The 488,354-nt window shown below is 45.2% G+C and overlaps 35 protein-coding genes, 3 long non-coding RNA genes and 1 pseudogene across 61 annotated transcripts in view; 16 read left to right on the top strand and 23 right to left on the bottom strand.

The window, feature by feature from the left end:
• Positions 1-3,873: 3,873 nt before the first annotated feature.
• On the bottom strand, positions 3,874-37,281 carry LOC148405318 (uncharacterized). Of its 2 annotated transcripts, XR_015864225.1 has the most exons (7): positions 37,236-37,281; positions 36,161-36,362; positions 35,496-35,613; positions 32,639-32,694; positions 30,628-30,693; positions 7,121-7,236; positions 3,874-4,350 (listed from the first exon to the last, which is right to left on the bottom strand). It is a non-coding gene; the product is annotated as an uncharacterized LOC148405318 (long non-coding RNA). The 2 variants fall into 2 exon arrangements; XR_015864224.1 differs by lacking the exons at positions 36,161-36,362; positions 37,236-37,281 and having other exon boundaries at positions 35,496-35,648.
• Positions 37,282-43,579: 6,298 nt separating this feature from the next.
• rassf8b (Ras association domain family member 8b) lies at positions 43,580-53,797 on the bottom strand. The gene is made up of 11 exons (XM_088406483.1): positions 53,514-53,797; positions 53,274-53,330; positions 51,578-51,724; positions 48,399-48,566; positions 47,346-47,705; positions 46,619-46,821; positions 46,319-46,522; positions 46,150-46,224; positions 45,540-45,662; positions 45,333-45,462; positions 43,580-44,986 (listed from the first exon to the last, which is right to left on the bottom strand). The coding sequence occupies exons 4-11, from the start codon at positions 48,508-48,510 to the stop codon at positions 44,883-44,885; spliced, it is 1,311 nt and encodes a 436-aa protein (XP_088262609.1). The 5' UTR covers positions 48,511-48,566; positions 51,578-51,724; positions 53,274-53,330; positions 53,514-53,797; the 3' UTR covers positions 43,580-44,882.
• Positions 53,798-55,774: 1,977 nt separating this feature from the next.
• On the bottom strand, positions 55,775-61,371 carry pkp2 (plakophilin 2). Of its 2 annotated transcripts, none has more exons than XM_088406481.1 (13): positions 61,038-61,371; positions 60,352-60,422; positions 59,452-59,918; positions 59,250-59,385; positions 58,689-58,896; positions 58,443-58,620; positions 58,242-58,359; positions 58,011-58,172; positions 57,705-57,881; positions 57,107-57,260; positions 56,835-57,027; positions 56,511-56,598; positions 55,775-56,431 (listed from the first exon to the last, which is right to left on the bottom strand). In XM_088406481.1, exons 1-13 carry the CDS (start codon positions 61,231-61,233, stop codon positions 56,369-56,371), a joined length of 2,211 nt encoding a protein of 736 aa, XP_088262607.1. In that variant the 5' UTR covers positions 61,234-61,371; the 3' UTR covers positions 55,775-56,368. The 2 variants fall into 2 exon arrangements, with proteins under 2 accessions (XP_088262607.1, XP_088262608.1); XM_088406482.1 differs by having other exon boundaries at positions 59,250-59,382; positions 61,038-61,370.
• Positions 61,372-62,538: 1,167 nt separating this feature from the next.
• Positions 62,539-75,020, bottom strand: nudt4b (nudix (nucleoside diphosphate linked moiety X)-type motif 4b). Of its 2 annotated transcripts, XM_088406261.1 has the most exons (7): positions 74,870-75,020; positions 74,640-74,713; positions 70,872-70,979; positions 66,424-66,534; positions 65,883-65,927; positions 65,590-65,677; positions 62,539-65,103 (listed from the first exon to the last, which is right to left on the bottom strand). In XM_088406261.1, the coding sequence occupies exons 2-7, from the start codon at positions 74,649-74,651 to the stop codon at positions 64,874-64,876; spliced, it is 594 nt and encodes a 197-aa protein (XP_088262387.1). In that variant the 5' UTR covers positions 74,652-74,713; positions 74,870-75,020; the 3' UTR covers positions 62,539-64,873. The 2 variants fall into 2 exon arrangements, with proteins under 2 accessions (XP_088262387.1, XP_088262388.1); XM_088406262.1 differs by lacking the exons at positions 70,872-70,979; positions 74,640-74,713; positions 74,870-75,020 and adding an exon at positions 67,552-69,822.
• Positions 75,021-75,098: 78 nt separating this feature from the next.
• ube2nb (ubiquitin-conjugating enzyme E2Nb) lies at positions 75,099-77,267 on the bottom strand. Its single transcript, XM_088406263.1, has 4 exons — positions 77,133-77,267; positions 76,052-76,298; positions 75,841-75,981; positions 75,099-75,557 (listed from the first exon to the last, which is right to left on the bottom strand). Exons 1-4 carry the CDS (start codon positions 77,160-77,162, stop codon positions 75,490-75,492), a joined length of 486 nt encoding a protein of 161 aa, XP_088262389.1. The 5' UTR covers positions 77,163-77,267; the 3' UTR covers positions 75,099-75,489.
• Positions 77,268-77,803: 536 nt separating this feature from the next.
• mrpl42 (mitochondrial ribosomal protein L42) lies at positions 77,804-78,817 on the bottom strand. Its single transcript, XM_088406695.1, has 5 exons — positions 78,678-78,817; positions 78,400-78,460; positions 78,244-78,328; positions 77,998-78,161; positions 77,804-77,912 (listed from the first exon to the last, which is right to left on the bottom strand). Exons 1-5 carry the CDS (start codon positions 78,754-78,756, stop codon positions 77,867-77,869), a joined length of 435 nt encoding a protein of 144 aa, XP_088262821.1. The 5' UTR covers positions 78,757-78,817; the 3' UTR covers positions 77,804-77,866.
• Positions 78,818-79,349: 532 nt separating this feature from the next.
• Positions 79,350-83,051, bottom strand: pwp1 (PWP1 homolog, endonuclein). Its single transcript, XM_088406608.1, has 15 exons — positions 82,881-83,051; positions 82,672-82,730; positions 82,420-82,571; positions 82,244-82,329; positions 82,089-82,185; positions 81,776-81,886; positions 81,565-81,695; positions 81,420-81,490; positions 80,700-80,796; positions 80,567-80,628; positions 80,398-80,506; positions 80,246-80,336; positions 80,047-80,168; positions 79,865-79,970; positions 79,350-79,797 (listed from the first exon to the last, which is right to left on the bottom strand). The coding sequence occupies exons 1-15, from the start codon at positions 82,944-82,946 to the stop codon at positions 79,703-79,705; spliced, it is 1,455 nt and encodes a 484-aa protein (XP_088262734.1). The 5' UTR covers positions 82,947-83,051; the 3' UTR covers positions 79,350-79,702.
• A 353-nt stretch (positions 83,052-83,404) lies between these two features.
• On the bottom strand, positions 83,405-90,792 carry ano6 (anoctamin 6). The gene is made up of 20 exons (XM_088406758.1): positions 90,498-90,792; positions 89,407-89,477; positions 89,124-89,252; positions 88,958-89,023; positions 88,406-88,696; positions 88,219-88,332; positions 88,032-88,147; positions 87,559-87,693; positions 87,390-87,495; positions 87,261-87,321; positions 87,027-87,172; positions 86,876-86,953; positions 86,413-86,641; positions 86,001-86,170; positions 85,837-85,934; positions 85,622-85,752; positions 85,221-85,426; positions 84,934-85,130; positions 84,339-84,444; positions 83,405-84,271 (listed from the first exon to the last, which is right to left on the bottom strand). The coding sequence occupies exons 1-20, from the start codon at positions 90,586-90,588 to the stop codon at positions 84,062-84,064; spliced, it is 2,751 nt and encodes a 916-aa protein (XP_088262884.1). The 5' UTR covers positions 90,589-90,792; the 3' UTR covers positions 83,405-84,061.
• Positions 90,793-93,162: 2,370 nt separating this feature from the next.
• On the bottom strand, positions 93,163-98,826 carry ints13 (integrator complex subunit 13). 3 transcript variants are annotated; one of them, XM_088407107.1, is made up of 18 exons: positions 98,474-98,826; positions 98,151-98,397; positions 98,000-98,074; positions 97,698-97,900; positions 97,546-97,626; positions 97,194-97,284; positions 97,000-97,128; positions 96,717-96,740; positions 95,393-95,477; positions 95,226-95,318; positions 95,058-95,147; positions 94,717-94,895; positions 94,418-94,582; positions 94,171-94,325; positions 93,885-94,106; positions 93,693-93,823; positions 93,456-93,588; positions 93,163-93,372 (listed from the first exon to the last, which is right to left on the bottom strand). In XM_088407107.1, the coding sequence occupies exons 2-18, from the start codon at positions 98,373-98,375 to the stop codon at positions 93,336-93,338; spliced, it is 2,118 nt and encodes a 705-aa protein (XP_088263233.1). In that variant the 5' UTR covers positions 98,376-98,397; positions 98,474-98,826; the 3' UTR covers positions 93,163-93,335. The 3 variants fall into 3 exon arrangements, with proteins under 3 accessions (XP_088263233.1, XP_088263234.1, XP_088263236.1); XM_088407108.1 differs by lacking the exon at positions 96,717-96,740; XM_088407110.1 differs by lacking the exon at positions 96,717-96,740 and having other exon boundaries at positions 95,393-95,473; positions 96,996-97,128.
• Positions 98,827-99,818: 992 nt separating this feature from the next.
• LOC148405327 (uncharacterized) lies at positions 99,819-105,631 on the bottom strand. The gene is made up of 7 exons (XM_088405787.1): positions 105,447-105,631; positions 104,617-104,825; positions 104,216-104,311; positions 104,055-104,144; positions 103,761-103,871; positions 103,514-103,637; positions 99,819-102,979 (listed from the first exon to the last, which is right to left on the bottom strand). Exons 1-7 carry the CDS (start codon positions 105,469-105,471, stop codon positions 101,388-101,390), a joined length of 2,247 nt encoding a protein of 748 aa, XP_088261913.1. The 5' UTR covers positions 105,472-105,631; the 3' UTR covers positions 99,819-101,387.
• Positions 105,632-105,754: 123 nt separating this feature from the next.
• LOC148405328 (uncharacterized) lies at positions 105,755-114,996 on the bottom strand. Its single transcript, XM_088406168.1, has 9 exons — positions 114,879-114,996; positions 114,001-114,059; positions 111,336-111,474; positions 111,040-111,147; positions 110,469-110,525; positions 110,235-110,393; positions 109,750-109,909; positions 109,513-109,613; positions 105,755-108,511 (listed from the first exon to the last, which is right to left on the bottom strand). The coding sequence occupies exons 3-9, from the start codon at positions 111,345-111,347 to the stop codon at positions 108,362-108,364; spliced, it is 747 nt and encodes a 248-aa protein (XP_088262294.1). The 5' UTR covers positions 111,348-111,474; positions 114,001-114,059; positions 114,879-114,996; the 3' UTR covers positions 105,755-108,361.
• Positions 111,598-116,343, top strand: lmod2b (leiomodin 2 (cardiac) b). Of its 2 annotated transcripts, XM_088406165.1 has the most exons (7): positions 111,598-111,753; positions 112,408-113,077; positions 113,350-113,760; positions 114,216-114,476; positions 114,556-114,771; positions 114,857-115,279; positions 115,685-116,343. In XM_088406165.1, the coding sequence occupies exons 2-7, from the start codon at positions 112,607-112,609 to the stop codon at positions 115,709-115,711; spliced, it is 1,809 nt and encodes a 602-aa protein (XP_088262291.1). In that variant the 5' UTR covers positions 111,598-111,753; positions 112,408-112,606; the 3' UTR covers positions 115,712-116,343. The 2 variants fall into 2 exon arrangements, with proteins under 2 accessions (XP_088262291.1, XP_088262292.1); XM_088406166.1 differs by lacking the exon at positions 111,598-111,753 and having other exon boundaries at positions 112,307-113,077.
• A 1,334-nt stretch (positions 116,344-117,677) lies between these two features.
• Positions 117,678-129,048, bottom strand: LOC148405330 (actin nucleation-promoting factor WASL-like). 3 transcript variants are annotated; one of them, XM_088406169.1, is made up of 11 exons: positions 128,464-129,047; positions 123,451-123,585; positions 123,304-123,390; positions 122,919-123,015; positions 121,868-121,891; positions 120,529-120,712; positions 120,384-120,426; positions 119,807-119,960; positions 119,077-119,591; positions 118,891-118,999; positions 117,678-118,809 (listed from the first exon to the last, which is right to left on the bottom strand). In XM_088406169.1, exons 1-11 carry the CDS (start codon positions 128,566-128,568, stop codon positions 118,748-118,750), a joined length of 1,515 nt encoding a protein of 504 aa, XP_088262295.1. In that variant the 5' UTR covers positions 128,569-129,047; the 3' UTR covers positions 117,678-118,747. The 3 variants fall into 3 exon arrangements, with proteins under 3 accessions (XP_088262295.1, XP_088262296.1, XP_088262297.1); XM_088406170.1 differs by lacking the exon at positions 121,868-121,891 and having other exon boundaries at positions 128,464-129,048; XM_088406171.1 differs by lacking the exons at positions 121,868-121,891; positions 122,919-123,015; positions 123,304-123,390; positions 123,451-123,585; positions 128,464-129,047 and adding an exon at positions 120,915-121,849.
• Positions 129,049-129,745: 697 nt separating this feature from the next.
• On the bottom strand, positions 129,746-133,320 carry tmem229a (transmembrane protein 229A). The gene has a single exon (XM_088405789.1). The coding sequence runs from the start codon at positions 133,048-133,050 to the stop codon at positions 132,067-132,069; it is 984 nt and encodes a 327-aa protein (XP_088261915.1). The 5' UTR covers positions 133,051-133,320; the 3' UTR covers positions 129,746-132,066.
• Positions 133,321-133,770: 450 nt separating this feature from the next.
• On the bottom strand, positions 133,771-136,365 carry LOC148405332 (homeodomain-interacting protein kinase 1-like). Its single transcript, XM_088405965.1, has 7 exons — positions 135,696-136,365; positions 135,437-135,618; positions 135,232-135,355; positions 135,031-135,162; positions 134,889-134,951; positions 134,618-134,799; positions 133,771-134,159 (listed from the first exon to the last, which is right to left on the bottom strand). The coding sequence occupies exons 1-7, from the start codon at positions 136,206-136,208 to the stop codon at positions 134,072-134,074; spliced, it is 1,284 nt and encodes a 427-aa protein (XP_088262091.1). The 5' UTR covers positions 136,209-136,365; the 3' UTR covers positions 133,771-134,071.
• Positions 136,366-136,960: 595 nt separating this feature from the next.
• On the bottom strand, positions 136,961-138,657 carry phax (phosphorylated adaptor for RNA export). Its single transcript, XM_088405966.1, has 2 exons — positions 138,367-138,657; positions 136,961-138,257 (listed from the first exon to the last, which is right to left on the bottom strand). Exon 2 carries the CDS (start codon positions 138,253-138,255, stop codon positions 137,047-137,049), a length of 1,209 nt encoding a protein of 402 aa, XP_088262092.1. The 5' UTR covers positions 138,256-138,257; positions 138,367-138,657; the 3' UTR covers positions 136,961-137,046.
• Positions 138,658-138,771: 114 nt separating this feature from the next.
• Positions 138,772-145,674, top strand: pmpcb (peptidase, mitochondrial processing subunit beta). Its single transcript, XM_088405964.1, has 14 exons — positions 138,772-138,874; positions 139,069-139,206; positions 139,376-139,462; positions 139,537-139,666; positions 139,761-139,959; positions 140,025-140,104; positions 140,180-140,292; positions 140,784-140,927; positions 141,001-141,161; positions 141,237-141,322; positions 141,398-141,486; positions 141,709-141,784; positions 141,961-142,065; positions 145,148-145,674. The coding sequence occupies exons 1-13, from the start codon at positions 138,791-138,793 to the stop codon at positions 142,023-142,025; spliced, it is 1,452 nt and encodes a 483-aa protein (XP_088262090.1). The 5' UTR covers positions 138,772-138,790; the 3' UTR covers positions 142,026-142,065; positions 145,148-145,674.
• Positions 142,061-146,495, bottom strand: dnajc2 (DnaJ (Hsp40) homolog, subfamily C, member 2). The gene is made up of 15 exons (XM_088405962.1): positions 146,123-146,495; positions 145,141-145,331; positions 144,968-145,043; positions 144,807-144,905; positions 144,513-144,735; positions 144,383-144,448; positions 144,213-144,304; positions 144,009-144,130; positions 143,715-143,953; positions 143,288-143,357; positions 143,027-143,211; positions 142,861-142,961; positions 142,626-142,736; positions 142,319-142,479; positions 142,061-142,242 (listed from the first exon to the last, which is right to left on the bottom strand). The coding sequence occupies exons 1-15, from the start codon at positions 146,175-146,177 to the stop codon at positions 142,174-142,176; spliced, it is 1,860 nt and encodes a 619-aa protein (XP_088262088.1). The 5' UTR covers positions 146,178-146,495; the 3' UTR covers positions 142,061-142,173.
• Positions 146,422-149,601, top strand: depdc4 (DEP domain containing 4). Its single transcript, XM_088405967.1, is given in 10 exon segments — positions 146,422-146,579; positions 146,988-147,384; positions 147,484-147,617; positions 147,683-147,872; positions 147,937-148,094; positions 148,097-148,153; positions 148,382-148,524; positions 148,612-148,737; positions 148,800-148,878; positions 148,954-149,601. Coding segments are annotated over 10 exon segments (1,560 nt in total). The 5' UTR covers positions 146,422-146,500; the 3' UTR covers positions 149,151-149,601.
• On the bottom strand, positions 146,956-153,087 carry LOC148405337 (uncharacterized). 3 transcript variants are annotated; one of them, XR_015864120.1, is made up of 9 exons: positions 153,021-153,087; positions 152,757-152,910; positions 152,292-152,468; positions 151,057-151,193; positions 150,695-150,880; positions 148,399-148,532; positions 147,924-148,149; positions 147,140-147,813; positions 146,956-147,079 (listed from the first exon to the last, which is right to left on the bottom strand). It is a non-coding gene; the product is annotated as an uncharacterized LOC148405337 (long non-coding RNA). The 3 variants fall into 3 exon arrangements; XR_015864121.1 differs by having other exon boundaries at positions 147,140-148,532; positions 150,700-150,880; XR_015864119.1 differs by having other exon boundaries at positions 147,140-148,532.
• Positions 149,805-157,193, top strand: scyl2 (SCY1 like pseudokinase 2). Of its 2 annotated transcripts, XM_088405960.1 has the most exons (19): positions 149,805-149,961; positions 150,715-150,911; positions 150,978-151,135; positions 151,468-151,612; positions 151,687-151,836; positions 151,999-152,220; positions 152,287-152,403; positions 152,497-152,622; positions 152,722-152,898; positions 152,985-152,996; positions 153,071-153,193; positions 153,578-153,691; positions 153,761-153,893; positions 153,950-154,068; positions 154,372-154,472; positions 154,551-154,614; positions 154,681-154,758; positions 154,822-154,944; positions 155,638-157,193. In XM_088405960.1, the coding sequence occupies exons 2-19, from the start codon at positions 150,735-150,737 to the stop codon at positions 156,175-156,177; spliced, it is 2,679 nt and encodes an 892-aa protein (XP_088262086.1). In that variant the 5' UTR covers positions 149,805-149,961; positions 150,715-150,734; the 3' UTR covers positions 156,178-157,193. The 2 variants fall into 2 exon arrangements, with proteins under 2 accessions (XP_088262086.1, XP_088262087.1); XM_088405961.1 differs by lacking the exon at positions 152,985-152,996.
• A 281-nt stretch (positions 157,194-157,474) lies between these two features.
• tcp11l2 (t-complex 11, testis-specific-like 2) lies at positions 157,475-162,974 on the top strand. The gene is made up of 10 exons (XM_088407113.1): positions 157,475-157,608; positions 159,036-159,199; positions 159,276-159,408; positions 160,216-160,336; positions 160,412-160,635; positions 160,698-160,834; positions 160,900-161,072; positions 161,499-161,680; positions 161,749-161,921; positions 162,072-162,974. Exons 2-10 carry the CDS (start codon positions 159,043-159,045, stop codon positions 162,329-162,331), a joined length of 1,560 nt encoding a protein of 519 aa, XP_088263239.1. The 5' UTR covers positions 157,475-157,608; positions 159,036-159,042; the 3' UTR covers positions 162,332-162,974.
• A 483-nt stretch (positions 162,975-163,457) lies between these two features.
• apaf1 (apoptotic peptidase activating factor 1) lies at positions 163,458-171,970 on the top strand. The gene is made up of 27 exons (XM_088406867.1): positions 163,458-163,604; positions 164,069-164,230; positions 164,298-164,472; positions 164,543-164,740; positions 164,801-164,990; positions 165,068-165,180; positions 165,244-165,375; positions 165,454-165,692; positions 165,996-166,163; positions 166,230-166,361; positions 166,423-166,536; positions 166,605-166,789; positions 166,859-166,985; positions 167,059-167,184; positions 167,251-167,391; positions 167,613-167,738; positions 167,812-167,958; positions 168,026-168,154; positions 168,721-168,846; positions 168,938-169,063; positions 169,126-169,251; positions 169,320-169,445; positions 169,502-169,627; positions 170,204-170,329; positions 170,411-170,536; positions 171,044-171,190; positions 171,255-171,970. Exons 2-27 carry the CDS (start codon positions 164,087-164,089, stop codon positions 171,399-171,401), a joined length of 3,762 nt encoding a protein of 1,253 aa, XP_088262993.1. The 5' UTR covers positions 163,458-163,604; positions 164,069-164,086; the 3' UTR covers positions 171,402-171,970.
• A 5,442-nt stretch (positions 171,971-177,412) lies between these two features.
• Positions 177,413-202,103, bottom strand: kcnc2 (potassium voltage-gated channel, Shaw-related subfamily, member 2). Of its 5 annotated transcripts, XM_088406745.1 has the most exons (5): positions 201,349-202,103; positions 182,966-183,899; positions 182,612-182,782; positions 180,751-180,844; positions 178,252-179,923 (listed from the first exon to the last, which is right to left on the bottom strand). In XM_088406745.1, exons 1-4 carry the CDS (start codon positions 201,913-201,915, stop codon positions 180,783-180,785), a joined length of 1,734 nt encoding a protein of 577 aa, XP_088262871.1. In that variant the 5' UTR covers positions 201,916-202,103; the 3' UTR covers positions 178,252-179,923; positions 180,751-180,782. The 5 variants fall into 5 exon arrangements, with proteins under 5 accessions (XP_088262874.1, XP_088262871.1, XP_088262870.1 ...); XM_088406748.1 differs by lacking the exons at positions 178,252-179,923; positions 180,751-180,844 and adding an exon at positions 177,413-177,508; XM_088406744.1 differs by lacking the exon at positions 180,751-180,844.
• A 2,681-nt stretch (positions 202,104-204,784) lies between these two features.
• On the bottom strand, positions 204,785-208,250 carry LOC148405342 (uncharacterized). Its single transcript, XM_088406393.1, has 6 exons — positions 207,895-208,250; positions 207,427-207,647; positions 207,115-207,184; positions 206,928-207,018; positions 206,680-206,783; positions 204,785-206,333 (listed from the first exon to the last, which is right to left on the bottom strand). The coding sequence occupies exons 1-6, from the start codon at positions 208,028-208,030 to the stop codon at positions 206,020-206,022; spliced, it is 936 nt and encodes a 311-aa protein (XP_088262519.1). The 5' UTR covers positions 208,031-208,250; the 3' UTR covers positions 204,785-206,019.
• Positions 208,251-208,542: 292 nt separating this feature from the next.
• On the bottom strand, positions 208,543-212,446 carry LOC148405343 (tetraspanin-8-like). The gene is made up of 9 exons (XM_088406394.1): positions 212,168-212,446; positions 211,289-211,354; positions 210,730-210,843; positions 210,570-210,644; positions 210,405-210,503; positions 210,219-210,305; positions 209,624-209,683; positions 209,440-209,523; positions 208,543-209,320 (listed from the first exon to the last, which is right to left on the bottom strand). Exons 1-9 carry the CDS (start codon positions 212,396-212,398, stop codon positions 209,216-209,218), a joined length of 921 nt encoding a protein of 306 aa, XP_088262520.1. The 5' UTR covers positions 212,399-212,446; the 3' UTR covers positions 208,543-209,215.
• LOC148405344 (ras-related protein Rab-19-like) lies at positions 211,395-215,938 on the top strand. Its single transcript, XM_088406395.1, has 4 exons — positions 211,395-213,584; positions 214,476-214,659; positions 214,802-214,905; positions 215,031-215,938. The coding sequence occupies exons 1-4, from the start codon at positions 213,390-213,392 to the stop codon at positions 215,208-215,210; spliced, it is 663 nt and encodes a 220-aa protein (XP_088262521.1). The 5' UTR covers positions 211,395-213,389; the 3' UTR covers positions 215,211-215,938.
• Positions 215,926-225,324, bottom strand: lrrc17 (leucine rich repeat containing 17). The gene is made up of 5 exons (XM_088406391.1): positions 225,197-225,324; positions 221,228-221,545; positions 220,254-220,725; positions 217,183-217,338; positions 215,926-216,700 (listed from the first exon to the last, which is right to left on the bottom strand). The coding sequence occupies exons 2-5, from the start codon at positions 221,489-221,491 to the stop codon at positions 216,285-216,287; spliced, it is 1,308 nt and encodes a 435-aa protein (XP_088262517.1). The 5' UTR covers positions 221,492-221,545; positions 225,197-225,324; the 3' UTR covers positions 215,926-216,284.
• A 7,975-nt stretch (positions 225,325-233,299) lies between these two features.
• On the top strand, positions 233,300-262,720 carry ccdc146 (coiled-coil domain containing 146). 5 transcript variants are annotated; one of them, XM_088406380.1, is made up of 23 exons: positions 233,300-233,441; positions 234,524-234,645; positions 244,704-244,786; positions 245,613-245,828; positions 247,065-247,122; positions 247,471-247,562; positions 247,679-247,772; positions 247,866-247,939; positions 248,377-248,604; positions 249,206-249,295; positions 249,493-249,589; positions 250,157-250,249; positions 250,462-250,629; positions 251,176-251,264; positions 251,510-251,674; positions 251,758-251,833; positions 252,218-252,366; positions 252,448-252,676; positions 257,588-257,698; positions 257,772-257,909; positions 257,981-258,106; positions 258,360-258,482; positions 259,682-262,720. In XM_088406380.1, the coding sequence occupies exons 1-23, from the start codon at positions 233,381-233,383 to the stop codon at positions 259,883-259,885; spliced, it is 2,886 nt and encodes a 961-aa protein (XP_088262506.1). In that variant the 5' UTR covers positions 233,300-233,380; the 3' UTR covers positions 259,886-262,720. The 5 variants fall into 5 exon arrangements, with proteins under 5 accessions (XP_088262506.1, XP_088262507.1, XP_088262511.1 ...); XM_088406381.1 differs by having other exon boundaries at positions 247,480-247,562; XM_088406382.1 differs by lacking the exon at positions 233,300-233,441 and adding an exon at positions 233,965-234,098.
• Positions 234,706-241,726, bottom strand: fgl2a (fibrinogen-like 2a). The gene is made up of 5 exons (XM_088406941.1): positions 241,033-241,726; positions 240,502-240,706; positions 236,861-237,080; positions 236,482-236,652; positions 234,706-236,414 (listed from the first exon to the last, which is right to left on the bottom strand). Exons 1-5 carry the CDS (start codon positions 241,582-241,584, stop codon positions 236,099-236,101), a joined length of 1,464 nt encoding a protein of 487 aa, XP_088263067.1. The 5' UTR covers positions 241,585-241,726; the 3' UTR covers positions 234,706-236,098.
• gsap (gamma-secretase activating protein) lies at positions 260,264-277,026 on the bottom strand. Of its 2 annotated transcripts, XM_088406387.1 has the most exons (33): positions 276,702-276,749; positions 276,310-276,380; positions 276,085-276,143; positions 275,384-275,440; positions 275,151-275,220; positions 275,020-275,067; positions 274,870-274,958; positions 274,737-274,806; positions 274,614-274,663; positions 274,297-274,404; positions 274,161-274,217; positions 273,556-273,602; positions 273,316-273,395; positions 272,878-272,955; positions 272,487-272,567; positions 272,240-272,332; positions 271,185-271,353; positions 271,001-271,091; positions 270,832-270,901; positions 270,683-270,762; positions 270,540-270,620; positions 270,351-270,473; positions 270,221-270,273; positions 269,517-269,548; positions 267,968-268,029; positions 267,397-267,492; positions 265,125-265,195; positions 264,923-265,017; positions 264,674-264,793; positions 264,208-264,269; positions 263,162-263,260; positions 262,880-262,976; positions 260,264-262,801 (listed from the first exon to the last, which is right to left on the bottom strand). In XM_088406387.1, exons 3-33 carry the CDS (start codon positions 276,103-276,105, stop codon positions 262,701-262,703), a joined length of 2,451 nt encoding a protein of 816 aa, XP_088262513.1. In that variant the 5' UTR covers positions 276,106-276,143; positions 276,310-276,380; positions 276,702-276,749; the 3' UTR covers positions 260,264-262,700. The 2 variants fall into 2 exon arrangements, with proteins under 2 accessions (XP_088262513.1, XP_088262512.1); XM_088406386.1 differs by lacking the exon at positions 276,085-276,143 and having other exon boundaries at positions 276,702-277,026.
• Positions 269,958-287,114, top strand: nampt1 (nicotinamide phosphoribosyltransferase 1). 3 transcript variants are annotated; one of them, XM_088406389.1, is made up of 14 exons: positions 269,958-271,383; positions 271,446-271,619; positions 272,493-272,653; positions 275,176-275,244; positions 280,189-280,345; positions 281,382-281,485; positions 281,558-281,686; positions 282,556-282,714; positions 282,786-282,922; positions 283,769-283,994; positions 284,282-284,401; positions 284,462-284,602; positions 284,712-284,846; positions 284,919-287,114. In XM_088406389.1, exons 3-14 carry the CDS (start codon positions 272,600-272,602, stop codon positions 285,018-285,020), a joined length of 1,533 nt encoding a protein of 510 aa, XP_088262515.1. In that variant the 5' UTR covers positions 269,958-271,383; positions 271,446-271,619; positions 272,493-272,599; the 3' UTR covers positions 285,021-287,114. The 3 variants fall into 3 exon arrangements, with proteins under 3 accessions (XP_088262515.1, XP_088262514.1, XP_088262516.1); XM_088406388.1 differs by having other exon boundaries at positions 269,958-271,329; XM_088406390.1 differs by lacking the exons at positions 269,958-271,383; positions 271,446-271,619; positions 272,493-272,653; positions 275,176-275,244 and adding an exon at positions 277,748-278,010.
• Positions 287,115-287,933: 819 nt separating this feature from the next.
• sypl1 (synaptophysin-like 1) lies at positions 287,934-291,864 on the top strand. The gene is made up of 5 exons (XM_088406502.1): positions 287,934-288,356; positions 290,029-290,147; positions 290,246-290,450; positions 290,526-290,717; positions 290,986-291,864. The coding sequence occupies exons 1-5, from the start codon at positions 288,285-288,287 to the stop codon at positions 291,115-291,117; spliced, it is 720 nt and encodes a 239-aa protein (XP_088262628.1). The 5' UTR covers positions 287,934-288,284; the 3' UTR covers positions 291,118-291,864.
• Positions 291,865-293,001: 1,137 nt separating this feature from the next.
• On the top strand, positions 293,002-303,537 carry atxn7l1 (ataxin 7 like 1). Its single transcript, XM_088407052.1, has 12 exons — positions 293,002-293,148; positions 293,562-293,609; positions 294,790-294,960; positions 296,325-296,490; positions 297,346-297,626; positions 297,765-297,847; positions 298,318-298,520; positions 298,601-298,823; positions 298,951-299,072; positions 299,372-299,770; positions 299,845-300,031; positions 300,433-303,537. Exons 1-12 carry the CDS (start codon positions 293,052-293,054, stop codon positions 300,448-300,450), a joined length of 1,998 nt encoding a protein of 665 aa, XP_088263178.1. The 5' UTR covers positions 293,002-293,051; the 3' UTR covers positions 300,451-303,537.
• A 1,482-nt stretch (positions 303,538-305,019) lies between these two features.
• Positions 305,020-316,923, top strand: znf800b (zinc finger protein 800b). Its single transcript, XM_088406950.1, has 11 exons — positions 305,020-305,317; positions 308,678-308,768; positions 309,496-309,754; positions 309,838-309,933; positions 310,027-310,170; positions 310,643-310,814; positions 311,549-311,723; positions 311,792-311,954; positions 312,051-312,403; positions 312,737-313,720; positions 314,689-316,923. Exons 2-11 carry the CDS (start codon positions 308,697-308,699, stop codon positions 314,788-314,790), a joined length of 2,520 nt encoding a protein of 839 aa, XP_088263076.1. The 5' UTR covers positions 305,020-305,317; positions 308,678-308,696; the 3' UTR covers positions 314,791-316,923.
• A 4,205-nt stretch (positions 316,924-321,128) lies between these two features.
• On the top strand, positions 321,129-423,937 carry grm8a (glutamate receptor, metabotropic 8a). Its single transcript, XM_088406264.1, has 14 exons — positions 321,129-321,481; positions 326,210-326,955; positions 370,184-370,400; positions 403,315-403,450; positions 403,550-403,704; positions 404,505-404,642; positions 412,821-413,024; positions 417,014-417,153; positions 418,077-418,223; positions 419,152-419,573; positions 419,673-420,039; positions 422,600-422,740; positions 422,812-422,917; positions 423,344-423,937. Exons 2-14 carry the CDS (start codon positions 326,419-326,421, stop codon positions 423,391-423,393), a joined length of 2,760 nt encoding a protein of 919 aa, XP_088262390.1. The 5' UTR covers positions 321,129-321,481; positions 326,210-326,418; the 3' UTR covers positions 423,394-423,937.
• Positions 423,938-475,661: 51,724 nt separating this feature from the next.
• LOC148405354 (regulator of nonsense transcripts 2-like) lies at positions 475,662-479,261 on the top strand. The gene is made up of 3 exons (XM_088406265.1): positions 475,662-476,265; positions 477,941-478,102; positions 478,818-479,261. The coding sequence occupies exons 1-2, from the start codon at positions 475,695-475,697 to the stop codon at positions 478,003-478,005; spliced, it is 636 nt and encodes a 211-aa protein (XP_088262391.1). The 5' UTR covers positions 475,662-475,694; the 3' UTR covers positions 478,006-478,102; positions 478,818-479,261.
• A 2,079-nt stretch (positions 479,262-481,340) lies between these two features.
• Positions 481,341-486,399, top strand: LOC148405355 (fibroblast growth factor 23-like; annotated as a pseudogene). The gene is made up of 6 exons (XR_015864268.1): positions 481,341-481,945; positions 482,028-482,131; positions 482,898-483,374; positions 485,863-485,887; positions 485,985-486,090; positions 486,173-486,399. The product of XR_015864268.1 is annotated as a fibroblast growth factor 23-like (transcript).
• A 1,521-nt stretch (positions 486,400-487,920) lies between these two features.
• LOC148405356 (uncharacterized) overlaps positions 487,921-488,354 on the top strand; it is a 2,863-nt gene continuing 2,429 nt past the window's right edge. The window contains exon 1 of the long non-coding RNA XR_015864269.1: positions 487,921-488,253. This is a non-coding gene — a long non-coding RNA (uncharacterized LOC148405356). The remainder of the gene's footprint in view (positions 488,254-488,354) is intronic.

Genomic DNA, 488,354 nt, shown 5'->3' on the forward strand with positions numbered 1-488,354 from the left:
ACGTGCGTAGAAATCCATTCATTGTCTAAGCCATTTCCCACCACTAAAGTTCCCTCTCACCAACTCTTTGCAGGCCTGTACACTAATGAGCGGATTTCCCAAGGTGCTGGGCTTCCTTTAACAAGGCTGGCAAAGAGCTAACACATCATTTGCCGGAGTAGCAAGTAAATCCAGCGGGGACATGAGTGACATTGTGCCATAGTGAAGAAGACAGTGTAATAACACTAATGGCTTAGCGGAGTTCATTTACAGCACTAAAACAAAGGTCAGTCACACTGAGCGGCCATCTCAAGACAGTCTGCTGTTTACCGGAGAGCCCGGCCCGGAGCGGAGGATGGCGGCCGGCCGGCTGGCTGGTCGCTATGTGGGGGAGCACGCGCCGGCTCCGACTTGGCACAGGACGGCGCACAGGTGGGATGCTCAGCCGGCCAACGTCCCTTAACTTGCTCAAGAGTGTGTGCGCGGTAATTACTTTTTCACTTTGTGTACTGGTGTGTGTGATTACAGCCGGGTGGCGGGTGGAGGAGCTTGTCAGAAGTTATCTGGCCATCTCATCTCATCATAGCCGCTCTGGCGGATTCCCTCGATGGCTCAACAGCCAGCCGCCGCGCCGCTGTCAATCGGCCCGTCAACAGCGGCGCAAATCGATGCCAATCTCCTTTGCTTGCTATTTTTAGCTCAGCCCGCAGGGCCTTTGATAAGGATGCTCTGGCTACCTTCCTCGACCCCCCCCCCCCCCCCCCCCCCACCCCCTTCCTTTTTTTTTCCCTTTCCCTCAAATGAGCAGGAGCCCTTGCAACCTCTTTCTCCCGGCCTGTTGATGAGAGCCGATAAGAGACGAGATGGAGCTAAAAGCCCGCTGCTCCGAGGGGGCTTTTGCGGTGAAGATTGATGAGCGGACCACTATTACACGCGCTATCAAGCCGACACGTTGTTGTATTGTTAAGTCTGAGATGTGATTGCAATTTCAACTTTTCACTTTCATCCCAGCCAAGAACAATTCTGAAACGTAGTCAAGTCTCATCACGTCGTCGGAGCTACACAGCGCAACGTTGAGCGCAAAATTGGCCTTTAATTACAATTATGTGGAGGTATTTGTCACAGTAGTTCATTAGCAAAGAAATGGCATCACGTCACAAGTCACTAAAGCTACACAGACAGATGGGATTTTTGCAGAGCTGCGATCGGAAACCCGATGTTCTCAAACGAACGCACTTTCAACGGATACGTGAGATTTGACCAGGTTTCTGCAGATGTGAGCAAACCTTTTTTCAGTCACGTACCCCCTGTGAGATATCTTTTCAGCCGAGGACCCCTTAACCCGCGCAAAGGACGTTTCGGTTGAAAAAAAGAAAAAGAAGTCAAACATGCCACTGAGTGCCAGATTTATCAAACCTTAGACCCCTTCAAACTTCACTTGTATTGGTCCACAAAAAAATAATCAACCTAAATTGTCCTCTTTTGGATCATAGAAGAAACCTGCTGTCAAAAAGACGTAATTTTGCCATCAGTCTAACTTGGAATCGGCAAGAGCGGCCTGCCGGGAGGACAGAGTGTTGCGCAAAGGCGAGGTCACGCGTCTGACCTCGTTGACCCGCGGCGGTGGGCAACAGCTGCGCATTGCGCGTCACCGTCCCCTTCAGGGGGGGAAGTGCTCTGATTTAAGCCGGAGGCAGGAAGGATGACGCTAGATGTAAGATGTGGACTTTTGTGTTTTTAAAGCAGCTCCTCGGTCAGACTCGCTTGAAGCCATTTTTATCAACCGGCGTAATCGCGATTGATTGCTAAGCAGAATGCCGTCAACGGTTTTCCTGTTTCCGTCCTTCCTTGCCTCATCTCCGTTATATTCCACTTGCTTTTCCCACGAACCGTCCTCGCCAGGTTTGCTAATACTTTGATTGTATAACGACGACAAAAACGAAACCCCACTCATCTTCCTGACTGTTTTGACTCCAATATCGCATCGCATTTAATTTACTGCCCGTCATTCTTGGCCGCATGTTGTTTGGCAAGAGCGGAGTCAAACATTTTCCCTCTAATTGGATGTTTTTGTGGATGCCGGATTAATCAGCCGCGGGGTATTTAATGTTGTTTGGGCAGCTGAGAGGTAATACAGCCAAGCCATTAACATATCATTAAAGAGTCCTAAGCACCGTAATTGCAGGCAGAACGCTGACGCTTCAGTCTCATTAAGTGGACACGGCGTGGCGTGGCGTGGCGTGGCGTGGCGTGGCGGTGGCAGCTTTTCTTAAGTGAGCTGTGGAACAAATGTGCGCAACTCAGCACACGGCTGTCACACCGGGACGTCTGCGGGTCGCGCTCGCCGGCAGGACGCTTGCGCCAGAGGCCCAGAGTCATTACGAAGAGGAAAGACCACTCGCTCACGGCTAGCGACTTCAAGGTTTGACGTCATCTCCGGCTCGGTTGGCACGCTCGGAGAGGTATAGACTCTATGCTGATGTAATGGGCAGACGTTTGAGTGTTTATGCAAAATACCTTGCAAAATTCGGTCGTCGTTCACTGCCAGCACATTCGATCACGTCGTTGACCAGATCCACAAAATATTACAGCAAAAGCCATCTTGTTCACTCAAGGGATATTTTGTTCTTCCGGAGATAGTCATTTAAGGTTTCTCGGCATACTGTTGCATTTTTACATTATTTTTTTTTCCAAATATTTTTTATTTTGGGCGTGGGCTGTGCTTTTTCTCCCCCGTGACAGTAACAGTAGATCTGTCAAATCAAGAGCAAACTAGGTCACGTATACCAGTGTTTGGAATGCAAGAAAAGACTATTTTTGGAACATGCATTAGTATTTTTTTTTAAATTGGAATTATAACATTTTCAAAAAGTCTTTTTTCTTGTTTTTCCAAAATAGTATTAATGTCATTAGAAAGAGGTGCCACATTGAAATTTGTCTTGTAATGTCTGAGACCTATTTACAGTAGCTTGGCAATTATTTCCTCTTGCTTGTGAATAACAAAACAATCATAATTTTCATACAATTTTGTTTTCTTTATATTTGGATGCTTAATGAGCAAGATTGCATATGGCCCTTTTGTTTTGTGTCTTGCAACTGATGAGCAAAGGCAAATACACATTAGGAAATATATATATATATATATATATATATATATATATATATATATATATATATATATATATATATATATATATATATATGAAATAAGAGTGACCGGCTCATTATTCAGAGATCTCTGCATGCATTTGCGTTTAACAGCAGCTTCTCCAGGCTGGCGTTGAGTCATGGGCAACATCCACGAGCCGCATCCGTGTCAATATTTGACAGACTTTAATTACAGATTCTGTGCAGTAGCCCAAAATTCGGGGATTATCCAATTATCGCTTGCGTGCCGACAAACGCGAGGGTCTCTTTGCCTTTCGGTAATTGGAATGAGGAGCCAACACTCAAAGGAGACGCCTATCACTGAGAATTATTGAACAGAGGAGTTTAAAAAAAAGTGCGAGAGCGTCTGTGTGGTCTGCTAGTGGATTTCCTCTGATTTCATCAGAAGAAGAAAAAAAAAAAAAGGACAGCGAGGGCGATTCCCCTGCAAACGCTGTCCAGCTGGTGTGCGTAGGCGAGTAAACAAGCCTCTCAAGGCTGACGGCTCAACTTTGGAGGCTATCATGTGTGCTGATTAAAGACTTCTTTATTGTTTAATGAGGCGGTAGTTGAGGTATCAACGTGCCTTAGCACTGACAGGTGGACTGCAATGCAGCCCTTAGTAGCTGGAAAGAAACGTCCTGCTTGCACATCTTAGAATAAAAGCTGCATGTGACATTTGTAAGGGAAAACAGAGCCAAAAGGCCCAAATTTGAGTGACGAATGAAACAGGAGATATGCAGCAGGTTGGATAGGCATTGTTCATGTTTTATTGAAGAGCGCTGACATTACAAACGGGAACAAATGAAGCAGAGAACACAAAAGAGCATTATTTATTACAGGCGAATCAAAGTGGAGCCTGCGGGGGGTTTGATACTGTACACAAACACATCGTCGTCGCATGAAAAGTCCACTGACGCAGTTTTTTTTTCTCGAAGCGAAGGTCACTCACGTGACCCCGCACGACACGATCGAAAATGCGTGCTTGTCAGATTCTTTTTGACATTTTCAAGGTGGCCTCAGATCAGAAGCGGTGAAGGCAATCCTTCTTCTCACACTGTGAAATGATACTCGCCTTCGCTCCCGAGAAGCTAACGCCCTCACCTTGAGACTCCCGCAAGAACCCCTGCTGGTCCAGGATCCAAAACGACGCCTTTCGGCTCTGCTACGGAATTCTCTCAGACCCGTATGCGAAAAGAAAAACTGCCACGTAGGAGCGGGAACCTGAAAGATAAATTAAACCGATAATGCAAGCGAAAGAAACTTCCCATCCCGCCCACGGAATATTAGATCACAACAACTGGCAAGCGCTGAATAAATCATTAAACCCCAGCAGAGCATAGCTATTGCAATGTCTTCTTGAATATTAATCTAACTTTGCGTCGGTGCAGAAGTAATGTCACACAATTGGAAGCATGTGTCAAACGGGTGTACGCTACACCGAGTCATAATTCAGCCTTTTGGCTGATGACAACAGCGCGTTTAGGCTTCATTGGGATTGCCCTCGGGAGGCGGGCGCCGCCAACAGACAGTTGACATTTAGCCCCGATCCCATCGCGCCAAAGTGGACCCAACAGGAACGAGGGTCATTTGAATGCTACGCTTAATTGGTTGGAAGTCAATTCAGCTCAAGGGGAGCTTTAAGGGAATAAATGCCACAGTTGGACAAGTTGGGGAAAACTCGTCCAAGCCTGGAGGAAACTGGACTTTTTAAGCAAAGACAATGCATCTCATTATCCTTTTTAAACTCCGTTATTGGATGGGTGACTTGTTGATGAGCATAGAAAAAAACTAATTATGAGCTCCCTCCACGCGTCTCATCACTGGTTTGCTTTTATCATAAAAAAAACTTTCCACATGGTTTTTGGAGAATTAAGGGACACAAATCGTCAAACGTTTGGAAACACCTCCGCGTTTGCATATAGTACAGCATTCGTCCACATCATAGAGGTGCCCGAGAAAACACCAAGCTGGGCAAAAGTTTTATCTGAGCAAAATGTGCTCACTTTGAAGAATCGAAATCATAAAAACAGTATGTTTTTTTTTTTAACCAAATGATTCCAACAATATTTCTTCATAAGCGTCAATGACTTTACTCATCTGCAATTCCGTAAATGTTCAATGTTTAAAAAAAAAAATATTAAAATCAGTTTCCAAAATTTTGACTGAAAAAAAATGAAGCGACACAAAATATTTGGTGCATTCCCCCCTTTTTGTCTTAATTGCGATGAGTCTGGGGGGGAACAAAACAAAACAAAGAAGCAAAAATGAAGAAAAAAAACCCCTGTGACATTCACTGCATGTCGACGGCGGAGCTGAGCGGTCACCGCGTGTTTAGTGGCTTCTGCTCCTACATGAACCCATCGACCATCACGTAGGAATAAAAAGCCATAAGACACAACAGCAATCTCACAGGAGGGAAGCACAGGGAAAAAAGACAAAGGGAGGAGGAATCAGTAGGCGTTTGAAAGAAAGGGGGCGTAATATACACAGGCAAAAGTTATTCGCAAAAGTCTACAGTACTAAGAGCCCTTTTTTACCTATGAAATTCCCGGGGGGGGGCAAGGGATTGTTATCTGTGAAAACGGGGGGGAGGGAAAAGGGGGGAGGCTGAAAAGGAGAGGAAAAAAAAGCTGAAAAACAGAGAGGGCGGACCCAGGAGACAACGATGGCACGTTAGTGCACAAAAGTGGATTTTTTTGCTCCCGCTCATGCGCGGCTAACCCACAGGTGACACTTGTAGCATCAAAGGCCCTGTTTGATGATGTGCGTGAGCAGATGAATATGTATTTGATTACCAGACGCTTGTGTGCAAATTGCATTCGCTATGCTTGAAACAAAGCGTGGCCATGAACCCGAGCAAGCGCCCGTCTGCTGTTTGCAAAAGCGCGCATTCCCTCCTCGTGATAAATATCTAGCCCTTCGAACCGGGCGCGCTCCAACTAATATCCACTTCACAGCGGCCGAAATGTGCCGTCGCCCGCGACAGATAACCGGACACGCTCTGCGCGCAAAGGGGTTGGAGCGCCAGCCCGAGCCAGGCGCGCGCCAATAAATATGCATGACTGCCACGCTGTAGGTTTCCTGCTTTCTATGCTAATGATCTTATACAAGTTTAATAATGCCACTGTGCTGCAAAGGGGATGGGGGGGGGGCACGTGGGAGAAGCCTCCTGAAACGTGATTGGCCAAGGAACGCTTCTTCCTTCTAAACGGAGGGCAGGGGACAGGTGGGCTGGAAAGCTTTGTACAGAAGATATTAACTATTAGGTAAACCTGCAAATTTTGCTTCATACTGAACACAAAATTTGCATAATGAGCTCTCTAGAGTAAGGAAAGATGAGCAGGATAGAAATAAAAGGGGGCCAATTTGAAATGTTATTAAATCACCGCTACTGGAGGGCACTAAGCATGTCCTAACCGGATGTATGAAAAAAAAAAGATAATTAAATTATGGACAAAATATTTTGGCATCCATTTTCATTGCATGTACTACATCAAAAATCCACTAACATAACCCATCTACAAAGCACGCAACAAAATAACGACACACTGTGATTTTTTTCTCTTTCTCCAATACGAAGGGGTGTTTCTCCGGCTTTCCTGAGTGGAGTTTGCATGTTCTCCCCGAGCCGGCGTGGGTTCCCTCTGGCTTCCTCCCACACTCTATGCACATGCATGGCACGCTAAATCATCCTTAAATGGGATTGGGTGCGTGAATGTTTTTGGCTGGCAAGCAGTTGAGGGTGTCCCCCACCTACATCCCGCTTGAATAGGCGCCAGCAAGGCTTCGGCCCTTACGAGGACAGGCGGATGAAAATGGATGCGTGGACAAAGGGGTGTCTTGCACTAAAGATATCAAGGACAACACAAAACTGATGCACAGACCAACATTGAGAGAAGGAACTCCTTCATGTGCGTGTTCAGAGATGGCACTCATCTGATTTACACTTACAATTGGAGATCCATACATACATGCCTGCACACGAGATTACCTGCAGATGAGATTACTGTACATAACCTTCCTAACGATTGAAATGTCGTCTCTTCCTTCATCAAACTGAAGGGAGAGGTTCACGTTCAGGCAGTGAAAATCCCATCCTGGTGGATCCTGTGACAAGAAACAAAGTACACCTCGTTGGAGCGTTGGAGACAAGCTGTGAAAATGAGACAACGCAACGCCTTCTTGGCAAAAAACTCAAACTGCGACTTGAGAGATAAAGCCACAGCGAACGGTTTCAAACCGCCATTACCCGCCGACCAATTATATCCCTTGTTGAGCAGCGACTACTTCTTGATGACTTGCGCAGTTTGCGGCGCCTAATGAAAGGTTGCCAGCGCGCCCGCCGCAGTCTCCGCCGAGTCGAAAACCGTCGGCCGCGTGTTAAAACGACATTGAGACGGTGACAACTTGAAGAATGCTTTGCCCTCCCCGGGCGCAAGTTCAGCTTTGACTTTATCGTTTCTAAAAACGCGGCGAGCTAACGCCTCACACAATGAGCTGTGACATCCCCATTGAACAATGATGGATCGCCCGGCCGGACCGAGCGGCTCTTTGAGAGGCAGATGGCTCAAAAGTCAAGACGTAAAAGCCCGATCGCGTGATGAATGGTCTATTTAGTCGTCAGATGAGAACGGACCTGCATAGAGACGCCTCAAAGAGGGAGATGCATCCGATGAATAGAATTGTGGATTTGCACCTAAGAGTGGACAAAAAAAAAGGAGCCACATTTCCTTCACTAAAAGCACCTCCGGAGTACAGTACTAGTCAAAGGTTGAGAAAACGTTCAAAGACTTCCCGAACTGTAGCTTAATGCATACGCCATTGATATTATGAAGACATATTGACAGAATCGTTTGGTAATTAGGTGGCGTCAAGTTTTGGAACATTCTTGTGCTCATCTTTTTTTCTCAGGCAGCTTTATGATGCCAACGATGATGCCGGAATGAGATTCAGCTCCAAGCTGGGCATTAGCGAGCGTTAACAACAGCTGGAACGATGTCACCTCTTCACGTCGGGTCTGACGGTTGAGAAAACTTGGACCGGCACCGCATCGGCGGTACGGGAAGCCAAACGGTATCTCTTTGTCGGACCGAGTTGACGAGGCGACCCGATTTGAACGCGCGCTATCCATAATTGATGGCCAATACATGTCGGCGCCTTAGATCTGATAGCAAGCAGGCTATGATGAATCTCCAGGTCGGCTTATGCGCAACGGTGGTCGGGGGGCGAACAGACGGAGAGAGGGATGGGGTCGCCCGTGATAGTTCCCACCCCGCGGCGAACAAAATAGCCCTCATATATCCCTGTAATCTGCATTAGCAGTGAGCCCCAGTCAGCAGACGGCACAGAGGGGGATGAGTAATGGGGCGGCCGCTGATTTGGCAGGCCTATATTACACCTCAAAAGCGATACGAGGATACGAAATGTTGTAAATGAGCGTCTCGCCACCCCCCGAACGTACAGTTTCAACCTGCGTTACGCCAATCGAGATTTCTCCTAAAGCGCGAGCCTCTCCTTTCTCCGCAATGCTTTTCACAGTTCCTGTTTTGACTGGCGCTTCCCATTTCCGCTCAGCAGGACGCGCAATGATCAATAGCGCTGGCTTTTGCATGTGGACTGCAAGCAGCCCACAGTGTAGGATGCCTCTGTTCATTTGTCACAGTGGGAAGTTCGGTCTTAAATATCAAAGCCAAAATACAACGATTACTCCACCGACACAAAGGGAATTTTAGACTTTGCCGTTTAGAAGACACTGAAGTTAAGCTTTGAAGCAAATCTGTTTGGATGAGATTTTCATAAAAGCAAAAAGATTTTGTTGTTTTTTAACTCGCTTAATTGCATCTCAAATGGCTAGCTCTCAGCCTGTGCGCCCATATAGATGGAGCAAAACACAAGCTGGCATTCAATTCTTGTAATGGCTCGTAACAGGATATGCTTACACGCTATCTGAAATTAAATCGTAGATATTGAGCCCCTCGGGGCCAATCAAGTGGCTGGGCGTATTCCCGCGAGCCGCCCGTTTGCGCGTCGCTTTGCACGTGCGAAATTGGCTTCGTTTCCTCATTATTCAAGGTTTCCCGCCTTCACGCATTAGCCATTGTTTCTATTTACAGATTAGCAACGCTGGTATTTTTAGGTTTACTCCACTTGGGCGGGAAAGGCAATTAATTAATCAGCCCGACTTTTTACCCCCCCATCAAGATACAGGCGACTCATTTAATCAGCGCCTGAAAACGGCGCCATTAAAGGAGCATTAGGGCATATTGCGAAACACGAGCAATCGCACTGAAAGCGGGGCTTTCGAAAAGGCTGAAGGTGCGCCAAGCCGCCGCTTTTCTGCGAGTGGCAAAACCTTCACATAAGCGGCGCCTTAGCCGGTGGCGCAGTTCGTCGTCAACCGACGCACGTCCATTTCAACCCAAACGCTCCATTGCGAGTCTGACATTTCAAGGACTTTCATTAGACTTGCAGCCGCTGCATGAGAGAATTCGCTCTTTGCGGGAGTTGTTCAGCTTGGTTTGTGGAATGCAGTGCGCCTGCGAGTCCCACCGTCATTAAAGCGGCGCAGGATTTCCATCGAGTACGCGCATGGCTGACACTCCTTGCAGTGAGCCTTCCACTAGACAAGTTTCTGCTGCTGCTGCTTTTCCACTACGGGTGTTTTAGCGGAGCGCTTCGCCCGGTTTCTCGCGATGCAATCACCAAAAACTGCTGGCAAAAGCACCTGGCAAGCCTGGAAAGAAATAATCACTGAACAGCCAATCGGCTACCTGAGAAACTATTCCAAGCGGAATCCGCCAGAACGCATTTGATTTCGATCGCAACTTTGTCTACACTACATGTTCCAGAAGCAACTTTTATTGCGCTGATGGATTGATTCACCTCCCACATACAGGCAAACCTTCCCCCTGGCACTTCAGGATGTCAGCGTGTCAACAAGTCAAAAGTGAATCAAACTCTTTTGCATGCAGATTAAAACTTTCAAGCCCGCAGGGGGACTGGCTGGCTTACCAGAGAGTCTCTGAAACTCGGGAAGAGAATATATGGCTTCTTTTGGGTCACGGCGAGACAATTGTTCATAGCCGACTACAAACCCCCAAAATATAAGGGATTGAAACCCAAACTGGCAATTTTCGAAGACTCAGATCCGCATCCCGATTCGATTCAATATGTCAGTGGACAAAACTTGCATGAAGTTTGACGGCTCGGAAGAGGGCACTGTAAAAGGGCGGCTAACATGTCCACCTCGCAGTTCCGCGGTAGCCGGGTCGCTTTTGGCCTTCCTGTGTGGAGTTTGCGTGCTTTCGTTTTTTGGACGCTCCAAATTGCTCTAAAGCGTGTTTGTGAAAGTGAGCCGTTATTGGTCTTCGTGCGCCCTGTGACTGGCTGGCGAATAACACAATACGAAACAACTCATCAACTTCCGTTACGGTCGTATTGACAATATGCTTGGATGTTTCTGAATCCACGAGAAATACCACCACGTGAAACTATAAATCAATTTAAAAAACCTCACAAATCACTGTCAGCGCATTCCTGGTCGCCCCCCCCTTTGCTGCCGCTGTCATTAATGCTGGAAGGTTTTCTCTTTTAATATCTCTTGCACATCGACTCCTCCATTTTCATGAAGGCAATAAAATGCTCATCAGCAAAGGTCTGGAATGATTGTTTTTAAATATGACGACTTTTTAATGAGGACCAAAGGAGACTGCGCCTTTTTATCAATGCGTGTCAGCGAAGAACTAATGGTGCTAAAAGCGACAGGTTGCCCTTGCTCTTGGATGATAAGCCCGCACTTTATTTTGTTTGTTTAAACCGCGACACTCTATATTTGCTTGTCAAGCATTGCAAAAATGCAATTTGAGCTCTACCGCCATCCGTCAGTCAACCGTAGTTGTATTTGACCTTTTATTGAAGGGTTGCGCATCTGCCTGGTTTCTCTCATCCGTACGTGCTTTGTCATTGATTGGACGTTAATCTGAGGACTTTATGGTTTAGCTGCGAGAGGAAACCTGTCAGAGGCGAGCACAAAAAGCGAGCGTGCTGCCAAAAAGGTCACGCTACTGGGATCGGAGAGGTTCTGATAAAAATTACAGATAAAGCACGGCGAGTTTGGCCAGAGATTGTGAGCCCCCCCCCCCCACCCCAAAAAAGGTACCTCCCGCTTTATCAGGATTATGAAGGTGCTTTTCCTCTTTAGTGGAAATTGCATGCCCTTTGAGATGATGACCTCCCATCTATTATACAGCAGCCGTGAGGTAAATTATTGCCTGGAAAGGTGAATGTAAGAATTTGACTGGCGCTATACGATCAGGACCTAATGGCGTGAAGCAAAGGAGATATGTTGTGATAGCGCCGGCGATGCTCTGCTCATTACATCTGCATTATATAATGTGATGTGATATGCCTATTACCCATTATACACACTACATTGCTTCATATTTTTTAATGAGGCGTCGGCTTTATGATCTCTCTTCAGCGAATGCTCCGACTTTTTCCGCCCAAGGTCAAGACAAAGGAGGTTAGAGCGCGAGAGGCCCCCTGCCCACCAGACGCTAAACAAAACCACTTATCTGCCTCCTTCCTTTTACCATACAAGGTCATCCCACGCCGGCTACGCCTGCACAATTAGCATGCAGCCCGTGGCGTGGCCTGTCTGGCGGGCCACACGCGAGCGCGGCGCTCACCTAATGGCATGTCAGTCAGGAGGGAGCCACCAAAGTTTGAAAAAAAAACAAAAAAACAATCTCTGTCTGTCCAGAAAAGACTCAGGGAGGGCAGAAAGGTTTTTTTTGACACATACCATTTGATTGACGCTTTCTTTCAATACCTCAGGTTGTTCGTTACCAACGCTTTGTCGGGCGCCACGCCGTCCGACACCAACATACGAAGCGCCTCATATTCGATGAAGAGCGACTCAAAGCTATTTATATCGGAATTACAACACTGAGCGTGTCACGGTTTGTTGCGCTAAGGACTGGAATATCGCTTGGAAATTACAATATACAATGTTAATTATTCACAGCGGTAGGTTTCTCGCGCTCTTTGTCGGTGAACGAACAAAAATGATTCCCGTACTAGATTACTTTTGTCCCGAAACCTAATCACAACACTGAAGTCTTACGCATGAAAGCGGCACTTGCAACATGGCAGAACACATTCCCAGGGTAGGCAATCCAGGAAGTAATTACAATTCTCCACAGACATAATTGGGAAAACAAATTAGCATTAGGTAAATGTAATTTCCACTTGACAGCATTGGAAATTTCACCTCTGAGCCGCAGTGGTTTGAGAGGCGGTGCGCAGGGATGCACAAAGTCATATGTATGATCACTGCTAACAAATCAAATCAGGAACGGCCAATGTTATGAGATGAAGTCAAAATGTTTAGTACCGGCCCAAAAGTTTGAGAAAAAAAAAACATATTTCAGTGTTTTTCACATTTTTGGACCACTTCTGAATTGTAGATGAACGCCTCTTGTCATCGAAACGATAAAATACGGATGGACGGTCGACAGAAAAATGATAATGGAAACAGAATCATTTACATTCTTTTAAGTAGGCACCTTTTGCCAGTCGGCCTTCCCAGTATGTTGTGGATGAAATAAAGCGTTGACCTCGAATCTACGCTCCGCCTTATCTTTAACTTTGTGGCCTAATTGTGCGCCGTGCTCCAAAATGATCACGGATGACATAAAACATCCCTGCGGCGTAAAGGCGTGAAGCAGGCGACACGCTTCACAAAGCCGCCCCGCCTGCTAATGGCCGCCTCTTTGTAACGGCATCCGTATAGCGCCGCTTGACGAGCTGCCGAGGGGGTGTTGTGTTATTGCGGAGCCAATCACCCACTAAGTATTTGCTGGCTTCCATTTCCTTGCCGCTAATGCGTGAGCCTCCCCAACGCCGCGGCTAAATCGACTCGTAACGCCTGACTTGACACCACGCGGCGCCGCGCGGAGAATCCCAAACATGCATTGTCGGCGGGCAGCGCGACATCCCCGTGGCCTCCCTTCCGTTTACGGCCGCGGATGCGCTCGGCCGGCTCGTGATGCTTTTACCGCAACCCTAAATCACCAAAAGCGATGGCTGCCGACGATTAGGATGATGACGCCGACATGACCTTTGCAAGGGTGTTGTTGGAAGGCGATTGCTCAATTTAATGTGTCGTTGGCCCGGAAGGTAGGAAGCCCTCCGCGTCGGTCCGATGTTGTAGTCAAGACCGCACCGACCGAGACGAAACTTTATCCCGACTGGAGAGTACTGGGGCTGAGCAAGGCTTCGGAAGTTGAGACCGAGGCTGGACCAAAACTCTATACCCCATCCATCCCCAAAAAAGAAGGAAACAAAAATCGACAGCGGTAAGAAATAAACCTCAAATCTAAGAGAAGGCAGCATCGTACCCGCAGAAGGCAGCATTGTACCTGCATTGTGCGTATGTTTCAGACACTGAAACAAGACAGCAAAAAGGCCTCTGAATCTGCGATGAGACCGTGACTCTTGAAAAGTCTGAGACCAAGATCAAGACGGAAAACCGCAACGTGTCAGTTTACTTCTCCGGAGGACGGACGAGTCGGAGAATAAATAAATATTTTCACGCGATTGGGATTTTCCGAGCAGCTCTACATCAAGTCCTGCCGAGTAAGGAAAGGCCTGTTTGCCAGCAGGTAGAAACGGCACGGCCAGACGTTCATCTCACCGGTCCGCGAAACAAAGCTGCAGCAGCAAATAATGGAGAATAGAGCCCTCGAGTGGTCAATGGGAACCAACGCCGCGCGTATGGCAAGAAAGCCCGGGCGCACTTTGCCACCGTTATCGGCCGGCGCAGATGTGCCTCGGCCTCCTCCGCGGCGTCGCCGCTAGCCGCATCCATCAAAAAAGTGCATCTTGGGACACGGAGAGAACGGCGCGAGCGCCAAGCCTACCATCTGCCGTCATTTAGAAATAAATGACAGGCCCCAACCTCGCGGGAGCCCGTCTCGTTCCTCTGCCAACGTCGTTACCGTGACGGGCACCGCCCGTCATCCAGCCTTTCCCTGAAATCCATGTGCGAGAGCACTGTGTGCTGGGGTGTGACTCCGAAAGAGGCTTGGAGTGGATTTGGTCGGTGAAGCACAGCCGTTTACTCAGAGGAGCCGGCAGGTGGAACAGCGCGGTGAAAGCAGCTGTCTCCCAGCTGATTACAGGAGCCAACATGGAGAGTTGGAGGACTTCGGGGCTGCCAGCGGATTTGGCCGGATAGCAGCTCGCCGTCCACTTGGATTGGACGAGGTTCCAAGTCCGGCAAGAGATGGGAGTCACGACCCGTCTGCAGTACTAATAATGAATATTTCACATCCAGGCAAGCAATATTTACAAAGTCCACCGGAGGAAGAAACGGGACTGCAATTTAGCAGTTCTCCCGAGGTGCATATTAGGGAAAATGAAATTAATAATACAACTGCCGCGCGCCAGGCGACCGACACATAAAATTGGCCTGGTACCTGTCTTTTGTCTTTGCGAACTGTAGGAAGAGGCTAAAGTATTTCACAAGTGTTTGTGGGTGACAGCTCATATTAGTTTGCCCCCATAAGAGAGATGGGAGGTGGACTTTATTAATTTCACGGCTCTGGAAATGAGCCGCGGTGATAAGGCTATCGCTCTCTTATCCGTGGATGGCGAAGGCATAATTAATCCAATAGCCGGCGATGATGAGGAAGTGGCGCGAATAAAGACTCTCAGATACGAGGGTGGAATTTTCAGGGTAGCTTTACCAGAGGGACTATTAGATTGGCGCTTAATTGCCACCTTTCCTATTTATAGGACGGGACGTTCTCCCGAGAGGGAGCCCACCCACGCGTCCCGCTTCGAGCTATCCCTTTTTGTGGCCGAGGTCAGCTCCTTGAATGTTTTGGTTAGATGGGCAGAGGTTAGGTCGCGGGGCCAGGCGGCAGCCGAGATTGAAAGCGGGAAGCCCGCCGCCTTTCGGATGCCGAGCGGATTGAGGTCAAGTGTAGGTGGACGGCCACGTAATAGCACAAGTAAGCGTGAGCTCGAAATCTCCGAGCCGCACCTTCGGTCAACTTTCCTCCGACTTTCAAATTGTTCGGCGCCAACAACAATCATTTCTATCGATCCGTCGCCGTCTGGCTGCGCCAATTGCTAAATTAGGGTGACAAAGACAAAAAGCTCATGGCCTGGACACGTTCTTTCTTATTGGGAATGCTATTCGAGATGCCAGACATAAAATACAAAAAAAAAGTGCCGTACAGGCTGCTGGGTCAATGTTACTGGTTAATCTGCTCAAGGGAAAAAAAATGTTGGGCAAAACAGAAGGCTTTATAATTGATGCACCCAAGTTTGGGTTTTGAACAATTGATTCTGACTAAAAACTTCAAGCTTTAAATGCAGTCGTCAAGTAGTGTATTCCTTAATCCTTAATTGTGCTTGTGCTCTGTCTCAAAAATGTGGTATACTTGCATCCCCAGTATTAATCTATATGAGCACAAGTCAAGTAATTGGTCTCCTAGGTGCCAGAAATGAGCAGACAATTTGATGGGACCGACACTATAGTAGCCTATGTGACAGCACAAGCTCGTACAACTCAGGATTTTGGCGCGTGGAGCATGGAGTGTAAGTGTACACAATACGTGACAGAGGCTCCTATTATGACAACACCTACACCGGACTTTTTGCCTCTATCGGGAGCACTTAGCTTTTGCTACGGCGACTCCGAATTGCCTGTCCGCCAACACGCAGCGGCACGCGTCAAAATTAATAAAGGCCTTTGCGCCGGACGGATACCAGCGGATTCTGCCGTCCGCGTGACACCTCCCCGTGTAAAGCTCCAGCGAGGGGCGGCAAATAAGCAAAAGCCTGCTTGTAAAATTGTAATCCCCGCCACTGGGATAGACGCAAGGGAGAAGAGAGCGTTATCACCCTGCTTGACACACTCCTGTGTTTTCTCCCTGGATCCTTGGGGCTTTATCGCACCGGCATTTCATTCCATTATCCCCAGCGCGCCGGGACTGTCCTCGGAGCGGGGGAATGAGATGGCTTGTCGGGGTCGCGGAACAAAGAGGGAGCGTGTCGAGCGGAGGATTAGACCGGGTGGAGGCCAGGGAAAAAGGGACGGCGGATGAGCAGGCGCGCGAGGGATGGAGGAGCCGGACTGGGAGAGAACCGAGAAGCTTGGGGATTTCCCTTCACTACCTTTTGTTTCTTACTCGGGACTTTGCTCTCTGCTAATTGGTAGATGTGCTTGTCGGGAGTGGTGACTCACAAGAGGGATGCTGTCCTAATTCGGTGGAAAATTAAATGCTGCGCTGTATGTTTGCTTGTGGGGGAAGTTTAATTGTTTTGGACTTTCTGCGTTCCCAAAGTAAAAAAAAGAAAAAATGTTCACGTTGATTTAAACTAAGGTACATTTGTCTGATTTGATCGGTGGAGGTGATTTATTATTTTCTTTTTTTCATGAATTAATTTGGAACGGAATTGCTTTGACTAGCAAACTTAGCAAAACATTCTACAAAGAAATAAGCCCGCCCGGCACTTCCATGAGGTTGTTGTTAACACGCAGCGCGAAATGCCGTACTATCCGACGCCTTAACTTTGGGGAACAGATATTCAAACACAAACGGTGCTTCAACACGTGGAAAAACACTACGACGATGCCCACGTTGCTGTTAAGACAGTTGAAAACAGAAATACGCCGAAAAATGCATCCGGTTCGATTTGGTTCAAAGGCGGAGCAAATTTTGTGGTTGGCATCTGCTTGCAAGACACGCACATGCACGCACAGATGCTGCACCCTGAAAGCTATAAGGCGCAGACAAGCGCGCACGGCAACGCCTAGATCCCACACTTCATTAGGCGTCCGGCCAACCCTGACCGGAGTAAATCGATGGCGGATAATACCTGGCGCCCCTCACGCCGCCGTCTCACCTGGCATCAACATCCATCCCTCCGTCCCACGCATCACAACATTATTCTTGCTTACTTCTGCCTCCCTTTCTCTAATCTTTTTCTTTCCGTCCGACGCCACAAACTTGCGTCAGCCCCCCGCCTCCCCATTTGTCTAAATTCTCACGCTAACAGCGGCTCCGAGCCCTCCTCCATCCAACCTGTCTGCTTTCATCACCGGTATGGATCATTCCTCTTATCGAGCTCCCGCGCCTCGAACGCGGCGTTGTTGTATATAAGCCGCCCGTTGTGATCAGTGACAGCTGGGCTGCGCCGCGATGACAGTAACAGGGATAATAAGCTCATTTTGAATGCGCTTCTGTGTCACTTTTCTCTGTCGGGGCTGCTTCCTATAATTTAGGCCCGCTCCATCTCTGGGGAGGGACGCATTATTACTCTGCCGGGGATTGGCCGGGGTGTTTAAGAATTCCATTTCATTAAGCGCGTCGGTTTGCACTTAAACAAGTTGCCGCCGCTATTTCGCTTTGGAATGGCGAACGCCGCCCTCATTTGAAAAACTCCGCTAGAGGAGGTGGGGTTTGAACTCACTCGCCGCAAATGAGGACTGTAGATGTAAAAGGTCCGTTTTTGCTTGGATGGCTTAAAAGAAGTTAACCGATTCATGGCCATTCACAGCTAGATATAAATACTTTCAAAATGCATTTTAATTCGGCTGGCAGAGAAGGAGTTAAAGTCACCACGGTGAAACTTGTTGCCATTCTTCAAACCAGCTTTGGAAATAATTTACGATGCCTAATGGCCCGCTGCAGGCTTGTTGCATGCAATTAAAGTTGCAATTCATTACATCTTGAGAAAAAAAAAAAAAAACCCAAATAGGCCTGACATACCCACTTTAGTCACTTTTATTGGGCTGAAAAATATTTGAAATCAACAGTCCATATCGCCGCTGAACAAAATGGTCGCAAGAGAGCAAATTCACGCCTCTTTGGATATTCGAGTTATGTTCATTATTATCGGCAAGGACTACACTTTGAAGTAAGTTTAGGAAAAACGCAAACTTTAGCTGTTTTTATACAAAGGCATTTTTTGGCAAAGCAGCATTGTGTACAAACACAAAATATAAAAGTTCTGTTTGTTGTGTGTAATGCGCAGCAGGCGAGGCGTCGGCTTCGCTCGGTAGAAACCGGTCGTAAAAAATACTGAATTATTAATAGTTACGCTCTAAACAACAACCCCATCTGTGATTTGCAAGATTTTCTGGTGACTAAACAATGATAGTGGTTTCAGAGTTGGAAAATAAAGAGAAGAAAATGGGAGTGAGTGCGTGCATGAAATATTCACGGAAGCGACCATGAAAAGGGAGCTTCGAGCTACTGGGGGAAGACGGCTCAAAGATAAAAGAGGCCAAGCACACCCCTGCAATATTTCTCCTATTCACGACAAAAAAAAAGAGTCCCGTGACTTCTGTCGGAATCTGTGTTCGCGGATGAAGCAACAGAAGTAAAAGAAACTGACGCGCTAAAACAAATAGAACGATATATTTAGAGTCGCACATTATTGATCAACGACTAATCCATTACCAAATTCATTTTTTTTAAGCAACTTTCTGTATCAGCAGACTTTTTGTATCTGTAGGTGAATAACACATTTGCCTTGACCTTGAAAATATTGACGTTTTGCCCCCTTTCTGATATTTCATCAGCCGAATCAGTACCCGAATCATCCTTTATTTATCGTTGTCAGTTTAAAAACAACGGCATTTGAAATAACGGATGGAAATTCCAATCTTTCATCTAATCTGATTTTAAAAAGTCTACATTTCATTCGCTTATTGGAATAATCGCTAGCCGAAGGCCTAAAATCCTTCATTGCAATGTTTCCCCGCCCAAATTAGAACATACTACGGTTTACCTATTTGTCACGCTTCCACTTTCAGCATCTAGGAATGTCTATTTTGAGTTGCGCTATCACAACAAGAACAGATTGAGGAGGCCCAAAGTCTATTAACTTCTTTCTAGTTATCACTGGCAGACATCGTTTTTGAAAGGGGCAAGAAAAAGTTGTATACGTGGCGAAAGCAATTCCCCGTCAGCGCTCGGTGCGATGAGCGGCGCATTACCTCGTTTACCTCATGGAGGTCGGGGCCACGCTGGGGCTCCTATAGCCAGAGGCGATGGCAAATCAGCTTTCGCGCTGACGCCGCGTGAGCTGTCTGCAGTGGGAAGCGGCGGGGGAATCTGATAAACTACGGCAACATTTCTGCGTATGAATGACAAGCAGGTAAACTAACTGGCACTTCATGAAAAGGCGTTTCCGCTAACGCGCATATAAACGAGAGTCTGTAGAGTGAATGTGACATGCTCGCCATCGTGCCACTGGAGGTGACAGCGAGGCGGACTCGAATCTCCCCCGACCCCGCGTTACACCGACGCCGCACGGCTCAGGTGGCAGAGGGGCCATCTTGTTATTGGAAGATTGCTTGTTCGATCGGCGGGCTCCTCAAGAGACACTCTCTTCAACGTGATGCTGAACACTTAAATTGCTGTGGATGGGGATGACTCCATGCAATATCAATGGGCCCATGGAAAAAGTAAAGGGCCAACAGCGGCTGGCAAATTACATTTTTGATATTGGGTGCACATTTTGCAACAATAGCTTGACATCCAGCTCAATATAAAAGCAAGCGGCATTCATGGGCCGACAAATGACATCTACTGTACGTGACTCTATTATATCGTCAAGGAAGAAAACGAACTAAGACATGTATTCTTTATCCTCTGTGACAAACCACTAAATTGACCTTAGGAAACAAGGCAGACACTGGTATTTGTATTCACCCATCCCGACTCAAGACTTTGAAATAAGGCACCTCACGAAATTGACCAAAAAGCTTTGAAGCACCCTCACATTCTGTGTTTCCTCTTGCAAAAAATGGACAATTGAATGTTGCACCATAAGGAGGCTATGCGGCTCATTCGCTAACACGGGGGATATGAAGTCGAAGCATCAAGCGGAGGCTGAGGCACGGCAAACACTGCGGCACCAGCTGCTCTGCAGCACCGCCATTAAGCTTGGAGGAGGTGACACACGTTGGAGGGGGGATCGCATCAAATGTTGTGTTGCCGGACCGCCTTCACATCTGCGCAGCCCCCGAAAAAAAAAAAAAAAAAAGTTGGCAAACATCTGTCCTCTGCCGGTTTCCTTTATTTGTATTGACCACAGCGCCGCCTCATTTATTTGCTTGCGTTTCTTCACTCTGTGTGATATGGAAAAATTGTGGACGTCAACTCTAAGAGACGCCGCGGGGGAAGCGGGGAGGGGGCGGGGGGGCTGGTTCCCTTACAACTTTTCTTTGGGGGCTTCTTATAAACCAACCATCTATCTCCATTAGGGTCCCCGAAATTGCTATTTGTCGCTTTGCGGGGAAAAAATAATCAATATGTCTTGTGGGGGCAGCGAGCGCATTAGAGGAAGCAAATTGATGTCTCTCGCCCCAGCGCTCCTCACTTTGCACACCGCGCCCCGACTAATGGGAAGCCTCGCCGGCTGCCAGACAGGGACCCGGCGAGTGCGAATGCATGCGATCGCGCGTGCACGTGCGCACGGCGAGCGGCGAGGCAATAGGTCATTTGTTTGTCGGCGCGTGTTTGCGCGGACGCGGCCTTATCTGTCCCAGCCATCCGGCTCGTGCTCTTTGGGCTGTCAGAGGCAGATAGCCCTGTCACCGGCCCAGCGTCCCCTTTTCCCCGAGGGCCTCCGAGCCTTCCTGCGGCGAGTGACACTTCCAGAAAATCCCCACCTGATAAGTGCGTCGCGGGCGGACGTGACCTGCCCAATGGTCCGTCTCCTCGCCCGGGCTTTTATTTCATTACGCCTCTCCGTCGGCCTCCATCTCAGACAGGAGACGGCAAACACCATTTTCTCCACTTTAGTCAAGACGCCTCTTTTATTAAATCGCCTTCGAACCGTCGAATCTTTTTCATCGCCTGTTTGCGATATCAACTTAAATGCGACGGGCGCCAACATATGACGGAATTTAAAGGGGATTGCGATCCTCGTGACACAGGCGTGACAAGTCGGGAAAAGGCGAAAAAATGCAAAGCGGCGGCGGAATAATATCGGCGCCGCTGCATCGTAACATGAGGAATGAATATTTAAACAGCGTGACAGCCGCAGAATACGTTCATCTTTCTGTCATCCTCTCACAAACACTCGCAAAATCAATCTCCGTCAGGGACACGGAGCGCTCGGACGCCATCTCGAGACACTGGGATGGGGCGGGGCGGGGCGGGGGGGGGCGGGGGTGGGCCGGCCGGGTCAAAACGGGATTCTTGATTATCAGTTTGTTGGCGGCAGAGGGCATTAGGGGCACGTCCATCTTCATTTAGCCGGGCGGCGACTGGAAATCTGTCGCACACGCTTGGTTACTTTCGGCACAAAAATCACCTGAGAGGATTTTCCAATACGCTCGTTTGTTATTCATCCGGGCACATAAACATGGAATGCATTCGCGGGTATTAATAGACCCCGCCCCCCCCCTCCCGTCTCAGACGTCGTTCAAATTTTTTTCCCCCCGTTTTCCTGGCACGCTCTCAAAGCTAACAGGGATGGCAGCAGGAAGACGCCACAAATACGCAGTTTACCTGCAGACCGCGTGAACGAGTGAGCGAGATAAGGCTTTTTTGTCACGGCGGACGCTTTAAGCCGCCGTCATAGCACGAAGAGCGAAAGGTGTTAATAATACGATTAGGCTGCGTTGAAGTGTCCCACTAAGCCACGGCGGCGTGACATTGAGCCGGAATGTACAATGCAAAGGGCCCGAGTCTAAGCCGCTTAATGGGATTCAAACATCATTAATTTGCTTTTTTAGACTTGTGTTTTTCCAACTGCAACGTGTCAAATGTCGGAAAGATAGAAGCCCCGCAGCCGCTTATCTGCTCGCCGCAGCCCTGTGACAGCGTGGCGGCCGGTCCAAGGTGAACCCCCTGCGCTCGGCTGTCCCTGCGCAGAACAGGTGGCCGATAAAGAAGGGACGTATAGCCGTAACTCCGCGTCTTCTTCAAAAACTACGCCGGCCCTCCTTCTCCCCATTAGAGGCCCAAGCATTAAGCGCTGATTTTTGATCAACCATTGTCGAGGCATTGTCAGAATTTATGGATATCATAGATGTCATAGATCACAAGTCAAAAATTCTTTTTAACTGGGCTGACCCAAAATTAGTTGGCTCGTTTTGAAACCCGATATTTTGAATTCAGCTAAATAGTTGTGAATTCAGTTGCACTGAGGGCACATAGGCGAGAAAATGACGACAAAACAGATGTCGCTTTCCGTTTGCTACAGGCGGTTCAATTTCATTACTTAGACGTTATTTTTATTTGCAGCGCTACGCTCATTTTCGTGGATCGCGGTGTTGTTTATTTGAAGACAGTGAGGCTGAAATGTTGACCTTCCCTGGACTTTTGTTCAACATTTTAGCAGGATTGCTCATTTCTGCAAAAACGTTTGTGTGGAAAGGCGTCCAATTGGCTAACGAACATCTCCAAGCGTGTCCTTACCCGCAAAACCAAGGCATTGTAGCAAGCCGTTTGGCTTTTGCGACCTTGAGATAAGGCTTCGCTCCAGCTATTTCTGTGACTTTTGAATGTCAAGGCTGTACCCGCAGGGACTGCAGAACCTGTTTACTGTAAAAAGAGCAAAACATCTCAAAAGTGTGTCTCTCAAGGCAACAATAACCGCGCCAAAATCATTCTACTACCGGCGGCGTGTGACAAACACAACAATTGTGCGGCGCTGCAGGTTAATTCAGTTCTTTGATGGATGTGGAAAGTGGGGTGGGGGGGTGGGGGGGGGGGGGCGTGGCAATTAGAAAAGCCCAGTGCGAGAGCGCCGGCTGCTGCATGCACCGCTGGGCATAAATGAGTCTAGCAGCCAGGGCAACACAGGCAGGGGCTTTAACGCAACACGGCAGACACGCCTAAGACTCCCATTGTGCCGCTCGCTAATCCATTTCCGCCCTAACAAGCTGCTGCCTACGAACACAGCCATCCAACCGCACGCTTGTCCACCGTCTGCTGGGCTTGGTTAAGATCCAGCGTGTTGACTTTCGGCAGCCATTTTAAGCCTCCTCTGGCAACATTCGCCCTCTTCCGTGTCGGAACAAAACGGGGACGGTTTTAGGACGCTGTGCTCCAATTTAACGAGGGAGTGCCGTCTTCTGCATTAATCCGACCGCTTTTGCCCAATATCTTATCTTCTGTTTCATATCGCTCTTGCTCACCGAGAAATCAGGCACAATTTGGTAGGAACTGACCAAGATGGATTTTTTGAGACCCGTATCCATTTTTGGTAGGAAAAAAGACCCATCAGAAGACGATACAGTAAGGACATTATTGCTTGTCGTTTTTGTTACCAGTAGTCCAATGGCATATGTTTGATTTATGTTGCCCTATGATTCCATTTTAAAGGTTGCGCGTTAAATAGTGAAATCCGGTTTTGAATGACCTAAAGAGCAAATTTCACAATTCTGTGCGTCGTAACGACACCCGTCTTGCGTACAAGTGCTTACAAGAGGAGAACTAAAGATAAAAATCTGTTAAAACAACGGGGCGTTTGGTCGATTATTTTTGTCCGATGTTTGGAGGGACACAAACAGGCAGATTTAATCAGCAGCCCTGCAATTTGGAGTCTTCCTTCCAGATGGAAGAAGTCATTGACTTTGGGCGACAAGGACGATTATCACCTTCGGTTGCTTTCATTATCTACGCCCGCTAAGACAAAGTGCGCCTCGTGGTTTGCCCCGCGACGGCGCCTCTCCTCCCACCTGCCTTCAAAGTGACAAACTCGCCAGCGGACCGTGGAGGCAAGCGACACCCACAAGGAGACAATGTGTGAGATGAGATAAAATGCGAGCGGCGATAAAAGGTGACTTGGGAACTCTTGAGGAGAGCGTGACCGGCTTCGGGTGTTTGTTCCCGAACGATCAACTTTTCGGGAAGGCCGTATTTTGGGTGGCGGAACCTCGATAGCGCTTGTCGTTTAAGTCGCTGTCCTGCCCATCATCCCCGTCTGTTCCTCAGCCGTGCCTCGTTATCGCCCATTACCTCAAATCGTCAACCCGGTGTCACATTCCGTCTCGTCGTCGTACCCGTCAAATTCCCGGGAAGTAAGCCTCGACTACCTGACCTTATCGATTAGACTGGCGTTTAAAAGTTATGTTGTTACCATTTAAAAGTTGACCTAAGCAGGCCTGTTTACAAAAGTGTCCTGAGCACACCCGGAGCAGTAATCCGGATATCCCGGCTGTTTCCTGGCGGACCGAGCCAACACGTACGTTGCTTCTAACCTGGACATGAATTCTTTTTTGAAATGCGCAATGCATAAAAGGTTATTGACAGTTCCAAACGGAACTATTGCCAGCGAGACATTTCTCGCCCATGTCTTTTGTGTTTCCCGTTTTGAAGCTTGAATATGACTTCTTGCAACGGGCAATATCCTCGCCCCCGGTGGCAATTTTTCTCGGGACCCTCCGAAAATGAAAAATGAATCGCGGTTTCCAAAAAGCTGGAGAATTCATGAAAATCCTCACAGGCTAAAGACATATCAGCGCATGAATATGATTTCCACAGTACGTTGCTGCCGCCTGTGTGGCTCCGAGCCCTTCGGCGTCACATTGTTGAACGTGGCGGCCCAAAGGCAGACACAGTGAATATGAGCAGAACAAACGCCAGACAATAAGAAGGCTGCACATCAATAACCGCTAGGCTGTAGCTTAGCGGGGGGGCTTATTGGTTTAATTCCCAAAATAAGCAGAGACGGGAGGCTGCGAAAGAGCAAACAACGGAGGGGATTCCGGGCGTTTATGTGTGTAAGCGTGCGCTCACAATCCAATCTTCCATATTTTTCAACACGTACAGAAGGCCTAGTGCAAATATTAACACGGCATCTTTTGGGAGGCAATCTGGCCGTCGGCATATTGTTGTTTTTTTGCAGGAGCAAACACAACCGAACAGACTGCGAGCACGGGCTGTTGTTTTGATAATCGGCGGTCAGTTCAATGGCTACGCTCCTCTGCTGCAGCACGTCTGGCTTCTTGCGCCGCGCCGGGAACAATAGCACGGTTTGTGCTTCCTTTCTATTAAATGCCATTTTATTTCGAGCGCTAGTGCCGTGGAGGGCGGCATGGCGGGGTAATCGCATTTTTCTTGCGTGGCAGCTAATCGTGTTTTGTGCGCTTTTTATTGTTTTTGTTTTGTTTTTTTCCTCTGGACTGTCTTTAATTACACTTTATATTATTTCCCTTGCCTTAGGTCAAAACGTTTCGTCAAACAGAGTAGTTTTATTTCTATGCAGAAACAATTGGAAGATATATCGGCTGTGGCTGCGCAACGATTAATTGACAACTAATCCATTAACAAATCATTCGACGATTTTTGGTTATCATGTCGGGGTCTAACATCGTCTGAATGCTCAGACCTTTCTGATTTTCCTCTAATTTATTCTCAGAATTCTTTAGTCCTCGATGAAAGTAGTTATACCATTAATCAACGACAACAACCAACATTTTTGTCGATGATTTAAAGACCAAACCAGCAACCAAAACATAAAAAGGATATTCCGCAAATGTGAAGAAATGTTCATTTTTTTTCCAACGAAGACATGAACATTAAAAATCGCATTAATCGATGAAGACAAAATAATCTACAAGTGACTCAATTCCAATAAACGTTAGTTGCGAACAATATGAATGCCATGTCTCTCTAGTTACCGGCGTTGATCCGAAACCCTTGAAAAGCTGCTCCATTTTTCATTGAAGCTATAATTGCGAGAGCCCTCCCATGAATACAAACGACGGTCACAACAACGCTAACAGGCCCTTAAAATGCAGACGCACGCCCATACATACACTGACATCTTGGTAAAGTTGTCATGTATTTTTACCCTGTTGAACAGATGACTTTGCCTCAGTGATAATGTGAAGCCTCTATCTTAGGTGGGAGCCGTGACGTCTATTAGATCTATAAATCATGTTAGCCGGCGGCTGGGGGGGGGGAGTGAGAGCTCAGGGTCGTAAATCTCATTACCTGAGACGGCTGGCGAGCCCCCCGCCGCTGCCTCACCCCGTCCTCAATCTCTCCCATTATCAGCTGACCTTGACCGCCAACGCAGACACTTACACTCAATCAAGGCCGCACAGGTTGTGTGTGCGTCTGCGTGTAGCCGTCATATTTATGTTGTGACATTAAGGGGCCCATTCCCTCCCACCCCTGCTTTAGCTTTAACGATGCCGTGGGATACTTCCAAACAAAAATAGTCGACTTCTGCAGCCGTCCAACCAAAAAAAGAAAAAACATGCCACGGTGTTGCAAAAAGGTTCAAACGTACTCGTAATTACACTCAAACACGTTTGCGAGTCAAAAATGTTTCCTCCGGATTGGCGGCTCATCGCATGTTAACAAAGGCACGTTTCATTCAGAAGAGGAAGGTGAAGAACGTCCTAATTACGGAACGTCTGCTTATTGTACGCGCCAGCTATTACATTTACAATCGGAGCAAAAATAAACGTAGGATTTAAGGCAGCAATCAAGTGTCGTCATTTTCTTTCCTTTCAAAGCCCATCAACACACCACTTAGCGTCACTAAAAATACACCACCCAGCTTTGGAGCGCCGCTTGCATCAAGCTCCTATCTGGTGGCGGTTATTGAAATCACTTGCGGAATGAGTAGCACAACACGTTGACAGATAACGCCGCCGCGAAGCATTCGAGAAGCCAAATTCAATTCTGAATCAAGGTGAGAAAAATGAAACGCTCAACCAAACTATAGCCAGATAGTACTGACAGTATTCTGGAAGTATTCAAGTCATTACGCTGTCATTCGTTAGAACGTGAGCTAATCCTTGCCACAGTCCAGCTTTTGACAACCCAAAAGGTTTAAAATATTTAGGAAACGCTAATGATTGCAGTTACACCTTCTCCCCAAATAAGATTTCGAAATGTTTAACTGGGGGAAACTGATCAGTATGCTAAAACTTACCTTTGCGGCTGTGGGTTTCTTCTGGAATGACTGCTATTGATTTTTAACAAAGCAGGCCTACTTAAATGCAACTAAATTAGATATTTATTTTCACTGTGGGAAAAAAAACAAAAAGAAGGCTTTAAATCTTGAGCGGATTTGATGCCGCGAGGTTCCAGCGGAATCAAGAAGAGGCGGGGTAATAAGACACTTCTCGGGCTGTTAAAGTGTCCGACGGTGCTAATAGATTTACTCAAGCCGTTTACAACACTTTGACGAGACCCATGGGGGTTGACCATTACGTCGATTTGTGGCAAAAAAAAAATTGGTCGACTGCGGCCATGTTTCTATAAGTACGGCTAGTCTTTCCCAAGTTCCCGGCGATAGTTCCAAAACCGTACGCGCTTCTTCCCACCGGACAAAAAAGAGGACGACGAGACGGGATGGCGAGGGAACGCGTCCGATGGAGGTACGGCAATATTTCTGCCTGACCGGCGAAATAAACTTGGCAAAACTTCGGCAAACAACAAATCTTACGTGGGTCACAATGGGCGAAGAGCCTTTTTGTTTTTGCAATAAAGCTCCGGGCGATGCCCCCGGTTCTTCGTCCGACTCGCCGGTGCCTACGAGCGCCAGTCAAACAGACATAATGAATGTTTGACATCCAAACAGTCGTCGGTGGCCTGCGGTCTCAATATCTCTTCAATTCGACTGGCTCCGTCATCCATTTGTGCCCCCCCCCACCCCAGTCCTTTTGCATTTTCCATTTTCTTTGTCTACTCCAGCTGGGTCACTATTGCATTTAAAAGCACGAAGAAGATATTTTTGTGTGCCACTAGAAAATCATTGCATATAATTTCATCCGTGGCCTGCGGAATATGATGGCACGTGCTTCTGTGCACAGCTATAGTCTATAAAAATTGAAATGATTTGACTGGAATGGAATGGGATTTATCAAATTAAAATAGTACCAGAGCAGACTGGGTGATAATTTCAGCCTTCCTCTTTACATAGTTTCTTCCCTTTCCTTCCCCTGCTGCCTCTTAATGGATTTTCATGCCTGGGGCACATTCAGGGATGAGCGGGAATCTTCAGCATTATGCTATAGCCGTCTGCCTCCATAATAACTTATGTGACAACACTCAGTTATCACGCGTAGCCCAAACTGTCACCGTTCCCCCGCCGAGCCTTTGGGGCAACAAGTCCGCCCCGAATACCGCGCCTTCGGTGGAGAGACGGTGATAAGTGCGCCGCCCGGCGCTGGACGGTGACAGCTTCGCCCGCGTTTGATGGCTGGACGACCACGGTCGCTGGAAAATCCAGATGTACGGCAACAAAGGCCGAAAACGCCAGTGGAACAAACAGTGGAACTTTTTTTCTAACCGTCCTCGATGAAAGCAGACTAATCAAAATGAGATATTTACGAGCATCTGCTTTTACTTTGAAAAACCATCATTCATATTTTAGCGCATTTAGTAAAAATGTTAAATCTACACTGTCAATTGAGAAAGTGACCTGTTTCTTTTTTATTCTTTTGATAAGTGAAAAGAACATTCAGAAATTGCGCTTTGTACTGAATTGCACTTGAGCCCACTTATTGACATATCGTTATCAGAACATCAGACGCTCTCTGCGTGAGGGGTTAAGCGCCACTTGTCGCACGCCCTCTCCCATAAAGTAAGACATTTGCCGGGATTCCGGAAAGAATTTCTTTTGAGTCTTGGTGGAAGCAAAACCCGGGAGAGGGCGGGCGAGGGGACACGTAATCATGGGTAACTTCCTCCTTTTTCTTCCTCTGACTATTCCTGATTGCAACCATCGTTCGGTTCCGTCGCGGCAGGCGCAGGAACACCTGAGGGGAGGCCAAGTGACTCCTTTGTTTTTCCCGCGTCTCCTCATTAGCGTTTCGGGCCCCGCGACCTCGCCGGCAAACCAACCCAAAACACAACAAGCCATTGGAAGGAAAAGATCCAGCTAGCATCCCTGATGCCCGGATCTTTCGACTTCAAAAACACAATTATGCTAATGCCGGGAATCATTTGCCATTCCGTCTCTGATTTAACGCGGCCTTTTAGTGGAGGAAAGCTAATTAGAGGCTTTAATTAACATGTGCGACGCAAAGCGAAGAGAAGCGCGAAGGAGCCTGTCGATCACGCCGGAGCGCGGCGCGAGCGAGGAAACCAAAGTCTGAAAGCTATGCAAATGAGACGCGGCTACGACGTAAATATCACCGCGACCCGTAGACGGAGCCCAGTCATCTCATTAACACCGACGGGAAGGTGTCGACGGCGCGACCCCGGCTCAGCTTGGGAGCGATCATTAAGCGCCCGTCAAAACGCAGGATTCCGCGCCGCAAGCCGGAATGCGCAGTTTGCTCCAAATTCCGCGTCCTGGATGGCCGGCGTCGCAAAAGGAAATCAAGCGCGAGAAATATCCTCTCTTAAACAGACAAAACCTCTTCCGCTCACACTTCCTATGCGCCCGTGGCGGCGAAGAAAATCTTATACGGTAGATGGATTCATTCAATAGGGAACCGAGAGGCCCGTCCGCCATGTTTCTTTCATTTCCACGGCAACGTGAGGACACACCATTCGCCTGTTGACCGGTATAACTCAAAGCGGCGCTACGGGGAAAATCGTTTGAGGCTCAATGAGTAGAAAAATTGGAAACGGCGGATGAAAATGGGCAAAGTGTTCAAAACGTACGTTTGAAGGCGGCCAGCAAACAAATATTGCATTTTGATTGAGGAGGAGCGATTTAGGCTTTCCCAAAGATTGCTTCGCAGGCAGCCTCTCCTCAATTTAAACGATATCTCCGTTCCCTCCCTTTATTCGCCTGCCTTAAGTGCTTTGCCTTTCTTGGGGTGGATTTCATTAAGGAAGGAAAAGTGCCGAGGATTACATTTTCACTTGTGCCGCTTCAACTTAGATTAGCTTAAGGAATATTACACGCCGATGTGATTTTTTTTTTTCTTTCATTTCATTATAAAAGACTTTTATGGATATGAGCTCTGTATTGTGCTTTTTTTTCTCAATTATTTACTTTTCAATATAAGCGCGAGTTATTTCTGTCCACAGCCCTTGGCATAAATTTGTTGACAAGTTCTCCGTTTTTGCATTTAGCCTCCAGCTTTCCCACTCGGGAGCATCGGGAGGGGGGGGGGTCACCTCAGCGGCAAAGTGAAAAGCCGAGACTCTCGGATGTTTGACTCGGTACGGCTTTAAAATTCATAGGAAATCTGTCCCCCCCCCCAAGTCCTGGGTGTGGGTTGCGGGTTTTTTTTCTCACTGCGTGACCTTTCGGAAAACTGTGCGCATACAGCCTAAATAAATAATAAATGCATGTTTTCCCACCCGTACCGGTATTGAGCGGAAGCCCGGGATTTACGACGTAATGAATACAGATGCGGAAGACTCTTGCAATAAAACCTAATAAATTCCATAAAGCATCGTTTATCTTGTCGTGACTGGGACGTCAAATGCTGCTCACACTCTATAATAGCTCATCGAAAATACCATCAATCATTTTGCATCCTTTAGGGGATTTTTGTTTTTTTTCTAAGGTACCGTAAAGGGCAGTGAGGCCCACCTGTGTGCTCGGGAGTCTTCTCACAGGTTTCCGCATCCTCCTCGCGCTTCATTGCAAAATCTGGACCTAACGGAGAGAATTGCAATGTTATCGACGCACCTTTTTATGGGATGTCGCACAGTTGGACAAACGTATTTGGACACATTTTGAGGTAAACTTCAGGATGGTGGCTAAACTGATACATGCATACCTGTGTGCAAAAGGTTCTCCGGCGCTAGACCTACTGCATATATTAAATTGTAATTCTGACAACATTTTCAGCTGGTTCTTAGCAAGTTCTTACCTACTAACCCGTGCAATGCATTTTTGGATGGGACAAAAAAACAAAAGAAGAAGACTTCAAAACAGGGCTGTGCTATTGTGTAGCAGAAAACAGGTTGCATAACATCAACTGTTTTTGCATCATCAATAACAAAGTACATCCGTATAAAATTTCATCCAGAAGTGAAGGCATCCAATGATTTGCAATGTTTTACAACTGGGCAACAGTAGCTTCATGTTCCAATCCATTTGCTCTTTGTTTGAAAATAAATGAAAAAAAAAAAAAAAAATAAACCTGTAGTATTCCTGTCAGGGTATGAAAAAGTGTGAATTACATTTGCCGATACCCGAAGAAACCCAGTTTGAATTTGAGGTACCCTCTGAAGTGCTTTCACATGACCCCATTTGAGAGCCGCCGCGTCATAATATTGAACAATAAATGGTACTTAGCTGGTTCGGATCCAAAACGATGGCCGGTACCACGGCGGCAATAGGGCTTCCCGCAAATGTGAAAAATGAGCTCTCGTTAAATAAAATCCAATTTCCGAAAGAGGAAAAAAAAAAAAAAGAAGGGCGCTCTTTTTATACAGGGCCATCTTCATTTTCATATCTGTCTGCAAGGGCAATAAGCTCAAGAGAATTCTCATTACGTCCGTACACAGTATTTTATATAAAACGCTCATCTGGAAATCAATATAGTGAGCAGAGGCTGGGATAAGGGGGGAAAAAAAAAACAAAAAAGGTCGTGTTGCTGAGGCTGGCATCAGAAGGGCCTTTATAGTGAACTTGATTAAAAGAAAATTGCTTTCAAGTGCTCTCAGCAGGCCGGGAGGTTGAGTGGGTGAGTTCTTTCATGCAGCGCCGATCGAGTTTCGCAAACCGCGCTCGGGAAACAAGATGAAAAAAGGCGTGAAAGCGCCCGAGGACAATGAGCGCGTGGCAGCGACGGCGACAGGGTGGCGCAACATTAGCGCCGCTGCCCTCGTCCATACAATTTGCTTTGCACCTCTCCGGAATGCGAGAAACGGAAAAAATCTCACTGTAAAGTTAATGTTCCCAGATTTTTTTTTTTAACTTTCTTGAAGGAGAGAGCGTGTGTCTGACGCCCTCCACAGTATATTGGCTATTCCTCATAATGACTGTCATCCACCAGAGGAAGTGCAGGAAAATAAATTGCGGGAAGGCGTGCGCGAGGCATATTTGTGAGTCAGAGCATGTCACCAATTCACCTGACAGGAATATCAGATTCAAGGGACCCCTTAATTTTCTAGCTGTCAAGAATGTGGGATTTATTCCCCCTTGAAATCATAGTGACAGCGGCGTATCAAGTATTTCCCCGTTTTCCCTGAAACGTTCATGCGATCGGCTTTTAAAAGGACTGCGCGCCAGTGAATAATTCAACTCTGTTTTAAAAGTCTGATAGCTTTTTTTTTTTTTTTTTTTTTACTATGGGCTGCCCTTTAGTATTTCAATATGATTGTAAATCCATTACAGCGCTAGTTTTAACTTTTACAACTGCTTTTAAAAAATTATAGAGAATTGCATTTGATTTAAATATCATCTGCCCGCCGCCATAGCCGCCAGCTACAGAGGAAAGATAATGGAGTGTGACTAACAGGTGCTTCTGGACCATTAATCTGCATAAAAACGCAGATTTATTAACACTTTTCTGCGCTTATGACCTAACAAATAGTGCCTGCGAAAGCCTGAAAACGCCGATACCGCTCTGCTAGGCATTATCAGTACTTACCAGAGTCATACAATCACTAACACGCATGCTGGCGCCGATGAAGAAACTGGCACCCGCTGTTGGAAAGAAATGAGAAGAAGCTGAGTTATTTTTTGCATATTAGGTTTCAAATATATATATATTTTTAATCTAAACGAGCTAGCTGTTTCTAACAATGCTTCGCTAGCAAGTAGTTCGCGTTCAGCGTTGCGGCTAAGCGGGAATCAAAAGGCTAGAAGCCTCCTGCTTTGTTTTTTTTCGAAACATGCAAGCGGTTTCGCAACGTAAGGTGAATCTAAGCTAGCGAGCGGCTAACATTTAGTAGGACTCAAAAGCCTACCAGGGTCCCGGCACTTGATTTATTTCAGTGGGCAAAGATCTTATTTTGATCTGACGCGACGTGCGCTGGGGCCGACAGCTGTACTGACTTGACATTAAGACAGAACATGTAGCCCGGAGACGGACACGGCGCCTAGGACATGGTGGGACACTCCAGTAACCGCGCTCAGACGGGTGAAACGCCCGCCCTGACAAACTCATCCCACACGATCGATAGCTGCCGGGACGACGCGCCTTCTCGTCACGGGCCGGTGAACACGGTCTGCGAATGGAAGATAGGCCCCAAAGGGGAGGTATGTATGTAGGGTGGGGGGGGGTTGATTTACGAGCCGGAGTCAAAAACGGAGGCGCGGTCGCCCACGTACGGTGGACCGTCTTCCTGAATCATCAGTCTTCCCCGCCCTGACCGCCCCGCTAGCCGTCCTCCTTACACCTTTTTGTTTGCCTGGCTGCTGACAGCGGGTGTAGGCCCAGATGAGATAGTCAACGTTACTTTGAGATGGATAGTGACAAGCCCGCCGTTGACCTCGCGTTCAACCGCAAGGAAAGGAAAAATCGATGAAGCAGATGCGCCGATATTCGAAAACTGTCAAAAAGCGCTAGAAAATGTCCAATGTTAACGACTGGTATATTCCTGGAAGTTCAACCGTTTTCATCCATCCGGGCGCAAATAGCTCTTTGACGTCTATAACCGTCAATGGAAGCCAACGGATTATCGGTCGGATGGAAGAGATCTTTGCGAGTATGTTCAGCAAGCAACAAACACTGCTGGCTTGCCTCAGCGATGACCAAGCTCTGAATCTCTTGTTGCCACTCAAACTGATAGATGCAGCTGGCGAAACCCAAGTCAAATGTATGTATAAGGCCCCGAAGGAAGTGATCAGTGAGGCGCCAGAGCATCCAGTACAGTACAGCCTTTGAAGTTTTTCCAAAGTACTTTATATACCCGCCCCACACCCATAGCGCGCAAAGACTCCCTCGCGCCCATCCCTCTCCCGGGGCATATCAATATTCATAGGTCTGCCGGGCGCGTTTGTGCAACGACTGTCTCGTTAGCCTTTGATTCCCTGGCGCGGGGGGCCTGTCGGCGCCGACCACGCGGCGGCGTTTCAAGTGCGCCCGACAGCTGCTGGCATTGATCGCCGCGCGCTTTATTTGCGCTACCCGGTCCACTCGGGCGCAGATGCTGCCCACGGGCCACCGGCAATACATCGCATCCAGTGCGGGCCCCGCAACAGTTAGCGCGGCGAACGGTTGCCGGGATTGATTCCCGCCTGGCGCGCGAACGCGTTCGGCCCCGCATGTCAATCATTGCACTCATTTGCGGGATAACGCGTCAAATTAGCTACATTAGTCATGCAGGCGTCTCTCGCGCAGCAGCGTTCTCATCTTTCACCGCCTTGTCATCCGTGGCGGAGGTTCCCAACCTTTTTTGCTGCGACGTTCCCCCTGGTGATTTTTTTTTCCCTCCGGCAAGTATCCTCGAACTGAGGTGTTCTTTTTAAGAAATTAAACAACATAATACAGAGTACTGCGCCATCGGTGTCTGAATAAATTTGAAACGACAACTGCAGAAGATAACGTCATCCTTCTTATTTGCCAGAAAGCGGTGTCAATGAGTACAACGTGTAGCCGTGTTAAACTGCAAATGAAGGCATATGGTATTTTGCAAAGGAGTCAATATAAGCGACTTTGGCGTGAAGTTGCTTCATGTTCCAAATCATTTGCTCTTGATTTAAAAAGAAAATTGTACAGTTGCTCTTCGGGCATTCATCTGGATTGGCCTGCAGAAACCCTGTTGTCTCACACTCGCATTTGACAAGCGTTAAGAATCAACAGCAACTAAAGATTTACATGATGTATGGCGTCGCAGAAAGATTACCATCAAACAAGCTCTTATTTGAAACCTAGCGAGCACCATAATTAGTTCTCAGGACACTTCACTTTTGTCAGGCCATGGAAAGAAAAGGTCGTCTGGCGCTAAGACTGCGCTAGTCCACTCAATAACCGCACCGCGTTACACGGAATAGTACGGGCTGCAGAAAGAGCACAGTAAAGAAATAAAGAGCGAGAGAGTGAACGCCTCCCCGCAAAAAAGCTTCGGCGGATCGATACGGGCTGACTTTTATGTCACTAATGAAGAGAGGGAGACCACGCGAACGCTTTGTGGCTTACACAAAGATCACGTTTCAACCTATGCCATTGACAGCTGTGGACATCGATGATTCATTTCATTTGGCGTGCATGTCAAACATCTACTTTGCCGAGGCTAAGGGTCGTGAAAAAACATGCCACAGGTTCAATGGATTCTAACGGTGGAGTTATGTTAGCAGACGCAAATCCGAAATACACGGTCGTTATTCGACTCCAGAATTCTCAAGTTTAAAGGCACAAGCAACAATGCAAAGTTTTGCAATGGGAATCTATAACGCTTAGAAAACACTCTCAGTGTCCTGACATTTTGAGGCTTCGGACCTATGAAAAGCCTAGCTACGTTAATGCTACGCAATATTATGACACGGATTGAGGAAGGTCATACCTCAGAGCGGACGCCTTTGCCGCAACTGGAGGCGGCGGGGACGGGAACTCGTCAGCGTGGAGATGGAGACTGAGCGAGAGATGCCGCTCCTTCGCCCTTGCGTCCTCTTTGCCTCTGCCTTGGCGCCAAGCTCACTATCAAACCTCCCTCCTCCACCGCTCATGCTCCCCCCACCCTTTTTTTCTCCTCCCCTCGCTCCCCCACACACTCCCTCCAACACCACCACCCTCCTCCTCAAACTGTTTGACATGAAAACTAGTTTCAGAAGCTTTGTTGCATTGTGTTGTATCGAAACAAAATCCCACCACGAAACACCGATGCAAATTTGCGCTATTGGAATATTGTAATTAACAGTACAGTACGCTAAGTTATTGGAAAGCTAATGGAAAACTGATACTTATAGTGGCCAGGGCGCCAGGAAATAATCATTGACTCTAATTGAGAGCGGGGTCGTGGGTAAAGATATTGGCGATAATTTGGCAGCAGAACTGCATATAAAGAGCAAAGAAGGTTAAAATCTGAGTGTAATGGGCTGTGAAATGGTGCTTGGATTAAAAAAAAAAGAAGTGAGGCACTTAAGGTTTAGCAAAGTGCTTTGGGTAAAAATAAACCTCACAGCTGTGCCTCTCTTCCAATTTGAGTGGTGAATAAAATTCAGTTGTTACCTCCCAAATTTTCAGTCCAGATGACCGCCGGTGGATTCCACAGCCCATCTCTTCTTTTCTGCGCTCCCTCTCTCCCATGGAGAGCCCTCCGCTGCCTCTGCCCCTGTTTCCATAGTGACACTTTCCCTGACTCTGGCTCCACATAATCAAGTGAGCCGGGGTGGGGGTTGCTTGCGAGCGCGGGGGAACCGGGAGTGGGGAGCTGAAGGAATGGCAAAGATGGGGAAGGGGGGGTAAACAGCAGCAAATAATGAACACAGAGAATGTCAATGATGGTTTTGTCTGTGAAAAACGGCAGTTTGCTTTTGCCGCTACATCTACCTCATGTTGGGTTCAGATCAGGTGCTTGACAAAGAGCGGCATATGGCTGACATAATTATCATGCTCGTCAAACAACAGGGCGGCCACTTGTGCGCCGTGTCAATGCTCCCAGCAGCGAGGATGTAAATCATAGGATGTGATCAATCTGAATATTAATGCGGACGCTGCTCAGCATGCGCGCTCGGCGCCAGGTGGAGATGCTGGAAAACTCCTCCAGTGGCGGAATAAAATCATGCACAACATGCAGGCAGAATATGATTCCGCTGCACCATTCCAAGGGACAAAATGTGGTTAAGTCACTCATGGTGCCCTGGAGAAGGGCTCCTCATCATTCATGATGATTTTTTTTTTTTTTCGCAGCTCCCGGATGGATTGCATTGAAAATGTGCTTTGACATTCACAGTTTTAAGACAATAAAACCCAATGAATTGCTATGAGCTGCTTACCCTTATCACCAGGGCCGTTGTATAAATTGCTCACTACATTATGACCATTCATATGTTGGCCTAAAAGCTAAAGTGACACAGACGTGCTTAAGTTCAATTTGGAGGAGCATCACAAATTTGAGTGCAAGTAATAGCCCCATCGGACTCAGCCACACTAATTTGCAATTTTGCACAATTTAGAACGATCACAATTTAGGCTTTTCTCCCCCTCAAAGTTCAATGAAAAGTAGATGGTTAAAACCACGATCCGCCCAATTATTGCGATAAACACAAAAAACAAATCAATTGGAAGGAAAATAATCGCAAACCTGCAAAAATTTGTCAATTTCTTGAACGGGACAATCGTGCTTCGTGTGGACGCCAAACAATTGAAATGACGCGATAATGACGCATAATGATGACGCCCACCTTCCGTCGACGACATCGTGATGACGTCGTTGACATTTGCTAACATGCTAGCCGCCCTGCTAGCTACATTAGCTTAACTCATTTTGAGGAAATGACACCAAACATACACGTGTCAAAAGTTTTAATCAACTTACCTTGTTAACAATTGTTTTGCTCGTTCCGAATGTTTACTCGAGTTTGCTGCTTTTCACAAAAAATGTGTAAAACCCTTTTACAACACAAAAAATGCCTTTTTTTTTCAAATAAGTTTACATCAAGTGGGATTCCATGATTGAGAATATTTATCACATAGTTACACAAACACTGTGAAATGCTTGCACCGTATTGTACATCAATACCTTTAAAAAATGGGGGGGTACTTTAGAAAACTGGACTTCAAAAAAATCTTATTGGCTCCTTGACTCCCAATAATCGCTACGGTGACAGCCCTGGGGAAAAAACCCAACAAAAAACAGTTGATCTCTTAACACGAGACAAAATCGCATTTGCATATATTTTTAAAAGCAGCTGCTAGCACGTCGTCGCTAACACTGACCGTCCAGAATAGGTGACGGCCCTCCTCTGTTAAAGGCCCCATTATTTACCACTACTGGAGACCATTCATCTGCTTTAGCCATCGCCGTTCTCTTTTTAAATGCGTCTCCGGGAGGAAAGGGAACGACTGTGTCGGCGCAGATCATTATTTCGCCAAATGAATCACCGTTGGAAGGGATTATCGTCAGGCACCGGCTTTTCCGCCGTGATTAACGACGCCGCGCGTGAACTTTTTCACCGTCGATCGATAGTAACGCGCGCGTGGATGCGGCCCCGCCGGCGAGGTCGGCGTGGGCCCGCAGGTGCCGATTGAGAGCGGCCATTCAAGTGGAATTTGTGTAGTGCGGATGCCGGGCCTTGTATTGAATATGTGTGCACGGGGATGCCCAGTTTCCAAACTTGACCGGACAGCAGTTCCTTCACGGGCAGGCGAGAACATTTTGCACACCGTCGGCGCATTATTCAAACGCTCATAACAAGTAGGCGAGCAAAACTAGCCACATTTTCAACAAAAGCAGGAATTTGGTCATTAAAATGATGCATCATTCACAAAAAAAGTGGGCTGAATAATTCCTACAGCCACACCTTTTTCATCCAGATGCCCAGAAAAACTGGCTTAGAAAAGGGACCTCCTCGGAGGAAATATTAATGGGAAAATTATTCTTCTCCATTAAACATAATTAGCCCTTTTCTCTACCTTTGGGCACTCACAAAAACAACTTTTGGATTTGCATAGTGTTGACACACGGAAACAACCCCCCCCTCAAAAAAAAAAACAGAAATTGCTGCTTGAAGATTTGATTTACAAATGATTGTTTCTCAATTCAATTAAAATAAAAAAATCTGGAGAGCCATCCTGTTCATCGGTGTCCTCGTTTTTGATGTCTGTCTTTGAAGCTGCATCCTTATGTGCTCAGTAGGGGACGCACGCGCTGGCCTTTTCAATCACGTCTCAAGTGTTAACTTTGTTGTCTTGTGGAGGCAAAACGGACACAACAGCGAACACAACTGAGTGGCTGATTCTCAGGAGGATATGGAGCCTTATGTTGGGAGTGGGGGGGGACCAAATCCTGGGAATTTCTCCCCATCAACAAATATACACTTTGTGTGTCTTACATGACAGCAGACTTTTTTTTATTCAAAAGTGTTGAATGAAAGGAGAACATTTGCTTTGACTTCCATATTCCGTCCTGGTTTTGTCATTCCACCGGCCAAACCAGAAAGCGAACGGCAATTTGGGGACGTAAATGAAAGCATTCGATCTGATCCTCGACTAATCGGCAGATGAATGTTTTCTAAAAACAAAGGTTGGCTGCGGCGTTGGTATGGCGCCAGGATTAAAACGCAAGGATGCGCACGCGACATGAGCAATCCGGGCAGGTTTTGTTTGGATGGGTCCGAGCTAAACATCCATTTAGGCGTAGGATGTTGTCACTTAAGTCCGCCTGCAGGGAAATTGCCCAAACCGGTCTTCCCGCGACAGGCGCCGCAACACGGCTGTCATCCGCCGGAGTAATAGGCCGGCTACCCGGCCCGGCACAAACCTGCCTCTCAGATTTATGTCCGTCCGAGTCCAAATCCCAATCTGGGCCCGTTAGCCATCCCCGGCTTTAGTTTAGCCGGCGGAGTGACTGACAGCCGGCTGATTGGGGAGCCGCCGATTGCGGTGCCCTCCAGTCAGACGCCGGAGGGATTGGACCAATTACCGCTCAAGGGCACGGAGACGAAGCGCGCCGCCGCCGCGCGTGCCCTCCGCCCCCTTGGCTCCACGGGAGGCGAGAGATTACGGGAACTCCGCCGGCACGGGCCGCTTACGTTCACGCGTAATTGGCTGGAAAAAGTCGTCAGCGGAGAAAAGGGAAGGGGCCGACAAAGGAAGAGGCGGGGAGGGAATTGCACCGTCGGCGCTTTTTGCCCGCTTTTCATTATCGGGCCATAAATACAAACAGGCCGCATTAATTAAGCGTATCCAGCTAAACACTCGGCATTATCATAATTGTGCGGCTGATTGTCTATTTCAAGAACGACATGCGTTGCTCGCTTTACAAATCCCTATCACCAGAAGATGCCTTTGAGGCGTTCCCGTTTCAGTAGTAATACTGAGATGCTTTATTGAACCTCCTGTTGGTTGCACTATGCATATCAATGCATAGCAGTCAAGCTCTCACACTTCAAGAAATAACAGCAATGACGCCATGATTTCTGTGCGTCAAGATTAATCGAAACATGCTAACAGCGGAAAAAAATGCTAACATTAGCCGCCTAGCATCCATTTTCCATTTGTGGGCGGCGTGGCATATCTAAAGTCGCCATGCTTTGACAAGCTGATATTTTAGCCTCCTAGTGTTTTTGTATGCGTTTCCTTCGATATCACACATCAAAATAATATCAAAATACTCCAGTTAAAATTTCCCCCGGGTTAAAGAAATATTGACCCTTGAACCCTGGTGTGATTTTTTTTTTTTTTTGTCCAATCGTTTGATCTCTACATCAAAAGCATTTCACATCAATGGGAAAGCATGGAATGTAAGCTTTAGGCACCTGAAATTTCACCCAGATGGCACGACCGGGAGTGTGCCATTCCTTAGCTAAAACACTGAGAGTAAGATGGAATAATAATAACCAAAATGCAGATTTTGGTTCAATAAAGGTATACAGTATCACTGTCAATCCAAAGGTGATGTCCATCTTTGTGTATTTCAAGAAATAAAAATCCTGAATTTGTGTCACTTCGAAGGTTATCACTGGCAATCCAAACCTCTAGTCTAAGGGTGTCACGTGACTGGTTTTGTATCTGCCTATTTCCTTTGCATATGTGCATTTGCGCATGTGTGAGCCTTCTTTCATCTCTCGACTTCAGATGCTGCCGTCACCTTCTTCCATTATCTGGCAGAATGAAGTGTGACACACAAGGCAGATTGTGTTGAGAACAAAAGGACAAGGATCCCCCCCCCCCCCCCCCCCCCCCCCCCACACACACACACACACACACGCAGGGGCTGGGATGATGTGACAACAGTAAGCGATAAAGGAATCGCACTTGTTCCTTCACCGCTTCTGAAAATGAACAATTTGAGGACACAAAGGATGTTCTGTGATATAAATGTGTTTTTTTTTTTTTAAGGTGCAAGCACATCTGACGTGCTGCCTTGGAGGACTTCAAATGGGTCCAGCGGAGCTGCCTGCTGCTCGCTGGCCAACAGCAGCAGCAGCGGCGGCAGACTGTGGCTGAGCTCAGAGATGTCCGCAGCCTATAAAGAGATGCCAGGAAAACCCCTCTGAGTTTTCTTCCTTTTTTTTTTGGAAGAAATCTAAATCCAGTCTGTGTGCAGCGCAGGGACTTTCATTTGAGTGAAATCAAAGCTACAACCATTCCTTGGCAAAGTACAAGTGCTCGGGATAAAACTGCGGTTATCCCAGATCAGCTGTCGACAGTAGCCATCTTTCCAAATACAGTATAACAACATCCCCTGTTGTTTAAGCAGTGTGTACTGAAAAGCTTTCTCTATTATTGTTAAATTCGCTTTTAAAGGGGACGTAAACCGAAACGTCAACTTTTTGGAGCCAGTGTTGATTTCTCATCCTTTTTCCGACATTTCTAAGCATTCCTCGCTCATCATTTCAAATGATAAATGGAGGCCCGCGGGCTTAAACCAGGAGGGAGGCACAAATTAGCGAAACATAAAGCAGATTAATATCGTGGCCAAAGATGGATGACGAGAAATCACGAGAAATAGGCAGCATGTCTTACAAAGAGCGCTCCCGGTTTACCTTGAGCGCGAATGTGACAGCGGGCGTTCCGCCGTTCCTTTACGTCATCCCACCGGCGCAATTGAGATGCCCTCGAGGGGGGAAAAAAAAAGTGAGAAATGTAGGCGCGGCGCGCTCCAAATATGGACTGCATGGCTGTCACTCGCGGCCCGGCGGCCGAGGGGACGGCGAACAACAACACTGTAATAACGTTGACATTTAAAATAGGCTCGGGGTATCAGCTCCAATTTCTCCCCACGCACCCTTAATTCCCTTTTAATTGCTTTGCCGTGCCGGTCGCCCAATAAGGCTGTCTCTCTTCATTTATGAGAGTGAATGGAGCTTGTGGATGTGTGTTGGGCGCTGCCAAATTGCGGTGCCAATGCAAAGATAATTGGTAGCCCTTCCAAAGCAAATCAAACACTTTATAAAAGAGCTTTGATGAAACACTTTTGGAGGGGCAACTCCATTTGATGGCAGTAATTAAAGAATTAAAACACCGAGTGGGGCGAGATGCATCATTCACGTTTTCTAGACCGAGGGGAACAAAAATTGGTTACTTTATGGTCAAAAGAAAAATAAAAGATTATTCAAGCAAAGTGTTCCATCTCTGCACACCACAACCTTCACTCAAGCTTTTGAATTGAGAATCTGTTGATTGCGTTACCCGGATAAAGCAAAAAGTCGAGAATTATTGTTTCTTCTGCGTTTCAGTGCCGTCAATCGAACAGCCAATCGACACTGCATCACATGAAGACAAACTACCTTTTATCTGTGGCCAAAAAGCAAAGCGCAAAGAGTCTCTGTCGCGGCACAGTTCGAATGGACTTGCGCTTGAGTCTTGTGCAGGGGCTTGGCCAGCTCTTTCTCTCGCTCCCTCATCGAGACAAAGTTTTCAGCGTCAATCCTGCGTGCGGGTGAGTGACAGCACGCCCAACTTGGCAGCTCCCGACTTACTTTTATCCGGTGGGGGGGGTGGGGGAGTCTCTGGTTAATCAAAGCCCATCATTTCCATAATTCATGGATGCCCATCTGTTTTGCCACTTCCTCGCCTGCCCGGTGCGGAATAAACACATTCAGGAGAGGGGGCCAAGGGGCGATTTAACGACAGTGGCAGCCAGGCCACGCAGGCGCGCGCGCACGCGCACACGCACGGTAATGCAATTCATCCAATGAAGCAAGATTTGCCTCATAAGCCAGAAATGACATTCATTAGTATGTACCGGTCATTTATCATAAAAAAAAAAAAAAACATCAACGCTCACGTATGTCCGTCTTGCCGCATTGCTTGGACTGATATGGAAGAACTTGTTTTTGTCACAAACACCAAGTTTTCGGGGTGAAAAGGTCACAGATGCAATCTGAGGCCCTTTGACCCGCTCCATAAAAGAATGAAATCAAGTGACAATGGCTGGTGCCAAATTGCGCCCGCTTTTTTTTTTTGCCTTCTTGCACCTGCATTAACCCTTGCGGACACACTTTGCACACTATACACATAGCATTTTTTCCCGTATTTTGTGAATGCTTTTAAAGGCACAATAATACAAATTATTTACGATTTTTTTCCCTCCTATTACTCAAATTGTTCAGTGGCATCGGTTCTATCCATACATAGGTAGGTTCAATAAATTAATGACACAAGTCAATAAAGAATTTTTTGTGTGCCGCCATAGTTTGACCGCCGCTCAACGGAATGTGGCAAACATTGCAGAAAAATCAATGTCATAAATCCTATTAAAATACATCTCAAAAAATGGTTTTATATGGTCCAAAATATGGACAATGATTATTTATACCAATTGTTGCATTTTGAAATTTTACATGTTTTAATCATGTACATGAATTTCCATAATTTGTAACATAATGCCACAAGGGTTAAAAACGCAAATTTTTACCCTTTGTCCACTACCCCTCTAGTCTAGACACTTTGGAAAACTTTCCTGGTTATTCTAGACAACAATTCATGGAATATTTACACATTTTATTGAAAATCAACATTGATGGCACAACAGAAACATTTTCTCTGCAGCTTTTGTTTTTTTTTTTTGCATGACGGGGTTTTTTTTCAAAGCAGACTTTCAAAGTGACGTAGTTGACGTTAATTCTATTTCGCTCACAATAAGGCATGCCACAATTCTCCTAAGTTAAAAGTGTCCCAGTCAGTCACTACCATGACAACAATCCTCCTGAGACACAGCGTCTTGTGTCCACTCTTGTGTTTATATTGTCTCAGCAAGACAGAATGATTGGAAGGCCCGGATGTCCTCTACTCCGCAACATTAGGACGCAGTAGGGGTGCTACAAAGACGTCCACAACGGTGGACACAAACAAATAGACTGGCTCTTAGGACATACAATCCTGGATTTTACCTCAAGTGAATGCAAGGTCTATCAAAAATACATTCATCTACCATTTCATGTTTTGTCACACTCGCTTTGGTTCATTGTCAACATCTTTATGTTAGATAAAAATACGAGTCCCTGCTTGAGTCTTTTACAATAGAGACTCACTAAGATGCAATTTAATGCGCAAGTGAGCGTTCTCAACGAAGTCTGCATAATCGTGGCTTTGCTGCCACCCAGCGGCCAATCAGGGATTTTTAAACCTGCAGGCTAAAAATGCCTCAAGTCTTCCATAGCTTGTTTCTCAGCTCGAGGATGAATTGTGAAGACGGGAAAAAAGAAAACAAAAATAAAAAACACCAACCTTTGCAAAAAGCACATCTTTGATGCGCAACGGATGCCGACCCTTTATTTTTTTCATGAAGTCAAACGAAAATCAAAGCTCCCCTGAATTGGTGCGAAACCGTGCGGCTCTAGCTACCTTGAGTTCACTTGATGTGCGCTTTCCACACATCACGGTAAGGCAATCAAATACATGACTATGCTTGTGCATGCTCGTGCGTAGTTGACAACCTGATAAGATTCTTCGCTACTGATGGTTTGGAGCATTCCAACAGTAAAAAAAAAAAAAAAAAAAGCATTCCTATAGTCAACAAAAATACATCTGCTGGCCTTAATTTGTGTCTTTTTTATATGTACAATATATATATATATATATATATATATATATATATATATATATATATATATATATATATATATATATATATATATATACACACACACACAGTAGTGTGAAAAGTTCCAAATGACATCACTTGAAGTCGTACAGGTAGCCCGAAAAAGATGGAGCAGAGTCCCAGTGGAGTGACATCATCCTAACCTACCGTGTCACAACAGTGTCTCTGCGTTAGCGCTTTTCAAACGTAGATGCCTTCAGGGTTGGTTCTGGCGGCGGCGGGGCTCTGCAAGGAGGAGCGCAGCTCGTTGGGGAAGGCCCGTCTCAAAGAGCCGCGGTCCTCCCCTGCAAAAGCAGCAGCATACAACACATGGTTTTCAGCGTGGGCCTCATCGACTTTGCAAGAACAAGGTGACCCGCTTCAGTTAACATTCGATTCAAATGGACCTTGTGATACTGCCTCACGACCACAGGGGGGCACTGCGCCAAAACAAATGCCGCAATCTCCAGTTGAGCTTTACTGGCAATATGCTGCATGACAACCAGGTTTGAAGACATTTCTCCAATCGTTTGCATGTTTCATAACCTTTGAGCGGTTGCACCGGTGTCGGTCTTTAGTTGCGCGCATTCGGCTGTGGTTTGTCGCTAGCCTAAAAGTGTAATGGCGTCAGTTGTACTGTATGTTACGTGCCATTGACGCCGTCCTCTGCGGGTTGCTGAGCCGGCAGCACGGTCACCTTAGTGCCCGTTTGCTGGATGAACTGCTGCAGGTTGACCTGGCGGAGCTCTTTGGTCAGCTGCTCCAGTTCCTGCTCCTTCTCCTGGTAAACAAAAAAGAAAATCAACAAAGCCCAAGATGCCTTTTAGGGGAGTTGACGCAAGTTTATTTAGCGCAAACCTGGAGCCTCTTGGCCGACTGGCCCAGTGAGCGTTCCAAAGCCCGGCAGCTGCTCTCCAGGTGAGCTGTGCGCTGGCTCTGCGCGTCCAGCTCGCTTGTCACCTTCTCCAGTTGGGCCTCCACCTAAAGGCCCAAATAGAAAAACAACACAGCTAAGTTCATCCGCACAAATTTGCACATTTTGCCATTCACTTTCAGACATCGGTCACTGGGAAGAAGTCACACTTCCTCCCATTTCTCTCTCTGAAGTCATCATGACGACATTTCTAGCAGTCATGACCACCTGTCGTTGCGGAAACGGTTAATGCTTCCAGATCATTTTTTCATCGGATATAGAAAAAGGTGTGGTGAGAAAGTCAAGAAAAAATAGAAATAAAGGACAGAAGAAAAAGGACAGCATGGATGGATTCATGTCGGCATCTATCAGCATGATTCGCAACACCAAGTTGGGCTGGTAAAAAACAACAACAAAAAAAAGTTTTGTGTTTCTAGGTTTCAGTGAATGGGCATAATAGAAGCGATACTGTTGGTCACACATTATTTTCCCGCTTGCGTCGATGGGAAGAAGCATCTCTAAAAACGATTCCAATGCTAAATGAAGCCATGTTACCTCGTCCTCGTCGATCATGTGACCAAGATGTTCGTCCTGCACCGGACGCTCTTGTTCCAGGCCGCTCTCCATGCTCTAAAAAACACCCCCACACACAAACCGCATACGTTGCCGGTTGTTGTTTTTCCCGCCGCCAGTATTTGGCGCCGCAGGCGTTGGACAAAGCGACCTGAATGCGCTCCAGGTACTGGGAAAGCTGGGCCTCGCAGTCGCGCAGGCGGGCCCGCAGCTGGGCCAGCTGCTGGCGGAGTTGGCGTTCGCTCTCCTGCTCCGCGTGCAACTCCTTCTGCCAGAACTCCTCCTGGTCCATCTCGGCTTCGTTCTTCCTCAGCTGCTGCTCCAGGAGCAGCAGCTCCTCTTCCAGGCTTCCTTCCTGTCGGGTGCCATGCAAAATTCAATCCATTTAACCCCCACAAACAAAGAAAAAACCCTAATGGAGGCACGCCGCCTTTTGTCGGGCCGCCCTTACCTCGCCGGCCTCCTCCCACTCCTGCAGCTGGGCCTGGCAGGCCTGCAGGCGACTTTCCAGGACCCGCAGTTTGTCTTTCTGCAGGCGCACCAGTCGGCCCAGCTCCCGGCTAGGACTCGCTGGCGCCGGGGAACCCGCGTCGTCGTTGTCGTCGCTGACCCGCCTTAGGTTCAAATTCACACCGCGCTGCTGGGTGTGTTTGGCTGAGTGGCACAAGGGAGCGGGGTCAAATGTCGACAATGCAACTGGTCGATGAGCCACCTCACTAGCAACGAATATGACAAATACGACATCCGAAAATTCAACTTCACATCTTCACTTCTTTAGGTGTGCCATCTTGGCCATTACGTGCAGCCACGGGTAGTGGCACCGATGATGCGATGTTACAAACTAATGCAGGGCCGCAGTAGGGAGAAAAAAAATACGAGTAAGAAAATAGTCATTTCGTTCCCTAAATGTTGGCTGAATTGCCGCAGTTTGTTTTTGTACGCTAACTTTAGCTCAGGAGTAGGAGCCCCATGTGACAACAAGTATGCCACTCCCACTGGTGATTCACAAATGCTTTCGGATGTCACTCAACTGTCATATTTTGTTGTAGGAGACGGTGGAAAAACTGCAAGTGAAGTACTAGACTAGCACTAGTGGAAATTTACAATGTCAATAGCAGAGCTAGTGGCACCAAACAGTATGAGGTCATCGTCTTTGTGTTTTGCGGCGTGCTCACTACCTTGCGTGTCTCTGCTTTTTCCAAATATGTCGCGCAGGCCTCTGGTTCCCGCGCCGAAGGTCAAAGACTTGCGTTTGGGCTCCCTGCGCTTGAGCGAGCGATTAGCCGCCGCCGCCGCCGCCGGGTGCAGCTTGGCCATGGGGGGCAGGCTCTGGCGGTAGAAGGCGCGCTGGCACCCGCGGGCCGGTCCTTCCGAGGGCAGGCGCTCTCCGACAGACGGGCCGGTCCGCCGGAGGATGAGCTGCACGTCGCCGGCGTACTGACCCCACTTATTGAGAGACAGGACGGGATTCTCGTGGGGGGCCAGGTGGCGCTCCGTGTCTCTCCATTTCTCCATCAAAGTGTACCTGCCTGTGCGACCTGGGACATCAAGAGCAGCGAGTGTTAGTAGTGCTACCATCAGTTAGGGCCTGGCTAATCATTTCCATCCATCCATTTTCTAGAGCCGCTTATCCGACCACAGCTGGTTGCCAGCCAATTGCAGGGCGCACAGAGACAAATTCGCGCAACCAATCACACCTAAGGACAATTTAGCACGTCCAATACAGGCTGTAATAAGTGCACGGTTGAGAACTCTTCAACTCTGATGTTCCCACTACTTGAAGGTGCGTGGAAGAAGGTGGGCTGGATTTCAAAGCCATTCTTCTCGCCCTCCCCCACTGCCGGTGCGGCACAGAAACACACTTGTACAGTAAACACGAAAGAAAGGCTTTTATAGCGGGGAAATTCCACCTCAACAAAAGGCGGTTACTGGGAATGGCGCTCTGTGCGCAGAAGGAGCGTGGGTGCGGGCAAAAAGGGCACATTCATCAGCGCGGACGTGCCGTGGACAAAAAAGGCCCAGGCTGCACAAAAGGGTTGCGAGAGCCAGAACTCCAGCGCCACTGTCAGCGTTCGGGACAACCGGGAAAACACTATCTTGTGTGGGGGAAGCGCTCGAGGGACGTTGTATGACTTAGATGATGAAAATGTTTCCTAAAACTGTATTTTTAGGGGGGGGACGTCATTTGAGTGTAATTGTGCCTCGCCTAGCAAACGAGTGTGGCAACTTACCGATGGCTTGCGCCAGCGCGATGACCACTTCCTGGCATGTGGTGAACTCGGTCACGCCACACACAATGCGCTGCACGCCGTCCACCCACACTTTTAGCTCCATGGCCTTCATGCAGACGCCCTTATTCCGCCACACCACAAGGAGGTGCTAAAGGCTTACTGACCATCCTAAAACGAACACATAAAAAAGACGTTTTTGGCAACGGGTTCTCCTCCCACACATTTCGAACAAACGCAATTAGAGGCGTTACTATTAAAGGATTCATTGGCGAGCAAATTATCAAATGAATATGTGATAATTGGTGAATGGTTGTCCTCAGAAATTCAGCTTCCAATTTCAAGAATCTTTATAAGTTGAATCAAAACAAAACATATGATTTTACCCATGAGAAACAAGGCTAATTTCTACTAACCAAAGAAGTGAATGGATCATCGCCCATGACATTATGAAATCATGGCATGTTTTGGAATAATAGCAGCACGTTTTTGCAACATCCAATTCATGGACGTGACTAACTGATTTGCAAAACCCCCAACAGGATTTCAATGTAAAAGACCTCGCTCCCGTTTGCCTGCGGTGCGATTTCCATGCGGCAAAGCTGAGAGCGGCCGCACGCAGCCGGAAAGCCGTTTCAAAGTGCTGACGCCGGCACCTCGCCGGACTCATTATCTAGCTGGCAAAGGCTGCACGCAGCGGCGGCCCGGCCCGGCCCGGCCCGGCCCGCAGCGCTTAACGCTTGGGCGTGCAAAGCTCCCGGCGTGGCTCTCTCCATTGCGACGGCCCGCGCTCACGTTTGGCAGCTGGCTGGGAACAATTAGCGCTCAATGTCATCATGCGATGCGTTTGCTCTTTATTCGGCGGACAAAATAGATGGAGCATTTTTTTATCATTATAAAATATGCAGATACATGCCTACACTGTATTCTCTGTGACTTTGCATGGCGCATTAGCATCTTTGCTAATGGCGACAATTCTTTTTGTCCCGCCAGTTTTCGTAAGTTTGATTTCAACTCATTCACTGCTGTTACAGGTTGTAGACATTTACTGAGTTCAAGTCAAGGTCATTCGCACATTTTTGGTCTTCAGAAGCACACATGGAAATGGTGACCTTTAGCAATTATCGATCCCCCAAACAGCGGCTCTCACTTTCAAAAAGCAAAGCCTGAAAATCAAAAATCAAAAGTCTTTTGAATGGGATGATTGTTGTAGGGAGGTCAATGACATCTCAGCACCGCGTCGATGACTTAAGTAAACAAATGAGACAATTGTTATTTTTAAAGTAGACCGCGAAGGACTGTACAGCGGGAGCAATTTGATTCCTGTTGAGAAACAGCTGCTGATCTTTTTTTTCCCCTCTTTGTGATGAAAAGGCACTTTTCCAGCTACTAAATGGAAAAGACAGCACTAACTTAAGACTCCCTAATCACATTTGCTGCGCGACATCACGAGCACTCCAGCGTGCTCCCTTGCGGAAAGGACCTTCGATTTTCTCCACTCGTGAATAGCTACGCTCTCGCCCTGAAAGCCGCTTTGATGCCAGCCAATGGCAGGCCAAGGATAAATAAATCACACGAGAGGGACGCGCCAGTGAGTAAACAGCAGCGGCTTGCGAGTGCGTATGTTCCTATTTCGGCGCAAGTTGCTCGTCAGTCTGTGCGGCCGCAAGCCATACGTCTCGGGACCTCGGAAGCTTCCGCCGCTCCTCGAATAAAAAAGCCGATAGAAGGATTGGGAATGTGGATGTTGTGCGCAAACCGCAACTTTTAGGTGTGTCTGCAAAATAATACAATTCCCATTTGCAACCATCATGAAGAAAATGTGCGTAGACTTGCACTCTTGGCCTATTTTAAAGCAGTACAAATCAACTCCACACAGTGTCTACTTCATCAACTGACATTTCCACAGGCTTTTTTTCCCCCTTCTATAATAATGTCAGCCATACTAAAATGTGACATTTATGGCTGCCGGGTCAGCACGAGCAAGTCAGTGTTTGGACACAATAGAGCGAGCGCAAAGTGCAAGGTCGACAAAAAATACGCAAGCTAACAAATAGACACACAATGCACAACTTGGACACGTGTGCTGCCTGCGCGGCCGGCGGAGTTAAACTTAGCTGGAAATTCAGTCTCTTCCGGCGTCATTCTCGGGATGCCACAGGAAGGCGGAGCGAGGGAGCGAACGGTGTGGTCACACCGCAAAGGCTTACACAAGGGAGCAGGAAGAACTTTTAAATCATGGCTTTGAATATTTACCTGACATTGAAAATGGTGGCATTATACACGACCAAGCGAATATCAAATATGCAATTAGAATTGGACTTGAGGCTGAAAATTGCATGATGCAACTTACGACTGGATTGTGATTAGCTTGAACGGCTTAATGCTAACATACAAGGGGGATCACCATCCACGGGCTAATGAAAAGCACAAGGTTGACAAAAGTTTACTTTAAAGGCTGCTAGTTTTGTGCTAACATGAAACGGGAAGGACCAGAGACAAGCGAATGAAAAGCATAAAGTGGAGGCTAAGCAATGGCTACATGAACACAAACAGTGGCGCAGCACACATAGACAACAGCACAATATTCACAGGCATATGTTAGTTATCTTCTGACTAAAATAGACAATATTACAGTAGCTGAGACAAAATTTCTGCACATTGCTGTTTTTATGCTACCACCATTAGGCCTCGTAGACAGACGAACATGATTGTAGCAAAAAAAAAAAAAAAAAACGTAATCCCGCATCCCACTTTTTTTTTTAAGGACAGCTAGACTTGAAATAAACGGTGCCCTGACAAGAGACCACCGCAGTGCGTGTCCACATGGCTAACTAACGGCGTGACTGAATGCAAACAATCCGTCGCCTTGGTGACGCTACCCCCAACCTTTTGTTCGGAACCTCGCTCGCGCGGCACAGTTGACCGCATTGATTTGAGGGGGATTTGACCAAAAACAAAACAAGACGTAACTGGTGCTTTCATGTCACTTGCCTGCTCCTCGATGTGGACCGGCTCAAATCGTGGACAGTCCATTAAAATGGTTTTTAGTTATCTAGAACTCTCCTAAAGTTGGTTCAAAACATTCGCCTACCAAATGAATCTATCGTCATCAACAAAATCATACAGCATGAGGCAAGGTATCTCAAGTCAGACGTTTAGGGGCAACAAAATACACGTACCTGGATGGGTGAATTCTGTGGAGTGCCAGCCAAGTCTGTGGTCCAACTGCAAGCACTAGAAGCAAACTTGTACTTGGTGGAATTCTTTGTGCTCTTTCATGGCTATGATGTTACCAGGACACTGTGTCCCTCGCATGGGTCTTTGGACTGTTAGGCACATACAAAAAGGATCCAATCAGATTGCTCTGGTGTACTGTCACTTAAGTGAGATCACACAACACTGACAGAAAGCTCCTAGGGACAACAACAGCGGGAATGTCCATGTCAGCAGTTGCCTTCATATTAAAAAAAAAAAAAAAAAGTCAATTAAATTAGACTGACCTGCACCCCCCCGGACAAGATATCAATTAGTTTGATGGAGGCACTCAGGCCAGCAGTGAAGTAATACGCTTGTGACCTTGTCATTTGAAGTTGGCACACAAGCCGTCACAAGGACTAGAGTTTCAAGCTCATTTTAACAACATCCGATGAGGATTTTTACATTCATCTCATTTGACTAGCTCCATTAGCATGCACAGTCAGCGGAAACATCTTTGGGTCCATGTTGAGGGCTCCGACACTAAAAATAGCTCTTCAGGTGCACATCTGTGGTTAGCTTGTAGACAATTAACCAAAACAATAAATCGATATTCAGCCCCAGTAACATTTATATCAATGAAAACTTAGTATTACTGTCTTTGTATCAGTCCGCATATTCGTGCAGTAAAAAGTGCCCCGATACTATGAGACTGATACTACTTTGCCAGCCTGAAAACTACACTGGCAAATGTGTGGAGCTCATTTAAGGTAAAAAAAAAACAGATGACAGCACTTTGTTACCCGACTGCACTGATGGTGTGATATAAGATCACTTTGTGACACACTTCTAGTTTTAGAACTGGTGAGATTTTCAAGATTCAGCACTTCATTTTGCTAATTGTGACACGGTGCCCCTATTGGTCAAAGTCTTGCATTACAGTCTACACAGTGAAAGGTAAAACTTGGCCAACTTTACAAAGTTTAATTTTTGAATGAATTTTGTTTTTAAACAGCATTGGATTAAAACAGAGCGAATGACATTAAGTATCGGTACTCTTTATGGGCCAGTAGTCAAATTGTGGTACTTGTAAAGGTTCTCAAATGTTGAAGACTGTATTTTGACGGCGCTGACAATCAACGACAGCACGTGGCCTTATGAGTTCAAAGTAATCAGCTTGGTGGAGACAATAAGCCTGTAAGATTTGCAGCTTAACTCAGTGGGGATGTGTGGGGGTACGCAAAAAGACACACTCCAACGAGATTAGTTAGTCAACCGCACTACAATTATATATATATATATATATATATATATATATATATATATATACCTGTAAGAATGTAACATAAATTTACAGGCAGAGACCTGATTGACTAAGCATTCTTCCCCAGATTTGCTCCTGCTATCTGATAAAAACTGATAAAAATTTAAACTAAGTGTTTGGATACACGTCCTCAACCAAGGACAGATGACATTTGATTTTAAAAGAGAAAAAAAACAAACGCACGAATTGGACTTGTGGAGTCTATGGAGCTGCACAAGCCATAGCCTATGTGTCATGCAAAGTGAAAAGTATTCATAGGAATACCATGAGCATGGAAGGCGTAATAAAAGCAAGTATTATTAGCTAAACAGTCACCATGGGTTAGCTTGGGCCCACCAAAACAAAACATACAGTACCTTCTCACAATGTCCCGTTATGCTCACGCGTGTCCCCCCTCCATGCAGTTGAGTCTCCTATGGATTGGAGGAAAAAAAAATTAAAACGTGCACTGCTCAGGAAAGGCGGCAGGCTACTTTGCGGGATAGCAGGATAAAGGAGGAGGGGGGGGGGGGGGGGGGGTGTCTGCTGCAGACCGATGCGTGTCACGCCGCCGCCGCCGCATGTGCATGTAAACACGGCTTGCTCGCTCCACTCACCGGACATCCGACACAGAGCGTTCGGCAGCCGCAGCTCTCTCGCTCTCTCGCTCTGCTCGCTCTGCTGGTGTGCGCAGGTCGGGGCGGGGAGTGGCGAGGGGGGCTTTTAAATTACGTGGGAACAGAACTGGGGCACCGCAAGGCACGATGAAGCCATTAAAGCTACAGCGACCGTCGCACTAGCCGGGACCTTTCCAACCGAATGCAGCGTAGCTTTCCGTTTTGATTGCATGCAGAGCAGTCCAGGGTGAAAATCTAATTTTGCTCATTGGAAGTGGCAAATGACCATACATGGTCATTTTCTCCTTTTCACAAGTCCACACTATTCGTCTGGTCGCTGCGCAGTGTGCGATTGTGATGCATTACAAAGCAATTTCAAAGTATTGAAAATAGCTGCTATGTAGCTTAACTAATAATTCTCTAGTTAGGTTCAACACAATTCAACACATTTGTTTGGTTCAAAATGGATAGCTCAGGACTTGAAAACCTTTGAAAAATAGCTTGAGAAAACGATGAAGCCGACAGCAGCCCATTTTCCTGGTAAATTAATCATATTTCGAAGATGTTAGTGTGCTGCAGTGTATTCCAAGCGGTATTTACGTTTTGTTTTTAATCTTTAATAAATGTTTCATACTACAATTTTTTTGTAAACTTGAACGCACAACGTTTGACGTGACCATTTGAAGTTAGATTTTTTTTCCCCACCATTTCAGTGCAGATGTTAATGTTCAAAGTGTACAGTAGCTTATAACACATATTTTGGGAACAAAACAGCTCTATTGTTTATCATGTTGGCTTACAACTCTACCGTTTTAAATATTGGTCATGATGGTGACATTTAGAAGTTTTGCCTCTTCTCTCAGGGATCCCATCAGAACTATGCAAAACTTGCTCAACTTTTATTATGCGGCATAAAAAAAAAGACAACTCCCCTCACAGAGAAAAAAATTCTGCCTTGCATTGCAGCTTTAAGTCACACTTCCATCGCCGCAGCGCTGCATGAATATTGAAGACTTAACAGTCTTATCGTCTCCAAAATAACTTGCCTCTGCGCCTGTAATTGATGGCTCAGGGATCACTCTCATTTGAAAACTTTCCACGGACGTGAAAGATTTGTTAATAAGGACGACAAGCCGAAAACAACATACGTTCGTTTCAACGATGTACAGACGACTAGAAAGAAAAACGTTTCTCATTTTCAAGACAAGAATTTTCATGACATGTTGTCCCCTCAAGGATTAGCAAATGAAACTCCCTTGAAGCCAATCTAGTCACGAGCCCCTTAAGAGCTCTCAGACCAAAGCGTTATAAAAGTGAAAAAGCCCTCACTCTGTTGTCTTGGACCAGTTGACCTCACCAAACTGACAAGCGCGTGACCCGAGAAGCCCTCGCTCCTGCGTCGCCGCCCGTTATGCGTTTGGGCCAAGTTGCGAGAAGGGCGCCGGATCCAATAGATGATGCTGTGCTGGAAAGAAATACTTGTTAGTTTGAATAAAAACACAGATAACGGAACGTTGACAAACACTTACCTTTTTGAGAACTACATCGCATCGCCGTTGTTTCCACGTGGTGTAGAAAGGTAGACAGACGGTAACAAACAAACAGTGATGCGCGATTATGGCCAGTATAATAATCACCATTATTTTGGTCAATATTGAAATCACCATTATTCATCATCTTTTGTCTAACATAGTGTTTGATTTGAAAGTTAATATCGTGGAGGATCATCTTCATTATTCCTGGCAGCCAATATCATGGTTGAAAATCGAAGACGGAGCGCGGTCTCTTTTATTTTTCATACTTCTATTTTTCACAAAGTCCGTCTAAATTCAACATCTGTCGGAGCCGGCCTTGCATAGTCCGCTTAGCTAAGTAGAAGGTTGGCCCCCAAAGTGGCCTCTGTCAGGGTCGGTTTCGGCACGAGCGGGGTGGTTCTTCATTCCCGAAATTCTTGAGGGATCGAGAGGGTTCAAAAGACACCATTCCCTGGGAAATTCTAATTCCTTCGCCAATTTTCCTCACGCTTCTGTTTTTCTCCCCAGCGTCTAGACTCCATTAGCAGAGGATGAGCCTCTCTCTCGCAGCAGCCGTGCGAGCCCAACCAAAGACAAAGAGGGCTATTGTTGGTTCAAAAGGATTTTGGACCATGCACAGATTTTCCATCGCCTCGCAATGGAAATCGCACGCACTGCACGGAAACAACTCTGAAGCGCACACACAAAAAGCGAATTAAGAGATGATTAAAAGTTGACTGGAGCCAGTTCCGCAAATAGAAAGGCTGAAAGTTTAATCAGGGTGCTACAGCACTTCAAGCATATGAGAATTTATGTATTACCAGTTTAAGGATGCTTGGGGACGAATTAAAGGACGCACATTTTTAACTTCATTAAAAACGGTGCAGTACTGCTCTCTAGAGGTTTCATAACTAATAGCATGGCCTTGAATTGGGGAAGAAAGATTGTATACATCTTTAAAAGGTGAAAAATACAAATGAATTTTATGTAAATATGGATGACATAACGAGAATGTTTTGATGCAATTGTAAAAAAAGCACAAAAGAGACGAGCTTTTGTTTAGCTGCAAGATCAACTGTCTGTGACACTTTGAATGCGGTTACTTTTTGGTGTTGTGTAATTTAAAAAAAAGTGCTAGTCATATTTGATATAGTCTGACGACATAAGGAAGGGTAGAAAAACTATAAAAACGACTAAAAAGTGAAAAACTTAACGTAAAAATGTTAAAAATGACATAAAAATGTCCAAGTCAACTACTGGAAAAAATGTGAAAAAAACGTCGCTGAAGGTGGGATGACAACGAGGTTTACAAAAATGCGGTTGTGTTCTTGGCTTTAAATTCTAAATGGAGTTTACAGCCTTAGTGGTCCTCGCATTGATAAAATCACATTTCTTGAAGCCGCACTGTTGAGCACAAAGAGATCCATTGTAAGCAATTGTAGTTTTGCAAAACCAGAAGGAGAAGGCCTCCGCCACCGCTTACCTTCTTGTAGGTCCCATGGAGCTCACTGTGCTTCCACAAGGAGTGGAGTAGGATACACGCTGTTACCCCCGCCCTACTTGGGCCATAGCTTTAAAAAATAAATGCATAAATAAGCAATTTTCCCATGCATACATTGATCAAAATAAAAGGTGCAGCACACCAAAACATCGCAGTGAACTACTTGTTTCAATTCCCTAAGGCAGCGCTTTTTAAATAGTGTGTGTGTGTGTGTGTAGTTTGCTTGTAATGCAAATTGGCAGATTAAAAACAAAGAAATGTCAAAGGCTATACTAAAAAAATAATAATACATGATCTGTGACTAACCCATTGTCTTTCTTGCTGATATTGCAGATCTTGGGGAGGGCGCCCTGGCTCAACATGTCTCGAACGTTGTGCACACCGCTCTGGCTCAGATTGATGAGGATGTGACATAGAGATGCCGTCACATCCGAAGGCAGGTCAATCCCGGTGTCGTTATTGGGTAAGAGCTCCACCACCTCTGGCAACACCTGCTTAACTGCAGATTGATCTTTAGACCGCAAAATAAAAACAAAAACCAACCTGTGACTGGTGTGATGACGAGAGCGACAACTAACCGATATCGGGGTGGAGCTCGGAGAAGCGAGACAGGTTTTTGATGAGCGACACGGCCGTCCTTTTCACATCGCGCTCTCCTTCCTGCAACGTTTTCCTCACGTGCTGGAGGCCGTTCTCCCGGTGCACGACGGTGTAGGCAATAGATTCAGTCATCTGGAAGAAAACACACAAGGTTCGGTGCTGTCAAGAGACTTGCTAAAGCACAGTACTTTGGATTGATGTACTAGGCTAAACTTGAGCTACTCCAGTGCAAAGTAAACTCCTTAAAGGGACAATGTGTAAGAGTTAGACCGTTATTCATTACGGGTTTAAAATCAGATTCTGTGAATTAAAAATTAAAAAAAAAAAAAAAACACTTAAAGAAGACTGTAATAAACTGATGACAGTTAATCTGCTAATCATATATAATACATATATAATAGTGAAAACTTTGGGTTGGACTTTTTTTTATCTCTCTCTCTCACGAATACGTAAATGAAAAGTACTTTTCAACGGCAGTCACAAGTGCTGGAAGTGGTGTCGCATCTCCACAAGAGGGAGCCAACACTTTGACTTTTCAATTTGCAGCAGGATGACTACCGGTACTTAAGCTCTCACCGCTCCGTTCCCAGCTGTGATGTTCTGCAGCGCTCCGACAGCCGCCTCCTGCGTGAGGTGGCGAACGCTGCGAGCGATGAGCGACAGGTACATTCGGATGGTGATGGAGCTCCACAGCCACTCCATGCCGCGGGGGTTGGCTTTCTCCTCCAGCAGCATGCGATGATGCTGCTCTTGCTGGGCATACAAGACGGGGGATTTTCCAGATCCGGTTCTTTCTTTATTTCTTTTAAACCTGTACTCGGGCACGAGTGTGAGGACTTTCACAAGCTTTGACGGCGTTCCTGTAGCACCCGAGACGTTTACCTCTTTGGTGTCGGCGCTACGCTGAGCGAAACATCCGACCGCTTTGGGCTTGGGCGCCACGTGTTCTTGCGATTGAAGGAGATTGACGGCATACTTGTCAGGCAGCTCAGACTCCATCTGATAGGACAGGTTGTGCAGGATGCACACGCAGTTTTCTGTGGACTTTGGGGGATGATGATAGTTTAAGATGAGAGGTGAGAGTCAGGAGAAGGAGGAGGATTTTGACACAACCTTGTCGTCAGCCTTGTAGTCCGACACGGTCCGTCGGATGTAGTAGACCAGAGAGTCTACGAGGTTCTCACACTCCCTCATGGCTTTTCTGCCATCTGGACCAGAAGAGCTCAGATTTCTACGCAGAGTCGTGGTTATTTATTTTTTAAGGGAAAACAGCAGATGGCGTTCTCACGCGCGATATGAGACACCTGCAGTTACCTGAGACAGCCGGTGGCGTTGTGGAAAACCTCGTCGTCGGCGAGCAGCTCGTCTTTGGGGTTCTCCCCTTCAGAAAGGCCCGAACTCGGAACCAGGACCGACTGCGTGAGAACCGACAAGGCTTCTCTGGAGAGGTTTTCCTTCAAGAGGTCGTGAGAGGACAGATTCCACAGGAGCCCTGAGAGGTTAAATGACGTCAAACGAGGAACTCTGACAACAATGGCGCAATTGAAGACGCAAACGGACCAGCGAGCTGTCTTCTGGTCTCCGTGTCGCGGCTGTTCTTCAGGGTGCTCAAAATGGTGGGCAGGCCGGCGTGGTCCTTCACCTCCATCTTATTGTCGCTGCTCTGGTACACCACGTTGCGTAAGGCGCCGGCAGCGGCTCGCTGCACCTCCTCGTCCTCATTTTGGAGCAGCTGCAGCAGTTTTTTGATACCGCGCATGAAATAAACCTGGAAAAAAAAATCATCTATTTGAAACAGTTTTGTTCAAAGCAATCCGTTTTTGTCCAGAATGACCAAATGGTTTGTGAGTTCTTTTAGTGCAAAACAACCCAGAAACCTGGGACAAACTGACTCATTTTGAGGAGTGGCCCATTTTTGACCAAAATTGAATCTTTTTTTTTTTTTTTTTACCCAACTATGTTTAGATTTAATTGACCCAAGTAGGGGTTCTGTACCTTTTGGACTCTATTTTTTTTTTCATCTCAACTGCATGGCATTTGAGATGTCACCAATGCGGCCACTTTATATATCGGGGTACCCGTAGCAGAGGATTACTGTATTGGAACGCAAGGGGCCCAAACCATCTTCCTGGCATCTGCGCTTTTGAAGCACTGCGATTGGATGTGTGCGGCGGCACTGATCAGTGTGTCCTCGTCCCGCCGAGTCAGCAGATTTACGGCCCTCTCCAGCGTCATCTCTGGGCTCTTTTCGGACCTTCTGGCCAAGACACGAAATCAGATTCTCCATCTATGCGTCGATGTACATCAAAATAATAGTACTTACAGAGTTGAGACATTGTTGGCTTGCATTTGCTGAAGCTCCGCCCCCGCTCGTCCCCCCACATCGTTCTCCATGCTGTTGCCCGAGGGAGGGTACGTGTTCAGTCTGAGAAGCTTTTGACCAGCCTTGACCATCCCCTCGTTCTGCTGGAAAGCCGTCCGGTTCCGGCCGGACGACGCGGCCGACCAAAAGCGGAAGCTTCCGTCCGCGGGCGTGGAAGCGTGGGTGGACACCCAGCGCGGTGCCTCGGAGAGGGCATAGCGCCGATGCCAGCTCGGGGAGCGGCCGAGCAGGAAGCAGTTCCTGTGGGACGGACTGCGGACGGGCAGGGTGGATGTGCTGAAATGGCGGCTGGAGAAATTAAAGTGGGACTGGATCTTTTCAGGTGTCGCCGGGGGGGAAACTTCCACTCGTTTAGATGGCCTCCGCACATGCTCTGTACTTGACAGAACGCAACCAAGGCCATTTACCTGTCGAATAAAGTATATCTATGTCATTTTTTCTTAAAGTTAATACTCACCCTTTTTTTTTAAACATAGGTAATGTGAACCTCTGAAAATTTCAACCAGCAAAAATTTGCAAATAATTGACGCAAATTAAAATGGTAAAAGTGTTGGAAAAAAATCCACCAATACGTGAATTCACATGTGGCAAAGCCTACTAATACAAAACTTGAATAAATAAAAATCCAAAAAATAAAAATATACACATTTTAATATGACATTGAAGTATAAAATATGTTTTTTAAACTAATACATCAATCTAAGTGTTGATAATTAGAAAACAAATATTATTCCGAGTACAGACAATTCATTTTTGCTTTTGAGCAAATAAATCTTAAATTACCAGCATTTCCTCATTTATTAGTCACGCTTGACTAAACTGTTAAAAGCACAAACATACCATGACGTGAGGCCTCAGTCCGTCAGCGGCATCAAAACTTTTGGCGCCGCTTCTCTGTAAGTGGACACCTCCTGAAACAAGTCGAGGAAGTTCAACAGAGAGGGTTTAGTTTCACACTACCGTAATCACGTTTAAGCATCGAAATTTCCCAGGTACTGTAGCTGTGCCTACAAGTAAATAAACCCTCATTTGCATGCCAGGGTTAGGGTTAGACGCAATAAGTCCACCAGTCCAAAGTCTCCTATTGCAATCAATGAAAGTTAAACATTTGGTGGCTGGGAAGACAATGAGAGGTCTCCATGTCGCTTTTGGGAAGACGGACGAGCCTGCAGGAACCTGTTGGACCAGCAAAATACTATGTGGCGTGCATTCCGCTTCCAAATCAGCCTTGCATTTGAAGTCAATGAAAAACCCACGATGGAAAGTACAGCTCGCCTCTCCGAAGCGCATCCCTCTTTAAAATGAAATGTTTACTTTGATCAGAAAGGCGTACTACCCAGAGGGCGTGGCTCTTGAAAGTAAATCTGTGCACAGCGTCCTGTGATGTTTGCAATGCGTTTCTGGTTCCTTTTAATAATCTAACCCTTATTTGGGATAAGTGGAGGTGGCGTTCAACTGAAAGTAAAAGTAGTCTGTCTTATCTAACATCATATGATGCTAAATGATCATAGGAAGTGGGAGATTACCGTTGGACACGCTGCTCCTGGACTTCCGCGCAAGGGTGAGACGAACCTGCTGCTGGACCCGCAGGCTGCGGTCGCCGGACGGAAGCCGAGCCGAGGACCGAGCGCTTGGCTCGGCTGGCAAGGCCAAGGTGGTGTCGGTGTCCAGCCGGCGGTGGGCGAGCGTCGGTAGGGCCGACTTGAAGAACAACTCGTCCATTGTTTTCACCTTTTCGCTGCCTTGTTTACATTATTTACACGTCCGTTCTCGGAGGACACTTTTTGTCCGCTTGAAAATCCATCCGGTAAATTCTGACGTCACGCCGGGCGGAGTTACATTTACCTGTGGTGTCAAGTGACGCCTTCGTGGTTTACCTTGAGATTTTACCAAAACGCCCCCAGTCCCAACAGGAAACTAGTAGACTCCTCCTATTCCCACATTTTTTTCATTAGTTTGTTTTAGAAAGCATTCTATATTGAACAATGGCGGAAATGGCAAAATTGGGGCAGATTGCATGGATCTATTTTTTGTCTCCGCCAGATTTACTTTGCAGAGGTTACTGTGGTATCGCGAGATGTTGGTCGCAGGTACTGTATGTAATATTTGTATCCATAGGTTTTTTAAAATGTCAAATAATAGTGAAAACTTACGGAAGACTTTGCTGTTACATATATTTGTTGACCCTCTCATGCAACTAAATAAACAAATCAGCTGTTATACAGTATTTCAACAAATATTTAAACAAGAGTTACAAGTTTCGGTATGGCTACAAATAAAATATGACTTTACAAAGCTATTTTGGATTGCATACACAAAACTGAGATCCAGTGGTGGTTGCTGGCATGTGCAGAACGTGAGGCCACATAGGACGGTGTTGCTGGGGGCCCTGGAAGTACCCTTAACATTTCAGTGTTTATTTACTTCATTCTAAATGAATTTCTTCATTTTTGACCCAACCGTTGTATTGCATCTGATGTCTGATTGGATACGGGGTGGCCTTCGCCTTTTGTAAGGCTCTCGTGTACGTTGCCTGGATACAACCTTTTTTTTTTTTTTTTTATTACAGGCTCCATTACTTGTTAAGGGCCCTTGAATGTTGCCCCTTCAGTGTCATTGCCTTTTTACACATAGACTAAGTGTCACATTTATCTGCCAGTAAAAGGCACATAAGAGGCGCCAGGGTGTAGAAATTGTTCGAAATATAAACCCCATGGCAGTATGACAGCTCAACCTTCGATGATAAAGAAACAGGACAAACACCACAAGCAGTTACAAAAAGAGTTTACCCCCATTTAATCTTTTTTTTCGCTCTCAGACACAATATTTCCAGTTTAAAGTCAGTCAATTTACACATCATTCGCGCGTAAGAAACAATAACATGTCTCCTTGTTACTTTGATTTAACATTCAAAGTTGCCCAATGTGACACAAAATAATCAGGCTTGCACCGAATTACATTCACTTGAAATACAAAACATTTTTGGATGACTAAAGGTTCCAGAAATACCTAGAAAGTTGTTAAGGGATTTCATTTAAATGTTTTTTTTTTTTTTTAACATGTCACAAGTTCAAAAGTCTCACCACTTTTTCACATGAAATCATTGAATTTTTTTTTTTTTTTTTTTACATGTGTATGTCTAACATGAAATGATGAAATTTGGCACGAGTCACATCCATGACAACACTTTCGCACAAACACTTTAAATGTATTTTTCTCCGATTTGACATTTGGATTCAAGGCTATTACCTTAATGTATTTTTTTTATGACATCCATATCATCCCCAGAACTGTACATCATTTGTACATAATGAAAAAGATACAAAACAGTACAGTTTCATTCAAAAAAACAACTCCAATAGATTTCCCAAGGCTTCGACTAATTCGAGTCATTCAGGCGTCGGCAGAAGCAACTTCACAACTTCTGTCTGCTAGTTATTGTTTTTTTGGCAAAAAAGTGTAATCAGGTGCCTGCACATCAAGCACATCATCAAGGCCACCTGGGCAACACCATACAACTAAAAATAAGAGCAGCTATCATGAGTTTAAATGTTCAAAGACAGGCCAGCTAGAAAGGTGCATGCGAGCTTCAAATGGTTTGAATGGTGGGAACCAAGCGGCGGCTTTTTCCGTGACGTCACGGGCCCACGATTCGGCGAACGTGGAACCGCGTCCGCGTGTCGACTCATCCGCTCGTTTGCTTGGACTGAGGTAGCGATTCGCGTGTGACCTTTGAACTGACCACCAATGGCCCGAAAAGGATCAAACACATCCGGCGTGAGCCAGATTTTCAACTTGTTCTTGTGACCACAAAGGAGTATGAGGCCACAGTGAAATGGCATGAAAAATATTGTATTATGAAAAAAAAGAAAAGAAAAAGAAAGCCTAGGACACAGTGGAGACGCTGCAGTGGTTTGTTTTTAAAGCAGCATATTTCCTTTAGTTGTTTGAATTTTAGAGCAAAACATACATCCAACATAAGAGCTGTAGAAATTTAGTAAGACAAAAAGGGAGGATAAGTTTGATGTTCAAAAAGGAGATTTTAAATCGCATATTTATTCATTTTTTCATGTTTCAAAACCTTTGTCAGTTGCATTTTGCAAAATGTGCACAATAAAGTTGTTAGATTTCTCTGTGACATTACCGAACATTTTTACTCGGGATGGGCAAGTACTGATAACAAGAATTGGCATGGGGCCCACTTTCAAGGCAGCGGTACTTACAATGGCAACAATTTTACAATTGCAAACTAAATAACGTAGAAGAGTAGTGGGGTGGGGGGGCTACTTTTACTGGTAACTATCTGTAAAAAGTGGCATCAAACATGTCCACTGTTGATGTGATCATTTTTTTGGGATGTGCGCTAATTTTATTCTTTTGTGTTAGATGTATGTTGTTTGAAAATGAAAAACACACAAAAAACGTATTGTTTACTCCAACACCCCTTTTACGAAGAATTTTCTTTTTTTCAAGTGAAATAATTTATGTTCAGCACGAACGAAATAGCAGAGTTTGAATGTCAACTTTAAATAAAGACGTGATATGTTCTTCTCATTTTGGTATGAACTAGGACAACTTTATTTACTTTGCTCAATTTTTTGAAATACCCATGACAACTTTATTGTCATATCCTTTGAGAGCCGGCCTTTTCATATGTGTCCGGCGCAGCGGACGTGTTTTTGCCCTATAGCTTTTGATTCATAGGGGCTTACCCACTGCGTCCTAGCGTGCTCAGTCGAGGACATTCCAATCATGTCTCAGGTAAACGTTGCTGTCTTGCGGAGACAAAAACGGACACAAATGAATAGGCTGCGTCTCAGGAGAGTATGACTTTCAAATGACAATATGCAGAATGAACTTATTACTCCGAAGTGTAACATTTATGATTAAACACCAACTCGCATTGACTTTTGAATAGTTGCTCCTGAAAGAAAATAAGGGCAAAACCTCCAGCATGGACTTAATACTCTCAAGTGTGACATTTGGGATTCAACACCAACTCGCACCGACTTTTGAATAGTTGCTCTTGAAAGAACAACAACAACAAAACCTGCAAACAAAAAAGGGCGCCTGCTATGTGGATGATAAAAGCCATTCTTGTGTCTGCAAACATTCCTGACGCGGTCACGCTTTGAGAAGAGAAACATTCATCCGAATGAGTGTAAGGCATGCCAGCAGAGTCCTCGGCGTCCCGGTGCGCGTTTGCCTCACGAGCGTTGCCACCTTAGCGCTCAGTCAGGCGAGTCTTTCGAAAGTTGCGGCAATGGCTTTGGTCCGTCCAGCAGTTAAGACTATTTACACACCTGTTATGTCCCAGTGCCACGCGGAGCCGGACAACAATGTCGTTGGGGGACAGGGGGCCCTATCTACGGGAGGAGGCCAGCACGCCGCCCGTGGAGGGCGCCGTCGCCGTGGCGCTATAGTGAGGGTAGTTGTCGTTTGCCGGCGTGCCCTCCAGGATGGAGTTGCCGTTTGTGGGCGAGCAGCTGAGCTGGAGCTGCTGGAGCCGCCGCAGGTACTCGGCGTGCACGGGCTTGTGGTTCTGCAGCACTTTGATGGCCTCGTCCACCGTGAACCACTCGCGCTTGCGGCCTGCGGGGGGAAAACGGGGGTGAGACGGAGGACAAATTTGGACCGCTCCGCATCCTGGTGCCGACTTGCCACATTGCTGACACCGCTTGAGAAGAGCGCTGTGGATTTATGTTGACCTGGGGCTCTGCGTGGGCTATATATTGCACCGTGTAAACAAACTCCTCGGCGAGCTAACGTACTTATGGTAAACTGAAAGGGACTCAATTCGGCTGTCAATGTAGAAAAACAAACCGTGAGCGAAGAACGCAAGTCTGCCATCGGGATTTTGGGGATCATCACCGAACAGCTGATGAACCATTTGCTAGATCATAAAAACAACCCATCTATTGTGTTTTTTTTCTAAATTGTACAGCCGACACCCGCTATTTTTGTGCATAACGGACAGCCTTTGGGATGCGCATATATATATATATATATATATATATATACACACACACACACACACACACAAACAAAAAAAAGCCAATGAACATTCAATACATGTACCTATGTTGACAGAATCCTCCCAGGCCTCCAACGTCTCAGTGACCGTCAGAACGTACACGTATGTCCGATTCTTCCGATCTTGGTTTTGCTTTTTGGAATGAGAGGGAGAGCAAAAACTATAATGAAACACGGACGGGAGAAAATAAAAAATAAACAAAAAACATCCTCCAAAAAAAAAAAAAAAACCCCACTTTTATTTAAAGTCAAATACAGCAAAACCCCCCCCCAAAAATTCTCCAGAAAAACAGAAATTGTTGCTGTTACTGGGCACTTCCTGGTTGATGATTTCTTACCTCAAAGACGCCTAGCAGACGTCCTAGCTTGCCCTTGACACCAGCCTGAGGAAAAATAAATGGATTTGTTTGTTTGTTTTGAGTCCATTCATGTTTCTCCAATGCTTTACAACTCTTTCCCGGGCCAAGTCCCGTTCTTAATCAAATAAATTCCATACGAGACCCCTCTCACATCGCCGGACATGCATTTATACACTCTCATGTGCACTTAGGAGAAATCAAGACGTGCAGTCCCCCGCACCGGGCACTTTGCCCAGCGGGCTCGCGATCGCTCGGGAATCCTGCGAGGATCCAAGTTTAGACCGCCGCCGTGCCTGAGAAGACAAGGGATTCGGCCAGCGACGCCTCGGGCGCAAATAAACTCAACCTCTGACCTCGGCGTGCTCAAAGACCACAGACTCGCACATGCATTCACACAAATGCAATATAGAAGCTTTCGGGCAATGCCTTTTTCCTCTTGCCAAGGAAAGGAATTAAGTCGAAAAGAGTTTCCAGTTTTAATTTAAAAGACCCAATTATGCCCCCCCTCCCTCCCAATCACCTCCTCAAAAACTTCTCGGACCGCCGCTCCACAAGGCTCCTCCTCGGGCTCCATTCCCCCTCCGGGGACGATCCACTGATCAGGGTGCCGACTGCTGCTGACCAACAGCACCTGCGCAAGGAGCAAACAAGTAAAGCACGTTATTGCTCAAAATATGCTACGTTTCAACAATACATTTGGTCATCAGTTTATCAATTTCCATTTGAAGTGACCTCATTTTAAAAAAAATCAGCCACAGCCCAGCATGGCCTGCTTGGTTTCAACAGGGGGCGGGGGGGGACTTGAATTACACTACAGCTGCAGTGTGGGCCGATGCACGCTGATCACTTTACGGGAGCCTCAGTGACACAACACCGCTGCCGTAAACACTAGCACACTTTGACGCAGGTACTATTTACCAAAAAAAAAAAAAAAAAACGTGCACGTGTGCCGACAAGCATTTTAGCGCATTTTATTGCAGCAATAGGAAATGAGAATAACTCTCTTTGTAAAAGAGGCAGTTTCGTATTCAGTTGCATCTATTTTGCTGAGGGCCAGCCAATTCGTTTGTGTCCACTATAGCGGACATCGGTTTTTGGTCACCATCATGAAAACAAATGAATAGACTGGGTCTCAAGAGGAGATACACTGGCCAGTGAGTGTATATACATCGCACCATATGGGTCACAAGGAGCCAAAAATAGCTCAAGGACGCACACTTGCAGGCTTGTTACAAACTGCTGACTTCAGCTTTTGCTGTGCGGTGTGGTGACAAATCTACTGTAAAATAGTACCCCCAAATATTCCTATTAAAAAATGCTTGAGCAACATATGGAGATGGACCCGTATGAGATCACAGGTAATTGGAGGAGTTGGGGCCCCTCAATGGGGCGGTGAGCGAGAGGCCTCAAGAGGGTGCTTCTTTTGACACGTGCGCCCATCTTCAGGAAAGTACCTGTACCCTACCCCCTTCTACTGTAGCCCCAATGCTGGTATTTGTGTACTAGTGCGCCGGACCTCAAAATATGTACGTTTCATTTTACCTAAGGATTGGCGAGTATTGATATGAATATGACAATACGATATTAAAATGCAGACATACTAAAAGGTTCAATGTAAACTAAACTGTAATTTAACAGTGATTCTTACCTGTGCCACTAGAGGGAGCCCAGGTGGCATACTGTCCATTGGCAAGTAATGGTTAGCATGGAAGTTATATTTCTTTGCTGTAAGAATTACTTGGGGGGGGCTTTCTGAGAAGAAGAAAAAAAAAAAAACTCTCCCAGGAATCAAAAAGTTCAAGAAGCCTTCATAGTGTGTATCCAAATGGTGCAAATGTCACAAAAGTAGCACCTACTGGTGTTTAGAATCTACAACAGGTGCAGTGTACAGTATTGGAAAGGTGCACAGGGGAACAATGTGACCCACATGGTGCGACCAAAAGGCCCTATTTGCTTTGTGGTCACCTGTTGAAAGTGCCAGGAAATCGTTTTGGTTTTTTTTTCCCCTCCCATGTTTTAGGTGTGTCCTGTGAGGACTTAGCGGCAAAAAGAAGTGCCGTGCGTGTGTACAAAACAAAAAGCTGACGCGGCCGGGAAAAAACACAAATGTCTGCTACGGTTTCCAGCAGCATGGAGACTACTTTGACTGAAGGAATGTAGCGAGCTTAATCTACATACTACAAAGTGTGTTTAATGAAGCCTGGTCATGTGGAGACGCTAGCTGTTGCTGGACATTGCTGAGATGCTCAACTGGAGCCAATTTAACACGGTGGCATCTAAAATAACGATGGAGTAATCATACGTAAGATTCATTGTTTGATAACATTAACGACCGGTTGACAGTTAGGTTGAATGATTTGCAAAAATAATCACGAGGGGTGCCAGATTTATTTCAAATCTATTCATTACAGTCAAAGTCAAAGTGTTATTTTTTTCAGGAAGACGTGAAAAGGAGGAGCGTGTAAGAATTGTCGGTCCGTTGAATGGTCAAGTTAACTTCGAGAAATGTCATGACGGCACCTTAGATAAATATGCATTCTTCGTATGAAGGAGCTTGCTTAGCACAGAAGCAGCTCAAGTTGAGCCATATCAATGCGAAGCACCCACTGCTAACCCTAGCAACAAAGATGGCAACGCAAAATAAAAAGAACACAATTCTTCCTGATGGTAGAAAGTAAAGGTAGCAGGTGAAATTAAAAGGATTAGAATTTACAAATTCCGATTTACCTCCTTTTTTAATTAATCTCTTGAAAGCACCCACTTTTGCCACAATACTGCACTTGTGATCGGAAGAGAGTTTTTTCCCGGCTTGCGCTAAAATACAGGCTACTACATTGCCATGTTGAGTTGAATTCAATCTCGATTGCTGTTAAAATGCTGGCGGCAAAAACAAAATAACTCACACCGTCATGATAGATGGGTCATAGGACAAGTAACAGCTGGGCAGAAACCCAGGTTAAAATTGGAAAGAGGGTCAGCAAGGAGGCGGAGGAAACACACGCAGAAACCGAAATCCCAGAAGCCTTGAAAGGGTTTCCTTGACTGTTGCGCACCTGACACCAGCTACCCGAGCGGCGATCGCTTGGAGGGCGAGGCAGCGCTGTCTCCATCCTACCCCCGCTTACACTAAATCTCCGCAATTGGGGGACTGACAAATGCCACGAGAAACTTAGTAAATGCCACTTCTAGGCGCAAACAAGATTGCGCCTTTTGCTTGTGCTCAGCATACCACCTGCACTCTTCCTTGCAGCACTTTGGTTTTGCGTCATCCGATGACAATATTCAGCAGTCAACAATTCAGAGTGGGGGAAGTAAACATATACATGTGATGTGCAGTACACGTTCCATTAAATCACGGGGGTTATACAATAAGAGGACTACAGCAAAACTTCTGAGCAAGATATTCTGGATGCCATAAACACTTAGTCCAACCCGATGAGAACCGCCTGTATCTGCCAACTCCAAAAGCGGGACCCCCAAATATCACACATCGGATGGACCGCCCATGAAATCCCTTGCACTTTCACCTGGAATCCACAACTAACAAGGCGATCTGAAGAGTAGACGAATCACGGGGTTTGACTCTCACGTTGCAGGAGTCAATGTGGCTCTTCTTTCACAACTCGCCACAACTGAGTCCAAGCGCGGGCATTGATGGGGCAAAGTCCAACATCTAAGGCAGCCCCGGGCCTGAAAATGAGCTCTTTGTTGACAACTTGGATTCCAGTCGGCGTTGGCGTCAAGGACATTTTGTCTTTTAATATTGAAGCGACGTGAAAAAAAAACCAAAACCACCAAGACAAACAAAATGCTTATGGATGTAAATGGGCAAAGCAGTAATTGTAATTTGAGTGTGGCTTCATTTGCCAGCTTACAAATGTAACGGATCATTGACCACTGCATTCCAAAGTCGGGAGGGACCGCAAATTTGTAATTTAGAAGTGTGTCATTATTGATCATATGGAATAATATACAGGTTTGACAAGAGGTGAGCATGTCACTGTCTTGAATCCCACAACATTGCAATTTCTGCACTGTGGTAAATTGGCGACTCATTAGTTTTGATGGGCTGCCACTTTGTCTATTATTGTGAAATACAGTATTGCTGTTAGACAGGTAAAAATGTCTGAGTGACTGATTGGCGTCACCATTCAGAGGTAACTATAGGTCAGAGACTAGACTACCATCGCAAGAGGGAAGTTTTGAGGTCAACTCTCGCATGTCAGCTCCTGTACGTTATTTACATGCTACGGCCCCTTTAAATCCTCATACGTTACAACGTTATGCGCCAAATTGACGGGTCGAGATGCAGCAAAAGACATGCTCTACCACAACTTAATACACCCTAAGACGGTTTCATTACAAAGTCTAGATGACACTTACAATGAGTTTTCGATTAAAAGCGAGAAAATACGAATAGACACGAGTACGTGGAAAACCCGGTGGACGCGCAATAAAGCGCCTCGCCCCCTCTGCCTCTGCTACGACAAGCGCGCTCGAAGCTTCACGGAAGCACAACTGTCACTATTCAAAATAAAAGTTTTAAATCCCAGCATGCAGCCACTGCAATAAAGTACAACCGGAACAAATGTTCAATTTTGAAAGTCCAAAAAGGTAGTAAAGTGCCGCCAACGAGAGACCACAATGACGACGCTCGTTTTTTTTTTTTTTTCCTGGACTCCTCAAACTAGCCCAAACTGGATGAGCCAAGGCGCATCAGTTGAAAACCAAGCCAAAAAACACATGGAAATGAATTAAATGGCATTCTACATTAAAAGACGCTGTGGCGTATATAGTGAGAATCACACTCAACGTAAGAAATTGTCAAACAATTGACGTTTTACGAAGTCACGAGCCAAGGTTGTGTGATGAATGGCACGTTTCGGGAACCAGAAGGCCCCAAAAGTAGAGCCGCGCGTCGCTTACGTTCGTAGCCGCGGGCAGCGAACTGCCAACGGCTTCCCTTACCTCCTCCTCGCGCTCGTTCTTGAAGCACAGGCATGCCGCTCGCTTCTTGAAACCGTCACCGTCGTATGTCCTGGTCTGATTAGGTTTCAGCTTCATCCTGACTGGACTCTTCAGCCGAGGTGGAACCGGCGACAATTAGAAAATAAATAGCGAGAAAAAGGTTAGCAACACAGTCGCCGCATCACCACCGTCTAAATCCGTAGAGTCGTGAGCATAAAAGGGGACTATTTGCGAAGCTCCAAGGGAATTTTGATAGTGTTCCTCAGTTGAATATATGTCAAATAGCTAGATTGGATCTCCGGCTGCTGCTTTAAGTTGTGTGGTAAGCAGTGAATGGAGACCCCCGCCCCCGGCAGGGATTTTATGGAGACGGCCCTCCTCGCTGGCTCCATATGCGCATGGCCGCTGTCTTCAGGATTCAGTCGAGTGGAGTTTGATATATGCAAGCCACGCCTCGACCGAGATAGGGCTCGATCATTGGATGAGCTTTTGGGAATGGGCGGTGCTTAGCGTCGAATCAGCGCAACCTGATTGGCCCACTGGCAAAAGCCCCAAAACATTTAAATTGAAAGCAACTTCGGCAATCCCCTATCAAATTATGGCAACGTGCGAGTCAATAAACACATTTCGATGCAGTTCCACGTAATTACTACTCAAAATATACAAAAAGTTAGATGCTCTCAAGCGTCGGAGTTTTCGGATTGGATGTTCATTGCGCTCTATTATCTTTGGGCAATTCCATGACATCATTGCAGCTTTGATCGTGTGGAAAAACTACATCCATCCAACCATCCATTTTCAATATTCGCTTATCCAGTATTTCACAATTAAATGTTCAGTAGGTGTTGGGGGAGGGGAAGGTGACGGCGTCAGGAAAGACATTGAAATCATAGACAAGCTATCCCCCCAAAATAATAACACCAATAATAATTAAGTTAGACAGCAGCTTTCACTGAACTTTCGTTATGACTAGGCCTCGGTTGTGTGCAAATGCCAAGAAAATGACACGAGTAAAACATGTATTTGTCAGTCAAATGTGACATTTTTAGCACTCTCTTAATTACTTTTCCAGATTGGAAGATTCAAAATGTTGCACTAGACTGCTTTAAATGTCATCTGGTGATATATGGCTATTTTTGTTTTCAAACACTCTCATGCGGTTCGCATTGCAGGAATTTCCAACCACTTTACTCTGTGAGATCGTCAGGTGTGCCGCGTGAGATTATTCACTTTCACTGACAGGAATTGCTCCAAAAAGTATTTACTACAAACAATCATTAGTCGCCTATCTATGCCAGCTTCATTTGGTGATTGTGAGAACAAATTTACTTGCGATTAAATTGAGGTAAGAGTGTGGAAAGTATATGAAATATGTACAAATAAATATTGGAATGAATGAAAATCTTGAGTGGTGGCAAGAAACTGAAAGAAACTCCAAACTAAGTTGAGACAAGTGCATTTCAAATTGCTAGGTGGGATAAAAGCTGCTACTAAGTACAGCTTGGTTGGACTTAACATTTAGCTTAGAAAAACAAACAAAAAAACAGCTGATATTCTTATACTGACATCCATACAGAGTCCTCGTGACTCGTATAATCAATGAGTTAATTACTGGAGTTCATGAGTCACGACAAAAACAAAAGGCTGACGGTTGCTTTTACGCTATTTGGTTTGCCTTAAAGTGATGCTGATGAGCTCAGCGACTCGTATGTGTCGCAAGCAAACAGGCACCACTCCTAAACACGGCTGACTAAACACGTTAAAAGTTAAATATGTCACGACACTCCCACGTTGCGCTCGGTGTCACTCACAAGCTATGCGATAGCAGATGATTGAACAATGCGGCGGCCGCACTTATTAACTTGAGGCGCATCAGGGCCGATAAGAAAGGCGCTAGACCGTCCTCCTCTGTATGAAGCATCCGCATGTATCAAGGGTCATGTGGACCTCCGTTAACCTTTCACCTGTAGACTGAGGAGGATCCAAATCATAAAAGTTGAGTTAACAGAAGAGCGGGACACAAAGCGTCAATCAAAAGCGGGTCAGGGTGCGCGACGCTCGACGAGTTTGTTAAGATCGTGGAGTGGAGGTTTGCAGGCCGGCCAGAGAAAAGGCCTCGGCTCTTCGGAAAGTGAACGTGTCAGGATTGCATGCACACCCCTCGTCATCTCTGATCCCATCAATTGTGGCTTTCTAATCCTTTTCAACCCGCCCCCGCCAAGTATGTCTTGTTGACATTTTTCATCTTGGATCAAATGTGTTCTTGCTTGTTCTAACAAGGTACTGTATTTGTTTCATCATCAAAACAACTGTGACTTTCTATGCACTATACAAGAACGGTTTTTTTTTCTCCTGTCATTCAAATCTAGCATTTGTAAACAATTGAGCGATGACTTATACAAACTGTAGGAATTTGTAGGTACGAAGCACAACAATGAGGAATCCTTTTGAACGTGACAGGGATTCCAGACGCATTTTCGAGCCCCCTTCCTCCTCCTCCTTGCCTCCATCCAACGCAGCGCCTGTATCCTGTTTTTTCTTCTCCCCCTTCTTCTTACATAACAACTCATTCATAAATCAGCACCACACCTCAGGGAGGGATGAGGCTGAGACAAAAGTCTTCACAGGGAGCTTTTTGCTGCAGCGTGTGAATACTGATGAGGGTCAAGTCATGTCACGGAGAAACGCGCTGAAAAATAGTGCAAACGTCCACTGCTACATTCCGCATCTCAACGTGACCGCGTTTATTGGTAACAGGGAAGCCGCGGCGGAAATAGATCTGAGGCAGCCCAGGTGATCCTAATGTCGCGGCAGGTTGCGCGCCCGCCCGAACCCGCTCAGTTCACGGAGGAGACGGACGAGCCCATTAATCGTCCCCGGCTTTCCCCGCGTAATCCCAGTGATAATGGTGACCAAATGAGATCACAATGGGACAGTGATCTGCAGATCATTTTAGATAAAGGCCTACTCCATGGCATTTTCATGTCACGATTTCTCATCATTATTTGCCGTGACATTTTGCGTCAAGTGAATCCAATTTTTTTAAACAAATTAGTTGAAGAAAAACAAAAATCTAGGATTAGTGGCATTTTCCAACAACATTTTAACATATATTTACTTGAGTAAAATCTTGGAAATGAAGTAAAAATACATTAAAAAAAATATTTTAAAGATAAGTGATGCCTCATTTGATCCTTTAATACAATTATTTTCCTGTGAAATGCAACTCTCAACACCAAAGATGCACAATCATTGTTTGATCTTGCTTTTGCCTTACTCCCAATGGGTCAACGAGCAATCTTTTAGAGGAACAATGTAAATGTTCCGAAATTTCACCCTCAAGCCCCAAATCCCCAATTTTTTGCGGGTAACTTACATTTGAGCATCTCTCGAGCACCATAAGTTAGCATTAGGTTTTTAATAAAGGCACCGTTACAGGCCTAGAACAGGAGCTTGTCATCACCACTTATCTTAAAGCATTTTCCTCTTAAACGGGGCAGCTAGACGTGACCCTGGCAAACTAAGCAAAGAACGCTTGCCCATAACTCGCTGTCGTCATGGGGGTTAATACTATATCGCAAGCGAGGCTCTCCGAGGAATAAAACCCTCGACTGACGAGCTGCACTGAAGGGTTAATAATTACGCTGACATTTTGACATCGTTTCCTGCAAATTCAAATAGCTCGACGTTACCATGGCAACTGGCTCATAAACTTCCACGAAAGCATTATTACAGGTGAGTGTTCATTGGCCGGTGTACAGAACTTACCATAAATGTCATGTGGCAGATACCAGCTCAGATCTGATTTGACGGTGGCATTTTTGGCGTCATCTAGTGGGTCTCTGTAAAACAGCAGCGGGAGACAGTTTTAGTGTAATGTCACAATAATGAGGAATTATTTTACATTTTCGTTTTGTCATAATGCTTTTGTTAATATTGTGTGTGTGTTTTCAATCAAGAAACTGAGCACATAAATTTGCAATAATTCCGTAATTTACCTAAAATTCTCAGGGGCCGTCCTGCTGTGCTCAAGCTGTAAAAAAAATGCTGTTGCTCCACCTAGCGGGATACACCGTGTTCTACAATGCACATAGATATAAAGGCTTTTTTTTTTAAATCCCCGCTTTGAAAAATGTCATCTTCCACTTGGACGGAATCATTATTGTGCAAGAAGGCCATCAAACCAACTCAGGTGAATCACCACAACACATATGAGTTGACAAATGATGCATGTATTAAAAGTAGGACAGCTTTAATGCAAGATGATTTCGTACCAGTGTGCGCCTGGCTTTTCCTAGATACTGTTAAATGAACACACATTATTCGTCTTAAGACTGTAGTGAGGAGGGTGTCATTCTCTGTCCATGCATTTAAATAGCAACACAGGGGAAGGCTTGGAGTGGAAAAGGACGGAGGGAGGGAGGGAGGGAGGGAGGGAGGGAGGGAGGGAGAGACATTAAAAGCATCTTTACAAAGGAGAAAACAAAAAACAAAAAAGAAAGTCACCCCCACAGGTCTGCAACAGTAGATTTCTTTCAAATAGATGTGGACTTATACTCTTATTTTGTCCGTCAAATTCATACGCTGACAGTAAAGGAGTACATGTCGTAGATGACATTCAGACGCCGGTGCTGCTACTGTGACGGTCGTTGTTGCAGTTTGCATACAGCTTGGTCCATGCGCGGGCTGGAACGAAAAAGGGTCAAAGTAACCTGAAAGGGAACAGGTTTTCCCTCCCTTTGTTTGCCCCCCGGACCAAATAGGACTCAACGATTTTGAAAAATAATCTGTGATGTTGTCATTCACTAGGCAATCCTTTTTTTGCGAGACTCGTCCAATGTCTTTTTAATTTATTCTTTATCAAACACAAGAAATAACTGAATCAGTATGGTAATAAATTCAGTTCCTGTCCTCTCATATCACATTGTACTGCACTGTGAAATTAATTTGAAAAACGGCGAATCCCGACCTGTCTCAATAGCGGTGCTCTCGCTTTTCTTCCACTGCTCGGCAACGTCGTTTGCCAGGGGGTCGTCTGGATTGGGAGCGCTTAGTAATGCCTGGATGGATAACAACACTGTACGAATTTGCAGGGCTGGAGACCACTTCTCTGCGGGAGACCACAGCAAAAAATATCACGTTAAGAAAACAACCGTCACGAGTAATGCATTCAAGCTTACCTTTCAAAATGTCTAAACATATTCTCCCCAGCCTGTCGACGTTCGGGTGGTAGATCTTGGTCATGAATCGCACTTTAGGGGCCGCCATGGGGTACTCCTCCGGGAGAAATAGTTCAAGTTTGAATGTGCCCCCTTCGAAAGGAGAGTCTTTGGGTCCCCCAATGTATACGTGGAAATAGCGAGCGTTGCCTTCGTCGGGCGTCGCCATGATGCCGGGGACGGGCTCCTCCATGAGCCGCTGCGTCTCCTGAGGATGGGTCGGAACACAGTTTGGGAATCACCACATGGCAAGTCATTATGCTGATGCTCAGAGTTAGGCATTTCTTTTTGGTGACAGTTTAAAAAGGACGGAAAGCATTGGTGTCATGTAATACCATATGGAGGCAATGAGTTTAAACACTCGATATCTGCAAATCGTGACTTTTAGGCTTTCATGTCCATCATGTAGTTTTTCTCTGGAAAAAAAAATAAGCTTCACATTTTAGAGAAAAACATTAACACATAAAGCTGAGGTTTGCAACGTGATACAAAGCGATGTTAAATGGACGCTATCACACAGTAACAAGGAAGTGCTTCCTAAATGTCGTTTGCCAGTTAGCTTTGTTATACTGATCGCCGTCAAATCCTGCCAAACTCGATTTTAAAAACCAGTGGAGCTGCGGGCCAGAACTATTTTGGATAGGCCTTAATGTTCGATGCAGAATAAACCTGTACTTCGGTGTGTGAATTGTAGTAGTTTTAATTTGAAGCCACTCAGTTGCTAGCCAGACGAATCCCATTCATAGCTCTACTCGAAGCGTGTCATTATGTTTGTGTGTTCACACCACATGACCATGACTTTAAATCCCAACGATAAAATTAAAAAAATAGAAATATATGTAATTTCGCGTAGTCACGTGGAAGCAAGGGAGCACAAGTGTCAAAGCAAACACCTAAAAGAAACTAGCAGCTAGCCGCAAAGCTAACAGTGCTAACGTCAGGCTGCGCGTTCCAGGCATTGGCGTTCAAAATAACACCGCGGAGACTTCACCCGAGTCCGTTTAACAAAAAAAATGTACAACGGCCTATTGCTGGCGCATACCTTTTGAATCCTACGAGGCAAACCGGTCATTTTGTACTCGTTTTGTTTTATTTTTAATATTTTTAGCCGAGCAGTCGCCTTCTCTTCAGGTTGGAAGGACTAGGCTAGCTACCGGGGCGGGGACCACCACGCCCGCTTCCGGTTTTGTCTGACGTCACAGGAAAAAATGCGGCTGGTCAGGAAGGTTTGCTTTTTGTTTAGACTTTTTTTCGGTGAATGCAACTCATCTGTAATTTGCCCCCAGGAGTAAAATGAAAATATAAGAAATGTTTGAATCAGTTATGTTAATCCTACGTACTGGTACAACCTCCTGTGTATGTCCCGTACTTTATTCTATTTTAAGTTTTTATTTTATTCTTTTACCTATTTCTCAAAACAATTATACATTATATAAACAAAATATATGTATGTATTGAAAACAGTAAGTAACTAGTAAGTCTAGTGTTCGGTAATCTATAAAAATGTCGATTCTGAAAGAAATAAAAATGGGGGAAATATTTTATTATTCAGTATTATATATTTTAATTTTTTTAAACAAATCATTTGTTGAGCAAAACATAATAATTATATTGAAACTTCACAAAAAAGTGAAATATAAAACGAAATAATGTATATTCAAACTGAAAAAAAGAAAGAAAGACAAAGAACATAAATGCACACCCAAAGTAAACTCACGTGCACATTCCTGACAAGTTTATTGAAAAATCATAGTCATAAGCTGTACATATACACAACTATCTGTCCTTGGGAGTATTCCTTTTTATGCGTCTCATGTGGTACCTGTAAAAAGTAGGAGAAAATCCATTGTGAGCACATTTTTAAAGACTTCATGTTTCAGAGAATGAACATTTGTATGTTGACTTACTGTCCGACTGGATACCAGCGGTGCTTGGTGGTGAAAAACATTTTGCTCAGCTCCTCGATGGTGGGACCCGGTTTGTCTTTCAGCACCTCCTTGCTGAGGTGGGCCTTCAGCACCTGCTCGTGGGTCTCGGGTGGGTTGCACAGCGGGTCGGGCCTTTCAATAGGCTGCGAAAAAGACAAAGTACATCAGATTATAAAGGTTGGTTATAATTTCTGTACTGTTACTGCACTACAGGTATATCCCTACTTGAGTGAGTTCATAGGGAATGTCCACGCTTGGATGGTAGCAAACAACGGTCCTCCCGTCTGACGTCAAACCGATCTGCACGTCACTGAGACGCAAGAGAATCAATCAATCGCAGCATCTTAAAGGAGAAAATATATATAAAAAAAGGAGACAAACCTGCAATCGTCAATGGAAGGACCACGAATATTAGACGCATATCGAACTGGAACCAAGGGAACTGCCAAACAAATCGTTCGATTATTGCGTTTTTGTTTTTTTTTTAACCTGGTGGATCGCTACTGTTAATTTGAATATTTGCCGCTGGATCAAGTGTTTATACAAACGTCAAGGTTAGCTGCCGTTAGCGTCACTCCCGATCGTTGAAGGCCAACAGCAAAAATACAAGCATATAAATATTTCAGGCATGTAATATCAAAACAAGAAAAAGTGGTTACCTTGCGGATGCAGGAATCTAATACACGAGGTAACCCTTGTTATTAGATTGTTTATTTTGCTCAGGTGACCCGACGCCATGCTGCAATTTCCTTAAGTACGTTACTATTTGCTTCCGTGTCAGATACCTTCGTCTTGCTAAGCCTTGACTTCAGTTCCGCATTACATTAGTTCCATAAGCGATGGCTTTTAAAAGTTATTGTTGTACAGCGAGACATTAGCAAATTATATCATTAATAAATACGTTAAATATAAATGGAACATTTCATTGCAATAGAAAAGAGTATGCCAGCCTCTGGAAAAAAAAAAAAAGCTTCGTGAGCCCACCCGGAAGAACAAATAGTGCTGTACAACGGCAAATAAAATCAAATGTTAATTTAAATAATTGTCATTACTTTCTTATTTTAAAGCTTGATTATGTCATCTCTTATTTAAAAACAATTTTATTAAACTTGTGTAACAATAGATCGACTTGCAATGTGTGTGTATATATAAACATAAAGGGAAGTACTTGTACATCTTATTTACTATCTTGCGTGCCAAAAAGATAAAATGTAATCCATATTATTATCCATTGCATATAACTCTAATACAAAAAAAATCTAAAGTAACAAACGTTATTATCTACATTTGATAACAAATGGACTATAATTTGAATAAACACAAACACATCATCAAAATAGATAATGAAAATGTTTTCATTTTGTGAAGCAATGAAATAACAATCTGATGACGATGTACAGGATTATGACTGCTTTGTTGTCATTGGTTGTCATTGTTTCCCACATGATGGCTCTTATAGTGCAACAAGTGAAGCTATAAAAACAAACAAAACACACTGTTATAATATTCAAAACACTGTATTTATACCCTGGGCATATATCATTGTGTTATCACAGTAAATATGTAAGCCATAATTGTTTGGCAGTTTGCATTTTCTTGCAGCCTTCGCCAACCAACTGGCAAACCCAACGGCACAAACGCACATATTCAAAATGGGTCGAAAGAGCAGACAGTCATTGGTCCACTAGGACGTGTCCATGACTGCTGCGGGCGTGGCGCCGGATGCTTCAGATCCCGCGTTGACCACCAAGCGCTCCCGGCTGCCGAACGTCGCAGCCACTGCAAGTAATGTCCGAAAACAATTTGAGAGGATTATGACAGGAAGGAGAGAGACTTTTGTTCATACCCGCTGCAACGTCGCTGATATCCCAAACTCGTAAGCCGTCTCTCTGTCCCCCGAAAGCGTAAGTGAAGGGCCGGTCGGGACAACATACGGCACAGAACAGCACACCCTGTGCGCACAAGCGTTGCGTGTCAGATGTCCACTTCTTTTCAATTTGGATTTTAATCAATCAACAAAGGTCCTACCATTTTCATGTCCCTCGAATGCACCAGATTGGGTTTGTCACCCAACACGTCCCAGATCTTGACGTGCTTGTCAGCTGATGATGTCACCAAGCAGCCTTTAATCTGGCTGCTGAGAGACAAACCTAAAAATGCACAATTGTCAACGGGGAAAGTAACAAAGTACCTCGTGACGACGCTCAAGTGGATTTCCCATGAATACCTGACACCTCTTCGTCGTGTGCTCTCAGCGTGAAAAGGGGTTTATCCGCACGAGCGTCCAGACAGTATACAAATCCGTCCTCTGTGCTGGCCTTGAACACAACCAAATATGACTACAGGCTCTTCCTAATGTTTAGGCCGGAAAAAACCTACCAGGAAGTTACACGGTGAAAAGTGGTTCCACACCAGGCGCTCCACTTGACCGCTGAATCGCCAGGTGCGGTAGTTATCCGGGCTGCGGCAGTCGTACAGGAGGACCGTTCTGCAAAGAGAGAGCCGGTTGCCGACATGGACTCTTCCGCTAATCCAACGCGCTACGTACTTGTCGTATGATCCCGATAGGAGAGTTTGGGCCTCAAATGGATGGAAAGTCAAGGTCTGCACCTAGAATATGAAAACAGGGAGTTAGGTCTGCCACGGGGAATCAAAAACAAAGCTCTTGAAAGGTGCCATACTTTATCAGTGTGTCTGCTCAGCGTGGTGACGGCTTTTTCTTGAAACAGATCCCACAAGATGACCGTGTCATCTGCTGAGCCGCTGGCCAAGACATTACTGAGTATACAAACAGGACACAAAATATTCAAAAAAATAATAGCATTTGCAGGTGGCTGAGAGAAAACAATGAATAGGTAGGTGCATTTTATTTACATGACAGTCAGAAGATGACTTACAAAGTAGTGGAAGCTAATCTCAAAAAGTTAAATACAACTGCAATGTACTGCATGATAAAAAGTGGAAGACATTGTGAAATCAGATGAAAAATAATTATAGAAAACAAAATACCACAATAATGATAGGTGATATATTTTTCAGTCATATTTCATGCAAATGTGTCATCCTCAATTTTCTACATTCCACTGAACTGGCTTCAAATAAGGGCTCCACTCAATTACAAAAGAAAATAGTTGAAAACCGCTGTAGCATGTCATTTGAAAAGATGATTCTTTACCCTACAACAAGAGGAAGCCTTCCACAATGATAATTTCTTTGAATTTACACACAAATAAAATCCATGACAAAATCATGAACTGTCCATAAAGAGGCACAGAAATTGCGGGCCAAATAAGTGCATTTGAGAAATACTGTACAAGTAAACAATTGCGAACATGATACTCATTTTTTAGAGGCAATACTTCAATAATAAATGTCATATATTTATAAATACACTCACTGACCTGACTAGATTGTTCCAGGACAAATCCAACACAGCGTCCGTATGCCCCTCAACTGGGACAGCTGACGCACCCTAAAATCCATCCAAATTAGAATGCCACTAAAATAAAACACTGTGCTGATATTCGTAAAAACATTCACAACTACCCTCTTGCTCTTTTTCTTCATCTTGCCCGCCTTTATGCTGCCCAGTGTGAAGACGGGCTCCAGGCAGTCCACCACATCCAGGTCCCATATTTCAATTTGCGGCGTCATGTTGCCCACGGCGACGTAGTTGGCTGGATACAAAGATGAAAAAAAATGACACATCTCTTTTGACTCCATGAGAGCAAATATGACACTTGAGGTTTCATCTCACCATGAGTTTCTTCAGAGTTTGGATTAAAGTTCAGCCACTGGAGGCTTAGCGGGTACGCCGGCAGCAGGATGTCATGGTGCACGTAAAGAGAGTCCTCCTCTGCATTGTACACTGGGAAAAAAAGTGATTAGTGTTTCGCCGATTAACCCACCGATGTATCAACTTAAAAACAAGTACATAGCACATCACACGTCAAACAGAGAGAAAAATGAGAGAAAAAACAATCTCAAATTAGGTTATTTTTAAATAGTTCAGACCCAATCAACAGTTCGTGATGAATCGTTTCAACCTCATTCATTTATTCTGGTTTTACCATAGACTTCCAGGTTGCAGCAGTCCTTGTCCACCTTTCCAGACAGGATGAGGTTGTCGGTGGGCTTGATCAGGAAGTCTTCTCGCTCGTATTGATCCTAAAAACGACAAATTGTTACATCCTGAATGGTTCCGTTCACCGAGCGTTCAACTCACTGTATCTTTGAGCGTGATGTAAGGGTCTTCATCATTCGTGGAGTACACGGTGAGACCTGCCAGGCTATCCCAGACGCTTGCTGTCGCTATATTGCAGACAAACAAGCGCTGGATAATAGACTCAAAAACAAAAACCCAGTGAAATCAGGATTGTACAAAATGCTGTCAACCCTTACCTACATCCTCTTCATCATATTTATCCAAACCGTATTCCGCAAGTTCATCTTCTTCTTTTTGCTCTTCGGGAACATCCTCAGTATCATTGTCTGCTGCAGTTCTGCCGTCCTTCTCTTCTTCTTCATCTTCTTCTTCATCTGCTGCTTTTTCTCTGATTGAAGGGATACATATTCAGACATATATATGAAACTGTAAAATATGTAAAAATGTAAGCACGTCCACCATTCTTAAAAGACAGCAGTTAAACGCACCCCAACTCCTCTTTTGCCTCATTGATGATACGTTGTAGCTCCTCCTGGCTCAACTTAACCTGTTCATATGTTCATAAACTTAGTAATTGACAGCTAAACCTTTCAGGATTATTTTAGCGTAACACATGAAAACGATCATGATATGTTGTTGATATTAGCATATGTGAGGCTAATGCTAGCGGATTAATCGTTTCGACTGTTTTTCTTACTTTGTCCGGCGTTTCCTTGGCAAAACCTCGCTTCACCCAATCGATACAAGTAATATGAGAACTCATGATGAGTGGGACACACTATGAAAGCACGATCTAGAGATATTACAAATTGTTGATGTACTCGCACTCTGTGCTCAATCTGCCAACACAGCCATGTGGTTTGTGCGCATGCTGATGACGTCATGGGCAAAAAAAGGAAACCCTGCCTGTTTATAAATACAGAAAACTGCTTTAAAAAAGTTGTACTTTTACAATGTATTTTCAGTTGGGTAAAATCCGAATTTAAGCTGTCACAGTGTGGGATCGGTTCAATTTAAATAAACAATGAACACTTCTAATGTGAAATGTAGAAAACTGCTTAAAAATCAATTTCATGTGTTTTCTGTTGGGTAAAATCCAAATTCAAGCTATCACAGTATGTAATTAAATTTAAAACAATAGTCAAAAGAACAATGAACACTTGTGTTGTGAAACTAGTTTGTTTTGCCCCTCCCCCTCCCCCCATTGAAAAAGTGACTCAATACTTTTTAAAACAATTTAATAGGCCTGTATAAAAGATGACAGAAAAGAACATAACAGATGCCAGAAGCCCTTTATAGTGGTTACAGTACCATCATAAAGTGTGGCAATAATACAGCAGAGGTATTGCAGATAACTTTTTTACACAAATTTCAACATGGGGTCAAAATAATGTGCAGTGCAGTGGTCACATAATCGGAGCCTTGGTCAAAAAAAAAAAATAGAGGCGGAATAAATTTAGTTTTTGACTGACATTTTTCATTTTGTCAACAACTTAAAGTTTGGCAAAGTGACTGATAGACTTTCTGTAAACTTATGTTGACTGATTTCACATACAGACAATTCTGCTATTAAAAGGATCAAAGTCTCATCTCAGTTACATTTCTCAGATTCTTTCTGGTGAATTCACTGGATGTATGGTGAGCTGATTGGAAAATAAAAAAGTGTAATCTATATGGCTTTCAATAATACTGAAATGTCAATATTCAAGAAGGGTAAAGCTTATCATGCCATCTGTCTGTAACATCAACTTTGCAGAAACATTTTCTCCCCAGCACATGAGCAGTTTCTCCTCATTGTCCAACTGGCTTGCTTAAATGGTCTTTTAAAACGGTCAGTTTTGTTTGCGTTCAGTCATTGGCAAGCACTTGTTTTTCTTTTCAAAAACCCAAATGCAGCGCGAGTTCCTTGGCTGATTTGTCGTCTGAGCGGTCGCTCACCGGCTTGAGGCGCTTGGTGACCAACTTGAGGTTGGTCTCGTGCAGAATAACCTGCGTCAGATACTTCTCCCGCTTCATTTGCTCTTTGACGGCGTACGGCACGTCCGGAATGACGTAAGACAGGATGAACTTGGTCAGGTAGACGATGTGCTGTCAAGAGACATTTGTTAGGAGCTAGAAGCTTTTATTGTTTTTTTTTTCTGTTTGTGTTTCTTACCTCGACAACTATAATGAAGGCCATTTTGGCAGCGATCACATGCCAGTAGTAAATGCTGTACTCGTACTCTTTTGGGTGCCCGGGAGGGTGGCGAAAATCTCGATACCTGGGAAAAAAAAGTTGTTATTATGCTTGAAAAGACAGCTCAAAACACAGCAACTTTCTATTCTTTATTTTATCAAAATAGCTTGCACAACGCAGGACATTTTATTTTGAAACACTGGCTGCACACAGAGATTTTATCCAGCTCCTTTCCCGTTTAATATTTTTCAAATTCATAACCCATAAGAAAAGAAAAGGCATATAAACTGGTAATGGTGGGAAAACTCCATGAGTTATCAATTCCATGATGTGCTACGGAAATGAGATTTGAACAGGGTCTTTTTTGTGTGTATCATCATGCTGTGACACTTTTCAAAGGAAGAGCAGATGAACTGGAACATCTTACAAACTTGGGTTATGGTGTCTTCTTTTCAAAACACTGTATGCTTTTAATTTGTAACAAGAGACAAATGGAGCTCTGAAGTTTAAACGGAGGGCACAGAACTTTTCTTTTTTTTTGTGCCCCTCCAAAATTGTGATGTGCGCTTCGTACCTGCAGGTGGTAATGTTGTAGGGTGCGCTCAGTGGCCGGCTGTTGTTGGAGAAATGGCTGACGTTGAAGATGGACAGGGAGCTTTGGATGTAGCCCCGCATGGTCTGAGTGTCGTGCTCCCCATACGGGTAGACGGAGAAAGACCAGTAGTAGACCAGGCGCGGGATCATGTCGGAGGTGAAGGCGATGATCATAGCCTGCGCTCCGCACACGGGGGGGGGGGGGGGATCCCCACCGGTGACGCCGTAGCAATGGGGAATGTCAACGCGACGGAGGCGGGGACTCACGTTAGTGGCCACGGCCAAAATGGCCACGCCTTGAAGGATGGGCTGCCAGGCGCCGATGTCCTGGGCCTTCTCCGGGACGATGCGGCGGAACTGCGTGGTGATTTTCCAGGCGTCCACGCGGATTTCAAACAGGTTGTTGACCAGCGCCAGGACGGGAGCCAGGGGAAAGGAGGCCACAAAGAGGGTGACAAAGCCAAACTGGATCACTGCGTGTGGGAAAAGAAATCAAATTGTGGAAATCTCATATTGAAATCGTTAACACGTTTAACTCTTGTGGCATTATGTTACAAATGATGGAAATTCATTTGAATTTTTTATGATATAATAGAATCAATGGAAAAAAAACTACACTTTTGAGTAGGCATGCCGTGTATTTGTCTGAACATTTGGCTTCTTCTCACCCATTTCCAGGTACTCGTAGAAGAGTCCCAATTTGGACATGGGCTGAAGTTGGTAGTCCTGCTCCCAGCGAGGAATCACCTTGGGCGACGGTGCACGTGTGCAGTAGCGGAAAATGACATTTTTCACCCACCTGCCAGACGCACGGGCCGGGTCAGAGCTCAGCTGAGCTCTTCCTGCCTAACTGATGCTTATTGCGTTATCATGGCTTCCTTACGGTAAGAGGACCTCTTGGATGTTGTTCCAGATAGCTTTACCGCCCATGATGATGGACAGCTGAGTGGTCAGTTCAATCAGACAGCCGCCGGGATCGCACTGAATTTGAAAAAACAAAATGGAATCAAAAGAGAGGTGACACGAGAAGAGGAGGGCGAGTCTTACCTCCTCGTTGCGATATTTTCCCAAGAGGTACACGGGTCGCCCGGGATAGCCGACAGCTTTGCCTTTGGCGAAGGCGATGTAGAAACAAGACGAGTAGTAGTTGACAAATTGGAAGAGGAACATCTTGAGCGTCAGGCTGTTTTCATAATCCGTCTTAGTCCTTGGCAGCTCTGGTTATTCAGAGAACGAATCATCTTTGTTCAACAAAACATGAAAACGAAAAGTCGCACTCTAATATTGTATCTTAAAACAAAACAAAAAGCATGTAACAACACCAAATTGAATGGAAAGAATGAAACGTCTTGTGTATGTGATTTGGCCACCGGGGGGCAGTAAAACACAAACGTGCAGACGCACGTGAAGTGGTTCCTCCCAGAGGATAAAGAACATACTCCAAAGTCTGTTTGATTACCAAAATCGGTGATCCAGATGGCCACCCGCTCGTATAACATGTTGAGAATCATGATGACCACGAAGCTGATGAGCGAGGCCGTGACCGACGTGGCCATCTGCGGCGTCACGTACTCCTTGAGTGGCTCCAGCTCTTTCAGATCCTGCGCTCGCAGCCTGGCCGAGAAGGCGAAAAAAGCGGCCAGCCGGTACACGGTGATGGCCACGATGGAGGCCAGGATCAGCAGGATCTGAAGGCGCGAGACCACATGACGAGAAGAAAAGCTCCGTTGAAAGACGCGAAAATTGTCAAGTGTATTGTTGGTACGTAGGACTTTTTTCAGCAGGTTGAAAAATGAATAATCGGTTTTGAATTTCACATTGAAATGATGTGAATTGCGAATGATTCTGTTTTCAATATTCAATACATCGAATTTTCAGCATAATGAAACGAATGAGTTGAAAGACAGGGATTTCAAACATACCCAGAATAAAACGGTGCCAATTCCTATTGACACTCGAACGCATCGTCCACAGGCTGTGTACGGCACCTTTTCCTTCACCTGTATGTCAAACGCACGCACACGCATGTGAGTGGTGGAAGCTTTTGTCAAATCAGGAAAGAGCGCAACCGACCCCCGTGACTGGGTTTTTCCTCTCGTATATACACTTGGCCTCGTATTCGGGCCGAGCAGGCTCCTCCTGCTCCAGGAACTCCACCGTGTCCCACTGGTATTCCAGCTCGGCTTGGTAGCGCTTCCAAAATTCCAGGAAGAGCGTCACTGCCAGATAAATGCATCTTTTTTTTTTTTCCTTACAGGAGTATCTGAGTCATGGTTAAAAAAAAAAAAAAAAAAAAAAAAGACTTACCCCAGATCGCCATGAAAACGGCAAACACCAGCGTGCCAAAATTGTCAAATATGCAGAGTTTCTGCAAAACATAAACGTCAACTTCAAGCCCAGCGGCTTTGCTAAAAGGAGGCGTTGGCGCCTGCTGACCTTTGACGCTTCACAGGTGCTATTTAGACGCCAGTATTTGCACTCGCGGTCGCACTGCGGGCACATGATGATTTTGCCGCCGATCTCCGGGTCGCACACCTCCATGCTGCAAAGGCGCGGCCAGAGCGTCCGCAAGGAGTGGAGATAATCCGGCGTCAAGGAGGCCTACCTCCACGTGCTGCTTTCTTGCGTTTTGTATCCGTAGATGAAACAAGAGAGGCCCACCACTGCGGCAAGGGCCAGCATGATGGTGTAGAAGCCCAGCCAGGCAAAGTAAATGCCAATCTTCTCGCCGTAGTATTTCCTGTCAAACAAGTAAGGAAGAAAAATAGAGAGTTTAGGAAGATGAGATGGATTCTGTTTTGCAATCATTTTTACATTGTTGCCAAACTGTCAGTGCGTCCGAAACACGGTAGCAGAAAAAATACACCAGAATTTGACCCCAAAACTAAGGGTGTGCGCTATACCACGCGCGTCTCATATTTGCGGAATAACGGTAGTTGTCGGAGGAGCCGGAAAGAAGCAACTGCGGGCCAACCGTCATTCATTTCCCCACAAGATTTCATCACGTGCACCGCGGGTAGTTCGAAATACCGTGATCCTTTAACAACTAACGAAAGCAAAACCTCATGGCCGCGTCACCTTATAAGGTCCAGCGGCTGCATCTTGTAGAAGCTTTTGGGGTGAGCCCATTCCCTGTAAAGGCGGAACCTCTCGTTGGGGCAGCCTTCTTCTTGCGACTCCACGTTAAACCTGCACTGGATGCACACGCAAGACGGGATGAGTCGGCCGGGGGCGGGGGTCCCGTGGAACCGCGCTGGACGCTTACGTCGTGGAGGGGATAGGCCGCCTTGTAAACGCCGCTGTCCAGCAGCTTGCGAAGGCCAAACTTCTTGACGCTGCCTCGGATCTCGTAAGGGGCCCGGCTCAAGATGTAGTAAGCCTGGAAGGCAGCGAGAGGGCCCCTGAGGCCGGACGGCCGCGAGGGCCCCCGGCGGGCGCCGGCGATGGCTCACCATCCTGCCCCGCATGGACGGAGCGAAGAAAAGCTCCCGGTCCTGGACGTAGAAGCAATCCAGGCGCTCTTTCTCGAAGGGGGCGGTGAAGAACTGGGCCTCCTCGCCGATCAGGCTGCGGTCCGGGTAGAAGGGCTGGGCCAGCGCGCGGAGCCAGCGGCGCCAGGGCGGCCGCTGCGACGACAGGTCGTTGGGCCGGATGGGCAGCTTGATGTGCAGCACCTCGGCGTACGTGCACAGCGTGTCCCACGGCATGTGCACTTTCACGAAGGTCAGCTTGCCGTCCGACACCTGTCGCGGGTAAGACACCGTACGGCGCGGGCTGCGCGTTTACGTCCCAAGTAATAATGGCCCTTATTTTGCTCGAATTGAAATCCCGATTACTCGCCGCAAATGTATTATTTTAGCCAGAAATTTCAAGTCACCGTTAGCAATTCGCCGGCCACGCTGAATGATGTGGCGGGCAAGATCTCTTGACACCAACATAGACTACAAGATGCCCCCCCCCCCCCTCCCCCATTCATGCGACGGTCACAAATAAGTCAGACTTACAGATGGCGTGGCCTCCAGCTCCATTCCCATTTTCATCAGGCTGGCCTCAAAGTATTGCCGCCGCCTCTGCACGAGAGCAACAAGCGCCACAAACAACTTTGAATTCGGGACGCCCTCGGCCCCGTCAATTCCGGCCCAGGACTTCATGTATTCGCGCAGCAGGTACCTTCCGCCGCGCAAAGGTGTGCCTCTTCTCAAACTCCTTCTTGTCCTCATCTTCGTAGACCAGGACGAAGTCGATGCGGCGGACGCCGTCGTTGAAGAAGAGCGAATCGGGCTTGTCGTTGAACTCGGCCTGCGGGCAAAAACCGCGTTGGTCAACTACCTTTTTGACACAATCGTTATGTAATGGATCTGAAAAAAGGTGAATCATAAACTGTCTTCAAAAAAAAACAACTAAACTATATGAATCAATGATCAAACTTGATATTCTGCAGAAAATGACTCACCAGTGGCACTTTAACTACCGCCGAGCCTTCCTGGATTCCATGATACGTAGGCAGAAACTCCTCGGGGTAAACTGGAGAAGGAAAGCAAGGACAGGAAATCAAGGCTATTTTTCACATGTGAAAAACAGCTGCAATTTGGCTCGGTCGCATTATCTATAGAGACTCGCAGCATCACCGGCTCACAATAATCACATGGCGAGGATGCTTTTCTGCTCTTCCTTTTTGGGGCTGGGGTTGCATGTCGAGACATGCGGTCAGGCCCGTTTGATGCCCTGCCCATTGTGAGCAGCACTGCTTCCTGTCTGCGTTTCAGCAGGGAGGGTCACACTTTTCCATGTGCGCTTTCACTTCAATATCCCAGCAAAGCAACAAGCCGGGGTTTTGTCGCTGTGTTTTGGCTCTTAATGCGAACAAAGTGTGAATAATTGATGAGTCATGAATGCAAAGTGCACTAACTGTTGTCAGTTAGATTTGGGGGGATCAATAATATCCTCCTTGTGAGAGCAAAACAAGCACTGCAAGATTTTTTTGGGGTTTTTTTTGCATGTTTTATTGCCACTTCTCCACTCCTCTAAATTCTTATAAATAAATATTTTCCCCCAGATAAATATTCAACTTTTGGGATACCTGTCATGAAGGACAGGTAAGGAAGGACATGAAGGACATTAATCTCGCCACAAAGCCTGAAAGCTGCACAAGCCAACCCCCATGTTATCTCTTTTAAGGACTGGTTGGACTTCATTCTGTCCCACTCGTGGGCTGCAACGCACTCCCACTCCAAGAGTGGAGGCAACAACAAATCAGATATTGCTAGGCAGAACCACAACATCCAAGAAAATGTCAGAGGGCCCCATGTGACATCCCTCAAGGGCACCAAAGGGTTCTGCTTTTACATCCAGGCATGGAGACACGCCCCCAATGGGCTAAAACACAACGTTGCGTTGCCACCAAGTCAACAAGCACGCAGTTGAACTTGAAAGCAGTGGAAATGGCAGCAATGCACACTGATTTCTTCAAGTTATGACTCACGGAGAAAATGCGAAATCTGGGGGATCGAATTCGAAAAAGCACATAAAAAGTGTTTGTCTCACCAACATCTTCTTCTATCATTTCCAAGCGGGCATTTCCGTCCAGTTCCTCGGCATCAGAGACGGACTCCATCTCCAGGATATCGTTCTCCATTTTCGACTCTCAAAGCGAAAGTTTTCGCTGATGTACCCCCGCCCCCCTCGACCCCGTCCCCCAAGTATCTCCGCAGCTTTTTCGGATACCAACCGGCATTAACAGCGCTGTTCTGCAAGCATTGTTTTCCGGCTAATTCCGCAACAAAGCGCAAGTTCTGGGTCCAATTTGGGCTCAGCTTAAACTTGAGAGAAGCGGTACCACAAGGGTGGGGTCGAAGGAGGCGCTAAGTGCCATTTGTCACCGGAAATCCTAACTTGGGCAAATATGATTGCGTCATAGCCAGTTGGCAAATCAAGACAACCTTAGAGTTTTATGCGATCAAAAATGTAAAAGGCGTGCTCTTTTCTTTACACGATATGGATTTACATGATTTGCTTTTGCCACACAACTTTGAACAACACCAAGCCTGCTACTCATGTTTCAGTACTGCTCTTTCGCTGTGTAAACAAATATTACGTACGTTCACCGTGGAGCAGGGTTGTTTATGTTTCCGTTTGATTCAAACGACAGACGGCTTAGTGGAAGCTGGATAACGACCCCGATCATTTGAGTCAAGCAAGTGTGGTATTTGTATTAGTCAAGGGCGTAGACCAATACACTTGGTGAAAGAAGAGTGGTGATGTCAACGACGAGGAAACATTTTTAAGGCAAACTCGGTCGATTGCACTTGTAGATAAGTTCGGCTATATTTGCGAATTTGTTTGTTGTGATAAGCTTTAAAAGTTTTTCTTGAAAAATACTCATGAAAATTTTGTGGCGTCTAAACAGCCATGCAATTGGTTTCCTTGTAATGGTCTGCCCTCTTGCGGATATAATGGAACACTGCAGGCGACTTTATTGTTGAACCTTTTTTTTTTAATTTCATACTAAGTGTTTGGTTAATATGTAAACAAGCCATCGTTATACCAGCTGGAAGCGATTCTCTTGGCTTTCCAAACTGGAGTTTGCTTGTCATTTTGATTAATTAGAAGCTCCTCTATACAAATATTTCTATGAAAATTTTCGGGTACGTTTTGACAACATTTCTGTTGTTTCAACGTAACAATATGCCACCCTGCGGACAGGGCATTGCAGGCTACCCCAAATGAGTTTTTTTTTTTTTTAAATAAGGAGCACTATTTTACTATTAATCGGTTTACTTACTACTCGTAGTTTCTTAAGGCAAGTTTTTTTTTTTTTTTTTACACACAAATTCATTGTGTTTTCATGTGGACCTGTAGAAACACTGCTGGGGACACCAATAATAAAGTGGTTGTTTTTAGCAGCGTGAACTGCAAATTGTGAACAAGGCTATAAATCACGATTACATTTTAACATTGTTGTTCTGGATTAAATTGACCGAAAGCATATAAGAATGTGTGCTTCACCTTTAACGCACACTGAAATAGTCACCTGCAGTGCTCCGTTAAATCCACAGGAGGGCAGACCATTACATTGACGCCAATTGGATGGCTGCTAGAGCGCAAAATAATTTTCGTTTAAATATTTTTCTTGAGGAGCTTCTGAGTCAGTGGAATCGTAAAGAACACATACAGTTGCCAAACACTTTCAAAGAGTTTTATCGGTAAAAAAAAAAAAAAAACGCTAAAATAAAGCATAGCATTTTTCCCAGAATGCCACGGGGTATTTACTTCCGTATTCGCAAGTCCCGTGGCATTGTGGGAAATTATAGAACGGACCAAAAAAATCACAAACTATTACGAAGAATTATAGAAAAGATATTTACTTTTCGAAAATATTAATACAATGTAAGCGAAATTAGAAGTGGATAAAAAAATAATTTTAAATATGCGCATGCGCACCAATGGAAAAAAATGCTAGGTTTAGCATGTAGCCAACAGGAAGCGTTACAAGTGCTGTATTTGGAATTGCAAGCACATTTGAACGCATTTAATGGATTTTCGTCAGTTAAACCCCAAATAACCCCATGGAAATGTTATTTTGGTCGTGGTTGCATTCAAACACCCTCCTCTTTAAAAATAGGTTTATAATAGAGTTGAAAGCAAATGAAAGACAGTTAAAGCGTACCAGAATTTTCATGTAAAAAAAAAAAAAAAAGAATCTTCTGAATCACAAAAATATAAGGCAAACATAGAAAACTTGGAAGGACACTTTCAACTGGTAAAATGAAGTCACAATTCACGTAGCATTAGCGTAACTACATACGCAATTCTAATTAGATCAATATAGTAACGGAGTCATCCTGCAGTGTTCCATTTTGTCCGCAAGAGGGCAGACCGTTACATTGAAATCAATTGAAAGGCTTTTTAGACGCTCCAGAATTTTTATGAACATATTTGCCTAGAAAAGCTTCTAATTTCGCCGAACGGCAGGCTAACTGAAGCTTAGAAGGCCAGGAATACCACTTCCAACTGGTACAATTTGGTCGCGGTCTAGATTAAAGCACTTCTAAATACATATAACAAGTTTAGGGTGTCCCCCGCCTACTTCCCTTGAAGAAAAGTGGGACAGGGACCAGCACAGTGGCGACAGATGGATGATTGAAGCATCATCATGGATGATGATTGTATTATGTAGGGTGCGAACAAGGAAGAGAGCATCAAGGAAATCCAGCGTTCTCTAGTGCCTGCTTTTATTTCATTGTACAACGGATGAATGGTATATTTACAAACATGGTTAAAAAATTAAAAAGTCGAGATTTCATTGGCACGTGGTGCATTTTCAGACATGACTGAAAGCCAAGCTTCAAACATACAGAAGCACCCACGCTTGGTGGAAAAGCATCATCTGGTTGCCTTGCCATTTTCCTGAACATCCACGCTGTAAACACACAAATGAGTCAGTTGTTATTTTAACGCCTGAGCGCATGAGAGTCTATTTTTTTTGTTGTGGTCCCTACTCACCCATTTTCATCTTTGAGGTGCTGGTATAGCTCAAACTTGCTGTTGACTGAGCGTGCTCTGCCCAGAAACTCTCGGCGCTTTTTGGACTTGGCGGTGATCCGATTGGTCCACAGAGAGAGGAGCGAGACGGGACCTGTGATGCGACATTTAGTAACTCCGGAGGCTTTGACTGCGCTAATATATGCGGTGTATGCGAAATGCGGCGAAGGAGGTCTGCAAAGAGGAGGCGAGCCCGACCTTTCGCGGCCTCCGCCGAGTCAAGTTGATCGGCGGCCAGGCGGGGTTTCTTGATCAGTGGCTCCGGGGAGTCCGGCGAATCCTTGATGACTTCCGAGTTCCGATCGTCTTTGTCGGGCGCGATCTTTGTCCTGCGGAAACAAAGCGGAGTCAAGCCAGGAAGCGTCCGGTCGAGACGCCGGGAGAACCGACCTGTCCGAGTCCTTCCAGCTTTTGTCCTCCGTGTCCTTGATTCCGTTTTTGTCTTCCCTGTCCTCCCTCTTGCGGCCCCTCTTTTTCCTCTCCTCTTCCTCGGGAGGTTTGCTGCGGCACGCCACAATGCAGTCCAGGACCCTCCGGTGCCTGTCGCTGGCGGCGGCGTGGCTTTTCACCAAGGTCTCCAGCTCGTTCCACATGATTCGATACTGCTCGTCCCTGCGGGGTACGGACTCGGTTAGCGTCGACCCGCGAGCGAGCGTGGAGCGGCGAGGGAAGCCACCTCTTGGGACCCTTTCCCCTGGAGCCCACGGTGGAGATGGGAAGCGGGTCGTTCTTCCTCTCCATGTCCACTAGGTTGTAGACGGTCTTCTGGCAGGTGAGAAGGTCCTCCTCCGTCAGCGCCTCCTTCACAATCAGGTTGGCCAGGGGAACCACCTGAACAGATGCAGGAGGAAAAGGGACAAGGAAGCTGAAGGAGCGCGGCCGCTGCGGCGAGCGCCAAGCGGCGGGGGGGGCGGCTTGCTGACGGCCTGCATGTTGAAAATGGTGGTCTGCGAGATGATCATGGGCCAGTAGCGCGTGTGGCGTTCCAGCTGAGCTTTGGCCCGTTCCGCCGGCGCCGCCGCCCCCGGATGAAGGGAGGCCTCGCCGACGGGACTCAGGCGGTTCTCCTTCATGAACTCGCCGAAATCCTGAAAGAGATGAAAAAGCTCATGAAGGAGTTTGGGGAGTTTCTGACGGAAATATTTTTTGGGGTGCGGATTGAGTTGAATCGTAGCGAAGTAAGGAATGAGAAAAACCCGACGGGATTCGCGAGCGGGCGTACGGTGATGCGATAGTCGGTGACGCGCCCGCCGCAACCCTCGCTGATGGAGGGCGGGTCCTCCAGCGTGGAGCGGTTGCTGTTGAGCACGTGCAAGAAGATCTCGCCCCCGTGGCTGCTCAGCATGTGGCTGATGATCTTGGATCCCGACTTCCTGGGTTGCTCCAGCAGAACCGATCGACCTGGAACGCCAACGCACATTGTTGCGTTCAAACGCTAAAACCGCTCAAGTCTTTCAGTGCCGTGGACGAGAATTCTCATCTTTGAAAATAGTAGAACATTAATAAATGGTTAAATGCCGAAAGTGCTGGTAAGTTGTCAAGTAAGGTGAAAAAATCACTTACCGTTGAGGAGAAAGTTGGTCAAGCACGATGAAGGACGGCTGTTGACGTCAGTGGGGGAGATGCGATAAGCTCCCGTGCAGTAATGCAGTTCTAAACAACGGGACAGGGGTCAGCTTGGTCAGGAGCCGTTTTGACGAGAAGCCCGGGCCCGGCTTGCGGGGGACGCACCGACGGAGATGGTTCGCGGCGTGCACCACTTCAGCGTGACCGTTTCTTTGAGGCCGTTCTCCCGTGTGCTGGTGCCGGCCATGTGCAAGTCTCCTGCGCAAAAACAAAGCGAACGTGGCTCAGGATTTGGCCTCTCGTATAGTTTCCATGCGTTTTGAGTCACCCACCGCTTTTAAAGAACTCCAAGTGGGCGTCCTTGTGATGCAGCAGCTCCACGTCGTAATTGGCCGACGTGTTGGCGTGCTGCTCTTCCTGTCCGACCGCACAACAAACACAAACACATACAGCAGCTTAGTCTCAAGTTGACAAAAGGGGCACAAGTTCTCACACACTGCTGATTTCATGTTTTGGTCATGACAGATGTTTTTTTTTTTTTTTAATGGTGGTAAAAGCTAAGAACTAAAGGTGTGTTTTAACACTCTAGAAAATGATGACACCAGGAGAACACAGCGGGTGGCAGACATTCACAGAAGAGGTAGGATTGGTCGCAATCATTTTGTGCTCATCATTTCAGCTAATATTAGATTTAATGCACGTTAAAGTTTTAGTTTTACAGATTAGCTAACATTAAAGCAAACGCTGATTGGGGCAAACTGTTCAAGGTACAGTAAGGCTGCACGATTAATTGCATTTTAATCACGATCACGATATTGGACGCCACGGATAACTAAGCTGATCCGCATACGCACCATGTTTCCCATGACATGCATGACCTTAATTATTTATTTACCATTATGAAATATTGTAGCGTTTCTCACCTGATTTCTAATACTTATAATGCATAGCTCTGAAACCCATTTTGAAAAACTGGCAAAAAAAAGCAATATATTCAGTTCGAAATGACCGAAAATGTCATTTTGACTACAAATTGATTAAAATTTGCTTAAAAATAAATAATGTGTTTGGTTCTAAGTAGGTTTAATTTTTTTCATTGGTTTGCACTCAGCAAATAAGTTTGCTGTGTTGCCCTGTGTGCCAAGTTTTTGCCATGTGTTGGGCGAATTTGTTTTAATTATTTTTGACTTTATTATTATTATTATTATTTGTAAGGTTAAAGCCTTGAAGCCTTGTTTGTATACTGATTGTTTGACCAACCATGGTGAATAATCGCGATTTCAATATTGACCAAAATAATTCTGATTATTATTTTGGACATAATCGTGCAGCCCTAACATACAGCAATATAAAAAAAAATTTTTAAAAAAGAGCTTGGGCTCGACCAAAATGGATATGTTCAGGCCATGCCAGGTGCTTTTTAAATACATTAAAAAAAGTGCTCCAATGGCTTTCCAATTCATATAAATGCATTAAAAAACTAACAAAACAATTGAGACCATAATTGCCTTTCTTGAAACACCTCATACATCATACAAATGAAGGCTTGCAACGATGCACACACAAAGAGACACAACACATGAAACGGATTCTGCCCCTTCTTCCTCACGAACGTAAATGCGTGTGTGTGTGTGTGCGTGAGAATCGAGTACTAACCTGTTCGCAAACATTTAATGTGGGCTAGCAAAACAGAAAATACAGCATGAAACCAGCAGCAGGGTTCAGTCGCATCAACATGCAGGTGAGATGCACCAAAAGGAATTTTTGGGGGGTAAAAGAAAAAACAAAAAAGGAGCGTGAAGCAAAGCGATTCGTCGGAGGTGAGGAGGCAGACGTGAGTGGAGCGACGCATGCACATTAGCAAAACACTTGAACAAAGCAAAGACAAGATGATATGTGAATATGGATGCTGGGGAGGGGGGGGTCAACAGTCACTTGCCTTCATGGGGATGTTTGTGATGGTGGTGGAGGCCAAGTCGAAGTGCTGTTGCACGAGAACGTTCAGCTTAGCGGCCAAGTGCCTCCCAGCGCGGACGCTGTGAACCTCGCTACTCAGTACGGGCGACACCTGAGCAGTTTCAAAAGAAAGGCCGCAATAGAAATATGGAGAAGGAAGCTTTCCAAGCGCCCTACCTCTTTTTTGGGCCGGTCCGACACCAGCGTGTCATCACCCTGGGGGTAAATATGAATGAGGACCAGTTCGCACTGTTGGATGCCCATCAGCCTGAAAGAGCCAGTAAGGTACAGGAAGCTGATCGTAGTCATTCTAAAGCATTGAAATGATTTATCTTTGTCGGATTTTCACATGACAAAAATGTCTTCTGAACAGGGGGGTGTAGACACGTTTATACAGGAGCGTGAGGACAACGTTTTCATGCACTGTGAACCTTGCTACATCACTTGAGCTTTGATTACAAAGTGTATCGGTGTGGGCAATGCAGTCGGTTCAAGAAACAACTAACAAAAAGGAAACAAACAAACCCACCTGTCCGACCCTGCCGCCAGCTTGTTTTGCTCCATGATGGTCTCCTGTATGCAGTCTTCCAGCATGCGCACATGAGTGTCGCTGTAAAATACAGACGTTCACTTTATCGGACCGAGAAAAACACCGCTAAACTTTCCGCCGCTTTGATTGACCTTTTAGCGTTGGTTAAACAGATGATTCGACCCCGGTTGGCGACCCGCTCCGCCATGTCCATCAGAGCGATGCGCTTCTCGTGCTGCAGTTCGGTGATCTTGCACAGCGACTCCACCGCCGCCACCAGCCCGTGCAGAATGCTGCAGCATTCGGGGTCCTCGCGTGGGTTGGGGGGCCCCACTGCGGCCAGTGATGACATGAGCTGTTGGCCAAGAAAATAGAAGCAGGTTCGCGATTCCAAACTGAAATGAGCCTTGGCTCAAAAACAAACTAAAATAAGGTCATCGATGAGGTAACCCACCTCATGGGTGCTCTGGCAATCACGTTTCCAGCTGTTCAAGAGGTGGAATTCCGAGTCACTCACAATGTAGTTAATCTGTAAAGAAATATGGATTTTACTGGAAAGCATCTGGCGTCTCTTTTGGAGAACGCGAACAGAGGGACTCACTAACCAATTTGTCCAGAGGGTAAATATCATAGAGGATGCGGCAGTATTCCATGGAGCACTCCACAGCGCATGTCCACAGGGATTTGGACACAGGGGCCAAAGGGATGACGCCCTGGCCTCGACTCTTGGTCAGCACGTCACACTCCACCTGCTGACGACTGGACTCGGCCATGTAGGGGCAGTGGTCCACAACAAATACAGTCTTGTGGGCCACTGAGAACATCTTCATCTTGGAAGCCTTAAGTGCTCAACTGCAGGGACAGTGGAGAAGTAAATACAACGAAACACTGCTCAAAAGAGACATTGATGATAGTTTTCTTTACTCACGCGTGGGGAATCTTCTCAAAAGCACCCGTCAGAAAGTGGTCGCTTGAAACATGGTTACACGTTCCATAGAAAGGCAGACCTTACATTTATGTGTCTGGAAACCAAACATAAAAATCTCAACCAGGCTACATGCTAAAGTGGCGATCGCACGAATCGTCAGCGTGCTGGTCGATCGGAGAATTTACGGTATTATTTTCCTGTATTCGTTTTATTGCGAGCTACGACTAAATATCTATCATTAAAGTCACGGGTTCGTTGCATCACACTCCTTCTTGAACATTTTCAACGTGTGCCGCATCACAAATCCGGGTTGTTTAGCTACGATTGTTATTAGCGGAAATATGGCCGGCGAGAGTCCGTCACTAAAACCTTACCGCAAACAAGAACAAGGCCTTAAAGGTTCCTACCACAAAATAGAATGAACCAACTACTGTAAAAAAAATCTTTCAAAATAAAATGATAAAACAACAACAACAATAATTATTATTATAGTAATAATAATAATGATCATGGTGAAAATGTAAGCACATCATCCGTCGCTTACAGGATAAAAATATAATGTATTTTTTTCAAGTTTTGGTCTTTATTTGCATATGTTAGTGATTTTGCGAGTAATTAAAAAAATATGAGTTGAGCTTGTGCGTTTTTTGTAATCTTTACATTTTTTAAGCTCAAAATGTGCCCATACCATCTATTCGAACTGGCCACAGCAGCGGCATTGTTTTCTTAGATGTCAAATGTCAATGTGTCTCCTTGGCAACAGACGGTCCAGTCTGATGATTAAGTTACATACTAATGTATGTACTGTGTGGCCTCCCTCATGCTGCTGGTTGGCCATAATGGCCTGGAGAGGTCTCCTGGGGAAGGAAAGGAAGTGACTCATTTCTTGTCGACTGTCCACTTGCTTAAAAACAAAAAAAAACAAACGGCCTAGCCTGGCCCACAGAGTACCAAACATCAAACTAAGCAGTAATCCAAACTGTACGTGCCAAAGTCATCAGATTCTTATAAAAGGTGTACAACTTGAACAATTCTTCCGCTTAAACATGTTCCTTAAAGTCTCACTTGACGATCAATATTGTTTCTGTAAAGGTGGGTCTTATTAGTGAGTCACGGATGAAAGGAAGCATCAATTAAACATAAATGAGAGACGGGCTTATCCTGAAAGCCCAAAGGAGTGACGACAGTGGGGAAAAATGATGGACTTGCTATTAAAAAGTCATTAGAACAAAACGTTGTAAGTGTCAAGAGGGTGACTGCCTCAGGTGCAGCACGAAAGATTAATGGCCGGTGCCTTCCGTGTATATGAAGATGAATGAGGATGTGAATTGATGACTAATGCAACTCTTTGCTATCACTTTTATTGGCAAACTTGAAGCGTACAGATGTGACAACTTCACACTTGCATTAAAAAAAAAAGAAAACTAGTCAGGTTACTCATGTAATCACAAAACAAAAGAAGAGCTGTGCCATATGCAAATGTTCAGAAAACAACAAATGTTCAGAAAACAACAAATGTCACGGTCAACAGTTGCATGCACTGCAAAAAATCCTAACGTTTGAACTCACATTTTGTTTTGCAAATGAAAATGATTAACAGCGTTTCTGTTTGGAAAATGTTTTACAAGGAAAAAAAAACGTAGAGAAGCTGGCTGACATTTCTTCATAAGAGTCTTTTTTCTATCTTAAGTGCTTTACAAAATACAGTGGTGCCGCGTGATACGAGATGGAATTAATTCTGATGCGCACTCATGTTTTGTCCTACTGAAATGTATGGAAATGTCATTTGTTCTACACCACCCCCAAAAAAAGACTCAAAGGAAATTTCAATGGAGGAGAAACAACACTCCACTAGAAACTATGTATACACAAAACGTAATGAAACTGACACTCTGTCAACTGGGCCAATTTTGTGCCTTGAGCTGCCTCAGCTTTTCTCAGCTCATCAATACGGCACTAATATCGAATATGATAAAGAACATTTGTACTACGTTTGTCCGTCTACATGTGTGGCTACAATATTTTGTGTTCAAACCTGCGCTGCAAAACAGATGCTATTTATCATTAGCAACTCAGCACTAAGAAAGGAGACAGAAGGGCAATACTATGTGAACGTCTGAGAACTCGTGTAATTCTCCATCGCGGAATCTTGAGGCACCACTAACATGAGCTTTTCTAGGCAGAGAATATGACTGAGCGCTCCGTCGTCTGTTGACATGTGTCGCAGCAATGCTTTCTCTTCAACCCGTAGCCAAAATGGTCGGAGCGTCACAAAATAGAAATTATTTAGCTTTAGCAACTTAGTATTCGAAAGGTGAAGCCGCGATTGTCTTGGATACACATGTAGTTCTCGATGACTTGTGATACCGGGCACCACTAAGGTTAGCTTTTCTACGCGGAGGACAAAGAAGAGATGACAGAGTGTGTTTTTTGTCTTTCTAAACTGACGTTTCGTGCTCGGTCCGTCGCTGAATGCGTCTAAGTAATGCATTTAACATGGGCGCTGTTTAGCGTCAGCATTAAGCACGCGGATGGAAGGCTTACGCTGTGTGGTCGTCTTCAATACACGTGTGATTTTCTGCGGCCTGTATTGCAAGGCACCACTAACGGCAGAAGATGAGAAATTGGCCGGCCTGTTCATTTGCGTCCACCGGTGTGTCCGTTTCGTCCCAGCGAGACAGCAAAGGTAACGGCAAGGGGAAAGGCCGGGACGCCCCCCGCCAATCGCGGTGAGCCAAAAGCCGGAAGGCAAAGACATACGTCCGCCGCGGCGCAGGCAAACGACTAGGCCGGCTCAGCGCAATCGGAGACGGGGCAACGCAGATGGCGTCGAGCGTTGGCGCGCGGCCGTCGGGCGAGACCGAGCCGCGCGGAGGGCGCTTTCACGTGGGCGCGTCCCGGTCGGCGCGCCCCTCTAAAATTCACGGGCGCCTTCCTCCTCGTCCTCGTCTTCGTCCTCCTGGTCAAACTTCCTCTTGAGGGGGTTCTTCTTCTGCTTGGCCCTGCCCCTGCGCTTGGCGGCAAAGTCCGGGTCGGCCTGGCGCAGGTGCATCTGCTCGTGGTTTTTGAGCAGGCCCGGCACGGCGAAGCCCTTGCCGCAGGTGCGGCAGGTCCAGGGCTTCTTGCAGGAGTGCGTGCGCTTGTGGACGTTGAGGTGCGAGGCCAGCTTGTAGGTCTTGCCGCAGACGTCGCAGCTGAAGGGGCGCTCGTCGGTGTGCAGGCGGATGTGCACCTTGAGGTTGCCCACCTGCGTGAAGCTCTTCTCGCAGAGGGAGCAGCGGTAGGGGCGCTCGCGGGTGTGGATGCGCAGGTGCACCCGCAGGCAGTACTTGCTGGAGAACTTCTTCTGGCAGACGGGGCAGGGGATCTTGGCTTTGGGCACGTGGTCCTGCTGGTGGCGCTTGAGGTCGGACAGGTAGACGAAGGTCTTGCCGCACTGGGAGCAGAGGTACTGGCGGTCGCCGATGTGGTAGCCCATGTGGCGCTTGAGCAGGCTGGGCACCAGGAAGCGCTTGCCGCAGCGCTCGCACATGTGCGGGCGCTCGCGGGTGTGCCAGCGCTCGTGGTTGGCCAGCTTGAAGGCGGTGGGGAAGCTCTTGGGGCAGTGCTTGCAGGGCAGGCTCATCTGGCTGGTGTGGCACTCCATGTGCCGTTTGAAGTAGGTGGACTGCGTGAAACCCTTGCTGCAGATGTGGCAGTAGAAGGGCTTCTGCCCGCTGTGGGCCAGCATGTGCTTGCTGAGGCTGGGCAGCTTGGCGAAGCATTTGCCGCACTGGCCGCAGGCGTAGGGCCGCGTGGCGCTGTGCGTCTTCAGGTGGTTGTTGAGGAAGGCCTGCGTGCGGAAGCTCTTGCCGCAAGAGGTGCAGGTGAAGGGTTTCTCGCCCGTGTGGATGCGCTCGTGCTCCGTCAGCTTGGACTGGTAGGGGAAGCTCTTGGCGCACGTGGCGCAGGTGAAGCGGTCCGCCGGCGCCCGCGTTTGCTTTTTACGGCGGATGCTGGGCTGCGAGTAGTCGTCACCGCCGGCCAAACTGTCCGGCGGGATCGGCGGCAGAGCCGGCAGGGAGATGCTGTTGGTGGCCATCTGCGACACCCACTGACGCAAGGTCACGCGCTGCCGTTGGACCTTCGGCCCGTCTTTCGCCGCCGACTGATCGGGCCACTGCGTTTTCGCCGGCGCGACTTTGATGGGGACCGATTTCAGGAGCGGCCGCGACGCTTCCCGCTCGACCGGCGGCGGAGCCTCCGCGGCGGTTTTACTTTGCGGATTCGCTTCGGGGACGTCCTTTTCGGGGACGGGATCCGCCGGCGAGGCGGCGAGCGGGACATCGCCGTCGCCCGAGTCGTCCGACGCCTCGCCCAACGCGTCGCTCGAGTGGTCTCGGTCGGCCGCGGGCTGCGGCGGAACCGGCGGCGGCGGCGGAGGGGGAGGTGGAGGAGGCTCGACGGGTTTGGGTCGGAAGGCGAGGGACGAGAGCACGCAGTCACCCACCGAAGACGAGATGGTCGCTGGACACGCGAAGGAAGGTTTGGTTAAGCCCCTCAATGAAATCGCACGGAAGATGATACAATATCCTCAAAAAATCAAAACGCGCGGCGTTGATGCGCACCCTCAAAATTGCTCATAATTGCTTCTACCCTTGTGAGAGCCAGCCTATTCATTTGTGTCCGCTGCCGGCTCCATTTAGTCCGAGCTCCCCCACTGAGCGGACCATGACACAGTAGGGGAGCTTCTAAATGATGCAGACCAAAAACCGATGACTAGCTGCCTCTCGAGAGGATATTAATGGCGTGGCCTGACTCACTGAGTGTCGCAGAAAACCGCAAACGTATCGTTAGCCAGTCGATCAAATGCCTGCGCATACCAGAGTAGGAATGTCCCAACGACTTGTTTGTGATGGCCAATAAATGAAGCAGATGCGCTGTGCCATTCGCTAAGTCAATTCCGTTCAGGACTTTCCTAACTAAAGCCGCCGAGCAGGGCTTTACCCCGGTGCCGCCGCCATTTTGGGTGAAATCAGATGAGAACAAGCTTGTTCCTACCTTTACCAGAGAGCAGTCCTTTGGACTGCTGATACAGGAGAAGGGACTTGAGCTCAGCGCCTTCGGGGATGGCGCCCGCACATGCCTCCAGCATAGCGGGCTCCGATGAAATCATGGAACTGAGCTGAGTTGGAAAACGGTGACTCGCATGAGGTTACGAGGCCTTCAAGGAACGCATTTCTCACGGACAGATCCCGGGTTCCCATGTGGTGTTTTGCACGTTTGAAGCATTCGGTGGGGCGCCTACCTGGGAGAGATTGGGAACAGGAAGTAGTTGCTCCAACTTGCACACCAGGCCGGCGATCAGAGTCTGCAGCGCCGTGTCAAACTTTGTGCCGTACTGAACCGGGAACACTTCCTGTGACGGAAAACCCAACGCGTGAGCTTCCTCCAAAATCTGGGACGGCTGAGCGACGTGGCACCGTCACCATGGAGACAGCTTTTGTTATTATTATTATACATGCCGTGTGAATCCGGCGTATCCGTGGCAACGGCCACCCCAGCCCAACCACGTTTTGTTCCAGGAAGGCGCTTAGTGTACCTTAAAGAAGAGCCTCCTCTCTGTGGGGCTTTTCAGCAGATTCTGGACCAGCACCATGAAGTTGGTTTGACATTTCTCCACTTCCACATCCTTTTGTAGAAAGAAACGACTGGACGTTTAACGCCGCTCACATCCCGGAGAGGGAGGGTTTGTATTCTTACCCCGCCGATAGGTGAAGCCATCTTCAATTTATTTATTAGCGTTTGAATGGCGTGGGAGTCTGGTTGGCCCTCCGTTTGGAGCAAATCCAAAATGATCTTGCAGAAGAAACAAACATTAATCGAATAACTCGTACTAAATAGCATGTCCATCGTGGTTATTCTTGGGAATCCACTGATCATTTTGAGACTTTCAAACTTCCTCAGACGTGCAGGAGTCAAAGGAACGCATTTGCAAATGTTTCTACCTTGTGGAAAACCACAATCACCATTTGCTAATTTTCTGACATTTTACAGGCCATGTAAACTTGATTAAACGAGGGGATAATCAGTGCACTATTCAAAAAAAACAATATAGTTTCAAATCTGTGTTTTTGAGACTCATAGCGAAGATGCCCGCTTACCCTCGCGCGCAAGCCCAAGACAAGCTGGGCCGTCTGTTTTAAACTCATGATGGTCGGAACGGTCTGCGTCACCATGGTGACAAACTCCTCCACCTTCTTGTACTGTCTGACGTTTCTCTGGCGGACCACCTGCCACATGAACGAGTACGTCAGCTGCAGCGGGGAGACCATCAGTCGAAGGGAGCCCAGGGGGAGAGCCCCTCTGGCACCTGCGCAGGAAAAAGAACAAACAGTTGGTTTATTTGCCATGGAATTGGTCCTCATTCGGGTCAGGGGGGCAGACTGGTCACCAAGGTCACACATTCACAGTGGGGCAACTCGAAATGGCCGCAATTTCCCTTTTATCGAGTCAAAGTCAAGTTTATTGTCAATTGCACAATGTAATTTTGTTATTGAGCATGTTATCGGGACGCAGTTTGTGCAATGTGCACTCAAAACCGGAAGTACAAACAGTATTGATGCAAATCATTTGCAAATGAGGCCAGGCGAAATTAAATGCATTTCGTTTTTGAATTTGTAAATAATTGTTCGAATTATTTTTTATAGTGCATCCGACGTTGCAGGACACGCACACACGCGCGCACACACTCAGTGGGCGATATGAACATCCGGGCGACTACGTTTAATTTTAAATCAAGCGCGTGTAGATGAGACTCGTGACGGATTTGACTTGGCCATGCTTCCAAAATTAAGAGTTTGTGCAGCATTTAAGATCACCAGTGATCGACACTATCTATCTGAGGCGCAAACGACGAATTGAATGCTTTCAATTGTATTCATCAATTCTTGGCGGCAGCTGTTAGCTCGTCAGCGTTAGCTTAGCATCTTACCCACACCCCCGGACCGCCTTTCCATTTTGTGGCTGCTGGTCAACGTTGCAATCTCACGGGGGGAGTATTAACGAGGTATATAAAAAATGAAGGCGACGTCTGCGTAAAATTATATGCTAAAAGTAAAAGAATTGTCTTTTTCTCGAACGTCAAGCCAGGAAGAATAATGGCGACCGTGGCTAGGAGCTTTCCAAAACAAAAGCCTAGACGTTTCCGGCGGAAGTGACTGTATCAAATAAAAGTAGAGCAAATTTGAAAAGAAGTGATGCGTTTAATCACTGGAGATTTAATGACGGTACAGCATCAAACTGTTTCCCTCCAAGTCTTTTATTAGCAAAAACAGTCTCTTAATTACCATAAAAAAGAATGCATTTAATACCTTTTCGGTGGTGTTATTTTTCCCTTGTAAAATGTATAAGATAAAATCGGGTCTCAAAAGGATCAAAACGTCTTACACAAAATACACAACTCACACTTAAAAACATCACAACCACGAAAGCATTTTATATATGCCAATAAAGTTACTGTTTGTCTAAACTGGAATCAGAATTGCCCAATAACTGTATCCCACTAATGCAACATTCTAGTGTTAAACCATCCACAACAAAGAATTAAGGTTGACCTTCACAGATTCACTTCCAAAATTCGCACGTACAAAGCGTATTTGGCACTCCATCAAACTGAGCTGTTTGTAATATGTTGCTTTTTTGGCTAGGGTTAGGCCTAAAAGTGTATAAAGATGCTCACCTCAATTAGGTTGAATACATGTGCTCACAGTTCAGTTGCTGAATGACTCATATTAATGAATAATACATTTTCCTTGGCGCGTTCAGTGAAGGTGGTACTTCTTTTGATTGCTTGTTCCAAAAAGCACACACGTTGGAATGTATACTAGTCAACAACAAAATATTGGGCTTGGGGCTGAAACTTCAAACATTAAACAGTGTGCAAATTAAGATCACTTTTCAAGGTCACCCTTTTTTTTTGGGGGGGGGGGGGGTAGTTGCGCTATGGTTGCACTTTTCATATTTTAATGAAGCGGTTCCTTGGAAAGCAATCATTAGGATACTGGAAAAGTGTTATTAATCAGCATGGGCAGTCGCGTGCGGTCGGCGGAGATTCCTGGCGCGTTGATTCATCGCGCTCGGCCGAGATCAGTAGCGGCGGCGAGCGGCATTTCCTCCAGCCTACGGCCACGTCTTTTGTGGGCCCAGAACAAGTGTCCCTCTTATGCTCCCGACTGAGCTCATCTCCCCGTCCGTCCGTATCTCCTCCGCGCTCCTGTCTTCTCCCTGCGTGAGCGTGTGACGCATCCTCTCTGCACACAGTCACGTTCTCATGACCCGAAACGGGTTTGACTCAGTGAATGAGGCGTTAGAAAGTCCAGCGCTCTCGGCCGAAGATGAAGACGAGAGGGCCGCACAATGGAGGGATTGACGGGCGGTCCGGCCGCGACTATCTTTGCCATCTGCTCCGAGCTTTGATACACAAAGCGGGACCCTTGTTGAACCGCAGACGCGGCGTTGTTTGCGACCGGCGGCTTGGCCATCTGGGACCCGTCATCGCAATGTCAACAACAAGTGCGCCGCTGGCTCCGACGCCTAGCTTTCCACCTTTTCAAAGGCATTCACGAGTACGGCGTGCGTTACCACGACCGATCGATTATAACATTAGATGCGATGTAGGTGGAAAAGTAACGGACACCAGTATCATATGTATCGATGGCACGGTTTGGATATCGAGGAAGACCCAAACTATACGTTTCTAGAGGTTGAATATATTGCATTGAACGTTGAAAACTTTCCAAAGCAGGATTTGCTCGAATAAACCCAGTTGGGCAACTTTTTCGTCGTTCGACAGAGCCCCGCCCCCTTTCCGTCATTGTCGGTCCGTCAGTTTTTTCAAGAGCTCACCTCCACAAATAAAGATAAGATTTGGAGCTTTAAACGCCTACGCGGAGTCTTCCCGTTGACTAGTCAACAAATCGGTTCGATCTATAGTCTCGAGTCGTTCTGCTTGCAGTTGATCTCGAGTCAAGTCAAGTAACCTTATTATCTCAATATCTGGTCTTCCAAAGAATAGAAGAAGAATATTCACAACATGATATTAGTGGCAAATTTATCTCGCCCTCATCATGTTGCTGGTTGAGTCTGAAGTCTTTTACTCAAGTAACAAGTCACCGAAACAGTGACTGGGGTCACCTCGCCGTTTCTTCTTCTTGACCCTTTCAGCAGAAACAGTGGCTCGAATCTCCTCGTCATTCGTCAAGTCTTGAGTCTTTCACCAAAAACGGTGACTCGAGTCTTTCCGTTTTAGTCACGTCCCAAGTCATGTGACTCAGGTCAACCTGGCTCACATCATGTCTTTGGTCTTTCATTTGTGGCGTCAAGTCATCAAAAGTGTCTCCAGTCAACTCGGTCACCTCGTCATGTCTCAAGTCGAGTCGTAAGTCCTTCAAATCCACTCCAGTCCCTGAATCTGAACGTCGGTTCCTCCAAAGCAGGATCCAGCCCAGAAATCTTCCGCTTTCTGTGGCAGGAGCACAACAAGCCTACCCCACAGATTTGTTTTTTTTGGCCTACCGATTTGGGATTTAACTCATATGACGCTTGGACTTCAGTTTTTGATCGCTCTTAGTGACGAGGATTGTAATCCCTGTGGCTTTACGTGTCCACGTTGTTGCATTAACGTCTCTCAGATAGTAGAAATGGAAAACCATGTATTAATGGAGTGGCGCTGCCCAGTTCCCGAAGTCCATATATGTACAATATGCGGCTGGATTCAGTTGTGCGTCTCGATGGACGCACGTCGGTCTTGGCGGCAGACGGCGTCGCCTTAACCGACACGCCGCATCTGGGCGGAGACAGCTGCCCCAGCACCTCCCGTACGGATCCTTGGCCCATGGTTTTTAATATTCATCTGTTTTCATGCCCGGCGGCCGCGTCCTCTTCCTCGGCGGCGGCATTTTGAAGCGGGACGGAGACGGACACGCTCGAAATGCTATCACGGGATGCCATTTGGATCTCTTCAGCGGGGCGCGCCGGTAAGTTTCTGTTAGATGCCACCTAAAGGAAATAAACATTGGTTTAATCACTGGGCGAACATCTTTAGCTGAGCTCATTGGGAAGCCTCAAAGTCCGGCTAAATATTTGATGAGCACATGTTAACTGGAATCTCCCCTCAGGAAGACAAAACTACATCATCGTTAAGAGCAGCTTCATTGGAGTGGCCCTTGGAGATTTCACGTAATGGCATACTCGCACATATATACTGTATATATATATATATATATATATATATATTTTCACTAGCCTGGCCTTAATATCACCCAACTTGGGCTGACTGAAAGGGTCATAACCGTCAAATATATATTTACTTTCAAGCCCTCAAAATGTTGTGTGGCATCAGCTCTATCCATACATAAGCAGGCATTTAGAAGGGACAGCAGCGTGGCATATTGAAAGTCGTCATGTTTTGACAATCGATGCAATGTTTTAGCCTCCTAGTGTTTTTTGTATGTGTTTCCTTTGATATCACGCATCAAAAACATCAGCGTATAGACAGACAGACAGACAGACAGACAGACAGACAGACAGACAGACAGACAGACAGACAGACAGACAGACAGACAGATAGATAGATAGATAGATAGATAGATAGATAGATAGATAGATAGATAGATAGATAGATAGATAGATAGATAAATAGATAGATAGATAGATAGATAGATAGATAGATAGATAGATAGATAGATAGATAGATAGATAGATAGATAGATAGATAGATAGATAGATAGATAGATAGATAGATAGATAGATAGATAGATAGATAGATAGATAGATAGTCCATTTAAAAACAGTGGTCACATTATTCTACTAACTAGTCCTGTTTAAGTTTGGACACTTTGAAACAACTGTTTGCAAGGAGACTAATACTGTTTGCATAATGTTAATATGTTCCAGCACACGCAGAAAAGAAGCTACAATAAAAACAAGTGCCTGAAATGGCGTAGGTCTTGCTGTGAGGCGTTCACGTGAGTACGGTCAATATGAAAGAAGCGACTCACCCGCCACACGACGAGAACGATGCAAGCCGTTAAGGGCAGGAAGACCAGCAGCAACAGCGTTCTCTTCCACCATTTGCAATCCCTCCCATCCGCTTGACCCCCTGCCGCGAAGACATGACACGAGATCATTCGTGATACATTCAAACGGCTCGAAAAACGGCGGTGCTCATTGCATCGTAAAAAAAAACCGCAATACTACCGGCTAGCTAGTAGCATGCGCGGCAAAGGCGCATTTACCCGCTCCATTTGCTGTATTGAGACACGGCGGCGGCTTGCAGGAGAAGTTGGATGCTTCATGAGCGGCCACGTGGAGGATGTCCTCCATGTAGTTAAAATACAGCTCATTTTTGAAGTTCCCCTCCCGGTAGTGACACTGGAAGACTTGCATCGCAGCCTCCTGCGTGACAACACAAGAAGTTAGAATTAGATGAGAATCTAATCTTCTGTCGTAATAAAAAAATAATAATGTTTCCACCTTATTCCGTTCTTTAGTAATCACTGTTTGAAAATAGGTACTGTATTTTTTTGGACTATAACCCGCAACTTTTTTCTCATGATTTGAGCCCTGCGGCTCCGCTGCAGGGTTTTTTTTTTCCTGCTAGTTACTAGGAGGCAAACCACTAGTACACCAAATGTGTGTATCTGTTCAGGATAGAAGAAATCAATGACTGCTCAAAAAGAGTTTTACAAATATCGTATTCAACTTCTCGGCAACGGCTTACCAGTTCCTGGTGATCAAAGGTGAAGCGCAAGCTCTTGAGCATGGCGATAAAGACCAGGATGTTTTCCCTGTTGGAGGAGATGGCGCCAAACATATTGGCCAGGTTGCGAAGACTTTGCTCCAACGGGTAGATGTTTAATGCCACCCAACACGCGCCGGCCTGAGAAAGTGACGCAAAAAGATTTTTTCGACACCGACACGGACATTTTACCAGCATTGGTTATCGTATACGTACCACTTCTTTGGGAATGTAATGAACAGGGATCTCATAATCGGAAGGGATGTTGTGCTTCTAGAGGGGAGAGGTGACAATTCAGAGCGGAGGCGTAACAATTACATCGATTATAGAAATGATGATTTTTGATGAGGGATGGGCGAGTACTGATACCAAGTGTTGGATACCTGGCTTCTTTTCAAAGTATTGCCAATTACAAATGCCAAATTTGCCGGTAGGTTCGTAAAAGTGCTACGTTAGAAGAAAAAAGTCTTACTTTACGACTATTGTGCTAATCTTTTGGACACATTCTTCCATACTTATTATAGCCAAGGGGTGGCACACTCCTGCGAAATTGTCCACATATTTGAAATTGCAGCTTGTCAACAGTAAACGCGAATCGAATCCCAATGAAAATTCGCTCTTGCTTGGGAGAAAACGATCAGCGTTTTCGGGGCTGATTTCGAACGTGTTACAGACCAAACAAGTAACTCGAAAGAAGAAAGAGGATGTTATTTTAACGGTTGGCTGCGGGGCAAAACAGAAAGCGCTCACATGTGTAGGTGTGAAAATATAGGTGAAAAAGGCTCACCAGTAGCGACAGCTTGCTCACGTCATCAGTTATCGGGGCCCCAAATTGTCCACAGCACACATTCAAACTCGTAAAGAGACTCAGGAGGACACAAGGTGCCTTGAAGATCTGCAAAGGAGTCTGAGTTGATCATTTGTGAACGACAGCGACAAAGTAGCGCCGAGCGCCGGAGCTCAATATTGTCTGTCACCCGTCAACACGAGAGGAAACGAAAGTCAGCAAGAGCCTCAAATCGCGCAGCGACATGAACACAGTAAGGTTCTTGGTATGACAGCAACCGGAGCGAGCGGGCTTACTTTCTCCCTCATATGGAGCAGAAATGCAAGGCTGCCCCGATCCTGATCCAGATCCCCATCCGCAGCATGGAAGCGTGTCTTTGGAATCCAAAGCCGGAGAGGAGCGCGATCCCGCCCGCCGGCGTGAGCGCGTCGGTGCCTGCGCGGTCCAAGCGGCGAAAGTTGAGGATGGGCCGGCCGTCTGTCTGCCTGCCTCCGCGGCCCGGCGGAAGCTTTTTGAAAGGCTGGAGAGGCCGCCTACAGGCTGAGTCACCGTGTCACACGCTGACCGCGTCTGAGACTCGCTTCTCCCCGCCGCCGGATTCCCGGCCCGACGCGCTCTCGGGGTTATCCCCCGAGAGCTCCTTTTCAATGGAAATCAATGCGGCTTGGAGGAACGCCTGCCTTTGATATTCAACCGGGCTCGCCTACTTATCATGTAACGTACACACATTGATGTCATATTCATAAAGGCGCGCTGGTGAGAAACAGGAAAAATCCTACTCGCAGTACGTCTTTGAATTGCACTTGAAGCAACAGCGGGCCAAAACTAAAGCAGGCAAATAATCATCAAGGTTCTATCAGAGACAATGACGAAAATGCCCGAACAAAAGCAATGTTATTTGAATCAAACCTGATTAGCAAGATATATATATATATATATATATATATATATATATATACACACACATGTATATATATGTGTGTGTGTATACAGTGTGCATTTTTCAAGAGTTAATATCTTGAATTTCTGACTTCTTAATGTGTTTAAAATATAGAATCTTTTAGAAAGAATAATATGAGGGATATGAGTAGCTTATGTCAAGTTATTGGTCCTTCAAGTGTCAAAACTAGAAGAGAAGCAAACGCTGTATTGGAATATGTAGAAGTTGATTTGAAATTATTTCACTTATTTTTTTGGCTGGGGGGGGGGGGGGGGGTGTTGAGTATCAAATGTATTAGTGACTGGTCAATTGTCTCCAAAAAAAACCCCCAAAAAACTGCAGCGAAGAGCCCTGTTAATAATTGACACATAATTAATTCTATCGGCAAATCACATTTTCCCTTCACTGCTATAATATGCTGTTGCCAGGCAGGATCGGACTGGCGCAGCCGAGCATAAGAAGTGTCTCCAGATCTCATGGAAATATGCCCTCCGGTGGCCGCAATAAGGACGAGCGAGAGGTTTGATGACGGACATGCGGAGACAACCTTTGTGATGCCGTCGTCTGTTCTTGGCCATGAACAAAGGCGCTCAGGCATGGGCAATAGGCCGCGGCCTCTGAGCTCACATGCTTTTCGTGGCCAGAGCTCCCAAAAAAAGACGGCGCGTCACAGAGGCCGCCGCTTCAGCCAGGCACGCCCCGATTCCTCTCTTAAGGCCCGAGCGGCAGCTGCGGGAGATTAGACGAACCGGAGACGACGGCGGCGATCCGACGAGGGCCGGAGGACCTTCGCTTTTCGAACGGCAGAGTCTCGGCTCGGCTATGAGCTTTTTCGGATACCGCCGGGAGCTGAGCAAGTATGAAGACGTGGACGAGGACGAGCTCCTGGCGTCGCTCAGTCCCGAAGAGCTGGCCGAGCTGGAGAAGGAGCTGGTGGACATCGATCCCGACGCCAACGTGCCCATCGGCCTACGGCAGAAGGACCAGACCGACAAGACCCCCACGGGAACCTTCAGTAGGGAGGCGCTCATGAAATATTGGGAAGCGGAGACTCAGAAAATCCTGGAAAACGAAATCGCCGGAGCCAGCCCTAGAACGGTCAGTGGCTAGAACCATGACAATTTGGCCTTTTCACTTGAACCTGAACTAAGCATAAAAAACATCGCTACTGCTAAGAGATTCTTGTACACTTGCATTAGCTGGACAAAAAAACATGTTTGTTTTCTTTCCCCACAACCTCTTGAACTTTGGCCTGTTTTGCTACCACTTCACCGGAATTCCGTTCAGTCGTTTACATGTTCCTTTTGGGTTATTTGTGTGCCCCGTGACCGACAACATGACGTAACGTGATCCGACACGTGTCGACGTAGGAAGGGGGAGACGGCGGCACGACGGACGGAAACAGCCAATCGGAGGACGAAAAGGACGACGAAAGCGAGAAAGAGCAGAAGAAGCAAAAGGATGAGGATGAAGAGGAGGACGAAGAAGAGGAAAGCGAGGAGGAGGACGAGGTCGTGACGGAAGAAGACGACGGCGACGGCGACGGAGACGGAGAAGAAAGCGCTAAATTTGAGCCCGCGCCGCCGCCGCCGCTGATAAGCGCTCCGCAGCAGCTGAAGCCGCAGAGGGCGGAGCCTATTCGATTGACTCCTCCCCCTCCACCCGTCGACCCCAACGCCAGCGGGAACCCCACTATTGTGGACAACGCCCTGCAGCGAGCGCTGAGCGACGACCCCGAGCTCACCGAAGTCAACTTGAATAACATTGACGACATCTCGCAGGTACGTAACGACGGATTTCCGCATCATATTCGGCACCGGTCAAAACTTTGCCTATGATATCGAATAGTCTGGAACACATCAACAGGCTGTTAACTCTTGAAAATGCACAACTGTGAAAAGCAAAGTCCTAAAGCATCCTTCACATCATAAAGATGACAGCAACGCTGTTCTGTGGCCAAACGATGCGTTTTCATTCATATATTTTTTGGATTACTTTTGAAGAACTAAAATGAGTCTTACCATCTGAAGAACGGCGAGCGGCATGGCTTCGTCTCGGTGCGGATCGGGGAGGCAGGACACTGTAAAAACGTAAAAAGAAAAAAAGTAGTTTTAGTTTGCGATAGCGATGAAGATTTTCAGACAACTTGAGAATTTTCATCATGTAAAACATCCTTGGCTTTGCTACTAAATTTGACTTGAATTTTGAAGTCAAAGAGAAGTCTCCGTTGCCGTAGGAGACCCTGATCCGATTCGCGGAAGCCCTGAGGTCCAACACGCACGTGCGCGTCTTCAGCCTGGCCAACACCCACGCCGACGACCCGGTGGCCGTGGCCATCGCCAAGATGCTGCGGGACAACTCGTCCATCGTCAGCCTCAACATCGAGTCCAACTACGTGAGCGGCAAGGGCGTGCTGGCGCTGGTCCAAGCCCTGCCCGGGAACCGCACGCTGACCGAGCTCCGATTCCACAACCAGAGGCACATCTGCGGGGGACAGGTCGCCGCTGGTTTTGCGAGGGGACAGGACAACCGGCGTCCTGTCCCCTCGCAAAACGTCCTCGCTCCCGTTACTCCAGGTGGAGATGGAGATGGTGAAGATTCTGAGGGAGAACCACACCTTGATCAAGCTGGGCTATCAGTTCAACCTGCCCGGCCCGAGGATGAGCATGACGGGCATCCTCACCAGGAACCAGGACCGCCACAGGCAGAAACGACTGCAGGAGCAGAGGCAGCGGCGGCGACCCGAAGGGGACGCTGACCCGCCGGCCGTTGACCCGCGGGCCGCCGCGCTGGTAACGTGACTAACAAACTTTTTTGGGGGTTTGGGCCAATCGTAGCTTATGGAAGTGAAAACATCCCTTCCATGTGCGCTTTTAGAGAGGAACGCCCTGCAGCTCACCTGGATCCTCTCCGTGGTCCTCCCCCAAAGGCCCGCGGAGCAACCTGGCCAAAAAGCAGACACCTCCCGCACCACCGCCACCTCCTCCTCCTCCTCCACCGCCGCCGCCGCCGCCACCTCCTCCGCTGCTTCCCCCCAGCCAGGAGAAGAAGCAGCCCAGCCGAACCATCGCGGAGGTGATCAAGTCCCACGAGGCCAGCAGCAAGAAGGCCAAAGCCAAAGGAAAGAAGGGCAAGAAGGGTAAAGGCAAAGACGAGACCACCTGCATCCTCAAGGAGCTGAAGAACGCGCTGAGGCCCGTGGCGGCCGACGAGGGGAGCAGGCCGTCCACGCCCGTGCGGTCGGCCCACGACCGCTTGATGGACTCCATCCGGAACAGCAGCATCCGGAACCTCAGGAAGGTGAGCAAAACCGATGCTCGTTATCGTATGAAGGCGTTTAAAAAAAATGTTTAGAAATTCAGAACCCCCCCCCCCCCCTCCCCCCGAAAAAATGTGCGCCTCATACTTTATATAAAACGTAATTATAACAATGAAAACCTTGCTTAAATACTGGTTCACTGCCAGCCCAGTAAAAACGGATGTGTGACCTCTATAGCCGTCATTGGCAGTGAATGAGTTCATGTTTACCACTAAAATACTAGTCGCGCTTTCCAACTGAGGCAAGTTTTGCAGCTCTACCCCCAGCCGCCAAATTCCTGCCACTTAATGCTGCTATTCATAGCGAGTGTTCGGCGGAGGTTTGATAAAGGCAGACGTAGCAACAACACAAACATTGTCAGTACACCCTTTTTTTTTTTTTAACAGGTTGAACTCCCATTACACCTCCGATAATGCAGAAGAAAGAGGAAGTCGTCAGCGCAACAGAATTTGGGGTTTTTATTTTGCACTGCTACAATGATTTGTTTTTGTAACGTTATTTTAAAAACCTCGTTTACCCCCCTTGTAAACTTGTAAATACGATGTGCTCTGTTTGGATGAATGTGTGCTCATTTCTAAATACAGATGCTTTTTGATTGTCCTTTTTAATGGTATATACATAAGATCTTATGAGGAATCCTATCCAGTTTCCATTTTTATTGGACGTTTTTGAGTCAGTTCATTGTGATGCTAATGAAGAACTCCCCCCGCTTTGAGCGCTTGTCTGCAGAGTGACAGCCGGTTTTAACAATTGGACACCCCTATGATTGTAAGGAGAGGACATTGTTTGTGGGAAATTGTTTCTATCGTTTCGGCTGCCTCACTTGACAGATGTACGGAGAGGATGTGTTTAGTAGGCGTGAAGTGCCCTAAAACTTGCTGTGGGCATGTGTCAAATGTTTTTCCCGATTGTATTTTCACTGCCAACTGCTCTCAATCCGATACTTTTCAGACTAGTGACAACACTTGTACTCAATATCCCTCCCTTCAGCATGCATGCATTCCACGGCCTAAGTACTCCTAAGAATAAAAGTTGGAGGCAGGAAGTGGAGCTCTTTGTCAAAACAATCCTCCGAATGCCGATAAAGGGACGCCTTTCAGTCAGACATGCTGTAAAACGTAGAGACTCGCTGCCTGTAAATGTGGTCATAATAAGGGGACTTTTTACTCATCTTTGTAGTTCGCGCGAATGCGTGTCGCTGTGGGTGAGCGGAAAGTGACATACCTTGCTCTAATCCCTCCCAGAAGGTCCACAGCTGAGATATGATACAGGGGCCATTCGCTAAAAATAAAATGGTACATAGAATTGATGCTGTTGTTATTGACACTCTCGGGTAAACAATTGCGTGACTCATAAAGATGAACAATGGGTTATCGGACTTTAAAACAGGGAAATAAACACCAAAATGTCAGCGCTTATCACACCGGTGGAGGATACAAAGCAAAATTATGCAGATTTAAATCTAGTAGTTGTACATGTAATCCGTGAAAACATACAAATATCCTGTTGACACTCGACAGTTTAAGAGCGAACGAATTTGCGAGGACGTTCGAGCATATCTGCAAGTACAGCCAAACTTAAAGGGGAAAATACCGTGCGGACACAATACTAAAAATAGAATAATTTATTCTCAAATTTATTGGTGTAGGTCAAATGCTAAAAAAACACTACTTGCACATGTGCAATAATATAGCGTTTCCTTTCGTTTTAAAGGCCAAAATAAGGCAGACGGTGAGACATAAATACGTGCCAAAGACAGATTCTCAATTCAATCCTACTCAACAAATAACAGGGAAACTCCACTTACAACTCGAAGCCACAATTTGACGTTTACTTTGCAATTACGTACCGTGGTTTATAATGGAGTCCCTGCAATGTTGCATTATGCCCACAAGAGGGCAGACCATTACATTGAAACCAATCGAAAGGCTGCGAAGAGGTCACCGAATTTTCACGTATGAATTCGCCTACAGAAACATCTCACTAAACCCAATCTCTTAGAGTTAGGGTTGTGCTACTATTTTTAAGGTCTTTGTATATGCCTAATATTTGTTAAATGGTCACAAAAGGAGTAAAGTAGTTTTTGTATCTAATATTTAAGTCAACAGGCGTAAAACTAAACGTCTTTATTCATGGAGTCCCCTGCAATGTCGCATTGTGCCCACAGGAGGGCAGACCATTACATTGAAACCAATTGAAAGGCCGTTAAGAGGTCACCAAATTTTTGCGTATGAATTCGCCTACAAAAACATCTCACTAAACCAAGTCGGTTAGGGTTACACTGCTATTTTTAAGGTATTCATACATGCCTATTTTTTTTGTAAAAATGGTCACATAAGGCGTATCATTTTGTGTCGAATGAACAATAGTCAACAGGTGTAAAACTAAACGTCTTTATTCATCAAATTTTACATACTCAACGCCCCAATTCCAACAATAGTCAAACTCTGCTTATATTGTATAATGTAAAGTAGAAAAAGAGGAAAACAAAAAGACTCTGTAGTGTCTGACAAATCCACTCGAATGTAATATGTATTAATAGGTAACGACAAAAGTTTTATGTCCAATGGCTTGAGATCATTGTCATGACCGTGTCACAAATGATCATTTTTTTTATAGTTTTATTCTAAGTGTCAGTTATGTAATGGGAGTCTGCATCTTGCATCTGTTATCGAAACTGCGTTAGAAGCAAATGTGCGCAGCACGATAACCGTCAATATTCAGCTGCAATCCCAGTCTCTCATTTCCTCAAGTGTTTTTTTTTTTTTTTTTTTTTAAACGATACAGACCGGAACATGCCCTGTTGTCATGCAGCGAGTCACCTCTTTCTGTGCAAAAAAATAGATATATATTTCAAGACTCACATCTGAGCACATTTACAGAGGAAAGCAGCTTGAGCTCAACGGTCCAAACTGTCTTTTTTTTTTTTTTTTTTAACTTTTTGTTTATGAAAATACGAACGCTTAAACTAAGATCATTAGAGTAGGCAAAAATAATTAGAGTATGAACATATTTTTTTCTTTGTCCCCCCTCAACGGAAGACAATAACGAAGGATTTGTGGCAACTTTTGCCTCAACAACAGCTTGATGTCGAAATTGCACGTTATTTTGGGAAGGCGGGCGGGCGGGCGCGAGTGACAGAACGCAGGGAATGTGCCATGAAGAACGATGAGTGACAGATGGTCTGTCGAGAGCCCAAAAGGAACGGTTAAAAAAGAAAGACATCAGAAACAAAAACAACAGATATGAGAAAGTCCGACAGATTAAATGAGGTATTGCACAGATTAATTAAAAAAAAAAGCATAAAGGCAACAAAAATATACAGCAAACTGATAGAAAATGTACATTTTTGTGATTTTTTTTTTCTTTAAAGTAAGCAAGGAAAATTTTTTAGCGTCAATTATCTGATGGCGTGTGTGTATGTGTGTGTGTGAGTGGGGGGGTGGCGGCTAGTCATCCCATTCATCCTCATCTTCAAAGTCCTCGTCATCTTCGTCGTCGTCATCCTCATCTGGAGAAAGACAATCGGATTTGAAGCGAGCGGACGAGAAGAGCTGGCCGTGGGGAAACGGCGAGAGAGCGAGCAAAGTACCTGAAGAGTGAATGGCCTTGCTCCGCTTCTGCATGACCTCCATCAGCGCCCCCACGATGCCGGCCGAGGGGGCCAGGGAGGACGGAGGCGAGTCGTTGGTTTCGTCCCTCTGAGGAGGACAAAGGCGCCTTTGAGAAGAGACGGCAAACGGCGGGCCGGCGCGCCCGGTCATGGGGAGGAGCTCACCGCTTTGAGTTGGATCCCTTGCCGGATTTGGTCCAGGAGCGCGTCCCGCCCGACGTTGGACGCGGGCCGCTGACTCTGCTCCACCTTCTTCAGCTGGGTGCCTTCGCGGATCTGACTCAGCAGAGCCGACTTCCCCCCGGCGCCGTCCACCACTCCGTTGCTCTCCAATGACGGCGGCGGCGGCGGGCCGGGAGGGGGCGGTGGAGGCGGAGGCGCCGCTCCCCCGAAGGAGGGGATGGAGGATGTGGGGGGCGGAGGCGGCGGCGGCCCGGTCGCCGAGGCGTGGGCCGGCGGCGGCGGCGGGGGCAGGTAGCCCCGGCTGGGCGGCGGCGGCGGGGGGGCGTTCAGGCCCGGCCGGGACGGGGGCGGAGGCGGGGGCGCCGAGACGGGGGCCCGGGAGGGCGGAGGGGGAGGCGGGGCGCCCCGCCCGCGGGCGGGTGGCGGCGGAGGCGGGGCTGAGCCGTGGTGAGGAGGCGGGGGAGGAGGGCCACCTCTGGAGGGAGGGGGCGGGGGGGCTTCAGAGGGAGACAAAGGAAAATCTTTCACGTTTCGTACTCTACTGTATTTAGCTGGCAGTATTCAGCTGGAACTCCAGTTTCACGGATGAGCGTACGATTAGATAAGCACTCGTCAAGGGTGTCGGCTACCCTCCACAAAAAAATAAAAAAGCAGCGGCTGCTCGAGCCCGAATAAAGCGACTTGTCTGATTTGAAGGCGTGCTGTGGCCCACCTTGTCGCCGGAGCTCATTTTTGACCGCTTCCACTCCTCCCTTCTTTTCGATGAAGTCGTAGATGACCTTGGAGGTCTCCTTGTCCTTGAGCTGAGCCTCGGAGATGCCGCACATGTCGAAGAGGTTCTTAAGCTCGGGGTCCAAGTTGTTTAACTACACGGACAAAACAACACAGAATGGTGACAGAAGAAAGCAAAAAACGGTTGACTTTTTGTCGCTTGCTGCCACCATCTAGTGCTCGTATTTGTAGCCTAAAATTGCGCATTCTTGTGTCGATCCACTTCTATCATCGACAAAAAAATGGCAACAACTCATTTGAATGACATCATCCCTGTGAAATGATATCATGTGAATGTTAGCCAATCCCGGGGATGTTTTTTTTTGGAGCAAATCCAGGGATTATGCAAACACAGGTGGCCTTCCCTCCCAAAATCTTCTTGTGTAACCGCCACGAGCACATGGCCGCGCGGTCGAAATTCATATTTTGGAGCTGACGGACGGCTCCTTTCAAACCGTGACACACTCGGTCAAGTTACTTTGTTCGCTTTCGATATATTTTTTCAAGGTTTCACTTACGTCAAAGCCCGTGTTGGGATCCCATCCCACGTGCCCGATGTGCCTGCGCCAAAGCAGAGGCGCGGGAGTCAAAAACACATCACAGAGACAGGTGGCCTTACGCTGTATTCAACTGGCGAGAAAGTAAGGGAGGCGGGCGACTGACTGGAAGTTGCTGGGCGTGCCGATGTCGGCCTTGGTCAGCCTCTTCTTCTTGCCTTTGCCCTTCTTCTCCCTCTTGGTGAAGGTGGAGTGTATGATGTTGTTCATCTGAGAGTTGCTGTGGAAACGGTGGCCCGTGCTGATCTCGGGGTTTTTGATGTCCACCGTGGCCATGGGCAGCGCCGGCCCTGGAAGACAACAGAGACAGGTTTACCATTCCAGATCCGTCCGTTGCTCAAATGCGTTCTCGGTAAAAAACAAAATATTGGCGCCAAAACTCATTTATTCACTGTCCTTGACAGCTGTAAACATGAAAAAAAAGATATATATGTAACAGGCCGGTACCACTGCAATTTTTTGTGGTGCCAACGGTCCCAAAAGGACACGTACCTTTTCTACGGTCACTACGCGGACTTTTGGGCGTTTTGCTTGGTAAAGGCGAAGCGGAGCGACTGCGCCTGCCCCTCACCCTGTCCCAAAGACCCGCGCCGTCTCTATCCCGCCCAGCGCCCGCCCCGACGTCCACATCTGTAAACTTAGGAGCTCGCGCCTCCGACAGATTGGGGTACACCTCGTCCTGGGGGAGTACCAAGCAGTGCAAGGTGGACAAGCAGCCGGCCGGGCCCAAACCCGCCGCGCCGGCGTCGTCCGAGGGGGCCGACAGAAAAGTGGTGCAGAACATCATAGCTGCCAGGGGGGAATCCCAGAGAGAGCGTTTACTAAAGACCCAAAGGAGCGATGGCTTCCGGCGGACGCATCGCTTTCGTCCCAGGGGGAGAGGGGAATCCACTCGTTTTGGTCAAGAAGGGTCCGCCTCGTCTAAAAAGCCAAAAGTCGGCGTAGGCGCTTGGCCTGGGAGCCAGACGTGCTCGTCGGGTATCCGGACAAGCAGAGCGCCGGGGGGAACGATGTCCTGCCGAGGCTGGCTTGAACGAGCCACACCGCCCCAACACGGGCAGATGTCGTCCCGCCCACTTTCTCCTCCCTCCGCCGTCAAAGCGCACACGCTGGGCGCTCTAATCCCGCCATATTATTCCAGGATTTACCGCTCCATTTTATGTAACTCTCCACGCATGCCTAATCTCAGATTAAACGGCTGCTTATGAAAACACGGCGAAGGTCAAGAGAACGCGAAGAGAAAAAATTAATTCACCTAAAAACCGCAAAAACATGGTCACTGCTTGTATGCAAGGTAAAAGCGAGATGGTACTTGTGTAGCATTTTCAGCAGTAAAACCTTTAACTCTTTGAGCGCCAGCCTGAAGAAATAAATATAGGAATGCTGTTGTTGCTGAAAAAGGCTAATCAGTTTAATTTAAGGATGAAAAACGGTGGGCAACGTACCATTTGGAGGCTCGCGTCTCTTCTCTGTGAAGACAGACAAACCAAACGGTTACAAAGCGCGCCGGCTTGGCGACAAGCGAAGGCCGACGGACAAACCAGGTTGTTTGGGAAAAAAAAGGTTCGGCCGAGCCGAGAAGAGGAAGTGAGCCACACGCGCGCGGTTACGATCGCAGCCATACGCACATCCAATCAGTGGAAGAGCGGGAAAAGTCCGAGAGAAGTCAAGTGGATGAAAAGATTCTGCTGGAACGTGGTGGAGCAGAGAAAAGAAACCCTGTGCTCAAAGAGAGTGCACCCGAGGCAAAAAAGCAGGAAGAGGGAAGCGGAGGATCCGCGCCGAGGTTTACAGGAAGGTGACGTGACAAACAGGAGGGGCGATGGAATGCTGGTTAGCACAACCAAGCAAATGTATTTGGACTCATCGTCTTTTAGTTGTGCGACGATACAAGCGACAACTATTTCTGTAAACTAAAAGCGAATCATTTCGAATTAACGCCGAGTTTTATCTAGTGTATTTCTCCACGTGTCGACATTTTTCCCCGCTCATTTTCAACGGCGTAGCTCAACAGACTCATTTTTTCCACATATCTGCGTTTAAATATCCTTAATTTGATAGTAATTTGCCATTTACAAGGCTTAAAATGATGATGCGAGCACGTTTGAAGAAATAGCGAGGAGGAAGAAGAGCACATCGGGGAGTTATGTCCATACAGTGAACTTTTTACTTTGACAAATTAATAAGCAACTGTGTCAACAATAAGATTTGAAGTTTGACTTCAAATCATTTTATTGTTGCGACTTCAAAGGACGACATCATCTATTTTATTTCTTCATGTGATAATTCCTCATCAAAAATAACCAATAAAGGCATGCGAGGTTTTGCAAAACAGTCACAATTTAGTAATAAAAATGAATTTACTCTTAATTTGAAAAGGAAAACGATCATTCAAAAGCATGAAATTAGGTTTGCTGCAGAAAGGCTAAGCTTAACATTAGTCCGCAGTGGCGGGCGAGCAAGCGGGCACAAGTGACAAAATAAGGAAGTCCGTACCAGATTTTCTTTGCCTTTTGCCCAAGAGCTCAGCCAGGTGACCTCGGAAACGCTTGGCTTCCTCTTCACTGGCAAAGTTCAGGCCCACTTGGCTCGACTGCCGATTTCAAGGCGAGGGGGTGGGGAGAATTAAAAAAAAAAAAGCATTAGAATGATAGCTAAAACGAAACAAGGGCTCATTTGAGATCCCATGACTACTCAATGAGTGTATTTAATGTTTTTGATGATGTGTACACAGTGATGAGCGTACTATCACCACAATTTCTCGCGCCACATACCTCATGGTCTGCTGCACCTACTATGGCATCGCAGATAAAAAGGGTCTTGCTCAAAAAAAAAAAAAAGAGAAAAACAACAAGAAAAGGAAAAAAAAGGGTCAACTCACGTCTCCAGCAAATGTAATGAAGTAAGGTCTGGAGGGATTTATGTTGAAGTTGTTGTACAGCTCCTGTTCAAACAGCATCTTCCCATCCTGTTACAAAACAAGGCGTTTCAAGTTCCGACGGGGTCCGAGAGGAACGTACGCGCATACCTTGATGTCAAAGACTCGGATGAAGTATGACCGCTGCGGGTTGTCCTTGATCAGGCAGGCCACGCCGCAACATCTTTTGGTCCAGGTGGCGTTTCGGTCTGCGATGAACACCTGGACCACTGCCGAGGATAAAGTCTAAGACAACAGAGTCCAGCTTCAATGTCAAGGGAAAGTTCTGATACAGCGAATCAATCGAGGAAAGAAAAAACATTCAACTATGGGCAATTCAGGAATAAGCACATCCTCAAGTTGAACTCATTCCCAACCAGAGAAGGCAATAGACGTCAAAGATGCATTTGACTGGGCTCGCAGAGAATGACTTCAAATTCTGAAGGGGAGGCATGTGGGCTCCCTCTTGTGGTGAAACCAAAAAGAATTCAATGTAACGTTCAAACTGCATTCAGTTACTGTAGATTCAACGTCTTTTTCGTCAAGTGCAGTTCAATTGTAGAGTTTCATATATTTTAATTGAATCCTTTGAAACTATTTCCAAACAATTGTGATGAAGTGGATTTTTACTGCTCAAATAAAGCACAAAGTTCATATTCAAACTGTGTTACAGTGGCTTACAATAAGGGATTTGGGACACAACTCATTTTCAGACCCATACAACTCATTCTTTTCATAGATAAAGTGATTATTTTTGTGGTTAAAGATGATTTTAAAGCGGGACTTTAAATTCACTCTGAGTCACCGCCGTTAGGTTTTAACGTCTTATTGGGGCGCCCAGATTAATTCTAAAATCAGGAAGCTGCTCAAGAACCATTAAACTTTAAAGGCATTAATAAAAGCGGCACGCCCCCTCATCATGGGCATTATCGGGCAAATCCTTCCTGGCTCCTTTAGACTTTGCAAAGTCAAATACAAGTTGGCATCAAAGCGCACGCTGATCAGACTTGCTTTTACAGGTTGCCGCAGGGGTTCCCGCGCCATGTGGGGTTCAGCTTCCCAGCTATTAGCACACAGATGAAAGCATCAGGGACATAAACGACACGCTGAGCTGACGACCTATTTTCAGTGTAATTCCTACCGTGCCTCCTCTTCACGTTTGGTAAATGGCAAAGCCAAGCTAGGACGCATTTTCTTCTGCAAAGGCCCTCAGGTTCCACTTGGTCATGTGACCGAGAAGCTTGTACGGAACACAAACATTTCATTCCTGTTTTTGGCCAAATATTGACAGAGGTGACAATGTGAACTGCTCATGAGATCATTTTTTCATAACAGGGCTACATTTCAGAGGAAATGAGACGCAAGCTAACGCAGCGCAGACATGACATCACGGTTAGCACTAATCAATCAGCTCAATTGCAAAATAGTTAGGAAAAAAAACAAACTAGGGCTCACAGTCTCCAACTGAACCTTGTTACTTTGCCTACACTATACAGTACACTCGGAGGAGTACATTTAAAAAAAACTATTTAGGCCTAAACAGTCAAATTTACAGTCAATGAAAAAATTGCATTTAAAATAATCCAAGTGTAATTTTTGCCCTGATTACACTAGGGCCAAATGCAGTCTTTTCAGTGTAAAATATACACTAGAAATGTAATGTGTACATCGTTGGCAACGATGATATCCCAAAATGAGATTCTCTAGGCAGCAGTGAGTACAGGAGCGTAAAAAACAGAGGCTATTTTAAGATATTTTTTAATGACGTCAGGATCTGAAATGCCTGAGGTTTCGTCTGGCCGTGGAGTGCTGATAGTTCCTGACAGGGTCAAAAATGGCAGGAAGTCGAGCTACATGCGCTTGCTTGCTTCTCTTTGCACAAAGCGTTCACGACAATTTTTCTGTCCTAGCACAAGGAGACAAGGAAGCTTTGACCTCATTTTTGCAGGAGGTGGAAATAGATAATAGCTTCAGTTTAAATTAGATTTTTTTTCCCCTCCAACGGAGGCAGGAAGGAGATAGATTGGGACGATATCGAGTGGTATCATGTTCCACTTCACTAGCACAAATCACCAAAGGGGGTCTGACCACGGGACTTCCTGTATGATGGAGATTGCTGATCAGGCAGTCTGTGCGCACACACACAAATGCACAGCACGGATTGGACACCTGCCACTTGTTTTCGTTTTTTTTTTTTTTTTTGGAGTCCGGCACCGGCAGTACTGCTGATGGTGTAAAGCGAGGGAATACCAATGAGCATCTCTGCACATGCACGAGTCAAAGAAGTTGTGAAATCGTTCCTCATTTTTTTATAGCACTGACTAAGCAATAAAAACACACTTGCTCCATTTTGCACGTGGTTCCAAGAAATGTACGTCAACAAGACATTAAGTGTAATTCAGAAGATGAAATCACTGGTGGACATTTTAATTTGATTGCAAACGAGACACACAGCGTCAGACACAATATTCTCTCTCCACATGCAGAAGTAACCTGTATTTTTCAGACTAGAAGCCCAGCGGATTTATAAAGCGCACCGGCGAAAACTGAACAGATCATTTATTTTGGTCCTGTATAGGCCAACTTCAGATACAGTAACATCAGATATTTACAAACAAAGATTATACTAGTAAGTAAAATTGCAGCTCAAACTCAAAATCAATACTTTGATAGCGTTGTCTTCCGCGTTATGCCTTTGTTTACTGGCATGTTGCCCCCCAGCTGGCTAGTAAAAAAAACTAAACTGCAGATATGCCGCACTGGACGAGAAACCAGAGGGTTTCAATTGTGAGAAAAAAAACGGAGCGGCTTATAGTCCAACATTTACGGTAGTACAATTGCGCGGAATGCTCCTTATTTCCCCTGAGCGCCAGAGGAATGTTGCTGCTGCGTTTCTGAGCGGGTCTACGTCAATGTACGGCACACCCCACAAAACCTGTGTGCACATGCCAATGAGGAAGGAGGCAAAACGAGCATAGTGCGAGCTACGTGCATCTGTCAAGGGTCATTAGGCAGGAAATGGAACGCGAGTCTATCTTCTGTATCAGGTGATGGAAAAAACAACAAAAAAAACAACAACAAACAAAAACTTCCCTAATCAGCATACGTTTCACCTTCAGGAACACGTTAAGGAAACAACCTGTGATGAGGCAACTTCTCAACAAGGTGCCATACGCGCCCAGAACACATAAGTATGTGATTACATGTTGCTCATACTCCTCAAAAACACTAGCTTTTTTTCTTTTTTGGGGGTGGCAACAAATTGCCGTTGAAGATAGTTTTGAGCAGCAACTTTTTATAACGGTCTCAGCAAACATTTCACTCCAGTGTAGCCTGGAAAACAAAGCATTTCAGTTATGTGGAGTCTCGAGCGACGGGTTTTCAGAAATTCGCCGTTCGTCTTCGCTGACGAGTTCATCGTCCGTGTTACGGAGAATAATTTGTATTCGGCGTTTCTTAATCGCCACAAAGCTGAAACGGCCCTCAAGTCGCCTGCCCAGTTTTGTTAGTCTGGCGAGGTGGTACCGATGTCGGAATATCGGGATAAACAGAGAGTATCTACACCTATACAGACACGTTTAAGGGGTGGGACAAAATCTGGAGGGTGTTAAATATATAATGGTAAAAATAGAGAGAGAAAACAGGCTAAAAATGATTTGTTTTACTCTAATTTTAGAATGGGGACTTTGCACTGTAGTCAGACTGGTAGAGCAGGACTCTTCTCCAGATCTTTGGGACTAAAGAAGTGGGGGGAAAAAGCCCCGATGAGTTCTCACTAGTCAGCGCTGTCCCCTGCCAAGTCTTGTCGGCACATTCCTTCAGTGGACACACTTCCCGAAAACAACCCAGGTTCAGCTAACGTTATATAATGGAAGCACACAAACACACAGAAAATCTCTTTTTGTCTCAAAACGATTCACACAAATACAACAGTTATTTTCATGTTTACCTTATAGACAAATGCAACGACATTTTCCAAGGTTTTGTTTTTGCATTCATTGTGCCATTTCGCTTAAATATTTGTTCCGTCTATGAGAGGGCGTGCACAATTATTTTTGAGACACACTAGCACTGTAATTTTATTTCCACGTGTTGAACGGTCATCGCTACACTATCTCTTGGGGGGAGTATCGAGGTCTCCATTGGACGGAAACTACCAATGTCCCTTTTTTCCGTTTAAAAATGGTTAGTTATTCGTTAAAAGTTAAACAAACTGAAAATGAGCCTCTATCCTATTTCCCATTCTGCGATTATTGAACACAATGTGGGAAAAAAATGTGACCGTATGTTTCCACCGAGCTTGTTTGCCTTGACTTGGAAGATCTTCTTCTAAGCCACTGCTGCTGAAGCACCATAGAAGTAGCCGCAGAAGTATAAGGTCTTAAGCATCAAGGCAAAATAAGCTCTAAAGTAACAAATTGCAACAATATTTTGTTTCTACGCTTTGTGTTGAATAAACAGTCGATGAGATTGCTCCTTAAAGAGAGAGGCTGTTTTTTCAATGTCCAATTTTGAAACAAATAACTGGAGGTGGCGTCCAATGACAACGCTGCCTCCTAGCGGACGGGGGTGGTATGTCCTTTGAACGCGACTTGAAAACCTAGCGTTGTTTTGTCTCAAAAACTACATGCGCGTCCGCTGATCCTCGAAACGCACAGTAAACAACTTATTGGTGAACTTGCGTATCTGAAAAAGACGCGAAAAGGCGATGTCTGTGTATCTAAAAAAAAACGTGTGCAAATCGCGATTTGTTTGCCTTAATACTTTAAGACCAATGCCTTCATACTTTTGCAAGTCTCGCCATGTCATCTCGTGTCGCGTCGCGTCCGAGCGGCGGGGTGAAGTCCGACAGCAACATTTCCTGTGCGACTTCAGGTGTGTCAAACGCCAACATTGCGGCGTCGAGGCCTACAAAAGCAACTGCAACTCGGCGCCGCTCGACGCGAGCGTCCCGAGCGAGATCCGACGTCACCGCTCGCCCCGCTAGCCGCCCCGGCCATCAAAACAAACCCTCCAACACTCCAATAGGAAAAGAAAGGGAAAAGCCAACGCGAAACAGGAAGCGGGGCGCAAACGAGAGTAGTTAGCGCCCGGTAAAAGAGAAAGGCTTTGAAGAAAACTTACGATGCATTTCCTGCCCAGGTGGTTGAAAAGATAGTCGTTCTCTTGAGGCGTCAGTAGCATGGAACCGACATTGGTTTGCCGTTGCTGCTTGTGAGGTCCACTCATTGTTAACCGGACGATCACGTTTACTCTAAGACGGTAAACCGAGTCCGGAAAGCTCCATAAACAATCCCCGTGTCATCCGTGGCCTTCCTCCGTCCGATCTTCCCCGCTTGAGTCAGACTGAAGTCGCTTTCGCGCGGTCGTCGCGGGGCCTTTGGTGCCGCAAGTGTCGAGGAAGACGCCAGATTCTGTTTCCGTGCGAAAACGGGCTCAAAAATCGGGCGGAAAACGCCAAAAAGTTTCCTGGGAAGTCCGGCTGTTTTAGCGCCCGCAGCCAGTTCCATCCAACATGGCAGTGTCAGGACGAAACCATTCTTGTGGGCTGGGGAGGCTTACGTCGTTTTACGTCGCCCTCCCACGCACTCACCAATAAATCAGCAAGACGCGACAGCGCAAAATAACGTCATCGTTCCGTGGTGAAATATGAATGTATCGCACTCGAAGCTCGGTAGCCTTCCGAATAAGAAGGAAATAACCTCTCGGCCAATATCCTCTTCAGGTGTGGTACGGTCCTATCCGCCCCTGTCTTTTATGACAGGAATGTGTGCAGTGCAGATTGGGAGGAGGTAGGACACAAGGTGCGCGTTGCCAGAATAATAGCGTCAGCCACTTCAGGATGAAATTAATGCAAATCTCAAAGCACCTTCCGCAAGGGAGGATTAAAATAGTATTCCGCAGATAAGATTGCGATTTTAACTTCAGTCGGGAAAGCGTGTCCTCACTTATCCGGTTTTGCGAGGATTCCATCGTTCCTTTTACTTTGAGGTCTTCTTTTTCCTCCCTGGACTACGTAGACTGCGAGGATGATTCATCGCGATGCACTGAATATTGTAAATAATACATTGAAGTAAAATGAACACTGGTCCGTTTATTTTGTTAATACGTTCCATTGCTTGACCTCATAATGTGTGTGAGAGAATTAAAATCTGAAGGTGTTTCCAAACTTTTGACTGCTGACCACACAGACGCACACACACATATATATATATATATATACCCACAAAAATGATATTTTCTGATAGTATTTGCAAAAACGCGTATCTATCCTTGCCTGCATGGCTAATACTCATTTCAACATTAAGCCTGAGGATATTTTTTGCTTCATGCTCATTCATGCTCATCAATGGGTGTTCACAGAATGGCGGTGTGGTGGAAAAAAAAAAGAAAATAATTCCAGATGTTTGTTTTTTTTGCCACATGCTTTATTTAGAGCACTTGGAAGACACTTTCTGTGCTTTTGTACTCCAAACGCGCAGCGCAATGTCCCATTTCAAGTGGTTTTCAGTTACTTGTCCCAAGCAGGCCCTTAGGGAGGTAATGACTGCGCCGCGTTCCATTTCTAGGGAGATTTTTGTGTACGGTTGCCCCCGAGCTGCACAAATTCAAATTCTTGTCATATTGTGGCTTCTGAATGAACCTCCAATCGCACTCACATGAGCTCACAGTGCTTTGGATGTCGTTGGAAGCAGGCGTACACTGTGCAGTGCCTCAGAAAAGTCTTCACACCCTTGCCAGATTTTGTGATGTGTGAAAACTGAGGCCAGATGAATTATTTTAAAATCAATATTTTAACTGTAGAAGTCAAATTAAGAACAGTAATGATGTGGTTGTGCAAATGCGCACACCCTCTTATGGTTGGGATGGGCCAGGAAAAGGGGTGCGTAGACTTTTTTTTTAATCCACTCGGAGTCTGTTTCCTTTCTCAATAGCTTCACCGACCAACATCAACGTTTATCCACAACAAAGATTAGCCTCTTTATGGTCTTTGGTCAACCAAAGGCAATGCATTCGACGCTAGCCCAACTTGAAAAACCTGACTGATAAGCGGAGAAAAAAAAAATCTGGAAGTGCCGCGTTGCTCCACCTGCTTTGATTTTTCGATAGCCACCCCGAATGAACATTTTGGCTTTACAGTATTTTCTTTTTGATGAGTGGAAGTGTGTTCTGAAACATCTAGTGCTCCGCTTGGGTCCATTTTCATCTCCAAATAGCTCAAAGGTAAATTACGCAATTGAAAGACGCAAATTGACGTCAAAGTTTCTCAGTGACAGTTAATGTCACATGCTATGCACATTCTCTGGCAGAGAAGAATGTGGGGCCACTTGCTCATGTTGTTTGTGTTTTAGTGGAGACACCTCATTAAATTTTAGCCTGACCCACAAAACAAAAGGAGGGCAGAGGACAACCTGAATATTATATTTTGGATCGTGGAGGAAGACTTGCCCCACATGCCCGACAGGCTTCCACATACATATTTCATCATGTTGGCATTCATACGTTTTGTCAGCATGCGATACGATGCAGCGATCGGTCTTAAATAAGGCATCACAATACGTCAACGAATGTAATCCCGGAGATTAATAACAAATAAAAACGTACAAACACAGTTTAGTTTAGGAAAAACAGTCAGCCATCGACTCTATATTAAGAAGTCCCCCCAAATCCTGCACTCTTCAAATGAACCGCAGGAGGGCAGCGTTTCACTCTAATAGGGTTAATGGGTAATGAAAATTCCGATAATAATCAATATATGGTGTGACCCTTAGATGCTACTTGTAGCAATTTGTGTAACATATTGCTGAAAAAAAGTATTGCTTGATAAGATTCCTGGGGTTGTATATACCAAACCATATGTTAATAACGGAGCTATTTTCAAGTTACCTACGAGAGCATCATTATTTGACATCACCACCTCCTTCTCGTAAATGTTCTTTAAAACGAGGCGGTGGATTTATTATTTTGTTAGCCACAGTGGCTGCATTACATACAGTGCAACATTAAGCTTGCACTTTTAAACATCCTCCTAAGACATGGCCTGTTCATTTGTCTCCACTATGGTGAACATTTGTTTTTGCGCTATATTACAGCTGCGCTGCCAAGTTCTAGTGTGCTCACTGTGTTTTATCAGACAAAATGAGCGAAACAATTTATTTGAAGTCTATTCTCATTTTGCTGCAGTGCGAGTGGACCTCATCACATCAAAACCGGTCTTCCTCACGTGGCCTTCAAAACGAGTTTCTCATGTTCAGACTTGATGTCGCGTTTGTAAATATGATCAGTTTTATGAGAACGGATGTTACTCTTGATTCGTGTCCCGTCACCACTTCAACTGGATTAACCGACATTTGTTTTCATGATCACAGTGACAGGTAGATTTATATTTTTGGCATGGTTTACGAATGTCCACAGAATCGGAAACGTTTCAATGAGTATAAAGAACCGTTAGTGTCCGAAACGGCTGTCCACCTTGTCATTACGGGGCAGATGACGTTTTAACAATATCTTTTTAGGTGACTTACGTGCACCTTTGCTCGTATTGACTGCGCGTGTGCATTTGAAGGTGTTTTCAAACGTTTGACTGGTACAAGTGATTGTTTGCATAGGGAAACCACCTTAATAATCTTTGCGGTCGAGTGATGATAGACACGCCCCCTTTTAGCTTCCTCATCCGCCGCACCCACGCTGGAAAGGAAACTATCCAACTACGGTAAAGCGTAACCTTTACAGCATTTTCTTCCGATACCGAGGATGCTGTCCATTGACTTCCGCGGCTTCTGTCTCTCCGGCGCAGCTGATGCCGAGCAGGATGTTGGACAACACATCCTGATAGAGACTCAGGCAAGCCCACCCCGGCAGGTAGACCAGGGTGATGAGTCCCATGAAGTTGTGCGGATAGTGGGAGTAGTCCCAGGAGCACGCGTGGAACTGCCTCAGACCCAAACCCCAGCACAGCTCCCAGGCGTAGATGAAGCAGATGTAGATGGGGAGCCTCCTCCAGGTTCCCCATCGCCTTTCAAAGTGCAGGCGCAGGTAGAGTTTCTCCACCACGAAGCTGCAGCTACCGTACATAAGGAAGGACCACAGGGACGTGTGACCCGTTAGATTTTGGTTCTCCACCAGGTTGAACGCCGAGGTGAACACCACCTCGTCCAGAAAGCCGTGCATGCCGAAAAACACGAAGCGTACGGGCCCGGGGAGGCTCTGGCTAGCAACGGGCGCTCCCCTGGTGGGATGGTACCGCAGCCTAGACACCCCCCTGTGGAACACCTGACTAAAATAAAGAGCCAGGAGGTAGCGGAGAGCCAAGTGCGCCCCTGTTATGATCCTCGCGCGCTCTGTCAGTGCGTTGCTGATGTAATCTAGCAGAACCTGCAGCCCGATGTAAACAGACGGATAGACGAGCAGATGAAAGACCGCGGGCCTCCTTCGGAAGCACCTTCTCTTCGAGTAGAGCTTCTCCAGCGCCAAATGGGTCAGGGAATGCGCCACGCATAGGCACGGCGAGGAAAAGCCCACCAACTTGGGGTCCCGCTCGGATAGAACCCCCCGAACGGAGGAAATGAGCACATCCAGGGTCACGCCGTGAATTCCGTAGAAGTACAAGCGCATCCATGGCGGCAACCACCGTGGGGACTCCTCGGCCTCACCGGAACCGCTGGATTGATCGGCCCGGATCCGGGGACTCCCTCTGGAACGACGGACCATCTTTAGTCACCGAGAAGCATCTACCTGCCTGCTCCAAAACATTGTTTTCAATTGCGCTCTGCAGTAACCGCAGCAGCTACCAGCATCCGCCGATCTTGCGGTGCGTTCAAGTACATCCGGGAAAACCAGGGCCGCGGCGTGACCTGCTACTTTCTTGTACATTTCTACGGTATTTATGGCAAGTCAAGTAGCGTTTCGACTCACTTATTTTAGTCCCCAAAAATTGACATCCTCTGTATTTGATGTTAGTGAGACGACGAGGTTTCCGGAGAGGAATGCTGCGTTACCTCGATGTACTCAAGTTGAACAGTAGATGACAGCATTACCACGTACTTAAGCTTGGCTTGGGCGGGCCGCGTCTATGCTCTTGTTTTCATTCACAAAAATAAGAGCAAAATGGTCGCTCGTGAGTTTCACTGATGCTCAGGCTTCACCATCTTTTCTCACAGCCGCGCTTGGTGCTGCTTTTATTGAAGTTAATGTTTTGCTCCTTGTGTCACATCTTCGTCTCCCATGAGTCCTGGACAGCCTTTTACATTTTCTCTGGAAATGATAGCAGGCCACATAGACTGAGGGTTTCTGCAGGTTCCAAATGATTTGCTCTTAATTTGAAAAACACTATTCCAATCTCAAGTGTCTTTGCATTTGAAAACCGCTAGGATAAAGCAGCACTCATGACCATGTCTGTGTGACTTTCAATTATGATCACTCCCACAGGTATGCTGCAAAGTGTTTCACAACAAAACTAACCTTTATTAGGAAGTCAATTTGAACGGCCGCGCTGGTCAATCATCCCCAAGTGAAAATCTACCGGCGGACCCGGAAGCCGTCATCCGCAGGTGTTGCTTTTCATGATCTCATCGGGCATCAAATTTTTGCATGATTTTGACTTTCACTTGATATTTTTCTGTACGTTACAATTCTTCTCACTCCAAAATCAAACACATAGTGGGATCTCCTGTCATCTGGCTTTCACTGAATCTTCAGCCGTTTTTATCCTGAAGAGTCTTGAAGGAAGTCATCACACTGCGCTAGACAGCAGAAAGTCTCCTTGGTTCAATGAGGCCTCGGTAAAATGCCCGCTCAGGAGGTCCAAGCAGGATTTAACACTAGAAAACATTCACGTTTGAGTGCTCGCGCTGGTCGAGACCACGCCGACCCAGACCATGACATTATCAAGACTGGATCTCAGTCTACAACAGTAACGTTGATTTTCACTCCCTTTAAAATCCTATACGCGTCGCATTTCGTTTCCTCGTTTTGTAAATGCTTTTAAAGGCGTAATCATTCGTTATTTATGATTTTTTTTTTGCTTAAACTGCTCAAATTTGTCCGGGGCATCAGTTCTAGGGACATCAGTTCTATCCATACATATGTAGCTTCAATTTATAAACGCCCATAAAACAGGCAAAAGTGGAGCGGAGTGACTGAAGGTTTGGGTGTGTAAACCTTGTCTGCTTTTGTTGTGCTTTGTGCAAAATCAGCAGGAAAACACAACCAAACCAGGCCGGTCTATGCTGTTTTTTTCCCAGTAGCCAAGTTGGCCATCTCTTTGACAGTTTCTTACTATTGGCAGTCATTGAAGTCTCCGACGAGGTGGCTCATGGTGATGAAGGGATGCTGAAGAAGCTGGTTGGGTCTGATCCTCTCGTCGGGATCTAAGTGCAGCATCTTCACCAGTAGGTCAATGAAGCTCCTCCTGTCGAGGTCGTCAGCCCTCGCGTCTTCTCCGGTCAGGTGGTCGCATCCCTCATAGGAGCAAATATAGAAAAACAAAACGTGAGAATCGGGAAAAAAACAGTCACAATCGGGAAGACCTTCAGGAACATCAGGCTTACCTTCACAAGGTCATGCAGGCTTTTTAGGGTGCAGGGTATGCAAGTGGAATTATACAGCTTTGACTAAACAGGATACATTTTTTATTTCTTAAAGAGCCGGAGAGTAAAAAACCACAAGGAAAACGTTTCAAACGCCACCTACCTTAAACATCCAAAGGGTGGGTTTCCTTCTTTCACATCTTGCAAAATAATGTTGGAAAAACTGTTTGGTGTAGACCCCAGTATCCAGCATATGTCTGGGTGGCTTTCCTATGACTCGAAGTATGTGCCTCATCTAGCCAAAGGATAATCAGCGAACGTTACCGAGGGGACGTTGTGGCAAACCACGTCGTAGCGGACTCACCATATCAAACTCGTCGCAGCTGGGGAACAGCGCTTTGCCCATGTAGAGTTCCGCCGCGATACAGCCTAGAGACCAGATATCAATAGCCTCATTGAAGGGAGCACCCAGAAGAATCTCTGGAGATCTTTACCAAACATTGACATTTTTAATAGCATTTCGCGGTCACTATTTGTTCATCCCGCCGCAGCTGCCTCCTCCGGCTCACCTGAACCAGAGCGTCTGGAGTTCTGAGCCCTTGCACCTCTCCGAGATCAAAATGGCCGTCCCGAAATCGATGACTTTAACCCTCAGCGGCTGACGTACGTGATCGACCAGCATGATGTTGTCGGGCTTGAGGTCGGTGTGGGCTATCCCCAGGCTCTTCAGGAGTTGCAGAGATGAAGCCACCTGAAAAGGTGACCAATGACGGTCATTGGAGCGGGTCGGCCAAGCCAGCCGTCCGGCGGCCGGCGGCGCGGGCAAACCTGTTGCAGAATAGGCCGAATCTCCTTTAGCTCCAGAGCGTCCTTCTCTGTGACCTGGTATTGGTAAAGACTCATGTCTAGCTTCTCAAACTCGTGACAATAATGGCCCTCGTAGACAAAGGAGCTGTACCATTTGACGATGTTGTATTTTTCCAAATCGAAGTTTTTCAGGACCTCCAGGGTCTCCACCTCTTTCTGCGCGTCATTGTTGAATTCTTTCTCCATGATGATTTTTAGAGCCACCGACTCTTCCGTGTCCCGCCTCTTGCAGTGCACGACCTTTCCGAACGAGCCGCACCCCAAAATACTCTCCACTACGTATTCCGCGGAGGAGGAGCATATGGAGGTGCCGACCTCCAGCTCCAATTCCTCGCCGAAAACGCTTCCAGATGAACTCGAGTCATCACTCCATGCCGCATAGTGAAACGATATCGACATGTCACCTGTCGAGTCGAGCCGATTGCAAAACTTAATTTCTTGTGCGCATGGTGTTTGTGCGTGTATCCATTCCATTTACGAGTTGGCGACTTTCTTCTGGCCGTGAGGGTTGATCGGCTTGAACGACGAAATGGGGATCCTGCTCGATGGAGGTCGGGGGCGTTTGAGGGCGAGCCTGGCATACGGGGTATGCGGCGGCGGCGGCGGCGACCCCGCTCAGCGTTCATGATAAAGCTGCGCTCCAGGAGCTTGTAAAACGGTGTAACTGACAAAGCTAAAGGCGGGAGGGCCGCAACCGCTTTCTTTCCATCACAGGAGCGCTGCCGCTCACAGCTCTAATGTGTCACGCCGTGACATCACCGACAGCGTCCCTCCGCGTGGGCTCGGCCAGTACGGGAGAGGTGTGATCGCGGCATGATGTCATCGCCGCGCTGAGGAGGCATGGGTAATACGCGCACATGTACGGCGCATATATACCTACACAAGTCCTCGGTCAAAATCAAACTCATTGGATTAATCACAAAAAATTGCTGCGTTCGGCAAATCGAGCATCTCTTGTCGAGGCGGCCGCTCGACAGCAAATGTAGAAATAACGAACGCGTGACGGACGGTCTTCAGAGTTGGCGTGGAAAAAAACCTTCATGGAAAGCCTTTTTAATTCATCCCAGCGATTAAAATTCTAGGGTGCGATTAACCCGAGTAAAACTTGAAAGCTCCAATACGCACATCTGTAATTGAATATCGTCGACAGCGCCCGTTGAGCGATTTCATTATAATTCTTTTTAAACGACTGCAAAACAGGACAAATAAACATAGAGTCGATTTATTTGAATCAAACGCGGTGAAACTCTCTAAGTATCGGACAGTATACCTTAAGAAATGATAATGATTTTCAAACAGTTTCCGTCTAACCTCAGAAGACCTCCAAGTCTCCTGAGCTGTACACGACCGGCGTGTCCTCCGTCCCCGCGGCGCGATCTTCCTCCCGGCCTGCCTCTTCCTCCTTGGCGGCCTCCTCCAGTGACTCCAAAGCCTCGTTGGTGTCGCTGGCAAAAGTCTCCCTGGAGACGTCGTCGTGCTCCTGCAGGTTGAGCGTGCCGATGGCCTGCTTCATCTTCTTGGCCACGAGGTACCGCCTCCTCTTCTGGGCCGCCTTTTTGCTCCTCTGCTCTTTCTGGTTCTCGTCAAAAAAGATCTCTTTCAGCTGGGCCCGGGAGACGTTGGGCGCCTTCTTCAAAAGGTTGAGGTACACCCCGCCGGGCGTACGGCGCCTGCTTCCATCCATGGTGTAGACGCCGCCGTTTTCCTCCAGCGTGGCCGTCTCGCCGAGCAGTTGGATGGCCTTTTGCGTGCCCACGACTCTCACGATGCGTTGGATCAGGTCTTTTTTGGGCTCCCGCAGCCTGTACGTGATCTCATCCACGACTTTATCCTCGGGGTCGTCTTCGGTGATCTCATAGCGACCTTTGATGTCCATCTCGGCCGAAGGACCCAGTCTCTCTTTCGCCGGCCTTTTTCTCTTGGCGTCGCCCGCCGCTCTCTCCTCTGAACCATGGCCCGTCATGTAGTCATCCAATTGGTCATCCAGCATTTTGCCCTCCCCTTCATCTTTTTGCTGTTTCTCCATCTGCCGCTCCTTCTCCATGATCTTATGAGCCAGGACGTAGTTGTAGGTTTCCACGTTTCTGTCAGACATGCTAATCTCCCCCTCCATGCCAAAGACACACAGTTCTGCAGCGATCGCATCCTGGCACTGCTCTTGCACCACAGAGCCCCAGATGTTGTTCACCTTGCGGCCTCGCAGTGCCGAAACGTCGCCGTTCGGTGCCGGTCGGCCAGTGACCGCGGGCGCTTGGCGAGTGTTGGATACTTTTTGACGTTTGCGGCGCCAAGCGCCGCAATCCTCATCAGACGAGTGCGAGTCGCTGTCACTGGACTCCACCGTCCTGCCGGGGTTTCTGTATGCATCTGCAGGTGGCAAAGTGTTAGCTCGGTTTTGGAAGGAATGCCCGCTAAAAGCTGCGTGTTGCGCGGGTCGGCCTGGGGCCGCCGCTGTGGCGGTTTTCATCTCAGAGTCGGAACCGGAGCTGGAAATTTCCCCATCTTCCAGATCGCCGTCCATACCTTCAAAGTCAAAACGAAGACCGTAGATGTTAACTACATGCGACGCCGCCTTCTATACGCAAGTACAACGCTTGGAATTTATTTATATCAAAGAACGAATAGAAATTACCTGCAAAAATGACTCGCAACTAATACGCAGACTAGCGAATCTGTATCCGGCTGTGGGTTGACTAGTTTAGTTGCAAAAGTACTGTAAACTAGTGTTGCCAAACTTGAGGACCTAGCTGAGGAAATTTGGCGCTAAGCTAAAGCTGCACTTCCCTCCGTTTTCCTGTCAGTTTCAAAATAAACTTTATGCCCGCTTTTCCTCTCGCTCTCCTTCAAAATAAACGCGACTAAAAAGTCCACCATTGCACTTTTTTCAAAATTACTCTCGCCGCCTCGATTTGAAAACAGTGCATGAACTACGTTTACTTCTGATAGCTGAACAAAAATACGAGCGAATGGCCGCGCAAATTCCGAAGATACACGAGTGTGACAATCATTCCCGGATATGATGTGATACTTCCGTTATCCTCATTTGACATATCAACATGGCGTCCTCCTCACGTTATCTTGCGTCCGCGGGGAAACGTTTACTGCGCACATCGTTACTGGATACAAACAGTTTCAACAGAGTAAGGACAATGTCTCCTGACATTCATACCGAAATATGTTCAACAATTATATTAACTTATTTTGTTAAGTAGACGGTCAGGCTGCCGCTCCGTTCGTGATTTCGTAAACTTGGAACACATACGGAACATTTTTGATATTTGTAATATCACCGCAAAAAATACTAATGCTATTTTTTGGGTCTTTTTTTCCCCAGTGCACCGCTGGACCACGCAGATTGTTGACTACAAAGGCTGCTCCCCATGTAGCTTTAAATGTCCCTGAAACTAAGGTGACAACTTTGGAAAATGGGCTCCGTGTGGCTTCTGAGGACTCGGGACTTTCCACTTGTACTGTAAGTTTTTAATCTTATACTGAGAGTTTTTATTTTTACTGCTGTTTTATTCAGTATATGATATTGTAGCCGGGTTGTATTCGGAGTTGGGGGCGGAGTCAATGGGGGATCATGTATGACCCACTACAACATAAAATAGCATTGCCTAATACTACATGATTTCTTTCAGGTCGGCTTGTGGATTGACGCTGGTAGTCGTTATGAGAACGAGAGAAATAACGGCACTGCTCACTTTCTGGAGCACATGGCATTTAAGGTAAGACCTGAAAGACGGAGGTCCGCGATGCCTTTTTTCGTCTTACCCCCGCGCCTTTGTCCTTTCTGCAACAGGGCACAAGGAAGCGGTCCCAACTAGACCTGGAGTTAGAAATCGAAAACATGGGTGCCCACCTGAATGCATACACATCCCGGGAACAGACCGTGTACTATGCCAAGGCCTTCTCAAAGGATCTTCCACGGGGTATAAACCGGGCCCGTGCATAAACGCATAATTATTCAAAATCTCAATGCAGGATTAAGAGCATCAATTATGTTTTTTTTTTTGGGGGGGGAAGCTGTGGAGATCCTGGCGGACATCATCCAGAACAGCACATTGGGCGAAGCGGAGATCGAGAGGGAACGGGGCGTGATCCTGCGGGAAATGCAGGAAGTGGAGACCAATTTGCAGGAAGTGGTCTTTGATTACCTCCACGCGACTGCCTACCAGTCCACGGCGCTGGGCAGGACCATCCTGGGCCCTACTGAGAATATCAAGTATGCAAAATTCCATATTGTAAATGACCTACCATCGTTTGAGCGTCACAAACGTTTCGTTATAGGACGATCAATCGGGGGGATCTGGTTGAGTATATTACCACCCACTACAAAGGTCCCAGAATAGTGCTGGCTGCTGCTGGAGGTGAGAACATAAGATATCAAACAGCACTTTGGCCTGTTAACAAGTTTGTGTTGTGTTGTCCGGATGCTCAAACAGGAGTTTGTCACAACGAGCTGATCGATCTGGCCAAATATCACTTTGGAAAGCTTCTTAACCACTATGATAGCGATGCGCTGGCACCACCAGCCTGCCCCTTCACAGGAAGCGAGGTATGGGATAACGTCAATAAGTGTTGAACATATTATTCATCATTTTAAAGTCTAAAATAAGGATGTCTAAAATATTGATGATATCTTTTGGAAACAAATTTGAATGTCAAATGTTGAATGACCTGTAACCCTTAAATCAAACAGAAAGCATGTTTGTTTGACTAGCTTGAGAATACTTGTGTTTTTGGGGAGAAATGACATTTTGAAATTGCGTTTGAGAGCCATCTTGTAAGACCTAAAAAGCGCACAGAGGTGGTGATTCTATTGGTAAAGCTTTTAAATTAAGCAAAATAGCACTGACTAAACTAACATTGTATGATAAAGCACCAAAATATTAAACCAAACAATGCACTTTTATCTAATGGAAGTCCGATAGCGCAATGCTAATGTATAACGGAATTGCCGTAGACTGGACAATGGAAATGAGCGAAATAGTTCAAATGGTTGTCAAGTAACGGACGACTTTTGACAGCTACAGTCTGGCTTTGCAGATTCGTGTGCGCGACGACAAGATGCCGCTTGCTCACATCGCCATCGCGGTGGAGGCGGTGGGCTGGTCCCACCCCGACACCATCCCCCTGATGGTGGCCAACACCCTCATCGGCAACTGGGACCGCTCATTCGGCGGAGGGGTTGTGAGTGCTTTTTGTTTTTCCTCAGTAGCATCGATCGCGGTGAGCAGGCGTTGATATGTTGGACCTTGGCCAGAATCTGTCAAGTAAGCTGGCCCAGATGGCGTGCCAGGGCAACTTGTGCCACAGCTTCCAGTCCTTCAACACCTGCTACACCGACACGGGCCTGTGGGGACTCTACATGGTGTGTGAGCCCGCCACCATCAAGGACATGATGCACTTCACGCAGAAAGAATGGTGAGATCACTCACTCACACGCTCGTCCGCCACGCGACCCCTTCTCACTTTTTTCAATTTCCTTTCTTTTTCCAGGATGTCACTTTGTACCAGCGTGAGCGAAGGCGAGGTGGCGCGGGCCAAGAATCTCCTCAAGACCAACATGTTGCTACATCTGGACGGTAACTGCGGCGTCTTATTTCTCGCGCGTATTTCAGTACGTTGGGGACCCGATTGGGATCCTTTCCTCACGCTAGGATCGACTCCCATCTGCGAGGACATCGGCAGACAAATGTTGTGCTACAGCCGCAGGATCCCTTTGCATGAGCTCGAGGCCCGAATTGATGTGAGTCCAATTTCGGATTCTCTTTACCGCATGGACTGTGCCATATCCCATTGAGAGGCAATTTTTTCCATACGTGTCCACTGTTGTGTCCATTTTGTCTCAGCAAGACAGCAAAGTGAACACGAGCTCTAATGAGTCCGATGTTCCAAAACAAATGCATAGGCTGGCTCTCACCAAAAAAGGGGACATTTTTTGATTATTATGATGTGATTCCTCCACTAGGCTATCGATGCCGCTACCATCAAGGACGTGTGCACCAAATACATCTTTGACAAAGCTCCCGCCATCGCGGCCGTCGGTAGGTTTTGATTTTAGAGCTTTGAAAATATTATGAAAGATTTTGAATTGGAGCGAGAGGACGTGAGGTAGAAATCACTCTAGGTGAACCCGATACCAAGTAACAAAAAATATTAGCATAAGTTGAATATATACAATTACTCTTAAATCAATGATATCCAATTGACTTTCTCTCAGGTCCTATTGAACAGCTTCCTGACTACAAGCAGATTCGTCGCGCAATGTTCTGGATGAAGAACTAAGCAGAATGTCACTCAGATGAAAAAAATAAATAAAATAAAGGTAATTTTTGGTATTTATATATTTTTCATTGTCCTTTAATTTCTTTTGGTATAAAACATAAGCCAACACTGTTGAAATAATAGCGAGGATACTATTGTGTTTGTGTTGTCATTTTTTACTTTTGCTCGTAACTTGCTCTTGTGCCGCTTTCTTGGCTTTCACCATCTCCACCAGTTCCTAGCAGGAAATTCGAACATTTTATATTGAATGTAGATTTTAAAAAATGAAATTGTGGAGCGCCACGTGGTCTTACCTTGTACCTCTTCATACAGTCTTTCTTATTGCGTCCGGGGACGGAGGCGGCGATCTTGTCCCACCGTTCAGGTGTGCTGACGGGATACGTCTTCAGGGCCTGCTCTAGGAGTTTCTGTTCCTCGGTGGTCCAGGGGGCTGCACCCCCATCTCCACCTGGGGCTTCGGGGCACAAAAAACACTTCGCCTTAACTGATGCGGTACTTTGGAAAATATACTCGGAAAAAAAATGACATCACATTTTCTTAACTCAACCAGACTGAATGACGAGTAAAATCTGTTGATTTGAAATCAATTCGGAGGCTCACCTTCGAACCTCTCGGATGGAACGGCGTTGTCGACGGTGGCCGGCACCGAATTGTGTTCTTTCTTGAATTTCTCAAAAGCTTTTCTGTTGATGTCGTCTTTCTGTAAAGGATCTGGACGGGCGATTCATGTTTTTTTTAAAGAGGGAAAAAAACAGTCAAAAAAAAAAAAAAGAAAAAAACTTGAAAATGTGTCTTTGGGATTGAATGAATGAAATATTTGGATTCTAGTGCTTACCAAGCCGTTGTAAACTCTTGGCTTTGTTGATGACATCCTTGGCTGTCCTCTTGGTGCCGCTTGTTGAGTGTAAATTCATATAGTTGGCAATGACTTCCCACCTAAAAATTACATATAAATATATACACAGACTTGTGTACTTGTATACTTGCGGCATATGCGTTACCTAGCGTTGGTTCCAGCCGGGAAGAGGTTGACGGCCTTGATGAGCAGCTGGAGATCCTCCTCATTCCAGTTTTTGCCGCCACCCCCTGCCCCTCCACCGCCGGCCTGCTCGGCGCTCCGAGAGGCCTGCATGGCCTGGACCTCGGCCTCTCGCTCCTTCCGGAGCTGCGCGTTCACCTCCTGCACCTGGGAGCGATGTAGCATTTGCAAGATTAATGACATGCGTGTCCAGTTTTTTTTTTTTATTTGATTTGATTTTTACCTGCTTCTCAAATGCGATTTTGCTGTCCTCTTTTGAAGCAGTCGCAAGGATTTCATTGAGGGACTGCAGGCTGAAAAGTGAAAGATAGATGACATTTAATCCTACTGTTATGTTTGCCTGCAAAGAACAGCAAAAATGTCCCTGGGTCATTTGACGTGTTAAAATATAGTAATCCAAATCTAACATTTTGTTTTATTCAGTTGTATAGGTTTATTTCTTAAAAGCAGCAAAAATGCCTCTGGGTCAATATTGACCCGGAAACGCAGAAACGTTTTTTTTTTTTGCATTATCCTGCGATCACATCTTGTTACTATTTTTTACCTTTCATCAGAAAGCGTTACGGCTCCTTGCCATAACATAAGAGGAGTGTTGAAGGTTCAAATTGCCTCTATACGGGCCCAAGTTAATCCTTTTTTTGATTGTTTACCTGGTGAGTTCGAGCCTATCACAGAGCTTCTCCACCTCCTCCATCATCTTGACGTTTTCCGCCTCATTGTCAGCAAAGTAATTCCAGTTTTTGCAGGTTGTCCTGAGCTTCTGCCTCTCCTTCTTAATGGCTTTCTTCTGAATCTCCTTCTCTTTTTTGGCCAGCTGCGCCGCCTGTTTGGCTTCCTCGTCCTCTTTCTCTTTAGCCAAACGAGCCGCCTCCAGCTCAGCCTGTCGGGCCTAAAAACAAACCGTCAGCAACTATAACCGAAACGATCGGTCACAGATGACTTACTCGCTCCTTTTCTTCCTGCTCTTTCTTCTTTGCTTCCACTTTAGCCTTCTTCTCAGACTCCTTCCTGGCCTTTTCTTCTTCTTTGAATTTCTTGATTCTCGGATCACAACTGTAGGCCGTGTCTGTATGGGACAAATGGAACAGGGTCAGCAATTCCTCAACCGCGTTGGGAAGTATATTGCAAATTTTTTGGGGGGTCTGTACCAACTAGTGTTCGTATTCTGATCATCTCCTCCTTCTTCCTCTGAGCTCTGGAAGCGCGATTCTGCTTTTCGATCCATCTCCTCTCATCCCGACTATATGAGGAAGGAAAAAATAGTAGTGAGATACTTGAAGTGATGATACACAGGGAGAAATAACCCCCCAAAACATACCACTCGGCTTTTTCCTTCTCCTCTTCGTCCAAATATGAGAATTCCCTCCATGAATCAAAATTGTACCTACGAAAACAGAAATAACTTCAGTTGGTGCAATCTTGAGCGGAAAAAATGAATCCCCACCTACCAAAACGAGTAAAAGTTGTCCACTTCTTCGAAAGACGACTCCATGGTCCCGAGGTTGGGCACGTGCTTTTTGGTCGACCATCTTGAATTCCGCTCAAAAACGGCGGGAAACACCTGGAAGAAGTTTTCTTTTCCTTCGTTCTTGGAAGGCACACCGTTATCAAAAGTGGGGTCCACACTGTCGAAGGCTCGCCTTTTCACGGGATCCGACAGGGCTTCGATCGCTGGCGGTCGGGAGCGAAAACAGACCCACGTGAGTAGAGGGCAAACCAACTAGTTTGGGAAAGTGATGTACCTTTGGTTATACACGTGAAATAGTCATTGTCTCCTTCGGAAATCTGCTCTCCTGCTGCTTTCCTTTTGTCGGGATGGTGTTTCAGGACAATGGCTTTGTCTGGTGGGGGACAACCAAAGACGTAACCCAAATTCACAAATAAACATCTAGAGAAAACTTACGGGCAGCTTTGATCTGTTTCTGAGTGGCTTTGTATCGCAAATGTGGAAGACCAAGGACGGCGTAGTGATCTTGATTCTAACAAGCAAAAACAAAACAAAAAAAAAACACATGTCCAAATGTTAAACAAACCCTTAATTCTCAAAGTCAACTTTTTTTTTTTTGTGCCCCGTGCCTTCCAGTCCTTTGGATCGAGCGTTCTGAGCTTGGGATGCTCTTCCAACTGAAAGTCCTCATCGTCCGACTCCTCGGAGGATGACGACTCATCTTCCAACTCCTGAAAGGAGCTGGACGCGTTCCTGTTTCTCCTCTTCACGTAGGCTTCGAACCAGCGGCCCACTGGCTCCACCTGCACCTGCACGGAGGCTTATGAACGCAAGCAAATATTAACTCTTTCAGTGCCAGGTGTGAGAATGCTCATCTTTTAAAATAGTAATGACAATAATAAATAAAATTCGGCTTAATTACGTTTTTATGGAGGGTAGCTGACATCCTTGACTAATGCTTACCTAATATAAGTCAATTGAGCACTGTTTGGGTGGCAGTGTTTCCACATTTATAACACAGCTATTATCGACATGCAAGCCTAACCCTAAGAAAGGACTGGAAATCATTCTTTCGTATGATACCATCCATGTTTACATAGACAGCACACAATATTCTGTCTTTCCTTTTCTGATAATGCTTGGCACTAAAAGAGTTAATTGGAAAGGAAGAACTGTTAATTACATGTTGACAATAAAACATGTTTTATACACCAACTTGATGCAACACATGTATCTTAATAGTACAAGTTGTTGCAACCTACAACAACTGGCTTGATTGCAAAATTAGGTACCAAACAAAATGATTTTGCATGACAAAATGTCTGCTGACGGGATCATTTATTGACAATATAACTCAAGACAGAAAAATCACTGCAGCATGTGCACCCATAAGTGTGCTATTATGCAACAGGCACATTGGTTTGCTAAAATAGCAACTCTCGCAATCAAATACATGAAGAGATACGCATACTGACAGCAATTATTTTTTATAAGAGGTCAGTGTTCGCGGTCAGTTTTCAAACGTATAGATAGCTACCAAGCACGCTAACCAACTCTTAGACTGTAGCTTAGCAGGCTATCTCCCTCTGGCCTCAGTCATTCAATTCTTACCGGCAACATCTTGAAACACGATCGTTTCGTCCCCGTCGACCGCTTCTAAGAGCATTTTCAAAGAGTTGCAAAACCAACATTCAAAAGTCACAAAAACCTAATGATATTTTTGCAAAAGGTACTTCAAAAATTCAGTAAAGGGCTAACACATTTTGCGGCAACGACATGTATCGAGGCGAAACGTCATGTCCACTTATGCCGTGGCCTGTCGCGGCAGTTATACGTCACTTCCGCTTTATTAAGCCTACGAAAATAAGTCAAGTTCTGTAAATTGGGCGTTGCAGTGAGCCGTACTGCCAGAGTAGCAGTATTGTGCGTTAGGAACGTTGACAAACGACCACAAAGAAGAAATACGACGCCGTCACCCCTGCAACCAGAATGGCGGTTGATTTGACTCCGCGATTTCGACGATTTAACAGCCAAACGCGACGTTTCCGCGACACGTTGCAAAATCGGGGTAAGATTATCATGATATAAATGGATTTTGTTTTAAATACTGTCCACATAGGTTATGTATATACTACAGCCGTGAGATGCGTTGTTGTCTAGTGATGCAAATGTCAAATAATAGTATGGCGATTAGTATTTGGTTATTTTCTTGTTTTGAGCAGAATTTTTTTTCTTTTAGTCCCATATACTGAATTTAATGAACATGGATTCAGCATTAAATATTAAAAGCCACCCAATTTTTTTTCAAACAAGGTCAGGTGTTTACAAATATTTTTAAGTCGTTCCTTGATTTGAAATGGCTTTGTACAGTAGGTTATGCATATTAATATGTCCTGTAACTATAACACATTCTCCATATTTATAAATGTACCTGTCCATTTGCACTCTGTAACGCTGTCTCTCTCTATGGTTGCAGGTTTCTCTGGTCCTTTTGGTGCCACTCAGCTATGGCACAACATCATCCATTGTCTGCGCACCCAGGTCGAGGTGCGTCACTACCGGAGGCACCTGCGTGTTCACATCAACAGCTTTGCAGGTTCTGACGCAGTGGACGCCGTTTTGAGCTACCTGATGCAGAATGCCGCCTTCCGCACCGGGGGTGGGGAGGTGTCGCGCCTCACGGCCACCCGGCTGTGCCAGGCTCTGATGGAGGCCGGGGTGTTTGAGTCGGTGGGTAGCAAGCTTTTTCGCAAGGACAAAGAAGCGACGTTTGAAGATGGCAGCGGAAGCCTGTATCGCTTCTTGGAGTGCAAGGAGCAAGATCGCAGCAGCGAGTCTGAGGAGAACGAGGAAATAAAGAAGAGATGTACCAGGTGATTTTTTTTTCTTCTTCACTGGTGAATAGCAAAACTGAATATGCAGGGGATCCCTGGAAAATGGTGGAAATGTTTTTTTTTTTTTCTTCAATGCAGGTTGAATGACGTGTATACTATCTCCAATCCTCTTCTTGTGGGACCACCAGACACGCACGTGGACGGTCTCCTGAGGTCCATCAACCTCCGGTTGGCCTCGCCTTCAACCACATCCTCCTTCCTGCCTCAGACAGGTCAGTTCTCCAGTGTCGCTACTTTCTTGGGAAGTGAATTGAGTGGCTCTGCTTTGGCTTCACAGTGGTCGAGGAAGTATGGAAACAGCAAGCATTGCTTCAGCTGCTGCAGACGGTGGAGCTGCCCATGCTGGAAGGCATCCTGGCATCTCCTGCCAGGAGTCACGCTCGGGCCAGGAGGGCTGTTCCGCAGGACCTGGTGATCGCCAACACGTGCTTAGAGAGAGACCTCCTAGATGTCCTCAACTTCCCCAAGTGAGTTCCTATAACACTTCTTCTCTGTCAAAGCAATTTAAAAACACTGACTCCGTGTTCTCAGGTGGGACGGGTGGCTGTCAGCCGCTGCCGCCTGCCTGGAGCTCCTCCCCGACCAGCTGATTGTGGCCGTGGCGGAGCACCTCCAACGGCAGGATGGCGCTGAAGCGTCAGATCGGGCGAAGCGAATTCTCTTTGACGCTATCGCCAAACACTACGATGGCCGCCCCTGCTTTCGGAACGCTACCTGGATGTCCAAGTTGCCATCCTCAAGTTGCTGGGTACAAAAACAAACACACAAACGCACTATACGATTTCCTTTCTCTGTCAAACATCTGCGAAGTGAAACAAAATACCGTGTGCCTGACCTCAACTGAGTCAAGATAAAACAAATGCATTTTTTTTTCTTCATTTTGCTTCAATTGATTAAAATGGTCAGATGTCACAATAAGCCATTTCTTTGGCAGGCCCAACTTCACTCAACATTTCTGCTGTTTTCCCCGCAGAAGAAGAATCGAAGGTGTACCGTGCCATCCAAGCCTCGCAGCTATTCCTGCGCATGCTCCAGACGAGCGCGAGGGAAGAGCTCCGACGTCTTTTGGCCTTTATGGTGGTGGCGGCGTGCCCTCACTCTTGCCGCCTCCAAAAACAAGTAAGCTCCTGTGGAAAAAAAAAACAAAAACAAAAAAACAACCACAGTATCTTACTCCCAGCACTCACAGGTGTGTTTTGCTTCCAGGCGGACAACCGCGCTGTGGTCTGCTGCGCTTTTCAGAAAACTGTCGTCCGTGATAGCCAACTGACGCGAGCACAGAGCGAGACCTTGGTGCTCTTTCTCATGGATAACCACTCAGACCTCTTTAAGGTAATTTCTCTTAAATCTATGTTTCTAAAAGCAATATTTAAAAAATTCTTTCATATTTTTAGACGCCTACATCCCTCTTGCAAGCTGTGCACAAGACACTGAGGAGCATGCAGGAGGGCCAAGATGTCGACTCAATCACGAGTAAGATTTCATATAATCAGAACACTTTATTAGGTATGCAATCCTTGACACCAACTTTTTGTTCCCTCTCTGCAGCGTTCACATTTTGCAAGCAGGTGGCACCGCAGGAATATGGAAGGCAGCGAGACGAAGCCACGCACGAGAGCCTCAAGCGTCTCTTCCTGCACATGGACTCTTCTTCAATGAGCGGAAGAGAGAAGCGGAGGCGCCACAAGCAGTTTGAGAAACACCACCCTGTGGTTTTCCTCCAGCAGCTCTGCAGCACTATCTGACCACAACAAGTGGACCTGAGAGTTGGTACTTTTATAATTAGTGATTATTGTTGGATGTTGGTCAAATTCCAAAGTGATTTTTGCGGTTGCTGTTGTTTTCGGAGTTATTTAAATCAAGTCAATGTGTTGGAAATTAATGGATAAATGATGTTTGTACTTGCATCATGTAAACACTTAACGTGCTAGATTGAAAGATTTAAGTCCACTGGAACCATTTTAGAATGCACTTTATTACACTTAAATGATTTGTTTATTACTTTCTTGATTGTTTTGTACAATATTTTTTCAATGCATCATATTTTTCAATTTACCTTCTATGACTTTTGAATTGTAATGTTTTAAAGTATAAACTACATGTATTTTTATTGTGCAATCATAAATCTGTGACGCGTGTCAAATTGTGACTTTTGTGTTTGCAGGAATAGTGAGCCTGAACACATTAAAGTTACGATTAATTGTTCATCTTTAATTAGAAAGCTGATCAATAACGTCTCCAGTGATTTTTTTTTTAATCATTTATAGTTTCATGTGTACAGACGAATGTGTGTTTGCGAACTGGACTGTATTCGTGATTGCCAAATAGTGACCAGACCCGAAAGCGTGACGTCAACTAAGATCGTCAAACACGGAAGTAGCATTGTCGGGCGTCCTAGCCTAGCATGCTAGCTCATTCTGAAGCCTACTGAAAATATGGGGGGTTTGAGTCACGTACGGCACTGACAGCTCTCCTCCGAGAGTGGCCTTTTTTTTTTTTTTTTTTTTTTTTTAAATTTCGAAGGGATCGCCTGGAGACATTTTCTACTGTAATCGGGTGAGTTGATCGAATGATACTTTGGAACTATTGATCGTAAGGACTGCGGTGTTGTTGCGTATTATGGGCGAGTTAGCTTCGCTTGGTGATCGCCGAGGTGAATCATTCCAAGAATGAATAATCGAAAAATGGAAACCAGTGTACTTTTACGTCAAAAAGCGAATAAATGTCAGCGGGGTGCTGTTGTTTAAATCAAGTTTTCGCTGTATGCAAGCCAGGGTAATTCATCTATCCAAACCATGACAAACATCGTTAGCAATAATTCAACTTAGGTGATTTTTTTTTTCTTAAAATATGTTGAATTCATGATTGACACGTTAAATTATATTCGTAATGCCATACCATACAAGCATTATTAGTTATTCGTTGCAAAGGGCCGAGAATACATAACGCAAATCATGCACAAATTGTGTATTAAAATGCTCAGTTGTTGACAAAGACTGGAACGTGTGTTTATAAACAATTAAGGAAGACTGAAAAGGTTTCTGATGTGCATACAAATTGATTTCTCTTGAGCTTTCCGAGTGATTGCAGCAGAACAATAATACACCTCCATCAAAGAAAGCTCAATATAGTGCTGCACAGTGATAACAATTTTACTTCAACTTCTGTTATCAGACTTCCTGTGGCGTAATCTGGCAACAACTTCCTTTTTAAATGTTTTGAAGGTCTTTTTGGCGAGATAGTGACATTTTTTTAAATGAGGAATCTAAAAAAATGTGAACATTTTTACCTAACTTGAACTTCTTCCAGCTGCCCGCTTCAGCCTCAACATGGAGTCCATGCTGAACAAGCTGAAGAGCACGGTCACCAAGGTGACGGCCGATGTCACCAGCGCCGTGATGGGCAACCCCGTCACGCGAGAGTTCGAGGTGGGCCGACACATCGCCAGCGGGGGCCCCGCCATGTGCTGGAGGATCTACAATGGCACCAAGAAGTCCACCAAGCAGGTGTGTCATTTTATTCCACTCAAGTAGTGCTGAAAATGCTCACAGAATGTGTGTTGTCTTTCACAGGAAGTGGCTGTGTTTGTTTTTGATAAGAAGATGATTGACAAGTACCAGAAGTTTGATAAGGACCAAATCTTGGACTCACTGAAGCGAGGGGTGCAACAGCTGACCCGACTACGACACCCTCGTCTCCTCACCGTTCAGCATCCTCTGGAGGAGTCTAGGTGACTAGCACACACTTCACGTGTCCACACGGGGGTGAGGAAAACAACCAGAGTGTCCCTGAAAAACATAGTCTGGACACTACACATATCTTGATGGTGTTGTTGGAATCCATAACACTGGAAGACGTTCAACTCACTAAATCCTAAAGACAGGTTTAAGTTTTTATAGGAGTCCATATATTCAATCCTTGGTCGTTATATTCTTTTCAAAATTTTCTGATGGTTAACAACTAATTTAAGCCATCAAGTAAGGTAACGTACTCGATTGGTGGGGAGCGGGCAGATTATGCAGGTTATGGAAATGTGTCAACGTTTGGTTCTGCTTTATCCAGAGACTGTCTGGCCTTCTGCACGGAGCCAGTCTTTGCCAGTCTGTCCAACGTGCTGGGCCACTGGGACAACCTGCCCAGCCCCGTGCCCAACGACATCAAGGAGTACAAGCTGTACGACGTGGAGACCAAGTATGGCCTGCTACAGGTAAGAAGAGAGAACCCCAAACACTACCAGATTCAATATCAGATGTTCGATTCTCCTTTTGGGTGTCATTTTAGATCTCGGAGGGTTTGGCCTTCCTACACAGCGGCGTAAAGATGGTCCACGGCAATTTGTGTCCAGAGAATATTATTCTGAACAAGAGCGGATCGTGGAAGATTATGGGCTTTGATTTCAGTATTTCATCCAGCAACCCGTCAGACACTGATGTGAGTCAAAGGAGACAATTTAAGCAATTCTGATACTTACAATGCTTACAGGGAAAAAACATTAATGTATGCATTTCAACTTGTTCACTGCCATTGGTGGCTATAGACTTCATTTTTACTGGACTGACAACGAGTTAAAAGAAGTCAATTTCTCTCTCGTAGCCCAAATTCTCATGTAAGGAATGGGAGCCCAATTTACCCCCGCTGTGCCTTCCCAATCCCGAGTACCTGGCCCCCGAGTACATCCTGTCGGTCAGCTGCGACACGGCCTCGGACATGTACTCGCTGGGCGTGGTGGCGCACGCCGTCTTCAACGAGGGCAAGCCCGTCTTCGCCGTCAATAAGCACGACATTTTCAAGAGCTTCAGCCGGCAGCTGGACCAGGTGGGCGATGTGCGCGCAGCCCCGAATGACTCTCATATTCTAACAAACGTTTGTTTTCATCGTTAGCTCACCAACATAAGTCCGGCGCTGTTGAACAAGATCCCGGAGGAGGTGCGCGACCACGTAAAAATGCTGCTGAGCGTCACGCCCAACGTGCGCCCCGATGCCGACCAGATGACCAAGGTCGGCAGCGACAGATGATATTGCATCCTCCTAGTCTTGCAATGCAACTGACACATTTCTCCTGTCTGGAAAAAAAAACAAAAATAAAAACAGATTCCATTTTTCGATGATGTGGGCGCTGTGACGCTGCAGTACTTTGACTCGCTGTTCCAAAGAGATAATCTGCAGAAATCACAATTTTACAAAGGCCTTCCCAAAGTCTTGCCAAAACTTCCCAAGGTAAACTAAAAAATAAATGCTTGTAAAAAAAAAGTGAAAAAGAAACGCAATTTCAGTTTTCTTTTTTTGTGTGTTTTTTTTTCTGCTTGGTCTACATAGCGAGTGGTGGTCTACCGCATCCTTCCGTCTCTCACCTCGGAATTCGTCAACCCGGACATGGTGCCCTTCGTGCTGCCTAACGTGCTGCTCATCGCCGAGGAGTGCACCAAGGACGAGTACGTCCGCCTCATCCTGCCTGACCTCACGCCCGTCTTCAAACAGCAAGAGCCCATCCAGGTAGACGTCAACCTACATACCAGAAAAAGAGAAGTATTTCTGGCTTTATCAGTCCTGTTTTTCTATTTCCTCCCATGCTTCTTAAGGCTAGTAACATGGTAGGTGGTCAGTTGCTGGTTTACCTTCTTGAGCAGGAAGTGTTTTTTCACCACCCCTCTATGTCCCCATGCAGATTTTGCTGATCTTCCTGCAAAAAATGGACCTGCTCTTGACAAAAACGCCAGCAGAGGACATCAAGAACAGTGTGCTGCCGATGGTTTACCGGGCTCTGGAAGCACCGTCTGTGCAGATACAGGTGGCTCTTTTTTTTTTTTTTCTATCCATTGCACTTTCACAATAACATTGAAGCAGGATTTCTTGAAGTTCATATTATAGTTTTCCTTTTTTTTTAAAAAAAACAAAAAACAACTCTAATCTTAAAATTACTATGAAAAAAGACATTTCTAAAATTACTTGTTGGTCATATTACTTCACCCGCTAGATCTCATTAAAGATCCATTTTTTTCTGTTCTGTCAATGAATAAGTTTGTTAACTAGATGTCAAAAAGTTTAACAGGGCTGGCAATGAATGAGTTAAAATAACAAACGTAAACATGGAGCAACATGGAATAATTGGGGAGCTAAGCGGTAGGACACACATGGCAAGTTGAGTTTCACACCATTCTGTGACATCTTCCAGGAGCTGTGCCTCAATATTATCCCAACGTTTGCCAATCTGATTGACTACCCCTCCATCAAGAACTCTCTCATCCCTCGCATCAAATCCGCCTGCCTGCAGACGTCCTCGCTCGCCGTGAGTCGCCCCGCCCCCAGCCTTTCTAAATAGGCGCGTGGTGACCTTTCCCATCCCGTGGCCACATAGGTGCGCGTCAACTCGCTGGTGTGTCTTGGGAAGATACTGGAATACATGGACAAGTGGTTTGTCATTGACGAGATCCTGCCCTTCCTGCAACAGATCCCGTCCAGGGAGCCGGCAGTGCTCATGGGAATCCTGGGTGAGCTTGGAAGTATTTGTGTTTTTTGTGCTTGGCCTAACTTGCCCCCTTTTTAGGGATCTACAAGTGCACCTTCAGTCACAAGAAGCTGGGCATCCCCAAGGAAAACCTGGCCACCAAGACCCTGCCGCACTTGGTTTCACTCAGCATCGACAGCAACCTCAACCTCAATCAGGTCCGCTTTTTAGCTCTTTTTAGGATACCGTCAAATCCCGGTTTTAACTCATGTTTTCCAAAATATCGTTGTTGCAATGTATGCTCTTTTAGTCATTTCGTAAGCTAATTTTGAATTCTGTACTTTTAAATCTTAAGTGTCCAAACTCTGGCCCCTGGGCCATAGTTTTCTTCTTTGTAAAACTCAGTGCAGACATTAAAAAAAATAAATATTATAATGAAAGTATGCCTTTTGTACAACCTGTAGATGGTGATAAACATCGATGCGATTTTTTTTTTTAAAATGTATTTTCTTGTGTTCCAGTTCAACTCTTTCATGGTAGTCATTCGAGAAATGCTGAGCCGCATGGAGGCCGAGCACAAGACCAAGCTGGAGCAGCTGCACATCATGCAGGAACAACAGAGGTCATTTCCATATGAAACGTCGACACAAAAGCATCCTGCTTTCTCGATTTAATGAAATCCTACTGTCTCCCCGGCCAGGAGTTTGAACATCTCCGGAACGGAGAAATCATCAGACGCCACGAATCCGCCGTCGTCACATCAGGTGAGGATATTTCTGGTCAAGAGCAAGAAACTGTTACTAAACTCAAATCTCATGCATCTATTTCAGATTGATGACATCTTCGGCAGCGGGGGAGTGAACGGGAAGGAAAACGAATCTTCGGCAGCGCCGCAACAACCTAACCGGGTAATAAGACCGTATCTTTTCTTTTATGAAGATCTTGTTCTCAACGGCGTTTCCGCGCTGTAGATGTCTCTGACTCTAGAGGAGAAGCAACGGTTGGCTAAGGAGCAGGAGCAGGCGGCCAAACTGAGGAGTCAGCAGCCACTGGCGCCACAGAGCATCAAACCGACAACTTCTGCCAACTCGCAGGTCTTTTTAAGATTCATCATTTCAACATTCAAAAGTTTGGAAACGCCTTTCGATTTAAATGGCCTTGTACGCTATTTTCTTTCGGTAGTGCCATCCACGAGTGAACTCGTTAATTCCTTCTGCCAATGGCATAAGGGCACTCTAAGTCAATGGTTCTCAAATGGTAATTGAAGGAACTCCAGGGGGTACTCCAGATTTTAAATAAAACAATCATACATGCAAATACCCTTTAAAAATAGTTATTGAACTAAATGTTTCAAGAAGATATGTTATAAGTTATATATATTATTTTAAAAAGGCATATTCTCCTCTAGACTACAATGCTTCGACCCAACTTGTCACATTCCACCTCAATAATTGAGTTAATGATTTATTTTCGTGAACAGATCTCTCCTGTAATCTTTATGTTTAATATTTTTCTGTCAACCAAGATTTATTATATTTCTTTTTGAGAACAGGTCTGACACTTTATGTTGATTATTTTTTATGGACAAATATTTATTAATAATTAAGTTCTTTCTTTATGATAACAGATCTCTTCTATGATCCGAAAGAGACACTTTATGTTATTTTTCTGAGGACCAATACAGATGAAGTTTGAAAGGTTCTAACGTTGACTAAATCAAACACTGATGGCTTGTGTACTTGGCCGAAAACATATTTCAAACCTTCTGACCTCTGTGTTTCATGCAGACAAAAGATCTGACCAGCAGCCTGCTCACCAACATGGCATCCCTGAATAGTATGTCCTTGAGCACGCCACGAGCACCCGTGTCCGCCTTCCCGTCCTCTTCCATGGGCGCACCCGTGTCCAACGGCTTCAATCCAGCCATGGGCTTTGCCGCGCCAGGCCTGGGGATGGGCATGCGACCGCCGGGCTCCACCGTCTACGGCGGCATGGCCTCCACCACCAGCACCCCCAATTTCGGCGCCCTGGCACCGAACCACGGCCAAGTGAATATGTCGGCGCTGGACAACCTTTTCACACCCAACAAGCCCAAAGTCTCCCTCAACCAAATGGCGCCCGCAGGTGGCAACCCTTGGCTCGGTCAATTTGCTCCGGTGCAGAACACTCAACCTGCCATGCAGGGGGCATCTGCAGCGGGATTCGGGATACAGGCCAACCCCTTTTTTAGTTCGCAAAACTTCTCTCAAACAAACCCAGGCGGCAACCAAAGCGGACTCAAGCACAGCACGTCCGCCAACAATGACCTGAAAGACTTGTTTGGCTGAAAAGATTAAAAAAAAGTCCACCTTTTGCCCAGCCTATTTTGGTTGGCGCTCACATTCGACACCTCATTTGTATTTGAAGGACATCTGACTTCTTGTATGCTGTCTTCTACAAAACTGTGGGTTTCTTACTCTTTTCTACTTGATGTTCTTGGGGGTGCATATGGGAGTTGAGAGTTACTTTAGGAATCTGAGTTACCTTATTCAGACTGTTTGAGGACATCTGGGAGGGAGGTAGCTGGACGTGTAGCATCCAGGATGTAGGTCTTGTTGCAGGGCTGCTTCCGTGGCAGCAATCTGCAGCAGCAGTAACCGAACACACACACATTTCACTTTCTTGAAATGCAGTATGACTGGAGTGTCACTTGTAGCTACATGCTAATGCTAACAATGTGCATTGTAGGCACTTGTGCCTTACAGGGTTAAACTTGTATTATTTTTTTCCTCTCCCTCTCTAAATTTGACCAATATAAGCTTTTGTCTTTCTTCAAGTGATTCCCGTTTTACGCGTGATTGTACAATTGTACCATTCCTACATTCAATTTCAAGTTTTTTTTTTAATTGAATAGCATGGAGAGGTCCTGTGCAGGTTTCGGTGGATGAGAGTGAGTTGAAGATGCCTTAGGTGATGAAGCTTGTGCAATATTCATGATTATTTTTGATGGTCCATATTGCACTGACCTCCAACGTGCACACAGCTGATTAGATTTTAAATTAAAAGTGCACAGTTGGCCCTGGCCATTCCTATTTTACATCTCTCTTACACTACTGCTGGCATTTGTGTGTTGTCTGTGATTTCATCATGATCTGAGGTGGTTCAGTTATTTGTGTAAATATAAAGTATACAATCGTCAAGGGATGAGTAGTTATTTTTGTGATGGAGGAAAAAAAAAAGCTTAACTGCAATTTACACGTCACGTGATGGACAATTCCAAAATCTTAACGTTTGCGTACAAAAAAGCAAATTCTACGTACATAGAATTGCGTACTTCAATGTCTAATAAAGTCTGCTTAAATGACGAGAATTGTCATTTTATTTCCTAGTGAAGTCACATCCGTAAACAAAGACCTCCTCCATGAAGCTGAGAGGAGCGTACCAACTCACTAAGGGTGCTCTAGATTTTTTTTTTTACGCTTCTTTTAGATTTCCTGTCAAAATGTGCAGCACATGTTTTATATTTATCACGATTATTTATGCTTCATCAATAGTGCTAACGTTTTATGGAATACATGGCAGTCTGTCTTTCTTTTTGGGCACGTGTTCTTAAAACCTCAGCCCCGCGTGTCAGGAATGGTTTCGCCCGTAAGTCCTTTGGCTCCTGCGAGGTATCGAAAGACCTTTAAACAGTCAAGCTTACGACACGGAAACGAACAAACTTCGCTTCAAAAAGCACCCATTTCTCATCGGTCTCCATTTCGGGAGACTTGAATACAGTAAGGACACGCTTGTAATGAACTTTAATCATTTTTACTCATCGCGAAGCGATCATTTGTCGCCACGCTCGAATGCAAGCTTTGCTTACTTACGAGAACTCTGGTAGATTCGTCGAATTGACAGTATCTTGTGTTTATTATCCACAAAATAGAGCAAATTAGTTTTGTTCTTTACGCATTAAAACGACGCGTGAAATTAAGCATAATTGCACCGCAAAACTCTTAAAACATGATAAAGCGAAAAAATGGATTACGACAGTAAACAACCAGAAATGTGTGCGAATGGATTTATAAATGTCAGCTGTATCAAGTGATCATGTGAAGATACTTTCTTGGCTTTTGTTCTTGTTTGGATCTTCCAGTCCAGATCACGTGTACTTTGTTCTCACGCGTGTGTGGACAATTTTCTGTTCCATGTGTTGTGCTCGGAACCAAAGATTTTCCATGTAGGGTTGATCGACGGGCGGCGCTAGCCAATTGGGAGTGTTTTACCCTCTAAGCCCCGCCTTATTTATCCACTGGTTTGTTTACGTTGTGCTGCAGCAATCTGGATCTCTTTGTCCTGACATTTTACAGCCCACAATAAGAAAATCAATGCATGTTTGAAATCAATGCATGTTTGAGCCGATAGTATGATCACGAAATTAGTCCAAAATCCATTTGCCATTGCATTGTTGTCTATATTTTATGACACAATTTTCCTCGCAGATCGATCCAAGAATGGAGACATTTCGCCGTTCCGTTTGTCGTAAAGGAAGCGCAGATGGTAGAAATAATCCCTAATCTGGAATTTCTCCTGTGTAATCCGGAGAAAATAGCCGGTTGCTTTTATGTGTGACGTAGCTATCTGTTCGTGCGGATGATGTAATGAACCACACAGCAGGGAAACGCACACACGACACCCCCGCCCCCTGTCTTTTTTTTGACAAGTGCTATCTTAAACCAATGTGGGAGTGGGCATTCATTTTTAGCTCCAGATAGCGGGACATCACTAAAGGGGGCTAAGATAATTTTAGACACCTGTCTAATTGTGGAAATGACATCCTAAAACAAAAAAAAAAGAAAAGAAAAAACCTGTGTTTAATAAAGAGTTTTTTTTTTTTAAATACATTTAATCTTAGTTCTTCTAAACAGCCATTGGGTTTGCTCTTATGTCATTCTCCTCTTGGCTGGGCAGCCTTTAAAAGAATGTTTTTTTTGTGGCACTTGGACTACAAAAGAACTGAATTGTAACTAGATCCTGCCGTTGAAGAAGCCTTCTGGTTTCCTGCGTTACCAAGGAGACAGTTGATCTTGTTCCCAATGAATACAAACTGCGGTTAAAAGCGGATCGTTGTTTTGTTTTTGACTGTCATTAGCATCATATAGCAACCTTTTCCATAGCAACAAGTCAAGCCTTAATAAAGCTTTAGTGATTGAACTCACAGCTTGAAGATGCCCTTGAACAAGGAGCGTCCGTCCTCCAGCTCCAGCGGCGATGAGCAAGACTCGCTGTCGGGGCGCTGCGACAGCACCGCGTCGGCCAGCGACACCGATTGCTCGCGTGAGAGCTTCACCAGCGACGGGTCCAGCAAACATTGTTCGCCCTCCTGTGAGTGCAGAATAAGTTTTCAAGTGTCAAAGTGGGTGCAGAGATAAAAATGTCATTTCTGTGGTTTCCCTACCAGCGAGCCCACCCAAGATGCTGACCCTGGACGAGGTGATGGGCTCCGCAAAGGACCTCTCCAACCTCAGCTTGTTCCACGAGATAGTCGTCAACCGCGACTTTCACCTGGAGCCGCACACCCTGCCCGAGGACAGGTCATTAACGTGCCTATAAAACTGTCACCGTCGACATTTATTGGATTGTTGATTCACGTGCATTAAGGCTACACACAAATATTTGCACTGCGTCGTGAAACAAGTCGAGGCTGCTTGTTTACTCCCCTAGGCACGTTGCTCAAACAAATGGTAGAAAAGGTAGCAGGGGAAACCGCTTTCAAATGTTGCGCAAGTAAACTGAAACAGTGATTCTCAACACAGTGTCCGCTTTCACTTCATTGGTCTAAAAAGCATTATTTACAGAATATAAATAATTTGTTCATACATCTATGCCAACAACAGTTGGTGACAGGCAGAACGAGACAATAAACCAGTTTGTCCACCTGCTGCCACACACACAAAGCAAAAACACGCCCGCATTTCACACTGAAAAAGTAACTGTGAGTTATTTGAGACGACTATTATTTCAATATACATTTGGGGATGTTTTTGTTTAGGTAGTGGGTCATGGATTTTTCTCATTTAAAAAAAAAGTTGAATTGGAGCAAGGGGAGTCTAGTCATGTTTGTACAAGCATAGGTATTACAAAACTGAGTCACCCATGCATTTTTTGGTTTCTCAATAACAGACACTTCTAAAGGGGAAGTCAACCCCCCTCCCAAAATGTTTATAATAGTAACACAGCATTTTGATTCATACTTTCTTTGGACATCATAGTTGCTCAGGACGCAAGTAACGGCCAATCACCTGTTTTTCCAACTTGGGTCATGTGAGCTTGACAAGCCGAGTTGTGATTGTTGATTGACTGAAGTTTAAAAACAAAAAGTTCACGTGCTCTGTTTCCAGTTTATGGAAGATGGTCCGAGACAACGTCCACAAGGCGTTCTGGGACATCCTCGAGTCAGAGCTGAACGACGACCCGCCCAAGTACCTGCAAGCCATCAAATTGCTGGAGGAAATCCGAGAGGTATAAAATTGAAAATGACCTTGCGATTTTTGAATGAAGAAATAACTAATGTGTGTTGATTCCTTTGCCTGATAGATTTTGCTGTCTTTCCTCAACCCCGGCGCCAACCGTATGCGGACGCAAATCCTGGAAGTGCTGGACATGGACCTGATCAGTCAGCAGGTGGACAACGACGCCGTGGACATTGCGGGCCTGGCTTCTTACATCATCAGCGTCATGGGGAAACTGTGCGCGCCCGTTCGCGACGAAGAAATTAAAAAGCTGAAGGAGAGCACGGGCAACATCGTGGCGCTCTTCAGGTAAAAATAGTCCACCTGTTCCTCGAGTGGATCCATGTTGACATGAGCGCACTGTCCACTAGGGAGATCTTTCGTGTGCTGGACCTGATGAAGGCTGATTTTGTCAACTTGACCATCGAGAACCTGCGGCCCGTCATGCAGAAGCAGAGCGTGGAGTACGAGAGGGCAACGTTCCAGAGCCTCCTGGACAAGACGCCAGGTGAGTGACAACGTCCATGGGTGAAGAAATCTGTATTTGATGTCTTCTGCCTGGTTGGGTCTCAGGTGCTTTGGACAACACCACTGCTTGGATCAAAATGACTTTTGAGGAGCTGCTGTCCACCATGCCAGGCAATCAGGGGAAAGGACATCCGTGTTTCCCTGGACCTTTTCAAGTCCTCAATGCGGCCTTCCTACACATTCTCATGTGGGACTATGCCAAGCACCCACTCCCAGAGGTAAGTGAACAATGACAAGATCGCAGTTGCTCAGGTAGCACCCAATCACAGCAGACCTGTTAGGCTCACGTAATCCACGTCATACTCAAAGATCTTGATTATTTAGGCGGTAAATATGTGGCAGCAACTTGTTTGGGAAAAATTGACCCACTTTGTTATGAGGAGGTATGCAGTTTGCAATTTTTTATTTTGTAAACTTCAGTGTGGCTGAAAAGTAACAGATAAACTTTTTGTCAAATTGAATTTGTTGGTAAATAAGTTGGGCACTTATGTTTAGCTTCAATGATTTTTTGTTTGTTTTGTTTCCGCAAACATTTTCAATGGGAGTCCTCGGAAAATTTGATTTCCAAAAACAAGAGAATGTACAGCATTTGAATGACATGAATTCAAAATAAATAAATAAATCATATTTTTTTGCGTGTTTAGACATGGATGACAGACGAGGGGCGTCTGCGGGAAGTGCAAGCGCAACTGAGGCGCTGGCAGGCGGTCAATGAGGTCCTGCTCATCACTTACAGCACGGTCGGCGGCCCCGTCCAGGGCGTGGCAACCCTCTCTGAGCGCCTCAAGAGAATGACCGCCGTTCTGCTCGACCACATGCACAACCCGTGAGTACACGCATATATGCTCTAGATTTTCAAACCATCACCTCAATATCTTATGATGTGCTTTTCAGGACTTTTAACCTGCAGGAGGCACTAGTGGGTGTCAGCGCCCAGATCTGCAGTGAGCTCAACAAGTCTCTAGTCGAGAGGGGCTACCCCATGCTGAGCCCCGCACTGCAGGCCACTCTCACGGGCCAAATCTGTAGCATCGACCAAAAGGACAACCCCATCCGCACACTAGTTGGTATGTTTTTTTTTTAATATATATACATCATGACGTGGAGGTCATCATCTGGGCCATTTTACCAGTCCGGCCCACTCACTCTAGAGTAGATTTTCCTCTGGAATAAAATGAGTTAGACATCCCAGTCCTAACATCTCCCTCTGTCCGCAGAGGACCGTGTGCAGCGCTACTTCATGGTGCTCGTCTGCGATCCCAAACCTCAAGCCAGACTGGAGCAAACGCCCGCCGGCCTGAGCGCCATCCGCTTGGAATTAGTCACGCTGGCCACCAAGTTCCTCTCCCTGGTCAACTATAACAAGGCCGTATATGGACCTTTCTACGCTGACATCATCAGAAAGTTGATGTTTGCCAACGGCCCACCGCCGCCATCGCCATCTTGCCCTCCTCAGGATGCCGTCACCTCCAAATGAACCTGTGATGCTCGTTTTGTTGTCTGAAAAGTGAGCAGTGAAATGAGGTGTTCAACACAACAGTGTTTCCCTCACACTCCTCCCAACATCAAATGGACGGAAATCATGTAATGGCCCATCTGGTTTTACAACACAACGCTAATATTCTCTTTTATGAATAGCTAATTGTTGTTCAGCTATCTGTAGGAAATTAAGAATAAGTGTCAATATGATTCTTACTTACTTTTTAAAGCAGAATGCAATATTTATGTGAGTAGCAACACAGATATAAATACATCACTTAAAGGTTTTATTATATATAAATATGAGTCAAAACTTATAGCCTCTTAAAGAAGCTATTAAAACCATTAAGGGTTTTTTTTGTATAAATGTTTTGTTTGCATGAGTGTATTTTTGTTTTGAAGTTTTTGCTTGTCTAACTATTGGACAATTTTACAAATGTATGTGCGCTATGTCCATTTTATTCTTGTTTGTTTTGTGTGATTGTTTGTTACATGGCGCGATACTGTAGTTACCTTATTCCTGCATTGGCTTGATCAAACTTGCGTGGACACACACACACACACACGCACAAAGGTGCTGAGCTCCAGGGGGATTTTACATCCAGTGAGGATCCAAAGAAAAAAATAAAAGGAAAAAGCAATTATTTACCTGAACTAAAGTTTACATGAAAAATGTGTTTTCTTCTGTACTACACTTAATATAATAAAACAATACATTAAATACAATAAATTGGTGCAAGCTTGGATGCATATTAAAATGTTAGCTATCTAACATTTTTCCCCAGTAACTAATTGTAAATCAATCATGCAACTGTGAGATTGCCTGATAAGCTCTTGTCAGCATTTGTGTTAAATAAACGTCCACGGGGGAAAAAATACGTTAACAAAATAAATTGAATAAAACTGTACACCCGGTTTAACTCTAAATTGTACGCAGTTTCACCATATATTACTTAAAATAGTTTCTCGATTTAGTAAACAAATAATATATTTTCCCAGAAAACAAGTGGTCATTGAAGGCAACAGCAGTCTGCCCAGTTACAAACAAGAACAACGGATGACGTTACCCGTCACGGGGTTTAGTCCCGGAACACTATTGGTCGCTTACTGCCGGGGTAGATGTTATTGCATTGGCAACCAGGAAGCAGGCGGTGGGTGTGAGGCTTCGTAAAAGAGTTAATTTTACGAACATCTTAACACTATTTTGTAACTAAATTACAGGTATACTCAGTTTCACAAATATCATCCCTTGCAGCTAAAAGAAAACAATCGTAAGTATCCATCCACGGTCACTTTCTTTGTTTCTTTGCACAGGGGTTCATGGAACTTGTCTCGACACGCAGCAGGAGTTTTAGTTTTCTATTTTGTAATATCAGCGATTAAGTTATTTTTTTTGTAATTTAAAATGTCATTTCATCTTAATATTGAAATTATTTGGAAAATTCACAACGTCATTTTATTTTGTGTTTTCTGTCATATTTGTTAGTGTTTCGAGACAAAATCCGTACAAAATTGCTTTGAAAGTTTACACCAGATCTGACACCAGAGGAACCAACCCATGATATGATCTGATCTGTCAAAAAAACGAACAAATTAGACTTCATGCAAATCACATTATTTCAGGGAAAAATATTACGATTTAAGATAGAAATGGGGAGCAATGCTTATGATTTTTTTGTTTGTTTTTCGGTCTATAACTGAAAATGTAACTTGAGCGTCTCTAATTGATCAAAAGGTTCCTGTATGGTTGGAGATGATGTTGGGCGAAGGCGCGCGGAGCAGCCTGCTTCGCTTTCGCCGCAACCTGGAGCAGGACATCAAGCCTGCCTACTTGATGGATCACATGATCAGCGATGAGGTGTTGAGCGGCGAGGAGGAGGAGAGGATCAGCGCCCAGGTTGGTGCCCCTCCCCACACAAAAATCCCTGCTGAAGTACGTGTTGATTTTGTGCCTCTCTCTCCAGCCGAGCAGGAAAGAGCAGGCAGCAGCGCTACTGGACCTGCTGCTCAGAAAGGACAACAATGCTTATATATCATTTTATAATGCGCTGGTCAAGGAGGCGTACTATGATTTGGCCAGCTTGCTTCACGGCGACCTTCCTCGTGCCTCACCAAAGAAGTCTGACAGCTTATCCGATGGTGAGTAAGGAAATGAGTATCTTTCCATTGTTTGAACTCCGACTTTGACCCTTCCCTTCTTTTCCATCAGTCCAAATAGTTCTGAGTGCAGGCGGGGTCCCTCAGAGGCCTGTAGTTTTTGTCAGCCGACCCGAGCTCGTCAACCGGATCCGAGAGAAGCTGTACCATCTCCGGAAGGAATCGGGATGGGTCACCGTGTTTGGCATGGCCGGCTCGGGAAAATCCGTGCTGGTGGCGGAAGCAGTTCGAGACCAGGGACTCATTGAAGGTGATGAATTTCTGAGTGTCATTGAAATATTTGGTTGTGATTTTTATTTTTTTCCTACAGAGTGCTTTCCAGGAGGCATCCACTGGCTGTCCATCGGGCAACTGGAGAAAGCAGACCTGCTGGTGAAAATCCAAGCGCTGTGCTTCCGTCTGGAGCAGAGCCTGAACTCCCAGTCCCTCCAGCGGCTGCCAACCTCCCTGGATGAGGCCAAGGAACGTCTGCGCTTCCTGGTCTTGCGCAGATACCCCAAGTGAGTTTTCAAAGGAATATGGCCTCCATTTGAGTGTTCATTTCAAATTTAGGACGTGTCTACTTCTTGGTTTTTAGGTCTCTGCTGATTCTTGATGACGTCTGGGACAACACAGTGCTAAAATCATTCGATATCCATTGCCGCATACTTTTGACCACCAGGAATAGAAGTCTTGCTGATTCAGTGAGCGGTAAGTGATTTCCAAAGCACTGTGCACCAAGTTCTAGCTCCAAACAACTAAATTGTTTTTCAGGTGCCAAACACGAAGTGGAGGTTGAAAGTGGTTTGGATGATAACAAAGCACTGGAGATTCTCGCCCTGTACACCAGAAATGCACTTGAGGGGCTGCCTGAGGAGGCTCGGAGCATTGTGAGGGAATGTAAAGGTGCATTGCAATCCTATTCCTCACGACTATATATATACATACATGTGTGTAGATAATTCTGCATCCCCATCACTTTAGGCTCCCCTCTGGTGGTCTCCCTAATCGGTGCGCTGCTGAAAGAGAAGCCCGACCGTTGGGGCTACTACCTGCGCCAGCTGCAGCAGAAGCAGTTCAAGCGCATACGCAAGTCATCGTCGTATGACTACGACGCGCTGGATCAGGCCATGGCGGCCAGCATCGAGGTGCTGCCCGATGAGCACCGAGAATTCTACCGGGACTTCGCCGTACTGGAGCCTGACATTAAAATTCCCGCCAAGGTAAAGTGAATTCATTACATACGGTATTGTTTTTCTAAGGCAAAATTTCTTAAAAGTCAAACATTTTCTGTGCAATAATATGTACTATGTGGTACGCTATTTATATTCATTTTGTCACTGTATACAGTAAGTATTCTCTAGTAAGCAATCCTTTTCGCGTTGTCCAATCTTTCTTTAAAACGGAATTTCCTTAAGTGGGATTTGTCTGCTAGCTGAGGACAGGAGCGATAAATATTGCACCACATTTGTGTGCTTCTAGCCAAACCGATCCGAATGACACTTAATGTGTTAATGTTTCTCCAGGTTTTGTCCATCCTGTGGGATCTTGAGCCAGAGGAAGTGGAGGACATCCTGGAGGAGTTTGTCAACAAGTCCCTTCTGTTTGTGGACAACCACAGGAAACCTCAACTGTACTACCTCCACGACCTCCAACTGGACTTCTTGGTGGAGCAGAATCGAGCGCAACTCGAGGTCCGTATAAATGGCAGCTCCCAAAAAGAGTTACAGTTAAGGGACTTGTGTGTGTCTGTGCTGCAGAACCTTCACGCCAAGGTGGTGCGTCAGTACCAGCAACACTACAGCGAAACTCCGCCCACATCAGGGGACGACGAGTGCCTCTACTGGATCCGGTTCTTGACCTTCCACATGGCCAAAGCTAACCTCTCCCAGGTAACAAACTTTCAGACGGACAATCGATTCCCAATTCTTGATAGTGCTCTTGTCTTCCCAGGAACTCTACGCCCTCATGTTCTCTCTGGACTGGGTCACCCGCAAGGCCCAGATACTCGGTCCGGCTCATCTTATTAATGACTTTGTTGAATATGGACCCATCCTGGACAAAAAGGTCAGCAAAATCCAGGATTTAGCATGGAGGCTGGCTCTGGAGTTAAAAATGAGTTTGCCCTCCTGCAGAACAGCAACGTGCGCAGTCACTTCCAGGAGTTTTTGTCCCTCAGCGGCCACCAGCTGGAGCAGCGGCCATTTCCCGACGTGGTCCAGCTGGCTCTGTCGCAGCCCCAAGCCTCGGAAGTGTACAGGCAGGCTTTGCAGCAGGCACGGGAGCGGGCTCGGAGTGGAAAACTCTACTTTGATTGGCTGTAAGCAGGCAAGAAAGCTCCAATTGCATTTTCCGGATGCCTTTGTGTCAATTTATACTGTATGTGCAGGAATAAGAGCAGCGTGGAGAATCTGTCGCGGCTGGTGATCCATCCCCACCAGGGCTCTGTCTACGCCGCTTGCTTCTCCCACGATGGAGCCAAGATTGCCTCCTGCGGGGCCAGCAAGACGCTAAAGGTATCTGATTTGAAGTCATACAAATGTAAACAGCTTCCAGTCACTTTTCCTTAATATTTCCGTTCCATATTAGGTTTTTAGAAGCTCTTCCGGAGAGAAGCTGATGGAGATCCAAGCCCACGATGACGAGGTTCTCTGTTGTGCCTTTTCCCCCGATGACCGTCTCCTTGCGACCTGCTCCAGTGACAGGAAAGTCAAGGTAGACATCAAATTTGATTTGATAACTTGACTTCTTGCCCGCATTTTTTCATGCATGTCTTCTCAGGTGTGGAACGCTGAGCGCGGCATGCTGCTGAGGGTCTTCGAGGTGGAGCACGAGGAGCAGGTCAACCACTGCCAATTCACCAACACGAAACGTCGTCTCCTGCTGGCTACATGCTCTAACGACAGTTTCTTGAACGTCAAGGTAAATGGAACGCTGCTTTGAGTTTCAACCTGTGATCGATTTTGTCTCAGCAAAGACTGAAAAGTTAACACGAGACATCATTGGAAAGACCGGAATGCCCTCCCCTGAGCACACTGAGGCTTTGTTTGGGTAGAGAACAAGTGTCCACAACAGTGGACACGATTGAATAGGCTAGAGAATACTTTCTGTCCACATATGTCTTGAAATTCTTTGTTTTTCAGCTGTGGAACCTGAACAAACCGTCCTCACAGAACACCATGTTTGGTCACTTTGAGCCAGTCAACCACTGTTGTTTCTGCCCCAACGACACTTATCTGTCCACCTCATCCAACGACGGCACAGTGAAGGTGAAGGTGGTGTTCTCAGTCCTGCCTCTCAGAATGTTAAAAAGCTTCATGGAATGCATCTGTCCTCCTTCAGCTCTTCCAGGTGTGCTCGGCCAACGAGTGGAAGACCATCAATGTGCGGGAGTGGTGCGCAGACGGCGGCGAGGAGGTTCCGGTCAAGTGCAGCACGTGGACGGGCGACGGCAAGCGGGTGGTGTGCGCTGTCAGAAGTGCCGTCTTGGTGAGTGGCTGTCAAATCTAGTGTCCATTTTTAGACCACTTTTTTTTAAGTGTGGCTTCTGCGGCAGGTGATTGACGTGGAGACATCGCAGATGCTGTTAGAGATCCGAACGGGTCGCCTAAGCATGGTGCAGTACTGTCACGCGTGTCCCACCAGCAACCTCCTGGCCATCGCCTTCTCCAACTACGCAGTGGAGGTACCGGACATATTTTTTACTTTTATGTGGGCAGATGTGTAAAGGTCTTTTGCGCAATTTGGACGGAACAGGGACTTTTTGCACTGATGACAGCTTTGCACAGCTTGGTATTTTCTCAAATTTGGTCTGTTTCGACATTTGGCAGTAATTACAAAAAAAATAAAATAAACCATACACAAAAATGAAAGTATTTGGCATTGCGTCACAAGATGAAGTGAGTTGTTTCACAATGTCTTGGGACATTATGTTTTGCGGTGGTACATTTGAATGAAAAAGTCAGTTTTCTTCAACTATATCTTATGTAAATTTATGCTTTGTGCTTTATGACCTGGAATGACTTTCAGTTCATAGCTGTGCATTTTCAAGAGTTAATAGTCCATGAATATTGTACTTGTGGAATTTTTCTGAGTCAGGTCATGTGATTTTCACAAGCTGAGCCGAGATTGGTTGTTAGCTAAACTTCAACTGTTATTGCAAAATGGCCACCCCGAGATGAAGTAAAAATGGGGGGAATTTGCTGCTAATTTCATATTAGACATTCTAATACATTTGCCACTGTCTTCTAGCTATGGGACCTTGAGGACAATAAAAAGATGGCCGACTGCAGCGGTCACCTGAGTTGGGTGCAGCAAGTGCAGTTCTCCCCCGACGGCTCGCAGCTTCTCTCTTGCTCCGACGACCAGACCGTCAGGGTGAGACGTGCCCCTGTGTCAACATCAGTCATGTTAGCATACACACACTGTCAAAATTTTTTTAATTTTTTTTTTTTTGTCCACCTTGCAGCTATGGGAGACAAATAAAGTGCACACCACCTCAGCAGTGCGTCTGAAGAGAGACTCAGACGTTTTTTTTAATCCAGAAGATGGTGAATTTTTAGTTTCGGCGGCAGACAACTGCAATCGACTTCAGGTGAGCTGAAAGTAAACGCAGATTTTGTAAACGTTTAATTGACTACGCGATGTGCGTTTAAGGTGCGCACCGGCAGAGCCGGTTTGCTGCTGTTTCAATCAGAAGAGATGACGTCGCGGATCCGATGCACGTGCTTTTGCTCCGAGCCTTTGGCCGTCGCCTTTGGTGCAGAGGACGGTACCGTGCAGGTATTGTACTCGTTTTAGATGGTCCAGGTGCCGAGATGGTAAATTGGTGTTATTTGTTGTGTGCGCAGATTCTAGCTATACCTTCTGGAGAGGTTCTCGCAATGCTGCCGGGACACACTAAAACGGTGCTACACTGCCAGTTCTTCCACGCCGGCCAAACGCTCATCACGTCATCCGAGGACACTGCTATCAATGTGGGAACCCAACCCCCAATTCCTTTTGGATTGTCGCTAATGTGTTTGTTTGGCAGGTCTGGAAGTGGCAGTCTCGCGAGTGCTTGGTTCTGCGGGGACACAAGGAGCAAGTTCGATGCTTCTCTCTGTTGCCGCCCGCTGAAACACATCTGCTGTCTTGCTCCTTTGACGGTACGGTCAAGGTAAGTACACCTTTTTAGAAAAAATAAAATAAAAACCATTTTACGTACTGACTTGGACTGACGTTACTCATGAAAATATACACATATGCACAGAAATAATTATTATAATTGTAGTTATATGCAAAATAGGCCGTAAAATATTGACCTTACTCAATAAGAACGTTTACTTGATTTAAACGGAATGAAACCAAAGTTCAGTAACGACGCCATCTAGTGGCCTTAAAAAGCAATCACGTGTACACGCACACGAGCTTTTTGATGCACTGACTCATCTTGTATTGACTCTTATTGGTTTGCACATGGTTGATATGGAGGTCCAAATGTGCCCCAAATTAAATAAATGCTTCATTAAATAGATAAAAGTGTCATTAATTGTATTTAATTAACCCATTACAATTTCAACTACCGGTAATTATTTATTGGTACATTTCTTTTATTTAATTTGGGCAGTTGCGATGCTCCATAATAAGGACTCGCTGTCATTTGCTCTATGGGGCCTACGCGTGGTCAAGAAGACCAAGCAGTAAAATACATATCATTTTCAGGGATAATGCTAAACAAATGTACTTTTCTCAGGTGTGGGAGCTAGAAAGCGGAGAGGAGCTCCAGCACATTGAGGCTCATTGGGGAGCCATTTTGTCTTGTCACAACTCCCCGAACGGAGGTTTCTTCGCCACCACCTCTGCTGACAAGACTGCAAAGGTCCTAGCTTTAAATGGCACATTTTATTCTTTTGTATGTTTTTTTTTTCCCCCTGACTGGACATTTGTTCTGGACTTGAAGGTGTGGCACAGTGAGTCCTGGCAGTGTGTCCACATACTCCGCGGGCACCAAGATTGCGTCCGGAGTTGCCGCTTTTCCTGCGACGGACTGCGGCTGGCGACGGGAGATGATAGCGGCGAGATCCGGGTAGACTCTTTTTAGCCCTTCATCCCTATGTACAGGAATTGCCTTACAATGGTACCTCTACTTACAAAATAATTTGTTACGGAAATCATTTTGTAACAGTAATTTTGCAAAAGTAGAGGCGCTTTTTACATATAAATAGCCAAATCCGTTCCAAGTCCCCCCCCCCCCCAAAATCCTTTGAAGCCCTTTATAGCAGGGGTCCCCAACCACCGTTCCTAGTGTTTTACTACTAGCAGGTGACAAAGGATTTGGTGATGCTCAAGACTATCAAGGGTAAAGATTTTTGTTGTACAGATTGTAATATTGTGCCCCCTCTTGTAATGCAGCCACATCACCGAAGTGGAGACGTGGCGCGGTGTCAAGATGTATTACACACATGCAATTTTCGCCTTTCATAACCTTAATTTTCTTTCGTAATGAGGCAATATTTTTCGTCAGCTGAATTTTTCATAACAAGATGTGTTCGTAAGTAGCGGTACCACTTAATATGTTTATTTCCTGCACCAGCTGTGGAGTGTTCTTGAGGGCTCCTTGCTGAAGATATGCTCAAGGGACGGAAAGGATGGTCTCGACTCGTTGCACGGAGGCTGGGTGACCGATCTGCATTTCTCTCCTGACGATTCCCTCCTGGTGTCCACTGGCGGATACGTCAAGGTACGCTGACATATCACCGCCTTCGCTTTCTTGACAGTTTCAAACCTTATCTGTCCTCGTCCAGTGGTGGGACGTGGAAAAAGGTGAAGCCCTACAGACCTTCTACCCGACGGGAAGCGCGCTGAAGAAGATCCACGTGTCGCCCGATTTTTCCACGTTGGTCACAGTGGACAACATCGGCATCCTCTACATCCTCCAGAGGGTGCTGTGAAAACCAGCAACTCGCTAGACTTGAGATGTTTACACCTTCAGAGATGGGAGATTGAGTGTGTTCTGAGCCACAACAACCCGTTAAGTGCATTTATCAATTCTTTGATGTTTATGGGGGTTGTCCAGTCATGTAATTCCAAGGTGCTTGTCCTCTAGAGCCTTGTGCACGTTGTTCAAGATTGTGTCTGTTTTGTCATCTTTTGAATGCTGAAGAGGACATCTTGTAAAGCTTTCTACAAAATAAGAATTTCCACTTGCTAAGTCATTTTTATATGCATTTCCATCTTTTTCTAAACGACGCGTTTCACAATTGAGCTGGCACTTGACAATCTTTCGTCTGGTGTCAATTTCCTTTACGGGATACTGTTTGGACTTCTGAGTAATGGTACTTCTACTATGTGCTTTTCAGATGCTTCTTGCATTTATTCAATCAACAGAATTTTTAAAATCATTATTTGCTCAGGATACACTGAATACTGTAAGCACTGTACTTAGAGCCAATGAATTTAATATATGCATGAATTTGTCCTTTGCTATAAAAATTTAAAATAAAACAATTTTGACATGCAATGTGCTTTCTTTTAACCATGCAAAAAATGTTTTTACACACACGCACACACACAGTAGATATAGGTATTATTATATTATAGATTAACCACTAGAATGCGCAAGTCAAAATCGCAAATTGTTATTTATAGAAACGCTGTGTCGTCATCACAGACGCTAAAAAAATCACACCAGACTGATTTGGCTGGCCACTTTTCTAATAAAACACTAAAAAGTTTACGTTTTGATGGGTCTCCGCTTCCAGAGGTCAAAGCCGCAACATCTTAAGTAAGAAACTGGGTTGGAAACGGCTGTGTGATTTTCAGGTTGCAACTTGGACAAGTTGACATTATTATTGATGAGTCAAATACGTTTTTGCATTGATTGGCCTTTATGCATTAACTTCTATTGATGGCTATAAATCTCAAAGATTCACTTAGACTGGGCTGGAAGTGTATGAGCTCAGCTCAAATTTGGTCTGTTTTGACATTTGGCAGTAATTACAAAAAAATAAACCATACACAAAAATGAAAGTATTTTGCATTGCGCCACAAGATGAAGTGAGTTGTTTCACAATGTCTTGGGACATTATGTTTTGCGGTGGTACATTTAAATGAAAAAGTCAGTTTTCTTCAACTATATCTTATGTAACGCTGTCACTGCTTTGTCGTGAGTGTTCCTTGTTGCCATGGCGCCACCAGGATGAATGGTGTTTGAAGGGCAAATGGAGGAAAAGGCCTAGCACACCGTTTGAATTGGACCCAAAGATTGAGCCATGAACACACACACACACACACACACACACATAATACATATATACTGTATCTCCATCTATCTATCTATCTATCTATCTATCTATCTATCTATCTATCTATCTATCTTTCTATCTATCTATCAGTGGGAGGCTTGGAAAGCAAGATTGATGACCTTATTTGATGGAGTGGGACACTTTGAAGAAACTGATACAATGCATGACAGAAAGCGAAATCAACAGGATCGTGTGTCACACGACTTGAATGAGTGAGCAATTGCCATCTCTCAGGGGCAGAAAAACTAAATTATTACGAATGGCCCTCATCATGCAAGATAATTACATTAATTATATTATATATTTTTGATAAATATATAAAAATATTATTTTGTGTCCACTGTAGTGGATATTTGTTTTTGGTCTCTATGTTTGGACTCATTCAAGCAAAAAAACAAAAAAAAACAAAAACTAAACATTGATCAAACAATCTATATTTGCATTTATTACGATTCAGAAGCGATAAAAAATAAAATCCGCTTCCATGTAACGAGCAATGCCGAGGAAGAGACAATGTCACATGACGGTGACGCTAAGAAAGCGCTCATCATTTACGCTGTCATTGTGCGACAAGTTGCCGCACGTGGCGCAAGAGCTGCTGGTTGCGACCCCTGAATTAGATGTATAAATTGTCATTTTTAAAACGCCCCAAAAGAGCTTTCGAAAACATTGCAATTTTGTGATGCCAGCAGCATTTGAGCATTGCGATTCACCTTTGCGCCTGTTGCCAAGCAGCCCGTGACATTTGAGGGATGCTTCATTTCCACATTGTGTGTGAAGTGGACATTTGTTTCATGCACACCCTAAGTTATCCTAAACAGTGCACTTAGATATTAATTGTGATGCTGTCATTCTTCCTCCTTTCAAAGCAACACTAAAAGAAATGTTCCTCTAGCACAGGAGTCGCCAAGGTGGCCCGCTTGGGCACCGCTTGGGCACCGCTTGGGCACCGCTTGGGCACCGCTTGGGCACTGTAAAACGACCTATACAGGAGAGTAATCAGCACGACAGTCAGGACTCGTGTCACTTGAGGGATTTGTTTCTTTCTTTCTCCTCGGTCGAGGCGCGAGGATGAGCCTCCGAGTCCCGTTGCCTGCAATATCATCCCCCACTCCGACACAGACGGCGCCTTCAGCTGCCAAAGCGATGCCAGTGATACGTTCAGATGCCGTTAATCAAATGGCGCTCATGAAACAAAGAGGCCGCAGCGCCTTCAGGCACCAGTCCGTCTGCACCGATAAACACAAGCAATCTCGCCGCCCGCTGACAAACTTTTTTTGCGCTTTAGAAATATTCCACTTTCATGTCTTTGAAAAGCTGGCGGTTAGCCTGTGGTAGTCTGTCAACATTTGGAGCCTTCTACATATTTCTCACAGCAATTTTTTTTCAAATCCTATTTCTGGCATGCAAAGAAAAACAAACAAAAAGTAGCAAAAATATGGTTTGTATTTTTACGTCGTAATTTTTTTATTTATATCCGAATACTTGAAATAGTCAATTCTAATTTTCTGTAGGATTATATAATATAACCTTCCTACACTTGCAGACAATAGATTCCATGTCTCCTCCAAAGAATGACGTATTACAGCAGCTTACCGAGACTTTACGACCATCTTGCGTACATGAACATTTTTAGCCACTTCCAAAAATTGTAAATGGTTACTGTCGAAAGCCCCTACTTTCTATGTTCGGATCCGTAATTCTTATGAGCTCATTCATACCATGACAAAAGAACTTGTGAATAAGTTGTTCCACTGTTGCAGGGCACTTGTGGGGCACGGCCAAATGGCAAAACACTCTTTCTGCTTGGTAAATGGCCACACTTGAGAAGTTCGACATGCCGATTGAAGCGGAGCAGCAAGACAATCAGCGGAGTGCGACGTGACTCAGCCGCTCCCCTTTTTTGATTCAGTTACTAATTTACTCCCCTCCTTCATTTTTAACAATAGCTGCTGACTGCCCTTTGATTGAGTGCTTCACTAATTCACTGTATTTGCCTTCAATTGTGTCCTCCTCATGAATCGAAAGCTGTGATTTGCAAAGCGGTTATCATGAGTGGCATGCCGGCTCAGAATTACTGCCTAAAAACAGTGCAACCTGGGGGAAAAAAAAAAAAAAAAAAATCCAATCCCAATTTGAACAGATGTGCGGTTAAATAAATGAAATCAAGCATGAAATGCTGTTTTGATTACTCCAAGAAATATTTCAAAGTCTGCGGTTATACAAACATTCCATCATTTCTGGATTTGAGGTCAAAGGTGTTGACTGGATTCTATGTTGCATAGCAACCGCCGAGCAGTAAAATTCAACACACTGAAGGAAATTGTGCATAAAAAAACAAAGTTTTTGACATGTCAGGCAAACGGGCAGCCTTGCTTCAAAGATTGATTTCAAAAAATTGTACAAAGTGGTAGGACAGTAGTAAGACAAAAAAAAAAAAAAGCTTATGCACCTCTTGCTGTGCAGGAGCTTTCCCATGACAAGTAATGAAAAGCTTTCACACTTGGGCAAGATGCTAAATTTAGCGCGTTAACAGCAGTGTCGCTGACGCACCCTGATGCAATAGAAGAAGCAAGCTTACCTTTGCTTTACGGGCTCATTAAAACACAGCTGGGGTGCGGGCAGTCTATGATCTCTACCCGTGCGCTGACATGGAGGCAGCTGAGCTGGATAAGACATGTCTGCTGATCAATTGCAATATCTCAACTCAAAATTCAAGTTCTTTCTATACAGTTAATAACTTCAACTTTTATGTTATCATAATAACATGGGGTGTTATTGAGCATACCCTGTAGAATCATGGACGCTGAACATGACCTAAAACCATTTGGAATATACATTTGAATGTACTTGCAAATTTGTTCAAGCATACTTGCAAATACATGTGTGTAGGTTGTATGTTAGTGATAGTGACATGGCATCTATTGTCATAGAATTATAGAAAAAAGCCGTTTTTAGAATTTAGATTACAAGTACATTCAAACATGTCTTCTCGTACAAAATGTATTCGAATATACTTCCAAATAATAAAACGATAATAAGGTATTTTGGGGTGTTGACAAGCAAAGCGGCATTGTAGGACAAATGTTTTTAGCATTTCGCTAACTAGTACATTTGAACGTGTAAGTACATTTGAAAAGATTTGCAAGTGTATGTTCAAACGAGGAAAATCAATTTGACAGTAAAATGTTAGCCCTGGTTGACTCACCTGTGCAGTATTGGCCAGTAAAGATTCCACTAAAGATTCTAAACGTCTACCTAACAAACGTCTAATTAAGTGGTTCATTTCCTAATTCTTATCATTGCTCGCTCACTACACGGGCAAAAAACGGTATAATTACGAACTTTTTGGCTAGCTCTAAACCCTAACCCTAACCCTAACCCTAACCCTAGCTCTTACATATGCCCAATGGCACTTCAAAACTAGCTTAATTTAGCTAACTCGAGAACGTTTACGTTGTGAAGTGTTGGGTTAATATGTATTGCTCCTTTTCAAATGAATAAAAGTAAAAGTAAAACATTAAACAAACTTTTCACCACTGAAAAAAAATTACCGCGTCCGTGTGTAGTAAAACGTCAAAGAAACTTTTCACCACTGGAAAAAAAATCCCCGCGCCTAACCGTTTAGAAGTCTCTTCTTCACAATTCCACCCTCGGGCTTTGGGGGCCCTAGTGAGCGATGTCTGCCCTCTTGTGGTTATACTCGGTATTACATGTTCCAATGGCTCAATTCAGAAAACGAATACATTTTCAATGGAGGGCCACATGCCACTCGCGAGCCGGCAGTTGAGAACATGCACGATTCTTTTTCCCTCTTCCTGTGACTAAGAAAAACTAAAAATAAATGGAGGAGTACACATAAGTATCCCACATGCTCAGAGGAGTGAAGAGTTGTAATAGGCAGCTGAAGAGCCTGCAGCTTCCTGTTCATGTGCAGGCGCATCCTGCTGCATCTCTGCTGTTTTGTTTACCATTTCCTCATCATTGTCATTTCGATGAACCCGCTGAAGTGATGCTGCCGTTTCCAGAGTCTCTGCACTTAGCTTACCCCGCTAAACAATACCCTGATGGATGTCGGTGAGGGGCCCCATGTCACCGTGTGAGTAATTTGGAGTGTTACCACGGCTTTTGGAGTACATGTGTGGAATAAAGCCTGTAAATGGAGCCTCCTCTCGCAGCACCTGAGTCACCCTGCTCTCTATGGTGGCCTCATTACATGGCACTTAACAGGATTTAAATGTCACGTCGCAGTATGACGCATCTTGTTTTCCGACAGCATAGTCAAAGGTTAGGCGCGGCTTGGTGTGTTTTTATCAAATCAATTCGGTGTGTGCGTGTGTGTGTGGAGGCCTGACCCACAGTCATGATTGCCAATTAACAAAGGATTTTTTTTTCAAGCACCACTACTCCTGTATTTTTTTTATGAAACCATTTCCCTTTCAAGGGCAGCACAATTAACCTCACTACAATTAGAAAAGTGAGGGACATGAAGGCAAGGTTATTTTCTGCATCTTTCAGAAGAAAGTCATCCTGCCTCCGCCCCAGGCATGGGAGTGTGTCGTGGGCGGACGTAGGATGCACAGGGTTCTTTTTCCTTGAATAAAACACACTCCCAAGCTCCGACTGTTTACATCTCCGTGGCACGTCTGTGGCTGTTTCCATGGTAACCCCGGTACAGCTAGTTGGAACGCCTCAGAGATCCAGCGGCCCAAATGGTGCTTAATGCGAGATGCCGGCTGAAGAGCGAGCGGAACCTGTTGAAGAAATGTGCACTAACCTTGAGAAACATTTCCTTTTAGAGGATTCTAACACAAGCAATTGCTTTTGCTATTCTCATTCGTTGCATATGCATGGGATTTCAATCAAATATTCACTGTCTGAGTTTCCATATTTAGTAAAGAAACGCTCGCTATCTCTGCTATATCTGCTGCACATCCCATTACTAACAATAAGAGTGTAAATACAGAAAACTGAGCAATTTCTGCAAACCGAACCATGATTACGCTTTCTTATTAGACTTTTTTCCCCCCAACCAATCAAAGAGCAGAAAAACGTTGCAGAGATCGCGGACAAACTAGCTGGCCTTGCCCTGTGTGGATGAATTCATCCTTCAGATTGGTTCCATTGCTAATATATCCGAGCGTACATAAGATATGTGGATTCTGAAGGCCCTGGGCGTATCACATTACCATAGCAGTAGTACTCGTAACACACTGACATGTACAGTATATGTATATGTTTGAATTTTTGGAACACTTCCCAAGAGTGTGTCATACTGAGACCAAGCAGATTCATTTGTGTCCACTGTTATGCCCATATTGTCTCAGCAAGACAGCAAAGTGAAAACATGAGACATGGTCGGAAAGGCCGGGATATCCTCAACTGAGACACAAAATGTCCACAACAGTGGACACACATCTCTCGGGAAAAAATGTTGAAAGATTTTTTTTTTTAATTTCTCATATGCATGTATGGAGTAGAACAAGAAAGAATCCAATAAAAGATAAATAGTTTATGTGAATCTTTCACATAGTATCACTTTTATACACAATGATGATATACGCGTCTTTTTTTCTCTAAACTTTTGACAACAGTTCTCTATTTTTTAAGCATGCACTTCAGAATGCCAACATAGGCTTCACAAACAGACTAGAAACTAGAATTGGTCCTCACGATAAAACATAGAAAAGTGGGATGGAAAAGCTGGACGGGGTCTGAAGACACAATGAAGAAGCACGGCATTTGACGACCAAAACGTTCACAGCTAAGGGCACAAAAATACAGGTTTTGGATTCAGAAAAATAAACAGCTTCTTTTTTTTTCTTTCTTTTTTTTTTTTCTCCCCACCCTCAAAAAACAACAAGGAACAGTAAGTCCGTTGTCAACTTGAATAGTAAAGCAGCGAGTGACGATTGTGACAGGCCTCTCCATCATTTGTCATTTTTCTCCCTTGAGCACTCACTTATCCACTGAAATCACAGTGTTCGTTGACGTTTTCCATTTCTTGGATTATTGCAAATCGACCAAGGAGGATTGGGGCCACAGTGAAAAAAGAAACGGTCGAGAATAAAGCCAATGAAAAATGCTGATGTAGAAAAATGAAAGATAGTTGATTTTTTTTTCCCCTCCTGTGCAATTGAGAATGAAGTAGGATTTCTTTCATCATGCAAGAATATTCTTGTTTTCTTTCTTTTTATTTTAACAAAAGAAATGAAAGAAGCCACATTGGTTGGTTGTGGCTGAAGTCAACGGTGACCTCTCCCACACCGGCGCAGCCCTCCTGCGATTGTGGGAATTGTTTTTTTTTTTTTTAAACACTGCAATGTTATTCATGACGCTATCATGATTTCCTCATATTTTTTTCTTCAGTGTGGCCGTAATACACCTTTGAATACATCTTTGAAACAGATCTTATCGTTTGGGTCCAAGGAATTGCTACTATGCAAAAGAAGCCATTGCAGAAGTCCCACTTCTTTTTCAACTTGGTAAACGACTGCTACACATTTCCTACAGAGCCAGAATGAAAAAAAAAGATACTTTTGCAAGGTTGAATGGAATTCAGCCAGCCAAGTCATGAGAAGTGATGTGGTCATCATCATTTGGTTGATTTGCAGCACTAACGCAGGGTCACATGTTGGAGACTTTCACAATGGCGCTTGCAGTTTCTCATCCGTTCCTGCGCTCATCTCCAAAGTGACGACCTACTCGACCTTTCCAAAATGTTCACAATAGGATACGCACATACACGAACACACAGCTGTGCATTTGAACCCACCGCGACGGACCGAAAGCACACTTGCCCCTCCGTACCGAGTATACTGGATGCCCAGAAAATGAAAAGAGTTCATCATAGAGCACAAAGTGCCTGGACTAATACACTTATTGCAAGGGGGCAAGGGCGGGAGAAGATACCATAGCGAGCTTGGAGTGTCTGATGGTGCAACTTAGCAACCGACTGCGTTGCAGCGGCTGATTTATTTACACAAGGAGCTGGCGGTCCCGTCGGCTTTGGATGAAATACTCGTCACAGTCCCTCCCCAGACGCTCAGGTAAGTTCCTCCTCCGCGTGCTGAGCGGGCGGGCAGCCGTCACCTAGAGGTTTTAGCGTCGACCCCCTCCTTTAGTATCCTGTAGGAGTGGCTGGAATGCCTCCAAATGGGGTCTTCCCACTGCAATAGGTCCTCAGATTGTTACACGGGCTCAACTGGGAGGCCCGTCTCCAGAAAACAACTTTTTCTATTCAAAATACACGCACAAGGATTGAGCAACATGGCGTCCTGGCCATTGTTGCCTTTTTCGATGGAGGCCATCAATATCGCGGTCAACAGACAAGGAGATATATTTTTAACAGCGCTCATTTTTCATTTGGGTTTCTTTTGGCCAAATAAAAGCATCATCTGCAAGCCAGTTGCTAGGCAACCCTTGGCTAGTGATAGTAGTGGAGGACAGGGTGAGGTCCAAGTGTGCAGTCCCACACCTGTTGGAGCACACGGGTAATTGATGTATATCAAGGCGTGGCGTCAATAGTTCAATAATAATAATGTTTTTTTTGAATGCGAATTAGGGGGATCTCACTGTTCTCTGTTCACTGATCTCACAGTTTTTTTTGTTGCCATTTTCAGCAATAAATAGTTCATATTTTGTCCATACTTGTGCTTGTGAATACATTCAAACATGCTTGTAAAAAGATTTGAACATGTTTGAATACATTGAAAAATGTGAGTTTGCCTGTCAAAAAAAATTGACTTTAGGTCGGCCGCTGCACGTTTCCGTAACAAATACAAATATTTATCATGAATGATATAATGTCAATTTGCCAAATTGAGGCACTTTCCTCACATATTTAATAAGGGCGAGCGAAGTCCCGCAAACATACTCTAATCTCCTTGTTTATTGAAGGACCTCCATCTTTGAGTAAAAAGCAAAGACATAGGTACGGAAACTCTGAAGGCTTTGTGCAGCTTTCTGAAGGCCCAGAGCCCATGCAGAGGGTTACCTTTCTGCCGAGGCACCGCTTTCCCAAAGCCATTAAGACAGAACGCCACTCTCTGCTTGTGTGAAACCAGTAAACACCATCTCTTTGCAGTTGTCTACGAGTGAACAACCAGAAACATACGTCCAACTTGTATGTGCATATATGTGCAGTCGTGTGCAAAGGAAATGGCACCCTCTGTCTTCAGTTCACACATCCGGTCTGAAAGTTCAATCAAAACAGTATATAGCTTTTTTTTTTTTCCCCAGGAATTGGGCCACATGGAATTGACTTTTTTTCTAGTTCCAATTTGCCGCACCGGATGCATCAAACCAAAGTGAAAGTGGGCATTCTTTTTTCACAGGGTAGCATATATATGATATTTTCACAGTGTGCATGTCGTGGTCTCCCCTGGCAACATGGCTTGCAGACGACGATGGTTTACAGACTGGAGTCCATGCAAAAATCATGAGCAGGCGACGAGGGACAGGTGCGCTCCATCTCAAGGAAAAAAAAAGAAACAGCTGTGGTACTTTCAACGGAAGCTCTTTTCCCTCTGGGTATCCAAATAGAGACGATATCCCTGATTCTAAACATGTCCTTCATGAGATGCTGTGGCTGCTACTTCATCAGCTTCGTCAGTTTTTATTGCCATGTGACAAGATCAAACAAAACAAGTAAACTTCAAGTGACACAGGAGGATGAGAGCCAAGCACACTGGGTAGATCGGTCCTCGCTACAGGTGTTCACCACAGTTCAGTTTGTGATTGGATATGGTGAGGATAATGCAAAAGGGTGGCCGGCGGTGGCGGCGGGCGCCCGGCGCCTCACAGGATGGAGGGAATAGGGGAACGGGAGCGCCGGAGCGGGCAGGGCGATCCGTAGGGCGAGCTGACAGGAGACAACCTCAAGGCGTTTGCAGCCATGCCGCTCATGCCCGCGATGTTGTTTAAGCTCCGAGATTTCTCGTAGCCTTCGGATGGGCAGCGACACAGAGGTGGAGGTGGAAGTGGAGGGGGACATGAACATACACAGGCAGGCAGGCAGGCAGGCAGGCAGGCAGGCAGGCGGCAAGGCAGGCAGACATCCGAGTCCGGGCCGATTGAACCATGGCAAGACAGAGGCAGGAGTGAAAGAGGGCAACTGTCACCTCCTGTGTGGTGACTGCATGCATTATTTCCCCATCAAGCGCAACGGTTCTCAAATAGGGGTACCCCAAGGCGCTTCGGAGGCTATGTGGAATTTTCCAAGGGTTTCTGTAGGTATCAGCAAGCTAATTTAATCCTTTAAGTGCCAAAGTAGCAACCTTTACAGTTATCCCTTTATTGCTAATCATTTTCAAGTAACGACGTTTTGAATTAGTGACATCATCAGAATCAGAATCCAAATGAAAAAGTCCTTTTCCGTCGTAGCTACCTGAAAGACAATTGGTAGACGACTCTGATTTATTTTGAGAGGATGAAACCGACCCTTCTCAGCGTGAGCAGACTCCTCTTGACTGTTGGCCCGTGGAGCCAAGCCATCAATTTTCATCAGCGAATTTGTAACAAGTTTAATAACTACCCTTAGAGCGACGTCTCCTCATATCACCCTAATGGGGGGGGGTTTAAATATTTATATGGATAATTTCAACAGATGGCTTTTAAAGCAATTTTGGATTGCTTCGACAAAGCACGATTCTGTACCGCACTGACTGTGAGGAATGTGGTGCGCTCAATCTAGTACTAATTACTGGACTTTCTTGTAGCTAATAACTCTTTGTCACGCGCCCCCCCCCCCAAAAATGAAAGCAAAACCTTTGAGAAAACCAGACCCAGACAAGAACATAATCAAGCAAAAACAAAAACAGCAGCAAAAAAATCTGCACGTTGGATACAACACATACCTGTTTTTCTTAGGCTTCCATCCGCAGGACAGTTGTAATCGCTCGCAGCAAGTAGAAAACACGTCCCCCCACTTCGACGGTCCTGTTCCCGGGTGCTGGACCTTCGCATGGGGACCCTCTCATCTGGAGACATGGTCAGGTCGCTGGCACCGCTACAGTCCGCCGACAAAACTGCAAACGGTAATTTGGAAAAGTCGTCATTTGATTTCAAAGATTCAAGCGCATCAAATGGAACCGAATCAAATTGGATTGGATGTAAACGGCAGGTTTACGGTAGTTAGGAATGTAAAATGGCAACAATACAGTCACTGCATCATACCCTCTTTGCTGCCTTCTTGGGCCACGCGGTCTTACCTGAGCGGTTGCGTTCGAGCGTCCTGCCGCCTTTGATGTGGCACAGGTCACCTTGAGTGCTGTTGCAGGCAGCGGTGAGATCAGCTTTGCAGTAGGTGGGGGAGCCTCCCTGGACGGCCTGAGGAATGTGTTTCTTGCGCTTCTTAGGGAGCTTCTGCTTGGCCATGGCCAGAGAGTAGTACATGCCAAAGTTATTGACGATGACAGGCACGGGCATGGCTATGGTAAGCACGCCGGCCAGAGCGCACAGCGCGCCCACCACCATGCCGGACCACGTCTTTGGATACATGTCTCCGTATCCCAGGGTGGTCATGGTCACCACGGCCCACCAGAAGCCGATGGGAATGTTCTTGAACTTTGTGTGGAGGCTGGCCGTGGGATCGTTTGGTTTGGCGCCGATGCGTTCGGCGTAATAGATCATCGTGGCGAAGATCAACACCCCCAACGCCAGGAAGATGATCAGCAGCAGGAATTCGTTGGTGCTGGCCCGTAGCGTGTGGCCCAACACTCTGAGCCCCACAAAGTGACGGGTAAGCTTGAAGATACGCAGAATACGAACAAAACGCACCACCCTGAGGAATCCCAGCACGTCCTTGGCGGCTTTTGAGGAAAGGCCGCTCAGGCCCACCTCCAAGTAGAAAGGGAGGATAGCCACAAAGTCGATGATGTTGAGCAGACTCTTAACAAATTCCAGCTTGACCGGGCAGAAGGTCACCCGGACCAGAAACTCGATGGTGAACCAGAAGACGCAGACGCCTTCCACGTATATGAGCGCCGGGTCGGTCTCGATCTCGTACTGCGGACCCAGATCGGGCAAGCTGCTGTTCCGCGCGGTCTCCGTCTTGTTGATGATGGTGTGGAAGGCCTCGTGGGTCTCCAAACAAAAGGTAGTGATGGAAACCAGGATGAAGAACAGAGATGCGAAGGCAATAAACTGGAGGGGAGAAGAGACACACACACTATTTAATAAGGCTTAGCCTGACGTTTCCGTTTATTTGCAGCTGGAGGGGCTTAGCTTCCTTGCAAAATCAAGATAAATCATTAACTCTTGAGCGAGAGAGTAAACACAGACAAGTTTAATTAACTTGCTTCAGTTTAAATTGCCTCCAGAGAGAAATGCAATCTATTAGCAGGTGAAACAAACAAGCACACGCTTCTTCCCGCGCCGCGCCGGAATACATATGCCGTCACATCAAGTCTATTATTAGCATGATATTTTGGCCGTGTGAAATGAAATGAAAGCAAAAGTACTCAGGTCAAATTTCAGTTATCCTGCTCAGAAATGGTCCTTCTATATTGCTTTGAGTAATTTGTTGGGCATACAAAGTGAAAGCGAAGTCAATAAGCACGTGCCGATTGCAATTACATGCTAGAGTAGTCCGCATGTATTTTTTAGGTCTCTAGTAAACAACAACGTGCATGGTTGTGTGTTGTCTTTCCCGTGGGACTCTCCCAGTGGAGAGTTTATCTAAATGCTTTGATCTGTTTGATAGTCACTACTAAGACGGGGTCTGGAATTGAGAGCAAACACATAACTTTTGCGCTGTCTGAAATTCAAGAAATTTAGGGCCAACTAGGCCTTGACTTCCTGTAGACAGGACAAAGGGTACTTACAATTTGCTCAATGGGACATCAGAGATATCATCTGCATAGCAGTGGAAGCAAAAACTATGATGCTCTAAAATGGAACCCAGGGGCATCAATTGCAGTGAAAACAGTAAGGGGCCCCGAAACTGAACCCGGTGGAACACCATAAAGCAGTGGGGCAGAAAGGAGAAAGTTCTTTACGAGTCAATACGTAGATAAAGGACAACTCTGAAAGAATAGCTGACAGAATCAGTCTCATGACGCGTCTGTTTTCAAAGCAACCTTGCTAACAAGTTCCACACCAAGCATCAAGGGATATAAAAATAGCATCCACACTGCAAGTAGCACTCACGATAAACACAATTTCACTTTTAGCCTCCAAAATATTCTTACGGACAAAGAGGGTTTAGTCTACTCGGCAAAAAAAAAACATTTCATTTGCCTACCCATACGAGTGAAAAGACACATTTTTGTGGCTTTTAGAAGCAACGGTTGCATTCATATGCACAACACAAAAAGCCTATGACTAATTCAGAGACAGCAGACAACACTTGCACTGTACGCTTGACATGGCATCCGCTTGAAAGTCGCTGTCACAAGTAAATTGGACTTTAACGTTACATCAGACAGGAACAAACGGGTGCTGGAAACAAATGCCAGAGCAGAAGTTTCTCAAATGCGAAATAGCTGGGGTGACTGGATGTCCCGTTTTATCTGGGACAGTCCCAAATTAAAGCCTTGTGTAGCAGCCCCATTTTTTCTCACAATTTTACAAAGGTCGCATCCCAAAGTCCCATTTTTCTTTTTTTTTTTAAGTCCAGAAAGCCAATTGTTTTGGCTATGTAAAGTCTGATCACATATCGCCATATCGATTCATACAATAACCAATTAAAAAAGAATTTCAACCGTTTATTTTCACATTCCCAGCATACCAGAATTGGAAGTACTTTCCTGCTTCCTAGATCAGAATAGGGCACTAGCTCCCTTTTATAATACAGGTCAGGAAAATGTTTTATGGTGTAAACATCATTCTGAAAATGTTTTGTCTAAAGTTGGCTTACTGATGTAAACAAAGTCAATGTCATATTCAAAGGCCAAATTGTAATGCACTGCAAAATACTTGTCAGTCACTAAATCAACGTGAAAGGTTTAAGTACGCAAGACACAACAAAGCACTTAATTATATTACGTATTGTCTACCCAAAAGTGACAGTCAGATCAAAATACCATTCAATTCTTTGACCCTTATTTATGTAGACGATGGGGAGGGTGACTGATGTGTCCTCTTGTTTATGCGTGGCGCTCTTAACCGAGACGCTCGCTTGGAGTCACATTGAGGAGACTGCAAAGCGTGCACTCTGCAGATTAAAATTGAAGAAAGACGAAAAAACAAACATAAATAAAGGCATTGCCACTATTGAGGTCAGACTTGAAAGAGAACGTAAGGCAGAACAAACAATTCGATCAAGACTAATGGCGGGATGGTGTTGACACACGCCATCCTCACGCTCTTCTGCAGTGTATGTCTTTAAAAGGTGGGCCTTGGCCTGATGAGTGAGTGATGTGGGTGTCAGCCAAGCCACGTAGAGCTGGCTGCTTCTGAAATGTTTTTTTTTTCATCATAATTTCCTTAATTAATATCTTACCGGTATTTTACACAAGCAATTAAATCCGCTGTAGCAATAGCGCCCCGTCACGCTGAGAAACAGGCGTGACGTCAGATCTTTTTAAGTCACATTCTAAAATTAAACACTCTTTAAATCAATATTATGTTGCGCATTTAAGTGAATGGCTCATTGAAGCCATTGTTGCATAATTTAACTGAAGAGAAGAAATTGACTTCCATTACAGGCTGATTCTATAGAGACTAGCCGGGATAATGAAACAAAAGCATGCTGAAAATAAAGCTCCCAGAACATCCAATGGAGGAAATGTTCCTTTCATCAAACACCATGCGGCATGTCTTCCCTTGATCAGCTGCCGCCATGGTAACACCACCTTCGTCTTTTTTATTTTTTATTTTATTGTGTAGCTCAAGATCACGAATTGGACGACACAGTAGGAAAGGATGAACAGTTGCGCTTAAGGAATGAAACAAATGTAATACTGCCCTTTGATGTTTAACATATTCACTGCCAAAAATAACTATAGATGTCAAAGATCTTTTTTTAACTGGACAGCTACATAAGTCAAAAATCAATTCTAATTGGGTTAGGAGTGAATAAGTTAATAGATGCTTTTGATTTGGTCAGCAAAAGTGCTTCTGGTGTGTTACCATACTGCTGCTGCACACGTGCCAATTATGGCTTCCGTTACCGTGACAACAATAACAACAAAAAGCATGCGCCCGAACTGTATTTTCATCACCGAGTTGCCATATTGCACTTGAATCGTCAATCAGTCGCATTTAGAGAACGTTACGTCTATTAACAACAATAACAAAACACTGACATCAATAGGATAAAAAAAAACAACAATAATTTCAAAGCCAATTCAACGCACAAAAGGATTTGCTGTTCTTGTTGTCTCCCATAATTGTCTCCTGCTGTCGCTCCCACAAACACACACACAAACACACTCATTCATATCTCATTTTCCTCATTCTGCAGCCGTGCTGTGACAAGACTGGGGGAACGCTGCTAAACCCGTATTGCTTTTATCAGACAACGCTTTTCCAGCATGAAAAAAATGGCCTTTATAATGTTATGAAAGTTTCATTTGAATCACTTAGATTGTGACGATTTAGATCGAGATTGTGTCAACTTTTCACTGCTGCGCAGGGTCAATAAGAAGGCAGCTTTTGTACTCATGAGATCATTTACATTGTTTGTTTTTAAAAATAACGAAAGCGGTTAGAAAAGCCCTGCGCCCTGCTGCTTCACATGATGGGCAGGCCCATGAGTGCATGTAAATATCTGGCCACATCTGTAGTCTCTCAAAGTACTGTATTCATCCAGTAAACATTACGGAACAGTATAAAAATAAATGTTACGTTCCAGCCTCCAAGTCAGATAAAAATAATGTCTCGAAGGTCCCGGGGAGATGGCGATACTAAATATAACTCTGTCTCTCTGCCGCTTTCTTGTGTACATGCCGCCTGGTAATATTTCAGCAGCGTGCCACGTGCCACGTGCCTTTGATTGATGACAGCTCCGGCTGATGTTTACACTGTGTAGCTGGGAAACTTGAGTTTCCGCAACGATGGTGGTGGTACCGCAAAAAACAGACATTTCTCGCAAATTTTTGAAGAGCTCAAATGTCATATCAGATGCAAATGCTACCTTGCTGTGCTAGCAAACCAAAGTTAACTAGTGTTATTTGATATAACTTTAGGTCTTTAGGAAGATGAGTAGATGAGAATTTAGGCGGAAAATTCACTTCAAATTTGCAATGATTCTAATCTTTACACCTTTTCTCCATATATTCCTAGCAGAATGTGAAGACAGGCTGGCCAATTTTTCATTTTCATCGTCCATGCGGTCATTAGCCGGCCTGCATGCCACACAGCACGCCAAATAAAAGCATTTCTGGAAACATTGTTCCTTTTTTGGCTGCCTTGATCGCTGACATTAAACATGAAGGAAAAACAGATTTTCTCGCTTGGAAATGCCACATTTGGGATTTTAAAATACTACTTCCCAAACAGCCCGTCTTCACACAAACCTGTGATGGCGTGCACATTTCCCAGCGAGGCCACTGACAGGCCAGAATTTCAGTATAAAAGACACAAGCCTTTGATTTGGCGTGTTTAAATCCCGAGAGAATCAGCTCGACATTAATCACATTTCAAGGCAAGGACACGTCTGAAAGTCTGACGGGATAATCTGAAACAGAGAAGGGATCAGAAAGACGTGGACGGGATGGCAGACGCGTGGCCTCATTAAGCTGAGCCGTCTTGATATTTTCATAGCCGGCGGCATGTCGGAGCTTGTGTGGCGTCGGAGGCGTAGCGTTTGACAATAGGATTCGAGAAACGTGACAGCGGTATGAAAAAAAGTGCTTCCAGGTAAGTTTGTCATTCACTAAAAAGCCGACATCGTATTTAATCGAAATAGCCACGGCTAAGTAGGGCGGCAGCTAACCATTATTCGAATAATGGATTCGTCTGTCGTCTTAAGAAAGACAATTTAAAATTAAACTAAGTATGTAAGGAAGCGAGGGTCGAATCAAATTGTTATCGATTAAATTGAAAAATCAATCAGTTGTTGCATAACTTCTGTTAAGTAATCAAAGCGATTGAAAAATCAAAGTTAATAACCAGGATCTTTTTCTATTTGCATCCAGCATTACAGCAAAATGCTGCTTCACCGTGTTTGCGTTTAAGCGCAACCGCGAAGCAACAACAATTGATATTCTAAATCTAGTTCTACTTTTTTTTGGGTCAGAGAAGTTCTGTCCTCCCGTTTTTCTGTTTGTTGCTCATGATTCCTTTGTGTGTGCAAATGGGATGTCTGTGGACGTCTTCCTCTGTTGTGATTAAAAGCCTAGTTGGCAGGCATTTGCTCAGCCCTCCCAAGATTTTTTGAATTCATGAATATATTATTGTCATTTAGAGAAAAAAACAGCCAAAAGCAAACCTGCAATTACAGGAAAAGTGCAAATGAATGGATGAAAGTAAAACAAGGTAATACATTTCCCTTAATGCAACGCTCTAACAATATAAAAGAAATACATGAATAAATAGATACATGGATAAAAGAACTGCATCTCTTAAAATCTCACAAAATGTCCTCATTGCCATTCGCTATAGTGATTGAAACGGTCTTCAAGCACGTTTGATTTCAACTCTAAAAATGGCTGACACGCAAACAGGACCAACAAAGAAACAAAGTCAGGTGGATGGATCTTTTACTTTGCTCCGTTCTGTGACAGAGCGCACGGCAGCAGCTCGCCGTTTATTCAACATCTTCGCCCGGAGATGAGGTAGGGACATCTGCTGTTGCTATGACGATGAGAAAGGTATTTGCGGCAGCTGCCGAGCGCTGTGACAAAAGACGGGAGCGGATCTGACAATGCCCGCGCCCATCCTTCGTAAACCCAGTTGAATGGAGATGCGTTTTGACAAAACAACAACATGTCAGCGCAGACATGTCTTTGCCACCGTTGCAGCACGGAGAGGCCCGAAAGTGGACAGAAAAGACTGTGAGTGTGACGGTTCACCACTTCTATTCTTCGAAGTGACAAAAGCATCATACATTTCAGGAGAAAATGTATCACGTAAATTCAATACATTACATTCCCATGGAAAATTTCCATGTGTGTTCATGACTTTCATCTCATTTTTCAGCACCTAAATTCACTGATATGCGGTCGACGGACAACGAGATTCTTCTAAAGTTGTTTTAGCATGACGGTTGTACTTTTGGATGAAAACCCAAAAGAAGAGTCGGTTTGATGCAAATGTGCGACGGCAGCGTGCCAAAACGCTCCCTGGAATAAAACCTAGCATTAGTGCAATAATTGCATTTCTGTCTGAAAGCTGATTAGATAAAAAGCCTCGGAAACAAGGAGGCAGCAGTCGGGAGACAAGCGAGCGCGAGGAGGGAGCTCCCAAAAAATAGGAGGCATGAAAAATGGAAGACAAAAGCAGATTAGAGATGCGGCGAAAGAGGAGAGCGAGACAAGCGAGTGACGATAATGAACGTTGCCGCTCATTGTGGCTCGCTAGCATTCCGAGCGGCCGTTGTCCGACTATTCCCCTTTAAATAATACAGATCAAATGGAAAAGCTCTCATCGCCCGCATCCATTAAGCCAAATCGCACTCTCTTCTGGAAGAAAAATGTCTTTAATGATTCATGAAGCGGCTCTCGTTACTATCAAACGGACTGGCAGAGCAGCAGCCTTATGCAGCCAGTCAAAAGTCATTTTTTAAAAAAAGACAGATGGCTCCTACAGTCCTATGAGGACAGATACTGAAAGTTTTCCCCACAGAAAACAACGCAAACTGATATAAATAGTTTCGGCTCTATTTAGAAGTTCCCTCAATGATATTGCACTTCAATAAAAGATACCACCAAGAAATTAAACTGTTATTGCTACTTTTTTGCTTCGACTCGAAGAACATTGTGCTGCTCCTTGTGCTGTGCGTGCCTTGGCCATCTGGTGGCGGTAGAACAGACACAGAGCAGACAGGATGAGGAATACATGCGGGTGAGTATTATTTTATCATCTGTCTACGATACATTCTACAAAATAGACACAATTTAAAAACACTGTGTTTTATTTTTAGTTTATACTGATACACAGAAAAATAAAGATCATAACATTTAATTACTTCAATAATTATTATTTTTAAAGGACTTTTTTGCATGTTTGCCTGTTTGTTTTATTTAAAATCTGGAGTACCCCCAAATAACGAATCTGAAGGTGTTTCCAAACTTTTGACTGGTACTGTTTCGAGTATTTTTCTTCCACCGTCCGCCATATGAGTTGCATATTGTCAAGGAAACGCGAGTATACTGGAGAATCCACCCCCTGGCGGATATTTATCAACACCGGGTGTCACGGCTGAACCTATTTGCCGTTTGGCATGAAGTTAAGGCCAGTTACCCGGGGGAAGAGGAGAAAAGAGAAGCGGCTTAGGAGAGGCGCACAAATAAGCGCACACATACACAGAGCGAAGCCCTATAGCCATGATTATTACACAAAGCACTTCCCTACATATGAACTCCGCTTCAAGACGTGAAATAAAACTAAACAGAACTCTTTGCGCACCCTGTGGCCAAGTAAACAAGGACATTGCTTTACATGGAGTTCTTTTCGAGCACACTTATGCACTGGAATTCATCTCAAGCAAATTTGATCGTCCTCCGATTTGCACATTTCGCGATAATCGTCTCAAATAATGTCTCAAATAATCAACTACTTTAAGGTCATTGAACTTATTTAATTCATTAATGAGGTGTCATGATGTCTGGAGACATGATTGTGGCATGCAATACTTCTCATGACTATTGGATTTAGGAAGGTCGGGTCAAAATGTGTCCTCTGTGGGAGCAAAGTGGGCTAAAACACAGGTCGGCGTCCCCGGGCATACAGGTGAAGAAATCGATGATAAAAAAAAGATTGTTTTGTTTTCCCCGAAGGCGATTTAAGCGACGCGGCAACAGATAGTAACGAGACAGCCCTGAAGATTGATGTTGACGCGAAACGAATAGCCAGAGGGAGAAGCTCTGTCGCGTTCCAGGATGAAGGAGGGACGTCCGAGAGGCACAAACGATTATGGGGACCGAAGCTCCGACACACAGAAAAAAAAGCGATCCTGAATGTATGGCTTTTATTTTCGTTTTTTGGCTCTCTCACCACTGTGTCTGGGTGTCACCTTCTGCCGTGAAAGCTTGCCAAGGAAAACAGACACTAATCCCTCCCCGGGCTCTCCGCTGGCTTTGTGATTTCCAAATTCTCCCGTCTCAAGGTCATTGCCGTCCATGGTCACGGAGACTTTGTTTACTTGCAAACTCAAGGTTGACCTTGTCAAACTGGTGTTCATCATTTGGCCTTTTGTAGCTATGAATGTGAATGTCATAAATGCATGAAAAACCTCATCAGAGTTTGCATTTCATTGAAGACATACAAATCGCAGCTTTGGAAAAGCCTTCAAATTCACTGCTTAGAGGAAACATTTGATGATTGCTCACGCTAGAGACCATTAGAGAAAAGATGCATTTCCATTTTTGTATGTATGATTTTATATGAACAACGCCTCGGGGCCGAGTGTGACACAAAAACATGAAAAGGCTGTGGGATGGAGGGCGGTTCCCCAACGGAGCCGGCACCGGCCGACTCGCTACCTCAAAGCAATCTGCTTATGCCTCCAGGTCCGGTCGGTCCATCCCGATGACAGACGATGAGGTTCTCACCTCCCTCTGCGACCATTTTACACTTTAACTCTATTCATTCAAGTGCTAAAAATACGTTTTTTTTTAATGTAGCCGACGCCACGCCTCTCGGGAGGAAGGTGGGAAACGAGACGAGCCGTGCGAGCAAAGCAGCGCAATTAACGCATGGGGGGGTTCTGAATTCATATGGAAAACTCCCGCTGTGAGCAGCAGCCAAACAGACTCGCAGAGAGATTTCATGTCGGCGTGTTGCAGTGCAAGAGAAGCGGATTTGTTCCAAGGAAACCAAATGACAGGCTTTGCCTGAAAAATAACCCTAACCCTAACCCTAACCCTAACCCTAACCCTAACCCTAACCCTAACAGACGAACGGCTCCGTTCCCCGCCATTGACCGCTATAGACGTCAAAGATCTATTTGAAACGGACTGTTGGAGTTGGAGGTCAGGGGATATATTTCATTGCAAATACTGCCCGAATCCTGTCTTTCGCCTCATAAACTAAAACAATCCCTCTGGAATTTTGCTGTGATAGTTGTCGTGTGATTTCATTTTAGCAAAAACAGCTTGTTGGGAAAAAACAAAACAAAACAAAAAACAGATACTATATTGACTCTCCCAAGTTGTTTGTTTAAAAATATCCTTCCTATGGGAGAAAAGAATATGTGCATGTCAAAACACAGGGAAAGCCAAGAGACTTGGCCAGATTTGAACTCATCCCCAGTGAGTCTGGGTTCTTCGCCCCGGCCCAGTTCTGATTGATCATCGTCTGGTCTGGCTCAACAGGCGTCTGCTCTTTTGCTCTCACGGTATTACCCAATTTAATCGGGCCATGAATAAAGTGAGGAAAAAAAAAAACAGATGAGCTGGATATCAGCAAGATTGGGGATCCTTCTTTTTTCAGTGTACACTGAACATTCTATGTCTCAAAGATCAGGGCCAAATTCCAATTCCTGATGGTGGGAACGTGACAGATATCCTGGTATGATGATTGTCTGGCAAATATACTTCAATCCAAAAAGGCCTCAGTGTCCGACTAATACCAGAAGGAAGCTGCAGCGCCTAAATGTCTTGCTGCAAACATGCTCTCTCCCAGAAGCTACTAGTAATCCATGAGCATCCTCACTAAAGTCGTTGTAAACACACAGATGGAAGACATCACAGACAAACTTATGCGCCCCGGTGCAGCTGCATACATTATTGGTAAATCTTACCAGTAAAGGATTTAACGACCCTGTGTTAAGCAGAAAGACACACGGGCGAATTTAGAAGTGTCTGACAGCTGACAGTACCAGGGATGATATCAGGGTGAGGAAAGAAGCGTTACTTCATAGTAGCACTCGGTGAAAAAAAAATAGAAGAGCTCAGATGTGGTTTAGTTGTGTTACTGATGCTTTTTTCCCGCAACAGGCCTCCAGTAAATGTGGGCACCGAGCCTTTCGTCGAGGCGTCGAGTTATTGATTGGAGGAAGGCCTTTACTTTCCGCTGCGCAATCCCGCTTGGCTCCGCTCTCCTCGCCCTGATTGTTCCCATATGAAAATACGAAATAACCATGCCACATTGAGTGTACCTGAGGGTAATACTTCAATACTTCGGGGGGTACGCGAGAGTCGAAGAGGGCAAATGTCGTTTAATGCTGCGACAGTATAGTGACATTTTCTTTTCAAACCAAGAGCAAATTCATCGGAACATGAACACAGATGCACATTGGCATGTTGCAATTTTCCAGCAGGCGAGACGAAAATAAAAAAAGATTGATGTTACACCATCCAGTTCCGGAGAACCGCCACAAATTTGAACAAATCAGACACGGATGGAACAGCAATCTGGTTGTGCTGGGTAGCCGGCACATTTTTACAACGTCGAAAAAAGGTTGAGAACTACTGTATTAGCGTGTAGGTCAAGTTTTACTAGTCGTGTATGCCAATGTAGGAATCCTTGTTTAATGTTATTATTGCTAAAGCTACATGTGCTTAACTAAGCTTGGAAGTTGTAAATGCTAATGCGGTGCATGACCACATAAAGGCCCACGCAATAATTAGCTCGATTCTAAAGGGGTTGAAAGGCAGGCCCGTAAAAGTGGACCTTTTCCCCGCCTGTAATTGCTCTTGTTCAGGTGCCCTCCATTTTCAACATGACAGCTTTACAAGTCCTTCCTGTCACTGCCGCCATCATTAAACACGGGTACAGAGTCAGACTTCATGGAAGGAAGCGTCACCATGAAGCTACATCTGTAGTGGAATCTCTCGGCATATTTTAGTAGGACACTCCAGAATGTAGATGGTGTAACATCATCCGTTTTCGTTCTCATTCATCTGTCAGAAAATGATGTCGCTAATGGCAATGCCCATTCGCAAAGGAGTCACTAGAACACAATTTAGCAATATCTTGCTTCATGTTCCAATCAGTTTACTCTTAATTTGAAAAAGATTTCCTGTTTCTGGTATTAACAATTGAATTAGCTGATAACTGCACAAACCCTGTTTAACGCTCATGCACGCCACATCGTGCCTTCACAGACCTCCATTTGAGAAATGTTGCTAAGTGGGTGAAAGCCTATGGTGTAATAAAGTTTTTACACAATGCCTGGATGTGTTAAATGGGCCCATATGTAAAGATTAGTTTCTCTAACTCGCACTAGCAGTGCAACAAGCCATTTGCAAATCTAGCATCCATTTTTTGAAGGAGATTGATGAGCTGTTGCCAAATCTCCTGCAACCAAACTGGGTAAGTGGGTCCTCTTTCCTTATTGAGAATTGTGACTCATCCCACCCTTGCCCACTGCACTATTTTGCACTAATAAGGACAAATAGACCTATGGAAAAAAAATAAAAAGCCAGTCCTTTTATCAAACACCCCCTCTCGAAAATCCAGTGATTATCTGGGTGGATTGGTGGCCAGTGCTGCCGCGCACACCACAGACACACCAATCACGTTGACATAGTAAAGCCATAAATAGTAGGACGGTTCTAACTTGAAAGAAATGAAGGAACACACGCAGTACAATTGGGAAAGAATCTGATTTAAAAGCCATGGAAGCAGTTGTTTATTTTCACTGTTTCAGCGCTTCGCAATCAGTGCAGATCTGATTAACTGCCGGACCAGTAAAAATGACGTGTGCAGTCGTCAATGGCAGTGAATGAGTTGAGACAGCAAAGATGGCTTTAAACGGGGCTATTGGTAACCCAAACTGCGATTTCTTTTTAACTTTTTAACAGTGACGATGGCCTTTCAGCCGTCAACAAAACGGGACCAAAAGCAAAATAAAAACACAAGGGGATGGAATTAGATGCGTAGGAAACTGGGGCCATGAAAAGAATTCATCTTGTGAATCAAGTACTCCAAAAAAGAAACAAAGCACAAGCCCAGTTCTCTTGCACGTTGATTTGAAAGGATTAGATGCACACAATAGGCTTCAGCCTTGCTCTTACATTCACTTGGGTAAGCTAATTCATCACAACCCATGAACAACTTCATAAATCACGGCGTGAGAGGATGACGGAACATTAGTTGTGGTAAATTGCGCTGCGGCCAAAATAGAGAGGACGCTAATAACGTTTCCAGCAGGCCAGACACCTTTTACAGCACTTTAGCGTGTATATTTTGTCAACGTCATCCCGCCGCCATCAGGGTTCCCTGTACGCAGATGGCGTCGAGGCAGGGCAGCGCCACTCTCACCAATCTCCTGCCGTCTGACAGCCCGAGATCAAAAGTGGCAAATGAGACAATCCCCAAGAGAACTACTGTCATGGCTATGACTAGCAGTTGCCGCATGTACCTGCATACTTACTTTTGTTTCTTTGTTTTGTATCCTTAAATAATGCGCATTTACAATGTGCGCACGCTCGGCCGAGCCCTCAAACGGCTCTTTGAATGTTAAAAGTTGCCGACCCCTGCACTAATGTATGAGTGACGGGACTGAAACCGAGATGAACATGGAGGACCCTCTTCTTTACCACAAAAGTATTTCTCACCACCGACCACTTAGGAAGGCGCGCAATTATCATTTCAATTCCCCATTTCCGTCTTTCTAGGACACTTCTAACGGAGCTGCGATCGGAGGCAGTGTAAAAACATAATTGTCGGCGTACGATGAGAGCGAGTACATGAGGATGCTTCAGCCGAGAGGGTTCTATTCACGCGACGGGTTACGAGAGTGATCCCTCCCACAAACACACACATCGGCATTTAAATATAGTAAATGTACAGATTGACTGCAGTGCCTCATTGTTTTCACCAACATGGTAACATGTGCTTTATACATCGTGATGTACTGCAAACTCGAATTGCATCAAACCGCCGCCAAGAGTACGTCAGAGCCAGAATAGGAGTGCAGGCACTTGTTGAAGAAATAGAACTCCAAGATAAAGAAAAACCATTGCTTTTACATATAACCCGTTTTGAACAAGCATTTATTAATGCTAATAACAGAGTTGCCGATGTGTTATGTATTTTTTTTTAATTAACAGTAAGGGGAAAATGACATTGGCATCACCACTCTTTTATTCTACAGGTAGTCTCCCGATGAAAAAATTTGCCCTCATGTTGGTCAAAATTAGCAGTACGACAACAGCTTGAATAATTCTACACCGGTGATGAAAAAGGAAATTTACATCAGCCGATCATGTTTAGCTGACTGCCGTCAAATAAAGAAGGAGCAAGGATGAAGATAAGAAACAGAAGGAAGCAAAGGAAAAGTGCAAAGTCATTGGCTGCCCTAAGATATCGCTTTCAGTCCGATACGGAACCAGGACTGAGTTGGAGGTGAACGATTTGCCTTTGGAAGGATGACACAGTGTGCTTGCCACAGCTAAAATATCCGTTCCCGATCCTGGAGTTTCAGCCACAAGCCTTCTAGGGTGTCACTCGGGCTGGAATGCAAGTGCAAGAAGATAATGCGAATCCTGCTGATAGAAACGGAATGACTGGAACAACAGATTTCATGATGATTTCTCTTGAAGTCTACTTTGGACACTTCTTGTGAAAGAGTGAGCAGAGTCAGGCATGAACTCGGTCTCCAGGATCCCATCCCATCCTTTCTTAAACTGCCAATTGCTATTACTGTGCAAAAAATGAAAAAAACAAAACAAAACGTGTCCATGTCTGCATCGTGTTTGTGGTAGACCAGACCTATGAGCCTGACAGACGGTAAGAATTTTCATCATCCCTAGAAAGGAGTGAGCCTCCCCTCGGGGGGGTGCAAAACGCTGTGAACTTGCACTCGATCCGCCGTCCTTGAGAAACTTTCTGTCTTTCGGAACAAATAGTGTGTGATACAGGTGAATTATTCAGCGCGGGGCGCGAGCATATGGCTTCACGGCTCATATGAATTTCAGCACGGAGGCGCCTGCATGTGCTGGCGGTCCGCGACGAGGGGCGCTCCTTAGCCATCCATAAATGCATGAGCCCACTAAAAGCACACCTCCTTGTATCGTCCAGAAGCCATCCAGGGTGTTTACCTACCAAAAGTACAAAAATGAACACCTCCTTCACGCTAAAAATAATGCAGGCGTATTTTTCTGCAGACTGAGAAAAATGAAGCAATTTAAGCTCAGTTAAATTCAAATTCACCTTATTTTGCGACAGTTTTTTTTTTTTTTTAAATCCAGGTGATAAGCACATCTGAAGTACTTCATTTACAATAAAATACTTCACGCACAAGTCATGCGGCCGTTCTAAGTCAAAATACAATGAACATTTCTTCCGGATGCTTGGTTTTACAGATGTTATTGTCCCCCCCAAAAAATTATGTTTAATGAGGAAGGGTTTAGTAAAGTGTTTCTCAAATGGAGGTACTTGAAGGCACTTCATTCATATTTGAACAGGGTTTCTGCTGATAGTTTAGGAACTATCCAGTTTTCTTTTCAGTAGTACAATAGTGATCCATGTGCAAACAGTTGTCATATCAATCAATACTCTATTGACTTATACATAATTCTGGATTGTGGTAAATGAGCCATTTGCCAGGACTAAAAATCCCCGTGCAAATGGACGCCATCAGATAATAAGAGCTCATGGACGGCAAATCTGGCGCACGACTTTTGGTGACAAATTATTTAAAAGTCCCTTTGCGGGTGAGTGAGCAAGTTGCGCGTTTTGTGTTTGAGAATGTGTGAGGGCGGAGGAGAGAAAACGGAGAGGACCGCAGACAAGACGGGGAGCGTAAAGCCTGATGGGACGCCGTATATAGCCTGCAAGTGCCGAGGAAAGACTCCATTCATGCATACCCAACCAGTCGCCTTTATTAACTATCCATCAGGCCTCCATCTCTTTCTGTATGCAAATATATTCCTGTAATTTCATCTTTGCTGTTCGCTGATATGCTATATCACTGTATGAGTCACATATGAAACAATGAAGAAGAAATACCGAATTGCTTTTCTCATATCCAATGGTGTCATTGTAATTAATTGGAAAATATAAAAAATGTGACAAATGCTGATCTTGTCATTGCATATTGTATACAATTGGGAGCGCTGCGTGCTTACTGAATAAATATGATCGGAACGTAAAATAAATACAGAATAAAAAAAAGCATAGTGGTCAAAGTCTAAACGTCTAAATACATGTCACAAACTGAGAGAAAAACGACAAAAACAGTTAACCCACTACCGCACAGCGCTTGCCTCAGAATGCTGACTCGATCCATGATTGTCACGTACGGAGGGGGATTTGAACCCGAAAACAGGTTCCGAAGCGGAAAAGTCTCGCGTAACTAATATGAACATCAGAAACAAGACTTGGGAACTAGACTGGAAAAGATGTCAGTGAGAATCTGGAGCTTAAATACCATCAGGCATCGATCCTATGTGGAATAATAAAGCAAACTGGAGAAAACATGACGAGAATGACAAAAGGTGACAAGTGGATGACTGTTCTGACAAAGGTGCCAAACGGAGTAAGTAAGATCACAGCAATGCCCAGAGCTCCCTCAAGCCAAGCTATTAGAGTTAACAGCGTGAGTGACAGCAGCTCCGAACACAGCCTGCGGCGCGCCGTCACCGCCCGCTAGCTTTAGCCGCCTCTCAGGTCTCGAATCCCATCACATTCATGATGGAAAAAAAATCATGAAGCGATTTTTAGCTGCCACACTTTTTTTGATGTCACAAAATTCTGGGTTTGTGAACCGTTTTTTTTTTTCACAACTGTTGCTGATAAGTGGTTTATTCTTGAGTGACACGATGCAAAGACCACCCCTCAATGGGCGTCAAAGAAGCATGCAAAAGTGCTTGAATGCGTCGCGCCCCAACGCGCTTCATTTTCAACGCATCGGCTCTAACAAGCAGGCGCGCGAAGGGTGACCGAGCAATGGGGGGGGGGGGGGGGGGGGGGTCATGGTCCTGCAGCTCTCTGAAATCAATGCGTTTCACAGAGCAGACGGATCTCAATGAAAACAGGCCGTAGTGATGTGCGATGACGTTGCCATGACAACTGGGAGGCCGAGCGTGCAGCCGGTCCGCCTTTGCTTCCTTCAGGCGTGCGGCGGGCGGCACCCAGACGGGTTACATTTTTAACCTCTTAAGTGGCACAAAGCAAGCTTCCGTTTCAAATGGGATCATAGACGGACATGGGGGGAGGGAGGGAAGGAGGGGGCGCGTGGGTGAGGCTAATGAGAAGAAGTACAGGCAGTAAAACCTCCGCTGAACAGCGCAGACATGGAAAATGGAATCAGGACGATTGTTATTTGACTTCCTTTAGGTTGCTTTTTTTTTACCATCATAATCCAGCCAGGGACAACTACAAAAACACGAGAGGGATAAATGAACTCGTTAATATAGAACAGAACATATAAAAACATACACAGAACTACAATAAAATTGATATACTGCCTTAAATCGTTTTGAACTTAAACATCCATGGTGATCCTTTTGTGTGCTGAATTTGGTTGCAAAGTTAGCGTCTCTTTTTAACACCTTTTTTTTAGTGCATCACACCAGGTAAATTATCTCAAAATGTAATGATTTGACAGATGTAATACATATATATGAATCATAATAAGCTTGCTTTTTTTCAACATGGCCATAATATTCCCATACACATTTCATCGGATTCCCTCGCAAATTTGGGTCGTGCCAGTTTGAACGTTGCGCATGCAGATTGGAGAGGATGCGCGTGAGAGGGATGCGAGAGCAAGGACGGCTACAACAATAGAAAGAGCGTGGGGAGCCCGCAGAAGCGCCGTTGCTGGCACCGGCACTTGCAAGCAAGTTCATTAAAGGGATAGTCTTATGCTTTCGGCCCGCGAGCTCGCCCGCTCACGCAGACACATCGAGCACTTTTTGTCAGTGGGACAAAGTGAGAAAACAACTGACCACAAATAGTGCATGTCAGTTAGTTCATTAGTTCGCCCAAATGTAAGCTGCTGGAGAGGTATCTTAGCAACACCTCATATGTAGGCAGTGGACTCACCTATTGTCCTGCTTGTGTTTTCTCTGTAAATATTAGCTGAACCGCATGTGGTAAGCACGGCAATTTGTAGTCATCCCAAGCTCTACTTTTACTCGCAATCAGGCATGCTGGCTGTGCGTGTGTGTGTGTGTGTGCATGTTCACATTGCATGGAGATTATGACTCAAAGCATGATACTTTGGAGATTTGGGGGATAGAAATCGAGGTGACGCATGTGACTTTTTTCAGTGGCTTTCATGAGATGGTCTCACAAAGTGCAGTGTGCCTGCACTCGTCCATATAACAATAAGCTAAAGTCATTGCGAGCACTATATATTAGGGATGGCTGAGACCCAATACGGAGCATCCTTATTGCTGCCATTGTTTTCGTGCGTAAGTGTAGGATTAGTGAAGTACTAGCGGGCTCGGTACTCGGTATCGGCGACGACTCGAGGGTTGAGTACTCGTCCCGGTATGGTGGGGAAAAAAAATAAATCTGCACGGAAGACGCGTAGCGACTCGAATGAAAGGGGGTGCAAACGTTTCGTTTTTGTTTGGTCGGGAGCGCGTACCCTGGCCGCCCTGGAGGAGTAGGGGTCCTCGAAGAGGTTCCAGACGAGCGGGCGCCACTTCCTCCAGAGGCCGGCGTTGCCGTCGGCGGCCGCGTCCTCGATGGCCAGCCTCTTGGCCAGGTCGTCGTCGTCCGGCTCGCCGGCGTCCAGCACGTTGAGCTCGAAGACGTCGAGCGCCTCCTCGGCGTCCCGGTGCTGGCGGTAGGTCATCCAGCAGCAGGGCTCCACGTCCGTCTCGTCGATGCCCCAGAAGGAGAGCTCCTCCTCGAAGAGCGGTCCGCACACGTCCGCCGGGCAGTGCAGCTTGCCGGTCCGGTAGTAGTTGAGCACGTAGGCGAAGACGCCCGGGTGCCGGTCGAAGAAGTACTCGTGGGTGCGCGCGTTGTACTCGAGGAAGCCGGGGACTTGTTGCAGCTGCTCCAGCACGGAGCCCGCGTCCGGGTCCGAGTCGGAGGCGAGCAGCGCCAGGCGCGTCCCCGGCAGGGTCTTCAGGGTGCTCTTGTAGGTCTCGTGCCTGGTGCCCCCGACGTTGAGGACGATCCTCTCGTTGTCGTCAAACTTGCCCATCGCTCTGGATCGGACATGACTCGGTGGCTGCGAGTTGCATGGGGGAGCCGGTGCGCGCGCGCGCGCGCTCGCCCACGCGCTCCGCGGCGGCTCTGCTAGATGCCGCTCAGTGCCGAAGCTCCATCGGACCGACGCCCTTTGCGGGAGGAAAGGAGCGAGGTGCCCGTCGGCGCTGCCGCCACCGACTGAGACGTTTACGCGCGCCTCCGAGAGGCAGAGACGCGCGCCGGCGTCACTCGCGTCGCCCGCCCCGCCGTCACGCCCCCCCCACCCCCCCATGAATGAAATTGCGAAAAAAAATGACCGATTTCAGAAGTTCTTGGAATAGACCCAGCTTCTTCAAAATATCAAAATTCAAGGCTTATCAACACAATATCTAAAAAACCCCCATCATAATCCTCTCCTCTTCGTGTGTAAATTGTTTTCCTCCATTCAGATTGTCCCGCTGCACAAAACGCACGCGTCTTTAAATTCATTTACGAGGATACCAAACCACTAGGCGGCAGTAGTAATTTAATTTTACAACTTTAAAAAAAAAATCCACTTACAATAACTAGCATAGTGTTTTTGCAATCGACAAGCAATGCATAGCAAAGCATTTAAAAAAAATCGAAAGAAGAAGCCTGGCAGTGGATGAAGCAAGCAGGATGCGCATTTTATACTACCCACTATTGTCATAACGGCGAGGTATGTTGGTGAGCGGTGTGGGAAAGGTGAATGTAAAAATCCAGGGAAGCCGGTAGGATATGCTCAAAAAGAGGATTTATTTACACGCAGGGGCTGGGCAAAATGCGAACAACACAGAATCCAAAAGCAACAACAACGTTTGAAACGTTTGAATGGAATTTATTCTCAGGACATGGAAACGTGACAGCATCAGGAAGCACAAAACAGCCGGAGAGGAACTAAAGGCAGACGCAGCTGATTGGATAACACGCATGTGCAGGGCAGGTACACAGACAGGTGCAAATTAATCACACTAACGAGGACAGACGCAAGGGAAACCAAATAGGAACTAAAAATCTTAACAAAAACACAACTTTAAAATTCAAAGAAACCCCCAAAACAGAAACCCCTGAACAAAAACATGACAACTACGAGGCTCCAACGTGGAGCTGAGTGATTTTGCAGCGGACGCAGAGCAGGTGAGCAAAAAGCGAGTGACGTGTAACCGAGCAATGACGTGAAACGCCGTTCGCGATTGTTAAAATAACCATCTTTGGAGATATAGTAGCCAAATAACTTTAGTGAGCTTTTTTGTTAGTTTACAAAATACATCCTCATAATGTTGACAACTTGTGCACGATATTCCTTTACAATTGAGGAACCTAGCTTTCCGAGCGTTTTCAATCATTCTTCCACAAGAGAGCGCAAATTCCCCGTGCAAAACCCAACAATGTACGCGTCATGACGCCAATGCAAAAGCATTTTAGGTCGAATTGCAATTATTCCCATTGGCGCTAATGCCAAACATGAGTCAGATGACACCTGGCAACATTTAAAGTGCCTCCGAGTGACCCTAAATCAAGTTCACATCTTCTACTTGACTGAGCTGACCTTCGAATTGGAAGCCGCTCTTTATTTTCTCATTAAAAAAGATGAGTCATCTATACGCAAGCATTTGGGATGCTCTGTTGAATTTTGCATTGGAGAAAGGAGGGAGACACTGGAGGAAATAAAGCTGCCCTCACTCGATTTCAATTGTATTTTAACATTAGATTTGATCTAATGCAAGTACAATGGGAAAAGTGTCAAGGATAGTTTTGTCACGCAGTTTCCATAAATGTACTGTAACTAATACTTTGATGAAGGGACATAAAAAGAAAATCCGTTTACAGCAGACGGGGGGGGGTGACATGTTAAGTTTGAGGACTACTCAATCAAGAGAGACAAAGCAGGAGGTTCGCCTTTAATTATACGCATCATTATTCCCTAATGTACAAGTGAAACCTAATTACATCTGTACGGAACGGAATTAACAGTGAGCTTGATTTTTTTTTTTTTTTCCCTTTTATCCCAAAGTAAATGTTGTTATGAATTGAAGAGCATTGGAGCATAACGCCATCTACTTTTTCAGTCCGGGGGAACCCGACGGGTCAGAACAATCAGCGGCCCAGTGGATGCTTGTCGAAATAGCCGCGTGCGTCATTCGCCGCTATCAAACAAGCCAGATAGAAAATTGCTTCCAAAGGTCACACTATAGAAGAAAAATCCCCAAAGTCCGACAAAAGGGAGACGTAATCCAAAAGCTCATTCAAGCAGCTGTGACCTCGGGTGACCTTTTAGACTTTTTGGAACCGCCACAATTTTAGGCCTTTGTGGGGGAATAATAGAAATAAAAACGTACATTCCGACTGTATTAGTCATTTTCCGTGAAGTACTGCCGCCCACTTCCATTTCAAGCGGACCTTTTGGTGACGGTGGAAAATTGGGCTTTTCAGCGATTTCCTAATGAGATCATTCATCACGAGGAACGAAAGTCGTCTGCTCTCACGCTTACGGGAAGAGGTCAATAGCGTGTCTTCAAGGTGACCTTTCCTTAAATAGTGAATTCGGCTCAACTACAGCACGTGGAATGCTAAAAAGTCCCTTTGGAGCGAATGTAATGTTGGCGGAAAATACAATCCAGACGGAGTCGTTCTCCCACATCTTTGCCTTATCTTGCCTCTAAAAATAGAGCGGCCCGATAGCCGATCCTTATCAGGAATTGCAGGGTAACAACATTTCAGAGGAAAGACGAGCTTCTCCGCCAGTGCATCTCTCACTGAGTGTGCTGTAGCATCAATCCCATGGGGCAGGGGTGGAGCCAAGTCCCAAGCAACTGTCAAATTGGATTCTGTTAATAAAAGGACATTAGTACAAATCCTAATTCCTTTAGCCATTTATTTCCTACCACAAGACACACGGTGGACGGAATTGGTGCGAAGGCAAAAAACAAAACGAAAAACAAGCCATCGTGCAACGCAGAATCCAAACGTGACAGAAACAAACATTTTTGTTATTTAAATGCAGAAAAGGAACCCGCAGTATCAAACAAGTTCCGTGACCTTATAAACCACTAGTTATGACTTTGCTGGCAAATAATTCACAAAATCATGCCCCTGGGATAAAACGACTTTCGAAAGCGTCACAATTGACCTCCTTGAAAAAGACTCCAGATGTTTTCTTGGCGACAGCTCTAGGGCTCCCCCTGCCGTTCAAAATTTCACTTTTAAGACATTGCGGTTTAACAAACTGTCAGTCACGCAAGATGGGCAATTTACAGTGAGTAGCGGGCATCTATTCGGGATAAGACATTCGGGATATGAGTTTGAAAAAATATTAAATGCAAATATTTTCTCTATATTCTCCCCACAAATAACATTTTTATGCAATACATTTTGAACTATGTATTAGGGACAGAGAAAGAAGCCAAAGCAGCCAGTAAATGTTCATGTTAGGAATACTATTTTAATCTATATTTGTCTCCTGGCGGTGTGGCTCTCCAGTTCAGAAAATGTGGTATGTAGCAAAACGATTTGCTTTTCATAAAAGCAGGTGAAAAACAAACAAACATGCAGTGCTTTGATTTCCTAAGGGATGTCCATGCCACACAAGAAATAAGAAAACTCCTTTCTGCATTATTTTACCTTTCCTTATATCTTCAGTTGAGTAAATCAAGATCTGTTCCAGTATGAGAAAACGCAATGAAAAATTTGGTGTGTCAGTATCATCCCGACTTTAACAAGGCACATTTTATCTTTTGTTTTTTTGAAACAATTTAATATTTTTACCACAGTTGCCGATTCCACACTTAAATATATCAGCAACAACCACTCAAGCCTTAATTCTTTTGGCGCCAGTATTTATAAAATTGCATACATGCCTAATATTGTACTATTTTTGAATATATATATATATATATATATATATATATATATATATATATATATATATATATATATATATATATATATATATTCAAAAATAAATATTAAAGGGTTAAGGCTACTATATTAAGAGTTGTTCTTTTTTGGATGATGAATTTGCGACTGAATCCCATTTTGGGAATGATATTGTGGATAATAAATAATTATTTACAATGATCTACTTCCTGCAATGAGTTCATTGAGGAAGGTTGCGTCGCCTGAGGCCGGGGGCCTCACAGTTTGTGTCATCAAGCGAGGGCACAAAATCAAAGTCCTCGCAACCTTCCTCCAGCGTTTCCGCTTCGTTTTCGGCCTCCTCCGTTTCCTCCACGTCGTCCTGGTCTTTCTCCTTTGCCGTTTCCTCCTCCCGTTCTTCCGCGAGAGCTTCTTTCACATCCCCGCTTTCCGCTCCGTCTTGCGGCTTTTCCAACATATCGTCGGCGGCGGGCGACGTCTCGTTGGCACCCAAAGTTTCGATCAGGTTGTCCAGACTCTGCTCGAAGCAAGCCTCTGAAACGGAGAAATACTTGGTGCCAACTTTTGGAAAATCCATTCTCAACTCATATAGCCGTTTTCTGTGGTAAAAAAGTTCTTTTGTTTTGTTTGATTTTGAATGCACTTGAAAAAAACTTTTAAAGTGACAATTCTGAGAACATAGTGCCAATTCTGACTGACCAAAGATGTATTTTCGCATTTTTAAGAGTCCAGATAGTCAATCCAAAGTCCTCATTCATATCTTTTTCAATTTTTTGGTGTTTAGCTAAAGGTGTCTAAAACTGCAGAAATTTTACTACCGCTAGAGGGAGCCCACGTACTTTGACAACCACTGATTTATGAAAAATGACACTCAAAGTACCGTTCAAAGGAGGGCAGTCCATTCCTCTCTTTTTCATGAGGTAGCGGATGGTCTGGAGTTGACTCATGATCTCTTTCTTCTGCTCTTGGGCCACAGATTTTGCACTGACCCAAAGAAACCCATATTATCAGTGCACTCCGTCAACTCATGATTTCTACTCTATTTATTCTTCCTATTGATTTAAGATGCACCAATCGGAGCAGTAATTTGCTTGGAGAACAAAGAGAACAAAGACCTCCAGCACTCACCAGTTTGTGAGCGGGTCGAGCTGGCTGAGAATGGAATTGAGCATCCTCTCTGTTTGGGCCAACCTTTGTTCCAGTTCATTCAGCTGGTTCTCTTTGGGAAAAACAAACACATCTCAAAGTCAACAAATGTTGCGGTAAATCAAACACAAGGCATTCAAATGGAAGGCGCAGTGGATGCAAAACACACCCGCCTCTGCTGATTTTTTGGCCCCTTTTGTGAATTTGTCCTTCTGTGCCTGCTCATCTGAAGACTTGATCTCCAAATGGAAAAAAAAAAACAGATTATAGTTCGACGGCGCAGCCAGAAATTTGCACAATTTGAAAAAATAAACGATAAGCCCGACCCAAACGGACGTTGGGCGAAACACATTCTGATTCATCGACTAATTAAAATACAGACAAAATGAAAACAAAAATACACTGGCAAGATCGCAGATTATGACAAGATCAACACGCAAATGTTAATTTCTCACCATTAGCATTGTTGATTAGGATTTACCTTCAAAAACTTGTATGCAGCAAACACTCCGACCCCGATGGCATACAACGGCATGAGTGTGAAAACGTAGCCCTTGCTGTTATTGTTGGATTTGTATTTATCGCCCTTCATCTCTTGCTCCATCAGCTCCTTCATCTGTTGCATGCTCTCGGCAGATTGATGCGAGCTGGGGGCGCCCATGCTGAGAGCCGGACCTCTATGCGCACCTGGGCCTGGACCTCCTGCCACCAACATTGAAAGACAAGTACAGGGACACTGGTAATCCACTTTAGTTTACATTATGAAAATTGAAGTATGCACGGATTGCAATAATATACCGGATTTTGTTAGCATTAGGTATCGGGGGCTGGTATCGACAGCCTCGATGAGTACGCGATCGCTTCTGAATAAGGCCGATATCGGAAAAATAGCAAACTACAGCTAAGATAAATGAAATGCCCCAATTCACATAATGCGAGACAAAGCCACCTTTTCTGGAGTAGCGAGGGTCGAGTCTCGACTCTTTCGCCCCTGTGCCGACGCCGAACATCTTGGGCAAGACCACGAACGTAAACAGCACCGCCGTAAACGCTAGCGCGACTTGTTGTGATGCTGACAAGACCATCCTCGAAGAACTTGCCCCACCAAGATTCGATCAAAGATAAGGATCGTGCAGAAAACTGAAAAAATTACTAAGTGCAACACACGCCCAGTTGATCGCATTCACAGCCAGGCCACAGCTGCGCTGACCACAAACTAGCCCTGAGAGTAAACCAACAACCGTACTTCCGCAAAAGCAACCTTTCAGGATAAAAGCTTTTCGCTTATAAAATCACTTTTGTCTCCCACCAAAAAATAAATAAAACCGCACACAGCGTTCAGCCTTAGGAAAACACGCGTTATACAAAACAAGTATTCCGTTAGTAACCATTCAATCCATACTCTACGGTTTTTGTGTAAGGAAAATTAGTCTTACACTTCGACGAATCATATTACTTTGAAAGGTGGTACAGTGCGTTTCCTGTGAAGACTGATGGTGCGTTCATATTCAATGTTAAAAAAGTAAATTAAAAACGTATGGGAAATTGGCCCTTTTCTAAAGTTATTCATATTTGTGTAACAAACAACAACAAAGGGAACAATAATTACTTTTTATTTTTGTTATTTACAATCAAGTATATTTCATAACGGAATAAATAATAGTGCATGTTTATTTGACGTACCTCGAAAAAAGCAATGTCGGAAAAAAAAATGCATGACGAATAATACAGTATTCGCTCTTGGATTTTACCCCTCAAATGAAATGAACGAAATTATAAAAAGCATTTGCGAAACCAAACATTCTGACTCTATACATGTGCTTTTATACAAACTGAGGTTTCCGGTGTATACAATGTGCTGCAACATTCTCAGTCATTTCGATTTAACGCCGTTTAAAACCTGTAGCGGTCTGCTTAAATAACATTGCAAATACTGTGCTACATACATAAGGAGTCGGTTACATACATTTCTATCATAGATATATTTATATTCCTGTATATACCTGCTTTCCTAGGTGTGTGGAAATGTCATTCCCCCAGTGCATGCTGGGGTAGTGTGCAGGTTAACGCCCGCTAAGCTAATCATACAGATAGAGCATGATAAATGTCAAAACGGGACCACCATTCATAGGCAAAATGCATGTGGATTACGTGTCAGCTTTACGTGCATTTTAAGTGGTACATATTCAAATGATGGCCTGCTTAATTCATGAAATACAGCATAATGTGGTTTTCCTGTGCAAATTCAAAGAAGGTTCGAGCAGCGATGACTAGAAGGCACCGGGGACGTATCGATTGGACTGGAGCAGTGCCATGAATTCCTGTTTTCGCTTCATTTGCACCATGAGCTTTAGGCTCATCACCAGCAAAACCGCCTGGGGGGGGAAAAGCGCATGGTTGGATGGTGATGCAGAATGATTGCATTTGGATGACTTCTTTTTGTGAAAAAAAATAACAGAAATCTCTCCCCATAAAAGAAAAAAAAAAAACTTACCCAGAACACTCCACTTCCAAATTTAATTCCCATGGCCAAAGAGAATGCTCGCTTCAATGCCGAGACATAGATTGGCAGGCAAGCCTGTGTGGATTTAACACAGTCATAAATACACATCTAAATGAATAAAGGAGTGAAAATTCAATGCATATTTCTTTTTCTTCTTCCATTTATTTATTATTACCTCTTGATAGACATATTGGTTCTTTGGAGCCCCTAGAGTGGCGCTGCCTCGCAGTCGAATCTAATAAGAAAGAGAAATGTAATGTCCTATCCGAAGCACATCAAAAGCAATTTGATGGGCTTGGGGAATTGTCAGAGGGCGCGGTTGAGGCGGCTTTCGCTTGTATGTGCCATTGCAATAACCAAAGAAGAAGCTGACCGGTTAAGAAAGTGTTCAAGGATTTGGCACCGAAATACATTTATTGACTTTGGCAACGTTATAAACTGCCGTGTATCTCAATGGACTGAGTTGATTCACTTTTTGTTACATTCAGTTATTTACAAATTTACTATTTATTTAATATTTACTATTTTTATGTTTTTTTTGTTTGTTTTTCATTGATTACATCTTAAAACGCTTGGAAAATGTTTTTTTCAGTTTTGTGCAAGTTCGTCTTTTTTGAATGGGTTGATTTTAATGTAACTATTTCTTAATGTAACAAAAATACTCACACCGCCCAAATTCCGATGACTTCTAAAACGTCAGATTTTAATATACAGGTGTATTTTGCAGGCCGGCGGACTGTACAGCATAAACCGTCCTGTAGGATACTCACACATTTCCCCGGCGACTGACAATGACAAGAAGCAGGGATGGCTGTGCCCCAGTCTTTGTAGCCGTCAATGAGTCCGCAACATTTAAACTGGTGAGCACACAAACACACACACATGCATAATACACTTCATTTACATCTAGTGTGACTACAAATAGACTTTAATGATGATGAATGCCACATGCTTACATGCGCTTGAATACTATGAAGTAAAGTCCTGTTGACTTTGCTGGTGGCACTCAAAGGCATCATGGATAGCAACTTGGACTCTTCTCTGGCCACCCCTGTCTGAAGAAAACCTCTTCAGCGATTTACCAAATAAAGTACCAAATACACGCCGTGCGTGTAGTCTACCTCGTAAATATCCTGGTAGCTCAGCGCTGTTTTGACGATGATCGTTTGACTGGCCGCTGCCATCCCGGCTGCAAACTGCACAAGGAAAGTCACGCAGTGGAAAAAAAAAAGTCTACACACCCCTGTTGATAGCGTACGTTTTCAAAAAAGTGGATATTACCAGAATCAAACACCACCTCCTTCCAGTGCAAGCTCCGACCACGCCCAGCACGGACAGCAGCAGGCAGGTGATCTCCAGGATGTACAAAATCACCACCGACACGTTTGACACCAGCTGAGGAGTCAAATAACACTTTAGCGATTTATACGTGCACTCGCAGGCCACTAGTGCTGCAGTAGTACTCGACAAATGAAAAATGACACTACGTGATATAAAAACAAGAGGCGAGCGGTGGTTCCAGTTTCACGTTCTGAGTCCAAATGAGCATCGTTTAGACAAATGGGCTTTTATCATTTGTCAAAAACTCTCTCATAGCCACTTAATATGATCTTGTGTTTAACTGTGCTTTTTATTGTTTCATTATTCACCACGAGTATATTCTGGGCTCTGATTGTTTTCCAGTGGTGTGATGAAGGCTTTAAAAAGGAAGTGTGGGGTGAAAGTTCAGGGTCACATGTACTGTACATGACGTGGAGTGCTGATAATTCACTGTCTGGCTCAAGGGCAAGCCAGCGGAAGGGAAATACTGGCCACAAGGACAACTCTTTAGGAGCCCCACCTGGCCCGCTTGCAGGAGGTCCCGGTGGCCCACCGCAGTCATGGTCAACATGAAGAAGCACAGAGCCTTGGGGGAGGTACACAACACAAAACACCAAAGGCAATCTGAATAGGACTCGGTTTGAAAAGAAAAAAAAAGTCCGTATGAATTAGTTTTTCTCAACATATCAATTTAAAACACAAACAATTTGAACTATAACCCACATAAAATACCTAGATTACATTTTTGTCATTTAGATGTAATACCGCGTTGCGCCACAAGAAGGTGCACAAGTCAAATACGTGCTAAAAGAACCGTCAAGTGTGTTTCATGATGAATGAAGTCATCTCCCGGAATGAAATACAACACAGGTGTCAGAATTTAGAGAGCCAGTATCCTGCATGATTTTGGATGCTTCCCTCCAAACACACTTGGTTTAAATGATTAGGATCATTTTCAAGCTCCTGCCCCACGTGAACCCGTGGGACTTTTTAAATTCACTTGTGTTTACATTTTTAGTACAGTGCATTTGCATGTAATCTTTCAGAAATGTTTGTTTTCAAGATCGTTAGTTTACTTTCAACTCAGGCTCAAAACTTTCAAACAAAGATTAGTTTTTTTTCAATCTAAACAATACAACTTTTTTTCATGCTATGTTATTATCGTACCTGTATATGATATAATGTACTGTGAAATCCCGAATGAGAACTATCATTTGACGTGCTCTAAAAATGTGCATTCTGATGGATGGCTACGTGACGTCATCCACCATTTCTATTTTAATCCTGTCCGCAAATGTTAGCACCCATGAAACAAAACACTCGGTTGCTCAATGCGGCCTCTTATTTTGCATTGCAAGTTGCTTTAATTCATCCCTCAACCGGGCGGAATTGCACCTACCATGTTGACGGCGCAGGCAAATATGAACGGCCTTTTCAGGCTGGTCTTATCCGCGACCACGACCACCGCGTTCCGCTGCATGTCGCCGCTGCAGACCCCCAGCTTTGACAACGCCCCGAAAGCACACGGGAGAAGGAGAACGGGCAAAGATGCGTGCTGGTGGTACTTAGAACGTATAGGCATCCGAACGCGTGCGGGGATGTCACAGCGATGTGCTGGATGTTGCTGCATTCGCGGACACTCGAAATTCTTGGAATCGCGAGGATAACGTTTCCTGTGACGTAACCGAGAGGTGCAGTCACGGTCATAACTTGAATGGCACTGTGTAATCCCCCCAGCATCACTCAGCACAAACAAAAACAACCATGATAGAAAAAAAATAGGAAACAACAAAGTACATGGAAACAAACAAAGGAAACAAGCATGCACTTAAAAACAAGTTATGTATTATGTTGTACTGTATAGTTCTCATGTTATTGGAATGACACATGATGACAATTGTCAGGTAGTCTATTCCAGGAAGCATTTTTTCTTCCTCTTCCACATACATGCGGTGGCCACAAATAGCATGCTGTTCATACAATTTAAAACCTGAAGCAATTCCATTGAGGTTTGCTTTCGGTGAACATCATTTCCCATAATCCCGGAGTCTTAAAGGGATAGGGATTGTTTTATCTAGAACAGGTAGAGCGGGGTTCTATTGTTTCTAAAGGTGCTACGAAGAAAGCAAGGCAGAGGGGCGGAGAAAGTGAAGTTGGTACAAGAGGACTGCTGGTCTCAAGGAAGAACAGCTTGTTAAGACAACAAGCCGAAGAAAAAGCACATTTTCTGTGTTTCTCTGAATGCGAAGAACATTCAGTCGACTCTGAAGGCCCGAGAATGAAAGGATGTCCATTTTGCTGCATCTGCCCTTGAAGGGGTCACTGCCTGAGGACTTGGCAACAGAGAATCAGATCAAAGAAAAAAAGGTAAAAACAGGAAGCAAAATGTGAAGAACTTTTTAACATTTAAATGGGAAGAATTTGACACCTTGACACAAAGTCTTAAGGAACAGGTTGGACTGGATCAATGTGGGCAAGTTTGCTCCAATTTACCCTGCGGTGAGACATATTTGCTTGTGCATATTGACTTTCCCCAATCCTCAAACGTCACTCGGATCCCCGTGGCTCCAGAAACGGGACGACCACCCTCGTGACCCCCCCTTGCACCAAGCCCCTCCAGGATGCAGAACCCGGGGACGGAACATGACGACTCTTTCGACTACCTGTTCAAGATCATCCTGATTGGAGACTCCAATGTGGGGAAAACCTGCGTGGTCCAGAATTTCAAGTCGGGAGTCTTCTCTGAGAAACAGCAGAACACCATCGGAGTGGATTTCACTGTGCGCACGTTGGATATTGAGGGCAAGAAAGTCAAGGTCAGTAACACGTTTCCCTTAAAATTTGATATCGAGTTATTTGAAAGCGAGGTTTGGTCAAAGATCTCTGCGTGTGACTAAATTCGGGAAGGAGAAAGCACTGGAATTAAACCTTTCTTTCTGCGTTTGTTTTTTTTTTTTTTTTGGGGGGGGGGGTCACCTGATTGTTACGGTAAAGCGCCCGAAGTCATTGTAATGTCGGCGGCCTTTAAAGAGTCTGTCAAAGCAATCTTTTAATTACGAGACAGCTTTTGACTTGAGTGTGGAAACAAGTCCGACCGGCCTTTGAAACCCACAACCGGTTCTTCGAGTTTCTCTGCCTGACGTTCCAGCGACAGAACCACTGATAAGTAGACCAGCGACGTCATGGTCTGTTCTGCAAAAGTTTTAGCGTTAAAGTATGGTAGTAACCCAGCTCGTTTGAACAACGTCCAAAGTTAAAAATGACTTGGCCTGCTAGCGTAAATGCTAACACAGGAGAAACCCAGACACAGCATCTATTTATAGCGTAACGAACAGCATCTAGCGAGCTGGCTTCTCAGCCGGCTATCTAAACAGCTAGTTTTCCAAATAGCTAGCCATCCAGCTAGCTATAATACAGTAAATGCCACATGACCCTCGGGGTCCTTCACAATAACTGGTTCCTCTTTCCCTGTAGAATCTACAGTAAACAAGCGGCGGATGAGGGTTGCTATGGCACTTGTTGCCATACTTTGACACATGCTCCCGAGTGTGTGGATGGTAAACATTCACGCTATCATCTTACCAAGCTGTATTATTGTGAAACGGAGTTCCGTCCAACTTTTACTTCGGTGCACGAATTGAGTGTTTTTACTTTGGTACCGAGTGTGAGTACTTTGAAGTTTTTTTTGACTGACTTGTGTTTAACAGATGCAAGTGTGGGACACAGCAGGACAGGAACGCTTCCGCACCATCACTCAAAGCTACTACCGCAGCGCCCATGGCGCCATGATCACCTATGACATCACACGACGCGGCACCTTTGAGTCTGTGAGCGACTGGATACAGGAGGTTGAGCTCTACGGGGCGGCCAATGTGCTGCTGGTTCTTATCGGTGAGCTTCAAAATTAAATGGCTTTTGTATAGTTTGCTTAGCAACAGGTGACTATCAATAAGATGTCAACAGTATATTTCTATTTTCCCCACGTTTAAAAGCAGCAGTTTGAGGTGATTTATTTCTGCCGCCGTCAACCCAGGTAACAAATGTGACTTGGAGAAGGAACGTGAGGTTCTGTTTGAGGACGCCTGCCGTCTGGCAAAAGAAAGAGGTGCACTGGCTGCCCTGGAAACATCTGCCAAGGTAAAAAAAAAAAAAAAAAAAAAGAACAGCAAAAAAAAGAATAGCAGAAGAATAAATTAAAAAAATAGTAGTAGAACAAGTGCTCAAAATGAACAAGAACATGCTGCTCTTACGCATGTGTACAGGAGAGTCAGAATGTAGAGGAGAGCTTCGTGTTGATGGCAAAGGAGCTCCTGTCTCGTAATGGCCTCCAGGTCCAAGACGGGCTGGATAGCTTCAGTAGGGCTCGACTTCTCAGGACTGACTCGCGTCCGGTCATCGGCGCCGCGAGCACGTTCACATCAGCGGACAAGAAATGTTGTTGAGGCTCCTCCGGGGCGGGGCGGGGCGGGGCAAATGTGACAATGGATGCCAATGAGGACAATAAGAATCATTTACCATTACTCAGGAGTTGATTGTGAAGCTTTGAAGAATCGATCCAGAGAAAATTCCTTGTTCTTCCTTTTTTTCTAAAAATAGGATCACTGGAGGACGGCCGACAGTGGACCTAAAACTGCTCAGTGTGATTGTTAATTTTTCTGTTGTGATCACAGCGATGCTTGTAATTGTATTAAATGTGACAACATTTGCACTGTAAAACCCATTGTGACAAAGTTCATAACCTGAATTCTGACTGCTAGCAGCGTTCAGCCTCAAAACGGGTCAGTGTTATGCAATTCAATGAAAGCTGCTTAGCGGTACTGCATTCTGGGTATTTGAGATTATTCATGAGAACTATCCACTTAAAAACAGGAATTTTAGGGCTCCTCTCATTTTCATTTTTAAGTAGTCACTTTACTGTGTAGTTTTATATATTATGTCAAAATGATGGAAAAAATCATCCTGAAGCTACAGTACTGCAGCTATATTTGAAAACCAAAAGGATCGAATGAAGTGTGTATGAAATGCATCATAAAGGTGACCTGACCCCGGATAAGTGGTAGATGATGGATGGAAATGTGTTTTTGTTATTTTCGTATTGACTCAAAAACACACATTTGATCGACTAGTCGGTCATCTGTTTTGTTTTGGGAAAACAAATCACGGGAAAAAAGGCCATTTTATTTCCAAAATTCTTATCCAAAGTACCATTCATTCTCACCAGCACAAAAAGAAAAGTAACAAAGCATCTGTAGTTTGTTGTTTTGAACACCGGGGGGCGGTGTTTGATTTGGTAATACAATCCAGTTGATGACGAGTTTTGCATAAACTAAAACTGACTAAACACAGCAATGTGACAATTAAGAATCCCCTCATTTTATAAATTGCAAAACAAAAAAAGGACTATTTTCTCCTCTCAAAACACAAATATCACTGAGTCAACACGGGATAATTCTTCAGCCCCATCCTAGACTAAATCCCCCTGCACGCAAACTTTAGGGCCCTCATCCACTTCAAGATTAACTCAACCTGATGATCTCAAATTTTCTCAGCTTCCGGTCCTTCAGGGGCTTCGGCCGGACCCCTTCCTCCGTCTCCGCCACCAACTCTTGCGCCTCATTCTCCGTGCCCCCGTTGGCCCCCCCAGTCTGTATATCCTTGGGACACTCCCCGTTGTAAGTCTTGACGTAGTCGGCCACGCGCCAGCCCCGGAACTCTCGCGGCTCTGAGCAGATGAGTCCCGTGTGGGCGACGCCCGGGTGCAGCTTGAGCCAATAGATCAGGTAATGGATGTTGTAGTCGCAGATCCAGGGGTTGTTGCCCAGAGACAGCTTGCGAAGAAAGTAGAGGTCCTCCAGGACGCCGTACTGGAAGTAGTGGAGGCTGTTGTTGGACAGATCCAGCTCGCGGAGGTACAGCAGCCCTGCGAAGGCACCTGAGAGGAGAACAAATGACTCTGAAAAATGATCTGGCCCCACCGGACTCTCTTCCACTGCTAACGACCCTAGCTAAACTGAGCTCCTCCTGCATGCTTGTCAAGATATGACTTCATCCCGACTGGAGATGAATGTGATGGTGCTTTGTTTCTTACAATTCCTACAGAATATAACGCTTTCTGTTTGTTTCTCAAGCGCTTTGTTTCTTTTTTTAACCCCTTGGTGTCCGGGGATTTTCCACTAGCTTGGCCTTATTATCGCACAACTTGGGATGACTTTGAAAGGGACATAACATTGTAAAATACGAGACGTCGTTAGCGTCGAGTCTCTCGGTGGTCCTTTAGCGTAATGAGAGACACATACTGGAAGACCAAGATCATTTGTTGCGCTTCGGTTCGTTTTTTTTTTAAAATGTGGTGAATATTAATAAGTGTGCATGAAAAGAAATACTGCGTGTTTTAAAATGTGTGTTTACTGGCACCTGTGTCTATTTGGTTCAGGCTAGTACTGCTGAGGTTGAGCAGCTTGAGGTCCTTGGAATGCAAAAACTGCTTGGGCCTGAGATGTTTGATGTTGTTTCCGGACAGATCCATCTTCACGATATCGGAAGGTAGGTCGGACGGGACGTTGCTCAAACCTGCCAGAAAAAAAGGAGGAGTCAGCACTTCACTTATCACAGATTCTCTCCAAGTAGTAGACGTGTATGATTTGTGGCAGGATGCAGTCAAATCGGGCCTGCCCCTGTCATGAAGAATAAATCATCACAAGTAACTGAAGGCTCCCATACACTGTTTGGAATAATTAGTTCAAAATATGATTCTACCTAAATATACAGCAATCTATGATGCCAAAACACTTTTTTCGCAATTTAAACACATTTTACAGCTTTATGCTTCCATGCGATACGACTTGTCTTTTGTTGTCCTGTCTGTTGCGTTGAGGGGTTGTAATATTGAAACATTGATACTAGTTTGTTGTTATGAACACTTGGGCATGTTTCACATGGCCCTGGCTTCCTTGCATCTGTTTTGTCCATCTCATTCGCCTCTTTTAAAATCACAAGTTCCCCCAGGTCACTTCGGAGTCAACGGGAGCCCCCGAAGATTGTCTGAGTCGAACAATTTTCAAGATGTTGCGTGGGTTGCGTGCGACAGCCCCCCCCGTCCTTTTTTTTTTTCTATAACAAACATAAGCATCTCAATATGTTTCCAAGGTCCACACTCACATAGTTCCCCTCTGATTGGCCTTTAGAGCGTGAAGCTAAACAAGGCTGATTTGCCTTTGTATTAAAACAGTCGCAGGTGAGCGGATGTAATCATAATTATATGCATTGTACGCCTGCATCTTCGTCTGTGTGTAGTTTCCTGCATGGAAATTGTAATTTACTCAGCGAGCGCTGGATTTTTACAGTGCAGATGTTGCGGCCTTTATAGGCGCACTTAACTGACACAGATGTTGTAAGCTGCTATCATAGTGTTGTAAAGCTAAGTCTGGATACAGAAATGCACTTCAGTTTGGTTGTTATTGAAGGAGCAGACTTTTAAGGTATCATTTCATGCTCCTCCATAGACTTGCAATCGAAAGGGAATCCCACTTTTCCCCCCGGTGTATGTCTGCAGCGTTTTCGGAGCCTATTTGCAGATGACAGCTGGAAAGCGTTTAGCACATCTCCATGCACAACGACTCTGGGACCGGCTCGCTCGGTGTCATTTGGGCCAAACAAACAGAGTCTCCCCTGAACAAGAGAGAAGCCGCGGTGGAGGAAAGATATCATTTCCTACGCTGGATTCTTCGATGAAAGTGGATTGACCAAAGTCATAAAGTCCAATAACGATACAATTTCTAAGTAACCCTCTTATAAATGAAAGAGCTTTGGGCTGTGGCGGTTGTTTTAGAGTGCCTTGTCGTTGCATGTGAAACGGGATGTTTTTCGGGCTTGTCGGACTAATATTTGATTGACGATTAATGTTTGAGCGGCTCTTGGTTTCAGCGCATTCGGCGGACATGCCTGCTGTGTTTTACAGTGAGCAAACTTTTCATGATTCTGAAGTACAGTTCAGTTCAGGACACACACAAAAAAAGGATTTTCACAGATGGACGGAATGGCCGAATGTGCAGTGCAAGCATGAATACATGGATGATTTATTTGAACTGGTGGACTATTAATCAGTGCAGTCTACTACAGAGGAGGAAAGAAGCATGCCTTCTGAGTCTGTAAGTTTGTTGTTGCATGATATTTATATTGTTTACACTGCACAATGTAATTATGCGTGTTGGATTGGGGCCAACGTTTGAGCAAATTACAGTTTTTTTCAATGGAGACATTTTTCTTTTTGGTTGCACAAGTAGCGGCACGCAGCGATCGTTTTCGTGCTGAGTATAAAAGTCAGTGGAGCATTCTGATGGGGGACCCTATGCCCCGACAGTCAAACACTGTTTCATAACTCTTGCACAAAGGACCTCATGCAGGATACGTCCCATTACCCAGCAAAAGCTGCAGCCTTAGCAGAATTATTTTCGTTGAAATTTCTCTTCCCTCCAAGACACTTTGGGAGCGTATTCTCTTAATCTTTCCATGCTTTGAATCCTACCTTTAGAAAGTCGTGTTCAGTACATTTAGTGTCTCTACACTCATCTGAAGTTGCCTTGACTGTCTCCTAGAGCCGAGAATGACGTGGAGCCTGAAATTTGCTGTGGTTCACCTCAGAGAAGCAGCCCTCAAACCACAGGGGCGGCGCCATTTAGACACAAAGGAAGAAAAATAAGGACGGAGAAAAGTCTTTTAGGTTGTAGTTCAATTTTTCTGGTCTTGAGTCAGAAAGAAAACCAAGGTTCAAAATTTGTCTCTTCTGTCCGTGCAGTATATCATAGAAAAGGCAAACTTCAGGTTTCACGGTACTAAAGATGTAGCAGAACTGCTGGCAATCAATATCAGGATTCAGATAGAGACCCCATTCACTAGTCCTACTGTAGAAATACTAGGAAAATATGCTAAACATCCTTCCTTGACCATTTACCCGACACAGATGGCGCTTTGTGAGATTCTGGCTCGTCGGCGGCCAGTGAAAAAGGATTCAAAAGATGTTTTTTGGTCTGGAGCGTCCTCAAAGACTGAAAGTCTTATGACTTTTGTGTTGTAGTAGTGGGAGCCAAAAAGCCTGTGCATTGTTTGGAAGAGGACACAGTGGGCAGATACTGGATGAAGGTCCAGACATCAGAGCTTGGTTTGGTCCCTAAAATCTCTTTGCACCGTTTGCGTTAACATCGTCAAAAAAAAAAAAAAAAAGCCACAGTCCAACAGGCGTTGAGAGCCTGTCTCACAGCTCGTAGCTTTCAAGCGTGTTAACTCCTCGTGTACTCAACGACAATGTACTCCGACCCATTTCCACCCGGATGCAAAAACCTCTGATTCGCCATTTTCAGTGGCCGTTTCGTGACTTATTTCAAGTCACCAAGGACTCACGCTTGAGCTTCGGTTTCTGTTATTGCCCCGTGAGACACGAGAGGGGGACGATGTCAGGCGAGCGCCCACTGACGAGGAACAAGCCTCACCTTTGTAGCTGCAGTCCAGTAGAGGTTTAGGGAACATGTAGGTGTGGCACATGGAAGTGGCCACTGGTTTTTTGATCGGTGGCTTAGGTCGAATCTCATCCACCTGGTTGTCACCTGCACACAACGAGTCCACGTTCAGCTTCTTCAGCTTCTGGCCCCTCAGCGAAAGGGGCTCCGCGCACTTGGCGTAATTGCCCAGGTTGCGGTTACTAGGCACCTGCAGAGTCCTAAGCAGGCTGTCCAACGGGCAATGACAACTCCAGGGGTTGTCGTAGAGACGGAGGTAGGTAAGGCGGGGCATGGGGAGCAGGACCTCCTCGGAGGCCGTTTTCAAGCTGTTGTGTTGCAGCAGCAGCGTCCTGAGCTTAGAAAGGCCGTTAAACGCTCGGTCTTCCACCATGGAGATGTCGTTCTGTTGGAGGTCCAGGCTCTTTAGTTGAGTGAACTGGGAGAACATGTTGTCCCTCAGAACCTAAACAGGGAGATACGGGATTTGTTTTTCTTGCAAAAGTCATCGCAGGAATTAAAACAAGTCAGCCCCGCGGTACAAAAGCTCTCTCGATGCCGAGGTACGGTGCGGTAAACCCGAGCCCTTTGCGTCGGGCTGCTGTGCCACAAACAAGCGGGGGTTCATTGTCCCGACGCATTGACTTCTTAGGCAGCATAAGGGGCCAAAATTCATTGGCGAATCTTAAACGCGCATCTAAACAGAAAGGCGAGGTTGTTCATTGAATGTCAAACAGCCTTTGATCAAAGCCCCCCCCCCCCCCCCGTGGCGGGTTCCAGATGTTCACGCCGTCAACAAACAGGCTGCAATTTGGATGGCGGTGAGAGGTCGGACCCACCTACTGGACGGAAATGAATCCGGAGATCTTAATTGGACATAAAAGACGGACGGACGGGCAGGCTGCGGCTTGTATCGGGGCCGCAGCAGGTGCTACGTGTCTTATGTCCCGGGAGCTGTTTGTACTTGCCTGGATTTTATTCCTGGCCAGCAGCAGGTGGTGGATATCTTTGGGCCAGTCTTGCATCACGGTGGTCAACTGCCTGTCCTGGCAGTCCAGGTACTTTTCTCCCGCTTCCATGTATTCCTTGCACTCCTGCGTTTGGCGCCTTCCCCTACCCCGTGTATGGAACCAATCAGAGTTCCCCTTTTCCGGGTCGCTTGACCGCAGGCGTCCGCGTGGCTCGGCCAACCGAATGAGCAGCAAAAGGCAAATTGGGCCAAGGAGACGCATGATGGTGAAGGACGGTAGTCACCCTCAGGAGACGGCGTGATGAGTTTGTCACAGCTGGAAAAAAAGAGGACAAGGAGTTGATTTAGGTCTCCTGCGTACGTAAATACGGGGCACGCAATTCATTGTTTGGTTCTTCAAACCCTTTGCTGTTGGCTTAGCGTAGCGCGCTTCATAGTAGATGAATAATTATGCCCCTCCAGCATTTCATTTGCCCATCTGTTGATTAAATCTTGTTGGATATATTTAAAAATTAGATTTGCAAGTTAGGGTAGGATAAGTAACTCCTTATTTATCAGAAGCAGAAAGCTCTTCCAAGCATCACACAAGACTCCACGATGAGTCACTTCCAACAGGACCAGACCGCAAAGCTCCACTCCACAGTCTTGCACACTGGAACAAGCCCGTCTGCAGATGATCCATTTGTGTGAATAATCGAGCGGCAACAGACAGAAACAGCTGCAAATATATATGGATGCATTTAAAAAAAAAAAAATAACTTCTCACTTGGCTTCCTGTCAATCACCTCGCATGAACAACCATGAACTTTGTTACTTAAACTAACTTTGCCCGTTGATGTTGTTGCTTGGTTTTATATGATTGTCCGGTTTAAATTTACACCCGATGAGCCCACGCTGTGTTTTATCTGCCTGATGCACTAAATTCTGATCCCGCCAATGTCAGGAGTCCACCGTTTATTAGTCACTCGCTCCATTTGTCACTCAGCATATCGTCTTTCCCGGCAGTGAAACATTATCGCTCTTTCAACTAGAATTCTGTTTATAGCCGGTCAAACTTTTCCAAGCCGTCGGAACTGGCGCAGGTCATTTTGCCATCACAGCTGTTAAGCAGCGACTCATTTGCGATACAATACATTCCCCGCCGAAGCCAATGTGGTTCACCTCATGGCCGCAGCAGCCTGAATTAGCCGTCGCAGGCTAGCATTATTGTCCCAAGTATGCCGCTTATAAAACTTCTGTGCGTCAATATTTTGCACAGGGCTGCGGTCACTTCCATCACCGGGGATGTGGCCTAAAATATCATCCAGACATATTGTCTGCCACTGAAAAGCTTACCACAGCGGGACCTTGTACAACACTAACCTGGCCCTCAAAATGACATTCTTACGCTACTGCAGTTGACTTTTTTTTTCCCCAACTTAATCTTTGAGAACTGGTTCCGTGGGCCGCGCTCACGTGTTATGTAACATGTTTACTATTCTATTTGAATCACTTCTGCCATCATTTATTGTAGTTTGGTACCTAAGTGGATTCACTCCAAGTGACTTCATACTTGCCTTTTTCAGTATGTTTTCTAATTCCATATTTGGCTGTCGATACGGCGCGTCAGCATGATTACTTGACGTGCTTCAAGGTAATTGTGCTAACTGCTTATATTAGGTGCAAATTGTAAAGACATTTTTCTTTTATGCGAACATTTCTGCTTCCATGGTCAGTTTGGGAAAGCGTGCCAGCTCGGGGAACACTGCCAGCTTGTACTCCCTAACAACGGGGAGGAAAGCAACGGTGTTATACTTTGGCCAGGATAATTGCTAAACCGTTGTTTCTGAATTCGATTGCTCATAAATTGTACTGATGGATGGAAACCGATACAATTAACAGATGTGACTTAAAAAACAACTTAGAAAGCAGATGCCTGGCCGTTTCTAAGGGCTTTGAACTGTGTGACCACTTGATTTCATATACAACCTGCTTATTTGAGAAAGAAGAGAAACAAATCCCACCTCACACTGTGTCTATGAAATGTCTATGGACCTTTGATGGGTCGTTTGACGTCAGTAGACCGAAAAACAGACATCTTCACATACCTCCTACAGGAGGAAACCTGTGTGGGGAAAGACGCTCTGAGGATGAACAAAAGGTGCATGCATTTTTGAAAGAAATGTTGAAGTCTGATTTAACCAAAGCAGAACACGAGTCCACACACAGGACAGAAGAACTTGCTGAAAAGTTGCCCCAGTTGAAAAGACTCTCTTGAAGCTTCTGAATGCACGGACACTTCCTAAAAATGTCTCCTTGCGCTCCAATAACTCTAAACACGACACGAATCTCCACAGGGAACCCTTCTGACACAAGAGCCACTTTGTTGCATAAAGACAGAAAGTAGAACCAGGCGGCTTGCAAAAACAACTGAGGGATAACAAGGATCTGGTGCTTTTCTTCTAGCAAGCAATGCGGCCGTTAGTTTCAAATACAGAAATAATCAAATGGCTTTAAGATCTCTGCCTATAGCTGAAAATCCGATAACAGGGAATGCAAGGTGCGACTTAACTCGTTCACTGCCATTGACGGCCAGAGACTTGAAAGATCGCATTTTACTGGGCTGCCAATGTGAACGTCTAAGCATAAAACATAGAGCAGATCCCAAAGTGCCTAATTGAAGACAGATTTGTTTGTGTCTGCAGAGAGGGACAGAAAAGTCGTTTTTTTTTCTTTCTCCACACGGGAGGCAATGTGAAGGAAATTGTTTCATATTCAACTTCTGCGAAGCCTCTTTTCTTCCATGTTTCCACGAGAACAAATTGTTCCATGTTTCTCCCTTTGTGCCGATGTATGGTACTTGAGATACGCTGGTTTCATTGTCACCCGCAACACCTCCCTCCCCTCCCGTGTCTTGGCCGCTACGCTAATGCACTAAAGACCCTCGGACATCTGGAGTTCGTCTTCGGTGGGAAATCGGTACAGTCGGCGTTCATTCAAATCATTCGTCAATGACTCTGGGTCATCGTGGGCACTTTGGGGTTGTGCCTCAGTGATAAAAGGTGATGAGGAAGCTTCTGACTCCCTAAATTTCTGCACTTTGAAGGTGGGATAAATGTAATAATCCTATTTTCCATCTCCATTGGGTTTCACCTCAGTGTGGCGCTGAGAAGCTGAAACAGCGAGACTCCAAGTACAGTATATGAGCCTAACTAATCGGCGCACACTTGCAAGTTAAGCTTTTTTCCTCCCCTTCCCTTCTCTTGGCCGGGGCAAAATTCCAGGGTAAAACCACATGTGGCTGGAATTTTACTCACATGGGGGGCATATCCTCTCGCTCTCTCTCTCTCTCTCTCTCTGTCCATTTGCATTAAGCTGCATACACATGTCAAGAAGTACAATATGGATGTTGAACAGCTGAACCCAAGTTCCCCTATATAATGCATGGACAGGATGGACAGTAATTACCCAATGCCATTTAAAATTGGCTAGATTACCCTCCCCCCGTGCACAAAACGTCCTTATCTGGATTGGTCGCTCGTCACAAGGGACAGAAGAGTAAATCATGGGAGTTCCACGGGGCCACCATGAAACGTTTGCTTTCTTCCCCGCAGAAGGGATCTTGGACTCGTAGGAGCGGGAACGGGATGTGTGCAAGACACGCTTACATCAGCAGAACTGAACTTTGGCAAATCGGCTTAGTCATTTAGACTTCAAAAGTCAACCGTCTTTGTTCAGAGAAGTGCCTTGACTTCATGCATTGATGGTGATTTCTTCATATGGTTAAAAGTTGCAATTTTTAAAGGTGTATGAAGCATGTTGAGGAATGAATTGATCCATTGTCTGGATTTTATGCAACAATTAAAAAAAAAGCATGAATGAGTCTTGTAGCCCCCCCCTCCAATTCTTGCAGAGTTGTAATCACAAACATCTGGGCAGGATATATACCATAAAGCTGCAGAATGCAACAGTGTCATGTCCGTCTTACCTGAGCAAGAGGCAAATCTGGTTGGGGTCGGTCAATTAGGACCTGCAGATCACCGGTGTGTCCCGCGTCCCCGGCTCCTAATCCTGACATGAGCGCAGCGTCCAAACCAAGAACGTCTGCCTCCAAACTTAAAACAGTGAGTGAACAACAACTGGCTGCTCTTACAGTCTCTCTCTCTCTCTCTCTCTCTCTCTCTCTCTCTCTCTCTCTCTCTTCTCTCTCACTCTCTCTCGGGAGGGAAGATGCTAGCTTATCGGGGGAGTGTGTTTGTGTGGTTTAATATTACACGTCACCGGGGCAGGATGCGCGTGAACATAGCCATGCTCGCAAACCCCGATGTAAGCTAAGAAGTCAGGGTTTGTCACATTATCCTCAGTCAGGATATAGTGAAATAAAATGCACAAATATATATTGTGCATAACTTTGCTCAAGACACTATCAATACAAGTATCAAGTCTAAGTAGAAAACAGCCTTTTAATTAATTTACAAGCGAATGCAACATTATTTTCTATTGGTTGGTTTGGTGTGTTTTCTATTTTGTAAAGGAATTATAGAGTATCCTCCTCTAATTTGTTAGTATAACAATAATAATAACAATAATTACATAGCAATGCGTCAGCCCAAAAAGACCAGCAGGCGTTTGCCCTCCATGCCAGCCCAGCTTGTTTGTCTATAACCCAAACACGAGAGGGTCTGCACTAGTTTCTGTTTTGGAATTTCAGTCTTATAGCTGTGATGTAATCCAAGCAGACTGCAAAAGCTTGCAAATGTAAATATTAGCAAATTTGCTCCAAAATAGCCCTGTTAACCTTCTGCAGAAGAAACATAATCTTGCCTTGGATGTGTATTAACACAGATGCAGTTTCATTCGGTGCTCGCTGTCAATCTGGTATCAAAGCAAATAGTTGCTTACCTAGGACCCAAGTGATACAAAGCAGCCCCCACGTGGTTTAAACCGCCGGCTATTTAATAATAACGGGTGCGCACCCCTTATTATACTCCGTCTCTCCAGTGGTGAAACAGCACCATATTAGGACCACCTTGTGCTCCTTCCAAAATGGATTGTTTACTGCCAAACTCTTCCATCGGCCTGAGGGCACTTAGAACAGCTCAGGTTGAAGTAAATAGGAGCATCGGGGGAGGATCGAGATGCCACGGACAATAAAACAGTGTGTGTGTGAATTTGCAGCAGTGGTGTCACAAACAGTAGCTTGCTCCTTCTTTGCGTCACCGTCCACAATGCAGCACTTTTAAGTCATCTTTCACAACTTTTACTGCGCCGGGGCACACATTTTACTGCGCCGGGGCATATTTTGCACTAGAAAAACTTCCCAAAATGCCACAAAGTAAATGTCACAAAATGTTAGTACAGTGTCCTGAAATTAGGATGATGAGGTCATCTCACTTTACGCACAGATTTACTCAGTGTGAAATGTGGGCCTCTTAAGTTCAACTCAAAATGACATTGCAATGAACGGCCAGGGGGAATGCATGGGTTATATGTGCCTTTGTCGGTGTAGTGGTTCTCCCGGATATTTGTGGAATTTGTTAGGATGCTATCAGAAGCTGTAAAAAGAACAGCGGAAAGGAAGAAAAAGTGAAAGAGTTGGTCAATCCAAGCAAACGTCACAATGATTCATTGCGATCATGCTATTTGTAGCAAGTTTGGCAGCCATGTAAACACAAAACACAACAGGCCTCTAATTAGCCTTATGCTTCCTTCCCTCCTTACTCCTCTGCATGTTGTCATGGATGTTGGTAATACTTTCCTTTATCTTGTGTCGGAACAAAAAGAAAGCCCTGATTGAATGAAGACACACGTTTGATCATTTTTGCAATTAATTTATCTACAAGATGTTTCTTTCCGGAACTTTTCGGTGCCTAGTGTCTGTCTTTTGTTGTCCTTTGTTTCTCTACTGTACCTGGCCAGCGTCCATCACGGAATGGAAACGCATACACAGCCGCGCAGATGCAACTATTTAAGTCGATCAAATGATCCCATGGCGCCATCTGCAACACGTATTCTTTGACTTCCTTTTTTTTTTATGACCATCAGCTGCATTCCCCCCAGCTGAGGTGCAGAGAAAGTCATTCCTGCCTCACAAGGAAAAGAAGACAGTCAGCATGAATCACCGTTTCGATCCTGCATTTTCCCAGCCTTCCAAAGCCTCCTACATAGTCAAATGACAGCTTATCATCTCGGCTCAGCTTGCGTGTCACGTTGTCAATGATTAAAGGTCATCTTGCAACTGCGCTGGAATGCGTCTGCCGACAGACAGCGGCGAGATGAGAAAACGGTGAAAACGATTCCAATTGTTAATCAATAGGGATCCGTCGGTTCGCTTTGTGTTAGGAGGATCGCTAGTGTCCGGCTAACAGTAATTTCTCGGTCCTGCAAACAGGCCAAGTGGACTGGAGCATTTATACCGACGTCCTCCTGCTGCGCAACCTGCCTGGTGAACCAAAGCAAGATTTGAATGAGCTCATGTATGGAGCTGGTCCTCCCATGAGGAAGGCAGTTTGGGGTCAGCAAGACCTTCTCCCAAACATACTCTGTCGTCAGGAAACAACGCTGTTTGAAAGTCGAGATGTTTTGAACCTTTTTTTAACCTCGCCCCCTGGCAAAAATACCTTTCAGTCCTTAAACTGGTTTCATTTTCAAACACGGAGAGGCTTTAGTCATCGCAAAGTCATCATTCGGGCCCTTTCTTCCTGCTGGGCCCGTTCTTCCTGCCTTTCTTCCCCCTTTCTTCCTGTGTCGGACCACGGAGGATCCCAAGAATCCATTTAGCAAAACCAGGTGCATGTCACAATCATATCAGACCATATTCTCGCATGCCCTAGCACGATGATGACATTCCATCTCGGGGGTAATGGCTTCACAGAATCCTGTTGCTGAAGGGGGAAGGACATGCAGAACCAGAATTTTCAGCCTATGTTGTCGGGTAGCACATATATACTGGACAGGAAAATATTCCCAGCTGGAAGGAGTAATTATTTGCATATGGATCTGCCTTTTATCAAAAGAGTCTTGCATTGCTGCGGTTTCTCCAGACATTGTTTTCGCATTGAAAAGGGGCGCTGCCAGAAACAAACACAACTTTTTGGTCATTGTATCTCTTGATACATAGGCGTTAACAGAACAGTGTGGAATCGATTGGTGATTGATGGTGTCTTGGAGCAGATTCGGAAGATGGAGTGCAACTGTCACAGACACCGTTTGCTCACCCGCCTGGGCGGTTTCTCCTTCAAGCTCGGGACCTCTACCAGAGGTCTAGGACATTGGCTATTGTTCCAGGTGTCTGCTGGAACCATCCATCCAGCCTGGGGCTAACCATCACCAACGCCATGACCACTACTGGTACCACTGTCGTCACCAGTTTGTCTGTCTGGGTCTGGAAGTCCCTCATGATTTTTGGCCTGGTTCTTCTCCACAATCTTTGGAGATGTCCTCCATCTTGATTCCGGGAGCTCCAATCCATATCTGGTACAGATATTCTGGTTCATGTCCGCCTTACCCGCCGGCATCTTACAGCCTTCTGTGATATTCCATCTCTGGGGCTTGTACATCGTACTCCCATCTTTCTTCCCTGTTGTGTTTGACCCCGCCCTCTGCTGATCTTTTGTTTGGGCCCATTTTAGTGCTGCCACGATTAGAGCCTCCATGCTATCTTTCAGTCATTATTCAATGTCAGCCTCTCCCTCAATTTGACAGTGGTACATGCCACGGAGGGGCTTGTCCTTCCATGACAGTCCATCTGGCTCATTTACAGTTGGCGTGTGCGTAGAGACACATCTTTACCTCACGACACTGATTAAGATAGGGTTCATCAGTCATCGAAGATAAGACCCCCCGAGCTGTATCTCGTCACTCACCAAGAACTTATCCCTGCTTCGTCGAAATTTAAAACACATGTCTGCGCTTGTTGATGTACTCATTAGCTGAGCGTTTTTTTTTCAAACACCAAACTCCTGCTGCTTTTGGCCATGTGGTCAAATTGTGGTTGTGCCCATGTTGTACAGTGTTGTCATTACTTCTACAGGCTGTACGGGGAAAGAGCTTATTAGATGGCTCTAAAAAAAGCAAAGTTATGTGGTTTACAGCATGTGGAGACACGTTTGACTAAAGTTGTACGGCACTATACGGTTCTATATGGTAGCTTAGCAGTTGTACCTGTAAATCCAGACCTGCTGAGCATTTCCGTTAAGGTGGAATGGAGGTAGTTTTAATTTTAGACCTTAATTTGCTATTGTTGACATGCTTATCTTCCATCCCTCTCATCTTGTGCTCTCTGTCATTATGGCGCGGATGCGAAGGCCCCTCCAAGTACCAAACCGAAAATCTTCCATATACTTCTCAGAAAGATTTCCAGCGTTTTTCTTACCACAGACGAGTTGGAAAAAAAAGAAATGAAAAATGTGACTATCGTGGAAGGAAATGGAAAACTGTGTTCTTCAAGATGCCACCACCATCACGGAAAATTACACGTCTGTCTCTCTGTGGTTTGAACACTGAGTGAAATAGAAAACGAAAGGAGAAAAAGCGGTTTTGGGGACACTTTTCTTTAGATTTATAAAAGTTGTGACTGTTTATTTGTGCTCGTTAGGAAATGTGTTGTTGTATAAATCTTGGCAAGGGCTGTTTGGCTTTTGTTCAGTGGTGGTCTTTTGCACAATTCTCCTTTAGAAGTTGATGACAACTCTAAAAACAAAACAACAACAAAAAAGACGCTAGCGTTGATTCCATTGTTGACTGGATCCACAGGCAGACTCTGACTTCAAGTCATCCTTTGAATTCTTCAAGCAGATGCTTATTGTGGTTTCGTAAACGCTCATAAAGTCACCGACAACGACCAATTGTGCAAACAGACAAAAAAATGCATCAAATGTAATTGCGATTTCGGAGGCTTTAAACTATCTTAAGTTGATTCTGAACCCAAAAACGGGTGGAGTTTCCAAGGAGGCTAGGATGAAAGGGGAGTGCTGGAGCACTTCATCACAAACATACACAGCGAGCAAAGATCTATGTCAACGAATGGCTGTCCTCGAGGTCTGGTGAACAGATGAAGTTAATTGTTCCCATTCAGCTCATACGTTGGACTATTTTTTTCTGCCTCAATATGAAAGCTTCCATTCAGATTTTCTTTCTCTTAATTTAGATTCTTACTCGCTGTATTTCTGCCAATGTTTTTCTTATTCTGTTGAAAGGCACACATTTGCTAATGTGCACATTGTTTCTTGAGATGACATTTGACTCATGTAGGAGTCATTCATAAATATAAACCGAAAGTAGTATGTTTGATGGCGAAAAATGATTCCCTTTGATGCAGACGATGATTATTTTAAAAAGTATGGGTGGCTGGCCAGGCAAATCTCGCTCATCCCTAATCACAATAAAAATAGAAACGAACACCTTTGGTTGAAAATCCCCTAATATTAGGTAACATAATTTGCTTTACATAGTGGTAGGATGAAATAAGCGATGCATGAGTTGTAGTTTTACTATTTTTGCTATTTCCTCACAGCCATTTTTTAGTCAACCCTTCACATTTTTATTCATCTAACTTAAAAACTGCGCCCTTTTTACTTATTTTTCCGAATGTAGTATTGAATTACAGAAAATACAAGCTTCACTACTAGCTGGAGTGAAAACAAGAAAGCGGCGGTACTCTCCCTTGACAGTTGTTTGGTGTCCTCAGATGGATACGCGCTCAAAGGTCACATGTCTGGACTCAATTAACTTGCCACACAGTCTGACACCAGCCCACTTATTGGAACCTTCAGCCGAAGCATAAATGCATGTTTTGAAATCTATTAAATGCATTGCTTTGTGTCAAGTATTTACTTAACTACTCCTTTAGCGAAGGGCTTCAGGAAAGAAGCTTTACAAGTTCAGGATCTGTCTAACAAAGACAGTGAGTCAGCGTGTTCCAGTAAGCTGTTGCTGAAGGGGGCATTTACAGTGAGGGTCATTAACCCATGCTGAGTGTGTAGACTTTCGGCTGGTATAGACGCTACACTAAGCCTGTTTTGTTTCCAGGTGTTACCGCTGTAGAAAACCCCCCAAAACAATCTGACGTGATTTAATTTAGTTGTGTTTTTATAGTTTTAAATCTGACTAAGCGTAATGAAACAATGACAGCTGTTGGGCAACACCTTTGACCCGTGTCCAGTTTTCTCTCTGTTGCTTTTCTCATTACTGAACAACAAAATAGGTCGGGGAAGCGGTGAGCGGCGGTCGTCACAGCGACACGAAAAACACAAAGTCAATTCAATTTTATTTATACGGCACCGTTTCACAGCAAAAGTTATTTCAAGTCCATTTTGCAGCCCAGAGCCGACCACCCTCCTAAAATATTTGTCACCGTCGGATTTAAACCTCATAAGACCGATTGCTTATTATTTAACAAATCGATACTTTTAGCCTGTCCCCTGCGCCCTGTTATTTTGTGCATTGTCAACCAATTTAATGTGTGAAAAGTGTTATAAAACCTTCTCGACACTCCGTCTGCAGGAGCCGTGCTGCATAGCGTCGCCTTGAGATTGAAAGTATAAAGACGATTGACGAAAATCCCTCACGCACCTTACAAATCCTGCACAGCGCAGGAAAACTGCTATATACATGATATTTTGCACTATCATCCTCATATGTATGCAGTTTCTTCCACGCCATCCATAATATGCTCAGAATATAAATCAGTTTATTAGTGGTTCATTATTACTGCTCTTTTATTGTGTTTTTGTTTTTGTTTTATTGCCTACTTTATTATTTGCTCGATTATGAAATGTAGAATAAGAATTTCATCTTGATGCCAATCCTTATTTGATCACAATTACACTCCACATGGCAAAAACAAATCCTTTACCCTGGGGTCATCCGCCCCTCCCTGGCATCGCCTCGCGCCTCCCAGGGATGCCCACCCCACTGTTTGAGAAGCACTGCTTTCTGCAGTAGTGATGGATGAAAATCTGTGGATTTTTCCAGACTGAAATGCGATGGTTTGACCGTTCACTGGTGTATAGAATTACTCCAACGAAAATCTGTGGTGTGACTTCCCCTTTAAGGGTGTGGTCACTAAACAAACTCTCATTTCAAGGCACCGCAAATATTTTTTTGACATTAGCCGAGCGACAGGAAATTCCGAATTGTAAAGTTACAAAACCATTACGGTAAGTTACCATTTGAACTAGGTCAAAGGCTTCAACCTCCACCCATTGTATTCTGATATTATTGTAATGACTGAAACCCAATCCCACAGTTCTTGTGTGACCAGTCAAAAAAATAGATTCGAATGGTACATCCATTGGGAACGTAAATTCCAATACTGAGAGCTGCTGCAAAATTTCTCAAGCCTCAATAGTTAAGGAATTGTGCATTCTTCATTTAAAGCCCTCTTCAGCTTTTCCTTTTCCTTGTTATGAAGTCGGACGTGTCAAGGACGGAGCAATTAATTTTGAAAGTGTGCAAATGATTCTGTCAGAGCCTCCATAAAAGCTGGTGTCGAGCTTTTTAAGGCACTTTAAACATCTGTTTACCAAGTGTCTCCAGACAATTTGCCTCAAGGACTAAATCTTTGACGAGAGAAAGTGTAACGATATGTGGGGTATGGAAAAACACCTACAACTCTTTGTGTGTGTGTGTGTGTGTTCATTTTGATGCTCATCGGTAGCACATGCAAAAAAGTGAATACTTACAATACTCGGGCCTGCATGTCCCCTTAAATCGGAACTATGAATCAATTGATCCTCTTGTGTCAAGGTGCCCCCTAAAACATCAGCGATATTTATGCCGCTGTCATACTGATGGAGTTTTTCACATTTTCAGAAGGAAGTGGGTGTTGAGGAAAGCGCTGACGCTGCACATTACGCCTCCAATTTAAACACAGCGGACCAATACGGTGTCATTTGTGCAGCTGTGTTCGGAAAAAAGTCATGCAAAATCCCTATAGGGGGAAAATCAAAGCTGCCAACATTACTACCGAACATACTCTGTAATCCCGCTCTTCAGTCATGCTTTACAGCTCCTCTTGCATCATTTTCATCTGTTGTGCATTATGGGACTTCAGTGATAAACTGTGTTGGAAGGATCTGGTGAATTTATCCACAGACAAGTTTTGTAGCATGTGAAGGATGATAAATAGACAGGCTTTGTATTGTACGGTGAGGAAGTGGAGGTATTTTACATGTGTGTGCACCGGCATGATGTGGAAGCTTTGATCGTTGCCACATGTGTTTACAATCACGGTGAGTTTATGTAACCAAGCATAGGAATTGTTGATTAAAAAAAAAAAAAAAACTCACTATGAAACCTAAAGCTAAATTTGTCCGTATTGAGCAGGATTTATGAAATGTTCCCATCTATGACATAGCTTATTCCAGCCGATTTTGGGTGGTCCTCTGTGTTGCCTCTATTTAATATGTGAAACACGTAAACACACAAAACAGAGAAATGTACTTTGTGATTCATACTATGAAATGACTTTCAAAGGGTTACTAAGTTTGGCCAATGCACGCAACGCTTAATTGCCATCTATCCATCCATCCATTTTCAGTAAATTAATATAGTCTGGCCCCTGCTGGACATTTCAGGCAGCAAATTGGAATAAAATATAATCATTTACATTTGAGCGAGTCTGTCTTTCATATATGTTTAAATACGAGAGTGAGGAAATAAATCGGAACTATATCATTTATAATGAGACAATTTAAGGTCTTCGAGGCGTCTGAACGACAGGGACGACTTGTTGCCGTGGCAACCAAAGTCTTTCACACGCTCTGCAGAATGGAGTGAAAACTGTGATTTACTTCGGTCTTGGCAACATTTGCACCATTTTTTCAATCGTCTTTGCATTTATTCTACTTAACTTGGTTACCTACAGCGTGTTGAAAGTTATCAATAAGGTAGGTCAACTTTTGCCGCACTGTTTATGTTTGGTATACTTGACAACGAAGCTGCTATAGCTTTGATCATGCTTGTTTAGCTTTACCGAATAATGCTAGTGTAGATTTAGCAGATTGTGCTTGTTCAACTTTAGCTGAGAAGGATAACGCGAAAACAGACGTGCGCTGTGCGCGTGCATAATATAAGAGATCATTTTAATTACTTATGGCACGGGGTTTCAAAGCAACCCACTTTCCACTTTTTATGTAGGCAAGTTTATGACGATTTATGGTGACGTAAACCGGAGGCAGACCAAGAGTTCAGATATCATCAGCAAGTCAATGTTGTTATTATTATTATTATTATTATTGTTGTTGCTGTTGTTGTTATTATCATTATTACACTCCGTAAACTATCTAATTTGATGCCCATATGTGTGTCTAAGTTACAGAAATGGAGACTGAAGTTGAGCCGGGAAAGGACAGCCCTCTGGTTGGCATAGCAACTGATGTTTCACTTTTCGAGATGACGCCTTCTGCTTCTTCTACTTTTCAGCTTCTGGATGAGGTATGACTTTAAAGAGGAGCACCTTTATTCAAATGTTTTTAAAGTGACAACACACGTCACTGCCATTGAAATGGAACTTTATTATTTTTTAAATATCAAAAGTGCATATCCTTTAGGATGACAATGACTATGAATGATAGAAAAGATATTGTACACATACGCAAAGCTCCACACACTCATTAATATATTACGAATGGCCACAACAATGTCTTCATTGCTGAAATATTAACATCATCATCATCAGATTGTGTTTTTGTATGACTTCCGGACATATAAAGGCTATCAAAGTTCACAAAAGAAAAATAAATACTGTACACATCCTTAATATGGAAAAAAAAAATCTTTCCTGCATTCTGCATTCACAGTGTTGGGAATAAAATGATGCAATACAGTGATCTGGCATTAGATGGCAGTATTCTACAAGTGGTGAGATTTTTCTTTTCCAACTGACCTGCTGCGGTTCCTTGGTTTGCAAAGCCATGAGGTTTCTTCCTGCACACGTCTGCTATTTATGTGATGTCTAGTACAATGCAAGGAACCATTAATTAAACACAAATATGCTTTACATTGTATGGGATGATGAAACATGGGCAGAGTGAGTTTAAATAAAAATCAACAATAGGGGGCAATTACTTGTGTATTGTCGTGTGTCACCAGTTTGACCCTCTCGAAAACTCTGCGCTTCTTGTATCATTCACTTGAATGGCTGTTGTTAATTATGAAAGCATTTAGTCAGGAAAATGATAGCTCATTAGTTTAACTACTTGTGCGCACTGAGCCGAGTCTAAACTGTTTTAGTAGAAAGACGCAGCAGGACAGGCAGTGGACTATTGACAGAGGGGGGGGGGGGGACTGTCGTCCATAGCAACATCCCGTTTAATATGATGGCCCCCGCAGGAGGCTAGCTTTTACGCAGCTCGTGCGATATTTCTATTAGTCGATCATTGTTCACAGTCCATTGTCCTTTATTGTCATTTTAATTCAACATTTAGAAGGCTATATACGCCACAGTGGAGAACTAAAAGCACAGTTGTTTTTGTTTTGTTTTTTGGGAGGGGAGATTAGAAATGCACGGATACCGCTTTTTCTCTCTCCCTCAGAATACTTATTTCTGTACTTGGAGATACCACACCATCGCTAGGCACGGACCGTTTATCGACCTGACCGATTATGGGCGCCGATATTTGCCGTTTTGATGGATATCAGCACTGGCCCTTAAAAAAAGAATCAAATTGCCAATAATACCCCATTTAAACCGTGGGAACAGAGCATTTTTTAAGAGAACGCGTAAACAGTATGGATATCGACACAACCCTAATTTGGACCACTTTCAAAATCCCCGGCAGGTTTGCTTTCGTATTTGTCGGCGTGTAAGTATGTGCATGTGAGTCTACAGTCTGTTTCCGGTACTACTCCCGCCCATCCGTTTTTCCTCATCCATCGAGCGTTCCTTTTAGGGAGCGTAATTCTTGGGCCGTATCATCATCTTGACCGTCTTGAAGGCCTGTCTGTAGTTGGTGGGGTAGTACTCCGTGGACATGTTGTGCCACGTCCCCCAGAAGATCCCGTTTCTGACCCCCTTGTACCGTTTGTGGTAGTACTTGCCGTTGAGGTTGGCCGACATGCAGGCGTCGAACCACCAGCCGGAGCTGTAGTAGGCGCCGCAGTTTCCCGAGGGGTACATATCGTTGTCGCGGTCCGGGGTGGAGAAGAATTTTTGGTCGTGGTTGAAGTGCTTGTTGAAAGTGATGGCGTTCCCGGCCGTCCCGCTGCAATGACACATCGGCTTGCTTGATTCGCAGCGCGCTGGGGCCGACGGCGTTTAGGTCGCGTTACCTGTAGCCGCTGATGGACAGCCTGTATTGCAGGTAGTCGTTGGCCACGTAGAACTGGTCATACTTGGCGTACTCCCGCACACCCTCAAAGTCCTCCAGCTCGATCCGCAGCGTCATGTCTTTGGCCTTTGTCAGCAGATGGATGTGGTCATTGCCCAGCCAGAACTCACCTCTATAGCGGGGGAGGAAAAAGGGAGCCGCAGACAAAGGGCGAAAGCGATGGAGATAAATTACGCGGCGACTGATATAGTTGTTCGCGAGAGGACGCTGTTAGTCATACTGAATTTACTTTACAACCGGCGGGGACGGCTTGCAAGGGGAGGGGAGGGCGACGGTAAACGAAGGACGAGACAGCCCATAATTCTGGCCGAGTCTTTTACCTGAGGTTCCCGAAGCCCTTCTTGTATTCGGCCCAGGTGCGGTTGAAGCTGACGGACCCATCGAGCCGCTGCTGGATAACCGTCCAGCCGCCGCCGAAGGACTCCATGTCGCAATAGGCCTCGAAGGTCCCGTTGCGGGGGTCGGGGGTTATGCGATACACCCCGTTCTTCCTTGTCTCCAGCGCGTTGTAGTCGGAACAGTCCCGAGGGGCTAAGATGACTGCGGGGAGACGGAAAGTGAGTTGAAGCCAGGTTATTTGCGAAGGGGACGCGACTGAATGATATTCAATCTTCTTTTTACTTTGCTTTCACTGTTTTTTTTTTGTTTTTTTTTCCCCGGCCCGCCAAGACTACCGTAATAGAAATGGCTCCTGAGGCTCAGGGAGACGGAAGAAAGTAATTCAATTTTTAATCATAATGAAAGTTTTCAGTGCTGAATGAAATCCCGGGGCACTGTATTTGAACGCAAAACGGTTCGCCGACTTTTCACCGTAACTGTATGAAAGGTGTCCACTCGTCAAGCGCTTATAACCACGAACGTCTGCAGATTTGCATGCGGACGGACCCTTATGGTGTAGCATCTCAACTTGTCTGTCTGGAACTCGTGCCGATGCGGAGAACTACAGCATGAAAGAATGTAACGGGCTTAAAGCACAATGCCCACTCAAAAGACTCGTTAAAAAGATATAAGCCATTGACCTGCACTTCAGGCTATTTCATCCAATTATCATCCAATGACCCCAAAATAACCCCAAGATTGTTTTAGAATTTTGGAAAATAATTGGATTTTTGTTCCTTGAAATGTTCATGATGTGAAACCTTGGCTTAATAACAAGATTTCCCAAACGATCCGATCCGGCCCCTGGCCTTGAGTTGAACACTTGCGCTTTAAAGACTTCAAAGAAGACATCTTTTGCACAGGTAACCGCTTTTCACACTGCTATTTTGTGAGTCAGCTTTTTGATTGCAATGATATTTTATGACCTGAAATGACTTTCAATTCACAACTGTGCATTTTCAATAGTAAATGGCACGTGTTTGTCAGCGGTGTAATTTGAAAGTGTTTCTTAAACTTATGACATATATGCAATAGGTAGCCTGTTTGTTTGCTGAACACTTTACGTTCAGGGCCAAATGATTCCTCGGGCTCCTGGGAATGGAGACGAAGCGACTTGTGGAAAATGTGGGCGAGTGTCACACTGGATAAAAGTGGCTCATCCCACGGGGGCTCCATCTTGCTGACAATGGAGCAGGCGGCATATGGACTCTTTTTGATACATTTTTGTTGTGCTGCTGGCTTGTACGTAGAGTCGATTGGGGAGGCGCTGTGAAATAACGGGGCATCCAGCGGATATTTTCCGAGAGGAGGAAAATATGCAACCCCCTCACGGTACATCCTGGTACCATTACTCCAAGTAGACCCTTATCTTGCCTCAGTGAGGTATACATGTTGCCTGTTAAGTCATGCAGGTCTCTTGGGTGCACGAGCTTGAGGAGCGATTCTCAACCTTTTTTCAAGTCTGCGCCCCTGTGAAATATTTTCTGGGCCGACTCAGGCAAAGCATTTTTGGAAAAAAAAGCTTAAAAACAAGTCCTCTGCATTCCGCGACTGATTTATTAAACATCGGGTCTACATTGGTAGTGTTATCTGCAGCCATATTTTATTCAGCAACCTCCAATAACAGCCATCCTGACTGACCGTCAGGCGCCGTTCACCCAATGACCATTTTTTTCGCTTGACACGATTTCTGGTGCGTGGTTCGGATCCCGTAATGGTTTTCCGGCTCACTCTGCGAGTCGCGTGACTGACAGTTCCAGCTTGAATTATCGCTGAGCCTTGTTTGACTGTGGTAAGATAAATGACTGGCAGGAAAATGCAACATGACAGCCAGTCCTGGTGTAAGATGGGCCCGTGTCAGGAATACAAATGTGTTTCTAGCAAGATAGTCTTGCCAGTCCTGTCTTTTGGATGGAACGCTACTTTTTTACTGTGCTGTCCATTCACAAGGAGAAGTCCGGGCCACTTCTCACTATTTGAGTGAGTTATTGTTGCTGAACGTGAACATTAATTCCTGTCAGTTCTCCTCAAGGCCCTAATTTATCCCTGCAGGAGTGAAAGTGAAGATTAGTGCTGGTAGCGGGGGTGTGGAGTGGCAAAGTAAGTTGGGATAAATACACCGTGAGCCGCATATGCTAAAACGGCAACTTTGCTTTTGCCTCGTACTGCATGACTGATGCTCTGAGATGACTTTTCAAAGGCCATTCAAATAACTGCGGCAGTAAGCCCTCCCGCACGTGATCCATTTGAAATTTGTTGGTGCGATTCTCCTCTGAGCTTTATTGCTTCTTCACATTTTAAATAGCGCATTCCAACATTCCTCACCGTCGTGTGGCAGTTGGTAGCGAGAAAGCCGAGCCGTGCGCATTTCTCCTCGAAGCACTTTGACTTATGAAAATGCAGAGACGTGAGAATATTTATCTGCACAAGCAGCGTTGGTGTTAGTCTAACATCTGGGAAGAATTGTGTCAGCGGTGTGACACGGAAACCCCTTGAAAGATTTCATTATCAGATTGTCGCCGATCTCTAAGGCAGCAGCGGTTTCATTTTGTTTTCCTTTGGACTCGCTTCAGACAGTCCGGGCACGACTCACTTCTCGAGCTGAACGTCGCCCGACTGATGTGCGGCGACGAGCGTCGCTGACCCCCGTCGACCACCCGCTTCTAATGTCGGGAAAGCCGCCGAGATTGCTCCTTGTGTTGTTGGCAAGAGATAATGAGAATTAGTTGTTTCATGCGAGACTGAGCACACAAGGAGCACGACCTCCAAAAGGGGCGAGGCAGACACCGACGAGGGATTAGACGGCCAATGAGGAAGGAAGCGAAGCGAAAAGGAAAGGAGCATCTCGGAGAGCAAAAATTGAAAGAATGATGAAGGACACGCATTCGGGATAAACATTTGAAAAGGCCGTCAAAGTGAGGTTTTGAAGGAGAAAAAGGCAAGCTGAATGCCGGGATTCCCTTCACACCATCCGCCTGACTAATCTTCTTAGAAATAAGCTTCCCACACGCACACACACACACACCAAAAAATACCCGAATATAGCATCACATCCTCTTTCACCCATGCAAAAAAAGCCACTTTTAAACTGAAAAGAGATTTATGTTATCATTCATAGCATGTTTTTTTTCCAATTCTTCTGTTTATGTGCCAAGTATTCCCCCTCTTCCCATTTTTGATTGCATAAGGAAAGTGGTGGAATGTCAGGGCACTTAAACGCCCTGGTCTTACGCAAGAGGTCAGTTGTACATATTTCTTCTCTCAAGTGCTGGAATGACCACAACCTGAAACTATTCCCTGATGTACACAGAGGCATCTTCTCTAAACATGCTGAAATGCATTGATATGTTGAGAACTTGCCGGACTATGAAAGAAAATGGAAAGACGCGTTTACGTCTCAGAGGTCAAGCGCCAAGGCTATTGTTTTTTCTAGAGATTATTATGAGCTCCCTAAGCATTACGGGAAAAAAAGTAATTCTGCCCAGGAGAGCCATTCGAACTATTGAACCCCATTTTGAAGATAAACGCTTTCAGGATTGGCGCTTTCACACGCCAGTCGAAAATGTGGTGGAGGGATACTCACACTGCGGCGTGTTCTGTACCGCACATTGCGTGGTGCAGGTGGAACTCAGCCTGTTGACCACCCCGGTGATGTTCTCCACTCGGCGGTCCACCATGGACTGCACGTTGTCCATGTTGAGCAGGTTAAGGCCCTCCATGCGACCCTGCAGACTGGAGATTTGGTTCCTGGCGTTGCGCAGGCTTACCGACATCCTGTTCAGCTTCACCTGGAAGAAGGTGGATTTTGTCATTCGAAACCTGGCGATAAGGTCCGGTCGTTTGATTGACCGGCCTTCGGAATAGCGAGATGATAGAAAGTCTGCGTGATTATTGGATAGCTGCCCTCCTGGATGTGTGGAAAATTTACTGTCATCCGGATGGACGGAATTTCAAGAATTTCTGTCCAACCCAACCCATTTGAAATTGGATTTGCTGATTGAAAAAGAACGCGGACACCATCTGTCAAGGCTATCCGTAGCAAAATACATGACTTAATGGCACCAGAAATGCCAACAATTCAAAGTGGTCCCTCCAAGCAAAATGCGCCTCTTACCTGCATCTCCTGCATACTGCTCGGACCAGGTGTGACTTTCCCAAAATGATGTCTGTTTCCCAGTCCAGCGCCTTCCACTGTAGCGCCAGACACCATTCCGTTGTCCCTCTCTTCTTGGCTGGACACGTCCGGTCTACTGGAGTCCACGTCTGCAGTCTGTCCCTGGTCCGCCTGCTGGTGGCCGTAGACCCCGCTTCCCCGTGCGCCGCCGCACTCCTGGCAGCTGCTCTTCAGCCTGTTCACCACTTCCTTCAGGCTTTGCAGCTCCTTCATGGTCTTCTCCAGGAGCCTGAACTGCTTTGGCAGCTGGATGGTGAGAGGAGGCAGGGTCACCTGGTAGGGACACTCGTCGCCCTCCTCCGCTCCGTTCGCGGAGCCCCCGCACTGGCCGGAAGCTCTCAGCTTGACGGCGCAGGAGCCCGAGGCGCCGGAGTCGGCTCCCCAAGTGAAGGGTCCTCTCGCGTCCCACTTCTGCTGTGAACTACCGGGGAAGTCCGCCGCATAGCAGGTGGCCGTGAGCAGTAGACAGGCATAAACCGGAAGGGTCTTCATTTTTTTTTGCGTTGCAAATTCATAAAAAGTGGCCCGAAAAGAAGAAAAAGTGGGCGCAATCCAGTGTCGGTGGAGTCAGGTCTGCGTGCGTGTGAACGAGCGCAACCTGCAAGGATGAGGGAGTGCAGGGGAACTGGCGCTGCCTGCGATGCTGTGTCATTAATATGAGGACGAGCGAGGGAGGGAGGGGGGAGAGAGCGAGAGAGAAAGGGTGGCGATTTGGAGACGATGGGAGGGGCAGCGCTATTACGTAATGACCTTCGCCATATTGTTGGCATTGTGAAAACTTGAGCAATGCTGCAATAGCTTAGGCTTTTTTTTTTTTTTTTAAAGCAGTGCGAGGAAAATGTATTTTTATTCTTTTGGCTGCGGTCATTTCTTGTGACGGATCTCCCAGAGGATGGAAAGCACTGGGTGCGCAGGAGCTCTCCACTCCACTGACTTTAAGGAACTGCTCTTTTGCCTTCGCCTTTATCCTTCCTCTTCTCACCGGTCGCTTCTTACTATAAACCTGCCGAAAGAGGCTTCTGTACTAACAAGCATTTCCAAAGCCCGCTTTAAGACCTGCAAATTCATTGGGGTGCAGCATCCCCGAGAGACCTACAAATGAGTGTTATTGCTTATACAGTATGTCCTGTATTAATTTTTAATGTTTTCCTGCTAACGCAAGGGAATGAGAGAAAGCATAAAAACAAATCTGGACTAATCCTCATTTGCCTTTTTCTACAGTGCGATAGAGTGTCAGTCTGAAGCAGTAGTTGCATACAGTTGCTGAATGGAAATGAAAAAGCAATCCTAAGTGGCTCCCGCGGACTTGCTTGTGGATGTCATTAAGACTTCTTCGGATGCCTTCTATTCATTTGCGCTGCTTAAGGATTCTCTGTGTGCTTGGGGTGACTTCAAGCAGAGAAAAAAGACATTCTTACATGCTGTCCGATGATAATTAAGCCTTCCTACGGTTTGTCCAAAGCTACAGTGTGAAACCGAAATTTTATTTCAACCCCTGCTAACTTACAGTCTTTTTATTAAGCGGGCGTGTTCTGGTGCGTACCCGATCGAGTTCATTGTGTGGATTCTTTTTTCCCTCGCGCATACGGTACCAGCCAAAAGTTTGGAAACACAGAGAACTCAACATACTCAGCTTTTATTTTGAAAATGCACGGCTGTGAATTGAAAGTCATTCCGGTTTACAAGGCGTCGTCGACATCAGAGATCCCAAAACTTTTTCTCGTGAGGGCCAAATAACTTTTCCGGTCTCGGACGGGGGCCAGGGTCAGTTTGTAACATAAAATCCGACAAAGGCACATGTTTATATTTATATTTTCACTGAGAAAAGTTTGCGAACCACCGCATTAAAGGACCTTACTTCTAATCTCATGACTCTTTTTCTTCCTGCAGGTCGATTGACTCGCGACTGGCGTCCGTTTCCGAGCCAAAGTTATTGTTTTTCAGCGCGCTAAGAGAATATTTTGTGATTCATAACATTCATTGCACAAGGAGCGAGCGCGGATGGAGAAGTCGACGAGAAATATTACAAGTGAAGGGCCCTCACCCTCTCGTCGTGATTCAGTCTGCCTCCGGGCTCCCTTCCAAATCAAAAAGTCAATATCAGAACATGGCGGGAAAGATAGCCAGAGAGATGATGATTCCCTCCACGTTGTTTTTTTCCCTCATTGCGGTTGCAGCACGCCGCTGTATTTTCACAAATAGAATGTTCATTAGCTTTACTTGCACAGTCTGATTAGAAAATTATAGAAAATGTTGCCACTAAAAGACGGTCATGGTCATGCTCTGTTTTGATTCAAAGTATCGCTCTAACGTTTTATTGTTGTTGTAGTTTGCAGTAATGTTCATTTTGCACTGAGAGGGTGAGCTAAATCGGGCGATGCCCCCCCTGTCGTTTTTAACATGTTCCAAATCCTATTTCTGGAATGTTTTAGCACTCTCCCGCATTAACCATTCACCTCGGTTCACGCGCACGTGGAGTTCCAGGCCGCCTGCGCACATAAATATAATTTAGCGATGGTCTCACTTCAAAGATGGCTGGCCACATGTTACGCCTTACGCGCTCACCCCATAAAATCCTCCAATTGTCTTTAACAGTTGCAGATAAGTCTCATCGGCAGAGAGGGGCGAGGCCTGCCTCCGAACGCCAGAGGCTGTTTCAGATAAAACCTTCAGCGCGCAGCCAAGATGTCGGCGCTTTTCATCGCCGCGTCATTCGCGACGGTAAAAATGACGGCGCCGATCTCATTGGGTGACTCGTCGGAAGCTTCCAAATCGATCCGAATTGTTTTCATTCCCGTTGGATGACTTTCGCCGTAACGTTTTATTCCTGAGCCTGCGATCAATTTCATGACTAACAACCAACATCGCAGGCCTGCATGACCCACTTAATATTTCAGGACGGAAGATTGTGTCGCTTTTTTAAGAGCAAGCACTTTCGCTTAGCTTGACATTGCCTGATTACTAACAAGCGCAAGCGAAACCCCCCCCCCCAGATAAATCAGATATCGTATAACGCAACGAATCGTAAACAACGTAATTACCTATGTTTAAAAGTCATGTTGCACTATATGTGTGTGTGTGTGTGTGTTCGTTGTTAAATTACTAGCTGAGGAGTCAAGGTTATCCCCTCATTATCCCCTCATCCCGACCAGCCTGGCTTCTAAGATAAGAGCTGAGCACCTGTCCGCCTTTTCCATCACTGTGACACACTAAAGTACCGCCCCACGGGGGGGAAATTTACCCGCAACAACTCTTTCACCGAAGGCGCAGATAATCAGGCCGAAGGCGTCGCACAAAAGGGGGAATCATCAACATGTTCTTCCCGCAGCTGTATATCTTTCTTTGCTTTCTGTTCGTGGTTTTGCTTTGTAGCGGTCACGCTCTATTGTTTTTTTTGTCTTTCAATTTGAGATTAGCAATCATTCTTTTTTATAGCGATAAGGTCAAAGCGCTGCGATGCGTTGATTCGATGAAGGTTTGTTGAGCTGTTTTAAAGCATTTGCGGTTTATCACGTTGGTCCGTTTCGGACCCCTATTAACGCTGAGAATTACTGCGCATTTGTTACTGTTTTTATTCATCTGTTTTATTGAGACTTTTTGTTGCCTTTCAGATGCTGTCACTGGGCAAAATGAGTCAAACCAAAGTGGACAAGTTGAAAGCGATGTACGGTCAACTCAGTGATGAAGTCAAAAGGTATGCCACTGTTTTGAGTGGAAACAAGTCTAACCCCTTGCATTTTTCCCTTGATATGCGCCGGCCAAAGACTGCAAAACTCAAGTAGAGAAGAAGGGTGGAGACAATGGAGCTGTATGCCAAAACTAATGTGCTCGTTTTAACCCTTTACGTAGTTGCACTCCAAAGCAAAGACGGAAAAGGGAGTTTCATTTCAGGAAAACAGGACCGGTGAACTCGATCCTTAAAAAGGCAAATGAATAAATAAACATACTGTGTGTTTGGCACTGTAAGCTGCACCCGATTTCAAGGTGCACCGCCTTTTTTCATATACAAGGCGCACCGCATTAAAAGGCGCATAGAATAGAAGTTACAGTAGTGGCTGGGGTTGTGTTATGCAGCCACTAGATGGAGCTGCGCTAAGGAGAATCTAAACAAAAACAATCAGATAAATCAGTCAAAATTCAATTAGAAATTAAAAGAATCGAGATGATTTGTTGAAAGTACTATCTGAAGAACGGGTATTACATTGAAAGACGCACCAAGAGTTTAGAAGAATGTAATTCTGATTCAATTTTATATTAAACTTACATTTCGTAATCAATTTGCAACCAATTTTTGTTTAGTTTTAACTTTTTCTGGATTTATTTGATAAAACCACATTGTCCCCATATAAATTGCTTTGATATTGGAGCATATATAGCATACTGAAATTTCAAACAGTGTGTTATAAAAATGTTAAAAAATACATTTATAACTGAAGGTAAAAAGTGAATAAATTACATGTCGATGTTATTTTCCATTTATTTTGTCCCTAAAAAATGTCCTCTGTTCTGTCCTCCAACAGAGCCCAAGAATCAGAGGTCCGGCTTTTGGAAGAGGCCAAGAGTCTCCGCGCCGAGCTCAGGCGACTGCAGGCCGACTTTGAGCAAAGCGAAGAGCCGAGCTCCTCCGAGGAGCCGGCGAGTGAGGCGGGCGAGCTGAGGCAGCGGCTCCTGCGGGCGTTCAGTGATCTGAGAGCAGCCGAGGACAGAGACTACATGACGCAGCACCAGCTCAAGTGGTGAGACGCACGCGTGCATATGCATTCGCGAGCAGCAGTCGAGCTGAGCCCGCTATCAAAATCTTTGACAGCGATAAGCAACTTTTTCGTGCCGTGGTATGTTTTAACCTTGAGGGGGAGGGAGTACAACAGCATACCGTACTTTCCGCACAAAAAAGGCGCACCTTCACTGAATGGCCTGTATTAAAACTGGTTTCATATAAGGGCGCTTCTATAGAATAGAAGCTACAGTAGTGTTTGCTTAATGCATCCATCCAAAGGGAATGTCAACAAAACAATCAGATAAGTCAGTCAAACTTCAATCAGAATTCAAGAATAAAGACAATTTGACTTAAGCATGGGGGGAAAAAAAAATCAAAAGATCAATGGCAAGACCAATCGAGTTTAAAATGAGATAATTCAGTTGAGTATTAAGCCTTTTTAATGAAATTGCAACCAAAAACCTTCAAATATATTGTTTATTTGATTCAAAACTCGCTGGTGGATTTATTTGATAAAACTCGCTGTTTTTGCCCCATGTCCCCGTATAAATTGATTCAAAATTGGAGCATATCAAAAGTTCCATCAGTGCGTTTTAAAAATTTGAATTGTGACCAATACTTTGATGTAAAAACGAAAGAATTTGCACAATGAACTTATTTTGTTTTTTCATCCCCAAAATGAAAAGTTGCCTTTCATGCACTGGATAAGGCGCACGGGATGATAGGCGCACTGTCGGCTTTTGAGAAAATTCCAGGCTTTTATAGTGCCAATACATGATTGTTTTTCTTGTAACTTCCAAAGGAATAAGCTTTATCATAATAACCATGCCTGCTGAGGCAGTTGCAGGTGGAATTTCAAGTTTCCTCCCCGTAAAGTGTTTACATGTCCGAGCGCTCGGCACAGGCTCATTTCCTGACGTCAGCGCTGGAGTTATTTGTGTTGTCGGCGTTTTCCTCAATTCTGCCACAGGCCTCCCTTTTTCCTTCCTCCAAATCCCTCAACGCCACTATCGCCGCGTCCAAAGGGTCGAATGCACCCAGAGAAATGGAAAAGAACACTCCAGTGCTCCCCCGGAGGTCGGCGGGAGGTCACAGGAACATTACTAGGCAACGTGATAACATGCACCGGTGCTTCCCGAACATTCGGTCCCTGTGACCCCTTTAAAAATAAAACCAAAAACCCTTTGTGCTCACTTTGCTACAGATTTTTATACATCTCTTGTTTTGCACTCACCTTACTTTACCCTTGGCGCAGGCTCCGGGAAGAGAAGCGCTGTCTGCTGGAGGAGAGCCGCGTTCCGCCGAAGCTCCACGTAAGTTTATCGCGCCGCCGATAAACGTATTACAATTACATGAATTACATGTATTACAAAATTGGCATCTGGGTGTTTCGGAGGATTCCTTCTGTCAGCCGTGTGTAGCATTTACTTCCTAGTACTAGTAGAATGTTGCCGTGGATAGTATCGGTGACTGGTATCGGCATCCGTCTGCAACACTTGATACATTGACCTGGTTACTGGTATTCGCTCAACCCATAACGTACGCACGCAGTGCTTCGGTGACACAACTTTGGCAGTCGTTTGGTACGCGAATATCTTGCCGGCGATAAGCCACACGAGTTCAGCATCAGTGACCGGAGCTGATAATTAATCTGCTGTTAGATCCCACAGGAAGTGGATAGCACCACAGTGACCCTGCAGGACAAGTGTGAGAAACTGAAAAAGGAAGTGGCTCAGAGACAGATGGAAATCAGGTATTTGTTTCCTCCAGTGTCCGTTCTCCAGGACATTTTCAAAACGGCTGCTCCGCCGCAACATGAATTGTGCATGAAACATCAGTGTGTACTTTCTCGCTGTTTGTCCTGCGCAGAGGTTTGAAGGAAGACATGGAAACATTCCACACGCAGACGCTCAAGGAAGAGAAAGAGCTGGAAGAAGTGAAGAAAATCATCCAAATCAAAGAGGTGTGTGCGCGCGTGTGCGCATCGGCTCCGTGGCAGCATCAATAAAATAACAAATCTACTTTCTCCCTCTCGTGCGTGTTTGTACGTTGCAAGGCCGAGAAAGCTCAGCTCCTCGCCGCACCTGAGCAGATTTTAAAGGAGATTGGAGAGAAACGCTCCAAGAGGGAGTGAGTGCCCGAGACGCGTTTAACAATCTGTGTCCAATAAGAGCAGGAAATGTTCCCAACGCCCGGGATATAAACTCCAAATGAGCTGCTTAGGCTCCTTGCTTTGAGCCAGCATCACAAGAAAAACACAAATGGCTCAGTTGGCCACCTGATACGCTCTCCCTCTCGGTGCACTCAAATCACAGTCTAATCATTCACTTCTGCTGCACGGAGACCTTCGCGTACTCCACGCAGTATAGGATGGCCTTTCAAATTGGATATTAAAACAACATAACGGCGCAAATAAATAAGTCTTCTTCCGGTTTTAAATCAGGAGCTAAAAGCTGTTTCTTGCCACTTTGGCAACCGAAGGTGTCAAGATGTAATGAATGCCGTTATTGCTTTGAGTACCAAGTGTGAAGCGCGAACCTTTCCGATTTCCGCAAATTGGGCTTTAGAGCTGCAGAAAAGACGTTGAGAGCCATGGACGCCCAGTTGGCAGACGTGAAGCGGCAAGCCAAGGAGGCGGAGGAGCAAAACGACCTCCTCAGGGCACAGAAGGAGGAGCTGCTCAAGGAGCTGGAGGCTCTCCAGGCAAAAGTGGAGGCCGGCCAGAGGAAGTGTGTCGAGATGCAGAAAGAACACCAGCTCATCAGGGAGGAGCAAACTGAGCTTTTGGGACACAGGTACCTTTTGCAATATCCAAATCAAAATACGAAGCTATGCATTTTCGGTTTAAATTAAGCGCCAGCTTCAGGCAACCTAAACCGTCCAGAAGGAAGACGAGGGCCTTTTATTTGCGAGTGAGGGCAGACAGGACCCTGCACCTCCCCCAGGAACGTGGACACAGACGCCTTACTGTCCCTTCCTGCGATTAGGTCATTGTCCCTATGATGAGGTCGTCATGCCTGTGATTCATTACATCTTCAGGAGACATGACAATGCCAACAGAAAATACCCATCTATACCGAAAAACATGTTGCAGAAACAAACATGGGATCATCTATAAACAACGATTCTAGATATGTTACTTCGTGACGGAATAAATTTCATTTGACAGCCGTGCGTTTCGTAAGATTTAGGGCAGAATTAACATACACCTGCGCGATCTAATAATACCCATTACATGAATTGTTGTTTATATGCTACTCATTCTCAACATCCGTCGCACATTAGACTCAAGAGAAACAGTACCGCGTTTGATTTTCGACATTTGAAGTGAAGTTGTTCTGACATTTTCTTACGTGTTTGCATACCTGTCGCTGTTTTGTTTTTTTTTATTACCAGAGGGATCCTGGAAATGAAACTGCAAAGCATCACGTGTGAGCGGAAGCTGCTTTGCGAGAGTCTGTCTATGCAGCTGAAAGAGAAAAAAAGGTAAACAAACAAAGAAAAACGCCCGTACGAAATAAACCTAAACAAGCGATTTTCCGGATTGCACCTCGGAGGCTTTTATCCGTGTCGATTTGAGGTTTCCCGAGCTGATATGCGGCAACAATTGATTTTCCCGGATGATTTCGCGTTCCGTGATGATGCTGATGAATATTTCACAAGACGTCTGCGTGTCTCCGCAGGCGGATTCAGGCCTTCAAGAGGATGGAGCGCGCTCTGTCCACGGCCACTGAGCGGCTCAAACACACGCAATCGACCTGCGCTGATCTGCAAGCGCAGGTCATCTATTGCGTGATGTGTTTAAGCTCGTAAAGGATGTGCAGCTAATGGCTATTATTCCGCTAGCGTTATTATGACAGCAGTTAACACTGCAGCTGTTTTTGAGTTGCAATTGTCACTGTTCCTGTTTTCGGGAACATCGGTCTCATCCATGACATCAGGACCGTGTTTTTTTAATCTTTCGGCTTCCAGTTTTTGAAGCGAAAGATAGAGGGGATGACGGGAATGGTGTCAGCACATCTCGCACGCACATGAAAGGAAATAAAAATGACACATCGGGGATTTGACATATTTGGGAAATGTCGCAATTTAAATGTTTCTGCAGATTAATGCCTTTTATAGCCGAGCCTTTTTCTTTTGCCGGCTTTCATATTTACAAGGTACGTCAACACAGCACAGCCATGTCGCAATTTCAGTTACAGCCCCCTTTATTTGAGCTGTAATGTTTATTGTAATTCGTATGCTATCAATTTGGCAAATGGCTTTCATTTGCAAATACTAGAATGGAATGTGTCTCCCGAGCGAGCGAGCGACTTCCCATGCTGACTTTGTGACTTTCATTTGCAGTTAGACGCTCTTCCGAAGCGAGGGCCCGGTATCGCGCGGAGAGCGGCGCTTCAGAAGGAAGTGGATGCTCTCAAAGCCGGCGTGGAAAAACAGGTGAGGACGTGGGCGCAGCGCGCGGGCGAGCGCCACGTCGTTGGCAGCCGCACCGCCTCATTAGTCCCAGTTGCGGACAAAGGTAGCATTGTTTTCAATAGTGCTGTCATTTTTCTTACACGCCTGCATACTTCATAGCAACACTGTCCAAAAGCACGTTTTTGTTCGGCTGAGAACAATGCCAAATATTTTCCCTCCCCTTGACTGGCTAGTTATCAAGAACCGACAAGGCGAGTCAGATGCAGCGGCGGTCTGAGATCGTTCAGGAGCTGCTGAGGGAGTCGGACGGCCTGAGAGAAGAAGTGCACCACCTTCGATGTTTGACATACATCAAGGCAGAGGAGAGGGGCCAGAAGCACCGTGAGATGCTCAGAGCCCAGGTGCAACTAATAATCTCCAAGTGCTTGAAGTAGACGTAGTTTTCATTCAATGAAATCTTTGTAGTCGACAGATATTCATCATCGCGTCTTGTGTCTTGGGCCCAAACAGTTAATCACGTAAATCGACAGTTAATCAAGTAACGGCCTTGAATCGAGGCGAAATCTCTGTTTTAACGTATACAGTAAGTCTACATTTAAAATGAACCCCAAAGGCTCGTGTATGGTTATAATTCAAAACCAAAAACAAAGCCTTTTCCCTGGGGTCATCACCTCACGCCCTCCCCCGGGGGGCCCGCCCCCCTGTTTGAAAAGCACTGCTCTAAAGCCATACACGCTCAAAGTCACAGCTGGTTAGCATGCGCCAATAGCAGACGGTAAGTCCGAGCCGACAAAAACAAAGACTATTTTGCAATTAAATTATGCATTTTTTCCCCCCAGAATGGCCAGTGGAATGATCAATTCTAAACATAGTCGCGGCACGGCCGCAGCCCCGCTCTTGTTTTCCCTCGTAAAATGCTCTACCTGTGTGATTGAATCCATCCGCAGCAAATGAAGCAGCGCATCCAACAGGAGCTGCGAGAGAAGGAGCTCATCGTGATGCACCACAGCAAGCTGAGTGCCATGCTCCAGCGCAGGTGTCGCTTTTTTCTTTCCCATTCCTCTTTGCAGACTTACGCTCGTTTATTGCAATTCATTTAATGTTTCCGAGAGTAAGGACCTGATCTATATGCAGCACAATAGTGTGACCACCTAAAAAAAAACCCTCATCTGTGACAATCTGCATTGTTCACCTGAAGCTCTCTTAAAAAGCATCTGTTGTCTGCACAGGTTGATTTCAAGCCCGACTGAGCCGCTAATTAATTGTTTCCTTATTCCTCAGAGTGCAACAGTATGCCGAACTTTACGACGTGATCACAGAGGAGAAAAATAAGTATGTCAAGCTGAGGCAGATCGCCTCGCAGACCATCACAGAGTTGATGGAGCAGGCCAAGGTGCTGGAAAATGAGCTGGAGATCCAAAAGAGTATCGTCACCAAAAAGAACAGGTTCATAAATGACTCACTGTGACCGTGAGTATTTTCACTGAGTCATAAGCGATACAAAAAACCTTGCTGTATTTTTTTTACAGTTTGCTGACCAAAGCTCAAAAGAAGGTCTCCAATAGCTGCAGAATGAGGGAGAAACTTCGCACCGATCTCGACAAGGTCCACTCTTGAATTTTTGGATTTGATTGCATTGTTGGCGAGTGGCTCGGTGGAGCGGCGGTTAGCGCCTCGGCCTCGCAGTTTAGGAGTTCAAATCCACCTCAGAACCCTTTGCGTCTGCGTGTTCTCCCCGAGCCTGCGCGGGTTCACTCCGGCTTCCTCCCGCACTCCAAAAAACTTGCACGGTGTGATTGGGTGCATGAATAATAGTTCGTCTCTGTGTGCCCTGCGATTGGCTGGCAATCAATTCAGGGCGTCCCCCTCCTACTGCCCGAAGCCAGCTGGGATAGGCTCCAGCGAGCCTGCGACCCTTGTGTGGATAAGCGGTTCTACAAAATGAACGGATGGTTGGATTGTTGGCTCATGATGTTTAACGTCCTGTAGATGGTTCGGCAAAGACGTCAGGTCAGTCAGGAGCGCGAAGACAAGGAAGCGGAGTTACGGAGATCCAGGCAAGTCGTCGGCCTCCAGGAGCAAGCGCTTATCGACGTGAGCAAGAACCTGGAAGGGGCCGTTCAGCGGCGCAATTTTCTGTGCGTTCAGCCTTTGAAGTTAGCCACACATTTGTGATTCCCATAACGTGTGACATATGTTATCCGCGTGTTGACCCGCAGCGGCATCCAGCTGCTGGAGCACGAGGAAGTATTGTTCGACTACCAGGAGAAGGTCGGCTCGCAGGAAGCGGCCATCGGCGAGGGCGAGGAGGCGCTGGAAAACCTGGAGAAGGAAATGAGAGAGCTGAAGGTGTCCATCGGCGAGGCCGAGAGACAGATCTGCTTGAGGAAGAAGGAGGTGCTGGTCCAGAAGGAGCTGGAGGAACAGCTCGTCATGCACCAGCTAGAGGTAGTCATAAAAGGAAGTACACGCAAAATGAAATTGCTGATGCATTACATTAGGTAGGACTGCGCGTCCCTTTTCCTGCCGGTGAATGTGTTACCGTGCAGTGAGTCGACTTTGCCCCAACACACCGGCTTTTTACATCGTGTCCGTCCGTGTTTTAGATTGAGTCAGTCGACCTGTCGCCACAGGCTTAACGGTGTCATCATCTCCGGGTTCCAGGCAGGCCCTGAGTTATTACAGCTACAGGATTCCGCAACTCAATGCGTATGTTAAGTCAGTCTGTTGTGATTCGACAGGAGGTCAAGCTATGCAAAATTCTTTACACTAATGGCTGCAGCCCAAGGTCAAATTCTAGCTCCGAACAATATTGCGTTTAGTCAATTATGAACAGCGGCAACGTGAGTGAACACTTTCCGCAGCGTGTTTTGAACAATTCGGGATGGAATTTCTCATTTTCAAGTCGCATTCCACAGAATGCCATGATAATCACATTCAGAATGGCACGTTAAAGGTCGTAGGGCCGTACGAAACAATAATATCCACAATATTTTTGACTTGACTTTCACTGGAAGCAGCAGCAAGTGGCATGAAAAAAGGTTTAATGAGACTTGTGTAGGCACACTATAAGAGACTCCAGTTAATTAAAGAAGCAGGTTTTTCCTTTGACCTAAGCAATTTCCCCCTTGGTTACAAAACCTTCATTCTGGCATTAATGATTATACAGGACGTTGAAATTTTACATTACTAGAATGGCCAGCTCCTGTTTTCATTCTCTCTTTTTGTTTTGTTGAGGCACACTGGCTATTTGACAGAAACGCCCGACTCTGCTGGAAATGCAACCATGCATAAAGATGAGCATCCAAAACAGGCTCGCTGATTTTTTTCCACAGCAACCAGAAATGGGTTGAAAAAAAAGCACAAACGGATGGAAATTTGGAGTTAAAAAGTCTGCACACCCTGTTTCAAACAGCAGGATAGTGTGCAATCAAAATGAGTGCAAGACAAATTTTGATTATATAATCGATCACGTGAAATTGCTCACACCCTCTTATAACTTTGATGAAAAGCTTTTTTTTATATCACAAAAACAGGGTTATCTAAAATGTTGCGTAGACTTTTTCTATTCGCTTTGGAGCGGGTGGATGCATACATCGGGGATTATTGGGCTTTTGTCACTTTTGAATCATGCTGACACGTTTGACTCGCAGATGCATGGAAATCCACATCAGAAGTGATGTCATTACCAGTCTCGCGCTTGTGGTGGATGATCCCATTGCCGGAGGAGACTTTGGCTAGTGTTGCCAATAGACAGATAATCCAAGACCCTTTCCCCGCTCCCGTCTCGTTTCCTCCGAATGCTGCTTGGCTATTATTTTCATGCGTTTTCTTGGGTTTGGTATATCGGTACCACCCACCAATCTTTCGCAGGGAAACCTGAAATTTGTACCGACATTTCCCGGTCTCCAGGGGACGATAGTTCTTTGTGTGACGCCCTCAGTGCGATGAGTCAAGACTACTGGAAGGATTGCTTTGACAGCAAAGAATATCATTTGGAATCTTTTCACCTAGCGCCGTTGCTACGGATGATTGTCAGCGTTTAATATCACGCCGCAGACGATGGATCATGCTATCTGACTTTTAGTCTGATTCCTTCTGTCGCTTCATCTGGCTATCCATCCAGTACATGCCAAATATTCTCCCTCTCCCTCCTGTGTAAAATGGATCATCTTCCAAACTGCTGCACGGGGGGAGCCCAATGTAATCTATCGGAGGAGGCTCGCCAGCTCAATTCATTCTCTATGCGAATTCAATCCCCGCGCAGGTTGTTTAGTCATCCGTTTCTCATAGATTTGTATTCATCCGCGAGCGCTTTATCTGCTCGTTGCGAGCTGGATACTCCCCTCCTTTTCCCTCACGTTTGATGGCAAATTTAGACCCAGATGGATTAGGCCATCTGCGAGACCGTTGTAGTTCAATACGGGGAGGCTGTCGTTTGCTCGGAATTTCAATCGTGGCGAAATACACGCGTGTTGGATTCCGCCTATGGATGAGCATCGCTCTGGATTTTTTAAAAGCCCTCGCAACGGTTCAAAAAAGTCCTCCAACCGGTCACCTTATGCGCCTCTGCGCTTCATGTCACAGCCTTTGGGACAGAGCCCTCTCCGTCATTTTGTCCTTCCAGGGAGGGGCGGATGACATGCTACACACTCCCTGTGGTGGTGACTCATATTGTGTCCGTCCCTAAAATTTCCATCCAACCTGTCTGGAAACGGAGCCTGGGGAAATCCGCAGCGGAGAAGATACTGCAAATTGCCGACGAAACGGGCTGCGCTCCAAGCCTTTTGTCTGGCGAGTTCTCCAGTGTTGTTGAATACCGTTTCCACGATATCACCGGCTCTCTGGACTCCCCGCCGTTTGGAGGAATCTGACACATTTAAAAATATTTAACCCTTCTCTCAAACTGTGCGCATTCCCAAAACCCTGTCCACAAATATTCCAGGTTTTATTACGAGCTGCGCTTTATTTTCCTACCTCCTACGTAAGACATAAAGACTTTTAATTTCATGCATGGCCTGGACCCCAGTTATCATTCTTTTAATGTGTTCTGAGACTTGCTGAAGCTTGAGGTCCCGTGCTTTTCTCTCTGTTCTTATCTATTCCCGACAACTAGTAAAGGAAGCGGATGGCTTGTGGGGGTTGCAGTTGTTGGGCGTTTAATCATCAAGTAATTTGCCGGAGATAATCAGGCTTTAGTGTGGGAACCCCTCCCATTTATGATATATTTTTAATCCAATTTGTCTTATCTGACGTTGTGTTAAAAAAGTAACACTGTGTGTTCACTTGAAAATCGCGGCTAGTAATTAGGAGCGTCGCCCGTCTGCGGTTGCCACGGAAACCCACGATCACTTACTTAGGGGGTTATTTAACCCCTGGGTGTCCTGAGATTCTTCAGTAGCCTGGACTCATTATCACCTAACTTGGGTAGACTTTGAAAGGGTCATGACATCGTCAAATATAAATATATATTTACTTTCAAGCCTGCAAAATGTTCAGTGGCATCGGCCCTAGCCAAACATAAAAAAAATGGGAGGGGCGGGGGGACCTGCACCCCTTTATGTACAGAAATTGAAAAATGCAATAATAGCAAAAGTAACTGCTGTATTTTGACATTAACGAAATTGGAATAGGAATATTTACTATGTCATAATTAGAGTATTCTGACTTTTGCATGATGGGCTAAGCCAATCATCAAAGTCATTGAATGACTTGCGAATGAGGGGTTGAAAGTCGTCACGTTTTGACAATCTGGGCAATATTTTTGCCTCCGTGTCTTTTTTTGGTGTGCTTTTCCTTTGATATCACGCATCAAAAAGCTCAAAAAGCACCAGTTGGGTCAATATAGCGTAAGTAGCCCGGTCTTAGCAAAATATGCAAATCGCATTTTAACATTGTTAGTTTACATTGATGCGGTCCCTGATACCTGTTAGATGAAGGACAAGGCGATTCCAATTGATGAACAAATGCCAAGCTATCTTGGCCATCTCGCGCTTGGTCCGGTTTGTCTGCTGCGATTAAGATTAAACATACTTCCATCTGTTTTCACTTCTGAGGAGATCTGCAGCTCAGATGTGGTGCGCGAGCAACCCCGCGAGAGATTTCTGAAAGTGTAAGAGATGAGTATAAAGGTTGTGTATAAAGGTTTGTAGGCTACATATGTTGAGAGGTGCAATACATTCGCTCCTCTCAAATTGATCATTGTCCAAGCGTGCTTTGTTAACGTTGCCAATCATACGGCTTTTGTCGTTCTTGTCAAACGTGGATATCTCTGCATATTTGGTGTAAGATTATGGAAAGTGGAGATAACCCAGATCTCTGTCAGCCTCATTTTTTCTCACTTCTTTCTCTTTTGATTTCACATCCTTTATCCGCCTCCATTTGATGTGTTACGCTTCTTCACTTTATCTCGTTCCTCTATCGCTCCGAGCGGATCTGGGTCTCACTCCCATCTCCGAATCGGATCCTATACAGTAAGCGACGTGTTTTGCCTTTCACGTGACACCCGTATGACACCGAGGAAGAGGCAGCTGTATTTCAAGGGCCGGGATGTCACTTTGAATCAGAGCAGCCGCCCGTTCACACACCGGAGGCTTCATTAATCTCGTGAAGTCAGAGGAAATGGGAATCATCGCTTGGTTCCATGCTGGCTCCCTCCCCCTCCTCCTTTTTCTATCTCCTACACACATCTTCACACACGTTGCGATACAGCCGCGCAAACACGCGTAATCCGCGTGGTTGAGCTGCTGTTTCATAAGACGGGTCACGCCGGGTCACGGCCGCCTGCCTCTCGCTTTTTGTTTTCACACCCTGTTTTTCTCCTCCGCCACTTCTGCCTTTCCAGTTCCTTCCTCAAGGTTTCAACTTGATCCCCTACGGCATCTATAAATATTTTCTGGGGTTACTTTTTGCAGTTTTCTTGGCCTTGCTGATGGATATCTGTGTTTTTTTTTCCTATTCTATGACTCCTCGTTCATCTCTTCTTCATTTGTTTTTTTTTAGATGGCATACAACAGTTTGGGTGGAACCATTGGGGGAGACTGGGTTTTGAGGTCAATGGAATTGAAGAGCCTAATGAATAAACAATTGTTTTTATGGACTAACTGTATATTTTCCTAAAACATTTACATTATTCCAAAGGATTTTTTTGCATTGATGTTCATCTTAAAATATCGCCCTGAATTACTGTGCGTGTAGGGTTAGGGCTTGTGTAGAGAGCAAACGTTTTGGACAGATTAGGGCCCCACGGTTCTGGCTCAATCTTTCTAGCATCTGTTAAATTGTTCCACCGAGAATATGCAGTCTTCTATTTGTACAATATTACGAGCCTTGTTCATACATTTGTGCCCATTTCTACAGATGTTAGAAGTCAGAGACAAGACGCTAGATAACCTCACCAAAACAGCAGATTACAAAGAGCTGAAAGGCACCGATCCATCATCCCTCCAACTGGTCGAGAAGATCCAGAAGGTACGCTTTGACAAGTTTGCTCAGGTGGGCAGTTTTTCGCATTTTGCAAAACGGCCCGTCCCTGCTGTTGCAGCTGGAGGTCAGCCTCGCCGAGAGGGAGAGGCAGCTTTTGGAGAAAGAGCTCCTCGTGGACCAGATTACGCGTCTCTCCAAGAATCTCCAACAACAGAACGACAACTGCAAATATGACAAACTGTCGCTGGCCAAAAAGGTGAAACTCCCCACATAAAAGCTGTGCTAACACACACGTGCAACTGATCTTAACGCTTGTGTCCGGTCCAGTTGAATGAGCTGCGAAGCCACATCATCGACACCAGCCGCCGCTTGATGGCCACGTCTGCAGAACTGTCAATGAAACAGGCGGCCGTCTTGTGCTTGCAGCAGGAAGTCAAAGAGAAAGAGCTTCAGGTCGGAGCAGAAGTGCGGCCCAGGACTTTCTCCTCAAGGGGGATGAATCATTTTGTATACTGTTTTTACATTTCGTTTCAGAGTATGTGCTTTTACTTACTTTACTTCTACTTGGCTCACTTTTTTTTCTCATTTATCCGTCTTGAAACTTGAGCGCGTTTCAGACCGTGACTACTTCTGCCGACCCCGGCCGATTGATGGTAACACAAAGTCGATTTACTACATGTTGTTTTATTGGTGTGTGCGCCTCCAGATGGACAGATGCCAAAGGCGCTTGGAGCAAGGCCTGCCGCCCTGCCCTGAGATGGAGGAAGAATGGAGGCGGATGCTCCGGGACAAGAAGAGGAGACAGAGAGACAAAGAGGAGCGAGAACGGGTAAAGAAATACACTTGCAAAGATCATCGGTCAAGACTTGATTAATGCGCCCGAGGGAAAGGAGGTGGAGAGAAAGAAAAGAAGAACAGAGACAAAAAGCGAATTGATTAAAGCTGTAAGGCTCCGACATGTTGCTTCATACCTGCGAATGAGTGTGACGAGGCAAATGTGGCAGACGAGGCCAAGATTAGCTTTGTCAACACACGCAAACACCGAGAAGAGGAGGAGGAAACTGGCCTCATCTTTGCTTATTTTCTTATCCGCTTTATTCCCGTTTATAGCCGCCGGCCCCGAAAAGACACCGCAAGCCCCCGTATGCAAATGAGAGGGGGGACGCTGAGGGATTCAAAGCTTCTAAGTACTAAAGCTCTTCCTAAAACGCCTGGTGAACTTCCCAGTTCAATGTGTTTCCTGTCTATCTGTTAGCCATCCATGCGTCTTCGCCTCCCCACTTTAAAGCTAATATTTCACGTGCCAGGCAATGATCCATTCATACGCTTTGAAGTCTTCGGGATTTCAGCTCACCTCGTTTCTATGCTGCATGACTGGAAGGTCGCGGGGGCGTGGTTGCTTTTTCCTTCTTGAGCACAACTTTGACCCACTTACAACGCACCGTACTGGGTGTATGCGAGGCCTAATACTATACATTCTAATGTCCCTTTCTATTTCTGAGCGTGTGAAATACGATACACCTTGGTAATATTTGACTTGTTTGCCATGTCTTATTGGAGATAAGACTTTCCATTGGACAAAAGGTCAAAAAGCTGAGACGGAGTATCCTATGCTCATGTTGTCAGGTCGCCACTACTCTGCAAAGTCACGTTGTTTTGCAAATGTACGAAACTCACAAACTCAGTCGCCTCCAAATTCCTGCGGCGGAAAGTGCATCTGCGTCCGAGCTCGTCCGAATGGCTTAAATGAGCCAGAAGATGGGAAGAATGGCACCTTAATCACACCACCGCTGTTGTGTTTGTTCACTGGCAACCCAAAATGTATTCTGCACTCTGGAGAGAATTACAATGTCCTGCTACGGAGTGATATATTTTTGTCATTCCGAGCACTCGCATTTGTTTTGACGTATCACAAATATTGAATTTATTATTCCATTTTCGTGATTATACTTGGGCAAAATTGAGTTTCAGCGCCACACTCCAAGGTCAGGCATCAATATTAAAACATTGCCCGGCGTGTGCCCGCAGCTGACAGACGGCGACGAGTGGAAGCGGTTGCCCAACGGGCAGTACACCACGGCGGAGAGTCGGCCCGATGCGTACATCCCGCACGCGGACGCGCTCCCCCTGCCCAAACCCTACGGAGCGCAGGCCCCTTTCAAGCCCTCCCAGCCAGGTGCCAACATGAGACACGTTCGCAAACCCGCACATCTCAAACCCTTAGAACTCTAGAAGAAAAAAGAATCATCGAAATGCCACCGTTTTTCAGGACAGTGCTTCCCTTTTAACATACCTCCTCTAATTGCTTCATGGCTGCATCTGCTTGTAATCGTGTTTTTTTTTTTTCTTCATGTATTTACGGGCAATAGCGTGTTTACGTACTGTGCATTTATAGCCAAATGAGTGTGTGCGGGAATCAGATTTTTTTGAATATTTTACCGTCGTCCTTTTCCTATGTTACAGTCCATGAACGCATAGTAGAGCGTGAGCATCGCAGAGTGGAAGCCAATAGACAAAATCAAAAAATCAAGGTGGGGCCAAAACAAATAAAAAAGCAAAGTATTTACTTGAATCCTCATAGCTCCTCACGTCACTAAAATGGCATTGCTGTTGCACATCAGTGATTCAGACTTTATTTCTGTTCTTAAGACATTTGCCAGGGGTGGAGTAGCATTATGTTTTATTACGAAAATGTAGTTGGAGCGAATTGGGAGATGACGTCTGGGGAATAGTTAAAGCAAAACGGCAAAGCCAGAACCTTACACATCGTACTCATAGAGATGTTTATGGAATACAATAAATAGATTAAATGAAAAGCTTGCTGGAAAGCAGGCTGGAAGATATTTCTAAAAATGATAACAAACTTGCACAAATAGCTGACATGTTAACGTCTCATATGTAACAGCACAATAGGAAAGGACAGGTGGATAAAGTTAATTTAGTAAGATATTGTGTTCAGAACTAATGGTGTGTGTGATCATCCATTGCTGGCAGCTGCTGAGAGCTGTCGGATGAATTTAGTGCCAAACTATTTGGGCTTCATTAGGCGATTACATAACACTGACCGGACGACATTGCAAGCTCAAGTTCCTGCTCAAAGAACAGAAATTCTGGAAAAATCTTTTTGTGGAAGCACGTCGCGAGGTGTTTGCTGAAATTGACTCATCTGTCGCTGAGATCATTTCCCGATTGAAGTATTTTTAGGGCGTGCAAATTTCAAAATGTATCCGGAGGCGTTTTACGGCACAATAAGAGATAATTGGACCCATGTTAACATGAAAAAAACCTCAATAGAAACAAAACATGTCATCACTTTTAGTCTAAACCTATAGAATGTTAGGTATTTTGCCCCCAAAAATCAATACTTGCCACACTCTGACATTTTCCAGACTTTTTACAGTAAAAAAAAAAAAAAAAAAAAAGCCATGATTTACTGCCACAATCACATGATTCGAAACATGCGTGTTCGTCTTGAGTTGCTTTTGTTTGACATGGTACATTTGCCCGACATCTTTTTGCAATGTGTTGTGCACATAAATGTCTCGTCTGGCGTAGCCACGTCGCTTTGTTCCCGCATGATCTCAAACATGACGTGCAATCCAAATATTGGAACAATGTGTGACAGTCAGCCCATTACAGAAAATAGTCCAACATGGTGTTGACTGTCCAACAATAGTAAAATATGGCACTCAGCAGTTTTTCAACCAAATAAGGACATGAGGTACTTTATGTCTTTTGACCGGATCTGTTATCTATCATCTTTCTTGGAAACTACGTCCGATCTTAAAAATTTGCCAGAGCACATTTTTACTGTCCTGTTAAAGAAAAAAAAAAACATGAACTAATTTCCCTCAACGCTGACCAAATGGCGGTCGCTAAACTTTCAAAAATAATAGCTTAATCTTCCATCTTTTCAGTCCCTCAAGTGTGTCCCGCCGTCCCTCTCGTTATCTCTTCATTTAGATTTGCTCTGAAGTAATAATTGCTTCTCATTTTGAAACGTCCCCGGCCATTCATCCTACGCCGATGTTTAACTCCGGCTGAACATCTGCTCGCGGACGGAGTCGAAACGTCTGAACGTGTCCGTTACCAGGAGCTGCAAATTAACTTGGCCAAGCACCATACAAAACTGTACTGTCAGCAAGGCTTACAGAGCTGGGTTTGATTCTTAAGTACTAGAAAATGGTGCCTTGAGATACAAGTGACCCAACTTGGGAGTCTTTGACTTGTGAGCAAAAACTGCAGTGGATTTACAACAAGTAGTTTGGCAAATCCTTTGGGTGATTTGAAGTTTACATTTAAACAGGCATTTAAAGGTCATTTGAAAAAAAATCAAAGGTTAATGTTGGTAATTAGCTTAATGCTAATAATGTAAAATATAAACGAGAGAACATATGCATGTTCGCACAAAATGGAACGATACTCACGGGCAAATATTCTTTGTTCTATACAAACAAAAAAGAATAATCCTGCAGCAACATATACTGCTCCCTGGTGGCCAAGGTGCCCACAGCATCAGGAGCAGCGCAATGAGTTGAACAATAAGTCTTTGCATTATTTAAACAGGACTACAATATTTGAGAGCTATTTTTCCTTTTAACCCTTGTGCACACACTTTGCAAACTATACCGATTGCACATCAGTTCTATAGATACATATGTGGATCACCCACAAAAAATTGAAAAATGGTCCGGCCTCTGTCTTTGTAGCGCGTGAATTGACGATGACTCTTTGAGACATATGACAATTTTTCCTGAAATTATTATATTGTGCAGGCGTACCTAACGTTGATGTATTGTAATAAAATATGCAAAGATTTTGGTTGCTTGTGTCAAGTCGCACTGATTTAACACAAAAAGGCTTCCCTGACTTGAATGAAAGTGTTAACCAATGTTCCGTCCCTTTGTCTCGAATCCTGCCAAGATTCCCGCTTCCCATTCATCTCTTCCTGCTTGTTTGATCGCTCTTGATATCCATCATCTTCCATCATTCTTTTGTTTGTCTTCCTCTCCCTCTCCCATCCGTCCTTTTTTTTTTCTTTTGGGGTTCAATTTCCCTCAAAGCCCAGCCAAACGAGCGTCTGTTTCAGAGCCGTCTCCTCCACAAACGTGGCGTCCACGTTCTCCTGCTCCTCGAAGGGATTCGGAGCTGGAGCACAGGAAGGAGGACGCTTGTTGAAGAGATGTCCACGTGAGCGGCACCCACACGTACGCGCGCAGACATTACCTTGCTCCTCCATATCAGAAAGCACTTTGGCCAGGTATGTCAGAGGCAGAAACTCTTCTCCGAAGCCTGCTTTGTCTCTGCCGGTGAAAGCAAATCCCTGCAGAAAAGACCAGTGGGAAAACGCTACAGAATTTCGGTACTTGGCCTCTGGCAAAAAGAAGTGAGAAATGATTGGAAAAAGGCCAAAGATGTTGCTTCTGACGCGACGCTCATTGTGTCAAAAACGGGGAATTTTGGAATCTATTATGTATATGCGGTTGTGACTGAGTCTGTGTGCTCTACCTTGTTTTTGTTGTGTCTCCCCAGCAGATTCCTGACGTAATCTCTGGAGATGGAAGCCGAGCTGACAGGATGATCCCACATATGGTAGAATCTGTTTGCCTGGCACACATAAAAAAATGACAGTTTTGAGATGTGCTTCTCCAAAAAATAACCCGGCAGCGTATGAAAATGTCCCTTTCTATTTCTGAGCTTGTGAAATACGGTACACCTCGGTAATATTTATTACTAAAAGCAAAAAGAAACAACTACGCTCCATCAGTCATGTTGATACAGAGCTGCTTTGCGCTTCTCTTAACGGCGGCCGCGTGCACGTGCGAGAGCTCATTAATCAATGTTTAATTATTATCCCCCCCTTCCCCAGGATGAATATTTTAAGCCCGATTGTGAAACTTTTAACCGCTAAATTATTTACGACGCTCAGCCTCGGTATCTCGGTGCGACCGGCTCGGTTTGACATGGCTGCAAATTACATCCCTCCGGAATGGCGTGCAAAATAAATAGAAATGAAAAAGCTTGACGGTAACTGCCAAGATTTTTTGCATCATACTTGTTTGAACGACAGTAAGGGTGAAAAATAATTTAGGTTCTAGGTATGAAGTTCGGTCGATAAAAGCTAGCTGATAGCTAACTATTTCAGTTGCGAGCTAGCTAGCTAGCTAGATTCAACGAGTGTGTCTTTGTGTGAGTGTTTTGCAACCCTCCCGCCGCCCAAAAAGCATCTGACTGGCCGGAAACAGAACAGAGACGCAAAACACTCAACATTCCTCTAATCACAATGCAGACAGGGGGCACACACACACACATTTATTAACATAGTGTACCCACACACTTAACACGTGGAAGTTATACAACAGACACACAGAGGTGGACCACTCCCAAAGATTTGGCCTCCCAACACACACGCACACACTGTAGTTGGTTACACAAGTGCGATTGTTGCGCAAGACTTAAAATAACTAATTTCAGGACATTGAAACTTCCGCGCAACTTGTCAGTGGGATTGTGTATTGTTGTAATGCCCGACGGGTCGAAATAAACAAACGTACCTCAGGAAGTCGCTTTAACACGCTGAACTTGAGTTTCTCGTTGGCCGCGCTGTCGTCTAAATCTGTCCACGTAAACAGAAATTTACTCAGTTTGACCAACACCAACAATCAAATCCAGTTATTTGTTTCAAGGCTGAAGGAATTTTGTATCGGAGGACCTTGTAAGCCTTGATATTACCATATGAAAGATCGTATTCCATTCTTTTCCTGGAAAAACTAGTAAGAGTCTATACTTTTCTGTTCTTTAGTAATCCCTGTTTGAAAATAGGTCATTTGAGAGACACCAAGCCATTTTGGACAATCCTAAACTGTCATGGTCGCTCTACAAATGGAAAATATCTCTGCATTTTCATTCAAGCTGTTCATTTGTTTCAAGTTTTTGAATAGTAAAGAAATCAAAATCCCGTACTGCATTCTATTGCTATTTTTTGTGCAATTTTGTGAAATTTGTGCAGTGTTTGCACACCTGTCATGAGTCGAGACACAAAGGTTTCCGTTAGCTGAATGAAGCGGTGGTCGACGTACTGCAGGAAAGTATGATGAGGTAGGCAGCGCAAAGCCAACGCCGCCAGCAGGGTGTGATAACCTGTGCGAAAGAAAGCAAAGGTTTAGCGCGCGAGGTTGTGATTGCGCAGCCGTGTAAGAACCGAATGACGCGTCAAAAGATGCTGATGTTGAACCCGCGAGTTGCTTTCGGTGTGTGTGCTGGCGCTACCAGGTGGAAGGGGCACGCAGAGACCCCCGGTGGCTTCCAGGATTCGAAGCATGAAGTGGAAGACGGCCCGCTCGCCCGGACCGGCCCGCTGTGTGCTGGAACCGCACGCCCGATCAAATCGCAGCAATCGGATTCGAGTAAGACCTTTGTTACGTTGGAATAATACGGTGGTGCCGGGAGGGGAATGGAGGGGGGTACTCACAAGCACAGAACTTGCGGGCCCAGCCTGTGCTTCTGCCAGACCGACTCCAACATATGACTGGTCAGATCCAGCTACACGCACACACACGCAGAAAACGCGCATCACTTGTTGGGGAAATACATTTTAGATTCTAATGAAACGCCAGCTCGCAGCTTGAGGCAAAGGCGGAAATTTGAGCAAACATCTTGGAGCCTGAAAACAATGCGGCTTTTGCACATCTTTCTGACATCTGTGGTGCCATTTTATTTTAGATGTGTGTGGGTGGGGGGCGGGGCACCTCACTTCCTAATTTCGAAGCCACACTTCCCATTTTCATTTCCACGGAGCCGGCCTGGCGAGGAAGAACACGTCATCGGCCACATCCGTTTGCCATACGTATGTCAGCCCCCCCCCCCTCCAAAAAAAAATCAATCTACACAGATTTCAGTTATTAAGAACGTGGTCTCAGCAATAAACGAGGGAATAATATGCAGTATAGCAAAACTGTCCTCGATTTTCAACTTTGTCTAATATTATACATTGGCTCTCTGGGTTGATTTGAAATGGATTTATTTTGGTATTGTGATTATGTCAGTCCACTTGAAGTCATTTGAGAGTTAATTTAAGGTACGAAACCTAGCGACCTTTTAATTAATACCGAATCTAATAAACTTTTCAAAATTACGATGAATATAAGCTACACTAAAGCCAAGCATTTTTTTTTAAATAAAACTCATCAAAACTGCTGTGAAAACCAATTAAAACTAAATTGAATTCAAAGAAAATAAAAGAAAAACAAACTGACGTTTTTACTCGGACATAAAACCAAACATTTAAGATGACGAGATTTAAAACACGTCAATACAAAAAGTGATGCTTTGTTGAGAATTGATTTTAGACTTTTTTTGATCTAATGTTTTTTCTCTTCAGTCTTAAATATTTAATTGAGTCTCTTAAGCGATGATTAGACCGAAATCACTTTGCAACAAGCAGTGATGATTTGTTAGGAATAACCTTTTTTCCACAGCAATTTTTATTAAATATACTGTTTCAAAAAAAAAAAAAAAAAAGTTTCTTAGGTGCTTGGTCAATATTATGCTACCGATAATGTCTGGAATGCACCATGTGCGTTAATGTTGTCATTGCAGTGCATAAATATTAACTGAGACTCTGGATTGATGTTTCTGGAGATGAGTTTTGGTTATTCAGAAAACAGAGTTTCGGCTCCTTTGGAACACTAATATTGCTGCTTCTAGCTTCAAATCCGCATCTTTCACTGCCAAGATCTTCTGAACTAAATGCAGGCGTCTAAGTGTGGAGAAAAGGTAAAAACATTGGCAAACAAAAATCCTTTGTCCAAATATGTAAAAGCGGCCATTCCTCACGACTTTCCGATGAAGAGAAAAGTATGAACCTTCATCATCCACGCCAGTGTTTCCCCTGCATAATTAAAACCTCCCCGGCCTATTTCAAAACAGAACTTTCAATATGTATTCAGTGACTCCCCGCTTGCTCTTCGCACTGCATAATAAAAAGCAATGTATCTCCGTTGTCCGTGGCAACGGGTGGACGGGGAATAAATAACTATGACAATAATGTAGTGTGAAGTTGCAATCTATCACAGCAGAACTTCCTGGTTCTTTAAAAGCTGGAATCCCCCCCACCCACCCCCCTCCCTCCCTCCATGTGTCAATGCCACCATTTGTCTCAATAAGCATGGGGGAAGCGAAAGGGCCGTGATCTTTTGTTTCTTGAGAGGACATTTGGCCGGAGTTGTCAAATTGCGGCCGTGTGGGTGGTGGTCGTCATAACGGCTCATTTTCCCCCTTGCCGTATCATCGACGTCCAACTGGCGCCTGAGTTTGTCACGTTGTCATCGCCATTTATTTGCCACTGAGATTAAGGAAAAGTCTGGTGGACTCATTTCCCTAAAACTTGGCTGAAAGCGGCGCTGATACAGAGGAGGAGCGCCTAACATTTTGAGGCGGAGCCAACGTGTGAATAGGGCATCGCTCTTAATGATAAATAGGTGTATGCGTGGGTGTACGATCAGATTTTTCCACCTTGGCGGAGAGATCTACACTGGGCTCGGTGCCATCTGCACTTCTTATCTTTTGATGAATGTCGCATTGTCTAATCGGGATTGCTTGTTGCTATGGAAAGATTTACCTCCCGGATTTTGTTAAACACTCACAAGTTTACATCCTTTCCATCACAAATCACAATGCTGAAATTGTCTCAAAGACTAGATTTTTTTTCTGTCACATAGGCAAGAAAACTGGGGATTACTGACCAATTTGGCCACGTAGTCGATAACCAGGGAATCGATTTTCTTCTTGCCCAGGCGAGGCAGGTGCGTGTTCAGGTGCTCTCGCAGCTTCTCCACCATCTACAACAAACAAAAGTAAGAAGAAAAAGCATATGCGCGCGCGCACGCTCTATTCGGGCTCATGTAGATGAAAGCAGAACGGCGGGAAAAGATGGAAGCGGGCGACCGGACGACCGGGTCGTTCTAAGAATAGTCCAACATCTTGTCTGAACTCTTAAACCGAAGCTGTCTGCGCGATTGGAATTACGCTGAGTGCTGGCAAAGCTGCTGGGTAAGAAATTGTTCATCAAGCTGTTGAACATGGGATATTTTTTGTCTGTTTTTTGTTCTTATCTGATTGATATTCTCTGGCTGAACACATGGATTTGTTGTTGTTTGGTTGACCGAGGTACAAATTCCCATGACCTTTGGTCTTCAGCCACAGGCCTGTGTTAAATTAAAAATATAGTTAGGTTTTACGGTAAAACGCCAATTTTCTCCTGTCCATTTTGAGCGTAATTATGCATGCTTCCAGGAAATGATTCCCTCCTCTCACCAGGCCTATGAGCAGCCTCTGGCGGTGGTCCTCCTCTTGGAAAAGCGGCAGCAGCTTCCTGCCTGGAGGAGACACAAAAAAATCTATATATGTATATCATATGACGGAAAACCGAACGCTTCCCGAATGTTGGGTGAGCTTGTGCAAATCATCTCATTAAGTCTTTATTGCAGACCATATTTATTTAAAAAAAAAAAGTCTCAAGGAGAGAGGAGGATTATGGGTAATCTAAGGCATTAATGGATTCTTTTTGGGCTGTGTTTTGGCTTTGAAAAAAACATCACAAAGCTTTGGAGGGGTGTTATGAGACTGCGCTACCCGCTGTGAGCAGATGAATTATTTCACACTTTCATATATAATCTTCATTTAATCACGCACATGCAAGAGGCCGACTTTTTGATGTGTCATGTGGAACAACTTGCAGGGCGCAGAGCGCGAGCGGCTGCTTGATATGCGCATGTATAATTTTGAAAAAATGCAGGTAATCGAAGCATTAGCATTAGCCGCTCATTTACATATCGACTCCCGCACGCTTTGGATAAAAATGCCAAATATTTGCCAGCTTCCAGACACGACTATGTAAATGTTTTAATAGCATCGCTTTCAATTTAGACGGCTACTTTGACGTTCCTCGGGGGGGTTCCTCCTTTTACATTTTTCGCTTACACACTTGACATTTTAGAGATTAATTGAAGGGCGTGGAAGCCTCCAGTTTGATGAATAATGAATGAATGATGACGTCAATCAGATGATAATCAAATTTTCACGCTGGGTTAGAAGACACATGGATGCACAACAAGATAACACAGTTTAAGAGTTGAATCTATTTTTTGTCATTTTTGCAGCAGAGTGATTTAATATTTTATAGCAGCACTGAACTCGGGGGGGGGGGGTTTATAGCTTGGTGATTTATATGGCAATGATTAGTTCTTCTGGATACTTGTTTTTATAGGAATGGAAGATTCCTCATTCGGCCATTTTGTCTATAAAAACGTTTCATTAGGTAATAATTATTGAATGCATATCATTATCGATATATCATAATAAATATACGACTGAATTATTTTAATGAAAATAAATTAAACACTTAACACATAAACACTTGCCCTACCCAAGCACAATTATTTTCTAATCTGTGAACCTATCAACTTCAAAAAAAAACAACTTTATATTGACTATAGACATGTGTTTTTCTCCAACGATTTCTGACAAAAATGACATTAGCCCACCGTCCTTCATTTTTCTGAGACAGCAAAACAAATCTAAACACGCTGGTAATCTGGGTTCCATCATCGCTCATGGCCTGCTATTTGCATGCATGTTATGACTTTGTGGGATAGACTATGAGATCATATATGAAGTCACATAAATCAAATGAAGTGAGATCTTGGCTTGATGCTCAACAGCTGTGCAGGAGGCACAATCAGGGGAGCGCTGTTACATAATCCCACCGTTCTTCACATCGCTCCATTTTTCTTTTTTCTTGTCATCACTCCATTTGTAAAACTCAAGTTAAGTGAGACTGCTGACATTAGCTCTGTTGTCTTACCAGCATGCCAAGTGTCCACCGTGGCAAGAACCCTAGAAAACAAACAAACAAACAAAAAGCGTTTGGTTGTGCACCCTCTAAGTTTCAAATTGTGTTGAATATCCTTCGTATTCAATCCCGTCCTTTTTTAACATAGGAAAACATGCAGAAACACTTTTAGAATGCAAGGACGTTGAATAAGCAAAGAAATTACTGTAGAAAAGCACATTTGAAATGCTAATATAAAGAAACGTAAAAACATTTTAATTAACATACTTTTGGGTGAAAAAATTATTTTAGTCCAGTGACTTTTTTTCAGCCCATGTACCCCCTGTGAAATATGTTTTCAGCCAAGCCACTTAACCAGTGCAAAGCATTTTTGGGTTAAAAAAAAAAAAAAGACTTAAAACATGCCATCATCAAAAAAAAAAAAAAAAAAAAAAAACTTGTCCTCTTTTGGACCATAGAAGAGATCTGTTATCACAAAGAAATATGGAACCAAAAATGGAACCATACGAGTATGGGTGAGAATATTGATTTTTAAAATAATGAAATTGAATGACCTACTGAACATAAAATGTGTTTTATGAACTTATACTTTCCAGAAACGTGTGAATAATTTAATAATCTTTTTAAACCGCTGTAGTTTACCACTGCTTTCGTCCAACAGGACTCTTGCTCTGATATATAGAACCAATTCCGCATGGAAATAAAAGTGGACCTACTTGTTTGTGTTGTCCAACACATGAGCCGTTTGGCTGGATGGTTTCTCATTCATCTAGAAGTAAACAACGGCAGAATAAGCACGGACCAGATATTCGCACCGCGCTTGCCTGCTTTGCTTTTCAGCCTTACAAGTTTACTCCAGTAGGCCTCAACGTGGGAGGATCTGAATCGTGGGTTGGGATCGACAGCGAAAAGCATAGTCCTCTCCGTGTTCCACTGCAGCTCGGACCAGAAGCCCTGGAGACTCCTTGCCTGCACGGAAAACAAAAACAGTACACGGCTGAAATACTGTTGTTAAAATGGCGGGCGTGTCATTACCTTCCCTTTAAAGATGCACTCGGTATGCAAGTGAGTGGTGCACAGCACGCCCGGGATCTCCATCAGACAAGAGGGGACCTCCTGCGAGACCAAGAGTCAGGTGCAAAGACTAAACGGGATGGCGCAACAAGCGCGAAGCCTACTTTCATGTCAAAAACCGATGAGCAAGGCAGCAGTTTATCCAGGCTGAGGGACTTCTGGTAGCTTGATCTGTACAAAGATGCTAGAAACAAAACAAAAAAAAAACCTTAGAAGAAAATGCATCCACCTTTCCGTTTCCATTTTCACTCACCCAGAACGAACTCCTGGATCTGGTCAAAGGAGTCGAGAACTTTTGCATTGCCGCACAGCCACTCAATAATCTGGCGGCATGTAGACAGAAAATAAGTATTTTTAACATAAAGGTTTGTTTATGTAGAAGGCGCGCTTTCAAATGCCAGCCTGTCTGCTTCGGCGCGTACCTCCAGCTCCACGTTTGGGTCATTCCCGCTGTAAAGAAGGAGCCAGTGAAGGGCGGCCAGGCGTTGGGCGTCAGTCGTGTTATTCAGTCTCCTTGGGAGAGGAACGCAGTCCGAAAACATAAAAGCTTTACCTAAAGTCACACTTTCTGCTCCCTCCTCTCTTCTTCCTGAGGGCGGCGCTCACCTAGAAGGCGAGTTTGATCGTAGGATCTGCAGAAGGCGGGCGGGGCTGACTTGGACGCCGTGGATAGTCCCGCCTTCCAGGTCCAACAGGGCCACGTCTGACTCCTCCTCTGCATGCAGCGCAGTCAAACTTCCGCTTTTTGACAGTAGGCCCAAGTCGGCGTCGTCTCCTAAACATCAGATACAAGCACAGTCAAAATGTACAAAAATGTACGCATGTATAACATGAAGGGAAGAACTAATATTAGCATGTTATCCACAGTATCAAGTTGCTGGATCAACAAACTCATTTTGCCCATATTATCATACGTCAACATTCTTACACCACCATCCTTCTCACTACAAAATGCAATATCAACAATGGCCAGAGGCAGCGCCAAAATAAAGATCAAGCCAAGGACCAATGGTTGGGCGCTGCTGTAGATGGTGTTGTCCTGTAAGTAAGCATTCTTTATATCTGCTGTAGACAGACTCGCATACAACATTAATGTTCTGTGGAGTACGAGCACTTCTTGCTTGTCCTGTTGTTTTTTTTTTTTCTTTAGGGCAGATCCGGTCTCTTCAAAGTTTTTAATCCAACATTTAAATGCATTTTCTATTTCATTTTTATTGCATTTCATTGCTTACTTTGATGGAACAGCACCATTACATCCTAAATTTTAGAAACATCAGAACTCCCTCTGCACAGTTTTTTTTTTTGTTAAGTTTCAGGCACTTTGATGCACTTGGTCATTTTTTTCTGTTTAAGACTAAACTAACCCGTATTAACGCTTTAAAAAATAATTAACAGTTGTTAAAAGTTGATTTATATTGCTTTTTCTTTCATTAATGGTAAAAAGGATACAGGTTTAGGGACTTTTTATACAATTTTTAAAGATGATGTCCTTATTTATAGCTATGTTTTAATGGGGAGGGCGCCAAAAGTTTTCCCCTTCCTGGGAGGGCGTCCCCGAAGAAGGAGTTGTCATTTTTTTAGCCCATTTTAAGTTCTAAGTACACAAAACCAATATAGCTCGGTGGGATAACACTTAATGAGCGCGCACCACTTTATCTTACCGGACAGGAAGAGCGAGTGGCAAAGCATCTCCTGCTGCCTGGTGTTGATGCAGTGCAGGAAGCACGCTTGCAAATACACCACCACGTAGTAACCTACATATGGAAATAACAACCCCGCTTGTCAGCGTATGCGCCGCCTGCTTGTCTGCGTACAGACATTCATTAGGCCAAATTAGGCCACACACGCTCAGTCGTATTTAAAATTCTCTTAAAGTAGCAAAAGTGTGTATATGCGTGTGTGTTTGACCCATAGGGATGAAGAGAGGCTGGAGCTGCTTGGCATCCCGTGACGGCTGACCCAACGTGACCCGGAAAGTCTTGCGGCAGTCTGAAAGAGGATGAAAAGGAAAATGAGTTGACATGCTGGCCCTGCGCAGCTGGGGACGCGTGACTGCAGGTACACGCACGCACGAGGTGGGTTTTCTATCCTAGTGGGGACATTCCATTGACAATTCATCACCTACTCTCAAATGGGGATACTAGAACAGCTGGGGGTACCTGAAGGAACTTCAGTGGGTACTTGAGATTTTAAATGAAACAAACACACACACGCAAAAATCCTTTAAAAATAACTGTTGAATTCTTCATTGTTTCGGGAAAATAGAAACTGCAGCATGCAGCAAAAAACAAGCACACACCTTGATGAACTAAAACCACAGAATAGATGAGCTCTGATTTGTCGCAAGCGGGTTGACTGTAGCACACGCCCATGCTTCCTGCAATAAAATATAAAAAGGCAAAAGTGGTCATTTTCATTAGATGCGTGAGCAATTTTTCATCCGGCTTGTATGGGATCTTGTAAAATGCGCATGTTTGCCAAACGTTGAGGCCAGGCGAATTGATTGCGCCTCAGACATTCAAATCAGGATCTCACAATTAAAAATGCATCAATCATGGAGGGCGGCGTGAATGCAGATTTAACCAGCTTTTAATCAAACCGTGAAAATACAATCATTGTTTCGCTGCGTCGCGTTGAGGGACTTACGTTCTCCAACGAGGACAAAAAAAACACATCACACGAGGCGTCAGTTATTGACTTTTTCATAAAATGAGCATCATTGTGAAAGGAGCATTACCTAATCGGTTTGTGAATACCTCCATCTTGACCGGATCTGGCCTTTCTACGTAATGGTGGTCAAAACCCAGGTTCACAAACCTGTTACACACGCACAGCATTCTATTCAGGTACAGGTCACAAAATGAGGTAAACCTGAGCACCGTGGGGCTCTCAGGATGGTGGTAGTGTAGCTAATGTTGTGGCCGCATAATATTACAGCACATTTTGTGCTGTATGTAACAAAACTGCAAAAACTTACTTGACGGTGCCGAAAGCATTCGCGGGCACCTCTAATGGGAGTTCCAACTGGAGGATAGCAGCACAAAGCAGGAAGGCTGTGAGAATGTTATCCTCCTGAGACCCAGTCTATTCCTTCGTGTCCACGGCCCTTTCTTTTTTGTCTCAGTAAGACAGCAAAGTCAACACATGAGAAATCGTTGGAAGACCAGTGTGTCCTCAACTTAGCACACTAGGACTTAGTAGGGTAGCTTCAATGAGTCCAAAGCTATAGACCCAAAACTTATGTCCTCTGTAGTGGACACAAAAGCATAGGCCGGGTCTCAGGAGGATCTTAATTGAAGTCCATCAAAATGCAACGGGAGGAAACAAACGTTATTTTCTCGATTACATATTTTGCACTTAATCAATTGGCTGATCAATCTGTATTTTTTCTGCCAAACAAACAACATTATAGGAAATGTGTTTTGTCATAGCTTATGACTGTCACAAGATGGCAAGTATGGGAGTACCACAAAGCCTCAACACCAAGCATCTAGCATACAATCATGCACCCATGAAATTGTCATTTTTCTGCATTTGAAGTTCACCCTGATAAATATAACGTTCAGACGGCTTTGTCGTTACCACGGTTTCACAATTGCGGTGGTCGTAGAACTGCACACATCGCAGCAGAAGCTTGTCCTGAGGAAAAACCACATGGCATTTAAAGACAACTTTTAAAACACAAGATCCAAATTGTAAGTCTGTGCCTTGTTACCACCTGGGTGAGATAGTAGAGCCTCTGCGTGTACACGTCCCATTGGAGCCAGCAAAAATCCTCGGCCACCCGCTCGGCCGTCCTGGACAAACGCTCGGGATTGGCCAGCACCTGTTTCCGGAAGACACATGGAGCTAAACGAGAAGCTTTTCCAAATTGTAGTTTAAGCCTCAAATGCCTGCAGTAATTGCAACAAAGGGCAGTATTAGCGGCTTACACATTTTGTGTTTTGTAGCAGAGCAGGGGAAGAGTAATCACAGCAACGGTTTCAAAGTGAAACATTCATTTGAAGCACTGTGCAGCCTTCTATTACATCTTACCACTTTGTAACCTTCATGCTTGGTCAGCAGGACGTGGTACTGATCTACATCTGAAGCGCACGCGCGATAATCCAGGTCAGAATCTCCTTTAGTATTTGAGGTTCCGTCAAATCCGAGACTCACATCCGTCTTCAGTCAGCAGCAGCAGGTGGCTCTCCTGCGCCGATCTGCGCTCCGTCTCGGGATGGAGGAACTGAAACCAAAAGTGTTGAGTTATTAAAGGGAAGTTTGTCCCCCGTACGCTTTTTTGCTTTACCTGCACTTTGACCCGGCAGTCTACGGCCTTTAGGACCTTGGTGTTGTTGATTGGATGAATCTCGATCAGTAGCGTCAAGCATTTGGACACTAAAAAAAGATGCGAAGGATATAAATCCTAACGCATGCAAATGAGCTGCTTGTATCTTACTTGGTTTGAGGCGCTCCTCTCCATGATTGTTTTGTGCCAAGCTGACAGCTAAGAGAGAAGACAAAAACATCTGACGTTAATTTCTCAGCGGCATCGCATTTTAAACTCGAGAAATTTTGTATTGGACTCACCTAATAACGTTTCTTCTTTGTTTAGGGAGCAGCTGCTGACACAAACCTGCTTGTCGAAGGTGTACAGGAGCTGTTGGCCGCAAAACACACACAGGTGCATTTTATTTACATATTTTATTTGTGTGTGTAATATATTTATATATATATATATATATATATATATATATATATATATATACACATATATACACACACACACACACACATATATATTTTATTTATTTTTTACAGACCTTATTCTGCTTCGTGCTCGAGTCATATTTTCCGAGTCTGGTGGTCCCAGTTGATCCCTACAAGGAGAGAAAAGATATTTGCAGCGCTTAATTAATTCAAGTACTGTACATCCAGCACTAAAAAAGCACCAACTTAAAAATATAAAAAGAACCTCTTAGCAGGCCCAACTTTGACCTCCAAAATCTGTTTGGTGGGCCTGTCATTAAAAATGTATGCTGCGCTGAGCAGTTTCAGAAGACAACTTTATTCGCTGAGGGTTTAAAAGTTTCCTGAATTTCCCAGTCGTGTATATGAAGTGGAATCATCAGGGGGGAACATGCACTTTATGCAGTTTGAATTTGGAGTCCATTTGATGATGTGTTGTTCACACACACATTTACACACACAATGATATTCAATGCTGGCGGCTTTTTCTTCCAGCTTTTTTTTATCGTAAATATCATATTATAGATAGCATTTTTTTCAGACCAGTATCAGTTTGAGTAATCTGCTCTTGAGTAGTCATAACCAACAGAAATAAACAACAGCAAAGATGCCTTGCAGAGGGTCTGCACAATTAACCCCAAATTAAAGTTACATATTCTAGCGGGCTTTTGTTGACCAAAAGTTCAACCTTGGTCTAATCAGACCTGGATACATTGAAAGGATAGTCTAGTTTGCCATGTGCTGAAGGCTCAGGTAACAACCAATCACAGCTCACCTGTGTTCTGGGTTTGGTCATGTGACGTGTTCAAGGTGAGTTGTGAATGGTAACTGAGTCTTCAGCACATGTGATGCCATTTTCAGTCCACAGCAAGCAGCAAAATGTAAATCAAAAAAGAAACGTGTGCAGGTTGAACTTTTGAACCATAATTGCAATTTATCAACAACATTACACAGAAAGCTGTATGAGCAGCAAAAGAAAAAAAAAAAAAACAATAGTCACCTTCCAGGAGTAAAGGATGCCCCCATCTCTTTCAATGTTCAGGATTAAAATGTCCACTGCTTCAGAGTAGTCTGCAAACTCAGCATCATTTGGTATGCAACAACATTTTATCTCATATAGTATGATAGTTCAACCTTGATGAGATAATGAACTATATACATTCTAACTCCCGCTTACTTATGTAAAAAATAAAATAAACAAAACTGCTTTGTATACACACACACACACACACACGCACGAGCTATTTCTTTCTAACAGTACAGTATTGCACCATGAAAGCACACTGTCAATCATTTTCGTTTGCCCTGCAACATGTTTTTTTTGCACGGTATTCGCCACATTGACTCTGACAGCACGTGTGTCATCTGACCGACAACACGTGAACACCTCACCTTTCACCCTGCACATCGCCGCCTCTTTCCTGCGAATGTCAACCTCCACATCTCGGCCCAGGTCAAACCTCTGCTGCAGTTTTAACATAAAGAACGCAAGCAAACCTTGTTGGGGGGTAACACTATTAGATCCAAGAACTTCGCGCTGCTTCCTTGCAAACTCTGCGGTCTTTCCGGGTGGGGCATCACATGATCGAAAGTCTTTTCAACCGTTTTTTTTGTAGTTTCTTGTCAAAGTGAAGACAGTGGAGCTTTAACTTCGGAAATGTTCCACACCGTAGCAACTCCTCCCCGCGTTTGTTGTGCTGCCATAGGCCAAGGGAGGCTGGAATCTCTCCCCACCACCACCACCCCATCACCATCCAGTCCACCCAGCCACTTCACAATAGTGTGTCACATTCATTTGTTACGCTTGCACGCACTGCCCACTATAATAAGCTACACTAGTTTCTGTACCATGAACCACTATGATATGCACATAAAATGTGCATGTACAAAGTTTATACTCGTGGAGGAATGCTTTAAAATGACAACATGCACCGTTATTTAGCAGGTTTTACAGAAAACCTTTTGTAAGCATCTGTTTCCCCTTTGACAGATGATTGGAAGTGTAGTCTACACTGCCCTCTGGCGTATATTTTAGGGACTTGCTTTGTGTTCAGTTTTCGTCCTGTGTTGTGAGCGTTTTGATTTCAAACACTGTCTGAAATTAGGATTGTATATTATTATATGTTTAAAATTGTCTTTGTTGAAATTACAATTTAAATTAAACACTTGTAAAAAGGTCATTGCCTTACCAAACGCCCTCATTGGTCGTTCGATCTTTTTAAAAAAATGTTATGTTATTTAAACTAAGATTAAAGCGCAGGGGTACCTATAAGTAGGGCTGGCCTGTGTATACTGTACCACGAAATCACGTTTGCTTTCAATGAACCATCTTGTCCTCGCTGTACGATCTTTGGCGACTACACGCTTCCTGGTTGGCCCGCGTCATGAAGTTGCCGGGCAGAACCGAGTGGAGCCGAACAGGACCGAGTGGAGTCCAGCCATTTCGGAATTTTTGAGCTCGACCACCCCTCCCCCCTCATCCCTCCCTCCCCCTGCTCTCAACCCCCACACCCCCGCCGTAGTCGGCTCGGTCCTCCGCCTCCTCCCCTTTTTGCCCAGCTACGTTATCAGCCAGGAGTCCCCGGCAGCGGCACGGCGTAACCCACTGACAGCTGCGACTGACTCACAACCGAACAGGGGGGCAAACATGGAGCATCGGGACGCCGACTTCAACATCCTGCTCGCCACCGATTCCTACAAGGTACCCTCCCCGGGGATGGGATCGTTCTCGGGCGGGATGAGGAGGGGAGTCGGAGTGCTGGCGGGGGGGCGTGCGGGGCTGATGGATGGAAACGCGTTCATTCAAGGTGGCTGGCTCCGCCACCAGTCCCAAGGCCACCGCACTGAGGTGGTCGACATCAGGCCGAGTCGAGCAGAGGATGCGGAGGGAGAGCGATGGGGACAAAGCATCTCCCCGTCGCCTTTAAATTCCTCCTCAGATGCACCGGTCGGCACTTAGCTAGCTTTCGAGAATGAGCTAACGTGCTAAGCCCAAGTGCAAAGAAATGGGCTAGATGGATATGAAGAAGCTAACATTGGTTAGCACGGAGCTAGCAAGTGTTCCTCGGGTAGTGTGCTGCGCGCTTCTGCGGAAAAGTGCAAATCAGCAGGGGATGTTGTTATTACACTGTTTTTAAGACAAAATGGGCCGAGGCCACTAGACATTTGAAACTTGAGGGTGAAACCAAAAGTTAAATGGAAATGACCTTCGCCCCGTTGCTACATTGTGATTGTCTGGCTGCCATGTAGCGCGTGGGTGTTTAAACTTTTTTTTTTTTTTTTGCAAGCCATACGTTACTTAATTTATCACCACGATCCATTCATAAAGAAATGTTGAAAAAACGAGGAAAAGAATACTTTGCTTTAATGCCTCTCTCTTGGAAGTTGCAATGTACGTGGTCACGTGATTGCACTGCCACTATCATTGTTTATCTAATGGCTTTATATAACTTTATGACATAATTCTTTTTTTTATTATTTACCTATGCCTGCACATTAACAAAGCTCTGTATATGATAAAACATCATTAAAGCTGCATGCATTGTTAATATGTTAGAAAAGTTTTATTACCTTGCCAAACTACAAGAGAGCATGTAGCACTTGCTTTGTTCAGTGCGCGAGAAGAAGCGAGAGTTTCACAACACCCTGGTAAGATTCCTGCTGTTTTTGCTGTCATTTTAAGCGAATTGAATGCAATCAACTCCTGTGGTTAGCATTTGGAGTTGTAAACTTTACATCCACACAGAGCAAGCATGCATCATTCTTAAAATAAACTGGTAGGTAGTTGTAGTTGATACGAAGTACCACTAATAAGTCACAGAAGGGCCACCGTGACAGTGATCGGGTTTTATGTTCTCTGGAAGTTTCATTCTAAAATGGCTGCCGTGGTTTCATCTAATATACAGTCGGGTTAAAAGCTGCTTATCTCTTCTTTTCATCAAAAGAGAAGCCTCTACCACAAGCTATTGTTTGGAAACACGCACAATGACATGGAGGGGGGTCTTGTTTTGGTGTTTGTCAGGAGCGCCCCCCCCCCCCCCCCCCGTCCCATGCTGCGACTCATTTTCAACACACCGTCTCCAGTACAGTTTGGACAAGCCCGAAAGTAACCTTAATCTCATTATTTTTATCCAGTTTGGCCCGATCACATTACCTTCCGAGAGCTGCATTTTAAGATAGTACACATCGGTGTTGAGAATAGACCAAGATGCAGCTGGATAGTTGCGGCGTGTGTGTGAGAGCACACGTCCACTAGTGAATGTCTTGACTCTATTTTGAGGTCTCCAAAGGACACTGACAGGGGTCAAATAAACCGAGTTGGTCGTTGACATTTATCTTTACCTCTTGTTTTTCCCACCCTTCTCAGCCATCTATCTCAAGTGCAGTTAAGCCTGTGGGACACCAAATCTAGACTGAACATTTAGTGTAGCAAAAAACAAAGTTGGCTTGTGCCAACTTATGGACTTTATGGAGGACCAACATGGACATGGGATTACCTCTTGTTTCGTTAGCATTACCATTTCCTGTTTGAGGAAGTACTGCTCAGGCATGTCTGTTGGACACAGTCTGACGTGCTGCGTTGTAGTTTTACATTTAAAAAAAAGGAAGAAAAAAAAACACATTCCACAAATGAGTGCATGTTCAAGTGGAGTTTTTCCAGAAGCTGATCATGCTAAATAAACCTCCCAAGCTGTATTTTGCAATCTTTGAGTAGCTTTGCTATTGGTTCATTCGGCTCTCGATTGTGCACTTTAAAGATAATGCTCACTTTACTAGATTAGTCAGACGTTGAACTTAGTGTAGTGGTTGAAAGGTCACATAAAGTTTGACGTTCTTATGCCGTGTCCTTGAGAAGTCCTTGTGTGTTCTGTATGTGCAGGTAACACATTACAAACAATACCCCCCCAACACGAGTAAAGTCTACTCCTACTTTGAGTGCCGCGAGAAGAGAACGGATCCCACCAAAAGCCGAAAAGTCAAATATGACAAAACGGTCTTCTATGGCCTTCAGTACATCCTCCACAAATACCTCAAAGGTAAGTTTTGAGTTTGTTTTTGTGTTTTGAACGCCATTCCGACGCAAACCCAAAATGGCATCATGACCATCGAAGAGGAAATGTTGACTTCTGTCTCATGTGAAAAAAATCGTTTTTATGGAGTCCATACACGTGAGGCAAGACTTAACATTTCTACAGAATTTTCACCACTTAGAAAAAAAAAAAAAAGTAACAGTCCACGGCCTCCTAAGAGGATTTCATGGTGCAGCAACAGAGGTGCCGCGGGGAGCGCAAGGGACACAAAAGCACAGCTGCTCTGTCAGCCAATGAGAGACGACCCCACCACCCCCTCCCCCAGCAGACTCACTGATTAACCTTACGTTTGCGTCTTTGATCCCGCAACGATTCAAATCTGAATGTAAAAGCATGTTTGTATTTTTCATTCTCATTGGAAACAAACGTAAAAAAAAACAAAATGAGAGTGTGTTTCCAAACTTTTGACTGATTGTATTGGATTTTTTTTCAATGTGTTTGGAAATAATCCCAATCACTTAATACTATTCCCACTAAAATTTGGACTAAACAGCAGCCTACAAAGGACTTAAAAGATGCCATCAGTGTCAGATTTATTCAACTTCAAACCCTTTCAAACTTCATTTTTCAGTTGGTTTCCTGAACTTATATTTTCCTGACCTGAAACGAGTATTTAATCCAATCATTATTTTGAAAGGATTTTTGCCTGTTTAATTTAAAATCTTGAGTTGGCCCTGAAGTTTTGTCGTTACCCCCATTTGAGAAACACTGCACTACAACATCTGGTTCAACCCTCAGTGAAATCAAATTTCTCAGTAAATTTACCAATGGCTTCTTTATGCTATTTGGGAAGTTGAAGCGAGAAATAGAGAAAATCGGGGAGCGTGAGTGAGTGAGTGAGCGAGCGAGTGAGAGGACAAAGAAACCCTGTCGCTGCACATGGGATACTTTAATTGGATTACAACCGTGGACAGTAAAATACCATTCCTGTGCCTTGCCCCCCCCCCCCTTCACATTAACTCCCTCTCTCGTTCATGTCCAGGAAAGGTAGTCACTCCGGAGAAGATCCAGGAGGCCAAGGAGGTTTACCGAGAACACTTCCAGGATGATGTTTTCAACGAGAAAGGCTGGACGTATATTTTGGAGGTGGGAAAGGCAACATTTGGAAGTTTCAGCGCCTTGCGGAGAGAGCGAGCGACACGTTTGCCTCTTTTCCAGAAATACAACGGCCATCTCCCAATCGAAATCAAGGCGGTCCCCGAGGGGAGCGTCATCCCCCGCGGCAACGTCTTGTTCACAGTGGAGAGCACGGATCCCGAATGCTACTGGCTCACCAACTGGGTGGAGGTAATTACGACTGCCTTTCGCGGGCTCGGGGTGTTTTCGGGCGAAGCGGCGACGAGATTCAAACCCGGATCCTCTTGACTGTAAGGCGGCCGCGCAAGCCGCTGGCCCCGCTAGGATGTCGACATTAAAGGAGGCATTATTTGTTCAAGCGCAGTTGCACACGCTGATTAAAAGTGTGCGCGTCACACACACTCACGCGCCCACTCAAATCCCCCTAGCTGCTATAAAAGCATGCATCAGCACACGCGCACACACAAAGCAGATGATATAATTAGACGCAGTCAGTATTCTGCTTTCTTACCCTCTCCGCTCTCATCATAGCAGCTAGAATATTCTGTACGCACCTCATTTCATCATACCGCGACCACTATTTTTATTGCGTTAGCCAACGGACAAGGTCGAGCCGCGAATAACACCGTGCGACCTTGCTGACCTTTGCGTAAGGAGGCGTGCTCATGGAGTCACGTGTCTGTTTTGTATGTTTGTGTACGTGTGTGAGGTCGATGACCTTTTTTTTTGGTGCATACAGTAATCCTGCAAACAAAAGCCAACTATTCAGAATAACCTCCAGCAAAGAGATGATAGCTTAGCCTTGGGTGATCTCACACACACAAACACACACACACACACCGAGGTGAGGCAACCTACACCACATGGCTACATTGTGTAATGTCAGTTAAGCCGCTTGTTTTCACACTTTTGTTGGTTTGCAATGCGTTTGGAAACATCAACACATGACAGAGGAATAAATTAGAATTGCCGATACCTGCTGGAACCCTTCCCGTATCCCCAGGGGTACTTGTACCCCCATTGGAGAAGCACCGGTTTATGGTTTAAGCTCCGGTTGACTCTCCTCCCCTTTCCGCCAGACCATCCTGGTGCAGATCTGGTACCCCATCACCGTAGCCACCAATTCCAGGGAGCAGAAGAAAATCCTGGCCAAGTATCTTCTAGACACATCCGGGAACTTGGAAGGGCTCGAGTACAAATTACACGACTTTGGCTACAGGGGTGTCTCCTCACAAGAGGTACTGAGGAAACAGAAAGTCACATGGTGCGTGCCTTTGCGTGTGCGTAAATGGTCTTTGGTTTTCCGCAGACTGCGGGCATTGGCGCTTCTGCTCACTTGGTCAACTTTAAAGGCACGGACACAGTCGCTGGCATCGGCGTGATTAAGAAGTATTATGGCACCAAGGACCCGGTCCCAGGGTTTTCTGTACCTGCTGCAGAACACAGGTACACACGCTCGCACATGGTGGACCCCAGAAAATGATCCAAGCTACAGTGTTTCCCCCCCGCTGTTATCGCGGTTTTGAGTTTACGCGCCGGTTCAGACAGCCTGTCGATGTTTCCCATCATTGTGTACATGTTAAGCCAGAGAACTAGTTAGATGAAGTTTATTGGGTTAACATGACTCAATTTTGTCCTTGAAATTTTACAACAAATGTGTGAGTCTTCTTTTCCTTTCCCCAAAGTGATGCTATATGAAAGTCTCCCATTTCTTGACTGCAAGCAAGATCGGCTACTAAGCAATACAAATTTCTTGGGGCTTGGACTTTGCTGGAAAACAGAAAACGTCGCCAAAGCAACAGATGGCGCTCTCCATCATATTGCCGGCGTTAGTCCGTCTGAAGTCCTGTCTGGGGAAAGACCAGCTTGACTATCAGTATACACAATAGCAAAGCTGCTCCGTTTGGTGAAATTCCTCAACCGTAGTCCAAAATCCATCAAAAAACATCTGCTGTGTGTCGGGGGGGCTCGGTTGGCTCCTCGGGCCCCGGTTGGCTGGAGGCAGGAAGATTGTGATTGGCTATGGCTCTGTGTACACATGCTTTTGTTTAATGGCACTGGGCCATTTACGTCACACGCACTCTTCCTCCTCGCCGTCATGGGAGTTAGCGCTGCTTGGATTCATCCTTGCTTCCGGAGGGTCGCGTTGTCGCCATAGAAACTGCTATAGAATGACACGAGACTCCTTCGTTTACCTTAACAAGGGGTCCACCGCACCATAAAGAATCTTATGCTTGATCTGGGGCGTGCGGCTTTTGCACAGTGAGCGTACGGTACTGTGTGTGGTCGCAGCACCATCACAGCTTGGGGCAAGGACCACGAGAAGGACGCCTTCGAGCACATCATCAAGCAGTTCCCGGGCGTGCCCGTCTCCATCGTTAGCGACAGCTACGACATCTACAACGCCTGCGAGAAAATCTGGGGCGAGGACCTCCGCGGACTCATAGAGTCGCGCAGCGCCGACGCGCCGCTCGTCGTGCGGCCAGACTCGGGCAACCCCCTCGATACTGTGTTGAAGGTGCGCTCCTTCCCTGCGAAGAGAGAAGATGTTTATTTATAATGATTTCTTTCTGAGACCACGTCAGACACTTTATGTTGATTCTTTTTTGGGGTTAAATACTTCTTAATAAGTTATTTTTGTGAACGGATCTCTACTGTAATTTGCACTGGTTAAGGAGTACTTGGCTGAAAACGTATTTCACAAAGTTTACATCACCGAACAAAGGTTGAGAACCACTGGCCTAAAAGATATTGTGGCTTGTAATACAGATGGATTTCATGCCTTTGTTGATTCGCTCGTGTCAGGTCTTGGAGATCCTGGGTAAGAAGTTCCCCCCGGACGAGAACTCCAAGGGCTTCAAGGTGCTGCCTCCGTACATCCGAGTCATTCAAGGAGACGGAGTGGACATTAACACACTACAGGAGGTAACAAGTCACTCAGGATGCGTCAATCCATTTCCTTCGCCTCAACGTTGTTCCTCTCAGATAGTGGAGGGGATGAAGGAGCACCGGTGGTCCATTGAGAACGTCTCCTTTGGCTCCGGGGGGGCTCTGCTGCAGAAGCTGACCAGGGATCTGCTCAACTGCTCGTTCAAATGCAGCTACGTGGTCACCAACGGACTCGGGGTGAGGGAGCCTACGTTTGCTTGGCTCACGTTAAAATGTCATATTCTAGATTTGGACTAATCACGGCTGTCTTTGCGGCGTACTGAGAACTTTGCTCGCCTCTTGCCAGGTGAACGTGTTCAAGGACCCGGTGGCCGACCCCAACAAGAGGTCAAAGAAAGGACGCCTGTCTCTGCATAGGACCCAAAGCGGGGAGTTTGTCACCCTTGAAGAGGGCAAAGGCGACCTGGAGGAATACGGTGTGGTGAGTTCACGGCTCAGTGGCGCTTATCGTGACATGAGGACAATCCATCATTGTTGTTCTTCTCCCGACCAGGACCTGCTGCGCACGGTCTTCCAGAACGGCAAGATTGTGCAGACGTATACGTTTGACCAAGTCAGAGACAATGCCAAACTCAAGGAGAGTGAGCTTGACTAGCTGCCCCCCCCCCCCCCCCCAATCTGCCATTCATTAACACCCCCCCACCCCCCAACCCTCGAACCCCTCCTCCTCGGCCTCTGAAATCACACCCACGAAAAAAATCGAGGCCTCGTGCACTGATGTTCCAACTTGCCCTCTTTCTCTAAAACTGTGACTTCCTTTAAAAAAAATAAGAAAAAATAACGGGAACTCCGAGGAGCTCGCTGACTTCTGATGATGACGAATGAAATTAAAAATGAAGAAACGTTATCGCAAGTGGAAGGATGGGTGACTGTTGAGCTGCTGCCCCGCCCTCCTTAGCAAGCCAGTCCATGTGATTGGCTGTGCACCCTCTGTCGTCTACCCGGCATTATCTTTCCCCTGAAAGTTCACAGTATTTATACAGTATATAACTCGTTTACTCCCAGCCAACACGTCAAGGAAAAGGCCAACATCTTGCAAGCGCTGCCTGAAGGTTTTCCACTCAAGTAACTTTTCAGTTTGGGCATTGCCATCATCTCCTTCCAAGAGCATTCCCATCAATAAGACACAAGTCCCTATGTTTAAAAACGAGGCATTTTCCTTGAATCCAGCAGCTCTAGCGCTCCCGTCGTTGGCACTGAGGTCTTCGCGGTGGCGGAATGCTCTCCAAACGACCAAGCGTTGTTGTCCAGTCCATACAACGCACAAAAAAAAAAAAAACATCTTCACTGGAATGAAGAGCATGGGAGTACATGAATGACTTCCTGACTGTGTGTGTGAGCGTGTGTGGTAAATGTTGCATCTGATGCGTGAGACCGCGCGAGTGTCTTACATCACCTTTATGCAAATTCTAATTCTGGGATCGATTTGTTTTTTTTTTTTGTTTTTTTTCCCACTAGCAAGGTATTTATTGTGGAGGGAACGCTGCGCGTGAGAGTCCAGTCGAAAATGTCCCAAACAGCACTGTCGGTTTCCGTAGGGATCACTGCCTTAACGTGGTGTTGAGAAAATAGACGCTATGGGCTGGTGACATCACAGGTACCAAACTAAACCAGCAAGAACTTCCAGTCATCATTAAGATCATTGCCCAAAGCTCTTTTAAGCATTTTTCTTTCGCCATATGCTTCATCTCCCAGGTACTAGTATTTTCTAATACTGTATTAAGAGTATTGTTACTAGTTTAGGACAGTAGTTTACTAGAAAGCTTTAATTGTGTAGGCCAAGTAGTGGAAAAAAAACCTACTAGTATGCCATAGTTGTGCTACTAGTGAGGAAGAAGGTAGTACTAGTATATTATTGAAGAAAAAAATGCTCAGTGGGAATTCGGTTGCAAAACAATGCCTGTACAGTCAAACTATGGTTGTCAACACTACAAAATAGGTGCATAACTAATCAGAAAAAATGTTTTGGTTTTTTTTGCTTTCGCTTTTTTCCCTTGATTTCGACCCGCAGCGCAATCAATTTTAAAATAATGTTACAGCATTAGCGTGGCTGTAGACCTGTGATGACGTCAACCACTCAGATTCCATCAAGGTGAAGCTGATGAAGCCGCACAGCTGCCCGTCGTACCTTGAAGGAGATCGCACATTTGCAAAAATATCGATAGCTCATGTCGCCCTTTGTTTTATATTCCGCAACTGCTGTTAAAAATCACCTGTCAGTTTGTTTCTTTGTACCGCTAGGGGCATGTTTTTGAGTAATGTTGATTTATCGACTCTGTTCTTACCTCAAATGAATATTATTTTATATATTGCAGTAAATATCCTAATTTACAAACGGGGTGGCCATATACTGCCTTTCACAGCTGTAGATATGACATCCGGTTTGACTGAAGGGGGGTGGGGGGGGGGTGGGCAGGTCAGGTCCCAAAGACCACACTAGATATTTTTGTTAGAAACACCTTTTTTGTACCAACATAAATATCCAAATCAGCTTGACTGGACGTGTGTGCGTGTGTGTGTGCGCGCGCGTGTTGTATTACAGATGATCAAGTGTGAGTTACTTCTTTCCTTGTGTTGTTGACTTCCATAGTGTGTATATGTTGGTTGTCCTGGAATCTCACCAACACTTTTAAACAAATCACATCATTAGCTTTGTCAACGACAAATGAATTAAACAAGCCACCTGTCAGTTTGAGGATATTTGATTTTTTATTTATTTATTTATTTTTTTGGGGTGGTGGGGTGGGGTTAAATTCTCTTATTGTTCAAAGTTCGCTGAAGGAAAAAGGTATGACATTTTACTATAGGTGACAGATTTTCCGGTTTAAAATTACAATATGTAAATAATTGTAAGAATTTTTTTCGTATCAATGCAATTAAAAAGTAACTATTTCGTTCATGCTAAAAGGCTAAGACATTTAAATATTACAGTAATCGAGTCAATGAGCTTTAAAACATGTTTCATTGAGATATTATTTGTTTAACGAGCAACCGAAATGATCCTCTTTAGCCTGAACAAGCGTTTAAGAACTCAATACTACACATCCCACAAGTCATTGGGTTCGTGACGCCCATAAACAAGCCCTTGAGCACTTGATACTACACTTCCCACAATGCATTGTCATAATAAAACACCGCAGTTTCACCAAAAGTTTGGAATTTGCGAAAAAAACGGTCAGTCGTCCGTTTAAAAAAAAAAACTGCTATACGTTTTAAAGTTTACTTCCTTATTTGACCAAGTTATGATTTTAGATTTAAAGGTTTTGGAACGTCACGGCAACTAAATTATGACGCTTTTAACAAAAGCGGTTGACGTCTAATTTGTTTTGTGTTGGGTAACGCGTTGAAATTATTTCCTTTAAAAAAATAGCAATATTCGCCTTTTTTTTTAAAGCTGTCATATGACCCAGTCGCAATCGAGGAGGCTCACGCGCACGCTTACATTTAAGCCGAAGCTGAGCCAAATAAAGCCACTAAATGTTGCATATTAGACACACTATTTATTTTCCGGAACGTTACCTCGCAAGGCGATGTAAAATTTTAAGAAAGGTAAACACTCAAATGTTCCTCTGCCCGTCAAATTCCTCGCTGTGAAAAGTGTCGGATAATTTGTACTGGAAAAAAGTTTATCGTAGCTTCGGTACCGAATCTAAGCAGTCGTTATTCGAATTTTCCCCTCGTGTTTTTTTTTTTTCCCCCAGCTGCTCATTTTTTTGCTTAAAAAAAAAAAAAGACCACGTCACGCTGTCAAATCACTCCCACTTTTTTTTTTTTTTTTTTACCTCCTTGTGTGGGACCAACATCATCTATTCTTACAGTTCGGGCTCGGCTTCGTCAAAAGAAGTTTGGGATTCAAGTCATGATGACCGGATTTCGGCTCAATTTATCTCCGCTGAAGGAGCCGTTGGGCTTCGTCAAACTAGTGGAGTGGGTGAGTGAAAAAGCCTGTATATGTGTGTGGTCAAGTAAGTGGGTCAGAACCAGAGGACAAGGAGGTGCGGTTTTTTTGTCCTTAATTCCTCATTTAAACTACTTCTTAGTAACAAAATAAGATTTGAACACTTGCCTTGACTTTTAATAGTTGATGCGTTTCGACAATGGAGACAATAGCGCTCTATGATGTCACGCTTTGCGAGTAATTAAAAGGTTTGTTCATCACGATCAAATACAATTTAACCGACAGGGGGCAGTGTAATATAGTCATGAAGACGAACCGCAGCATCAGTATTTCTATTTTTTTGCAGAGGATAAATAATGTACGCATGTGAGCATTGTTTTATCCGACGGCAACTATCCACTGCTAATAGTCAGCTTTGAAACGGCGGCCTTCAAATGACTCGGTTACAGATTAAAACCACGCTTAGTAATAATTCACCTCGTGGAATAACATTCCGGAGGAAATAGCAAATTTACTGCGTATTTGTATGCATAGCGATTTCCTGAGACATATTTTACTCCCAACCGGGTCAAATTGTGCATTGTGGCCTCCGCGGGCTTCCTTGCAGCTGTTCTATTTTCCTCCGTGCTGGGTCACATGTTGATTGTGAAAGTGTTAATTATGTCATATGATGAGCTGGGAAACAACACCCAGGAAGTTGGCGTCATCATTCCGCAGCGGGAATACAAAGTGGACCTAAACGCTTCCTGAGATTGGAGTATTTTGAAAGTAAACAGGAAGTCTGGAATGCAAGGAAGTGAGAAGGATGTGGGACCCAGATGTTGAGACAGTCACCGTGCGCGTCCTCTCATTCATCGTTGCCGCCATATTGTCGTCTCATATACGCTCTATGCAGCTTCAAGTTTTGATGGGGGTGGGGCAGTACATTTTTGAGCAGGAAACGCACAGGGGCCGGTGACATAAGGAGGAACATCTGGTTTGAGGCCTGGAGGTGTTCTCCGGGCCGAAGCTAATATGCTAAAGCTCCGCCTGGAGTCAGCACTTTGAAACAGAACACACCCTTAACCCCTGGCTGTCCGGGGACTTATCACACAACTTGGACTGACTTTGAAAGGGTCATTTCAAATAATACTTTCAACCCGTCAAAATGTTCAGTGTGGTCAGCTCTTTCTGGACATCCATATTTTTTTGGATTAATTAAGGATTAATGCATGAAACGCGGGGTATTCAATATGTCCAAAATTGACAATATTTCCAATTTTGAATGGCAGTAAATGAGCCCGACGTGGGCTAAATTTGACATCTATAGATTGTACCTCTCGATCTCTCATGGCATATTGAAAGTTGTCATGTTTTAGCAATCAATCTATGCAATATTTTACCCTCCCAGTGGTTTAGGGTCAGAAACGTCATTCTCCCACTCTGGAATTTGGGCGAGCCCAAAGTATCTCCGCATATTAAGTAAAGAATGGCGTTTGAGTGCACATTAGCATCACATGATCTCCACGCTAAATCGCATTTGACTACCGCTAGGAATTCTGCAGTGGAATGCTCTCCACTTAAACCATCAAAAAACAACAGGGTTATCTTTCCTGGAGAAATACTTCTTGCTGTGGAATTCATTGGATTGTTGCTGCAGTTGAAGGGTAGCGCAAATGATTTTCAGAGCGCTTTTGATGCACCGCTGACTTGTCGTTCCAAACAGCTGACGGCCATATTTGCTTTTGGAAGCTGCGGCGGCTTTGTGGCCAAGAACGTGGTGTCCATCTTCTGTGGCGATGGCAGGAACGAAACGCTCGACGTCAACTTCCATTACCCCTTCAGGTGACGACATGATTTTGTTTTTTTGGTCATGGAATGACTGCTGTTTCCAAACTTGTGACAAGTACTTTTCAGCTAGCTGATGTGCTTTGTGGCGCCAGGTTAAGCCAGGCGTCGCTCATCGAGGGCAACGCCACGATTTGCAACCAATCGGTGGGCCCCACTCACCTGATGGGGGACTCATCCTCGGCGGCCGAGTTCTTTGTGGGAGTGGCCGTCTTCTGCTTCCTGTTCTCCATGACCGCCCTTTTGGTTTATTTGGGCTACATGCACGTTTACAAGAACTCTGATTTCGGACCCATTTTGGTATAAAAAGTCTACACACCCCCTCATTTGGACATAGTTCAGCTTTTTTATGCATTTCCTGCGCGTGCGTTGTAGGACTTTGTGATCACGGCAGTCACGGTGTTCCTGTGGCTGGTGTGCTCGTCCGCCTGGGCCAAAGGTCTGCAGAACATCAAGGACGCCACAGGCACCGAAGGCATCGGTGCCACGGTAGCGCTTTGCAAGGGGAGCAACATCACCTGCGAGATCACCGAGTTCGCCAACCTGCGGACGCTCAACATCTCCGTGGTGAGGTTTTGCATCTGGCGTGAAATTAGCATGATACAACATGACAGAATTGCACGATTTTCCATCAAATGCAAAATGGAATGGAAGGATGTGTCAATGGCGCCCTCTACTGGATTTTATGTGCACATACACTCCTGAGCTCCTGCGCTTTTTTTCCCCGTCACAATTTGCTTGGAATCACCACAAACAAGGCCGAGCTGAGCCAGGAAATGTGCATTTGTTTGTTTCCCAAATATTTTTCTATAGTCTTTTCCAAAATGCTTTTCAGGTTTTTGGCTACCTCAACATGTTCGTTTGGGCCGGCAACGCCTGGTTCGTGTACAAGGAGACTCGCTGGCACTCGCAGAAAATCTCAACCCAACCGGGACCGGGGAGGCAGCAGGTTCCGGCAGCTATCTAATACATGCAAACACACAAGGGTTTTTCTACTGTAGTGGGGACATTTCCATTGCCATAATGCATTTGCTAGCCCCTAAACAATTCCAATTGAAAACTAAAATCAAAAACAGGGCAGAATTTGTGAGGTCCACGAAAATGGTCCCCATAAGCGTAAGGTCCCCACAGAGGCAGTAAAACCCAGATCTGGGCCCCACAATGCGCATGCACACACACACATTAACACCTTAATATAAAGTTGGCGATTTGTACCCAAACATTATTTGTACCAGCCAATGATATTAGAATTTTAAATTTCTTTTATTAGAATTTTAAATTCCTTTTTTTTTTTAACCGCATAGATTGCTTTCCATGTTTTATTTAGTAGCTTGGCCAAAGAAGGTCAGGTTCCTCATTAGGGGAAGGTACTCCTGGCACCTAAAAACTGAATTTTGTTGTGTCATGTGTTGTTGTTTTTTTTTTTTTTTTCAGACAAGATGACTCAGAATGGGGGAGGGGGGGACATTAACTCATTCAATGCCAGGGACCTATTTTTACGTTTTTTAAGTGTGCGGACATTAAATACCGGATACTTGAGTAATAAATTGATACTAAGAGATAATATGACAAAAGAAGGCCTGATATCGTCCTGATATGGCACTAGTATCTAATAAAAATATCTCTGAATTTATGAGTTTTTCAAGCAACAAGTGTTGAGTTGTGGAATGTAGTCGTTTTTATATGCTTTTTTTTTTTTTTTTTTTTTTTTTTTAACCATCAACAAGCACTTCTTTTTCCAAAGGTGGAATCAAGGCATGCCATCATGGCAATGCCATAATCAAATAGCAAGTCAGCATACAATTTCCGTTTATTCCTTTATGATCTTGTTACCCAGTTGCCAAGGAAATATTTTTGTTGGCATTTCCAACCCACGGCTTTTTGCCACGCAGCTATTTGAAACGCATGAGCATCCCCGATTTCACCTTTGAGATCTTAAATATTTTCATCTTGACTGTTTTTTTTTTCTGCTACTGTTTTATGTTTGACTTGTTTGCATTGACTTGGCTGTAAGCTATTTTCAATGTATTTGTGCTGCAATTTGCCAAGAATGTAAGTAGATATGAATATAGATATGAATATCGAATTAAAAAAAAAAAAAAACAAGATGTGGGCGGGGTATACTGGTGATGCCCCCCACACATTCTGTGCCCTAAATCGCTTCTCTTCCTTTTAATTTTGCCATTTAAATCATTTGCATTCTACATGAAATCATCCGAATCTATATGGAACTTGGTGTATTCTGTATTACAAAACGAAGCGTAGTTGCTTATTGTAGCCACAAGAGGGCAGCGCAAAACATGGAAACGCTTTTGTAAAACTGCCCTGTATTTACAACCTAAACTAAAAGAATTTGAACCTTATATAGAGCCGTACTAAATGTGTGAGTAGCAAATACAAAAGTCAAGTGCGTGGAGGGGATGCAGAGAAGACGAGTGCTTAGTAAATGTATTTGTTGACGCTTCTAGTTCTCACGAAAGCGTTTTCGGTTGAAAAAAGTATGATTGAACTTTGAAACTATATTTATTCAGCAACTTCAGCAGATAGTGGGTAAAATTTGAAGCTGACTCGATCGCTAAAACGAATTACTTTGAAAGGAAATATACCCCCCCTGTCAAAGTTATGCATGATAAACATTCTTTTTACCATCAGACCTTCATTCAAACCATTTCACCTGAGTCAAATTTAAGCTGAACCGTTAGGTCTTCGATTCCTTCTCCGCTGACCTTTTGACCTCACCGAGTCGTGACCCTCGCTTGTCGCTCCCCCCCGCCAACAAGCGACATCTACTTCCGAAAGGTGCCGGAGATGACGTCACGGGCCCGTTCCAATTCGCCCGCTGCGTGCGAAGGAGCGAGAGAGGAGGGACGGCTCGCGGCAAAGCAACAAGGAGGAAGAGCAATGGCGACACTGGCTCGCCTCGTAGCGAGTCCGGACGCATTCCTCCGCGATCTTCGGGCTTCGATCGGCGCTGCGGCTCAACTGCGTCACGCTGACGGTTAGTTGCGAGTGAGCGCGGCCGTTGATGTTTTTGTTTTTGCGAGCAAAGTGTAGGGAAGTGCTCCCCCCCCCCCCCTCCCCGTCTGTCAAAAGCGGCCAAGTAACTGTCAAAAAATACGCTCGCCACTGACCAATGGGGAGCGCGATCGGCGAGGCGAGGCGAGGCGATGCTATGCGATGCGATGCTTGACGCTGCGTGTTGTCGGCCCACTTGACGCCGACACCGAAACCATGTTTTAACTACTTGGAAGTTTGCTGGGCTGCTTTTTTAAAAGCGACAGCCGATGCTAACAAGCTAATGCTAACTCCGCTGCGTTTGTGCGTGCATGTGCGCGCATGCAAAGTTTGGAGTGCGTCTTATTTTCCATTTCCGGTGAACGACTTTTTGTTTTTTTGTTTGTGTCCATGCAGACTGCGATTTGGAAAAGTGCCACGGAGAGTTGTGCGCCGTCAATGAAGGTGAGTGGAGGAAGTTTTGATGCGTGATCGTGCTTTTGCTCCACTTGAGCTTCATGTTGCGCTTGAGCGACGGATGTGTCAACAAATCGAGATAATCGATTACACTTCAGCGTGCACGAGTGGGTTTCATCTGAGGTTTTGCTTTTATTTTAAACTGTAAAATTGACTTTGTTTACAGCCGGAGTGGGGGAATTTAGTCGTGTGTATCACGGGCAAAATATAATCGAGAAGCACTGATCTAGGGATGGATGGTACTTTTTATTTGAATAAGAGTTCAATTTTTGTTTACCCAAAAAGTTTTGTTTTTATTGTAGCTAGCCATATAACATACATAACTACTTCTTAGAATTAAAGTGCAAAATGTTTATGTTGTGCGAGCCAACTGTTTGCTGTGCGTGTGAAGGAAACGAAAGGCGTATGTTACTTGCCAGCCAATCATAGGGCGCATATCGAGCGACGCACATGTAAATGCTTTTCTTCTTTGCTGTTTTGGGGGGTCTCTGTGCCCCAATCCAGAGCAGCCAGGGGAGTTCCTTCACACCTTGGGGGTATAAATACTCCCAGGCGCACGTCACTGTTGAATCACGGCCGAGCTGCAGCCCACACACACAAATAAACACGGGGCCGGGGAAACTCTTCACACAGGCTGGTCAAATACGCCCCCCCCCCCCCCCCCCCCACCCCAATCTTCTCCACTTAGAGCCAGAGCGGAGCGGTGCGCGCTGGCTGGCAAACAGTCAGCAAAACATACCTCGTCTTCGGATAGGCTTCAGTGTGTTGAAGTGTATGCAAAAAAAGCCGAGTTGACGCTCCAAAAAGTGAGCAGAAGGGCATGGCACAAGTGACGCAACCAGCTAGTGATTTGTAGTTTGTGGAGTGGCGATGACAATTTAAGACACAGCCATTAACCGGTCCCTTCCGCCGCCTACTGTCTTGAGGTAAAACATAAGTCATCAAAGAAATTTTTGTTTGCTCACAGTTTGATTGCCGCTCAATGAACTATTGCAAAAATATCAGGAAAATCAAGCTCCTAAATCCTATTAAAATGCATTTCAAAAATTGTCATTGTAATGGTTTTATCTGGTCCAAATTGTGGACAATGATTATTTTTTCCCTGTTGATTCTTTTGTAAAAAAAAAATTCTAATTTGTAACATAATGTCACAAGGGTTAATGCTGAGTTTGTATACAGGGCGGGCAGCGTGCCATTAATTGGCCGGTTCGTCTGATGATGGCGCTTCTCGCCGCCGTCCTCAGGGATGCTCCGCCGCCATTGCTGGAGGACTTTGATCTGGTCGTCTGCCATGTCTGCAATCAGGTGGTCGCTCCTCACGGCTTCCTCACGCATCACGGTCAGATTCCGTTTTGATTGTCCTTTTCTTGCATCTCTTAATATTTATGACAGGCTAACAAATTGTTCAAATGAGATCCTGACCAATAAGGATTTTTGTCTTTTTGGGGGAACCAATTCCTTCTGAGAACTGATTACGTGGAACTTACCGTTGCAAAGCTAATGGTACCTGCACCCCATGTACATTTTAGGAAACAAATGACCTTCTGCAACCTATTTTAGTTAGCCTTGCAAAATCTGCCCTTGAGCAAGGCACCTGCCCTCAAAGCAGAATGCCCCAAACATCAGCCTGCGAGCTGCTCCTGACGCTTCTTCCTGCACGTGCTCCAAGAGCAGCGTCTGCTTGAGGTCCAGAGCGTGCATGCGCGCACACACGCACGCACGCACGCACGCACACACACACACACACAAACTGCTTCCTGAGAGAAAAAGGAGACACCGGCGTAATTGCCTGCGCACGCATTCTTACTTTCAGTTTCACAGTGGAACGAGGTCAGTGGTATTGTGAGGGCGCGCGCACACACACGCAGGCGCCGGCTCCCGGCAGCCGCTGTTTTGTCCCTGCTCCTACAAACTCCCCCTCCCCCTTTTCCAAGCCTCGTTGGCAGCGGTTCTGCTTACTGACACGCACACAATCGCCGGGGTGGGGGGAACAACAGGTCGAAGAAACACTCATTACACAAGCGCGCGCGCACACGGCGAGCTTGAAACGCCAGAACGAGTAACCGTTAGCTGCACGTGAAGTTTGCCTTCATGAAAACCATCTTCAAAAAATGCTTCCTCCCATTGTCGCGCGTTTCCCATCATTTAGTGGCAAAAAGAGCCTCCACTTGCGGATTTTACTGGCCAATCGGCGGGCCGCGCGGCCGTAACGACAGGCGAGGGCGCGCGGTAGCCCGCTTGCCCTCGTACCGCAACGTCTCGCCGACCTTGCCCGGGCGGCCGTCCATCTCGTACGTAATCAGTGCTCGGAGCTCATCCGCTGATTTTTCCCGGCCGCGTACCTGGACTTTGATCTGGATCCTCTCATTGCAGCCCCCCCCCCCCCCCGCTTCCGCTATTTACTCACCTGCCATCCGCGCGCACGTGAAACAAGCAAAGTCTGTCCGCTCGTGTTGATTTTCCCCTCTCCGCCGTTTCCTGCGTCCGTCCGTTCAGGTAATCGGGGTTTAGTTTCCCAGTGAGACAGAGAGCAGGACCCCCGGGGCTCCTCCGCCCCCTCCCCGCCTTGCCCCCGCAAGGACATGCATAGCAAGAGCCGTAAGTGGGAGCCGCCCCCCCTCATTTATTCCCGTCTTTGATCAGCTCGGCCTCCCGACGCATTTCCAATCGATGGCGGCAAATGCCGCTTTTGTCTCGTTTCAGAGAAGCGCCACGGCTCCCCCGTCCCTTCCGGGAGCCCGCCGGTCCCCGCCAAGACCCCCGCCCGGGACGCCCCGGCCTTTCGGATCCCCAAAGATTTCCCTCAGTCGCGCTTCAGCAAGGCGCCGCTGGCCGTCTATCCTCCCAAGGGTGCTCGGAGCAAGCCATGGTGTGCTATACACTCGACACCCACCTGCTGTAGGAAAACGCACTTCACTTCCATGTTGGCCTGGGTGATATATCGGTTTTTAATTTTTGCTTAATTTTTTAAAAATAATATCAGTAACCGTCAGTTATGGTTTGCGTGGTTTGCTAGGGACCCGCTTCAATCGGTGGGTTTTCAGTATGTGCAAAATGAACAATATTTCCTATTTTGAATGGCAGAAGTGAGCCTAACATGGGCTAAATTTGACACCTATAGGGTGTACCTCTCAACCTCCCGTTTGCAAGCATTTAGAAGAGTGGCATAGTGAAAGTTGTCACGTTTTGACAATCTATCAATATTTTAGCCTCCTATTTTTTTGTATGCTTACTATTTGATATCACACATCAAAAACTTCAAAAAGACAGGTCACGCATTGCAAGTTGTCACCGTAACTGTCCTGGCTTTCCACATGAAAATATTTCCAGACGTTATCATTAATACCTGACGTTGGTTTCCCGCAACAACGAGCAGAGCGTTCCCCGGACCAGCTACGTTTCCGGCTTGTTACATAGTAGAATTTCCTCCTATTAGCGTAGCTAATTGCTTTTATTGTGTCACTCATGGCCTTTGAAATAGAGGAGCAAGATGATGTCATGTTTTGAGTATCCTAATCAGACACAATTTTTTTTAGCAAACAATGAGAAATAACCCCTTTTTTTAAAACTATTTTTTAATATAATAATTGTATATGTGGAGACTGTGACGTGCTGAAAATTCATACGTTTCACTGTAATGCGGTTTTGAAAAGAATTACTGGCTTATTTTTTTTGGGGTGGGGGTGGGATACTGCATAATGACAGCCGCCTTTCCTCCCTCCAGTGTATCTCTTCCAGTTGTGAGCCTGGAGAAGATGCCATGCCTCAGCAGAGCAAACTCCAGCCCTCAGGTGCGCCTGAGCGCCCCGTCGTCCTCGCCCTCATCGTCCCCCGCCAGGCACCCGCCGCCCCCTCCGGCCACCCAGCCCAACGAGAAGCTTGCTAACGGTCGGGGCAACGGCGGGCGCTCGCCCGCCCACCGGCCAGCCCCATCGTCGTCGCCCTCCGACAAGAAGAATCAAAATGGTGCCAAGGCTTGTTCCAGGCCGCACAATAGACTCTCGGGTTTGTGTTTCCAGGAATTCCGTTTCGGCTATCCATCCATCCATCCATCCATATATATATATATATATATATATATATATATATATATATATATATATATAGCGCTACTTTGATTTATGTTGTTGTTTTTTTTCCCAGGAAGAGTGTTTGACCCAAATAAACACTGTGGCGTCCAGGACCCTGAGACCAAACAGCCGTGCACACGCTCCCTCACCTGCAAGGTACTGCACCATACATCCAAAGCGTAGTCAAGGAAGTTTAGAAATTATTTTAAATTGGATCATATTTATTGAAATATTTTTTTGTGGCGCCGATGTAAAAAACAAACAAAAAACAATTTTTTTTTCGAAACATACTGTAAATTTTGGACATGAGCCTCTATTTTTTTTCTCACGCTTTGAACCCTATTGATTTTTGAGTCTGAACTACTATTTTACTCTCCGCCAAACTCATCAGGCATTTTACTGTTGTGTTTGCGCATCTCACGTTGCAGGATTTTCGAAGCTCCTCAAAGTGAAAATGAAACCACACTTTCTGCTTTTGGTCTTTCATGAAAAGTCCTGTTGAAAAGACTGTCGGAAAGATTGTTGCTCCAATGTGTTAGGTCTGCAGACAACCGTGCGTGGGCAAAACACTCATACCCCACAAAGCAGCCAATTAGAACTCTCCTCCCCTCGCCCTCCTCTTGCAGACTCACTCCTTAAGCCACCGTCGCGCCGTGCCGGGCAGGAGGAAACAATTCGACGTCCTCCTGGCCGAACACAGAGGCAGGAGCAAGGAGAAGGAGGGAGCCAAGGAAAAAGACAAGGACGTCTCACCTAGCAAGCCTCCCCGCCCCAACGGACGCCCTCTCTCTACTCTGAAATTGAAGCTGGCAAACGCACACATACCCAGGTAAGAAGGCTCCCGTTCATGTTTGCCCCCACCAGGGGGTGCTGTCAACTAGTTGCTACTGCATTTTGCACCCACCCCAGGGCTCCAGGCGTGGCCAGCTCCATGCCTCAGCCTCCCCCGGCAGCCGCGGCAGCCATCCCCGCCGGCCCTCCCTCCAACCCGGCTCCCTCGCCCCGGTCCCGGACCTCAGCGGCGGGCGCCGACGCCGATCGGCTCTCCGGCGACGAAGGCGAGGCGCGGACTCCCGACGATGCTCGCGGACCCGCCCTTCGCTTCTCCCGCAACCACCCGCAGCCTTCGGGGGTAAATGCAAACCTACCTGACATTTTAGCTGGATTTCATGCGCTTCAAAACCAGTTCCAGCCACAACTCTGTTTGGGACATTTTATGGATTATTTTGTCAAGCTGTACCTACTTTTTCTGGTTGCAGCTTTGCATATTCAGCAGCAGGCTCATGGGACGAGGCCACTACGTGTTTGACAGGCGGTGGGACAGGATGAGGGTGGCGCTCCACAACATGGTGGAAAAGCACCTCACTGCACAAATGTGGAGGTCAGTGTTTTTGCATCCATTCCACACCAAAGGTCAGTCAAAAAATACGCTGCTGATGTTGCGGTTCAGAAGCATTTTTTTCCGCAAGGTCTTTTTTTCTTCCTGAACTTTAACATCTTACAACATTTTACACCTGTCCCACTCTAAGTCTAATGTGGAATGCGAAGCGGTCTAACGGCCTGTTAATATTCGATCTTGTTGGGCTTCAAATAAAGGCCCTTTTGCTCAGAGGTTGTAGCGTTATTGGAGAGCAGCAACTCTTGACTGTTCTTCAAGACATCTCGCGTGTCTGCTTGCAGAAAAGTTCCTCTTGCCGCCGAGAGGCCGCCGTCGCTTCCGGTCCCTGGCGCGTTCCGTCCGGCGGCCCCTCCCTCCCCCGCTTCGGACACTTGTCCTCCTTTGACGGCCTCGTCCGGTTCCGTCTCCCGCGGCGCCTCGCCGCCCGGGGCTTTGACTTTCCGAGCCGCCCCTCAGCCAATTTGGCACGGGCCCAAAGAGAGATCGGACGCCGCGGCGCAAGCGAAGAGAAACAAGCCTTCCTATCCGTGCTCCTTTCGCAACGGCTATCATCCGCCGGGGCCGGACGCCGTCTCGGCGAGAAAGAAAGTACACGGGCGGGTGGGAAATGGCCTTTGGCGCTGCGGCGGCCACTGGTTGACCAAAGCCGATGGCCCGCGTGGTCAAAATTCAAACGGCAGGTAGGTGGAGGCGCCACGGTCCCGACTGCGGCGTTTGCGCGTCCGATCACGAATTCCCGTCGTCTCCTCCCCAGTGATCTCGCCAACACCGATATGTCGTACTCGTCCGGCGGGGAGCTGGCGGCCACCCCCTCCTCGGGGGCCTTCCGTTACGGGCAGAAAGCAGAGGGGAGGAAGAGGACGAGCGCCGGCTCTTACCAACGCAATACCGGCAACAAGCTGAGCAGGTTGGGAGGTTCTGCCGGCGACCCCCAAAGACAGGTGGGCCGGACTTTCGTTATGCCATAGTAACTCATTCACCGCCACCGTCAGCTGGAAATATGATCGATCCATCGGTAACGAGTTGCCGATCAGTAAACGCTTGTTCGTCTCTGTGGACCCTGTGATTGGCTGACGACCAGTGGCTGAAGTCAGCTGAGATAGGCACCAGCAAGCCTGAGTCCCTTGTGAGGACAAGCGGCTATAGAAAATGGATAAATGGATGGAAGAAACACCAAAGTATTATGTCAAACTACATTTAAAAAAAAATGACCCTAGCTTCATGCTAATGAACAATGTGAAGCACCATAGACACGCTAACAGAAATGAGCATAGTGTATGTGGTGAGTACAGAGCATTAAATACAGGAGATGCCTAAAGCACTTTCTTCCTCCTCCCTACAGGCCAAGTTGCATCACTGACACCTGTTTGGTAGAATGTCAGGCAACGACCCTCAGCAGACCCCCCCGCCCCCGAGCGGGAGCTCCCATATAGTTGCGTTCACAGCAGCAAAGCGAGCTCATGACTCTTGGCCCGCTTTTCACTCGCGAGTCCCCATCTTGGAGGACGTCGGAGCAGAAAGAATAGCGGAGACAGTGGAAATGAGGAATATGTTGTTTTTTTTCTTTGTTTTTTTTTATACTTTTGGAGCTTGCAGACTTCCTAGTTGGGTTTTAACCAGCTGCTTTACCCTCCAACCATGCCTCCCCTCCTTCCCTCTTTTTTTAACTGACCATTTTATATCAAGCCGCTTTTTACGCGCACTCTCGGCGGTCTTTTGTCCCCGTGTGCATTGTGTCCGCCCAGCATGGCCGTGTTCAAAGTGCTCTTACTGGCGTGGTCCTCCATCGCTGCACATGACAAAAACATACGTTAGCCATGGATGACGTTCATTGGAGTCCAATATCGGAGGAAGGATGAACACAAGCAAACGCTATTTTAGCAGATTTTTCTTCCATTATGTTTTTTTCTAGGTTGCCATGTACATTTAAAGTCGGAGCTAAAGGATTCATTATTTTTGAAGAAATGTTGAAAGGATTCTATTGGAAAATATGTACATATCTGTTTATGGTTACTCTATGGTATTTATTAATGATGTCCCCCTTTTGTACTGAGCTGCAGAAGGAAGGATCTAAACAATTTAACTCAGTCAATGCCAGCGATGCGCTTTCACGTTTTTTTTAACTCATTCAGTGCCATGGATGAGAATCCTCATCTTTTAAAATAGCAATAATAATAAATAATACAACTATGGTCAAATACGGTTTTGAATACCTATTATAATCCAATTGAGCACTGTAGTGCTAACTGACCACTGGATAGCAGTGTTTTCACACTTACAACACAACTGTTACCTACATCAATTCTAACTGAAGATTGGAAGTCAATATTTCATATGGCAGCAGCCATATTTACATAGACATAGCACACAATATTATGAGGTTTCCTTTTCCAGTAATGCTTGGCACCACCCTCCCATGAAATATTTCATGATAACTAGACCTATCATTTTTCAAACATACTGTTGGTTGTTAAAAATATTTATTTGCAAGTGTTTGAAATCTATAATCATTTAATTGTTCTTTTTAATGAAAAACAGTCTCAATCTTACACACCGTCCCTTTACGTACAATCAGGACATTAATTTCTAGATACATGAGGGTTAAAACGATACTTAAGAATCTGGGATTGAATGCACGGACTCTTAAAAAAATAAAGAAAGAAAGAAAAAAATGTGAAAATACATCCTTGGCATTGAATGGGTTAATTTTGACATCAAAGGCCTGAATTCTCCCCCAAGATGCAATGTAGGCTTCTTTTGACCTTTGACCTTTATGTGACACACTTTTTCTTACAGGTATGATTTATGTGCATTAGATACTTAAGTGGACACTACCGCCGGGAAATGTTTGCTCTGCATTGCCCATCTCTAGCTTAACTCATTCAATGCCATGGACATATTTTCATGTTTTTTAAAGATACATAAGTATCGATTTACTACTTAAGTACAGTATGTGCAAATCAACATCTTTAATGTACTTAAATATTATAGTATCTGGGGTTTGATGCCTGAACTCTTTTAAAAAAAAAAACGTGAAAACGCGTCCATGGCATTGAATGAGTTAATAGTGAGACTCCACTATGAATGCTTTTGTGGGGAATGTGTCCATTTATCATCACATGAGCAGACAGAGCCTACAGGTGCTTTTCAGGCAAGACATTCATACTCTTCAGTATGAATCTGACTTTCCAAGGCCCTCTTTGACAAGTCACCCGTCAGTATGTTATTTCTACCGTATCAGTGCTCTATTATAACGTTTATATACAGTGGCTGTAAAAAAAAAAAGTGTACACACCCTCCCGGTTTGATCACCAGCATTAGTAATGGCAACCACATTATTTCACTGTTTACTCCCCCATCAAAATATGTTTTCATTTGAGCCGTAAAGATTATAGGAAATGATTCATCTTGGTCTCACGTTTGATATCCTCCCGAGACCCAGCATGTTGGTTTGTGTCCCCTGTTGTGTCCATTGTGTCTCGGCAAGACAGCAAGCGAATTACATCCAGCCGAAACATGTGTTTGGAGGGCAAGGATGCCCTCTACTGAGCACACTAGGACTTGGTAGGGATAAGACGCGAGATGTGGAGCTAAGACGCGTGTCCACTACAGTGGACACAAGTGAATAGGCTGGCTCTCGGGAGGATATCACACAAACTTGTAGCCAATGTGGCTGATTAGAAAAGCGAGACTTATGTTCTTTATTGTTCGATAACGGTTTCAAGGGCCTAACATTCCTCTTTTCATCACTTCTCTTCAATTTTGATTTTTTTTAAAAGACTCAGCCCAGTGTCTTGATCCTTTTGTTCGTAGGAGCCCCGAGAGGACGACGCAGCTAAAACAAAGTTCTTGAATGTTGATTTTTCCACGTCGTTATCGTGGCTTTGTTGTTAACGTTTCCTTTCCTCCCTGTTTGCACTTTGTAACAAAATCTTTAACCGAGTTCTATTTATATATATTTGACACGCTCAGTCAAAGTTTATATTTGTATGTCTCTGACAACTGCAGTAAAAAGGAGTTTTAAAAAAAAAAACATACCATCGCACTGTTCTTATGAATGTCTTCGACTCGCCTTAGTATTAAAATATTTTTGTTTCACTGCCGTCAGATCAAACAAGTGTGACTTATCTCATTGCACTACCACGTGATCTGTATCTATGATTGTGGAAATTGCAACGACTCTTCTGACTCAAGCCTCGCGAGTCCAAAATGGACACAACAGTGGACACAAAGGAAAATATGAATGATATTGAACTTTTTTCAATGAGTGAAATATATTTTTCAGCCTAGTACCCCTAAACCACCCCAAAGAATTTTCGGAGTAAATTGTGCGGATTGAGGTGCAATCCCACAGAAGGGAACATCGGTTAACCCCTTCGAGGTAAGACGGACATTGTAACTCATCGTGGACACTTGAAATTGATTTTGGTGGGCATCCCCCCCCCCCCACAAAAAGTGCATTTAACACAGGGGTGTGTCTGCTACGACTTATGTGCCGAAATGTTAAGATGGTATAACAAGTATAGATGTGCATTGCACAGCACTTTAAGGTGATGTCAGTGCACCCTGCGTGTTTTTACCAAGATGTTTTAAAATGCTCCATTGGGCCACATCCAGCAGCACCGACGTGACCCCCCCCCCTCCTTCAAACACTAACGCACCCCACTCCTCAATGCAAACAGCATTCTTATGATAATGGATTAATGCTGGTGCTTAAGTTAATTGTGTGTCGTCGTGGGCACTCTTTTGTTGTTTTACTTTCATCCTTCTCAAGAAAAGAGCCAAAAGAAAGTTGTAGCACTCCAAAAACACTTTCCTTTAAGATATGGAATGACGAATATCGGAGATAGAACGTAAATAAACATTTAAACCGGTGATTGCCAGTGTTTTATACGCGGACCCTCTAGTGGTGCCCAAAAGTGTCACTCCTTTTGTATACAGTTCAGATGTGTTTAACTTTTAAATAACAGATTTGCATTTGATATCGAAGAATTGCTTGTTTACATGTATTTAAATACATTTTATTCAACCTATTACGACATTAAATTATTTGAATGTTTGACAAATCCACTACTCGTCGAGCACCAGTGACTTTAATACTCATTGTTTATTTACATTTTGGGTCCAGTTTTAGAAAGTAAATAAAGTAGGCTGCTAGGCTTATGTATATTAGTATATAGTATTGACTAGACTAGAGTATATTTATGTGGCGGTTCATCTCGGAAGCTACATGCCACAACATTATGCTAACAAATAGCATTGCAGATGAACAGCATAACTTGACATTTTTGCATTCTCTGGCTGTTTATATATATATATATATATATATATTCGACCTGAAACAATAATTCAAGTTGTTGTCCATATTACTCCTCGCTCACCAGTAATTTACTCTTAAATTTTGATATGGAGTCGATGAACCTGCTGTATATTCCTTGACTGAACATTAGTAGGAGACTTTGACGAGAGTAATTTTGTCACAAATAAGTTGATCAGATGTGTTGCGAGTTGATCGTTTCTATAAAAATACTATTTCAGGTTTGTTTTTTAAGGTGTTTGTGCTCTGCCATCACATGTTCCAACAGTTCGTGACTTGCACGATACAATCCAAACAAACAGTCAATTTAGACAAGAACGACCCTTTTGCACGTATTCTTCAGTCTATTTTGTGTTTGAATTTTCCTTAAATACACGGAATTGAACTTGAATATTTTATATGGTCAACCCGTTGGCCTGTTTGTACTAATCGAAGCGATGAGGTGTTTCTTTCTTGACCACTATTTAGTTCCGTGCCCAAACTTTGCGCATGTGGGTTGGTTCTATTTGCAGGCGAAGTTGAAAGCGTCCCGTTGGAGAGTCAGCGTCGCCAAAGGCTTGCGCGTTTTGGGGGCGACACAAATTGGCGCTAGACGTGTGTGGCCTTTTGGATTAAAGCTGCAAAGAAATCAAAGGCGATCGCAACGGCGACGCGTCGTCGTGCTTATATGTTTGTTTGTTTTTCTTTTCTTCCGGAAATCCTCGTGTGTTGTCACCCCCTCGCTTTTCTTGCTGCCGGAGCGGGACGGGGGGGATGAGCTAAGGGTGCACCTTTGCGCAGAGGCAGCCTCGCTCGGCGCCTGTGGGTGCACAAAGGCAGCTGCACGCGCTGCAACTCGGCTCGGCCACGCCGAACACGCTCCGGATCGCCGAAACGCCTCGCGCAGTACCCCCATCCAGGCGATACGACGGTAAGCACGCGATTTGTTTGGTTTCGCCGATGCACGGGAGGCTTCGGGCGCCCACGGCTTGGGGCTTGTCTTTTTTTTTTTTTTTTAAAGCAGAAAATGGCGTCATCGCCCTCTTGTTTGTGCCCGGCCGCGGCGAGCATGTTTCCGAGAGGCTCTGGGCAGCCCGCACACACCGCGCTAAGCCCCGCCGAGTGTGCACGCGGCCTCGGCGGAGTGCTTCCGAGGCCGACGGGCGGCTAAGCGACGCTTTCGAGCTGCGGAAGGACGCGCAAAGATGGAAGGGTCACCGGTTCTGTGCGCCAGGCTGCCGCCTCTCGGAAGCGGCTTTTGGCGCACGTTAGCGCCGCTGCGGTTGGGCAGAAGCGGCCCGGGGGGGTTCCGCGTCGCGTTTGCTCGCCGTCTAAGCGTGTTTTTACCCGGCCCGACTCGTCTTTACGCCGCACTTGGCTGCCATGCCGCAGCCGCGACGAAGGGGGCCTCCGCCACTATGGCGCGGAAGGATCGGTGCATTTCATCTGCGAGCCGAGCCGAGCCAAGCTAACGCCGCTTTTGCTCGCTCTTCAACGCCGTTTTTCGCCACCAAAGGAGATTTCGTGCGGGGTTACGAATTGGAAGGGGGGTTCGATGCGGTAGAGCAAACGGCATCGCGCGCCGCTTTACGCAAAGGGGACAACGTTGGCTGCACGACTGAGGAGTTTGCACAAAAAGTGGGGAAGTCCGGCCGCTGCGCAAGCACCGCGACGGCGCTGCTTTTTTTGCGCAGCTGGCCCAACCGCCAAGCATACACCGGCCAACCTTTTGTAAATAGTTGGGACTCTTGGACACACAAAAAAGGGGGGAGCACAATAGTCACCGCGCCGGCCCCCTTTATGGCTCGTCAATGCGCTCTAAGTCCCACTCGGGCGCCCCCACTCACCCCTCTACCCCCCCCTGCCGGATCAGGCAGTGCATGCGTCCTAGCGGCCACCAGCACCACGGCGAGGCCACTCGACTCTACGTTCGCGTGCTTCCACGACACAGGCACACGAATCTATCGCGACATTTGCACGTCGGCTGATATCCGAGCGCAACGCGAGTCGACGCATCCGAAGCGTGCGTCATTCGGAAACGGCCCGCTCGCGTTTGCGTCACGCTCAAGCCGGGAAAGGGAGCAGGAAAGTCGGCCGCGGTTGGCCCTCGCGTCCAAAGCGAGTTGCACTTATCTCAAGTGAGCAGCACGTCCCGCCCTCCCCTCCACCATTGGCGGCGTGGATCGTTTGCCCCCTCCCTCCCTTCCTTCCTCCCCCGCAAATGGATGCACGGTCAAACGCGCGTGGGAATGCACCGGGCGAGCAAAGGGGGGGGGGGGGGGGGGTCGCCCACCGTGACGCGCCACGCGTTACCCCATTGTGCAGAAAGGCACCGAACACTCGAGCGAAGCGCCACGAACCTCCTCGAGTAGCAAGTGCTCGCTTATTCGGGGAAAGACGTAGTGCAAGGGTGCAGTTCAAACTTGTAAGTTGGAGGGCCACAAGGTTGCAAGGGCCGTTTGAAATATGTTCAAAATTACTTTCTCAAAGATGCCCGAAAAAATCTCATTCAAGCAAGGCGGCATGCATCGTTTCTGATGACAACATCACAATTTTTTTTTGAAAAGCAATAAGGTAAAAAGATTTTGCTAGAGCACATATTGCAACCAAACCACATCTCCGCAATCCGAACCAAAACAATCGAAAACTGTCGAAAGTTGACTTCATGCCAAATATTTGGGTAAAGGGGGGTCTCAAAATAGTTTTGTGTGTAAATAAAGCATCGGGGTTTAAAAGTCTAAAAAAAACGTAAATATACGTCTTTGGGACTGATTGGGTTGAGGAAAATGGGACGTGTGTGTTATCGGGTAGCCGTTGACAGGTTGCACATCAAGCGTTGTTGGGAGCAAGTGTAAACAGATGAAAGATAAATGGAGTACATTGAGCGCTCTGGTCTGGTGGCATCTTTTGTTTGGAGGTTTTCGGCTATGTCAGTTGTTGCTTTAGAAAACTGAGGAGAAATCCATTGCTCTCTCCACATCGTTCGGCGCACCCCTAAGATTAAATTTACTCCCAGTACGCTTAAAATGAATTTTTGACTTCAATTCATTTAACGTCTATAGCCGCCAATGGCACTGAACGACGTTTAATATTTTTTTCCCTTTCAGTCGTTTTGAAGTAAGTTAGAAAACAGGTTTTCCTTGCCTCTTGTGATTTCAATGTTTTCGTTGAGACACTTCCACGTGGACATTTCTACTTTTGTGTCTCGGTGTCGCGTCTCGCTGGCCGGCCGGCTTAAACTGCGCTGTGGATTATCATAGAGGATGCAGCATCACGTATTTGCTCATAAATTATGTAATTTGCGAGAGTTGAAGATGGATTTGTGAGACGTTTCAACATGATCGTGCAATAAAACCGTCCATTTGCTAACACTGGAGACGGAAGCCTTGGAATGCATTTGTTGAGGTTCACTTTTTAGGGCAATATGGCGGTGGATTAAGAATATAACAGATTCACACTTTTATTTTGGAAGGTTGCTGGTGCAGGAAAACAAACATTTTGTTGCAGGTGGCAAATTGTATACATCTTTCTATTATACTTCTATTATAACAGGTGTCCTGCCTGTTAGAAATCCGTAAACTTTTTACATATTACTTGGAGGGACATTTCAGTACTCTTTGTCTCCCTCTGTTGGGCTTTTGCATAAACTGCAAAAATAAACGCGTTAACTAAAAAAAAAAAAAAGTTCCCTATGGTTTATGTTTAGTCTTTACATGTCGATGTTTTACTGTTAAGTCGTTAAAAAAAACAATAAATGCACAGGCGTTAGACACCTTAATCTTGGCAATTCATCATATTTAATGTTACAATTAAAAGTGACCCGCACACACGCAGATGGTGGATGAAAAAGGAGGGGGGAAAAGATGCTTGACAATGAGGTTTACAACTTTTTAAAAATAAGGGAGAATTTTGGAGAAAAAAAAAACGTTTTGAGATCTGCAGGGTTGACTTAGTTTACATTTGGCGGGGCACAATAACAAGATTGCTTTGCGAGAGAGAGCCAATTCCACGTTGAGTTTTTGTAATAAAGCCTTCGTTATTCTGACTTTTTGTGTGTGTCTTAGCCTTCGTCATTATGTCTTTTTTTATTTTCTCGTTGTTTTGAACAAGCATCTAAATGTGGAGGTATGCTATTTCAGACTTTTTTTCTCGCCATCTGAATGAACACTGTATATAAAGAAATGGGATTGTATGTGTTTACACTGTGAAGATGTATAAATATGTCTTTGTTATTCATTGCATACATTTCAGTTGTTTTTTTTGGGGGGGGGTCTCATGCGCAATGTTCCAGGTGAGGGTGCTGGCAGTGAATGTGGCGTCTCGCCATCATGGTGAAGACCAAGACATCCGGAAGGAAGAGCTCCCACGTTGTCCGCCAAGAGGTAGGAAAAAAAAGCTAAAGCCGACAAACTACACAGAGAATCGTTCTTCTATAGATTGAATTGCCAGCGCGAGTTACTTTGTCGTATCCGTGACGCTTGACTAAAGAGTCCAGGTGGCCCACTTTGCGCCACGGCGTGGGTGGGAGTCATTTATCCCCGTTCAAGGGCGGCGGGGACGAAAGATGAGGATAAATTGGCGCGCAACAGATCAGGAGGGGGCAGCACATTTCGCACTCGCTCATCTACTGTAGTAAACGTGAATGTCGGGAGGTTAAACGTTGATCCTCGACGCCAAGAATTCATGGTGTATTACACGCACGATTGTAGAAGCGAAGCGTTAGAGATTAGTCGGTTCAGACGTCGTCATAAGGAAAGTCGTCTTGTCAAGTCAGGGGTGTCAAACATATGGCCCGAGGAGGTTTAATCGGCCCGCAAGACGATTCTGTGTCGTCCGCCGCCTATAATACGCTTTGATCACTTCTCCTGTTGAAAGAAAATTAGAAAAACACTCAAGTACGTGGTCCCATGCCGCCGTCAGCCGCAACTCAACTCGCGCTCGATAATAACCGCCTCCGACATCTTTCGCGGGCTTACTCGCGTCAAACAACGAAGGCGGCGATTCGCAAAAAGAAAAAATCTTGGCCTTTTACGAGCAACGCGACCATCAGCACTGCAACTTACGAAACCGAAAAAAACGAGCACAAGCGCATTTCCTTCTCGGGTTCAGTCCCCTCAGCCGGACGCGGCGCCGAGTCCGCATGATCCCGAAACGCAACGCTCCTCGCCGCCGATCAGCCCCCCCGACCACGAGACAAAAAAGGCCCCGGCGGACGCCCAGGCCAAGGGAGACTGCTCCGGCCAGGCCAAGCCCCTGTGGAAGCCCATCCCCCCTCTGCTACCGGAGCCCGACAGGGGGGCCTCCCCAGACACCCGGGACCAGGGCTGCCAGACGGATGAGTGGACCGCGAGCGACGCTCACAACGCGGGTAACCGCCGGGCAGCTCTGCCAAATGACTGCAAGGAGCGCAGCGCCTCACCCTCACCTTTTTTGTTTGCATCTTTCTCCAAGGTCATTGCATTGAGCCGGGGGACCCTCCTGTGCTGCAGCAGCCCCTGCACACCTCCAAATCCGGAATCCACCAGATCATCGAATGCTTTCGCTCAGGTTTGGGACACGCCTTGACATTTATTACTTTGCCAAAACGGCCCTCCCGACGAAGCGTACATGTGATGTTTTGGTTTTTTTATGTGGTGGCAGGCACCAGCCAGCTGAGGCACATGCTGCTGAGGGAGGTGGACACCATCTTTGAGTGTAAAGTGTGCCGAAGTCTCTTCCGAGGCCTGCCCAACCTCATCACGCACAAAGAGTACTACTGCCTGTCGCGCCTGCCCGAGTACGACGGTGAGTGCCGGCCTATGATTACTAGCGCGAGGCGTTCAGGCGCTTTCTCAAAGCCAACTCTCGACTTTGTTAATATTCCTCCATTTCAAACTAGTTGTCATTAACAAGTACGCAAACATGAATTTAATGTAGGGCCACTGGCATTTTTGACTGCATTTCTCAAGTGAGACTTGTGCGATATTGTCAGAGGTCTTCAGATTAATTTTTCTGTCTTAGGAGTTACACTTAAAGTTAACACCATGTCTGTGGTTCTACAGTTCCGCTGCAATTGAAACGCGACAGGGTAATATAAGTGTAACACGAAAACAAAGCCAGTCAAGAGGTCTAATAGGCTATAACACCTACGCCATCATGTTATTTTGTCGTGTTTTATAACCACGAGCCTTTATTATAAAGTGCATCCTGTAATGGAAAATATTCGAGCTGAAAGCGGGAACTTTGGAAAGCCTTTGTCCTCCTTTGTAATGTCCAGGCAATGATCGACAGAGTGTGGCCCTTCAGGATTTGACGGACATCATCTACCAGAGAGCGGAGCGAGCGGACTACGTCGTGCGGCTGGAACCCATCCAGACCAGCAGCAAGGCCATGTACCAGTACCTCACCACTGAGGAGGAATTGGGCCGGTATCCGTCGCGAGTGCCCAGGTACCGCTAGGCATGGATCGTTAACCGGCCCGACTTGTTAAAAAGTTTCAATAAGTGCTAATACTGTCTAATACAGAATGTTTTAATTTTTAAATTTTGCTCAATCTCACTAAGGGGTCATTTAAATGGACTTAAATATGATTGTATGACCTCTTTTCATTCTGTGAAGCCCTTTGAGACTTCGGTGATTTAGGGCTATATAAATAAAATTTGATTGATTGATTGATTGATTGATTGGCTGCTTGCGGAAATGACACAACACGCCGCATCTTTGAAAATACTTTGATTGCTGTGTATGCGCATGCTAATCAAAGAAACAAGCCTTCTGTTTAATGTAAAGGGTTGCAGGCGATAACGTTTGAAGTTTTTTTGAAAATAGATCACAATATTTTAGAGCAGTAGTCGTCAACCTTTTTTCAGTGATGTACCCCTTGTGGAGAACCACTGTTTTAGACTAGAGGATATTTGTATAAGTCTAGCGTGCCGCCCAGTGGACATTTCCGGAAGTGCAGTGCAGTTTGCCGATGCGCTGTCACAGTTGCTTGCAGGCTTGACTCAACAAGTTGCTTCTGAAAAAAATAAATGCTAATGGCCTAAAAGCTTACCAGTGACTTGCCAAGAACAACAACGAAAAAAGAAACAGGAAGAATGTTAACATATTTATTTAAATTCAAAATCATATGGATCCATGCCCAGTGCCAAGCAAGCTGACGTTTGCCGCTCGCCGTTCACAGTGCCAGGGAGAGTCCGGTGGCGTGGGAAAGAGAATCGGGGGAGACGGAAAACAACCAGACGGGCCAGCACGGCGACCCGGAGAGCCCGACCCACGGTCGAAAGAGGTGGGACGCGGAGGAGGACGAGGCCAAGGAAGAGGCGGGGCAGGCCGAGGAAGAGGGCTCTACCAGCGGGGTATGCGGCGGGCGGCGCCGAGCCAGCGGTACCGGCTTTGCGGGACAAGGGCTTTGCTCGGCGTGCAGGTGGAGGACGTCACCATCTCGTGCTGCCTGTGCGGTCAGGACTTCAACTCGCGCCGCAGCATCCGCCGCCACTGCCGCAAAATGCACAAGACCAAACTGGAGGAGCTCCGCAAGTTCACCGAGACGCGGACCGTCCCGACCAGCTTGCTCTCCATGGTCAAAGGTGAGTCGAGCGCAACGGTAACACTCGCAAGCGGCGCGGGGCGGGCGATGATCTGACGACGAATCCGTAAGTTTGATTTTTGTTTTTACGGCGAAGGCCGGCCGCAGTCCCTGAGCACGCCGCCCGGAAAGTCCTGCCCCGTGTGCCTCAAAGTGTTTGCCACCAAAACCAACGTGCGGCGCCACTTTGACGAGGTGCACCGCGGCCTGCGGCGGGACGCCATCACCCCCGCCATCGCCTCGCGGCCCGGCCAGCCCCTTTCCCTGGAGGCCACGCCCCCCAGGAAGGGCGGCGGCGCCTCGCCGCCGCGCAGCGCCGGCTCCAAGGCGGCGCCTTTCGACGCCAACCAGAACCGCCCGAAGCTTCCGGGTCAAGCTGCCACCTCCCCGCAGGCGGCCGCTCAGCCGCCCAGCCGCTGCACGCTCTGCAAGAGGAACTACAGCTCACAGGTCAGCCTTTTTTTTCACATTTTCTCGAAAAATCATGATACAACCACTGGAGATATCAAAAGTACTTGTGTTCACTACTTATGTAAGAGTAATGTAACTTATGAAAAAAAAACTACTCTGATAAGAGTGGCAGTACAACACAACAGTAACATGCCTGTTTACCTTTACTATTGGAAGGTGTCAGCTACCCTCGTAAAAAAAGTTCGACCACAATTTTATTTTTATTGTTGTTGATACTATTTAGAGTCATTACACTATAAGAGTTATTACTCTACACTTTGTGTAACTTTTACTCGTGGGCCTTTTCTTGATCTCTCGCTTTGTTCGTCTCAGCTCATGTTGAAGAGACACATGCGCATCGTCCACAAGATTTACAGCGTCAAAAGTAATCGGAGGCCGGCGCCGCCTGCGGCCGCCGCCGGCAGCGGCAGGCCGTTGCCTAGCAACAGCATCCAAGTCAAGCAGGAAATCCCAGAGCCTTCGGGAGACGAGGAGGACATGGAGCAAAGTCCGCCGGCGTCTCCCGCGCCCAGCACGGGATCGTCGAAAAGTGCCCCCGCGCTACCGGCCGCCCCCAAGGTGAAGGAGGAGGAGGCCCCGTGGAGCTCCAAGGCGGCGGCCAAAAGCAAACTGTCGGTGGGCTTCGACTTCAAGCAGCTCTTCTGCAAGCTGTGCAAGCGGCAATTCAGCTCGCGCCAGAACCTGTCCAAGCACATCGAGCTGCACACGGACGGCAACGACATCTTCATCAAGTTCTACCGCTGCCCGCTGTGCCGCTACGAGTCGCGGCGCAAGCGGGATGTCCTGCGCCACGTGACGGTGGTGCACAAGAAGTCTTCGACCTACCTGGCCAAGATCATGCCCAAACTGGAGAGCCGGGCCGTCAAGCGCCTGGCCGAGGCCGTCCTCAACAGCGCCAACCCCAAGAGGGCCGCCGCCGCCGCCGCCGCCAAGGGGGAAGTCAACGGGCGCCACAACTCGGCCGCGTCCTCCCCTTGCCCGTCGCCTCCCGTCACCCGCAAGCACGACGGCGCCGCCGCCTCCTGCCCCTCCTCCTCTTCCGCGCCGCCTGCCCCCTCCGCTCGGAAAACGCAGGAGCCGCCGTCTCCGACTCGCGTCCCCTCGCCGCCGCTCACGCGCAAACAGGAGAGGCAGCAGGCCCACCGGCTCGGCCCCGCGGGCACCCCCGTCACCCGCCGTAGCGACAAGCACCCGCCGCACCAGCGCGCTTCGGCCGGCGCCTCCACCGAAGTCCGAGTCACCAAGAACTTCTCTCTGCACGCCTGCGACCAGTGCGGCCGCGCCTTCGCCAAGAAGGTACTCACTCGCAAATGCTCTCAAACGTTGGTGTGCGTAACCCTCAAAACTAAGAAAAAGTGCTCCGATGACTTTTCTTTCCCTTCTCAGAAAGGGCAGGAACTTCAGGGTCATTTTGGCCAGGGTTTTGCTTGTTTATGAACATGGGGGAAATTCGGGGGGGAACATTTTTTGATGTGTGATATCAAAGGAAATATGTGTGAAATATGGCTAAAATATCGCATCGATTGTCAAGACATGATGACTTTCATCATGCCATGCTGCCGTTCCTTCTAAGTGCCCGCAAACGGGAGGTAGACAGGTAGACCCTATAGGTGTCAAATTTGGCCCATGTCGGGCTCATTTACTGCCATTCAAAATTGGAAATATTGTCAGTTTTGGACATATAGAAAACCCGATGTTTCATGATGCATTTGCCCGATTTTTACATGAATCCTTTCAACAGCAACAGGGCGCAATAGAAATTTTTGTGTTGACACCCCAAAACCTTATGACATTTGCAAGGCTTTCCTGGACTCCCATAATGCAAAAGTCATAATACTCTATGACTTAAGAAATTTTCCTATTTCAATCTCATTAATTCATTATACAAAAACAATGTATGAATAGGGTTGATGCCAGTGAACATTTTGAGGGGTTGAAAGTAAATATATATTTATATTTGACGATGATATGACCCTTTCAAAGTCAGCCGAAGTTGGGTGGTGATAAGACCGGGCTAGCTAGTTAAAAATCCCCGTACAGCAAGTGGTTAAAAAAAAAAGCCTCGTGACAAAAACGCATTCCGAATCTTGTACCAAAAACTACATTCGACATCTACTTTCAAATGGGTCAGTTTGACACAGGACACAGGAGGGTTAACATTTCACATGCTCACGGTTTCATTTTATTATTGCAATATGCAGCGGCCCACGTGCCAGACGTTGGACAACCGGGTCTGAATGTGTGTTTTGTCATTCGTTCCACAGTTGTACCTGGAGTCTCACAAGCGAAGTCACCGCAACGCGGCCACTGCGGCCGCCAGCAGGAGGAAAGGCGTCAGCACGCGCTCAAAATCCCTCGTTTGGTAAACGACTGCAATGACACTTTTGCGCCACTTGTATGCTCTTTCTGACCCCCGCAACATTTGCCACACAAAAAGTAATATCCATGCCGCGGACCACAAATGGCCAACAGACCTTAGCTTGAACCCCCCCCCCCCCCCCCCCCCCCCCAGGAGAGTGAGTATCCTCTGAAGAGTCAAGTCGAAACGTTTACCAGCTGTTTCCTTTTCTGTTGATGGGAAATCTAGCGCTTTGTCTCCTGCGTCCTCTTTGTCTCCTCCCACCACGGGAAATGTCAATATCAGATTCGCACTAGAGAGGAACCAAGATGCGCAGGAGAACTTTCAACTAAGGGCGAGTTGGAACTTCAGAAGAAAGCAGTTTGTTGTAGTGCAAAAAGCGACCAGAAGAGACCGCTGCTGACCACGAAAACGATCGTCTATGTTTGTATAAACACAAAAGCAATGATGGGTGAAGGACCCCCCCCCCCCCCCCCCCTCAAATTTTGTTAGACAAATCACCAGTTCCAAACCCTACAGTCACATTTTATAACTATATGTAAAGAGAATATGTATATAAACGTATGTATTTGAAATTTTGAAATACGTTAGGAATACAATGTGGTGGTGGTAACGTTTGTATTCCAAAATGTGATCGAGGTAGAGGAAACTTGTTGAAGCGTGGATTTCTCTCTCTCCAAATGGATGACATTTGGTTAGTACGGTGGCCGACTGGGGCAAACGCGCTGCAAATAGCACAATTGCAAACACCGGTCAAAACGCGCCACTAATGGCACACTATTCCCAAAACGGAAACGCGCTACGAAACGGAAACACGTTAACCCAAACGGAAGCATACACCGGGAGAAAACGCGCTGCAAATGCCACAACACACACACACACACACGCACACACGTGCGCACACACGCACACACACACTAGGTGAAAAATAAATGCAGGTTGTGATTGTCAAAAACGGAATGCGCCAGGCCACTAAGACAGCCATCGTGGGACCAGATCCTCGGTGCAAGTGCCTTCACGAAAGAAAAGGTACGCTTTGCTTTGAATCTGTTTAAACACTTCGGTTTCATCGTTCACACTATTACATAATAACAGCTAACAGCAGATAACATATATTGATTATGTGTATTTGGCGTCTGAAAAACTAAAATGTATATTGTTTGCAGACGATACTACAGTCATGCACTCAGGCGAAAATCTTGACAAACTTATTACAGAAACCACAAATGAATTATGCGAGCTACAAAATTGGTTTTCTGAAATTGAGGCCATCATTATGGCTTGTTTGAGGTGTCAAAGACTGCGCCACCGTTTTGACAATGAAACGGGATGATGTAAAAGTACTTTCCAAATGCATCCTTGTACTTGTGTTTTGTTGATGTTCATAACTCTCCTACCATCAGGACGAGAATACAAGCTTCTTTTAAATCTTAATGCTTTAGGGCTTTTCCCCCCTTTTAAATGTTATGCTTTATGACGTTTTTTTTAAAACAGCAGCTGCCAAAATCTGTTGCGGTGACCAGTGAGGCTGAATCTCAGGTGGAAGTGACTTCCCTTGTCACAATTGTGTTAATAATCAGGTGTTTCCGTTTTGGGAATAGAGTGTTGTGCCATTTGCAGCGCGATTGTCCCTGGCGGCCACCGTACTAAACACGTAGTACACACAATAATGACTGCAAATTCAATTTTTATTTTTATTTTATTTTCCTTTCCAACCATTTTTCCAAATTGGAGTTTGTCTCTAACTTAAGCAAGGTCCACACTTCTCTCGGCATTTTCTTCTTGAAAATTATGGCCTCTTAACAGCCTTTCAATTGGTTTCAATGTATTAGTCTGCCCTCTTGTGGCGATAATGGACATCACATACAAAGTATTGTTTCTTCTCAATACAATGGCGACAAATTCAATCTATCTTGTCATGTTAATATTCACATTTTGTATTAATCTGTGCATCGTTGCAAAATGAACTACAACTGAAGACAAAGAACGTAAATGTTAAAATTAATATAATTGCTCTTCATCAGCACTTTTCGGTGTTCTGTCTAATCCCGTCCGTGCGGAAACATTTACATATGTAAATACCAATTATTGTTTCTTCTTAATACAATGGGGACAAATTAAATCTAGCTTGTCAAGTTAATATTCACATTTTTTATTAATCTGTGCATCGTTGCAAAATGAACTACGACCGAAGAAGGCAAAGAACGTAAATGTTAAAATTAATGTAATTTCTCTTCGTCAGCAATTTCCGGTGCTCTGTCTACTCCCGTCCGTGTGGAAACGTTTGATTTACATACGTATATACAAAGTATTGTTTCTTCTTAATACAATGGCGACATTCAGTTTAGGTTGTCGTGTTAATATTCATATTTTGAATTAATCCGTGCATCGTTGGGATAGGGGGTTAGGTTTAAATTGATGTAATTGGCCTTCGTCAGCAATTTCCGGTGCTCTTTCTAATTCCGTCCGTGCGGAAACTATATTGACATACGTAAATACAAAGTATTGTTTCTTCTCAATACAATGGCGACAAATTCAATCTATCTTGTCATGTTAATATTCACATTTTGTATTAATCTGTGCATCGTTGCAAAATGAACTACAACTGAAGAAGACAAAGAACGTAAATGTTAAAATTAATATAATTGCTCTTCATCAGCACTTTTCGGTGTTCTGTCTAATCCCGTCCGTGCGGAAACATTTACATATGTAAATACCGATTATTGTTTCTTCTTAATACAATGGGGACAAATTAAATCTAGCTTGTCAAGTTAATATTCACATTTTTTATTAATCTGTGCATCGTTGCAAAATGAACTACGACCGAAGAAGGCAAAGAACGTAAATGTTAAAATTAATGTAATTTCTCTTCGTCAGCAATTTCCGGTGCTCTGTCTACTCCCGTCCGTGTGGAAACGTTTGATTTACATACGTATATACAAAGTATTGTTTCTTCTTAATACAATGGCGACATTCAGTTTAGGTTGTCGTGTTAATATTCATATTTTGAATTAATCCGTGCATCGTTGGGATAGGGGGTTAGGTTTAAATTGATGTAATTGGCCTTCGTCAGCAATTTCCGGTGCTCTTTCTAATTCCGTCCGTGCGGAAACTATATTGACATACGTAAATACAAAGTATTGTTTCTTCTCAATACAATGGCGACAAATTCAATCTATCTTGTCATGTTAATATTCACATTTTGTATTAATCTGTGCATCGTTGCAAAATGAACTACAACTGAAGAAGACAAAGAACGTAAATGTTAAAATTAATATAATTGCTCTTCGTCAGCAATTTTCGGTGCTCTGTCTAATCCCGTCCGTGCGGAAACATTTACATATGTAAATACTGATTATTGATTTTTCTTAATACAATGGGGACAAATTAAATCTAGCTTGTCGAGTTAATATTCACATTTTTTATTAATCTGTGCATCGTTGCAAAATGAACTACGACCGAAGAAGGCAAAGAACGTAAATGTTAAAATTAATGTAATTTCTCTTCGTCAGCAACTTCCGGTGCTCTGTCTACTCCCGTCCGTGTGGAAACGTTTGATTTACATACGTATATACAAAGTATTGTTTCTTCTTAATACAATGGCGACATTCAGTTTGGGTTGTCGTGTTAATATTCATATTTTGAATTAATCCGTGCATCGTTGGGATAGGGGGTTAGGTTTAAATTGATGTAATTGGCCTTCGTCAGCATTTTCCGGTGCTCTTTCTAATTCCGTCCGTGCGGAAACTGTATTGACATACGTAAATACAAAGTATTGTTTCTTCTCAATACAATGGCGACAAATTCAATCTATCTTGTCATGTTAATATTCACATTTTGTATTAATCTGTGCATCGTTGCAAAATGAACTACAACTGAAGAAGACAAAGAACGTAAATGTTAAAATTAATATAATTGCTCTTCGTCAGCAATTTTCGGTGCTCTGTCTAATCCCGTCCGTGCGGAAACATTTACATATGTAAATACTGATTATTGATTTTTCTTAATACAATGGGGACAAATTAAATCTAGCTTGTCGAGTTAATATTCACATTTTTTATTAATCTGTGCATCGTTGCAAAATGAACTACGACCGAAGAAGGCAAAGAACGTAAATGTTAAAATTAATGTAATTTCTCTTCGTCAGCAATTTCCGGTGCTCTGTCTACTCCCGTCCGTGTGGAAACGTTTGATTTACATACGTATATACAAAGTATTGTTTCTTCTTAATACAATGGCGACATTCAGTTTAGGTTGTCGTGTTAATATTCATATTTTGAATTAATCCGTGCATCGTTGGGATAGGGGGTTAGGTTTAAATTGATGTAATTGGCCTTCGTCAGCAATTTCCGGTGCTCTTTCTAATTCCGTCCGTGCGGAAACTATATTGACATACGTAAATACAAAGTATTGTTTCTTCTCAATACAATGGCGACAAATTCAATCTATCTTGTCATATTAATATTCACATTTTGTATTAATCTGTGCATCGTTGCAAAATGAACTACAACTGAAGAAGACAAAGAACGTAAATGTTAAAATTAATATAATTGCTCTTCGTCAGCAATTTTCGGTGTTCTGTCTAATCCCGTCCGTGCGGAAACATTTACATATGTAAATACAAATTATTGTTTCTTCTTAATACAATGGGGACAAATTAAATCTAGCTTGTCGAGTTAATATTCACATTTTTTATTAATCTGTGCATCGTTGCAAAATGAACTACGACCGAAGAAGGCAAAGAACGTTAATGTTATAATTTATGTAATTGGCTTTCGTCAGCAACTTGAAATGTCCAACAGAAATGTCCCTTTTGGGTTTAACCCTGTGACACAAACTTGATGGATGGGATGTCGAGGAATCCTCAAAACTGTCAGTTTCAATTATAGAAAGCCTTATAAGGTCATTTTATTCTGAAAGAAAAGCCTATATATATATATATATATATATATATATATATATATATATATATATATATATATATATATATATGATCGTTTTTGTGCAAAAAAAAAAAAAATACATGGTCGAAAAAAAACCCTCACTCAATACATTACTATATCCCCCCCCGAAAAAAAGCCTTTCTATACATGGTCTTTTGGAATAATCTACTTTCATTGAAGTTGTATAAAACATTTAAATGGAAATCTGGAGCTATAAGAAGCTTCCTGGAGTTTGCAGTCACGTATTTGCCATTACAACGTATTTTAAGCACATTGACGGTTGCGGTTTCGAAGTCTAATAATGTTCGTTTACAGGTACATTAGCAAGTGCAGTGTTCCACTATGTCCACAAGAGGGCAGACCGATCCATTAAAACTACATACCTTACCCAATCAGAAGGCAATCAGCATCCTCGATGCATCCTACGGGTACAAAAAATAATCGCGGCAAAACTGACCGCAGTGGGCGAGCGGTCTAAACCTTTGCTTTCGGTGCGGGGGGTTCCGGTCGATACTCGCACCCTCCTCTAAGGTCATTCAACAAATGATCCCAAAATATTTATAAAAGTGACAATAAAAGGGATTCGAACGCCCGTTGCAATATTCTTGTTCCAAATCATTAACCACTCGACCAAATCAATCTGGCCTAAATATCCACATATTTACAAAAAAAAAGGATGCGAACTGGAGACGTCGAATCAACAGTCCAAAATCATTAACCACTCGACCAAATCAGTCAGAAAACCCAATGCATCAAGACTAACGTTAACCCATTATGTATAAATGTTTCATCTGTCGACTCAAAATGGAGGACCGTTGGATTAGAAAATAATCACTTAAAACAAATAATGGCTGCATACGTACGTTTCATAATTTTACGACTGTATTTAGGATTACAAACATGAGTGGTTGCAGTAACGCCAGTCGCCACAAGACGGCGGTGTTGCTCTATGTCGCCGCCCACAAGGGCCCAGCCATCTAATCGGACATGTTGCACTCCACCCCCGCCCGATCTAAACACAAACAAACCCCCGTGGGGCCCCTCCAATCGCGTTCCCCGCGACTGATCAAATTGTTATTAGGGCACAGATGGGATGCGCTTCATTTCTTTTAATTTCACCCCAGCACCGGGATCCATGAAGCTTCAGTGTTGCCTTGGCGGGTGGTGAAATAGCTAATCAATGGGCGTGGCCGAAAAATGAACGCAAGTAGAGGTAATCGATTGGGCGTCTCTGACGTCGTATTGTCGCGCCCGAATGAATTCTCCACTTTACTGCTTAAGCAATCAGTCCGGATCGATATCGCTTTCCACTCAACTTGATTGACATCCATGCGCCGCAATTAGGAGACGAGCTCTGACACTCGGTGAGCAATGCAGGTGTTTTGTCTCATTTTTTGACGTGTCGTGACGTCAGTGACTTTCTCTCTCGTCCCGCTCCCTCTACCTTCTCGTGCACGCGCGAGCTGATTCGGGCAGCATCCAGCTGCGCCTTCCCCACCGGCTGACGCGCCGGCGTTTGCCTCTACAGTCACCTGTAAACAAGTCACGAGCACTTTTATCAACATTTTTGCAAACTTTCAGCCTTTTTTTTTGGCGTCATTTTTTCGCCTTTAAAAAATTGTGGACAAGGATTTCTTATCACCAGTCAAAGGAGGACTAATTTGTTTGCCTTGGTAAAGGAACGAACCGGAAGAAGACTGCAAGTCCACTCGGAAGACAGAAACCCCTTATTTTCCACTCTCTCGGGACTTTAAGGTATTTTGCATTTATTTTTACACCTTCGCATTCCTTTGCGTTGCGCGAGCCCAGCGTCAAGCGATCCCCTCAAAAGGAGATTGCGGTGGTGTTTCCTCAGCTTTCACAGTGGATGGCACTGTCTCATTTAATCATGCTGCCTCTATGCTTCTGCCTACAAAGTGGGCGAACACCCGAACGTGTGTGTGTAAGCATGCATGCATGTACGCATGTGTTATGTATGTATGTATGTATGTATGTATGTATGTATGTATGTATGTATGTATGTATTAATGCATGCATATATATATATATATATATATATATATATATATATATATATATATATATATATATATATATATAAGGTCCCCTGACTTTTTTTTTTTTATCAAACAATAGCTATACAAGTGGTTGCTGTCGTCTTAAAATAAGAAAAGGGTTCGTCAAAAGCGTCTAAAATCCGAATACAGCTCAAATTGACGAGGAAGCAATTGCTGAAGAAAAATACGGGCCCAATTCCAATCTTCTCTCTTTGATTTGCGTTATTCGCTCGAGTTTTGATGCAATTCCACCATGGCGAATTTGAAGGATTATTTGGGGAAATTTGGGGCAGAATCTCGTCAGATCATCCAAGAAGGGGTCCTGCGAGAAGCAGACAATAATTAAAGAATGAAAATCAACGAGTGTGACGCCAAGACACACATCAACAGGTACAAGTCGTTGGAACGTCACGTCGACTTCTTGCTCGGTAAAGTGCTTAACATCCTCGCTGAGTGTTTTCAGTGAACAAGTGAGTCACGTCAATGCAATCGCTGTCAAGCAGGGGTGTCCTAATCCGGTCCTCAAGAGCCGCCAACCTGCATGTTTTCCGGGTTCAGAATGATCAGGTCTCCAGCAAGTTCAGCAGAAGCCCGATGATGACCCCGACCATTTGAATGAGTCTGATCTCCATAATCAAAAGAAAAAAAAAAAAAAGCAATGCTGAAATCGCCACACTAGTGTTCACATTAGCATTAGCATCTATCTCCAAGGTGATACTGCTCAGCACAGGTAAAATATTTCGAGCGCTCGGGCAGGGGTTGCCATTACCAGACGTTCGGTTTTGGAGGACTGTCACGAGCGGAGGCCTGCCTGCACAAGAGTGATGGAACGATGATGGAGAAGAGGAGGCGCGGCGGGGAGGATGGCGCAAATAAGACGAGGGAGGAGGCGGGCGGATTGGGGGGGCTGCGGTGGGCGTCTGGATGTGTTGAAGGACAGGTGTCAAATCTACATCCAAAAAAGAAATTGGAATTGACCATTTTAGAATTCAAGGGGGATGGTTTGGGGGCTTTGTTTTAGGCTGTTTGTAAAAACTAGCCAGTCAAACAACTCCGAAGTCACTTTGGAAATTTGAAGCCAATCAACAAAACCAATCTCACCCACATCTGTGGTAAACCTTTTCCAGTTATAGAATACAAAAATGTCCAAAAAGGGAAGTATTTTTTCACAAATGAGTCAAGAAAAGATGGCTTAGTTCTTTGGATTTTTCCAAAGTTATGCATGAAATTCAATCAAAATCATTGATAAAGTTAAGGATTTTTCATATTAAAAACGAAAATACGAAATATCTTCTGATTTTTGATGATAAAGTCCTATTTGGACCCAGGCCAATATAGAATGGGACCGCATAAGGAAATGACAAATTTTGCCTTTTTTTGTTTTGTTTTCCTTTTTGTCAGTTTGACAGTGAGAAACAATGTGTTGAAAACCCGAGTCAAAATCTGGCTTTGTTTTTATCTTTACGTATTTTTGAACTCGGTAGCTCAGAGAAACCCCGTTTTCAGAAAAACACAGACATTTTGCTGCGTGATATTCCGGGCGAATTTCTTCGAAAGTCGTGCGAACTTGCCTTTTTGTTTTTTTCTCTGTTTTTCATGCATTTCTCACTCCCCTGTCAAATTTGCATTTTCTCCAATTGGTTCCCTCTTATTGCCGTTAACATTGACGCTAACGAAGGATCTAACTCTACGCACAATAGGGTTCCCTAAGTAGCGTGACTTTTCGATCCCCGACTCTATGATGAAACGTGCCGAGAAACCCGGCGTCAGATGATCAAGCGGTTGGCCCGCTGAGGGGAACAAAACGCATTCAATAAACAAGATTGCACGGGGCAAAATTGCAGCGCGCTAGCAGATCCGGCCAACCTACATAAAGCCGGCTTCTTCATCATCATGGCCGGCCGCTTGCCTCGCGTATGTACTGGAGTGGCTTTGACCTAATTCCATTTCCAAGCGAGGAAAAGATGAATTAATTGGGACTCAATTGAATTAGAGCTGGATCCACAAAGACAGAGCGAGAGAGCGAGAGAGCGAGAGAGCGAGAGAGCGAGGGATCCATGCCGCCACTGGAGTCTTAAACCTATTAGGGGCCCTCAAGAGGAAAGTGGCCGCAGTCCCTTTTTGTCCAGATGGAAGTAGCCTCCCACGTTGGATCGGCAGAAGATGTGATAGGTAGGAGCTCGGGCTGCAAATTTTAACCGCGATATTGGCTGCCACGATTAATGAAGCCGATCCTCTGATATTAACATTTAAAGAGCCGGCTATACATGTCACATCAAGCACTTTGTCATCTTACCACCAGGGGGCAATGTTTCCCACATGTTTGCATGACAAAAGCCTCTGCTTTTCTCACCCTAAAAAAATTACCAGTGCGAAAATGGCATTGAGTTTCTCACCTGATTCCTAATAGTGCTCGACGCAAAATTGGAATACATTCTGTTTGAAATGGCCAAAAATGACATTTTGACAGCTCGTTGATTCAAATTTGCTTCAAAAGTAAATAATGTGCTTGATTCTTTGTTGGCTTCATTTTTTTTCATTGGTTTGCACTCAGCAGGTAAGATAACTGTGTTGCCCTGTGTGTTTTGCCATCGTTCTTTTAATTATTTCCTTTATTATCATTTGTAAATATCAAACTTTGTTTGAATACTGCTTGTTTAAAAAAGGGCAAGAAATAGACATGTCTGACCAAACGTGATGAATAATCGTGATTTCAATATTGACCAAAATAATGTCGATTATTATTTTGGCCGTAATGGTGCAGCTACGGCGAATAGGCCAGTTTGTTGTAGTACCCGCACTCCAAGCCAGGTGGTGGTAGTGCCCCCACTATGTCAGAAGACAGACAGGAGTTGTGATGTCATTTTCAGACGACGACATGTGGCAGTAGAAAACAAAATGGGTGCTAATAACTTTGCTGATAAATTTTTGCATCTCCAGTTCTGTACAAACATTTCGGGGCATTGTCCCTCTTGCGCGAAGGTGTCCATTATCGAACCTTTGACGCAATCTGATTGGTACAGCTTTTCTCCCTGTCCATTCGCACAAACGTGACTCGAATATGAGAAAATAGCACATCTGTTCAATTATTTCTGACTCCCAGACTAGTGTTGCACTTCTAATTAAGCGAGAGAAAGCGGCTAATTAGCTTAGCATTGGCAGCGCGCGGGGCTTGGAGGGGCAATCCGACACTCATTTATCATTCACTCACTTTCTGTGGGCAGCAAATGCAAAACGGGCGCTTTCTTTGACTCGAAAAACTCTCTTTCACCCGCCGGTTTGTGCCGCAGCCACAAAGCCAATTAGCTAGCTAATTGAATGACTTCTAGGACGCCCGCAAAAGGCGAGCATCTCGCTCCTGAGCTAAAGGCGCCATTTCTAATAAAGACAGGTGGAATATGAGGCAATGATGGCATAAGAAAGCAATTGGCCTTTGGCAGTATTTATTTCAAGATTAGCTAAAAGCTTATGTGAAGATGTACATTAGCGACGACCCCTCGCATGAAAGTCAATCCCTCAAAGCCGTCGCTAGAACCGTGGAAAGCAATATAGTTGGGGGGACGCTAGTCAATTTTCCCAGCTGTTGGAGGTCAGTGAAACTAGTCAATTAAACACTTCAAACTTCAGGGGTGTCTGTGCAACACATAAAAAAAGTGACTGTGGGGAAAAAAAAAGAAAAAAAAAAAAGAGAGAATAACTCCCGCGGGCCCGCAGCTCATGAAAGCATATTAGCACTCGTGTCATGTAGGAGCCAGCCGCTTTGTCACAAGCAATTTTCAGCGCCAGCCGCAACGCGGCCACATATTAGGACTTTCTCGCTCCAACCTTTCCGGCAAACACGCCGCCGCATTCAATCCATGCGTTTGATTGAACAGGTGCAAGACCATCTGTCGTAATCCTCAACCTCGCCAGTGCGCGTCTGGAAGCTAATCGGACTTTTTGCCGCTTTTTTGATTATGAAACGGCGGAGCCCCTTTTGGAAAGAGGCCATTTTGCCCCGCGGCTTCGTGTCTTTGTGTGTTCCCATGAACCCCGCTCAGGCCTCGGAGCGCTTTGCACGCGCGTGGTTGCGGTGGATCGCCGGTCACGTGACCCCAAAGCCGCATATTCATTCCATGGGGTGCTCCGTCCGTCATAGGGCAGCTCGATATGACAAAAATCCAAATTTTCCAGAATCGAATGAAAACTAAAGAAAATAGAGACCCTCCATGTTTTTTTTTTTTTGTTTTTAAGGATGGGTCAATCACTTATGGTAATTCGCTTTAGGCATCAGGGCTCCGTCCCCATCCCACTGTAATGTTGAGATGCTGCCTCCGTGAAAAGTTTTACACCTGGAAGTGAAGTTTCAACGCCTTGGGCAAGTAGGTTGTTTCCCAGCTGTCCGAGCAGCGATGTTCAAACTCTCTTCATCCGTGTCTCTCGCCAGACTCGACTGAACATGTGAGCAGTGGACGGACTCCCTCAAGAGCTTACCGAAAACAAATTGAAGCGGCGCCCCCGCTAGGTGCGTCTCATTCGGAATATGCCTCAGCACTCATGGGGCTCAGCTAGCGTCAGCCCTCGGCCCCTCCCCCCCTCCCTCGTCAAGCAGTAGAAGCCCCCCTTACTTTTGGAGTACTTAACCCTTTGGAGATCATGGAGCCCCAGTGGAACCCCGGGCAGCGGTCCAAGCCTGTGGTCTTTGTCCTGCTGGCCGCCTGGTCCGCTTGGCTCCTCCCATCGGCCTGGCCGCAGCGGCTCCCCATCGACCCCCAGGCGGCGCCCGAGTACGCCCACTCCATCCGGCTGGACGGCGACATCATTCTGGGCGGCTTGTTCCCGGTGCACTCGCGGGGCGACCGCGGCACGCCTTGCGGCGACCTTAAGAAGGAGAAGGGCATCCACCGGCTGGAGGCCATGATGTTCGCCATCGATCTGATCAACAAGGACCCCGAGCTGCTGCCCAACATCACACTGGGGGCGCGGATCTTGGATACCTGCTCCAGGGACACGTACGCTCTGGAGCAGTCTCTGACCTTTGTGCAGGCCCTGATTGAGCGCGACGGCTCGGACGTGCGCTGCGCCAACGGCGACCCGCCCATCTTCACCAAGCCCGATAAAATTGTGGGCGTGATCGGGGCGGCGGCCAGCTCCGTCTCCATCATGGTGGCCAACATCCTGCGCCTCTTTAAGGTAGGACCGCATTGTCCTCTTTCCTTTGGTCGAATGGCGGGTCCGACGGGGAATCTCAGATTGATTGACAGCGGTCTCATCTTGAAGTAGACTTGGCGATTTAGTTTCCATCTGTGTCGTGGTGCAAAACCCCCTTTTGCAAAACGATGATGTTGGAAAATGGAAGCAAGGCGTCCAGTGCTTGATTTTTTTTTTTTTTTTAGGCTGTGTTTGAAATAGGCTTGCTAATTACTTCTCTTCAATGTGGGCTCCTCTCTTTTCATGTGTTTTCGCTTGCTCGTTTGTTTGTTTACTCATCTTTGCTAGCTTGCGGGCTTGCTTTTTGAATGGAGGTGCGTCTGAAAAATTCCAGGACCAGAGTCTAAAGCGATTCTTTTTTTTCCAAATCCGATCTGCGAGTTAACCGAGCTAGTTCACTCTACGCAACCTTCTCTGCCACTTGATGTTCTTCTTGACAGGAAGCGTCAGTGCCAGTGACTTTCTCAAACACTGCAGGATCTCTTAGTTGATCTTTAGTGCTTCTGGTTCGAAATATTTTTGGCCACGCAGTCCTGGAACCTTTCTGACGCACCTTTCCATTGTGTTCTGCTGTGATATTGTCCTGAGATGTGAATCCAACCAACCAATCTAAATCCAACCCAAGGTAGGTTTGAATGCTTGAAGTGAGATGTTCATCCATCTCTGTGCGTTAGCTCATCTACCGCAAACAAAAACGGCAGGCAAAAATTCTCTGAATTGCGGCTAAAATGTGTCAACGACCTCTTCACGATTTGCGAGATCGCGCGCCGATCTAATTGAACGTGTGTTTGTTTTTGTTTGCCGGAGAGCTTTTTGAAGGCCACCCCTGCATCACGAGGACATGGGTGTCAATTACGGAGGTTAAGCGAGAGCTGGCCGAGTAAGTGCCATGCGGATGAGGTTTGAGCAAAAACGTCGTTAGGTTTTCGCACCCGTGAGTTCATGTCGTCCGCGCCATTTGTTCTTCTACATATTATCACACTTGCTAAGGACCGGCAGGCTTTTTGTTGGCGCCAAGATTTACATATTTAAACACGAGTCAGTTTTAAGCCAGGATCTGTCACAATAAGCCAACGGAGACAACTCTCCGCCGCCCGGCGCTCATTTGCCTAATACGATTTGCAAGCTTGTTTGCGAGCATATGTACATGTGTGCGTGCGCATTGTATGATGAGCATCTGGGTGCGTCCGCCGTGCAGCAGCGTTTGCGTGGGAGTCCCGAGTCTTTCGGCGCTGATATCAAACGCAAGGCCTATGGCGCTCTCCGTCATACGCACAGAGATTCCGTGGCTCTCTGAATAAACGGCGCTCTGAAAATGCGTATATATGGAACATGGCGTGCTGCAGTCAAACATATGTCGTTGATTTTTACAATGAGCTAATCTGACGGCGCCAGTCACAGCTTGACGCCCACTCCTCTCGCGAGCCGAGAGTCGGAGACAAAAGTGATTCAAACAACAGATTGGTGTCCAAATCCTTTAGCAAATAACACACTCGCAATATCTTGAAGTCAGAGCGCAGGAAATAACGGCGTCTCGGAAGTGCGAGTGATGGCGGTAGCCGAACAGCTTGAAAACACCAGCAAATGTCTTTTTAAGCGGCGGGAAGCGCTTCTGATAGCGTCTGTCTTTGGTATCAGCATCTGCGTGCGTTCCAAAGTCTATTTGTCTCAAGAAGGTGATGTGATTTATTTTTTAAGAACCCCCTAATGTTGTCGCTTTGCTCAAACGTGGATTAACTTCCAACAATCAGTGTCCGCTGAGGGCGCTATCGCCGATGGTTTCTTTTTTTAGGGTTTCCCCCTGTGAAGATTATCCTTATCGGCGAGCGCGCGGCGGTAAGCCTGCAGTGGAAAGTCAGTGATGATGGCGCAAGACATATTAAGATGAAACTTAATAGTAATCCTCACGGGCAAAGCAGTGGCTTGTTTGATGTCAAAAGTCGTGACTTTTGGAAACGATTCGCCTAAGCACTAAAACACGTCGACTGGGACGTTTTTGTTGCCAGAGCGCATCGAGAGCCAAGGATTAAGAGGCATATATATATATATATATATATATATATATATATATATGTATATGTGTGTGTGTGTGTGTGTGTGAGAAAGCGAATGAACATTCAGTGGGATTTCCCACTTTAAAATTTTGTAGCTAATGTATATGCTTTGATATAATGGCCGCTCACGCTTCATTCAGTTTACACGCGTGTACTGTGGCGCCTTGCCATAAGGGTAAATCAACTCGGTTGTGTTGTTTGAATCGAGTCGTTCCATAATAAGTTGTACAGTGCATACTCTGCGGTTGTTGTGCAATACTTTGAGGTAACCACTTTAAAATAAAATGCAGGAATTAAGTAGTATAGTATGGTATGCAAAGTCATTTTTAAAAATTTCATTTGACGTTTCCCACCAATGCGTTCCACCAATTTTAGTGCAAAACACCAAGCTGCTGGCATTACCCCCAAACAGCCTTCATAAAATGAACTCCCTTCGTGCAAGCATATTGCGCACCTTCAGCGTAGTTCCGCGGCCTTCTTTTGTGTCTCAGTGTTTGTTTATCAGCCGTTCTAAGGCGGAGGTCGGTTACATGTGGGAAGACTTTCCCACGGCCTTCCCCGCCGCGGTGCGCCGCATCTCATCTAGGCGGGGCGATATTTCCCAAAGTCGGCCTTCTGCTCACCTCGCCGTCTGTCGAGGGAATTGAGCGCCGCCGCTCTCCAAGGAATTCATGTGACCGTATCCCAGCCACGTGACTGCCGCATCTGTCTTTAGATTTGTAGGGAAGAACTTGGAGTGTTTTGAGTGTCCTGGAATTTTTGCCTCTGATTATAAGAGGATGTGTTCACATTTGTAGTCACCCCGGCTTCCAAAATATTTTCAGTTGAATTGTAAGATCGGCTTGCTGTTTAGAAGCAATGGATCGTATCATCTGAATTTCATCACGCACATCCACAAGTAGGAATAAAGTCAACGGCGTAGGTGGGATTATATCCTCAAGATATTTATGTGATGCAAAGTCAGATGCGTCTCGACACTTGTTCGTTCCGCGACGCAAAAAGGTCGGGACCATCTACCGTCGAATGCCTTTCCAACACGATTCCGCCCGGCCACTATTCGAGATGTTAACGTTGGTTACGCCGCGCTTTCGGTCACTCGATAGCGTTAGCACTGACTAAGCGCTCGCGGTAGTAGATAAAAATGTTGGTAGCGGGTGAAAGTTGGCCCCTATTTGCTTGTTAAAATGTCCGAAAAACACGAAGCGCAGCAGTGAACTCAGCAGACCTGTTAGCAGTCCATTACGCACTTGCGCACACACTAAATGAAAGTTTAATCAAGTTCTCTGATGAGAAACAGGAGATCATTACATTTACGCCCAGGCAAAGTGCTGACTGTGCCGCCGTTAATGTGTACAATTACCTGAGCGTGCGCGGCGCCCAGTCAAAGCCACACAGGCTCGTCCTCGCCGCATTTAATTGAATTGTCGTGTTTACGACATAGATAGGACAAGACGCGCTTTAATTGACTTGGCGTAAAACACGAACGACAAACTTAGACGTCCGCCATTCCTGTGGAGGAGAACTTTGGCATGCGATTATTGGACACGCTGTCAATTAGAATGTAGTTATTTCATAAAAACTGCTACATCAAAGCATTTTGTCAGAGTATGAGGAGTGGAATTGGGATTTTGTGTTATTATGAAACCTTTTTATCATTTTTTTTAAACAGCATTCAGGCCATACCGATATGTATTTTTTGCCCGTGGCGCGGGCCGAAAAATTGTGGATGGCGGCCCGCAAATGACCCCCGGGCCTTAGTGTGGACACCGCAGATTTAGCTAACGGGTGCGACATGTGGCGCCACACTGACACTGAACATAGAAAGATTTGCAATGGGAAAACTGAGCTTCTGTTGAATGTAGCACTGACAGGCTGGACCAGGGTTGGGCCCGGTGGCCCTAAAGTCTCATGACGTTTCTACTTTTGGCAACACAACACGCAAGCATGTTCATTTCACCGTCAAGAAAGAACTGTTGTGTGGCTTGGCTGAATTTATTTTTACTTTTTTTTTTTTTTTTTTTAATTTTTATGGAAAAAAATTTGTTCGCTATCCATGTAAACAAAACAACAAAAACTATAGCATCGGTTGGGCTATATCTATATCTTTCTCAAGAATTAACAGTGCACCTTATGGATGCCACATTAGTTGAATAAAGTTTGATCCGTTGGCTGTATTTTTACCCAGTGCGCCCTACACTATATATGGAAATTTCCCCAAATCCAGTATTCCGCTTCATGGAGGCTGCGCCTTATAATCTGGTGCGCCTTGTTGTTAGAAAAATATGCCACATGCATATTTTCCCAAACTAAAGTCTCCTATGCTAATACGTAATAGCATAGCCGGCCAATAAAAGTAGCATCAGTAATTTATAGAGTAAATTAGCTGTTATTGAATCGTAATGCCACTAAATCAAACTGCATCCAATTTTTGGACAGTTTTCAAATGGTATTTTATCAGCAGAATGCGCCATCGCCGAGTGACATTAGCGGAGGATTGTTTGGGAGCACAGGTGACAGAATGAGCGAGCCGGTGAGAAGTTCAACACGACGCTGTGGGGCCACACCGGCGACCCCCCCCTCCCCCTTTCGGTCCAAGCTGTCGCTCAATTGTCGAGTCGGGTTTGATACCTTTTTAAAAGCGCAGATCTAAAATGGATCAAAGGCACACGGCTCATGGATTATTTCTGACTCTGATGCAGACAGGAAGTGCGAGAGAAAAGGGCGAAAGGGGGGGAAAAAGATTATTTCAATGCATTTTTAATATTCTGGATGGGGGAGCAGTACTCGCTAAAGTGTGCCTTCTCTTTCAAGCAACGTTTGCGATGACAAGGATGCATACTTGGGGAAGTTGAAACGGGAACACCCCAAATAGTTCAAAGAATCAAAAACGTACTTTGGCTTTTTATGTTTTTTTTTTTTTGCTTTCTTAAAAAAAAGTAGGCCAGATAAGAAGAGTGGATGGAGCTTTGGGACGGCATCTCATAAGAGGAAGGCTTCTTTCTAAAATAAGCCCGACGATAAAAAAAATATACTATCATTGCTTTCATTTGTTTGAGATTTTTTGAAACGCAACAATCATGGAAGTGCAATGCAGACTGGTGATATGCTATCACTAGTGCTTGCAGAAGTGACTCAACAAGCCGCCTCTGAAAAAATTAGATGGCAATCGCCATTTAAAAGAAAAAGTTCTTTCCCTTCGTGGCATGCATGGAGGGTAAAGAGGTCTTTGTCTTCAAATAGTTTACAAGTGACCCTCTAGCAATCCGAGCTCATCACGAAGAGCCCGGCGCGCAACTCTAGGGACGAGGACGGCCTGTAAGAGGTGTTGTTACATCTCGCCGCCGCGTTGCATTTGATCACACTGACGTGCACGTGTGTGTGTGTGTGTGTGTGTGTGTGTGTGTGTGTGTGTGTGTGTGTGTGGGGAGGGGGCGGTAATAAAAGAGAAAAGGAGGTCAAGTGTTTGGCGTTCCCGCCCAATTGCTCGGCTGCTCCTCTTGCCATCCTTCCTTCTCACCGTCTTCCTCTGTTGATGAATGAAGAAGAACTGGCGCCAAACAACCTCAGCGCGAAATCTATAAGAAAGCTATAAAAGCGTGCCTACGTTGACAGGAAGCATGTCTTAAAATAGAACTTAACTGGATATGGCTCTTCCTGATGACCATGCATCGTTTTCGCACGCCATTCATGTTGGTGTTTTTGAACAACGGTTATCGGCCACGTCGATTTATTGATCGGCCGGCACTCAAACGGGAAGATTATTTATGACGCCACGGAGGACTGGCTCAGGTGTTCGCCTGCAAGATCACTTGTTGCTGCCTGACGAGGAAGTGAGGGCCATGTATGGATCATGACGAGTCAATGTTTTAGTTGTGTTTATCGGTGAGGGTCTTATTTGGAAAAGTTTTCAAATTGGGGTTGTCTACTCATAAATTCCCAGGTAAATGTTAGAGAAGAGAAAAGTCAGGCCCGGAGTGAGTAATCTGCAAGTTCTGGCGACTTCCCGCTGGGCCACCGCCGCCCATTAGTATATTCTAGCCTGTGGTTGTGTTATGGGAAATGAAGCTTTTCAAATTGAAATCTCATCGGATTCGATTGCAATTTTCTCCTTTGGTTTGCCAACGAGCATTTGCGACATGTCAAAATAAAAGAGCACCCTCACCCTCTCTTCTTTTTCCCTCGTTGTGACTTCCCCCCCCACGTTCCCATTATGGCCCCGCGCTAAACAGCCGGCTTGCAACGGCGCGCCCATGTATATTTAATGGCCACGCCCGCCGCACTGGAATCCCGGCCTTGAATAATGCAGCGGCGATGAGTGAGACAAAAGCGAGAGAGGGCACCTCCAGTGCGAGGGCGGGGAAGGGCGTGATGGAGGGATGAGAGAAGATGAGGAGAGCAAAGTTGTGATGAGAGGGAATTGGAGATGTTATCAGCGCAGTCAAACCTCTCACATCGCCTCATCTTTCATATATATATATATATATATATATATATATATATATATGTGTGGACTGGAGGTCATAGATCGGACAAAATAACGGTATGGCGCAGCGTTTTTGCTTCCGTGGTGCAGCATCAATATCCTGCAGGCAAATGTTGATATTTTTGGTCAATATGTACAGATGTAGGGAAATCAGCCGATTAATATGCACATGCCCACGAGCAAAAACAGTTTAGTATGTATATTTACGTGTTAGCTTCAATGTTGCAGAGTCGATAAGTCACTTTTGCCATAATATGCCTTCGGGACTTTCATATTCAAAGGATTATCCAGAGGTTATATATGTTATACTAAAACAAAAGAAATAGCGAACCGCAAACATAACAAAACATGTGACCTCACATATTGCTTTCACAAATATATTTTGAATTTAACAGGACAGAGCGAACATTTTACAGTGACTACAAAATCCTGAAAACGTACAGTTGAAATCAAATGAATGCGAGAGCTATTTTCGAGTGTCCGGCCTCAGCGGAGGATTGCGAGATACTGACTGCTATTCTAGTTTTTATTGTTATTTATTCTTTATGCCTCCACAATCCGGGGGGAGCTGATCCGTATAATGCAGTTTGGCCACAGTGCAGCGTTTTATTAATGCTACATTGTGTTATACGGCCAAGAGTTGTAATACTGCCATACTTGACACTACTGCATTTTACAGTATATGTCTGTATACTATATGCGCCACAGCGTCCTATTGTTGCAGAGTGCAGCACTGGATTGCTTTTGATGGCGCTTGATGGATTGCGTTCGATGAAAACGGGACCAACGTAAGCTTTCGCACACTCCCGGCCCGACTAATTATTTATCAGAAGCGATGGCGCTTAAATGTCAGCAAAGTTTACTTTTGCGCATTATTGCCGCCTGCCAGCCATCAGTCGTCGTGACTCACGCTCATTGCCTCATTTCCTGTTGGCACCTCTGCACTTTTTTTTTCTTTTTTTTAATGTTTGGCTGGGAGAGATGATTAATTTGCGTACCGATGTGACGAAAGACACCTTCAGGCATCTGTATTTTAGTATTTGTTGTTTATATATTTCATTTCCGCCACATCTGCGATAATTAGGCTGACATTTAGAATGGCTTTGATATAGCGAGGATGGGAATTTCCGCTCGAAAAGATTTGCGCTTTGATTTAGCCGAATTATCCTCTTTGATAAAAAAAAAAAATATTGTAGAGAATTGCTGACGGTCCAAGCTTTGGTTGCCTGGCAACCCACTTTGTGACAGTGTTGCCTTGCTTATTTGCTTTGTTTTTGCAGTTTTTGTGTCAAGGCCAGAAAAATAGTCCAAGGCCTATATAAAAATACATTTTCTGTTCAGTTGTTGTTGGGCCTTTCAATCCGGTGTACCTTATAGTTTGAAAAATATGGCATATCTATGTCAGGTTTACCTCTATTTTCCTTAATATTTAACTCAGTCCAGACAAAAAATATATAAATTGTATTTTTTTTTGACAAAAGAAAGAAACAAAAACTCAACACTGCCGCAACTTTGCATCAAATATATTTTGTGCGACCTTCAAATTGCATTCAATGTAAAACTGTCACCGGTAGCCCATCTGTCCCACGCAAAAAACAATTACACATTGAAAAAAAATACATTAAAAAACATAGAGTTGTCAGCCGCTCTTAAAATTGTTCTATTAATCGTCACAGCACTTGAGAGGTTCCCGCTGATCCAATTTTGAGCATTTGCATAATTGTATTACAACTGTACATCATTCTGAGGCAACACTTGATTTGCGTTTATTTTTGAAGCAATATAAAATATCAAGTTTATATGAGTGTTTAATAGCAGTTGTCAGATTGCCATTGCCCGTGAGCCATAATACCTGCACCGTGGCTGCGATCCATTCAGGGAAAAAAAAAAAAACAAGTGGTACGTAAATCTCGGCAGGCGCGTTTCCCTCGCCGTCTCAGCGGGGATTTAACGGCTAAGATGAGACAAGTCCTTCCCCTCCTCTCACTGAGCGCCGTCCAAGTGGAGCTGGACACCTGCCAGACGTTTGCGCCCATCGAAACCACTTTGGTTTACACGCGCGCACTTGCGCACAGATCTGAATCGTGCGCATTTCACTGGCCCAATCGGGGAGACATTTACTTTTAGATTTCGTTCAGCTCTAGGAGTTGACTTTAGTTATCACACGGTAAATTTCATAGCCCGCCTTTGAAGAAAGAAAAGAAGAATCCAAGTGTACTTTTTACAAATCTATGAAACCATTATTTTCCCAGAAATATTACAAAGAGTTTGTAGTTTTTAAGTTCCAAGTGTCAAACGAACTGCGCCCGAAAGAATCGATGGGGAAAAAACCAGTATCACGCCTTTAGAAGCATTTCCAAAATGAGGGAAAAAACGTTTGCAAAGTGTGTGCACAAGGGTTAAAGTGTAAGTGTAGCTGTTTTTCTCACTAAGGTTGAATAAATCCGTATTTTATGATGAGATTGGATGTAATAACTGATTATTGCAGTCGTTTCCCTTTCTTACTGTGACGAAAGAAATTGTCTCGTGTTTTAGTTGCGAACTGTCGGGATTAGACTTGCAATAACATCTCCATTTTTTTTTTTTTCCCCCGCTGGCAAACGGATGAGAGTCGTCTCCCTCAGCCAAGTGTTTCATGTTGACTTCAACTCAGCCAACTTGTGTGACAATTTCCAAACTTTTTTTTTTTAATTCTTAGCGGCTTAGCTAAATGTGTAAAAACAAGCTTTGACACGCATTCAACTTAAGATGTGACGGAAATAAATGCCGCTTTGCGTATTTAAAGGTGCTGCTTCATGTCATCGGGCTTAAGGCTTGAAGTGAAGCGAAAAGACGTTGGGAATGTGCTTGACGTGAGCCGTAACAATAAGAACAAACCCGATTCGGTCGCCTTCATTCTGTCCATTGGAAAAAGCGAATAGGCCCTCCTGACATGCAGTATCGGTCCAACTTTTTACAAGCCGTTATCTCAAAGGCTTGGTAATGGTACCGAAAGGCAATTTTTGCATAGGTCTGAATCCCGAAAGCCCATTAAGTGTACATGCCGAAGCCAAGGGTCGCTTTTAATAGCTGGAAACCACACGCGCCGCGCCAACAACATCACGCCGCTATCGGGAAGTCGGCGGTGAATAATGGCCGCCATTAGAGCCGGCAGCGGAAGCCGGCGAATAAAAATGTCCGTGTCAGCGAGATTGTCTTTGTGTGGGTGGAGCGCACACGACAAAGGGAAAGTTTGCGAGCGCCCGACAAGTCCCATAAGTTTGCTTTACATCTGCCAGCTTGGCCCGACTCACAGCTCTTGTTTTCTTCATTAGAAATTCAAAAGACTCTATTTAGTTGACCAAATAGTCTAATTTTGTCAATAGGTGGTAAATATTGGCGACAAATATATGTTGCACGTACAATACTTTTTTTAAGGGATGTTCAGAATAAGGTTTGTATTTTTTTTTTTTTTTTACCAGTTGGCCATTATGTTACAAATTGTGGACATTCCATTGATTTTTTTTTTTTTTTTTTTTTTTTTAATCATAAAAGAATCAATGGGAAAAAAAACAATAGGGAGATGAAGATGCAAGATTTTGTATACAAAAATAATCATTGTCCAAATTTTGGACCATATATCAACTTATATTTTCCTGAAACAAGTAATTCATTAATTATTTTAAAATGATTTTCGCAAGGTTGTGTTTTTGTTTTCTTGAAAATCTTGAGTACCCCCTGAAGATCCTTCAAGTACCCCCATTTGAGAACCACTGTATTAGAGTATAGATAAGAATTGGATTTTGGGTAGAGGTTAGGCAATCTGTTGCTATGTTTGAGGTTGGGAATTAGGAAAAGCACGGCATTAATGGGATAACCCCAATATGATCGGAAAAAAAATGTGTGTGTGTTTGTGTGTGTGTGTAAGTGCGTATGTGTGCGCGCCTGGGGCCCGGTCAAGAGGCCTGGAGGGAATCTGATTAATTTATCCCTCAATCGGCCATAAACAGGCCGCCTTGAGGAATGGAAAGCGGCCATGAGTGCATTTTTTCCCCCCGAAAGACACGAATGCAAAACAAATGCGCAACGTTGACATGCAGCGCACACATTCCGGGTGTGCGCTTTCCCGGGGGACACACATAGATACAGCACATGGCAAGAAGGCGAAAGGAAAACGCAATGAGAGCAGAAAGTGTGGAGTTGAGCCCTTGTCTGATTTCTGCTGCCGTCGCACCTTTTTGACACGCTTGTGCATATGTTTGCGTGTATTGTGGACAGTGCAATAGAGTTCCTACACTTTGCTGTCATCCGAGCCTCACCTGTATTTTACCTGAGAAGGTTGTTTCATTATAGAATGAATTGTCCTTATATATTTCATTATCTTTTCATGTCGTTTCAAATTCTGGTCCATTAACAGACAAAAAGAGCACAAGATCTGGTTGACCCTAAATTTGATCTTTATATGGGAGCCATTTCACATCCAAAGGGAAATTATTCAAAGAAGACACCAGGGAACTGAAATTTCACCCAGATGGCGACAACATATCAAATTTCAACATGTCACGAGCGTGCCAATCCTCGGCTAAAATACCGCAAGGATGCCGTGGGATTAAATGAGCCCAGAATGGTCAAGATACCGTTAAGATGCGTTCACGCTCATCAAATACAAATATCCACACGTTGCTTTAAATTTTGCGGTTTATTTGCATAGGTTGTGTGAGTGGGCGCGCTGAATTTGTTACTTTTCAGGTTTTTTACAAGTCAGTTTAGCATCACAATGACCCTCCATTCAAAAACGCCACTCTCTTCCATACACCATGAAATGTGTAGTTTGGAATTTATTTTAAAAAAAAAGGCAAGCGTTTTCTATTCCGTCCTCTTATTCCTGCTTGGCGGTAATTATGGCTCTCTAATTGGGACTACAGGGGCCCTGAGAGAAAGTGTGTGTATGTGTGAGTATGAATATGTATGTACAAGGGCTTTTTCAGCAGTTCACGTGAATACAAAGAACAATCCGCATCGGCAGCCACCGCAGTCAAGGTTGGTCGGGAATCAAACAACGGCTCGTTTTTACGCGCGCGCCATAATGGGAGCTTTTATTTGTCATTAAGTCACGTCAATGTAGTTGCGCTTTGTAAGTCGTCGCACGGTGCTTTCCACCGTGACTTTAATACGCGCTACAAGCCGTTTCTGGCCCGTTAGCAATAATTGAACCATCTCTGCACCGCCCGGCGCTATTTATAGTGTGCAGGAAGATGCGGAAAAGGACGAAGGCTCAGCACGTCCTGTTGAAAAATTCAACAGCGGTCCCCGAGTACAGATGGCCTGCGGGAGGCCGAGGACTCGTGGGAAAATGGAGCCGGTCACGTGCTCCGCCCACCGTTCACGCCGGGCTTAGCGCAGGAATATTCCCCCGCAAAGACGCAAAGTTCAAATGGAAAGCCGCCGATCGGGGGTATGTAACAAGTTGATTGAAGTTATTTTGAGCTTTTTAGCATATTTTCGGCCGGTTATACTTTACAAAATCATCTCTCGGGCCGGACATTTGTGGGCGAGAACCCCCCAGCATGCCTGAGGCCCGCCACTAAAACCGTCCGCCGAGAAGGTCTCACGCACGCCGCGCGGCTATGTGAGAAGGTCCCTCCTGGCCCCGGGCTTCTTAATTCTCTCCTCCCGTCATGGCTGACTGGCACCTCCGACACACAAACACCGACTTGTGTCCCGCGCGGATAAAGCGGCTGCCGCTTTACGTTACCTGCGCGCACGCCGCGCAAACGGCCCTCGCGCACGTTTCGACACGCGCGTTAGCCGGCGGCTAAAGAGTCCTATCAGCTCTCAGTGTTTTCATTACGTCTTTATTGTCGCCCCGGAAGTTTTAGAGGGGCGTCGAGATTGAGTTATAAACTTCCATTCCGTCTTTGTTAAAAGCAATCCAAAGTGCTTTTATGAGCGCATGCCCGGAGATGATGTTTGGAGGATTTTTCCCAAGGTGCGAACGCCCCGATTAGCAGCCTTCCTCCATTTTTTTTTTTTTTTTTTTGGTCCGGCTTCTCCGACTATGGCTTTCTGTTCCGATATAACTGTCCCCTTTATCTCAGTCTCACTCATTATCTTCTAAGCCATTATTCTCCCCGTCGGCAGGTCGGCGCCGCCCCTCCCTCTCTGCGCTAAGGCTGTTTTTATCGAGAGGCTGTTGGGCCGTGAACATCACAACATCACCCAAAGCAGATGAGCCTTGAAATCCATTTTGGAAGAACAAGAAATCAAAAAGAAAAGTTTTACTCCCCCCGCCCCGCCGTCCCTCCATCCAGCTCATTTGCTCCTTTTCGTCTACCGCGGCTCCCGCTTCGGCATCTTTCCCTCCCCTTCCCTCTCTGCTCAGCCGTCATATATATTTCTTGTTTTTGGCAAATGAGATCGCCGGCTCCCAGAAGCATACGTTTTTTTTTCCTATCCGTTGCACCCGTGAATGACAGCCGCTTTGTTTTGTGTTCCCTCCGTTTGTCATAGCTAATAAATTCCAAATGGAGGAAGACGGGAGAATGGGATGCGGAGGACATGAGGGAATGATGGGAACTGAAGGGGAGGATGGCAGGGGGGAATTGAAGGGCACGTCAAACTCACATGGGTTTTGCTTTACGGCACTCCTTCTCATTTATTTTTTTTTTACCCCGATTACCATATTATCGTCGACAAAACATCATGCTCTGGTTGAACGTTAACGCTGCGCTTGAACTGTAGAAAGGAAAATTCCAGTTGGATTCACATGATGTCACAACATTGTGATGCTAGCAAACATCTGCTGTCCGCCGGGGTATGACATACGAGGAACGGGTTTTGCTTACGTCGTGTGAAGTGTAGTTGCATATCCGCGACACTAGGTGGTGCGGTGGTTGCTCACAAAAGTCTTTTTAAATTGCTCTCATCAACTTTTTTTTTTTCTAAATCACAATCATTGTTAATGCGATTTAGAAAAAAAATCAGCACAATGCTTTATACCTATTATATATTTACAATATTGGTGCCGTGTCAAGTTTCCAGCTCGTTTTACATTTATTCTTATATATTTTGACTTTTTTTCCTGGATCAAATGGTTATGTTGTGCATATATGTTTCTAGTTTATATACTAACCTGTAATCTGTATAAACACTGTGAAAAGTGAGTTAATGTTGATTTAAATGGCTCTTTATTTGTTGATGTTAAACAGGACACCATTTTTGGTATGATTGTACCATTTTTTATAGCTAAAGTTGAAAGTGTCTTCAAAGTGTCTCAAAACAAAATGATTAGTCAACAGTGGTATTGTAGCCTATATGTTAGTGCATGTTTTCAGCCCCGTTTTAGCTAGCATGTCACAGAACTCGGCCATTAATGACATTAATGCACATAGCAAACTGCCGAAATGTACAAAAGCACTTAATCGAGCAGAAGTGCAATCGCGTCCGTGAAGCTTTTACTGCACATTTCGTTGGATGTACTTGTTGCTCTCGTTTCAAAGCGCGGACGTTTCCGAAAAGCGCAGCTTCTCTCACTCCGCAGAAACCCGAAATACTCACAGAAGCATACGATGACTCTCACACTTTCACGCGTCATCTGGTAGAGCGGTGCCTGCCAGCATGCGTCTCAAAGTGTTAATTAGCCTACCAAGCTAGCACATCAACTAATAAGCAAATGAAATAAAAGGAGCTGATAAAGTTTTCCCTCGCTTAAAACAATTATTACAGCCTGCTCCTCCCCTATCTTGTTACGCATTTGTAATGCAAATCGGTTTTTAACTACGGTTTTTCTTTTTTAATATATGGAAAGAGTAGCTTGAAAAAAATCATACAGAGCTTAAGGGATTTTCTGAGCAGTGGAAAAAAAGTTTTCCATCAATATAGTAATTTGAGCGCCCGCTCGACCAATCGCGTACAATATTTGGGTTTCGGCTCACATTACAGGCCAAAAATGATTCGGTCACGCTTGAGTTTTCCTCCGACTCCATCCGCGGGCCGTTCTGCACCAATGTATCAACACCTAAAAGGCCACCTTTGAAAATGTCATGCTGCTAGACATATTGGATTTCTTTATCTTTTTCACACTGGTAGTTTACAGGCTTTTACGCGTTTTAATGTCACGCCGAAACACGCTCCGATCTGGATCATTTCCATCTCGCTATCAGAGAGCCTCTCCCGTTACCATGACTTCCGGAAAGTCGAGGTTTAGCGCAGGACGCCGAGGCTGGAGTAATTAAAAGCGGAGGGAGAGAGAGAAAATGGAGAAGCAATAAGGAGCCAGAGAATGGATAGAAATTAGAAAGAGAGAGCCATAGCTAAGCTGTCAAGATCTCATCAGAGCAAAGTAAGGCCTCAGGGTATCAACACCTCTCGCTAATAACGCAGGATTAATCACAGACGCAGACACACATACGCACTCACTTGACAGCGATGGTTATCTATGGACACGTTTCCAGGGATCTGCCGGCTTATCGGACGTATCGAGCTGATTTGTGTTTGCCTAGGCAACAATTGAACACTTTTCTCTTCCTTCGAAACACAACCGCGCTCTAGTGCTTTTTGATTACCGCGTCGACTCTAAACGAAAAGTACGCATGGCGGATGCGCAGATAGCACTTTTGACAAATAGACTCATGGACTTGCGTGCGATGTGGGTGGAGGGATGCGTGAGGGGCAGTTGAGTGCCGAAGATAACAGAGAGCGTTGCTTGCATGCTTACTTTTGAAATAAAGCGAACCCAGCCTCCCCGCCGTCTTGTTTTTCCTTTGGACGTGCACATGGTATTCTTCCGTTGCAGGAAATGCCCATTGTGGTTCAGTATTACGGCAGGGGGAGACTCCATTTTATTTATGCTCGTACAATGTCCATAAGGGGGCAAAGTCTTCTTCTTAACTACCGCGGAATTCTATTCAATACTTCAGATTCATAGCTCATGCATGTATGATAGTGTCACAATCAACTCATTTGATCCCCAAACATATTTTCATGGATCTAGACGTCCAGTCCTAGGCACTGAATGAGTAGTTACTGACCATCGTAAATATGTCTTGTAATTTGGATTTATTGCCCAGCTCCGCAGGAGACTGGTATCAGTATTGATATTTGCACTCAGACTGTGTTTGATGTTTAGTTGTTTGGTACGCGCCGATTGAAACATTTGTCATGTCGGAGCAAGATATTAAGCCGAGGTTAAATTGCACGATGTTCTCCGGGAATTGAATTCACTTTTTTCATCGTAGGCAGCGGTTGCTGCGCGTTTTTGTTAGCAGAATTGATGTTGGATGACCCTACCGATGTCAACATAGCATGAGGTCCATAACCAAACTGGTGCTTTTTGTACCCAGCTGATTTTTAAATGATGCAATCATCCCCAGTAGCTTTACTCATCTTTTCAATTGATGGAAGCCAGAGTAATAACCCTGTCTCTTTTTTTTTTTTGACCGATATCCGACCTGATGCATCTAGGTTGGCGCGTGTATGTGTGTGTAAGGCTCTTATTTTCTCAACAATAGACTTGTGTTGAATAGAGCCGCGGCCACTCTCATACTGGCTGGCGTTGTGCGTCAACGCGTCCTCTTTTCTTCTCAGTCGTCTCTTTCATCTTTGCCCCCTTAACACTCTCGCTGTCGCCCGCTCTATCTCTTCCATTGTTATGCCCGAGCCTCCCAGTGTGGTTAAACGAAGAGGAAGAGAAAAACCCCGGCTAATTGGCCCAGCGTCTGCATGCATATTCATACATTCATCCGTTTTGAGAGAGAGACTATTTTTCCACATTTTATGAGCGGTTTAAGTCTGCCTCTCTGGTTGCATTTAATTCCTCCGAAGAGATGAAGGTCCTTGTGTGTTAGTGTGTGATGGATGGTGACAGCGTGTTCTGAAAAGAGGGATCTGGTAGCTGTCAGCTGCTGCTGTCCACCTGGATGTTAATTGGCATTTCCGACAAAAGTTTTCCACCCTGGGTTGAACTTGCTGTCCATCACCACCTCTTCCCACATTCTTAATGCAGTAATAAATAAATAAAATCTCTGAGGGCCAGTATTCACTATTATGGCCATTAAGTGCTTAGCAAATGTACATGTTGCTGATAATAACTACTGGCTATGTTATGCGTTTGCAATTGTTTGCAGAGTTGTTGCTAGTGCTCTGCAGTGGTTTGGATCCTATTTGAGAGGCAGGACTTTTTGAGTTAGCCGTGATTGCTCCGAATCCCTGCCTCACTGTAATACGGTGTTCCGCAGGGTTACATTTTGGCCCCACTGATGTTTTCGTTGTGTTTACCACCTACTCAATTATACCATGAAAAAATCCATTGGAAAAGATGCCATCGTGAAAACCCTCGACCCATGTCCGTCCGTATTTGTACTTATATGTACACCACTTTGTGTGTTGCTTTTTAAAGTCCTCTTTACTAAACGGAGTAAAATAATACTTGTGTCGGGCCTGGATCGGGGTCCGCAGTCGCCTTATCAGAGCACCTATCAAGTAGCACCTCGATGCACAAAAACCGCACACCCCCTGAAAAACCCATCCATATGGGACCTGCTAATTGAAGAGCACTCATTGATTGGCAGGTTATTTGAGATTGCAAGTGCTTGGAAATCTATACAGCTAGTGGCCTCCAGGTGGGAGTGTGTGTATGCGCGCGTGTGTGTGTGTGTGTGTGAGAGAGACAGGCAGACAGATTTCACCAATTTTACACTGACAGAGAGCTAGAGGCTTGTGTGTCTCCATTACTGCAGATGGGTTTCAGCAGCATCACCCAACTGAAATGACTTTTGAACTTTTTGACCGCCTGGTGAAACTGTGTATGAAAAATGCTGATTTCATCGGGAGAGCCCGTGTGTAAAAATGATGCCAAGCCGACCTGCCGGATTTCTTTTATGCCAATATGCGGGTAGGGATAAAGGTTTCGCTACACCTGAAAATCAATTGTCTCCAAATCGTCATTTGACGACATTCCCGTAATCAACTCAGTCAGAAAACTTAATGATCCATCAGTTCATAAAAGAAAGCATTTTTCTCTCTCGACGGTGAAATCAATATTCCTAAAAGATTATGTTCCGACACGGTTCTAAGCAATTAAACATAAAGTGCTTTGTTAAACAGCTGAAAAGTGGAATAGGAGCCTCGTTCTCACATTCAAACGCGGAAAGCCGCTCCCAACAAAAACATTGGAACCAGCCGCCCCACCTGAATATAATTGAGAAACATTAGCATACTAACTTGTGGGGGTGCACAGGTATTTATTTGCACTTGTGTAGGATTCCTGCGGTGGCCCATTTAAGGAGCAAATGAGCCTGAATTAGTGTCACCTCAGCCTTTTGCTCCCGTGCAGAGCTACAATGAATGTTTGCACAATTTAATTAGCCAAGCAAATAATAAAAAAAAAAAACAACAACAACAGTCCTTTGCCTTTAAAGCCACACACACTCAAAGTCACAGGCACTAGAGTACAATGTGTAGATGGCGACACCCCAAGTGGGCATTAAACCTTCTATTATCTTCTATGTCTTATAATGCAAAATCAATTTTTTTGCCCATGTGGCAAGATATCATGATGGAGTAACTTCTCCATCTGGCCAATCCCTAATTCATGATCAAATTATTAGCGTGCGGGAGACCTGCTCATCGCGAGCAGCTCCAGTGGCCAATAATGAAAAGATGGATTATGTGCAATATAGTCCTCCGGTGTAACATTACCCGATTGCATTAACGCGCCAGAAAAGTAGCGGCCTCCCTCCTCGGGGTAAAATAAAGTTAACTTTCTCTCGGCGATAGGCGGAGGCCACTGACATTAACATAATATACCGGGGCTGCATTTAACGGCATCTTTAACGGCTCCCGTTGCATTTTCTTCCCTGCGCCTTTTCTTTTGAAGTGAAAGCCAACCCTGTTTGGTGACAGAGAAAACATTCACACCGGGGGCATGCGCACACAACACGCACACACAGCCGAGTCACGCGGCTACCGGGAGCTTGGAGAGACAGATAAAAGAGCATCTCTGTCTAAGTATCCGGAAGTCGACGTGTGTGTGCGAGGGAGTGGGTGGCGAGTGAGCCCCGCTGATGGGAACGCGGGATGTGAACAAATGAGTCGAGGGCTCGCAAAGAAGCGCCTCTCTCGCTCTCCCTCTGTAGATTGGAACAGATTGTTTCCCTTACTTAAAAACAAAAGGAAGAACATTGCGCTCGACGTTCCCGCTGCGCTACCTGGGGGATGTTAACAGATTTTTTTGGCGGGTCAGCTGTGGGAGGGCCCCGCGTGCGTGTGCGGCCAAATTAGCATATTCAAATGAATCCTTCATGAGATGGCAAAAGCACCGCAAGTTTGTCGAGGTATGCTGATTTATTGCTAGCATATTTATGGATACATAGTTAAGCAGCAGCTGTAGACGGATATTACAATGAGATTCATGGGTGTATGTATATATGACGAACGGACAATCGTTCATTGCTTGATTAATCGTTGCAGTTCTAGTGTACTGTATCAGTGTTTCTCAACCCTCTTTTTCCCAGAGATGTACCCCCCTGTGAAATATATTTTTAGCCAAGTACCCCTTAACAAGTGCAAAGCAAAAAATAAAATAGACACCGGTCTCCATAACCACTGGGAAATGCGCAATTATTCCCAATTTTCCTACCGGGAACGAGGCCCCGTTTATCAGGATTAGCAACCCCTTAGGGGCGGCTTCCCCTTAGGGGCACCCCCCCTCCTGGGTTTAGCATGCAGGAAGCGTTTCTTAGCACGAATCCATGCAGGGGCCTATGTGGATTTTTAATTATTTTCTCAATCGCATACAAGCGCACTGGCGGTGGTCTTTGATTACTTTTCTCCAGCCAGTGATACATGGCCGCGATTTCCTAGCGGGCCCTTAATCAATGCAAGCGTTTGCTAAAGCCTCATAGTTCTTACCAATCATAATGCACGTCATGATACAAATTGGCATCAAGTTAGCGAGTCAACATCTCGCCGCCCCGCCCGCCCGAGATGTGTAATCCTCGCTAATGCGATCCGCGGGTCACTTTGTTCTCCGGCTATTTGATGTCACAAGTTGTAAAGTGAAATCTTCAATCTTCGCCACATGAAAAGAATCATGAAAAAAAAAAAGTGTGAGTGAAGTGACTCTTTTCACTTCTTTGTGCGCTCGTCTTGCTTTTATCTAGGTAACACAGGAATGTTTTGCCAAAAGAAGCCCTTGAGCTCTTTAGAAAGTCTTCCTTTTCAAAGGGAAGAAAACTTCAGTTTTCTGATGGACCATTTTCACTACAAAATATTGCATATGCCTGGTTGAGGGATGAACACTTTTGGAAAACGACATACGCTAATTGATACCCTCCTTTATTGCATTGCCCGGGGGGCACGGGTGACCCTGGGTATTTTTTTTTTAGTTTCAGGCACTTTGATGCACTTGATTTTATTTTTTTCAGTTTTAGACTAAGCTGTAACACACATAAACACTGTAAATAATAAAAGCGGACACACCAAATTGTCCTTAGGTTTGATCGAGTGCGTGAATGGCTTTTCGTCTCTGTGTGCCCTGCAACTGGCTGGCAACTGCCACCTACTGCCTATAGTTAGCTGGTATAGGCGTTAGCAAGCCCGCAACCCTGGTGAGGATAAGTGGCTCTAGAAAATGGATGGAACTTGAAATGATTGATGAATACATAATTACCTAAAATAAGTAAGCTTTTCCGAATGTGAGCTTTAGCTCAACCTCCACTAGAGTGACGCGACGCCTCACTCATCTGCGCGAGATGCGGGCAAAGCACTAAAGGAAGTCTATTTCCAAGCCTTCACTACTTCTAAAGCTGTCCAGTTAAATAACCCTCAGAACCTTTTTCGGTTGTTTTCTTCCCCGGTTGCTCTTTGCCGCGATGTAGTCCTCTCACTTCTTTCCATTCATATTTCACAAGCGGGCATCAAATATGAATGCGGCCGCACAGGTGTAACCTCTGCACACTTAGCGGTGTTCATGTTTTTTGGATTCAATGCTAATGAAATGTTATGTCAGGCGAGGTGAGATAGCGTTCGTTATTTTCTCGGTGTTTCTTTTTTTTGGTTGCTGAAAAGCAAATCCTCGTCAAGAAGCTGGAGGCAATCCGAAGGAGCTACAGGGATTTGTGGCAAATACTGGCTAGTTTGTACGTGACAACAATCTCCCATCTTCTTTTGTCTTCAATATGGGCTAATGTTACAAGATAGACTCTTTATCTTACATGGTTTCATTTTGTAAAAACACATTTAAAATCTCCCTAAAGGCATGTGGGGAAAATGTAACTCCCCCCGCTAACAACTTGATTAGCTCCGTGCGCGCAACCTAACTTGGTGTTATGAAGTAAACAATTAGAGATGCGGCTTTGCGAGCCTACATGTCGATGGCTGGCACCTGGGTATCGCTTGCGTGCCAGACGAGCCGTGCCAGCTTTCTGCATCCCCGCAGGGACATGAAAGGAATTGTTGCAACGATTTGACTGCTAGCAATATGGCCATGTCTAGTATACGCGTGGAGAAATTGCTCTAGTGCACTGCAACTCAAGACAACATGTTTTCATGTGCTTTTGAAGAATTCAAGCAGTGATATTCACAACATACGGTAGTAAAATGCGGTTTAAAGAAGCAAACCCTTTGCTGGTAATGAGTCATTCGTTGTGTGGTTTATGAGCCTTGGATAAATCTACACACAATGCTCAGTAAGATTTGCGAGTTTTATTGTCACATGCATAGTAATAAGCTGCAGTCGTTGGCTGTGCTTGGCAGAGGATCAAGAATACATGCTTGTGATTTCTTTTTTTATTATAACAACTCTTTGTTATTGCACTCTTTTCGTTCGTAATATCTGTTCTGCAAAAGATTCTTTTTAAATGAGCGTGCCTCACAGTCAAGCTGATTTTTTTATTTTTTTTTAACTGAACCACAAAATAAATAGGCTTATAAGTGTACAATACTGTGCCTCACGCGATCACATTTACAGTGCAATTCTCCAAACTAGGTCCCCCTCATATTAGGCGCAATCGGAGTCTAAAAGTGAAGTTTCTCCCTTAATGTGGTAATCGGGCTGCACCTTGCGTTGTTGTGAGCGCGGCAGCATGACAAAGGTCATGCTCACATTAAAAGCCTGCAGTGTGTACAGAATGCAGCGGCGAGACTATTGACAAGGACGAGAAAGTTTGATCATATTACTCCGATTCTAGCTGACCTGCATTGGCTTCCAATACACGTGAGATGTGATTTTAAGGTGTTGTTAATTACTTATAAAATTTTACACGGTTTAGGTCCTTCCTATCTCGTCGACTTAGTATCACCTTATGTTCCGTCCCGACAACTTCGATCACAAAATGCCGGTTTGCTATCGACCCCACGGGCTAAAAAGAAGTCTGCGGGATCAAGGGCATTTTCCATTCGCGCGCCAGTACTATGGAATGCCCTACCTATGGAAGTTCGCGCAGCCACCTCGGTAGAAATCTTTAAATCCCGACTAAAAACACATCTATACTCAAAAGCATTTAGTTAAATTAGCCTGTCTGCAGCCTTCTTCTTTTTTCCTGCCCCCCTCTTCCGGCCGGGAGAGGGGGCCAGCTAGATGGTGAGGGTTGACTTGACCGCCTCCATTGGGTCCTGCGCTGGTCGACCATCACGGGTTAGGAGTCTAGCCGTCTGCGGTCCACCTGGCTGGAATGCGGGATGGTTCCTGCCCAATGGCTTTGCCTGCTGTCAAGACATCACTGCACTATATAGCACAATATGTTTTCTGTAATTTATATTGTTTCTGTGTTCGGTACATGCAGCATCCACTTCAACCTGTGGGCCTGGAAGGGGGCTCCTCCCACCTGTGGTCCCTTCTGGAGGTTTCTGATTTTCCCCAAATTGGGGTTTTTGAGTTTTTCCTTCCCCTTCTGGGAGCTTTGACAGGGGATGCTGTTGTGTACCTTACATTGAAAAGATGTCTCTGTATGACCTCTTTTCATTCTGTGAAGCCCTTTGAGACTTCGGTGATTTAGGGCTATATAAATAAAATTTGATTGATTGATTGAAAGGTGTCTCGAAAATGAGCCCCAAGTAACTTCCTGGCAGAAGGCAGCTTTTAATTCAGCTACACGGCCCTATCACATCCAGCCATGCTGCTTTTTTTGGTGTATCACGAAGCACCAACTGTCTGTTCGCCTCGCTTCTCCCTGTGTGTGTTTGTGTGTGTGTGTGTGTGTGTGTGTGTGTTTGTTTCACACTGAGGGCAGTGTGCCAAGGGGATATCCGGCTTTTGCCAGCTCACTGACCAGTCAGTTATTGGTCATTCACCACAGGGTTGTCCCTATACTTGTTGGGCAAACACATGCACACACACACACGCAAATGCGCACACACATGGAGCATGCTGTGAAGAGCCATAGGAAATTCAGCACACACTTAGTCCATTGCCACATGAACACGGGGATTATGAGCACATTTTTTTTCTGCTTGTGGTATCAAACGTGAGCTGTTTTTTTTTTTTTTTTTTTTTTTTAAACCTTACACCTTAAACCTTGTTTTTGCTTCGTTTTTCAGTCCTACCCCCTACTGGCTAAAGCGCACACGCCAGCCAGGAGCGGAACGTTGCGCTGGAATAGATTAACGGCCTAAATACTCTCAAACGAGCTGCGACGCGGCACATAAAGACATTATTTTCTTATTGTTATTCTGCAGCCTGGTTTTGTTTTCTCCACCCTGCATATTGTGGCGGAATTGCTTCCACGTAACCACGTTACCTCCATGTGGAGCCAGTCCACCGTGCGCACTAATGTGACCCCGCCTCCGGCAATTTTACCAGGCACGGATATCGTCTCCGACGCTCTCTCGGATGACGGCGGGCGCTATAAAGATAAATGCAAAACGCATCGTGGCGAAGCCACTCGCTCATTCAGTCTGTCGGGGCCGAACGCGTTTGTCTGCGATGGGAATGGAATTTGATGATGAAAGTACCCTTGAAGACACGTGCGCCTTCCTAAATTTCCCTGACATGGCCAAGTGACAGAAAACATGTTTTTTTTACCCCCCCTCTTCCCTACACGGCGGTACTCCACGCTTCACGGGCTGCGCTCCACTCGTTGAGTGATGGAAAAATGGAAAATGCTGGTAGGCGGGGGAAGATGCTAATAAATGCGGCGCGGAAGAGATATCGGGGGGTGGGGGCCTCCAAGAGGACGGCGTGGAGGTCGAGAAGAAAATGGGGAATCCTTTGGCCGGGCTGGAAGAAAGTAATGAAAGATGAAGAGTCCCAGATACCGTAGGGAACCTCTGAAAAATATGTGCTATTTTGTTTTAAGCAGTATAACATACATACGCTGCCGCAGAGATTGTTACCTTTTGCGATAAAGACTTTTTCTCCAAAACATTAGCCACCTGCTACTTGGCAAGGCGCACCAATAAAGGCTTTCGAGTTTTATACGCCCCCCTTGTGGCCTACATTGTGTTTCCACTCCACTGCGAGAGTATGTTAGCAACAGCTTTATAAAGCGCTGACACAATATTTGTGCCTTTCCATATCTAGAAAAGTGCTATGGGCTCTCCCGTCTTATTTTATGAAATGAAATTGAAACTGGATGCGAGTTGTTTGAGGGAAGCGGTTAATAAAAGTGATGGAACAGAGTGTGAGCGTGGCGGTAAGCATGGTGCGCAAGCGTGATTGAAGGATGCTCATTGGATGTTGATGATGCCAACTTCCGAATCGCGACGTTCTGCATCCGGCCAGCCTTTCTTTTTGAGTCGTTACATTCGCACGACGACGGACAAATAGACTGGGGCCCCCCTCGGATCGATCGGCCAATTGATTAAGTGTCCCGTACGTTTGTTCGATTATTGCGGCGGCCGCACCTTTTGATCGATGGAGCCCTGGAGGCAACGGCATTAGCGGGCCGCCATCGGACGCAAGATGCAAAAAGCGACGGGAAAGGATCCCCGGGGAAAAGAGCGGTCACACTTGAGGGGACACGAGGTGTTATTTTGCGCTCCATCATCACGGCGTGCGCTCGCCGCCGGCCGGGCCCCGACTCTGCAGACGCATCTGTTTGTCTTGCGCCCTCCTTCCCGTCACTCCCGCCCGTTTCTCACCGTTCCCTCCGCTCCTCCGAGCAACGTCATCCATCTGTTTCACCCCGAGCCCTCAATGAAGTATGGGCGCTCGTTTACCTGTACGTCTCTGCCTCCCAATTATCGGCCGTTGTATTTAAACATTGAAATCGATGAGGGGTAATGGCGGTCACCCGGCGTGACCTCCGATCAAAAAAACACCATTGTCTTATCAAAAGCGAGGGCGTGACGCGGCCGCCGGCTTTCGCCGTAACATGTTAGCTTTAGCTCCCGCAATTATGAATGTCAGATTCAATTAGCTGAGGCAACGCGTGTATTGATCAAAGCCCCCGCGTCCCCTCCCCCCGCGGAGGTTTGCTTTCAGACATCCTCCACCTCGTCGGAGGTCATCTGCTGCTTCCTTAATTAAATCCTCCCACGCTGCAACCGCTCACTGGAAATATGTTGTCGGAGAAAGCAAAGACATCATTGACCCTTTACTGGGTACGGCGGCCGCTTTCGGCCTCTAGTCTAAACAGGCGAACGCACGTTTTTCCATTTTTACGTCCTAAACAGGCAAGAATTCTCAGGATTTTAGAGAAATTGAGGTTAGAATTCAAGAAATGGCTGTTGCATGTTTTCTCATGACAAATATTCACGGTTTTCCCAAACTTCAAAATTTGAACCCGAACGAGACCGTCAATAAAACTGATACACGTCCCTCCATGTCCCTCCAATGTCTAGATTGATATTTTGAGCGTAAAAGCAGGAATAGATGTGATAAAAGAACGTTGCTGATTATGAACTTTGAATGAACTTTTGCGATGCCCTTGGATCAGCACCAAATCAAAGATCTTGATTCAAATCCCTCCTTTCTACTGGCGCATGCCCAACGAATGAAAATAGTGGCGAAAGCTCCTCTGCTGGCCGCAACAGTGTTTGCATGCTAAGGAGCGAGCAGCGAGCCAGCCGCGATGGCGGAGAGCAGAGAGGTTCCGCGTGACGCCTCGCTGGAGAAAAGAGGTGTTCCGGCCCCCTCGCCTGCCCGCTGGGTAGGCTGGAGCTTGAGGGGCTTCCTGCAAGGAGAAGACGCCGGTCTGGAAATGAGCAGCCAGGCTGAATAAATGGCCCCTGACAGGGTGGAAAGAGGCCCAGAGTGGTAGTGCTAGCTTGAGTCGGGGCAGGGGTCGCCCCGTGCGAGAGGCCACATCGGGCCGGTGGAAAGAAAGCCTGCTCGTTTAGCAGCTCGGGCGCTTCGGCGCGTTGCCGCCAACCGTCTGCGCAAAAAGACCGACGGAAAGCTTATCGGCATTCCCGGAGAAGAAACCACTGACGAGGACCGGTCGGTGGTTTTCCGTGTCGTTTATCTGGAGAATTTTGCCTGCAGTCATACAGCTCTGCTCCCCTTGGATCTTTTTTTGTTTTTCTCGTCGCTCAACGCTGATCGCGTTTGGTATTTTGCAACACGTGCTTGTTTGTTTGCAAAAAACCCCACGTCACATTTTATGTACCTTTATGAAGGGTAGAGGTAGAGGGAAGGATTCCTTACGTTTTGACGGAGTCAACCACGGCTTCTTTTATCATTTTGATGGGCGTCATTCAGTTTCCTCATACAGGCTGTGTTTCAAATCTTTTGCCACAAAGAATACTTTGTCCGTTGAAGGGTTCTTTTCCTATAGAATAGTTAACCGTTCAGCCCTCTTCCATCAATCCATGGATTACAAACAGCCCTTGGTGGTTCCGAAAGATTTGGAATTCCTGAGCTAAATGGAAGCTTCTCACAAAGGAAGAGGGACATTAAAGCGTAAAACTTGAACTTGAATACCTTTCATGGCTAATTTTAACAGGGCAGCACATAATTTGTCTAAATTACACCATTTGACAGATTTCTTGGAGTGGTCTTTTCAATTCGGCCCTCAGATTCCCCCTTGACAGTCTTGAAGTTTAGTTTCAAAAGGGATAAGATTTTTTGATGAGTCATTCCTCACAGACTGTGATTTAAGATTTGACTTTGGGACCCTTGTGCCGCCTTTCATGGAGGCACCTTGGATTTGCTTTGCGAGCGTTTGCAATGTCTTGCATGTGAGGTCGGAAAATGTCCAGGTCCCATGTCCCAAAAGATAGATTTCAGTCTCTTCTTCACGACCATCTTGGTGTGGTCACGTTGACCTCATGCGCGGCGATTGATCGCCCGAGCCCGTGGCAAAAACCCGACGGACCATCCCCAGTTTCTTTGAGCTAGGCGGCTGGACTCTTCCACTTGTGGTACTGACGTTCAGTCTCATTATTCGATGATTACCTCAGCCCTAATCCCAATCTCACCAAATACTGAAGGTTTGAAGGCAGGATTTCTTTGTGGCTCCTCCAGATGATGAGATTGGCACAATTCTATTTTGGCACCTTGGCAAAGCTTTTTCACAGAATGCATTCTTGTCTCTTTACGTTTGGGATTAGTCTGAAACTATTCCTCTTCGTCTTCCTCCTTTATTCTGACCATCTGTCGCTCAACCTCATCAGACGGCGTCGTCTCAAGTCCCTCTCGCTTCTTCCTTTGCGAAGGACTTATTTGAACACAAAGAGGGGGAAAAACAGTTCTTCGGGGAAAACAACGAGGCATGTTTGGTCGTCACGTTATTTTTCTGAAAATAATAATTCGCTGCATGTGATCTGCAGCGCTTCCGTATATGTTTAAATGGCGCAGTCAGTCAACATATGCTTGCATGTGTGAGCGCGTGTCTTGTATGTGCAGGTGTGTTTGCATGGGGCCCATGCGCAGAGGCATGCAGTAACTCCAGACACTATTGCAGTTTTCATGTAACCTTGTAAGACGCTTTGTTGACTCCCTTCAGCCATCTTGCCATCTGCTCGCTATGACATTCAGCTTCAGTGGCTCAACAACACGCGTGATATTTATGTCCTCGAAGGCAGCACTCATGCTATCTTTAGGATGCTCGCTCGGGAGCTTTTCTACCACGAAGCAACATGCAGGGTCTAATGAGGGCAAAGACGTATTTGAGTGCTCCTTTTCGCACGTCGGGGTTGAAAATCTATTTGCAGGAACGTCGAGCCAATGCGTCAGCAACAGGTGGCGCCGAGCAGAAGGCGCAATAACAACAGTGGCAAATTGGAGAAAATAGACATTTTTTGCGCCTTCGCTAGTTGCGGGAATTCCAAAGTTCTCGAACTAGCCAGTTGGAAACAGGTGCCATTATAATGATGAGCTCTCTCGCTCTGTTCACTCCTTCATGAATATGGATGGCGAAAGGAGCGGGAGGACAATTCCCGACTCCGCAGCGGGGAGGCTAAAGATCTCCGCGATGAAGATGGCGCGTGGGGGGAGGGGGGTATCGGAAGTCGACTTCGCTGAGTCGGCGCGATATTATAATTAGTATCTTCGATTTGCTTATCATAAATATTCATGCTTGAAGCCGACCAGGTGCTCTCGTAGACGCATCGAATATTTTCCCGGGCCCCGCCGGTGCCAAGCTGCCCGCCGATATTATATTGTGGTCGGCTCCGCTACGCACACAAACACACATTTGCACACTCAAAGGTTGTGCATTCATTCATCATTCATGCGCAGGCAGATAGAAACTGTTGGGTCGAGTTTTTTTTTTTTTTTCCCCCCCCTCCCGCCCTTGACCTTCACTCACCTGTCCGCAATGAGATGCACAAGTGGAGTCAGGCAGCGGGTATGAAGAAGCAACAACTCCGCGTGTGTGTCAGTGCGCCGAAAGGTCTGTCGCACAAGTGACTCATCTTTGCTTATTGCCATTCCGAGCGGCGCTTTTGCAAGCAACCCCCAGACGCCCGCCCTGAAACAGGCAAAGGCGTGTAAATCATATCAGGACATAATGGCCAGGTCAGATTAAAACACAAATCAGTGGTCAGAAAGTCTCCTTTACTCCATCCCTTCTTGTCTTGAAATCAATGTGGCAGTCAGGCTCCAGGCAACAAATCACCATCAAATATTCAATCATTGCTATCGCGGGCTTAGTTCGCTCCATTGTACCCCGATGAGAAATCATTTTCTTCTCATCTGTTTGTAATGATGATTTGATGTCAAATCGTGTGGGGTGATTCATCTTACACGCCGAAAGGCCTCATTTTGCAGCAATGACCTGCTCGCCGCACTCAATGAACGCAGACGCAAACGTGCGAAATGGATACATTTGTATTTTCGACTGCACGCGTTTTACACTTCTCACGCTTCCTCTGATGTGTGATAAGTTGAGAACCTCCTTTGAATGACAGGAAATTCGACTCTACAGCCGGTATGTTTCAATTCAGCACTTTAGCTGAACATTTTCATGAGATCTTTCAGCTTCAATGGACTGTTGTCATTCGCGAATAAGATTAATTGCGGGATGAAGTTACGAGGTGACCAAATGACCTTTGCGTCGATCCTCGCCAGAGTTCTCTAAATTCCGACTGTCTGTGAGGCTGTGAAGGGATTTGTTATCAAATGAGTGACGTCTCTTGAGTTGGCTAGCCATTATTATTGCAAAATTTGGGAACTAGTGGCAATTTATGTGAAGAAACTTATAAAATTCAAGGTAGGCCTTCAATAAGAATAAGGGACGCTAAATATGATAGCTTGATTATTTTTCATGAACAAATAATACCTTTCAAACCTCATTTTGCCACTCGCCGTCAACTGAAAATGACATCGCACGAGCCTTGAGTAAACAACCCTCCAGCCATTTTCTGTAGCCGCTTTTCCTCCGCAGCAGTGTCGATGGCAATTTTGAGGCGATGTACCTCAATAAGTTCTCAACGTCGATTTTACACACGGCCGTCATCTGTTTCGAACGGTGGTCACGCCTGAGAGGCTCGGAGGAGACTCCGAACCGTCTGCCACGTCCGGCATCTTGTCCCGAATGGCGTTTTTTTCGCCCCGCGCTCATTTCATCCAAATACAACAGCTGGGAGGGATTAACTTGAGCCAGTGTGGTCTGGCACGCTGGTGGTAATGGTCTATCCAACGAGAGCCGCAATCAAAGAATGCTTTACAACGTGCGCTTGTGCTGCCAGTGTGCTGATGTGATTACAGGCCCCTGACACAGTGACAACACAGTAATATCTGGCAGTATTGAATTACACATCCAGTCCAGGGCCACTCACCTCTGGCACCCGCCCGCCCGTGAATCTTTGCAGATTCCCTTTCAAGTGCAACATCCCCCCAAAGATGATATCTGTGGGGGGGTAGGAAGGCGCACGCTCACGCGCATTTATCTCCCGGGCTGCGCTCAAGGTGCCCGTCTGGCTGAAATTGCACTCACCCGACGGCATCTTCATTCCAGATGTCATGCTTGTGTGTCTATTTGTGTGCGGCTGTAAAACATAAGGACATATGCCAGGCGCAGTTGCCATCAGCTCCCAGTCAACAATTACCATCAATTTCGGACGATAAACCGCTACTTTTTCTCACATTTTGAAACCTGCGGCGTAGCCGTTGCGGCTTATGTGCGGTTTGCCACCAGGAGGCAATCTTCTCATAAACAAAGGTAGACAGAAGAAGATGCTATTGGAGTAGTGATTTGGAGTTTGAACTGCTATGTTACTCGCCACCAGCACTCGTCACTAGCAAACTCATCAATCGGTTACTGTTGTGTTGGTGAGGTTTCCTAACAATCCGAGTGTGTCGGTGTCTTTTTGAAAATATGATGGTTGTTCTCTTATTTCGTAACGTGCGGGTATACTGGACAAAAATAGATTTTCTGTTCATTTTTTGTTGCTGCAGCAAATAATTTAGCATCAAATGGAGAGGATCATCAAACACCAACACCTGAAGCTAACATGTATTTAATCATGAACCCATGTTATGAATATGACGGGTCAGGTGAAAAATTGTTTAGCAATGGCAAATAGCCTTATTTTGAGGCTCATCAATAGTAAATCCAGACTAAATATTATATGCTCACTTGAACGTTACACAAAGGGTAAAAAATGTAGCACAAAAATAAAACTCAACTTTTTGTCCGGACTTTTTAAAAGGGGCCCATCCTTAGATTTTGACTGACATCACTTAGTGTTGATAATGCAAGCCCGCATCTGCGCGGATGCTGGTGGCGCCCGCGGTGACACGAAGAGATCCTCATCACGTTCCCTGCGCGAGTTCCCTCCTCCCGTCTGCGCCGCGTAATATTCAATCTGAATTAAACATGCGTGATTCAATATTCATTTCAAGTGGTATTTTGGAGAACCAGTTGCGGCATGTACGCTGGCGTGTCCCACGCCTGGAGACGCTCGCGATCAGACCCGACGAGTTCCCTCTCGCTCGGCTATCAGTGGGCCTTGAATTATTCGTGGCGTTGTTCAAAATCTCTACAAGCGTGTAACAACAATGGCGGCGGATGTTCAAAGGAGAGCGTTGTTCCTCTGGGGGGCCGCGTACTTGTTGTTGTAGAGAAAAGTTTTAGGTTTGCATAAGAATACCAATGATGATGTGGAAAATCATGCGTGTAGTTTCAACTTTCTTAAGTATAGTATGCCTGCATATTTGCTTTAGGGCAAATCCTGGCTGAGGATTCGTCTGCGCGACACCATTCGATGAGGCTCATCGATTGGCCGTGCATGGCCCGGGGCCTGGTGAGTTTAGGCCAAGGATACCTGCAGCTTTACAAGCTCCCCTACACGTTGCGCGTTTGGAGCGTTATGCATGATAGGGCACCATCTATCGACCCTCCCTTCACGTTAGTTCTAAGCTGCGCATGTTGGATTTGATGTAGATTTCTTAACAAAGGCTGGATCCGATGTTACGCGTGTTGCATTTCATGAGATTCGGTCCGGGCCAGGAGGGGTTCATTTGGATCGAAATGGACTTATTCCATGTTTGTCTTCTAAATCAGTTTTTCTCAAAGTTTTTGGAGTCGTTGTATGCGTGACAGCCACTTGACCTCTTTCGACAGCAAAGTACTGTTGTTATGCCCGGAGCGTTAGCCCCTCTGCTGGTTTCAGCCAAGTTGTGCACTTCAGTAATCGCTATCAAAAGAATCCATAGCTTTTGTGCACCCTTTCGAGCCACTTGTGAGAGTTTGGATTGGCAAAAGCCTCGAGTCCTGCTGAGGTGACCACAGGGTGCTACGAGCTGGCCCAGCAATCTTTCCTTTTCCTCCTGATAAAAAAAAAACAAAACAAAAACAAGTCAAACCTTTAATCCAATCAAGTGGCCAAATTGAATTTTGGATGCAAGACTTTTTGCAGCACGCAGCATATTACAGGTGACAAACCATATAACACTCCCCACTTAACGCGCTATCGCAGGTGTCAGCGACGCCGAACACACAATAAATTTGCCGACGCAAAGCACACACGCTCGTCAATCCGCGGCGTGGCGCGCATATGCTGCCGTCGCATCCAATCAGGATACAACCTAAACAGTTAGATTTCTCCCTTCCCCCTCAAATCCGTCGTTTTGTACTGAGGCGCCACTCCACAATGCTGCAATATCAGCGGCTCTCAAGCTCTATGGGAAAATCACTCGGTGCCGCCGCCAAGCAATTCCAAACACATTTCCTCAACACGTTCTGCCGCGCCGCAAACTCTTACATCCATCACGCCGGCCAAAAAAGATGTATTGGCCCGACTCGTACAGTCAGGCTGTGTAGGAGAGTCCGCCGTGTGTTGGTGTGCATCCTTCCCGTCTCGGCTGATGCCGTCGTGCCAAAGTTGGACTGATCCGCGCCTTAATGTCCACATATATATTTAATGACACAAGGCAATCAATTAAACATCTCCTCTCATTCCTCTCCGGTCCCTTTGGAAAAACACCCGGTCCTGGATCGTAACGAAAGATCACGTCGCTTGGAGACGCTTGGCTTTGCGTGATAAAACTAATGCGGTTGGGCCTATATATGGATATGTCTATATATGTTTGAAAGCAAGAAAATAAATGTAACCATGGAATAATAAAAACGTCAGCTACTCACTTAATGCGAACACACAATTTAAAATACCACAATTTAAAATTTCAGCAGTGCGGCAACACATGTATTCTTCGTCTTCAGCAAATGGACCATTACTGTTATAGCATCATCGTGTCCCGCCATCTTTTTATCAAATGAAAAATACTCTAGATTGCTATTTTCCACCTCAAAATACAGGAGGCACTTGTTCTGTTAGTGACGGATTAATGGCATTTCGAATTATTTCAATAAGGAAAGTTAGTGTTATCAACAAATTAAACACGCGGGATGTGGCACCACTGTACATAATATTAATAAAGTCGGATTTAATTAGCGAGTCGATGGAACCCTGGATTATAATCCTCAGTTAAAGTTTAATAACAAAGCCATTGTGTTTATGTAATAATCAAATATAATTGGACCATAAGGACCAAATCTATATAAACATGTTTTGTATTGGCCATGTAAAATGTCCCTGAGTATGATAGCAGCGTAATAAAGACCGTAAACAGTATTACCTCTAACGCTTTGCTTTGTTCAACTGCAGTGTTTCAGACCCCTATTTACCGTCCTTCTTATTTATCATAGAAATGGCTGTCCCGGGCAGGAAAAAAAAAGTAAAAAGTCCAGCTGCAATCACATGGGAATGTCAGAATCGTTGCATTTTGAAATTTGACACGAATTTAATCATGCGGTGGAAATTTTAGCTCCCTAATGTTTTTTTTTTCCCATTGATTCTTTTATGTAATCATAAAAAAATAAAAGGAATTTCCATCATTTGTAACATAATGCCGCAAGGGTTAAATATGCACAATTATTTACATGTTTATTACTGAAAGGATGACCTCTTACATTCACACTTTTAAGTAAATGAAAATCATATGCACAGCCTGCCTGAGCGCATTTGCATCCTCAACAACAATGAAAGCGTCCGCCCGTCAAAAAGCGCGCTCCCATGATGGACATCATATGATTGTCCCTCGCAAGACTGACGGATGGACTGAGACCGACTGACAGAAATCAAAGAGAAGTCAGCACGTCATCTGTCTTAAGGCCAGGAGGGGAGAGATGGGAGGGATGACACAGCAGCAGAGAGGCTTCTGGGATGCTTCGGGAGATTTTTTGACGTTTTTTTTTTTTTTTTTATCTTGCTCGGCCGGGGCAACTGTTTGTCTTTCTTGAAACTTTAAAGGCTATATGCGTTGTGTGTAACAACCATAGAAGCACATTTTCAGGAGCAATACGATGAGAAGCTGCTTTCAAAAGTCCACGCCCGGAGCGTTCCTTCTTCTGAGTGATGTGCTGTCAGAATTTGCTGAAAATGACCCTTGCAGCTTTCGCTTTTCTGCAAGTATATGCATCAGGGCTTGATTATAGATTTTTTTTTTTTTTTGTCAAGGCAAAGCCAATTAATCGACATCACTGATATTTTTCAGCGAGGTACAGGTCGAAAGCCATCTATTTTTTCTCGCCGCTAAATGGTAATTACTGTAAGTTACGTTACAGCAAGTACTGTTCAGGATTAAAAACGGCCGAATCCATTTAAAGCGGAGATCCTGCTGCTTTTCCGGTCGATAGTCAAACAAAAGCGAGCTGGTGTCAATCCTCAAAATGCTCTCCTCACTTTTATGCTCCCTCGTTCAGCATCAGATGGGCACTTGCCAGACGATTACCTCGTTAGCTATAACTTCGTGCGCAACCCTATTTGACCGACTGACTTCCAAATTTGCTGACGTGCGAGACTTGAGCCACTTAACAGCGCTCATTAAAAGCTGACTCATGATTCTTTTTTAACAAAGATTTGAAAGCCCTAAAGTGAGCTCATTCCACTGACCCAGGAGTGAACTGCCTCGCTCTCAAACGAGGCCACGGCATTAGGTACACTTGCAAAGTGACCCTGCTTATTTTTAACTCTTTGTTTTCCTGGGAAAACTCTAGCGGGCTAGTATATTTAACATTTCAGCGGAATATTTAGCATAAGTCTAGGAAACACATTTGATATATCGGAAAGAAGGAATCCTGTGAGGGTTCACCATTTTGTAAACAGAACTGCACTGCATCTTACCTGCAATTTTACTTAAGAAATGCACAGCAGCTTTTATCATCGGCTCCTTCAGGCGATCGCCGGCCCGTTTGATAAGGTGTCATTTGAAGGTCGGCAGCTATCAAGAAGTTGCGACGATCGTTAGCAACGCCACGGGAGGGGAGCGTAAGAAATGCGTGTTTTTTCGAACCCCTCTTAAGTTAAAACAATTCGCTGCCTCTGTGATCTTCTGAGACAACTTCCCTTTTCAAACGGAGAGAGTTAAAGGGAACGCCGTCGAGAAGGCGACAGAGCGCCGCGCCGCGCAAAAAAAAAATGTGACAGGAAAGGAAGATTATTAGGAAGATGCGAATGGTGGAGAAAGGGTGAGAATTGGTGTGAAAGGCACTGTAAGGATGTTGGGCCCATGCCTCATTCGGAATGATGCGCTCGTGGAGATCCTTACTTAGCTCATCGAGTCGACATGGGCAGATTTGATCGAGGTGGCGATACTGACACGCGCAGATCTGATTGGACGATAATCATAAATAAATAAACACAACCATCCAACTGGCTGGCAACCAGTTGAGGGTGTCCTCCACCTACTGCCCGGTGTCAGCTGGGATAGGCACCAGCAAGCCTGCGGCCCTTGTGAGGATAAGCAGCTCTCCGAAATAGATGGATGGACATATCACAGTGGTTGATCTCTATATAAGATTCATGGATCTGGCGAGGGGCTCCGAGGAGAGGACAGCATAGGACACCCGAGGGGATGGGAGGACAGAGGTGTAAATAAGCCAGGCGAGGAATAAAAGCAGGAAGAGATGGCTGGGGAACAAGGGAGTGGAGATGAAAAGGGGGGGGGGGGGGGTCATGTTTGATGCACAGGGCGCTTTTAGATTAGCGGCGAGCAAATATTTTCCACAATACATCAGATAGCTTTTTAATGAGGAATACGAGGCCATGCTTTATAGCTACAAACGGCGCACGAGCTCGGATCGGAGCACAAAGGGATTGTCTCGGGAAAAGGTTGTCTGGCGCAAAAAAGCGGCTGGCTACAGGTTGGATCTCCTCCAAGTGACACCCTAATAATAATTGCCCAACGTGCCATTCGTCTGTTGCGAGGGAAAATGTCAGCGCTTATTAATTAAACACTCGTCGGGAGCCGTGCAAATGAGTTGACCTTAGCGAAACGTGACTTTTTTGTGTGTTTTGTTTTGGAATGAGAGATCAAGATAGCTTGGTAAAAAGCGTGTGTGTGTGTTGGGGGCGGGGCGCTGGCCGATCTATGCGGAGGTGAGAAAACCAAAGCGCGGCAGGGTTTGTGGAAATGAGAAACATGAAAAGAGAAGTGTGAGCGGAAGCCAAAGCGATTGAGCCCATGAAAAGATGGGATGGGGAGTGTGAGCCGAGTGAGAAATTCGCCCGGTTAAGCTGGGGAAGCAAGACTCCAAGTAAGCGGTTTGGCATTGCTTTTTGCTTTGTGTGAATTTTGGACTTTGCATCTCGTGTAAACACACGGACTCGCTAAAGTGAGAACCAAGCGCCGGCCCGTTCTCCTAAATCCGTTTTCAACAACAGTCCATTTGTGTTGAAGATTTTGTTCGGCTTCGTCAAGCAAAGCGAACGCTCCTCAAATTAAGTCTGATTCACGAAACCGCCCCGCAAAAGAAGATGCAATATTTCGAGCCTTGAGAAGTCTTAGCAAGGTGGAAAAACAAAGAGAGCAAAGGGGATGTTTAACGGGCGAGAAAATGTGGGATTGGAATGGCCAGGAACCTAGATGGGATCCAATCAGATTTGGATGATGTGAAATTGCTCATGTCTGGATTGCCATTATGAACAGTATTAACCTCACTTCATTTCTTTGGTTTGACTCTCAGTATTCTTGCAATTTCGAGTTCATCTGCAAAACAATCCCATTTTTCCCCCAGCAGACTAGCATCCCATTTGTCACATCACACGACGCCATTTGCACGTCTTCCCGTCCCCTCATCTGTTCCCCACCTCATTTTTTCTCTTTTTTGCATTCAGTTATGCATATTTCATCCGAGTATTACTTCTCGCTGACATTTATCTCCCTATTTGTCCTCCCTCAAGCTCTCTCAATTACTGCCTCACTTGCACATCCCACCTTTTGTCTTTTTTCAAATTTTTCATCATCTCCCCTTCAGTGCGCCCCAAGAGAGACCTCCCATCACCACCACCGCCTCCACCCGTGGAAATAATTCATTTACCCCTCTTCCTCATTCATTATATCATGGCCTCGCCCCTTCGCTTCTCCCACGCGTCCGCTTTCGTGAACGGACCTTTGAGGGTTTGAGCAACAATGCTCGTTATCATCAACTGCATCTGCCTCATTGGCCGAAGGAGCGGAGGCTGCTCCGCCCACACATCTACCCCCCGCCCGACTCCCTTCTGTCTCCTGGCCTCCTCTCCGTGAGTTCCGTTGTAGTAGCACCTGTTTGTTTGCCGGCCCGGCGTTTTTGAAAAGCTGTGGGACGCATTGTCCAAAGGTGTGTTTCAGATTTCCCACGTTGTTGTTTTTTCTCTACCTCTTGGACGGTTTGTGATGCCAAATTTCATTCCAATCCATCGCACGCGGCTGTTTAATACTCGGCCATGGCAGAGGTCTACTGCGCGTCCCACGGATGACTCAAGGTGGCCTCAACTTACATAAATGTAATTAGTTTGTTATTTTTCAGCAGTCTGTTAAGCTTCACGCACAATAAACTTTGTAATCCACCTGAGCGGTTTTATCTGCCGAGCTAAAACGCAATAAACTCTTATGCCAGGTATGAAGGCGCATGAATAATCTGCAGCAGCCAGATAAACAGCATTAGGAACTGTGATGGTCAGGAGAAAAAATGTAGCTTGTCAAGGTGTGACTCAAATAGTGTGCAAGGAGGTGTGATGTTCCATCGGGAGGGATATTGGGCAACGGAAGCGCATCCCTCCCTAAAAATAAAAATGATAGCGCTTCCCCGGAGAGCTCGCCGCGCGGATAACGAGGCGGTCCTCCGACAGCCTTGACGGCGCCGCCGTACAAGCGGCCACGTTGCGAGCGTTGCTCCCTTTAATGAAGCCGAGCCAGGAGCTGAGGAACTTAATGGAGCTGGGGGACGCGTGCGTCCCTCTGCCCCCTTTTTTTAAAGGCACCACCAACGCTTCACCGCACTTGACGGCGTGGTACACAAACGCTTGACCAAGCGCCCAGGTCAAACCAAGGAAGCTAATTGGAATCATCCCCACCTTCCGCGGTAGTTGGCGAAAACATGACGTTTTGTTGGGCCTCGGCGTTGCGTCTTATCAAGGCCCCGTGGAAAACCGCGGAGGGCAAATAGAGAGCAATCGGCGTTCGTGCTAAGGCTCAAATTGGCGGGTTTAAAACTCCAGCTGTGTGCGCCGGCCGTCCTTTGGAGGATGAAGGGCAGCGCTCAACTGCGGCCAAAAATCCTGCAAAGTGTTCAATCAAAGACGACTTTTTGGGGGGCTCCCTTTGCCCGCCGTCCTAATGAGTCTTTATAAATTGACACTAAACGTCTGCCCCGCTTTGCTAACTCATAATGCAGTGTTTTGTTTTTTTTTTTAACTCCGGTTCATCGATTCATTCGATTAGACTATTGAAATTAGCATTGGTTACAGCCCTAGTTACAAAAAGTTCATGGAGCTCCCTGGCTCTTCAGGACTTCCTAAAGGAAGTTTTCTACAGTAATTCAAGTTCTTCAAAATGTAAAAATAACAACAAATTCAAATTTAACATGTTTTCTATTGATTTCAAATCATTTTTATACTTATTCATGAAGTAGGGGTCACGTTTCCCAGAGCGAGCCGTGTGAAACCATTCATATTTGCAAAAAGGAAGTCCCGAGTTTTTATTCACTTTTACAAGCCTTTTGTATTGGTCTTGTTTTGTGATAAATGAGGCCCTGACGAACAGTCTGACTCTGAACGCGGAAGAATAATTCTCCTGACGCTTGCCCGTGTGTATAATCTATTTTCCATCTGCAAAGCACGGCTGCAAGTGTTTAGATTTTTTTCTTATGAATTCATGATGTTTGTGGCACATCAGGAAAGATGCGTCACGGGTGGATAGCGGCAGGTGTCAAGTGCTCATGTCGAAAGCCGTCGCTTACGCACACACACGCACGCGCATGGGGTTTTTTCCTATCATAGTAGGGACATCCTATTGGCGTATTGCTTTTCCTAGACCCTAACCTCCCTATGGGAAATTTTGACCCAACTTAAGTTTGTAGATGTTTTTGATGTGTGATAGCAAATGAAAGGCATCCCCAGACATCCAGGGGTTAACCATCACAACAGCTTGCCTAATTCCAACGCTTACCTCAAACTCAAGCAAAATCCAACTCAAAGCTATATTCTAAAAGAAGGTCTCGTTCCTCCAAAGAGCTCCAAACTTGTGGGTTCCACTAAAATGGTCCCCACAAAGACAGTCAAAGCCAAGATTTGGTCCCCACTATACAGCATAATCCAAGGGCACACACACTTCCACGCAAACACTCATAGAGATTTCTAAAGTGACAATAGCGCGCTGTCAGGAAGCACTTTTGTTTCACGACGGGGAAAAAACAAAAGCAAGCGAAGCGGCAGGTGGTCGGATTGGATCCAGAAGTGGGCCCCGGACCTCCTGTGAGCCCATGCACGCGGGATTTATACTTGTCAACCTTACACACACACACATATATATATATATATATATATATATATATATATATATATATATATATATATATATATATATATATATATATATATTTTTTTTTTTTTAAGCAAAGTTCCGGGCTGTGCGATTAGCATGCAATGCGCCGTCCTTCATTTCCTTCCTGTCGCCTTGCTCCTCAACAGGAGGTGTAGATTCATCGCCCGGGCCCTAAATTGTTCGGCCTTTAATGAGGTTCCTCTTGAAAGTCAAATCGAAGCAGGCGATGAGTTGCTCCGCCCAACGCGGAAGCCAAGCGTTCGGTCTCAGCGTCGTCAATTCAGTGTCACCCCGAGCATGTAGCTCCCGCGGCAGCGTGACGCCTTTAATTTTATCCCGTGCCGACACGCCACCCGTCTGCTGACACCGGCAAGAATGTCAAGCGACTGACGCTTTGTGCTATTTTTGTGGCAAAACATAAACTACAGTTCCCGGTTCACCCAACTCATTTGTGGTTAATTGAGGGGAATGCGCTCCAGTAACATTTTAATTGAGAAAATGAAATGAAGTCCGTCAAGTTGTGCTGAACTTCATTTGAACTTGAAGAAATGGAAAATAATTATAAGTGGGAAAAGGCATGCTTATAATTACCATACCATCCATGCTGATTTCTGTGTCTGTCCCGTCTTTGGTATTCCACATCATATGTTAACGTAAAGCTAGCAGGGTTTAATGAGTGAATTTATTTTTCGGTGAAGCATTTGGGGGTTTAAATGCACGATGTCTAATGATTAATTTTCATTGAGAATAATATGAGTTGTTTTTGTGGCTCAGCTCATAATGGCATTAGGATACAATAGCTGAGCGCATGATAAATGCTACATGCGTTCAAAGCGCAGTGGCCAAGCCGTGTATGTAATCACGAGGCGGAGGAAGTTAAATAGCTGCCTTCAAAATGGAGATTTGAAAATGAAAGTTTAATCTGATCAATTTAAATGGAGCAAGTGAAACGGAGCACTGGTGCACATATTTAAACAGGCTTTTGTGTATGCATGGCTTCTCTGTCCACCTTGCCGCTTGCTTTCATTCTCATCACTGTCACCTGTTTTCATTTGTGTGCTGCTTGCGTTTACATCTTCCAATGCTTTCTCTCCACTAATTCCATGCTGCACATCTGTCCTCCTCAGAGTTTGCCAGTATATTTTTTTTTCCCCTCAAAACTTTGCCTTGCATCTTCCCCTTGGCTTCCCTTTTGTCTTTTTGGCTCTTATTAAAAGTTTCTTGTTGTTTCGCTTTCTTCTCACAATGCCCCCATGCTGGAGCTTTCTTTTAACCCACCCCCCCATCCCTCATCCGGCATATTTTCCTGTCAACAGAAGAAAAAAAAAAAAAAATCCCATGCCGTGATTGCACTCAACACGTCCTGTGATGCGGAGTGCAATCGCGGGGCGCGAGCTAGTGGAATAAAAGGTAACGCCAATGTTGTTCAGCAGCAAATCAAACGAGCGAAGGCGGTGAGGAAGTGCAAAGTCAATGCTGTGCGTTCGCGGCGCCAAATCAATGTTATACCGTCACATTATTTCATTTGGCCGGTCTGAATTAAAACCTGCAGCTGTAAACAACGAGGAGGCTTGTAGCTTAAAGAGCTTTTGAAATACTGTAAGGACGTGCTAGTAAATATGGAGCAATAAGAATGACTTGTGTGTGTGTGGTATTGATCGATACTGGCTAATCTATTGGCTTGATTTAGCTGCAAATGTATACCGCACAAGCACTCCAAATCTATGCTGTTAAAAATTTGTCCCAATCACATTTTTTTGCAGTCTCTTGAGTCTGAGGTAAAAAAATAAACGCAAATTCCGATTGTATGAAATTAGTTGCCCCCCCCCACCCGCAGTCTGCGGCAGTCCCATCTTCCCAATTAGACCCTGAACCCGACTTGGCCCGTCCAATGCCAGAGTCCCATTCCTAGCAATTAAAAGCACCAGCAGGTGAGTCTTCCTCCTCCTTGGAACTCGGCGGGCTCGCGCCAATTAAAACAAGTTCAAAAGATGGACGCTTGAATCTGGCTGTCTCGCTATCGATCACGTCTTCTTACAGTTTGCCGTTTAGGCTGCCTCATATTCTGTGCTTTAGGCATTTCCCTGTAAGGCAGACTTTTTTTGAGTGCCCCTGAATCAACGCAAAGCATTTTTAGAAAAAGAAAAACGGATGAAAACAAAGACAGAAACCACAAGTACAATTTGGCCCACGACAAAAATGACTTTCAGACCCCTGCTCTGAGGCGTTTAAATGATCATTTTCTTTGATGGCATTTCTGGTAATAGGCATGTTTTATGTTGGTCAAATATTTGCCCAGCTAATGTTTTACAGGCTGCATTGAAGGTCACAACCTGCTTTTAGTCGTGTCGGTGCATTCTGCGAAATGTCATTTTGCAATGTTGTTAGCGTCTCACAGCGTGCAAGTCAACCTTTCTAGCTAACTTGATTTCCTACGCAAAGAAGCACGAGTAAAAGAGACATTTCTCAAATTGTTCAGTGATAAGCTAGTTGCCGATGTTAAAAAAAAAAAAAAAGAAAAAATGGAATGGACAACACTGTACAGTACATAATGAATGCATAATCCTAATGATCCACCCAGCAGTTTCACGTGACAGTGTATTATTTAATGTGAAGTGAGCACATGCATGCGGGCTATTCAGTTGTGTTAATTAGCTCCGGACCGGAGCGATCAATCAGACTGGTGCTCGCGCGGCGGCCGCGACAGCTCCATTATTACGAGGCGCGCTCACACATACGTAGATAAAGGCCGGCTCGACTCGCTAAGGTCACACGCTTCCTCGTGACGAGTGGTATTCTGCAAAGTTCCTTTTTAAAAGAGCAAATTTGGACCTGAAATTTCCTGGATTGCACTGAGCCTGGCAAAGAGGCATTTCAAAAGGTCGCTTGAGTCTGAAGGCTCCTGGATGCTGGGAAGCACGCAGACAAAGTGCATTTTGCTGACATTTCTCGCTGTGGCTAAACACCACCGCGCCCGCTCGGACTACAGCTCGCCTCTTGTTTTAATCACTCTGCTAATAAATGGGGCCGTCTGTTTTGATGACAATGGCAACATGGGCCAATATTAATTTCAGAAAAATTACAAAATTACAGCTCTATTATTTCTCACTGTTATTTTTAAATAAAATATTGAATATTTGATACGTTAAGAAATGTGTACCAAATGTAGTACAATTTAATATTTATGAACGCCAAAAAGATGAACCAAGATTAACCAGCTTGTTGACTCGACTCTACAAACTATCTATTCAGTTATAGACGCTGTTAGCGGTTATTCAAAACTTAATACCACGGTAAAACATCAATCCGGTTATCGGACCATGCCTTGACTCGATATAAATGCAAAGGAGTGTCTCCAGCGCTAATTGAAAGCCCTTTTAAAGTAGTGCAACGCGGACATCCTTTTTCTCCCTTTATCACACACACCATATACGCACAAACACACAAACATTCATTAGAGCAAATGGAATTATGGGAGGATTGGAAGTATAATCTCCTTCCCAGGCGGAGTGGGTGAACCAAGCCATTCATCTCCCCACGATGCTAGCCGGAGTCACTTCTGTCTCATGCCGGTGTTTTCCGCTTCACGTATGACACGCGATGCCAATAAAGACATTGAGTAATGGCCGTTTTTGAAACGTTATACACACGCACACAGCAGTGTCTATCTTTAATTGCTTAATGTCATTCTGATCCCAGTCGGGCTGCGCTCAGCACTTTTCAACCTTTTGAAGTGTGTGTGTGACAGACAGCTGACACTTAAATGTATGTTTGCCTTCAGACTGCCGCCGGCTGAACTCATACTTTGCAATGAATGCTAATGAGACTTGGATTTTGTGTGTGTGCGTGCGTGCGTGCGTGTGTGTGTCGGGCGCTCCTTGTCCCCTTCCATCTGCGGTAAAATCAATCTGCCTGTCAGGCATCTTTACCAGCCTTTAACGCTCAAAAACCTGTATGTGTGTGTGTGTGTGTTGTGCTTACTTTGTTTGTGTGGCTCTCTCTGGGCAGATCCCTCAGATCAGCTACGCCTCCACGGCCCCCGAGCTGAGCGACAACACCCGCTACGACTTCTTCTCCCGCGTGGTGCCGCCGGACTCCTACCAGGCTCAGGCCATGATGGACATCGTGACCGCCATGGAGTGGAACTACGTGTCCACGTTGGCCTCTGAGGGCAACTACGGCGAGAGCGGTGTGGAGGCCTTTGTCCAGATCTCGCGAGAAACTGGTAAGGAAAAAATGCAATTTATGGCATACATTACTTGGTCAGAAGTCTAGGATACTTGGAAAATGTGTTTAAAAAATTCCCTTCCATTTCCACCAAGAAATACCGCGAGAAAAAACGTGCCAGAGAAGTAATCACCAAACGCCTGCATTACATAATAATCAGTGTAACATACTGTATATAGCACATATTATCAATATATTTCTGTCGTACTAGATCGGTAATTTGCGGGAAATTGTATAACGCAACCTACCTTGTTGACAGTGGACCCAGCATTGGCTTGTTTTGGATGGAAAAATTGTTAGCAGCCACTAGAATGTGGAGATAGGTGTGTAATGAGCCGCTGGGATGACGTTTCATGTTATTGCTAGCATTCCTATACACACTGTGATTTTTTTGAAAAGCTGTGGGGCTCATTGTCCCAACGGGAGTGAAAGGGTTAACACACCCATTGCCTGGAATAAATCTGCGATAGTAGCCTGGCAGCCCGGCCCACCGGGAATTTGCCAGAATGTCCAGATTAGTCACTCCAGGCCGAAGCGCATTACACGCTGCCATTTTAGCAACTCCTTAAAAAAATAATAAAACTGATTTAAATTCAGTGTCCGCAATGGAGTAGTTCAGTCCTCAGTCTTTTCAGCAGCATGTTTAACGTCATCAGAAACAAATCTCGGAATTGACTTGACACGATCACTGACAAAAGCCTGCGTTGCTGCCTAACCGTTAGCGCTTCAGAAATGAGCAAAACTCCAACCAGAAATGTGTGTTTATTTGTGCTGATGCGTCTCAAAGGTGAGTAAAAATGAAGCGAAGCGCCAACATGTGTTTGTATTCTTCCGTGAGCTGTAATGTCTCTTTTCATCTCCAAAGCCTCGCAACCTGAAATAGACACAGATGTAAACAAATGCAATCTAGGGCGCCCCCCTCTCTATGCGCTTGTGTTCGACTCGGTCATATTTAAATGCAGCTTTGCAGCCATTGGCCACAAGGAAGTGTGCAACATTAACAATCACTCCATAAATGGCGAGAGTAAAGAAAAACCAAGCTTTCAAGGGGAAGAGCGCTCCCTGCGGAGCGCCTCGTCGCCTGGCATCACCTCACGAAATGCGCAAAGTGATATTGACGGATCTCAAACGGGCCAGGCTTCCTTGTCTTATTGGAAAACATCACTTTGGGCAAATATTTACTGAGCGGCGGGCCTAAAGACGTGAAGGCCGTCTCGTTCTTTGCTCAGAGTTTGTGGCGGACAGCTGTGCTCTTTGCCAGCATCCTTTTCCGACTCGTCTCTGCGCGCGTGCCTCGGGGCCGCCAGCCGCGCCGGTCAGCACATCCCTGTTTACCGCCGTGTCACATCAGTGCATGTGGGTTCGGGGAGTCGGCAGATAGCACGCTCTGCGGACCTCCCAGAATGCGTTTGTGCGCGCGACATGCCATCAGTCACTTGTGTACATGCTGCACATGAGAAAGCGGCATCATGTCAGTATGCAGTGATCCCCCCTACTTTGCTGTTAATGGGGGGGTGCCAACCCCCCGCGAAGTCTGAAATCCGGGAAGTAGGGTATCAGTAACTAGATTTCTATGTAAGCCCCAAAGTCAGTAAACTGACATTTAAACACTTGCCGAACTTTAATCTATGAATTAACTGTATTTTTAGCCGACCGACATTAGCGGGTTCGTAACAACTAAGTATACTAACTATAAAGTGCAACCTCTACACAAACAAACACATAAACAGAATAAACACTCATCGCTTACTAAACATAGGCAGTAGCGTGCGTTATCAACATAAATGATAATAAACTATAAACAAGACCTCACGTTGTCGTTCACTATGTCACCGTAACCAGCCGAATGACGCGCAGAGAACGTAAAACAGGAAACGGAAAGTGCTGAGAATGCGATAGCTTAGACCGCGAAGTAGGAGCCATGTTTTGACCCATGCGGTTAGAAGGAATGCTTAGAAATGCATCAATGACGGAAAATAACACTTTGGGTTCAAAATCAACATCGAAACCTGGTTAAAATCTCCAAAGTTGAATTTCAATGATACGGCTCCTTGAAGTCATTGATTCACAATATTAAAATACAATAAAAAAAATTGCATGTATTCATTTTGAGCCTGGAGATCAATAACGCCTAACATAACGGCCCAACCCTTTACCTAGTTTGTATTCAAAATTCGTATTACGGTACGGAAGACCATAGTGTTGACGCTCTCCACCTCTGAACTGTGAAAAGAAACACATCACAGTAGCACGTGCGTGTTAGGGGAAAAGGTAGGCATCTTCTTCTCATACGCACGTGGAACCGCAGGGAATTTCTTGGTGATTATTTCGTGATTGCAGCGCGATGATTGCAGCCCTACGAGGCTCCCTGCATGCTAATGGCGAGCATCCATTTTAATTGGCGCGCCATTGTTTACTCTCCTCCGCGAGCGTCTTTTGGCAATGTCGTAAGCGTGCCGCCACATAACGAAGGGGACCTAAAGTGGCGACGACGGCGGCTGCTGATGCGGTCGTCATGACGACCTGCGGGAAGCCCGCTGCGTTTCAAGTGGGATGCGTCCTACTTCTTCCTGCGTGCCGCCGCCGTGCTCGGCTCCCCGGAGGAACCGCCGAGAAAAAGTTTGGCGCAGCTAATTTTTCAGTCCACATGACAGTCAGCAAAATTTTGGTGTTTAAAAATGACTGCTGTAGGCGCAACCTAAAAATAGCTTTTCACTTGATGCGGGAGCATCCTGGATTCTCATGTTGGAGCATATGTTGCTGCGTGTTGCACAGTATCCATCGTTAACCGATTACTGTTGATGCATTTTTATTGACTTTCCTGACCAAACAGGTCACTGATATAATATCCACTTTTTTTTTCCATCCAATTTTCGGATCGATCTGCAGAACAAGGGACGGATGTATTGATTTTTTCAAAATAATCAGCTTTCACGAAGGATGCCCAAAACCAATGAATAATTACTGTTGAGACTGAAATCCGAGTGGTTGGACAATTTCAAGTTAAACAACGGCTCTGATTTAAAATCGCTGCGCATTAAGAGGCTCTTAAATGGAATTTGGATCTGATCGCTATTCCGCACGGTAGCCGTATTACGGCTCGCGGAGGAGGATGAGATTGTGGATCAGGGCAAAAGTTGATGTGATTTTAGCTATCGCGATCGATGACAGGCTTGATTGATTTTGCGGCAGACAAATGCGGAAGCCTTGGCAGAGGTCTGAGTTGTCTGGCCGCTCTTGGGAAAGCTTTATAACGCGGGAGCCAAGCTGCTGTCACCTCCGTAGATTAGATGCTTTTGCCTCGCCGTCCTCACTGCTCGAGGCCTAATAAAACTCCGCGTGAAACCATGGAAAACACAGCGAGGCCCTCGTATATCCCGGCCGGCGTCTCGGCTTTCGCGTCCCGTACCGTCAGCGCTCGCTCGCCTCTCGACATGGTGTCACGTCGCACCTGGAAGCGGCGATAATTCACGTCCTCATCTGTGATATGCGGTGGGATTTCTGGAAAGGAACAGGAGGGCTTATCCCCGGCGGCGAAAGGCCAGCCAGTTTAAATCCGCGGTCGAGCGCAGCTTTTCCGCCGTGTTGCCGTCTGATTTTATTGCTCGGCAAAAGACGCAGGTGTTCCGGCGTGAGGGAGGGGCCTCCCCACCTTCTCTTGTCAACTCCCCCGCTGTGGAAATTGATGTATACGCCCAGGAATACTTCTTGGCTACGCAGCACAGTGCAGAACATATGGAAAGCTCAAATGTGCTTAAAATAAGGGAAACGCTTTTAAAAGGAGCCCCGGCCCACTCTTGCTGTGTGACCCGCGTCGACAAATTGCAACCTTCGTCCGGAAGAAAGCTCCCTCCGCTGAAAACGAAAAGGTAATGCATCGTATATATCCAGGTTCGTTTCGTTAGTTCCCAGGAGGTTTCCCATCAAGAAGTTTCTTGTAATTGAAAGACCCCAAGGACATGGTCCTCGGCAGCGGAAGGGGATGTTTTCCTCCCAGTGCGACTAATGGAGCGAGCGGAGATGTCACCTTCCCCTCGAGGTCTGTGAATCACTTTGTCCGACCTGTCTGCAAAACATCTTTTTAACCGGGCGCTCGAGAAGCGCACCTGCGCACCTCCTGCCAAGACATCTGTCTATTTACCGATCTTGTCTCTCCTGGTCAGTGCTGAATCATCTGGACAGCTCCCACAGCCCACACCGTGTTAGCCGCACATCAGATTAAACAGGATTCCTGCAACCCTCATTTGCGGTTTCATCCGCGTATGCGCTAATGACGCTTGAATCGCTATATCGGTGGTTCTCAAATGGGGGTACTTGATGGAACTCCTAGAGCTACTAGAGCTTTTAAATAAAACAAACATGCAGAAATCCTTTCAAAATACTTGTCGGATTCATTCAGTTTCAGGAAAATATAAGGTCACGAAACTAATGTTATATTCGCTAGGGTATTCAGTTTCGTTTTCACGACATAAAAAAATGTCACAAAGGTACACCGTTGAGGAAAGGTTGCCAATCGCCGCGCGTTCTTGAAATTCTCAAGGATGTGCAAACGCTCTGACGCAACGTCGCCCCTGGGCTCTTTTCGGCTCCCCCGTTACATGTCCTTCATTTGAAACGTTGGACTTTTCATCAGCGCCCATGCTGAGCGGAGCGACTGGGTGTCGTACAAGCTTCAACCCACCCATGAGTAACTAATGAACGCGGCCTTGCTATTCATCTCAAGGTGAAGTTGTGTTTGTGAAGAAGGCCCACGCGCCGCGCGCAGCTCTTTGCCGGCGCTCCGCTCATCCTTGACATCTCTCATCTTTCAAAAGACACGCATTTTCCTCCTCTGTGCCAAGCGAGTCCGAGCCGCCCTCAGCCCGTTGAAGCGGCCCTTGTGCCATTCATTTCCATCCAAATCATGGTCTTGAGGTCATTAACATGCGCCGTTCCATTAGGAGGACGGAGGCGATGCCGGCCTTATGCTCGCAGTCGCCCAGCTGGGTGAAAGCGACAATATCCATTAGGAGTTAACAGCCTTTGTGGATGGCGTTGCTCTCTCCGCAGGACGTTGGAAGACTGTCATTATTTCCGAAGCACTTTTGCCAATCTCGGCCAATTTCATCCGTCTTACCCATCTCGATCTCGAAAACCATGACCCGCGGGAATGCCTAGCCCCTTCCCTCAAAGGATTCGATCTTTTGCTCGGTCATCGTCGGTTACTATGGGAGGAACGGTTTCATTTGCCGGCCACTAATAGGCTTGGCTCGGCGACGTGACAGAAAATTCATTCGCGTTCATCCTGAAGCTTTTTGCCCAGTTGGAGGGTTCAACAACAGGCCCGTCCAAGTACCCTGTTTTTCCGAAGACAAAGGTTTCACAGAAAATCATCAAATATTCACCCGAAAAGGTGTTACGTTATTATTACAATCCAATAGTAAGATACCTGTTACGAGTGGGAGTGCCCCCCTGGCGGTGCGTAAAATAGCAGCTCAAACTCCAAATCGATACCTACAGTATATAGCATCTTCTTCTGTTTACTGGGAGATTGCCCCCCGGTGGGTAGTAATTACCTGCAGATATGCTGCACTGGACTATGAGCCGCAGGGTTCAAAGCGTGAGAAAAAAGTAGCGGCTCACGGTCCCAAAGTCTGCCTTCATGGACCTCATGCTAATTGATTAGTCCCTCGCTCGGTTGCTTGATTAGCTCCGATTGCTATCTAGTGGTTGTCAAGCACTGCGCATTTTTATCCGTCCAACTGGCATATCCCCGTGTGACACTCCATTTGTAGAGCCTTGCCGCTAATAAATCAAACCCGCATACCCACACGTGCGCATTCTCATAGACGCCGGCTCATATCGTCTTTTCCCTCCGAAGATTGCAAACGCGCAGCGGTCCTCCGACAAGCCCGGCTGATGGATGGCAGGCTGGCGAGAGGCTGATTAGCCCAAGTGACTGGGCCAGAATTACAACTCTGTCGGCGCGCCGATCGCATTGTTACGTTAGCAACAAGCCATGTCGGGAAGCCCGAACGCCGGGACGCGCGACCGGCGGATCGATGCTCTCCATCCGTCTCGTTTGACTGCTCGTTTCTCTCCGTCGTCGTTCCTCTTCTGTCAATCCGGAGTAGTCGGTGTGAGGAAACGCTGTGAGATTAAACGCGATTCTTTGATCCGTTGGACACGAGAAGCAACCATCACATTAGTCAACTTGAAGCCATTTTTTTCCTGATTTTCTAATTGCTTTTAAAGGCGTGATAATAAAAGTTATTCATGAATATTTTTCCTTCAACCACGCAAATTGTTCAGTGGCATCAGTTGTATCCAAACATATGTAGGTTCAATTTATTAACGCTCACAAAAAAATGAAAAATGCTATGGTCAGTCTTTGCAGTTAAACACTAAATGGACCAGCTCTAGTTTGGCTTGTAGAATGTGTCGGCATCATCAAATTGAAAAAGCTTGTATAGAATTTGGACCCAGAAGCATAACAAAAGCAATGTAAGCATGCAAATTGAAGTTGTGCTAGTGGGGAGACTTGACATGTGGTGCCTCCAAAGCAACTGCGTAGCCAGCGATACAGCAATGAACAGCAACTGTCACTACAGCAAACGCAGGAGAAAATATGACACAGGTGACGATTACATAAAAATGACAAAGAAGCCACGTGCATAGCAACAGATATCACAACAGTTTCTCCTCTACGTTATCATTAGGGAAAGAAAAATGCGTCAACCGTCAAAGTCTTTCACTTCCTTTCTATTGGCTACCCTGATATTTACATGTAAATGGTTTTCACGGCAACGGCGGCGCCGCAGACACAATTATGCCGCTTTTCTATTCAGCCTGACAAATGACGGCGGCCGCGTGAACATTCCGCCGCTTTTCCCCCAAAGTTTGACAGAAACGCTGTAATTTATTCGCGTCGACCCACTGATTTGAAAGTTTGCTTCTCCACCATTTTTCTTTGAATCTATTACTATTCAAAGAGGAAATTGTCATTTGCGCTGCTCCGCGTGAGCCCCCATCCCTTATTTTTCCTCGCCTTCTCTTGATGCTGTTTTGATTGATTTATTTTTTCTTTCTATCAGGTTTGCAGCCTCATTAATCTCACATTGTCTTGACTGGATTCTCATTTTTTTGACAAATGCATCATCATCCTGCGCCGGTTCTTGGCCGGGACCTCAGCGCCGTTATCCATAAGTCTGCTGCTGCAAGCTGCTTTCAGCACGCACGTCAAACTTTCTTAGCCTCACAAATGGAAACTTTTCTGCACTAAACGCAGGCTGCCAGTGGACGTCTTTATTTATTTGACAGATGGGCCACCAAAGTGCCCCAACAGAGAGAGACGGGCGCTCAATAAAGTGTAGACGTTAAACAGGAAAAGGGGGGCCCATTACGCATGCATTGATTTTTTATTTTTTTTTCCGTCCCAGCACAAATAATGTATTTGGTCAATGTCATTAGTTTGACCGCGTGCTTGTGTGTGCGTGTTGCGATCAGGCTGCTGTGTTGCCATGGCAGCGCGGGTGGAGGAGAAGAAGAAAGTTTGGGCCAGTAGTTGGACTCGCGATGCGCATTCCTTCTCCCTTCCGAGCGACTTCTGGTTTTCCCGCCCACGCTGCGGTCAGATGCCGCCAGAGACGCCGTTCCCCTCCCCAAACAACACAACTCTTTAAACTCCGTCAAGATATTCTTCGATGAATTCGTAATACGCGGCTTTACCGCTCGCAGCGGCGCCTCGGGGCCCGACTCATTTGGGTCATTTCGCCAGTTTAAAGTAATTAGAGGAAAACAAGATAAGGCTGGAAAATAAGAGGAAGAGCGCGGTCCCGATCCGCCAGAGGCTCGACCTCGTTGGAAATTCATGAAGTAGAAAATCCAGGGAAACGCAGCACAACCGGCACCGAGAAAATGCCATTCTCGACGAGAAGCGTTCCGCCGCTTATAAGTCCGAGTCGGCGTGTGTGCGGAATGTATATTTGCCTTGGCGCTCGTGCACACGCCCGCGGCTGTTCTTCCAGCATTGCAGCATGCAGAGAACTTCTAATGAAAGAGAAAAATATATGGCTTTTGTCTTGCTCTGCACTTTTCTTGTTTGTCTCACCCTCACTTGCCTCTCGAATCTTTTTTTTTTTTTTTTTTTTTTACCGCCAAGAGCACTACTTTTAGCACTTGATGTTTTTACCCATGCAATTTGGGATGAGGCTGTAAATTTGAATGGCATTTATTGAATAGTGCTCATTACCCGCGCCAAGAGAGATGCTTACTGAACATTTAGTGCTGTTTTAATGATAATATTCACCCCCCTCCCTTTTTTTTCTTGTTCTTCGATGGGGCGGGGGGGTTGTTGTGCAAAATGCAAACGCCCAAAGCAAAATGAGCAATGAGGAGGGGATCGTCGGAGCAGAAGGAATTTAATACCTGGGAATAGCCGGAGTTGGAGATCATGGTCTTTCTGACTCATCTGCAGCAGCGGATAATAGAAAACAAGAAAGCATTTAACTGCTGGAATTATGAACATAATGATGAAGCCGCTGACATAATTTAATGCGACAAGTCAGACCTTTCTTTCGAAGTTGGAAAAGGAGGTCAAACTGAATGAAAAGTAACAATACAATAAGGCAAGCTTGTAGTGACCGCACTCATTTATTTTTTTTGGACCCAATTGAAAAAAGAAGCGCAGATTGCCCGACTAATCCATACTTGGTTTTGACAAGTTGTCGGTCGTTTATTTCCCGACACCAACAACGAAGAATGAGATCCCCTCTGCGGCTTTTTTATTGACTTTTAGCAGCTCGCAAGTACGAGACGGCGCCGAGGAAACCTGTTAAATTGAATAAGTCAACTCTGATTCTTATTTCTTCGTCTTCTTACAAGAACTTTTGGAAGTTGTCTTAAAATCTCCCACTGATCTGACTTCTCTAGGCTTCCTTTTTTTTGATAGAGAGCGAGAGAGGGAGCGAGATCTATATATATATTTATATATTGCGCTGCCAACGTCAGGATCAGTTTGACTTGTCTTTGCTCACAAGCAGCCTCCCGCTAGTGGGATGAATGCACTGGAAGGCCTGAAAGCGCCTTCTTTTGCTCAGCCTGTATTTAAAGTTCAGCCGCAGCACAAACTTTCGCATTTCTTCTGTCAAGAAAAGCACACGTATCCGCTGCCGTATTAGCTCTCACTTAGGTTATTCCCCGCATGCGCGTTTTGGTCCCGAGACAAAAACCGTTTTTCTCGAGCTGCGCCAAATAGCCACCGTCGCCTTTTGATGTCAACTCAAGTTGTGAGCTCGTAATCGCGTTATGAACCTTTGGGATGTGGAATGACGCGCCCGCCGGTTCCGGCAACTTCTTCCCAAAGCCTGAATCGGACGCAGATGAAAAAGACGAAGGTGACGGTATGGAAGCGAATGCCAGGCAACTCCGTGGGCGTGTAGATTGAGCACGCATGAAAGTGTATTTGTGGCTCTGCGTGTTTGCGCGAACATCCTGATTAGCGCTGTTTATAATTAGATCATTTTAATCTGTTAAAAGTCCCCAAGATGCTGTCAGGCACGCTTGTATGCAAATCGTCTTGTGTCCTAGCCGTCAACTTGGCGAAGAAGAGGATGAAGGTTTGGAGGCGGGCCAACTGCGACGAATCCACGTCTCTTCCAAAGCTCGGAGTTGGAGCACTGACAATGATCTTTTTCAAACTCTTGTTTCGATTGGGGGAAAAAAAAAATCCCTCCGATGTTAGAACTTATAGCGTTTGCTTACCAACGCCATATGTTTTTCAAGTCAATGCGAGCATCAGTTTGAAACGAAGAAGGTGACGTTGGATGCAATGACATTCGCTTTCACAGCTGAACCTCTGCTGATTGCTAAACCGTTAGCGGACACGCTTCGGCACAAGTTTCCAGCATTAGCGCTAGCCGCGTATTAGATTTACCCTCACGTGCCGCAAATGGACTTGTGTGGTACTGTAATTTCTGGCCGTGTATGTAGTAAGTCTAGTACACACACACACACACACACACACACACACACACGATTCGCTGAGTGCTCGTCAAGTGGGATGTTTGCTTGTTTGTTTCCTCTGGCTGCAGCGTGCCTGTTCAGGTATTTGCAAATTCATAAGTCAACACTCACGCGTGCCAAAGTGCGCACACTCGGCTCGGGCGCAACAAATTCCCGGCAGCGGGACGATGATGTAGGATGGCCTTAAGCCCCTTGTTCCTGGCGAACGGCAAATTCGGCGGCCGAGGGAAATTAAACCGTTAACAGCGTCGCCTTCGCGTCCTTTCCGATTGCTGCGCCCAGTGACAGACTCGCATCGCACCCGGCTAGCACGTAAGGCCGCCAAGGCGTTTTTGGATCATTTGATGAGCCGCGCTCCCGCCATATGTCCCGGTGAAGCTCAGCGTGTTCTTCGCCTTCCCGCAGTGTTCGTTTCCTAGCGTGCGCGTGTGCCCGCTCAAGCAGGGACAGAAGTCATGGGGCAAGGCTAGTCGCGCTTTTGTTTTCTTCTTTGTATTTCTGCAGAGTTAACTGACGAATCAGTACTTGAGATTTGCACTCTCGTGTAGGTTGCAAGCAGACAAATATTGAGCACTTAGAAGTCATTACTGAAAAAAAACATAAGCCCGCAACAATCCGTCAAGTAATTAAATTGGCGCTTTTTGAATGAGCTTAATTGGTAGTGCAGCTGTTTTGTCCAAATGTGCGGCACAGACAATGAGATAATCACTCCGGGACAGGGAGCCATGGCGTTTTAAAACGCAAGATCATTATTCCTCTCCAAGTCAATCACTGTTCCTGGCGCTGTTTTATTTATATTATTTTGTGATGGCGAAAGCTGCATTTAATACTCGCTGAATGGGCCTCTGTCGCGGGTTGTTTTGAAAGTATGATTTGTTGTCTGGGTGGCAACGCATTAGCATAAAGGCCGGAATTTCATGGTATTACTGTCAAGTTTGCCCTTCATTTGAGAGTCAATTCTCCACTTATAAGCTCAGAAATTTGGTTATCTTCCAGTAAGAGGGGAAAAATGTGAAGAGCACATCAATTTGAGTTCATTTTCTTTATATTTTGACAATACAATTTGAGGGATTTTTCTTTCTTTTCAACAGCAATTTCCAATTATTTTTGTAGTGCACACTCCAAATCAACAGGTGGCAGCACATCGGGATGCTAACACGCTAGCCACCATGCTGGCCACATTCTCAGCCTCGATTGCTTAATATTAGTTTTGCCAGTGCGAGACTCTCTAACGACTTATCGAATGGTCACAATGTTTGTTTTGAGACAGAAATGTTACAATTTTGCGCATCTTTGTTTTCAAACATACCAGCGTGTGAAAGTTGGCATCCTGAACAACAGGCGGCGATTCTCACGCACCCCCAGCCTAATTTATCACTGAAGCGGCCCTGGCATACAAAATGGCGGCTGTCTGACGGATTACCAGGACACCGGTAGTTATTTGGTATCCAACGTGGTCCCGCGGGTTGCTGCGTTTTCTCTCGCTCAAATTGAGATTGAGAAATGGACGCGGAGCCCTAAGCTGAAGGGGAAGCGGGACTCCGGGAGGAAAGATGAAGGATGTGCACGCCGACGAGAAATCTCATAAGCTCCCCCCGCTCCCATACTTCCTCTCGCTGTTTACCATCAGTGGAAGCAGACGAGCCCCGCAGTCAATTACAGGTGCTTGTTAGACTATAAATGGAGCAAAGAAGTCATGTTGCCCTTCCAGGAGAATACAAATGTAATTTGTCGGAACGCACCGCAAATGACAATGCACTCGACTCCCAGACCGGCGAGGCACCTTTTCCAGTGTTCTCCCTTGTGAATGATGTCGTTTGAGTGAAGTCATTACATTAAAACAATAATAATTGAGCATCAAGAAGCTTATAACCTCGGTGTGACTCACTGTATATTTGAAATGGTAGCAGTTGGCGCTGCTCTAGCTGCTGCCATTTGGTGTAAATATCCTCATGATGTCAGCAAACCTTTTTTTGCCTGAGTGTTTATACTAATGCATCAGACGGATCGCGCCGGTCGCCTCAAAATTTGCTCTGTCTGACGAGAATTCAGAGCGAAAGCAAGACCGGATCAAAAAGCCGACATCCCTTTTGATCACTTTGCGTCAGCGGTGATTCCGCTGAGATTTGATGTCAGTTTGTGGGCTCGCAAAGCGTCCATTCAGGTGGAGCTTCTTTACGAGTCCATTCCGGGATCCGGCCGGGAATCAAAGAGCGCCGACTTTTCCCCACTTGTGTTCCATCAAAGTGAGCTGAGCCATTGACTTAACTTTTTTTCTCTCAATCAGACCTTCAGTGTCGACCGAAGCGGAATGAGCTTTCTTTTTTTCCATGACTGACAGCGAGATTAGCGTCCTTCGATTGATCGGAGGCGCGTTAAAACCTTCTGGCGCTGTCTGGCCTTGTGACCGTGCGGCGGCACTTGCTCTTTGTACACCTGAGAATGAATTTGCGCCAAAACCCCCTTTGACTGATTTTATGTGGCGCTTTGAACGCAATATCCAAGTCGAGTTATTTTTATCGAGCTAATTCACAACAAGATTTGTCACGCGGCACTTTATGCATTGATCGTGGCGCAGCTGGTCTCCTCTTCTACTGTATGCATGAAGCGAGGAAAACCAACCGAACCCAGTGGTACCAAGTCGATACAGTGCAATGCCTTTGTTTTTATTTCCCTTCTGCAATTGCTTCCAATTAGTAGTAGTAAGCAGGCCGATAATCAATATCTGGTGATAAATGAATTTTTCTGTAAAAATCATGGCTCCGGCTCTTACCTTTTTACGATTTTTTTAATCTTTAAAAAGCTTTCATTTTTTACTTACATTCGATGCCACACAACTTTATTTTGAAAGGTAGAGGGGAGAGGCCTAGAAGACGGGAACTTCAGTACACTCTGTGGCGGCATAACAAAGAGATTAAGCAGAACAAGCCCGAGTTATCCCTGCCTAAAAGCTTGATCAATTCAATTCATTTCATTCGGCGCCAGGCAGATGTCCTCAGATTGAAAAGTACCCTTGGCCTGGCAATCTCATCACGTGCTTCCAGAAGAGCGAAATGACTCCCTCTCCCACTGGCAACCTACAGGTGTGACCCGGCTATAAATGGCAGCGCCACTGGTTCCCAGCAGTAATGATTGAAAAAGACATCTAGCAGTGATGGCAACACCTGCTCCTTTTTGTTATCCTCGCGAGTTTTCTCCGCCATCGCTTGCCCATTGCCACTCGGACGCTCCATTTTTTTTTTGTTAATTCTCAGGCTTGCAGCGCCTCCCTCTCGCTCGCTCTCTCTCTCTCTCTCTCTCTCTCTCTCTCTCTCTCTCTCGCTCTCGCTCTCGCTCTCGCTCTCGCTCTCGCTCTCTCTTTCTCGCGCGCTCCAAAAGGCCTCGGAGCGCTCGAGTCAAGTGTCCGGGGTCTTTTGCTTTATTGAAATGCCAGGGTGTCTCAAAGGGGTTAGCACATATTCCACACTGCGGCCACTCATCATGCAGGACCTCGAGCATCCTCTCAACGTCTCTGGGAAAAGACGCGTTGGATACCTCTGAAAATGTTTAAATGTTGAAAATGTTTACATTGGAGCATCATCATGGCGACAGCAAGTGAGGGTTGGACCCAAGGTTCTTCGTTGCGAGACGAGCGCGATCCCGCAGTCGCCCCGCTGCAGGACATTTCCATTTGACGGCTGCGCAAATGGGTTTTATAAATTTGAGGAAATTCTCTAATATTCCCACACGCACCCAGATGGTTTTGTGTCTCGGTGCTAACCGGGCCCGCGTTGTGTTACCGCAGATAAAAAAAGAAAAAAAAACTGTCCGTATTCATGGCAGCATTACTAATGTTTGGAGATGAATGCGCGCCCCTCAAAGAGCCGCGCATTAAACCATTCATACGGCACGGTTCGTTTTTGACGATAACAAAATCAGATTAGGCTTCTAATTGCTTTCTGTATATCATCAAGGCCTGAAACAACAATAGGAATTTTCAGCTCCGTTTTGTTTTGATACAGCCAATCTCTCTCAAGTCTTAAGCGCATCTGGTAAAAATGTAATGAGGAATTCACCCTTACCTTATTAAAGGTTGTCATGTACCTCGACGGTGTGTAAAAGCACGCAGGTTGGAATAATTGGACCCCTCCTTGGCTCCATGTCAGCACACACGTGCTATTCATGCTTCATCTTGTCAGATCCGGCCTGTTAATAATCATTTAATTGGTATACGTTTGCCAGCAGCCGCCCATCAACCTCATAATTGGCTTGTAGCTGGGGAAAAAAAAAAGTGTCTGCGTGCACGCGTGTGTCGGGAGATTCAATGAATGATCCCAGCCCCAGAGGAACTGCAGTAAAAGAAGGGCTATTTGTGAATGACGGCTAATCCGTTTACAATCCAAAGCTACAGTTTTACCGGAATGGTTTGTTTATGTGTTTGCGTTTGTGCGTGCCGGTCCGCGGCTTTATCGGAGTGAAATGTTTTGTTCCGTGCGTGTGCTCATTAATAACCATGTGCCCGCATTGTCAGTTTAAAGCCCGCTGCGACTCGTGTCTGGCCAGCCTGATTCGCTTTCAGTCAATAGCAGCTTATGTTGTCCTTTCATGGTCTTAATTACCAGCCGACAAACATGTGCTTTTAAAACGCGTATACAGTTAATGTTCCCGTCCCTTTTCGGCACGCGTTTTTATTCCGATGGGGGGCGAAACACAACAAGCTGCCGTCGAATCGGCGCGAGCTTTAGCACGTTGTCGCATGCAGATGTTTTGCACGTTCACAAGAGCAGCAGGTGCTCGGTTAATGATTTTTTTTTTTCCTTCATCAGTAATAATCCCCCCGCTGTTCCCAGCCTCTGTTACCACCGCTACATACAGTGCTGAGCGCTTCATAATATTGATGTAAATGTCAGAGCGATGCAGTGACGGCGAGAGGAAATCTGCACATACCTGTCGAGATGAAGACATAAATAACACCTGATGTCAAATGGACTGATTATGGTTGCATCTCCTGAGAACGCTTAGCCAAACCAGAATAACTTAGCGCATAGTTAGCATAGATCTAGCCTTTAAGTGTGCGCGTGTGTGGAATTGAGTTGGCTTGGCTTGTGTCACGTGCAGACTCTACAATAAATACTCATCCTGATCTGACAAGATTAGATGTGGGCATCAAGGATCTTGGCAGTCATCTCAGAGAGACTGGCAGCCTTCCAATCATCAATCGCAGTTTCCGTAATTTGCTTTGTAAATGTTTCATGCTTACCCTGCACCCGGCCTCTTGTCTTCGATATCTTCTGGAAGCCTCAGAGCAAAGTCATCCCGGACTAGCCGCGGGCCGATAACTGGGTTGACTGTTTACCGTGGTCTTAAAATGTCAAGGTTTCAGTGACCGCTAATACTGTCTGTAACTGGTAGAGAGTGCTTCTGTTTTTAAACAGAGCAGAATATGGATTGGCTGCTTGCAGACTTGACTCATCAAGCCTGTTTCTGTAAAAGAATTTGATGGCAATAACTGTTTTCTTTTAGAAAAATAATCAAATGTTTTTTTGCAACCTGCTTAGCATGCGTGGCTTTGTCTCAAGCCCTGATGTCGCACACTTCTAGGAGATGATTGGTCAAATGGACACCAATCAAAATCAAGTTCTGAAGTTTAGCACGCCCCCACGACCTTGTGTTTTTAGGGAATCTTATCAAGATTTCCTAAAACTATTTCTAAAAGGCAAACGTGGGGGCTCATTTATGATCAGAAATACACATTTATGCAAAAGTGCGAGGTTGATGGTCTGTGAACAGAAGGCTGGAAGAGAGAGGGGATATTCAGAGATCTTTGCGTGAGAGACAAAGACCAAACACAGAAGCTTTCATGCAGAATGATCGAGATGCAGCCTTTACATCCAAATGAAAACATGATGAGGATCAGTTCAGGCTGACATATGACAAATGGAATTAATTTAGAGCTTACAGTATCAAAAGACACGATAAAAGATACCGTTGATAAGCTGCAACCTTTATTTGATGTCTCACTAGCCTTCGTTTGTTATAAAGGTCACATCCCTCACGTGCAGTTTCTAGGAAACTTGATATTTCTTTATAAATGAGTAGCAGCTCTTTTATGATAATTGTTTTCAATTTTTGTATGGCAGTCCTTTGGCTGCTCCATTTTCATCCAAAATTCCCCAAATGACCGAAGGTTGTTGAAGGTGAAACTCTTGATTTGTCGGTTGATCAGTGTTCCGAGCCTCATCTGCGGTCAAAATCAGGGGAGTGAATGAAAAAGGACAAGGTTGTAGAAGCCTTGCTACACAGTCGTCTGGAATGGAATTATGAAACGTCCTTTTTAACAGCGCATTCATTTTTGTCCAAAGTGAAGATGGAGCTAAATCAAGTCTGTGACAAACTGATTAATCCATGTTACCCGCCATCTTGTTTACAGTAAGGGATTGATCAACAAGTGTTCTCGGTTTGCTCAGATAGTTTTGATCCGACGACTTGGGACAAAAACTAATCTCGATCAGATGCAGGAGAGTCGAGTCGATTGGAACGCCGGCCAAGCAGAGCGACGGTCAATACCCGGTGCCTCCTCGCAATCGAAACGACCGATTAATCCCAGTTGCTGAGATAACAGCGCTGTAAGCGGCAGACTTGCACCCCCGCTGGCGAAACCGGCCATTTCATTGGACCCCACAAACAATTTTGACTTTGCAAGTGCTGACGCCTCCACGTTAGACCTCGGGCACGTGACAAATTCCCAACTCTCGGACTACTCGGGCGCGGCACCGCTTGATTAAGTCACGCTCCTCTCAAAATGCATCCTTGCCGTCTACAGTATGAATTCCGCGAACCTTGATCACCCTTTCTTTGCCTGGAGGGTTAGCACCTGTTGCACAGCTTTGCATATTTTGTCAGGAAGTTGCAACAAGCTTGTGATGAAGACACATTTTTTACTGTGTGTGTTCAGTTCCCACTCGACTGAATTGAGGGGAAAAAAACCTGCTATATGGAGGGACTGAAAGAAGAAGAAGGGCGCAGAGGTTGAGAAAAGGGAGGGATAGCAGAGCGGGCGAGGCGCTTTTGATGCTCTGCCAATAACGCTCAGCTGTGGCGCCAGCCGAGCGCATTGAAATTGAAATTGCACGAGGAGAAGCGGCGGATCACACACTCCAGAGGGACCGAAAATCCCGGCGGTGTCAGAGCCGAGACCTCTCTGCATTTCTGTCATGGCCGAGGGAGGAATGACACGGCGGGCGCTTTAATGCGGAGGGTTGGCGAGGAGCGCTTGTTATGGCAGAATAGCCCCGCCTTCCGGCCCCCCTCGCTAAAGCTCATATTCATGCTGCCCATAGAAACCGTGTTCATGTAAATGGCTTTCCATCTCCCCTTTTGTATTCATCCCACCGTACCAGCTCCTATTCTGTTCCTTCCCTTTTTGGCCAAGTGAAGCACCTGGGTGTTATTTTATCCTTGACGCATGAAGGGGGGGGTGGAGGAAGAGGGAGGCGTGATGCTTTAACTTTGTGTCCCTATCCAAGCAAACATTTCAGTTCAAGTGCTGTAAATATTGTTCAGCCCATTGGTGTCTGCTTTATAGCCTCTTTGTGTCTCTTCGCTTCAGATGCCGCTGATTCAAGCTGTACAAACCCCAGCCTGTTTTGCGAGGCACAAGGTCCAGAACCGTCCTGGCGAGAGCACTTAAATCAAGAGACGTTGCTTTCAGATCCTTCTTCCCCGCTTGAAATATTGGCCATCTTGTTGCGAGAACAGTCGCTAAGCAGTTGCTATGGTCATGCCATTGAAATCGGAGCCATCGTTTTAAAGTATTTATCACCTGTATTTTGATTTGTTCATTGCCATGCAGGTGCAACGGTCCTTGAGTTTGCGTTGTCGTGCCCCCATCTCCACTTGCGGCGACGGTCATAAATAATACCATTATTAATAAAAATGTACGCAGTAAAGTACTGAATTCCTCTAATTTTATCCTTTTAACACAAGTTGTGACGGCAATTAATAAACGAGTCAAACGGAATACTTTTCCGTGTTCTCTAACGGAGCGCTCGGCTGCATACCTTGCCACACTTAATTGAATCAGCTGGAAACATCGTAACTTTTTAGTTTTAGTAATATTCCTTTGGGTGAACAAGGATAGACCTGGATGCTGGATATGAGTTGCAACAAGCGCTTGCTGCTAACAGCCAACTGATGTCCCCCTCTAGCGCGTCCCGTTTCGGTAATAATTGCAAGTGAGAATACGACGATATAAAATGCACACCTGTGCGTTGTGTGGCTGACAGATCAATCTTCCTGGAACGGTGTTGAATAGACATAGGAATAGGACGCACCCATACTCGGCCTTTGTTTTGGGGGAAAAAAGTGGGGGATTACGGTAATGGTCGATGAATCGTTGCACCTTTGCAGACAATACCGTAATCAGTCGTATAATCTATATTCTTTATCCTCTGCACGGACCCGTAAGAATCCCACGTGAACACGACACATCCTTGTGCATTCTGGCAGCAAAATAAGCGTGATAAGTATGAATTGTCCTTTATACTGCTCTCAGGTGGCAAGGCACCACTTTAGTTTGTGGTGGCGAGAAACTCTCTACTGCTGCCAGGTTCATGCAAAAACCCATAAAACTGAGCCAATTACTCCACGTCTCCATTTTCATTGGCTTATTTCTGTCAGCTTTAACTCCAGACTACTGTTTCTCCACCATTAAGCAGTGGAGGGCTTAGCTACTAAATAGCGTTTCCAAATCCTCAACTAAAGCTTCCAGACTTTTGCAGCTCTGGTTTATTTGCAATCGCTTAAATGGAATTGCTGCCGTGGGGGAACGCTGCAATGAAAAAGATTGCAATCCGGGTTCCCTAAATGCGGGGTGGAGGTGACGTTTCCATAAATCTCCCTGGGCGGCCCTGGTGGGCGTGCGCACCGGCCCGCCAAAACGTGCACGTGCGCTCGCCGTCTCCCCCTTGTTAGCTTTGATAGCTGTTATGGATCCGCCTCATAATCTTTTAGTGGAGCCGGCCCGCCGAGCGATTGGGAGGAAGCCGTTGCCGTTCCCGACGCCCTGGGGAGGTGGGGGGCGGGCGACACCAGAGCCGGCTCCTCGTCTAGGAACTGCCGGCCCAAATAAAGGCCCGGGAGGACGTATTACACGCGAGCGACAGGCGGAGTTAAAGTGTCACAAATGCGCATGTAGATATTTAAAAAAAAAAACTGTGCAATGCGGGCAGGAGATGGCGATGAGCTGGAAAGTGATTTGAAGGGCCCGCTGAATTTCATCACATCCCCCCACAGGCTGCAACGGAGACGAATACAAGGACATTTCTAATCGTATCTATATCTCATTAAAGCAAATTATCCTCCGAGATAGCAATCCCCTGCCCGGCATTCTTAAAACGCCGTTCATAATGCTTACGAAGCGCGGTTATCTCACATGCTCCTATCTCCCTAAGTGATGAATCAATAAGTCATTAAAATAAATGAGTAAAGGATGAGTTGCGCCTTTGCGGGAGTTTCTTTGTCATTGCGCATTTGGATGTCTTTGAGGAGATTTAAAAAGCCACTGCGAGTCTTCATTAAGACATTCAAGTGGGATGTGGCTGGGGAGAGAGTCTACAAACTGCAAATGAAATAGTTTTTTTTGGTGAGTTTTGTAAGTCACACTCTAAAAAAAAATGCTGGGTTGTTGTCTGAACCCACTCATTGGGTGGATGTGGATTTGGAGCAGATTCTGTGTTGCAGTTGTAAGATGAAAAAAAAAACTGTTTTTATTCACCTCGGGGGACGACCATTTTGCTGCGCGCTGTCAAGTGAAAATGGCCTCACGGTTGCTCAGGTAACGACCAATCATGACTCAACCAGCAGTCACATGACCCAACTCAGAAAACCCTGCATCAAACAGTTCCTTGAAAACAACATGGTGGACATGATCTTTGAAACAACTACGGCGATTTGTCAGCTTAGCTCAATGCAAAAAAACAACAACACAGAGACAGTAAAACTTGGATTTGGTCCCCACCATGTAGCAAAAACCAAAGACACACGCACTCTCACAAACCCAGATACACAAGTGGCTCATAAATGTTCCTCAGCTCCAAGTACTAGAGGAAATATCCAGGTAGTACGTGAGCATGTTTTAGAGAGGAAGGGGTGGGGGGGTGGGGAGGGGGTGGGGGGTGCTCCAGCGGCATCCAGCTGGCTTTTAATGGCACCTCAACAGTCAGCCTTTCCCTCCAGCGCTGCCACTTTGTCCCTTCAGTTGTTCCGCGGCGTCTTTTGCTCCTCTCTTCACTGTCACTGGCGGCGGGCGTCTCTGAGTGGCTCGCTCCCAACGCCTCCTGCATTTTGCAACCCCGCGCAAAATCACCGTATTCATCTCCCCGCCGCCGCCGCCGCCATCATCCTTACTCAGCTCCACCAATTTAAACCCCTACCTATTTCTATTCCTCCCCCATGTTATTTGCTTCCTCTGGCATCTTGGCCCCCACCTCCGCGCCTGCCATCTCTCCTCCTCTCTTTCCATCTTTAATCCCCGCACACTTTTAGTGCCAGCCTGCGGGGCTCTCCAGTGCACAATGTGAATGTTTAATGAATCTTGTGTCTTTTACAATATCTGTCAAATCTACCTCCACTCTTCCACCTGTCCTCCTCCATTTCAACCCCTGACTTTATTTACTGCCCTACAGCTAGCCAGCTGCTTACAAGCAATACGAGTAGCCCACGGGACACCTCCGGTAAAAAAAAAAAAAAAAATAGGGGAAACAATTTCCCTTTTTTATGGGAAACCACATGGGAGCGAAATCTCGCTGCTTGGTTGCTTATATGGGAAATGTAGTGTCAACAAAAGTATGGGAACTTCTCCAGGAAGCGGAAGGAAATCTGGAGGTTGTCCATCCGGGAAGCCGGACATGAATCCGCTGTGGAGCGACGCGTCTTTGGCTCTCTGATCGGCTTATTGATCGCGTTGCTAGCGCTGAACGGCTGGACCGTCGCCTAATGAGCTAGCGAGCTAGCCAACGTTGTCCTTCTTTCCCATGTGCGTCTTAGGCGACTGGTGCCTGGTGTTTTGGAAAAGATAGAATATTGAAGAAAAGAAATCACTTATTTTGTGGGGTTGACTCAATTTGATTTTCTTCCAGACAGTGTAAAGTACATTCAGAGATATTTGCCGGCCGGGGCTTTTTAAGGGAGCGGCCACATTAGAGTGCCTCATTGTCACAGGAACCACATACATTCTGGTCACCGGAAGCTTCATGCAGATGTATTTTTGCAGAGCAAAAGTGGCAAATCTTCTCTGCGGTGAGTTAAAACAAATAAAATACAATAAATAAGAGAGGACGTTTTTGCCATTCCATGGACCTTATAATAGAAACAAAACAAAATGTTCATATTCACATTGTTGCCAAGGAGCTCAAAATTTGTTGCTAAGGGAGCTGAAAGGTCTGCTAATTTTCAATTTTCAACAGCAGCATCTCTAGAGCTGTTTTTTTTTTCTTTCTCTTCCAAACACATTTTCTTTTCACCGGAATGGCAAATTCAAGGTCACAAAAGCAGCTCGACATGCTGCGTGGCTACTGGTTGTCTTCATTTGCAATCTGAAGCAGACCATTTTCTTTTTAGATGTATTAATTCCACCTGACTCACGAGAGGAAGTCATGTTTTTTTGTTTGTTTTGTTTTTTTCCCCCATGCCTTTCATGTCTTGTCATGCATTAAGTCATCATCACAGGACGCATGAAAATATGAGCGGTCAACCATAGCCTCCACGGATATTGATTGGGAAATGCAGGCGTGGGGTAAATAACATGAAGGTTCACATTAAGTTCAGGATGAATCATTAACCAAAGAAATCATTCATAATCAATAAGTGTAAAAGCAATTTTAACCGTTTCTAACTCCCGCACAGATTTTGAAAGCGCACTACCTGGTGCCATGGATGCGCAACTACACTTGAAGGCAAAAGCCAAATCGCATCGCCTCTGCCCCACAATTGGAGAAGGACTGCTATTAAGTAACATTAAAAAAAAGAACATTTAAAACAAGCGAAAAAAAAACAGACTGTTTGTACTAATTACAATTGTAGGTTGGCGTGGCTATTTAGCGCTGGCTAATTCCGAAGAAGAAACTTAAGACAAGGAAGGTGCACTAATTACACACGGCGTCAATAGCTTTTGGTGTTTCCTTAGTGAGCCATTGTGGAATTTGTCCTTGTGACGGCAATACCTCAGGCAACTTCATTTCAACGCTGAATTAGTTGGATCGATGGCACGTACTGTGTCGGCCGCGGTCGGGTTTCCAAAGCAGAACTCTCAGCCTCCCGTTATAATGCGCATGAAACATTGCCACCTTTGTCCTTCAAGGTAACCAACATTGCGAGAGGAAAGAAGGGAGCGAAGAAAGCCGGGGGCCTTTCTGCTCCCCGGAATGTTCTGCTTGGTTTTGGTTTTTTGTTCCTTTAAGGCATCGTTATGCTTTGTGTAATAATAAATCATTGTTTCAAGATGATACAAACTGTGAATGAAGCACGCTCGGCGTGCTAATTTGTCAGTTGATATGGCCCGAGGTTTTGTGTTTGGATCAGAGGACCTTGTTTTTTTTCGCTTTCCCGTTAATGATCTCACTTCCCCGTTACCTTGGAACTTTCTTTTTTTTTTATTTTCTCCCGTTATCTGACGTCAGGCTGCACCTCCGCCGTCTCCCGAGTCGGAAGACAAATAAATAAATAGTCTGAGCTGATTACTTTGCGGGGGAATCGGAGTCGTTAGCAACGCTTCGGGAAACGAGCGCGCACTCATAAATCGTCACCAAAAATTGCTTGCGAATCTGTGTTTGTTCCCGCATCTAAATTAGATTTTTACCTCCGTCCCGGTATAATGACGAATGCCAACGGGTGTCAGTTGTTCTTTGGTGCCGTGATCCCATTCCGTGCTAGCAAATGTAAACGCCTGTCGCATTATGACTGCTGTCGCGCTTTGATAATGATGACACAGAATCATCGATTGTTTCTGCACCGCAGTCGTTCATTAAGAAAGCCGGGCACGTTCAAAGACGACGCCGGAATAACCGACAACCGCCGTCGAACATTTCTTCACTTCCTCTCAGGATCCCTCCTCCTTGATTGTCCGGACGCCGTTGCCCGCGGATGCTCTGTCACGGTGGTAATTGAAAAGGAAACACTTGATGCGCCGGCCGTGTGGAGTTAGCATGCGCCGGCCTCGCTCTTAATGTCGTGTTAATGGAACGTTTGCCTCCAGGGGAAAGGCCCTCCAGATGTGCCGACTGATGGAAAGGGCCTCAAGTCTTTCCTGAGTGTGCTCAACTCTTTACATTTCATCTCGGGCTTATTTTGTCTTTGTAATGTATATTAGACTATACGCGACTCTTTTTTTTGTTTGTTTTTTTGCACAATTTGGGTATCTTTAACGGTTGGTTCTGGCCCAGCCGCGTTTCCAGAATCAACCGCCAGGCAATGCCGGTTGGAGATGAAAATAAAGAGATTATATTCATTATAATATTTATAATATACAGTTTTATTCTGTTTCCACACTTCGAAACTGAATTTTGTGGAGCGTAGCTTGAAAAATGAACCGACGTCACTTCACTGCGTTCGACATCACTTCTTGATTTTTTTTTCATCTTTTCTGGGCCCCCGTAAAATCTGCGTTTTCACCAAGTAGTCCCCACTTATTGGCCCGTGCCCAATTTACAGTAGAAAATGACACCATGCTGCTTTCTATCTCGGTTTGATCGAGTAACCGGCTTTCATGTATGCTTCAAATGAATGCGAAAATAATCTGTCGTCGTGAGCATTCAAACAGCTCGGATACTAAAACCAGCCCGTCAGATACTATTGTTTTCCGCGAGTGTGTTCTGACAGCTTGGCAGAATGTGAACAAATCCTTCAAAAATAGTCAGCTGCTGGTTTCAAGCTGTTTATTGACGCTTATAGTTGAAGATTCAAGAAAGAAAAAGAAATCAAGAGAATTCCCTGAGTGTTCCAACACACCATTTGAAGAATGTCTGCAAGCATCATATCAACTGCAAGGAACCAAAGATGCTAACTTTTCCTTACTCCATTCACCTGTTTGATTGCGCCATATCCACATGACCGTCAAAATATCGTCTGTGCATCATCACGGTTTTATGTCCTAGTTTCTCACGACGACAACCGCTGCTATTGTGTTCCGCTTGGACGAGTGCGCCGCAAAATGCCTGTGGGCAAGTTCAGTAGGGTCATTTAATGTACTCCAAACAGAAATAAATGAAGGGACGGAGAGGAGCTGGAGGTGCACGCACGCATGTGTCTATGTCTACAAGAGACTCGTATTGGAAAGAAGGCTAAGCAGTGGTAGAAAAAAGGATATTGGCAAAGCAATATTGAAGCCTTTTTCCCCCTGTTACTGCTTGTATTTCTCCACGCTTAGCTCTCTGCCGACACCCTTTATCAACACAAAAAGGCTCGCTGCGGTTTCATTGCGTAGCGTTAGCTTCGAGGGCCTTCCCGGGCCTGATAGATGAATGCAATTTTTCCACCGGGGAGGGGCAGAGTTGGATATCTGGAAGTCGATAGTGTGCGCTCGGAGGGAGACGTGCGGACATTGAGAGGAAAGACAACAAGGGAGAACAGGATTAAAGAAGCCCGGGCGAAATCGATGGCCCTTTTTATATAATGGTGTTTTGTGGCCACTTGATTGGCCCCGAGTCGTACGGGGGGGCCGCTGAGGAGCAGATTAGAGCCGCACTTCCTGGATTACGGGGTCAAAGAGCATCCTTGAGAGAGACCTATCACACTTGATGTTCTTTAATGGAGCAGGCGGGGAAGAAGACACCTGTACTCGGTGCTTCTTACATACTCCACCATTTTTATCCTGCTTGAGATGTGCTGCCGCAATGGCTTGAAGCTACCAAACCGCTATGAGCAGCAGTCACAAATGGGCTGTCTTTAACGAGGAAAAAAGGCCCTCCGTGAAATTGCACTTTATGAACGTGTACAGGAATGGCATCATGAGACAAGAAAAGAAATCTCAGCTCTTCCACGCCGTGATAGTACAGTAGGTGTTCTACTGTATGTAGAGGATAAAGACGCATGACGGTCACTTTCATCATATTGGCTTGTTTTTCTCTGCGTGCCCTGCAATTGGCCGGCAACCAGTTGAGGGTGTCCCCCACCCACTGGCCGAAGTCAGCCGAGATAAGCACCGGCGAGCCTGCGACCCGCGTAAAGCATAAGCAGCTCTAGAAAATGGATGGAGCTAATTAACTGGAAGGCTGACTGATTAGCGACATCTGCAATTCTAATGAGGGGACACACCTTGCCTGCCATTTCCTCAACTATCGCTGCCATAACAGGAAGATACCAAAAATATTAATTGCATAAGATCCAGGTCTGGCACTGAGCCAGCAAAAGAAACAGTTTTCTTCTGGTCGCTAGCCCCGGCAGCACACTCCGGTTAGGAAAATGAAGGCTCTTTTCGGCGCCGTGTGCTCCACGTTGGCCTTGGCATGGCAAGCGCCGATTCGCCATGGTGCCACATCCATTTACTGTAGCCCTGTCATCTCCCCGTGACACGAGGCGACTTGAGTGCTCCTCCAGCTCCAGCGTGGTCAGGGCAGCCAAACGGCCGCAGCCGAGACGACAACCTTTGTGTGTCATTTCGCCAGTGCCGCCGGTCCGTAGAAAAGCGCCGACGCTCTTGGCTGAGGAAATGCGGGGTGACAGCAAGAAACGGATCCTCGGGCCAACACGCTCAATACCTGAAGAATACTCCAAGCGCAAGGCATATTGATCTGAGCTTCAATCTATGCGCGAGCTTTGCCAAGGCGCCGTCGCATCGACGGGAGCTCGCCAATGCGTCAGCCCTTCTTTATATTGACACTGAGGGAAACTGCATATTGTATGAGACCTTTTGAATGGGAATGTGTCAACAGCGATGCGGCCGAATTGTTCGAATCCCTACAAAGTGAAAATAAATTACAGAGTGATCTTACTCCTGCCGAATTTTATTGAACGGCGACAACGAAAAACAGAAACCCAGAGTCTATGAAATGCTGTGAGCATTTGCAGTTACTGATGACTAAAAAAGGAAAAAATTAAGAGCTGGCACAGATGAACCTGAGAGCATCCTCTCAATTTCTCCCGCGTGAATGCATGAGTTGATTCATGTTTGAAATAATTTGCTCTTAATTTGAAAAAAACTGTTTAAAAAGTGTCTTCACAAACCCCTCGAGGTACCCGTAGCCCCAATGCTATGGTGCAGCCACCATCATCACACTTCTCCCTCTCAGTGAAATCCTTTTCCCCTTGGCGTGGTGTCTGTGGCGGTTTCTAATTCTAGTTTTCAAAACAGCTACCAGAGCAGCCTTCTGTATGTAGTCTGCAATACAAAGCAGTTGCTGCAATGGAAATAGGTCGTGAAAAGCCCACAATTTTCTTGTATAAGTGCATGAAAACGCCCACTCGCCAAATGTAGTTAAAAAAAAAAAAAAAAAAAAACTTATTTTGTGCAACAATCCCACCCATGTAGGATAACGGCGGGGCTGTATTAGCATCTCGCACACAATATCTCTCGACTCTGCCAGGTGTACAGGCTGTGTCGGACACACGCATACACACAGCGCATAATGTATTCGCATCCATTCAAGCATGCTGTTTGCCCACACAGATGCTATCAGCAACAATAAATCTTGTACGGTCATTGCTATTCACAAAGCATAATGTCACGCGGATATTCTGTTCATTGGGAAATTCAAATAGAAACAAATTACCGGCTGAATATTGTATGGAGCGTCTGATTGGCCAGCTGCGTGCACGCCGCGTCGACTTCCCGACGAGGGGCCTTTTGAATATTTAATCCTTATGCGCCCAGCGTCTCGTTTGGCAAACGTCGTAATTGTCACGTACGGGAGGCGGCATCAACTCGCTGATGCGCAATTGTCAGGCCTCCGTCGGCTCCTCGTGGGTTGCCGGGTTACCGATTTGCGGGAGATAAACAATGATAAACCGTTAAGTGGCGTGGGTGGGTGTGAGTGCATATGTGTGCGCGGCCAAACGAAATAGCGATGCAATTTAGGTTTTCTTTGTAATGGTCTGGCCAGACAAATCAATCCCGACTTATTATGGAAGTGCAACAGCTGTGTGCGGTTCCCTATCCGCATACTTGTAATAAATGACTACTATTTAGCTTAATGCAATACTAGATCACCGTTGAATAAAGCACACCATTAGATATGTTCAAACTTTTTGGTTATTATGCAGATTATGTGGCACCGTGATTTGTAACTAGCCAAGTGTTGTTTACAAAAGTGATTTTCCAGCCGTAGCTCTCGCTAATGTGCAAACGGAGAATTGATTTGGGTTATTTTCACTCGGTGAAACAATGAGTCCGATCTCTGTCAGGAAGGGTTGAAATCATATTTGGTCTCCTTTCATGTTTGAAAAATAACATGCGCCAAATGATTTCCTGTAGTTCGCCCAGCGATGCGCAGAGGCCACTTCTTCAGACCAATTACGAGTACGTATGCTTAATTTGATTAGTCCCGGTGAAAAGTACAGATACTTGAAGAGGTCTTTACATCTTGAAGTTTGTGGGGAACGTTTTATTTCAAACAAAGTTCAAAACAAAAGCATTTCTTGAAGAAGGCATGTTATAAGAAGGCAGACTTATAAGTGAACGCGTGAACAGCCTTGCTATATGTACAGTTTCTTCTCCCCATATTCCAAAGCAAAATAACCAAAAAAAGTACTCATCTGCGAAGGTATAGTGTTTGTTAATTAAAGTATTCCAATTTGCATGGCAATTCACCTGTAATCGTTTTTGAATGCTTTAGGCTACACAAAGAAATGAAAACAATTGATTAAGTGCCTCTGAATTTACCTACCTGTTACGTGACTTCTGTATACAAACATAAATGGCAGCCGCGCTCCACTGCCACCGAGCATTAATCAAACGCCAAACCGGTGAAAAATACTGTCGCGGCAAACAAAGCAGAGATGTGTGGAGATACCAGTGACAGAAACTGCTGCAAATGAGCTCAACGCAAAGTGCTAACTGTCTGAAATATGTCACAAAGTTGACACAGTTCTCAGCTCATCGCAATTAACAAGAACCGGTTTGAGCACCTTAGTTGGCAATTTAGAAAACACCAAACAGCGTTGAAAGAAATATGGCTCATTACGTGCAACATTTCACCCTTCAACCTTGTGGCCTTCCTAATTTTGGAAATGCTTTTAAAGGCGTAGTCATTAAAGTTCCACCTACAAAAAAAAGTAGCAAATGTCGGTCTTTGTAGTCTGTGACGTGATGAAGACACTTCAAGACATAGGCATTAGGTGCTCGCTACCGCCACCTACTGTCTTGAGATAAAGTCAACATAGAATTTTCCATTTACTGACATAGTTTGACCGCCGCGCAACGGAATGTTGCAAAAATCACAGGGAAATAGATGTCCAATTAAAATGCATCTCAAAAATTGTAATTATAATGGTTTTGCACGGGCGGAAATTTGGACAATGATTATTTTTGTTCACAAATCTCACATTTTAATCTCCAAGATTGCGATGACAACTTAATACAAATGTCGGACAAAGAAAGATACCTACATCTTTTGTGTCTACGCCTAGTTCAGTGCTTTTCCGAGGGTTCCAGTCGAGTGCCCTCATCCAGCAGATAAGGCCGACTGGAGGTTAGCGGAGACCTGAAGCGTGTTTGACACGCTGCTGGCTGGCGTTTGCCCAGAAACTGCCATCTAGTGCTCCGCGTACTCATAGTGGTTCAGGCAGTAATTGGATATCTGATCACGGCCAGACAAGGGAGCGCGCGAGCAAAGGAATGGCCCGCAAAGGAGAGAAAAATCTTCTCTGAGGGGAAGAGGCGCGCGCCGTCGGCAACGAGAGGACATGTTCTCTCTTTGTGATCTTCCAGCTTAAGGTTGACCTTGAGCTTCTTATCTGTGCTCTGACATCCAATCATCCCTTGCTTATCTCTTCCTCCCTCACCTCGCAGCCAATAGTTTTCATCTTCTCCCGTTGCCTCCTCTCCCCTCATCCCTTCACCCGATCCTACCGTGCGGCCCCCCCCCATGCAATATCCCCTCCCCTGGCGTCTGTCTCGCCCAAGGCCCGCCGTCTGGCTAAAGGAAAGCCCGCGGGATTCTTGCCATTGATTGCATCGGGAGATAGGTATCGCCGACGTGCCGAAAGGTGGTAGCCGCTCAGATGACTCAGTCTGACGCGGCCCGTCCCATCCCGATAGAGTGCCTTTGTCGACTCGATTTTTTCAAGGGAGCCATCTTGTTTACTTGCCTCCGTTGGCTTCTTTGGCCGGCGCCCCGAGAAGAGGCCGGAAACACTTAAAACCTAGCGCTCGCGCTGCGCACATCGAGAGTGGGTGCTCTCCCGTCTTGCCTCGGACCTCCGCAAGTGCTGACAAGCGCGAGACTGTTGGACTCCTGCGGTGAAGACAGAGCGGCCCGCGCGGTGCATTAGCAAATGGAGTAAGTTGCGAGACGTCCATCTGAACCGTCCAACTCCTGGCAAAGATGAAATATCTCTGCCTCTTGGTGTATTTAAAGTGTAGCTTTGGAGATCCCAAATTCAGATCTTGATGGGTCAAGGGAGCAATTTGCTCAAGTTAGATAAATACATTACCCGGTGTTCTAATTTCGGTGTCCAGCCCTGTATTTTTGAGGGAAACCTTGGCGGTAGATGGTTCCCGGAGTGACAAGGCGGCTTCCAACGTTCGAACTCGACTAACCCGTTAACATACAAGCTGAGTTTACAAGCTTAATATTCCCACCCAATCGCAAATGCATTTTCACCTCAGGTCTGTTTGGGGTTTGCGATATCTTAATGTTACAAGTTCACTCCGGGCAACAAGGCCTCTATCTGTTCACTCATGTTTTAATTAAAGCATGTAAATTTCCATGGGCAGGGGTTCCTCGGGTCTTTTTTAGTGATGTATTTGCAAGCCAGGGGAGGTGTTTAAATCCACCAGAAAAGCGTACTTTGCCGCAACCCTAATCCACAAAAAGCTGCGTTTGAGTCACGTGTTGGACAACCGGCATGTACGTCAACGGTCTCCCGGAGAAGCGCACTGATTCCCAGTCACATGAATCATTGATTGTGTGAAGCCCACGCCGCAGCGCCCCTAGCAACGGACAAAACGTCAAAAAGCAGCACATTTTTGAATTCTAAAGCAGCCAGGAGAGACTTTGCCATAATAACAGCCTTTCTATCAATGTGCGAGATTTGCGGGCGGGCGGGCGGGCGGGCGGGCGGGCTCGCCGAAGAGCGACGAGCTGAAGTCACAAATCGTTTACAGTCTTTTTAATAATGGACCATTGATTGCCTTGACTTTGTTTTTTTTACTCACGCCTCACTGGCCTCAAAATGCTCAATAGATTTATAGTTTTCACGCGGACCGATTGAGTCTCATCCAAAAGGTGACAACCTGTCGGCCTGTAGAGAAAACTCATACTGTATGCCGCTTTTGTGCCGATTAGCGTCTCTGTTTCTTAAGGGATGAAAGTGAGTGCAGTGTGGGCAGATTGATCATTAACGGCCTTTCAAATATTGCAACAATACGCTTTATCTCCAAACACAATGGAGGTTATTGCATCAGGTCTTGTTTTAGTCTAAAGGGGACGAATGCAAGTTTCCTTTCCAACTTACAAATGCAAGCAAACAGGTCGCTAGCGTGGCAGCTTGTGTGCACAAGAATTAGCACACATAATGTGACTAAATGACAATTTAGTCACAATCCATTCCCCAGCGAAGCCTCGGTAATCAGGTTATTAGTGATCAACTAAAAGCTTGTGGTGCTCAACGGATGCCGAGCACAAATTATTCAATCATACTGTTGCTGATAAATGTGCCACAATTGCTGTATGCTTAACAAAGCGCCTATTACGAGGACCTGAAATTGATACTTGACATGGGCGCATGGTGAATGAAAGGGTCAAAACAGGCATCTGTATCCCTCTATCTTTTTCAATGATGTAATTTTGATAAATAAGCTGAGGTTTTTTATATATTGAAAGGAGTTGCGTGGTGAGCAGAGTTAAGATGGACCGGAATTTTAACCGTAGACGAATTTTGTTTAAAAATTCTTTTAACTACTCCAATCAGGAGGGAGGAATAGAAATAGAGGTAAGCCTTTTATTTAAGGCCATCAGGACAAATTAGAGCTTACCGAATTGTATTTTTCACACTTCGCAGATGCTGACGTTTTGTCCAAATGCATGCTAAACTTTACTATTGCAGGGGAAACTCACTCCCGAATTTGAGTTGCGGGTATACACAGACCTTCGTCACTCACAACCTTGCCACGTCCAAGCAATTTGTGGCGTTAGCGCCTCCTGCGCACCTTTGTGATTGACACGTCTCATCACAAAAGCGTTAATCACCAGCACAACGTTCTCGCAAAAACAAAACAGTTATCATCAGCGTAATATGTGGGTGAAATCAGTTCCAAACACCTTGCCAAAGCTCTTTTGTTTTGTTTTTGATTCGGCTGCTAGACTAATCCTTTCAAATCATGTCAGCTTGAAGCAGATGCTTTAGTTACCAGAGTCTGAATTATTTCCAAGCAATCGGATCAAAACAAAGTTATTGTTGGTACCGTTGAATAACAAGTATGGGGTAGACGCTGTACTACGTTTTCATTTCAAGGTCGTATTGCTGATTGTCTGGGGAGCCTTTTTATTTCCCATCAGGCGTGTAAGAAAGACAGTCGATTTTTCTCCAATAACTTCCTGTCGCAGCAACGATGATGAATGTTTGAGGATGAATGCTGTCGGATCCGGGCGCACTTTTGGCACTCCGCTTCGCCGGCGACTTAATTTGATACGTGCAAAGTCTGCTTTGCATGCAGACAGTTACTGATGATGATACGAGTCAAACAAACTGTGGCTTAATCACTTCCAAACCGCTCCAAGGACGACGCGGTGAGAACGCACCAGTGCTCCATGCGCGCGCGTTCGTCTAATACCGCGCGTTTTTGTAACGCAAGCCCATGAATGCCAAAGTGCACGTCAAGTAGGCGATTATCCTTGAGATGGTGTTTGGAGGAAGTATTTGCTTTTAGTATTCCGTCATTGGCGCCCGCATGCGCTATCGTCATTCGCCATGATCCCGGGAGGCTCGCCGTTGGAGGCTAATGAATATTTGCGGCCACGTGCGCGCAGGCCCGTCTGCGTACCGCTTGTGATTAAGAGGAGTGGCGCCGAGCGGCCGCGCCGACACGCTCTGCGCATGCACGACAAATGGCCTCATTCAGCGCCGCAAACAAACAAGACGGGGAGATTTATACATTGTGCTCAGCTTGCCACAAAGACGTAATCCTACACAAGCGCACACCTTCACACCTTGAGCTGGGCTAATGATATAATAAAGGGGAGCTAATAAAACAGCTTAAATGCGACGTCTCTACTAATGCCTTCAATAGGCTTTGCCTTATTCTTGTCATTGCGGCCAACGGAAAAACGTGAAAAACGGTCGCCACGGTATTTGTAAAGTTCAAAGCAGCTTGACTTTTCCTTAGTTAAACATCCTGGTCTGCATTGGAGAAACCAAGGCTATATCCAAGGCTACTGGGTTCCTCTAGTTTAGGCCTCATTGCATCCTGTTGGAATAAAGATGAAACATATTCAGCAAACAAGAAAAGTTCAACCTTGGCAGTTATCATGACCTGGACGGCTGGGAAATTATTTTGACTTGGCCTTCTGTTTAAAGCACTCTATTTTCATCCTGGTTTATGAAAGAGAACTATAAATGGACTTTATTCACACACACACACACACACGCACACACACATATATATATATATATATATATATATATATATATATATATATATGTGTGTGTGTACACACACACACGCACACACACACACACACACACACACACTCTGCAACCTTTTCCCTCTATGCTCCCAGGTGGCGTTTGCATCGCACAGTCCTTGAAAATCCCACGAGAGCCGAAGCCAGGGGAGTTCGACAAGATCATTAGACGTCTGTTAGAGACCTCCAACGCCAGGGCCATCATTATGTTCGCTAATGAGGACGACATACGGTGAGCTCGGACTCGCGCCGAGTGTCCCGCTGTTGCCGCGCCCACTCAAATTTTTGGGCTTGTGGAATTGTCTTTGACACCTTGCGTTTTCCTCAACAGGCGCGTTTTGGATGCGGCCAAGAGGAATAACCAAACGGGGCACTTCTTGTGGGTGGGCTCCGACAGCTGGGGGTCCAAGATCTCCCCCGTGATTGGCCAGGAAAGGGTGGCGGAGGGAGCCATCACCATTCTTCCCAAGCGAGCATCTGTGGACGGTAAGCGCGAGAAAGCAGCCGCCCGAACGCTTCTTCAGGGTTGTTAAAAAGTCATCCGCGGCTCGGAGAGCTTTTTCTATTAGACGCTGACGCTCGGAGGGACACAAAAGCAACATCGTAGGAAATGAAAACAAGGAAGACAGATAAAGGAACCTGTTTATTGTTCTCTTTTCTTGGAGAAATCCAATCAAGTGCTATGGCCCAGAGCAAGTTGAGCATTTGACTGCCTTGCTTAAAAGCGCCCAACTTGCTTGACCTTCGGATCTGAGATCCGGGTTCTCTCGCATGGTCTAATCTCGATAAGGCAAGCCGTCTCTTCGATTTAGCAATCTCCCAAAGCATTTTAAATGCATGGCTTGGATATTTCACTTTCTTTCTGATCCCAATAAAGCCGGTCGATCCCGGATTCCGGGAGTCAAACTCCCGAGGAGCTACATAGGTGCGCTACGCTGACAGTCGAGTAGATTAATGACGGCAGCTTTTGTCAGCGTTTACCAGTCAAGCGCTGCTGACGTCGGTCTGGTACACTCCAGGGATCTCCCCGCCCTCCGCAGTTGGATTCATTCACACGTCGATGGCGTCCCGGCGGAGTCCAATGTCACTGGATTTTTGCACTTCTCCAAAAGCGTCTGGCACCATACAATGGACTTTTCCATCACTGTACATTACTATGTTAACATATATAAATAGTGCTACCAAGAGATTTTAAAAAATGAAGATTATTTCATTAATTGATTGATTTAATCTCACTTTATTCTCACCTAAAAAAATGACTTAAGCGGTCCTTGATCTTCTCACAGCCTTCGACCGCTATTTCCGAAGCCGCTCGCTGTCCAACAATAGGCGGAACGTTTGGTTCGCCGAGTTCTGGGAGGAGAACTTCAACTGCAAACTGGGCATGCACGGCAAACGGCCCGGCATCCTCAAGAAGTGCACAGGTAAGATGTCCGTTAGTAATATCCATCCAATTCATTTAAAAGACCTCTTTCTTAGGGCTGTGCAGACTCAGGGAGAATTAGCAGCCGCTCACCATGCTCTGGCGCACTCAATGTTGTGTGTTGTTAAATGACGGATTACTGTAATATGATGAAAGCCCACATGGTTTTGCATATCGGTCTAAAATGAGCGCATCGCACCTTCAAAGTAACCGCACTTGCGAGTTCAGCTGTCATTTTATTCATTTTTAAACATGCGAGTTCGGTTTAAGCATGCGGGCCTTGAAGTCGTTGGACGTGAGTTTGCTGGCATCTGCGCTTCGACCCGTATTTCCGCCGTCATGTCAAAACGCTTGAAGTCTGTTATCTGAGACAAAGCCAAGCATCCAGAACTGAGGTGTAACCCATCTGTGTTTACAAGCCGTGGGTGTGTGCCGTTACATGCTCAACTCCGAATGACGGAGTCAGCAATGCCATTCAATATGTCTTTATGACTCGCTGTAATATGAAGCGTAAATCTTGTCCGGTGCTTGCGTGCGTGTGTGTGTGTGTGTGTGTGTTTGTGTCACAGCGGGTATCCCCTTGCCTGATGGCCGCCATTAGTTCACATAATTAGCTTTGCGAGGGCCGCGACTCCTGTTGACCATCTATTACTCTCGGTGGCATTTGTGCAAGCGGGCGCACGCGTGGAGGGGCCCCGTGTCGGACAGCGGAGTCCATTAATTCCCGGCGGCGGAGTTTGCGACCTCGGGATCATCGACGCACGAGAGCCGATCGGCGGGCCCCTTCTGCTGAGGTCACCGCTGCGACACACCTGATGGCGAGCTTATGGAAATGAGCATGAATGTGATTGTACCCTGCGGGAGAAAGCCAAGAGAAATACAAGCACATCATTAAGCGCAAATGCAAGAAGCCCTGCTAATTTCTGTCAAACTCATCAGGAAAAATGAGTCCAAATTAAAAACTTACAAGTGTTGTAAGGTCAAGTTAAAACACAGGTTTAAATATGTTGTTTAGCGAAGTCCGCTAGCTTAATGCTAACACAGTGCAAAATTTAAAAATGCCATAGGCTGGCTGACAGACTTAGCAAATATGCTGCAGCAGTTCTAAAACTAAACAATGCAGCAACAAATGTAGACAGAGAATCTAAGTGATTTGCAGATAAACTTCCCATAATAAGACTTAAATGCCACTTACGGTGTCAGTCAGGTGCAGCCCGAAGGCGTTGGTCTCGTCACGGCAGAGGAAACAACCCCGCGACGGTTGACAGATGCCTTCATTTCGGATGTCCCCGGGGTCCCGTCACACACGCTGCGCCCGCCTAGCCGTAAACCTCGCTGATCCCGTCAGGCTTTTCCCGCTCGCCATTGGAAGCGGACGCTTTGTGGACATTTTCCTCTTCCTTCCTTGCTCGCGTTTGGTGAAGAAATGCTCTAGTAATTGCTCTTAAAAAGAACGAAGGCATAACTGCCACTTGTTTGTAGGATGAATTGGGCAAGCAAACTTTGCTTTATTGGCCAATTTAGCTGAGACAGCAATTGAATGCTTTTAAAAGGCAATTTGTCTAGCTACTTGCGGTGGCATTTACAATGACGCCACAATGTATAGAAAAGGCGTTAAAAGTTTTGTCTGCTGGAATAATGGCACCAATAACTTTGTGCTATTACAGCAGTTGATGGAAGGAAAAATAAAAACTGAGAATTACAGATCAAAATTGCTTAAACGTCCAAACATTTCGGACCTCAACTTCACCCTGGAGCTACCGAAATTCATTGAGTAATCGACAACTAATCAAATTAATCGCCAATATTATTTTTCTCAATAGGGATGGACGAGTATCGATATCAATTCGATACGAAGGATTGCAGCCACTCGCTAACTCGAAAAGACAAATTAAAATCATAGGAAATTGCCATTAACTTTCAGGAATTTTTAAGGAAAAATTACATTTTTTTTTAAAGATTTGTTATTGTATTTTTGTGGGAGGGTTCTAGCAGCGGTATTGGTACTTGGTATCAGTGTCTCTGGGAGTACTCAGGATCGCTACTCGTTCCGGAATGGATCTAGAAAAAGCTATGCGATGCGATGCCTGCTGTTTTGTCTTTTCTCGCGGCGCTTTGCAAAAACCTATTGTTTTAGAGCCATTGTTCAATTTAATCCTCTGATTTCAGTCTGTCAACCTTAATTATTAGTTGTGTTTGTAGACGTTTCATAAAATCACACCATCTTTTGAGTCGAATCGGAATAAGACATTTGCGAGCACCCGCTCTTACTTTGGAAAACAATGAGCAAACATGTCATGTTGTTTTATTATCGGTTACTCCTTTCATTTAGGCCCAAAACAATAGCTAAAATTGAAAGAAAACCCGATTCAAAAACTTTTCAAGTGGCAGCCTTACTTCAAATACTTGGTTTTGATGAGAAGCACTCTGCTTTTGAAGCTACAAAGCCCCCGGTGGTACCAGTGCGGATGTGCTGTGCGTGAGGCACACTCTCAAGTAGCTGCAAATCAAGCGTATGCTAACTAGCTGCATGGGGAGGGGGCAGCAGGTTTATCGTACTGTGAAAGCCTGAACGTGACGCACAGAAACAGATGGCCATCTCGATAGACAATGATAGCCATGCATGCAAAGACATGACGCGTCGCATTTGTTGTAACCCCCCCCCCTCCCCTCGTGAGCTCAAGTGCCATTTAGACGCCACCAAATTGTCTCTGGTCTCCGTCCCGGCGAGAACACGCTTCCTTTACTGCCTTCACACGTGACGGATGGCGCACGTGTAACGCAGCAACGCAGTTTGCTTGACGCCTCGTCCTCCATCACATCACTGTTGAAACCTCTATCCATCACGACGCTTGTAAACACACAGAAGACTTGCGCAAAACTGCTCTAGAGAAGGTGGTGGGGATAAATAAATTAAAAACAACAAAAAAATGGGAATGCGGCCGTCACATCACACCTGCCGCCATTGAAAGTTCATTTGTTCTTGTAGGCTTTGGGTGACATTTTTCTCGACACGTCTTAAAGCACAAGCCATGATCTCAAGAGCTTTCGCTGCAGAGGGATCTCATAGTGGAGTACCCTGTGTACCCTAGAGAAGGTTGCAAAAAAATTATTCAACGCACCTTGGGAAGGTGAAGACTGTTATCAAGCGGGGAAAATATGGCGCTTTGACATCACCGATACCTGGAATTTTCTTCCAAATGCACGAAAAGTACCAACTGCAGGAATTCCTGGCAAGAGCTGCCTTATGTAACACAAATTCTTCTGTGTTTTGCATACCATATGTACAACGGGCTGGCAAAATGGAAGGCTTTTTCTTACAAAGAAAAACACATTTGGTGTCCCAAACGGAGAAAGCTGTAAGACTGTTTTCCACCAACTGAGATTGCGAGTTGAGCAAATTACAGGAATCCCGGTTAATGGGAATTCAAATCTTTTCCCCGTCACGGACATTGCACCATAAATAAAATGAATGGGTTTATTCCCGCTAAAACGCTGGCTGACTCGAAGTGAACTTTACGCCTAAACGACGGTGAGAATGTATTTCTTGTAATTGGCCCTTCTGTTCCACATGTCCCTAGGCCGCACCGCTGTTTATACACATCCCCAAATAGGCCCGAGCGCTCCACTAATGCCATTTCGCCTCAGCACGTTTCCGCTGCGGCTCTGTTTTGTCTCCGCCTTTGTGGTTGCGACGCGTGGCGTTGCACCGCTCCCTTTTTTTTTTTTGCTCTGGTGCGCTCACGTCGGGCGGCATCAAACAGGCCGTCCCTGGGCCCGGCGTTCCTGTTAGCGAGCGGCGTCGAAAGACCAGATCTAACGGGGAATAGAGTCAAAGGGGAGAGAAAAGGGAACGCGGCCCAGTCCGGCGCGGTGACACAGCCGAGTATGAATGCAGTAGTGACTCATGAATATTTGATTGAAGCTCTTTGTATCTGCGGTAATATATACCCGTTATAACAAAGTCATGTAATATGAAATGCTTATGTTAGCGCAGTGTGGCAATATTCAGAGAAAGTACTGCAGTGAATCGCTGTTTATTTGTCAGTTTTCTCACGACTTATTGTATGACATTTAAACCTGCGCGGAGGGGTCTCGTAGCTAAGGCACGACTACTTGAAGTGATCCTCTTTAATTGTTGTTTCATTCTTGGAGGGCTCATTTACAAAGCAATTTTTCAAGGGACAGGCCAGTACCCATACCAAACATCCATATTGGACCCATATCTGTCCTCGTTTCAAGGTATCGGCCCCATAGTATTGAACACGCTCTTTAAATCAGGGATTAAGCATTTCAAATTAGAGGAATAGAAAATTGGCTTTGATAAATGAAGTGTTAAAGGGACAATGTGTGAGGTTGAGACTTTTTCATTCAAAAGGAATCAATTAAATGATTATAAACTTCAGAAACCTGCAAATAAATGTCTATTATAGCTAAGGTCAATGGTGAATGCAGCAGCCCCCGCTGCCCCTAATGAAAAACTGTCTACATCTTACACATTGTCCCTTTAAGGAAAATGCTATATGGCAAAAGTCTTTATTGAATATCATCAGTCATTGTTTGGAGAGATTTTGTGTATCAATTTCACCACTTTGTACTAGTCGATAGTTTTGTATGATTCCCATTTGGGCTGCAGCCAACCATTATTTTAGCCATTGATTATTTTGTCGATTGATTAACTTTCTTGGACTCGAACAATTTGCAAATAGATTAGTTGCCAATTTTTATTGCAGCCTTAATACGAACCCTTTCAAACCGCTCCAGCGTGTTTTCAGCAAACCTCCCAATTTCCCGAAGATGATCAAAAATCCTGTACATGTGCTTAGTTGCGTTTTTCCCCTCTTTTCTTCGTTATGTCAACAAGGCAATGGTTTCCTCGCATGAACATATTCTCCTTGCAAACGATAGCAAATTGATATTTTACACACAATCCATAAAATGAAAAATGTGTCGCTAATGATGCAATGTATTCTCATTTATGAGCAGTAAGGATGTATTCTTCGCCTTTACTGCGCGCTCGTTTAATCACGGTGCGCTCAATCTCCCTTTCGCCCTCATTTTCTCTTCTGCCATTGATTTTTCTTTTTTTTTTTTGGCAGGTGAGCCTTGAAGCTGCCAGGCAAACAAGTAAAAGACAATTTCTGTGTGTGTGTGTGTGTGTGTGTGTGTGTGTGTGTGTGTGTGTGTGTGTGTGTGTGAGTGTGTGAGTCACACCAACGTGTCACCATTTCAAATGATTGTGTGTCTTATTCGAAAGATGCGCACTTAAATTTCATTTGGAGGGGGGCAGCTTTTTTAATGGGCCAAAATGGAGAAAGGGCTGAATTGAATTTGCACTGCTAATTGATGTTTAATTAAGGCGCTGGCTTAAATCATTAGTTGGCCTGTCATCCGTGAAGCCATCAATCACGCGCCGCCATGTAAATGGCGCTCTGCACGCCGGGCCGTGAAGGCATCCATCAAGGCGCCGCTGCCGCCACTCAGCATTCGTGAATGAGCTTACCTAACTCCGCCTAATTGAATGGCGGCGCGGCAAGACGCGGGGAAACCATTGCAACATGAGCAAAACAATGCTTTTTTTAAGATACCATACTAATTAAGATTTTCCCCGCTTCAATGGAATTTATTTTTTAATTGTTTATCTTGCAGAGTGTCCTTGAGCAAATAAACAAAAGAATGTTGTGATTTATGATAATACGCGGAAAGTCTAAAACTCCGAGAAATGAAAGTCCCATGCACTTTGAACAACTTCCTGTTTGGACAGATGTGACGTACAGTTGAACAAATGACCGCAAAGAGCTTTTAGTGTCCGCGTACGTGCGAGCACATTTGTGCCCTGCGCTTAAACACGCACACCTGATGCAATGGCCAGAAACAGTGGGTTTTTTTCCCCACGCTGGTGCCGCTCATGAGGACAACGCTCATTTGGCCGTCTGGAGACACCATTGCGTTTTCTTGCAAAAATGCTGATTAACAACACTCGCGCTGAGAAATTTTTGTTATTGTAGAATTGGCTGACATTGTGGCGCGTTCAAAGCGCACGGCAGGTCGGAAGTGCTGCGATAATGAATGGCTACAATTTGTAACTTTCACAGCTCAGCGGCGAAAGGTCGGGAAGGATGATTTTATCAATATTTCTCAGGCGTAAACTGCAATAAATGTCTTTGTCTCTTGAGGTCAGACTAATGAACCTGTCAAGACAATTTTATTTGTAAGCGCCGGTTCGCAACGGAAAAGCTCTCAAAGGCCGCTCAAAACCGCACTCATCATTCACACGTGGCGGATTTAGGGGAAGGATTTCGCCGCCTTAAAGCTTAACGCGAATTCATAAGCGGCTAGCAAACAGCGTAATCGGATAATTGAACGCAAACAGAAGAGTGCTGGCGCAATACTCATCAGCATCAATTCTTTTATCACCTACGAAAAATGAGGGGGCCGATTTTGTTTTTGTTGTCCGGTCATTTATAAGCCTGCCCCAGTCCATGCAGAAACATGACCCACGTCTGTCGCGTCGATTCGAGTTTCCTCGGCGCTGCCCCGGGTGGCCGAGGCCCCCCTCTCAAAAATCATATAACAAAATATATAAGCTTTTAGGAGTCATAGGGAAGTTTGAGAATCCATGTTTGTCCTGTGCAAGAGAGCATTATCAAAATAGCCGTAAGCGACGCGCTTAAATGGAGAACTATCCCCGGGGAAGCCTTTTAGTGGCACAAATGGAGGTTATGCAAGGAGTCTTTTTTTAAACAAAGAGCACTGTTGTTCACCGAAAACACGCATACGGCCACAGAAAGGCAAGTTTGACGACTTTCAATCACCTGTAGCTTTTATTTGCTGTGCGATACATAAATGCCAATCTGCGCAGCTTCACCATTGTTTTGCTCGGGCAAGCGTTTTGCGTCGCATAACAGTTAGCAAATGCGTTCGGTCGGAACGCGACGAGACAGTAATCCCTGGTAACAATGGCTTCAAGGTAACATGGCAAAGAAATTGCATTGATTCACTAAGCGTCGCCGCCACCGACTTCGCCGCCGTTCTTCTTTTCAAATAAAGCTGTACCTTGCGTTTATGGCAGATAATCGAATATAAACGCAATGCCTTGAAAGGTTGCAATCCAGCAGGAAAAATGCTGCTGCCTCCTTTGCTCAGCTGTCATAAATACTTGTGCAACCGTCTTTGGTCTCTCCGTACAATGGCGTGCATACAAATTAGCTCGCCGTCTAGATTACATTCTCAGGACCCCATAAATGCCTCATAGAGGCTCGTATTGATCCGAGGGCCTCTGCTATTGTTAATGCATCTTTGTCCAGATGGATTTTGATTCCGTTGCTCAAGGTGGCTACTTGTTAAAAAAAAAAAGTCAATAACAAAGAAGGTGACTATGAGTAAATGGAGAGGCTGGGGGGGATTTTGCCATTGTGGCCTGAAATTGTCGGCCTGAAAAGTTCAATGTAATGTAATTGAAAGCAGAGCTATATTCACCACATTCGGTGCTTGAATTTGTTTCTAGTGTCTTGGTATTAACCTCGGTGCGTCGTATTAAAACTCTCAATAGAAAGTCAACCTGCCATTATCTTTTTCCAGGAAAAGCTATGTGATTATCTTTTTTCTTTAATGAGAATGAATGGGATATTCTTTCAAAAACATACACTAAAAAAAACAATAGAATATAAATAGAATTAAAAACAATACTTAGAATATTTATATAATTAAATAGAATATATAGCACGCACGTCGATGGTGTCTTAAAATGGACTGGACTTTCAAAGGCAAATACTGCCCGGAACGCATTTTTTTTTTCTTTTCTTCTACTTATTGCTATCTTTCTGCGCTTAATTATTAACTGCAGTCCTAAAATAGTGATGCGGATTAAGACATCTTCCTCCACTTGAACAGCCATACCGCCGAAGAAAGCACGTCAATCTTACAGCACGCATTATGCACTGCGCTCAGATGACAACCAATGTGATACAAAGGCTTGCCATGGGAGGGGGCTTCAAAAGGCCGCCACGCTTGTATTGTGTCCATTATGAGAACGTCTCAGCGAGGTCTCTCACCCGCATCGCTGCGGCCGAGGCGTGAACGGCCCATCGAGGGGGATCTTTCATTCAAGGGCACTATTCTGCTTTTTGCTTGGCCGCGTTCATCATGTATGGCTTTGCCGTGCCTTTGACGATCGCAGGCTTGGAGAAGGTGGGCCGCGACTCCAGCTACGAGCAAGAGGGCAAGGTGCAGTTTGTGATGGACGCCGTCTACGCCATGGCCCACGCGCTGCACCACATGCACCGCAAGCTCTGCCACGGCTACCCGGGCCTGTGCCCTCGCATGGCCGCCAGCATCGACGGCAAGGAGCTGCTCGGCCACATACGCGCCGTCAGCTTCAACGGTGAGTGTCCTCATATATATATATATATATATATATATATATATATATATATATATAAGTCCTCGTCAACAGTTGTTGGTTGAGTCTAGCAGTCTGCTTCCAAGTAAACAACTTTTGACATTGCGTTCAATGAAATTTCATATCGCAAACGACCCCGTCCATTGCGGCTTCCAACATCCATAATATTTGGTTGTGCTGCTTCCATCACGGGCGAAACATGTTGAAATGAAAGATAAAAGATTAAAAGTCAGCCTTTAATTACGTGTTGGTGTGGCACCCGCGTATATTATTGAATAATTAGAATCCGTTCATCCCTGTACAATATCTATCATTATAAAAGATTTCTCCTGCCCTCTTTGTAGCAGGCAGCTGAGTGAAATAAATGAAAGCACTGTAATGCAATTAGAAATATAACAGGATTCCAGGCAGTTCATTTGTTTGACTTCAGCCTCCTTATAATTGCGCCAAGAATGTCATTCTACTGCTGACGCAATCCCATGGATTATACTTAGCGCCGTGTTTGTGTATAATTAATAGGAATATTGTAGATATATGTTCAGTGGCCGAACATACGATGGGGGATAAATGCCTTCTCGCCAGCGTACTTTTCCCAAGTTGTCCGTGATGTGAAAAGATGTCAACAAAAAGACTGAGCAGACATATTAATGGCTCCGATTGGGCCCAGTGCAGGTGCGCAATTCAGCCCGTCATTCGCCTCCTCTTGACAATTTTAATTGGGCTCCCTCATTTCCTCCTCAAAAAATCAGATGCTTGTTTTTTTTTTTAATATTTTTGTGTTTTTTTTTACCAATGTTATCTTAGGCATGCTGTTTTTCCCCTCCGATGCCTCTCGCTCTGCCAACTTTTCATTTCCTGCGTCCCCGATGCATTGTGTGGCGTGATGGCCTCTGATTAGGGAACATGGCTCGCAAGGAGGAATTCATATGATGAGGATTACAGAAAAAAAGAGAGCTTCCTGCAAACCGGTGTGCAAAAGTGTATTTGGATTCCACATTGAGCTGCGCTATTGGGTTCAAGAGGGCGTTTCTCACTTATTGCCAGCTTAGTGAGACACACACACGCATATATATATATATATATATATATATATATATATATATATATATATAGTCCCTCCAAATTTGTTTCAGGAAATTGGAGCCAAGTGTTGACCTCTGGCAAGGCTAATGAAGACGCACGCTCGTTAGTTTGAATGAAGCTCTTGAAAGTTGAAGTTGAAATCCGCTCCAGCGGATGTTTGTAAGAGTGCGAGACAAGCAAAGTTTCTTTGCAGTCTGCCAGGTCGCGTCTTACGCCGGGAGACGAGACGGACCCCGACGTGCGCTAATTAGAGCGGCTTGCCTTTGAGTGGCTGGTCTCTGTACCTGGCATCCAGTGAGCGAGCGACTGGCGGATGATTTAACGTGCCTGCTCATAATGACCTGAGGGAAGTTGCTCGCCGAGCGCTCCAACGGTGGGATTTACTTTCTGCGAGATGATGAACTTGATCAGGACCTCGAGATTCAGGGACCGCCGCGACCTGACCTGGCAAAGAGGCGTAAGAAATCAAAGCTAACGCGGCGCAGATGGAGAGGTGACGGACAGCCCGTTAGACAATTTGGCTCCTAACAACTTCAGACGGGGAAAGGAGCCCGTAAAGCCTTGTCGCAATTTCGCACAATCGGCGTAAAGACGACCTGACGTGACTTTTGAGAACTCGTGAGCAAGATGACCCTCGGAGGGAGAGAACGTGCCTCCCGGACTTTGCGTGGACGCCGTGCAAGGAATGATGTTGGGGTTGCAACTGACGAGTCGATTTGATTGAAAACAACCAGAGTCAGCCTGCTGAAATGGAGCTACATAAATGCAGAAATTTCGAGCATTTGAACCGGGGATCCCTGAAATAATTTGGGTTGTATATATTTGATTTTCCATTAAATTGTGAATATAGTCATGAAAATGAAAAGCTATTTGTAATCAAAGAAGCCGCCAACCGACATTGGCAACCCAAAAAGCGACCCTTTTCTCTTTGTTGAAATGTCTTTAGGCATAAATTCAACAACTTTTTCCATTTGCATCATTCCTCTTCATCCAAACAATGAAAACATTCGCCCTCTGGACGTACGACCACGCCGATTGTCACTCGACGGTGTTAAATCATCGTAATTCCCTCCCTCCATCAAGTGCGAGTCGCTTGCTAGCATTGTCTTTTTCTCTCTTTTCTTTAAGCCGCTCCAGCTTTATCATAACGCACTGAGGCTGAAGCCTTGAAAGGAGATTGGCTTTGGGGAGGAACGGAGCAAAGCAAGCGAGACCGTGGCGGTGTTTTCTTTTTTCCCTCCCCGTAGAAAGGGAGCGGCGCCATGAAGCAAGACTAAGTTAAGGCGAGACAGACGGGGGGATAGAACAGGCGAGAGTACGAGAAGTCGCAAGCAGCTGCTGTGCCAGGCAGTAGGGAAGGCGGGCTCGCTTTTAAGACTGCAAAAATGTCCATTTGGAAGAACAAATTCCTCAAGGAAGAAGACCTCAAACTTGGACAGATGTTTTACTTTCCCCCTCAGCTGGAGACAAAATGTCTTACGTTGAATTGAGAAAGGCCTATGATTTTCTTTAAAAAAAAAAAAAAATCACCCATTTCATTAGGGATATTCAGTGGACCCGGGTTCGGGACCTTAAGGCAAAATTGTTGTATGGCGGGCAATAGAAACCTATGCTAATTAGCTAATGCGTACAAAACCCCAGGTGAAAACAACCACATTGTATACGACTACATATTGGTAATAAAATAGTCTAATAAGGGCTTTTTTTTTTCTTCCTTAGGGCCGGTACTGATTTTTAGTGGTCTAGAAGGCCAATAAATAATATTTGGAGCCAATATTCATTTTATGGGTATAACCAAATGAATAAACACGTTTGAAACGTAAAAAGAAATGCTTGTGTGTTTTCTGCACTGCCTGTTTGGAAAAAATAATAAAACATGAAATGCAAATCGCAAGTGATAGCATATTGTCACCGGTGTGCTTTCCCAACATAATGGTGTCAATTAGCACCAATTGCCAGAGCTTTTAAAAGCACACCCGCAAAGCCTGGAGTGTGAATAATGGTCTCCAGCTCAAGGTAAACATGAGGTGGGGGAAAAAAAGAATTGTGCACTCACCTCTTTAAAAAGATGTGAAATAAGAGATCATGCAGTGAATCATTTATTATCCGACACATTTTTCCACCCGCGCTGACGTCAATGGTCGTCTTTCACCCGGGTGGAACCAAACGGCCTCCGCAGTGAAATGGCGACGAAGCGTCAACTTTTTTCAAGGCCTCGCCCAATACTTTTCCTTGTTAAGTATCTTCAGCCGCATTCCAGCATATCATTGACTTATGGTGGCCAGCTTTTATTTCCAAGAGGCGGCGCTTCCTCCGCATGTACACGGTAATTGGATTTCCTCTTGCGCGCCGTTCGTGTCCACAATCCGATTGGATTGTGTCTCCATAAAAGAGCACGGTGAAGGAAAAGCGACTGCCCAAACGGAACGAAAAGAGAAATAAAGCCGAGGCATAGATGTACTTGTGTGGATTTTTTCACACTTGCACGAGCATGTGCTCCGTTTAAATTGTGAACCGGGGGGGGGTCGCTCATTTTAGCTCAGAACCCACAATGAGGAAAATCTATTCTCAAGTGAGCCAGACAGAGACAGAACAATATGCGTGTCAGTGACAGCGACTACACCGTCCTTCCTCACTTCCTAAAGTGTAATATCAACAGCGGCCAGAGGCGGCGCCAAAAAACAAAGAACAAGCCAAACGAAAAACTAAATCTTGTCCAAAACATCATTATTTCAGGTGCATCCCGGTACTAGTTAATCCACAGACCGGTACCGGGCAGCGGATTATCTGGAGGAGTACAGTGAAGACCAAAGAGATTTCAGCAGACTAAAATGCAAGGTGAGGTTTATGAGCTGCATTAATCGGGAGTTTCTATCATTCGCCCGCAGGAAGCGCCGGCACGCCGGTGGTGTTCAACGAGAACGGAGACGCGCCGGGAAGATACGATATCTTCCAGTACCAGATCACCAACAGGTCCACGGCCGAATACAGAGTCATTGGCTCCTGGACCAATAAGCTGCACCTCAAGGTGAGATTTCTTTTTCAAGGTGACTATGATCAAGCCCTAGGACGCAAACTCCTTTAATGCTGGGATGATGCCAATCCACACAGGACTTCATTAAAAGGAAAAAAAAAAAAAACAAGACAGATGAGCAGACTAATGGGCAATAAATGCTTTCTGCATGATGGATGCCTAGCCGAGTATGATCCAACATATGTTCGTGTTTTCTTGTTTTTATTTTTGGAATCTGATAGGCGTGATATCAAGAGCTGATTTACACCGGTTTTATATAGAGAAAATAGTAAATTCCATTTAAACAAAAATCAACGATAATAAATAGAAAAATCAAATTCTAAGATAACAAAAAGACTTTTCATAGCCACTGTCTGACATATTTAGGTACACTTTCATGGGCAATAACACAACATGCACGTAACACAAAAGACAAACACACACGCAAAAAAATCCCAAACTCAAAAGCATTTTTGGGTTACTCTTATCTGCCAAAAATTGGGAAGTCAATGAATAAGGGATGAATCAGATAAGGGAAATGTAGACTGTCAGAAGCGATCATGCGGTGCAAGATGTTTCCAAAAAAGTTTCCCAAGCACGCTCATTTGCACTCCCGCACACGCGCCGACACATGAGGACGTCAAGTAATTATTCTCCCTGACAGTTATATTTGCATCCCCAGAGCAAACTGCCAAGCGGAGGATGAGAAACACTCTGCCATTCTCATTTTAGTCTTGCTACTTGTACATTCACTTAAAACGTGTCATTTAGATGCTTATTTTTTGATTCCCATGCCTTATCCCCTCCCAGATCTTTCTTGGAGGTCTGAAAAAGCGACACACACACACATATGTAAATATATATATATATATATATATATATATATATACACACATACACACAGACACACACACGCTCATCCAATAATGTCCCCGCAGGTGGAGGCCATGCGCTGGAGGACAGGTGACCCGTCGCTGCCGGCCTCGGTGTGCAGCCTCCCGTGCCGCGCCGGGGAGAGGAAGAAAGTGGTGAAGGGGGTCCCCTGCTGCTGGCACTGCGAGCGTTGCGAGGGCTACCACTACCAGGTACACGGACGGGAAAGCGAGCCGTCCAAAAACATCAACAAACAAGCCGTAAGCACGCGCGCTTTGTCGGGGTACAGTCAAAGGGACAAAGAAAAATACGAAAGCCCAACCGCGGCCGCCGGGCTGGCGATTGTCAGCGGGGGAGGATCGATACTCATTTTGCTGACGCGAGCGGCAGCGAGCGCATCAATAATGCGCTGACACATTTACTGTAGATTTGGGACTTGAGCGCTGGAATTAGGTATGGCGCCATGACAAAACACAATAGTGCGACCGGGGCCACCTCAGACAAGTCACTTGACAGGAGCACATAACGACTCTGGCCGCATTGTTCCAGTGCAAACATTGAAGATTCGCTTTTGTTACGTATTGCTCGCTAGATGGCGGGTCACTTCCACTAACTGGCAAAGTTGCTAAAGTTTTTTTTTTTTTTTTTTTTTTTTTTTGTCTGTGTGTAACTCCTTTACTTTCTAATCCTTGGTCAAAAAAATAGATGTTTTGCTTACGTTTGGCAAAGGGTGAACTCGTTGTTTTGTGCTAGCCTAAAATGTGCAAAGCTAACCCTTTCAAAGAGTTTTTTTAACAACACGCATTTATTTCATTGTTTGTATTTCCTCATAGCGCTCTTTTTCTCTTTTGAAAGCTTAAAAGTTGCACCAACGCTACCTAGCGGCATTGTTTCTTTTGTTCAAACAATACTTAAACCCGATATTTGTCTTGTCCCTCATTGAAAGAGCAAAAATAGCAAGAAAAAATCCTCTATCCATTATGTACCTATTGCTTGAAAGCAAAGCGCGGAGAGTCTCTGTCGCCGAAACACATTTAGCGAATACCGCCAGCCTGCGCAAATATTGACGCGCTCGCTTTCCGATGGCAAAACAAAACATTCGAGTACGTCGTCGATGATTGTTTTCGCCTCCTCCCGCAGGCTTCGGAGTTGACGTGCGAGCTGTGTCCGTACGAAATGCGGCCGGACGGCAACCGCACGGGCTGCGTGCCCATCCCCATCATCAAGCTGGAGTGGCACTCGGCGTGGGCCGTGGTGCCCGTCTTTCTCTCCATGCTGGGCATCATCGCCACCACCTTCGTCATGGTCACTTTCGTGCGCTACAACGACACGCCCATCGTGCGGGCGTCGGGCCGCGAGATGAGCTACGTGCTCCTCACGGGCATCTTCCTGTGCTACGCCATCACCTTCCTGATGATCGCCGTGCCGGACGTGGGCGTCTGCTCCCTCCGCCGCATCTTCCTGGGCTTGGGCATGTGCTTCAGCTACGCCGCGCTGCTCACCAAGACCAACAGGATCCACCGGATCTTTGAGCAGGGCAAGAAGTCGGTGACGGCTCCCAGGTGACCGTCCGCTCTGGCGCCGTCACTTTGCCCGCAGTTCTGAGGGGAAACCTCTGCGAAAACACTGCAACTTTTTTGTCAACCCTCTCTTTGGTCCAGGTTCATCTCCCCAGCCTCCCAGCTGGTCATCACCTTCTCCCTAATCTCCGTCCAGCTGCTGGGCGTGTTCGTGTGGTTCGCCGTGGACCCGCCGCACACGGTGGTGGACTACGGCGAGCAGCGGACCCAGGATCCCAGGGCGGCGCGCGGGGTTCTCAAGTGCGACATCTCGGACCTGTCGCTCATCTGCTCCTTGGGCTACTCCATTCTGCTCATGGTCACGTGCACGGTGTATGCCATCAAGACGCGCGGTGTGCCCGAGACCTTCAACGAGGCCAAGCCCATCGGCTTCACCATGTACACCACCTGTATTATCTGGCTGGCCTTCATACCCATCTTCTTTGGAACTTCGCAGTCCGCCGACAGGGTAAGTCCACTTGAGTTGATTTGGGAAGGTTTTCCGCGCTATAAACAAATGGGCGTGGGTCCTAGTCTTCTAAAATGTATTTCTCCAGATTTTTGTAGAGTTATGTCTATGTGGCATGTGCGAGTTTTTTTTTTTTTTACCTCCTCTTCCTCATTTTCACATCCAAGGGTATTTTCACACAGCTGGGTTTAATGCTCACTTTTGATTGCTTTGCTTGAATGGGATTTTTTGTTTTTGAGAGGTCGTTTTGATTTCCCCAAAAATCCGACCTGTAGGTAAATGATTAAACGGTCCTAAACGGTCCCGCGTTGGCATTGAGGACACCGTTAAATCACACCCAGTAGTAATTGAGGAGAAGAGTGAGGTTTTTGGGTTTACCCTTTCCGGAGCATTGGAAACAACGTGTGTGCTGAACAGATGCATTCCCCTCCGCGCCTCGGAGAAAGCCTTTTTGGAGAGAAACTTTGGCCAACGGAGTTGAAACGTGTGTAATCTTTGTCTTTGCTTGTGAGTTTTAAGATTGGAAAGGGAAAAAAGAGCCAAAGGGAGTTCTCGTGGATGAAAAATGTCAACACTCTGCCCCATTTTGTCATGTTCCTCTCCAAAAGTAGCTCAGTACCTTGGAGTCCACTGAAGCTTCACGGCTCGACTCCCACTCGTACAGAGGAAGAGCCGACGGGTAAAATGTTTCCCTACTTTGGAGTGTCACTCACGCCTTTATTATTATATTTTTTTTTACGACTTCTCCCTTTTCGCCTGCACCTCGGCCTCATTTTTCTCGGGAGGCTGGCGCCGCCGCCGGTGCTGACGGAGAAACAATGTCGTCCAAGCGCTCTACGGGGACAACGGGTGCTTTTTAGTCACACTAATACCTTCTTAAAGTCCTGCCTCAAATTGTTTGACATCGCCCGATCCGTTCCGTAGACTTTTTCCCGAAAAACGTTTTACCGATGCAAACTAATTGCCTCCTAATGTGTAAACGAGGTGCGCTGTTGCGCTTCTGTACCGCTTGGATGCGAGCGGGCCCCCGGACGGCAACGGATGCTTCATGACTATTGAACGAAGGTTCTCTTCCCATTGATCCAATCTCCATTTGACCTAATGAGGCCATGACCTGGCATCTGTTGATATTTGTAGACGCCGCGTTGGACTTCATTGCGGCGTCGGCTCTCCTGACGTTTGCTCACGTAATTGGACTGTGCAATCGGATGTGTTTTTGTGCCGCGGCGCGCAGCGTGTAATTGGGATGGACGCTTTTATGTGTCCTTGCTAATTGGAATACTGTGTCCAATGCGAGGCATGTGGCTGCTTGAGAGGGAAAGAGGAATGTAATAAACAGGCAATGATGTGGCCGGCTCTTTTAATGAGGAGACCTCCGCTCAGGTGGGCTGGCGTCAACGTTCTCATCACGTTGTTGTCATCGCCTCCCATTTGCCGCTCACCACGGGCCTTATCTCAGGTGTCACGTATAATGTCGCGGCACCTGTCAAGGGCACCTAAAAGGATTAGCGCCACAGTAAATGATGCAAAGAGCGGAAGGAGGTTGACGCAAGAGATTGGTGCGTGCCCCCCCCTCCAATTTGTCTGGGATGACTTTGGTTCAAGTGTAAGCAGCTGTTGCATCACGGCTTTGTCTTCCCCTCCTGCTATCTGCCCAGCCGCTGACAGAAGCTCCTTCGTCAGGAGTGCCCCGCCGTCTGCAAAACTACGCCCACTAATATAAACAAAACCAAAAAATACATAGCATTATAGAAGCTAAAGAATGCAATAGCTGTTGGTTTTGCTACAATGGGAAATGTCCTTGTCCTTTTCACTTTTAGTTTGGCAGCAATCATCAATTGTAGTGGCTCAGAACTGCATCTTCTTGAAAAAGTCTATTCACGCTTATCTCAAGGCGCCGTTTTTGTAGCTTGACATCGCGCTCTTCTGACGTCACCCCCGCGAATTAGATTTGATCCGAAGCATCGGCGGGCCCATCTATGCCGATTACTTTAATACGCTTCGAAGTTATGTCGCCATGGCAACGTAATTGCTGTAAAGACAGAGTAAGTATTGAGTAAGGCGTCGGCTTTTCGTTCCCATTTTTTCTATACCGCTTATCCCGATCGGGGTCACGGGCACATTAGATGGTGCGAAATGTAATCCAGAACAACGGAGAGGGGGAGGCTTCATAATGTCACTCCAAATCTCTTCCCTTTTCCCGTTTAGCGCCTCTGAATGAGCAATGCAGCTATCATGTTGCGTCTGTTTCGAGGCTTCGCTAGAAGCGCTAATTAAAAAATAACAAGGTGAAATATTGCCAAGCAATTTTCTTTTTTATTGACACAAAAGCCGACGGCAGTCAAAACACCCCCGTGTAGTCGAGTGGTCGGCGGCCGCTATCCTTCAACGAGCCGAGGACCCGTGGTCCAATTTCTGTCTTTCTGCCGTTGGAAGTTGTTAAGTTAAGTTGTCCGGTCCACGTGTGTGGCCTCTTGAAAATCAAAGCACCTCTTGAGACTATGTCTCTCAAATCGTTCTTTTGTTGCCTCTCAAATTGTTTGTCTTTGTCCCGTTGCAGATGTACATCCAAACCACCACCCTGACCATCTCGCTCAGCCTGTCGGCCTCCGTCTCCCTGGGGATGCTCTACATGCCCAAAGTGTACGTCATCCTCTTTCATCCCGAGCAGAACGTGCCCAAACGCAAGCGCAGCTTCAAGGTGAGCTCGGCCGGCACCTTTCTCGCCAAAGGGGGAGGGATCCCGCCTGAGGGGCCGCCGTGCCGTTTCAGGCCATCGTGACGGCGGCCGCCATGTCGGGGAAACTGTCGCAGAAGGGAGGCGACCGGCCCAACGGGGAAGTCAAGACGGAGTTGTGTGAGAGCATGGAGACCAACGGTGAGAAAAACAAACACGGTTTACGATGTACGTGCTTTACCGGAGGTTTTTTCGCCGGGTTCGACATTCGGCGGGACCTCGCCCCCTTTCCGACGATGACGGAAAGGGGGCGTGGGTCCGTCGGTGTATTTTTGCTCACTATTCCGCCGCCACTAGAGGCCCCTTGCTCGTCAGGGCTGGTCGAATTCTTTTTGCTATTTTGGTAACTACACTAATAATCAACGCCAAGTCGGTGCGTGAAACAAAAATATCATCTGTCACATTCACAACAAAAACAAAGTATTGCTGAGGTTGAATTTACTTAAAAAACGTCTTTAATTGGAGAATTTACAAATCAAAAATCTTGCATTTCCTGGCCAAAAGCACCTCTGTAGTTTACTCCGCTCCGCTGTGGTTTTTTTAATCCAGGTTTTCTCTGTCGTGCAGCTTCCTCCACTAAAACGACGTACGTCAGCTACAGCAACCACGCCATCTAAAGACGAGAGGGCGAGAAAGGACATGTGTCTCAAGAAAAACAAAAAAAAAAGCGAAAAAAGAGAAATAGAGAATACCTTACCAGACAGATAAGTCTGCATGAGACTTTTTGGCTCATTTCACATCAATGCACTGGGGGGTGGGGGCCACAAACAGCGCGCCTGCTTTTCTGCTGCTCATTGGTCCACCCGTCCCAAAGAGAAGAAAAGACAAAGGACAAGATTGTCGTATCGTTGGAGCCTGGACTCCGTTGAGAAACCTGCAGAAACCATGTATACGTCGTATGCACAATGGCCAGAAATAGGTCTTTAAAAAGAGTTTAAACATGTTTGTTGTTCTCTAATTGTTGAGTATTTTTGTGGCTGTGACAGTTTTTTCCTTGTCTCACCGTTGTTGAATTGTCCTTGCATACTGAAATGAGTCCGTTTCCTCCCACTGTCTTGGCTAACGGGATTGTGAACCTGTAAGACACCACGGTTGACGCATGCCGCTTTTTTCTACCGAAAGGAAATTTATTTATAATAAAGGAATGTTTTTTCGCAAAGATCCCGCCTGCTCTTTCTTCGCGGCAATGAAGCCGAGCGCCTTTGTCTTTTCAAGCTTGTTCGAATCGGTTTAGAACCACATTTGCAGGTTTTTGAAAACTATGTTCAAATGCGTTTGGAATTCTATGTTTTCCCCTGAAAAACAAGCATGGCAAAAAAAAAAAGGCTTAAGACGTTTCTACAAACGTGTTTTCACCCTGATTTAGCAGCATTTTTCATTTCTGAGACAGCCTCCATCATTGTCCACAATCTGCTCCAAGGTCCTCCTGCTCGCCCTTTAGAACGCCGCCTTCATTTTTAGTACCGCGAATTGTTTGGATCGAAATGGGTTTGATAAGTATTTACATCGAAAATCAACATAATGATTTTGCACAAAAAGCACATTCAAATGCCAATATCTGTGCCGCTTTGCCAACGGCTTGATGCCGCGGCACACAGCGGTTGAAAAACATGGATCTCGCTTGATGGCACAGCTGGTCGGTGTGTTGTGAAGACTTTGCAAACTTTATCTGTTAGACGTGGCTGCTAAAATTGCTAGTGGCGGTAAAGGAAGAAGTAAGAGGATGATAATAGAAACGAAGCAGGAGATAATTAAAAAAAAATACGAAGGAGGCGCACGCATAGTTAACCTTGCTCGTGAGTATGGACCGCGCCGCTTGGCAATCTTCTTGTCATGATCTGTCTGTTTTGTTGTGGGTTTTGAGTTGTTTAGTTTAAGTTATAGGGTCACTGTGTTTTTCCCCGCGTGTCATCACTGTAATCACCTGTCGCCCGTGTGTGTCCTCCAGTCAGCTACCCCGCCCCTTGTTGTTCCCAGGTGTCTCGCGTTTTCATTAGTTCTGTTAGTGTGTGTGTGTGTTTTGCCTCATCCCTTGTCGGGTCTTTGTACGTCTTCCCCTCGCCGTCTTGCCTCGCGTTGCCCTCCTTCCCGTGCTGCCTCCCGTTCCTTGTGGCCCCCAGTCAGCTTCAGTTTAACGTTAAATCACCTTCACTCGAGCCTTACCCCAGTCAGTCCTGCATTTTTATTGGTTCCGCCTTTCCCACATCCCGCACCTCCTCAAACCGCCATGCCCCACCGTGACACTTCTAAGGGCAAAACTTTCCTTGCCGGGGAACGGACCTCGATCGACAACAAAATGGAGAGGCTTCTTCTATTATGGATTAAAGAGAAGGAAATCGCCGGTGATATGTTCTAGTTTGAGAAAAGTTCCTGTTTCAGAAAATAAATAAATTCTGCGGGCTGGTCTCTGCTCCCCTACGCCTCCACCCAGCTCAAGTCACGTCGCTCCAAAGGTAAATGTCATTTTCCTTTGTATATGTTATTTAATTTAACTGTACAGTAGATTGTTACTCCTTTTTAATGTGTGTATAAAGTCGTGATGTTTTTACCTAAGGTTTTTGCACGCGTTGCACGCATTCACTAATTAACATAGGTTTGGATTGCCCGTCATACGAGCAGTTCGAGTTACGAGCGTAGCCGCTGAACAGATTAAGTTCGTAACACGGGGGCCCACTGTATGCGCAAATATTCAAAACTCCGACGCATTGGAATCCTGCAAAATACCATTGAGAGGAAACTACAATCAAAAACAAACATTTGCGCATGCACTCAGTTGGTTCAGTGGCATTTGCAAACGATCCACACGCCCAAGCACACTTGTTGTATACTGTTGTATACTTTCACCCGCAGGTCTTTTTCTTCTTGTTTTAGAGGCGGACAGTAAGTAAACTTTTGGTGCCGGCCGCCACCTGCTGGTCAAGAGCGTTAAGCACTGTTTATATACGCGTAAACATTTTAGAAGACGTTTTCGCACCAAAAGCTTCATCTTAAGTAAAATTAATGCGAAAAGAAACGCTAAATAACTGGTGGAAAATAACTGGTGGCACAGTTGATTACTACATGCGGACATCATCTGCATTTTTGAACAGTTGTGTGTCTCATAAGAGATTACGAGTAACCATGCGTTTGTCAAAATATTGCTTTTTGGTCACTAAGATTTTAATCATAGATTTCATCTAGCTCTAAGGTTACACCTTTTACTTTGACTTTTCCTACGGCTCTTTGCCGTCATAGGTCACTGTGTACTTTGGAATGGTCACAATTACTGCATGTTTGGACACATAATCGGTAAAAAGTGAGGGAACGCTATATTCATGGAAAGCGCAAGACCTCAGCTTTGTGACAGAAGCAGCTTTTCTGCAGTGTTAATGCAATGGCATCTCTGTCTTGTGTTTTTGATAGACAGCAGCCGACGTATGAATTAGGGACGGTATCGTTGCATCCTTGAAGGTTTTTTGGTTGGACGAGCAGTTAGGTGAGCTGAACCAGAATACGTTTGGCAGCGACAGCGTCTCTATGGCAACAGCGCATTTTTAATCGAGGAGGGCGCATCGGCTTAATCTTATTTGCGGGTCATGCATATCGTGATACCGTTTTCAAGAAAAGAAAAAGCAGTCTGCTGACAAAGATACAGCTCGCAAGTATCAGAGCTTATTTGGGCAATGGCAAATGAGCATCGTGGCAAAACGTGTCAGACAGAGGACAAAAACGCTCGCTAAAAAATGAAGCGAAAACTTATTTCAGTGCTAAAAGCTGAACCGTAAATGGCGAGAACGTGGTATTTTTCCGGGAGGTCTTTTTGCAAACATTTTGACAGGTCAGCGACCGTCGCAACATTCAAGGTAGAAAAAAGAAAATAAAATAAAAAAACACAAAACTTTTAAGGCACAGGCACACAATAGCTTGCAGGCAGGCAGGCAAACAACAAAAAAGAGGACATGAGTTTGCTGTTCCCGCCAGAATAGTTCACCTTATCTGCGCGTTGCACAAGCAAGATAAGCATGAATGTTGTGATGATAGCACACTGAAGAAGCACTGACTGAATCATAATTAAGTATATCATTGTTTCCTCCCCAGCATCGACCGACTCTATCTGATGGAGTAGAAATGTAGCTTGACTTGTCTAGAGAGTAAGACTCATGCGCAGTAGCATCTTGTCCTGTCAATTTGATTCGGTACAGTCTGGGATGATGTATTTCTAAAAACCCTTGCATTTGAAATCATTTTTCACAATTGCCAATAGGAATTCCAATGATTGGTTCCAGCGCAGTAAAAAGACAATGTTTTGAATTTATTTATAATTAAGTGGAATGTAAAGCGTTAAAGAGTGTGCGTCATCATTATCCAATCGGCATTGTCGTTTTGCTGAGTAGGGGACAAGACAGTTTATGGCACACACACACAGCATAAGGATAAGAACTACAGGCAAAACAATAGGTTTTTATTTACAGAGCTTTTCCTTTAGTATTTGTTTGTTTACAACAGGGAAAAAAAGCCCGCTAATATGGGCCGATTAATCGATCGGGCCCAACTTCCGACATATTGAATATGTGCTGTACAAGCAGTAAAGGGGAAATCAAATGTAAGCGTTCAAGCTATTTTGAGCATTGCAGAGACAAAAGGAAGACATTCCCGCCCATTGTCGAGAGGGAACAGAGCAACAGGAGTCACATTTAAATCAATGACTCATTAAAATCAAACATTAAAACCTGTTTAATGGAGATGAAGCAGATGAATCATTTTAACAAGTGGAATGAAGGCACTCGTAAAGCGTTACAGTAAAAGCGCGGCCAAGCTCTGATTTGTTCCCGAGTGCTCATCTCTCGCGACTTTCCGATCAGACGCTCGGCAGCCAGTAATTGGATTCTTGTGTCCAAGCGGTGATATGTGAAGAATAATGAGTCCTAACATATGTGACGACCGAAAGTGCCCACCTGTAAAGACGGAGGGAAAGAAGCCAAAAGCGGCAGCGTGAAAAATAGAAGACTGACTTCATCTGAAACTGAGATCATTTCCTTGCTTTTTTAAAACTTCAATTGATTGTCGCGAGGTGGTCCCCGAGCCGCGTAACATGCGCTAGTCAATACACGTTGTCTCCGGGCTGCAAACATCGATAGCGCAGGACCTAGTGAGCCCGGCGTTTGCATTGGTACTTAACAGAAAACGTTGGACGCTTTGTGCTTCTTGCTTACACTTGTGTTGCTAATCATCGATCGGCTGGCTTTCTTCAACCTTTCAGTGGATTTGTTTATTTATTTTCATTTCGACCTCTTTCTTTCGTCCGTAGCGCCGCAAACATTCCGAGAAGATCGGCGTCGTCGTATTGTTAAATGACACAATCGTTTCGTGACCTAATTCAGCATTCCGCTTTTGTCTCTCGGCGTTGTACGGTTAGGGTCAGGGACTGTTCAGAAGGGTTGATTTTTGGCCTTGGAAAATCAACTGTTGCTTTGGAATGCGGTAATTAGCCTTAGGCAAAGCTCCAAGGGCAGAAAGCTGCTTCTTTAGTTTTGAATGATAAACAACCTTTCTATTGCAATCTTGGCACAAGCATTTTCAGGTGGGTGTTCTTAAACTTTTTGAAAGTGTAGAAACACTGCTACCCAAAGGTCGCGGTTTTAAAAGATGATCGTTTTCGTTCGTGGCACTGAATGAGTTAATAACCCAAATTATTTCACGGACCCCCTGCAGTCCCCCGAGTGGACCGCACTTTGAGAACCGCTGCTCCAATGAACGTCCAAAGTACGAGAAACTAAAAACTTGAGAAAGTGCAGCAGATAAAGGAACATATGACCCCCCTCCGCGTTCTGGCTGTTGTCCTCTTTGCATCATTACGGCGGCATAGCAGACAAAGCCGCTGCCAGTTTGAGCGGGCACGGCGTTGCCTCTCGCTCCCAGGATGCTTTGCCGTCTAGCCAAGACTCATTGCGAACCACCAACGGCCAAACGCTGAGAACAAGTCCATGCTGGCGAGCGCCAACGCCAGCAGATCGCGCTTTCCTTTGAAACACGAAAACCCGAGTCTAATCCGGTCCCCGGCTATTAAGTTCACAATTCAAAACACAAACAATGGCGAGGCCGCTCGCAGCGTTCTCCGCGACACCCCGGGGCGAAAAGCCCTCGCCTTTGCAAATATTTGTAAATGTCAGTGCCAAAGAGGTCAAAAAACACCATTACCACTCGGCGAGTGACATTTCTGTGCATGAGTGTGGCATTAGAGAGCAAAACTGCTTACACTGGGAGTCAACTAGCTCCGGTGACAGACTTTTGGCGGAGGGAGATACGAGAGAACCGCGCCCCCTCTAAAGTCGCATCGATGTCACCGTTCTTACTATATCGACATCCTTGGACGAGAAAGAAATAGACGCGATAGTTGCGTAGGACTCGATTAATCCCCCGGGGAAACTTTTACCCAACTCATATTTTTGATGTGTGATATCAAAATCTAAATGAATTGCGTTGAAGTGTATGGATGCAAGATCCTTTCCAGCTGCACTTTGATGATTGTATTTTTTTCTCCGATCTCCCGGCTTTGTTCGAGAGCGCGAGTTTGAGTTTGAGGAGATGCCGTCGTCCCGCGGGCTGAGGCAGGAATTATATCGGGCTTTAACAAGAGGTTGCTGTGGACATATTAGGAAGCTATCAATCTCCCATTTTACGGCTTCCCGCCGCTGGGGTTCAGGGCCGCCCGACTCAACCCCGCTCGCCGCCCACCCCGCAAAGCATCGCCTTCAACCGTCACATGCCGAATGCGCGGTATGCAGAGTATTATTTAATTGTCGATTGAAAGTAATGGCGTCCCTTTTCAGGGTGAGCGAATGTCCGCAGTTTAAAGGGATCCCCGGGCAGTCCCGGGACAGATTGAATCAAATCTTGTGTGACTCTGCAAAAATGTGCATGCAAGCCCTCAAGTGACCTCTTCCTAATAGCGGCAATTCTACTCGGAGGAGCTTCAAGAATCTCATTTGCAGTCAAACCGTTCGCTCACCAGATGCAGAAGAGTGAATGAAGAGTTTAGGGCTACATTAGTGCAGATTGCACATCCCAAGAGCGCGTCATTGGTATAGGACACTTGACTAGCCGATCAAATGTTTGGAATTAAAAGCCCGTGGTTTACAAGACATACAATGCAAATAAAGCCACAACAAAGCAAATGCAATTGAAGCCATTATTTGGATGAGCTGAGCTGGCAGCACATTTTCAAGCAACTCTGAACTGGTTAAAAAAAAAAAAAAAAAATGTCTGATGCTAGCCTCTAAGCTGCAAGGTTGCAGCCGCGACCGGCTGGATATCGTGGCTAACCACTGTTAAACCATGAATCATCTCCTTTAGTTAACCCTGACCATTTAAGTGACTATACAGTGTTTCATTTAGGAGACACAATTGTACATTAACCAGGATCATTTGTCAACCGTCCGTAAAAGCGGAGGAAAACATTTCATGCAGTAAAAACGGCAAGTCCACACGCAATAAAATAGAAAACACCACATTTGATCATAGCAAGCAGGGCTTTGACGGATGCTATTGAAGTGCACGCGGGCGTGTTGCCGTGCGTGGTTATAAATCCCGAAAATGGATAGCAGGGGATGGAGGTGAAACATCATTGATTGCCAATCGTACCGTCGCTCTTAAAGTGAACAAATTTGAAGAGTGTCTTCAAATACGTCTGCACATTATAGCATCGACATAATTAGCTGGCTGTGGCACTCATGCATAAATGCATTGACATTACACTGTGATTTTATCCTCATTGATGCCAAAAAGGTGCAAAGAGAATACATAATGGGGGGTTGGTAATGTGTGCGGGTTTTTTTTTTCTTCAAAAGGCAAGCGAAAAAAGATGCCAACCTATGATTTTATTCAGGAGGGAAATATCCAATTCAGACATACGGCAAGTCAGTAATCAGTGTTATTACTTGTGTCCGTGGGGAATTCATAGGTGGCGTTCGGATGGCAAAGCGTCTCCCGGATTGCGCTCGGCCTACAATTTCAACGTCCGCAAAAGAATCATTATTGTTTTGAACTCACTTATCGTCAGAATCTTTTTTAATTAGATCTCACAGTTGAATTGAACTGCTAAATATCTGCCCGACCCAAACGGCTGCAATTTTCCGTAGCGAGCCCCTGTTGCATTTTTGTATTAAAGATTATATGCCACTCATGAATATAGACGTATTCAAACGTTGCTCTTAATAAACAAACGTTTTTGCCAGTACAGTCCTGAGGCAACAATCCATTGATTAACGTAACTCTGTCATTTTATTTTTTTCACGTAACAATTTCCGAGCAAGTCCCATCGGTATACTTTCCTGCTTGGTTCTCTAACGCGGAGGAAGAGGAGGCGGAGGCGGACTCTCAGCGGCGTTTGGGATCTGAAGTGCTTGATGAATAATAACTGAAATGCCTTCCTTATTTCTGTCGGTATATCTCCACGCAAAGTGAAACTTGGAACTTTCTGCCCCTTCAAGGTCACAAGAATTGATTTCAAATTGTCTCGCCACAAAAGTCCCTTGTGCTCTTTCTGGTCAGTGTGCCTTAACCATGGGGGCATCATAAATACAATTAAGGAGACACAAGCAAAAGAGAGTTTCAAAACTAAAAGACTCACCAAGCTGCAGGGATCCTTGCCTATTCTGACATACGGCAAACATTTGAGCCTCATTAGTAAGCAATTGTAGACACAAAACGCATTATGGCAAATACAAGATCAAATAAAAAGAAATTCATCATCTAGCGTTGCTTTTTTGAGAATTTTTGCATGTAAGTCGAATGTAACAGAGAATCCTAATCATTTGAGAAGGCGCCACCACAGCACAAAAACGCTCACTTGGACAATTACTACTCGTTGTCATTTTGACCCTGACGCATGTTGGACCGAGTACAAAGGCAGCAGTTTATAATGCAAATATTTCTGCCTTTTGTTGACTGACGTTGTGATATGTCAAAAGCAGAAAAGCACAGTGGGAATGATGTTAATGACCACGTTTTCGGGGACGTTTCCAGGTCGCCGGTGTGACTGCCGAAAGAGGCAATTCAAGCCAATCACCGTTTCGTGGCACGGTGCTGGACTGGACAAAGGAAAAAATGAGAGCAGGCTAAATTAATGGGGGGCTGAGTTCCATAAAATACTAATACTAGGGGGTTGATTGTGAGGAAATCAAATCCTGCCTGAATGGACACTTTGGCTCCAGCGGCGCTTTGAATTGCACATCTCATGTTGCGCAGCACGGTTTTAAATTTCCTGCATTGGGTTCTGGCCATTGTAAATTTGGCGGGAAAATAATGCTCCACAACGTCTCCGAAGGAGATAATTAGTAGTTGCAAACGGTGCAGAGAGACAGGTCTGCGCAGATAAGCCTGCAGGCATAAAAAGGCTCGCGACCGACCTCCGCTCCGATGATTCCCTGGCCGCCTACACACTTAAACCGCAGCGTCGGAAGCTGTCTCCTCTGTCTCCCGACACACCAGCAGCAAATGTTTTTTTTTTTTTTTTTTTTTTTTCTTTGCACAGGCCGCCTAAGTGGAGCGGTCCACGGCAGCCTAGCCCCAGTAATTAACTGTCACAACGTTTCAAAACTAACAAATGGACTTTGTGTCAAGGAGGTCCCATTAATTTACTGGCCCGCACCCATCCATCCTGTGCCTATTATCTCCATTACGGCTGACTTTCATGTCCTGGGCGTCCCCTCCCCGCGCGACCCCGCGTTTGCCCTCCTGCCTGCATCCGCACGCATTTTTTTTGCCCATACACAGAAAAACATTAAATATCCAGAAATGACCGATATCAGGGGTGATTGGTTAAGCGTCTCAAAAAGCAGTCATACAAAACGCATTTATCGCTCTTCAAAAGGTAAAAAGCCCTCAAAGGTTCTGAGCAGGGTGAGACTAAAGCGTTTTCGACGGCCGGTGCATACTCGAGCGTTAGCTTCAAAGCGCAGATGTTTGCTTTTCAGGTAGGAGTCGCCTCGATTTGGATGAACGGCCGAACGTATCAAATGTTCGGCCGCTTGCACGCTTCCTTAGAAAAGACCGCGCGTGCTAGCTAGGAACATGTCTTTCGCTGAACAACCTCAACAAAGGCATGCTCCGATGGTTTGAGGGAAAAAGCAACCAACAGCCACGACGTCAACCCCGTCAGACAATCCTGGACTAGAACTGTTTCAGAAATACTCTTGCGGATGAATGGACAAGAATTCCATAAACACATGTCTGCATCTAATTCAGGCTCTTCGCTCCGGCGTGTTTTAAATGATGCGCTAATACGACGCGTCGGGCTCTACCCTGGAGTAAAGTTGGAGAACCCTTGGTTTGTTCAGATTAGCCGCAAACACCTTCATTAGCACAAGTCATTTGCCTCTTTAGTAATCAATATCGTCATTAGCAGCGCCAGCATTGCGTGCTTTGAATGTTGATGCAGTGGAGAGCTTCAGCTGCCTCGTTTGCCGCCGTCTTGACGGGTGTATGAAGTTGCTTTCTCGTTTGATGTGTGTCATGACGGAATGCGCGTGGGCACCCAAGAGCAATTCAGCCCTGATCCCGACGAGACAAATGCACTGTTACGCAATAACTGGGCCCGCATGCATAATGTATAGCTAAATGTATGCGTGTAGGCCTAAATTAGTCATACTTAACAATATGGATGTGCATCTTTAATAAAAATGGAAAAAAAAGATGAAAGCAGGCAGGTATCCTCTCGCTTTGCGCGTTTCAGTAGTTTCTCACTCAGCTGTATGTTGCGGTTGATGACCATATTGCATATTTAAAAGTTAAGAGCTTGAATTTCTTTCCCATATAAGCCCTGTTACCAAAATCCGACTTTCCAGCCAGAAATCTACCGTTCTACCGTACTCCTTTTTCCCGGTGCCTATTACTGTGCGTTGTGAATCCCAAAAAAGTACTGCAAAATAACTCAGATTCAATAACAAATTAACTCGTCCATGTGCCAAATTTAACGCATATACTGTGGGAAGTTCAAAATATAACATGCGCCCTTTAAATGTATGTATATGTGTATTCTTACGAATAAAAAGGCAGCGCATACACACCGACAGGCAGTGGGAAATCAAACAAGAGTGGAGCGACTTGAAAATGTGTAAGAAAGGCACTGCAGCTTTTTTTTTGAAGGCTTCCCCGTTGTGAAACACGCTGTTTGTGTGCTTGTGTGTTTCAAGCACAGGCCTTTAGTTTGTTTCTCCACCTTTGCTTCCAGCTGCACATCCGACTGCCGCTCTTCGCTTTCTCCGCTCCGGCTCTCGCCGTCGTCTGCCAAAACAGGCGAGCCCGAATACCAATGGAGTGACGCCTTCTGTCTCTCTATTATCCAGAGCCTGTCCGCCAAGCGTACGCTTTCATGCCGATTCATGTGAGAGCAATGAAAGATGGCCGCCCACGCAATTACACAGTGTTGCACATACTGTAAAGAAGCGGCGCAACTGTGACACTTTCACTCCGACACACATGCACAATGACGTCTAATACACATCGGAAAAACACGCGCCGTCTTTTACTGCGGCGTTTCTATGCAAATATTGTATGCACTTTATATCCCGCGGTGGAATTACAAACAGCCCTCTTACTGTATCTCTTCCGCGGTAGTCCGAGGGCGATTCGCGTGTTGTTTAATGAGCGACTAAACAGGTGGGAGTCACACCTGGAATAAAAATATTGGAAAAAAGATGTAACTTTATAAAAGATTTCTACTGTGATCCAAAAGGGGACGCTTTAGGTTGATTCTTTTTTGTGGACTAGTTTGAAAGGGTAGAAAGTTTCATGAATCAGTCACTGACGGCATGTTTTAAAAACGCTATGCACTGGTTAAGGGGTAGGCTACTTGGCAGAAAAGATATTTCCTAGGGGTAAAGGTTGAGAACCACTGCACTAGGCAGTATAAAAAATATGGCGCCGAGTAAGTATAGTCTGTAGGGTATTACTAATACCACCCCCCTCTCACACACACACACACACACACACACACACTTCACGTTCTGCGGTCTAGGGACAGGTCTACTGCTGTAGAAGGCCAAAGTGACTGCAGGGCTCGGTTAGCATTCTGTTGAGGAACAGCCGTGAAATGTCACCCAGCTGGCGACTGATAAAAGGCTAGAAAGAAGTGGGCGGCAGTTTTCGCTTTTTTTTTTTTTTTTGCACTCCCTCACGTCAGTTGTTGTCACAGCTAAATCCTGCTTTGTACGCTCATAAGATCAGGTACACTCCGATTCAAAAGCTTTGTAAAACATTAGAAAGGTAACGATGCTCTATCAGACTTTTACTATTTCAACAATACACTGTCATTGGCAGTCGAGTGGAACTGCCAAATATCATCTCCTGACATCGTACAAATAGGGCAAGAATTCAAGAAAGGGCAAAATCACAAACGTGCAGTGTTTTTCAGACAAAACTCAATCACAATAGACCTCCGTTATCTTAAATTGAACAGGGAAAGCACAAAGGCGTTGATAATAGAATTTTCCACTTTTTTTTGTTCTGGAGCATGACGGCGGGTGATAAGACTACCCCGCTATGCATATGTATTTCCATGCGCGCCTTTCATTTCCATTTTGTTTTCCGCACATCATTGCCTGAAAGCATATTTAACAATGAGTCATGGTGAGTTACGTTTGATCATATTCTACGGTAGTATTTAACAAAACGTCGATTAATGGAAGGCATTTATATTTTGATATTTAAACTCCTCCTACATTTGCAGTTGCGCCGGCCCTTACCTTGACTTCCTCGTCCAATCACATTCAGGTACTTACATGGCCAACTATACAACCAGACAATAATAAATAAATACATTTTGACGTGACTTATCCCAGGTTAAAAATGACCTAAACTACTTTTAGTTTCGGACTTTGATTCTTTTTTTTATTTTTTTTGTTTTTTTTGTTTTGTTAGTGAACTACATTGAGCTACCTATGAAAGATGCCATATAAATAAAGATGCCTTGCCATGCCTTGTTGTCGGCGACATTGATCTTTTACTTTCACGATGAAGAGGTTATTGATTGGCCACCACTCTTGGTTTTATAGCGGACGCCGCAGTATGCTGTCTGTCTTTTCATTGGTCCGACAAGACATTTAGTGTATCGGGACTGTCACAAGCCACCATGAAATATACAATTCCGCAACTTTGCCAGTTATAAACCAACTTTCTCCTCTTGGCGTAGTACGAGCATGTTCACTCCATGTTACCATAGCAACTGCAGTGGCAAGCCAGCAAAAGAATGAGCGTGATGAGAGAAAGAGCACACCGCAAAAAAAAAGTGTAAAAGGGAGGGCTAATGAGTTGAGAATTAAGCCACGGAAAGATAAAAGACGAAGAAGCGGGTAAAAATATGACGAGGCCATTTAGCTGATGGCAGCCATGTAAGAGCAGATCGAAAGGTTGCAGTGGCCCACTTCTAAGAGCTGTTGTAAGGCGGGGACATTTGACTCGCGTTTTCCTATCCGATACGGGCATGGGCGCCGCCGCTCGCCATTTGCACGCTAGTGGGGCGCAGCGGCCTGTTGCCGGCCTCAATAGATGACACCTTCCCTCCGCCGCCTCGTTCTCGTCGCTCTTCTCCACACGGCCGTCTCAACTCCGCGCTTCCCATATTGAACCGGAACGGCACTCGGCAGGAACACGCACTTTTCACAACAGCGCAATTGGACATCTTTGGAGATGGAAACTTCCAGTTTTGCGCACACTTGGAAATCAAGGACAACATGTTCTGTTATTCAGCAAGGTTGTAAAACATTGCCTCTTTTTTCATCCTGCAGAATTCTTGCGGAATTATGCAACCTCAAGATCGAAAGTTGGAGAGAGTGGAAATACGTGACAAGATAAACGAAGACAAGGTAAATGAAGAATTTACATGCCGAATAAGTTGCTTTTTTTTCGGCCCTCAAAAATGAAAACTATGCAGTAAATAAGGCGCATTGGATTATAAGGTGCACTGTGAGGTTTTGAAACAATGTAAGGCTTTTACGTGCTCCTTATAGTGTGGAAAATAAGGTATATTTGAGTACGTCTGCTTGCTTCAATATGGGTCGCTGTATAAAAGCTTCAGTTGCAAAAGGAAATGGTCAGCTCCAAAAATAAGTGTGAACACATTCATTCATTTCAAACATTGAGCATCGCCAGTTTTTAAACACTTGATATTGGGATAAAAATGGGTTAACTTGATTAATACGAGATACTTCATCTAAAATTACTTAAACGATTATTTAAAATCAGTTGAATACTAAGTCTACACGATTCTTGGGTTTAAAAATGAATCAATCACAAGATGGAGCAATATATCAATTTCAAAACATCTTTACTCCATTACAGAGTATTAAAAAGTGTTTGTTGCCAATATTTTCCCTGATTACGGCTTCCCTGACCAGTGATAATCGTGATCAGAATGGGCTGGATTTTTTAAATGGGGACTTTGCTCAAACGCTGAGAGGCATCGCTTTATTTGTAGTCATGTGAAAAAGTTCTGACGCAAAATGTGAAGAACTCTCTGTTTGACGTGTTTTGGGCTCGAGTTAAACAACATGACAACATCGGTCTGCTTCTCCTCCGCCGGAGCCCATTTGGCGTGCTCTCCTTTTGACAAACTGGGGCATGAAAATAAGTCTTCCGAGTGCCAGGAGAATAGTAAGAGCAGGGCGGCTTTTCTTTGGCCCGGCCTCCTTAATCAAGTTCCTCTTATCTGCGCCCGGCATCCTCGCGCCGCGCACGCGCCGCCGGCATCTTCCCTCCTCCGGCCGTGGCCGCCCGTTCACCTTGCACCCCCGTCCCTCGCGATCCGCCGTTGGCAGAATGCGCTTAAGTGTGTGGCGCAAAAGAAACGGGACACCTCGCTTTGTGCCTGTTGCGGGAACTTGTCTACATTTTTGTTGGAAGATCAAGCAAGATTTGAGTGTCCGCCACAACTGATTGATGACTCTCCCAAAATACTGTCAGCCACAAAAGACAAATTAATGAAATGCACAGGAATGGATTGGAGTAAGATTAGAAAAAAAAGTTTCCTTATTCTTGATTGATAGCCTCTGTAATTTTAGCCAGATTTCTTTTGTGTGTATATTGGCTAATAAATCTTCAGATTTGTCTGCTCAATTTGCACCGAATTTTCTCAGCTGTTATCATCCGGCGCTCACCTTCTCTCTGACTCTCACTCAGCACTCTTCTGGCCCCTTCCTCTTTCTGTTTCCTTGAACCTTGCGGACCTAAAAAATCTCGCCTTTTCCCACAAAGCTTTCAGTCCCTTCACTCACATTTGATCGATGCTGGATGTTACCTTGTAAATAGTTGGAAAAGTTTGCCCGCGGCTACAGTTTGTACGGCGACTTGGACGGCGGCCGGCTAAGCTGTCCGAGAGGGGTTGCCGCGGCAACGGGAAGGTGCATCAGGCCCTTCAAAGATCCCTCCGATAAACGCAGAGGTAGCAAAGTGGATTGAAACAAAAGAGTAGGGCTTAAATGCTTAGGCCTGATTTAACAAGAGTGTCATTATTCTGGACCGCTTAAACTGTGACTATGCGCAGTAATGGCGCTCGTAAACAATGCTGCTTGGTGAGCCCGCTGTGATTGAGAGAGGATCATTTACACTTCCAGGCGCAGTCAACCGCATGACTTGCGGTCGATCTTATGAAATCAGAACGCTTGGGGACTTTTATTTCTTGGGTCCAGGGAAGTCACTCAGCATCATGAAGGCATTCTAAGAATGAAATGAAAAAATAAAGAAATAAAGGGCTTTCCATTCAAGTATTACTCCAAACGATGCCTTGACGGGGCCTTTTTGGGAAAATTTCTGTTCGAACCTTCGGCGCTTTCCTCGCCGCTCGAGTGCCAAATGTAGCGTTAAATTGGCCCCTTTTCCTAGTATCATGGTGGAAACGTCTCGTGGGAATTTGTGTTAATATTTGATATGTTAATATTTGTCTTGCTGTCAGCCAATGAATAATGCAGAGAAAGTAAAGGCAAAATTGAGCCCGCCATGTTCTTTTCATAATGGCTGTGACGCGGCCTTTGGCTTGTTCCTTCTTTTTTAGTAGCGCGAGCTGCGGTCGTAGAAACAATATGAGCTTGATTGCAATTCCTCCCGCAGCAAGCAACTATTTCTCTGCACCGGCTCTGCAATTACGTTTAACTGCTACTAACATACAGTAAGGATCATGTAATTACCTCAATAAATTGTAATTGCTTTCCAAAGAAATCGCAAAATGTTTTCCACAACAGAAATGTTGTCATTGAATGTAAATTTTATTGTATGAAGTACCATTTTAGTACAGCAAAGCTGTTTGAATTTCAATATTGCACACAGCTTTGGAGCCACCTTTTTTGCCAAAGATGCAAGAGCGCCTCCTGTGTGCGCAATGTTGCAAATGAACTTACTTTTAATCACCCTGCTGAAATATAATTAGCACTTGATTTGTATTCGTATGGAAGTGGGCTATAGCCGCGCGGCTCATTAAGCAAATCAAACTCTGACTTGTTTGCTGTTCTCGCCCTGATTTCACATGATGGGCAAAGAAGAAGAAGAAAGTGAGGAGGGGAGGAGAGATGAAGGCTACAAAGAATAAACACCCCTCAACGGATGTACAAATATAGTTATGCATGACTACTCACTTGAATAACTGATTTAAAAAAAAAAAAAAAAAACGCTAACGCACATAAACTGTGCAAGTCAGACCATGCGGAGCAGGACATCAATAAAAAGTTAACTCCGTCAAGGTTCCGCGCACATTACAAATGTGATTTTAAAACCAAAAAGTCTACCTTGCCATCGATTGATGGTCTTGTTAAAAATAAAAAGATGAGAAAAAAAAGTTGAGAGGGCTGTAATTCAGAAACACCTCCCATATCTGTCTCTAAGCCAAGGCAATTCTTTTTGGCGTTTGTGGGTACTGCTTTGTCAGCTAAATTCCCAAGAACCGCCTGGAGAATATTCAAGTAAATATATTGTCTTGGAATGATTAGAATGGACAGACCATAAAGCCGGGTGCACTAGGTATAAAACAAGTTTGGAGATGGCATAGCTATTTTCAATTAGATTCAAAAAAAATTACAGCATCGTTTCACAAACGGAGGAGAATACTCTCAATATCAAATCGGAGAATGCAGACTGGAAAACCAGCTTTTGGTGGATGACGCAAAAGCAACAACTGTAAAGCAATGAGTTTATTTTCAAATCTTTGGTTTGTTTCATCCAGCTTGCGGCAAATACTATTGCAACATGTCACAAAAAATGACGAGCCGCCGAAAAGACGGGATTGGCAGGTGGTTGACTTAAATGATCCCAAGTAATAAAGCGAAGTCGTCCATTAATCAGTCGATCCCGAGCGATGCGCCCCCCCCCCACGGCCCTCCGTGGAGTGGGTGTGAATATTTGAAGGTGAAGGCTGGATACTAAGCGACTGTCACTTCTTCGCATAAAAACAAACTGCAAACTTCAGCCCCCCCGAGTTTGGGTTGCATGTTGGTGTGTTTGTGCGGAGTGTGTGTGGGTGATGATTGACAGCTGAGTGCTGGCGGGTTAGTCCACTACTGAGAGCAAACCCCTGGAGAGGCGCCGCACACAGTGGCGGGAAAGCAGCCCCATATGCGCGCGCACACACACAATGACGTCGGTGTGACTTTTTGTCTCTTTATCTTCCCTTTTATCCGCACTGCTTGCATTGATACAGACGCATGTGAGTGTGCGTGGGCGCACGTGGAAGTGTGGCCGGGTGCCAAGGTCGAGTGGATTAAAGCACCAATGAAACTGCTATTCAACATTGAAAAGCGCTCGATTGGCCCGCCAGCAATTAGCTGATGTGCGGACCGTTTTAATGACGAGCAGCCACCTGTGCTTTTTTGGAGCGAGCTAAACAATCAAGAAAGATTTCATTCACTACATATGGAGGCTCGTCAATAAATACAGTGGGCCTTGCACGCTCCTTTCGATTGTTGTATAAAAAGGCAAAGGATCAGAGGGATTTTTCGTCGGGATTTTCAACTTAGAAATATTGTTTGTGTAATTGCTGTGCTCCAACTATACTCATATCCTAGTTGCTTGATTTTGAATAACTGTGCAATGCATTTATTTCACAAAGAAGGAGAAGATGCACAAAAAAGAGCAAGGGCACTCAAAGAGGGCCCTGTGTAGACTTGAAGGCACTTACTTGCATGATGCACAGTCACAGTGCCTTTTTTTTTAGTCAGAAATGAAGCACTTGACCTACCTTATGGAGTTGCTGATGAAATACACCTTACCTTTCTTTCCATCCATCCATTTTGTATAGCAGCTTATTTTTCATCCCAAAGATGCTTTGTGCTGTTGGGGGGGGGCTTGGCTGAAAAAAAAAAAAAAAAAGAATTGCAGAGGCTATTTCTGGGAAGGAGGAGCTGTACCATTGCAATACAGGGTCATTGAGCATGGTAGATGTTTTAATATCATAATACAAAAAATTGTGTGATCAGACAGAAATTTCTAACACTAATTTCCATGTATTATTTTAAGCGGCACCAGAGCAAAAAGTCATAATACAACTCAGAAATTGCATGTTTACCGAGCAAAAAATACTCCCAAAGGACCAATATATTGCAAAATGTCTTGTAATCTGTATTGCAGATGTTACACCACACTTTGTAGAAGAAACAACGTAGAATAAGAAACGCGATGACACATTGCACATCATTACACATTGTGACATGACATTGAACTCCACTATGGCAGCAGAGACGTGTGATAAAAGGCGAGCAAAACAGGAGGCCCTGTTTTGTTGTGCTCGAGGGGCAGGATGAGACAGACGAGTTTAGAAGAAAAGCCAAACTGTGACAGCTTTGTTGATTCCGGAATGACTTGTTTTTTTCTTGGTTTAGCCTAAAGTCGGAAAAAGCGGCCGTGTCGCATGCTCACCTGCATCCATACAGCTGCCCCGCATCAATTGTTTTAATTCCGCTCTTCACGCTCGGGCGCTCTTCCCACTAACAAGTTAAAAATGCTCATCTCTCATCACTGGTAAGATAATTAGCATTCTGAGGGCCTCGCGCGCTGTAATTGCAAGCTCGTGTATGCGAGTTAATCTACAATTCAAGTCAGATTTATTTAGAGTGCATCATCAGCCAGCCGAGGTCCCAGAGCACATAATAAAACACGCGCATGGATAATAAACAACAAAACCTACGTGACACTAATCCTCCACGCCTTGTGTATTAAAAACAAGTGCGCCCAGACCCCGTGTGTGCCATTATGATATTGATGCCGCTATTGCCTCCAAACAAAGATAATTAAAGATCCTGGTGTGGCACTTAGTCACCTTCCATCACCGCTTCTTGATTCGGCGCTAAAGTAAATATGACACGCGCCTTTGTTGGCCTCGTGCCTTTTTGTTATGCTCGCGCTCGAAGGCACTCAAAATCGTAAACCTTTTACATTTGTTTTCACGATGTCCGTCAGCACACGGATTTTTGTGTCCAGGTCATACATACAACGGTTGAAAACTCACCCGAGCAAGATCGGATGGCGCCCGGGCCACCGTCAGCGCTTGGCGGCTTCCAAAACGTAACACGCCATCTTCAACGGCAGGAAATCTTTAACTGGGGCATCAATGTTTGCACAGCAACTCCACTAACTTTTCATTATAAATGGCCTGTCTGCCTGCCATCCCGCCCCAGATACTCGGCTTCAGCGTACGACTTACACACTGACGCCTAAACTCTTGCTCAAACTTTGCGACAAACAACTTGAAATAGTACGTTAACAGCAGCCCGTGTTAGCCGAGGATCCGACGTCAATAAAAGATGCCGGCAGATTGATCGAACGTCCTCTTCAGCTTTCTCTTCCTCCTCCGTCATTCTCATCTTCATTCTCATCTTCCTCTTCTTCTTCACGGTCTTCCACTTTTTCCTTCCCTTGTGCATTTAAATTTATAGTGGGTTTTTAAACTAACTTTTTTTAGTTCATTACTAAATACTATATCGATTGTTCCTTTTAATATGACTACAAATGAAAATTTGGTTCACTTCAAGTGTTATCCGCGGTGTTGATTGTAGGATTTTTAAAGTTGCAATAGGAGGGAGTTCTCCATTGTTTTCCCCAGGCACATCACAAGCAAGCGTGACAGAGAGCCACAGAGCGTTGCTCGATGAAGCAGGATGTACACTCTTAACAGGGGGTTCTATTGCCACAAGAGCTTTTGCAAGCACCCCGCAGCTCTGATGTTCATTTGTTTCGACGACACTGCCCTGGGACTTTCCATGTCTCGCTACCCAACTTTGCAGCTAAATTATTTGTATGGCCCGAGGCATTAATGTCAAGACTCATGGCATCCTGCTTTAAAGTCTCTCCTTTCCTGGAAATTATTGTTGTGAATGCATTAGCCTGTGGCCTCTTTCCAATAAGACGATGCTTGTATAAAATTGTTCTCTCGGTGTACTGGTAGATAATTCAGAAAATCCAGCAGAGAGACAAACATTTATTTAAATTATACTCAATTAGAGAAGTTCGCAAATGTATTATTTCCTGTGTAGTTATCAGGTTGAGTTTTGTATATTTTCAGTAAAACAGCCTTGAACGGCCAATAAATGAACATGTCATCATTTTGGCTTTGTCAAAGCGAATCTTAGCGCAAAGAAGTGTGCTGATGGACTTGTTGGCTGTGTATCAATAGGATTTGTCAGATATGCAACTTGGCTCCACTCGACAGGAGTTGTCAACAACTCTGATCGCGGAATAACCATCAAACGCACACGTAAACACACACACACACACACACACACACAATTGTCATATCAAACACTTGTGAATGAGGTTTGCCACGATTCAAGAGGAGATGTATAGAAAATGTGCGGTCATAACTCGAACGTTGGCATCGTTTTAGGTGGCCACAAACCAAGTCAAGACATTTTTTGGAGACTGTTACAAAGAGAGCACGAGTGTTCGCCTGGTTAGGTGTACAATGAGAGGGTGTTAAAAATGAGACCCTACATAGGAATAATGAATAAACGCAGTGAGACCTGTGACTGTACTTAGCGATCAATGGACAAAAAGAGGATGCTCATCATTGCCAACAAATTCTATAGTGCCTCTTTTCCATTTACATCATTATATCCTGTCCCAACCTGAGCAACAGCTCATCTACCTCATGCTCTACTCAAAGGCAAACATTAAGCAGATGGTATCAGTCTGAACGAAACACTGCCGCTTCTCCTGTCATTAGGACAAACCGTTTAATTTTATTTGATTATTTTGGTTGTGAACTCATCACCGGCCATAGTTGCGGTTGGTCGACAAATCGGACTCTATTTCAATTCTGTGTAAATCTTTCTTCGTGCTGGTTATCACCACGGTTGCCATGAAAGGAGTCTTTGCATTGTAGCAAGTGTTTGCGGCAAAAGCTTTCAGACTTTGTTGCTAACGGGGATGAGAGAACTTTTGCAATGGCTTCTGCACATTACTTCTGTCTACATCATGGATGACTGCTTGCCACTACTGTGCATGTGCGTCACAGACAAGGGGAACAGCTAGCGTGAAAGCAGGAGACGATGCGGTTTCGACCAAAAACAAAGCATCAAATCAATAATTACATAAATAAACAATTTGTCCAGCGCGGAAATAATCGTTGATGATTTTGATCATCAATGTCATTGTGACTCACCGGCTAATTGCAGCAGCAGCTGATTTCCTTCTAAGTAAATTCTGATTGACTTGTAACAAGTAGAAGACATTTTCTTTGGGCTGGCAACACATAGCAGACCAATTTAAAGTGTCGAAACACAAAAGTTGTCGGACTGAATAAACATCTCACCCAGAAATTTGAATTTCAAATGCGTCAGAAAAAGAGGCCAACCTGTTTTGTCGTGGTCAGATATGAGTTTGCATACAAAGAAGGTTTCAGTCTGAGTCGGAGCATCCTTTGATGCCCCTCCTGGACGAGCGCGACGTGCCGCGCCGCGAAGCTCGAATCATCAACGGAGCATTCGCGGTGTGTTGGCGGGAAGATGAGCAAAAGAGCGGCATGGCATCAGGTCCGCCATATGGCTATCTGATCTTTTCAGCTTGGACCAATCTGCCAAACCCGTGGGAGCTTGGCCTCCTTCACGGCGCGCTCCATTTCAAATGTTTCTGATGGCCGTGGCAGCCGCTGGGCTCAAAAGGCAGATTCATACCAAGGAGATAGGGTTGCAACTCTACAAATGAGAACATCACCGTCACTCACTGAAGTCAAACAAGCAAAACGTGTGATATGGGGGAAAAAAAAAAAAGGATGCATTCAGTTACGTTCCTACATCGGAGTTCGATTTAATGCTCCCCAATCACCTCTGCTTTAGTCCATCTCAGATGATCATACAAAAATTTTATTCTCACAGCGCTTGAATATTTTTCCTCATTGTCTTGAGCATGTCACGTAACATTCACTGATTACACCAGAAAGGAACAACTGTCTTCAGTTTGGATGAAGACCAAAACGAGATTGGCCAATGGAGAAGATGTGACCGATCTTACCATGTCTTTATGAGAACCTTTTAGAAAGATGGTATAATTAAGATCTCATTTCATGTTTGGACTCTGTGCTCTGACAGCTTGAAATGTATTACACGTTGTTTGAGTGTTGCTTGACAGGGACATTCTAGTTTCATTTCAGCATCACTTGTCAGGATCACCTCTAAGGGGCTCCAGGATGACTACCTCGATTGTATCATCTATGAGCCAGGAGTACAAAGACACAAACACAAGATCCTTGAGAACAAAGATACTGGAGGAACACGAGTGAGAGGGAAATGACTGAACTAAACACCTGGAAGCATTCATCATATCTACAAACCATACCCACCGTGCATAAATATGTATTCGAGGAGTTCGGACTTCTGCCGTGCTATCGCAAACCCCGATTGCTAGCCAGCGTGGGCCAGACAATCAACCAGCAATCACGCATAACACGCCTTGACAAACACGCACGCTGACAATGCCCTGAGCATCTGTCAGTTCCTGGCCAAGAACAACATTTCCATTCCATGTGTTGAAGGACAGAAACATCGACAACAGGCAGGATAAGGGCTCTCAAGAAGCCGACGCGGAGACCCCTGATATACACCATGTGCCGCAGCGCTGGTATCTACACTGACGGTGGAATTTTTCCATTTTTATAAAGAAGAAGTAATGCACACTTTTGGAGAAGCTTGAATCGTCCTCTCAGTCGCAGGTGGCAAGAGGGCACGGGAGAAGCCGGTGCGTACGCAATAAAATCAATAGATGAATCATTTTAAAAGCACAGTAGATTTGATCTGAAGACCAGAGGGATTTATGTTTGCAAGGAATAAGTCCTTCTGCGGCTGCAATCACGGTTTGCGGAAAAGTACGAGCTTGCAGAGAGTCTAACAAGTATAGGAGTTCTTTCATTCGGTGTGACAATAAGAACAGGCAAGGCCGAAGAGTCATGTGACGCAGATAACTTCTACCTGAATACCTTTGTGTCTGTGAGTTGCATCAATCTGTCAATTCTCTTTGGTTCACTGCAACTCTGCAGGCTTTTTTCTCCTGTTTAACTTGCATAAATTACAGCCGTGGCCAAAGTAGTGCAGTTGGTGCATCAGGAGGCTATTCACGCCTCCTTAAAGAATGTTTGCTCGTCAGTTAGTAGCAGACCATGGGGGAAGAAATGTTCTTTTGATGCATAAGATGCCGAGTGCCTGACTGTAAATGTTTTTGTTTTCACCAATGACTCAAATGCGCTCAGATTTCCTCTTTGTCTAATTCTATGTCCTTGGCAACTTTGCTTTCATCCACACCAACACACCAACACGCGCGAGTCATTACTCTTTTCTATTTTCCTCCGATTGGACTCTTTTCAGAGCTAATACCTGACGGGCCAGCATAAAGAAAAGAAGGGAGAAAACAAAAACTCGACAACTTTGCAGAATCTACTGCTTGGCCCCCCATGCATACATTTGACTTTCCAGTGTTGAGCCATTAAAAAAGAAAAAATTCTGTCAGTGTCACACTTGATGGTTTTTCCACTTTAATGATGTGAAAGTCGCCGGGTGATGGATGACTGCTGGAATGAGCATGGACGTTCCGGATGAGCGCAGTCTGTTCTGTTTGTCGCCATTGCCAAAAAGAAAGGCACCCGGCTCCTTCGGCGAGTGCCATCCTCAACTGTCTTAATCCCACAAACAGGTGGAGCTCGTTTACTATGGGCTCTACTTCCAGGAGAGATTAATAAGAATAAAATTGATTGCGGCAATTACGGCTGGCATATCTGAATTAATGTTCATCAACACGCCGCAGCTAATGGCTCGATGTAGTTGGTTGCCCCTTTCAGCCAGGATGAGATTCAGTGTGGTTGAACACAACCACAATAATGAGAATGCTGCTTGATTGACACTTACATCACAAGCATGATGAGTTTCTTCTGAGCTCAACGCACGGTAGACCAGTAACATTTAAGAGATCGGGCTATTGTTAGTGTCCGTAAAGGTATAAGATGTATCTTGTCACAGAATATTACAATTCCAACTCACAACAATAAAAAACACCTTAGAAAATGCAGCTCATTAGATTTTATAAGTGTGACGACAGATGCATGTTTGGTTTATCTCAAACGATCTGTGCCTCTCATCCTAACGGCCCAGAACTCACAGGTATATATTTATTTTCGACAAAACAAACGGCTTCTACGCTTTGTCCGAGCTGACCTGTTTTTTTTTTTTTTTTAAATCACCTCGCTTAATGGTGTGGAGGGCAATTGTCGTGTTTCAAGACTTGATGAAGTGGAGCCATTGTGGAGAACAAAGGCTTATTCCAGCTTGGTTCTCTCTGGCTGTCCCAGGGGGAGATTGAAGGTCTGCGCCAGTTGTTCAGTCTCCTTCCAGGTTGTTCCTTTCAATGGTCAAAGAATCAGGAGCGACGATAGGAAGGGGAGATTCACAGCGGGGTGCATTAGAGACTGGGGCAACAACGGATATCTACATGAAACATAATTTACTGTTTATAGGCTGCATTGCCATTCAGCGTCATCTTATATCACTGCACTTACATTTTTTCCCTGTATATGGTTGGGAGGTTTCAGTGTTTAAATATACCTCTGACATGCAAACTAGGGAGTTTTCTCCCTCAATGTGTGCCAGACAATCAACCGGCACGTTTCCAAAGCATTCCCGTGGTCTTTGTGACAGGAAGTGTCATACGTGCTCACAACACCCTGAACATCTAAGGTCCTCGGCCATCGCCATGCTTGAACAACCACAGGCAGCAAACCTGGCTCAGTGTCACTTTTTTCCCCCGTCTGTCCAAAGCTCAAAGTTTCATCAACAGGACCTGTACTGAAGAAACGGACCACATCAAGGAGCTTTCCAGAAGTGAATTTTGAAGTGGCAAGGAAGGCTGGTTATGCGCATTAGATGCCAAGTAGACGACTAATGGGGAAAACATCTTGAGGAAAAAAATCTTGGCGCTTTCTGACTCAGTTGGACAATGACGGGAGACTGTTACACGCTTGCCGGAAGCAAAAACAACTCGACTGAAAATCAGTGCGTCATTTATGTCCTCCAAAAAATTCCAACAGGTGCATCCGCATCACAGCAAGAGACTCAGTATCGATATTTTGCGTCGGAGAACAATGCAAAGATGCTAATTTGATATGAAAAAAGAGGAACTCTCACTCACAACAGATGGTATCTGAGTGACAAGACATCATGTGTGAAATGGAGAAAGGAAGGTCCTCTGGGAAGGACTTCTCTGTCACGGCGTGGCGCTGCCTGTCACATCTTTTGCCATGTTCCACTTCGTCTCTTTTGTTTGCGTCAGATTGCATTTAATTTCTCTCAGGAGGCTTAGTGTGCTGCGGTGAGGCGAGAATGGGGGGAAATAAGGTAAAAGTGCTTCTCTTCTACTTACTGATAATTTGAAAACGAAAGAAGAGTAAACCACTGGAGGATCGCTTATGCATGTATTCTCTGTCATGTTCTCTCTTTCTTTTTCTTTCTTTCTTTCTTTCTTTCAAGGTCTATTCTAGTTTATGCTGACACTTAAGCTTTCTTCCTTCTTGTTTTATCGGCTGCTTTAGAGTCATCTTCCTTCATGTGCCAACCACCTCTGGCAGCTTTTCAATTTCTGCCTTTGTATATCTTGTTGCCACAGCCAGGCACCATGGCTTGGCCACCCGTCGGGATAAACACACAGGGGAGGGAAAAAAAAAAAAAAAGAGTATCTGCTTTAATCGCCATTGAGAACACAAACAGTGTCCGGCCACACATTATATTTTCTGGAGAGGCCACTAAAAAATTTGAAAGCATCAATAACCATATGGTTTTCGCCAAAGAATCCTGCAGAATCTGGCCTCGTATATCTATATGTACCTGAATTGGATTTTTATGAACGTTAGCCTGACTTGACTAAGCTTCAAGGACAGGTCAGAAGGTAACTGCAGTATATCCATGAGATATTCAACAGATAAGACTTTTCGGGTCAACAGTCCAAACCACAGGCATCCAAGACCATTCAAGCAAGCACTCGTTCTAAACTCAGAGGAGAGTAATAGTCTGAAAAGATGCTTAGCAGCTGTTATTTACATGAGAGTGCAGCTCAGGTGGAGCTCTAATTCATTGACATCAGCTCCCGTCAGTGGTGACAAATGGCACAGGGGGTGACAGACGGGGTGTGCCTCACACTTTTACAAAGTGCTTGACTGGAGCCCATTGGAAAAAAAATATTGAGTCCATTAATGTCGCCACATGGGCGAGCTGAGTCACCACAAATTGGTGGTGGTGGTGTGTGTGTGTGTGTGTGTGTGTGTGTGTGTGTGTGTGTGTGTGTGTGTGTGTGTGGAGGGGGGTTACACTCGAGAGTTTTTTTGTTTTGTTTTACAAGTCAAAGACCTGCGTACGCAGTGCTCTTGAAGTGCATAAAGTTTACTTTTTGGACACTGTTTACACTGGTTCGCAACGCATGCAATTTGCCAGACTATATCAGCACTCGCAAAATAATTGGAAAAACTGATCCGTGGGTCCGGGCAGGGCTTAGCAAACTGTAGTGTGTTCATCCCTAAGGGGGCCCAAAGGCTGGAATGCGCCGGGCAGCAGCAACGTAGCCAAATGTAAATGTCAAAACAAGTCATATTCATGTCACCTGAACATGTCCACAATGGCATTAATAGTGAGGTATTTCATAACTGGTTTTCATTTGCCTGTTCACAGCTGCTGGGGACTCATTAGCAACTTGATGTAATTGTTTTTTAGCCCCAACATGATTGAGCATGTTCAGCCCAGTAATTGTTCTAATCCATTTGGATTTTGCAGCTCCTGCGACAAAGAGGCTTTACGCATAGTGTCAATGTGTCCCCCCGCCCTGCCACCATCTGCGTCACTTCATTAATGACAGGATTTTGTAATGAATTCAAGATTGGCTTAATGTCTCCAAAGACACCGTTTGGGAAAAGGAGACAAGCTTTGTCGGATTAATCCCAAGCCATATGTTTTCAATGACATGTAAACAATACAATTGTTTGCGCTTGGGGGCATTTAGATTTAGGCAGTCCAACACATGCATACCCTGCACTTAACACTATCCCTGTAACCTCTCATACACACACAGAAATTTACTCTCATTAGTGCGCACTAATGAACATGACTCCAATATTCGCTTTTAATAAACAAAGTAAATAAAGCAATCGCCCCTCAGTTTCCAACTGTGAAGCAATGTGCTTCCGGACTAATTAAAATCCGTATATTCCAGTAACTGTGAAAAAAACGGCCTTGAAAATACCATGCATGCAGATATTGCATTAGTGACCTTTTTTAAGAAGTAAAAAAAAAAACGTTTTAGAACTAGTGACATGTAAGACAACTCTGCATACATGAGATCAGTGAATGAAATACTTGGGAGACCCGATTTAACATCCGCTCATTATCTGCAGCCGCTTATCCTAACCACGACACTGCGATCATAAGGAGAGAGAACAAGAGAAGCTAACTGCGAAGACGACGTGAAACGTAGGGTAGTCGAGCACCTCAATAAGGGTTTTGGTGGCGCTGTGCACTTAACGGAGCTTTCCATACTTTAGATTCCCAGCAGGCATATTCAGTGAAGAGCAACATCTCCATTTGCCTGAAAAGCACCCCGAGATGAGAGTCGAGCTTAAGCGATTGGATTCGGTAAGGACCCAAACAAATCTGTTTGTTTACAAGGAGTGGAGGTCCAGTTGAGCTGGCAGTGCCGCAAACCGTAGGCAGGCGCCAGAATGACTCTTTCTGTATGCAAAATAGCATCATAATGTCTGGCTAAACAACAAAATGTAATTTAGCAGCAATTCAAAAGGGATTTCAAGCACGGGCCCGTGGAAAACCGGTTGACCCGGATCATCCAGCTGCGATGGATGTGCAACCCACTTCCTCCGGCCCTTTATAAAATAATGAGAGCCGGTCGAAAGCGGTGCGCTCGGCCTCCCCGGATCGTTAACCTCTCACAACACGAAGCGTAACTGGCACAAAGGTCTCACAAAATGAGCTGCGGAAGTCCCAAAGGTCCCATTAGTCACTGTAGGATTTAGCCGAGCGGTGGAAAAGTACTCGGCATGTGACGATTTTCAGCTCCTTAAAACGCTAGAAAAAAATCGGATCATTATTATTATGGACTTACTGCAGGTTCCTTGTACGTAGCATAAGTAGCACAATTATGCACTCAATCAAATAACAGTCAAACTCCCGTTTAAAATATGTGCTGGCACCATTTGGATGTGCGAGCGAAGCCAAAGTATGGAACTATTACTTTTTTTCAGTCAGTGCAAAAATCGTAAGGCGTCGATTCCTTTGAGCTGACATAAAATGGGCTATTAAAGACTCCATCCTTAGTTGTAAGTAACCATCTTAGGGTTACTCAAGAATTCATAAAGACAAAAATTGCCAAAAGCTAATTGCTTCCACTGATGAAATCACTTCCTCCTTGTTATTCAGAGTGAAAAAAAAATGCGATTGTGGCGTTGTTACAACACCGCCACATGAAATATATTCTTTATCCCAGATGCGATTTCCCATGATGTGTTAGTATGAAGCTAGTTGACAAAGGCAAACATGCGTTTCTCAGTGTTATATTTAGTAAACCTGCTTGAAGCAACTTTTGTGTGCGCGTATGCGCATGTGTTGATGTTACGAGCTTTTTTTTTCTATGATCTGCCAAATTGGTGCTCATTGTTCAGTGAGGAGCTGTCATTTTGGATGAATGGCCAATGACTAATTTTGACGGTTTAAGACAATTTGATGACGCCAAAGTTTCAGTAAACATTCCAGCAAAAGGCCCTGATAATAGGAGTTACTGCTACTGAGAGCCTTCATAACACTCTAAAGTTAATAAAATATAGATTTATGCCTCTTGTATTGCTCCGCTATCACATAACACCAGATTTATACGGGCTACTAAATTGGTGAGCGGAAAACCCTCCCTGATATGAAAACACGATGTTAGCATTCTCCATCTTTGTGCAGGATTGAGTTAGAACTGCTTGTATGTCCTGCGGGCGGAACAGCTCACCGCTCAAATTGGATTCACTTGGAGCCATCCAACACTATGTGTATATGCGAAGAAGTATAATAGTTACTCTTGAACCGTGGAGTCATTTCTGTGCCTTCTTGCACCTCCCTCCATGCGGGTGGGGAGTGGACAACTGGTGATAGGGCGGCAATAATGACTTTGCTGATGGGGTTTGTAAAAAAAAAAAAAAAAAAACAGTCCATGACAGGATGAGAGTCTGGGAATTGAAGGATGAGGATTTCTACATGGATGCTCCTATCATTACTTGATGGAGCTATTTCACCAATTGCTCCGTTCCAGCTTTCCCCCGTGTCACCATACGGCAGATGAACGGAAGGTCACTTTGATTTCACTTTTTTGAAAAGTCTGCAATAAGGCATGAATAAATGTATGCTAGGCTAGAAGACTTTTTTTCACCTGCATATTCACATCCGGAATTAACATTTTTGTTGGACTTTGCACTTTTCAGAGCTCTAAAATAATCCTCCCCCTCATTGGTATCTTAGAAATTATGCTTCTGATGAATTAATTGGTACCACCGCCAGTGGTTCTACGAAAGTTGAATTGCCGATAATAGAACTCGAACTCAGTCGCTTAAGTTTACGGCGGAGTGGTTTGAATCCAATCAGATATGAACGGCGAGACCGGGTTGCCTTTGTACCATCAAACACGGGGTATTTGAGATTCAGATTGCCGTCTTAGCAGGAAAAGCTCAGAGCAAACCAACGCTCGTAACGCTCCGTTTTGAAGCCTGATCTTAATTCGGTGGATCTTGGAACTAAGCTCTGACAAGGTTATGAACGGGGAAGAAATATAATTAAATGGAACTCAAAGTGCAGACGATCAACAAAAAATGAATTTATAGCGTCATGCCGATTAGGCTGTTGCCGCTTCGGAGAGGTGTCTCGGTAATTCTTTTATTACTTTCCGAGCATGGTGTAAGTTCGACAAAATGGCTCCTTTGTCCAAAAATATTTCAAAAGTCACAATGCGGTCCATGCAAACGCTAATCATCTAATTATCCCCTTGTTGACTAAAGCTGTCACTCACTCACGAAAACACAGGCAGGCAGTCTTGGGAATTTGAAGATACTGTTTGTTTGCGCTACAAAGCCTGCCATTCCCAATGGACGGCAGTCAACCAGCTTAATTTGCTATTAATTAATAGCGGCTTTGTTTTGGAAAAGTTGAGTCGTGAAAGTAACTTCCTCGTACCGAAATCCAAACAACCCGACTGCGTATGGAGGACGCTGACGTGTGAAGATGTTGAACCGCGCAACACAACTTCCATGGAAATCTTCAAATTGTTAGTAGTTTCTTCTCAATCTTAACGCGTCGAGCCGGCAGAGCGACCGTGAACAAAAACTGCGTTAAATGTAATGTACACGGTGACCTGCATTTTTCAGCTCCAGGGGGTAAAAGTCTATCATTCGCGAGCAGGGAGGCGGGCAAAGAGTGATAAGCATACGTAAAAGAACATTGTGGGATTTGCTTCCCGTTTTCAGTATATTTATAGAACACGGAACACAGTACGCGGCGTTACATTTCCGGCAATCTATTCAGCTCTAGTTTACAGTATTTAAATCTTCTATTCATGGTTTCAAAATAGGCGCTTTCACACGCCAGCGGGCACAGCAGAATTTTTAACTGGGTGCCATGCACCAAAAGTACAAAAACAAACATGCTTTCCCTTTGGTTTTCAGTTGTTATCCACTGTACATTAAAAAATAAATAAATACATCTGTGAAATAGGAGGGCATTGAACATAGGACCCGCCATGAATGGGGCTCAAATACTAAATTTTCCATTCCAGTGGTAAGCTATTGCTAACTTTCTGTCACAAATTCCATCAGAAACAGCTTCAGGCTGAGGACCAGAGTGTCCTGCACCCTGGCAGGACATCTGACAGCCTGCATACCCAGGAAGGCCTGCAGGACTGGCAGCAAGCCGGCAGCAAAGCATCTAATAGCGTCGTAGTTCCCAAAAAAAAACAAAAAAAAAAACATCTCCCAGATTGTTTTAGTCATCCCCTTAATTAGGTGAAACTAGATTGGATTATTGGGATTTTTTTCTCATCACAAAAGTAAATAAATGAGGGATTTTTAGCTCGGTGTTGTGGGACTGATATGACAATATTTGCCCTTCACTAACAATGGCAATTGAAAGTAATTACGTTAAGCTCTTGTGTAACAATACAACACGAGCATTCCGGCTTAAGGCCATTTTTTTCTACACCAAAACTCTATTTTGGGTACTTGGTTAAGAATTAACATTTGAAGTAGTTTGAGAGTTGAGCACCGCTGACAGGAAGTCCGCTTCTATCGGGCAACAATGTGGCGCATTGTTTTTGTAGGCTTGCTTAAAGAAAAAATAAAGGAAAAGAAAAAAAATGTTGAATATTATGCTAATCCTACAACTGCTTCTCGCATTTAAAATCAGTTTTGTACATCACACATGCACGTGGAAAAAAAAAAACTTCAGAAAGTATGCACATATATTAAACAACTTCTCAGACAACACAAATTGTAGCATTCAACTGTATGTCCTTTTTGGAGGAAAAAAAAAAAAAAAAAAAAGCCCCGGGGAGGCAGCATGTGGGGCGGGAAGATGAGGCCAGTTATAGCGGGGTTAAGATGAGAGTACGTTGCTAAACATTTTTGCTCGACATGCCGGGCTCATTTTCTACTTGAGTGCAAAAGTAGAGAAGCGGTGTAAAAGCCTTAATACATAATTCACCACCATCTGTCCACAGCACATGTGTAATAAAAGCTGTCTTGTCTCAGGCTCTCGCACTCTGACTGCCATGAAGGAATACTTCCACTTATTCTGCTGTCCCTCCCGACACCTTTTACTCGGCTACCTTTACATGCCTGCGAGTCTCGCTAATCGGTTACACGAGCGTTCCTCGTCTGGTCATTTTTCTGGGACGTTGCGTGTCCGCGTGCTCCTGCTATCCCTTCAGAGCTGTAGTTTTGGTGGCTGAGTGCGTGCCTGCGTGATAAGTGACATGGGAGTCACCCAATGATTGTGGAGAGTTGGCAATCGCCATCTCAGGTGAGCGGCTGGCTGTTATGCGGCTAACCGATATCTAGCCTGGAAAAGAGCTCTTTCAATGCTTTCATGACTTGGCCAGGCGACCTGCGGCGATGGTTATTTTCCTAGTGCGCCCAACACTATAATGTAAAAGTCCAGCTTCCATAATTGACTCTGATCGCTTCCATTTGCACGCTGCAATTCGCTGATGGCATTTTTTATTTGGCTCCACTTCCCGGCTTTCGGTCATTTGTTTTCCTTCAAAGCCATTTACGTCCCCGACAATCTATTTACTTTTCTCTACGTTCTTGTTTATTAAGGGTCCGCCCCGATTATTTAGCACTGCAGATGCAAGGGAAAGGTCTGCTTGCTGAACTGCAACCAGAGATCAGCAGCACTTATTTCCCCACTCTTCTACAGACCAAACGGCCCACCTCAGTCCCTGCCCGTCAACTTGTTTGGTTTACCGTTGTATTTTTTTATAATTTTCTGTTGGCTGGCTAACAATAAAACAAACAACGATAAAGCACAGGTGTAGGAAAACGTTGATTCAAGTAGTCGCAGTTGGCTTTACGTAGTCATTTCTCCCCCGAAACAACACAGCCCCAGCATCAACTACTGGAGTGGTCTAATATCAGGGAGCGAGATGAAGGTTGAAAAAGGAGATCTAAGTTTCATTGAGCGCATTTCATTGCCGTCGGTCAGCGACCTACTTGGAAGTAATGGACGGTCAAGCCAACCCGTGCTTTGTCACGACGCTTTTATCGCGCGGTGTTTCGCCACTTTATCATCTCAAACCTTATCACCTTGTTTTGCTCTCCCGCCACGTATTTTTTCAGCCACCCCTTAACCCTTCAAAAGTCCAAGTGTCCTCCTTTATTGCAAAACAAGCACCTTCGATGCAGCCAAGGCTAATATCGACTGCCACTGTCAAGAGGAATCTAGCGACATCCTCTCATGCCAGAGAAACAAAGATACGCAGAGAGTCTGTGCCTTTTAGTACAAGCAAGGGAAACAAAGTCACTGCTTGTACCTTTTCTTCAACTGAAAAGTTATAGGTATGGCATGTTTCCAAAACTGTCACACATCAAAGGTACAAATGCAGGACTTGACAACGCACCGCACCACTTAAATGTACTTGACTACCATCTCTGCTTGTGCGAGTGTTCTCCCACAATAGTTGCTCTCCGATGTCAATCATTAAGGACGTGCGTAATTACAGCTTTTTATTACTACGACAAACGCTGCATGGCTCGGCATGGTGCTTTAAAATGTGCGGAAGCGAATGTACAAGCGCACGGTGGCTTAGTATTCTGGCCTATTTGGAATGACATTTCAAAGTTGGATTAAAAGGGCCTATTTTCAAACGGAGTCATTCAAAGTGCCTTGCTACATTTTTTTTAACCCATCAACTTTACGCTCTGCGGCTCTCTACTCATTGTTCTTAATACTTCATGCACATTATGTTCCATATTTTGTTCCTCTTCTACTTCCTGTGCTTGGTGGAAGAATATAAGAATAAACAAGCACAAAGTGAGGCAGGTTGCACTCCAACAACTGGAAGGTCAGTCACGACATACGCGACTTTGTGTGCAAACACAAATTGCTCTCGCTGTAATCTACCTCCCCAGACCTCCACATGACACACAATACGTAGGCAGGATCATGTTGGAGTGCCCAAAAGACACTGCTTTCGCTACAAGCATCATATACTAGGCACATACTTTCAAGTGGGAGCAAGTGGGAAAATGTTTTTTAAAGTGTTTGTACATGAAAAATGATTTAGGTATCAGATCAGTTAGACAAAAGATTAACTTTGACTGCTGAAAATTGGATAAATAAGTAAAAAGCCCTTTCAAGGCTTAATGCCAACTAAGTCATGCTAGCGGTTCACTTTTCTATCACCGGGAGGGATCAATGAAGCGAGGTTACGGTTAAATCTTGCCGCAGTGTTTTAACCCAGGCAAAAGTCCCCGTTTAAAATTCGCTCCAACTATATTTCAAATGACTGTTAAAAAACAAAAACAAAAATCCTCTTTTTAGTAGAATGATGCCACTGGCGATATTGCCAGAGTGAATTAGTATTATATTGAATGAATATTAGTAATTCATCAACGTTATTCTCTTGGAACACTATCCCACAGCTGATGACGGCCAAACAATTCAGTAGTCTGAAACATTTGAATGTACATGCAGTCCATCCGAAAATGATGAAAGTTGAGGATGGGGACACTGCCAATTTTCTCCACGGAGCAGCGAGAGGTGATTCGGGAAAAGATTCCAATTGAAAAGTAAGATTGCATGCGGAATCAAACGCAGATGCGGAAAGCGCGAGAGAATGACTCGGCGCCAGATGACGTGCGCGTGAGGCAAATCTATTTGTACAGGGCAAAACTGAAAAAAATAAAGAGCGAGGGAGAAAGAATTAAGACATTACAGGACAGGGACACACAACGGAGATAAAAGTGCTCGGAAAGTAGGCGAAACCAAAACACATTCTGCAAGGCATGACAAACATATTTAAAAAAAAAAAAAAAAACATTTCTTGAATGAATGTAATCCAGCCACAATTGCAGTCTATGTGTTTGACACACATTCTGTGCATGTGGCTTTTTGTTTTACGTGTCCATTGTGATGAAAAATGCAGAGGGGCCAAATGCAGGACCGCCACACCGGGCTAATTTAGTACATCGAGGCAGCCTGCAACAGGATTCATTAATAAATCATTAAAGCCATGGAAATGTCTGCATTAAAGCACAAAATAAGAATGCTTCTGCTTCTTGGAGTTAATGTCGGCTCATGTGAAGTCCCAGTAAGTTGAAAAGAGTCCAGGTACACTGCAGGCTAAAATTGAGGATCGCTGGTAGACCTAACCACGGCGTAGTGGCACACTTAAAGCACTGCCGTTAAATTATATGTAATGTAGCAAATACGGCAGTGTGTTTTGGTATTTTAAATAAACGGCATGTGCTGTGTACGTCTCATCAAAACAATTAAAATAGACTTTACTAAGGCAAACGGTCGCAGTGGGTTTGTGTCTAACGTTCCGCAATCATTTCACACATGAACGGAGTCATAAACAGCAAGTCTTAATGTGTCACAATGCAGGTCAATGAAAAGGATTCCCACAATGCAGCAGTGACTGAAGGTCACGGCAACTTGGTCTACGGAGCTTAAATGAAAAGACAAGGACGCGCGTCGATAACGGCGCTTAAGACTGAGACGCCACCTTTCTGCAAGTTTTGTTGACTTTGGCTCAGCTCGTTTCCTCGCTCCAAGCATGAATAATTGTGCGTGTCGGGTAATGATGGCGGAAATGGGCTGGCGCTGTGCTGGACTCGCAGTGTGAGTCTGATACGCTGACAAATGGAAGGTGTATTCCAAAGGACAGTTTCTCACCTCCGGGTGACCTCAAGAAAAATGATTTTCATAGTAGTGTCTCACTTGTATTCCTGGACTTTTTCTTTTTCCTTTTTTAATCTCAAATGAATGAACACGCGAGTGGTCATATTTAAAATCAAGTCAGAGACAAATTTGCCCGGAAACAGCTTTAATCAATGTTAAATGTCAGCATGAAAAATATGGAAAGCTCCTGTTGGCGATTTGTGCAATTTGTGACAGCCGCCATTGTGTCCCTCGATACAGCGGCAGAACGGCGGAGTTCAATTAGTCACATTTGTCACTGTCTCGCCGAGCTTGTTTACGCATTCTGTCGGGGACGATGAAGTCCCATCAGTGCCACACCCGCAGTTGTTTGACAGTCTGCGATGTTGCTTACTCAGATATTTGTGTTGAAAAGACCGGTTGATTACGGCCGCGGACATATATTTCAGTTCATATATTGCATTTTTAAAAGGTAATAATTGTGCACAAAGAACAGTCAAGTGAGCAAATAAATTATAAGCAAAACCTTTCATTTTCAGAAAAGGTTAAATAAGCTTAAAAACTTTTTTCCCCCCCAATGGAAAACAGGGTTTGAGATAGTGTGGTTACAAAACTAATTATATTTGCATCTCAAGGCACCACTGTATTTCTTGTCTAATGTTTTAGCAGCTACACCATTTGAGATTTGCAGTCATGCCTTGATTTCCCTTATCGGATTTTTTTTTTCCCCCGCTATAGCGAACAAAAGACTGTCAGAGCCTCATCTTGTGTATTGAAATGTTTCTGCAATATTCGCTGAGTATACATGACAACTTGATTGTTACATGCATATATTGGCTGTCACAAATAAAGCATATTCCGCGCGTGACTGAGATTTTGCAACGTATATTGAAAACTGGCATCTTCAGTGCGCAAGCACACCAAATAAACAAGTGACAATAAGGAAAAGGAGGCAGAAGGAGAAAAGGTGGTGTGGAGGGAGGAAGTATTAGAGCGTACCAGAGGGAGATCAAAAAGCAGAAACCACATGAAGTTACGAATAGAAATGGGAGAAAAAGCAACATATGATGACAGCTGAATTTAATAAATACAAATCAAGAAAGGAAAAAAAAGAAGTGAAAGATGATCAAACAAGAGAATGACAAGAATAACAAGGCAAAGTGAAGCAGGCTTCTGGGGAAACAGAAATAAAATCAAGAATTCAACCCCCAGTGGCTTTATGAATAAGATAAGCACACTTGGTTATTGCTTAAAAAAAAGGGGGTATGAGAAAGTTAGAAGAGCGCTTATTATATGGCAGACGCCTGCACGCCACGCTTGGCTGCTCAATGCCATTGATGCAGTGCGGTGTGCAGAGGGGAGGGGACACCATCTTGTCATGTGCCAACATATTGCACGTTGGCGCCCAAGCAGAGCGACTGCTAATATCATCCCTTGCTTAAGGAAAGAATATTATCAGGGAGGGTGTGTGTTTGGGGGGGGAGAAGAAAAAGGTTGCGATAAGAAAAAAAGAGGGCAGGCAAATGAGAAAAAGCCCCTGCTGGCGAGAAATGAAGAGCTCGTAGGAAGAAGTGCAGCACAGGTGAGCGGGAGTGGGAAAGCCAGGAAGTGCACAATGAATTATGAATGCCTCGGGTTTCATGTGCTCGCCTGCAGCGTGGGCGGCTGCATTGATGGGATCTGGCACGCGGGACACATGCTGGATTAACCTCCCAAAACACATGACGCAACCGCACCGTAACAGTCGAGGATTCCAGAGCTTTTCTTGCACATTCAAACCCACACGCTGCACTGAGACGCTTAAGTTGTCGCTAACACTTGTAGTGCACATGTTACGTATTGTGTGACGAGCAACCGTTTCGGCGATGAACATTCACAGACGAAAAAAAAAATACTGACTCCGTTTTGCGCGGAAGCAGTACGGGTTGAATAGCTAAAGATTTTTTGTCGCACGGATGCCCGTATCCCTCCGTGGGGCGAACGTTGGCAAGTGTCGGTGAAGGTAACGGCTCCTATAGTCAGGGACTGTCCGGGGCCGCAATCTGTTTTGCTTAAAATAATAATAACAATTAAAAAAACCCTAGCTTTGATTGAATTTCGGAGCAAGGACCAAGAAAGTTGAAAGGTAAAAAGAAAATACAGTACCCTCGAAAAAGGGGAAAAGCAAAAAGATGAAAAAGCAAGGTGTTGAAAGGCCGGGGACGAGAGGGAGACAATCGAGAGCGGGTAAAGACAGACACAATATGAGGTGACCAACAAAGGGAACGACTGCAATAAGTCTGAAAGGATGGTGAATGGTGGGGGATGATGAAAGGGAGGCAGAGGAGTAAGTGGAGTGAAAATGAAAGTCAGAAAGACATAAAAGTTGGAGGAAATTGATAAAGGCTTAGCCAAGAGAGAGAGGTAAAGCACAGTTGTGCTGGTAAGGTCGTCGGAAAAACATGTCGGATTTGACCTAGCGGATTCTACATGTTAGATTAATTTATACATAGAACGTTTGAGGCTCCCTCTTCATGCCGCTTCGATCGTCTCTGAAATGTTCTTTGAGAAAGCGCACCGGCGTGTCTTCCCGCATCTCTACGGGAAGTGCGTCATACGGAACTAGGTCTCGCTCGGTCAGGGCTTTCGTTGGTTGCGCGGTGTTTGCTACGGCGGTCTGGCGCACGCAATCGTTCTCACTCGGGCGAAATGAAGGGAATAGGATCATTCGTTAAACCCCGCTGTCATAAACGGGCCGCTTGAATGAAAAACTAAACAACAAATACATGTTTTTAATCAGATCAATTCCAATCCATATATACCTAGAAACAGTATGAGTATACATATTGTCAGCCTTTTAAATCATATAGTATTTCAATGGTTTTAGAGAACAGGAAAGACAATACATATATTGTTTTTGTTTTCTTTATACTGGCTGTTTTTGATTACATTAAGCCAGGGGCGTGCAAAAGCAGTCCTCGAGGGCCGGCGTCCTACACGTTTTCCAGGTTTTATGCCGAGCGGGTGATTAGTTGTGGCTGTTGGTGTTTAGGGCTGATTGGCCGGAGGCTTGAGTAGGTGGTGTGAGGCAGAGAAATGAGGTGTCCGAGTGATGGACTGTGACAAGTGAAGAAGGTTAAAAACATGAACCTGTCGCAGGATTCAAAAACTTTAATTGCAGCGGAATGCTGCGAGCGCTGTTCAAAATCTCATCATTTATGAGCAGGTAGAAAACATTCCGTTGCCCCAGACAAAAAGATGCAATTTTCTCCAATGGAACACTTTTTTTTTTTTCATCATACATATCAGCTTCTTGGATCAAATATCCTGTGACCTCCTTTGAGACGAATGAAACGCCATCGCAAATGTTTTTACTTCTTTCCTATTGCAATAAGGCGTTTCGAAGAACTCTCCTTCGTTCCGTTATGAGTGAGGAAGGCGTGATCTCGTGAAGCAAACCAAATCTCGCCTCGTGCTTTAACGGGGTAAAATTTGCTCTCGGCGAGCAGATGTTTCAGTGTCAGCCCTTCTGCAAACGTCTCCTTAGCGATCCCATGTTTGTCCTGAGCCGGGAAGTCGGCGGACGGAGCATGAATAACGGTGCCTTGAGCCTGCGCCTCACTTGAATGCAACGCGGCCTTGCTGTGAAAAGGGTCACGTAGCACGCTTGCAAATTGCGCACTCTGATACAATTCATGTCCTACCTGACGCTGCTGTGAGAAAAGGAATGTGAGAAAAAGGCCAAAAATAAGAGACATCGTGTGCGGTATTACAGCAAGACAAAGATGGCTTTCCAGGAAACAGCCACCCTTTGAAAGTCGCAAAACTTATTTGAAGAGTTTATAATGAGATACAAATGTGAAAAAAAACTCTCTTTTAAATTGAGATACAACGACAGGGGACAAGGACCATCTTCCCAGGAGTCTTTGGTTACCTTGAGTCTGTTTCTGGATTACTCTTGGGGATTGGCATTTTGAAAACTCAGCGCGCCTCATTCTTGGCGGTAAGGGAAGTGCCCACATTGGTCCCTCAACCGCTCTAATACAGCGTTTGATATTCTATGCACCAAAAGGCCGCTTGGACGTCTCGTCACTTCTGCTAGCCATTTTGTTGGAGTTTCGTTAAATTGTATTGAATCACATACTTCTCAAAGCTGTGCGCTCTAGCTACGCCATTAGGGGTTATAACAATGCCAAGAGTGAAAACAAAACTATTATCATTTTCTATGACTCAATGTTTCACTAGAACGAAAGTTTTCACACACAAAAAATGCAAATCCAAGAGGCAAGAGTTTTTTCAAAGCTTAAAAAACTCTCATGATATTAAAATGCCATTAAAATGCTGTAATATTGAGATTTGTCTATAAAAGATAAAAGACGCTTCCCGTGGCAGGATCTTACACTTGACAATAACCCGAATGGACTCAACAAAACAACAAAGCATCTTTCTGCCCTTTCTCTCCCACTCGAGGGTCTCAAGATGAACACTGACGATTGGCCCCACCATGGAGCCAGGTTTGCTTATAATTGCTCCGTCCTCGTAGCTGCCGACTGCATGCGCGGCTAAGCCCATCTAAGATCATCATTTCAATTTGCTCTTAGCGAGGTTGTCAACACTCCAGTGTTCCTGGGGGGGCGAGCTTCGCTTCTGACCCGCCGACTAGTTGCTAATCCTGTTACGCTGTGAGAGATAACGGAACAAAAGCTTCATACGGTGAAGGGAAACAAGCTCATGCTCAGCTCCTCTCCGGTATCATTACGGCATTAGATGTTACTAGGAAAAATATTGGAAAGATATTGGAAACGTGCAGAAACATTTACATACGTAAATACAAAGTATTGTTTATTCTTAATACATAGGGGACAAATTAAATCTATCTTGTCTTGTTAATATTCACATTTTGTATTAATCTGTGCATCGTTGCAAAATGAACTACGACTGAAGAAGACAAAGAACCTTAATGTTAAAATTAATATAATTGCTCTTCGTCAGCAATTTTCGGTGACCTTTCTAATCCCGGCCGTGCGGAAACTCTTTACATACGTAAGTACAAAGTATTCTGTTTCTTCTTAATACAATGGCGACAAATTCAATCTAGTTTGTCGCCAATGAACTACGACTGGATAGTTTACATATAAACTGATTTTACATGATCAAACAATACCGTACAATAGATATGTGTTTGAAATGCAGGTTTTGTTTCTATCCACTTGGGGGCAGCATCACATGCTACACGGTATACTACCTGTGACTGAATGTGTAAGGGCCAACTCCAATTATATATATATATATATATATATATATATATATATATATATATATATATATAATCTCAGCAACAATAAGCCCTCCAGTTTTCTTCCCCAAAATGAAACTTGGCGCTGCAGCAGCTTCTCTGCGGGGCATCTATTGTTTGCAGACAACAACCATCATTAGCTCTCCGGCCTCTGCAAATGAAGCCTAATGAGATACAATTTAGCCAATTGTCTGGCTCGTCGCACCGATACGCCATGGCGGCATGTTGTTTTAAGAGGTGGAATTAGTCTTCCTCTCGGAGGAGCTATTTTCTGCAATATTAGCATTAATAGCATGTGACATTGCGATAGAGTTAACGTATTAGTTTTATATCATCATTTCGTTTATATATATATATATATATATATATATATACACATGTATATATATATATATATATATATATATATATATATATATATATATATATACACATGTATATATATACATGTATATGTATATTATCTGATCAATCGACTAACAGACGAGATAGAACAGAATATCAACAGATGATCAATAAGTAATGTACAGATTAATAAAATAATCACCAGTCGCAGCCCAAATTCAGATGCCTTAATTTAGATGGTAAAGAATATATGCATGTAAGTGCTGTTTGGTGTGAAATGAGCAAAATACACATTGATTGCTGCCTCATTGTAACAACCGCCGCGCTCATTTTGCCACCGCACGTGCTTGCGACAACTCCTCGGCTTGTCGTGAAATGCCAGCGAGGGTTTATTATCGCACATGCAGGTGCCGGCTCTGCAGCTCGTTACGGACCGCCGAGGAGCCTCGGCGCATCCTCCAGTGAGCAAGAAGCGGATGGAGAGGTTAACAGCGGGCCGCCAGAGTCCTGCTGGGAATTCTGACAACTGCCTGACAAGCCGGAAAGCACACGGAGCCATGCGGGTCTATCACGCTCATCAAGCTGTGCAGACGACTTAGAAAATGCACTTCTTGCATAATCTAACGGGATTCGACAGCAAAGACATTTCAAGCAACGAAAGGCCGGGAAGGGCCAAATATCGCATTGATCTCAAATAGAGGAAACATAGGTTGACTGATGACTGCAGCCGGTTCCCAAACTCGTCACATGAGGACAAGTGACAGTTGACGGTAAGGGCCACGCGGCACCGAGAGGCCCCCGAATTGCTCATCATCCTCGGGAAAGCAACATATGAGCAAGCGCCACATAATAACGATGGGAAATCCTCCATCATTCCCACTCACACGCCTGCCGGTGTAATGAAAGCCACAAACAAACATGCATAATTCAGCAAGCCGGCCACTTGTGCGTCGGCGCCGATTGCGCCGGAAAGTGATCAAGTGCCACACTTACTCCGAGGCGGCCTTATTCAAGCTCATTTGTTTGGTGCAATTCAAGAGGGGGAATGCCTTTTTGTGTAATGCGCCATGGCTAAGCATCTTATTTATTTTGCCAAAACCGCAGGTGCTTGCTGTCTTAGCAAAGTCATCTGAGATAGGCGCCAGTTAGCCTGTGACCATTGTGAGGATAACCGGCTCTAGAAAACGGATGGATGGATATTACGTTATATATTTGCTATTTTTTTGTTTATCTGTAATTCACTATTCTCACCTTAATGTGAGATTCCTCAAGATCATAAAGATTACATATTAATTTTACAGTGTGATCAAGCTCAATTGAGTGTTTTGCCCGCAGAGGCAAAGATTCATTAGATCTGATATGCGCCCGCTAGGAATGAAGTCGACCTTTTTTGAAAGGCAGATTGAAGACAAAAGCGAAGGTGAAAGGTGAATTGTCCGCCGACGTGCCAGCGGGCAGAAGCAATCTGCGGGCGGACGGATACCAATTGCACTTATCTTGCGCTGACCTTCTCAAACCCGCAGTCTGATTGAGGAGAAGCAAGAGAAGGAGAATGTTGAACGGAAGTGATGATAAAAATAGGGATTTAGGGGAGGTGCACAAAAAAATGCCAAGAGGTGGCTTTGATTTGGAGCTCGATAATACAGTTGACCCCCGGGTTACGGCGTCCCCGGCTTACGTTTTTTTCACGATGTGGAATACCGAGTTTTTTCATCCCGTCTTTAAAGCATTTATCCCGCTTTACGATTAACATCAACAACTGTCATGACATGTGGGGTTGGTTGCGTTTTGTTGTTTTGCCTCCATCTTGAGGCGTTTTTAGGTAATTGCTCTTTTTCTCTGTTGGCGTCAAACTGCCTCTGCTGCAACGCCTCTCCACAACGCTGGTCTGCTATTGGACGGCGTTTCAAATCCCTAAGATACTGGTCTACTATTGGTCAGCGTGATGACGTCACGAAGATGCTGGTCCGCTATTGGTTGGCACACCGGGTCACAAAGACGGCCGCCTTAAGACTTGATCTCGTGTGAGAGTGCTTTCAATATTATGCATTTTAGTGCTTAATTCAAACTTGAATGGGTAATCCACGAGTCCCAAGTTCCCACGCCATCCTCTCGCATCGTGATGAACCCCTCGTTAGCCTCGCCTTTTTCTTCCCAAATTGTAATGGCCCACCACAGCAGTATGATAAGTTTTCAAATGCCGCGCTTCCCGGTGTGGCCGCACGCCTCCGCTGCTGCGCCAAGTGGTTTGCGATCACGGCCGGTTTCTTGCCACCCGGCTTTGCCCTCTTTCGGGTTTTTAATGTGCACATTGCTCAAAGGTTCCATTGGTGTAAACAGTCAAGAGTCATTCACTGTTCTTTGCACTCTAATTGTCAGCTGTTTTATCTCTGCACATGCTGAAATCCTTTCTGGCAAGATGGCTAATATGCTTCATTATACTTTATTTGCCGCCTGCGTGCAGAGCATTTGTTGTCATTTGTGTAGCGGCAGACTTACTTAATAACAATGCCGTTTGTCGGATTAAGTGGCATTGGAGTGCGGGCAAATGGATGAGGATTGTGCATCCTTCAAACCCAAGCTTTTCCCAAATGATTTTAGACTCTTTTGCTTTTTGTACCAAAGGCTTTGTTAGGGACGCTAGCTCGATCCACGGGGAAAATTAGACCACGCATAGTTTACAGAGTTCTCCGGACTAATAAAAAAGATAAATAGAAATGACAGACTAATTTTCTGCTTTTGTGTCCAAACCACGCGGCCGGTATAGAGCCACTCCTCGGGTTGTTTGATAACACTTTAAGTACCTATACCACGAGTACTTTTGATACATAACCTCCCTCCCCTAAAACAAAAACAACAATGACAGATCGTTTGATAGAAAGACAAGCATATCACCATAAGGTTACACAATAGCGATATCTCTTATGGCTATTTTCCCATCCCTAACTTCAGTGTGATTCTAAGTTGTCCCCCCCAAAAAACATGATTGGTCTCCAGCGTATAGGAAGTAGAGATGCACCTAAATGTAGCGCACTGTATACAGTTAAGCCCCATGTTACTGGAGCTGCCTCAAAGGGGCAATTTGGCCTCATTTCGGCCTTGTTTTAGGCGCATTTAAAATTGCAACTCCTCTCTCATTGGGAGTGTATAAAGTTAGCAAGGAAAAGAAGGAGCTGGAGTGAAGCCCCCATTAAGGGGCAAAGTCGATCAAAAGCTGGTGACTAGCTGTGGATATCTGAGTGTCTTCCCCTCTGCTGTCTTAATAAGGAAGGAATCGAAATTCGATCGGAGCCCAGATTTGAAGGCCGTTGCCAATTATAGGGCGGCGTGCTTCTCCCTCAGGAGCTTTGTTTCTTGCGAGCGCTCAACGTGATCATGTGACCTATCCTCACGGGGATACATGTGTCTTGCGCAAGTGCACGCCAATTCTTGTTTTGTTACAAGCAGCGGGCTCACTGATTAATGGTTGTAAATCATATGATGCAAGGTATGCTTACGGATCTTTTTTTTCCCCCTCAAAGGCAGAAAAAAGTTGACGGCAGCAGTGACACCACAGCCGACCCGGAATGGATAATCTGGAGTTTCAGGCAATATCCAAGTGTGCGTGTCTCAGTTTGCCAACGTTACTTGAGCAAATGCAGAAAAACAGGTAAGCCCTTACCTGAGCCATGGGCACGTGGTGTCATTTTCAGTATGCCGCAAGTGTATAAATGTCTTTATAGATATCACTTGATCATGAAAACTAATTGAGGTATCACATTAAAGACAGGTGATGAAGTTTTTAAGTGCTGAAAACGGCTAAATAAGTGTACTATGCCTATTAAGTGCCTTATCCAATCCTGCGTGTGTATTAAAAAAAAACAAGATGGAATACAATTTGCAATGTCATTGTTAAATTTGTTTTTATCAAGCTGCCAAAAAAACACTTTCGTTTCGATTTCCAAAGGATGCAGACCAAGAGGAAAATACCGGGCTATCACTGCAAAGGAGAAAAAGTTGAATTCAGGCGTTTTATGGTAATGATGGTGTAATTCATTTAGGACCGTAGTGAGCATGCCGAGCTGCAGGTGGTCAAAAGCCTCAATCCTCTATTATGATGAACGCACGGGCTTTTGTCCATTGGGTGACATAAACATTGATTTCTTCCAGCATTTTTGTTTTAGCCACTCCGGGGACGGTGACGTTCCTTTGGTCCAATCGACCCTTTCAGGATTGTTACCGCGTTAGCATTTCTAAAGTTTAATGGCTCCTTGATCAATGGGGGCTTATGGATTTGTAAATGCTTTTCTGCACGGCAAGGGAATGACTGGAAACTGAAAAATGTCACTAACTGCGAATATGGAGAAAAGCATAACTCTCCAAACACAAGTGAGTGTCACATTCAAAGTAATTGTCTCCCTTCAATGCAAACAGCCAGAAATATTTCATAAAATAACCTTCAGCACCTAACTCATGCTACTCTTAAACAAAGGTAGCTGTAGTTTATGTTAATAAACCAATTGCACCGATTTTTCCTCAAACTATCAATAGATGGCACTGTAGCAGCATGAATGCCTCTGAAATTTGGCGTACCAGCCCGCAAAGTACTGCAGACGTATACTGTGCGCATCCACTTCCATTTCAAACCACTGACACCGTTGGATTACATAATTGAGTCTTCCCCCGGCCGATTTTCCTTTTTGAATTCTCAATTCTCTTGTTTCCTTCTCGTAGTCGCCCCGTCTTTAAATGTGTTCTCATATTATGGCCACGTGTACAGCCTATAAGTACAAAAAATACATTTAAAATCCTACCATAACCAAAATGACACCTTTTGCTATCTGGGATGCTGTCCGTCTTACTCTGGAGCTTGAGCAGACAGTATTCATCATAGTGTGCATAAGAAAGTGAAACTATTGTCTGAGGAGGGTGTCCAGCACGGCTGAGAGGCATTAGAAATGAACAAAATTCTATTTCCTGCTGGGGACACCTTTAAACTGCTTCCACTAAAGCATTTTTTTTTTTTTTTTAATAAACGCTCCAACGATGGATCCTCAGCTCTGTCGCTTCGCCATTCATCTTTGTGACAGCTCTCTGGGGGAAAACTATTTTAAATATGGTGCTCCAAAAGTGAGCATAGCGTGCAAAAAGCACACCAACAACACCTATATATGTTTAGGGGTACGTTAAAATTTAAGCAAGGACGCTTTTGGCCGTTTTGCCTGTCTGGACTATCGTCCGAAAGCGGCCGCTGTTCCCAGTAAAGGGTTGATTGCCGATAGACGCCAGAAAATGGTGGCAAAATATGTTTGTCAAAACGAAGCCCCTCAACTCACGGAATTACATGTAGCTCATGTATTCAAAGCACTAGTTTTACGTCAACGAAATTCCGTTGCTTCCTAGCTCATATCCACTTAGCTTTTTGGCACTGTGCCCCAGTTTGCCACTAAAATATAACTTTAGTCCACAGTTATTGTCTTTACGATGAGATCGTAAAAGTTTTGGCGGCGCTGCGGGAGATTCCGATTTTGGTGGTCATAGCTGCCCTTTGCGTGACCCGCGTGACTGGAAATCCTTGTTCCCGCCGTGCACATCTAAGCCATCGACATCAAACAGGAAGCAGGGAGAGATGTGGGAACTTTTAATTTCTTCACAGTTTTCATCTTCAATAGATGTGCAAGCGGAGGTCAGTTCATGCAGCCTCTTCCTGCCTCGCCCTAACAGAAAGCTGCCTTGAAAGGACATTTCACTCGCTCTCATCAAATGTGTTGACTTTGCATATTTAGAGGAGTCTGGTGTGGTATGAACAGACCTGAACGGGTGGCCAAAACGCGAGTCGTCCCAAAAGGCTCTTCCTTTTCACAGTGGCCAAATACAGCCGTCATTTACTAAGCCGATTCTGGCCCTCGCTTCGTCTTGTGTCCTCCGCCACATCGATGGGACGAGGCCGTGAATAATGCTCTCAAATACGCCGGCCGGCGGTAACCCTACGCTGACTTGCCAACATGGTTGCTGTGAAAATTGCCGATTGCCAATGAATGATCCCCCCTCCCATTATCTCCAGTCTCCGCCGGACTTGCAGAAACAAAATAGCCGGAAAAGTTTGCTTTTTATGAGCGCTCCTTCGTTTGCGTCGCGTTTACCCGGCTTTAAATCGATCCTCAAGGACTGCATGCATAACGCAGCGAAGGAAATGCTCCGCCACCCACTCTGACAATCTAGGCACACTACTTCACTCTAATACATAGTGCAGAAACATGCTCTTCACAGGTACAATGAGATTTACGTGCGCACGCGGGACTGCGCAAACACACTTCAGGCACATGGGAGACTCGTCTGAGTAGCGTCGGTCGTCACAGAAGAAGAAGAAGGCGTTGAACATAACACCGTTAGTGAGCACATGAGAAGCGAACCCTCGGGGGGAGGACGCAAAGACTTCTTGTTCACCGCTCAGATGCTACACCACGCGTGAGCCATCTCACTGTGTCTGTGGATGCATAATATGCTTTGTGTCACTTTCCGTACGCGCCACATGAGGAGAAGTCGCATACCACAGCTCTTAATTCCAGCACAACGTGGACATTAATGAATTTTTCCTTCGTTAGTGCCTCGTGAAAGTGAGCTGGACCGACCGCAGAGCTAAATGCTGGCTCGGAGGCAGATTGTAAATTATACACAAATCTGGCTTCACACTGTTTAATAATGGATTCTGCTCCTTGGTGGAACAAAAGCCTAAATGGGATTGATTAGAGCTGTGATTCAGCTCTGTCCTTTGACAAATAATTACTTATTAAAAATTAGGTCAGGATCCCGAGATTTGCAGTTTTTGTTTCTACAAGAGCTCAAACAATTGTGTGTGTGTTTGTAACAACAGTTTGTCATAATGTTGATTGATCTATTTTTAATGACATATTAGACAACACACATCTTCACAGAAAAAAGTATACAACAGCTGTTATTGATTACATTTAAAAAAAATGGAAATGGTTCTAAATGATTACTTGATATTGTGTGTGTGTTTTTTTTTATATTGATCCAAAATGTAATGGGTTCAAATCCTTCATGCTTATGATTAATACCCCACAATAGTTTTGAACTAATTTTCCTCCGCAGCCAATTTTAGAGGACATTTCATAACAGAAACATTGCTAACGAATGTGCCTATATTGTTAGCCAACGTTCCAAAATTAGAATACCGAGGTCATTCGACCTGTTTGACCCACATACAGGAGGATATGAGCATAAAAGAAGCCAAGAGGCAAACACATTGCTCACATCTGATTGTGTTTCCTAACTGCCAGATTGCATAATGTCCCACCATAATGGGCGCTTTTTAACCCCGCTGACCTCGCGCAGTGAAATTGATTTCTATGTGAGGCGGGGGCGCCCAATGATCCTCAGCGTCCGTGAAGGGGTCAAAATCTCCCGTCATACTCTTCAAACAATAATAATTGTTTGTTAATACCTTCAAATGATGGGGTTGAGACCATGGGAAGTTGATTGTTTCCAAACTTTTGACCGCTTCTGAATACATTTTTACCTGTCCAAGCACCACCCGTTCCCCGACAGTCGCAAATACGCTTTCGTTGCGCAACATTGTGCGTACGATGACAATAAAGCCATTGTATTTTATGCAGACCATGAGGAGGGAAACCCCAAGTGACGCCTGCTTCTTACATGCGCTTCATTTTTTTTGTGTGTGTGTGTGTGTAAAATGTTGTCTGAGAATTTTCGATGATGAATATGACTTCCTAAAACAGGGTTCTCGTCGCGTTCTGTTTTGCATGAAGGTGACGTTGCTGTCGTTGTACTGGCTGTACATCACATTCATACAAAATGCTCCTCTGAGCTTGCGCCCGTGTGCGCGAGATCCTTTTGGCAGCAGGCGCCGTGTGTAATCGGAGTGGGATGAGAGCAGCTCTATTTTAGGGGGGTCTGGATCCATGTCAGCCTGGCTTCTGTGAAGAAGTAGATAAACAAATAAAGAATGATGCCGAGTGGGCTTAAAAGCCTGTTTTCAAAGTTCAAAAGAGCTGTTGCTTTGGCGATATCATGAATTTGTCTGAATTTGTTTGAAAGTTAACGCAAGTTTGCAAGCAAACAACGTGAAAATCTGAAAAACCGAGAGCGGGGGACTCAAAGCTGCTTCCGAAGGTTTTGGGGTCAATCGCCCTTTCTTTATTTCCAAATAATGGAACTCTGTAACATTTATTGGAACGTTTAATGAGCAAGTGAACGTATCCTCTTCCTGAATTACAGTTATTGCTTTCATACTGAATATGACTTTTGTTTTTCCCGCCTTGGCACTTTTGACATCTACCTCTCTCTGCGCTCTCCCAGTAATGTACAATGAGTTGCACTGGATCTTTCAAGTCAAAATTCCACTTTTCTCGTGAAGCTAGGTGCATTGTGAGGTTAGACGCATGCGCGCATAGCAAAAGGTTGCCTTTGCAATCCGTGGCTTATTAAGCACGCATACATAGGTTACCCCCTCCTCCCAGCGCTCCATCCTTGACAAATAGTCTTCAAAGCCGTTGCTTTCGTCAGCCGTCAAAGCTGAGCTGTTGAAGCCCCCCCGCCCCCACACCCGCTCCCCGTTTCCATGGCTTTTCTTTGGTTACCCAAAAGGATCGCGTACTGCATGACTGCAAATGAAACCGTCTGCTCACCAGGCCTGTTCATTAATTGCACGCAAAGGAAAGCATTGACGTTCGGGTGGCCGGTTAGAGGAGCGAAGCATCATCAACGTTTGCGAGCCGCTTTGGCGCTAAAGCGCAACTACAGATTAATACCGCCACAGGGAGCTCACTTATGCACGATTTTGAATAACCAAAGATGAGCTACTTTTACAAGCGTTTGTCATTACTGATTCTTTCGTGTACTTACTCTTTTGTTCAGGAAGCCAAAAGAGGCAAAGGATGACCGTGAACAATAAAGGACAAAACATCAATGACAACAAAACTTGCTAAGGTACTGTGAGCAACTGTGTAGTGCACATTTTACAAGGTAAGTCACATTTTTGTGAATGTATTTAGTCTTTGCAATGGGTCAGTCCGTATGTGGGTTTAATTTGATTGATTGATTGAAAACTTTCAAAACGGATTGCTCTTCTTCGATGGTTAGAAAAAAGTCTGAAGAGGTATTATTGGGGAGATACAAGGATTCTGCCCGCTGCCAATTACGAGTGGGGAAAAAACGTTCGTTCATCTGCCTTACGTACCAAGAGAGCTACTCTTTTTAAATGTACCAAACCCATACGTCACTCATAAAAATGTTCCAATACCGCTCGCAACAATACTACATCTTTCCAAGTAGGAGCAAGCTAAGTTTATGTCTCGAGAATAATATACAGTAGCAATCAAATCACTCTTTGCGCGTTCATCAGTTCTAAGTTGTGGATGGTCATCGCCCTTCCGTGTACTTAGTTTGCAGCCGAGTGTGTTACTCTTTTCAAGTAACGTGCGTTGATCATTAGCTTGCATTCTCCCAACAAGCAGCTGTGGCGTTTCTGTAACCGAGGCCAATAATGAGTCATCATGCGAATGCTTCATTCACTTTATACCAGTATTAGCTTTCGTGCCTCATAAATGATTCAACGGTGGCAATATACAGCCTTGTGACATTGTAATAGGCTTGCCATATTGCATTTGATTGCAAACGGAGGAAACCGTGCACTGTGACGCCCTTTTGTGTCATTCGTTCTCTTATTTTTATCAGCCTACCTCCATCGCCAAACCGATTCTGTCGGTCATTCCTTCAGAGGTCCGCGTCATTTCGGAAGGTGGGATAAACGAACGCGAAATCCGGAGGCAAAATTTGGGAATGTTGCGTGTCATCTCGGGTGAGATGGAAGGATGACGGACGGCTTGATTGTCGGTTCGGTTGAGAGGAAACAATCGGAGGACGGGGCCGTCGTGTTTTTGATTTTGACGATGCCGACGGCGGATCCCTGCTCTGTGACATGATGACAAACAGCGCTGGCTACCTTCCAAACCGGACCACACGCACTGTCGTTGATAGAGAGCGCACACAGCTTGGAGTGTCGTCAGCCGGGTGCAGCGTAGATACAGGCGTACCCAAGAGTCAAATCGTCGTTCCGTGTTGGAAGAAAAACATTGGTTCCTGGTGTGTGCTTTTTTTTTTTTTTTTTTTTTTTTTGCACTACATGATATTCTGCACTACATTAATAGCGCCGTTGTCTCTGTTTGTTTTTTATTGCATTCGTCAAGTGAACCGAATAAGAATGTCATTGTATGGTACAAATATCCATTGTTTGCTTTAGATTGATTTTGTCACATATTGACCCGCTTTGACGACATCATTTAAGTCTGTTAATGAGCCCAGCAAGTGTGTAACGCCCCCACCGATACATGTGTTAAATCAGTATCTCGATGACTCCTTATTTTGCTCCTTGGGCACATTAGCCCCCACGCAACATGCCGCGTCGCATCGTGAACAATCCGCAGATTACGTTGATTGATTACGACTGGCAAGGATGACTCGGACAAGTGGCAGGCGGCGATCCAGTGACGGATTCGCCATCTAATGGCGTTGACTCTCATACTTGCGTTTGTGTGCGTGCGTGCGTGCGTCTGAGGGAAACGGATGCTGAGCGACGAGTGACTGACTGATAGGATGATGAGATAACGAGCAGACGAACACGATGACGAATCGGAACCAGAACCAGATATCCAAAGCACCCGTGATGGAAACCGACGTGAGCAGATCCGTAACGACGAGGGCGCTTTTGCTCGTTACACAAGGCTCCCGCCGTTAAGTACTACATGTGTTGCGACAAATGTGCAGCAGCACGACCGGGCCGATAAATCTGCTGGCCGTGTGACGATCCCGCTGCCGAAAAGCCGGATGAGATCCATGGAACGGAATAGTAAAGATTGGAGCACAGGGTCCTCGGTAACTAGAATCGCGTTTGTCCCAATTAGCACACGAATGTCTCGGAAATAAAAAGTCTACACACCCCTCCGCTAATGCCTGTCGTTCAAAGTCGGAGACAACCACCTTATTGACATCAAACACAATCGTTGCCTGAAAATCATAAAATTTCTCCGGATTGGCTTGGTCTTCCGGCCGGGTCAGTGTTCCCCATGGACGGCGAGAGCCCGATTAAGATCAAATTTCCAAGTTTCCCAAAAAATGTAAAAAAGGAGACAAAAATGCGGGATTGTCTGTCACAGCCGCATCATCTCTTTCTTCGTGCTTTGAGGGAGAGGCGTTTGTAAAACATGGACACGACAACAATGGCTGGAGCCTTATCTGTCCAATCCCATTATTGACTGCGGGCGCGCTCGCGGAAAGACACAAACAAAGACACGCGTAACATTTAGTTTTTCCCCTCGGATGTTCGTATTTTCACTTCGGAATTTCCCTTGCCGTCCCATAGAAAGAGTTTAAAGTTGTAAACTTTATGCGTTTGTGGTGCTCCCTCGCAAACCTGTTTCATGTCAAGTTACTGTGCTTCAGGGAACAGGAAGAGGGGCAGCAGGTGCACCAAGAGGCCTGGGAGCGCCACCACTGCCGCAAGGAGCTGCGCAGCAAGAACCAAAACGCCCACGAGGCCCGTCCGGAAGAGGCCTTCTTCAGCCGGCTGGACTCCAGCCTGAAGAAAAACACGGCCTTCGTCAAGAAGCTGAGCACGCTGACTGAGCAGCAGCGCCTCTCGCTCTCCAATGATTTTGCTTCGCTCAACCTCAGCAAGTACATTGGCGAGGCGGTGAGCTCGGTAGTGGAGGCCAAGCTGAAGATCTCGGACGTGGGCTGCGCCGTGCACCTGCGCTCGCTCTTTCACCGGCGTTACGCCGACTTTGCCCCGCTGCTCCTGCAAGCCTGGAAGAAGCACTTTGAGGCGCGCAAGGAGAACAAGGCACCCAACGTCAGCAAGCTGCGCACCGACCTGCGCTTCCTGGCCGAGCTTACCATCGTGGGCTTCTTCACAGACAAAGAGGGAGGGGCTGTCGCTCATGATCAAATTGCCATAGGTGCATTTTTGAGTTGCAGCGATATCTGACTTCAAGCGCTTGTCATCTTGGTCTTCCTTCGGTGAAATGTCTTTTTCAGTTTGCGTTTCTTCAAATAATGCTTGTAGAATGTGAAAGTGAGTCTCGGATACAAACGCAGTTGCGTGTGGGCTTGAGGTCATGATAAAAGTTGAGAGGAAAAGGGGGAGAAGCGATAAATGCGATGCAGTACTGCCCTCCTGTGGGGAAGTTGAAAAGTGACATTGGATTTTGGTTTTGACTGAATTGATTTGCAGCATGCTTTTTCTGTTTTTGTTGCCTGGAATTTGTGAGGTGTCGCTTCACTTACAAATGAAACCGAGTAAGTTCTTTCATGTCCAATCAATGCTTGATCAACCTTTCATTTTAAATGTGAAAGCATTTTTGAATCTATTCAGAATAATAAACTGCTGGACAAATTTCGACATAGAAATTCTGCTTTCAACTGTTTTCTCTACCATATGGTGGAAGTAATGAAACACTGCAGGGGACTCCTTTTAACATCTGGTAGTACTTACTTTCTTTTGCTTATCCGCTCTTCTATCGATCAATCCCAGGCAATTTATGTTCTCGTTTCAAGAGTTTACAATCGGTTTCAATGTAATGGGCTGCTTTCTTGTGGCCATAGCGGAACACTGCAGGGGATTCCGTGATAAATCAGTTGTTTTTAGGAGCGTGTCAATCGTTCAGTTATACCTTTCGGATGGCCAATCTTAACCGTTGTGGTTGCACAAATGCTGGATCCAAAATAGCTTTCAAATGGGAATCGTCTGTTTTTTAATACATACAAATTCTGGGACATTTTAACTGTCTTTCAATTGGTTTAATTGTAACGGGCTGCCCTCTTGCGGACAAAATCTAATACTGCAGGATACTATAAACTACTGTACTTCGGTTTAGAAATGCGTGAGTGAACTGTGACCACGATTTAGTTTTACTGTAGCAACTTTTAAATGGCTTTCCATGCTGGAGTTTGCCTTTCAGTTTTAAAATTTGGTAACTTCGCTAGGTTGAAAACTACGACTAAAATATCGATGTGACAGCGCCTCTCGTCGTTGCTGCAAATCACAAGTTTTAAATATGGTGATTTAGATGTGCCAGCCAATTTATATTTGGTCACTTTCGTTCATTTCTAAACCGAGTCCATATGCAAATTTAGGTGTGCCAGTGCAACTTTTTGATTGGTCAATTTAGGTGTGCCAGTGCAACTTTTTGATTGGTCAGCAGGTGTCACACTCCTTCCTGTTTGACCGCCCAAATGCAAATTTTTGTGTGCCAGCGCAATTTTTTGATTGGTCTGCATGTGTCACATTCACTCCTGTTCAACTGCCCTTATGCAAAATTTAGTGTGCCAGCGCAACGTTTTGATTGGTCCGCATGTGTAACGCTAATTTCCACTTAAATATATATGCAGTCCAAATTCAAAAGCGGACGTAGGCGCCTGTCTGCAAATGAAGTCGAGCGCAATTGCTCAAATCGGTCAAAATTGGCTCCGAAGGGTTGAAGCGACACCATTACATTTCAAGTTGCTGATTATCATATGACTTGTCTTTGTTAGCTTAGCCTCTTCGACGAGAAGGCCGACAAACATTCTGATGTTGACAAATGTGACTGAATGTTTACTGTAAGACACGTCAAATACTTTCTTTATTTTCAGGAACAAGATCTGCTGACAACGTTTTCCTTTCAACGCTACTTCATCTGGAACAAAACACTAGCTAACGAGTAAACAAGTTGGCATCTCAGCGGGCTTTCTGTGTCCCGTCAAGCAAGGATTTTGCCACTAATGGAGGTCCGAATCAGCTTGCGTGTTGACCAGGTGCCGTGGCTGGCGAGCTTTTCCTAGCGGAACCCGTTGCAAACAAGTGTAAACGACACGAGCGTATTGAGCGTAACTGCAGGATTCCAGACTCAAAAGGGACGCGAAAAAACAACGAGGCAAACAAAAACAATAACAAGCTAACGCCTTTAATACTTGTTTGGTTTTTGCTACATGGTGGGGTCTTCTTGTCCCACTTTTGCGGGACCCCGAAGTTCAAGACCTGCTTTTAGAGTTTGGCTTTTGATGGAGGTTAGGGTACACATTCGGGTTAGCTAATCGGATGTGAGGTTATGTCAATAGCATGGCCGCACTAAGATAGGAAAACAAATTTGCGTGTTTTTGTTTTTTGGAGAGCCTTACTAGTCCACTAGTCTTTTTTTATTTTTTTTAACTGGACAGATAGATATACAGAACATCATTTGGCGTGTTTGGCAGTAAATACGTGAAATAAATTGTCCCTTTAGGGGCCTATCTCTCGTTCTTTGCACTGCATGCATGCATAAAAAAATGTCTTAAAAATCACAGATTACAAACTTTCCCCTTAGATGTAGGGGTGGCCAAAGGGGTGACAAAATGGCTGCCTATTAGCTCTGGCAATGCTTCAGTGATTTTCGCAACCTGCTCTGAGATGAGCACTTTGAGCTCAAAAGTATTTGGACAGGCTACTGCTCGATTATTGTGTCCTGAGACCTTCTTGTGCACTTCATTGCAGAAGCCCTTCGGCGACGAATGCAAATTTCGGGAGGCGCTGCTGCCCAACAATTACAACGCCTACGAGTCTTTTGTTTACAAGCGCTTCTACGTGGCCCTCGGCCGGCGCGGGCGGGCGCGGCGAGGCGACAAGGCATCCACCGCCTCCACCGGCACGCACTTCCTCCCTCGGTTGTGACTTGACGCCGCCCGTGCACATGCCGCTTCTCCCCCCCCTTCCTCCAGGTAACGCCGTGTTGTCGCCAGTGAACTGTGCAAATTCTGTTATTACCCCCCTCCAAAAAAAAAAAGATATCTGTATATTTGAAAAGCCATCTTTGTATATTTTTGCCATACTATGCTGCTTTTGGGACCTTTACCGCTCTTCCTTGGTGCTTGCTCACCGACGCTATACGGACGTGCCTCTTAATTATATATATATATATATATATATATATATATATATATATATGCTTTGACATTCAAGCAAAAACCTGTGATTACTGCTCCAAAATTCATATAAATAAAAGTAACTGTACATTGTGCTGTTAGCAATGATGCAAAACGCCTTAATACAGGTTACGCAATGGATATTTTACCACCAACTATGGAGCAAAACATGTAGACAGATAATACAACAATGTTCACATCATATATTTTTGATCCGCTGCGAATTTCTATTAATTCCTACTTAGAACCCGTGATCATCCGTGTTAAGTATTTCCATATGCAGTGTAACAGTAAAATACTGCCCCCAAGTGGCCAGAGCCTACACAACAAAAGGAGTAGCACAATGTCCATGAGCTGTTTTTTTTTTTTTCCATAAAGTACAATATTGTAACGTGTTTTGTTAGATATTACAAGCATTTTCAAATGGAACTTGTCTATCAAAGCACCACTGTCCTTAAAATCCATTTAGTGTACGTGGCTGACACAGAGGAGGAGCGTTTGTGCTTAAAAGGTCTTTAATTACCTCAAAGCACCGAATTGTAGATGAAGAAGGGGGCAGGGTTAACAAGGGAGAGACTCACTGGTTCTTTGCACTGTAATTCGATCGATTAAGTCATTTACAATTTGAGGGGAGCGCAATAAAGTGCACAGTAGGACTTCTGTGGGACCTCCAAAGTCTGAACGTCTATGCAGGGCTGTCACAAGCCTGCGGGAGATTTAAAAGTGGCGGTAAAACAGGCCGAAATTCAAATATCAGTCTAAATATGAATAATAGTAATAAGGAATTCATCAGCAAAATCATGCTAATTCCCTGCTCTGTTTTGTTTCTGTTAGCTGAATGCTAAGTCTGATAGCTTCTGCTTGGAAAAAAAATGTGTATCTGGCTCACATCGGACGCCACTTTTGGGGGAGTTATGGGTGGGACTCTGGGGGTCCCACTGAAAATGGTAGTGCACATAACAGCATGTGAAGTTCGGTTAAGAAAAAAATGAAAAAAAGACACAGTGTAAATAATGCAAAATGAAAAATGAATTCAGGAGCTTTTATATAAAGAGTCACAATTCAAGATGTTGCCTCGTGTGTGTGAGATGCCCTTGGCATTTTCCCCAGTGCGTGCGTGCGTGCGTGCGTGCGCGCGCGCGCGTGTGTGTGCACTGCAGCTCTTTCTCCACTTTCAATGCGGTGAGGAACAAGTAGCTAGGATGCAGCGAAGGACAATGCAGCAAAAGTGACCACGTCCTAGATTCTTTTCCCGCTCAACTAGTCAGGTCTGAATGAGTTGTCATGGCAATATTACAATTTCCAACACAGATGTCTTGAAATGCAATATTGACAACAAACACGTTCAGACAAAATTGTCCTTAGCCAAAATTTTTTCCGCAGCCCTTCTAGTGCATGTCTCTTTGGCGAATAATTGGCTGCGAAGCTTAGCCAATCCAAATTTGTCCTGACTGGCAACATTTTGTCACTGTACTGTTTGCATGAGTGCTTTCACCTGCTGCCTTCTAGTTTGAATGTCACTAAAACAATAAGCTGACAGACTTGTCCCCAAAGCAAAGCGAGTTGAAGTCTTTTTATTTTTCTATGTATGTGCTGTGCACAGCAGTTGACTGGAGCCCTCAAATAACAATAAAAAGTTTGGAACAACTCGCTGCGCCTCCTAGTGGCCACTTTCTCATTGCAACTAAACCAAGGACATCATTATGCCGATATTTATTTACTCTATTGCTGTGTTTTTCAATGCATATTTGTTTTCTGTTCATTGACGCAGATTGTATTTTTTTTGTAGTAGTAAGCAGAAGTACTGCGGAAAATAACAAAAAAATGAATGAGTCAAAATGAGTTGTATCTAGTTTAACCTTGAGCAAATATATCAAAATGGAGAAAAAATAAACAGCTTTTTGTTTTTTTACAAATGTGTGGCTACATTTGTGATTTACTCTGTTTTCTTCTAATAGACGCACGTCGAATCAACTTGATCAGCGGTTTCATCAGATTTTCAAGTTTAGCATTTAGCATATTTCATTTAGTAAATTTATAATCACGTGACTACAATCCCCGAGTCCTGTTGACACGGTTCAATTTCAGTGCTGATTGAAGAATGTCGCCGTCTGCTGGCCGAACGCTGCAAGTGTACGCGTGTAACTTGGAATCTTTGTTTTTAATTGCAAACGAAGTCATACTCGGAATTGTACAATTGTATTTGTTTATCTAGCCGCCGGAAGCATTTCCTGTGAGGTGGGCAGGGAAGAATCCCAAAAAGAGCGCTCGGAGCCACAACAAGTGCGGTGGCCCGGGCCGCGCCCGGGTCCAAACACGCCCATGCAGGTGGAAGTGGCCCTTCCGCCGCTGCAAAGCCGCACTCGTGCGTTGGTGGACGGATGCGAGCGAGAAGGGTTGGCGCGGGGCTCCTTAAATAGCATCCTTGTCGCGACGCATCTCCACAACGCCACTTGCGTCACGGCAGCCATGGAGGAGCCCCGAAGCCCAAGACGAAGGGTCCCGGCCTGGATGCTGGCCCTCGCAGTCCTGCACGGCGTCCCCGTGGCGCCCGAGCCGTCGCCCTTGCTCGGCTCCTCCAACTGGGGCAGCCCGCGGAGGTTCGTGCACCTGCAGACCTCCACTGAGGTGAGCAACTTCTACCTGGAGATCAAGCTGGACGGAAGCGTACGCGGAGGAGCACCAGCAGGAACCCATACAGTAGGTCTCACGCGGTCTTCATTCTCTCCTCTGCGGTTTTGTTTTTTTTTTTCTTTCTTGATGTTATATGTTTGCGCTGCAGGCGTCATCGTGCTCAAAGCGGACACCAGGGAGCGCGTGGCCATCCTCGGCGTCAAAAGCAGCCGGTACCTGTGTTTGGACCTGGAAGGGACCCCTTTCACCTCTGTCAGTATAGTTTCGTCCTCAGCTTATTTTTAGTGAAAAAAAAATCTGTCGATTTTACGCGCGGAATTTCTCGACGTCTAAATCACGATTGGAAGATATATCTAGGACATTGGGAGTAATCAGGAAACGGCAAGTGAATGAATTTTAACAATGGCAGAACCGAACGGAAAACTAAACAAAACGGGAAGCATATAAGATTAGTAAGAAATAACGCTGTGACAAAGCAAGATATCAAATTTGTTTTCGAGTGTGTCATCAAAATTCCTTCATTCCTTCTTCCTGCACGACAAATTTCGAGAGTAAATTTTACAATTTGGTCCCAGTCTAGTCCAAATAAAAGTTAAACATAGTACAGTATACGTGTATTTTTTTCTTTTATCTGTTTAGACACGAACTAATACTTTTTACTGTCTCATAATGCGTGCCGCGCGTCTATTAAATTTAATTTGTCGGTGCATGCAGAGTTAAAAGAAATTTGAAGAATAAGAAGTGAAATAATAGTTGCGCATGATTAAACCAATAAAAATCATTCGAATATACCTTACCGCATTTTACTCGCGTGAAATCGAAAGAAAGGAAAACCTAAACTTATAAAAGTCGACAAATATAAAAGACAATAATGCATTGCGCATTTTTTACAAATAGCGCCTATGAAACATAACTTATGGAGACTTTTAACGTTTTTTTAAACTCTGCTGAGAGAGGAATATGAATGAGTGCGAAATGAACCAAAAGACGCTGAAATGAATTACATGCATGCATGCAGGCGGTGTGTTTGCGAGACGATTGCGTGTTCGAGCACCGACTCCTGGAGAACAACCGCGACGTCTTCTACTCCATCCGCACGGGCATCCTGCTCAACCTGGAGGGCTCCCGCCAGGTGTTCGCGGCCGGCCACAACCTGCCGCCCACAGCGCTCTTCCTGCCCAGGAGCAGCACTGTGCCCCTGGAGCGGCTCCTGCTGCACCGAGAGAGGCGCAACCGGCCGCAGGGGCGCCCTTCCTCCGACTCCCGGGCGGCGCCGGACGACGACGCCGAGCTCGAGCAGGAGCCGGGACCCGAACCGGAACCGGAACCGGAGCTGGAGCTGGAGCTGGAGCCCGGCGACGACGTCGCCAACGCGTCCCGGGAAGTGCTCCGCGACCCGCCGGCGGCGGCTCACGACCCGTGGAGCGTGCACGCTTCCAGCCAGCGCGGCGGTGGCGGCGGAACCACCGTGGGATGATCCTTACCGCGGGCCCGGGTGAGTGACTGAGTCAATACGCGACCTTTTTGACTCAAAAAGGACAAATATCTTAAAATGAATCAACCGTGTAGTGCATGCTCTGCTGGTGATATTTGGTACTGCACGCGTCCCACTCTTCTACGCGGACAATTTGAACGCAGCGTTTGAACCCGCTGGCCCACACGCTCCGAAACACCGTGGACTATGGTTTTCACGGCCCCCGAACAGGCCGGGCGTGCTCACGTGACTCTGCCACCCTCTTTAATCAGAATGGACGGCAAAGTGAACAACTTCGAAAATCCGAGTCCTGAATGGTTTCGCCTCGGTTTTGACACGATTTGACGTACATCACATCCCTGCGTCATGTTTATTTTGTTTTATCGTACAGAAAGCCAACTGCTTGGCCCATCTGTCAATTTTCATGGTGAGTCTTGCGATAAATCAATTATCAAATAATTTCATCTATTTACAACTGATTTTGCTTTGTATATATTGTATAACTACTGCTTGGGGAAATCCGGTTTTTGATTTAAAAAAAAAAAAAAAAATCCTCGATTGTTTTAAATGTCCCCTGCCCTAAATTGAAGTTGTGTTTGGGGATATTATATCGTGTTTAAGTTAGTTAGTATATCGTTTGTTTGTTTTTAATGGGGGTTCTGCAAGTATACACTTTTTAAGGCAAGACGGGACCGAGAACACATATTTCCGTGCGATGTTGTGACGGCGGATCCGGATCCAATATTTTGGTCAGGGCTGTCTGTAAGAAGGCTCTGGAGGAGTTTTGGAATGCGCGACCGCAGGGCCATCGCTTCCGTCGCGTCTGGGCTCGAAAGCTCGAACCGGAGCGTCGAGAACAGCACTGCGACAAACCACAGACGACAAAGCACCCACGCGCTCCAAACGGGGAAAATGACAAGCCTCCAGGCGCGGGGAGGACTTCCACCGCAGACGCTTTTGCCTCATGGCGACATCTGAGTGACAGAGACAAAAAAAAAAACATGTTCGTCTATATTAAAGGTTCGGAAACAGGTGTTTTGTTTGTTTTAGCGTGTGTTACGCTACTTGTTTGATGCAATGTTATTTAGTCACCTTTCTGACACTTATTTTCTATTCCCTTAACATGCAACCACGTGTGTTGATGATCATGCATGTCTCAGCACTTTAATTATAATTGAATTGTACATGCAGCAGGTTTGATGAAAGAGTTTGCATCATATGAGTACGAAAACTGACTCCTTAACGGTCATTCATTTGGTTTGAATGCAATAGTCTGCCCTCTTGTGGCGATAATGATACAACGCAGACAGCTCTCAAACTACGTAGTTTTATGACTACGCGAATGGTTACATTATGACCGCGATTGCATTACACCAGTTCCAAGTGTATTTATTATTTGTATTTATTTATTTGCTTTTTTTATTTATTAAAAGAGCATAGAAATTACTTGTGCACGTAACACAACAAGCGAGTACCACCGTAATAATATATCATAATAACTTTTATATGTGGACTGAGCCAAATGAATTCATGAAGAAATGCCCTCAACATGAGTTTTGGTCTTTTTTTTTTTTTTTAAATATAACAGAATACAATACAATGCAAAATAATAAGAGTTTCCTTCTTATGAGTTTACGATTAACAGCCATCAATTGGTTTCAATGTAAAGGTCTGCCCTCTTGTGGCGATAATGCTACACCGCAGGCAACTAACTTTATTTAGTAAAAAATAATTTTAACTTTATTTAGTGTAAATTGATACCGCGACTGCATTATTGTTTTGATGGATTTTTTTGGTGTACAACGTGCGGTTTTCCTATCATTTGGCTTAAGTCGACGCTTATCCTGACTTTTTTTTTAACACGAAATCTCAATTTGCCGTTCAATTGGTTTCGTTATAATGGTCTATCATTTGGTCTGCAAATGTTTAAATTTTGACCAGAGCTTCAAGTTAGAAGTGTTTTATATGGCAAATTATATGTGAAGGTAAAACAAATAATAAAGTTTTGACGTGGGCCGAATGATCAATAATTTTACCTGCGACTTCATTGATACTAATCCCCAATTCTGCGCATCGTTCTAGATTTAAGTCAGCGAACCTTCCACGTGAGACTCGCTTAAAAGAACCCTTACAGTGTACTTTTCCATCTATTTTTAAACATCGTTATTCAAAAAGAAAAACATGCGCAATAGAAAAGCTTTTTAGAGAAGAAAAAAATAAATAAACAACTATCGGCGGTTAGAAAGATTTTTGGCCACAAGGCAGCGCTAGACGCCACCGGAAGCGGAAGTTGGCTTTGGCGCGAAATAAGTACCCAAACCAGGAAGTGAGCTAATTTGAATTGCTGGCTTGCTCGAGAAATGGCGTTCCGCAGGTGTTCTAATTACGTTCCTCACGTTCGTTTTCTCAGTCAAGCACGCACGCACGCACGCACGCTTGGTTGGAAAATGTTTGTAATTTTTCAAATGTTTTCTCCTCTAATAACTTTCTGTTTTGTGGCTTGTTGCAGGTTTTCGACACAGCATCGAAGCAAGGTTTGTGCAATCGGATAGATAGGACACATCAGGGAATGAATGAATGTTTCGGTTGTTGCATTGATTTCCGTATTGCTTTATGTTGCTTTTGAGGCAGATTCGTCTAAAATCCGAGTTTTTCACGCTCTAATGTGCAAGGAAGTATCAAACAAGCAAGTAGACGGCTGTGGTCACATGCGGAAAAAATGGCGGCGGGTCGCATGGTAAGCAACACGCAAATGTTTGTTAATGTTTTTTCCTTCTAGTTTGTCGTTTCCTGCAAGAAATGTGTTTGTTTGTTTGTAGGATTTTCACAGCCGTCTTGGAAGGTTTGAGCACAACACAAGTCTTCCGCGTTTTCGTCATTTGGATCACATTTGTATTGAACCGTGTCGAAAATGCAGATTGTAATCTTTGTTTAGCTTTCAAACGGCTTTATGCTTCGGAATTGAATGGTTACGGATTGTATTGTTTGTTTCTATTGAACATTGTGTTGTGTGCCTTTTTTAAAGGTTTTCATGTGCAACTTTGAATATTGTACTTGAGTGTTTTTGCTTGTTTGCTACGGGGGAACTTTGCATTCTTTGCACACACAAACAAATGAGGTTTTTGCACGGTCATCGAGTGGCGTTAGCGCGGTCCACCTAGCCAGGTGTGTCGGATTGCTCGTCCATGTGCAGTCCACAAGTGCGGCAAGCTGGCGACCGACCGGCCTTTACTCATTTAAGTGTGCACATTTTTCTTTGCACTGCTTGTTCTTTCTTGCAAGTGTAAAATGAGGTTTTGCTGTTGCACGACCACGTTGGAAGGTTTGAGCACTTACCAATTTCTAAAATGTCTTGCATACGTTGTTTTTCCTTTTCTGGTTTTTTTTGAATGGTGGCCACCATTTTTTTTTTTTTTTTTTTTAATCTTTGCTGACCAAACAGTCCTGATGGCTTTCAAATGGGAATTGAACTGTGGGCTTTTTGATGAAATATTTGATTCTGTTGAATATTGCAATGCATTTTATTTTAGGTTGAGTGTTTTATTCTGGGTTTTTTCATGTGCGTATCTGGTCTTAAACATGTTTGCCATACAATTCAATTACCAAACCTAATGATTTTTGACTAACCCCTGTATTGCCTCGTTTGCATCAAACCTCTGCTCCGTTTTCGGTCAAAATAGTCTCTTGCCACTCAGCGGCGCCTAAAATTTTGTGATCATTTTATCCTGTTGGACGTCGCCTATAATTTCTTCGCAGCAGAATCAATTTGTGCTACGCCGCCATTTTTGGAATGCAAAATGGACTTCAATTTGAGGTAAGTTGTCTAAAATAACATGTCCAATCTTGCATACTTGATTATATTTGAATATTTTTGAAGATATTTGACTTGTTTCATGCTAATTATTGTTTTTGTTATTTTTTTTCCTGTAGAAATAAATGCCTTCCACATAATATCAGCAAGAACTTTGAATGTGGGCAACTTCTGTGGCCCATTGAAGGATGCAGACTCTGTGATCATTTAAATAGCTTGTATGTGACATTTGTACTTTTTCTAAGCAATTTTGTTGCTTTTCCCAAATAACGCAAGCTCATTTGAATGTATGGGTTGCCCTAGGTCCCAAGAAGCCTTCGTATCAGAGATGCACAACCATCAATGGCGCCGCATGCCGCTGAGGTAATCAAACAGCTTATGATATGCATGGGATGGCTATGTATGTATTTATATAGTTTTTTCTAGATGTAGTGAGTTGGGGGAAGCAGCCAATTGGGACAAGACACCTCAGCGAGCCTTCACAATTCTACGAGTATTAGTAGCTAGGAAATGCATTTGTCCTCACAAGTATATCGGAGTGTATGTTTACTCTGTCACGAATTCACTGGGTGCGCGTTAATTAAATGGCGACTGTGTGTGTGCGATCTGCTCCGTTTGAGTTGCTTTCTGCGATGACTCGAGGTTTTGTGCGTTTCAGCGGAGAGAGACGAGAGGACGGGCGAGAGTCGGCACCAAAGTCGGCGCTCCAATCAAGTGAGGCTTCGTCCACCCGTCTGCGGCGCCACGTGAGCCCATGCGATTTTTGCGTCGACAGGGTCGCGCGGGTCAACGGGAGCAAGCGCTTCCTGGAGCCTCGGCTTGTTTCCGCCTAACCCCTTGCAGAATTCTATCCTCTATAGCCTGCTGGTCCTGCAGAATTCCTGGAGTTTAGGTCCGGGGGTGCCGTCGACCTTTCGGTGGCCGACGCAAATGCGCTTTTTTTTTTTTCTTTTTTTTGTAGCAGGGAGGCCAGCGGAGTGGCGGCGGGAGCAGAATGTACAGTAAATAAATTTGCTGTGCTTCTTAAGGATAGGAGGAGCCAGATGAAAAGAGAAGCTGGATGAAGGCCACAAAACACGCGGCAATCCAGTAAGTTGCGCTTTGACACGCTCTTCATCGAAGCAAGGCGTTTCCTCGGTTATTGCGGGTTTCGTTTAAATTCATATCTTTTTGTTGCATTTTGTCTTTTG

Source organism: Hippichthys cyanospilos, chromosome 22 (genome assembly GCF_059441005.1).
Source record: "Hippichthys cyanospilos isolate Australia breed blue-spotted pipefish chromosome 22, RoL_Hcya_1.0, whole genome shotgun sequence".
Classification (NCBI taxonomy): Eukaryota; Metazoa; Chordata; class Actinopteri; order Syngnathiformes; family Syngnathidae; genus Hippichthys; species Hippichthys cyanospilos.

Coding starts and splice junctions, on each gene's coding strand:
- rassf8b (XM_088406483.1), bottom strand. CDS start 48,510: ATGAAGGCCATGGAGCTAAAAGTGTGGGTGGACGGCGTGCAGCGCATT. Junction 45,663..46,149: donor ACATGATCGACGAGGACGAG/GTAACATGGCTT, acceptor TTGGGCCTTTAG/GTGGAGGCCCAACTGGAGAA. Junction 45,463..45,539: donor AGTCGGCCAAGAGGCTCCAG/GTTTGCGCTAAA, acceptor TTTGTTTACCAG/GAGAAGGAGCAGGAACTGGA.
- pkp2 (XM_088406481.1), bottom strand. CDS start 61,233: ATGGACGAGTTGTTCTTCAAGTCGGCCCTACCGACGCTCGCCCACCGC. Junction 58,897..59,249: donor GCGCAGATGCCAGGAAGATG/GTTTGGGCCCCT, acceptor TTTTTTTTCCAG/GTTTATTTCATGCGCGGTAT. Junction 58,360..58,442: donor AACGCCACCGGCTGTCTCAG/GTAACTGCAGGT, acceptor GACTCTGCGTAG/AAATCTGAGCTCTTCTGGTC.
- nudt4b (XM_088406261.1), bottom strand. Junction 65,928..66,423: donor TCCGAGAAGTTTTTGAGGAG/GTGATTGGGAGG, acceptor ATTTTTCCTCAG/GCTGGTGTCAAGGGCAAGCT. Junction 65,104..65,589: donor GGAGGATTCTGTCAACATAG/GTACATGTATTG, acceptor TTCCCCCCGCAG/GCCGCAAGCGCGAGTGGTTC.
- ube2nb (XM_088406263.1), bottom strand. CDS start 77,162: ATGACCGGTTTGCCTCGTAGGATTCAAAAG. Junction 76,299..77,132: donor TGCCTCGTAGGATTCAAAAG/GTATGCGCCAGC, acceptor ACCCATCCTCAG/GAGACGCAGCGGCTCATGGA. Junction 75,558..75,840: donor GAGCACCGCTATTGAGACAG/GTCGGGATTCGC, acceptor TTTTCGTTCCAG/CCCGCGCATGGACCAAGCTG.
- mrpl42 (XM_088406695.1), bottom strand. CDS start 78,756: ATGGCGTCGGGTCACCTGAGCAAAATAAACAATCTAATAACAAGGGTT. Junction 78,329..78,399: donor CCTTCCATTGACGATTGCAG/GTTTGTCTCCTT, acceptor CTTGCGTCTCAG/TGACGTGCAGATCGGTTTGA. Junction 77,913..77,997: donor CGCTGGTATCCAGTCGGACA/GTAAGTCAACAT, acceptor TACTTTTTACAG/GTACCACATGAGACGCATAA.
- pwp1 (XM_088406608.1), bottom strand. CDS start 82,946: ATGAGTTCTCATATTACTTGTATCGATTGGGTGAAGCGAGGTTTTGCC. Junction 82,330..82,419: donor ATATGATGAAGAGGATGTAG/GTAAGGGTTGAC, acceptor TCTGCAATATAG/CGACAGCAAGCGTCTGGGAT. Junction 81,491..81,564: donor TGAAGAAAAAGAGCAAGAGG/GTAGTTGTGAAT, acceptor GATGGATTTTAG/GGTGCGTCAGCTGTCCCAGT.
- ano6 (XM_088406758.1), bottom strand. CDS start 90,588: ATGGAGAACGATATCCTGGAGATGGAGTCCGTCTCTGATGCCGAGGAA. Junction 88,148..88,218: donor CGGCCTATCCCCTCCACGAC/GTAAGCGTCCAG, acceptor GTGTGCATCCAG/TGCAGGTTTAACGTGGAGTC. Junction 84,445..84,933: donor TACAACATTACCACCTGCAG/GTACGAAGCGCA, acceptor TTTTTTTCCCAG/GTATCGAGATTTTCGCCACC.
- ints13 (XM_088407107.1), bottom strand. CDS start 98,375: ATGAAGATGTTCTCAGTGGCCCACAAGACTGTATTTGTTGTGGACCAC. Junction 94,326..94,417: donor CCATTTTCAACATGCAGGCC/GTCAGCAAGCCG, acceptor GCATCTGTTCAG/GTGGTTCCCCTGGCCAACCT. Junction 94,107..94,170: donor AGGGGAAAGGGTCCCAAGAG/GTGGCTTCCCTC, acceptor CGTACCCCGCAG/GGACGAGCAGTATCGAATCA.
- LOC148405327 (XM_088405787.1), bottom strand. CDS start 105,471: ATGGAAAGGCGGTCCGGGGGTGTGG. Junction 104,826..105,446: donor AAGGCGGTCCGGGGGTGTGG/GTAAGATGCTAA, acceptor TTTCCTGCGCAG/GTGCCAGAGGGGCTCTCCCC. Junction 104,145..104,215: donor TGGCTTCACCTATCGGCGGG/GTAAGAATACAA, acceptor TTTCTACAAAAG/GATGTGGAAGTGGAGAAATG.
- LOC148405328 (XM_088406168.1), bottom strand. Junction 110,526..111,039: donor TGAGCAAGCTGTCGCTACTG/GTGAGCCTTTTT, acceptor TCTCCCCTCTAG/AAGCACAACATCCCTTCCGA. Junction 110,394..110,468: donor ATTACATTCCCAAAGAAGTG/GTACGTATACGA, acceptor TCACTTTCTCAG/GCCGGCGCGTGTTGGGTGGC.
- lmod2b (XM_088406165.1), top strand. CDS start 112,607: ATGCTTTTCGTGGCCAGAGCTCCCAAAAAAAGACGGCGCGTCACAGAG. Junction 113,761..114,215: donor ACATTGACGACATCTCGCAG/GTACGTAACGAC, acceptor CCGTTGCCGTAG/GAGACCCTGATCCGATTCGC. Junction 114,477..114,555: donor GGCACATCTGCGGGGGACAG/GTCGCCGCTGGT, acceptor CCGTTACTCCAG/GTGGAGATGGAGATGGTGAA.
- LOC148405330 (XM_088406169.1), bottom strand. CDS start 128,568: ATGAGTGGACCTCACAAGCAGCAACGGCAAACCAATGTCGGTTCCATG. Junction 123,016..123,303: donor TCATTACATTTGCTGGAGAC/GTGAGTTGACCC, acceptor TGAAATCGGCAG/TCGAGCCAAGTGGGCCTGAA. Junction 119,592..119,806: donor AAATGAGCTCCGGCGACAAG/GTGGGCCACAGC, acceptor CTCCCTCTGAAG/CCCCCCCGCCCCCTCCCTCC.
- tmem229a (XM_088405789.1), bottom strand. CDS start 133,050: ATGGTCCGTCGTTCCAGAGGGAGTCCCCGGATCCGGGCCGATCAATCC.
- LOC148405332 (XM_088405965.1), bottom strand. CDS start 136,208: ATGGAATGGATACACGCACAAACACCATGCGCACAAGAAATTAAGTTT. Junction 135,619..135,695: donor TTCGGCCTATTCTGCAACAG/GTTTGCCCGCGC, acceptor TCACCTTTTCAG/GTGGCTTCATCTCTGCAACT. Junction 134,952..135,030: donor CCACCCTTTGGATGTTTAAG/GTAGGTGGCGTT, acceptor TATCCTGTTTAG/TCAAAGCTGTATAATTCCAC.
- phax (XM_088405966.1), bottom strand. CDS start 138,255: ATGGACGGCGATCTGGAAGATGGGGAAATTTCCAGCTCCGGTTCCGAC.
- pmpcb (XM_088405964.1), top strand. CDS start 138,791: ATGGCGTCCTCCTCACGTTATCTTGCGTCCGCGGGGAAACGTTTACTG. Junction 141,323..141,397: donor CATGTTGCTACATCTGGACG/GTAACTGCGGCG, acceptor TCCTCACGCTAG/GATCGACTCCCATCTGCGAG. Junction 141,785..141,960: donor TCCCGCCATCGCGGCCGTCG/GTAGGTTTTGAT, acceptor ACTTTCTCTCAG/GTCCTATTGAACAGCTTCCT.
- dnajc2 (XM_088405962.1), bottom strand. CDS start 146,177: ATGCTCTTAGAAGCGGTCGACGGGGACGAAACGATCGTGTTTCAAGAT. Junction 144,449..144,512: donor GACAACTTTTACTCGTTTTG/GTAGGTGGGGAT, acceptor CTGTTTTCGTAG/GTACAATTTTGATTCATGGA. Junction 142,243..142,318: donor ACTGTATGAAGAGGTACAAG/GTAAGACCACGT, acceptor ATTTCCTGCTAG/GAACTGGTGGAGATGGTGAA.
- scyl2 (XM_088405960.1), top strand. CDS start 150,735: ATGGAGTCCATGCTGAACAAGCTGAAGAGCACGGTCACCAAGGTGACG. Junction 152,623..152,721: donor TCTTGCCAAAACTTCCCAAG/GTAAACTAAAAA, acceptor TGGTCTACATAG/CGAGTGGTGGTCTACCGCAT. Junction 153,894..153,949: donor AGTGCTCATGGGAATCCTGG/GTGAGCTTGGAA, acceptor CCCCCTTTTTAG/GGATCTACAAGTGCACCTTC.
- tcp11l2 (XM_088407113.1), top strand. CDS start 159,043: ATGCCCTTGAACAAGGAGCGTCCGTCCTCCAGCTCCAGCGGCGATGAG. Junction 159,409..160,215: donor CACACCCTGCCCGAGGACAG/GTCATTAACGTG, acceptor CTCTGTTTCCAG/TTTATGGAAGATGGTCCGAG. Junction 160,337..160,411: donor TGCTGGAGGAAATCCGAGAG/GTATAAAATTGA, acceptor TTTGCCTGATAG/ATTTTGCTGTCTTTCCTCAA.
- apaf1 (XM_088406867.1), top strand. CDS start 164,087: ATGATGTTGGGCGAAGGCGCGCGGAGCAGCCTGCTTCGCTTTCGCCGC. Junction 164,473..164,542: donor GTCTGACAGCTTATCCGATG/GTGAGTAAGGAA, acceptor CTTTTCCATCAG/TCCAAATAGTTCTGAGTGCA. Junction 167,959..168,025: donor CTGTCAGAAGTGCCGTCTTG/GTGAGTGGCTGT, acceptor CTTCTGCGGCAG/GTGATTGACGTGGAGACATC.
- kcnc2 (XM_088406743.1), bottom strand. CDS start 201,915: ATGGGCAAGTTTGACGACAACGAGAGGATCGTCCTCAACGTCGGGGGC. Junction 183,900..201,348: donor ACTCCTCCAGGGCGGCCAGG/GTACGCGCTCCC, acceptor TCTCCCCTCCAG/TTTATTGCCTTCGCATCTCT. Junction 182,783..182,965: donor GCTCGAACGCAACCGCTCAG/GTAAGACCGCGT, acceptor TACCGTTTGCAG/TTTTGTCGGCGGACTGTAGC.
- LOC148405342 (XM_088406393.1), bottom strand. CDS start 208,030: ATGGTCTTGTCAGCATCACAACAAGTCGCGCTAGCGTTTACGGCGGTG. Junction 207,019..207,114: donor CAAAAAATCAGCAGAGGCGG/GTGTGTTTTGCA, acceptor TTTTTCCCAAAG/AGAACCAGCTGAATGAACTG. Junction 206,334..206,679: donor GGACTGCCCTCCTTTGAACG/GTACTTTGAGTG, acceptor TCTCCGTTTCAG/AGGCTTGCTTCGAGCAGAGT.
- LOC148405343 (XM_088406394.1), bottom strand. CDS start 212,398: ATGCAGCAACATCCAGCACATCGCTGTGACATCCCCGCACGCGTTCGG. Junction 210,306..210,404: donor TTCATAGTATTCAAGCGCAT/GTAAGCATGTGG, acceptor TGTGCTCACCAG/TTTAAATGTTGCGGACTCAT. Junction 209,321..209,439: donor TTGGAAGTGGAGTGTTCTGG/GTAAGTTTTTTT, acceptor TTCCCCCCCCAG/GCGGTTTTGCTGGTGATGAG.
- LOC148405344 (XM_088406395.1), top strand. CDS start 213,390: ATGCAGAACCCGGGGACGGAACATGACGACTCTTTCGACTACCTGTTC. Junction 213,585..214,475: donor TTGAGGGCAAGAAAGTCAAG/GTCAGTAACACG, acceptor TGTGTTTAACAG/ATGCAAGTGTGGGACACAGC. Junction 214,906..215,030: donor CCCTGGAAACATCTGCCAAG/GTAAAAAAAAAA, acceptor GCATGTGTACAG/GAGAGTCAGAATGTAGAGGA.
- lrrc17 (XM_088406391.1), bottom strand. CDS start 221,491: ATGCGTCTCCTTGGCCCAATTTGCCTTTTGCTGCTCATTCGGTTGGCC. Junction 220,726..221,227: donor TGGCCAGGAATAAAATCCAG/GCAAGTACAAAC, acceptor CTCCCTGTTTAG/GTTCTGAGGGACAACATGTT. Junction 217,339..220,253: donor ACTGGACTGCAGCTACAAAG/GTGAGGCTTGTT, acceptor TTTTTCTGGCAG/GTTTGAGCAACGTCCCGTCC.
- ccdc146 (XM_088406380.1), top strand. CDS start 233,381: ATGTGTGTGCACCGGCATGATGTGGAAGCTTTGATCGTTGCCACATGT. Junction 247,563..247,678: donor CAGAGACAGATGGAAATCAG/GTATTTGTTTCC, acceptor TGTCCTGCGCAG/AGGTTTGAAGGAAGACATGG. Junction 252,367..252,447: donor GTTCAGCGGCGCAATTTTCT/GTGCGTTCAGCC, acceptor GTTGACCCGCAG/CGGCATCCAGCTGCTGGAGC.
- fgl2a (XM_088406941.1), bottom strand. CDS start 241,584: ATGAAGACCCTTCCGGTTTATGCCTGTCTACTGCTCACGGCCACCTGC. Junction 240,707..241,032: donor GCAGTATGCAGGAGATGCAG/GTAAGAGGCGCA, acceptor ACCTTCTTCCAG/GTGAAGCTGAACAGGATGTC. Junction 237,081..240,501: donor GGTACAGAACACGCCGCAGT/GTGAGTATCCCT, acceptor GTCTCCCCGCAG/TCATCTTAGCCCCTCGGGAC.
- nampt1 (XM_088406389.1), top strand. CDS start 272,600: ATGCTGGCCCTGCGCAGCTGGGGACGCGTGACTGCAGGTACACGCACG. Junction 281,486..281,557: donor GCTGGACGTATATTTTGGAG/GTGGGAAAGGCA, acceptor CCTCTTTTCCAG/AAATACAACGGCCATCTCCC. Junction 284,603..284,711: donor TGGTCACCAACGGACTCGGG/GTGAGGGAGCCT, acceptor GCCTCTTGCCAG/GTGAACGTGTTCAAGGACCC.
- gsap (XM_088406386.1), bottom strand. CDS start 276,789: ATGTTAAAACTGCAGCAGAGGTTTGACCTGGGCCGAGATGTGGAGGTT. Junction 274,664..274,736: donor GCTGCTGACTGAAGACGGAT/GTGAGTCTCGGA, acceptor CGTGCGCTTCAG/ATGTAGATCAGTACCACGTC. Junction 271,092..271,184: donor CGATCAAACTCGCCTTCTAG/GTGAGCGCCGCC, acceptor TCCTCTCCCAAG/GAGACTGAATAACACGACTG.
- sypl1 (XM_088406502.1), top strand. CDS start 288,285: ATGATGACCGGATTTCGGCTCAATTTATCTCCGCTGAAGGAGCCGTTG. Junction 288,357..290,028: donor TCGTCAAACTAGTGGAGTGG/GTGAGTGAAAAA, acceptor CGTTCCAAACAG/CTGACGGCCATATTTGCTTT. Junction 290,451..290,525: donor CTGATTTCGGACCCATTTTG/GTATAAAAAGTC, acceptor CGTGCGTTGTAG/GACTTTGTGATCACGGCAGT.
- atxn7l1 (XM_088407052.1), top strand. CDS start 293,052: ATGGCGACACTGGCTCGCCTCGTAGCGAGTCCGGACGCATTCCTCCGC. Junction 297,848..298,317: donor CACGCTCCCTCACCTGCAAG/GTACTGCACCAT, acceptor CTCCTCTTGCAG/ACTCACTCCTTAAGCCACCG. Junction 299,771..299,844: donor GGTCAAAATTCAAACGGCAG/GTAGGTGGAGGC, acceptor TCTCCTCCCCAG/TGATCTCGCCAACACCGATA.
- znf800b (XM_088406950.1), top strand. CDS start 308,697: ATGTGGCGTCTCGCCATCATGGTGAAGACCAAGACATCCGGAAGGAAG. Junction 309,934..310,026: donor CATCGAATGCTTTCGCTCAG/GTTTGGGACACG, acceptor ATGTGGTGGCAG/GCACCAGCCAGCTGAGGCAC. Junction 310,815..311,548: donor TATCCGTCGCGAGTGCCCAG/GTACCGCTAGGC, acceptor CGCCGTTCACAG/TGCCAGGGAGAGTCCGGTGG.
- grm8a (XM_088406264.1), top strand. CDS start 326,419: ATGGAGCCCCAGTGGAACCCCGGGCAGCGGTCCAAGCCTGTGGTCTTT. Junction 326,956..370,183: donor ACATCCTGCGCCTCTTTAAG/GTAGGACCGCAT, acceptor CTCTCTGGGCAG/ATCCCTCAGATCAGCTACGC. Junction 422,741..422,811: donor AACGCAAGCGCAGCTTCAAG/GTGAGCTCGGCC, acceptor GTGCCGTTTCAG/GCCATCGTGACGGCGGCCGC.
- LOC148405354 (XM_088406265.1), top strand. CDS start 475,695: ATGCGTTTGTGGTGCTCCCTCGCAAACCTGTTTCATGTCAAGTTACTG. Junction 476,266..477,940: donor TCATGATCAAATTGCCATAG/GTGCATTTTTGA, acceptor CTTTATTTTCAG/GAACAAGATCTGCTGACAAC.